The sequence below is a fragment of the Melanerpes formicivorus genome, unplaced genomic scaffold (genome assembly GCF_026170545.1).
Source record: "Melanerpes formicivorus ecotype bairdi unplaced genomic scaffold, bMelFor1.0.p_v2 SCAF_33, whole genome shotgun sequence".
NCBI classification, from domain to species: Eukaryota; Metazoa; Chordata; class Aves; order Piciformes; family Picidae; genus Melanerpes; species Melanerpes formicivorus.
The window spans coordinates 4363836-4919295 of record NW_027142385.1 but is presented as its reverse complement, the minus strand read 5'-3'; the positions used below and the strand labels follow the sequence as shown (position 1 = coordinate 4919295).

Here is a 555460-nt window from a genome sequence, read left to right as displayed (position 1 = left end):
GCTGATATTGTGCTTAAAGAAATCAATCATGGATGTTTCTACCATCTCTTTCAGTCAACTCTAATTAATACAGGCCCAGACTTTCTCCATTTCATACGCAGACACTGACTCCTAACACTTCACCCAAGATGCTAAATGACAGCAGAAGTTACACTGCAGTCAGTGTCATTCATCTTACAGAAATAGGCCCAACCACACACACTCTGAAAGGTTCTGTAACGTAATGAAGGCCATTTGTGGCCTTCATTTATCTTTATGTCTTTTCCAGTTCTACCCCTATTGTGCCTCCAGAATTCAGGAATCCATTTTCGATTAATATAAAAGCTATACAATGCTCTTTTCTCTGATTCTTTACTCTTTAGCTCCCCAAGTGCAGGCAGTTCCTAGTCATGTTTTGTGTTCATACTCTCCTTTTCTTTCTGTTTTATCCCAGAGGTTATAGCTTGTGCGCACCAACACCCACTGGCACTGGCAGGATTCTCCAGAGCCCCTTCTGGCTATTCCAGCACAAAAAAAGGAGTGTTGGAAAAGACATTGGCAGCTATTTGTAGAACTATTTTCTCCCCATAAAACAGCTTCAGTTTCCAGGGATCTGTGTTGGGAGCCTAGGGTGTGCTCCTGCCACTTACACACAGCTATATCATTATCAGATGACTCAGGAAAGACCAGAAGCCAGGCTGCTTTAACAATATCTGCATAAAAATATAATCCATTTTAATTCCATATTTATAGTGGAGATGATACTAGGTGTTAAATGGAAGAATGTGTTTCTGGCAGGATTCCAGGTATTTCTGTTCTGTCTTTTTCTGTTATTGGCTGGTACAGAGGCCAAGGCAGGACTCCTGCCTCCTGCTCCCAGCCTAGACACTAGTTTATTCTCTAGCTGGCATATGGAGGCTGTCCAGAGGTTACTTAACATTGCTTTGAGAAAGTGCTTTGTAGTTCCTGAGTGAACAGTGCTGAACTAGAGTAAAATGTATGTAATTCCAAAGTGGAAGTCCTTACATTTCACATGGGAAGCCAAGAGAATGTGACCATGGGTGTGTACCTCCAGACTTACCTTCTGAGTTCTAACTGCTGCTTGACCTAGCTATACTGAGGACAGGAGACCCTGATTTACTTTGTTCTGGAAAATGGTAACCTGAAACAATTGCATGCTCATTTGGAGTTTGACACGATATATGAGAACACACAAATTAATCACAGCAAACTCAGATAAACTTTTAATGGGCAGTACTGAAGGTAATCTTCCTTTTCCAGGAAGGAGACACTAGATCATATTATTTGGTAACTGCAGATGAGACAGCACGGGCTTGTGAAGCAGGGATGTGGAAAACTAAACACAGTCAAAAGAGGTAAGGTTTAGAGCTTGTCTATCCTTTCTCCTTCCCTGAGATACAGTAAAAGCCCTAGGAGCTTTGTAACTGAAAGAAGGTAAAGATATATTTCTATATCAGAACCACTGCAAGAGTGTTTGGCAAGAACATGGGACCTAGAGGACAAGAGTGCAGAATTGATGGGATAAGATAAGTCATTGTATTAGTGGTGACAGCATCCCCAGATACTAGTAAGGCTTTTGGTTAGAGGAACAATTTCAGATTGATGCTGCTTAGGTCAGGGAGAAAACAACCTATCCTGTGTGTACAATACTTATCATTCAGTACTGAGCAACTGCTCAGCACCCCAGCCCTAGCTGTTAATGGAAGGTAAAAGACAGCAAGAACATGTCAGAGGGCATAGTGTTTCCCTTCTCACTTCCAAGCTTTCTGTCAGAAATTTGAAGTAGATAAATCCAGTCTATTACACGTACTGCCTTTGTACCCAAAACTGCTCTTTGCTACTGTAAGATGGCTCTCTTCATTAAATGTATTTACTTAGCAGTAGATCTGTTGTTACATATGAATAATTAACAAGGAAAGATGTCACTCACTACATTAGTGCTGAACATTTCTGGCTGCCTGAGCTTCCAGTCCTACAAAGCCTGTAACAGGAAACGGTAAGCCCAACCCTCATGTCTTTACAGCGTTGAATTTTAGGTATGTTTCTTATCTTGTTGCCGTACCTAACTGTTCAAAGTGACAAAAACAGACACCATAAAATGCAGGAAAAATGCAGATGGACTGAACCTCAAGTATTAACAAAGAGTATTCCCTTGATGTACACTAATCTTATACCTTGAAAACCAGGAAAGATTCAGTTAAACTCACAATCATTTTATAGTCTCTGCAGAACCATAGAAGCTTAGAGATCCTTTGTTATTCCTCTATAAAGAGGAAAAGTTATACTGAGTGTGCCCTTCTGAAGTTGGGTGTTTTTAAATACTAACATTTATTACTCTGCAGTTTTGCTTTAACGTGTGCACAGAGAACCAGAAAACACCTAGCTGCACAGGCGTGGCTTTGGGAGCGCTAAAAGGGTCCTCTGTTAATAACTGGTTACCTCTCTGGCCGTTTGCATAGCTGATCACTGTTAATGATCCAGTTAACAGGATTCATGAGGGAAGTTGAAAGACTTGCAGTTACGTGGTAGGTGATCTGTGGTGCCCAGGAATGCAGAATGTGTGTTTGTAGCTGTCCCAGCTCTGGGAAAGCTCCTTGGTTGGACACACACCAACTAGCCCCATTTGGGTCCCACATGCCCAACCTGTCTGTCCCTATGTTTCTATTAATTTGTAGAAATGGACTGATGTGGCCCAGCTGCAGTGATTTCTATGGATTAACACTAAGTCTCCAGATTCTCCAACTACTGAACACAGCCTTCCCCAGAGCTCCAGTATGGGGTTTACAGTTCTTTCCTCAAAGGCACAATACCTGGAAGCAAGCTGATGCTCAGATTTCATAAGTTTCCATGAACATTTGAATATTGTAAGAACAAGAAGTAAATACCCAAATAACATCAGAGCCCCTTTGCTTTATTCTCCTCACTGCTTTTGGACATAGATCAAGACTATAGGCACTGGTAGCCAACACATAATTCTAGGGTTTTATTAGGTGACTCCCTGATCAGCTTTGTAAAGGAGCCAAAGTGCATTACCAGGTGATCACTGACCTGGCAGCCCACAGTCCAGTGCAGGAGGCCAGCCAGGCCATGCTCAGCTTTGTGCAGAGGCTGGGAGTGCTGGCTGGGTAATCCCTGAGTCATCTCACAGTGTAGTGTGGGAATATCCAAAAAGCCTGCATAGTTTCCTCATGAAACTGAACAGGGCAGGACTGTCAGTCCCAGATCCCAGCCCATAGTAAACTCAGTTGCACACACTTTCTTTTAAAAGCATGCAGCTTTGCCTGTGTTTCTAAAAGGCCATCTCAGCTGTTTATGAGGGGACACTAATGAAAAATTAGTTTCATTTGTCCGTGTTCTTGATGTGGCATCTGGATGCCAAAGAATTACATTAAGCTGGTCCCTAGTTTTGTAAATTAAAAAAACCAAAAAGGATTACCAATATGAGTTGTGTTTTGCAGAAGTCAGCTGTACCTCTGTGTGCAGAAAACACAGTATTTGCTTGCAAATTCAGCCCTGTGCATCTCACAGGACATTAATGCAAAAGTAGGAGAAATCCAATCTTAATCTTCTAGAAGCTGAAACACTGATATAACATGTCATGCCCTGTCATCACCTGTTGCTAAGGGTTGAGATATTCTAAGTGTCAGAAGGAGACTGTGAATGAGGAGTACATTTTGATGACTGCAGAGGAGGGGAGATTCTCAGGAACTGTTGAAGATGCAGCTGTTTTACACTGTATAAAATGTACCTGACCTGAGGCAGCAGATCAGCAGAGGCAGCCTGAGGTGCATGCACTGAAAACATCTCCTTTTGAGCTACTGACACATTTAGCAGCTGTCAGTCAAGGAGGTGAGCTGATCCTCTCTTAAGCAGACCTCTTCACAACCTATTGTTGCAAAGACCTAAAATGTGGCTCCGTCTTCAGCGCTCCCTTGTCCCAGATTGAGCATCTCTTTCAGCTTCGTATTCTCCTTGCATTCCTCTTTTCATCTTTTGTACTCTGTCTTGCTTCCACCTGCCGCCTCCCCAGTGCCACCTGCTTGCCTCTCTTCACTTAGTCTCCTTTGTTTCTTTTTCTTGTCTCTGCTCCCTGGAGGAAGGCAGCACCACGAGCATATTGTCCCAGGTTGCTCCCCCTAGGGCTTAGTTACTGGGCTTATTATTGCAATCGCAGCCTTCCCTTGCATCACCAGGACCACTGGCACTGTACTGTATGCTTCACCAACAAAAACAAAGCCAGCAGCTAAGGGGAGGCCTGAGAAGCACAGAGTCCCAGTGGGCAGGGTGCCAGCACATCAGCACAGAAAAGAAAGAGACACAAGCTGAGAAGGAGACAGTGGGCTTTGAGAACATCCAGGCCAGAAAGCCAGAGAGGCCCATGTCTGGAAGCAATGGCAGGTCTCTACATCTATAGAGGGAAATGTCCAGTGAAGCAGAAGTTTGGGGAAGAGTCACAACACTGCTTTTCACAACCAAATACCCATCTTGCCATTAAATTCTACTGGCAGCACAGTCTTCAGCTGTAAATGTGGGGCTGAAGTGCTTCATTCACCTACACTTTGTTGAGTGTCTTTGGATTGTGAAGTCTTCTGGGTTTTGTATATGCTTTGGCACCTGACACAACTGGAGCCCACTGGCAGCAAAGACTCTTGGCACAGCTATAGTGTAAATTACTAGTATTTGCATTATTGCTACTTCTGTTACTGTTGTTAATAATAGTAGCAACCTAACACACTGTTGTCTGTGCTGTCTGGGAAAGGGGGACTCCATGCCTATGAATTTTATGCCAGGGTCTGGGAATTACAGTTCCCATGTGCACAGCCTTGCAGTTCAAGCTGTAATAAACTGGTTGCACCAACTGGGGCTGGAGCAGTGCTGAGGCTTGGATTTCTTCAGGCACCGGCTGCCCCTCGTCTGCACTACTGACATGCAGGCTTGGCCTCTCGTTGCGGCACGGGAGATACCAGCATCTCCCAGCTTCTGTGTCCCGTTCCCTTGGCACTCGATTTCCAGGCCATGGGGTCGCTCTGGCTTTCCCGAGCCGGGTGCTGGAGCCGGGGAAGGGCGGAGGCTCCCGGGTGGGCTCCGGGGGGTGGCGCTGCGGGTCCTTGTTCCTCCGGCCAGGGCCGTACTGTGGGGCTGGAGGTCGGTGAGGGCAGCGCGGGTCAGCTGCGGGGCCTCTGCGGAAGAGTTTCAGAGCAGAAGGGTTTAGGAAAGCGACATGGCTGCCTCATTCAGGCCCTCTCTGCTGTGCAAGGAACCTCCGCGAGTCCCAAGTGCCTTTATTTCTCTACCAGCAGCTTGGCTAGGATTGCCCCTCTCCAAATCACAGTTGCTTTTGCAGCTCGTTGCACAACGCCGTGAGAGAAAAAACACGGAGACGTTCTGAACGTGTCAAGGCAGCAGAGAGGCTCCTGGAAAGCACTGTGCACAGCTCTGTGTCACACTAACACACAGTGCTGGCCTCAGAGCACCACTGTGTGGTCTGCCACAGCCTGAGAGTTCTCCTGCAAAACTCTGTAGAAGCAAACTGTAAACTCACCAGCCACATGTGTCTCAAAAGATTTTAAGCCCCCTCACCAGTGAAACTTAGCTAGCAAGCACGCTGTGAAGCAGTGTCACATGTGCTGTCCCAGTAACACTGAGCAGCTGAGGGAATTTCAGCCAGTGAGGGCAAACAGAGCAGAACATCGTTGTGGCCTCATGCTCAGAGAGGGCAGAACAGAAAGGGCTCCCAGTGTGTCTGCTGAAGAAGTTGGTGACATTATCTGGTAGCAGAAGCTATGACCACAATTATAACATTTAAGTTGCAATGCACCACACTGTCCAGCTGTCTCCAGTGAATAGGACAGCAGCCCTTCTATCCGAGATACTAAAAAGTGGACTTGACAGATTAGTAGGAGACACATTTCTAGCACACAGATCTGCTCTGCAGCGTGAAGTTCAAGTCTGAGGCTTTCCTGACCTAGAGAAAGGCAACAGACACCTTGTTTCCTGCAGCATGCTTTCTGTTGCATGGAGCATGTAAAATCTGTATATGAGTAGTAAGTACATCCTTGTGTTTCTGGGTAGCAAGCAGAGCCCAGCAGAAAAACTGAAGGGCTCTGAGAAGTGGGGGCTCAGCAAGTCTCATTTAATTACAAGTGTATTGCTTGCTCTGTTCAGCCCCACCCACATGCCATTTCACGCCTGATTTCTTCTCTGATTTCTTTGGGGAAAGAGAGGGAATTCGAGTGCATGTAATTTGGGTTAACAAGACGCATTATATGCAGCCTCATTCTTGTAAAAACTTTCACAGGGAAATCACCCAGCCCATGGAGAGAAAAAGTTCTCTCCTTATTGTAATTTTTCCAAGGCTAATCAAACTCTCACCGTTATCCTATTGATCACAGGGAAGGTTTGATTTTCTACTGGTTGCCTAGTTAAGGTACAGTAGCTGTTGCTTGGCTTACTACATGCTGTGAGTACAACAGACATCAGCCCTCCATTTCTATGCTCCCTTTTGTCCCTTTCCTAGATCCCTTTTCCTTCAAAGCTCACCTGCCTTTTGCTTTTGTGGTGCTCTACCTGCATTTCACCTTCTCCTATATCCATTGAGCAACAAAAGGTGAAAAGCTGGGTATATACAATTAAATTTGCCAGAATAAGAATGGGAAAAAGCAAAAATCCTGAACAGGTTTGAAAACAGGAGGCAAAGTTTTAGATGAATGTGGCATTGCCCAATAGCATGGACAAAAAGGCCTTGTGTCCAGTACCTGTGGGTGTTATTAGCATAAACTTCCTCCAGCTTGGACCAGTAATTACAAGGTATGGGCCCTTCTTGGTGGTGTGCGTCTAGAACTGTCACTGAATGCAGGAGATCTGATCCTGCCATTATTGCCATATGCTTTATAGTCACCAGAGATTGTCTTCCTGTGTGAGGAAAAGCATCAGTCTCCATTTCAAGGTGCAGTTCCCGTCCCTCTGGGGGACAGCTGCTGTGTGTCAGTGCTCAGCAAGGAGGCAGGGAACAGCTACACAAGAGCAGCATGCTGGAGAAAGGTGCAGGCTTTGCTTTGCCTTCCTGTGCAAGGGTTTCTTTGGATGTGTTTTGTATCCCTTCAAGTCACTTGGGAGTTTAGGAGAGCCAGAGAGAATAGCTTTTTCTGTCATTATTTGATAACCAATACAGTTCCCTTTGACCCTCTCCCCTCTTCCAAAAAAAGAAAGACCAGCTCAGCATTGTGTTATTTTTCAAAGCCTTTACAAATTAAGACAGTAACATGGAAATCCTCGTTGGGTTTCAGTTCATACTTCCTCCCATGCTGGGCTGAAACGGGGATTCTTTTGTGATGGCTGTGCTGCTTATTTTTTTTAAACCTCCTGAATTTGGCACACTGCCCTACTTTATTTTCTTTCCATTCTCTAGAGCTGCTCCCATTGGGAGGCTCATTCGCTTCTAATGCATGGTGTTATCTTTTGCAAGTTGAACTCTAAATCCCCATGTTGTTTTTCCTTGCTTGTTATTCAGGTGCAGGGAATGTTAATGATGTCTCTTTGGCTGGTGGATGCTCTGGCTATGTGGCTTTAATTATTTTTGTTAATGTGTTTTATAAAGTAAATTGCAGATAACTGTTGATTTTAACTGCAGTTTCAGGATGGCAGATCTTTGAGACTTCACCATCTTTCCATTGTGGGTGAAATGCACAATAACACCTTCCATAGCAAGAGAACGTTCATAGATGTGACTGGGAGAAACTTTACTGAAGCAAAAGCTCCAAAACTAAAAACTGACACCTGCTATTCAGAGGAAAAGGGAAGGGGAGAGGGAAAGGAGCAGGAGATTTGCAAAATAACTTGTATTCAGGGTCAGGGAGCACTGTTCCTGCTCAGGGACAGCTGCCGACACCAAGGAGGAAACTTCTCTTTGCAGTACTCAGTAGTCCCCATCCATAATCATCAGACAATCCCCAAATTAGAGATCCAGAGACCTTACAAAGTAAAGGTCCACATCTTCTACTTGTCATTGGTCCAAAATTCCCTGAAAACTTCTAATAAGTTCTCAGTGACTCAGGGAAACCAGTGTATGGGGCTTCTTTCACAGCAGGGTTTGCTCACCCAGGGTTTGCTCAGGGTTTGTTCATGAGCCGGTGGTGTAAGTCTGCAGGCACCACAGGACCTTGTTGTGGCTGTGGCAGTCCCTGTTTACATTGTTCAGCCAATTCAGTCTCTTGGTCCAGCACTCAGGCCTCCTGGGGAACCTGATGTATTGAGCAGCAACTGGGAAAGTGGTGCAGCCTACAAGAGGCATTAGATGAAGAAACATAGGATTAATGCTATGCAAATGCAGGGTCAGCAGAGGGTAGGGTCACCAGGGGTCCTCTGTGGATGCCTGGTCCCTCCCACATGGGCAAGGCAGCAACAGCCAGCTGCTGCCTGATTCTCCCTGGCCAGGGACTTGGGAAAGAACTGAAGGTGGCCATATGGGAAGAGGGTGTCTGGCCCTGGCTGGAGAAGCCATGTGCTTCCCACAGCCTCTAGGCTCTCTGTGCACTCCACAGCTGGTGGTACTGGAAATCCTGTCTGGGCAGCAGAAGCAGATGCCTCTCCACAGGCACACAGTAGACCTCTGTGGTCCTCTGTGGAGGACTCTGCATTGGCAGTAGGTCTTTCCAAAGACCCTGTGGGCTTCAGCCATCACTCAGCTTCAATACCAAGGCAGACTGGAGGAGGACAGAGGGACCTGCTGTGACTGGTGGCAGTGCAGCCCTGTGGCTCTGTGGTCCCTGGTGGTAAATCCCTGCCCAGGGTGGTGCACATGGGCTCAGGGAGTGCTGGGCTTGCTGCAAGGACAGATCTGTGTCCCCCAGAGAGATGCCTGGGCTGAGGAGGGAGAAGGAGAAACATGTATTGGCATGGAGAGAGCCTGAATTTTTCTGAGTACTCTGGACTAAGCTAGGATTAGAGGATTTAGTAGAGGAAAATATGTACTAGTGTCTGTAGTTTGTCTGTTTTTTATTGAACCAAGAGTCCCAGGTGAGCCGTGCAGTAAGTAAGCAGTAAAATCCTCCAACAATGCCTTGAAAACAGTTCTGTCTCTAAACACTGCACCTCTCGGGCACTCGTTGTGTTCAGAGTGACTTTCTTCATCCCAGGGGACTGTGTTACCTGAGACAAGGCACAGCAACTGCAAAAAGAAATAATTAAATCTGGGTGGCACTCGAGTCTTGGATGCAATGAGAGAATGTGAGGCTGGAAAACAACCTGATGGGCCCTGCACTGGCAAAATCTCCAGGCCATTCTCTCCTTCCTGAGCGCTTTCCCTTCATTTCTATGCAAGAGACATTGTCAGTTTGGGGGATTCTTACCAGGAGCTTGTGAGAGAAATGTTGAAAAGGGATTTTTCCAGGTTGCCTTTTCCGTCTTCCTGCTGCATTAGCTGCAGGTGGTGAAGCTGCTGTTTCGGCATTTCTTCTTCAAAAGCTACATCACGTAATATCACTGAGATCACAAGGAGATGAGGAGAAAAATGGCCCTATAGGATTTTTGTTAAAAAAGGATCCATCCATAAAAGATGAAAGGTTAAATTGCTTTTAGAAACACAGCAGCGTTTAAACAGGTGAAGATCCTCGGAAATGGAGTTTGGATTCAATAAAGTAGCCAGGCAGAAGGGCAGAAGGCGGCCTTTCTTTGGAGGGAAATGTCACACTTTAGTGTTAATAAAATGTCTAGTGGTATAATAATAATGATAGCAATCAGGACCCTTTATTTTTCACCTGGCAGGGCTGGTTCATGCGTGTTTTTTCAAAGCTACCTGCGATTCAGGAAAGAACAAAAAAAGAATCAGGCGTGCATTGACTGAAAAATATCACAGTGGAAGAGAAGAGAGCCAGACCAGCCCAAGACACCTGAATGTTACTGGGGAGATAAAGAGTGCTGCTCCCAGGTGGCAGGACATTTTCTTCCTCAGCCTTTTAGATATTGCCTCCTTGCAGCTGTGTTGTAAAGACATCGCAGGAGATTTACAATCCTAAAAGAACATACAATGAAAATGTCAAAAGGAAAAGGCAATTGCAAACAATAGTTTTGCTCTGGACTGGCCCCCTCTACACTCTCCTTAGTAGTGATGTATCACAAAGGCAATGAGCACACAGCATTAGCTGCTCTTGCCTCTCTTGTATATTTGTCAGGCTTAATGTGCCAGAACTTGGAAGAACAAAATTTGTCCCCCACCTATGTAGATGTCACTTAAAACTTTTTGTGGAAAGAGAGGATGAGTGGGAAACATTAGTCTTTTAGGGGCAGACAGCAATGCCAGAGAGACTAATACATAACACACCAAGAGATCTAATTACATATTACCTGGACACATACAAACGGAAAAAAAAAAGAAATCACTCCTTGCTCAACCTTTTTTCCCCACTACTACTCACCCTGCCTCTCATATCCTGGCTAGTTTCTCTGTCTGCTTCATTACTCTTACTGTCCCTCTCTCATGGAAATACAATTCATTCCCAAATGAAAACTCAACCCCCTCTCTATCAGGCTATGGGTTTGTTTTGGGTTGTGAGATGTGCCCATGATAGTGCCAGTGGTAGATAATATTTCAGCTCCCTAAGAAACAATCCCCTGAAGGGTTATTTGTTCAAGTTACTATGGAGAGAAGGCAGCAGCCACACCTCTAGGCTGGAACAGCAATCACCACTCCCTCAGTGACTTTTTCTACTTCCAAAAAAATATTCCTATTCAGGCTATAAAATTGTGCAGTTTTGGCAAGCCCATTACTTGTGTGTGGATGAGAATTAAATGTGAAATCCACCAAAGTAGTAAATTCATGTTAAACACACAGTGAAAAAAAGTTTCATTTTTATGGTTGTGCCCTTCAACTAAGCAACATTCTCTTTGTTGAACCCTACTCACTTGTATAACGCTTTTGGTATCAGTCCTGCTAGTCCTGTGAGTGACAGAGAGAAAACCACCTATAGCTGATAGCATTTGCATAGGGTGATGCATATGTATGAGCCAGGAGAGAATCTATAAGCCCAGCCAAACAAAATGGGTCCCAGCTGAGACCCGCACCCAGACCCATGTCTCTGCAAACCCCCAGTCCCCAGCAGCATGTTCCAGCCCTGGCTCATGGTAAGGAAACCAGGGAAAGCAGTGCAGAGTAGAACAGGGTCCCCCCCTACCACATCCCTGTCTGGATGACAGGAGGTGGAGCATGCTGCTGCCAGCACCCCCTGCTCAGCCTCAGCACAGCCTTAATCATCAGCCCGTGCTTGTGCAAGGGCTCAGTGACAGAGCTGGAACTGAGCACTGGGAGTGTGGCTTCAAAATGTCATTCCTGACAGCGAGACCCCTGGTGTGCGACACTGCTGTTTGTGGTCCTGTCATGAACAGCACAGGACAGAGTGGGATGGGCAGCAAGAGCAGACACTCCTCAGAAATGGTTCTGACACATGTTTGGCACGTGTAGAGCTTGCCATCTCCACAGTGCTCAGATGCTCTGGAGCTGAATGCCAGAGCGCACATCTGGAAGGACAAGGCTGCTGTCTTGCAGAGCCCTAATAGGCTGTAGGGACTTTTCTGCTATAAACTCTCCTCTTTGCCTTCTGCAGCAGCTGGCTGGGGTAGCTGTAGCATTAATATTTGTAGCATTAATATTAACTTCAGTGAGGCTCACACTGGAGATGATACACTCCAACCCTAGGAGCTAAGTCTTTTGAAGAGTGCTTGCAAGACACAGCCACAAGCACTCCAGCATTTGCTTTAAGAGATTCCTCAACTGTAGATTTGCTGCTCATGCTGGCCCACAGTGTGTGTTGATGGGGAAGGTGCCAGCTCTTGTCACTCAGTAGTGTTGTCATGAATTAGCAAGGGCCATGCAGGGTACAGCCATACGTGTCAGCCTTGTGAATGAGCACTGGAGCAAGATGCAAAAATTGAGGTTCTGCTAAGACAAAGTATCAGAGAGAGAAGGAGCTCATGGGAGCTTGTGGGCCCTGATCATCCAGCACATCCAAAGCCTGTGCAGCCTGTCCCCCACCCAGTTGCTGCACTCTGCCCTGAAGGTAGTATTGCTCCTGCAGCAGCCACAAACATGGAAATGTCAGTAACTGATAGAGAAGGGATTGACTTATAATGCAGGTTGCAGAGGGGATGGGAGCTGGTGGGATTTTGCACACGTTTCCCCAGGATCCAAACCTTCTCTGCTATCCTGTCATTGCACAGGAACTGAAGGAGTTTAGTGGCAGTCAGAAACAACAGCAGAAGTTGCTCTTTGTGACTCTGGGGGGTCTGCTGAAATGGCATGAGTTGCTGTTTTACACTGGCAGCAGCTCGGCACTGTGTCACTGGAAATCACTTTGTCAACTACCCAGGGCAGTTGTGATTTTGCTGTAGACCTTGTGATGGGAAGTGCTTTCCATATTTACCTCTAAGGACAGTATCCCAGACTGGACACTGGTGGTTTAGGAGCTCACCATGGACTTGAAGTAGGGTCTGTGAGGGTCAGTGTCTCACCTCTACCTGTCATAATGGAGTTGAATGACCTCTTTGGTGTCATCAAATGAGAGAATTTGTTCTGTGGACCTAATTCAAAACCATTTCCCCCATGCCTTTGAAGCAGAGTTACCATCAATTTTCTGCAGATAATCACATATGGTTATCAGGATGGTGTGGGGCACTTTTGGTGGCAGCAAGGCTTTGTTCTTTAGCTTTATGAAAACCTGTGGGTTTGTGTATATTTGGGCAAATAAACTAAACTAAAATAACTCTGGTCAAAGAGAGTACCAGGTGCTATCAATGAAACTGTCCTTCAAAGACATGACACCAGCTGTGGCAGCCCATGCTGTACAAAACCTGAGCTGTGCAGTAATACACTAACCCCCTGTTTGGCACTTTCTTCAGAGCTTCCAGTGTTAGCACCCTGCAAAAGCTTAATTAGTTAGCTCCAGTGAAATTGTCAAAGTTTGTATTAAAATATCTCCACAGCTTTGTGCCAGAGTCTCATAGAAACACCCAGAACATCAAAAATAACAATTAAACCCCTTAGTTAATCAGCTCCCCTTTTAAATGTAGCCAGGGACAGCTTTCATTCAGTGAACTCTTTGGGGGGAATTGTCAGCACCAACCAAATGGTCCAAAATTAAGTATTAATGGCAGTCTCCAAAGGTAGCTGCAGAATCACTTCAGCTGGTAAAAAAGTAACCCCCCAGTTAAGCACAGTCTGTGTGTGCTGATCACTCCTTCCTGCCACAGAGCCTGGCCAGGCCTCGCCTGTGGCAGCAGCCATGCCCCCAAGATGTGTCACGTTTGTCTTTATGTGGCAGCTCTGCATGTTTCAATAAAACTCCCGGGCTGGGCTCGCCCTGTGATGCGGTTTCTTCCGGGTCTACACCCTTGCTTCACATCCTAGAAGTTTCCCTGCTAATTTTCATTCTGTAAGAAAGGTTTTTGTGATCAGAAAAGAAGCCAGCCACCAGCTGAGGCAGATAAAGCCAGGGTATCGGGGAGACCATTGTCTGCAGCATCTGGCTCACGGGAGAGTGCCTCTCAGGCTGGGTGAGTAGCCTGGGGCCATTCCTGCTGCTGAGGTTTCTCTTCAAGCTTGACACCCGCCGTGGGGTCTGCTGCACGGGTCTGGTACGACCTGCTGGTGTCTGCGTGAGAGGCAGAAAACTGGCCGTTAATGTTAGGTTTTATCTTTGGAGGAACGGGTAGAGGAAGTGCAAGGCTACAGGGCTGAAAGGCTGTGAGTGCAATTTTGTGGCCACTTGGTGAGGGGGCAATGTAATCCCCTGTTCCTCCAACGCACAGTGCTTTGGGAACTGCTGCCAGGTCCTTCAGGGAAGGGGAAACAGTGGGGAGGAAAAAATCGTCTCTGTCTGAAGGATCCAGATTTTGGCAGCAGAAAGCCATTTGTGGTGAAAGGCTCACAAAGGCCTATTTGCTCTCTTAAGTAGAATTCTTTGCTCAGAAAAGTGTTTGTTTGCACGATAGAGCTACTTCTGTCATACAGAGCTGGAGGCTTTGGGGCATATTTTGGCCTGGTGCCCCAGAACACATAGCCCCTATTGAGGTTTACAGCCAGTTAAGCTCTAAATATGTTTCTGTGACAAGCTGAGTCACCAGTTTCTTCCATCCCTCCGGCTCTCCTTTTACCAACTTGCATGATTTTGTCACATGCTTTTGTACAATTACTGTTTTTTTCTTAAAACCCAGCTGCTGGAGTCAAGGCACTATGTGAGGAATCATAGTTTGAACTTGAGATACCAGGGAGAAAATAAAGATCTCAGGACTTTGTGTCAATTTTAAACTGTGGATGTTTAGTGCCTTGAGTTACACCTGTGGATGCTGGTGATGGAAGTTACTGCAAATATATCAGTTTGAAAAGCACTTATTTATGATAGTAACAATCTCTTAGAGATGGTTTGAAGATGAGCATGGGTAGCACCATGCTTATGGTAAGCTGGGCTGCTGGCTTGGAAGAGAGGACAAACTGTCATTTTACCTTTCAGCACTCCTGGGAACTGAGGCTGAGCTTAGTGTTATTTTGCCGTGGTTTGCAAACTTTATTTTGCCAAACCATTATAATTGGTTTTCTGAACATTGGTAGCCACCAGAATGGGTGCTGATTGCTTCTGCAGGAAATGCAGTCCTGGTAACACCTGTGGTTAGATGTGCTCCAGTTGAAGTCTGCAGTTCCTGGGCAGATCTGGGACAGGCAGTGTGCCTTTGCAGAGTCCAGATGGGTCCCATGGGAAGTGTAACCTTAAATTAGTTTCTTCTCTCTCAGGAAAATGAATAGACAAAACCTGTGGTCTTTCATCAGGTACTGAAAACCTTTGGTTGAGCAGAACTTTGGTGGAAGTTGGAAACGTCAGGGAAAGTTTAATGAGCAAAGAAACACTCTGTAAATGTGCAGTGAACTGGTGTGTTAATCATATTTCAACAGCTATGCATTTCATGGCATAGCTTTGCTTTGCTGCTGCAATTTATGTAGCAAAAGTACATCATTTATTGCTGTATATCTAGCACAACACTGAGCTGGCTGAGTGCTCTAGCTGTTGATTCATCAGCAGTACACTTGGGAGAGCTCTGGACTTATCTTTTGCCAGAGTAACATATCTTTTTGACTAATTCTGATCCAGGATTTTCCTGGGAAAGAAAAATAACCCTGTGTCTGCCCAGATCTGTATCATGCTACACATGCAGTTATTTGTGTATGTGGGTCACAAATTCCTCTGCTTCCCAGTGTTGTCTGGTAGGCACATAGTGAGGTATATGGAAGAAACTGACACCCCAAAATCAGAGGCTAGATTACTTGTTAGAAGAGCATCAGACAATTTTCACTGTAAAACATACATGGTGCTGAAATAAAAAGGAGAAGCAAGTTCAAAAGTGTTTATGGTTTCTTAGTGAGGTGTAGTACTGGTTTGGAAATTTGTCTGCAGCTGAATATCACACCTTTGTTCCACCAGAGCCTGTGATAGCAGACTTCAGCTCATGCTACAAGGCTCTCTTAAACTTGTGAGTGTTTTATACTTTGTGGATCAATGTTGCACCTGTGCCATAGGTGGGGGGAGACTGGTTGCTCCAAAATTTCTCCATGATGAGTTACAGCAGTGTTTAGGTATGGCTGTAAAAATACAGGTGCACTGTAATAAACTGAAAGAACGTGTGAGGATGAGAAGTGGAACTGCCAGCAGGAGTGAAACGCACTCACCTGCTCCCCTGCCAATGGACGAGGCAGAAGGAAATAGCAGAAATTCTGTAGTTTCAGAGATGCCTCCAGACTGAGCAATGTCACACAGGTTTAATATATGAAAGGAGCCAATATTTGGTATTTATTAGACAATGAGCTTTTGTGGGTCAGCTACTGGCAAACCTCCATTCAGATACTGGTCTGAAGCTGCACTGCCTCCTCTCTCCTCTCTCACCAGCAGTTTCTCCGGGAACTGGAGAGGCTGAGGCAAATAACAGATATAAATCATGACCAAAGAAGAAATGAGTGTCACTGCAAAAATGTATTTATTAATGATCTTCACATAATTCTCTGGGAGTGATACTCTGCAAGACAGAATTGTGATAGATTTTCACCAAATGGGAATATTTCCCTCCAGAAGTGTGTAGCATTAAAGGGAGTGAAGAAACCGACTGTGTTTCCTCCAGTCAGGAAGATGACGGATCAGGGACAAGAGACAATACATTAGTAAACAATATAAAAAATGTACATTTTGTCATTTTGTATTCCTGAGTTATTCTAAATCCGTGAATAAATCGAGAGCTTAAAGTCTCTGGAGCTGTTTTGAAGTCTCTTGCTTTCTATAAATATTGCATTTGCTTCAAGTAAGAATTTCTGACATGTATTAAAAAAATATACATTAGTAAAGCTTATAAAATAGATATTTGGAATGCTGTTATTGTTATTTTTTATTAAAAATACAGTTTAATGGAACAATTGAGTTCTACTTCAAAGTGTCAAAATTATTTTTCATGCTTCTCCCCCATGTTCTTTGAACTTTATGGTTGAAGCTCTCATTTTCTGCTTTCTGATTTCGTCCTTGTTTGAAGCAGTCATTGCCTTGCACAGATAATGCTCCCTGCTTCCCATTAATGTTCCAGTGAGATGCTCATATTAGGGTCTCTTGGCAGCTGGCCATGATTAGTGGAGCTTGGGAGGCCAAGCCCAGTGTCATCTCTTGGACAGATAGACAGTACCACTTCTCTGAAGCAAACTTGACGGGAATATCTTAAAGCTGCTCTTACTGTTCTCCTGGGGGATTTTAGGGGAGAATCAATGTCAAACATGAGTACCTGCTGGTATCCATCTGACCACATGGTAGGAGAAGACCTCTTGTAACAAACTGGCAGAGAATCATGGAGTTTGATGGCATATGAGAAAACAGCTCCAGGTTTTTATGTTTGTGACATGCCTTGTTTGATTGCATGTTGTTGCATGCAGTCTGCAGAGAAGTTGATGATGTTTGTTCCTGTGTTTGCAACATTTAGTCCAACTGAAGTTCAGAATTCTTTTTTTGTGTGTGATGCTAACCATGCGCTGAGCTGTGTCTCCATCAGAAAGCTGTGCTGCCAGCTCAGGCCCCTGAGACCATGTCCTAATTCGACATCTCATGTGGACTTTGCATTAGCAAACAATGCTGGATGACCTGGCACTGAGCAGTGAGAGGGAACAGTAGAGTGTGAACTGCTCTCACCTGCCACCGTGTTTGCAGCAGCTGAGCTAGCCGGTGACCACGTGTTTCGGCACTTGGCACATGCCTCAGTGAGCCCTCGAGCAGAGGCAGTCTCTGTAAGCAGTCAGGGTTTCTGAGCTTTGCAACCACATTTCTTGAGGGCATGCATCACCATGTACCTACTCACAAAACTCAGCTGAATGGTGAAACAGCCAGGAGCTGTGAGAGCCTCTGATGAACCTTCGTGAAAGAGGAAGCACATTCTGCAATCACAGCTTTGCGTGTATTTGTATTTCCACCTGTGGACTTGCTTGTTTAGGAGAAAAATGCAAGAACCTTTTATAGAGAAAAAAAAATCTTTGAAATTTCCCAGTCACCATTAAAGAGCTAGCTTCACATGGTGCAATTTTCAGACTTTCCTGGACAAAACACTTACAGCTTTAGTTCCAGAGATACACAGGCTGCCACTAAAGCTTGCAAGAAATGGAAATGAACAAAACAAGGGAGGGGAGAGGCTGCAGCCAACACACCGGAGGTTTTATGTCAGTGTTGTCTGCACTATGTGGCAACAGCGTGAACCACAGCAGTAATATCAAAGAGCTCCTCAACTTATTCATAATTAGCAGTGGGAATGCTTGGGCTTAGTTTTGTGCTCACAAAGGACCAGGGTCTGTGTCGGAGGGAACTGGAACTCTTTAATTAACTCCTTTCTAGAGCTTTTCTTTGTTGAGGATTACAGGCTCTTTCTTGCTTGACTGATGGAGGAAACTCTGTCCTTCCTCAGGAATTAGTGCCAGCATACTGGGATGGCCAGTTTGGGTGTCCCTGAGGAGGTTTGTGCTGCCACAGAGCACTGTGCTAACGCTAGCTCTGCTTTGTCAGGGGCTCCTGTCCCCTCCTCTGCCCCCCACAGCACCCCTGCATACTCTCATACTCTGCTGCAAATGGCCAGCCTTGCTCCATGACTGGCAATGCCCCTTGCTGTTCTCTGTCTGTGTCCCCTCATGTGAATGCCCATTCTCTGTGAAGGGCAGGGCAGACAATGCCAGTGAAGGACTCTGCACAGCATATGATCTCCTGTGGGCACCATGTGAGGAAACATCACCCAGAAGACGACACAAGGTAAAGCTGGAAAGAGGACAAGCTGTAAGTCTGAGGCATTTGGGGCTTGGAGCACGTGGAACTGCCGGTTCCCCATCTCAGGAGGTGTTTGCAGCAGGATCAACAGCAGTGGAGTGATACCATGCACAAGCACCAACATGGGGCCTGGTTCACTCCACCACATTCCCTCTGTTATAAATGTTGTGTAGTGCCTGTGTTGGCAGGTAGCCAGCCTGGGGCTGTGTCCCTCTGTGGGGCTGGCTGAGGCCATGGAGGTCTGGCTGCAGCCATGGAGGTCTGGCTGCTGCTTGGGGCTCTCCATGAAGAGTGCTTGGTCTCCTGAAAAACAGACTGACAGGGGCACACTCCTTAATTGTAAGTGAGGTTGGGGCTTTGGTGCATGTCACATCTGAGTACTGGGAGATTTGTGTCTGCCAGCAAGACTAACAGCAGTGGGGAGCACGGCTGTCAGAGCATGTGCAGAGAAGTGTGGGTTTACTTCTGTTAGTGCTGACTTAACGTTTCGTGCAAATCTTGTATAGATGTCTGTGCTTTGGTTTTATTCTTTAATATTGAGGTGCTGGAGCTCCCTTATTGTCCTGCTGCCACACAGCATGGGGGACTGATAGTGCCAGAGGGTGCCTGGTGTTTCAGCTGCCCAAATTGCATGGGTGCTCACCTGCTGTGCAGGCCACAGGGACACCTGAGAAGGGAATAAGGCTGTGCACACAGGCTAGCAGGAAGAAATGGTGAGAAGCAGGGGATCTCTGTGTCAAAATGGCCAGGCTAAGACAACGTACACAAAAAGTCTGCACTGTGGTTTTCTTTCTTCTCTCTTCTAAATGCCAGAGCAATCTGGTATGGGACATGCCTGGGGAGCAGTTCCAGCACAAGGTCAGGGGATGCTTAGGTGCTGGGAGAGAGCAGGTTAAAGAAAGAATTGGTGATATGCAACTTCCCTGAAATCAGGAGAAATGGACAGTCTGTGAGGAGACCTGGTAAATGTCATTTTGATCTGGGGACTCCAGCCTGCTGGATATTCACTTATTTTCTGATGCTTTGACACAACAGATCTGCAGCAGAACATTGGCAAGCATGAGGTTAGGCAGAGAGATGCTCTCTTCATGCATTTATGTGAACCACATCATTATATTTCATTTAGTTTCTATCTGCTGCCCAATACTGGGCATGCAAATTAAAGCGAGAGCTGCTATTGTTTTTCCAGATACCTGACAGCTCCTCTTACTCAACCTAACATGGATTGAATTTGAAAGCAGAGGAGCCAGGCCTGGGGTATTCCTGGCAGAATGATAGCTGACAGGCTCCTCGCAGGCTCCAGAATGAGGCTGATGTCTGACATGGAGGAACATGTGTCGGCAACCTTGCTTGAGCCACGTTTCCAGAGGTGTAAAGAAGATGGAGCACTTCCAGGGGATGACAGAAAAGCTGCTGTTTCAGGGGAAAGCCAGAGGCCATGTCATTGTTGTTTTTTTTCCTCTGTTTGGCAGACTGTAGAGTCGCCTTGGAAGAGCACCTGAGAACATTTATGGGACAGGAGAAGTGATAAAAGCTAAAGTGATGGCCCAGTACTAGCAAGAAACCTACTAATGCAGTATTTATGGTTACAAAGGAGCTTGTGCCTAGCATGGGCTTGTTTCCATTCTACTGAGGGCAGAGGAGTGGTGCTGGGACACAGCCTTCATGACAAAACACCACAGTGTACAAGGGAAGACAACTTATTTATTTGTTCTTTGAGAATGTTTCTCTGGTGAGTACTGGTGTCCCCTGCATGAGGTGCTTGCCATCCTGGGTGTACTGTGAGTACATACTGAGTGCTGCCAGTGGTACTGCGACAGCTTGAGAGATCCTGCCTAGTACCAATGATTCACAATGCTTTGCTTTGCACAAGATGCATCTGGAAACCTTCCCAGATTATACATCTGCCCCTTTGACACTGAAGCAGCAGTGTAAATTGAAGAACAAAAGGATCAGAAAACAGATTTAGTCTGGGCTTTTATTTGGGGCAGTCTCCATGCTTGGAAAGCAAATGAAGAGCTACACCAGTCCAGAAGAATTTCTAGAGTAATTGGAGGACATCTGGGTGCCCACAAATTGCAAATGTGATCAGGGTACTGGAAAAAGCAATGATTTGTTATCAATCTGCATGCTGTACTATCCCTGCATGGCAGGTAAATTGAAAGTTGCCCAACTGTGTTCCCAATGACAGTGCTTTCTATTTGCCTTCTCATCACCTGCTGTCCGATCTGGAATATGCCACATGTTGCCTAAATAGAGTGAATCAATTGGCTCCATATGCTCTCAGAAATGGCAGACAGCTCTCTCCACAAGGTGTGCTTGCTCTTTCCTTGCATGAGGGGGTGGAGATGAGCATACTTTGCATGTTCTTTAGGACATACTCCACTTTTCATTTGTGAGTTTTCCACAGCATCTACAGCAATGGGGAGGGGCCTGGGGCGCCCTGGTACAAAACCTGACTGCAGTGGGAGAAGTCCTGCCAGAAGCACCTGCAGAATTCATGAGGGGAAAGCAGTTGTGTAAAGGCTCTGGAGAGTTGCTTTTGCCATATGACTGGGCAATAGCTGCATTTTGTCATGGTTAATATGTGAGGCTCCAAAACAAGGAGACCTAACTGTTGATTGTTTCATTCATTTTCTTGTAATGTGACTTATCTGAGAAGAGGCAAATTTACATTTGGGGCAGGATTCTGAAGTGCAACTTGTGCATTCCTAGAATGGGGGGAAAATGAGTCTGTGCAAGGGTCACAAGTGGAACTGTTGCAAGGCAAGGTCCATCAACGGGTATCAGGGATTTGTGGTATTTAAATTCTTCATTTTCTCCCTACTGGTGGGAATCTGACTGGAGCCCTTGACACAGAGACTCTAATTGTGGCCAGGTGTGGAGGGCCAGGCCTGCTTCCCAACTATTACCTGCTTTGCCAAGTTATAAATTCTTAGCAGGGTGCCCTCTCAGCAAGTTTGCAGTTGACACCAAACTGGAAGTGTCCCCTCCAGGGTATTTTCTGTGACACAAAAAGGTATGAAGTCATAGTGAGCGTCCACACTGGGGTTGTTCAGGAACTTCTTTGTCCCCCTGTAAATTGGAATGGGCTGCCCAGGGAGGTGGTGGAGTCACCATCGCTGGAGGTGCTCAGGAGGAGACTTGACAGGGTGCTTGGTTGCACAGTTTAGTTGGTTGGGTGGTGTTGGATGATAGGTTGGACGTGATGATCTTGACGGTCTCTTCCAACCTATTCTATTCTATTCTATTCTATTCTATTCTATTCTATTCTATTCTATTCTATTCTATTCTATTCTATTCTATTCTATTCTATTCTATTCTATTCTATTCTATTCTATTCTATTCTCCTATCCTATCCTATCCTATCCTATCCTATCCTATCCTATCCTATCCTATCCTATCCTATCCTATCCTGTCCTATCCTATAAGCTCCAGAAGACTCTCCAGGTCTGGATTAAAATAAAGCATCCAACACACATCTAACCAACACTTCTTTTGTTTTTAAAGCAAATACAGTGCTGGAGTGAGGGTCTTGTCTGAGGTCCGAGTCTTGCTTTTTAGGAAGGTGTGACCAGAAATGTCCAGACTTGTGACACAGAGCAGCCTGCCCCATATTAACTTTTGCATTTCTCATCAAGATGCAACATACTTTAAATAGCATCTGCATGACTGGCTCTTTTTCTTTTCTTTCTTTCTTATTTTTTTTTTTCCTATGGAGGTTGATATACAAAGTACCTCAAGTGGCAGCTGTCACCAGTGAGGTGGCATTTTTCTTCACTGAGGCTGACAGCAGCTGTCCAGAAGAAGTATGAATGGAATGAGAATGACATCATGTTTATTCAGGAATGACATTCCCAGCCATGGATCAGTGTCAGCAATATTTTGATAAGTTTTAGAGTGAGAAAACATTTCTTGAAATGTTCCCTGATTTATCCTTTGTAAAATACGCAACACAAAAAATAATTGAAGAGATTGCAGCAGGACAAAGCAGGGCTTGCCTACTGTGTGTTTCCATGCACACTGTTTTAACTGTACTGAAGACAGTCTAGAGGCACTGGGACATGCAGCATCTTTAACTCTTGCAAGCCCAAAGCTTCGCTCGGCATGTTTTTTCCTCTTTTCCTTTGCTTCTCCTTGTCCTGGTCCAGTTTGTGACTAAATGCAAATTTTGTAGCTGTCAGAGACAACAGTAGCCATACAGGAGGTCAGCCAGCCACAGCAAAGTACATCTGCACTAACTTTTGGGATTAGCTTTCAAGATGCTGGGACAGAAACAAGAACAACTTGGCTTGGTTCCTTACCATGCAGCCAGTGGGACTGGTTTCTTAAATCTATGTGTATGGAATCACATTCACATTGGATCACATTCATCCATGGTTACCCTGACTGACAAGACTTCCATGGCTGACTGACCTGGATGAAATCTGTTCTGCTGCTGGAAACTGTTCATCCTGAAACTGAATGAAAAGTTTTAAGGTACTAAGCACACAGCTAAGTGTGTTTGAACACCTGAATGCACCTTCTTGTGCACTCTCTTACCTCAGTGGTACAACTTTCCTCACTTTATGCAATAGTTACACGTTCTGGTTCAATTTTTTACACCTGGGCTCCTTGATTACATCTTTGCTAATATGCACACATTCAGATCCAGTCACCTGGGCTGCTATACCCAAGCAGATTTAAAGCACTACTTGAAAAATGGCTGGCAGAACCACCCACCTCAGGAGAGAGCCCAGAATGAGTCCTTGACCTGAATTGCAGTACAAGCTGCTGCAGGATTTGTTGTTGCCCTGTGACATTAGCTAAGAGCTGATTGTTACTGCTGTCAGTAGACTCCAAAACCGTCCTGAGATACCTGCCTTTGCAGAGGTTCTGCCTTCCCCACATGCCTCTGTTTGTCAGGCACTGCTCTAAGTGCTGACAGGTCAGGGAGACAAATGTTTGTGTGAATTTTCTTTCTGTCTGTTAAAACTGAAGATTTGTGTCTGTCTGTCTAGCAAGAAACATAAAGCAGAAGGACATGTGAGGGTGACCTCAGAGCAGCTAATACTATAGCTGAGACAAAAACATGGTGTGTAGCAGAGTCAGATGTGCAGCCTGGTGCTAACTTTGCAGCTTTATATATATTTGTTCAGTTGTGATCTCCTCTTCACTCTCTCTCTTGCCTCCAGCCTTGGTTCTCTCATGGCATCAGATTACACCAAGCTATATTTAACTTGAGTTCAACAGAAGGGCTTATTTAAATATAAACTTTGTGAGTGACAGCACATTGGCTCAATACTCAGGAAGATGAATGTGTGGAAGCGGCTGGTGTCTGGAGAAGGGTGGGAGGAGGTCACAGCATGCCCTGTGAGCAACTGGTGCAAACAGAAGATGGGCACCTAACCCTCACCACAGCCTGGTTTCTGAGACAGTGAGCAGAGAGAGTGGAGAGTCTCTCTCGCCAAGAGATGTCACTGCCCTGCTTTGCTCTGTGCCCAGAGCCTTGTCCTAATGGGCAGCTACTTCTGGAAGTCTACCTGCAGTTTTATGCTGGTTTGGAGAACAGGTGTCATTTTTCCCTTTGCAGAGCACTGCAGGAGACAAGGGCTGACAGCAGAGAGAGTATTTTTGCATCTCTCTTCCACCTCTGGTCACAGCTGAAGGCCTCTGCTAAAGCAAGGCTGCTGCAGCTTCCTGTGAGAGGTGCTACTTCTGGGTAGTTTTACTCTGCTGAGATGGGAATGTATCCCTGCTCATGCTGCTCAGGCTCTGTACTCGTGCCTGGTGCCCCCTTACACTGTGCTCTCTGGTCTAGTTGCAGCAAGTATTTTCAGAGGTCAAAATGAGAGCTTGACCATACTACAGAGACAGACCCATAGGGCAGAATACAGCTGCTGCAATCTCTTGCTGGTCTTTGTACCGGTAAACCAGAGCCAACTTCATTCACTGCATGGAGTGTGCCTGATGTGGTTGTCTTATGTCAGTTCAGCAGGTTTGGGCATGGTACGAAAAGCTGATGTAGAAGGAAGGGCTTGGCAGCTGCTGTGCATTAATGGAGCAGGCTGTTACTAGGTTATACTTAAATCAGCGGGTTCGTCCTTGCTCTAGATGAGGGAAGATGTTACAGCTCAGCATTGGTTTCACTCAGTTGAGAACTCATACAGCGCTGCACACCTCAGTAGGTCTCCAGAGTGTGTCACCTGAACATTGATGTTGAGCTGAACTGCTTCACCCTGCAAGCTCCTCCCAGCACTTTGAGTACCTGGGTGCTCTGTGTTCAGCAGTGTGACTGTGGAGTTGGTCACAAGCACTGTAACAGTGTGTTGCTCCTCTACTGTGTAGTGCTGATGGCCTGATAAGAGATGCATCTGCCTTGGAGCCAGAAGGTTAGAGTATCTTGGAGGGAGCTGGTGCTAGCTGCTTCCCGTTCTTCCTCTGATTCTTTGCAGGGTGTCAGTTGCTGCAGTCAGGCTAGAAAGCAAACCATAAATAACCTAACAAAGGAGGAGACGTTTCAGGGAAATGTTCCATTGCAGCCTGACCAGGATTATCATCCAACTGAACTGATTTTGTCTTATATTTTGTAGGTTGTTTCACACTACGTTTGAAATATCAGACTTTTTTTTTTTTTTCCTCTAAAAGCAGAAACATTTTCCTGTATCTTCATTGGCATTCACCTATGAACTCCCTTCTTCTGACCCCAACTACACTATTATCACAAACTCACTTTTAGGTTTGACTAAAGGAGGAATTGAAATGCAGAATACTTTTGTGTCCATGAATTCAGTATTCAGTATCACTAAGGTTGGAAGAGACCTCAAAGATCATTGAGTCCACCCTGTTACCACAGACCTCATGACTGCACAGTGTGTCAGAAATTCCCATGTTACACACACACCTGTCCTTTTTCACACAGCAGGAAAAGCAACTATAGAGAAATACAAACTTCTTCTAATCTTTGTTTCTGGAATCCAATCTTTCATTCTCATCTGTGTTTATTTAGACTTGTGGCATTGATAGGCTAGATTGAGGGATGACCCAGCACTGGAGTGCTGGGGGAATGTTCAGTCTAGAACTAGAATAGGAAGAGCTGTTAGAAACCAGCCTTATGAGTTCAACAAACAGCATGGTACCCATAGGTGTTAGCTTGCAGTAGACAGAACAGGCAACCAGATGTCCTTAGAATGTGTGGGTGAATGAATCTGGAAAGGATCTCAGGGGTGTGACCTTGTTCCAGAGTTCCTCCAAAACTGTCGTACTCAAGAAGGAATAAAAATGTGTTTATTGTTTCTCTACACAGCTATAACCTCAGAAATTCACAGCAAAATGACTATATCCCAAAACAACAATATCAGGCTCTGGACTGACCAGTATGGCCCAGTAGAGGTCTAGTCTGGTCACCAGTGGACCAGAATATGCCACTCATGCAGGCCTGACACTGTAGCAGCAGCTTGGGGAGCTGTTGGAAAAGAACAAAAGAAGTGGCTAGAAGCTGTGGCTTTGTGATCACCAGGTTTGCACAGAGCAAGAAGATGCTTCTCTGAATGTTGAGCGAACCTCACATGAAACACAGAGGAAGCTGCTGTTTCATCTGTCCTCCTCTGGAAAGCAGATCACTTGGTTGATCGCTTTACAACCACATGCTAAACATTCTAAACAATTTATGCAGTTAAGCTGCATGTTTTTCTCTCTCAAAACTTGTTACTCTGCAATGTTCCACAGATCTTGTTTATAACACATTCATCTAAAATTATCTCAGTGCACACAGCACCCTCCTATAGAACAGATGCTATGTAACCTGCAGTTCTGTTTTGATCTCAAATCGACGTGTTTAAGCTACTTGTGTGAATTATAAATTGAAACTAAACTAAGAAAATGAAATTGTTGTGGGTTTTTTGCCACGATGCTTCCACAGTTCAATAGTTCTATTCATTTTAGAGTTGCCTTTCTGGTGTGACACTTGCAGCTGCTATTTAAGGTTACACTGTTTTTGTATTTAAGGATCTTCTGAGTTATCTTTAAAAAAATCCCTAAAAATCAGCCTCTCCTGACAACAGTATTGAACTTTTCCTGGGTATCATCTTGATTTGTTTTTGCATCACTTCTGAATTTAGATGAGATTTATATACAAGGCACATTTTCCTTTGTAATTAGCCTACTTATATGTCTTCATGCATCTTGAAAGGATGGATAAGTATCTTGGGAGATTAGCACTTGCATCCTGGGGCCTTTTCGTGTCTAAATCACTGGTTCTCATCCTCAGATAATTATTCATATTTATTTACTATTTATATGAGAGGAATTCCTAAAGGAATATCCCAGGTTGGGGCCCAGTGTGCTACGTGCTGTAGGTGCATGAATGGGATACACAGCTGTGAGGATCTCCATACTGCTCTGTCAATCTGCCTGTTGTAGGGAGTTCACATTTTGCACTTCCTCTAAGCAGAGAGGACAGAGGGTGGCTGAAGTCTGGAGCCCCAGATTTTTGATTTTAGAGAGTGATTTAAGATTTTGTATTCTGGGAAGGGCAGACTGGGGCTAGGGCTAAGGACTGGCACTGCTACTGTCTGTGCTATGCTTTTAACTGCTAATGAAAACATGGACTTCAATATCTCACCATGGGAAAGTCAGGAGCTACGAACACATATTGAAAGCAAGGGCAGTAACAAAGGAGCCTTGGACTGAGTTTTCCTGAAGGTTGAGGTCTTGCAAATTTTTTGCCTCTTCAGGGCTCTGTAGGGTCCCCAAGGTATCTGTTCTTCTTTAGCCTGATGCTTCCTACTCTACAAAAATTGTGTTTCCTGCCTCCTCATACCTCCTGCAATGAATGGCAGGTCCTAGCTGTGATCCTGATGTTGCTAGGGGCTCATCTTTGCAGGTCTGTGGGAATGAGGGGGATGAAAGTTAGTTAGGAGAGGGAACACCTGCAATCACTGGAAAAACTATGAAAGCAGTGATGTTGTGACCAGAACTGTTAGCAAGGTGTAACAAACCCCACAAGTAAGGGTGCACCTAGTAAGAGCCTGCTGCTGGCACATAGCAAACAGATGGTGCAGACAACCTGAATGGCAAGGGTGTCAGCTTCACCAGGGCTCCCTGGGTCAACTAATGTGCTGCAAGGCCACAGAACATAGTGGGGTCATTAGTCACTTCCAGAGGCTTGCGGCTCTGCCTCCCCAGCATGCCACTGAGACCAGCCCAGCCAGCCTTGACCTCCTGGCAGGGAGGGAGTCGAGGAGTTGGAGAGAAACGATAGATGCAGGCCTTTGCTTTGCCAGGCTGAATTCATTCACAGCTTTGTTCTGAGGAGGCAGAGGGACTTCATGAATGAAAGCGTGGCTAGTGCAACCATGCTGAAAGGGCTGTACAGAAAACTGCCTTTGCATCCAGCATGCAGAGCTGAAGGAGGGCCATGGCTGGGTGAGCAGAGTGTGCATTTTCCTGTTGGCCGTTGTTTAATTAGGCTGCTGCTTATGCTGACACTCTGTGTGTTTGCTTTCCTCTATCTCCTTTCCCTCTTTATTATTTCCTACTTTGGTTTGATGTTGTTGGTATATAAAATTTAAAGAGCTCTAAATTTTTTTAAAGGCCCCTAAAGAGAGCAGTGCTTTTTTGTGTTAAAGTCATTACATGAACACCTGTGAACTGTTGAGTTTAATTGGGCTGCAGCTGCTGGGGAGTGAGTGGGGAGTTATTGGTTTGATTGGCTGTCTTCAGATTGCCCGGTATTGTCATGGTCTGCCCTTCCAACATGTCTCTTTAAACAGAAGCACATGTGCATATCAGGTAGTTATAGGGACTAGGGTCTGAGGGATGAGGCTGTCAAAGCTGAGTGGAACGCCTGGCCATGTGAGGATGCAGAGGCAGCCAGCAGAGAGCTTGGGAAAGCTGTGTCAGCGGGGGGAGCGCCAGCTGGCCATGGCCAGCCGGCTCTGCAGCCCTGATGGGGTGTGCCAAGCTCCCAGAGACATTTCTGAGCAGTGACTGATCGTGCTGTGGGGTGCCTGGCCAGTGCTGGAGAGGAAAGCAAGCACCCTAGTGTGAAAGCAAGATCCTGTCTGGAGCATCACATGTCTGCATGGACAGCAGCAGAGGTTGCATAGAAACTGTTCCTGTTAAGGAAGCAGCCAGTGGGAAAGACACCAGTAAACCAAGATGCTTCTGGGTGAACAAGTCCTCTGGGTAAGAAGTTGGATCTCATTTACAGTTATCTAGTTGCTCCTGCTCTTCAGAGAGCAAAGATTCCATACATATAGCAGAGATGGGGAGAAATGATGGGGAAACCACTATGGTCCCGCTGACAGAGCTCAGCTGCAGTTGAGTACCACAGCCTGTATTTAGTTCATTCATCCCTACAGAGCCTGGCCTAATGAAGAATGCCTCTCTCCTCTCCCTGGGGTGGGATGAAGAGGGTGAGGGCAGCCAGAGCCCAGCTCTGCTCTGCTTAGGACTGCAGAGGAGGCAGCTGATGGCATCTCAAACCTGGAGAGGGCTGGGTGCCATGCTCACCCAGCTGGGTAGCATCATCGGGCATGGGGCTGGAGAGCCTTTGTCCTCCAGCAGTTACTGCCTGAGCCCATTCCCTGCACATGGGAATGCTTCCCTTCTTATGCAGGCAGTTCAATGAGCTGAGAAGATTCTCCTGCTCTCTCTGTAAATCTCCTGTAGCTTACACCTTTCTGCAAGTGTCAGACCCTTGTGGGGCTCAATGGCACCCCCATTACCAGAGCGTGCCTCTGCTCTATTGTTGAGAGTCATTTTACTGTATGTATCTCAAATGATATGGATGGAGATGTCTCTTTGCTGCGCCTCTGGGTAGGGGGAAGGGTAAGAAATTTCCTTTTGATTCCTTTTTTTTTCCTGTTGTTTTCACACCATTAGGAAATAATTAACCTCCTTAGTGAAAGCATGTCTCCTTTTCACCTGAGTAGGAAAACCTTAAAATATACATACAATATTTTTAACACTAAGCTTAAATTATGCAGTTGCTGCATTTTGATGATAAATATGCAGATGAGAAGATTTCTGCCTCTTTTATCTTGTGGTTCTAACTCTGTCTAAAAACAGATTGTCGCAGTCACCCTAATTCTGAGAAAAACAGCCTTTTGTGCATTGAAAAGCCAAAACAAGCAAGTCTGATGATCAGATCTTCTCTTCCTAGCTGGCATATGTCTGCCATGCTAGTGAAGGAATCACTTATTTCTCATGGTGATGGCAGTTGGTGCCATCAATTTCTGTCAGCTGGGGAAAAGGATGGGAAGCCAAATTCATATACTGGTGATTAATTCTGGAAACTCACATGAAGAAAGAGACTGTGAATACTATTGGAAAGCTCTGAGATTGCCCATTCTGCTGCAGTGCAGATACAGTCTATCCAGATGTGATTAGAGAATTCTTGTCTTTCTGGATCCCGGGGACAGCACTGAATAGGCTCTGAACTGTAAGTGTCCAGGACAGGCCAGTGTGAGATGGGTGGACTGCAGGTGTTGAAGAAGGCTGTAGAATTCAGTCAGCTGCAGATCTCATTCTACATCTGTGCTCACTTCTTTCTTTCCATTTTAATTGAAATGCTTTTATTGGAGGCCACTGCTGATTTGGGCAGTTTGAGGAGGGGGTTGGCCTACTGTTCTGTTCGTGGAAGGCAGGGCATTTGAGAAATTGCCTGGTGCTCCCACCAGTTATTCTCTCCTTTCTATCTCTTTTTGTTGATTACTCCTGTCTATACATGCATACAATTGGTTTGTCTCCAAAGCATAAATGCCTATTGCCCTGGCTGCTGCAAATAAGCTGCCACACTGACCACTGTGCCCTTGGCAGGGTTTGCTGAATACATGAGGTCAGAAAACAATGATCCTATGGGAGTCAAACTAGCTTCTCAGTCACACTGAGACAATAAAACCTTGTGCTTGCCTTGCAATCCAGAGCTTGTGTTTGCCAAGCAGCTCTTGAGCTTTGGTTAAAAATAATGAAAGATGACTCCAGAGTTCACCTCCTCAGGCAGAGGTTTTGAACAAGCTGCTTCTGAATGTACAATTGTGCCTGTCCAAAGTCTGGGTGTCTGGGGTCTTGCACTCCTGCTTTCTGAAATATCCATCATGAAGAGGTTTGTTTTTTCTAAGTTTTGTCTGTCTTCTGACTGCAGCATTTGGAATATCACTGCCTCTGAAACTCTGGAATTCTGGATCATTGCTGAGCATAGCAGTGTGTACATGGAAGCAGTTTCTGGTTGGACAGGTGCTGTGGTCTTAGGCTTTTTGGTCTTTTTTTGGACTGAATGGCATCCTTTCCGGTGCTTCTAACCACAAGCTAGACCAAGTTGCTATGTTCATCATCACCCATTGCTTTTCCTGAGTGATCTCTCTGGTTGCAGGCTGATCTGGGGCTGACCGCTCACACCAGTGCTGAGCTGTGAGCTGGAGGCAGCTGAAAAGTGATGGTGGCAGGGCTGACAGTCTTACCTTTGCATATGATGATGAGCACGGGCCATAGCAGATAATGCCTGCAAGAGCCAAACAGCTCACCCAGGAAATTCACTGCATGTCTCTGACAGTCTGTAAAGAGGGTAGGAAATTTGGCAAGGCATGGTTAACAATACTGAGCAGGTCTAGAGCTTAGGGGTCCTAGCACCTACCCCCCACCTTTGACCACTGTCTAGGCTAATGCATTTATCTGGACACTGTCAGATTAATGCTGAGAACACTATTTCAAACCTTCTGCCTAGTTAGTCAGTCAGTCAGTGGAGAAGCTACAAAGTTTGGACACACCAGAATTTCCATGGAAGATGGGCTCTGGTAAAAGCTAAGTGGTGATGATGTGTGAATTACCTTGACAGAAAAGCCCCTGTAAAATATCAGTTTCTAAGAGCCCAGGATTGAATTAAAGAACTTTAAAAAGAAAGAACATTGTGGAAGGATTGTGAAACTTTGTTCCCAGATAGTGTAACTTCTCATTTGATCTGTACATACCCCACAAACACAAAGACCTTTGGACTCTAATACCATCTATGGGAATGTGATCCCTTGGCTAGTGTGCAGCTGTTCAGCACTCTCTCAAGATATGCTGGAATTTCTGAGCTCAATTGAACTAGGCAGTGAAAGTAAGTGTGAAGGGGTTTAATATCGAGCTATGAAGATTATGGTGTTCACAGGCAAATAAACACTTGTGTGTTATGTTTTCTTGCACAAAGGGCACAGCATAACATGCTTTTATTTTAGGTTGAGGAAAACTGTAGTGAGAAAGAACAGAAGGCAGGTCCCCATGATAGCATGGAGTGTGTGTGTCTGCGCAAGCATGTCTGTCAGTCTTCTGCAAATGGTTGCAGACACTGAAAACAAAAGTAGCTGTTGAGCTCTGCACACAGGAGAGTTCTTATAATCACACAGATGGAAAATAATGTGCATTGGTGGCTTGGGCTGCATAATCCATACAGACTCACACCTTAAGACATCTAAAAATATATTTTCTGATCTCTTCAGAAGAACCCCTCCCCATTTTAGGCTGTTGGGTAATGAGGGTGAGTCAGCCACATTAGGGCTTCTATTCATCCTATTTCATTGTGCTTAAGCAGGCAATAGCTGCTGGAATTGTACAGCCCATCCCTGTGCTACCTCAATAGCACTGCTTATTTCTCCATCTCTTTTTAAAGCCTGTGCAGAAGCAAACCTGCTGGGTTTGTACATTAGTTTTCTTTTCACACCATAAGCTGTTCCCTTCCCAAGAAGCCCAGCACCTTGCTGCTAGTCGGCTCATATATACAGTATAAAGCAGAGCTGTAGGAGAGTCTGTAGAGAATCTGCCTTTAGTTCTTTATGGTTTTCTAGTGTTTTCTGGATTAAAGAGTTCTGTCAGAAGAGCAATGGTCCTAGAGGCACCTTTCCCCAGGGGCCTGTGAATAGTAATTCTTCTTCTTAGCACCTGGATCCAGTATCTCTTTTTACATATTACGAGTCCTGCATGTCTAGCACATGACAGCTTCTGTTTGAATTTTACTGATATTTCTGCAGCTGCATCAAGTGATCATCAACATTGAAATGGTTGTTCTAGGATTAATAGTTCTTTCTCTACCTTTTGGACCATAGCTTCCTTTTCCAGGAGGGGCAGGAAATCATGTCCTCTGCTTTACATTCGCAGCCTTGGCTGCTTCCCAAAAGAGAGCAGAATTTAGTGCTGCTGATGCTTGCAGCTTGGTAAGATTGTTCAGAGAAATAGAAAATGTGCTGTCCCCCGGTGGGAGGGAAAGAGAGACCCTGTGATCACTGGAGAAGTGTCATTTCAGCTGAGCTCCACTGACTTCACCACAGCAGTGTCTCCTGCAGCAGGGTTGGTGTTTCCTAAATTCTGGTGAGTGTGGAGTGCAGCCAGCTGGGTCATGGCCAGGGGACAGTTCTCACAGCCCTGTCCAGACAGAAATACGTGTGCATGTGTTGCACAATGCAGGTGCAGAAAGTGCAGTGCTGCCAGTCAAGCACACTGTGCCTCTGCATTGAGCTCACTACAGTGATTGTTGGTGCAGCATTTCTAATAGCAAGAGCCTATTAGAGTTGAAAAAGTCTGCAGATAGTGGGGCTGCCTGTCAGATTGGGTTATATATACATGTTAGCATCCTTCTGACACTAAGTTTGACATACACTCTTGTTGGCCTCCAGAGCTGAAACTGAGAAGAACTGAAGAGGCTCCTCTTCCTGTTGGGACCTCAAGAGATTGTGAATGTTTCTTCCCTCTCACCATTGCTAGTTCTCATGTCAGCAAAGCCCCACAGGCTGCTCCAGGAAAGCATCAAGGACACAAATTCTCCCCTTGTGAAGCATGTGATGTCTGTGCAGCATGGCCTCTGTCTTTCCAAGCAGCTGCTTCCTAGGTGTAGTTCTCTGCTTTTCTCAAAATCTGCTGGGGACACAAGCCTTTATCTCAGATATTCTGTGCTTGTTTGGCAGTCTGATGGTGTGGTATAAGAAAGCTCCTTTACTCTTGCTGAGATCATCTGAAGTAACTTTCCTCTCCAGACCATTACACTACTTTCTGTGTACATCCATAACTGGTCTTGCAGCTACACACTTTGTGTAGCAGGGTGCTGGAGAGGAGAGCCAGCACTACAGAGAGCACACAGCCTTGTTGGTACTAGACAGAGGGCAGAGACCACTGTTGTTGGGTGCAGAGAGAAGCCATTTAATTGCTTCCCTGTCCTGTCTGTGCTGCATACCTCTGGCACATGGCCCACACATGGGAATGTGGAAGAGGTCTCCTTTGCCAGATTCACTGTCAAGCCACATTCAGTGTCAGTTCTGGCTGTTCATCATGTTGGGGGTTTGGATGGGGTTTAACTATCCAACCAGAAATCAAAGTGTTGTATTTTAACAAGCATTTAATTTTGATCAACCTTTTGTTTTGTATATGCTTTTTATCTGTAGTGGCACCAATGTTTAACTGTCCCCAGTATTGGGAACAATCCATAGTGGGATGAAGGGGGAGCAGAATTAGATAAGAAGTCATGATGAACTCCAGGCTGGGCAGTGTGTCAGGAAGCTAAGCCTTGTTCCCAGTGTTTTGATGAGTGAGTGGCCCTGTCCCTTTCCAACCTCAGTGGATGGTTTCAAAATTCTTTGATGGTTTTACCTATCTATGTGTCTTTGACTTCTCAATTTTGACCTGCGATAGCCCCTCTGCAGCATGACCACCCAGTACTGTCTTTGCTGTGGACTGCTTTGAATGTCACCCCTTCAGTGCTCCAGTGGAGTGGGCTCCAATGCTCACCAAACTGTTCTCTTAAAGTAGACAAGCTGCAAGGCTGAGAAACCTCAAAACCAGAGAGCTGAGTTAGAGACCATGCAAGGAACTTCACTGGAGGCTGTGCGCCCTTTGCAACACAGAGCAGAGCACACTACCCACAGCCAGGCTCTTGGATGCCGGTGTCTGCTGTTAGTTTAACCTGATGAAATGCAACAGGGTAAAGAGGAAATGAAAGAGTTTGTACAAACTATAGGGGCAACATATGGCAGGCTGGGGATGGGGAGACCTTGGAGAGCAGTCTGTGGCCGCAAAGATACTCAGCCTGTTTTACAGCACAGCTGCTCAGAACAAAAGAGTCTGCCCGGATCGCTTGTGTGTTGGCTAATGCTGGTGACAGGAAGTTTGGACAATGTCTAAAATCTTGCTCATTAAATGGGCAAGTGCAGGTTCAAAACATATTGATCAAATATGTTGGTCATAGCAGACACACTTATGAGATGTGTCAACACTTTAAAGGAGTGGATGCAAAATTAGGGAAGCAGCAGAACCAGAACCGCAAAAGGGAGGAATGTTTTGTTGTTTGAAGTTGCAGAGTGCCTTTTCAGGAGAAATGTATCCAGCTTGTGTAAATCTGTGGAATTGAAAAAGGCAGAGCAGAAAGGGTATATATGGATGAGCCACGTGTGGACCTCAGAATCTCACTCTTTGGATTCTTGGAAAGTATGTTAATGAATATATTTTTTTCCTCTGGAGATGAGTTTCACAGTTGCAAGGAGCAAATGCTTTTTGTGAATTTCCTGAGCAAGATATACCATGACTTCCATGTCCCAGAGATCTGATGGAGTTACTGTAATGCAGAACTGGTAGTGCAGAATTTTCAGCTAAGTTCTGTGAAAGGGATGTGGGTTCTGTTGAATGGCTCTGTGCATACAAAACCAGGGAGTAGCATTTGGAATTTGAGGCTGAATTTGCTGAGGGGCAAGAAATAGCTCCATTAGATGAAGCAAATGTTTTCAGCAGTGCTTGCAGGATTGTGAGTTTCTTCTCTCCTGATATTCCTAAAGTAAATGGATGAAAGAAGTATTTGTGTCTGGGTACACAGCACTGCTGCTGCTTTTAGATCAGCAGACAGCCCTTCTATTGGGGAAAATGAACTTCCCCAACTGGTGTAAAAAGGAAAATAGTTTTGATCAGCTCTTTGTTATGGTTATACAAAGGAAGTTAACTGCTTGAGAGTTTGTCTTGCCCAGGAGAGTAGCATGGTAATGTCCCCAGTGTTTTAAAAAACCTGGGCACCAAAAAATGGTACATTTCCTGGTGCTCTTGAAGTAAAGGATGTTTCCCCATGTAGTTAAATGGTAAGTTTGGATCTTTCTGTAAAATTGCCACCAGGTTGCTGCCCATGCATTTTTATAGATGTGCAGCGATTTTGAACATCCAGGCTCTGTGGATGTGGAAACAGGCAGCTGCTGTCAACCTTTCTGCTGAAATTTTGGCTCAGTGTGACCCAGCTTTTTTTTTTTTTTTCCCCCCCCTCCTTTTTTTCTCTCAGAATTCATGCACATAGCAGTACCCATTGCTGTGACTCCAGCTCCTGGAAAGGACTCCTACTTAGGAAAATTATCAGCGTGTAATGAGTGAGGACTGCTTTTCCCAGGCTAGCTTTGATCTTTGCTCAAGAACTGATTCAGGGTAATAACAGGCTGACATAAAATACAAATGGCCACTTTGCAAGACAAAGATGATTGCTTGTGTAGAGCTTTGGCTACCATGCAATTCAGTTCTTTTCATAGACATGCAGCTAATATCTAAGAGTCATTTGCAAGATATTTCTCATTTACATAGTGGCCCCACCTTTCCTGCAGCTCACGCTGAAAAAGCTAGATTGGCTGGAGGCTTACAATGATGATAGCAATGAATAATACATAATCTGCAATCTGGGCTCCTTTAGCCATAGTATTTGCAGGCTGGAGGTTTTTTTTCTGTCTTAAGCAATATGGGTTTTAGTGGATGTGTTGGAATTTTGTTTTGCCTCTCCTGCCATAACTGTGCCTGGGATGTTTGGAATTGCACATTTAATAGCAGGAGATGGTTTGTGCAGTTGACAGCACACTGTTTGTGGCTCATCTTTGTGCAGTATAGGGATGGGATGGAAATACAGAAAGAAACCGAGCCTGGTAAAGGAACTAGCCGTGTTTGGTATTCCCCGCCGCCAGCTTTTTGCACCCTTGCTTTGAGAGCATTGGAGTCTGTTACGGTCAGTATTCCGTTTCGGCTCTGAGTTTGCCATCTAGTGGCTACCGTGTTTCTTAATGAAGTCCGAATAATCCCCCTGCTTAAACTGGCTGCGGATTAGGTTTTCCTGTTGCACACACTGGGCAGGAAACAGTGACGGTATAAGCTGACAGACATCTCCCTGACTTCATCTTCTGCTGCGCTGGGTGCAGTTTACAGCTCCTCTGTCCTTTGACTTAGCATTCTGTCAGGCCAAAGAGGTCCCAGGATGAAATCTGGAATTTGGAAGCATCTGTGTTAGGTTCAACCCTCTAGAAATGGGAGCCAGCTCCATACACAGTCCTGCCGCACAAGGGCTGCAGCACTTTGGTTTTCTTCCTGGTCTTAGCAGAGTCTCAGCCTGGTGCTCTTTCCTCAGTTCTCCATGTTGTACATATTTAGCAGGTTATGGTTCAAGTTATTTTTCTCTGTTTTGACCTAGCTTTGTGAATGAGAATAAAGCTGTTGCATTGCCACAACTGTCTACATTTCCTGCCCCAAGGAAATGTTTCTCAGGCTGATATTTGGTATGTGCTTGTGTGTACAGGCAAGTGAGAAGGACCCCACTGCTAGTTCCCTCTTCAGGGGAAGGTAACACTAGCTTCCTTATTTGGAGCAGCACACACCATACAGTGGGTATACTTGGGTGGGAAGAGGGAGAAGCCCCTGTGCAAAGAACAGATACTAATCTGGGCATTAAAAAATAGAAAGCACAGAGAGCACTGGAGCACTCGCCTCCAAGTCTTTCCCCACTGGGATTTTAGAGGACTTGTACTTGCCTGTGTTTGCTCTCCCAGGTACCAAATGAGGTACTACTCTTGTGCATGTCTGTTTTGTGCCTAACTTTCTCTTCCATGACCTCATGTATGAATCAAAGCTTGCCTACAGGTGGTGATCAAGCCCAAAAAGGCTTATCACTTACCAACAACCGTCTGCAATTACTTGTTTGTCCTCTGTAGCCAGCTTAGTTACTTATTGCGATCTAATGTTTGTCTCACCATGTTATAATGAAAAGGAAGAGATGAAAGCCTCATTCTTGCTTGAAGTGCTAAATTAGCTAAGAATGGTGACACGTTGCTACTGTTCTCTTGTGTGCTCGGATGGAAAGGCACAAACTATTGCTCTGCTTAGGCAGGGGTAGCTTGTTATCCTGGGACAAGGCTGTTTCTAATACTTGCACTGTGAGCCTGATGCATTTGAAATATTTAGTAGACAGTTAAAACACAGAGGATGCTGCCTTGCTGTATCAGGTATCACACCAGGAATCAGTATGAAGGAAACATTTCCTCCAGGGTAACTGCAGTGGAGCCTAAAGCAAGCAGCAAGGCCAAGGGTTTGCTTTCAGGAGACTAGTCTAAAGCCCTTGTAAAAATCTCCTGGCAGAGCAAATACCCATCGTCAGATCTGAGGCAGCATGGGGTTTGTGGAGTGAGCAAAGAGGCCCAAAGGGCACCTCTGGGCACAGAGATGTCAGTGCCTTCTCTTGCCAGAAGCCTACGCAGTGCAGTGAAGCAAATGCAATGTGAGGGGGCCTTTCATCTCAGCATCTTCTGGGAGATGGAGGCAGGGGCTCTGGACCTTCCCTCCTGGTTGTGCCTTTTCAGTAACAGTTGCTCTTCAGAGGATGAGAAAAGAATCTGTCGGGAACTGTAATTCACCCATTACACTGGGCAGTGAAATGACTGTTCAGGTGCTTTCAAAGTCTCTTTCATGAGATGGTTGCTTGAGAATTACTTGTAGATGGGAGGAGGAACTTGCCAGTCTTCAGTCCACAGCAGGACATAGATTTTTTACTATATAGTTAGTGTCTGTTCCTTTTAGTAACAACATTAAGGCAAGAATACTTGAGATAATAACCTGGGGCATGTGCTTCCCTTTCCCTGCCTTCCCCTGCAGCAAAAAGAAACAGCTGTTGAAATATTTTTAGTTATAATCTGGTGGACATGAAAAAAGCCATGTGTCCGTGCACACATTTTCCTGTCTTTGTGGTTGTGTTTGTGCCTACAGCCAGACCATCTAGTGCTGGGAGCCCATCAGATGGCATCAATGCAGGCCTGATGGCTGATCAGGGTTAGCACTGGAGTGGGAAGCTTCCAAGATGTATTTAGCTCACGCAGGCAGTAGTAATGGGTGAGTCAGGAAGTGGCTTGGCCATTTCTGCTGTGTGCAGCTTTCCAAGACAGCAAGGACAAAGCTCCCCAAAAGCTACTTCTGTGAGAGGTGGTGGAATCTGCACTCAATTCCAGTGGCACTGCTCTGTCCTATCTTGGGCAGCCACTAAAGCTGTCATTGCAGAGGTGCCTACTTGTCTCTGGCAGTCTGGTTATACAAATTTGTACTTTGGGTCCTGCTGCAAACCAGGGTTTAAAACCCCTGGGGCTTTCTGAGTGTGTTGTAAAATGATGTCCACAGACATTCTAAACAGACCACAGCATTCTGATGGAAGCCAGGGACTGAATCAAAACCGCCTCATTTCCCTCCAAACACTGCCTGGATCCCATTAGAAATATGTTAATCAGAAAAAAGTGACACATGCCTCTGCTCTGAGGTACATATAAATACAGTGTGACACTGAGAGAGACACAGTGCTCCACTCTTCAGCAGAAGGCCTGCTGTAAATGACAGGAGATTGGAGATTGCCTTTAATTATTGGCACTGTGGTGAGAACCTCCAGCTATGGCTAGCACAGTTTCTTAGCCCCGTCCTGTTGCATTAGTAGTCGTTATCTTTCTTTTACTTGGCTTTGTGACATGAAAGCAGTAGTCACTACTTCTCTTAGGAGGGAAAGTTTGGCTTCTTTTTTCCCCTTTTCAAGAAGAAGAGTGATGCTGGAAAGAAGTTTTCTAAGCTGTTCCTGAAGTGTGGTATGGTCACAAACCAAGGACTGGTGTAGAAGGCATCACCAGTAGGTACAATCACATACAATATCTGAAATATTTTCTTGTAAGTGCGAGAGAACTGTCAGTCTGGAAAAGACATGCTTCTGTTCTTTAGGGGGTTGGACAGAGGCAGCAATGACAGCAGGAGGAAGGTTTGCTCTCTGACTTGGCCTAATTGTTCCGGAGGCAAAATGATTCTTGGGAACAAGGCTGTGATTGCTGGAAGAGGGCTTGCTGGTGTCCTGTTGGTAGTATGACTAAGTCCTGCAGTATTTGGTGGGGTTTTTTCCTTCCAGATGCTGAAGGAAGTGGAATTTTGTACAATTCAACTCTCCTATTAGAAAAGATATTTCTAATCTTTGTGGTTATGCAAGAACTTTTAAAAACATGAAATGAATGCAGATCAGAAACCAAAGTGTGTCTGTCCTCCTTATCACATGATCCATTTGGGGAGGAAGAATGAGTCATTGTACTCTAACACATGGAACTTGCAATGCACACTGATTACCCCTATTCTGAGCCTGCCTATATATACTAATAAAATGAGTTACACTTTACACTTGCCCAGGTTCTATAGCACTGGTCTCTCCTCCACTGGGAGGCTGAAGACACTAGCAATTTCTTGGTGAGAGGTGGGAGAAGAGAACGTGACCAGGAACTGCACTGGCAGTCCCTGAGGCTGGGGTTCAGTGGACACTCCCTGTCTGTGGAATGCTGCCAATCGCTCTGCATCCCTCCATGTGCCTATATGTGCACTCTGAGCCCCATGGGCTGCTCAGACTCATTTTTCAAGTCTCCTCCTCCATGTGTCTAACCTATTTAGGAGTCAGTAACTTGGAAGAAATGTTAATGTTTAGGACTCCAGTCTCTCACTTTAATTACTCTGTTAGTCAAAATCATCTTGCCTTTTGAGGCAGAGAAAATCAGAACAAAGACAGATACACGGGAAGAGCAAGCTTTTAAAGTTAGAGCACAAGCCGTTTGTTCAGTATACGCTCCCCCTAGAACTGAGAGATGGAAAAATCCTGCTGGGTTGGGAAGCACTGTAGTTCATCAGGATAACTACACAGATGGTGAGAAGATGGAGGTGGAGGCTTCCTATCTGCTCTGTATACAGCCAGGGTCAGGAGAATGTTTTTCCCTCTCCTTGGGGTTTAGTGGCTGTATAAACTAAATGTACCCCACTTTCTTAGCAAGGAGCCCTCTTAGTCAAGGCAGTAGGAATCCTTGGAGGACTCTTTCTCACACTCAGTGAAAGTCTTAGCCAGCCCAGTGCTGTAGTATTTTAGGTTGTAGTTTCCAGATTCATCAATGTCTGCTTTAATTCTTGGTGCTCAGCTTTAACTTTTAAAACTCTGCCTCTTTATGATCTCCACCTCTGAGATCCCTGTTATCCCTGCTGTGCAATTATTGTGGATCAGAGTTGAATCTATTTTTACCCTCTTGTTTTTCCCTTCAGTTTGTAACACCTCTGGGAGCGTGTTCTGGGAAGAGTCTGCTTTGGTTTTAAGCTGTATGGTGCTGCCTCCTCTCCCATTATCACTCTCTGGTTTCAATGGCTCCATTGTGCCGTCTGTACTGGCACTTTGCTTGGTTTGAAGTGTGGGTAAGAAGTTGCTCTGTCCCTCTAGTTTTATTCTGTCACTCTCAGCACTGACCTTCTACCCAGGAGCTCTTTGAGTGGAGCGGCTATTGCTCCACACCTGACAGCACTTGAAGTGGCAGGTACAGACTGCTGCCTTTCCTGCAGTCCCACCAACACCTGCTCTCACACTGCTGTGCCTGCTTCACCTCATTCCAGCGCTTCTTTCTTGACTGAGGGGAATTGCAGATCCTGCAGACCCAATGTCTTTAATACTTTGGCACAGGACTTTCCCTCGTGAAGTTTTGGCTTCTGCTCCTGATGGAGAGAGAATATGAAAAAAATTCTGATGATGCAAAAAATGCTGCAAAGTTGAATTATTGTAATGTAATTACTTTCTGACTGCATTAAACCCTTTCCATTGTGCATTTGTCAGGCTTTATTGAACCACAGCCAATTTCCTTCAGCTTTGTCTCATTTCCCTTCAAAGTCGGCTTTTCTCAGCTCCAAGATATTTGTGTTGCTGCCCTTTCTGCAGACCCTCATCTGCATTTCAAACCTGGCAAGAGATTACCATCCCTGTATCTTAGGTATCTCTGTAGTCATTTAGTACACCTGGCTCACATCCAGCCCTTGGATGCAGAATTGTCTCTGATCTGGCTGACAGTGTAAAGCAGCTGCTCCCCTGTACTATCCCCAGGAGCACAGTCCCTTCCATGAGTATCCTGTTGTTTCCCCAATGAAGTAAAATCCCCCCTGGACCACACTGCTTGCCCTGTTGACAGACCTCCCAAGTCTTTTCCCCTTCCTTTCCTTTTCTTGCCCCACTATCAATCGTGTTGTTTGGTCCTTTCTTCAGATGCTGAAAATCTGTGCCCATATGCTAGCTGCAGCCGTGGGTAGTCCCACAAGTCACATGGTGGGGTGTGCTTGCTGCTGGGGCAGTGCGTGCATGGAGACAGAGCAGGTTCTGGATCTTTGTATAATCAGAGAGTTGGATGCACTTTGGATGAATATTTAAGATCTCAACGTGTGCACTGGGCTAAGGAATTGCAGTTCTAGCATTTGCTGCAGAAGTGTCACAAACGTAATGGGGACAAAATTTGCCTAAAATTTGTTTTGAACATGTATGGCATTTTTGTGTTAGTTTACTGAGTTCTGCTTTCTTCTGCATCTTATTTACTTTGCACTGGGAAGCTACACTGCTTATCTTTTATTTATTTATTTTTATTTGCAGTACACTTCATTTTACTGTTCTGCAGACAGAATGATACCATGGACTGTTTACTTTCTGGAGACATTGTATTATTAATGCTTTCTAAAACTTTTTACTTGGTTTATTTCTACAAAAGCTTGGGCTTGAATTCTGCAGACACCATTCAAAAGTGGTATAGTAATTGTGATCAGTGTGCACTATGTAGAAATTAAGAGTGGGACTAGATGGGGAGAGTTTTCAATATCCCCTGAGTGCACAAATCCTGCTAAACTCTTAGAGTGACCATCTCTTCCCAGATGTCTCCCTGGAAGAATTTGTCTCAGCCTCCTCTGAAGCACCATTCCTGAGTCAGTCAGATCTGTGCCCCACATTCATGCTGTTTCAAATGGCAGCATCCCATCCCCCTGAAGTTGTCTTCTAAAGCCATTCTCAATCTACCAGTGTTAGCCCACGTGATGGGTGAATCCAGGTCAGAGAGCATGGTCCCTTCACATCTGCTCCATGCTTGCTGCTGACATTTTCATTCAGCCTGCCTGTACTGGGCAGCGATGGAGGTCTATAAAGGGGGGACAGAAACATCTTTCTGATGGGGGAGGACAATGGCAGGACCTCCCAGTAACTGCAGCTGTGTCGGGGCTCTGAATACAACGGGCCACTCTTGGCAGTGCTACTGAGGTCTGGCTCTTGGAAAGCAGCACTGTGATTCAGCTGTCACTCAGCTCCCAGCAAAGGGAGCTTTGAAAAGGCGCCTCTGCTGCTCTCCTGGAGTAGCAAATATTTCCTAGGCCTCTGCTGCTGAATGGGCAAGATCGCCATTGTCCTCCTTCCCCTCTCAGGCTTGCTGGGCTTGCTATAAATGGGCCTTTTGCAAGGGAACAATAGGCCCAGCGAAGGGTCCAGGTTGCACATGTCTGAGCAGTGAGAACACTCAAGCACTTTTTCATTGGCTCCTGTGATGTGAAAAGCTGTGCTGCCGACAGGGCAGGTTTATTTTCCAGCCACAGCTGTAGGTTTGTTTTCTCTCTCAGGTTGTGCTGCTCTGAGCATACATCTGCATGTTTCAACTCATTTCCTAGAAAATAGTTTCACCCCAAGATTTCCTTTGGCCTCAGAAATCCGTTTCCTTTTGCAGCTCAAGCTCTGTGAGGTGTTTGCAGTGAGACCCACAAGCCAGGTGGGACCAGTCTGCTTTCACATTTCTCTGCTGTGAGAAACTTTGGCTTAGGTTTGATAGAATATCCCCAAACTTGTCTTGCCTTGTGGTTTTGTGGCAAAACCACATGCACCTCTTTGATTCAAACCTGGCTCAAAAGCCATGGCTTGGGCTAAGGTTCACAATGAGCTTTGGGGGTTAATTCAGCTAAAAGATATTCCTCAGTAATCTATATGCAGACAAAAGGTACAATTTTCTGCCTGAATCACCACAGACCACAGATAATTTTTTAGTTTTCCTTGGACCCTCTCTTGAAACTTGCAGAGTCACAGAATTACACACTGCATTTTGAGTACAATTGATGTGATTCCTGCCCTATTCCCTGCCCAGCCAAAATAATGATTTTTGAGGGCTCAGCACTGATTTGCAGGTGTGCCTAACTACACTGAAACATATTCACTAGGAAGAAGGACTAGGTCTTTCCATTGGAAAATGTGTGCTGTACAGTGACAATAAAGACTCCTATCACAGAGACACAGACATGAGCATGCCGTGTTACAGTCTCCTCATCTGACACCCAGAACCATAATGACTATGGGTCACTTTGAAAAACGTGCTTTAATGTTTAGCCCCCATCTTGATCCCAAACACAGAATGATGTATTCACTTCCTCCATCTGCAATATTCACTTTCAGGGGCACTTACAGCAATGACCTGTCTAAAAACGAGGTATGACAAAGGAACAGCATTCAGTGGCTCACAGTGTTCTTACTCCCCCAGACTATAGCTGACATGGTTTGCTTTGTTTCCTGAAATTGCACATGTAGATGCCTGGAAGAACAGAGAACTTTTCATTTCTCTGATTACATATGCCTACAAATCATCAGCAGCTTTCATTTAAAAACACTAGCCAAAAAATTAATTCTTTGTTCTTGTCAGCTGTTTTATGAGCTGATTTTCCTCCTCTGCTAGTCTTGCTCCAAGTGCAATTTGCACTGATGCTTTTCTTGATTTAGGCACAAGTGAAAGGAGAATCAATGGCTCCCTTGCAGAGTGACTCAGCCTGCAGCCTGGCCTCACCACCTCTGTCAGTAAGAAGTTTGCAAAATTGAGATGACCGCACCCTGGCTGCAAGTCCAGGAGGTCTGCGCTGTGGCTTGTCCTCCAAATGCCAATGAGGAAAATCTCTTTGGAAGTTTCTGCCTTGCTCATCCCATTTACTGAAACTAAATTTCAAGAAGCTAATCGGGCAGAGAGTGCAAAGGATGAAATGTTAGAAATCAAATTAATGAAGCTGAATCACCAATTTGTGACCTAGAAGACTATTAGGAGGGATCAGAATTAATTAACTCTCCTTTGCAATGCTTCAGAGGAAGCCGGCGTGCTAGGCATGGAGACACAAAGGACATCAATGGGATCTGACTACCTGGATCTTGTGAAGCAATGCAGCAAGGCTGCTCCCTGGCCTGAGCTGGGGCTCCAGGGGCTACTTACAGGGCACAATTAGCAGAAGTAGAAGGGAGAGTTACCATGGTCCCTTCTTGTGCCCTGCTCTTTAATGCTTATTCAGGGACATGTGGAGGAAGCTGTGAACACATTGTCTATGAAGAAGCAGCAGTCCTGTAGTCTGTGATGGGAGATTGGAGCAGTTTAAGGGACTGAGGGAACAACACTGACAAATCACTAGAGGAGTCTTCTCACAGCTTCTATTCTATGAATTTATTTCTGGGGCTCAAGATCTGTTTGCATTGCTCTGCTTGCTCCTCCTTCTAGCAGTCAGCATTGAATTAAACAAAGCTCACTGCAGTAGAGATGTTCAGCAAGGACACAAGAGCTCCTGCTCACCCTCTGCAGTTGCTTTACTGGCTTGCAATGGTGTAAATGATACAGGTGCTTTGTCCAGGACAGCCCTAGTGAGCAGGCCCAGGAAGACCTCCTGCCTGGTTGAGAGGCAAGGGTACAACCACGAAACAAAATGATTCACAGCTTGATTTTGGATTACTGAGCAGCACGTGGTGCTCCCAAACTGCTCTTCACAGCTGATGAGGACAAAGCAGGAAGCTGTGCAGTTCCCTCTACAGGAGATGCATGGGGACATGCATGCTGCACTGAGATGTTCCTTTGCAGTGGTGTGTGGGAGAAACTGCAGACATGGGCCCTACTGCTCTGTGCTGCAGCACGGAGGAGATGCCTCAGTTCTGTCCTGTCCTGTGATTTTCTTGTTGTGCTACATGTTACCAACAGCCAGGGACAAAGGCAGGCTGAAGGTACCTTACTGAAAGTGTTACTCATGATAGGCCTACCTCATTCTACCTCTACAAAAGCCTGGCTGCAATCACCAGGAGCAGAGGAACCATGACACAGGACCTTGCTGATGTTTTTCTGATTTAATCAAAACCAGGATTGAATCCTAAACACTTCCAGGGAAAGGTGATACCTGCATCAAGTTGTATCTTCTTTACCTTCAAAGGTTTTAGATAGCTCTGGCTGATAGTTGCCAAAATAAATTGATCATTAGGGACACTTAGTGGTGTGAAGTCAACTTGCCAATTGAAGTGAGTATGTTGAAGGCACTACCTACATTTAGCAATTCTTGAGGATTCTAAAGAAAATGAGTGTTTTCCTCACCATTCTCTGTGGGGCAAATATGGCCAAAAAAGCTACCTAATCATTATCTTCACAAACCAGAACTACAGAGTTTCTTCTTGAGTTGCTAAACTCTTTTGTACAGTACACAGCCCATGGGAGGAAGAAGGGGGAGGGAGAGCTTGGTGAAGAGATGGCTTCAGTTTCTTGGATAATGCATTGGTTAGTAATGGACTGTCCAGTCAGGCCATAGCCCACTGTGTATGATCAGCATCGACATTGCTAGCTGGACAGCTTACAAAGCAGCATTTGGAATTGATTTGATGATTATGAGAATGTCTTGGATCCTTAGCTGAAGGCTAAATAAACACAATTAAAATATTTTTAGTTTTCAATGTGCTTTGTTCAGTTCATTAAGTGCAACTAGAGCTTCCAGTTATCTGCATTTAGTTTTTCAAAAAATTGGAGGGTATTTTTGGAGCAATGTAAAGCTTATTGCTAATTACACCTGGGGGGAAATCTCATTAGATATTCATTTGCTTTCAGAGTTTAAAACAATTCTAATGAGCTGCATTAGTTGTGATAACACTGAGTGACTCTCTCTTGTCTGCTCCCCCTGGCTTGTCTGAAACAAACAAAGCTTCTCTGGAGCCTGAAACTCAGCAAATGTGACCTTGGCTATCTTTGTGGGGAGGGGGAAGGGAAGTGGAGTCCAGAGGACAAGTTGAAAGTTTGCTGCAGTGAGGGCTTGGAGCTGGAAGTGGCGGATGACCTTGCAGCCAGAGCACCAGACCAGACGAGATGAATTATCTTGTCCCTGGCTGCACCACTGGCTGCCAGTGTAGTGCTGGGCAGTGCCAGTCTGCTTTTCTGGCCTTTCCTGCTACTTTTGCTCAGCAAGCCTGTAAGAGGCAGCCAGGCAAGCACCTGTGAGAGGTCTGACCTACTTTCTTCCCATAGAGAACAAACCTTCCAATGGGGCAGGCCTGGCCAGGTGGGAGCAGCTGGACAGCCCTTGGACTTGGAGAAATTCAGGAAAACCCAGAGGAGCAGCCATTTCCTCTTGATGTAGCTGCTGCTCACAGTAGCCTGGAGTGTAGAGCTTTGTCAGCTGGTGTGTCTGCCTGGCACAGTGCCATGAAGAGCTTGGTTCTTAGTCCTCTGCTCCACCAGCTGCCAGAAGAATTGCGGTTTTACCATTATTTATCCAGTAGATGGGAAGGGTTTCTAAGAAGGAGCTATTGCTGCATGGGTTGAGCAGAAACCAAGACAATGAAACAGCTTGAGCTGCAGTGAAGAGTTAGCTTGTCTTAACTAGTGTGAAGAGCATTGAAGTAGAGCAGGTAGAAGAGAATAATTTTTACTTCTCCCTACACTAGTACTTTTTTTGGATGAGTTTGGGAGTCTGTGAGGAATTCAACCTTTTTACTGGACAGATGAATTATTTAAGGTGGATCTTTTTACCCCATCCTGCTAAACACCATCAATGACTCAGACCCAAGAGCTTCTGCCCAAAGTAAGTTTTTCTCTTCTCCTTTCCATTTTACATAAGCAGCACTTAAGTCCAGGGCAGTAAGAACATACAGAGGATAAAAATTACAACCACTGCATGCAACCAGCCCATGCAATCATCTGAAAGTGTCAGCTCTTTCTAATCATGCAAAACAACATTGTGGTCTGGAAAAATACCTGTTCATGTGGCTATGTAAGCAACAAAGGATATTCATCACCTCTTCGGCATGCAAGGAAGGAAGCTGCTCATGCACACACATATCTCTCTCTCTAAGTGGCATAGCAGAAAGGTGACTGTGAGCCGAGACACTCCTCTGGAGACCAAGGAGACGCAATGTGGATGTAAAGTGGCACATTGAGACAGGTTTACTGCTGCTTCTAGGCAGAGGCTATGAATTGAGAGGCAAGATAATGGTGCAGGAGTGATCACACACAGAGCAGGATATATGGGATTCTTTGGTAATTGGGGACATTTTGGCATTGGAGCTGAGCAGGGTGAAAACAAGCTGGCAGAGACTGCATGTCAGCAGGAAGAACAGGGCTGGCTGCAAAGATGGAAGCTGGTTTTGTTTTAATCTATTGGTTATGGAGTAGAGAAGAGGCAAGTAGAAATATCAGGCTTGGCTACTGGCAGAGAGAATACACCTGAGTCAGAGAGAAGCCGTCTGGACCAAAGTTCTAAGTAGAAAGGTGGAAACCAGACTTTATTCCTCAAAGGAAAAGAGAGCACAGAAAACGAAGCTTTCAGGGAGCTGGAGGGTGTGAAGTGGATGGTTGGTACCAAACCCCCTACTCCAAGGCTCTCTTATTAAAGAGGTTAAAGGAACTGTGGGTCTAAATTGGAAAGGTTTTCACAGGCACTTCACAGAGCTGAAGTGTTTTGCAGGAGATTCCTCAAAGGTGGAAAGCGGACAGCCTCCCACCATTATTTAAGGAACGACCCAGATGTGCACCAGGGTCTTGCAGGGAAGTTCGTTTCCCTTCAGGTGAAGACAAGTCTTAGAAAATGTTTTAATAGATGAAAGGTGGCCTGTTGAGAAACGCACAGCTTGACCAAAGATAGCCAGTATGGTTTCCGAAAAGGACCTTTTCTGCCTCGCTAACTTTTGGAAATTTCTTTTTTTAGAACATACACTCCTGTCGGCATAGACAAGAGGCTAAGCAGCAGTCAGGAGAGGCTTGGATCTTCAGACAGTGTTTGACAGGGTCCCACGTCGGAGGTTAATGTCTAAAGGTGGGGAGTTGGAAAGGGGAAGAATTGGCTCACTGATTGAAAATTGGCCAGAGGACAGGAGCAGAGTGGGGAAAGGAGGCATAAATAGAAGCCTTTCAAGATGAAAGACAAGTTAATAAAGGAGCGTGTACTGTAGGAGACTGCACTGGCGGATCCTGGTCTTTCTGATAGTTACAGTGTATGAAAGACTTGGCTGAGGACATAGAAAGCAAGATTTCCTAGTTTGCAGATCACATCAGATTTGGGAGGACTGGTGAATAATGAAGAATTCCAATACAGGGAAATGGGAGACCACTTCTAGGCTTTGATATGATGGCAAACACAGACCCAGACAGAGCAATACATTTTATGGCAACGTATTTGGTTACTGGTGTCTAACTTCTTTTTCAACGGTCTGGGATGGTCATTGGTTTTAATCCATCCCAGAAGGCTTTGTTTCTTGCTGGAAGAGCCTCACAGACAGTATGCTTATGTACATCATAAATTCTATTTTCTCCTTTGGTATGAGGTAGAGCAACTGGACATGTTTCTATCTGAATGGAAAAGGGCAGAAAGAAGGAATGAATGAACTGTTCTAGAAGAAACACACAGAGAGCTGTTAGTTTCAGTTCCAGCCCAAAGTTCAGAAGAGCTCAACTGACTCAGCCAAATCAATACATGTAGTAAACCCCATCCACCTCATAACTGAAGTGACATCTTTTCAGTGTGTCCCATTCCTGCAGTGGTGAACAACGTATGCCTTTTAGGAGGAAGATGATTATTTCTCAGCCACACTGCACAGCTGGGAAGGTCATTCATGTGGCTACACATAACCTAAGGGAGCCTGGTTGACTGGGAGGGAGCAGATCTATCAACTTGTCTACTGTAGCTCTCTTGACTTCAAAGTATCGATGACATTTTCCACTGTCTTGGGATGAATACTGTGGTGGTCAAAGGAAGTGGTGCCTCTGCTAGTGTTTAGATGAAATTTCTTTAAGTCAGCTTCAGGTGTTGGGAAAGAACTGTTACAAGAAGGAGAGTCTTGGAAACAAAGCACTGTGGTGAAAGGCAGCTCCACCCAGACAGGCTGAATGTCACTTTGGTGCTTCCACCCAGCCAGTGGAAAGCATGATCCCCAGGCCTGGGTCTTGCTTGGAGGTCTGTTGACATCAGCTAGGTAAAAGCACTTAGCTTGTGGAATGAGATGGAGTTTAACTGTGAATATAGCACAGAAGCTGTCCTCAAGATGTTCCTGAGCTTCTCCCAAAATGTCTGTTTTTAAAGTTAAACTTCTGAGTGTTTTACTTCAGTAGTGAAAATGCCCTCACTGGGGACTTCCCCAGATCTATTCCACAGTGATTTATTTCTTGTCCTCCAACTAGGCTTGTGTAAACTCCTTAGGTTATTTTTTGGGTACTAATTAACTGTGCAATGGAAATTATATTATACAACTGGTAATGAGCAAAATCTCAGACACACTCATATACCAACCAAACCCTGGCAAATTGTAATTAGCTCAGTATTTGATATTTTCGTATTCTGCATGTCTTTTTTTTTTCCTGAGAAGGAAAACCAAAATCCCTACATAATGAGCTCTTTGAAGCTAAATCAAACAACATTTTCAGTGGGGATAGGTATCATAGTATCATAGTATCAGTCAGGGTTGGAAGGGACCACAAGGATCATCTAGCTCCAACCCCCCTGCCATGGGCAGGGACACCCCACACTAGATCAGGCTGGCCAGGTAATAAAATGTTAGTCAACACTATTGCAATGGGCAGATCAATCACTGCCTTGTAAGACCTTAAAAGCAACTCTGAGAGGATGGTGGCAGAATGGCTCTTGCTGCCCATCTTCCAGGCCAAGCCTTTGTGGGTTGCAGAGGTATGTAGTGCAGAGATTGCCCTTTCAGGCCCAGCACACTCAGAAAAAAGAGTTGCCACTTTGCTGAAAGCAACGGGATTGAGACAAGAAAAGCTGCTTTCACTTTTGGATCAAGCCAGCAAATTCTCTGTGCCAAGAGGGAACCTGGAATGAGTATTAAGTCTTGCAGGAATGCTGAGGGAACTGAATATGTGTGCTTAGCCTCATGGCAACAACAAGGGAGCGTATAAAGCAAACAGTTGTGAGCTACTGAGCTCTGTTATTCACCAGGGAAATGAAGGGTTTGCTGGAGCTCTAGTTTCTGTATTGGCATCATACAACAGCCTCATCTGGTAGTGCAGTGGACTCTCATGCTGCTGCAGCAATGAATCACTTCCTAGGATGCTAACTTTTTAATTTCTCGGCAATAAGTCTTTTCAGAAAACAAAACATTGATTCCTCGGAGAAAATCAGAGATTTCAGAACTTTGCTTGTTGTTTTGATTTGGTTTTCCTGTGTTCCAAATTGTATTAAAAAACAAACTGTTGAAATGTTGCATTGGACAAAACATCCTGAAATATTTCAGTTGGGAAAAAAAACCAACCCTGCAAAGTAGCATTATCAAACCATTGCCTTTTCCTAATACTGAAGCATTTCTGTGCCATAATTTCAAAGTGTCAGAGAGGATATATAACAATAAAGTATATAGGGATATAGACTTCAGAATGTAGGAACAAATTGTTCAGAAACATTCCTATTTCAAGCTTTGTTGCATTGCCCATGTTCCCAGGGAGCACTTCTGGTCCTGATGAAACAGCATTTTCTGATTTTTGACATTCGGTCAAAAGCATTCTGAACATCTCTGCTCAGCGAGAGCGGCTCCAGCGAGGATGGGCACAGCTCTTGTCACCCAATTTATTTAATGTTTGTTTTTGCTTCAGCTGTAAGCCTGGAAGTCTCTTACACTTGCTCTATCTTTAACATTATCTCCCTCTGTGTTATTACTGCATGATTTGGAAATCAAATCCGGGCTGTGATTTTCTGTCAGGCATGCTGGAGGACTTGCTTTCAGATCAGACAATAGGACTAAAGGGATCAATATATATTTCAGCCAGTGCACTGATTCTCTTTACTGACAGGCACTTCTCACATGTCAGTGTGCTACTTCATCTCCTTTAGGTCCACCAGGACACTTAACTATCTACCTCTTTTGAAAACCTGTTCTGTTGGAGTCTTGAGACACAAATCTGATGATGTGTCATTGTTTGCTCAACCATCAGCAGGTTTACCCAGTCAGACCCCATCCTGGGAACATATCTACCACAACTCCTCAACCTGCAGCAATGATATTCGAGATCTCGCATCATCCAAAGTGGCAAGTGCAGGGAAAGATTTGTGGTGTGTTCTTTTCAAATTCTTTCACTCACACAGGAAGATGCCAGTGTGCCTGTGCTTTTCACCTAGAGATTTAGATATACACTTGGTGAATAGACAGACCATTCTAGTTCAATTCTGATAAGACTGGCATGGGAAAAGCCAAGATGAAACTGTCACATAGAAGTGGCAGGGAAATCACCCTAACACAGAAATAAATTGCTAGGAATGCCTCAGAAGTTCCCTGGGCAGGGCCTGTGAAACAAGGAAGGGAAGGTGCTTCAGCCAGCTCTGCCAGCTGTGCTGGCTCTACATGTCCTGTAACAGGACTGCAGGACATTGGTGCCTGCTGAGCACGCAATTTGGGTAACACCATTCATCACCTGTTACCTGTCTGATGAGCCTGTGCTTGGAATTACCTGAAATATATAATTGTGCTGCTGGTAATTTACTTTTACTGAGAGTTTCCCTAGGGTACAGATCATTGATGCTGAAGGTGGCTGTTTCCTGCGGATGAAAGCAGGAGCACCATCCCAAAGCACCCTCTAAGGAGGTGTCGTATCTCTGCTCTACTTCCTTTCTTGGTCAGGGATCCTGGTGCAGGTTAATTCTTGAGCTGGGCAGCTTCACCTTTTGTATTTTATTGCTGGGTACGCATTTTGCAAGCCAAACTGGTTAGTGCTCACCAAGGCAAGAGCCTCAGTTGCTTGGCCTCTGCAACAGGCCTTCCCTGACATTCAGACAGCCTCAGGGCCTTTACTATCTTTCTAAACACTTTCCTTCTCTCCTGTAGAGCTGCCTTATTACAGCAATAAAAATAACAAGGTCCCTGCAGACCTCTTTATAAAGAACAATTTAGAGCCAGGAGTAAGTGTGAGGATCAGGATGAAAATAGGCTATCACAGTGCTAATGTGATATACAAGTACAATCCCTGTGTTATATTGGCACAGGGCAGCCATGTGTCTTGGGAAGGCAGGGACTCTGTGGGACTTGTCTAGGTGACTGTGCACAGATAGAAATAGGGGATTTGATACCCACTGTACAGGAAGGGTCTGTGAGAGTCTAGAGTGACAGTGACAGGTCTGAAACAGTTCTATTAAGTTTAGTAAATGCAAACACCAAATATCATATAGATCTATCCAAGGACAATAGCAATGTTTAGAAATGTTGGACTGGAACAATAGATCCCATGTTATCCATTCTCTTCTGTGGGCATTTTCAAGTCCATCTTGTGGCCCCTATCAGTAGCAGCTGAGCTGAGGAGAGACGTAGAAAACAAAGGCAAAAGGATAAAAACACTCCAGATCCCACCTCCTACCTCAAATGTTGCTGTGTCTGGCCCTCTGATCTGTGGTGCTGAGGAGACCAGAGGCAGACAGCAATTGGTTACTGAGTTTGCCCGGGGTAAGAAGAGGGTTAAATGCCTTGCGAGGGCAGCCAGGAAAGGTAATTGGAGCTTCTGCTGGTGGTTTGGGGAAAGAGAAAAGGAGAATGGAGTGGTATGAACTGAGAACCTGCTGTTGGTGGAACTGCTATTTTCTTCCAAAGGTCAAAAATCCCAACTGGAACATGCAGCAAAAGAATCTGCTGAGCTGCAGCAGGGGCAAGGCCAGACACCATGGAGAGAAAAGGCAGGCAAGCAAACTGCAGAAAGGAAAGGAATTGTTTTCCCATCTACAGCTCCAGTTCAAACGGAGGGTAAATAGGAAACCATCTAGGATTCTAAGGAGGTTTTGAGGCACATCCATTGCCTGCACTTCTGACAGGAGGGAAGTGTTTTGCAGGATGGGTTAGGTTACTGACACATGCACTATAGTAGTGAACTATCTTTGCTTTGCTTTGCTTTTTTCTCAGAACAAACTGTGTGCACTGGGAGATGTACGAGAACACAGCAGATCCTGACATCAGTGAGGTGGAGCAAATAGAATGATAAAGGCTTGTTAATGCAAGGTTGAGGTATTAATCACAGCCACATGCTTCTCCCCTTCTGCTCTGCACATTTTTTAAAACCTTTTTTCCTCCTTTTTTTTTTCTCTTTTCTTTTAAAAGGAAGTAAGATGTTCCTCTGGTTACACTGAAATTCTGAGTACCTACTGCATTGCAGTTTTATTTTCTGACCCTTTCTTCCAGGAGTTGTTGCCTTCTAATATCTCTCAGCCTGAGAGGCTCATGCTTTTCCTGATATCTGGAGCAGCAAGCACACCAAGCACGAGAGCCCTGACAAGGGGGCTCTTCTACTGACTTCCACTGAGGTGTGCTAGATTCCAGTATTTGTTCTGTGCAACTCAGGAGAGCAACTCAGAGAGGCTCTGCCGTGCAGGATCGTTAGCTGCCCAGCGGTGCTATTTCCTGTGTGACATCTGCCGTGCTGGTAGTTTTAAATAGAGCAAGGTGAAGATCCTAGAAAACCCAGAATGTCTTTACTTGGAAACCTCATTAAATAGAAATGAAATTGCCTTTGTTCTAACCACACTTGGTGATATGGTGATAACCATAGCATGTTGGGCTGTTCACTTCCTGTAGCTACACGGCTATGAGTAGCTTGGCTTCACTAAGAGGTTTGTAATGCCCCATCCCTGCTGGTGTGACTGCACCAAGAACCATTGACAGTTATCTGTCCCTTCTGTAGCCAGGTAATTCAAAAGCAAATTCTGGTGTTACAGCTGTATGAACATAGAAGGGGGACACATGCATTTTGCTTTAATTTTTGATGTGTAATGAGAATTCACAACCTAAACTAAGGAATTATAAAAATGGAGCTGTACTTTGCCAGTGGGGCTGTAATTCCTGGTGATCACAGCAGCAACTCTGTCCCCAGCACAGCAACAACCTGTGTCTCAGGAGGTATTGCACAACTTTACATTAAAAAGATGAATCTGAAAAAACTTATTTGTCTCTCACTACAGCTGAGGTGGAAAAACCAGGTTATATGGAGGAGGTGCAGTTTCCCATTGTCTGGTGGGATTCACAGAGCCACTGTGCCACTTGCTTAGTGAACATCTGGCCTGGAGGCAGGGATAGAGGAGGGAGCAGAAGGGAAATGCAACGGGACAGCAAGATACGGCACAGGGAAAGCAGGATGGTCAGAACTGTTCACACCCCCTGTTCTCCTGGTCCCATTCCTTGGCCATGTACCTGGTCAGCTGAGCACAGGGGGAAGAGAGTCCTGATTTTGTTTGGCTCTGTAGTACTCATTTCATCCTCTTGTTTTTGTCCTGGCTCATTCCTTGGCTCCCCTAAACTGTAACTTGGCAGGAGCACAATGCCCAGTGCACACACTTGGCGGCCCAGCTCTTGCTCCATGGCTTGAGTGTTGCTAAATGAATGATGCAACTGACTTCTGAATCCAGGCCTCTCTTGCATATTAAGTTACTGCTGCTTCCTCAATATGTTTTTCTGTACTACAGGCAAGTCCCTGTAGTCTTTCTTTCTGCTTCAGTGAGGATTATCTACCCCATATAAAAAGCCCACCAGAGCTGTCCAACATTTGGGCTGCTCCCAAAGAAACTGAAGGATCCACAGAGAAATGTTTCAAAAATAGAAAGCAGTGTCTTTCTCTGCCATCCTCTGCAAAGCTTCCTTCTGCTGACCAGCTGACATATACTAATGGCAGGCACTGTACAATCCCCCCATCTTCCAGTTCCTCCTTAACCCAGCGTGTAAAGTGCTTGGCTGTGTCCAGAAACACCTCATTTTTCAATTGCTCTGGGCAATTGTGGAGCTTTGCTCCATGCCTGCCCTGGGAAGAGGGGAGGACGGCTGTGAGCCCTGCTGGCAAGCTCCTCCTCGAGTCGTACGAGGCTTGCGAGCACGAGATTGCTATAATATTGAGCAAGGTTTTCCAACACATGCTTTTCTCTGGCAAATCGCCACCCACAGCGCAGTGTGCCAACATAACACTTTGACTTAAAGAGGGAAAACTGCCAGATAAATGTTTTAGTTGCAGGCCTGTTTCATTGTTGAATTCTAAAATCTTGGCGAAAGCCTTTGCCAGTGGATGGGGAAGCAGCCTTGCTGTTGACGCTGGTGAATAGGGACTGAAGCAAATGTGTTCAGGAATGACATTTGGTGGACATCACCCACCAGCCAATTACTTTCCCTTCCATGTTACTGCACCGAAGGCACACAGAGCAGACCAATGACAATGGAGTGGTCAGCAAGCAATAGGATTTCTTCTAATTCTGAAGAACAGATTGGTGATGTGGGGGCACTTTCTGAGCCGGCAGCTTGCTTGCTTTTTGAGACGCAGGCTTTTCATGGTTAGGGAGTCCCTAGCACTGAGCAGCATTTCAATAGGACAGAACAGTCCTAGACTAAAGGAAAATTTACATTGCTTTTGAATCCCTGGAATAAGGGTGGAACACAGCTCTGCTACTGCCATGCCTGGAATTCATCCTTTAGGGTATTGCCACTCTGCTTTGTTAGCTGCATGCAACCTCTCCAGCTACCCTGAACAGAGAGGGAAAATTGTGTGTGCACAATTCAGGCTTAATGTCATCCAGCAGATCTTTCTGAAACAACAGGGATTAACACTTTTTTGCTTCCTTCTGCCGGGATCTACAAGCACAGAGGTTTCAGGACATTCTGTGCTGTTCTGCCCAGATCCAGAGAACTAGAGGACTAGCAAAATGTCAGTTAGGCAAAGGAAGGAAAAGGTTGAACTTCCCTGTCAAATCATCCCTTCCAATAGAACCCCCAGACCACTGTAACTGTTGGTTTTCTAAAGAACTCTTGTTTGCATGGCCTGTATCTCCAAGGGTAGCCACCTACACAGCTCTTCTTCATCAGGGATCATTTATTTTGCTCTCAGATCATTGTCTACACTAATTGTCTTAAACAAGACCAACTTCCTTTCTCTTTATTCCCTAGTGTTCTTGATAGGTTTTAATTACCTTTAGGTGGTTCCCCGTATAATTGCACATCAAGTTCATTAATGATCACAATATGTTCACCTAATAGGTTTCCATTAAAATCCAATGGGTTCCCATCAAAATGAGTTATGGGAACTGACGGAAAACTCACTATGATCCCAGTATCTGCAGTTACAGTGAATTAAACATTGTGTCTATTAGGAAAGATTTAAAAATAAAAAAAGCCAAGATGAAAAACAAAATCATGTCACAAATCAGTAAACATCTGCCTACAGAGTTCTGCAGAAGCCAGCAGAACCTTACCTCTTTGAACTCAGTTAAACAATGAAGTTTCACCCCCTTGACCAGATGGAGTGAATACTGTGACCAAAAGCATATCATTCAAGTTCATCAGATAAACAACAGAAAACAAAAAGCTGACTTGATTCCAGTGCATTGTAGTTTTAGAGGAACAGAGAAGTCTGAATCCCTTCCTGGTCCCACTTCAGTTCTTGCCACAGCATTGTAAGGTTGAACAGTGTATTAAATTCAGTGAGTTTAATAGCAGCAGTATCTACTCTGGGCTTCACATTCCTTACACCCCACGGTTTGGGTGTAAAAGGAATCTAATCAGAGCAAACCCTCAGCTCTTCTCCAGTGCAGACCACAATGCCAGCCTCTGACCTTCTTCATCACTTCATCGCTTCATCACAGACTGGGCACAAGAAAGGTAGCTCAGGCAGTTCTCTGAAATCTCACACTTCCTCTTAATGTCAAATTATCTTTTACTTGCTTCCAAACAGGTAACACTCAGTCTTTCTTTCTCAAGTCTTTCCTTCATATTCTTTCCTGAGGTTCCCACTTTGTCCTGAGACAGCTGATATCTAGGGATCCTGCACCCCAGGCTGCAGGTTTGGGTCCACATGCCTTTTCCAGGTGCCTCGTTTCATGGGCTGTTATATGACATGCACATGTGTTTTATAGCAGCCATGGACTGCTCAGTACAAATGCACACAGCATGTTTGCTGAGGAGTGAAAGAGAGAGTGTAGGGTTGGGTTTTCAGGGGGTCATGCCAGGAGCCTGCTGGGGGGTGCTGGGGGTGCTGAGTGAGTGCAGGCGTGTGGCAGCAGGTGTGAGAGAACTAAGGGCAAGGCCAGAGTGGAGGGATGGAACTGTTACAGCCTTTTTCCACTACAAGTAGGCCCTTCTTCTTTCTTTTGCTCTCCTCTCACTTTCCCATCTTTCACTCCCAACTGCTCTAATCTCTTGAGGTCCTGCAGCAAACTGGAGGGAGCTATTTTTTTTCTCTGTTCTCCTGACCCCTTGATCTCTTCTGTGACTGGCAGCCCAGGTGCTGTCCAGGGACGGATGGAAAGGAGAGGTCATCCTTGCATTTTCAGTGCTAACATAAGGCCAAGATAAGTAGGAATGTCTTGAGGCTATGAGGTGATGTCAGCCCTGGGGCTCTTTGTACCCTCTCATCCCATCTGGATGAGAGGCTAAGAGCATCTTTGAGCTGACACAGTACCCAGGACAAACCTTTTCATCCATACCTGAGCTGCCCCTTCAGTGTTGAGCCCTACTGAGCAGTTCTGCTGCTATGTACTGACTTCTGCTACAACAAGCAGGACTTCAGAGAAAAAAATCAAACTGCTCTAAATTTCAGTAAGCGAATCTGTGACTCTTCATGGCAACTCCACATTATTCCCAGGTTGTTTGCTATTTTCTCTGTTCTTCCTACCCTGCTGCCTTCATTATCACACTGAATATCACCAGGGCAGCATGACAGGAATCTAGAGAGACACATTATTAGGACAGCCTTGTTCATACCTCTGAACTGTAGCGTTTGTTAACATTTCTGAGCTTGAAAAGGTGGGGGAGGATGGCAAAATCTGCTTTTCCAAATTAGAAAGATGTATTTTAACAGTATGTCTGTGTGAGCTTCACAGCTGCTAACAGAGATCATTTCGGGACCTCCCTATTGCTGTACCACACAGCAAGTCCCTTGGAGCAGCACAGTCTGGGCAGGTATCATCCAGACTCTGCCCCTCCAGGAGCACTGAGCATGGGATCTAGAGTGCAATCCCTGCCTGCTCTTTGCACTGTATGTCCCATGGCATGTGCTTAAGTAGCTCTGACCCTACTATACAGTGCACTTATAGTGCATCACCAAGCTCTGTACAACAAGAGGCAGTACCATGGCTTCCAGTCAGTGTTTCAGCAGCGGCAGAGGAGTAGAAAACTTTGTATGCAGCTGACCCTGCTCCATGCCTGCATTGGAGCCACTTTTGCAGACCCCTGGCAGAATGGTGACAGGAGTGGTTGGAACTTCAGACAGGAGTGATCAAGGCAGTGGTATGGATGTTTCAGTGTAACCTTATGTGTGCTGCCAAAGGCCACATGTTCCAATGAGTTCTGCTTTCAGTTTGCTGCCAGAGGTGTTGTCTGCCTTTCTATGTTAGCTTGTGGAGTACTGCCCCTAAGTGCAGAGCATGGTGCCCCTTCCTCTGTGTGCACAGGTTAGGTGTAGGATCAGATTGTCCTACTCTTGTCCTGGAGTAAAATTGTCTGCATTGCCTTGTGTGAAAGGAAGAGGAAATCAGGACATTACTTTTCCTCTTTTAATTCCCTCGTGTGTCTAAGTTAGGAATACAGAATTGCAGGACACGGACCTTCACTTTCCTGTTTCAGCCAAGTACCAGGCAGCTTTTTGGGGGTTCCCAATAGCTTCAGCAAGAGACAGAAAGTGAACTGAACTGGCTTCCTGCCACAGCAAAGGTTTTATTCCTGTTTCAGGCAACTTCCTAAAGTTCCCTTAGTGCCAAAAGGGGAACCAGAGGAAGTTCCTACAGACAGAAATGTGTTATTACCATTTCCTGTTATGAAAACCCACCAAGGCTAGCAATCTTAGTGGTTTCATTTGTTTATCTCAAAATGAACTAAGAAATGTACAAGTTTTCCTCACAGGTAATTAAAATTTGATATTCCACCCCTCCCCCCCCGACTTGCTGGAGGTAATTTTGCATTTTAATTAGCTCTAAGATACAAACACATGCCTGACCTGAGAGAGAAAGAAAAAATTCTGCTCTGGCACTTAGGAGTAAATAAAGTAGTCCTCTTCTCTTCTTGCCACCAATTTTACTTAGCACTGCCTAAAAGTGCTAAGTAGAATTCTTCCAAGCCAGGAGACCTTACCTGTTGATGAGAAAGAGGAGTGCTATGCTGGAAGTGTACCAGTACTGGCCATATTTGCCTGTTATGCTCAGCTGCAAGTAAGGATCTGTAAGAGAAGGCAGCGAGTGCAAGACATTGAGAATAGCCTGAGATTTGCAGAGAGCTGTCTTCCCTCCTCATTCCTTCCTTCTCCATGCCCATCCCTCATTCTCTGGCTGCAGATGTTTCAAAGCCATCCTCATTGCACTGCTCTCCTGTTGGTCACATTTTTGTTGACTGGCCTTTATTCTTTCCAAGAGCACATGGGCTTTGCTTTCCCTCCAACTCTGTCACTTTTTATTAACTCAAACAAAATTTAGGGAAGCAAACACCTCTTTGAAAATACTTTCAGTAATTTGATATGATACTGTCTGAGAAATGCTGAAACCATTCCAGGGCTCCAAGAGAGCAGACTGTGGTGGTGTCAAGGAGACTTTTACAGCACATGCAGCTGGGTCCACAGCTCCTGTTACAGCCTGTCAAGGCTGGTCTGTTCCAGCCCCACGCTGCTCGTTACCAGTGACGGATGATTTGGGTGTTTGAACAGGAATATGAAGTGAAGTGGCTGGTGCTGCATTTCAGGGTATGGGATGAGGTGTGCTTGCTCAATGGCTTCCTGAGAATCCCTGTCCTATTCAAGTGATCTCATCTCAGCTTGCATGCAGTATTTTATATACTTGAAGCCCTGATATGGGCCAGACAGTGGCTACCCACTTAAAGAACCCCACAATGTCCTTGGCAGAGGTGGGGTCTTAGTGCTAGTGTGAATCTGTGTGGTCCAGCTGCCTTCACAGGACATCTGATGAGAGTGCTGGAGTTCTTGGGAAGACAGTGGGTTTGACTTCAGTGCTGGGGAATGGAGACAAGAAGAGCTATGCCTGCAGGGCTGGGCTTGTGGTTCAGGGAACATGAAGCACCTCCTGGATGCAACAGAAGTTGTGAGTGCTCAGCACTTCAAAACTGGACCCAGCCTCTGGCTTAACAGACACACTCACACAGAACTCAACTTTCACAGGGCTGAAGAGAGACAAGATACTTAACAATAGGAAGAAAATTGCATTGTTAAGAGAGACTACTCTGCAGCATGGGACAAACTAGGTAGGAGTGAAAGCAGCACACAGAAAGGCTGTTAGACTCAAGCAGCGCCCAAGGGATGGTTCCTTCACACTTACATACAATGGGGCTTCAGCTACTGCCTGTTAGCTCAGTGAGCCCTGCCTAGGACCTCAAGTCCTGGGCAATTTCCTTGCTTGCCTGCTTTCAAAGCCAGCTCTGGCAGTAGGAAATCACAAAAACGGTTTCAGATACTTATAGACACTTTTGAAATAACCATGATTGCATCAGTGGATGAAATGAACTGGAAAATGGTCTGGAAGGATGAAAACAGCCAAGGATTTGTTTTTTAAAAGTGTGTGCTTCTGGAAGAGGGAATGGGCAGCAGAGTGGGCTGTGCTGCAGTGCCTGATTGCTTCTGACATTACACAAGAGGAAAGTCCTGTACAAGACATGCATGGAGCCCCAGCTCTGCACCATTTTGTATGAAAAAGCTCAGGGGTTGCCTGAGATCAGATGTGAGATGTTGTTTGACACATGAGACTGCCAGACCCGAGAGGAAAGATGGAAGTTTTCCTATTAACAGTTCTTGGCAAGCTCCAGATTTTTCATAGTTTGCAGAAGTGCCAAGAACTGAGGCAAACAAAGGGTGAAAAATATTTCATTCATCCTGTAAACAGTGAGTTCAGGGACACCCATTATTAACTGAGTCAAGTGCAGAGCTCTGGATCCAACCCTGGGCAGGAATGCTCTCTTCTGAGGCTTGTCTTCTTTGGATCTTTGAAAAGGAGAGGAATGCTTTCTGCATTTGAAAGCAGCAAGTGGAATGGAGCAAATGCAAAGACAAATTTAGTGAAACTGCTTTCTTAACAAATTGAGCATAAGACATAAGTTTGTACATACCATGACTGAAAGGCACTTGCCCTCCAGGAGACATCAATCTGCCTGTGCCACACACCCTGTATAGAATGTCCACACTCGATAACGCCTTTTCCAATGCCACTTCCATGACAAGTCTTGTAGAGACCAGGTACTGCAAAGCAGGAATCCTAAGATCAACAAAGTAAGAGAGTCTTTGTTTTATGCAAACTATACTTTGAATTCAGCAAAATTGTTCTCTGGGTCAGAAACTTATCATGGGCAAAAAAAATATTTGGTTTCTCTCTCTGTCTTATCTCATTACTGATGTGTACCAATAAGTTTTTGAGCACCACATCATTTTGGACTGCATGTCTAAACTCCAGAGCACAAATTGCTCTCCTGCTGCCAGGTGACAGAGAGAGACTTGCAATGCGGGCAACACATTTTGCACTTTTCTCTCTAACAGCTGCTGATGGTGATCATGAGAGGCAGGACCCTGGGGCAGACCCACAGACCCAGACAGACCTCTTGGCTCCCCTGTTACAGCAGTCTACGTGCTCCTGGATCCATTCCTGTCAGGCTGGTATTTTCTCTCTTGTGGTGAGTCATGCTGCTTCTCAAACTCTGTGCTTCTGTGCTTGGTGCTTTTGAACATGCTTCTAGTACTAGAGGATCAGGGAAGGATTCCTCTGCCACACAAACTCCAGCACAGTAGTACCCCAGTGAAAACAAGGTGCACATGTTCCTAATAAATTATATATCACCTACAGTAGATTTGTGTAAAACAAAACTCATCAGCTGACTTTACAAGCTGAAAACTTACCCCAGCTTCACTGAGAGGTTCCCAAAGCCTCTGCTTAGACCTGGCTGTTTGGTGCTCTGGGGGTGCAATAATATCAGATACTTAAGCAACACTTTACATTGCTGTTGTGACAGCTAGCAATACAGGGGCTGTGTTTAGTTTGAAAGTCACAGGAGCAAACTGACAGGGATTTTAAACCTTTGTGAGCAAAATGCTTCTTCCTCTCCCAGCCTTGATATATCAGACAAATTTCAGCCTTCAAAAGTGTAAGGTATCAACAGGCAGGAACTGTGTCTAAGCACAGGAGAAGTGACTTTGCTGAAGAACAGTGTATCTGAGTGCAGTGATTCAGGGAATCTAGCTATGTACAACTTGTGAACTCTGGCTGAGGTTACAGAACTGCTGCATGAATGTTTCAAAGTCTGTTGTTTCCACATGTCACGTATCTGTCAGATCAAGCATAATGGAGGTCCCTTTTGTGTGAATAGGTCTCACTAATATGAGAATAAAGGAGGGCTGCATACTAGGCAATGTCTCAGATGATTCTGTCTGAGAGCTGGTAGGGCTCGAGATCCAAACAGGAGGTAATGGTGAGGCTTAAACAGAGCAGTTGGAGAAGTTAAGGAAGAATTCAGACTCCCTCATGCACAGGGAAAGTATGGTAAGGAACACAGAAAAGAGATCATGCTTTCATCTGATGGAGAAGGTGTGTCCTTTATCACTATAGGACCAGCCACATTAAAGGATGACATTTGCATAGGAGAGAAAGAGAGAACTAAAGACCCTTTGCCATCCTTTGGAATGAAGAGCTATTTTCAGCTGTCTCCAAACACTATTCCTCAAGCATACCTTTTGATGGCTTTCAACAAGCCATGGAGTTATTTTACACACTTAAAAAGCATTCCTGAAAACTACTTTTCAGTTGCACACACCATTTTTGAGTTGATTTAGTTTCTGCAGGCTTTGTGATAGGCTGCCATGGGCAGAGAGAGCTTCAAGTAGCAGGGTATTGAAGGAGCAGACTAGCTTCTGTGAAGGAAACACAGTCCTTGAAGTACTTCAGTTCTGAAAGCCTCTCTTATCCAGTGGTAAGTACTGTTGGGAGTAATCAGCAGAGCTAACAGCATGCATTCAGAGGAAACATTTTGCCTGAATTTCCATGTGTCTGTGTAAATCCAGATCCAACTGACAGCAGAAGACAAACACCCTAAATGGAGTTCCACAGGTATAAATGGCACAACATAATTCAGGTGTTCCCAGCATAAGTGCTACAGAAAAGGAAGGTGAGCACAGACACCCAGAGCTCTTTGGAGAGCTCTTTTCCAGAGAACAGACCCATCTGATTTCTGTTATGGGAAGGAAACCAGGTGGCAAGAGTTCAGTTGGTCACCAGAGAATTGCAGGGAATGGCCACTATGCACAGGCAAAATGTCTGCAGCATGCAGGAAGGCAGCCAGAGGGTATCCAGTCTGGGATGCCAGCACTGGGAATCGGCACTTCACAGGGACTGGCCTGACTCTGCCAGAGATGTGTCATGCTGGGCTCCATGGTGAAGAGTCACCTATGAATGCGTTCGGAGAGCTGCAGCTCTGACTTCTGCTCTGAACCTGTTCTTTGTGTACTGCTAAATGCACTACTGCAGCAGCTCTCAACACTGTTAGTCACAGCAGCTGCCCTGCACACACAGTGCCAGAACAGGGCTGCTTAAATCCTGCCCAGTACTTCTGCCACTTAGTCACTGCAGTGACTGTAGCGTAGACAAGCTCCATTAGAAATAATGCATAAAGGTTAATGAAATACTTGTAGCTATTTTAATAAGTGATTAATCTTTTATTACATACTGTCACAGAGTCCAGCAGAGCAATAGATAGCTTTTAATTGCAGCTTATCATTATCTGTGGTAACTTCCACTAATGTGCTGGTAACCATTTTTGGACACATGCTGCTTATGTATATATATCAGGCCAACAACTTCAATTCATTATTTATTAATGCCTTTTAAGATGAGTAAATCTGGTACCATAACATGAAGCATAATCAAGGCAGGTCTGCAAAGTATCTGGCATATTGCAGGACTGGTTGGAAATGCTCAAAATGATTAATATGGTTAGCAGGAACTCACACGGCTGACTGCAAGGGGAGCACAAGCAGTGGGACTGTGGGTTTTGTGGCACTTCAGGAAATGGGGAATGCTGCCATGCTTGTGTGGGAAGTGCCCAGCTCAACCTGATATGTTTTGCCCCAGATGACTTTGTAAAAGAACAGTTAAACTCAGTCAGCCCTAACAGACAGTGGCCTAACTTTAAACTCTGCCTTATGCAGGTGCGTTAAGCCACTGATGGAGACAGGGGACTGGCTAGAGGAAGCTCCGGTCTGGTCCAATGTAGCTGTGTACCTGTACCTAAACTTGCCAGCTCAACAAGTGAGTGTCTGTCTTGGCATTTCTACAGCACTGAGTGCCCTGCCCAGTGCCTGTGTGACTGCTTGCTGCCTATTTCCAACTGAAATGGCAGTTCAAGGATGTGTGATACAGAAGGAGTCCATCTGTCAGCAAGATAACTTAGGGACTCTCCCTTATGCTCGTGGTTGGATGCAGGCTCCCACCCTTCTGCTTTCAGTGGTGCCTATGATATTTGCCTGGCAGCACCTCTGGGTTTGAAATGTAGACCACTGATTGGTATTTATGCACATCCTGAGGTCTGTGTGGCTGTTCTTGCAGTGCTAGAACACGTGCTCAGTTTTGATGCATCTGTGCACAGGGAGCAGCTTTTCTAATTGTTAACTCTGATTAAATAGAAGCTGGTAAAGAAACCTCTGAGCGTGAGTCACTATCTCACTCTCTGGGTCTTGAAGTCACTTCTTAGAAAATGAAATGGGGAGATACTGTTGCATCCCTCTGATAATTGTCTGCAAAGAGGGTGATATGAGTAATGATCTAATTTTATCATCTTGTGGTTTGAAGAAGCATCAGAGCTGTTTGCAGATCTGTAATTAGTGTATGGCTGGCAAAGGGTATCTGACACAGTCACTACCAGTGCTGAGGCAATATGGAAAACAGAGACTACAGAGGGGAAACTCAGCTCAGTGCGCTCATTGATTCATCAGGCAAATGCTGGTGTGTTCTTGGGGCTGATTAGCAACTCTGGGCTGGTTACTCTGTGATCTCACTGGGCCACAGTAAAACCAAAGGTGGTCATTAGCTCTTGTGAAGACTCTCAGTGAAATGTTGCTCTGAGAGGGTCCTTTCTCTGTGTAAGCCTGAGACAGCAGAGTGAGGAACATGATCACTGGAACCTGTAAGCCCAAATTACAGGCCTGACTTAAGAGTGACCTGACTAACACATTCCTTCTTCAGAGTGATTCCAGGTCAAACAACCCTTCTGTCCTGGGCCCCATGGATGGGTGTATTTGTTGCTAATCCCACTTTAGAATGATTTTTCCTTATGTCATTCTGCAGTTTACTGCTTTTGAGGAACTGGAACCTTTGACTGATGTGGTGCTAAAAACAAGGGCAACACCATCAATGCAAGAGTGACAAGGAAAAGATTTTCTTCTGGAGCTGGGGACAAAGCAACTCCAGTTCAACAGACAGAGGACCCTCTGGGTCTCGGAGAATGAAGTTTTTGTTGTTTCAGAATCATGGACCCAGTTCTAGGCCTTGTCTGAGCCTCTTCCAAATCCTTTCCTGTTAACCCTGGGTCCCATGAAGCACTTTTCAGTTTCCCAATCATCCTTGTTTCATGTTTCATTAAATATCTCTGGAAAGGTCTCATTGTCTTGCTGGAAGGTGCCACATGGAAGACAAAAAACGGAAGCATGCCCAGAGAAAGTGCCCTCTTAGACTTGCACCTTCCACTTTTTCTCAGCTAGGCCTCAGGGTTTAGGTGGAAATGAGAAGCACCATGGTCTCACCACCCCCTCCAAGTAACATTAAGTATCAATAATAGAAGTGCTTACAGATACCCTGTACAATTCAACCCTTATCTTTTATTTATAGCTGACAAAGCTCAGAGAAGGAAAAAATATCATCATACTTTAAATAATAGAAGGTAGAGGTATTAAAACTACCCAGGCAGTTACAGTAGTTGCAGAAATGTCTCCCAGCAGACCTGAGTGTGCATACACCAACTGCATTTTTAATTTTTAAAACATATTTCTTTCAAAATTATTCAGCAATACAAGAAAGCCACTTTTATGGGGTGATAAATTACTGTAATAAAGTGTCTTTTGTCCAAGCATACAGAAAGAAAGCCACTCCAGGCAGCAAAGACAGGCGTTAGCCCCCAGAGAACCAAGACCCATAAGCAGAGGAGCATGTTGATTTGTCTCACATGGTTTTAATTATTTTTAGAGCATCCTCTCTGGTTTTTAACTGCAATTTTGCTTTTAGTTAACATTTGTATGAGGATTTGAGTTTTCTGTGAGCTTCCAATGCAGTATTAGACCTTTGCACTGGTTCCAGAGAACTCTGCTGCCCCTTCCCTGCAGCCCAAGCTAAATGACACTGTACCTGTCATTTACGTGCAATTAGAAAGACTTTGATAAGATTTATATTCCTTTGAAACTTTAGAAACTTCTTGCAAGTATTAACTGAACAAGGAATCATGAGTGATAATTAGGGGTCTGATCCAGCTCCCTTCAGGGCCAGTGTGTTTTTATCACAGCTACATCCATCATTTTAGCAGTCTGGTGTATGATTACACATGCAAATGGAGTCACTCAGTTCTCAGTGGACTAAGTGCCAGTGGACACAGGGCTTTCTCGTTGTCCCTCTGGACAGGAGGTTCTCTATTAATCATCAGCATTGTTGTTTTGTAAACCCAAGCAGATTATCTTTAACCCCAGCCCTGTATATACCTATACCCTGTTCAGCACGTAATTCTTGCCCCCAAAGCTATGGCGTTTGAACTTCAGAGAATAAAGTACATTTAATTGGACCTATTATTTTCTTGCAAAGGCAAAGCCTTTCAGATCAGGCTTCAGCCTCTCTGTGCCAATGAAAATACACGTGCCTAATTATTTCCATTTTTCAAAGAACCTCAAAGGCAGCTGATGAAAGGAACCTTTTGCAAAAGCTCACAGCAAACAGAGTGAAGTCACCTAATGTGCAGAGAGAGAAAGGAGTGATCTCCTCCCGTGTGCATGGGGCCAGCGATGCTTTGCATTGCCTTGAAAGAGGGTGTCTCATTGTTGCTCTGGAAAAGAAGTAGATTGTTGGGAAATGGTTGTATTCATGTCACCGAAGAGTTTGGGGGGGGATTTAAAGCTTTTAGGGCATCGAGCCTTTTGGAATATGCCAAAATGTTTTACCCTGCTGCTGATGCCTATACTCACTTTGTCCAGATTATTCAGGTGTGTTTCTTCCTCACTTTGAGAAAAATTCTCATGCTAACATCTTTGGCTCCACCAACAATGTACTTTTTCCTTCTCTAGGTGTCATATATATATTGAGTAAGAATGTTCTGTTGCCCTGAAAAGCTCATTGTTTCAATCAGCAGCTCTGCTTATTAGCAGCAAAGGGTCAGCCTGAGTGCTAGTACAGCAGAATTCTTCTCTCTTCTCCCATCAATGCCTATTGCAGCCCAGAAGCCCCATAACACCCTCTCAAGGGAGTCTGTTAGTATCAGTTAGCATGTGTGCGAGCTGAGACTCCTTTCTTTTCTGTTTGGGTGCCAAGTGCTTTTATTTGAAGAGTAACACAGGTTTCCTCCACTTAATAGTGGTTGAAACCCTATTATTTTTATCTTATTCTGCTTTTAACATACTTGTGTCTTCCCTAAGCTTGGCAGTACTGCTTTGTACCCTTTGCTGTACTGAACAGGCCATGCTTTCACCAAGACAAGTCACAAAACCCTTCTCTGTTTTCATGGGCTGATGCCTGAACTGGCTGAAGGCTCAGACACTCACACAAGTATTGATGGATGGGCAGGGAGAGAAGCCCTCTCTCCCTTCTCCTTCTTACACAGTTGAGCCCTGGCTGCATCTCTGTGATGGTCTGTAACGGTGCTGTCACTGATCACTGAGCTGGGAAATCGCAGAGCAGGCTGACAAGGCGCTGCCGATTCTCAGAGGGAGTCACAACAGCCTGGCAGGTCAGGGATCTCTGTATGCAGTGGCCACAACAACCTTTGCATCAGCATCTGTCACTGAAAATCACCTCCTGCAAAGTGAGTGTTTCCCCATTGCACACAGCGGAGGAAAACAGCTCCCTGCAACCAGCAGTTAATGCAAGTCCTTTCCCTAGCCCTGACATCAGGCCTGCCTTTGCATGGGAGACCTGGAAACCTCCTTGCCATGACTGCACCCCCAGACACAAGGAATGGGAGGAAATTGGTACTAAGAAGCTCTTGACTGATACCCAGCTCAGGATGGAGAAGTGAGCAGGTGGGAAGCTGCAGCCTTTTGCATGTATTCATACAAAACAGAGGAAAAGGAGTGTCCTCTTCAGCTCTCTACATACACCAAAATGCTCCACTTGGCTTCTGATGGTGTCACCTGTAACTGTTCCATCTATTGCTTTTGCCGTCAATGGAAGATTGACACAATCTGGAAGCATTTGTCCTCTGTTCTTTAAAGATAATATTGATTATTAATTTATTATCATCAGAGGAGTTGATTTAGGCCAGGACAAAGAGATTTGTAACAGAAAAACACACTTGAATTGAAACAAGGACTGAACTCAGATACAAAGTATTCTGGGTTCTTTGGTCAGCCTGCAGTCATTTGTTCAAATTTTATTGTCTTTGTCTTGACTGTCAGAGGACTTTTCTTCATCTGGACTTAAGCCCAGATGGACTTAAGCACATGCTTAAAGCTAAACATGAGTTAAATTACTGTGCTGAATCAGGGCTTTTATTCTTTCTGAGTTATTTTGCTGTGAATGCATTTTTGGTGCACATGAATATAAACCAAAGCTGTTATGCTAATAAAGTTGAACCTCCTGATTTTAATATTCCACATTTCTTTTCATTCTACATGGAGACGGTGATGACTTCTTTTGTATCTGAGGTTTACATGCCGTCCCATATTTTAACAGTGACACATAATTTACATGTGATTAGATCAAAGTATTTACTTCCACGAGTTTTAAAACAACAAAATCTGATATTGAATATGCCTATTTTCCACACCTTTTAAGTGAATAGAGAAGAGAAATAGCAGCTTGAAGCAGCAGAAATTTCAAGAGATCTGAGTTTAAGAGAGAGGTTTCACTGCACTCTTCTTCTTTCAACTGCTACTGTCATGGCTGGGGAGTGAAAGTGGCAATGTTTTCAGAAATGTTTCATGAAATATTTTATAAGTGCAGTTTAAATTACTTTTTAAGTTGGGTAATCTGCCAAAGCTTTACATTGTTAACAGAGAAGGAGAAATTGCTTCAGAACTGACTGATGTGCTCAGGAGATGGCAAAATAATTCCTGCCATGAATTCACTGTGCTTCACAGAGTGCACAGCAGCACCTTTCAGCTATGTCAAGAAGCATCCCTAGCTGAAAAGGATAAGTAGGTTTTCCAAGTTGCATAGGCAATGCAAGTGCATCTGCAGGGAAATGAACCTCCCAAATGGGCTCCACACTCCTTTGATTGAAATTAGTACTGGGGTGTGAAGCCACTACCCCTGCTTTGCAGGGCCAGTCATTGCTGGGTGTTGAGAACCCATCCCCTTCACTGCAGGACTCATGGCAGCTGGACACTTCAGGCATTCATAGTAACATTGCTGGTCCCCTGGACTGCAGAGCATAGATAATGTCATGGGGGAGTTATTCTGTAGACCTTAGCTGATCGATAGGATTTGTCTGAGTAGTCTCAGGCCCTTGCAGGAGAAATCCTTCCTTGCTTTAACAGAGCTCTGTGTGCATGGACACACATGGCTCTGGATACCAGGTATGGTGCATTGTGCAGACCTGAGCTGTTCCAGGCTGGGCTGTAATCGACTTTGAACACTGAGCAAGACCTAATTCGTCTGTCTCACAATTCCTCTTGTAATACAAAGGAATCATCTCTCTCCATTCTCTGCCCCGGCACAAGGAGCAGATAATTAATTCTCCAGGGTAGGGATGAGATTCTGGGGAGGTTCCAGAAGTAGAATCCTGCCCTTGGAGAAGCAGGAACATCTGTGCTGGCCCTCCTGGTTGGTTGGGGATTTTTTTTCAGTTCACCCCAGATAATAAGATCCTTTCTCCTTTTAACCTCTTACCTAGAGTGCAATTAGGGGTAAACAGAGCCGGCTGCTTTGTAAAGAAAGATGTGTCCTTAACCTGGCAAGAACAACTTCTTAATTATTAAGCCAACAGTGGGGAGAGTGGTCTGAGTCTGTCTGAGCCGGGTGAGCAGGAGAGACTGCAAGACTCACCTGGCTCAGTGTAAATACCACACAGTGCTTTGATGAGATTTCATCTGCTGAACAGGCTCTGTGAAGCAAGAGGCTCACTGAGATTAGTCCTGACCAGAGTACAGTGTCCATCCCTCCCTCCAGACCTGCTCACAGAGACTATTAGTGATGTCTGTGCTGGTCCCAGCAGCCTGCTGGCAGGGTCACACATTCTGCCTGCCCAAGGGCTGCTGTGTGTGATCGTGTTCCACCATGTGTGTGTGCACAGCCATGCTGGTTTTCCAAGTTCAGTAGTCTCCATGGTGTTCTCATGGGAGCAGACACAGTTAAATGGATCACAGGACACTTTCCACCTCTATTATCTGATTCTCCCTGAATGCATTTGTTCAGGCTCTGCTACACTGTTGTTTGGTGACAGCTGTGCTCAGTGAACCATTTTCTAAAAGCAGAGTGCATCCAGTTAACCACTTAACCTGGTACAGCAACAGTAAGAGTTTAGCTGGGAGACTCCTCCCTGAGCTGCTTCTGCCTCTGTGGGAATTACTGTGGGAGCAAGACATAGAACTGGTTCTAACAGATCAGATGGACTTTTCAGCAATGTCTTCCCAGTGCTGCGGTCCTGGGGCCTTTCCGTGCAAGCCTTTCATGAGTTTTCTTTTTTTCCCACAGGCAAATAGGCAAGATAAGCTGCTACAGCAGCAGCTGACTTACATAAATGTTAATGAGTATCTAATGTGTACATCATTTTCCTGCAAGAGGTGATCAAAGGTAGGAGAGTTTTGACAGGCCTCATTCCAGGGAGCACGGTGAGCCAATCTCAGCCAATGGGCCAGAGCTCAACCCTGGAAATGGCAGCTCCAAATGCAGCTTGCATCATGGTTCTATTTACCTCTTTCAGACACTCTTTTTAATCTCTGCTTCAGCTGCCTTTCAAATGAACAACATTATTTTTCCCCCCATGATAGAAATATTACTCTTTCAGGCTCGTTGTTACAGTGTATGCTACAGCAGCATCAGCCAATTCCATCTCTCATTGCATCACCCAGCTGCCTGGATGCCGTGTGGATAAGCAGCATGTGGGCAGACCTGGAGACATGCATGTCCCTGCCCATGTAATCCTTTCCCTCCTGAGACAACTTGGGTGGCTGAAACAAAGCCCTTTGAGGTCAAACAAAGCACAAGGAAGGTGTGGGGAACATCCCTAATTTTTATGAAGGAGTGGAGGTGTTTTCAGCACAACATCCAGCTATTTCCACTGACAGTCACTGGTTTGTTGTGGGTAGTATCAGCAAGGCCAAGGACTAGCAAGGCTTAAGATGCTGAGCTTCTCCAGCTCTCCTGGCACCTTGCAGGGCAAGGTTAATGCCTGACTTGGCTTCTTTAAACCCTCATGGTGCCATTTCTGCTCTACCTGACTCCTCCCCATCCTGCTTGTGACACGCTGTCTGCTTACTGATTTTGCACCAGTCTTGTCTGTGTGTCTTTGTTATTCACCAGTACAGCTGAAACCTCTCCACACTCACCCTGTGGTAAAGCCCAGAGACTGTGAGCTTAGTTTGATGGCACTTCAGTTTAGGGCTAGAATCTCCATGCTGAGCTATGCCAATGTTGATCAGTGCTAAAGAACTGATAACTGTAAAGGCTTTAACTGAAAGCAGAGCTTTTCCTCCTGATTTGCAGAGTCCTGGTCCTTGGAAGGAAACAGGACTAAGACAGCTCTCTGGACCCCAGGATGGGAGCACTCAAGAGCTTCCTGGCCCTTCCTGTCCTCTCTGGACCTGCCAGACTCTGGGCAGGAGGTCCCAAGTCACCCTGGCTAGTGCAGGGACACAAATTATTTAAACATCCCATTTCCCATTTCAAGACATCCATGACCCTGTAAGACAAGATCTGGGAGATTAATTATTGCAAATACTCTTGTCAGCAAATTATGCCTCTTTCTCTTGTCCCTGATCAAATCATGGTAATTACATTTACGCTTTGAATGACTGAGGTAGTAATGAGGAGTTCTTGGTCTGCAGTTTGTTTGTGACAGGAAACTGCCAGCATGTGCAATTGACGTTTGCATTGCTCTGCTTTGACATGCACTGCACATGAATAACTTCCCAAACCAGGTGAATGTAACTCACAGCATCAGGTGCAAAAGCTGGTTTATGAGCCTATAATTCCCTTTATGGAGCATTCTTTCAGGATGGTTTAGGATTTGGTGGTTTGTGATCATTCCTACCAGTGAAGTCATGTTCCTGGGATGTTCACTGCAGGCTGATGTCAGAGGAACATTTTATTCCACAAGCAACAGCCTCTGCATGGTTTAAAAACCCTTCTCTAGAATGAAAAAACAAAGGTGAAAATTTTTGAAGCATTAGGCCTTTTTCTTACAAATAATATTTGGAACAGTTCCACTCAAAACATTCTCTAAGAAAATGAACATTTTCATTCCAGCCCTCTGATAAGCACATTTTGCACAGACAATACCTCTCATTTCCTGCTCACTTTATGACCAGTCCTGTATCTGACTCACTTCTGTCCATGCCACCTGGCCACTAGCTTCTGGTAAGAAAACAGAGCAATAGATGTAGGAGTGGCCATGTAGGACATGGGTCTCTTGTTCTTTTCTGTGGTTGTATTTCCATTGCTTTTTATTGCAACACAAATAGCCAGGAACAGCAGTGCTCTCCCAGAGGCTGACAGCAGACTGTGAAGGGGCAATTTTCTTGTTTCTCCTCAGGTAGCTGAGCAGATACTTTCCAGCTGGAGCAAGAAAGGCTACAGGGGATGTGTGAGCACAGGCACCCCAGTCACCTCTGCTCTTAGGTCTGAGACTGCCTTCTGGCAGGCAAACAGGAATGTATGACTAAAGAGAAGGAAGTTGATTCTGATAAAAGGCTAGGCCCAGGAAGAGATGGCAAGATTTTGTTGTTCTGCTCTGGCTTAGCTCTTTCCATGCTCCTTGGTTAGTATCCCCTACCAGTGCCATGACAGGGCTTCCAATGTTGCTGTGGTAGCTCAGCAGCTTCCACAGTGTGCTGTGTGCTTGCCCATCTCTGCTTCAGAAGGAAGCTGCCACGGGGAGTGGGTGCAGACCCAGACTCAGGACTGCTCTGCAGATGATCAGGCCAGGCTGAGAGCATGGCAGGGAACAGCATGGTGGCAGTCCCTCGTAGCAGGTCCCCGTGGCAGTGAGATGAGGCTGAGGACTGCCCCGCAGGCTCTGCAGCATGGAGGCCTGGTACAAATCAACTATCTGACTTCAGCACACACCAGACCCCAAGGTTAAGATGCAGGGCAAGCCCTTCAACTCTCCTGTTTCACTAAGTCTGAGGGACTAGTCCTGACCCTCTTCACTCAGTGGGTCACTAACTCTTGAGGACACTGACATCCCTTGTCAATGCCAGAGGGTGACATATGTCTATAACTGGCCCTGAAAGGGACTAGATTACCTGCCTGGCCACTTCAACTGTAGATCCTCCCTGTCCAGAATGGTGGTGAGGGTTGCTTACAACAACAGAGTGAGGTGTGGCCCCTGCCCAGGCAGGGGGCAGCCAGTGGAGAGCAAAGTTGGAAAGACAACTGCTGGGGGGTTTCCCTGCCCTGCAAGGCCTGACAAGCCTCTACCCACAGCTGGTGTGTTGGGCTCCAGGAGATGTTGGCCCAAACTTCATCTGCCCTGGAATTTTATGGCTAAGCCCAGGGATATCAGAACTCTTCCCTGAAGTGTACAAGAGGGCGTTTAGTGAGGAGACAGCCTTTGCATTCTCCTGCCTCCCACAGCAATCCCCTCTGCTCCCCATCTAAGCTGGGGCAGAGATGCACCCTCCTACCCATCTTGTTTTCAGAGGCAGCAGATTGGTTTGCCTCCTGGTGCTTCCTAAAGGAGTTCTGATGTGGCAGGCTGCCTCTTGCAAATGAGCTGAGCTGCAGCTGGGCAACTAAAATAGGTCCCAGTTTCCTCCGACAGACCAGATCTGGCTTGCAGGTGTCCTGTACTGAGTGCCAGCATGCTGGAAACTGCTACTAGGAGCAGGGTGGCAGCCAGAGCTCACTGGACTAGTAGTAGTGGCTCCATTATCTGGCACGTTGGAGCCAAGTCTTAGCCTCTCAGTTCCCCAGCACTGTGACATATGCTGTCTTAATGCCTCTGGCAAATTGGAATCAGCTTGGCTTTTTCAAAAGCCCTTTCATACAAAGGGCTGACATTTTCTGTGCTTTATTCCAGAGCAGGTTTGGGTTGTTAAAAATTATACCCAGTGGGTAGGAGCTGCCATACCTCAATTGCCTGTGAGGCTACTCTGTATTTTGTCAGCCTTTTTTTTTTTGTTTTAAATTTTGGTGCAAGGAAAGGGGACCCTTGTTTTGAAACTGTAACAAGACTTGCCAATAGATCTGGAAATGTGCTAGTGGTAAACACCTATCTGAAGAATAAGCTACCCCCCAGCACCTCAAGGACAGGGCCTCCAGCTGTTCAGTTATTCAGCCTGGATCATGGGCTCCAGCTGTAATTTCTATCCTGCTAGCTTAATTCTACACCATTTTCACCCTGCCTTTTGAGAAGTGCATGTTTATTCTCCCTTTGCCTTCCCCCATTTGCTGTAAATGCCTTTCAGAGGGCCATACTCTTAAAGTGCACTTGTCTTTACAAAGCTGTGCACAGTGCAGCAACAGGACACGTGCCTGCAGGGAGGAAGGTAGGAGACATGCATTCGGGATGGATCTGAGTCCACTCACGGTGCTGAGCCAAACTGGAGCAAACAGTGGGAAGAGCACTTGTCCTGCCTGAATGTCAGCACGCAGACAGGCACATACATGTGTACAATGGGCACTAATGCATTGCAGGCATCCTCTTCCTAGACACCCTGGGCATGCTGGGTGTGCTGGCCTGCCTCCTCCTTGGATCCACATCTGGTAATGTTTTTTCTCACATACTCAGTGGAGCAGCTCCTCTTCATTTACTTGTGGCAAGGCTAATGTGGCCATTTTCACAGCAGGGGCAGAGAAATCAAACAAGATTGTGGAAAGAGATGTGGGAGAAAGGCATGAACTGCACCCTGTGGCAAGTCAGGACAGGTGTCTTTACAGGATTTCAAAGTGTTGTAGAATTTGAATAATAGCAGAAATAAAGTGGAGAAAGCAAACTGGGCTGAGAATTAGACTGCTGAATCATTTTTCAGAGGAAACAGCATTGTTTGAGTGCTGTGACTCCATGCTGGCTAAAGCACAAGATCAGAGCTGTGACTAATCCCTACAGCTCAGTTTGCTTCTGTGCCTGTTCAAGGACCAAGGTGGTGTGTTGAAGCACAACTTTCACTTCTCTTCTACAAGAACTCTTTCAGGCCGTCTGATTCTATATATTGATCACAGATACCCCAGACAGCAGCTCTGCTCTGTTGGGGTGAGCACTGAGGTCAGACATAGAGATTTTTCTGGTACCTAGTCTGGAAAAGCCTGTAAGCAGATCTGGTCTAAGGCCTGTGTGGGTGAAGTACAGGTTAAACTTGTGCATGATGCTGACTCAGATGACTTTGAAATTTTCTTTTCCTAATCATTTAGCCCAGGAATGCTCCCAGAAGTCAGTCAAATAGTGCACATCTGCCCCACAGGGATGAGTCAAAGGAAATTTGGAATGCTCTAATTGGAAATGCATTGTAGAGGACAGCATAGAGCAACCTGGGGCTGGGCTTTGGAGGCCATCTTTCAAGGCAAGTGTCCTCTGGTCAGCAGCCTGGGCACCTACAGTCTCAGCTGGAAATGCAGCCTTGTCCATTCCCAGCACCTGGGCCAGGGAAACAGTATCACAGTCTCCACAAACCCCTACCCTATAAGATGTGATGTGGAAAATCCCCTTTCCCTGCTACCTTCATCATAAAGCCCCCCTAACTGTGGCACTCTGCCACCATGTTTTCTCACAGTGTCCCTCTGTCTTGCTTGCAGGGAAGCATTCTGTCCCCGAGGGAAGACAGCTCTTGTCATTAAGGGACTGAATGCTGGGCCTTCTATTTGGCTAATTCTTGCATTAGCTCAATCCCATGGGCTATGTAGAGAACCTGAAGCTAAAAAGGGCTGATTTGTCTTGTTCCTGCACTGTCTAATGGCTGTTGCCCATTTATACCATGCTCTAGAGCTTTAGTGGGTCCACTCCAGTCCATTAGATCACCCCACTGAAGTGGAGAAAATGAAACATGCCCTTTCTTTGCCAGTGACTGAGTAAACTGTAAAAAAAGCAGAGGATTAAACCTTCCCCAGCAGAGAGATTGCTCTAACAATTATTTACTTTGAGCAGGCATATCTATCTTAATTTGCTTTGGGTTGGCTTGATTTTCTTGATGAAGATTGCAGTGGACGAGTTTTGGAGGGAAGTGAATTGCTTAATTGCCATTCAATACTGGGGCTATACTGGGTCTTTGCCTTTCTGCATTTGCAGAGATTTTTAATATAAATACTTTGTTTGGGAAGAATGAAATCTGAATGGAAATGTGTATCTGTGGGTATGTGGCTTACATTTATATTATGTGGGCAGTAGCTTATATTTAAGCACACCAGTAAATAGGTTAGTAAGGGAAAGAGTGTTGCTCAACTGGCCTGCTCCTCACTTTCACAGACATGTTTAAGTATGAGTTCTCAAGGCTCTTGATGCAATTTCCTAATGAACAGTGGGAAAGAAATGATCACAGCACCGTGGAAATGGCATGTGTCCTACCTGAAACAATCCCTAGCATTACAGCAGTTCAGCTACACATCTAAAGATACTGGATATTCGTATTTCCTCTTCTGAGTTCTCATGTGGAAAATCTTCAGTGAAATATTTTCCAGCAATTGTTTGTGTCAAAGTATGGTTCTGGCATTACCCTCCCAGATTTCTGTGGTCTTGGTGTTTCCTTATCATTGTTAATACCTTGCTGTTAACTACTGTGGGAAATTTCATGGCTATTAATGGAATTCAACTGGATGTTTACAGGGTTTCATTTTAACATTCTAATAAGACTTCAAAAGTAACTTTATATTAAGATTCAGTTTCAGACTGTTCTTCAAACTGATTTGCACTGTGAAAAGTTGAAACAGGGAGGTAGAACAGGAGCTTCAGCTGGTCTCACAGCCCTGCATAGACACAGACATGATGAAGAGCAAGCACCTGTGTTCCGTCCTTGGTTCCAGTCTTCCACATTTCGATTCAGAGCAAAGTAAGCAGCATGTGCAGAAAGGCAGTCATGCATCAGTCCTGGCTTCTGGAGCCCTCAGCTCCATGGCTCTGCAACTGGGCATGAGACAGAGTTAACTTTTTCCACTCCTCAGTCAGAGCCCAGATGCTTTTTTTGGTTAATGTGGATGTCAGTCAGCCATGAGTGGCACTACCTCTGGTGTACCTCTGACTTGACTAAAAATAGGCAGCCTTGGTAATCTCCTGGGGCACTCGGCTTTCCTGAAGTCTCTCATCTAGCTCTGCAGACCAGGGGGCTCAGGGACACTTTTGTTAAAAATCTTCAAATGGAAAAAAAGTACCTTGAGACTGTGGGATTTTCCCTGTCAGTGTTCAGGGAAACATCTCCTGTCTTCTGTCATCCCTGGCTTTCTTGTCAGGATGAGGATCTTGCAGAGCTTCCTTAGCACCACATGGCAGTTCTTACAGCTTGAATTGCTAACACTGAGCAGAGCAGAACAGTATTGTCTGGGGGAACTCACTGTCCTACGGCCCCGGGGCTCAGCGGGGTGCTGTCAGCATGTGCCTCACACAAGGCTCTGTGACTGAGCCTCCCTGGATCCTGTTTTCACCCTAATAGATCACCATTGAAAAATGCCTAACTATTTCAGTGTTTCAAAGTTTGCTAACGAGGTGGTAGAAGCCTTAGAAATCCCAAACTAAACCTTTTCAGTTCATTCTGCAATGTAAGCTGGGATAGACCAAGATAATGTCGGTATTTCGTTGTGTCATCTTCAGTTTAACAGACAAATTGCTTAATGTGGAGTTGTGACTGCAGGAACACATTGCTGTTTCCTGTCCTGGTCTTGGCAATATTGAATTTCCCCAGCCCTACCAGGACTCAGCTCCTCGTGCCAATCACAGAGATTGGTCATTAAAAATGAGAGAGAAGAAAACAAGGGAGCTGTTTCTGTAAGCTGTGTGCTTCAGCTGACCGAGAAGGCAGGAAAGAGGAGATGGGCTTTGCTCCTAATCAGCCAGAGACATTGCACACTGCAGAGACAAACTCTGCTTTGCTTGAGACCGGCTTGAACCATGTCCCGGCTCCAAGAGACCTTGATGAAACTGTACCTGGACCTGTCTTACTGGTCCAGGCTGTCTCTGCCGTAAACAGGTCTTTGCTCAGGAGCTCTACTGACATATTGTTGACATATTCTCCTTCTCACAGATCTCCCACTCCCCAGAGTGGCTGGGCAAGATACACTTTCATCTCATATCAAAGACAGGGACAGTAAAAAGCTGCTGGTGAAGAGAAGCAAGCTGCCATAGTGTTATGGGTGAGACACACAGGGAGGAAACAGGCTATCACTTGGAAAGTGGATCTCAGCCTTGGCCTGAACTTAGGAGCCCTTAAGGCCCATGGACATTATGCCATGTACAGATGTACTTTTATTCTGTTTTCTTTTTATTCAGTGAAGGGGAAGAAAATAAACCAAAGAATGAGAATGTAAGGGAAGATTGATAGATTTGAAGGGTAGAGCCGGAGTGCAGTTGTATTGTGTGAGCAGGACCCAGCCAGAGTTTCTTCTGACCCAGGCCTGGGGAGCTTGGGGCTCTGGGTGCTGGGCTGGAGGCACAGTAAAAGCCAGGCATGCACATATGTCAGAGTATGGGAGACACCCCACTTCCCCCAGGGATGATGGAAGATGTTTTATTTGGAATTTAAGGAAAGCTCTTTGTTCTGTGTCAAAGGCAGCAGCTGTGTGCCATGCAGTCTGCCAGGGCGATGCTCCCATGCAGACTGGGTGCTCTTGGGGCATGCTGCAGAAGTGTGGGGGGACACACACCAGGGGGCTGCATTCCAAAGTGCCCTACAGCAGCTATACAGGAGCAGCAGAAACGCTCAGCCTGGGGCCCCTGTAGCAGGTTGCAGGAGCACAGCAGGCACTGCTCCAATTTGACAAGCACAGTGAGTGATTAATGAGCCAGGGAAAACAGGGTGACACATGCAAATACTAGAGATCTACAGAGGCAATTCTGAGGATCAAGTCCACCTTTGTAAACAGAAATATCTCTATTATTGGGGAAGACAAGAAGGGAGAAGAGAAGCTCTGTGACTTCCCCAGACAGTCTCTAATGATACTTTCTGCAGTTTGCATCAATCCAGATTAAGCTTTGGGCTGACACAGAGGGATCTTAACTAGGCTCTCATCCAATGGAGTTGCATGCTCCCCTGTCCCCTGCTTTCCCTGTTGCTGAGCTAGGCTCCGCGCCTGACACAGAGTATCTGCACGTCCCTTTGAGCAGCTAACCCTGCTCTCCTGATTGCTCTGCCAAGTGAGGCTCTTGTTTCACTGTGATGAGGAGTACTGCATTGATGAGGACAGTCACGGTGAAGGAGGAAGTGGGTTTGGTCTGAAACTTTAGATGTTCCAGCCAGAAACTGGAGCAGCTCAGAGGCCTGCTGAAGGATGCATTCTTAATCTCCCAGGGTAAGGCCACTTACATGGCTGGCCCCTGAGAATGACCACTTCAGTGATGGGCTGGGCCTTAAAAAAATGCTCCAAGTCTGGGAAACAATGTCAAAGAGAGCTGTGGTCAGTGGGAAATGCCAGCTGTGGTGGCCAGTGACAGTGATGTGCTAATGTTGGACAGGATGAATGGTGCAGAGCAATGCTCCTTCCATATCTGTGCTGAGAGCAGGGAACGTGGTTCCTCATCTTTCTCAGCCCTGAAAAATGATGTCAGGTTCTTCAGGAACTGCACACACCACAGCCCAGCCCAGGTACTGCAGACCTGTGCAAGTGGAGGTGTGCAGCGGTGTTCCAGAGGCACCAGAACTAACAACAGCTGTTTTTCAACAAATCACATAGGTCTGTGTTCTCTTTTGGAAAGAGATTTCTTTGTGGCCTCTAAAGAGGAGATGGGCAATTATTTCTCTGCTCTCCATCTGGGGAGGAAAGCCTTGACCTTCTGGCATATGGTTAGATACTGCAAACAGTTTGCTGCCAAAACAAACGTTTGAAAATGTCCCATGTTGCACAAGAGGGGAGAAGGTTTAGTATGAGATTTTCAGAGCTGTCTTGGAGTCCATTTTCTTTAGACAGAAAATGCAGATTTGAAAATCTGTACTTCAGTGTAAGGGAGGTTGAATAATGTGGAAGGTCCTTGAGACACACTGCAGTTTTGCTGGGACCCATCCACAAACAGTTGTGGATTCATCTGCATCAACTTGAGTCTTGTTCCTTTGCCTGCTGCTCATGGAAATGATCCCATGGGTCTGTGGTGGCCCTTCCACCACAGTACAGTACAAAAGTAGGACTTCAGCACAGCCTGATAAACACCGAGTAATTATGCTGGGGTAAGTGGGGACATGAGAAGCATGATTGAACATGTCATGTGTCAGTCAGAGATGCCCATATCTTTAGCAGAAAAGCGTGCAAGGTAATTGACTTCTCTAGGCTTGTGTTACCTGGAAACTTTTGCCCATCTGGTGAGTCCATGGCAACACAAGAGTGGTTGGTAATTGCAATCTGCTCAATGCACATGCTGCTAAGGTGAAGCCTTCTACTTCTTGAGAAGGCACAAGCTTGGAAGGGTTCTGGGCTTGATTGTCATTCTAGACAAGTGTATCCTGACATCCTTTCTATTTTACTATAAATCAGAAGCAAAATGAATAAATTAGTTATTGAAGTTCCTTGTGGGCTTCATTGATGCGATTGCAGGTGGAAAAGACAGGTAACATAACCAGAGGGAATTGGTGTCAAGGCTGCTCCTTACAGACCCAGATTATGTCACCAATCAGCTGGTGAAATAAAGAGATTTCCCGCGTATATTTAGTAAATCAACATGACAATGTCATATACAATCGGAGTTAATTAGGCAGACCTTCTTGCTGTGTGTACCATACCTCATGCCTTAGAGGTAGAGAGGTTTCTGTCATTACTGCAGCTTTGCAAAGTGTCAGGGGGAGCTGCTTGGTTGCAACTCTGTGATGAAAGAAAGGCACCTATAGCAGCATCCTCCCTGGGCTGCTGCTCAGAGCAGAGCTGGAGGAGCCCTGGGCTGAGCAGTTTCGTGCTACGAATCCCGGGAAAGCTGAGGCCTGGCCTACAGCACAGAGTGCTGTTGTGAAGGGATGCTGCTGTGGTTTGACATAAAGGGAGACAGGAATTCTCCCTGCATTTCCTTAGCCCCAGGTGAATGTGACCTGCTGTATGGCCAAAAGTCACACACTTGTCCCCCCACAGCACCCACTGTGGGACACTGTTCCTGACATACATGAGACTCACTTCTCAGGTCAAAGAGGGACACAAGTGACAATAACCCCTGGCCCCACTTGAGCTGCACACAGCTTCCTGGCATGTCTAGGGCAAAAGGCATTTGGTCTCTGAAGGCCTCTTCCTCACCTCTGCCCCAGGGAGGAGAGGCCAAGTGTAGGGCAGTGGAGTTACTTGTCCAAGGTGAACCCATAGCAGATCCAGGAGCCCTTCACCATTTCCTCGCTCTGACTGTGGGTCTTCCATCTGGTTTGATTCAGCTGTCAACCCTGGAGCAGAGAGTGGCAGTAACAAAAGGCTTTTTCAGACATAATCCCACTAAACGGAGACAATCCTGTTATGTTTCCAGGCGACAGGAATTGAGACTTTAGTGCCAGAGTATGAGGACTCTGCCCTAAGGGCTTTGTTTCAGGACTTAATGTCAGGTGATCTCAGGGCCAGCCTGGTCTTTGTGCCCTAGAGCAGCGCAGATTAAGCCCTAAACATGTATTTTTAAACTGAGCAAAACCCAAGAGGTGTGATACACAATCTGGGATGGGGAGGAAAATCCAGACCAGCATCCCAGTAAGAGGGATTAGTCTGGGCAAGACAATAGCAGCCATAAATCTCCAAGGGGCATGGCCTGACATGCCAGCTGAGGGCTGGGCTGCCCTCCCCATGCCAGCTACACCAGCCTGCCAAAGTTCAAATGTCTGACAAGCATCACACTGCAGCTCCTGTATTCCCAGCCCATGTGTCCCCGATCCCCAGCAGAGGCCAGTTAATACCCAATTAACAGGACTCTTTCTAATCAACTGAGCCTTAACTGCCAGCCACTTCATCCTTTAATCTCTCCCAGCCAGAGTGGAAGGGCTTGGCATGTATCACTTCAGGCTGGGGTGACAGGGCAGGTCTAGCCTGCCAGAGCACAGCCACGTCTGACAAGCCCTCACTGAGCCCTCCCTCCTCTCTGGGAAACACCTTGTACCCCAGAGCGAGCAGCACACAGCCCCGCTTCCATGTTCAGCCCTCCAGCTCTGAGTTCATCTCTCCCTGGCCCTGCCACCCTGCTGGGCTGCAGCCAGTACATGTTACCTCCCCAGCCAGGGCAGCTTTCCTCTGACCATCTTGGCCAGAGGCATCTGTCAAAGTTATTCTTCTGCACCTGCCTGCCAGAGCCCCCTTTCTCAGTGTGAAGGACTCAGTGCCTCCAGGTGTGCCCCAGCATCCTCTCTTTGTGGCACTTGCTCTCCAAATGCACAAGTTAGCAGCCCCTTGTATAAGACCCAGGAATGCAGGAAAAATGGACCTTACTTCAGGAGGCATGGCTGGCCCAGAGACCTTGACAGGAGTGGGTGCCTTCAGCTGATACTTCTCAGAACACAGGGCACCACACACCCCTGTCTCACAGGTCCCCTCAGCAGGGGTCTGGGTCTTGCTGTAGGTAGTGTTAGAGGTAAGCACTTCAGGAGGTAACTTGGCTTTGAGAGCATCAAACTGAAGCTGTTTCTTCTGTGCCGGAGCAGCTGTCTTGCTTTACAGGAACTATTGTGCAAACTAGACTTTCCCCTCCATGTTGATCTCAAAAGTAGTAATCTGGAGACTTTGTCACAAGCTGGGAAATCCCCCTTATATATCATATCTCAGTGCCCCCAGCCTTATCTCCACTCATAGGAGGCATGTGCATGCTACATACATCCCAGCAGCCTCAGGCAGAGCAAAGCATGAAGATGCAGCACAGTGTGGGTGCTGTGGAATTTGAGTGTGGGGCCAAATGAGGCCACATGGCAAGAAAGATCACATGAATAGTAATTCCCAGGGGCTAGAGGCATCCCACACTTCTGTGCCTCTCGGGCTGCAGGTAGCAGCAGTAGAAGCCAGTGGCATCTTGTGCTGGAGCCAGTCCTAACCTGAGCACCTGGGCTGCTCTGGAAATGTCTGTGATGGGCATTCTCTTCCCATCAAAATGTGCTGCAGAATTAGAGAGTGAGATCAAGTGCCTCTGCTCTATGTAGCAGGAATTAGGATTTGATAGGCCTGGAAAAACTGAAATACTTACAGTTGTGATAGGGCTGTCAAGGATGGCAGCTGCTCACCTTTCTACAGCTATGGTATGGATGTTGCTGACTTTTTCCCTCAGTGCTTTGTCTGTTTAACTGGTGTTTCTGGGGATGCCAAGAGCTGCTAAGTCTGGATACAGGGTGAGGGCTATCTCCAAAGCCAACAGATAGTCATGCAGTTTCACTGCATTACTGTGTTTCTTTCATGTGCAGATCTTGGCACACTTCAGATGTACTGACACCATCACAGGAAGGGGCTGAGATAATATTAACCAAGCTCACAAATGGGAAAGGAAGACTCCAAGAGAAGGAATGCATTTAGACACTGGCTTCTCTCTCTGTCAGGTGCCTGCAAGAAGCTGGGCCAAAAAGGATTTGCTTAAAGCCCCAGAACAAATGGCTGGAGCAGATCTGTGCCCCAGCCTTTGGCTGCATTAGCCACTAAATAGCTCACTCCCCCAGCTTGGGAGAGCAGACACTGGGAGAATATTGTCTCCAGGGCTTTTCCAGATTTTGGGGGAGTTTGTGAGGAACAAAACTCTGAAGTGCCTTCTTGTAAGTACTGGCACATCCCCAAAAGCTGTGGCACAAGCCACTCACACTCCTGGTAGTCTATGTGGAGCCAGGCAGCTCCTGCTGTGCAACTCTGCTCTGCCCCTAGCCTGTCAGAGAAGTTTTGAGCTGTTCCATCATTGTTTTCTGGAAGCCACTGGCCTAAACCTGAGGAAGCAGACTGGATCCTAAAGGATCACTGAAGAGTAGTAGACAGGATCCTGTGGGATCTGTGGAGACATATTGCCTGAGCAGCTTGTGCAGCTCCCCCCACTTTGCAGCTAGCAGTGTAGAACAGAAGAGCTGAGTGTGAAACAGCTTCCCCACAGACCCCATTAGCCTGAGCTGGCAATCGCCAACATAAGGCTGGGCCATGATGCCCTGAGAGATGCCTGAGCTGGTGCCATGCATCTTGTGAGAGCTTCCCCACACAGGAGGGAGTGGGGAGTCAATGAGTGGAGACTAAACCTTTTCAGCTCATAGGCACAGGGCTGTCACTTGCCCATAGCTTTCAAGCAAAGCCACACTCCCTGGCCCACGGCAGGAGGGCTCTCCGGGGCAGACTGCACCGAGGGCATCCTTCTGCCTCTGCTGGGGCGGGGCTTTTCTCTGCCCTAATTTTCTCCCAGATGACTTTCTTCTGTGCCTCTAATTAAGCTTCCCCTTTGGCTTACGAGTGTGGACGGTCTGAGCATTTGTAAATTACCCCATCCACCAGACAGGCTTTGTCCAGCTCTCAGACCTCTAATTATTCTGTTCAGTCCCGGGAGACAGGAGATCTGCTGGAGACAGACTGAGCAAAGAATATCAGGTGTGATAGACCCTGCTTGGACAGCAGCCCTGAAAACATGGCTGCTGCTGCCCAGCACAAAGAGCTGCTGAAATTCAGTCTGAACCAAGAAGGGCTCTGTGTTTGCACATGAAGAAGAAAAAACTTTTTGCCATGTGCATGTCTGGGCTGGGCTGTGGTCAGCGTCCCTCCTGAGGCTGGAGCTCTCCCATGGCAAGTGCTGCCCACAATTCCCTGACAAAGGGCAGGCGTCCCTGGGCTGTGCACAGCCAGCTCTGAGACAAGTCTCTTCCTCCCCTGTGACGCTCTGATCCTAGAGATCACTGCCTGAGGAGGTGACCAGCAGCTGCAAGCACCAGGACACATGGCTCTTGTTTGTTCTCTTAGTGGTTCTACAACAGCAGTCCTTTGGAAGCCATTTGGGTGGGCAAGATAGCACTTTGAATGCAGTGTAGTAAGTTGTGTTGGGCAAGTTTAGATGCATTTAGTTAACATGATGTATGAGACTCAGTTTATGCTTTGGAAGAGACACATCACAAGTCCCTTTGGAATCTCTTCTCTGCAGCTCCTTCCCCAGGGTAGCTGAAGCAGCCTTTGCATGTGCATGGTTATTTACTGGGATTTGTTTACAGGAAGCATTTGGAGAATGTGGCCACTCTGTGCTTTCTCTTTTCTTATAAACAAACATGCAGGCAAAAGAGCTGCTCTGGTACACTGGGCTGTGCTAGACAAAGAGCAAAGAAACTTGTCCAGTTGAGTGTGACTGGGGAGGCAGTGGGAGAGAGTAAGCCCAGCAACTCCTGTGCTAGGAAAGAGAGGTACACACTGCCCTGCCCTGCCCTGCCTGAGTCACTTCCTCGACATGGCATGGGAAGGGTGCATCTTTGGAGGGAGACATGCAAGCAGTGTGTTTGCCCTCTCCCCTCCAGGGCAGGGCAGCTGCTGCAAGATCACTCTTTATGCAAAGATTAAAAGCAAAAAATGCACCTCTCTGAGCTAGCTGCTTTGTCTAAGTCTTGAATGATTTTCTGTCACTAGGTATCAAACTGTAGTTGAAAGGATTTCCCGTTGACATTTAGCAGTATTAAATTACAAAATAACCACAAGTCAGCCACTCAGTATGATATAAACAGTGGGATTTGACAGAGCTTTTTCTGGCCTTGGGGACCAATTTACTCATTTTTACAGTCCCAACTCCAGTCATCCGCTGGTAATGCACAGCATCTTTTGGACACCATCTATTTGGAATTAGAGACACATATGGCAGAGTGTAATTACCTATTTATTCTGCTGCTGAATCAGCAAACTGAGGCTAGTTAACATTACAGCTCATAAGCCCCTTTCATAAACATGGGTCAGGGCTGGAACTGGGCAACATTAATGCAAAAGAAAGAAAGAATTCCTATTGAAAGGGAAGCCAAAAAAATCAGATGATTTAACAGGGAAAAAATGGACTCTCCATGCTTTGTGCGAGGAAGAAATCTGAGGAACCACATCCAGGCTTCTGGGAGGAGGGGCCTGGACCATCGTTTATTCCCACTGGTGCAAATCAGGAGTAGCTGTGGAAATGTCTTGCTGAAAGTCTGAAATAAATGAGAGGGAAATCAGGCACATTGGCCCGAGCTCCGGCTCAGCTCCCTGAGGAACCAGACAGCTGGTCTCAGCTTGGAGCCCTGCGTACTGCCACCCCACAGGGTCCATTTCAGGCCTGGGTTTATGCTGGCTGTTGGGGCTCGACTGCAAGTCACACTTGTTTGCACCGAGACTGGATTTAGCCCCTTGCTACCAACTGCGATGCTGTAGCTGGATGCGCACAGGACTGCCTGAACCGGGGCTAAGCACACCCCCGGCTTCCTGTCCTATTTTCTGACACCCTTTGCATCCCTGCATGCAGGTTAATAACCAAAGGCAGAAAGTGCTTTGCAGCTTTCAGCGATGCTGAAACGTTTCCTGGTGAGTAAATGGCAAAGCAGCCAAAGTGCGGAGAGCTGCTCAGGCAGGAGTGCTGTGGAGAAGCGCCGCTTGGCTGACACACGGCAGGGGCTTCCCCAGCCTGCCAGCCTCGGAGAGCCCCAGCCGGCGGGACTCCACCTGCCCAGACAGCTGCAGAGTGCGACGCTGAATGCGGGGCAGGTGAAAGGGTTAACTTCCACGAATACCAGCTGCTCCCAGCAAGAAGCGAGGAGCGGTGTCCTGCCCTCTGGGTAGACCAGCTAAGGGGAATCTGTCCAGATAGTAACTGGATCTCCCAACCACCAGGGCTGTTGCAGCTGAGTTTCTGGGGAACGGGACAGAATTCAGGGGCCCTCCTCGTGCTCCCATCCTGCTGTCACCTGCCATGGCAGAGCTCACTCCCCAGTTCCAGCATATTTCCTTCCACTCTCTCCATGTAGCCTGCTGAAGACCATGGGCTTTAAATAAACCAGGGCTTTGTGAAAGAAAAAAACCATGACAGAGAAAGGAAAGTCTCCATCAGCTCATATGGGATGGGAGGAAATGAGAGACACATTTGTGGGAGGGGAGAAAGGTTTGAGTCTCTCCCCCCAGCATCCCCAAACTGGGTACTGACATCAGCCTGGGCACTCTGAGCTTCTCTGTCAGCCTGACAGCATAGCCCTGCCCTGCCCCATGTGCTGGAAGCCCCACAGACCAGCAGGAGCTGCCATGCAGGAATGCAATCCCAGCAATGATCCTGACTGCCTGCAGAGCAGCCCAGACCTCCAGCCAGGGAGGGAGGCTCTCCCTTTGCCTTGGGTCTGCACAGCAAAGCTGGCACAGCCCTGTAGAGCCTGTATCAGAGGGAGCAAGAGTGCTGTGGGTGCTCTTTTCCTCAAGTGATATGTGTGCAGAACTCTGGGGAATCTCATCATCACCCCCCTGCTCTTGAATGCAGGATCTAATGGCTTCTGTCTTCAGGCACTGGCACGTGGATGTGGGTGTTGTGTCCTTGTTCCTGGGGATCACACATTTACAGTGTTTGGATATGAAGCACTGTAACAGCACAGCTCCGCAGGACTGCCCGTGAGCGGGCAGGCACATGACTGTGAACTTCATGTAGCCAAGGCTGTGGGCCTGGCAGCCTGGGGGACAGGAGAGGTGTTGGAGGATTAAGTAAAGCTGGATGTGTTACAGTGGGACAAGTGCAGGGCTGCTGGCTGGACAGTGGGAAGAAGGGCAAGATGAATCTTGTCAAACAAGGTACCGTGTCTGGATCTGCCACAGGGTCCAGGACTGGAATGCAGTGCAGGGAAGGGCCAGCTGCTCACAGCACTGCCCGGAGGAGCAGGGGCGATGCTGGGCAGAGGCAACAGGAAAGACAGACCCTTGGGAGGACAGCTGAAAGCCACAGCCATGGAACTGGGTCTCTGTAAGGGCAGGGCTGAAGCCTCTCTTGTTTTTCTGGTTAGTGCAGTGGTATGCAGGGCAGTGTAACACTGCAGACCCAGAGGAAGCTTGCCCTGTGGTAAGGGCTTGGAGCAGCTCAGCCAGTCGAGGGCAGAGGAAGGAGGCAGCTTCCCTCTCTCTCCATAAGTAACAAAGGGGCAAATTAATAGCAGGAACCTAAGCTGCCAGCAGTAAAGCAAAAGACTATTCTGGAAATCACCAGCTGAAGCTGTAGGAACACGTCTTTCCTCCCACTGACTTTCAAATCTTCACAGTGATTAAGACACATCACTGCCAGGACTCCTCAGTAAAGCTGCTATTAGGTGGTTTCCTTGTGGGAGAGGGTGAGATGGAAGGGGAGGTGTTGGTCCCTGTATCTGTCTGCAGTTGGTACTCATTTGGGTTTCTCTCTTGCAGGGAGATTTGTGGGGCCTGTTTTGGAAAGTCCCTGTGAGCTGTGCTGTAGACTGGGCAGATGGTAGCACATTGCTACACATGGCCCATAGGGAGTCTCACCTGGCTCCTGCTATTCCAAGATACAAAGGAGCAGGTCTCACTTCTTCTCTTTGTGTTAAACAGGCCATAGTGGCCAGTCACTGCCACAGAGGAGGGAACTGAGTTCCTTGGATGAACTTTGAAACCTCAAGGACCACAGCTCATGGGGAAAGGGTGGCACAGCAGAGTGGCTAGAGCCACCCAGTGTGTTTGCCCTGACAAATCACATGATCTGGACAAGTAAGTTCTCTACCCAACACCTTGGTTTTGACATTTATAGAATGGGGATAATAATGGCCAGCTTCACTTCAGTGCTACAAAGGCTGATCTTCAAGTCTTGCTTTTAAGTTCTTCAGGAAGAGGCATTACTATAAAGTGAGTGTGGCATCCTGGAGCAGGGTCCTGTCCACCTGCACTGCAGGCCAGAGGAGGGAGCAGGCTGCATCTCCCACAGGTGCACCCACTTGTGCTTGTGCTCTTTTCATTCCTGCTCTTCAAAGGGCTGGGCATCTTGCGTGAGGGTGTGTGGGGAGCTGGGATTTGAACTCCTTAGCTTTGTGTGGCCTGCACCTGGATCTCAGGTCTGCAGCCTGTGGGGAAACAGTTTTGTTTTCTTTTCTTGTTTTTGTTGGGGTTTGTTGGGTTTTGTTTGTTTGTTTTGTAAATTCTTTTCTGTTTGGTTGTTGTTGTTTAAGAGGGGAGGAGAGAGAAGACAGAAAATGACAAGTGCTCAGGAGGAGCAGCTTAGCTCTGGGCCAGGTGCTGCACAGTAGGAGCAGCAAAAAATGCCTTAGAGGTAGCTGGTGAAAGTGTTCCAGGGAACGAGACTGCAATACTTGCACCTCTCACTGTGCTGAGGCCTCATTTGCTTTGGGACCATAAGCAAGAAGGCATCGTGCTGAGGGAGCTTCTCTGTGCCTGCTGGCTGGATGTCTCCTGCCAAGTGTGTCCATGAGAACAACCCAATTTTAAATCTCCAGTTGTGGATGTACCTTGTTTGCTACAAGCAGGAATCTCAACATTTCTGCCTTTTCACCCCATCCTCCCTACAGAGAGAATGTGTGCAGAAGGAGGAGGGTTAGACCATAATGCTGGATGGCAGGACTTGGATATTCTTCCCTCTGCTGTTATTCAATCTGCTGGCATGATTTTTTTTTTTTACTTGAAGCATTATTCTGCCCACCCATAAAACAGAGATGGAAACTAGGAGCCTCACAGGAATATTCTACACCCTTCAGATGGATTTGGTCTCATCTGAATTCACATCTACCTGCCTTTTCCCCCCGGCCCTGTATATTTTTCTTTCTCTGTGATTTCAGATAGACTCCCATAAATCTTGTCCCAGGCCTAAATTAAATGACTGCTTAGAAGTCAAATCCCATCTGTGGCATGCCCTGTGACCTGGCAGTCTTCCTTTCCATCTCTTCGAGCTGGCAACATCCCAGGGGCTCAGGGAAGTTCTGCAAAAGGATTGTCAGGCTCAGGGGATTTAGTTTAGATCAGTATTTCCATCCCTAAAACCTGTTTTTGGGGAAAGGGAGAGAAGAAAGCAGTTTGATATAGTTTTTAATTGCCCATGTAAAGTCCATACACTTAGAAGTTAAAATATGAACCAATCTGGTTTATGTCTGAATGTGCTGGATCCTCTTAAAGGCTGTGGAAACTTAAAGTCCTGTTTTTCCCACACTTGCTGTTCCTTGGTTATGTGCTCTCTCTACAAACATCCTGTCCCCACAATGTGCAGCAGTTGGTACCTGGTCCCCTGGCAGAGGCTGGTAAGAGATTGTAGTCTGCAGATCTTTTATGAAAACATTGATTTTTATCTCAAGTGAGCTTTTTTGCTTAATTTAATACCAGCACTTTGCAGTGACTGAGCACTGCACAGAACGTACCTAATGAATGTGGAGGAACACCAATACGAACAGGAAGCTGTTACAAAAGCAGCAGAAGATGTGATCTGCACCATGGCAGGATCAGGCTCCTACCCTGCCATGCACGCAGGAAATGAGCCACAGACGGGGTGCCAGCTGTGTCCCGGGGGAGGGAGATGGAGTTGGGACCCACTCTGGAACTTTTCCATGGGAATTCAGCAAGACCTATTTTCTGATGAAGTCGAAGTTGGCAGGACATGTAGCTGAGCCAAGGAGTTCACAACATGGTGATTTTTAATAATGTCACAATTGCTGCTCTGTGCTACATGAGTCATTTTAAAGTCAGCCCCTCATAAAACAATCCCTTCTCAGATTCTGCTTCCTTCTATACATGTTTCACCAGCACAGCATTCTTTATGGTGTAAACACCACCTTAACTTATATTGCTGCTGAACAGTTGCTGTTTGTTCTTGCAGATTTCTCCATAGCACAATCCAGGGCCGTGCACGATGCCAGTGAACAATGTGCTTGGAGAAAGGGGTGTTAGAATTTTACGTCCAGGCCCCAGTGGCATGAGCTGCAGTTACAGTGACAAGTGCATTGACATGTGCATGTGCCACAGCCCCTGCTGGGGCACCACAGCCCCCCTGATGCTTGGCTGGCTGGGGTAAGGGACCATGCCTTCCTGGCTCTGTGTGCGGCCAGCCAGCGGGACAGCCAGAGGTGGCTGTTGGGCTCCTTTCCTCAGTGAGGATGCTCATTTGATCACTTTCTAGTCCATTGATTTTTCACAAACTTCGTCAAACTGAAATCTGTGTTGGAGCCTCCATCAAGTGCCTGCCAAATTACACAGAATTATTTCAAATTGGCCAGTGAGTTAAAAAGATGGAAGTGAGGAGGTGGGGGGAGATAACAGATGGACAGTGTGAATGCAGAAGTCTTGCGTCCTTAGGAAACCAGGCTTAAAACATTCAGACAACCGAAGAGGTCTCTGATCCATAAACCCCTTTGTTCCGAGGCACTAATCTACCCAAACCAACCAAGCTGTTGAAGTGCAGGGTGATTTAGTTTGCTCAGGTTTGTTTATTTGCTTTTTGAGGACGTGTGGGCCCAAATCATGTCTGAGGATATGGCATGTCTTACATCATCTGACTGCAGAACACAACCTCCTAACCCAGCTCTTTTCTAAGCTGTACAGTATGAGCATTTGCAACCTGAATGCAAACTGCCAAGCACACGTTCACAGAACTCTGGTATTTTTGTTTAATATGTATATATTTTCTTTTACAATTTGGACTTAATGAAGAACATGTGGTTTGTGCTGAGTATAAAGAATAATAGAACTTTGTGACAGCTGTGTCAGTTCCTGCTGGGCATTGCTGACCGTGTGTACTCTCTTATTGGCTTGTGACTCCAGACCCTGCAGAGTAACTTGAACACGTTCCTCATTCCCACCCAAACCTGAACATTGTGGTTTTCAAAATGCTGTTGTCTTGGCAACCTTCCAGATCCTTTCTGGGCATTTAAAATTCACCTGAAGCTAGCAAAAACATGTTTCAGTGTTTTTCCCAGGCCTACAGGACACGGCACACCACCCTTGCTTTCTTCCCAACACTTGGTGGCTTCAGTTGTCTTTGCTCCTATTTCTGACAACAATGGCACCGCAGTGGTACCTCCCTGCTTCCTTCCTGTTTAAAAGAAAGCCCCATATCTGCCTGGCATTTTAACCAGGGACACCAGAACATTTCTGTTCTGTGGTTATTCACAACTGAGAACTGCCAGGAGTGAGGACAAAGATGTTTCATGGGCTCTCAAGAGAGCTGAGTCAGCACTTTCAACTTCCTGAGTGATACAGACTTAAGAGGGCATGAAACAGGGCTGCTGCTTTAGAAATGGCACCAAACCCCTACAAATACAGAAAACTGCTCAAAGGAATGTAAATTTGAATGAGTGTCATTGAAACACCTATAGGAAAATCCTTCATTGTGAATGTAAATTTAAACAAGACCATCTCCCTCCTGCCTTCCCACACAAAGGAAACCTGCTGCCTCTTCCCTAGGAGAGTGTTTTACCAAGCTCACATGAAACTCTTTTTACAACATCCCTTTGTCTCTCTTGGAATCTGACCAAGAATTATAAGCCTTTAAAGAGAGCTTTTTTGCTTGTTCAGGCCCAAAGGGAGTAGCTGGGTATAAATAATAGATTGGCCTCTACTGTTTCCAGTGTTTCTGTTTTTCTGCTCCTCACAGACACAACCTGGGAAAGGTGTGGTGATGCCTGTAGCAACAAGAGAGCAGTTATCTGGTCTCCCTCGAAGGAACATGATGATAAAGTGAGGAACAGCTGACAGAACCAGAGCTGGTATGTGCAGCCCAGCAGACGTGATGTTCCAATTTTAGAAAACTACAACTGGGGAGACTTGCTCTCTTGCTGGACCTTGCTGCTGTTTTCCATACAGGGAGCCTTGGGAGAGCAATGTTTTATCTGCCCAGCCTACTCAGCAATAACAGGCCCTCATCCAGGCAGCTGATGGTTAACAATTAATACCTTTGGAGCATACACCTAGCTAAGGAAAGTGTTAGAGATTTGCAATATACAGTCAGGCAACGTGAACTCCTTGTGTTTCCAAGGTGAACAGCTCTGCCACGTCAGCCTGGAAAGTCACAGTTCACCTTTGGTTTATTTTGCCAGTGTTGCACCTTTCATCTCCTGCTTGAGTGTGAGCACCAGTGTTGCAACCCCTGTGGTCCAAGTAGTCCTGCTTCCTGTCTGCCCCACTCCCACCCATCCCTGCCTTGCTTCTCCTTTTATTTTCTGCCTTCTAAGCTATTCCCCACCTTTCCTGAAAGATGCCCTTAACTGTTCTCTCTTCTCCAGTGTGATATTCTGCCTTGAATGGTCAAGTTTGACACTGGCAGTTTGGCAGAATCCCTGTTCCCTCCCACCTCTTTCTCCATTGCTGTGGTTTGTAAGGAAGGGAGTTAGGGGGCTGATGCACATTCCCAAAAGGAGTCTTGTATTTACGTCTTGGCAAGCAGAATTAGGAACCTGAGTGAGAGTGTACAGGCTTCTGCTCTCTTCATCTCCTCAGTTAATTTCTTGGTCTCTCTGGGCAGATTAAGGCTTTTGTGCTGTTTTCACCAAGGTCAGCGATCTATTCTTTTGTATTCGCTGTACTCCACTCAATTAGTTGAGGGCATTTAACATGGATTTTTCATATTTGCATCACAAATTCTAAATGATCCATGAAAAGCAGCTGTTCAGAAACTTCTGAATTCATTATCCTCAGTGTCTTGGAGTAAAGAAACTTTGGCAGCCATTTGATTGGGGTCCTGTGTAGTCAGTATGATGGGAAGCTGTCAGGCATTTTCAGTCTGCATTGAAGAAATAATGTGATTCTGTCTCTACAGACCTTAGCACAACAAGCACCTGAGATTATTTCTCAGTGACAGCCTCAATGTTTTCCTGTCCAGGCACTGCACAGAACACATTTTTGAGCTCTCTAGTCATGCCTTTTCCCTGAACTCCAGCTGCTGCTTGTGCAGCCCTTCAACACCTTACTTCTGGGCAACGACTGGTCCAGCTCAGGGTACAATAGAGGGATGCCCTCCCCTCAGCTGTCCAGCACTCCCAGAGGCACCACTTTGTACTGGGAGTACATGATACAGCTAGAGACTTCTTATGCACCATGTGATTCTTGTGTCTTACACACACATGTGCAAACACCACACCAGCAGTCACACACGGAGAGCTCTCCTCAGCTCTTCTGTGTTTCCCTCCAGCCAGTTTCTCAGTGGTCGTTGCATCCACTTATACAGGAACAGTGTGGCTGGAAGCCAGAGCCTGGTCTTGCTTTCTCTTCTTTCCTTCCTTTCTTCAGCTCACTGGGTGTGACAGTCTGAACAGGGTTGTTTATTGCTTTTGTTTCCACATATAATCAGATCTCTTTCCCTGACATTATGCAGCTCAGCACATGCACTCCAGGTGGGATGAATCCAGTTCAGCGCCCTCCTCCCACCTTAGGCTGCTCCAATCGCTAATGAACTGCAAACAACCATGTTCCCCATGTTCAACCTTCACCCTGCCCAATGCATCCATAATCTAAATATAGGTCATAATTATTCCACTGGCATCTGTAGACCCATTGACAGAACTGACAGTGGCAGAGGTTGGGAGACCCTTTGCACCTTCAATATATTCTCTTAACCATTTCCCTTCCACCAATGGTTACAGTCTCCCTAATATCCAGTAAAAGTCTGGGATTTCTCCTTTGACCGTTCCACATCTGTTTATTCCTTAATCCATGCAGTTCCTGTACCACCAAACCACAGACTGATTATTTTCTTCCCTCTAATTAGGACACTTCATTTGTTTATCTGGATGTGCAATCAAAATGTGAACTCACGATGCTCTTTTCAAGCCAGTGACCTGCATCTCCCCCAGACGCAAATCCCAGTGCCTGTGAAAATGAGAACAGGAATTGATCTCCTGGCCAGTGTACTCTCTCCATGTCAGAGTACCCTGGAAGCAGAGGCAGTGACTTTCCATGTTATTATTTTTATGGCCTATGGAACAAACAGTTGAATACGGTGCTGTGAGAGTGACTGGTGGGGGGAGAAGCTGATCTGTGCTGTAAGTAATTTGATCGCAAATCTTTTAGAGAATGTAAATTGTAGGGGAGATGTCACTCCTGGCAGGAGGTCGCCTGTGTCACCTGTCAGACAGTCCCCAGTGGCCAGCAGGAAAATTTTGTTGTGGGATTATTAATAAACAAACATAATGCTCTGCATTTCTGCAGCACCTTTTGCTGGAGGAAGAGAAAGGACTTTAAGCATTCTGCTATGCAATTATTTTAAGTTCCTTTCAAAATATTATTTTAAAGGTTAAATTTGTCATTTGTTTCCTGGGATCATAAGAGGGTATTAAGTTTAAACTTCATGATTTCCACCTCTGCTCATTTTGAGCTAAAAGGTATAATCTCCATTTGACATCTTGGTACATTAAATGAGGAGACAAGTCATTAGTTCTGAGACGTGTGGTATGTATTGCAGTGTAGGAGCTCTTTGAGAGTGTAACAGTGGTCAGGAATCTCATGTGCTACCACAAGGGACAAAGCTTTTGTCCCACAGAATTTATAGCTTAGTTATAACTAAGAAAAGCAGTAGAAGAGAAAGCAGGAGGTTGGACAAGTCCAGTTGTGACTGTTTAGACATGAAGTTAGAACCATGAAGTTGTCGTGCTGTCATTTAGTGTCTAGTGACACATTGCTGCACTTCTAAAGTACTGAGTCCTGGTTGCAGAACCAGGTACATGCATCACCACAGCTCTTAATAAGCTGCAGGAATATATGGAAAAGGTGAAGAAAAGATGGGGAAAAGCTAGTGATATGGTATGATCCCTGGGTGTTGTGCGAACCAATATTGCCTCATTTTTCATTCGCATTCTTTTGTCTCTGTGTATCCATATGGTCAGCCTGAAATGTAAAACTTATCTGCAAGCTTTTTCTGGCAAGGAGGCTTCTTTTGTCCTGGTTTGTTTTTTTTTTGCACAACACCAAGCACAGTTTTGGTCCTGACTCGTGAGCAGGACCTAAAAATCCTACAGTGTTGGTAGTCTGTCCTGCTGCCATTGAAGATCATAGGAAAATTCATCCCACTTTCTCTAGTTCTGAAATTATATAGCACCAGTGCTAGGAACAGATCCTAGAAGAGAAGAAAACAAATCACAAAAGAAAAGTACCTCAGAAACTATCCCCTGTGAAAGGGGGCTGAGAATGGGAAGGTGCATGCATGGAGCTTCTGGCAGGGTCACACTTGTAACATCTGGCTGTGAAAGCTGGAAAGCTCTGCCAATTCCTTGTGAATAACAGGCAGAGCTCACGGAGACTGAGTGAAACTGTGCATTCCTGCAAAATTTGCACAGAACACTTGGAAGGGGTCACAAGGAGGAATGTCAGCGAAAATATGGGAAGGGCCTGGGACTGTTAAAACCAGAGCTGCTCAATCTGGCTTCAATTGCTTTTCTCTCTTTTCTTTTCTCTTTTTAATCTCATCTCTCCTCTCCTCTCCTCTCCTCTCCTCTCCTCTCCTCTCCTCTCCTCTCCTCTCCTCTCCTCTCCTCTCCTCTCCTCTCCTCTCCTCTCCTCTCCTCTCCTCTCCTCTCCTCTCCTCTCCTCTCCTCTCCTCTCCTCTCCTCTCCTCTCCTCTCCTCTCCCCTCCCCTCCCCTCCCCTCCCCTCCCCTCCCCTCCCCTCCCCTCCCCTCCCCTCTCCTCTCCTCTCCTCTCCTCTCCTCTCCTCTCCTCTCCTCTCCTCTCCTCTCCTCTCCTCTCCTCTCCTCTCCTCTCCTCTCCTCTCCTCTCCTCCCCTCCCCTCCCCTCCCCTCCCCTCCCCTCTCCTCTCCTCCCCTCCCCTCCCCTCCCCTCCCCTTCCCTCCTCCTCTCCTCTCCTCCTCCTCTCCTCTCCTCCTCCTCTCTCTTCCTTTTCTTTTTCCCTTGATCCTTCCTTTCACCTTCCTTTCTTTCTCTTGGATATCTGCTGACTTAGTACAGACACTTCTGCCAACAAGAGAAGAAAACTGGGGTGACAGCACACCACAGGATGCATCAGAGAAAGTACTGAAGTGACACACCTCTCTAGCAGTGTGCTCTGTGCCATACAGTCTGTTTCAGATTTGTGACCCTCTGATCACAGCTGATTCCAATTTCACAAGATCTTCTACCAACCCTCCAACTTACTCCTCACTAGACATTGCTTTACTGAAATGTTTGTGGACGGGTCCACTCTGGGTCCAGCCACAGCTTGCAGCAATGGTGCAGGACACAGTTCAGGTTTCCTCTTGTCACCATTATCCTTACTTCTCTCTGCACTGTTGTTGGTGCCTATCAGGGTGGTGGCAGCAGTGTCAACCAGCTGACCACATGCTATTAAGAACTGAGCTGCCAGAAAAGTCAGGGAATCATGAGCGGATAGAGAGTGGTGAGGAGTCTGCAGAGACACCAAAAGGGAGGATGTGCTGACTTTGGAGCAGAGGGGAAGTTGTATGAACAGAGCTGCAGAAAGGAAAATGCATGAGTCAATATTCATCCATATATTCATGATGTGTAGGCTTGAGTGCTGTGATGCTCATTATCTAGGCATGACCTTAAAAACTGCAGTTGATTGAGAACACGGCAGCCCATCTGCTTGGCAACATAGGCTGCTGGGGGCCTCGCCCCAGCACTCTGCTCCCTGCACTACTGCTCTGTTCTTTGTCTGAATACAAATTCAAGGGCACAGGCTTCATCACCAAATCCTTTGCTAGGAACTGAAACATGGCATTCACAACTCCTACGCTCTCAAGGATACAGCAAGTGAAATCAGTGTGTGCAGGATACACAGCTAGCCCTGTGTCCTAGCTCTAGCTCAGTACCACAAATTTCTCTTCCCAAAATAAGCAGCAACCACAAGCCTGTGTGCCCAAAAAACTCCATCTTCCACTTGTCATAGTATCATAGTATCATAGTATCGTTCAGGATCATCTAGTTCCAACCCCCCTGCCATGGGCTTTCAACAAAAGCAAGAAAACCAGCCATCCCACAGCCCCTGCTAGGCAACATGGAGCTCATGCCATGAGCTGTCATTACAGTTTGGAGTGATGGTACATATCAACCTGACAGTTAGACAGGGATGGCCCCAGAGCCGGCCGGGAGGTAACAAAGAGAGGGTGCTATGGCTGACACTGAGGTGTTCCCTCAGCCCCTTGGCTGTGTGGAAGGGCTCCATGGGGGTGAAACCCACTCCCCAGCTGTCTTCTTCACACAGAAGAATGAGCAAATTCATGAATGAAAAGTCACAATTTCCTGCCCTGCTGGTAGGGGCCAACAGACCTACTTTTTTCCTGTACTGGCCCACCCTGCTTTCTGCTGACCAAAGAAATGAATAAAAACTGGCCACTGCCACTTGGTCACATAAAATACACCATCACCAGAAAAGAGGAAGCAGTGCTAAATTTTCTGTCCATCTGAAAAAGCCTTCTGGTCCTTCTTCCAGACTCCTTCCTGAGTCTGTTTTCTAGCACCCCTTCTTCTTTAAAAGAAAATGTGTCTTTCTTCTAAGCAATTAAACTCTATAAAAAGGGACATTTTCTCCATCATACTTTCCCATCTCCCCTTTCCTGGATGGCAATCACATGCTCCAGATCTCACGCTGCGAAGGACATTCTGCCACTGGTCACATCTGGTTCCCTGATGAGATCTGCAGGCGGTGGAGCTGGAGTGTTTGCTGGGTCACGTGGCAGCTCTAGGTTGCCTTATCATTCTGAAGACCAGCACTTTAAAATCTCTTTTTATTCTGTTTCTCTCTTTTTGCATCATTCTTACCAGTTTGAGACTAAACTGCCACACAAATGCTCATGAGATCAATCTATGGGTCTTAAATATGGTAAAAAAGAGGTGTTTCTCTGAGCAATCTGTTGGAGAGATTTTGCACTGACTTTTAGACGAGTTCCACACTGGTATGCATTCCTTTAGCATTAATGCTTCCTCTGGGACTCAAACCTTACAGAAATACGAGAACCGAGCGTGCAGGCTGCAGACACACTAGGAAAGTCAGCCTGCATGTGGGGTGTGTGTGGAGAAGCCATGCTGCAGCTCTGTCTGTGGAGAGAGAAATCACAGCCTGTCTGCTCCAGCTACTGCTGGAAAATTGACTCTCTTGAAACTGAGTAATTTTCTTTTGAAGAAGAAGGTTGTGCTTTGGTTGTTGCTTTGTTTTGTTTTGTTTTCTGAAAATAACTTCCAGCAGAGTCTCCTCAGTGTGTGCTATTAAGAATGGAAAATACCAAATAAGTCAATAGGCATACATTAAGTCAGTGAGGCCAGGATTTTATCAATAATGGGCTGAGAATGAAGGGTACAGTGACAGTTGCATTTAGCGCTCAGAATAAAGTAAATCGATCTTATCGACTGTATGTTGATTTAAAATCCTTAAAGACTTGGATCAAGATGATTCTAGTTTTCCCAAAACAGACTTGCTACCGGGAATCTTCCTGTCTGCAAGTAATGTAGAAATGTTCCTGTTTAATTTTCTCAGCCTGCAGTAATGGGATGTGTTTACTTGCTGTGCTTGGTTCTCTTTGAACAATTAAACCAAAGTGGCCTCACCAGCCATGGCTCAACACTAACACATTTGGGCTGTAAAGAATGAGGAGATGGTAGCTGATCTGCAACCATGTATTAGCCATACAAGCTTAAGAGGCATAAAAGACTATTTCCTTGTATTTCAGGTTAAAAATCAGGTTATTTAAAATACTTTTGCTTATGTAGTTCTCAATTCCTTGCAGGCTTACACTAAGAATTCCTTTTGACAGTTGTATCCATGGGGTTTTAAATATGGTAGATTAAAATGTACATCAGCCCACCCTTGAACTGTAAAAAGTAATTAAGCTAAATACATGAGAATGGTTAGCTGAGGTTTGTGAATGCTGCAACTTCCTTTAGATGCATGTGTAGGAGAGGCACTGCTTACACTCCAAGAGGCTTCATCTGGAGATGTAAAGCCAAATCTTCCTGCTCTTGGGCACTGCCTGCTGTGGTCCAATGGATGTGTCACGGTACAAGAGACATGAGCTTTACACACCTCAGGGCAAGCCAGACCACGGGATCAGCTGTGGCTGGTCTTGAGGCTGTTCTTGCAATGTACAGATGTTCTCAAAAGAGTATCTCCTGAAAGTTCTCACTTTGGGGAGGTCACTTAAAACAGAATTTCACACAGAACCATAGTGTAGACTATGAAAGAAAGACTATTTCTGTCAAGATGGAACTGAGGAAATTAAATTTTCCTTCCTAACTGAATTGCTGCTGATAATCTAAAGTAATTCTGTCTGGTCTGCCCAATTTAGCAATGCAAAACCTGGATCTTGAAGCTGTGCACAAGTATGCAGCAGATTTATAACAACAGCTTTTCTGAATAGAAGAATGGGGAAAGATGGCAGCGTAACAAAAGACCACTTTTTGGTCATTGTTTTGATGTAAAACACTAAAATTCTCCTACCTCAATCCACTGACACTCTTTTTAAGAGGAAGAAATGCAATTTTGCAAATGGTACATCAACAGACCTTGGGAAAATTGAGTTTGAGAAAAAAATTTAATTCATTTTGTTTCTCTAAGCGCTTTCCCATGTTTCAGATTTTGTACTGATAGATTGATGATATGATTTGCTTTAAAACCAGGTGGCCTCTGAGTTTCCATCTGTTGTGTCTATTGCTCTGTCTCTAGTGAGAAGCATTGCATAGCTGTGCAGGCATCTGTACCCTGGAGAGATAGCGCTTTATGCTATCATAAATGCTCAGGGAGAGAGAATCTAGTTTTATAGTATCTTAAATGTGAGATGTATCAGAAACTTGAGCCCCTGGAAGGATCATGTTTACATTTGCCTGAACTGAATACACTGGATTTATATTAACTTTCTGTAAACAACATTACAACAAACCCAAAACCTAGGGACATTTCCAGATGAAAGAGTTCAGAACTGACCAAACCACCTAAACATCCTGCGAGTGCTTGCTGCAGCTTATCTCTGGATGCCAGAGGCGGCACTGCATCAGTGAGAGCATTTTCCTAGCAGAGTTTCAATGGACAAACACCACTGTTTGAGCAAAGGCCCGACATGATTTTTTGGGTCCTGCAAACACAGAGAGCAACTTTGGAGCTTAAACTATGTTAGTGGAGTCTACCAGGAAAAGTGACTTATCTGAGTCAAAATGCCTTTCTTTGGTAGCAGGTTCCCTGCAGCTCTGGTGTAGGTGTAGGCAATGCAATCAATCAAAAGGAGATGCAGCAGCCGAGTGTTACACCCCACACTGGCTTCAAGCACTACCCTGGAAGTTGTATGTTTATAAACCTAACTCAGGGAACACAAAACGGGGCCTTTGTGCTTCTCCCAGGGAACATAAATGACAAACAGTACTGTTGGGAAGGGCATCATGGTGTCTGTCTGCCTTCTCTAGAAAGGACACGTAAAGAGACTTGGAAACACATGGAATCCAAAGCACAGGAGAATGAGATAAAATCATGAGGCATGTCCCAAAGAACAGGGAGCCCTGTGTTTGCCTGGTTATCCTAATTAACTGGGGTGACCTGAACTGCCTGCCTTGTCCCAGCTGTCATTAGCTCCACACCAACCACTTACAGCAATTTAACTAGGAGGATTGATTGGGAAAAAAAACCCTGATTATTTTGAAGTGCCAAAGGAGTGAGTAGAAAGTAAGCTCTACTGGCAAAAGGTGTCTGCTTGCACAGCTTATTTTGTTTGCTCAAAGTCATGCTGGCATTAACACTTTCTGCTGTGACAGCATGAGGAGTTTCCTGTTTGTACCAGCAAACACCTTCTGATGGAGCTGGGCCATGGAGCTGCCAACTCATGCGCGTTTTTCACCTGAGAAGGCTGCTGCCCTGTTTCTTTCCCCAGCTTTGACAGTTAGACCAGGCTTGCTAGTTTCAGTTTTATTTGCTGTGTCACTTCCAGGATTTTGTTCACTTTCAAAAAAAATCCTGCTGAATTTCAAGTTCAACATTCTAGGCACTGACATTTTTCTTCACCTGACACCACACAACTTGTGAATTGGGGATTTTCCATCTGAAATGATCAATGTACTTCGAGCTGGACCCGTTTAGACCCATGCCTGCAAAACCACGCATGTGCTTGGCTTCAGGCATGTGGTCAGGCCGTGAAATGCACCCGATCTACCGGGGTGCAAGGCCGAGCCCCCCAAACTAGCCTCCTGCAAAAGCACCGGTGCAAGCGAAGCCAAAGACGCGGCGCAACTCCGCCGTCCTGCAGCGCTTCTGCCGGGGCCGCCGCCCGCGCCCTGCACCGGCGGAAGGAGCTAATCCCAGGAGCGCGAGTCTGCAGCTAAAAACGGGAAACCCCGCAAGCAGGCGTCGGGTCGGTTTTCACGGCGGGGGGAGCCGTGGGGATTTCTTCCGACACCTGGAGCGCGGGGAGACCGTCACTTTCCGTGGGGAGGAAAGGTCGCGGTGGTGGCTGCAGGAGAGCTTCGCTCATACTCTGCTCCACAGGCGCCACCGGCCTTCGCCGATACCGCACCGCGGAACGCGGGACACACGCGTGCGAGGAGCGGGCGCAGGCCCGTGCCAGGTAAAGCGGCACGGTGGATGCCGGAGGGCTCGGGGCGGGCGGCCCGGCAGGTGGGCAGAGCACGGCGCGGCGCCGCCTCCTGCCTGCCTGCCGCGCGCTCCCGCTCTCTCCCGGCCTGCGTGGCAGCCGGCGGGGTGCGCGCTCCCGAGGCAGCGGCGGCGGCGGGCAGCGCGTGCGCGGGTGACGGGCGCGCGCGGCGAAGTTGTCTGCGGGACGCGGTCGGCGCTCGCTCGCTTGCTGCGGGGCTGAGGGGGCCGCGGCCGCCCGAACCGCCCCCTCCCTCTCCCCGAGCTCCCTCTCTGCAGGACGGGCACCGGCGCTTCTCCACCGCCTCGCCGGCCGCAGGTGAGCACGATAGGGCCGCACTACCGCCCAGGGCCGCGGACGGGCCGCGCCGAGCTCTGCCGTATTGGGGGTGTGCCCGCCGCGGGCCCCTCTGCCCGTGCTGCCGCGCCTCCGCTGGTTTTCCGCCAGCCTCGGCGGGCCTGGGCCGCAGGTCGAGCGCGCGAGGCAGGCTGCCGCAGTGCCGGAGCCGCCAAGGGACTGGCGGGCGGGCGGCTGTCCCGGCGCGGGGTCCGGCCCGCGGCGCCTCATGGCCTTCGGTCTTACCGGAGTGAACGCGCCGCCGGCCCCGGGGCCGACACGTGCCCGTGCAGGAGTGGGTAATGAACGGGAATGGCAGCGAAACTGGGAGGGCTGGCGGGTCGTCCTCGGTTCCTTTCCGGGAGATGGTGTCTGGCAACGTTAAGGTTTGAGCAAAGTTACAACGATTGCAAAGATACGAATGGCCATGGGGTTTGGCGTCATTGCAGAGCTTTTCTTCAAGGTTTTGGGTTATTTTACACCAGCAGCAGCAGTGCTGCCAAGCACACATGTCCCGGAGGAGCGGTTCCCGTACGAGCCCCTAAAGTGGCTGCCCCAGAGCCCGGTCTGTGCTCCTCGTTCATTCGACTCTCTGAGACCCGCTAAGCACCCGGGCTGCAGCAGAGAACCCCGGGTACTGGCCTTACACCCTGCCCAGCTCGTCTCTGTTGTGGTCTCCCGAGCCTGCGGCTCCTGGTTCCACTCCTGCCAGAGCAGCGTACCTGTTCTAGGGTGCTCTCCTTTGTGTTATCTCAAAAGATAAACTCTGGGATAAACCCAGAGCGTCAGGCATTGCCATATTGCTTTTGGGGAGAGCACATGTTAGAGCTAACTATGAAATACCATTTTTTCCCCCCAACATGTTATTCCCTCTAAAGTGTGATTTATGGTTATTTAGAATAATGGTGGGTTTCTGAGCTCCATCTGTTTGTCTGTCTGTTCGCTCACACGGAGTATCTCTGCCAATGGTGACTGCCGATGGCATTATTGCAGTACAAGTAGTTTGATAGGAAATATTGTAGCAATTAGAAGTCCAGTGATGCAAGTTCCTGACACATTATGACTGTCTTGTCATTTCAGTGTCTCCTTTAAAAGTTCATTTTTATGAATCATTGCAAGCAGCCATTGAACTTCTGCAGCATTTCTGCAGTTTTTACATTCTGAGACATCTCTTGACATTGAGTCAAACTCTTTCCACTGTTTCTTTTTTTCCCCTGTTGACATACTTCATCACAGTCATATTCTTTTAAGCAATAACAGGGGGGGTGGGAAGGGGGAGGGAGAGGGATTGGCAAATAAAAAAGGAACAACTTTTAGATAAGAGTGTTGCTGCTTCTGTTTCCTATGACTCTGTGCCTTAAAGATCTGAAAAATGGGGGCTGGGAGGAACTTCTATTATGATGGAAAAAGAACATCTGTGGGAAGTGAGATTTGTAGACAGAGTGTGAGTGACTGCTGTCACCCTAAAGAAACTGTCACAACAGAATCCACCTTCTGGTTTTGTAACACCTGTGACATACCAAATGCTTCTGGTTACTTCATTTTTACATCCTTCCTCTGGAATTCCATTTCTTCACAAGTACATATTTTACAAGTGAGGATGGATGTGTCATTTACATATGAGCTTTGATGTTCCCTCTCAAATTCTTCAGTGTTCACTTTGTTGAGAGAAAAGCAGGTGAAGGGGGTGAACTTGGACTCCAAGCCCCCATTGGGAAAGAGATTTTTTTGGTAGTGCTTGCCTTCTATAATCCTACCTGAAAACTTCTATGTCAGTGTATAATAGTTAAACGTGCACTGAAAGTACTGAGCCTACACTGACTTTTGTCTTTTCTCTTAATAATTGAGGCTGTACTGAAGAGTAGGAGGTTCAGAGATGTGTATTACAGCATTCTTTTAGGCTTTATTCAGGCCTACCTCTTGGTGAGAATGCCTCATCCAATGGCTTTACAGACTTTTTTTTGTGTACTCAATGATCTATTAATGATTGTTTACTCAGTAAAATGAGTAATTGTTTTGTATGAGGATAGGAGCCAGAAATACTTCTGTGGGTTTTTCTCCTGCTCTTTTCTCCTCTGCTTTTTTAGCTGTAACATGGGGGTAGTGACCGACGAGTCTACCTCCTGCACACCTTCAGAACTCACATTAGGGATGTGTAGAAGTCAAATTAGTGGATGTACTTCAATGTCTTTTCATACTTCATGTGGTGCCAAATATATTTAACCTTGAGGCTGTGAAAAATGTATACACAACAAGCATAGCAGCTGCAGTTCACACCTCTAGTCTGTACTGCCAGCAAGTGGGGCAGGTGGTAGAAATGCAGTGTATTCATTCTGAATGTAAAACAAGGAAACTGACCGTGTATTGCTGAGGAGCAGAGAAAGTAACTAGAGGAAGGTTTCAAAAACAAAGTGATGGAAGTGGGCATCAGTATGACCTCTGGAGCTTCTCTTCTGCTCTGTCCTAAGTGAAATCCTGTAAGGACTGTATCCCAGCTAGAGGAGAGTTAAAAGAGTCCAGGTTGTGTTTTCAGTTTTTGTCATTCTAATTTGCTGTTCTGTGTGCTCTTGTTATAGACATTGTTCATGGTGGGCTCCAGCAAAAGAGAAAAAGAAATACCTGTGGCCTCATTGTAGAAGCTGGGCTCATCCCTAGCATTGAATGAAAGTGTTTTTATTTGCAGCTTCCTCAGAATTATTACAATTCAATACCCATCAAGACAAACAGTGGCCATGATGATCTACACAGTTTGAGCACAGAATTATGATTAAGGAAATCATCAACAGCCATGCTGGCTGTGACACATGCTCCTGCATTTGTATTGTAAACTCACTTAACCAGTCCAGTTTAGGTTTTTATGAGTGATGGTGACTAACTCAGTGTACACCTATCCAGATTGCTTGACCAAGCTGTTTGAAATCATGTGATATGTGTCTTTCTAGACACTGTAAATGTCAGAACATTATTGTGCTGTTAAAAGCAAACACTAAATATCCATGCAGTTGAAATGTTGTTCATGCTTGCCTTGATACCATTAATCACTGGAGATCCTAAAAAAGTGGCTTTGGTCAAGAAGATGGTGGCCCACTCTGCTACTGGGTACTAGACAGGCATGGTGGTGTATGAAGCCACGCTCTGAGGACTAGCCAAAATGACCTTTCCAGTATAAAGTTAAGTGAAAGTTAAAGGTTGTCAATGGACAGAATTAATACCTTGTCCTGTTAAAGGCCTTGAACATAGTTTCTTCTATTACTAATTCCTGTTAACACCAGGTTTTATTCTCCTCACCCTTCCTTTTGCAAAGCTTTTAGTACAAGTACATGCCAATACTTTGCACATTCCTTGTGCTTTTTCATTGGTAGATCTCTAAGTGTCTTAGAAGATAAATGCAGTTTATCTGAAAGCTGAGGATAGCAGCATCAAGAAGATGTGGTATGTCTCAGCATCATGTGTTATCTCTGAATGGCTGAACTAACCTCCAACATCTTGATGCTGCTAAACAGGATGGTTTCCTTTGTGTCCTCTCTTGCCCTGTGCCCTGACTGGCATTCTGAATACTTTTGAGTTGGTGTAAAACTAAGCAACTGAAAGAGGAGGCAAACCACCCATACCTGAAGTTTGATTAAACTAGGTACCTAGGAGACAGGAGGTGTTCAGAGTAAGAGGGTAATGTTTGCTCAGACAATGTTTTTACTTTTTGAAGGAAAAGCAGCCAGAAAACGAGCATGCAAAATCTCTCTTATTTTTTTTACCCCCTCTAGCAGGTTGAAACTGCTCCAGTGTGTCTAAATTACATAGAAAAATCAAGCAGTATAAAATACTGCTTAAAAAATGTCTTACAGGTTTGGGGGGGTGTGAGTGGAAGTGTGGTATGCTTGTTTTTAAAGCCAGACTGGGAGTTGCTGTCTTTAGTTTGCGCAGGGAGACCCAGGGTTCTGTGTGAGTGTGTGATGAAGTGGGCAGTTCTAGAGCCTGTAAGCTAAATTTTGTATAAAAGCAGAAAACCACAGGGAGTTATTTTTAATGGTGGCTTGAATGCAGAAGTCTGTAAAACTGTCAGATCTTTTTATGGGTAGATAGGCTTTTTCCTATCTTGGCTCATTTTTTATATGCATATTGGATTGGATCAAGATTACATCAAGTTCTAACCTGTGCTAAGTACTTAAACATCTGGAGTTGCTGTAAGCGCCATTCCTGTGCATGTATGTGAAGGCTCTTGGAATGTTTTTTAACACCTGAAATACTGCTGGAAAAAAATAATAATTAAACTTTAGTCCTAAAAGCAGTCTCTTTAGCTTCCAGTGTGTTCAGCCATGTGATAGGGCTTCTCACACAGCACGATGCAATAAATTGAAATAATATTACGCTGTCAGTACAATTAATTCAATTTCTAAAGTGTTTGCTTCAGCTTGGTGCCACTTTAAGTGTCTGCTGTCGTGGATTCCAGGCAGTGAGCAGCTGTCTGTCGCAGATGGGAGAAGAAAAAAAACTTCCCCTTAGCTTCTTACTTCTAAAAAGGTTTCCATATAAAACCAGTAGTAATGTAATACAACCTTTTAGTCAAATTTGAGTTTCCTGTTACATGCTTGCATGAACCAACAGCAGACTCTTATCTGTTTGAAACCAAATGGTGTGGGTTAGCGAGACTCTAGGAATTTCATACTCCAAAGCATTCTTGAAACCTCACAGATGTTTGTTTCGCAGTCAGAATGCATTATTTATGACACTTAAGAAACCAAACAAACAAAACAGCACAAAAAGGAAACAGGTACTACTTGCAGGTAGTTCATCAATTACTACTTTAGAGCCTGCTGTGTTTCAGTGAGATAAAGTGATATCATCTGTCCTGCTCTTCTACAATGTTTTATACAAGAAAAATCAGGTAGATTAGAAGCTGGTAGGAAAGCATGTGGCAAATCTGTGGTTTTATTAGAGTCCAAGAAGTCTGAGAAAGGAGCTAGAGTGAAAGGCCTAATGGTTTTTGTTAGAGTTGAGTGTTTTCTGCTAAAATATCAAGCACGCAGCAATTGAGTTAATGCACAGAACTATCTGAATTCAGCTGTAGATTGTAAATGGGATATGCTGCTTTATTGTTCTCTGAGCTAGCACACCATGGCAATTATAAAACTTACTAAAATAGTTACGACATGTCTGATCACAAGATTGTTTTTAAATTAAAAAGTTGCTGCTGCTGCTGCTGGCGTAAAGCTTTTTCCCACATGGTTCTTTCCTCTCTTTATTTTTTCCCTCTGGACTATTAACAGATATATTACAATCCCTAGGCACATCTTAAAGTTTTTGTGTTTATTTGCTTTGAGTAACTTAGGTCTCTGGTTCTGGACTCCATCCTTTGTGTGTGCTTCAGATGATGAATCAAGGTGCCCAGCCAGTCCCTGCTTCTGGACAGACATTGGGTACCATCCCTGACAGATAAATGCCTTTGTGTTTTTAGGAAGGCAGTTTATTTTGTTGTTTTATCAAAGCATGGACTGATTTTGGTTTAATTTCAAACAGTTTTCATTCTGAAGCTCTTCTTATTTCTCTGCTGCAGCTGCCAGGTCCAGTGGTCTGCATACATTTCGGTTCACCATGTCTTTAAAATCTGGCTGCCCCTCTAGACTGATGTATTTCAATATAAGGTGTGATGTGCTCTTTGTATCATTCAGTGGATGGATTGTTTGTGCAATATTCATTGGAAAATGTGCTGGAAGTGGTGTTTTCCTAAGCATGGAGATGCTGCTGAGGCTGTTCCAGAGCCCATTTTTGGAAGTCAGCCTTGTGATTAGGGGGAAGAGATGGCTCCCAGATCTTGTGTTGCCAGTGGCAGGATGATGTGTGGGAGCGCTTCCTGGCTCATTTCAGGCAGTGCTGGTTCAGTGAGCTAAACCTCTTATAAAGCAATCTGACTGGGGAATCAAGGGTAATAAACTTGAGTGTGGTAATGCTGGAGAAAAGTGCAGAGATTCCCCTTTGAGGAGGGGGGTGGTAATGTCTGGTAAATAGCTGTGGCAGCACAAAATGAACGGCTGTCAGCAGCCTGGCTGGTGCATCCCCAGATACGCATTTCAGCATTGCCAGGACACAGCTGAAGGACCTTCCTGAAGAGGCCTCCAGTGTCTCATTTCAACACAGCATCCCACCTTCTGGACCCAAAACATCATTTGGTATTTGATCTGGGTGAGATTCCCCAGGAGTGGTTCTCCTGTGCATATGGGAGATGCTTTCACCATCCTGCCACATGCCATATCCAAGTGGATCAGTTGCCTCACCTAGTGCGCCGGGGTCAGAAAATTAACTGATAAGGGCTGTGACCCAGCCTGCTGACAGAGCAGGTGTTGCTCCACACCCTGAGGAGGATTTGCAAGTCTTTCATTTTGCAGAGCTCAGTAACAGATACCATCCTCTAGTTACTTTTGTCGTTCAGTCTTTGAGGAGCCCACTTGCTACCAGGCGGGAAATACCCACCAGCCTGTTGAAAACTCATGGCTTGCTTGAAGCAGAGCTTTAAGTCCATGCTGACAGGAAAACTGGGTGCTGGATAGTTGGGATGGCTCCCTCTGAGAGCCAGGGTGCTGGGAGGTAGCACAGCCTAAACTGTTTTATTTGTAATCACTGCTCAGTGGTGCTTGCTTCCGGAGCATCTGCTGTCTCCTGCCTCAGGTGGTACAAGGTTGTATAAGTTCCAGTTTTGCTTCCTTTCTTAGAGCCAACTGCTGTGTTCTACTCTAGAGTATCTTTATTCTTAATTTAATGATCTTTAACCTGTGGAGGTGGGGATCAAAATGACTGCAGATGATGCAATAATCGGGGAATGCTGACCTAGAGGATGGATTGCAAGTTTACAGTACATTCAATATGATTCCTTTCAGGAATTTCAGTCTAAGTCTCTGTCCTTTTCTTAACCTTGTGGACACTTGTCTCTGCCACCCTAAAAAGAAATGGGCTTTCTCCTTGATGGAAGACTGTTTCTTGCTTAGGAACATTCTGAATGTTGAGTCTCTCTTAAAGTTTGTGGTGGATTCTGGTTCTCAGAGCATACCTATGTCATACAGTGAGGAGATGGGAGAAAAGGTGTGGATATTTTAAACTTCTTTTTCTCCAAGAGTAGGGACCCAGGGTAGAATAGATGCCAACAGACATAGACATAAAAATTCCCTCCTCTTTCATTCATGGAAGTTCTGCTTTCATTCTTTTGTGCTGTCAGTATTTCATTAGCTCTTCTGTCAGAGCTGTGCAAAGTGTAAGTCTCAAAATGTTAAACTGGAACAACAAAAAAGCCCAAACAGCCTTGAAAAGGTTTTTAAAAATATATGAATGTATTCCAGAGAAGCAAACAAGTCACAACTGTGTCTCTCTCTGTGCTACCCTTTAATCAATTGGGAAACCTAAGTGGTGACTCTCAGCTGTCACTGTACTAAGAACCAGTGCTGCGTTTTGTGGCAGTCTGTATATACTGAACTCAATACTATGTAGTAAATATTCTTGCTGTGTTTTCATAATCATTCTACTTAGACTAAGCGCTTCTTGGGTGGGTATTACAAATCTGTTAATCTTTATGGTATTTATAGGGTAATTTTTAACTCTCTTGAGCTCCTTACTTCCTCGCGGGTCAGTTACTCAATTTATAACATTGTCAGATGTAAGAGCTTTGCCATCCAAGGGTAAACAGTGTTGAGCATGGTTCTTTACCTGTGTTTGCTCTTAGTTCTTTGTATATTAAGGTATGCAGTAACTTACTCTGTGACTTATTTATTGGGATTTCATTTAGCCTCCCTGGTTTGTACTTTAAAGTGACTGTGATGACTTACTTTAGCTTTTGTGCTTCATGACTAATGCAGGGAGAGGGAAAACTTGCAGCAGTTCTCTCTGAAGGAAAGACAGTTAATCAAGTTTCAGCTACTTGAGTCAAAATCGCTGCAAATAGTGTTTAAATATTTTTGATTGTCTACTGATGAAACTGATTAAATCAAATATTTTGCTGTGCTGTGAGCACACAGCTCTCTGGGGGAGGGTTTGGCTCTCTAGTAGGGAGGAATGACTGGCTGATTTTATATTCTCATTGTAGCTGTGCACGTTAAAGTGAAAATCCACTCTGACTATATGGAGTTTCAACTGGCCTATGGAAAGAGAATAAAGTCATCTCCTGGCACTGGGATCTTTTCTTCTTGAAATTGCCTTTCCCCTTGCTCCTTTTGTCACCATCAGCATTTCCACAGCAGTGCAACCTGATGATGCTGATCCTTGGGTAGCGAAGGGGCATGCCCTCGTTCTGTAGCATTTTGCCCTCTGAGAGTAAGTTTGGAGTGGTAAGGTGGGAGAGAGGTTTGTGTGGTTGACAAAATTCCTGGTGGCTTGGAGACCCTGGGTTTGGGAAGCATCTGGGCAGAGATGATAAATAGTCCGGTGCTTAAGTCTCTTCCCTTTGTTACCTCTGGATGCTGAAGTGTAGTCTACTGGCTTTTGTCTCACACATTTTCAAGATGAAGCTTCTCCTGCAAATGTGGGTTTCAGCATCAGTGATGACTTATTGAGGAGCTAATAAGTCCCCAAAGGAGCTTATGTTGTAGTTGCATTTTTCTTTATTCCCAGGGGTAAACCGTGATTCATGCTCACAGCCAGACCTTGTAGCGTGTTTGGTGTAGTGTAGTGTAGATCATTGCTTTCAACCAAGACTGTATTGTTTTCAAGGGTTCAGCCAGGTTCCCATTTTCATATTATTATCCTGCCTTTTGTCAGCTATATTTTGGAGTTTGTGGCACTGCCAGGAGAAGCTGGCAGTGTGTTTCTCTGGCTGGTGTGTGGGAAGTTGGTCAGCTAGAAAAGCTGAAGTGAAAGTGAAGCCTGGGTTAGCAGGAGATAAGTGTTGTGCGTGTTTTTAAACTTATTTGCATGTGGTGTTCTAAAGGAAATGAAGGTTGAAATGAATCATTCATCACAAGTCTTACCAGACTTTGCTGAAGTTGCATGTTATCTTTCCTATTCATCGGAAATTGGCAACTGTTTGCTCCTGTCTTTGGTGGCACAGGTGGCACTAGTGAGTTTGATACAGGCAGCTAGATGGTGTGGGGAATATAGTTCCCTTTGGAGACTGTCTCTAATTTGTTAGACAATACTATACTTAAATTTATGTATGCTCTTAATGATCAGGCAGCAGTAATAACTTTTAATAACCAGAGGAGCTGCTGTTCATGCATCTGATACGTGGCATTGATTCACATTTGGACTCCAGTGATATTGTCCATAGTTTCTCCTTCATGCTTTTACCACAGCATGACATTCTGGTGCCTGCAGGTGTGTGGCTGTAGATTTTGCTGAGAGCATGTGGCAGTTACTATCTTCCGTAGGCTAACTATCATTTTACTGGTAGGCTTTTGGCTTGATTTAGACTGTAGACTTTTCAGGGAGTGAGTCACCATGCAGTGGAGCTGGGATCACTACCAGCAGCTCTCCTTATACTGCTTAGAGGTCAAACGCAACCTTTAAAACCTAAAACTGGATAGTGTGGTCCTGCCTCTGCCTCCTTACGCTGAGGGTTTGCATTTCTCGGACTTTGGATCAGTCTGAAATAGTTCATGTCTGTCAGCCAACTGGTAGATGCTGCAAATTCACTAACAAATATCTTAATTTAAAGATCTTATTTTCTTCCACACGTCCCCCTTTCCCACACATTCACTCTTCTAAAACAAGCTGTTCTACATCTCGTGGCTGTAGTGTGGGAATTCTCTCCACTCACAGGAATGTGTGCTGCTGGAACAGCTTTGTTTTTTTTATGGAAACCTTGCCCACACGCTCTTTTTGCTTTCCAAATATCTGGGTCCTGCTGACATCAGTGTGGTGATCCACATTTATTTTGTGATACTGTCTAGGGGTTAGAGCAGAGTAGAGTATGGAGTCAGGGCAGGCGTGTTTTCTTCCCATCTTTGACTCCAGCCAAGTCTGGACACCAAGTACAGCAAATTCATTTCCAAGTAAATTACTACCTCAGTATTCATTTCTATTTTTCTCCTAGCTGTTTAAGCTGGTTTGTTTTACATTGGGTCAGTTTGATTTTGTTGTTTATTACTGTTGTCTTTGTTGTTCCTGCTCCTTTATTTTTCTGTTCTTGCACTTTGCCATGCTCCTTGCTGTTTCACTGGTTGAGGATGGCTGTGCCTGCAGTTTGCTGGACTCAAAAAATTATTCATGAGTAGTAGTGTGTTATTTCCAGGTACTAATAAGGTGCCAACATAATTTGCATTGATATTACTGAACCATATTGTGGCTTACTTTGAAATACTGTAAATATTTGTCTTTCTTTTTTGAAACAAACCTTTGTGTTTGTGTGAGTATCTCATGGTAAACAGGTGTCTTTGAATGCTGATGAACTGGTCCATGGTAGATATTTTCAGCGGTGCTCTGCATAATTACTCTTAAAACCTGGTAATTTGAGATGGTTGGAAAATTACATTTTGCTTACTTCATGGATTGCTGAAAGCTAAATTGCATTATGTGCCTCAGCTGGATTGGGGTTTTTTTTGTTGTTGCTTTTTCCCCTTTAATTGCATTAGCACATTAACCCTAAGTATTTCTCATCATGGTTGTGGCTGGTAGGTAGTTGTCTGGTGGTAGATAGAACAGATGCTGCCTTTTGAAAACATAGAGGCCTTTGCAAATGTCTGTTAATTCTTTCATTCATGCTCTCTGACACAAATTCTTTTATTACCTGAAGGATTGTGTAGTGTCTGCAAAACAACTGTGGGGTGGACCTCAGTTTTAGAGGAAAGAAAATACCAGGACAAGTCAAGTCGTCTTCACTATGGCCATTCCCTGTCCCTGTACGTTGAGAAACTGCTCACTCTGATCAATGTATTGCTGTAAGAGCTGGGAATGTCTGAAAGGTTCCTTGTGGTATATAGCAGAATTTTTTTTTCAGACAGGATGGAAGTGTAAATGTGGAGCTGTTGTCTTGGTAAGTAAAGTTTAATTTTCTAGCTCCCTCAAATGGGTGAATCTCTGTCTTAACAGCGTAGTATTGATCAGCATGGTGTCTTGGCAGTCAGGGGAGGGTGGGAAGACATGCCGGGTGGGCAGGAGAGGTTTTGTTTGCATGAGTAAGTTTTTGGGTTTTAATAATCTGATACTACTGAATTTGTGCCTCAAAATTGAAGCTTATTAGAATAATGGAAAATTGTTACATTGAGGGCAGAATATAGTGTAAAATGTGATTTGTCTCTTTATACAAAGCTTGCACATTTAGTTATGATTTTCTTGAAAGGTTAATTCCCAGTTTCTCTTCAGAACATTCTGTGCAGGCCTTTCTTCAGGGGAAAAAAATTGGACCCAATTTAAATAGACAAGTCTTGTGAATCCTGAAAGAATTTGGGCATTTAGCCCAGGAAAGGGAGAGTTCTCTGCAAGAACTTCATTAACCCTGTCTGCCATCAAAATAAGTAATAAAAGTAGCTATGCAGAATTTGTAAAGAACAGATATTTTTTGTTTTACCCTGTCGCTGTGATCTACAATGCATGGGTGAATGGATATTACTCCTTAAGGAAAGCTGTGCCTGTATGGGAGATGGAGATGGAGATGCTATAGTGATAGGGAAGTGTGGGTATGAACTAAAGAGCTGTATTAATTTCTGGAGAGCTGGTGCCATTAGTTCCAGATACTCAAACGTGTGTAGAAAAGCTGACTGTTTAGTATTGGTAAGACACCTTATAGCACTGGTGATGGTAATTGTGTCTTATTTAGCATATTTTGAGGCAGAAAATATACAAACATCTTTCTGATGTAGCTATTTTTGTAAGTAGAAGAATGTTAGATGTTTTACATGGGGAAGAGTTTCTGCTTCCGTTTGGCTGTTGCTTGCAAGATCCAGATGCTGTGAAGACTCTTCCTGCAGTGCTCACATCTGGCTGCTTGGATGTTTTGCATGGGGTTTTATGAGGTAGCTTTGAAGTTGCCTTTGGATTTGCATCACATGAATCTTTAGATTGGCTGGGCTGAGTAATTCTCGGCATCACTTCCTCCTATTTCTGATTATGATAAATGTAAAGACTTCAAGCTGCTGTTCTGATGTTTTGAAGTTGGATGAACATGTATCTGTATCTATATATATCTATATCTTCTGTTCCTTTCCCTTGTATTTGAGACAGCTGTGTTGGCTGTTAAAGACTCAGATGAATGACTCTAGAGATAAACTGTATGAATAGGGTGCTTACAGCAGGTTTCATGTATATCATACATGAGCCTTGCTCTCATTGGTCTGCCTAAGCTTTCCTTAAACATCAGAGAAATTACAGTAGTATTTCAGAAATAGCTTTTTGTGACTGAGGTTTGCATAGTATTTGTCAACTGCTTGGAATATATTTGAAGGCATTTATCAGTGCTAAATGATGATGTTTCTGATCACATACCTATATATGCATTTCTAGAAAACTTTGTTAGGATTGATGGTCATCTGCTTGTTAAGCTTTCTGAGAACAGCCCAAGCTGAACAGTTCCCACATTGGGGAACTCTGTAGTAACAGAGATTATTTGAACCCTTTTGTACTTTGGATGTTACTTGTGGTTTTGTCTTGCTAGCTTAAGATGATCTATCAGCTTGTGCTCTTCTTTGGGATGGTTAGTTGCTAAAGGTGTCTTGATAGGAAGGAGCTCTAGAAGTAATTTGTGTTCTTAGTTGTGTGTGGCAGAAAGTTTAGGGATTGGCTCGAACTGGATGTTTTTGCCATAGGTTGGGAGCAGGCAGTCTTCCCTACTACTTGATTTTGGGCTCTTCTTTTTTGCAGGAGCTCTTCCTATATTGATTGAGCGTTGAAACTGTTTGTATTTCACGTGTAGATTGTCAACTCACTGGTAGTACAGTGAGTTTGCTTACTTATGTGCAAATAGCTGATTGTTCCCTTGATGCGGAAGGGAGAGCGTAGAGCCGGTGCGATAATGAAGTTGACATTACTGGTACAGGCAGCACGCTTCAGAGCTGGATGTGATGTTACTTATTTCAGTTATGATTTAATGATGTGAAAATGTCTGGCAGTTTCTGTGAACATATACGTTATGAATATATTTCCAGCCTATATTTAATCTTTCCTTCATCAGAAATGAATGAGTTCTGAGAAGGATAACACAAGTGTTCTTAAATAATTTGGCTTCGGGCTTGAAAGCTTTATTGCATTATAAATTAAAAGGTGAGCATGTTGTTGCATGCTTAGTAAGCAATACAGTAAAATTCCAGGTAGATTTAGTGTGTGCTTATTTTTAACGTGTTTTGTTAGCACCAGTAGTAGCCTGAGCGTTCTATCTCTAATGTTTCAAAGGCTGTAGAAATTAATATAGTGAATAATTTTGGAGGGCTCAGAATTGCAACTAAAAGACTATAAATTGAGGTATCTTGGCTTCTTTCTTTATCTAAAACATACATAAGTGAAAACTACTTGTGGAAAAATGCAGCCTGCTGTTGCTGTGCTGCATTTACTGTATTATCTCCCTTCAAAGGAACTGTTGTCACTTTAAATGCTGCTGACTGCTATCCTTTCTCAGTTTGAGATGTGGATAGGTATTTGATATTTATCTGCATTTCACACAAACATAGTACATAAATATTTACATATTTACTGTGCTAGGAAATTCTGTGTAGTGAAATAAGAGGTAGGAATAGTCCGGTTAGGCTGCTGAAAAGGAACTTTTATTTACCTTATCACATTGGTCCCTTAGTCATAACTATAAATCACCAAGTACACTTGGCACTGATCCTAGGACTGTTTAATAGGAGCCATGTGAAACCATCCCTTAAAATGGATGGATTGAGCTATATAGCATCTAAAGTGTATTCAGAGACTTTTACATACAATTAGGGCTTTCGATTTGGGACCGAGTTCTAGGGAGCTAATACTACAACATAGGGGGAAAAACAGCCCCCCAAAATAACAAACCAAACCCTTACTCAGATGAAATGTTTAGAACTCCAAATTAGAGGTAAACTACCTACCTTCCTTCTTGTTGTTGAGAACTGGTTTAAGTAATGGGAATACAAATCGTTCTGTCAAAAGTGTTACAGAAACTCAAGTAGCATCTTGAGGCATAGTAAAACAGTTGGGGAGGGGAGAACACTGTGTCAGACCTTGCTATTTTCAGGTCATTTTACTAGATTTGTCCCCAAACTAGAATACAGAGTATTTGAAATGATAATTTTGCTTGCTTAAAATGGGAATGTGGACCTGAGCTGGATGCAGAGAGTGACTGGAAAGAGAGTGGGAAGTTTGACACAAATACTTAATTATTGGCAGGAAGCATTTGTTTTATTGACATCTACAGTGAGATGGCTCTGACTAGCTTTAAATAGTTGACTTAATGTCATTTTGCTTCTAGGTATGGAACAGTGAATTACAGTGTCTGTCACAGCATTTGTTTAATGAATATCAGTTGTTGACATAGTACGAAAAAGCTCTAGGGCTTTTCAGCCATTTCACTAAAACGTTATGTTAGTGGATTTGGGGTCTTTGAGAAGCCAGCACTCAGCTGAGCTGCTGGCTGTTGAAAAACCTAGTTTGCACAAAATCTTAACAGCAGGTCTGCACAAAGTCGTCACACAAACCCACCTGCACCTGCTTTCAGGGTAATCCCAATGCTCCTAAAATGGAAATGTGCTCAGTGGTTGGTCAGTTGCTTACAAACATCCTCAGCCTTCTTAAAGGTTTGTAAATTACAGGTGCAGTTTTCACTGAAGGCTGTGTCTTGGTTTTGCATCTCGATTGGGCAGCAGCTATTTGTAACATTCTGAATACATAAGTGAATAAATACATAGTTGTATTTTCCTATTATGTGGTCATTTTCCAAAGTGTGAGTAACATCAGTGAGTTATTTCAGATTGAATGAGGATGTGCTTCTGAAAGCTTTCAAAAATAGCTATCTGTTAAATGAAATGTAAATAGAGGTTGAGTTAAAAAACACAGCTGGGGTCCTTAGTACTTAAAATACTGATAAAGAAAAATTCTACTTTAAAACACAACTGTTGTCTTTAATGCCACTTGGGGGCTGATGCTTTTAGTACTTTTGGGACTAGATTCAGGGCCTACCTGTTAAAGGTTTCCTGGTATTGAAGGCTGGGAAAATGAATTTCTGCCAGTTGTCATTTGTCTTTTATAGCTTCTGTCAATGAGGATGAGTAAAGTTATGTTAGGTAATACTACTTTGGTCATGGATGACATTAAAATGAACGAAGTTGTGTAACAGAGAGGTCTTAATATGTTAGTTTTAAGTCTGTTCCCTTGTATGTGTTTTACGCTTCCTGGGGCGTGGCAGCTGCCCGTAGCTCATGCTGGGTTACGTGTATGTGTGCACCTATAGATGCAGTTTCATCTTAATGCTAAGCCTAACATTTTAAAGCCGTTTCTTGGTGATGTCTCTGTACTCTGTTTAACTGTTCTTGCTTGAATTCTCTGGCTGCACTCTGGAGCTGTGGGTAAGACAAGCCACGCAGTCCTTCTCTGCAGGGCTGGTGAGCTTTGTAGGCGGCCATGGCACCGCAGCGTTCCGACCAGCTGTACCTTCTGTAGGCAGCTCTTCCTGAACAGTTTTGTACTGAATTGTGTTTTTTAACTCTGTTCTTGCTTGCAGCATTCTCTTCTGTCTCATGCATTTCAGTGGCATTCCTCATGTTGTTTCCTTTAACATTCATAGTCATTTTTTTCGGTGTTGGCAGGTGTGTATTTCACATTAACATGAGGGGGTTTTGGATGTTAGACTGCTATTTGCTTATGGTAATTTCCAGTCATCACAAGGTGACTGTTGAGAGAGATGAGCAGAGAGGAAAAAATTGTCAAGCATTTACAGTAAATACTCTCTGCTTTTGGAAACGCTGTCAGAAGTTTAATTGTTAGGTTCAAGTAAGTTTGTCATGTGCCAGACAGAATCAGTCTGCTGTAATGAATGGGTTACACACTTCACCAGCAAAAAGGGAGAGTGAGAAACCAAGGGATGCTCAGGATTTCCTGTCACCTTGCACTGCAGAAGGAATGGGGTAGGCTTTTTAACCTAGCCTGTAATTAGGTTTTGCATGGAAGCATATATTACTGCGCTTGCTTTGCCAGAGCTCTTCAGTATGATGGATGAGATTTAAAGGTTGATCTGACTAAATTGCAATGAGAATACTAACGACAAAGATATTTCTGTTGTGAACTATTCCTACCAGGCATCATAGCTGTGACACAAATGGTGTAAGATAATGGACAATAAAAGTCACTCGGAAATAATACTCTCTGAGGATTGGACTGCCTTCCCCACAGCACGTACCCTGAACCACGGTGATAATGTAATCATAAGCCAAGATCATCATTTAAATATATAGGTAATCTCATGTAGTATCCTGACAGATTTATTTTATGAGCAGGCAAGAGGAAGAATGTTATTTGGCAGTGGAGAGGCAGAAATTGTTACTGATGTGGTTGTGTTTATTTTGTAAAATAGTTTGCATTGCTCCAGTCTTGGGGGAGCCTGCAGAAAACAGCATGCTGATGGCTCAGGGGAGGGAGCAGAGCCTGCACTCCCTCTGTCAGCCCCTCCTCTGCAGGTACCCACACCTGACCGAGGAGCCTGCTTACTGTGCAGGGATGGATTTTATTCACTCTTAACCTAAATTCTTTGTGTATGTTTAAAGATGGAAATTTGTCCAGTGTTTTAAGTAATGTACTTGACAGTGTTTAAACAGCTTATAGATTTCTGACATTATAGAACACTTGCCCTTTTGTTTTGTTTCACACAAGGTACCTGAACAGAGCTGCTTGCTTCCCTGGCCCAAGTCTGCATGAGCAAGAGCATGTGAGCAGACTATAGTAACTGAGCAGAAAAGCATATAAATATAATATCTTGCATGATATTTGAGGGCATTGGGGCAGGTCAGAGGTACAAAAAGCCCCATAATGTTTCCCAGAGCAGCTGCCCTCACTTCACAGCCAGAGTGCTGAGACTCTTCAAGACGGACTCGTATTGCTTTTACAGTAGGAAGTGGTGCAAAAGTGGAAAGCCTTCTAGTTTATTCCACAGAATACTTCCTGTGCCAGTACTCAGGAGAGCTGAAAGTGCTGTGGCTGGTTTTGCATTGGCAAAGCTCTTTATTGGAGCCTTCAGCATGTGCTACAGAAAGAGCTGCTCTATGCAATGCCACCCCTTGCTGTCTCCCTGATCCTTGAGGAGCAGGTAGCAGTGGCTGCAGTGTTAGGGTTTGGCTCCTCCAGTGTGGTGGACAGCCGCAGAGCTGAACGCTGGGCACATGGAGCAGCCGGTGTGTCTTGCCGGAAGGTGAAGAGTGTCGGTACAGAAAGTGGTTCCAACGCTGAGCACTCAAACTGCTGCTTTGCTGTATGCTTTAGAGGTGCATGGTCCTATTATGTTGATTATTCATCTGGGAGCAAATAATTTGGCCTGCAGTGGAGTTTGAGGCATGCAGAGACACATGGTGATACTCGATTAGACTGGTCACAGCTGTTTCACCAAGCTGGTTTAGAGAGGAGCTGCACCCCGGGCAGGAGGGTGTGTGAGACTAAATGCCAAGACGCTGCTGAGGTTCTGTTCCTTAATGAGTGTCTTGGAACTAATGATCTTGGCCTTTGCTATCAAGTGCCCTGGGGCTCTGAGAATCCCACCTGTCGGGTACCTGTAAGGTACCATGAGGTTTGATGGGGTTTGTTTTGTTTAGCTTTCTACTGATTCAGGCATCAGATGGATGGGATGGGATATAAGGTAAGGGGTGTAAGTACTTAAGTGCTTGGGATGTGGTAGGGGAGCTGACTGCATGAGAAGTTTATTTTCCCTTGTTTTGTTAAGAACTCCCCTGTACCTGTGACTACTGCCACTGTGTACAGTAATAGCTGTACTGCAGAAGGGTGATAGTAAATGGCAGGATGCCTGAAGACTGATGCTTGTCATGTTACTGCATGGGTGGAGACTTCTCTTTCTTAGGTGTTTTGGCATAGCTGGACATATTTTGTTTCTCCTTTTTGCATTCTTGCCCAGTGGAGGGCACATGGTGACAGGCAAACCTACTTCAAGTTGTAGTTTGAGATAATGAGCTGCTCATCCCACATGGGCTTTGGTCGTATTCCCTGCTCTGCTGTTAGATTACTCTGAATTCTTGAGAGTAACTGAAATGCCTGCAAAACTGTTCAGATACAAAACTGGAGACATTGAGGTGGAAGGTTTTGGTACTTTGGGTATTCAGTGCATTGTTGTCAAAATTTCCCAGTTTATACCTTAAGCTCTGTTGGGAGAAGAGAAGCAGCTCTATGCTGAGCTCAGTTATATATTCTCATATTAAGTAGGTCTTTGATTTAATTTGAAATACTTCACTTCCTTTCATTGTTTTCAGAAACTGTTTCCCCTGTGGATCATGTACAGGCAAACAATCCTGCACCACTCAGTTATAGGAGAGCTGCCACCTTTTGTGTGTGGTTCTGTGCTGTCATGATGTCTGAATGTGTTAGAAAGGTAAAAGCTTTTCCAAGACAATGTAGGCCTCACCTTGTTTCTACTGTACAGCTAAGTACTGATATTTTGATAATTTGAAAGAGCAGTGGATCCTGCATTCATGAGAGCTCCCTCTGGTTTTGGTGTAAGTGTACTATTGTGGTTGGTGCAGAGGGACATGAGCCTTTCTCTGTTACTGTAAATCAGAGATGGCAGTTGTAGAAGGGAATGGATTTTTTGATCTTGAATCACCATAAACTCCAGTATTTGAATGTCTCCTGAACTGCTGTTGTAAAAGTCATTACATTGGCTGGCAGCCAAGCCAAGTAATTTGGAATTTGGCTGATTAGAATTGACTCCAAATACTGAAACAGTTGTCATACATCCTTCACAGAACTTGGCTGGACTATCCTGGGAGTACCTGCTACACCAAGAGAGCTTCAGCAAACTCTTCCTCCCTGCCCTTCATTACCTGTAGGGACAAACATGGTTATCTCCACTTACCCATTCCTCTCTCCAGGACTGGAACTGGAATTGCTATAATTTGTTTGAGGTAGAGGTAAATGCTTCATTTGTAATTAAAATAGGCTGAAAATCTGCCTTCAAAAGCTAGAGGATGCTGCGAGAGGTTTTATAAGCTGTATATGCTGTCCTTCCTTTTGTGTATATTGATTGTTGAGGCATATTTGTTATTGGGGAATTGTGTGTATGAGATGCTGGAGTATTTGTAGTAATTCCAGAAAGCTGTTAGGCTGTTCTTGTAAATCCTTTCACAGATGATGATCCTGTTCTTTGATCCACTTTCTGGAAATACATGTAGTGCTTCATGCAATTAAAAACTGTTTTCATTTACTGTCATGGTCAAGACCCAGTCTCAAATTATTTGACACTGCAAAACTTCATTGGAAACTTGGCAGCAAGATTCAGAAAAACTGTCACTTGAGAAGTAAAAGTGCAGAGCTAGAACAATGTAAAGTAAAAATGTGCCTGTATTAAGAGAGCTCACTCCCAAGACCTCTTGTCTTATTTCCTACTATTGTCTTTGGCTGTTTAAACAGATAGAAAAATCCTCAATTATTTGTCTGCAACTGACACACTGCTCTCAGTGTGCACTTGCAGCCCGCAAAGCCAATCAGATCCTGGGCTGCATCAGGAGAAGTGTGGCTAGCAGGTCAAGGGAGGTGATCCTCCCCCTCTACTCAGCCCTGGTGAGACCCCACCTGGAATACTGCCTCCAGTTCTGGAGCCCCTATTACAAGAGGGATGTGGAGGTGCTGGAAGGTGTCCAGAGAAAGGTCACAAGGATGATCAGAGGGCTGGAGCACCTCTCCTATGAGGACAGACTGAAGGAGTTGGGGCTGTTCAGTCTGCAGAAGAGAAGGCTCCCAGGTGACCTAATTGTGGCCTTCCAGTATCTGAAGGGGGCCTACAGGAAGGCTGGGGAAGGACTTCTCAGGATCTCAGGTAGTGACAGGACTAGGGGGAATGGAATGAAGCTGGAGGTGGGGAGATTCAGGCTGGATGTGAGGAGGAGGTTCTTCACCGTGAGAGTGGTGAAACCCTGGAATGGGTTGTCCAGGGAGGTGGTCGAGGCCCCGTCCCTGGAGGTGTTTAAGAGCAGGCTGGATGAGGCCCTGTCCAGCCTGATCTAGTGTGGGGTGTCCCTGCCCATGGCAGGGGGGTTGGAACTAGATGATCCTTGTGGTCCCTTCCAACCCTGAATGATACTATGACTTCGCCCCCTCCCCCTCGTCTGATAATAAGGAAATTAGATGGAATCTGGAGTGTTATCACTACTTGGGTTTATGCCTAGTTGCCCTTTTTTTCTTTCTTTTTTTTTTTCTTTTGATGTCATTGATAACTGTTGCTGCTGAGAAGTGACATGGAAAGTCAGTTTCTTGAGCAGTTGTTAGTAGAATTACACCCAAAAGTATACCAGGATAGCAGATTGATTTTTCTCCCGCTTCTTACGTGGGTCAGAGTTTGAATTAGATGGGGAGACACAACTTTGGTTTAGACACATAAACATTCTAGATGTTGGTGAATTAACTGTTGCATTTAAGATTGCTACTTAAATGATTAAAGGAAAATTCATTACCTATTAATATTGCAGTTAGTTAATGAGGCATTGCATACTTCTGTCAGTTAATGAGGCGTTACATGCTTTAATGAAGCTGAAATCTTGTGTGTAGTTCAGCCTTTTTACTGCTGTGTGGTTAGCCTTCACCTGATGCTGTGCATAGAAACAGCTTCTCTTGGCATGAGAAGGAAAGGTTTCATGGTAACTGTTGGATTCTCTGGGATAACTTAATGCACAGATCATGTGGAGTGATGGAGGAAGGGGTGGCTCAATGGGTTTAAACATTTCTTACATGTTTGTGGTTTTCTTCAGTAGTCTAAAATAACTCCTGCCTAACATCTTGTACCCAATATCCACATTAACTTCAGGATTAGTAAAATGTAGCTCAAAATGTGGTCACTTCCTCAGGAGTGTGCAAGTATCTGAAATGGGGATGAAAGTCACTGGGTTTTCAACAGCTGTATTGGACACTGTCAAGTTTTTAGCTCAGCATTTTCATGTTTATAATTGTCATACTCTATAGCTAGACCTTTAAAAAGAGAGGATCTCAACACATCTGTGGATTCTTGTAGAACTAAAACTCTGTGCAATCTCCATACCATTTTTTTTTTTACATTAATAAAGTACCCTTCTGTTGCTCCTTTCTATTTGAAGACCCTTTGGGAAGCCCCTTTCTGGGGGGTTCCCCTTCCAATCTACCTATAACATGTGCTTGCCCATAGCCCAGAATAGCTGAGCTGACAGCTCTGGGCAGGACATGCTGTCCCGTAGGTGTCAGCAGGCTGGGAGCTGGTGTCATGTGAGCTGTGCCATATCTCTTTTCAAAGCTGATATTTTGTTCTTACTTCTTCCTTTGCTTCCAGCTGTAGTGCTTTAAACAAACAGTGACCAAACCCAAATACTCCACCTAACCCATTTCCATACAGTTCCTGGCAGGCAGGCTGTTCTGGGCTGTTAGTTGTCTTCCCCTTGTCTAATCCTTCACAGTAAGTAATTGTAGTTGGAGCTTCGTTATGGCAGCTGGACAGCTGTGGTTCTCCTGGGAATGTCCCAGATCTGTGTATGATCAGATGAGTCAGGTTCCTGTATTTGGAAATAACTCCCTTTTCTGGTTTTGAGTGTTAGTCCTTCCCAAAAGCTGGACACAGTAAATGCAATGTTTGAACAGTGTTAGACTACAGACATTTCACATGACACTGCCTGGACACACCTATTATCTCAAGGCTGTAAACATGAGATTTTTGAATTCCTCTGGAGATAAGGGGCAGAAGTGAGGCTGTCAGTAGCCTTCAGTCCCTGGAGTGTTTTCTCTCTGCTTGTGGACTTGAGAAAGAATGAGTGTTGTGTTCTCCCTTCAAGTAAGCAGCCCTTCTTCAAATCATGAGTACAAAAGTAATTAAAGTAGTGTAATGTAAGGTAGACATTTCATAGGACAGTTGATTTTAAGAGACATATTGTTATTTTTTTAAGTATTCCCCTGGTTACTAGTGAAGCTACAGATGCCTGGTACTGTAGAAATCTGAAAGCCAAACTACTTCTTACTAGAGATTGTCCTTTTGCCAGTGGAGTTTCATAGTGTCTTTGAAAAACTGTTTTACTGAGAGCAACCTATGTGTCATCCTGTTTGTATGCAGCAGGTACTCAGCTTGCACAGCTCTTTTGTACTGAACGTTAGAGTCAGGAGAGCCTTTTCTCTGGCTTTTCCCCAGTACTGTGTGTGCACATTAGGGTAGCTGGTGTTGGGAAGGATGTGCTACAGCTAAAGGCCAGTTTCAGTGACATGTGTTAAAAGAACCAAGGACAGCTTGCTACAGAAATTCTTCTGCATCATATTTTCTCCCCCACTCCCCCCAAATATTTAAAATACCTTTGTATTTTAAATTAAGAATTAGTCATTGCCCCAGTGCCAGGCATGCACTATTAATACACTAATGAGGTCAGGTTGTGCTCTTTCACTGAGTGAATACTTGCCAAAACTCTTGAAACAACTTTCTGCAAGTGCTTTTGCTGGCCACTAAATCTTCCCTTGTCACCATTAGGCTTCTAGTTGCTGCTTGGGACAACAACAGTGTGACTCTAAGTGACACTACCTGGAGCATGCAGGGATAATGAGTAGCTCACTATGAATAACATTATTAAATAAGCCCCCAAACCTACATACAGCCCTTTGTGGGGAAAGGATGTTAGTGTGTTTATTGTGCATGTTCTGTGTATGCTGTGGATGTGTTTTGAGGACTGTTTTTGCTTGGGGCTTTCCAGAGCCTGACCCCAGAACTGGCATGGAGCAAGGAGCACTGTGATCCATGCTCTGTCCCCTGAATAGCTGATAAAATTACCAGGATTTGGCCCTGCGTCAGGCTTGGGCATGGTGACTCTAATAGTTCAAGTGTGGTTTTAGTTTCCTAGAAGGGCTAGAAAATATGTATTACTGTTTACTACACTTAGAGTAAGCTCTGTGTCTTGTAACCTCAGCTAGATTCTCTTCTCCAGCACTGCATGCTTGTAGTTTCTGTAGATTCTGTAGGAAATAGTGCTGGACAACGGTGCTTAGTAACTGCTGAAGATAAAGCTGGAATAAGCTAATTCATGGAATTTCTCCTTGTTTGTCTATTTGTTCTAGAATAATATTTTGATCTTGTTCAATTTAATATGGTTTCTAGCTACTGCTTCCTGTGGCTTTACCACCCTGCTTGAACATTTTTGATTTGGGGGTAGATGAGAGAGAACGTGGCTGAAGCTATGCTTCTGGGTTGTCAGTGGCCAGAGAAAGCCACAACTGGCTGGCAGGTCTGTTGTCATTTTTGTTCCACAAGTGGAAAGGTGCTGACCTTTCTTGACTTGTCCACCAAGTGTCTGATACCTTTGGGGATCACCTAGTTTCAGTAGGTCCAAGGAAAGTAACACTAGTGGCTGTTACAGCAGTGTCTTTTGTGGATAGCACTCCACCGACCAAATAAACTTGTTTTCTGCTCTTTTGCTTATTCTGAAATGATACCAGTAGTAGTAGTGATACTGGTACTTTTGTTATGTTGGGACAGAAAGGGTACCTTTGACCTGTTGCTGTGTCCTTTCAGTTTGCAGGCAGCAGTGGGTGCCTGCTGGTCAGCCAGGAGCCAGCTGAGCTGCGGTGGGGCTGCTGTAGACAAGAGGTTTCTGTCTTTTGAGAATTGTACACATGAGTCAGTCTGAGGGAAGAAAGGGGAGGAATCAGTTCTTGCTGTCTGGGTATACAAGCACATCTGGGCACACCCCTAGAAAGAGTTTCTTGCTTTCAGCACTGGATGGACAGTGATGAGACTTCTCTCTCACCACTTTTCTTTTAAATCCTGCAGAACTGTGAGGCCAAGTCTGGTATGATACCATGGAAGGGCAGCACAACCATCCACATCATCTAGGGGACCAGAACAACCCTCTTTGCAAGCTGCCAGGGCAGGAATACCAGCATGATCCTCAGGTAAGTGCATGTCTCTCTAACCTTTCTCCTGTCCTTTCTTCCCTTTATAAAGGCCCATAGATTTCTTACCATTTAGCCTTTTTTCCTCTTTGTAGTGATTAGAGCTGTCTCAGGGTATATCCAGTTTGGGATTCTGCCAGCTAGCAAGAGTTTCCTGAATCAATTTTTTTTCATGATAATGAGGAGAAAAAAAAAAAAGTAAATAGTTTGAATTTTGCTTAAAGTAAGTATATTTAAATCATCCTATAAAAACATTCACTGTGTTGGATTTCTCTCCTTTTCCTCTTTGAAGAAAGGGACAATCAATTGATTGTGTAAGTGAATAAATGGAATTTATTTTTTAGTTGCCTAATAAAAGTTGAAGAGGTAATTACCAAATGCAAGTAGTTCATCCTATGTGAAGCTGTAGTCTCTGACTTCATTTCCTGTGAGGCTCTGGAATCTCTGCCACAATGTGCTTTGTCCTTACTGTTATCAAGTTTCACCAGAGCGGCTCATCTCTCTCCTCCCTGCCTCTCTGCAGCAGTGGGCTGAAGCAAGGCTTAGATCTGCACTCAGAGCAACATTGATACCTTTCCTATAGTCATGAAACTTGTATCTTGTGAATTCTGGCTGTGCCTGCCTGCTTTTTATCAGAGCAGTTAAGTTTTACCTATATGTATTTTAAAGAAGAAAAGCTGTCAGAAAGAAAACTCTTGCAACTGTGGTGTACAGTTACTTTGGGGAGGGGACTGTGGAGGTTAATTTCTCATTCCAAACGTGTGGCCCCGTGGTGATCCAGGTTCCTTAGGAAAAAGTGTAATCAAAACACAAGGTAGGGTTTGCAGAAGTGGTAAGTTGCCTACATGCAGAGTACAAGGATGAATGTGTCTCACCCAGCACTGCTGGAAAAGTAATGTTGTATGGAGCAAAGCCCCCCTCTCCTAATGTAGCAATTTGTCATATTAAGTAATTTAATAATAATTGAATCCCCTTGATTAATCTCCTAGAATTAGCCAGTTGCATTTTGAGCAATTAGGGTTAATTACTGCCTCATTTGGCAGGATAGAGCCCCTGTAATTATTTCATGAACAAGATTAGGAAGTGTTCCTGTGCAGCAGATACATTCATGGCATCTTGGAGCACATGTTAGAATTTGTAATGACATAGTTAAGTGTAATTAGTAGCTAATAATCTATATTCTGGTTTTACACTGATGCTGAGTGGGCTCATTTTGCTCTATGGTCATTGTTCAGTGAAACCTCCCCTCAACTCAGTTAATACCCAAGTTGTGTTAATGGCGCTCTCTGACTATATTAACCATTCTGAGAATGATCTAATTTGGAATTAGTAATGCAGAAAAATGCTTTGTTTAAGGGTTGGTTTATTTTTTTAAAGCTGAAAAACAGAAACAGGCAGTCTGACAGGGAATTTTTTGGGGAAGGAAAATTTCCTCAGCAAACTCTGTTTAGAAATTAACAGAAATGGTACTGTTCTGAGGGCAGGCCACCCTGTACTGATGGCATGATATGATTGCTTATTATGTATTTCTGATTTTTCCATTTTCCAGGAACATAATTATATCATTTTCAGTTTTCTCATACCTATTACCTGGGTGAATTCAAAATTACATCAGTTCTTTCTTCTGAAGGCATGAGTAGTGAGGGCATGCTATATAATAGCTTGTGGAAGAGAGAGAGAAAGGAAAAATTGTCCAAACTGATCTTTCAAGAAATGTTGTGAATGGCAGGGCTGAAAGCTTAAGCAGAAAAAACAGAACCTGAGCTTTCAGAGCCTTGGATGAGGAGGGGGTTTTGTCTGAAATAGCCCTCTCTACCTTCCAGCCCTTTCATTCAGAGCTTCTGTGTCACCCCATGAAAAAACAGAGCAACAGCATGCTCCTCTGCTAGAACCTTTTCCTGTAGTTGCTCTGCTTCCTAAAGCTGATTTGTGGTGGTGGTTGGTTGGGGTTTTTTCAATTTCAGTACATTCTGACAGAAGTGTTATTGCTGATTTGTAACTAGCAATGCTTCAGATTTAGAAGGTTTCTAGAGTAAGTTAATATGTAAATATAAAAGGGCCAAATAAGGTCACAGGTTTACCTCCTGACTCCCTTACTTGCCCAGAATTACCCTGATGAAGTTTGTCAGCAAGAGGCAGAACGGTTTCCAGTAATTTTCCAGAGTGAAAGTGTCAATTGTTTAAACCTCTAGATTAGTGTTTATAGCAGTAAGCAATAAGAGTTATTTAGGAGTAAATCAGTGACATAAAAATATGGAGCTTTAACTTTTGACACGGTTTTTTGTGCTAAATAAACACAATAACTCACTTTCAAACAACCTTCTTATGAACAGCTCTGCTGCTGTCTGAGTATATAGTTGTTCTTACTGGTCTGCCAATTGACAGTAGACTCGAACTGGTCATCTAGCAGTGCAGTTTCTTCACTTTATCATGTTCTGAAATGCTTAGGTTATTTCTATGTCTGTCTTAATTTATTTGTGCTTATGGTCTTAGTCTACTATTTTCAAGAGAATACTTCTCTCTCTCCTTGTTATAAGCCAGTAGAAATATCTCCTGATAGGAGTGTTAAAACTTAGAAATTCAAGCCAAGTTCTTCAGGAACTTGAAATTCTGGGTAACAGGTTGAGTTAAGGATATTGTAGGACTCTGTGGTCTAGTTTTGAAGCTGCAAATTGAAAACCCTGATGTATCCTTCAATAATTACTTAGCTACCTGTTTGAAGGATAATCCATATTTTAAAAGTTTCCTCATCTCTAGGGAGCTTAGAAGTTCTCTTTTTAATCAATCTATTCTAATGTGTTCTCATAAATTCACACTGGAATTTCAACCTCAAAGTATGCAAAACTCTTTTCAGGTAGGCATTATTGAGTGGAGATGGGTGTATAATTTGGGACATCATAAAGAGGTTTGAAACACTGATGTTGATAGTAAATCATTGCTTATAATGTATCCGTGTTCAACTGCAGGGGCTGCAGCTTCCCCATCCGCTGTCGCAGATGTCTTTTAAAGGTGAAATTAGTTTACAGTAAATGTCACTCAGATGAAGTATGCACTTTAGAAGCAAGGAAATCATTCTTTTAAAATTAATGATGCATTGCAAATATCAGGAACAAGCCTTCTATCCAGTGTAAAGATAATTAAAATTCAGGTCAGAAGTGTATGACTTAGTCGGGCTAAATTTTTTAATGAGATTTCAGAAAATTAATTGGGCGAGTATGTTTTTACTCTTCTAAAGAATATTTCATTTCATGGCTCTACAGGAAAGATGCTTTTATTGGCAGATTGTGGTGTCTGACTTTTTAACTGTTGCTTAACCAGTCCTTAACAATTTTTAAGGTGACTGCAAATAATCTAAGGGTCTCATGACCTTGTAGCCATTTGCACAGGCTGATGGCTAGTGCTGGATTTCCACATGCCAATCAGACAGCAGTAAAACAATTGACTTTATCAGCAATTAACATTAGCACTCTAGGTTTACATATTGTGCAATTAACAGGGAACATTCCCCCCCTTTGCAGCTCATTCAGGCTTAGTTTTTTGTCTGTGCCTCTCAGGGAAGCATTCACCCAGGCATTGCTCTGCAGTGTCTCAGTATTTAACTGATGTGTTTGTCTTCAGTCTCTAAATGCTCTGCTCTGCCTGAAATGTTGGGCGAGGTTGCTTGGTCAGTTTTCTCAGAACTGTTCAGCTTTTCCCCAATTTTTAAGTAATTACAAAGAGGTAAATTTATTGGCTCTGGAGACTGAAAGTCTTTCTGCAGAAGAGTTTTTTGGGTTTTGTTTGTTTGTTTTCCCCCTTGCTTTTCCTTATCTCAAAAGACAAATGATGAGCTTTACAACTACTCATTTAACAAAATTAAAAACAAACAAATGTTCAGGTTATGTAGCTGTCCTACCTGCATGTGGTTATAGCAGCATAGGAAGGAATTGAAGGAAACTATCAAATCTCCAGTGGCAAATTTGGACACATTTTATAACTTGTGTGCTCAGGGTGGCCTGTGGTGAGATGGTTCTCGGAGTGCAGGGATGGACATCCCTGCAAATGGGGCACTGTAAGTAGAAACTGCAACCTATCTCCAAGGAGCAAGTAGATAACGAGGGTTGCATTATGATCTGATATAAATAGAGACTCCTATTAACCTGCAGTGTTCTTATTCTCACAGCCTATCTGTTCAGGTGTGTACAAGATAATAGAACTGAAATCTCTATGACATGAGTATGGTATATGACATGAGTATGTGGTATGCAAGACCCTTACTAATTCTGTTTTGCAGAAAATCTCATAGCACCTCAAACTTGGGGGCTGAAAGTTCTATTAAACTTCTCCCTCAAGTACTGTGATGAGGGCTTTCCTCCCAGGCTGTTGCCAGCCTTGGAATTTTTGCTCTCGCATCAGTGATTATATCCAAAAGCGAATGCCTGTGCCAGAGATGTTGTTCTGAATAGCTTGTTCTTGGAATAATCTCTGCATTTCTTCTTAAAAATGAATAGTCTCTTTATCTGAAGGATGAATTAACTGACTTTAATCTTTGGCCTTTTTTTTTTTTAATGGAGTAGTAGAATAATGAGAGTTCATTGTGTGGCTAAAGAGAGCAGCCTTTGTCTCAAAACAGGCTCTTCCCGGACTGTCCCCTTCCTACAACTGCCCTGGAAACAGAAATGTGCAAACAGCCCAATTTTTGTAGTGTCTTTAGAGGTCCAGTGGTTGGCAGGTTTGGGTTTTTTTTTCCCTCTCCTTTCTTTTTCTTCTGATTTCTTTTTTTAATGCAAACTCCATCACTGACCTTGAAACCTGTTCTGCAGAGACAGTGGCTTGCTTTTCACAGTATTTGTGCAGACCTGGACCCTTCAGTGAGCCTGAATCTGTCCTGAAAAATGGGACAATCTAGTTTTGAAGATGATGTTGGGCTCTTAATTTTACATACTGATACTTGCAGAAAATGAAGGGTTTGGTTTATGTGAATGGATAGATATTGGCTTTGTGGCAGCCCTATGAAAAATTGCAGCATTTGAATGTGGAAGGACTTGAAAGAAATGGAATTCCCTTGTTAAAAGTCATGCAGTAAGTGAAATGTATGCAAGGCCAGACCATAGGGATGGGATTCTGAGAAAGAAAATATTTCTTAGGTATTCTTCATGTGCCCTTGTAACAGTATTTCGAAGAGTTACTTGTGTATGCTGGAGTAAAGCATAAGAGAAGATTAATTTTAAAGAGACGTATGGAAAACAGGCTGCTGTAATCAACGGGGAGCTTCTGCTATGGTTTGCTCTAACCTGAGCATGCTCCCTGGTTTATTCGATAATCAAACGTCTTCTAGCCTGTATGAAAGCTCCATTACTTTAATTAGGTCTGATAGGTTGTGATAACAAATGCAAATCTAGGTCATTGCATATGTAAATGTGCAGCTGTAGTCCTGGAGGATGCCAGAACATATCAGCTAAGGTGTCCAGTCATCACCCAGCATTAACTCCAGCATGGCAAGCAGACTTTATGTGTTAACCATGTGAAAGTGGTTAGGACACACACATACACCCTGTCACTTGCCTAACATTTATTTATATTTTCAAGTGGAGAAGTTGCTAGATTTCTTGGCACATGCTTAAAATATTAATTTACACTTAAACACTCCTGGTTTAAACACACCATTGAATGATTTATGAAGGGCAAATGGATACCATACTTGACTGCAGCATGGCTTTCTTCCTTAAAAAGAAACTTTTGTGATAGTTGCTTTATAAAAGCTCATTAAAACAGCTACCTCGGCTGCAAATATTAACTCCAAGTTAGAAAAGCTTCTCCTCAAACTTCCTTACTATTCATGAGTCACACTGTTTGTTACAGGAATGCTTTGATTCCTTGCATTTTTTAATAAGGAAAAAGTGTTTGGTCATTTTATGTGCTGACATCTTGGGTTTGGCTGGGTAAAGCAATTTGACTGGACAGCTCAATTTATTTGCCTTAGTCGCTCCTGATAGAAAAGGTGGGAAGTGGAAGTGTTTCTGGTTAGTATCCAGTCAAGTTGAACAAATCCTTTGTTCAGATGTACTTCGGAAATCACTTTTTCTGTGATTTCTCACACCAAAAAATGCACATAAAGTTATGTTGCATTGAGCAGTCCCTGGAATGAGATGAGTATTCCTGTTAATTCTCATGCAGCCTTCTTATTTCTGTAGGTTATTGTTCATGAATTAATATTTTTTTGTGTGTCATCTTCAGCCTAGAGAAATGCAAAACAATTCTCATAGTGTGAAACTGTTTAAATGCCCATGGTGAGAAAAAAACTTACCTGTGGCCTTGGCATTTCAAAACTAATTACTTGAAGTGTCATTTCTTCTGAAGAGGAGCTCTTTTAGGGAGCTTAAACTGAGCAAGCTGATGATTGTGATGGCCTGGAGTTAAATTTGCAGTTATGTGCCTGCTTGAATTAGCAGCAGTTTTGTCTTCTCTGGAGTTCACAACGGTCTAAGCTTCTCAGTTCAGCAACAGACCTCTGTTCATAGCTGCAGAGCTTTATCCTCAGGAACTTCTCAACGGCTGACACAGGGCAGTGGCGTGGAAGCGTGGGACAAGCTCCAGCAACAAACAGCCTTTCACTGCCAGAGAGATGAGGGGGAAGGTGACAGCAAAAAGACCTGCTAGTCTTTTCCCTGTCTGGTTTGTGATGTAGATCTGCAGCTCTGTATCATCAGCATTTTTAAAATGTCATTGTTTTTCTTGAGCATGCCTGCAGAAGGGTAGCTTTTGTGGGGGGGATTTCTGCTGTGTTTGCTGTGATCAAGATGATGTAAAGATGACAGTTTTCAAAATAGCTTGTCTTGGTTGATTGATACAGTTTGTGGGTCAGGAATTACTATTTAGGGTACTTTATTGGTAAGTTTTCTTAAAAACATTGAATTTTACAACTTTGTTTATAAAACCTGCCAAATAACTGTGATTGTAGTTCCGAGCTGTGCCAACACCTTGAAATCTGGAAGCATTTTCAAATGTCTGGTTGATGCTTTTTTTGTGTGCAATTGAATAGTAATCATTTTTATTTCTGTTGAAAAGAAGTTCAAGGTTAGTTACTTGTCAAAATAAATCTACCATGTAAGAAATCCTTGTGCTGGCAAAGATGCTGGACTGAAAGCTTTACCTGCATTTTAACTCTCACTTCCATCCCCAATTCACTGTGTTAAGAAATGGCAGTGGTAGCAATAGTTGGCTCCTTGAGACACCCAGCCCTCCTGGCCTGCTCTCTTTGTGCACTTCTGCTGGGGTTGTCTGCTAAAGATCCATCTTTAAACAAGGGCTCCTTCCCTGGGAAGCCCTCCCCCAGGCTTTGATTGTGTATTTGTCATCTTGAGGTTTATGAAGAGAGCTCTGAAGTGGCTCAAGAAGCTGAAGCTTGAAAATAAATTCTGCTTGGCATGTGTGGCAACTTTAAGTAATTAGTTTTCATAATTTCTTTTTTAAACATTGGTTAGCAGTCTTGTTAATTACAGAAGAGACCAGACTGGCTCTAGGGAGCAATTGCTGGTCCATGGAGTACATAATCCTCGTTATGCTGTGTCTACCTGCCTGGCTGGGTGTTTACCTGAGACCCCTCAGAAGCAGGCATCAGCATCTCCCCAGTGACACAAGCAGGCAAAGTTGATGAGAGGGTGTGTAACTAGGGAGACAGTAGTTTGGGACTAATTAGTTCCTTACATGGAAGACAAGACACTATTTCCTTTTTAAAAAAGGCATTTAGCTTCATTCAGCCAACGTTGCTAATATACTTACTAGGAATTAATGTAGTTATGGTTGTAATTATAGATAATCAGCCTAGATTAAACTCTTGACCGTCAGCAGTGAGGACAATAATAATTCAGACTCTTAACTCTGTTCTGTATGGTTTTGGTAGCTGATGCTAGTGGTACGGTCAGCTTTGGTTAACGTTTGTGTACAGGTCTCGGCCACTACCTCTGTGTGGAGCCTTTATATAGTGACTACTGTGGTTGTCTGAAGTGGACAAAGAAAACTGAAGGTTGCACAGGGAAAACCAGACCACTCCATTGTACACCAAACCACCACCAAGTTTCTTTGTCTTTCTTACTGGGCAATCCTTACTGTGAGGAAATTTATCCTCGTGAATATGATTAGTCATAGAACCCACTAGTCTGTGGTCATAAACAAGGCAGACTGGAATGCAAATGTATGCTTTTATGTCCCTTTTTCTAGTTCACTGATGTAATTTTTTTGACTTGCACAGAGACATTTAACATCATATCCATATCGCTGCACACTGGCGGATTTTCAGATAGAGAAAAAGATTGGACGAGGGCAGTTCAGCGAAGTTTACAAAGCTACTTGTCTTCTGGACAGAAAACCTGTGGCATTAAAGAAGGTTCAGGTGAGCATTTAATTCCAAAGTGTTCCTATTTAGCAAGCAGAATGGCAATGCTTTAAGTGTCTACACAGATTACTTTGAGTCAGACACTGATTTCAGTATTCATTTGTCAGCAGTAATGATGTGATAAAAACTGCTTTAGAAATTGAGAGTGTAAGGTTTGGAATACCTACATGATCTGGTTTGATATTTCTATATTAAAAACTCCAACACTCTGCTTTCTACTCTTGTTCAGTTGGGTTTTGGAGGTTTGTTTGTTTACAACTTACTCCAACATGAGGACTAAGGGATAATGCTTCTGGAGGTCTCAAAGCAGTTTTACAAATACTGATTAAGTCAGGTTAGTTTCATGGTGCATAGTTTACATCTGGTTAGAAGAGGCCAAGTGGCCCCAATGTGCTCCTACCTACCCCTTGATTTTACCCTCTATCTTCTCCTATATTCTATACAGGACCCTATTTCTATTTTGAGCAGTCTGTCTGCACTGCATGGCCTTCATCATCTCGGAGTGGGTTTGTTTCTAAATCAGAATCATGCAGCAGTGGTGCAATTTCATATTTAATATCACTTTTTAATTTTCATGAAGGGTCCACTAAATTGTGTGTAAAAACAAGGCCCAAATGGGCACAGTCAGAGAGCTGGGGTTCTGCTGCTTCAACACACAGGAATCCTGAGAGCACCAGAGTATGAAGGGAAAAATTTCTGCCTTTGCTGATGGAGTTTTGGAAGAGTTTGTAACTTGGCTTAAAGTATTGTGCAGCGTTCAGCAGTTTGTCTGAAGAAATTTGTCTTTAATCCTTCAACAGATCCCTTAAGCTCTTGTTTCTAGCAATTTTCTGTTTATTGCAGAATGCATATTAATGCTCTATATTGTTAATTATTACAGGGAAATCAGTGCAAACTGTTATCTCTGTTTAAAAAAAACCACAACATTTTGTCTTATTTATCCTGTGAAGCAGTAACTAAACTATGTTTTGAAAGTCACAGAAGCAAATTCACCAACAACTGTCTTTATTTTTCATGCCACTTAGAATATTACCTACAGGTTCCAAAATGAATTTTCCCCCATTGCTAGCCCTTTAGCAGCTTCAAAATAAAGAAAACATTGATCTGTCTTTGATCTGGGGATTGTGTCTATGCTCATTACAGTACAGGATATACAAATTGGGGGAGGAATGACCAATTTCTTGTTAAAATGGAGAATCCTTTTTTTGTTCTTGTTTCATTTTCTTCTATGTTTTTGTCTTTGAAGATTTTTGAAATGATGGATGCCAAGGCTAGGCAAGATTGCATTAAAGAAATTGACCTCTTGAAGGTAGGAATTTTTCTGTTTCTTCTTTTGAGGAAAAAGTAGTTTTCAGGTTGGCAACAGCCATGAGCCTTTTGTGGCAAGTAACACTCACATGGCACGCAGCATGATCTTAAAAACACTGCCTCTGCGGTCTAGGATGGCTACATGATGGAAGCCTTTTGTCTTAAAAATTAATTTTATTGAGTTTTCTACCTGTGGTCTAAGGAGTCTGTTAAAAATCTTTGTCGTGAAGAAGCACAAGTACTCCTCTCTGAGCAGCATGTAAATTCTGCCCTGTGTGTTTTGATTTGTTTGTCACTTCAAAATAAGCCAATCAACGAGCTAGCAAAATGGGAAAAGGGTTTTGCATGTGCCTGTCATGTGTGTGTATGTATAAACATCACATGAAAAATGGTAGTTTAGAAAAAGGATCTGAAACCAGAGGGTGTTTCATAAGGGATTAAACTATGTAGTGATATTTTACCATCTCAGTCATTTATTTCAGAATGGTAGAAAGTATATATGCATGGCACTAAAAGTAGCTATTTTGAGGGAATGCAACAGATTGTGGAAGGCTAAAGTTTTAGTTTAGCTAGTCACATTTAAGTGTAAAAGTATTAAAGAATTCAGTTTGAATACTTAAACCATCAATTTATATTTATGCACTTGTAGGCAAAGCTTGAGTCTGCTGAACTGTAGTGAAGGCACGCAGGATAAACCCGAAGATAGCAGTTTGAATGTGTTCCAGTTGCTTAGCACTCAGAGAGGAAAGTAATGTCAGCACTAACATTCAAAAGAAAATGTGTGGTATTTCTGGGTTCTAGGGCAGCTAAGCAGTTTTGTCTTGAACTCTGGTTCTGGAAGGTATCACAAAATTGCCCTGGATTTATTCCGAGCAGCATGTAGATTTGTTAGGATCAGAGGAAATTATTTTTCTCACGACTCTGTTATGAAGTACTTCTGCCTTGCAGTTGTTTAGTGACTGGCCATGTAGTATGAGAAAATCATGCTTCTGAAACTTCCCTGCTGCTTTAAAATTCCAGTGTGTCGTGTAAAGCAATTATAGACTATTGCAAAATCACCTTGCTGTAGGAGTTGTTCTTAGTTTGTATTTTTAATTTAGACCTTTGAGAGGTTTGGGAAGAAATTGCATTGACTTGCTCTAGTCCATCCCTGTCAAAGCAATACTTTGGGTTTTTTGATCAAAGACTTCTATGTGACCATGGAAACAAAGGGGTTCTTGTGATTTGTCAATGAATCCTAATTATACAAAATTTAATGGAAGCCAGACATAATTGTCTGTTACCTTCAGTGTGATTCTTGGTAAAAGGTTTAGGTAAACCAGGGCCATAATATGGCTGTAATCAGTGTTTGGGCTGCCAGCACCCACACTCACTCATTTAGTCGTGACTTACCCCTCCATGTGCCTCTTGCTGGCAGTGCTGCTGTGCATACACATCAGGCATTAACTGCTGTCATACTTTTAGGATGCATTAAAGAAAAGTCATTAACCAAAGATAAAGTGTTTGTAATGTTTTGTGAGAATGAATATACTTGCTTCTAACAAAAGGCAATTCATGTAGCCTCTGCCATGTCACACAAGTATACAACAGTTCTTTACAAACCCCATAGTCTATCTATGTATTTAAAATAAGTTGGACAAAAGTGAGAATGATGAAAGGAAGGCTGGCTTATCCAGAGTGATCGACCTGGCTGTTCTGGGAAAACAGGTCAGTGAATGGTAGGTAAAAAGTGTACTTTTGCATTTTCACCTGTAAAAAGGTGGTGGTCGGTCTCTGGTGTTTCCCAGCAGGGAAGACAGTGCTGTAAGGCTCTTTCTAGACGACTCCACCCCCTGCTCAGCTTCAGCAGAGGGTGTGTCAGCTTCTGCTGCTGGAAGGGAACTCCTGGGAGATTGCTCCTTAGAAAATTTACCACAGAAGTTAGTGTGTTGGTTTGGGTGTTTTGTTTATTTGCTTTTGCATGCTAATAGAATAAATATGCCTCTCTAGGTCTAATGAGCTCCTTTTAAGTAAGTACAAAGCATCAGGAAAAGTGTGTAGAGTCTAACAAAAAAAGATACTTAGGTTCTTTATATTAGGTAAGTAATGCTTAGGTCTGAGTAAGCTGGGCTTTGTTACATCAAATAAACTAGTTCAAGCCTGGGGTGCAGAATGGGCAAGATGTTAGTGTAGGAGCTCTCCCAGCCATGTGTGGTCTGCATCCCCTGTTAGAGCTGTGGCTTTTTACTGGCACATGGTGCTGGGGCTTGCAAAAAGGCTTGACTTCTGGAACTCCCTGATGCCTTTGGGAACTCTGGAGAGAGTTTCCATCAGAGCATTCTGAAGAGGACAGAAAATATCTCTTTAATCATTGGTGTGACTCTACCCTAGGGGTCTGCCATGCTGGACAGCGTGTGTGCTGGTGCTGGGAGGGCACTCTTCTGTGTGTTGGCTGTCAGGGGTTGTGCTGCTCCTGACTTCAGTGCTTTTTTCACTGGAAGTTAATCGTTGACCATTGTACCTAAGAGCAGACATTTAAAAGAAATTTCAACAGGAATGATGGACTGAGCTATTTATTTATTTATTTAAGGGTTGGGCTTGTGGGAATGTTCTTCTCCTGATGCCTGCACATGGATCCCATTAGCGCTAATGTGTGCTAGTGCCGAGGCATTGCACAGGAGAATCTGTCCCCTAATGTGCATGCAGAGAGGAGTGATTAGTGTGATGGATCAGAACGGTGTTGCTTTTGGCTTTGTAACCCCTGGAATAGACAGGTTGAGTCACAGCTGTTTAGTAGATGAAATGCACACTTTAGTAGTTTCTAAATTTACTGCATTTCTAAGAGCACAAGAGAAAGATAATATAAACCAAAATGAGCAAGAGAGAGTTATGAGCTCTAGATACTACATTACCTTCTAAGCAATTGCAGGTTTCCAATCTATGAAATTGCAACATAAAATATTAAAACAGAAAATCTAATTTATTGAGGCTGTTGCTTAATTTAGTCCTGTGAGTAAAGTGTAACAATCTGGGAAGGTGTGGGGGTTTTAAGAAACATAGAAAGTAGGGGGTGAGGGGAGTGGAAAAATCAAAATACCTGTTGTGAACTTAAGCAGCAGCTGTACTGACATGGAAGGAGAAATTAGTAAGATGCAAGATAAATAATTTTAAAAATAAAGTGACCTGTGCACTTTATGCATCCTTTTCCTTCATCAGAGCTCTGTTTTGTTTTCATTTAATTCTGTTCCTTTAAGGGGCAAGGAGACCTGAAGGTGTACTCTAATCAACAGCTGGAGCATTTGTTTGTATTTAGTAGTGGGGGGAAAAAAAGTCAGTTGGTGCTCAACAAAGCTTCTTTCAGGACACTGCTTTTAAATATTTTGAGTTTACAGTCGAAAAGGTTGTGCTGTGCTATTTTGGGCTGCGTTGCTCTTTGCTCAAGGCACTTTTATGATGCTGTGCTTGCAATAAAATATATTCCTTACAGGACTTTTGGTCTAGAGTAGCTCAGAGCACAGTTTGTAGTTGTAGCAGTTGTGAATTGATTTGTGTAATGATTACAGAAGTGGCACAGGTATTGTATCTTGGAGCAGAGCTGTTGTCACTACAGCATTACAACATTCTTGCATTCCCTCTATCTGCAGCAACTGAACCACCCCAATATAATTAAGTACTTGGACTCTTTTATTGAAGACAATGAGCTTAACATTGTCCTGGAACTGGCTGATGCTGGTGACCTCTCTCAGATGATTAAGGTAAGGATGTGTCAGTTCTAGAGGTGCTGCAAGCCTTCAGGATTAGATAGAGACATGGGGTGGCATGGGTGAGCATATCTTCTAGAAGAACTTTTATGCTGCTTTTGCAGTTTTACACACCCACAGGGTGCTTCCAGAGCCTAAACCCAATTGTCTGGAGTGTTGTAAGTACACCAGAGTGTGCTGCTTGCTTCTGGTCACTGATTCAGAAGGAAGCAACCTTCTGCATGCTTTGGTGGGACGTGTGTGTTACTTGCAAGGCCATTTTATCCAACCTATGACTGATGGGGACATTTAATTATTGTTAGATTCACTATTCACATAGCCTGTCTGCCACTCCAAAGACATTCAAGGAAGCGTATTGACTTTCTTTGCAATGGGGATTTGGGTTTGAGAAAATGTTTCAAGTACTTGTTCTTCTTTTATGTTGCTCTTAGGAATACTTGTATTGCTGCAAACCAGCTTTAGTTAAGCTGTTACCACCTGCTTTTATATTTTCTTTGACATGTTAATCTTTAGACATACATCCCTTGTGAGAACAGATGTGTTATATCATGTTTGTTAGCACTCTCAACCTTCTCTCCATGTTTTACCTGATTTTTTGCCATCATTATACTGTAATTATCATAAATGAATGTTTGGAAAGTTCTCCACCTCCTCCTTGTCGCAGTTAAAATATCTTATTAACAGATTTGTTTTCTTTGCCAGCAGAGCTATGAGGCACTAGGCCAAAGGCTGTCAAACAAGTTATCCATTTAGGCCATAGTCAACGGCTAAATTTACAGTATCCATGAAAATCTGCTCCATCTCACAGGAGAGTCCCCCTGGGCAAGCAAGCTGGGAACAGGCATTTGGCAGAGCTGTTCCTGAGGAGAGCCCCAAAAATTCCAGATATGGCCTCCCTGGGCGGCCACTCATTAGCAGAAGCCATGGTTGGGTCTGCCCCAAACATGAGGGACAAGATGGTGGTGACCAAAGCCACACGTGTGGGCTTGTGCCAGCACCTTCAGCATGCATTCACTTGTGCCAATGGCCACCATCTCCTGCAGCTGCTGATGGCAAGCTCTTGGTTGTGCTCACTGAAGCTTATGGAGACAGCTTGTCTTCTGCCCAGGAAGAGCTCCTGTGGATTTTTCTTTCACAGTTTTCTTGTTGTTTCTCCTATGTTGTTTTACCCTTTTCCCAACAGATCCTGGGAAATAGTTTATCTCAGAATTTTTGTGGTTAAAGATGGAAAAAACAGGATTGCAAGACCAGGAGTCAGGGCTGTGATCCTCCTGGGGTGTGCAGGTGTTTTGCTTGATTTTTAAATCTTACCTTATGAAAAGTTTTACCTACATAAGTGAGATACCATGATATAAAATATTCACCTGTTTTGGCCATTTTTGGTTTAAAAGATTCCCTGCTGATAAGTATCTTCATTTTCTACCAGCATTGGTTCTTTTATTTTTTTTTAGAATCCCTTTTTACATCATTATAAAAAGGAGTTACATTTTCCAAAGTGTAAGTTGTAGATTCTTAGGTTGATGTCTTCTTTCTGCCAGCGCTCTGGTGTGCTCCGTTCTCCCACGTGTTTGTTGCAGGCATGAAGAAGATGCAGTGGGTTTTTTTCAAGGTCATACAAATGATGTTTTTTCCATTGGTGAAGATCTTGTAATTCCATTCTTTTTAATGGGGGGGGGGGGAGGGGAACCCCAACCTCTAAACCCCAAAAGAAACAGAAGTCTTCTCCTCAAATAGCCTTAACTGTGTAAGTGGAGCTTTCCGGCCTGCCCCTCTGTCACCCCCACCCCCCATCCCTTGGGAGCTGAAGCTTATGTGAGGATTTTCAGTTTCAGCGAGGCGGTAGGAACAGCAGTAACAACGCTCTGAAGGTGCGAGAGTGATAAAAACAGGGACTGTCTTTGTCACGCCCCTGGTGCCTGCATTATTTATGAGGTATTGTAAAGCTGATGTAAGAGAGTGCTGCAGGATAACCCACTGGAGAGCTGGGACTTCTTGTAAATGTCAGAGAAATCTTATTGGACATGACATTTAGAAAATTAGCACTTGTGGTCTTGCATAACCACTCTTAAATACTTTAATGAGAATTAAATAATTTTATTGTGTATATAACACTTTATCCCTCACCCTCTGTAATTCCTCTGTGCTCTCTATCAAGTTTTGGTTTGAAACTCTTGCAATCTGTCGGGTTTGCTGCCTGGGGAATTGCACGGTCGTGCCCCTTCACAGCTGATCTGCAAAAGAAAATTTGCCATTACTTGAGTCAAACACGAACCAGTAACAGCATTTCACGTAAACTATGAAATGTGACAACGGACATCAGATGTCTGTACTGAGAGGAGAAAGCACAAGATGCAGGAAGGGGCAACAACCAATTCCCTTCCTTTTTTTATTCTTGTTCCGAATGCCGCTGGTGGAAATTCTCAAGGGTGCGATGCAGTGCGCTAGAAGGTGTACAGCGTTTGTGAGGTAGTCGTTACCCAGTGACACCTCACATATCAAAGGATGAGAATAAATCTTAAACCTCTGGAAGCCTATTCTGAGTGTATTTTGTTAAAGCTCTGGCCGAAGAGCTGGCTCAGTACTTAGCACAGGAAGAAGCAATGGGAAGTCAGGGACCAATAATCCAAAGCAGTGGAATTTTTGGGATGCAGCGGAGGAGGCGGTCACGTTTGTGTGTGACGTACATGGCCGTGCATTTCTGAAATGGAGAAAGAGGAGTTGGAGACACTGAGTGTTTAGCCTTCACTGAAGTGTGCAGCTGCTTATTTATTCCTGTAATAAGTTGCTCAGGAGGAAGACTTCAGTATTGCAGACAACCATCACCAGCCTGGCTGGGCTCCTTTGTGTTGTCTGTGTTAGGCTTACAATTATTTTATTAGAGAGCTGTTGGCACCCAAAGATACCTTGAATGTAGATTCAGCTGTGCTGGGTGCTGGGTAAATGCACACAAAGTGGTCTTTTTTCCAGATCTGTGTGTCTCTTGATCAGTAGTGTCTTTCTGTCTCACTAGAGATAGTTCAGTTAATTTAGTATTCCTATTATGCATGAAATAGAATATATTATTCTACCTGATCACAGAAGAAACAGGGACATTTTATTGATGCTCTGGCCCTCTGTTAAAAAGAGGAAACAGATTACCTTATTGTTGTTAATAGACTGAACAACAATGAATGTTTACAAGATGATTTTTTTAATGATCTTTTGTTACTTAAGGCAAAATATTTGAGACATTTGTTGTTTTGAGGCATTAAATATGTTTTGCAAGGTAATTAAGGAGATTAATGCTAATTACAATGGGTGTCCATTCAAAAATGTCAAACCTATTTAAGCGTATTTCTCATAATAGCTGTTAATTAGTCGACTGGATTGAAGTTTACGTGGAGAGAGAGAAAGAAGGAGTTAAAAGCTAATCGGAAGAAAAGTCTTGCTGCTGCAGATCTGGAAGACATGAGCAGCCAGCAGCTGACTGACACAAGTCCAGGAACGAGTCAAATGTGTTGCTTTTTCACTGATCTTTTATTTATTTCCTCCCACAGTATTTTAAAAAGCAGAAACGGTTAATCCCGGAAAGGACGGTGTGGAAATATTTTGTGCAGTTATGCAGTGCAGTGGAACACATGCACTCCCGCAGGGTGATGCACAGAGGTAACATTAATTCAGTCTCTTTTCACTGAATAATAATATAATGTTCCAATTAGTAAGCGCCTACATTCAAAAACAATTATGCTGATGTTCAGCCAATGCATGTTTAGAGAGGCTGGAGCTTGCAAGATGGATTTCTCCTTCTGTCTCTCTGCCTCATTGTTAAAGGATTCAGTCCGAAGTGAGGGTGGTATTAGGAAGATGAGCTGCTTTGTATTCCAGACACTGATATTAAGTAGAAGTGTCAAACTTGCCATTAGAAAAGTGTCAGAAGTAAAATGCTGAGACTACTGGATACAGTGAACTCTGAGAAACAGATTTCATTGCAGTAGCTGTGACCTTAGAGAGTTTTAGAAGAGTTTTTCTATCTTGCAAGCTTCTCTGAAATATTAATACAAATATGTCCCACACTCTCATCACCCGTTCTCTGCTTTCATTAATTATTTTTGAATCTCTTGTCTTAGAACTTTTCATAACTTTGAGCTCTGTCCAAAAATTACGCTGCTTCTTTCAGCATAAATGAAATCCTTTGTGAAGGACTTGACCCAGGAAATGCAAATATCCCAGAAGGCACCAATACCAATCTCTGCTGCTCGTTATTTCCTTTCTCCTTTGAAGTAGTGAATTCTTCACTTTTTTTTTTTCCCCAGCAATGTGATACCATTTTTGCTCCTTCATCCATCCCCTGGTGCAGTTGATCAGTTGTGCCTGAATTAGATCTGTAATTGGCAGCTGAGATTTGGAGCCGTACATGTTTAATTTTCTTTAAGGGGAAGAAAGAGCCTCGCTAATTCAATCGTGACATGAATACCAGAGAAAACTGGGGTTCCAGTAATTTTTATCCTCCATAATCAAACTGGGTTGCATAGAGCCCTGAATTTATGTGTATGTGAGACAATAATTAGCCTTTGGTGTGTGTGGATGATGGTGGGCAGTGCAAATTTCTGTAGGAAACAACTTCCAAAGAGAAGCAGGCGTGGTTCCTTGATTTGCCTCTATTCTGTTGTGCTGTTTCCTGCATTTTCCCTCATTGGTATTTCTTGTGTGCTGGGAAGTGCACTCTGATTTTTGTGTATGTGCAGAGCTTGAAGTCTTGGAAGATTGAGCATATCAAAGCTATAAAGAAGCACAGTTCTGCTCGAGACTCTTTTGTACAGAGTGCGCTCCAGGCTATGTTTCTATTGCAGTAGTAGAACCAAATAACCTTTTGTGGCTTTGACCTTTTACCTTTTTCTTCTTGCAGACATAAAACCAGCCAACGTGTTTATAACAGCCACAGGGGTGGTGAAGCTGGGAGATCTTGGATTAGGCCGTTTCTTTAGTTCTAAAACCACTGCAGCACATTCCTTAGGTAAGATGGCACTTAGAGACATTAACCAAGCACTGCTGTACAGTTGTCAGCTGTGAAGTTCAAAAGAAGTGATGTCCTCTTACTGTGACAGAAACTTGATTCAGTGGATGTGTGTTATATTTTGTGATGTCTTTTAAATACTCTTTGCATGAAATTAATACTTTGTGCCTTAAAACTCCACTTGGTATTTTTTTCCTAGAAGATGTGGCCTGGTGAATGTCTGACTTACAGCAAATGTGGAAACCTGGAGCTTTCCCACCCTAAATAGTGTGTTTGCCTGTGCTCTCCTATGGGAATTAAATGTTAGACCACCACCATTTTGAGCAGATACTGGTCAGATATCCTTAGCCAAAACAGGGATTGTGACTGTTGTCTAAGGTGAGGGAGGGAATTGTCTGTTACAAACAGGACTGCATCTGAAACTCAGAATAAGCTTTAAAGATCCAAGTTTTCTTGATGTCTTCCACATAACTTTTCTGTTGATGCAGCTACTAGTTTTTGCCAAGGTGTGGTACCTTACTGTTATTAATCTGAAATGGCATCTCCTTTCTAGATTCTACTTACCATCTCTCTGGATTTTTGTTCTGTACTCCACTGTGCTTTAGTTCATTCCAGGTTATTTTGTTAGCTAGTGTAGGCAGTGACACCACCGTGGTCCTCTGCAAATGCATGTGTGGAACAAAGCTAAAGCTAATGGCTGTCCTAAAGTGAAGTAGCCCTTCTGTTTTTCCAACCAATTTTGCAGTCAATAAGTAGTTTTATTGAGAGAGATTTAACAGTTTACTTCTGAGTAACATTACAAGCCTTTGAAGCATTAATGTGTTAATACTTCTGTTGCTTCTGTTTCCCTCCCTCTGAGGCTCCTTACCTTATGATGGAAAAATACTTTATCACTTGTCATGGAGTTCTGTAGATCAGTCACAATGCTAAGGATGATTCTTTGGTTTGATTTGGTTGGTTTTATGGTTGGTTGGTGGGGTTTTGGTGGTTTGGTTTTGTCGGTATTTTTTGTTGTATTTATTTATTTGGTGGTTTTTTTCCTTTTTTTTTGTTTGGGTTTTTGTTTTGGTTTGGTGGGGTTTGTGTGTGTGTGTTTTGGTTTGGTTTTATTGCTCTTCTTTGTTCAGTTGGGGTTTATTTCTCTTTCAAATGTAGCATGGTTATACCTCCAGCACCTCTCTGGGTACAGAAAATAAGTTGGCTGGTTTAGAGCACCCGGGTTTCTCTCATTTTTACCATTAACATTAATTGCAAGGCTGTAGAGCAGTGTGCAGTATAAAGTGAGCATTCTGTAAGTAGAAAGTCTTTCATAACTGTGTAACCTCTTGAGAACTGGCTGATTTCTCCATTTTTATTAATGGGTCTCAATTTTTTGAGTCACCTCTGTGTTACAGCGGTGAAGAGATGTTGGCTTTTAGTGTGGTATTTAAACTCTTTTCCATTTAGCTCTCACAGTTGATTTTGGACCACATGACATTTGTTTCACTATTTGTCTTTGTGCCTGAAAAATACAAAGGGCATTTCTACAGTTCACTTTCATAAAATATTAGATTTCCCTTTGTGTCAAAAGCTATCCTAGGATATATCCACACTATGCTTAGTAGATTAAAATAAATCCTCTTCATTGAAAGTTACAGTCACATCATCTGAACAGGCAAAAATATGATTGTGTCTAATTATATGATCTTATCTAGTTTGACTGCTGCACTTATTATATTAATAAGAATAAATTGGGGCTTGAAAACTGGCTGCGCATGTAAGCCAAGCTTGTGACCTTTACCAGGGTTGCTCTTTCTTAATTGAGAAGGCTCATGTGGGAAGAGTTAAGCCTCTTCTACATGAACCTTGCCCTTCCTCAAATCAACAGCATCCTGGAAATGGGAGAGTAAGGTGCAAAACACGAAGGGAGAAGCAGCTAAGTGATGGTGGAGACAGCATGTTGTGTTGTGGGAGGGATGGACACACCATCATTTCCAGTGATTCTTGTATCCATGCCAAAAGAACACTTTAACAATCACAAAATAGGCAGACTTCAAGCTTTTTTTTTTTTGGTAAATTGCCAGACATACAGGTTTTTGAGCAGCAGGAAATCTACAGATCTTGGGTTTGGTTTAATTAAGACATTTGTTTAAGTAGCAGTGAGTGATGAACACCCTGCAAACCAGAGCGTGGTACCCGTGCGGACCCAGGTTGTGATGCCGGGCACTTCCCGTAGCCACGTTGCCCTGGCAACCGCCCTGAACCATCATTTCTCTGGCTGCTGACCCATGAATTGAATGCACAGCTTATGCAAATATATTCATCTAATTTTTTTCTTTCGTTGTATTTGCTAGCATCAGACTGGCATAAAAGGGCATTAGGCAGTACCACGACCCGTCTGACAGGTGTACCACCGGGCTGCGGCAGCGCGGCCGCCGCCGTGTCAGGAATGGGAGCTGTAATTAGAGCAAGGAACAGAATGAACGTCAGATGAATTACCAGGCAGCAGATCATATTTGTCAGGAAGGATTGCATACATAAAAATTAAGTGACAGTACATGCCGGGGTAATGAAAGAAAAATGAAAGATTTGCCTATACACAGCTCGTGGGATGCAGGCAGGTGCCTTGCTGGGAGCAGTGGCAGGATGCCTGACTGGCAGTGTGGCCGGTCCGGAGCAGCACCGGGACAGCGGCAGTCATGAGGCAGGGAAAACCCCAGCCCCTGGAAACCTCCACAGGCAGAGCTGTGAGAGGAGAGACATGAACACCTCCTGTCTTTGCTAAGTAACAGAACTGTGTTGAGGAAGGCAGCAGTAGTGTGGGTGGGTGACAAACACTGGGAAACAGCTGGGGGCTGGTTCACCTGTGGATGAATTCACAGATGGGACCTCTGCTGCCATGTTCCCTTTTCCCTGTATGACTTAGGAGAAGACAGGAGGTACTCTTCTGTGGGGAAGAGCTTCTTGTGCACAAGCTTTACCAGAAAATGTCCATGTGTTAAAGTTAATGAGTGTAAATAAGGTGAATTTTACTGCTTCTTGCTACAACACGGTGGCTTGTCATCCTTCTTGCCTTAACTAGGCCGCTGTAGCAGAAGCTGCAGGATAATGGAGATGGACTTGTGTGCCACAGAAGCTTCCTTTTTGGGGGAGTGTAGGTAGGAACGGGGGACAATTCAGCATAAAATGAGGAGGAATGCTTTTTTTTCCATTTGTTTTGTATTGTTTTAATTTTCAGTAGTACTGCTTACTGTTTTCTTGAAAAACTCTTACAGCCTTTACATGTAGAGTTTATGGGAGCAGTACTAAATGTAGTTGCTTTAATGTTAAAATGGATAACTTTTTATTGTAAACTTGGCATTCTCCAAAGCTTCTTGCTGACTTTACATGCTGAAGAAAAAAGAGAAAACAAAAAATACCCAGAACCAAAACCAGTTTTACACAGAAAAATCTTGGTTTGGAGCAGATGATGATTATTTATTCTTGGACAAGAATAACCTTTGGAGCAGATTTTCCTTCTGGGGGAAGTCAAAGCTTCCCAGTTTAGAGTGTGCAAATAACAGTGGCCTGGAGTACGTGGGGTGTCACACGTTCCTTCTGGCTTCTTGTTGGATATGAGGGCAAGCAGGCAGTAACTGCACTCATGAGAAGAGCTCTTTTATAAATGGACTATTTGTCTTCTTTTCCTTTTGCTTGCCAAGCCAGTTTGCCATCTGAAACAAAATTGCAGTACTTCTAGGGGGTGGTGAGCAGTATTTGTAAGGAAAAAATGGGCACAGGAAATCTGCCTAAAATTTCAACAGCCAATATTCTGTGCCTTTTGAGAAATGTTGGCCTTTTCACCTGTGCCTGTACTACAGTATTTGTGGAAGAAAAGATTGCTGCAGAATTAGTGCAGGTACATTGTACTGCCTGGAAGCGAAACAAAAACTCCCAACCAACCAAAAATAGGTAAGGGCTTTGATAGGGTTATTTATGTAATTAAGTGCTAATAACAAAAAAATAGCTTAGAGCAACAGGTCTTGTAAAACAACTGCAATATTATGCACAAAGTATTTTCTTCTCTTTTTTTTCCTAAGAATAAGTAGATTTAATCTTTTAGTTTGGGGTTTTTGTATCTTTCTTCCTCCCCTCAAAACACCTAGTGGAGGTACTCACGCTGGTTTGAAGGAATCTGAGGGATTTTTAGTGCCTTTGACCACAGTATCACTTTAGCTAATGGCCCAAAGTTGGGTTAATTCCCAAATCCTCCTTCTGGTAAAAGACCTCTGGGACAATGTGCCCCACATAAGGCAGACCTTTAGAAACAGCTGTGTATGAACTAGACTCCTTTTCTCTTGGTAAGCAATATTCATGTCTGGAGAGATGAGACAGGTGAGAGCTATGGACTTTCATTTTCAAGTAGAGTTGCTTCCCTGCTGGGTTTGCACCACCAGATACTACTAAAACGTTTTTCTCAGCTGTCTTTACATTCATGGAATGTGCAATAGTGTGTCTTAGATACTGAAGCTCAGTTAATAGTTGTGGAAATACTTAATGACTGTTTTAAAAACTGGGTGGGTTTTTTTTTTGTTATTCATGGATGGTATCTCGAGTTTTCAAGTGTAGTTCTTTGCCTTTTTCAGTTGTAATGAGCATGTTTCAAAAATCACAAGTATTTCAAAACATTGCAAAGTTTGTTTTGACAGGAGTGGAACATCTCTAGAATGAAGGAATGCTTTAATCAACATTACCCCTTTGAGGCCTGTGTTGCGCTCTGATATCTCTTGGTTTGAAACTGGGAATACTCTGTAAAGATACAATAAAGGTCAGAATTTGCTGGGTTCTTTCATATTCAGAACTCTGTTTCCCTGCTGTGAGAAAGAAAAGTGATAGATGCAGAAATGCTGTTCAGCTCAGAGTTGAAGATGAGCAGGAAGGTGCTGGTGAAGTTGGCACAATAAAAGCTTTCCTTATCACTTGTACTCTGCAGCCAAACACGGCTATGGAGTTTGATTACCTTCAGGAAATGCCTCTTTTTTCCCTTCCCTTTTTTTTTCCCTTTTCTTTTAAATAGCATTTAAAAAGCTCCAACATACAGAGCCTATTAAAATATTTGGAAATGCACGATTTCAGGCTAATGACAATCTGCCTAAAGGTGTGGGAGAGCTGCCACTGCAAGAGACTTGTCTGTGGCATGTTAAATTCAGTGAATGGGACTCTGAGCCTCCTAAAAGCATGAATCAGATTTTCTTGGGTTTCTGCCTATCAGCAGCTAAGGCTGAATTTCAGAGGAAACCTTGATCCCTGGTATGTGTGACTGTGGTAAGTAACCTGACCACTGTCACTTCCACAACAACAACAGTCCTGATTCAAGATGAGAAAGGAGCATGATCTTCCCTGGGTGTTTCTGAGCACCTATGTGGCAGCTAAGCACTTATGCACACTGGCTGCTGTAGTTGCACAGATCAGGCTCTTAGCTCAGATTATATATGAGAGGAAAGGAATTTCACTTCTTTGCCTGTGTTTTTTCCTGGTGAAGCAAGCCTCTGCTCCTAACCTAAGTGGAAATAATTAGTACTTCCCTAAGTTGGCTGTCGCAGATACCCCAGAGCTGTTCTGGTCCATGTGGGTGTTGTAGCTGTGCACACAGACAGCGCTGGGGAGAGCAGGAAGAAACGTTGTTCTGGTGTCACTGAAGTAGGCTGATCTCAAGTGAAGTGTTTTGACTTTCAGGAATTTTAGTCATCATCTGCTCTATGGTTTTGCAACCTTTACAGATTTCTACTACCTGGTGCTTAGTATTGAAGCTGAACAATATTTTGTATTTTCAGCAGGGCAAATGCAAAGAAAGTGTCTGATTAATAGTCCCTGATTAGCCTGTTCTTGTCAAATTGACTAATGTAATGCAATGGTGAGCCCTGGCTGATTGCACTGGAAGCCCTGTGTGGTTTTCTAGAAGATGCTCATTACAGGAGATTCCCACATAATGTTGGACAGGCCATAAAGAGAATTGGGCTTGTCAGTCTTTTATCATGACAGTTATTTAAAAATTAATGCCCTGGTTTTGAACCGCAGAGGCTCGCCTGCTCGTCCATTTGCTGACAACACTACAGTAATGATAGGTAAATGTGCAAGGTAGCCCTCCGAAAATCAGCTCAGGCGTGGACTGCTCCACAGACCCATTAATGTAATGGAAGAGACTAATGCTCAGAAAATCAAAGAGGGGCTATAAGGCACTCAGCCGTGTTATAAACCCTGTCATTCTGCTTTGATCGAAGGCCAGGTTAAGGCATTATCTGAAAGGACAGTTTTAGCCTACCAAGCAGACCCCTGCTAACGTGGAAGGCAAGGCCAGAACTTTGGAGCCCACACATTGTTATTTGCTCTGAGGTTGTCACGCTGTGACCCAGAATAACTGATCGCAAGAACAGCGAAGGCTGGAGGCTACCCCTGGCTCCAGCACTCTGAAGCACGAAGGGTTTGGGGAGCATGAGTGGGAATGATCTCTGTGTTCCCTCCTGCCAGCTGTGTGCTTCTGTGTGCTCCTGCTCAGCTCCTGGCGTCGCTGGCAGTGAGGGGCTGGCAGGTCTTGCAGCTTCAGGCGCCCTGTTAGCTCTTCTGGCAGAGAGGAGAAAAGCAGCAGCATGGAGAGGTTGAAGGTAGGGAAGTGTCTGGTGTTCAGTGGGGAATTCCGGAACTGTCTCCAAGAATTTCACATGATGAATCACCATTTCTTCTGCAGCTGCATATTTTAAGCAGGAAAATGAATCAGTGCTATTCCCAACCAAGTCAGTTCTTGTACAGAAATCTGGCAAATGTGTGGGAATTACTTGGAGATCTGTGCTGTCCTTCGTGTGCATCTTGCGTGCACATGGGAGACGTCCGTGGAAAGCCTTGCTGGACTCTTTGAATGACTCTTCTCTGCTCTTGGTGTTCTGTGGTTACCTGTGCACTCTGCTAAAAGTTAACTATTAGAAGATATCTGGGCTATCCATCCACAGAGGCCTTTCACTGGCAGTTGAAACCTTCCAGATCTGGGACAGTGTCAGTGTGATGTGCTCCAAGGCTGGATGTTGTGTTGCTGAGCATGGAAATAAAACTGGTGTTCCTGTGTTGTAGTTTGTATATAGGATTTGCAGAAATGGAGTTTCTCATTAGGGTGCACTGTGACAGTGAAGAGAGTTCTGATTTGAGTGACCTGCAAGCACAAGCTGAATTTCAGATAGAGCAGCTGGTCACTGTTCCTCTGTCTTGATATATATACATGTGGTGAGTTCTTCAGGGCCGTAAGGGCCTTTCTGTTCTGGGAGGACAGGTGTGGAGCAGTGCCTGTACCATGGGGATGCTGGCCTGTGTTTAGGTTCTATGAGCAGCAGAGGAGCGCAGTTAGGGTTTGCACTCGTGTAAGCTTAGCACAGTCTGAGCTGGAGGGACCCCAAAGTGGTTCTGCTCAGTGCACTGACAGCAGCAGCTCTGTGCTGGGTCACTTGTGCACTCAACAAGAGGTGATTTTGTTGCCTTTTGGGAAGCTGTTGCTTTCTGCCCCAGAACTCGTTTCCTGCTTTGTACAAACCCCTCCTTAGGAATGCTGGGGGAAGGTGGTGGCTTTTCTTCCCCCTCCACCTCTTAACACCATCCTTCAACTGCTTATTAGTCTTCCAGCTGTCTGCAGTCAGCATTTCAAATGGAGAAATTGTAAACTGAACGTTGCAGGCAAATTAAACATTTGCCATCTTGCAAGGAAAGGTCTTTAATTAGGAGGAGGATACACTTGAATGCCAAAAGCAAAAACTAAAAAAAATTGACAGGGGACAGGCAAGCAGGGGAAGCAAGAGAAAAGAGAGCATGTAAAGTCCTTGGATGTTTTAATAAATGATGTATCTGAGGATTATTTGATGTAGTTGAGACTGCCAGGATGTCTTGTATTTTCAGTACCACAACTGAAACTTATTTAGGATTTAAAAAAGAACCTTTTGAGGTAAGGAATTTATTAATAATTTCCTGTAACTTCTGTCCAAAATGCTGGAGTAAATTTCTTTTGATAAAATACAGACTTCTGGAGGTACATAGAAATTCCCCAGCTTCTGATGTGACTGCAGGTTGCAGCACTGCTCTAAAGTTTGGAATTATTACCTTGGTTCTTTCAGAAAGTTTCTGAGTACCTGTCTGCTGCTGGGCTTGTTACTTCTGTTTCTCTGCTGCAGTAAATGGTCTCCTGAACCTATAAAAAGGGTACCCTGTCATCATATCTGAGCCTCTGTCATGCTGCTGGTGTGGTGGTGCCAGGTGAATGCTCAGTCAGTATGCTGTCACAGGAGCCCTGTTTTAGCCGAGTATGTTCATGACATCTAACTTGCAGTTTCAGTGCTGCTGAGTGATCCAAAGGAGGATGATCCTTTGCGATTGCTCTGGCCGCCCGAGACACTCTGAAGGTACTTAGAAGACTGGAGGGGGAAGAAAACGTTTCTCAGATTTCCAAACCACAGAAAATATTCTCAGTAGTGCTCCCCAGGCCTCTGGCTCTGCACAGGATGATGTATTTGGTGCCGTGCCTTCGAAACCACGATTTGTCTCTGAGTTTTTGTGCCAGTCTCTTCTCGTTGGCTCTTCTGTTAAACCTAATCCTTGAGCAAAGTCAAGCTTTGGTCCAATACAGGCTGCACAGCCACTTTGGAGACACTAACTCCTTGTTTGTTTGTTTTTGCAGTGGGAACTCCATACTATATGTCCCCAGAAAGAATACATGAAAACGGCTATAACTTTAAATCTGATATCTGGTCTTTGGGCTGTTTATTGTATGAGGCAAGTATCTTCTAACTTTTTTTTCTCCCCCCCTACCCTCTTCCCCCCAAGTTTGTCTTAATCATACAATGCAGTACAGGGCTTGAATAGGCCAGACTTACTTCAGCTTAATTGTTGAGAAACCTTTGGAAAAGTTAACTCCTCTTGTGCTCATTGTGTGCTTCTAGAGTATGGGCAACAAAGGCGCTGTGCTTACACAAAGTTAATTTGTAGGTCACAGTGGATGTTGAGGCTATGGACATGAACATGTCAGCTTACTGCATTCCTCCTCCTGACTGCCAGCAGAGCTGTTGTCAGGGCAGCAGGTTGATAGTTTCTCCTGAATGCTGTGTGTGTGTGTTTTAAAAATAGCAAATTTATTTCCATCTGAGCTACCAGTTTGTTAAAATGCATTCTGACCAACCAGAGTGTTCTGATTTGGGGAGCTTTCAGTAAAGAAAACTAGAGGTTTCATGCACTGGGAAATCAGCTTCTCTAAATTTATTAAACTAGAGCTGGAGTCTGTTCTAATTGTACATTGTCTTCTAGCCAAACACAGAGGGACAAAGCAGGCACTCTGTGAACCAGACACCAGCATGCAGCTTTTTCCTAAAAGTCACTACATGTATTTTGAAAATCAGTGCTATGGTTTTGTAACAGTTCTTTGTTTAGTGATTTGGGGTTTAGCAGGGCTAAAAGATAATCTGATCTTAATATTATTTTAGATGTCCTTGAATTCAATTGCAAGTGTGTGCCACCATTGAGAAAACTTTCGTTCCAGCCCAGAGAATTAAAAATCCCTGGGGTGTCTAGGGGTAGGAGTATGGCTCACATCCTCTGTGCTTAATAAATTACATGAACTGATGACATTTTGCTTCTCACCACAACTTCTAACCACATGGAGTTAGAGAATAAACAGCAATACAATTTCTTTTGTGGGCACATCAGATGTGAAAACTACAAAAGTTAACCATCCACTTCAGCAAGTTGTTAAACAAACCTTTGGGACCAGGCAGTATAAAAATACATCTCCCCACACCATTGATCTTCCCAGCAGGAGCTCGGTGCATCTCACTGTTCCTTGCTGCTGAGGAGAAGGCTCATCTAATACAACCAACTGCTTGTTGAGTGAGGTGACCCACTGTCATCAGTCTGCTACCAAGCCCTGAGCTGTACAGTGTGATAGGTGCTGATTTCCTGTTGGCAGAGTGTGAATGTGCCATGTGCTGGGTGTCTTCAGGGAGGGAGGTTGGTGCTGGGAGCTCAGTGAAATAAATCAATAAATCCTGCTGAAGGGACCTAAGCAGCTGGGGGCTCCTACAGCCCTCAGCTTCTCAAATATAAGACAGCTGCCCAAGTGTGGTTATGCACTGAAGTGTGTTCCAGAAAATGCTCTTGATGGGGAGGGGAACCCACATCTGTTAATTCGTTTTGTACTTCTACCAGGGTCCACCCAAAACCTGTATCTCCGCAGTCCATCAGCCTGCTCACAACTGCTGGTGGTGCTGTATGCTTGCCATGGCATAGGGCTTCATTAAGGAGCAAGATGTATCTGGGTGTCTGGCTTAAACATCCCACTAAGTCACCACGAGTGGTGTAAAAGCCCTGGTGCTGACCTTAGGAGTATCAGAGCAAGTGGCCACTAGATCTGCTGAAGGGAAGATCCAGTTTGGTGGAGACACTGGAGCCCAGCATGGCTACATCCCTGCTTTGCTGTTGAAATTCCCTGGGATAGGAGGAAGAGGAAGGCTGTAAGACACTCTGCTAAGTACTTGATCAAAAATACTTGGAAAATTGGGAGCTTAAATTGAGTGGTTTTGTTCCTGTCCTCAACCTCTCATTACCTCTAGCAAAAGAGTTCAAGAGACTTTTAATAATTCCCAAAGCAGCAACAACCTATGATTAAAAGCTGGGTTGTTTTGGGTTTTTTATAAAGGGTGGTTTTGCTTGTAATGAGGTACTGAAAGCTGGAGTGGTACAGTATAGCTGCATGTACCTGGGTCTGCTGGTGGTGGTTGAAAGGGATTTGGCTTCTTTTCTATGGTAACAGGTGGAGGGAAGCCTCAGCTCCCAGTAATTCATTATGCTGAACAGTTCCAGTTATGTTTCATGTATAGGGCCTGAAGAGGAATCTCAGTTTAAGGTTTTGCTAGGTTGAGGACTTTGACCATGACTGACAGACTTGGCAAGACCAACACACCACAGCAGGGCCAAAGTCACTCATGTTGGACACTGCTGCCTCTTTGCTGCTGTAGCTTAGAGCTGCTCTGGGGGCTGCTCTGAGGCAAGTCAGAGGCTGAGCTCTGCTGGAGATGGGATTCCAGATTTATGCCGAGAGAAATATTTAGCTTTGTGCTATGTTTTTGTTGCAGGCAATATGGTCCCCTTATGGCACAGTAGTCTTGGTACTCCTTACATTTCAAGAAGCTGACTTAATTGTGCACTAAACATAATTCTCTGGTAGGAGTAGCAGTTCTATAGTAACGTGAAAGCTTTGGCATGGGAAGCGTTTTTAAACACGCTTTCTCCATAGGTAAGCTTTAACTTTGTGAGCTGGAGCTGTGAGATCTTTCAGATTGCAGGGAGGACTGGACAGTTCCAGTTGTGTGTTCAGTAGCTAAACAGCTACTTGACTCTTTAAACTTCCCAGAATTTGGAAAATTAAAAGTCAGATTCCTCTATCTTTTGAAGGAGCTGTAATGTATCTTCACTAATTTCATGTAACGAGAATGGGTTTTTCCATTTGGCTTAAAAGTAAGGAAGGGATGTTTGTGTGGTGATGAGTCACTTCTGATCTTGCTCCAGATAGATTGTGTAGATAAGCTGCAGAGAGACTTAATGGACAAATTGCCTTCAGAGACACGCGTGTCCACTGGAATCCATTTAGGGAACGTTGAGGGGTTTGGGATGTGATGCCACATAGCACCACTTAACTTTGACATTGGTAATCTTACAGTGATTTTTATTAAATCTTATCAATATAGTAGTAACTGTCTTCAGCCCTCACTTCCTGTAGATATCTGTCAGCAAGATAACTTGGAGGGGATGAAAATAAGTTGTTAATTCCCAGAACATAGCTACAAGCAATGACTTTAGCTTCTCTGGCAAGACAATCAATTTAAACGCTAGCAGTGGCTCCTATGTATGTATTTTTTAACCAGTCATACTGCATGGTGGTCATTTTAAGTGGAGATCTGGCTGTCCTGCAGTAATTGCTCTAATCAAAATGTCAGGAGCAAACCCCAATGCAGCATCACAAACTGTTGTTAGGGAGACACTCGGATGGCCTGTGGTGGTCACAATCCCTGCAGACCTGACTGTTTCAGTCAGACCATGTGTGCACCTCTTCCCCTTTTAACTCCCTGCATTTACCACCCCAGAACTCCACAGTGCTTCCACTCCTCCTCTCCTGCCCATGATGCTTAACTAGACTTGGAAAGAAAAGTTAATGGCAATTGAAAAACCCCTTTGAACCTCACTGGCATTATTGATGTTTGTATCAAAGTCTTGAAGACCTTGTTTAACCCTTCAGTGCCTCCTGTGCCTTCCCTAATGTGCCCATTAGTGCTTGTCTTGGAACAGCCCTGCTTGCTGGGCTCTCCACTTGTGTTGTAACTGATTGAGAGCAGTTTGCTCTCTTTAATTGGAGATGAGAGTCTAACTGGAGCCTGTAAGTCTTCCCCACTGATTTGCCTGTTCCTATTATGACAGTGGTGATGTAACAGTGACATAATGTCACCTTTTACATTCAAAACCTTCCAGAAGGCAGGGACACAAGGCTCTCCAGGCTCTTGCCTGTTCACAAGCCTGCTGGGCAACTCTTCAGCTTCCTATAAGGAGTATTTTAGTGTTACTACTGGTAATAGTGGTGAAACCACAGAGAGCTAAAAGTCTGCCTGTTCCCCAACCTGCTTCTTTGTGCCCCTGTTAAAGGTGTAATTCCTATTCCTGCTCAGCCTGCAGCACAGTAAATGTCACTAGCACAGCAGATACCTCCAGCTATGTTACATGAAACACTAGACACAGAACTGAACAAGCCTGGAACCTTCTGAGGGAGTTTTGAGCTGTCCTCTGTCCATTGTGTCCTTCAGTGAAATTTGGCTACCTGCATAGATTCTCTATTGCCACTTATAAGCCTCTCAGGATAGATGATAAATACCTCTGGCAGAGCTTCCTGAGAAAGTTTGGCCTGCTGGTACATAAGGAGAGAACTCTGGACATTTGGCCAGAACATATCTTACTACTTCCCCTAAAGACTCAGAACTCCTTGCAGAGGGTCTCAAGCCTCTGGCACAGTTGTCTTACCCTGTAGCTGAGACCTCTTTTCTCTGATTGCACACAGTAACCTACATGGAATGAGCATAACAACTTCCAATTATTTTTAAAATGTTTATCATGTAACCCAAGGATTGTTTATCTTCATGTCCTACATTGCTTAACACTTGGACATGTGTTAATGAGGAGAAGGTTTCAGTAAGACATCCCCAGCCACAGCCTGCTCAGGGATGCTTCTGTGCCAGGCCACATCCTGCTGGAAGTCCAGCCCAAACCTCTGCCTTATTCCAAACTGCTTCTGTGTCACCAAATCACTGATAATCCATCAATCTTGATTCCTAACTGCAGGATAATTGAGCGGAGGATCTAGTATTGACTTTCTAAATTCTGCTGGGAGCTTGCTGTGTGTCAGCAACAAGACAGCATTCTTCAGCTGGCTTCCACGGTCTATGGTAATGAGCAAAAGACTAATAATTACCAAATAACCCCCTATTAAAGCTGTAGTGAGAAGCATCAACTTCAGTTGGGCTCACTGTGAAAAGCTTGCCAATTTGATGTGTTTTATAGCAAAATGGTTTAAGATCTCAACAGTGGATACGATCCACAGTTGTCCAGTGGTGCTTCACTAGGAGCTGGTATCACTGTAGTGTGTGGGCAGCTCAGGAGCAACACCCTGGACTGATGACCAGATGAGCCTGGCATGGCCATCAGCCACAGGTGGCTCTGCTGGGCTTGGGTGCTGATGGGGGAAAATGGGAGGGAAGGTGCTGAGCACCTACATGGTGTGTACCTTCAGTAGACTTTCAGCTGCACCTCCCAACTTCAGAAATGCCTGTCTTGCCACAAGTGTTTGTCTGAGACTTCTCATCCAGAGGTCATTTAGACCTCCTGTTTGAGAGCTTGCAGTGTAAATGGTTTTCCACACACAAAGATGCAGTTTCCTTCCTGAGTCTTAAGTATGATATAAACATATCTTTGTAAGGAGTCTCCACATGCCCTGGAAGGAATTCTTCCCCGCCCAGAGCCTTCCGTCACGCTCTCCCTGCAGTGTGAAGAGGCTGTTTGTCTGGGACATCTCTCAGGTTTTTGGAGGGGCAAACACTGGATTTATAAAACAGAACTGAAAGAGGGAAAAGGCCAGATTGATGAGGAGGACTTGCAGTAGTTTGGTTCCCAGTTCCACCTGGGATACTCTTTTCTAAACAGCAGATTTCCAGCAGGAGAGGATGTTTGTTTTGAGGCTGTTTTGGTTTTTTTAAAGGCTGGAGTGCATTGCTCATGCTTAGATCTTTGTCTTTGAAACAGCTGAATGTCCACACAGTAGCCATTTATTCCTTATGGTGGTCTGTTAAAAAGCTGCTGGTCACAGAGAGCAGATGAACTGAATATGGTTGTAACCAAGGGAGACTGGAACTATGACATGTGGTCAAAGACAGAAGAGCTTCTGCTTTTGAAAGAGATGATTGTGTTTGAGAGGTTTTCATAGTCACCTTAGAGCTGGCTGGTTTCTCACTGGTTGCCTGAGCATCCTAGTTCTTATTTATGTTTTAAACAGGTACTTTTTCCTGTGTACTTGCAGGACTGTCTGTGTACACCTGGTGTCCCACATCTGTTTTGGGCAGAAAGAATCACAGTGACAGGAAAACAGATTTTTCCCAGCACAGGGTTGTGTGCCCTGGTCATGGGTAGTTGAGGTGGGAGACTGGGACGGTAAATGGTGTCAGAGCAGGCACAACTGGCACTGCTGCATCTGCACGACTGGCAGGAGGGGTTGCACAATGCTGCATGCTCAGTGTGAGGCCAGCAGGGTGTTGGTGAGCCTGGTGGTGGCAGCCTGGCAGCAGCCCTGTGACAGCGTGTCGTGAGCTGGGAGCAGCTTTGGCTGTGGACAGGCTGAGAGTGAAGGGATCACTTGTGTGCTGTCAGAGACTTTGCTCGTGCAGAGCAGCAGTGCTGAGGGCTGTTCAATCCTTCACGTTTCTGAAGTATTTTCTGGTTTTTTCCTCTCCAGATGGCAGCTCTTCAGAGTCCTTTCTATGGAGATAAAATGAACCTGTTTTCCCTCTGCCAAAAAATAGAGCAATGTGACTACCCACCTCTTCCAGCAGAACATTATTCTGAAAAGGTAAATGGGGAAGGTTTTTTGCAGGGAATGTGGGAGGTGCAGTGAAGTTCCTCTCTGCACCAGGAGCACCCCCTTCATATCCAAGGCGGAACAGGCCAGTGTCCTGGGTACCTATAGGGCTGGCTAAGGAAACTGCCATTGTTAATGTCTGACTATTGACAAACTAAATCAAGACACCAAAGAAGATTTCTTAATGCAGGGAATATTATGAAACTGAAAGTCAATGACGCTGACAATATCCAGCAGTGAGGCATGGGAAAGCCCTCCCCTTCACTTCCTTCCCCTTACAGTAACACAGCCATGGACCAGAGCTTCAGTTCTTGTTTATGAAATCTGTGGAGTGAAACAAGGGGGGAAAGTTTCTTCTCAAGAAATAAGGAAGGAAAGCTCTTTAGTTTAGTGCAGTGAGCATCCACACAGTAGCGATTCCAGGGCTCTTTAAAGCCTAGGTGTTGTGCATATGAAAGCAAGGGATATAAAGAGCAGTAGCTGAACTGGAGTGCCTGAAGAATGGTGGCTGTGCCTGCTCCCTGGTGATGTTTCACTTCGGGTGCAGACACTCCTGGTGGTTTTGTTCAGACCTTTTGAGCTGGCTTTTTTCCCTCTTCTCCCCCACCCCCTGCCTTACCTAGACACACCAGCTGGTTTTCCTTACCTCCTCAGTCAGTTACAGTTGCCTTCTATTTGAGAGGAAATGGCTAATGTAATTTTAAATGTTCACCATATCCTTTGGGGCTTTTCTTTTGTTTTATTCCACCTCAGAGTTCTGAGGAGCAAGAGGCAGGATGCAGGGGAAATACCGTCTGCAGCAGACAGTCTGGTCTCCACCCTGAGAGGGACCCTGCACCACATATTTCACATTTTACTTGGCTTTTTATTCGGTGTAGCTCATGCAAAAAGATTATTTTGAGAACTGTTCTGGAAAAGTGAATCTTTTCTTATTTTTTCCCCCAAGCTGCCGTAGCAGCCAGGCCCAGCTCTGTGCATTCACGTTTGCCATGCTGTTGCAGCGTGCATTTCAGGATATGCCTGCTGGCAGCAGGAATTAGTGTAAGTTGACAGATGTGTTTCCTGTCTTTACAATTACTGTCTGTTTGCTTCCCTCTGGCAGTGCTAAAGAGTGTGTGTAGTGTAGTGATACAATCCAGGGTGAGAAGGATGGTTTAAAGCTCAAAGGCGCCAGGTCCCAGAGAACGAGACTCCAGATGGTGTTCATACACTATTAACAGAATGCTTGACAGAGTCGGAGGAGGGCTGTGCCTTTGGCTGTAGCTCCTCTTGCTGTGTTAGCTGCTGCTTCTGACTGAAGCCACAAGGAGCTTCAGTTCTCTCAACACCAGAACATGGCTCCACCTTCAGTACCTGCTTTTAGTCCAAAGATTGGACTCTTGGATATTTTGGAGTAGGAAAGTGTGTTGGTGACTCCCATCAGCTGAGATAGATAAAGCAAGCAGACAGGACTGGAAGGGAAGAGGCAGCTGCCTGAAGCAGCAGGTTGCACTGGAAAGAATTTGTTCTTCCTGTGGTGGATGGGTGGCTGCTCCTCACTCCAGATGGAGGCACGGTCCTAGAGGAGCAAATGTCTCTGGGTTGGATTGAAAAGACAGAATCTCGCAGCCCCTCTGATATCATCACTGCCACAGGTTTGTCAGTGATGTGGGACAGCAAAGCCTTTATATCCTCCCACTGAGGACTGGGGTGAGGATTGGGCCGTGTCACTCTCCCAGTGCAGCCATCGGCATGGCTTTCCTGTGCCTCAGTAATGCCGTCTCAAAGCGGAGCTTTGGCTGTAGGCTGACTGCTGATCACATGAATATTTTAGCTGCAGTGTTGTTTTAGATGAACAAGGCAGAGCATTTATTAAAGAATGCCTGCTTTAATGGGGTTTCCTTTCAGTGATGTTCCTCTTTGTGACTAGCCAGTCCAAATCCGCTCTGATCAACTGGCTGCTTGTACAAGAGGAGGACCTGGGACTCCAGCCAGGATTAGTTTTCTGTATCAGGAACAAATTTGTTAGTAATCAGGGATACTGTCTTATGGTGCCTATCAGGGCTTGGTCTGACAGCTTCTTGTAGATGATGGTGAAATGCTTGTGCTGTCCTGGCATAAGGACAACTCCCTGGGCTGTGGTTAAGTGCTGTATGGACTGGTTGGACAAATCATTCTGATTTTGCACTCTCTGGTCAGACCTTTAGAAGAGCTTTAACTTGTCTGTGGTCTTTCTGATCAGGGTTGAGCTAAGTGTTAAATCCTTGGGGTCTGGGTTACAAAGGGAGTGACCCTGGCCCTTGGATTAAGTGACCACAGCAGTTAGGAGAGGCTTGGCCAGAGCCAGGCAGTGGAGGTGAGTTTAATGTGGAGACAGCCTGGTTCGGGTGCACAGTGACAACGCAGGGCAGTGAGCAGTCTCTGCACTATACTCTGTCCTTGCTGCTTGTGCTGCCCCTGCCTCCCTCCCTCCTGCCCCCATAGGAATCACTGCTGGAGCCCATGGCAGGCCCAGCTGAGTGTGAAGCAGGAGGCCTTGCTCCATCCAGAGCCGAAACCTCACTTGAGGACATTCAGTGATGCGCTGAAGCCGTGTGCTTGATAGCTGTATGGTCATGCTTTTAATTACCATTAAAATAATTGGCACTGTGGCTACTGGGGGGATGTGAGAAGATCAGAGGCTCAAGGCTGTTTCTCCCGGTGCCTTGGGGGTATGAGCAGCTTTCAGTGTCTGTATAATTAAAAGCTACAATCTTTCATGTGCACAATAAAAAGGGTTGGGAGCCGGGGGGAGACTTCAGCCCTTCTGCATTTTATTTATTAAACATAATCAATGACCAGTCTCTCCTCTTCACAAAGGTTTTAGGAGGCACTGCTGTCTGACATGCATGCACCACTATCTTAGGAAGCACAGGGGCTGTTCTTCCATTAAAAACCTTGAACTGGCCTGTTAGCAGGGGTTGGTGTGGGAAATGCAGGAGAGCTCTGTTGAGGGCACCTTTCCAAACTGCTTCCTCTACTTCTCCCTTTCCTCAGAGTCCACTTTCACTGGCAAGTCCATTTCAGCCTGTCAGCTAAGTCAGATACCTGGTAGTGCTGTCATTTATCTTCCTGCACATCCTGCTCACACAATGGATGCCTCCCTCTGCCCATGCCCTTGGTGCAGTCACCGAGTCCTCCTGGGCCAGGCTTCCTTCCCCAGCCTGCCAGCTGGCCCCCGTCCTGTGCTTCAGACTCTTGTTGATTGTGAGCTGCTGGTTGTGTGATGCCACTGGTTGTTGCTGCTCTGGTTCACTGAGGAGAACTGAAATTCCCCTTGGTGGGGGGAGGAAATGCTGTGAAGCTGCCAGTGTTGGGAGTGACAGGTCAGAGGTGGCTGGCTGCACAGCAGCACTAACCCACTGAGCAGGGAGCCCCAGGTATGTATGCACAACTACCACCTTGTAAAGGATGATGTAAAATCCATTGGGTGGCATGGAAGCTTTGACCTGTCAGTGGGGAGGTTTGGTGGAAAAAGTTCATCCTGTTCCTTTTGTAGGGTTGAGTGGGATACAGGACAGGAGAGATGGACATGTGCCTGCAGCCTGCTGAGATGCCCAGCTCCTGTCCTGGGTTCCAGTGGCTGGACAAACATTCCCAACCCTTCCAGGGAGAACTGTTTGGATTTGTTCACGTTTGTGCACGCTTTCCTGTCTTTCAGCTGCGGGAGCTGGTCAGCATGTGCATATACCCCGACCCCGATCAGAGACCTGACATTGGTTACGTGCACCAAATAGCAAAACAAATGCACGTCTGGACCTCCAGCACATGAAGCCTCTGCGCTCCAAGCCAGCACAGCTCAGTCTTACTTGAATTTTTTCTCTCAGATGAAACCGACTGGTGCCTAGTCACAAGAGCGAGAGGGTTGAGCACTCATAGCAAGATGCTCTATTATTTCTGCAGGTTGTTTGACAAGGACTCTTACAAGGTGGTCATGCTTTAACGTGAAGATTCTGTGAGGTATTGCAAGTGATTCTTTTATTATTATTATTATTTTTTTAAAGCCAATAACATGTTACAGATGTAGATCATTTAAGGGTCCTTTCTTAAAACTGTCGTGTGTAATCTAGGATAGATGATATTAACAGGGGTGCCAGAGCTCTGACACACCCCTTCTATCTTAACTGTAATGTGAAATATTGACATAATTCCTTCAGTGAAATCACTTTATACTAATGTAAGAGTTGCAGTAGGTTTTGTGTAATTTGTATAACTGCTACTTTGCCTCTTCTGCAAATGGTTAATAGCAAATCCACTTTCTACTTCGTATATTTTAAAGCAGTCACTTCTGTGTTTGTGTTAATTCCCTCCTCTTCAGACTTAGGAACTGGGGGGGGGGAAACTCATTTCTTTCAAGTTTTTTGTTTGTTTTGTTTTAATTGCAATTTTAGAGTGATTACTTGGATAGATCTCTTAACTTGGCTACAGCCAAGGAGGTGAGGCGAGGCGAGCTGAGCATGTACCTGGGGTGGGGGGAAAAAAACATGCCAAGGGACTCCCAAACAAGCATTGCTTCTGCAAAGAATTTCTCCTTAACCATCTCTTCCTGTTTGGCATGAGTCTTTTTAGACTACAGGGTTTTGTTAGAAACCAAGGTTGATGTAAGCCAGCTCGATCCTGGTGAAGATACTGCTCCACGTTCAGAGGTACCTTAGGTACTGCAGGTAAAACCTAAGCAAAGCAGCGTTTGAAACACGGAGAACACGTCTGAGAAAGTAGTGCTTTGTGTATCTAATTCTACACAAGGCTCAGCCCCCAACTGTTTAACTGTGAAAGCTCATGTACAGAATGTGAATTTTTATAAAATCTCATCCTGATTTGAAGGAGTCCTCTTCTTTTACATGAAAATTTTCAGCCAACTAAATTCATTCATTGAATCAATGATTTGTTTCCTTACTGGCGATGAGAAACAGTCACTGCTTTAGGAACAAACCTGGATTCACGTTCAAGTGTTTCCATTTCATTTGCCTGTTCAGAGGAGCAGGGCTGCACTGAATGTCCTCAAGGACTGCAGCAGGGAAAGGAACTGCCCTGTTCAGCACTGCTGCCCTGTGTGCCAACATCTGCCATTAGTCTGACTGTTCCACTGCAGCCTGGGCCTGTTCTTTCTTAAGAAAAGCAAACAATCCTTAATGTTTTGGAAAGAAGGTTAGAGTTAGAGGGTTACACACACACACATAAATGCTTCTAGTGGTTTTTCTGGGGTTTTTAACCTAATTTGCTCTGCTTAAAGGAAAACTGCAGTGCTACCTTCAACTACTTCTGTCAAATCTCAAACTATTTATATAGGGGAGCAAAGGAGAGCTATTAATTGCTGTGAATAATGTTGGTATCATTAATGCAAGGTGCCATTTTATTGAGTCTTCTCAGCAGAAAGTTGAGCCTGCTGCTCTCATGAGAGATTCAGGAAATTCAAATCAGCATGAGAACGAAGTGGAGGCACCAAATTGCTTCCAACATTCCCATGCTACCTTGTTTAATTTATACCCAGCTTCTTTAGCAATCCTTAGAGTTAAGACTGTCACTGCTCCACTGCAGATTTCCTTTAAGCCAGGGTGGCAGCTACACCTTCAGAGGGATGGTTGTGCTGTGCCTCTCTTGGTGGTGTAACAGAGAAAAGGATCTTTGGCTTCCAGGGAAGCTCGGCTGAAATTTTGAGTATCTTGAGAAGTCTGGTCACTTTCTTGCTACATAAAATTTATTAGTGCTTACAAGTAAATGTATTTCAAAAGGTAATTTTTTGCAATTGTGCCTTTTTAGATAAATAAAAAATGATTTCCAAAATAAACACTTTTGTTTAAAAAAAAAAAGAGAGAGAGTCCAGTATTAAGGAAAATAGATGTATTGAAAACCCAGCTGTTGAGGGGAGGCCTGAATGTGTGAAGCTACTCCTAACAGTTCTTCTTTGGAGATGTGTTTTTCAGAAAATAGGCAACAGGGCTGCAGAAACCATGGAAGACATGGCACAGGTACAGCACCTTCTTGGGGCTGTTTCTCCAGGCTGGACTGGTACCAGTTAACCTTGTGAAGCCTTCCCTTTTGACTAAGGGAAAAAATAATGCAGGTGGATTTTCTGCTGGCTTACCTTTTCCTCAGGATGATGTGGTGCTGCATGAAGCAATTTGAGATTAGTTTATCTCAAGTACTACAGGAGTGGTAAGAACAGAAAGGTAGCAAAAGAAATCAGCATCACTTGCAAACATTCAGTAAAAGGAGGGTCAGAAGCTCTTTATTCTGTCAGCTGCAAGTTTGGGTTTTGTGCTGGAAGGCTTCTACACAACTACTGCTGGTCTCCAGTGCCACAGAAGGGCTGCGTGTGATGGTTCAGGATGTGTCCATGGTCTGTACAGTTTCATCCACCACCTCAATTTCCAGCAGTGATACATTTTCTGTGAGAACAGCAGTAGTTCCCTTTTCACACTTGTATCTGCCATGCCTGTGAGGAAAGAGGTGAAAATTAAGCTGGAAGATGGCACTTGTGTAAAATTTGAGAACTAATCAGCTTTCTCTAGAAGCTTCCTGTAAGAGTCCACAGTAAGTAGAGGAACTGTGCTTACTGCCAACTCCTGAGTGCTGAAGCTTCAGAGAAATGAGCATTTTGAAGAAACACACTGCCCTTAAAGAAACAGCAAACACTGGCCCTAGGGGAAAAGGATTTCCTTTAAACTCAGCTGTTTGGGCAGTGGGCAGAAGAGCTGTACAGCTTCTTGCATGTACCATACAAGTACATCATGGAGACCCTTCAGCTGCCTTTGGGGGGCTGTGATTTCACCACTTCAGCAAGGCATTTCTGCAGTCACCACACCTGAGGGTGCAGAAGCTACCCACTCCTCTAACTTGCCAATTTTGCTCTTTTATCCCCTTCTGCATCCTGAACACTACCAGTAGGACAAGGCCACATGATCCACACTTAAATGTAGCCTTGTCCCCAAACACTTGAACATTTATGACAGAAAACATCTGATTTGGTGTTAGTCTTAAGGAAACAATTGCCTCACTTCTGAGGGGGAAGCGCAGGGCAGTGTCACGTGGTGCACAACTCCCCCCATGTGCATTAAGAAAATGAACAGTAGTAAAATGCAGCTGTGCAGAAGGTTTTTTTGATGTGGCTTGCCAAATTGAAGAGCTCAGCATAAAAATCAAAACAACCTTGAATTTCTAAGTATTGGAAGTGGTTGAGAGGGGAGTGTTTGATTGGGAGGTTAGGAATGCTCATGTTGTTTATTCATACAGGAAATGGCACTCAGGTTTAGCCCAGCTGAAAACCTTGTGACTGCTGTGTTTAGCTATTAACTGTACCCTGTCCTTTCAGCACATCATGATAGATGTGACAGTTTCAATCTAGGGATCAAAACAGTGTCTGTGTTGTCCTGAAAATCTTGTATGTGCTGGGAAGGGCTTATAGAAAGAAAAAAACACAACCCAGCAGTCACAAGCTGGAGTTGAGAAGTTTTCTCCTGGTTTTTGGCTTTGTCCTGCAGTGAGCTGGTATTTTACAGAAGCTAATGACAAGCTCTGGTGCCCAAAACGGCTTTCCAAATCCCTACACCATCACTTTGCAGAGCTGCAGAGGGTACAGCAGTGGCTCTGGTGTTCCTGACACCACACAAACTTCAGCACCACCACAGAACGAGACTGTGTTGCTACCTGGTAACAAAACCCAGGTATCTGCTCAGTCACAAATGTGCACTCCAGAGCAGCCCCTACAACAGCAGGAATTAAACAGCTCTTCTGTATCCTTCACACATCAGCCTCTATCAACTGCAGGTACAGCCACTATGTCTGTTTTCTTGTTTAGAGACTACTCTGACAAAGTTTAGTGTAACAGGGAATGGGAATTGCTGGGGAGAAGCTGGACACTACCAAGCTCCAAGCTTACTCACCTGTCCCCCTTTTTGTTGGCTACATCGTAGGGCCGGATGAAATCCAGCTTGCTCTTGCTGATAACACAGATATCGATGTTGCTGCCGGAGCCCAGGTCGTTGTATATGCCAGCTGCGATGGCATCTCTCACAAGCTGTTTGGCTTCCTCTTCCTGGAAAAGTTCAAAAAGCTGTCAGTGCACAAGTGTTGGCAATTCACAGAAGTGTTTGTCCATGTGACCTTGGAAGCTGTGAGCTCTCAGAACAGTAACTGAGCTACCAGGGCCTTTTTAGTCACTAGGTACTGCAGAGCATTAACAATGGTGCTCAACAGTGGGACTGTCTGCAGGGGCCACCTTTTGTCCTGGTCATGATCCACCACCCCTAGGACAGATCAGACTTTTAAAGACAGGCAAGGAAGCAAAATGAAGATTTCTGTCTTAATGAACAGAGAAAATAAGTTTTACAGTTTTTATCTTCCAGGCTTTTGTGCCACCTGTATGCTGCAAGGTCCCTGTAGTGCCCTCACTGCAACAGCTGCATACAAATTAAAGAGCCACACTAGTTTAGTTACAAGACTTCCCCAGGCAGGGACCACTGAGTCATCCTCTGTAGTACCAAGATTATTTCTATGATCTTGTACCAGAGCTTGGTTTGCAGAATTTATTCAGCAATTTTAACTAACTGTAGTGCCAAGCAGCCCAGCCCTGTGCTGAGGCCAACTCTCCTAATTCCAGTCATTAACACAGGGGTAGAGGAGTTAAACCTACTGAAAATACTGGTCAAACTGGGTACCTCTGTCAAACACTACAATTTGTAGTTCTTAATATTTAAATGAAAAAATAAGGGGAAAAAAAGCATAATTTGCTACAGTTTTTCTGCTGAACATTTCAGCAATCCCATAGGCAGCTAAAGCAGAACACATACTCAGTACAGCTCAGTGCTGTGCTTGTTTCCAAAGCAGGCCTATGTCTCAGTTACCTGTCATACAAACATCATTTGCAACAAACCTAGACCAGAAAACCAGAACAGGAACTAAAGCTCTCTTCTGCATCTGAAACCAAGCAATAATCCTGCACAAGTTCTAATGTTTGCTTTCTTGCAGGCTTTGTCTATATAGTGTCTTTCAGAAGGGCAAGCACACAGCTGCTGAAATGCACATGCTGCAGCAAACAGGGACATTTGCTCGTTAGAAGGTGTGTAAAGGAGTACAGTGGTGTCAGCTTTACAGACAACCTTCAGATCAGCCTCTTCTGTATTTCAAATTCAAACTCTCCATTACAATATTAGAACAGATCATCATTCCTCCCCTGTAAGAGACATGAACGCTACCGAGGTGAGGGCGTCAGCAATACAAGTTTGGATGTGCCCGACTGCCGGTAGCAGCAGAGCAGAGTCATTACAGCTGCGCTGGCTCCCTCTACAGACCCCGGCAGGGCTGCTTTCTGCTTCCAAGGGAGTTACAGGAAACGGCACGTCAGAACCAGTGCTCTTAGAAATAATCAGCCAGTAAATCCTTAGTTTTGCACTGTAACCAAGGATGGTGAGCACAAAGAAATGCTGCGGAAGAACTTCCATGTGAAAAGCAGGTACAGACATCAGTTCTCGGCGCCTCCACATGCCCATCCTTGTGACAGGACACATTACTACCTGAACAAGCCCTACAGTTCAGGGTGGGGTCCTTTGCCCTGCACCCATTCACAGGGCCCTGTGTTACATGCCAAGAGCCACAAAACCATCCAAGGTATGTCCTGCATCCTCAGCTCCAAAGTAGTCCATACAGACTACAGGTTAGAGCTCAGCTGTCTGGCAAAAGTATAACAGATTGTGGATTGTGTCTGGATGGCTGTACACAGATGCACACACAGACATTTATTCTTTTCAGTCCAAGTACATACCAGAGCAAGTAACATGCCTTATTTTTCCTCAAATATGTATAAGGAACATGAGAACTGTGATTAGAGCATGCCTCATCCAGCAAAGAACATGGCTGAAACAGCTACAAAGAAATTTGGACCCTTGTTTTATCTTCAAGTCACTCCTGGCAGTTGCTGCTCAGCCAGTCCAACACAATCATAACTGACTGCTCAGTTCACCATGATCACTCAGTGCTCTGCTGGTATTTCACACCTTTGAATAATCTCCTGCCACTAGGCATCACAGTGGCATCACAAATGAAAGAGCAAATATTCACTGCTGATTGTGATAAACGCAGCTTTTTAACACTACCTTTGTTTTCAAAGCCTCGGTGCTCTGCTGATGTCCTGCCACATGAAACTCATGATGCTGAGAGACACAGCCCACCCCACTCAGGCAGCAGCTGCACACACCCCAGTGTACAAGTGCAGCTGAAGAGGAGCCCAAAATTAGCTCAGCTACCATCGTGTCTGCTCCCAGGGCATACTCTGCATTCTCCGATGGCCCTCCAGAAAAGAGCTCGGTAATAGCAGGATTCCTGTTCCAACAGCTTAATTAAGGGCTCAAGCAGGAGAGGGCCATTTTTTTTCAGCAGCCTAGAGAAATAGTACAAATTCTTATTTCATTCCCACTTTATCATCACTCTCTAAAAAAGAAACAAAAACACAACACAAACAAAGCCCCCTCCCCAAACACTCAGTTACACTTTCTACCAAGCTGAGCAGAACAAAAGAGCCAAGGTGTAAAAATAACTCCTGTGCCTTTCTGCAGTGGTTTTGGTAATAAAACTGGTGAGCAACTATTTTCTCATTCAACTCACAGAAGACTACTGTCACTAAGCTGCTGCATGCTAAGGGTATTCTAGTGCTATAGTGAAAGTAAACAGAATAAACCAGGATGAGCAGAACAGTACAGAACAGCAGATGCCTTCTAGAAGTTAGGTGGTAGCACAACCAGAATACTTTTAAGCTGTAATGTGTTAGTGTAAGGAAAGCACTGCAAAAGCTGAAGCAGACTAATGGGAGTTGTCACTCTCCCTTTCAATTTAATCTTTTTAGTTAACTGCAAATCTGAAAGTCCTCTCCATTTAAATTTTATGTGTTTAAAACATTTTCTATCAACTTTGTGTTATCAAAGTAGTTCTAAACACAGCCCTTGCAGCCAGGAGAGCTCAGCTGTAATTGCACTAAGACATCCACTATGCTGAGAAAGTCTAAACTCTAACCTCAGCTCTTTCATCTGACAGTGCAGCCTGCTTCAGGAACCTGCAATAATTTTAATTACAGAAACCCTGCTCCTCCTCCCTTTTACAATTTAGAAGGATGAACAGAATAGCCACAAGAAAAACTCCACAACATTCTTTGCTTGGAGATCCTGCAGAGGAAGTTCCAGCAAGGACTGCTGTTTTACAGTCAGAAAACAGGGTTAGGATGAAAAGTGCTGACAGTCTTAAGTACAGGGGCAGGAATGAGTCACTGTAATAATTAATCTTAAAAGAACAACCTAAAAGTTCAGAGTATATAAAAGCAGCACTTCCTGCTTTATGGTTGCAGAGACCAAGCTAACTGGGAATATCATTCTCTCGGGTCCACACTGCTGCCTAAATGAGATTACAGCAAGAGTGATTGCGCCGCAGTACAAGGCGGTTGTGACAAGCAGCACTTTATAGAGCTATCTGTTTGTCTCCATCACCACATCACACCATGTGTCCCTGGACTCCAATGTGCAACTCCATTTACCACCACATGACAAATGGGCAGCACTTGTAAAAGGCGCAAAGAGGTCCAGATCAGCCCTGTAATGGTCACCACAGATGTACCGGAGTGCTTGAAGGGGGAGAAAAGAGAGCCCCAAGTTCATTAAAGTGACCAGTAATGGATCTTTCAAAATGTGTCTTAGGAATAGTACAGTAAAGGCTAAAATAAATAACTCAGCATGGAAGGCTAATCTGAAATGGTGTTTGATAAATTATTTATAACACAGACAATTGTCTGCATTTAATATTGGTGCTACTGGTAGCATCTTTAAAAGATGATTTATGTCTGGTGATGCCATTAAGCTTTATATGGGCCCACTGCTGGCTATAAAGTCTGCTGAGATTTAGAGAATGAGTTTTAAACTGTCACTGCAACATCATAGTAGATAGAGCCTGTATTAAATCTTTACTTTAAACCTGTTATCTGGAGAGTTGCATTTTGTAGACACTCAAGAACTGATGGATTACCTCTTCACAGCTGCTATAGTGCAAGTCCCAAACAGCACCAATAAGGAACTTTTACACATTATTCTTGTATATGACTTGAATCAAGTTTCTCTTCTCACTTAAGCTATTTCCAGGCTTCAAATGCTACTGGAGGAAAAAAGAAAAGATACTTTCCTGCAGAAGCTGTGGGTATTTCTGCATCCCATTACTACTATCTTTACCAACAGCTTTTAAACAGGTTTGTCATTATGCCTCCAGCAGCAAAGGGAGCAGCTGCGACAGCTTTGTCAATATTATTTCCTCAATATTTTGTACCTTCATGAGCAAGTTTAACAGGAGATGTCTCTTCCCAATTAAAACTGTAGGAAGGACTTTTTTCTTAGCTTCTTATCACCTTCTGCAGGTCACAAGCGTGCTGTTAGGTGTGAGACACACAGTGCAGCTCTCCAACAGCAAAATACTATCAAGAATTTGAGGTACAGACAGGAAATAGGACAGACTGAATATCAGAGTGGGAGGCACTTTGGGTAAAAATACAAATCCAAATACTTATCACAACAGTTTGACAACAGAAGGATTTTTTTTTCCCAGATTATATAGAAAGTTGATCCTATTTAAGGTGAGAATCTGTAAGACTCATGAGAAGAGAAGTGGGGGGAAAGAAAGGCATAATCAAGCTTTAGGAAGAACAATGGTAATAAAAAAAATAGATCTATAAAGGAGTGTTGGGAATTTGGGCCTAGGAAAGTGATACCTCTTGAAGGACACACGCACCTCCAGAAGCATAATTACACTTTGGAAGAGCAATCAGCAGCTACAACATGTGAGAGGAAGTGTAAGCCTGCCTGTTGGGAGAAGTTGTGGAGGAGATCAATATGTAACTGGAAGCGATGCTAAAATCTGCTGGCAAAGCCTGAAGAGATAACAAAACTGAGAAGGAAAAGTACTTTGTTTCTCTTGTAAGGGGAGTTGAAAGGCTCCATTAGTGAGAATGGATTTGTTTTGGCTGCCCTCTGAGCCTGGCAGGGGGCTGGCACCTGTAATTTAAACCACTCATGTTTAACCACTCCTCACCAAAACCAAGTGTGGATCTCAAGCAGTAGCTCCTAAACCAGTGAATGACAAACCTGCTTTCCTAATTTTATTTAACAATAGATCTGTGCTACAATCCCAGCAGTCTGCTTTCCTCTGATCTTCTAACTTTCTTTTACCTGATCCAAGTAGCCAGTCTTTCTAGCTCTCCACTCACCTTTTTCCTCCAACACCTTTTGTTTGCACTCTGAGCAGTCACCATTGAAGTTAGAGGCAGAATGCCAAGATCTAACTCCAAAGGATGCAAAGCATGTAACTAGTATGTAGGATCAGGAGTCCAAAAAGCAAAACCCAGGATTGCACTGACTTGCCAAATGACCACAGCACAAAGAAGCATTTACAAGATAGAAGCTGCAAGCGGAAGGATTTAAAGCAATAATCACACCAAAGGGGTTATGAAAATCAACATCTGTGAAATAGCAGTATCTGGATGACATGGAGCAGTAAAACACAGAGAAGGGTCCTGGAAACAAGCACCATGAAGAGGAGTGGACAGCAATTATCAGAATGTTCCCAGAATGTGATGGAAAAAGTAAAATATCTAAAGATATCTGGGGCTAAGACTGCCATGTATAGGCACAAAGATGGCACTGCCTCCAATCTGCTGGATTTCACCCACGTGCTATCTTGGAATCAAACACTTAAATCCAGAGAAAAATAGACCTTCAATATTACATACAGCTTTAGTTTTACTGAACAGCTGTTAAGGACTAATATAAACAGAAATTTAGCAGTTTCTAAAGCAAAGTCAGGAGGGGAAGTGAAATAACTCTTATTACTTTGTGTGTTAAACAGCAAGGTTATGTTAAATCAAGGTAATGTGTATCATGGTATTTTCCAGTCCTCTCTCCACAGCCTTATTTAACAAGAAATTGAAATGCTCTAAATTCTCAAACATTACTTTCATTCACCTGCAGGAAGGCAAGTGAATGACTCAATATTTGCACAACAAATAGTCTCAAGGACTCAAAGACTATTAAATATGATTAGAATTTTCTCTCCAGAACACATGGGCTTCAAGCACTGTTGAGCATGCCTCCTGTTTGGAATGGTGACTTCAGATACTCTTGTCTAAATTCTAACCTCTCTGCAAGCTTTCAAAGCTGGACTTCCCCTTACAAGGAAGGGGGAAAAAAAAAAGCACAAGCCAGTTTCAGTTCCATACATTCCTGACTTCCTTGTGCAGTGGCACTACTACCCTGCTCATCACAGGGCAAAACCTTCAGAGCCACCACCACACAGTGCATTAAGACAAAACTCCAGCTTGCTTAAATTCTTGGACTGTGAAGACATCTGGATGAACATGCTTGCCTACCTCACAGGATAAATACAGAACAAGTACTTCTGTTGGGAAGCAACAATCTTCAATATGGCATAAGCAAAGAATTATGCAAAAAGACCTCAGCCTAGCACTGCCCCAGCAGTCTGGCTCAAGCTCAGCAATTCCAGTTTTTACACAATGCACCTATATTCCTTCATTAGTAGATCACAGAGCCAGAGATCAAGTAATTCTTCACTGCATTTGGTGTGGGGTTTGTTGTGAATGGTATGTTAGTACTGTGTATTTTTACATCTGTTTTCTACAAAGAACTTCTCAAATAAAATCACCTTAGTCCCTAATTATTCTTCTCAGCAATTACAGTTTTTCCCTGTTCTGATGGTAGATGCCTGCAAGCCCAGACTCACCACCACCTCCCCCTTTCTGATACACCACACAAGTATAATAAACCATGTTAATATTTCATACCACTGTGAAATATGCTGGAGTATCAATTCAACATCTGCTGTCTTTAGGGTACTGGTGCCCCACAGAGACACTTTCAATTTGTAATTGAGTTCTATACTGAATTAATCAGCAGTTTATCTTTTTTACTAAAATAATGTCTTTCCCACTAACCTGGATTTACATTAACAATTTATGCCAAATTACCTGCCAAGACAAGAAACTTATCTGATTGGGAAGTGCTATTCAGTAACATTAGCTCCTGTATGTCACTCCTACAATATGCTACAATACATGCTTCCAATGGCACTGAATTAAATTTCAAGCTCCTCTCACAACTACAGGATTTCTTTCAATACTCTGAACTAAGCATATGAACATTCCTCTCAATCCTTTAACCCATCACTTCTTACATGTGGGTGGAGTTCAAGGTCTTTTTCTAAGGAACTGATGTTCAAAATAAGAACTTGCTCAAGATTAAGAGATGTAAATTCTGCCAGCCTGCAAGTTCTGCTCTGGCAGAGCAATATCCTCAATTTTCTGTGTTGCTGCATTACCACCGAGTCCCACACTGAGCTTCAGCTACCAGGAAATAGCCAGATATGTAAACCATACCAAAATGACAATTCAAATTAGTCTGTATTATTACTGCACATCAAAAAATTCAACAATAACACATCTGCAACCAAATGAAGTAAATCTCCATCCATCCATGGAACTACCTTCACCTCTGAAGAAATCATGGAAAGGAATGAAGATCAACATTTGGTGAGGAAAAAGGTCTTGGGCCCTCTGGTGCTTTCTCCTAATACACCAAAATGCTCCATAACACTTACTGGCAGGGCAAGAGTCTCCCCAACAACTCCCACCTGCCTTCCACTCTCTGCCCTGCTTCCATCTACTCTTCCCTGCTCAGACAGGAATCACACTCTGGCTCCACAGCTCTCACCACAGAGCAGCACTCAGGCTTTGTATCACCTGAAACATTTTCCAGGATGTTCTCTGGTTGTAGGATATACAAACTGAAACAATTTAAACTGGAACACTTGCTCCTAAGAAATGCATCAAAGCTACCCAGGGCAGGGAAATGATCTCTTAACACAGAGCCCTGCTTCTGACTAGCTTGTCCACATTACTAGGTACAAAGTTTAAGTGTAACTTTCACGAAGGTGATGAAATTGGGCCTTAGTGCTTGATGAAGAGCAACAGTTTAAACTCAGGTATAATTTATTTCCCTTGATACAGTCTGTAAACAGAAAACTAGAAGAAGGTGCTCCTGGGTATTACTGCTAACTCAGCCTCATGTCACCAGTTTCCCACCTGATTTCTGCACAGAAATCGTGCCCTGATATATTCAGAAGGCACACAACAAATACTTCCGCAGCAATCCCAGCCATTCCAGAGCACATGAAGCCAGCACACCTTAGATCAGCCTCTTATTTCCTGTTTAACCTTAGTTCTGTAAAGTGTCACACGGAAAGCAAGTTTCTACAGAGTCATTTTAAGCTAACATCAAAATTTAATAACAGCATGATAAGCCTTTGTTTTCTGGATGACTGTCTGCACTAACACCTGGTACTTAACCATGGAAATTCAAGTCTCTAAAGGAGATAACAACACAGGTATCTAGTGAAAGCATGAAATCTGTATCACCATGTGCTCTGTCAGAAAAGGCAGTCAAGAAATGCCACTGTCTCAGTTATTGTCATTGGGTAGTGAAATACACAGATACACAGAGCACACAAATACTAAGTACTTATTTTTGCTCATGGAATCAGATTTCCCCCCCCCCCATTTACTTAATCACTGTGTTTGACACCACCAGGGGTTCAAGTATCTCAGGCAGGCTCTCCAGCTTAACTCTGATAGTCTGGCTTGATCTCTATTGTCTGCTGTCTGAGTTCAGCAGACAAACCTCCCAGCAAGTGGTCACCTTCCCATGGAGCCATTAAACCTCCGACTGTCAGCTGGTGGGATTAGCCTGCAGACTGCCACACCTGAGCCCTATGGCAGGGACACCGGCATTCTGATCACCATCACTAATGAATACAGAATTCATATGCAGCTTGTCATTGCTCCTGAGCCCAGAATCACACAGATGCAGGCTAAATAAGACTGATGAGACAATTATTGTTGAAGATTAGAGAGTTTTGACAGTTTCCAAAAATAGCTCAGTACTATTGTCAGTAGCTAACAAAAAGTAATTCCACCATATTAAGGGCAGTAGGAAATACGAGCACAGCAACGTTTGAATGGTTTGTGTGTCAGCTGCTTCACAACAGAAGCAAGAGACATGTTTTCATAATATTTTGTACTCTGCCTGATGTATTTTTTTACTGAAACAAGAGGTGCACAGTGAAAGTTGCACTTAAGACTACTTTTTACATCGATACAGCAAAGCTAAGCACACATCAAGCACTTGGAGAACAGCATTACCTATGCCTCAGCTTCACCCTGGAGATATGGGGCTGCTCAAAAGCCTGGCAAAACCAGAAACAAAACTATGGACCAGAAAAGCCTGAGTCTACACCTTCTGCAACCTGCAATTCTCTTCTTTCTTATTATCTCTTTGTGAACACACCTACTCTGACAGCTGCAACTACTCACTGAAAGGTTACTTCTCCTTTTACAGAGGATTACCCCAATCTGCCATCTGAACTGCTCACAAGATTGCTCCCTGACCTACATTTGCCAAAAACAAATAAGTTAGCAAAAGCAATCACTGCAGAATGATCACAAAAGCAGACCTGGCCAACAGGTGAAGGAGAAGAGAGCAAAACAGTTATTGGGACAGCATGGCTGCTGCCAGAGAGTGAATGCCCTGCACCAAGTGGAATACAGTCAGAACAGCCCCCTCTTTCTTTTAGTCTGTTCTTACTCCTCTGGAGTATTTTGTTTTCATTCACTGTCACTTGATTTCCTGTCACACTTAAAAAAACAAACACACACAAAAAACCCCTGCAAAGATAATTTTCCCCTTTATGGGGTGATCCATTTTAGAAAGAAACATCTACCTTTTCTTTTTTTTTGCAGCCACTCTCTGCCCCTGGACTCATTGCACTAAGACTTACTTCCCTTTCCTTGAAATAGTTCTGCTTTCTGTGGCTTCTACAGAGTCTCTTCCTTTTAGATCCTCTTTTCATTAACCCTGGGTTTGTTGATGAAACATGTAAAAGAGATGAAGTTACAAGCAGTCTGTTTCCCTGCTTAAACATGAAGCTCTTGTCAGAGGGCTACAACATAGCCTCACCACGCATCACGTAATTCCTCTACAGACAAAAAGCTTCCATTTCTCAAAACCCAGAAATCAAATACCAGAATAAAACAGATAATAGTCTGCCTAATCTCCCTAGGAATTCAACAAGCACAGTGAAGATAAACCCAGAATCTCAGTATTTAATACTGTAGACATTTTTTCCCTAGACCACAACGGTTTCCATACCCACTGACTCAAGAGTATTTCTTCACTGCTCTTTAGCACCAGAAGGCATGAATGCATTTGCAAAAAATCTACCTGTAAGGTTTAAAAACCATGTGGCTACTCTCTTGAAAGAAAAATTGGCTGCAATGAAAGATCTAAGCTCAAAACACTCTATTAGATGTGCTGTTCTTCCACTTACGTTTTTTAAGGTAGATCTATAGCTGCCCACATGACAGATTAATATTGTTCCACAGTAGTTAGGTGCTTGGCATTACATTTTTGAAGCATCTACAGGCCTTCAGGGCTGAAAGTGTTCACATCTTCAGCAATCTATAATGGTTCCTCTAGAGGCCAGCACTTGCTTCATAATGAAACATGCCTCCATAAATCAGACGGCAGAACTGGCACTTGGGTACGTCACCATCTATCTTAGCGCTTTCTCTGAAGGCTGGTGGGTAAAGATCATCTCCCGGCATTGCAACCAGGGAAAGGACCATCACAGTTGGCACTGATAAAGCATGTGCTACTTAAATCTGAAGACACACTAAGTCTATGGAAAAAAACACATCCTGCTGGTGTTAGCATGCCTCAGGCAGTGGTAGAAGCTTCAGCAACTCATCTTCAAAAGGCAGAGAGCCAGGGCTCTAGAAACCTGCAAAAATTGGCTAAGCCTGCAGTCTTCCTTTATTTTTTTATTTTTTTTAAGTTGAGCATCTTCAAAGTCTACAATTCTAACTGTAGGGCACAGCAGCTGCCACTGCAGATTTGATCCTCTCAGCTTTTGGCAGCTCTCGACTCGAAATTCTAGCAAAAGAATTTTTCAAGTTGCTATTATTGCCTGTCACGGATTTATAAATATTGTGCACTATCTGCTGTGGCACGGCTCTCCTGGGACACCAGTGCATGCCAAAAGCACAGCAGAATGAGAAACAGTTCCTATTCTTCAAATAAATGCTAATTTTTCCTTAACTGTGCTCACACGATGCGTTTGGTGATCAGCTTCAATAGTACAGAATATATATCAGAGGCAAAAAAGCTGATTGTCTTTTCCAGTAGTATTCAGCTGCTACTTTCATTAAGCTTGTTTAATTACATTCCAGATGCTAATTTGCAAGTCGATACCAGAGGGTGCAGGACAGTTTGCCTTTGAATCCTTCTTTTTTTTTTCCTGTGATGTGATGGTCTTGAAGCACACCACTACCCTCCAGTAGCCCTAGCAAGATATCCTGACAATTAGTGCAAAAGAAAGAGGTATTGATCTTGACAGAAAAATAGGAATCCTCTCCCCACTTTAGTAAATGAACCTCCAGGAATGCCGAGTTCACCAGCGTTGCCATTTCCTAGCAAGTGTTATGGGAAACACACAGAGCAGGCTTCGGATTTAGTTTCATTTCAGCATAAATATCATTTATTTTGTTGCTCTACTGGAACAAAAAAACCACACATCTGACTTAGAAGGTAAATATTTTAAGCCGGCAGCCACAACAAAATATGTTTAAGAGTAGAGCTGAGCTCTGCCACCTGAAACTTCGCCGGTGTAGTGACTGCAATTGCTAAGTTGTTATTAAGTGTCTCTAGTAAAAACAAAGGGTTAAGGTGCATGCAAGTCTCAGAGATCTAAATATCTATTTCTACAAATTGGTAGGCTGCACTTCTTCAGGCTTCTTAGAAGACTGAATAGCTGCTGCCATTTATGGTTGTGTATGAAGACAATTTAATTAGGATGACCTTTCTAAATAGGAAAAGCTGGAGATTTACCAATTTTTGGTGCCTTTTTTGGTTGCTCTTACACAAAGAATGACTCCAAATACAAGCCTGAAAACTAGCTGAGAACAAGATGAAATTTTTCGTTTCATAGCAGAGCTCTTTGACATTTTTATCTTTGAAAGAGGATTATTTTGCTGTAGCTGTTGATTCCAAGGATTTGTAGCCCATGTTTTCAGAATGAATAGCACACATGCCAAGAGCACAGTCACACCAGAGGCTGAAAAAGAGACTCTCATTCTCACAGCAGTGAGGGGAGAAGAAAAAAGTAGAGGCTACCTCTACCTAGTGGTTCTTCCTACCAGGCATCTAGTGCAACACTACACATAGAAAACATTTGAATGCCTATTAAAAACATTAAAATATTTCTGATGGCATTTATAAATCTACCAGAGGCCACAAGCCCAGCGTGTCACAATGCCCACAACACTGCAGCAACACAGGAATCCTGACCTTAACTGCATTCTCCTCATTCTACACACCCACAATTATTCCATCTGTACTGACAGAAGAGAAGCCACTCACAGGAACAACTGGGAAAGTGCTTATTGCTGACTCTTGGATTAGTTTAATGGAAAACTCTAAACAAGTTGGGTTTGTGGGGTTAATTTTAGATCAGTTGATATTACACATTACATTTCATCAGGAGATGTATGACATCACTTAATTGATCAACTTTAGAGGAACCCAGTGGACTTATGGGACCATCACCAGCATCTGAAGGGAGGAAGTGACCCACAACAGTTGCATTATGAAGATGAGGAACTTCTGAAGACCTTTTTTGCAATAAAGCTATTTTTTCCAGTTCCATGTTACTCAGGGATACTCACTAACTGTAAGATTTGTTACATCTGCATTTTAGACTGAACCAATTGCAACTGTTAGTGGTTTAATGGGTTCCATTTTCAGTTTTGGTTCAATTCTCATTGTTTTTCTTCATGATAAAGTTTTTAATCAGAATGAGAAGGAGCATCCACAGACAGTCTGAAGGGACTGGTGTGGTTTAAAAGAGGGCTTGATGTGACTAAGGCACTTCACAAAATAGGGCTACAGAAAGTCCTTTAATAGTTTTGGATTTTTTTTTTCCCCCCATCAACTGTCTGCAGATATCTGGATTTTTTTGTTGCTTTGTTTAGCAGGCACTGAACATGGTCTCACTAAGTGTAAGTAAATACTATAGATAATACATAAATAATGCACTGCATACACCCAGAACTGAACAGTTCATCCTGATCTTAATCAAGACACTCCAGCATTTAGCCCTCCTGAATGATTCTCTATAATGAACAAGGAAGCATTTTTCCATTCTTATCAAGATCCTCAGCAACACACAAGCAACCCACAACCTTAAGTCTTCTGATCATCAGCTTTTAGAAGTAGCTATTAGAAGTGCAGTTACTAGTTCTGATTATACTCAATCAACCAGAAATCTTAAATCATTTCATATATTAAACATTTTTTTGTTGATTTTACAATCATGCATTCTCTCTACAGGACAGAGAGAAGGATTGGCTACTGACAATCTGGAATATTGGCTATGCAAGAGCTGTTGAATTCCTGAAGTCAACTATAATTAGTATGTTGTAGGTGAAAAGCTTCCACATACGCTGAAATCACACAAGTGTATGAAGTGTTCCCATATATACATTTGCAAAAAGCTGTATTACCCCAAATTTTCTTCATCAGTTTATTTGCAGTAGCTGACATCAGTGTATTTGAAGTTCAGGGAAATTAGAGCAGATTAAACTTTAAGGCTTCAAACCTCTTCAATTCTTATGAGCATGAGGTCTACTGAGGTTTAAAAAAATAAAATCAAATTCCTTACCTCCATGTCAGGTTTATATTTATCTTCAAATACTGCCATAGCTGCTAGTGATCCAGAGCCTATGGTAACAAAATGAGAATACTTCTTTAGCCAGTATTTTGTAAAGACAACAAATACCAGAAGCACAAACCAAGCTAAGCCTATTTTAGTTTACTATACACTCCAAAGTATCTACTGTCTTCAAGTCCACCACCTAATTTAATCCTAAATGCACAGGTACTGTGCAGACTTGTCATGGTCCTTGTTCCAACAGCCTCTTTTTTTAACCATAAGATATGAAAATGAGGTTAGAAAGAGAGTTCACCAAATGCCAGTTTGCAATTCCCCCATTTTTCCTGTCCCACTTTTGTGCCTGGCCACGTTGGAAGGTATGTCACTTAGTACTAAGACACTGGGAATGAATAGATTGCTTTAACAAGCTGCCCTGGCACAGTCACCTTTACACATGGGGAGGAGTAAATCAGCACTGGTAACAGGGAGCTGGCTGCTGCCACCAGGTTATTTCCCTTATCTACTTTAAAACAGTTTATTAGGTGTTTACTTTATGCCATTATTTTTTACACTGAACAATAACAGCTGACTAGACAAAATGACAGATATAAAGAGTTTGATGTTGCTTCTCTTGAAGGATGCAGTGCCAGTGCAATACTGAACATCTCCACCCAAACACTGTAACTGCAAGTGCTAGAAATGTGCCTTCTGTAAATTAGCACAAAAAGCAGGCTGGCACTATTGGAAAGTGTAAACTTGCTTTGTTCAGAAGGAGTGAGTCCTCGGGAAGGCATCTTGTCTGTCTGTGGCCCTAACCATATTTCAGAGAGCACCACTTTTGGGGAGTGAGTAAAGTTACCCGCAATTTTTTACTCCAATTAGAAGATTTTTTGGCATTTATTACTTTTTAACTTGTTTTGCATACTGCTATCTGTTTAGCTGGGTCACAGAGAAAGCCATATTTTCTATTTAAAATGATTTGTGTATATCGCTTGACCACCTCAATGGTTTAGCAGAAGAAAAAGGCAGCGATTAAACAGTTTCAAATGAGGTGTCCTGCTGATTTTATCAAGTCTGCTGAATGTATAATGAAAAAGGAGAAGCTGACAGTGACACTGTTGAGAAAATACAGACTACCTTATCTGAACCATTTAAGGAGGTCCAATTATAGATCAAATTTAAAGGGTAGAAACAGCAGATTTACAGACACAAATCAATGAACATGGTAATCCCAATGAATATGACAGATATTCCTGTTACAGAATATTGCTGTGGTTGAGGATCATTACCTTTACAGTACCAAATACATCACATCTAAAAGCAGTAGGACACTCTAAGTGTGTACTTGTATTACAGGCAATGACTATTCATTTACACCTCGGAGCAATTCATGACTCCATTTTTTTTAAATGCTGAAACTGGGAATAAAAAAAAAAGATATTTTTATGCAACTAAAAGCAGAAATGAACTGCTGAGACAGACAGCTGGTGTCACAGAACAAATCACAGATAAAGGGAATCTTACTGGTCCTTCAAACAAGGTCAAAAACATCTTCCAAAACAAATACAGGGCTTGAACCTAAAGTGGCACTTGGTGCCATGGTCCAGTCATGAGGTCTGTGGTGACAGGTTGGACTCGATCTTTGAGGTCTCTTCCAACCTTAGTGATACTGGGATATTTCTTCTTGTGGAATGACACAGGAACATTTCTAATGAGGGGGAAATAAAAATAATCATCTGAGATACAGTCTCAGACCAAGACAATATTTTTACTAGACTCAAATGAAGGCCTACCATGAATAGCATGGGAAGCCTCAAAACCAGAAAACAATCTTACCCTTGTATAAGGGTTCTCTGAAAAAGGAATATAAAGACTGAAAAATGGGCAAGAATGAAGTATAAAAGGCAGCAACTGACAGAAATTACTACAGCAGCTGCTGAGCTAAACAAAAAAAAAGCACTCTTAATTTCTTAACTCTTCTACAGCATGTAAGAATTATCAATGAGACAGATATTGCAGTAATATCCTACACAGCTCAGACTGGATTCACTCCTCCAGCTCCTTTTGAAAAGAGGTTCCCAAAAGAACCCAAGGGCAAGATCTGAGTGATGTACAATGAAGAAAAAGGTGGAGGGCACAGACAGGACACCACCAAACCTTATGTTGCATTGTGGGAAACCCTGGACAGTATATTTGTTTATACATGGATTATCTCACTGTGTTACCAATCAGCCAATAAATGCCAAATCTAATGTTAACTTAAATAAATACATTTTAGGGCTGTTTGCATTTAAGTTTACAAAGAGCTGCTGAAAGTGTTAATTTGATTAAACCTACAAGTAGACATTTACATCTGAAAACCAAGATCCCAAGGAGGTTCGAACAGAACAGGAAGTAAGGCTGGAAAAGCTGAATAAACTCATTTGGTTTTTCCCTCTACTGGCCATAAATCCTGAACATAAGCTTTATAAGCTTGCCATTTTAAAGGTGCCTTAGCCAAAGTCTCACAGCACAGCTAAGCCTTCTCTGAAAGAGCAGGTTTTTGTAACCTTAAACAGCACAATGAAAATTCTTTACTCTTACTAGCACCAGATGCGAGCGCCATGTTTTGAGAAACACAGAGGTACACTTCGGAGTCTCCTCATCAAATCATCTGCTGTTTGACAACCGCAATACAAACTGTTTTTACAACATACTGGTGATGTGCATACATTCAATTGTAGCACATTAACTAAGAGAAACCCCTCAGCACCCATTCGCACTGCTGGTGAACCAGGGCCTTATCGCTTGACTGCCCACGCAGAAACCCAGCAGCAGACAGTTGCTTGTGAGCATAGTGGTGAACCCCACTACCCAATTACACCAACTTCCCTCAACTTGTCAAATCCCACGTGAGATCCAAACAACCTCACAATGTTCCAAGTAGTCCAACAGCCTTGTGAAAGCTATGCATTGTAACAGGAGAGCTGGCAATAAAATCTGTGAACTTAAGTAAACACTGGCAGTATGGTTTTCTTATTGCAGTACCTATAAAAGCACAGAAAACTAAGATATTAAGGGTCTGTGGAGAACTTGTTTGTATGTGGGAAACAGCTGTTCTCTTGTCCATACATTCAGTGCCCACCAATAATTCATTTTTAACAAGCATGCTTTGCCTTTAAGTAGGAACAAGCTTAACAATTCTCAAACATCTAGAGAAAGGTAAAATTCAAACATCGCTAAACATCATCCATTAATTGGGGATACACGTTCCCCCTCATACAAACAACAACTGATTGAAGTCATTACCATTTAGGATTCAGCATTGCTAGCCTCCAATCTATTAAGGCATTCAGAAAAGCTGCAAGATAATGCATCACTAAGTAGTGTCTTCAACTGAGCAAACCAGGTGGTTATCTTGGAGAACTTTAGTTTGAAAATAACACACAACCAGTGCATAATAGGATGCTCTTTGTTGGATTTTTGTTTTAATACTGGAACTTTATAACAGCTCTGTGTATGAGCAATAAGGGTGATAAAGTGTAATTGGTCAAATCATCATTTCTTTGTAACGTTCAGGAAAATACCCCTTCAGGTAGATGTTTGAGAATCACTGACTGCTATGAATGGTTACACTTCAGCCTTGGAAACAAGCTTCAAGGCAAAAAAAAAAAAAAGGTTTGTATCAACTCCAAAGAATTTATTATGTATGCATTTTAGATACAAATATTCAGGAAGTAATTATCTAGCACCTAATGCCAAATGACAAAAGAACTACAGATACCGAGATGCAAAGCTCTATTCTGATGCAAATGCTTTTCAGCGTGATAATTAGCATGGACCAGGTAAGTTATGAGCCCCTATGAGATTTTTCTTCCCCCCTTCAAGAAACATTGGTCATTTCTTAAGTTTTCATAGCCAAGTTATTAAAAAAATATACATATCTGGAGTCAACTGCAATAAACTCGCTTTAAAAATCCCATCTGGTCCTTTCTTGAGCAGTTGTACCGCTTCGGGATTGACTTCAAATGAAAGACAATTATAGATACATAGCAAAAAAAAACCCAGCTGACAATTTTCACTGTGTTTTGCAACTGCAGTAGCTTCTCTAAAACAGATGAACTGGATCTTTTACAGCAGACCATTCACTGAAGACAACTCCTTATTGCTAAGCACAGTCCATTTTCATCAGCCAAGGACCTGTTTGCTCCCTCAGCCTGCCACACCAGAGGATGTGCAGAGCCTTGAGAGAGCAACATTTAGCACTTCCCAATCCATCAGTGTCAGGGCTCCCTGACAGGGCATTTATTCACACACACTCATTGTTATTCAATTTGCTGTTCATTCTAGGTAAAAATTCAGTGATCTCCACAGCCCCATCGATTGGGATCATTTTTCACCCTGGTTCCTGGCTGAGGGGCTGGGTCTCAGCAGCAGTAGTGCTTGCTCTGCAGGATGACACTGCCAATGCGTGAAGAGCTGATTTATGAATATGAAGCAACACCAGTACCAGGGGACCTGCATCAGCCACCAGAGACTACTGGAACATACTTACTGTTTCCGAAAGCTGAACTACAGACTTCAACTGCTTTAATTTTATGCATGCATTTCATTATGTCTTGGCCAGAAGCTTTCCTAGACAAGCCAAGCAATCAGACGATCTTGCATCGTTTGCTGAAATCCAATTTTGTCCTTTGTCAGCATAAACAGTTTAATTTGATGTTTTCACTCCTGAGTAAGCACTGAGTATCTCTTAAATCTCCCTTGCAAGAGAGGACACCACTCTCTACCTCCCCAAAAACACTTCAGTGCATTAAAACAACCAAAAATCCAACACCTCAACCATCTTCCCTATTTACTCCTAAACTTTCAGAAACTAACAAGCCAAAAAAACCCTAAACTGATTTAATAAACTGCTCTTAGAACATGTGCAGAAAAAAAACAGACTTGTGTAAATAATATCAAAATACAATGCCAACTACTACCTCTCATTTATCCTGTGATCTTCTCTCTGCTGTCTCAGTTCTTTCATTTATTTGCATAAATTGATTGTTTACTAAAACATATCCTAGGCACTGGAAGAAGTATCAGTGTACTGGGTGTAGAAAGGTAAAGGGCAGTTGTGCTGAGAAGGGTTTTGTTTGGCAGCATGGCCAAAAGTAACATGCAATCACCAGATACACATCTGGTACAGCTGAAAACAACAAAGTTTAAACTACAATGAACTTAGTCTACTCACTTTCTGCTTCCTACTCTTTGTGAACTTATGCTGCTGCTGCTCTGTTAATTTTGTGGAGGGAAAGAGGAGTGGCCAGGATTTGCAGAAATGCCATACTTTGAAGCTCTAAAAACACAGGCATGAAAATAACCACACATATAAAGGAAACTGCGTGATTTTCTTCAAGCAGTCAACTGCTAGCAGCTCAAATCATAGCTTTACAGTTTACTACAATATTGGGCATAAGGCAATTAGAAGAATCAGACATTTACTTTTTATGTATCAAAGGCTAAACAATGACATCACATGACTGTTACATGGATTTCACTTGCCAAGAAGTTTGCCAGTTCCTGAGGTAATGGCACCATCTATGGGTTCAACACCACCTCTGCAGAATTTCCACAAGATAATCACAGTTCTCATTATAGTCAACCAGATGATTCAGGGGAACAGCTGCACTGCTTCAGCAGTGCAAAAATACAGAAGAAAAACCTTCAACATTTCCAAGAATATAGTAAACAGGTATTTTCTCTAGAGATGCCAACCACAGACACAGGCTGAATGTGATTTACTAATCCAACACACTTATTGTCAGATTTCCCCCCCCACCTAATATTTATTTGGACTCTAGATTACACTTTCACAGCTCTACCAAAACCAAGTTTTCATTTAAAAGTCATCCAAGTCTCAAATCCAAACCAATGCAAGTCTGAAATAATACAGTGATCACCTGTATTTAAGACAAACACATTTGCAACTCTGATTATGTTTGTAACTTTACTTTTTCCAGATATGTATTTTCTCAGTAGGGCATTAGCCTTAAAAGACACAGATGAAAGTGCTCAAGAATATTACTAGCTCAGAAGGCACTAATTCAATCTCTTACCAGTCTCTCAGTGATACTTCTTGCTATTTTTGACCCCAGATTATTGCCTATAAATCACAAAGGAATTCAGAACTAATCAAACAAGCTGGCACAAGTACTGAAAACATCTCCCCCTTTGCCAGAGACTTGGCAAGTTCTGTAATATTTCAAGGTGTGTCCTTCCCTTCAACAATGCCTGTGTTATTTCCCTTCTCAAAAAAAGTATGAGGATGATGGTGATCACTAAGGCTCTCCTTCAAGTCACAAAGCTTATTACAGCTTATTATTTCAGAATTCTTAGCACAGGGACTCTCCAAGTATCCCTCAATAATTAAAACAGAACAAGATGTCTAAAGAAGAAAATTATCTAGAGAATATGGACAAAGAATAGTTAGAAAACACAGGAGGTGGTTTAGCAAGATCACAGGTAAAGGGTATGTGCTCAAGTCACTTCACTACTTGAAATTATTGCTACTGCAAAGCAGTACAGAGTTCAAGAGTTTAATTCTCTCCTGCTAATCATTCCTCATCTCCTTCTGTACAACTGGAATGCTGCAAACTGTGCAGTGTTTCTGCTTTTCCAGTAAGAAAGACAAGACACTCCAGAAAAGCTGTATGTGATTTGCATCCTGCTACCAGAAAGTGCTCATTTCCACACTACTCCATAATCTTATTTATAGTCAAAAGCCCAGCAAATAAGAATGTATTTACCTAGATTGCATTTCACAATATATCCTGAACATTGTAATTGGTCTTGACAGGATAGCTCCTAACTGCCAAAAAAGCATGCAGAAATCTGTGATTTCAGCTTTCTGTATTAGCACCATTCCATTACTGCTACTACAGAAGGCATTACACAGACAAAGAGCTGAGACACTAACACCTAATAACCTGGTGATTAATGTCAAGTTGACCCCAGTAACAGAATTAAACTTCTTCATGGAGAAGCTCCATAGAGTAGTTAAGACCATTATTATATGAAGCAAGAAAACCAGGTGTTGCTTCACTACAATGAAGCACCTTGAGTCAAAGAGCTGCTGCTGTTTGAAATACAGAAATACAACAGTCCTAAAGGAGGAGCAAGGCACAGTTTTGTCCTAATGAAACCACAGAAGAATTTAGGCAGAATGTAATTCCTCAGGTGAGATTTCACATGAGCCATGAGTCAGGACTTTTGGGAATATCACAATGCTCTTGCTTTAAGGTATGCTGGGAAATACACACAGCAACTTTACTAGTATCAGGTTTCCAACAGCTTCACTAGTGTAATAGCCCATGTTTTTAAAGTCTTAGAAAAGAAATATGGGGACAACTTTCTCTTGGAAGTCTGAAGTTTGTACAGCTCCCAGGAAATGATGGAATTTAAGTAAAAACACTTTAAATAGTGCTTTGAAATGTTCACCCTTTTAACCAGGCAGTTGTGTTACGATTCTGAGGGAGCATCACTTACCCATGGTGACATAAGGCAGTTTGTCAGTTGATCCATGGGGGTATATGCAGTAAAGGTGAGGTCCTGTCACATCAACTCCCCCTAAAACCAGGGCAGCACCAATGTAGCCTTGATACCTAGGAGCAATGTTTACACATGAATCTGAAGGGCCACAGTAAAGCTGTGGTTCTGTAACACATTGCAAGCTTGTGAGAATTTCTCCACAATCACACCAGGTACATCTCTACTTGCAAGACTACTTGTCCATGAGCAGTACTTTAAATTAGGAGATTGATTAAAATATGGTGTATTTCAGGATCAAACAGAACAAACACTGCACAAGCAAGCAGGCTGGATGATACATTTGTGCTAACAGGGAAAGAATTCAAATTAGTTTTGAAGCCTTAAATGAAATTTCTGTATCTGCAATTAAGTTTTTACTCAGACCTCAAACAAAACTGAGTCCTTCATTTCCACCAGGAAATGCTCTTGGCTGCATTAACTTCATTTGGTTTGCAATACACTTAAAAGAAAAAGCAAACTGCCCAGAAATGCAGCATTAAGTGGCTGAGCTGAATCACAGCTGCTTGTCTCAGTCACTTTGTTGCACAAAGCACATCCTTTTCATCGCTGTATTTCACCTTCCTGGAGACTTTCCAATAGCTTGAACAATGTATGTTTAACTGTAACACACATTTCTCTCTCCTTCTATTTCAATACCATTTTTATTTCTGCAAAAGGCAGTGCCAACTGTCCTGGAACACTGAAAGTCTGGACAGTACACCCTTGATCAAAGGGAGCGTATCTGCATCATGCTGCTAGTTGGGAAGTTCAGCTGCCACCGACTTGTGGTCAGTCAAGAAATCAAAAGGATGTCTTAGGATAACTGAAGCACAACTTTCAATCATTTTACTCATTTATCACCCTGTAACATCAGCAGACTTCTCTATTAACAGCTATAGGCTTCCAAGGGTTGAACACTTATAGTCCTTTGAAAATAAAACTCATTTTGAGATAGTCACATAAAATTCTCAACTTTACAAGCTTGTGTGTTCCAAGATTATTACTGGTCCAGCCATCTCACCACAGAGACACATAACAGATGGGTGTGAGCAACAGTTTAAGAAAACTATTGTCCATTTATTTTTGCCTTGTAAACACTAGCAACAAGGTATAACTGTAGTAGCAATTCTCTAAACGCCACAGACTTAGTTTTTCTTTCATTTCGAAAGAAGCAAATAAAGCAAAGAGCAATCATTAAATAATTCTTGTTATGAAGATTAAGGAGGCCAAGGAAGGTTTTAACAGCAGTGTAAATAAACAAGAAACCCATTCAGTTACCTGAAGAGCATTTGCTTTAGCATTCGATTAGCTGTGACAACCCTTGGAAGTCGTCCAGTAGATAGTGAATGGAGCTCCAGATTGGAAGAAATCAACTGAGTTGTCATTTCAGTGTCTGCAGCTGTTCCTGCACCACAGCAGCTGGAAAATATTAAAAGCAATTTAGGAAAAGATGAGCAGAGAAGAAACACCTCTGCTTTATGCAACAAGCAGAACCCATCTTGTTGTTAAACAGGAGAAATTAAGCTCTCCCTTAAGCCAGTGTTTTCAGAGCACAAGACAAGATAGCCTAAGTGTGAATGAAATGCCAATAGTCACCAAGCCTTGCCAATAAATTCTCATTTTAAATCACACCTTAACATTTGCTTTTTGCTAATATGGCTAAAAATGCCAATGCTATGACCAATACCATTACACAACAAGCAGTTTTAACACTTACTAGATATTCGGGGAAATGAAGTGTATTTTCGAACAGTTCTTGTCAGCAACAACCATTCCTTCAGTTGCTCTCGTATCTGCTCCAAGGACGATGCCATCCTACAGAAAGAGAGAACGATTTCCAAAACCTCGATCTCCAAAGCCGATCTTCCTGCAAGATTACCAGGGGCAGGAGGTGGCTTGCTGTGGGAGGCCGCAGGAGCTGTCTCCGCACAGGCCGTAACTCGGGCCGCCGAAGATGACTCAGCACCACGGATCCTCCGCAGCGAGCCGTGCCAGGCCGCCGCTTCCCGACAAGGTTGCCATGGGGCCGAGAAGCCTTGCCCTGGACCGGCTCAGGAGCGAGGGGCGGCCGCGCCCCTGCCCGGCTCGGCCCAGGCCTGAGGGAGAAAGAGCAACCCGGCCCCAGCCTCCCAACCCGCCGCGAAGCATCCCGGAGCCCGCCTCACCTTAAAGACGATGCCAGCGATGGTAGTGCCGGTCTTACGGGCGGTTGGCAGTCGCAGGCCCTTCTGGACGAGCTCGGCCTCCAGCAAGGCGTTCCTGAAACACAAGGCGGGAAGTGAGGCCGGCCGGTGGGCTTCCCCTGGCCACAGCCCCAGCATCCCACGGGCTTCCCCTGGCCACAGCCCCAGCGTCCCACTGCCTCCCGGATCCGCACCCAGCCCCAGCGTCCCACCCCCGCCTCACCGAGCACAGTTGTCGAAGCTGAAACCACCACTGGGCGCCTGCAGCACGGAGACCGCCGCCATCTTACCGCTCCGACAGGGACGGGCGGTGCCTGCCGAGCACTTCCGGGTCACCGCGGCGGGGCCTGCGGTGACCCCGCCTGCCCCTGCCCCGCCCCTGCCCCTGTCCCTATTGGTAGCCTTCGAGATGGCGGCCGGGCTCCGGCTGGCGGTGTTTAGGGGTTCGGGCTGGCGGTGCCTAGGGGTTTGGGCTAGCGGTGCCTAGGGGTTCTGCCTGGCGGGACGGACTCTCCGGAGTAATCGGCACAGCTCCGAGGGTTTGGACATCGCTGCGGACCTGAACCTGGCTTTGGCTCCGTAACTTTGGTTTAATTTACACCGAGCAGGTGATACCGGCCCCGTGCCGTACCACCCAGCGACCTAACCCCACCGCCCCGTGTCCTCCTCCGACGGCCCTTCCCCCTGGGGACAGGACTGGGGCAGGACAGGATCAGAAGATATGCTCCTCCGGGCTTTTACCTGGGCTGTCTTGTTACGCTTTCCTTTGCCTTTCTTTTGCCATCTGTGAACGCAAGCAGTGCTGTGCTTACCGGGTTGTAGGGCTCGTCTAAGGGGTTTTCTGTAAAGCTTGGAGACTTTAAAAGAAAATAAAAAATGGTGATGGACAAAAAAAAGGGGGGAAACCCCCAAACTTTTATGTTTAGATCATAGAATGGTGCGGGTTGGAAGAGCCCTCTGGAGATCATGTAGTCTAACCCCCTGCTAATGCAGGTATGTCTACATTGGGTTGTCCAGGAGTGCATCCAGGTAGGTTTTGAAAGTCTTCAGAGAAGGAGACTCCACGATCTCTGGGCAGTCTGTTCCAGTGCTCCATCACCCTCAAAGTGAAGAATTTTCTCCTTAAGTTCAGGTGAAACCTATGTTATAATTCGTACCCATTGCCCCTTCTCTTAACACTGGCCACCGCTGAAAAGAGCCCAGCTCCATCCTCATGACCTCCACCCTTTAGATATTTATATGCAATTATACCATCTCTCAATGATATTTATATGCAATTATATCATCTCTCAATTTTCCCCTTTCCAGGCTAAAGAGCCTTAAAATAAATGTATGGAGGGAAACAAAAAAAAGAAGGGGAAAAAAAGGAAACCTACCTAAAATTGTTGTGCTTTTAATGTTACATGGTGAAAGGAAAAGAGAGAGATACACCTCAAAATGAAGGAATCCTGCTGTATGTCAAGGAAGTCAGTAAAACCAGTTTGGTATTATCTGGATAAACTACATCTGACCTCCATTTTAACTTATTTTCTCCAGCTTACTGCCCTGTTGAAAGGAATGCCCTGATTTACCCACAGAGAAAAGAACTTGTAACATTTCCAATCCAAACCATTCTGTGATTCTCTGATTTTAAACATGGCAGCCATGCAGGGAGGTTTTCCTACCACATATCTTAGTATGTTTTCTAGCTGTATAAGTCCCTGAAATAAAATCTTGTTGATTAAAAGTAAGTAAAATGTTATTTGTTCCAAACATTAAATGTTAATTACAGGAGACTGTCTCAGAGAACAACACAAGAATGTAAGTAGTGCATTGGCTTCTTGCCTAAAGGAAACTTTCTCCATTTTACTAAGTACAGTGTCTTCCTTCTTGAGATAGTTAATGCTCAGAACATGACATTGTTCGAGTAGGTGGCGTGGCTGAGAGGAACAGGCCTGTGTTTCATTCCAAGAGGAGCGGAGCCTTTTACATCAGAAGCGAGTCAGACATCCTGCAGACTCCCTCTGAACAGCACCCAGTTAGCAGATGGCCAAAACACAAAACGAGGGTCTCCTGTGTCCAGGCAAAATCTACACATCTGCAGTGTCCCTCCTGATTACTTAAAAATGAGTGTTCTCCATCAGTGCAACACTCAGATGAAAGCACACGAACAAAAATAGGGTGGCTGGGCAAAGCTATTGTGAAATGTCTGGGGTTTCCTCCAGCGCTCCACAATACTTGCCAATGAAAGGGAACCAAAACAGTCAAGAGGAAGAAAACCAACCCCCAATCTCTTTCTTGGTGCCAGTCTTGCAAAGAAAAACCCCACCAGCCAGACTGGAGGAGCTGCAGAGCCAAGTGTGGCATTAGCCCCTGCCAGTGAATAGGAAAGTCCTGTCACAAAATATGAAGGAATCAGCTTATGTCACGAAATGAGAGATCCCCTGATTTACAAGCTCTAACTGAGGACACCTTGCACATGGCAAACTGGCATGTGCTGACATTGCTCAGAGTGTCTGTGCCACTGAAGAGAGGGAAAGGTGCCTGATACTTGAAATCTGGATAAAGAAGCAGACACATCTGCTTTCCAAAGTGCCCTTTGATGCTGTGTCCTACACAGGTCAGGGAGCTCTGGAGATACATTGCCACATTGGTGGAGTTACAGAGGACACTTTCTTCAGCATAGGCTACACCAGATAGTGCCCTGTGTGTGGATTTGTCTCTCCTGTGTCCTGTAGTGCTCAGATGATGCTTGGCTGCCTGCTTTGAGGTGGAGCACACATATTGAGAGCATTTGTTCCAACAGACCAAAAAGATCACCTTTAAGATAAACACAGAGAGAACCTGCATTCTGCACTCTTCTCTCCCTCCTTTTGACCCTTGAGTATCTAAAGTTGTATCTTCTTGTACACCAGTTAGTCTGGGAAGCTGTCTGAGAGAAAGACTATCCTCCTGCCAGATGTTCCCCTTTTTTATTATTTTAACACAGTTGTTTTTCTCTTCACTTGATAAAGTTAAAATAAACAGTCTCTGGGGTGAATTACAGGCATCAAAATTGGATTGGCATACAAACTGTAGAGCATTTGGTAGTTGGGAGTCTAGGGAAAAAGAAACAGCAGGTTTTAGCTAGAGGGGACAACAGCTTTATTTCCCTCTTGGTCCTTGACAACTAAGCAGATGTCCTACAATTATTGTTTTACCTTCTGGTAATATAGTGTCTTTTCCTAGCCTCCCAGGTACACAACTGGCTCTTTTGCAGATGTGCAGGTACACCTCTTTCATAGTTCAAAGCTGTCTTAGTGCACCACTAGCTCCATCTATTGCTGGCTGAGATTCAGACAAATGCTTGTTTCTCCCTCTTAACTTTATAGGATATGTTTCCAATCCCATTTATGTAGACACAGCTGATGAGCCTAAGAACAGCATCTTTCCCAAATTTCTCACATAGGCTTTTTCACACCTGTTGGACTGCAAACTTTCCTTTTGATTGATGCCCTCCACTGTTCACAGAATCACAGAATTACAGAATCAATAAGGTTGGAAAAGACCTCAGAGATCATCAAGTCCAACCCAGCACCCAACACCTCATGACTAACTATACCGTGGCTCCAAGTGCCACATCCAATCCCTTTTTGAACACCTCCAGGGACAGTGACTCCACCACCTCCCTGGGCAGCACATTCCAATGGCAAATAACTCTTTCTGGGAAGAACTTTCTCCTCACCTCCAGCCTAAACTTCCCCTGGCACAGCTTGAGACTGTGTCCTCTTGTTCTGGTGCTGGTTGCCTGGGAGAAGAGACCAACCCCCACCTGGCTACAACCTCCCTTCAGATAGTTGTAGAGAGCAAGAAGGTCTCCCCTGAGCCTCCTCTTCTCTAGGCTAAACAACCCCAACTCCCTTAGCCACTCCTTGTGTCTTGTTCATGTTTTCTACAGTCATTCAAAGGCCTCCAGTGCAGATATCATTAGAACCAGCAAACCTTGACACCCTCCTTCCATTCCTCTGAACAGATGATGGGGTAATAAGTGGCATCACTGGGCACAACCACCATCCCCAATTTACTGGGTCCCCAGTGTACTGGGTCAGAGGAGATATAATGTGGTGATCCTCTCCTGAAGAGCATGGTGAGTAGTAAAGCATTTAGAAGAAAGAAAGCTGAAGAAAAGAGTGTCAAGTGAAGTACTTTTTTTAACATCCTAGGCCAATATCTAGAGTGCTTATGTGGTCTGACAGGTCTGCTCAGCAGATTCTGTTTAGCACGAGGAAGGTCATCCTTATGCTGTCTGAAATGCCCTCTTTACAAATCTAAGGCTATGTACTTTCAGGGCTTACCTTCATCTTGTGGGATAAACTGTGTCCAAGCCTAAAGAATGTAAACTTTTATCTCTCTCTCTCTCTCTCTCTGGTTTTTGTTGTTGCTTTTTTTTAGCACTCCTGAAGTCTGTTTCTAGCATTAACAAAGCTGCAATCCAAGTTTATAATCCTACAAGACATCTGACAGGGAAGTTCAATAGACCCTAGATACATTTCTGAAAACTTATTTGGGATACAATGAATGTTAGTGTTTTTCTCAACAGGTGGGCATTGAAACTGATACCTCTGTCTTTACAGGATGTGTGGATATAGTGTATAAACTCCCAGGTATTTTGGTGTCTGCATTTATACCCTGCCTTGTTTCCCAGTTTCATAGTCAGTGCTTTCTCTCTGTGTGAGTGCCAAATGACATCTTGAAACCTTGGACCTTATTTAAAGAGGAACTGGGTAGCTTGGAATATTTATCAAAATCTTCAGTACTATTTTACTCTATGAACATTGCACCTGCTCTTGCAGCATGAAAGACAAACATGCTGCTTCTTCAGGGTAACAAGTGTAAATCATCAGTCACTTTTTTGTTCTGTAGAATAAAGGAGTTGCAAAAACTAGAGTCTTAGCAGGTGAGGAGTGGTTTTCTGTAACAGGTGAGAGTGGTGAGCAGAGGGGTTTCATTGTTCCAGCACTCTGATGAAATAGCTTGGCACCTAAACCTGTTTGTTCAGGGTTTTAAAAGGACAGACAGATAACTCTGACAGCCACAGTCAGCCCAACAGCTGCACACACTGAGACAGTCTCGAGCGCTCTGTAGTGCACCAGTGAAGCCTGCAGCACTGCTAGGTAAAAGTCAGCAGGGATCCCAGTATAGCACCGGTGGGAGTGTGGTGCCCAGCAGCTTGTGGCTATGGGACTGAAGCCTGCAACTGCCTGCAACAGAAGGTGACAAATCACCACTGGCCTTTGTGTGTGAAATGACAGTCAGTTGGAGAAACCCAAGGACTGTTTCCTTGTGCTGTCAGGAGCTACATTTGTGTCTCTGCTGCATGAAGTCCAGATACCTGGATGGCTGACTGCACTTACCCTCAATGTCTGTCTGCAGAACTGGTGGCAGAATGTACTGAGGCCCTGTACCATCCAACCCTGTATGGGACTGATTTTCTTTTGAGCTGGCCAGAGGCCATACAAATTGTCCAGAAGCTGAAAGCACACACTGCAGTTGAGCCTGGACCCTTGACATAGCTGCATCTTGTGCATATTCCTATGAATACTCAGTAGTTCCCAAACTAGCCAGCAACTCCTGTAATGTCCCAAGGTGAACTTGTGTTAGGAGTGGAGCCAGGCAGAGAGATAATCACTGAACTGGAGAATAAATGCACCATGTGTCTCTCCTGTTCAAAACCACTCTAATTTCCATCATCCTGCTTCAACAACGATCTGTTAACAAACTGCAGGCCAAGAATCTGTCAAAAGAATTTAAATACAATTCTGACAAGATCAGAAGTAGATAGACTAAAACTTTACCAACCTGTGGCTAAAACAAAGCTAATCATGTAAGTATTTGCCTGGGTCTGGCAGACGGTGATCTCTCAGGAACCTTCTTTGTTGTGCAATTGTAGCTTCCCAAAGCAGAAGATTTGAGGTGTTTAAACCCATTACAGAAAATAGAGTTGATCTGAGTCCAAGAGGGTGTCTTCATTACTTTGAAAACTGGAAGAAGTTGAGGCAGGGAGCAGACAAGTGGTGCAGTCAAGCAGACAATGTATTGAAATGTGAAGGAAATTCCAAAGAGTTCTTGAACAAATAATGTTCTGAACAGGAAAAAGTTGCTGGCAGAGGTGTAGACATCAGAAATAGACTGTCTCACTCCAAGCAAGGGGGACAAATGAAGCACATGGGAGCCCTTTGCTTGCTTTCAGCTAAATGCTGTGGGCTACAAACTTAAGAGAGCCCACTGCTGTTCTTAGGCTGTTTTCTAGCATTATGATACTCGGATCGTTATGCTACTGTCTATCACTTGTCAATACAGTTTAAGAGAAGTGCCTGAATTTCTGGTGTTCTGTTGACAATTGCAAAAGTCCTTCTGTTAGTAGTGTTGGAATCAAGTCTTCAGCTTTATTTAGGTTCTGGCAGAAAAAGCTGGGAAAGCTATGCAATTTGGAAGAGGAGGAAGAGAAGTTCAGGTATGAAGAGGTCTCTGTGCTGCTCTCCAGTACATTATGGGATGCACATACTGATGTTGCACAGCGTGGGAGAGTGCAGAAATAAGAAAACCTCCTTGCAGATGCCTGTGCTAGTCTGACTGAAACACTGCTCCAAAACTGCAGAGGCACCCAGGGCTCAGGCAGACACCACACGCTTCCTCTTTCTCGACAGCTGTATTCCTGCAGGTTGGTGTGGAACTGCTTACACTGGTTGTTTGTAGACACCCTCCTGTCTTGTGACTGACGTGATTAAATCCAGTAAAGAGATGGTTTCTCTATTGCCAGGTTCCTGCAGCGAAAACTTGGGCCATCTGCTTAATGGTCTGTTGCGTTTCTGGTCGCATGGTGCTGCAGTACTGGCTGGAGCTCTGCTGTTGTGCGACAGTCACGTATGGAAAGCTTTACCCTTTAATGTGAAAAATGGGAAAGACAGATGCAATCTGGGTCTAATATTATTCTGGTACTTTTTCCTCTCATCCCTCAGGGGCTGTCTTGCTGCTGCCTTTCCTCACTATGTCTGAGCACCAGAGCCCCTCTTCTTGCCTGGCAAAGCAGGCACAGTCACTGTCCCCCAAAGTGAGCTTTCTGCCTCAGGGCTGTTCCTCAGGATCTCCAGAGGATATATACCATCTCTCCATAACGTTTGTCAGTCTGAGACCATGCATATTGGCTAGCCCCACTGCTTCAAAATGAACCTTACAGGAATAGCAGTTTGAAAACTTTTTTGGTAGCTGAGACTGCAAGTTAAAGGAGATGTGCAATGGGTGTCTGGTTAAAACAGCAGAACACCTTTATCAGAATACTATGGGAAAAGGGTATCAGAGAGATTTAGTGTTTCAAAGAGGATCTTGCCCTTGTAGGAGGATGGGAGATTTAGGAGTGGTTAGCAGCCTGAGAAAAAAACCCAAAGGTCCTACTTTTTTTCTGTTAAAAGTTTCTAGGCTACACAGATTTGTTATAAATGATGGCACTAAATAACCAGCCATGGCCAAGCTCCCCTGAAAGGCTCTCTAATATCAGCAGCTCATGCCCTCCTGCGCAAGGACACAATCGGGTCTGTTCCTCCAGACAATACACCTGTCAGTGGGAAACAGAGAGCTGGCAATTAGCAGAGGAGGCTCTGTGTTGTGCTTTCATCCTGGACAATAAGAAGGGCCTGGAAAAGTGAGATTAAGGTTGGCACGTCCATAAGAGATTGTTGAAACAAACCACACCATGACTTGGGGGCATTTAAGAAGCAAAACCAACAACATAAAACCCTGGTTGAATCTAACTCTACAAACAAGTCTAGAAAGCAAAATATCATTGGAATAAGATCATTTGCCTTAAAAATCTAAACCGGGGTTGTGGAGGAAGGATTTTCTTCTCAGCTGAGATTTCTTGTAGTAGTCAGCACTGTATCATAGGAAATAAACACAAAGTGGGGTACTGTGCACCAAAACTGCAGTGAGAGTCCTGCATTGCTTACCCAGGACTAAGACTAAGAACCAGCACCCACAGAATAGATATTTTTATCCAACTAATGCAAGTACTAAGCCCTAGGTAATACTCCATACTCTATATTCTGAATGTTTAAAAGTCTCCCAAATTACTTAACAAAGGCCCTGAAAGCAATGCACCAACACAAGGAGCCTCAGCTGCTTCTTGTGACCAATGCTGAAACTGGAAGGAGAGCAGATGATCACCTCAGCCATGTGGAGAGAACTATTAGAATAAACTAACATAGTCAGCAAGTCTCAAACTGTTTTCTGCTGGTGCAGGATTTTTTCCCAACACATAGGCATCAGAAAAGCCACAGAAGCAAACTAGGAAAATATTTTCCTTGCTTACAGTTCCATCAGCCCAGGCACAGAAGTTATGATTGCCATATGCCACAAAGTAATGTCTGCAGCAGGCCTTCAGTGCTCAATTCCACACTGTGTTTTCAACAGCACACAAATCAGGGAGAGGAGACACAGGTACTCACTGCAGAGCTCTGCCACATCCTCCTACTTGCAAGTCTTGTAGGTGACTCATGCTGAAGGCAGGGCGAGCTGCTATTGACAGGGGCAAGGCTGGGTGAGGACTGCAGGGCGAATTGTGCATTTTGCTGTGCAAGGAGGTGACCTGGTACAGACAGGCTCTTGAGATCTACATGCATGGGTCTCTCTGTCCCCTTGGGGATGTATTGCTCGTCCTGCCTGTGAACTTGTGCCCTCTCCCCTCAGCTTCCTAGAAGACATATCCCTTGCATACCAGACTCTTGATGTGAAGCCTGTAGCATCAGGAAGTTTGGTCAACCCTGATGTGACAGACTTGAAAGGAGAGGGGGAGAGGAAATTGAGAGAACTAGACAAATAATGGCATTGCCAAACATGCAGGTGTCTGGCCATAAAAGCACATCAGCTTCATGTGCAGAATAAGGATGCTTGTTTGGAAGCCTGAAGAATTAGCATGAACACATGTCCCCTGTGTCTCTCGCCTGCAGAGCTGTGAATGGGAAATTGCATCCATGATCCAAAGTCCAAAGAGCAAATTGTGCTGCTACCTGGCTGGGCTGGGCTGTGGCTGTCACGTAGCTAAAGACCAGTCTTCCAGTTGATGTGTGCATGGAGGCTAGGAGGTCACTTTGTCCAGAGGAAGTGGAAGAGTTGTCTAGGGTTTTCCAGGCACTGCTGCTACTAATAGCTTGATCCATGTGGAAGTGATAACTTTTGTTAACAGCTTGCTTGGAGTGACAGATATGGGACATCCTGGACTGATGTGTGTCTTTGTCAGCTGGAACAGCAGGAAGTAGTGCCATGACCAGATCACTGCAATGCAGTGTTAATTGCTTCCTGGATACTGATGAATCTTCTTTTAGGAGTGCTGGGGAGGTTCTGCAGGAGGAGAAGCCAGCAGCCTTTTGGACAGCTAGAAGTCATGAGACAGCAAGCTCTCATTTCTCTTCACATGTGGGAGTCTCAGGAGTGTGGGAAGGAAAAGGAGAGGAGCTTTAGCATGGAAGTGTCTGTTCCAGGGCTGTGTAAAATACACAGGCTGAGAATATATTCAGAAATCCATTTGTTCTGCTCCTGTTTCTGTTTCTCAGCATTAAGCCTGCCCCAGACTTACTTGTGGAAGTTACAAACCACTCATTCGCATAAGCAGGACTGGATGGTATTTGATGGAAGGCTTTATTGGTGCAACTGGAAAGCAGAAGTGTTTTGGTCCTGCAGAAGCACCTTGGAGTTTTAGTTTCTGCATGTGAGAGGCATCTGCGTCTGTCTGCATTCATAAAGAAAGTGCCTGAATTAGAGGCCCCTTTTGAAGTACTTGGCATTAGCCAAGAGAGAAGCAACAACTGCTTCACTCTTCTGTCTGAATAATAAGTAGTTGGACAGTGAAAAATAGTTTATTAGAATGGAGACTGTGCTCTCTTGCTTCTGAATGCTACAATGGAACTGTCCCCTGCAGAAGCAAAGAGAAACATCCATATACAAATAAATAAGGGTACCAGAGAAGCTTTGAACTGCAGAGGCAGTGCTGGTATCAGTGTAAGGCATCAGCACCAAACAGCAGCTTGTGAAATTGTGAGATGTGTGAAACTGTAAAATAATTGAGATATGGCAGGCATGGGACATACTTTCACAGCTCCAGTACTAATGGAGGGAGGTAAATCTGAATTACTTCTACCAATGTCTCCTAATTCAAGACTTCACAAGCTGTGTCTCAGCTCAGAACCCAATCTAATTCAGAGAAAGTTCAGATGACATTAAACTTCATGAGCAGGAGCTAGGTCAGAGAGAGGGTCAGCTTTCTGCAGTAGAAAGTAGGAAAAAGCAAATGCTGCTGTGAAATAACATCTACAGCTGGGCTAGGGAAATGTTGTTTTGAAGGATAACTCTGCAAGGGACAGGCTTGCAACACAACCTAGTGATCTCTGACATGCAGAGCACTTTGTTCCATTTTTCCATGCATCTTGCTTAGACACATGGCTTTCTACTCCACTTGGCAAATATTTAATTTATAAAGATTAACATGTTGCTAGCCCATGTGCTGGGAAGCTCTTCCAAGGGTTGTGTGAAAGATGTGCCTCGAGGGTGGCAGATCAGGGTTTACTGCCTGGTACAGAGAAGGCTTCTTAAAATGCACCTGAGCTGATTTTTTAAATTGACTGCATGTAAACAGAATTGCAACCCATTTAAAAACAAGCTAACCCAGAGTGACAGCGTCACCCAAACTGAGCAACACAATTTGCCCTTTGCTCAGCTGCTTATTAGGGAGATTTACAAGCATTAAAAGTACATTGGGATTTTGCCATCTAACTGTCCCAAGGTCATATGTCCACTCGCCAAGGTCTTCTTGCACTGGATGGACACCTCTTAACTCTAAGAACTCTGTTCTTTCTAATTTATTTTGAGATGTTTGAATGGAGGCTGACTTCAGGAACTGCACTTGCCCTAAGGAGACAGCTGAGTGCCTGGAATATTTGCTTTGTGGGAATGAGTGCTGATGAGCTACCACCACTGGTGGTGACAACTGTGCTGCGTGGCAAGAAGCAAACAGATGCTAGAGCTGAGAGGTCCAAAAGAAGCATCTATCAAGGCCAGGCACTGGACCCCACTTTCTGGACTTGCTCAGCAGCCCAGGAGCCTTTTCTGTCTGGGGCCTTTGAGGTGTTATTTTTGAGTGAAAAGATAATGAGTTGCCAATTATTAGTTTCCACTTACTGGCAGTGACCTTTCCTTTAAAACACCAACAAAGCCCTCTCACCAGTGCCTCTAGAGCCAACCTCGATGCCAGCCAAAACATCAGGTCTTATTCAAAAGTCCAGCATGTAATTATGGAAGTTAGTTCAAATTTAAATCCAAAGAACTTGTGTAGGTGAGGTTAGAAACCCAGGTGTCATTCCATGAACATGAGGACCTTTTCTTCCCCTCTCTGCATGTGCATAGAGGATGGTTTATTTGTACAGCTATAGAAAAGAGGAGGGACGCTGGAGCCCATGGGCTGGATTCTGTTTCTAATGCTGCCATTAAACTACATTTAGTGCTATTGTAAAAGGTGTTTAATTCTGTCTAAGACAGAGGAAATAGTTTACTATCTGCTGGGGAGCCCTAACTCTGACAAACCTAATTCAGCCATAAGTTTGGAGAACACTTTGCACTTTTCCTTCAAAGATTTGTGGTGTAAACTAGGGCTCTGCCTCATGCCCTGTGCTCCCTCCATCACTGAGGGAAGGAGGATGAAGTTTTGGCCAAACTGCAGCAAGCAGCAGAGACTCTCCTTGTGCTGCCACACTGCTTCATGAGCCTTTGGCACTCCATACAGTGCTGTCCATGAGTGCCAGGCTGCTTTCTGACTGGCAGTGGTCACTAAGCAGCCTGAAGCAGCTGCCTCCAAGGTCCATTCTTCTGTGAGAGATTTATTGCAGCAAGCAGAGGGGCTGGGATGTGATAATTGCCTTCGTTCCCAGACGAAGACCCTGAAGAACAAAAGCCAGTTGCCTGTGAATCCATGGTGTGATTCAAGCATTCTCTTAGAGGGGACGAGTGGGAACTGTGTGCCTGTTGCTGTAGCAAAAGCGAATGGGCATTGCCCAAAAGAGCATCTCTGTGAGGTGGGGAGCACTGCTGGCCCATGGATGTGTCCTGGGCCCTCCAGACTCTACATAGTCCCCAGGGCATCTGCGGGCCAGGGCTTGAGGAAATGCCAGAATGCTGAAGCCACTCTGTGAGGAAATTGCACCAGGGATGTGCTGGAGGTGTCCTGAAGAGTTTCTGCTGGCTTGACTCTGCTTTCCAGCCCTGCCCCTGTTCATTCTATCTGCCTACGTCTGTCGTTTGTTGTCCCCCTAGACGTCTTCTCCAGAACCGACCTTCCTCACCTGCTCTCCTGATTACGCTGTTAGATTCCTGCTACTGTGAACATCTCCGGGAAATCCCCCACTGCTTGTTTGGTTTTTTTTCTGCCAAACCCATGTGCCAGATTTCCTGGGAAGATTTATCGGGGACTCCCATGGAGAAGTGATTGTCTGGAAGAAGATCCCCCACGCTGCTAACACTGGAGTGGGGACGATTGTGAGTGTTGGGGCGAGGGACGGGAGGAGCTGTCCCGGGTATGGAGTAGGGGGTGCAGTGAGGATACGGAGTCAGGGTGCGGGGAGAAGCACGGGATGGAGGTGCGGAAGGAAATGGCACAGCCTGGTCCCCGCGGCGCTGCTGCCCATCTCCGTACCCTGACTAGAGGAGTGGCCATGCGGGCATGGCTCGGGGAACGGCAGTTCGCAAGGCCCGGCACTGGTGGGGGCTGCGAGGGGCAAGGCGCCCGGCACCGAGGGGCTGCAGAGCGGTGCGCGATGTGCTGTGCGGAGAGCAGAGTGCAGAGCGGAGGGCAGGGTGGGGAGCGGTGCTGCCGCCGAAGCTCGGTGTCCGTCGTCGCCACTCCTGGGGCTGCGCGGTGCAGCCCCGTCAGCGTCCGCTACCAGCCCGGTGCTCGGGCTCGTCCCGCCGGCGGCTGTGCTGGAGGAACCTCCTCCCATGGGCTTCCCGCCGCCTCAATGCTGCCGGCTGGGTTACTGGAAAGACACCAGCTGGGTCATCGGGAAGTCCCTGATTCTCTATTTTTCCTGCCAAGACCGTGCTCCAGATTTTCTGTGGTAACATCTCCAGGGTCCTTCATGGAGAAGGGAGGACCGGGGGCTGTAGGTACAGGCTGAGGAGCAGAAGGCTGGCAGCGCTTGTCATCGGTCAGATGAGCACAAAGCCAAACGTCCTTCTCCCGAGGACTTGGGTCTGTGTTCAGCGTGTATAGCCACTGATAAACTTTGGAAGGCTGATTGTGAACGTATTTAGAGTCTAAGGTCTCCTCAGTCCCTTAGCAGCAAAGTGCTTCAATGTGTGTTTTTACTGTAGGAGAGCCCCATCAAGAGCAAAGAGATTACTCACGGCTGGCAGTGTCAGTGCCCAGAGACAGCTTTAGGACTTGTTTGTGTTGGAGGGCACATTGCCAGTTTCCATGTTTGCATCTTTACATACCCTGATCTACAACTGCGCTGGGCTTTATAGAGCTCCGCACTCCAGCCTTCCCTTCACCGGCACCGAGGTGCTGAGGCGGGGAGCTCATGGCAAAGTTCTGGTGTTGGGACAGCTCCATGCTACTGAGCTGTGTGTCTGGGCACTGCTCATGGATTTACTGGTCTGCAGGATCTGTTCCGGATTGAGAAAAGCTGCCAGGGATGCAACACTGTTTAACAGTGCAGTTTATGGCTTTTTTTATTTAGTTAACACAGAGAAAGAGGCTCTGCTCACTTGGCTGTACTAATATCACACATCTGTGTATGTTTTATGATGAATTATCCTGTATCCTGGAAACAAATGTTAAAATGATACCTTGAGCTCTTCAAGAAGCACTGAGAATTATTTTGGTAGTATTCTACTCAGGATGGGTATTCTAGAAGTTGTTTTCTCTTTTTTTTTTTGATTCAAGATTTCATGAGGAAATCAGAACTGAGAACTAGCTTTCTGCAGAATGCTTCTGTCTCTGCAATGCACCTCTAGCAATATTTTGTTTATTCTAGCAAAGGGTGAAAGCATTCCAGCTGGTCAGCATGGTTAGGAGAGACTTGAGACCTGATTCTTGGTTCTTCAGCTTTCTGGTGAGTTTTACAGCAATTTTTATAACTTGAGCATTTGAGGTGGTATTAATGCTTAATGTGAATGTTACAACACCTCCTCTCCAACAGGTCAGTAGTCTGTCCAGGAGTCTCTTTACCTATGCAGCCCTTGCCAAGAATCAGACTTTTAAAGGTTAGTGTTTCCATCAGCACTTCTGTGTGTTTTTACAAGCAATATTCAGCACAGAGAAACAAGGCATTAAAAAAAAAAAGTGTCAAGAGGCAGAAGTAGAGGTAAAGAAACTCTTTCTGGTATCCTATTTTGTGCTTGAAATTATATTTTTATAGCTCAGTATTTGCTTGGCTGACTGACAAATGACTGTCTGAAAGCAGGTAAGTACTGCTCAGCTACTGGTCTTTGTGCTGCTGCAGCTGCAAACAAAACAGATTATTTTGTGCCTGCAAATTGGATCTGCAAATGCAGAGGCTGGTAGAACCTGGGAAGTGGGGATCAATGAGAAAATTTGCTTTATGTAACTGCTTTGGACAAGCTGTTCCCACCCTGAGGGCAATTGCTGGGTGTACCACAGTAAGCTTTTCCTTTGGGCAAGCTCAGCATGGTTTTGCATATCCCACAGAAGTGTTCCCAGCTCCAGCCCTGGACCAGTGATTCAGTTTGTGAGCACACTCACAGATGTCCAGCGTAGGTCCAAAATAGTCTGGACTTTCCTGTCACCCTGTGTCCACTGAACATCCCAAGGGGTCCTACCCTCAATTCCTCCAATGTGCACCAGGCAGTATGTGTAAATGCTTGGGGGTGCTGCGGGAGTCTGACCCTGAAGTGCATGTGACACAGCAGTGGGCTGGGGAGGATTTCTGTTCTTCACACTGTGTGTGTCTTTCCAGGTTTTGCTCCTGTCACAATTGAGACCTCAAGACATGTGTATGAATATGTGGCCACTGCTTTGGACTGGTGGCACGCAGACAGGTACTGTGAACAACGCTTTGCTCAGTTGTTTTCTGAACCCCAGGACAGTGAGCAAGCCTCCTTCAGTGCATTGCTGCAGTCCCACCACATCAGAGGTTCTGTCTGGCTAAGAGAAAGGGATGGTGTCCTGCACAAGTCAAAATGGAGACGTGAGTATGAGTGGGCTTGGACTACTTGGGGATAGGTTCACTTCTTTTTCACTCTGGAAAAAAAATTGACTGGAGAAGTTGCCACTTGTCTTTTATTGTCACTGTGGTAACCCCATGGGCTTAGGCCCATGCTTCTTCCTTTATACTGGCTGAAATTTCTCTTTCTAGGGAATCACACTGTGCCAGTATTGGTATTTGGAGACAAAACAGACACGAAATATGCAAAGGTGCTCTCTGACTTCCCAGCACTGCCTGCTGTCACAGCCTGTGCCCACCTCCAATGGGACACCAGGACCCAGGAGATTGCTACCATCTTCTCCTATGCTGTACCAGCTTTCATTAATGAGTTCCAGCTCCGTGGATTTGTTGATGAGGAAGGCTTTGTTCGATTTGCTCTCATAGTCCACGAGCACCATTCCCCATACCTGCCTGTGTTCCGTGCTGATGGAGAGTGGCATCACTTCTGCGTGACCTGGCAGCAGGAAAACGGGACCTGGGCCATCTATGCCGATGGTAAAAAGAGGGCATCTGCCAGTGGTTTGTGTGCTGTGGAGCCCTCTGCCCCCCAGGCCATCTATGGCCAGGGGACATTCATAATTGGCCAAGATCAAGATTCCCTGGGGGGCACCTTCAGAGAGAAAGAGTCCTTCAGTGGGAACATCACTGACTTGCACATCTGGCAGAAAGTCCTCAGTGCAGAGCAGATCGAGAAGGTTCGGTCATGCTGGGTGGTAGAGCAAGACCTTGTATTTGAGTGGAGCTCAAACGCTTTGGAGGTTGAAAGTTCCATTCAGGAAGTGACAGCACAGTTTCTCTGCCCAGGTAAGGCTCTTTGTCTGTCCTTGACGCTCCAGCTCCCTTCTGCAGTGGCAGGTCAGCACACAGGTACAGTGTGGGAAGCCAGCTCCATCTGTAGAGGAAGTTTGGTGCAGTTTGTGGAATGATGCTTCTCCTTGGGGAAGGAAAGCAGAAGCACATTCAAGGCTGAGCTGAGCAGTTTAGAATTTTACTTAAAGGCCTACTCATCACTAAACCTCTGGTCATTGAAGACCTCTGCCATGACAGGCTCTTCTCAGTTGCACCCTGTGATAGGACAAGGGACAATGGATGTAAACTACAGCACAAGAAGTTCCACCTCAACATGAGGAGGAACTTCTTCACTGTGAGGGTCAAAGAGTGCTGGAACAGGCTCCCCAGAGAGGTTGTGGAGTCTTCTTTTCTGGAGACTTTCAAGACCCTGTGTGATCTGTGCTGGATTCTATGGTCCTGCTCTGGCAGGGAGGTTGGACTCGATGATCTCTGGAGTTCCCTTCCAACCCCTAACATCCTGTGATCCTGTTGAGGACCCCAGCAAAGAGCTGCTCAGATGTCTCTCTTCTACTGAGAGATGTGGTTTACTTGTTGGCAGTGCTGTTCCCCAGGGTTTGCACACCTGGTCCTTCAGTGCTCTGCTCTCAGCCAGACTGTCATGACGTTGCCCGTAAATCACGAACTCAGGACTTGGCACTGCCACCTCTTCCAGGTTCCTTCAGGGGAGAATTTACCATGCAGGTCAGGAGCAGTTTCTGAGTTCAGTTCCTGTTCTGCTCTGTCTCTAAGGCTGCTCAAGGAGCAGTCCATAACTTTTCCCTTCACAGGGCTTGCAGATTGCTTGCAGAAGGCATGATACCTGTTGGGGATGTTGTATCTCTTGGGTACCTGGACCTGCTCTTTGTGTGTTTCCACAGGACCTGTTGAGGAATGCCAAGTTTTTGAAGTTGGCAGCAGTGGATTCAGTTACATGTCTTGCTTGCAGTCTTTGCCTTTTATCTGTGGCTACAGAAAGGGTACAGCATCTGTTATTTATTTATTCATTACTCCCACAGCGTTCACTCCTGGAGGTCCTGGCTGGGATTATGGCCAGTGATAAGGAGACCTCATGTATGCTCTGAAGAGACCACATGCAAATCTTGCTGTAGCTGTGACTTTGCTTCAGGCTCATGCACTCTCGTGGGCTGTTTTCCAGCTAAGCAGTGGCTCTGTGTGTTAGATAGCTTCTGGATGCAGTGTTGTAGAGTGCCTTCCTATCGAGGTTTACCCAGACTGGTTGGCCAGGGGCACATGATGATGAGGTATAAGAGAAGTGTTAGACAGTTTCTCCAGATGGGATCTTGTAATAGAAATGAAGTACAGCACAGCTGGGAGGTCTCCTTGTCCTGAGTGTATTACAAACCTACCCACCAAGCTGCTAGACACCACAGCAATGGTTGTGATTTTGTTTCATTCTCAGATGCATACTGGCAACTGCAAAAAGCTCAGCTGGAATCCAGTCACTCACTTGTTGGCCATGTGAACATGCTTGCAGAGAGGACTATGGTGAGTCCTGCAGCCCCAGCAGCAGCTAACACCAGAAGCAGGCAGGAGCTGTTGGAGTGCATTTGCTAGCACCTACTGGTGTTTGTGTTCACTTTGCCAGCAGTTATGCCTGTGGCCTTTTTGGAGCTGCTGTTGACGAATCTGACCAACAGAGCTGTAACTTGTTCTGTGATCAAACAGGCAAAGTGTCTCTTGCTGAGGGTGAGAGACTGGGCGAGAGCATTCAAAATGTCAGGGCATATCTCCTGCTGCTGAGACATGCTTGGCTGGCCAGGCAGGTGTCCTCAGACCGGTGAGGGCATGCAGGACACTGCCAAGGCATAACTGATGAGCAAGCAGAATCAGGGCTCTGCACTGAACTCAAATATCTTTTCCATGGCAGATTCCTGAGAATGTTTTCACAAGTGATATCCAAGACATGAACCTCTCTGTTGCTCTTGGTGCTCTTGATGTATTGGCAACTGTTCTGAGGGAAGGAGAGAGACCTGTGCTGAAGTCATCTGACCTCCTTGTGGTGCTTCAAATACTAAAGCAAGCTTCTGATGTGGAAGTCCAGGAGGAAGAGGAGCTGGAGATGTTGGAGCAGTTGGGTCATTATTACATGGAAGTGACTGAGTTAATCTTGGAAGAGCAGAATATTAAAATGTGGTCATCAGTTAACCAGGTAACAGTGTTGCCAGCAGCCTGGAAGTCGTGTGCTGCATCTGCTCATCTTGATGTGTGTGCATCTCCTGGGACCTGCTGTATAACCACAGGCTGGGGACCTGCAAGCATGGGACCAGGTCAGATAAGGGCTGGCTGCCTTTACTCCTGCCTCATATGTTGGAGGCGAGAACTAATTCTTCTGCAAACAAGCGCTGTCAAGTGGTGCCTTCATTTGCAAAGCCTCCAGTGGTTATGTCAGCCCTCATCAAGCTTCCCCAGTTTGACAGCCTGAACTTGTGGGCTTACCCACAGTTTGCAGATTCCCAGTGCTTTGTCGATTCTTTGCTCCCACATCCTGCTGCCTCTGGCAGGGCAATGCCCTTCACTTTATAGTTTGTTGTATTTTCCATGGGTGGGCTGCCAAGGAGCTATCTGTCATCAGCCCCCATGCTGTTCAAAACACCATCAGGCTTTGTGTGAGGCATTTCCATCATCCCAACCCCTTTAAGATTTTCTCCATTAGCTTCTTCCCACCTCACGTGGGTCTTTTGTGTCTGTTGTATGGCCTACACTCTCCACCTGTCGCTGGGAAATATGTGACAGTTCCTGGCCTGGCCAGAGCTCCAGGAACCAAGCCAGAGACCCCCAGAGATGAAAGGATGCTGAATAGTTCAGAGTTTACCTCACCACTTAGAGTTGCTTAGGTCTCCATGGCCACAATTACTCATTGCTTCTCGATAGTGGCATAAAACCAGCTCTGGCCCAGCATAGCTGGTGCAGTGGTGCAGCTCTATCTGCTGAAGGAGAGAGGGTTTCAGTTTGTGTACTACAGGGATGGCACTTGTGCTGCCTGGCATATGCAGGACTTTAAGTAATGGAGCCAGTCACCTGCTACCCTTCCAGCAGTGGACTCTATTTCTGAGTGGAACCTTTTCCAGGAATTGAGGATGGTTGTTCGACAGCTTTGCAAAAATCAAAACTCAGGTCTAAAAGTCTACTTTCTTTCCAGAAGCTTATTTAGTTCTTTATTTCCATTCTGATTTAATGGGTTTGTATAGAGGCCAGCAAGTTCCCCTCACTGCCAGTCTTCTCTTCTTGTTAAAGGAAACAGGAATATCCTTTAGAGAAGAAATCAAAGCAAAGAAAATCAAAAGTCTTGAGTCCCAACTTCTCTTTTTCTCCAAAGGACTAAGTGCTTAAGAGAGCTTTTCTGAACTGTGGGAAGTTTGAGCTGGTGATGAAGGTGCTGATTTCCATTGCTCTCACTGTGTTTGCAGGTTATTGGCGGGCCCATGGCTGTGGTTGAGCTCTGTGACAGAATGCTGTCACACTTAGCCCCGCTGCTGACTTCAGGGAGGACAAAGATCACAATCCAGCATGGGAATGTTGGTGAGTGGCACTGGCAGAGATGGGGGAGGGCACCTTACTGGGAAGGAGGCAGAACCCTGATTCAGTCCTGATTTTACCTCTCCACAGGGGTAGAGCTCAGAAAGCTAGAGCTGAACACAGAGGAGCTGAGCAGTGAGGCATACCTGGTCCAGAGCCCTGAGAAAGGAATGCATGACCTCATTGAAGTTCCTGCAGAAGAAATGCAAAGACTGAAAGCCAGAGGTAGATTGCTATACCCTGGGTCTCCCCTTGGCACTTCTGCAGCATCTTTCTTAATAGCATGAACTCTTTACCCTGCATACATGCAGTCTGGAGAAGTGTGAGGATGAGATGTCTTTGGCAAAAATTAGATGGGCTATGGGGGACCTCCAGAGGTCCACAGGCTCTCCACAGACACAGCTTAGAGCTGTAGGTGCCCTGGACCCCAAGTTTCACACCACCAGATTAGTGCAGTTATGCTGACACGGATTCTATGCCTCCAGGTCTCCAAAGAGTCATGGTGAAGAACATGTGGTTTGGCTATACCTCCCTGCAGCACTGCCTGTCCAGTGCTGGCATCAGTGCTGTCTCCCAGGACATGGCTGCTTCTGACAGCGGACAGAAGTGAGTGAACCCCCTCCCACACACACAGGGTTGCCTTCTTAGCACCAAAGGAAAATTCATTCCCCAGTCTGTATTGAGTTTCTTAGTGCCTCTGTTTTCGGGTCACCTCCACCCTGCTCCATTTCATCCTGTTTGTCCCTGCTTTCTCTAACATGAATCAAGGAGATCCCAAGTTAATGTCAGAGCTGTGGCTGCCTGTGTGCCATGTGGCCAGCAAGATTTGGGAAGTGAATGTCCCCCTGTACTTGACACTAATGAGTCCACACTTCAAACACTTTGTTCAGTTTTGAGCCCCTCACTACAGGAAGAACATTGAGGTGCTGGAGCATGTCCAGAGGAGGACCACAAAGCTGGTGAAGGGTCTAGATCACAAGTCTTCTGAAGATCAGCTGAGGGAACTGGGGTTGTTTAGCCAGGAGAAAAGGAGTCTGAGGGCTCTCTGCAACTCCCTGAAAGAAGGTTGGAGCAAGGTGGGGGGGCAGTCTCTTTTCTCAAGTAACAAGCGATAGAGCAAAAGAAAACGAGCTCAAGTTGCACCAGGGGAGGTTTAGGTGGGATTCTAGAGAAAATTTCTTCCCCCAATGGGTTGTCAAGCCCTGGAACAGACCACCCAGGGAAGTGGAGTTCCTGTCCCTGGAGGGATTTAAAAAACATGTAGATGTGGTGCTGAGGGACATGAGTTAGTGGTGGCCTGGCAGTGCTGGCTTGCATGTTGGTACTCCTTCATCTGAAAGGACTTTTCCAATCTAAACAATTCTATGGTTCTGTGCACTGAGGTGGCTCTTCTATGAGCCTCTGGTTCCCCTGAGGTTATCTGTTCTGCTGGGGTGGGCTGGGGCTGCTGCAACTTCCCCTCCGGCTGGGACAGAAGCTGCTAGAACTGTATTGCCTCTGCAAATGGGGACTGGCAGAGCAGGCAGGAGGCAGAGCCTCGCTGATCTCCCGGGAGGCGTCTGAACGCTAGGTGGGGATGGCAGCTCGCACATCCAGCCCAGCGAACGTGCTGCTCCTTCGTGGGACCCTTGCTTCAGCCTTTGCACAGCTCAGCTGCTTGGGATGTCTTAGTACCTCATCTGTCTGGTCACCTCCTGTTTCTACAGGGGGAGTGGTGGTGGTTTCTATTTGCCAAGTGATCTGAGATACTTTCTGCTGTGATCTGTGCCCAGGCACTTTGCCGATGACACTGAAACACTGCAGAAGTGCCTCCACTTCCCTCCAGCTATCTTGTATAAAGTGAGATCCTGTTTTCTCAGCACCTCTTGTCATTGCTGCCTTCCCTGACAGGTACCTGACCACCGCAGTGGGCACTGCTGTGATCTCATCCTCTCTGCTCAGTGACTACCAGGAGATCAGCACGTCTGTGCGCTACCACCTGGAGCACCGTGTCCAGGTACCCCAAGGAGGAGCTGTGCTTCCCAGCAACATCGCTGTGCCCAGCCTTGGATCAAGGCCCCCAGAGTTCTTTGGCTTAGGGAAGTCCTGTGCCCAAGTCTTTCACCTTGACTCTTGTTTCCCTGTGGAGGTGTTTATCCTGTGCTGATGGACCTTGTTGCAGCCTTATGAGTGAACTGTATTGGTCTGCGTACTGTACATGCAGAGCTGTGTAATCTCTTCTTCTCCCTCTGCCTGCAGGACCTGCCCAATAAGCTGTTGGGGCCCATCTGTGCCTTCTGGAACTTCAGCCTCAGGTGCCTTGACTCATTTCAGGTCCCCAGATTTATGAGCTTTTATTTCCACTGGAAAACCAAACATAGCAATAGGAATGTAATGGTAAGAGCAGGGATCTGTAACTCTTGCCCTGCTTTGCATGCTGGCATCCTCTCTCTGATGGAGTAGAGCACTCTCTCCAGGGAAAATTTCCTTTGGAAAAGTCACTAACAAGCAAGTGACCTTTAATGAGGTATATACAACTAAAATAGAAAGCCCTAGTTAATTATGATTGCTGCCTGCAATAAAGAAGGGTTAATCCAAGATATATAGCCCAACAGACATGCAGAACTCCCAGCCTCATAAATACTGCTTGGCATTGAGATGTGTTTTTGCTGAATGTCACTGAGGTGAGAGCACTGAGGCTGTGATAAATTATGATTGGTAATTAAGTCATTCAAGTGCATCAAGTGCAAAAAGGCTCCTCGGGGGTGCCTGTTTTTAACAAACATGGATCAGTTTGGGGAGGGCAGAGGGATGGTGATTTTGGAAGCAGAAGATTGCTGCACAAACAGTTCACTAGCCCTGCTCTGAATTTGGTCTTACCTTAGTGCTGGGGCAGGCTCAAAGGGACTGTGCTGCCCCTGAGGACAGAGCTGCCCTCCTTAGCCTTGGTTTCTGCACAGGGAATTCAGATCCAGAGCTTTGCTGGCTCCAGACAGTGGAGAGCAACTGGCTGGAAACAAGCTGGCTTGTTCTGAAGACCAAGAGTCTGGTGGAGCTGCACCGTGTGCATGGCAGGCCAAGCTGATGCAAAGGGTTAGAGATGCCTGGTTCAGTTATGGTACCAGTGAATGTGCTCTTAGAGAAGCTCTGCCCAGAGCCATGCAATTACTGTGTCCTGTTTAAAGCAGTGATGGCTGATCTGTTGCTTTTTTAATGCACTCACTGACACTAGACCTGTTTCTTGTGTGTGCCTGATGCACACTAAAGCAAATCTGCTGAGACAGGATGAACCAAAGAGAAGTCCATACTGAGATTGGTCTATGATATATTTTTCCTCATTTCAACTCTTCCTCTTCTGGGATAATGAAATTCTCTTAATGGCTTGGCTTTCTGTTGAAATGGGTAGTAATTTCCATGTGTTTTCTCTGGGTTTTTTGCTGCATGTTAGCCCAGATGCTGGTGGGATGTGGTCCACAGCTGGCTGCTCTATGGTGACATCTCTCCCAGACTCCACTGCCTGTTTTTGCAACCACACCACAAATTTTGCTGTCCTGCTGCAGGTGTATGAGATGCAGGTAAGTGAGGAGCATTCCTCAGCTGCTCTGTGGGATGGACACCAGCACTCCAAGAATTCTGTGGTTAATTTGGGGAGATGTTGTTTCTTCATTTGTTTCATGGTTGGAGCAGAGGACTGCCAAGGAGGAGGTCACACTGCAGACTTTGACTTTTATTGGATGTGGAGTTTCCTTCTGTGCCTTGATAGTCACCTTCATTTTATTCTTGACAGTTGGGTAAGAAAATTCCAGACACTTGTAGCCTTCTCTGTGGTTTTTTGTTTGTTTGTTTGACATTTTGTTTAAGACCAAGTATATAAACAAGGTGTCCTTTGTCAGAGTGGGATGCTGCAGGAGCACTGGGAGAGGCTGGGGAGGTGCCCTTAAGGTTGGTGGCAGAGAGCAGGGGGGTCATTGGCCAGGGAGAGGGTGCACTTCTGGTTGTTCCATGGAGATGCTTGTATGAGCTGAGCACACACCTGAGTGTCCATGGAAAGATTGTTGTCAATTACAGTGTTTGCTATAAAAGCTGCTCTACTAGAACTAATTTTTGTGAAGTAAATAGAGCAAAGACTATTTCTTCAACTGCCATCCATTCTGTGTCACTTGGCAAGCACAGAGGTCTCCCTTGTGAGCATGGTCCTGGCTCCCTCCACCTCCTCCTCACTGCCTGTTCCTTGGAGCACGGGCCAAGGTCAGAGCAGCTGTACCCAAGTGTGTCCCCAGCACTAAGTGCTTGCACAGCAGGACAGTCTCTGCCTCGTTGGACTGTTGCAGTGAGTAGCAGAGAGATCACAGGTCACCCAAGCAGGTCTGCACACCCCAGCAAGGACTAGTGAGAACATGTGCACCCTTTCAGTCACCTGCAGCTGAGGGCATTCTCTATCTTTCCTCAGTGTCCCCAAGAATGAACGAATCACTGTGCACAAGAACCTGATCTTTGCATTAGCTGCAGCAGAAGCTTTGCTCATGTTCAGTGAATTGGCCAAGACCAACCAGGTAAGCTCACAAGAAAGTGTCCTGTTCAGCCAGCAGGACCAGGCCTGCTCCAGTGTTAGTGTCAGAAACAGAAGTGTGATCCTTTTTATTAATTACCTGTAACTTGCATCTAGGAAAGCATTGTGTCTCTGTGCCTGGAAACATGCATATGTGCTTTGTGCAGTCTGTCAGGAAATTCACCTCTTTTTTTTCTGACAGTCTGTTTCTGACAAAAAAAATCCTTCAAGAAATGTAAGTACTTACAAAACTGCAGCAGGCAGTTCAGTCCCTTTCTGTGTCCTTTCCCACATCTCAGGGCTGGATCAAGCAGCTCTGAGATGAGAGACCTGCAAGGAAAGTCCATGAAATGCAGAAAAAAATGCTATCAGTTCACTTGTCTGTGGTTTGAGATGGTCACACAGATGCAATGAGTGTGAGCTGCAGCAGCTGTCTATTCATCTTAAGAACACCTGCTTGTGGATGCTTAAATACATTTCTGCAGGTTCTGCAGCACAATCTGCAGGCTGTTCTCTTCCTCCCGATCACACATGCTCAGAAGCTTCCAGAGGCAAATCCTCTTTAAACATGTGATTTCTCTTCTCTCCAGGTGATGTGTTTCATGGTCACTACTTTCCTTCATCTCTTCTTCATGGCAGCCTTTTCATGGATGCTGGTAGAGGGACTTCTCCTGTGGAGCAAAGTGGTAGCAGTTAACATGAGTGAAGATAGGAGAATGAAGTTCTACTATGCAACAGGCTGGGGTATCTACACACTCCCTGGGTCGGGCACTCAGAGAAATGTGTCACTTTTTCCTCTAGTAAATGATGCAATAGGAGAGATTCCAGGAGGTTTGGTTTGATTCAGTATGAGAGCCAGGTGCCACTGCTCTGCAGACACTTTCTTATCTTTATATGTCAAATTGCCAGTCTTAGAATACAAGTTAAAAGGATTCTCTGTTGGGTTGTTTGGTTTGGTTTGTTTAAGTTTATGTAAGTTTATGTCTTGGTTTATGGTAAGTTCTTGTTCTCAGAGAGCATTACTGTTGTCTGAGAGTAATCAAAATATAAATATGGTGCAGACTAAGCATCCTTTATTCTGAGTGAACTCTTTAGGGACATAGAATTCATTTGAATAAGCTGAGGGGTATGTCTGAGAGGAGCCTCTTCAGGTCAGTGCTCCTTGCAAAACACACACCTGGACAACCAGGTCAAATATTTTGGCTTGGTTTATGTCTTTGATTGTCCATTTTGTTAAAAAGGCAATCTGAGGAGTAAATTGCTTTGATCAGGACTCAGGACTTGGAATGCTTTATACCTAGGAGAGTGATGCTGACAGCATATAAATCTGATCTCACAGAGCTGGGACAGATTTCAGCTGCAGTAAATTGATGTTGCTCGTGGGGTTTCAGAGGCTAAGCTGGCTCATGCTCGAGCATGTCTGGTCATGGTGGGGTTTGAAGCAATTGTCTAGATCACAGCTGACCTGCCTGGGTCATCCCTGCTTTTCCTGGCATTTAATTTGTGCTTTTTTGATGCAGGCCTTCCAGTTGTTATCGTGGGTGTGACTCTTGCAACTTCCTTTAACAAGTATGTGGCAGACAACCACTGCTGGCTGAATGTTCAGACCAATGTCATCTGGGCCTTTGTTGGTCCTGTGCTCTTCGTCCTGGCTGTAAGTGCCAAAACCTGCCGGGAAGGTGTGACTGCTTCATGCCTGGGTTTAGGAAACCACAGTCAGGGGTCTCAGCACTTCTCTAAGGTGCTTACTCCCAGGGCTCCTTGTGCCTGCCTCTTTCACAGCATTTTTGTTATGCTTTGTATACACTTTCCCAACACAGATGGAAAAAAGGTGCTTTAAGAAAACTTTGCTGAGCAGTTCTTGTACCAGCTGATAAATTTGGAATGTAGATAAATGTGTAGGTTGAGTGTGACATTGCCTTAACTAAAGGTCTGCTTTTAATATGGAAACATCTATGTCCCTGAGATACTTAGGAGTATCATTATACTACAGCACAGTGGCAGCAAAGGGTGCAATGTTCAAGGGGGGTCTGGAGTAGACAAGAAAGAGGGAAGCTGTTCTGCAGGAGAAGTTGAGAGAAGTTTTCTAGATTTCACACTTGTGTGGACAGCTCTGTGAGGCACTTTAGTGACTGCCTTCTCAGGAGCCCAAGTTCTGATAGTTATTGAGTACCCAGCAGAAAAGTCTCACCCCACAGGAGCTGAGATTAGAGAAGGTTACTGGGACCAACAGTTTTTCTCTGACAGGTGAACACCTTCGTACTGTGCCGGGTGGTGATGGTGACTGTGTCCAGCGCTCGCAGGAGATCAAAGATGCTGACACCCAACAGCAGCCTGGAGAAACAGATTGGAGTACAGATATGGTGAGCAGGGAAGAGGCAGGTTTTCCCAGCTGTGGCTCCTTTGGGTATGAAATGGAGGAATTACTGTTAAGCTGGGAGTCTTTGTCTTGGCAAAGTGAAAGGACATGAGCTGGAGGAGTCAGGGAAGAAAGGATTTTCTCCTCCAGAGTAACTGAGCATCACCCAAAGGCAGTCTGTCTGCTCTGAGAAGCCCAGGCAGTGCTTTCAGCTTGGGGAGCCTGGTGCTGGACTCCCATGTCTGCAACTCACAGTCCTAATTCTCAGCACATTGGGATGGGAGACCCTTGGCAGCATTTGCTGAAATCAAAGCTGCCTGTTGGCATCAGCAGGAACAGCAGTTTGGGTCTGGGAATGGCTGGTGTGTGTATCCCTGTCATCTGTAGTGGTGACAGCATGGATCACACTACCAAGCTGTCTGCCCCTTCCCTAACATCACCCCACTGTGATGGCAGGCATGCAGATGTCCTGTAAAACACCACCATGAGGAAGTGAGAAAGCAGTTTGGGAACAAGTGGGTGCCCAGTTTCCATGGAATTGTATGGAGCTCTGACCTGCAGAAGCAGCTCCTCTCCACTTCACAGAACTTTGTTGTTTGAAGAGGTCATAACTGAATTTGTCCCACACCCATCCCATCCTTAGCACTTCTGTGTGCCCTACAGCAGGATGCCAGCTGTAGGGGGTGCAGGGGTTTGGGTTACGTGCCATTCTAACAAGGATTTTCTAGCTGAGTTTGGGATTTGGTGGATTGAAATTAGCCCTGGTGGGGTTTACATACATGGGAAAAGAGGGTGGTGTGGACTTCTGTAATCAGGCAGTATAGAGAGACCTCTAAAAAACTGCTGCTTGAGTCATTACTTTATCATCCTCTGTGAATCTTTATTGTTGTTAGCTGGCGCCAGATACCCCTGCTAGACACGCATTGTTCCCCTCTATCATAAATAAATTTTCCCAAATTTACAGAAGCATGAAGATAGGGCACTGCTGCAGGGCAAGGTGACATCCATGCACTGAGAAAACAAATACAGAAGCCCTCCTTGTAGCAGAAATTTGGGGGAAATAGCTGTTTTCTCATGGCTAATGATGTCAAAGAGCTCCCTTCGTGCTAACTCAGTGATAAATAAAGAGCAGGGCTGGCACACTGGGGGCTGGGAGGTGAAATGTTGGCTTTTTTCCCTCTTAATTATTTTGTTTGCAGAGGAATTTGTTCCATAGCTACCATCTTGGGTGCCTCTTGGTGGACACATTATCTGAAAGGCACTTGCAGGGGGAGGAGAGCCATCTCCAAGCATGGAGGCAAGGAAAGTTTCTTCTAAACTGTAAGACACAGGCTAGGGTGCTCCTAAACCTGTGAAGCTCTGTTCAGGGCAGATCCATTCATGTGCTCTGTTACCCAATGCAGATGTCCCAGGCAGATTGAGATGAGACCCTGGGCAGAGTTTGCAGAGCCAGGAAGGACATTTGGCAGGCTGGAGGTCTTTGCCAGGTCACCCTGGGCTCAAGGACATAGGGCAGGTGGAAGGCAGGTGGCTGGGAGGTGGGTGCCAGTGCACAGTGTTTCAGCTTTGAAATGCACCCAGGTAACACCGAGCTGTTCTTCCTGGCAGGGCCACAGCCAAGCCTATCCTGGTGCTGCTGCCAGTGCTGGGGCTGACATGGGTGTGTGGGGTCCTTGTCCACCTCAGCATCTTTTGGGCCTATGTCTTCATCGTGCTGAACTCTCTCCAGGTGAGTCCTGTACCAGATGGATCCCCACACCATAGCCAAGCAGGTACCTGCAGGTTCTTGTGCTTCAGTGTACTCTACCTGTCCTCATCCTCAGGAACAGTTGTCAGCTCTGAAGGCTAGCCCATCTTTCCTAAGCTGCTGTGCTATTTTGTCTGAGGAAACTAGATTCACACTCCCAAGATATGAAATACAGCCCTGGAGACCTTGTTTGTCTAATGGCCCTTCAGCATCAATCTTTGTAGGGTCCAATTTGTGCCACAGCTTTCCAGTTCAAATGTTTTTTTCTCATATTAAATTTTCCAACATTAGCATGGTTTCAAAATGACATTCCCAAGCTGACATGCTTGTAGGGAACTTCATTAGAGGTTTGATTTGGTTATTTAATGGGTAATTTAGATGGTAACTGTCCAGTTTAATGGGACAGACATCCTAGCTGCTATTGCAATCTCCTTCCTACAGGGAAGGGATGTGCTATGTGTGCCAGCATCACTGTCAGAACAGAGCTGTTTGTGGAGAGTGTCTCAAAGGGCACTTCCAGTCATAGTGTGCTTGATTGCTGCTTAGCTGGTGTGTGTTCTGAGATGAGTGGTTGTCAATATGAATCAGATGAAAAACAGTGTGAGGTTCTTAAACTGTACAGGCAGAACCACCTCTCCTTTGCCTGGAAGTCAACTTTATTGCAGGCAGATGAGAGAAGAATAATTAAGAATTGAGGACTGAAAATCTTTACCTTTGAAATCTGTATTGTCTGCAACAGTGCAGCTGCTCCCCAGGGAGGCTCCTAGTACCTGGTGAGAGGTGCACTGGAATCTGACGGCAGGCAGAAGTGTTAGGTAGAACAGATTCTGACAGGGACTGGTGATAAGAGCCTCGCACAAGCAGACTGGGAGTGTGAGTACTGTTTCTAGCTCTGTCTTGCAAGCCCTTGGATGAGTCATGTCACCTCTTTCAAACTCTTCCTTTTTAAAATCTGTTTGCTTCTTTTGGTGCCTTTTTGGGCTATGGCTGTGACTCCTGCATGCTACCACTCTTCAGAGCCATATTGTTAATATGTTGGTATTAACAGGGATCTCTACAGGACAGAGAGTAACCCTTCTGTGCACAGCAATACTCAGGATTTGCTTCTAAGTTTACTGGCTTCATTAAAAGATTTAAAGAATGTAACCAGCTTGTACACAGCTAGGATAGCAAAGCAAATTGTATTAGTCACAGCAGCCAGGAGCACTTCGTTCTGCTCTGAGGTCGGACAGGACCTCAGGATATCTGAAACTCAGGGACACAGGGTGACAAAAAGTCCCGGAACACATGCTTGCCACCTGTGATTCACAGCATCGCCCCCCTTGTTGGCAGAAGCTTTCAAAACCTCGAGAGAAAGCAGCTGTAGATGGAGCTAGAGAAGCACTAACACCACTTCTTCCGACATGGGCAGGAGAAAGTGGTCCCAAGGCGACGGTGGGATCACTGCGGGCAGGTGGTTACAGCTGTCAGGGAGCCAGCCAGGGAGTTCAGCCCCTGGGCTAAGCCTGTGCGAGCACAGATAGTGCCTGGAGATACCCCCCCAGTCAGGCCTGTCCCTTTGCAGTGGATACTCACAGACATATTCTTCAGAGTCCCTTGGCCAGTTCTGAGGGGCAAATTTTACTCCAAATCAAGAGAGTGACTGGGTACTACCCTCCAAACCACTGGGATCCAAAGAGTTCTCCACCATCACTTCCCCTTTTTCTTTGGATTCAGCAGAAATTGGCTCCTTTTACTTAGGAGCAGCAGAGTTGGTGGTGCTTCCCTCTGGCATACTTGGCTGGTTTCAGTGTAGCATTGGCCCAGCTCTCCAAGGGTGCCCTGCAGGCATTATCACCATGTGCACTAGAGGGGTGGTTGCTCCAGGGAAGTTCTGCCCGGGGCTGGCACTGCTCCAGCAGCCGGGTGCTGCTCACGCACATCCGTTGGCTCTCAGATGGGGATGTTCCAAGGCCAGACAAGGGCCACCACTCTGTCTCAGCACTATTAAGGATATCAGAAGGGTGGCAGGAGGCCCTTTCTAAACTATAATTAAATATAGCATCAGTTCTCCATGTCTCCTCATGACATGCTTAGGTTGTTGAACAGAGGCGAACTGACAGCTCAGTGCTGAGATGATGTGAACAGAGCTGCAAGCAGCACCAGCACCTCTTCATTCACAGAAAAAGACCTTTGAACTCCAACAACAGCAGCCAAGAGGCAGACCAGAGCACAGCATCCCAGCACCATCCTGGCAGCCTTCCTGTGCCTTGCTTTAGTGTTCATGCTGTGAAAACATGAGCACGCCGGAGAGGTCCTGCTGAGGATCTCGGGTTTGGGCAGCCTTCAGGAGAGCAGCTTTTCAGTAGCACTTGGGGCTGCTCTTCCTTCTGTGATCCAGCACTGGCAAGGGAAATCCCACAAGTTTCCTGGTTCAGTGACTGCTAATACCCCTTGACCGTGGCCTGACAAGATCAGTGCCCAACCTCCATATTCCATGGCTCACTCAGCTGTTGAGTCATTGCTGATGCAGGCAGAGGGGCTGTGGGGTGCTGCCTGTTGTTACATGGGTGGTGGGCATATAAGTTCTTTAAGAGACAAAAATAACCTCTGAGGCTTTCTCTCAAAACTCATGACACAGTCCACCTTGGCTGAGATGTTTGCTGGATCAGTATTGGCTTTCTTCCCTTGCGTTCTAAGTTATTGCTGCTTGTGTTTTTCTTCTCTCTCTTAAGGCTCAGTAGGAGCCATGACTGTTGTGTGGGCAGACAGACAAGGGTTTGCCCCTGAATATGCTTGTTTGCCTCTGTCCCTTCATCACCAAGTTCAGGTCAGTTTGTAGTTTTACCCCAGAAGAGAAATGCTGATAGAAAGCTATGAGGTGGAGAGAAAGCATGGCCAAAAAACATCCCATTTCAGCCCCTCTGCTGACTGTCTTACAGATTACCTTGGAGTTTCCTTTAAGGCCAGCCTGCTGCTTCACATGTGAGCCTTGTGCAGGGAAGTTTTGCTGCTGTGGTTGTTTGTTTGTTTGGCTGCTTTCTGTTTATCTGCGGAAACCAAAGTCTGTCTTCAAGGTTACTCTGTGCGTCGACACCAAGCATGACAGCTTCTCCAGCCAGGCAGCACAGGAATTCAGCTGAGTGACTGAAAAGCAAGACAATGTGGTGCTGTGCCAGAGGTGGATGACCCACAGGTTGGCCAGCAGGCAGCAGTGCCTTCCTTCTCTCCAGCCCCACAGGTTGGTGAGCAGGCAGCTGTGCCCTCCTGTGCCTCCAGCCCCACAGGTTGGTGAGCAGGCAGCAGTGCCTTCCTTCTCTCCAGCCCCACAGGTTGGTGAACAGGCAGCATTGCCTTCCTTCCCTCCAGCCCCACAGGCTGGTGAGCAGGTAGCATTGCTTCCTTCCCTCCAGCCCCACAGGTTGGTGAGCAGGCAGCTGTGCCCTCCTGTGCCTCCAGCCCCACAGGTTGGCAAGCAGGCAGCTGTGCCTTCCTTCTCTCCAGCCCCACAGGTTGGTGAACAGGCAGCATTGCCTTCCTTCCCTCCAGCCCCACAGGCTGGTGAGCAGGCAGCATTGCTTCCTTCCCTCCAGCCCCACAGGTTGGTGAGCAGGCAGCTGTGTCTTCCTTCTCTCCAGCCCCACAGGTTGGTGAGCAGGCAGCAGTGCCTTCCTTCCCTCCAGCCCCTTGGGTTGGTGAGCAGGCAGCAGTGCCTTCCTTCTCTCCAGCCCCACAGGTTGGTGAACAGGCAGCATTGCCTTCCTTCCCTCCAGCCCCACAGGCTGGTGAGCAGGCAGCATTGCTTCCTTCCCTCCAGCCCCACAGGTTGGTGAGCAGGCAGCAGTGCCTTCCTTCCCTCCAGCCCCACAGGTTGGTGAGCAGGCAGCAGTGCCTTCCTTCTCTCCAGCCCCACAGGTTGGTGAGCAGGCAGCAGTGCCTTCCTTCCCTCCAGCCCCACAGGTTGGTGAGCAGGCAGCAGTGCCTTCCTTCTCTCCAGCCCCACAGGTTGGTGAGCAGGCAGCAGTGCCTTCCTTCCCTCCAGCCCCACAGGTTGGTGAGCAGGCAGCAGTGCCTTCCTTCCCTCCAGCCCCATGGGTTGGTGAGCAGGCAGCAGTGCCTTCCTTCCCTCCAGCCCCACAGGTTGGTGAGCAGGCAGCAGTGCCTTCCTTCCCTCCAGCCCCACAGGTTGGTGAGCAGGCAGCAGTGCCTTCCTTCTCTCCAGCCCCACAGGTTGGTGAGCAGGCAGCAGTGCCTTCCTTCCCTCCAGCCCCACAGGTTGGTGGGCAGGCAGCAGTGCCTTCCTTCTCTCCAGCCCCACAGGTTGGTGAGCAGGCAGCAGTGCCTTCCTTCCCTCCAGCCCCACAGGTTGGTGAGCAGGCAGCAGTGCCTTCCTTCTCTCCAGCCCCACAATTTTGGAGATAGCATCACCAACCCCCTGCCAGGCATGCAATGCTGTGTGGAGGTGCCTGCTGTTAAGAAGCAGTATAGGTAAAGCTTGCTGGCTCCATTTGAGCTTGTAGAGCTGGAGTGATATTCCTGAGGCTGACTCAGGGTCATCACCAGGACTTTCAGAGCCACTCACCCATCTCCAGTGAGAGAGTAGCAGGAGATGCATTGCACCCATCTGAGTGTGTGAAGCACACACCGCAGGACAGAGCATTCATCTTGCTCTGTGGATCTTGGCATGTACCATGCTCTACCCTGCAGCTACCTAGTGCCTGTCCCACTGTGAGCAGGGAGCCATGGAGGCCAGGGCACTGGGGACCCTGCCAGGAGACGGCATGCAGGCAGGGGCATGAGCAGGGATGGGCTGGCTCCTGCAGAGCCATAGATCCGCTTCCGCCCGCTGCTGCAGCTGGGCCTCCTCTCCTTCCTTGTTCTCCTCCCAGCCGACCTCACCACTCCCCCCTCCCCAGGCTCATCCAGAATGATTATTTCAAGGAAGACCTGCCTTGGCAGCCCAACCAGAAATCTGGTCTGGGGGAGTGACCAGCATTGCTGGCTGAAGGACAGGTCATGGCACGGCGCCAGGGTACTGCTACCATTACGCCTGCCAAGAGCTCGCAGATGAAGAGCAAGGCTCATTGCAGACAAGATGGATTACTTTTCTTGCTGCAGCTGATTTATCTAGCTGCGATAACAAACACCCCACAGATATAACATAAATCTGGTGAGCCAGATAGGGCTGCTTTAAGGCCAAAATTGTTGGTCTGGGCTGTAATTAGCCCCAGGCTGTGGCCTCCAGGCAATGCTCACTCTGGCCCTGCCCTGGGCACTTTCCCCAAGCACATCCCACACTGACCCTGGACATGTAGCTGTGGCCAAGCATTTGGTCATGGCAGAGTGTGTCATTGCATGCTAGTCCTCATTGTGTGCACACAGCAACACTGGTTTGGTGGCTGAGGCTGTGCTGGCAGAACTCCACTTGAAAGATCGTCCATCCTGGGGCTAAGCAAAGCCTCTGGGTTGATGCCAAAATGGATTTGGGTCAGAGGGTCCTGTGGTCTGTCACTGCATGGACAAAGGAAATGTCCCTGGCATCATGCTGCACTTGGTCTGCAGGAGGCTAGTAAAAGCCTATCTGGGGTTGGTGCTGGGTGGGATGGGAGATCTGCTTCCCACACTTCAGTTCCCCTGGCAATTAATTCCTGGTGTTTTCTTCTGAGATCTGAAGGAGGTGGTTCCTGGAGGGGTTTGCATGCATGAGTGAATGGGAGTGTGGGAGAACTTCAGGCTGAGGAAGCTGAGTGCCCAGTGAGACAGCCTGCTCCCTCCGAATGAAATGAGGGGAGAAGGAGGAAGGACTAAGACAGGGACTGCCTCTCCTTTTGACACTGTGAAAAGCCTGGTCTCAAGCAACATCTTAAGGAAGGTCCTTCCTGCCCAGCTATCCCTGGCTGTGCTGTGCCCATGTCTGTGCCTCTTCCCCCTAGCCCAGTCCTCACCTGTTCTAGTGCCCATCAAACTCATTTCCAGCTGTCCATTTCTGTGCTCTCTCTTTTTCAGGGCCTGTACATATTCCTGGTCTATGCAGTCTGTAACAGCGAGGTAAGAGATGCCCCTGGCTGAGCATCAGTCACTCATCACAGAAACCATTTATTAGCAGTCAAGGAGGTAGCTGGGGTTATAGTAGGTGCAATGGGCAGCATAGCCCTGACTGTACTTCTGGAACAGTGTACATGTTCCATGACTTGCTGGAGGATCTTTTGCTCTGTTAGAGTTGCTGTGGCCCTCTCTAATGCCCTTGCTCTGTTGCAGGTAAGGAATGCCATCCAGAGGATGAAGGACAAGAAGAAAGCACTCTCTTTCACAGTTAAGTCGCAAGGAAGCTCTGACACCCTCTTTGTTCATCATGTACCGACAGAGGAGGGCCCTAGATGTGTTTGGACTCCTTTGAAGAGATGATGTGGGAAAGAAGTATTGTATTTTTCAGCCTTGTGTAGGGAACATGGCAGAGGCAGTCTCTCTTCTTTGCAGTCCTCTTGGACAATGCAGACCCAAAGATAATCTACACCGATTACGCAGCAGCCTACTCTGCTAGGGTGGGATGGGAGTCAAAGTCCCAGGGGCTTCACTGCAGATTAAATTGTTCTTTAAAGCTGGACCTGAATCTAGCAAAGGCTTGTGATGCAATTTTCAGTGTCCTGTATCTCTCCCCTCTTATTACAGAACTGCTCACATCCCATCAACTACTTATCAAGTCCAAGAAATACAACCTCCTGGGAGACAGGGAAACTGAGCCCTTCTGCAGCTGAGAGTGCTTTGTCAAGCACTGTGCAGAAAGGCCCTCCAGTGAAGAATATCACCAACAGAGGTAAAGGGAGTTGTCATTGCTGTTGGCCCAGGTGTGATGAGACCACAGTGAAATACTATTCCCAAAGCTTGAATTTTAGTTCATGTTCCCTTGGCACTGTGCTAACTCTTGCTTGTCCTGCCTGTGTGGGCACTTGGGTCTGGTGCTGCAAATGCAGCACGGGATGAAGGATGTCCAGGGAATGCAGAAACCATGTGCTTGTGGATCTCAGAGGACTCAAATTCATGCCTGCAGGCTGGCTAAGCATGGGTGTCTCATCACCATGTTGTGCAGCTTTACATTCTCTTGAGGCAAGAATCCATGGATGTGTATTAAAATTAATTATCTGGGGAAGGAGAGGCAAAGGCAGCAGTGGGAGATGGGATTTGCTGCTTCTGGGACTGAGGTGGTACATGCTCCAGCCAGTCTATGGATGGAATTATGCAGGTAACCTGGTTCATTCCTTGTGCTTCAGTGAGAGAGACTTAGGGAACACTAAGCACCAAGTTTTTGGTAAAGCATGTGTGTTTCTACTCTCTGATCTCCACACTCACTGTGCTACTTCATTCCCTAGGAAACTTTGGAGGCAAAATTCCCATGGGGATTTCATCAATTATGTCACCCGAGAGACCGGTATGTAATGTCTCCTGTTCTTCCTCCACCTTCACCCAAGCACAGAGCGTAGTAGTTATGTAGGAATGGTGTCTGGTGGTTCCAGTGAGGGGCTGGGACTCAGGACACCTGGTAGTGTTACCAGCCCTGGTTCAGACTCTGATTTTTGTTGAGCAAGCCCCAGAAGCTGCCTGACTCATCCACCCTCGCACAAGTAGAGGGCAATGCTGATCCCTTCTGTCCCAGGATGGTACAGAAGTTGCTGACAGTCATTGAGCAGCATGTTAGCACAGCATCCTCCTGAGGAGTCCAGGCACATAGCCTGTCTACCAAAATCAGGAAGGCTTTGAAACACATCCTGAAGACTCTTAGTTTATTAAAGCATGTGCTTGTTATTAGCAACATATACATTTAAGTCATTTCAATCATTTGGGGCGTGTGGGTTTATACCCATAGCGGCCACTCATGGTAATCAAGTCAGAAGCAACGGGATGTTTGCTGTCTTCTGTAGGAATATAGGATGGACTGGCAGGCTCCTGGCCACTGAGCTGCCTGGGCTCTTCTGTGAGGACAGGACCTGGCTCAGGAGACAAATGCATGGTTCTGTAGGCAGGAGAGGAGGCAGTCCCAGAACAGCAACTCTCCAAGGCAAGAGCTCACCCCTGAGCCAGTGTGGAAATAGGTTCACTGCCAGGCCAGGGAGGATGAATGAATTGAAACCAGTAAAGCACCAAGGAGAGCCTAGTATGGAGCAAGGCAGGAGACTTCCCCCAGGGACAGCAAATTAAAATGGGGCAGCAGGGGCTTGCTATCCCTGCACACCCTCACCTGCCAGGGAGGGCTGGCTGTGTCATGCTGCCAGCAAGAGTGAGACAGATGTAAAGCTCAGCAAGGCACAGCCTAGATCAGGGAAGAATTTAAATTTGACTACTCTGATACCACTTCCAACTCCCACTATTGAAATGATCATCAGTCCTTGTGCACTTGACACACAAGTGCTGTAATTTCCTCAGAATAAAATCCAACACTACTTTCATATGAGTCTCTCACTGAAGGATCTCTCTCTCCCTCTCTAATATTTATCCTTTGAAAACCTGTGTCACATAGACAGCTCTTATTTATCCAATAGATAATACTTCTGTAGCTGGCATATGGTTTAGAAGCCACTCAATAAAATCCATATTTTCATCTCTCATGATTTATATTGTGGTTAATGCTGTTCCTCCCCTCCTGCTGAATGCTGACCAGGATTCATTCGCAGGTGATGCTTTTCTCAGCCAACCAGGTGCTGGCTGTGTAAACTGGGACCAGGGCTGAGCCCCTGGCACCAGATAAGGAGATATGGGCCACATGGATTAGTTCAGGGGCCTGAGTTTCCCAAGGCAGGGAGCATTAGGAGGCAGCCGATCTCCTAAATGCCAAGGCCTTGGCATTTCCTAGGAGTCAAAGGCAGAATGCACTTTCCTCTGGGTGAGGGTCACCGAGGTCTTTGCTGCTTAAATGTTGCATTTTCAATTTCCTTTCTAACTAACATGGATGGAGAAAAACATGAGGTTGATGCTAGTGGTGAGGAGAGGGGGCACAGCCCCACTGCCCAGTGCTCCCTCAACATCACTGTGAGCCCACACTGCCAAGTCAGCCAAGGGGGTTTCCATTTGAGCCCCATCTTCACCCCAGAGCTGGTCAGCTCCCTTCCTCTGGGTAGGTGTTGCTTTCTGTGCTTGTTATGTAAGTCAGTGCTGTTTTTTTGCTCCCTGGCTAAATGAGTCATGGCACTCGCTGGAGGAGCTGAGAGTTAAGAATGTCGCTGGCAGATGCACAATGGTTTAGATGAAGAGAAAATGCTACTGAAAACGTTTGAAAACACTTAAACTGACAAAACACTGCGCGAGTGAGGATGCAAACACAGACGAGATGTTCTTTGTGTTGCAGCTTTTTAAAATGTTGTTTGGTGGTATTTTTTTTACTGCTGGGTTGGGAGCAGGAATTTCACACCTCACAGAGCTTTAGCCATCACTTAAGCACAGGGCGCAGGCTTGTGTGTGCTCTCTCCACCACAGCACAGGGGGACAAAGTTCTCTCTCTCATCTTTCTCCTGGATTTTCCTGCATTCTCCAGCATGGCATCTACCCCACTGGGTGGGTGTGAGGAGCTGGGTGGCAACTCAAGTGCCAGGCACTGCTGAGAGGTGCAGCTGTGTCCAGGGGCCTCTGTGGGGTGTCCATCCCTCCAAAACCAGGATGAAGGCTCCAGTTCCTGGCCTGTACAGTGGCTTGGTGGGAGGGAGAGTGTGGTGGTAGCTGGCTGGTGGGGAGCCCTTTCTGGCCCCAAGGAGTGTGGTGGGGGTCGCCAGCAGCAAAGCCATCAAACCTGTACCTAACAAACGTTCTCCCCTCTTTCAGGCTGTGGAGCTGACAGCATTCAAATCCTCAGGTAACATTTGCCTGCATCATTGTCTTTAGTTTTTGTTACTGCTGATACTGGTTTCTGTGGTTGCATGGTGGAGCTGTGCAGAGGGCAGGTGGTTTTTGCTCAGTCTTCAGGGAGTTTTATTTCCAAAGTGCTTGGGTGGATGCAGTCTTGGCCAAGCTTTTTGGGCATCCAGGTTTCCCTGAACAGCTGAGGGAGAGGCAAGGCGTGAAGCCCCAGCAGCTCTGCCAGTGTTGTCCCATGCTTCCTCTGGCTGCATCCATCTGGTTTCTCCCCATGTCTCCTCAGCTTTCTTGCTGCCCCTGGGCAGCTTCCTGGGCCCCTCCATGCCAGCAAAGCTGCAGGTTGCAAGCAGTGGATACCCACAGGTATATGATGCTGAGGTTTCCAGCTGGGCACTCCAGCACAACTGATCCTGTGTTCAGGGGTAGCAGCAGCTCTTTGCTGCCAAAGGGTATTTTGAACCAGCAGCTGCTGCAGAAAGCTCTGGCGGGTGTTAGAAGTGACTGGGAAGCTGGGGAAGGTGGGGTGTTCAGACAAGGCTGGATTTATGAGCTTTAAAGCAGCCATTTAGCTTCTCCTGTTTCAGGTTGTAGAAAGGCCAATGTCACCATGAAGGTGGGTAGAATTAAAACCAGAAATCCCTCCTAAGCCCCAGACCTCTGCTCAGCTGCAGTGATGGGGAGTTGGCCAGCTGCAGCTCCCTGCTGCCTCCCTGACTTCCCTGCCTGGCTTTGGGCAGGTCTCCAGCTCCCCGGTACAGGCCCAGCGTATTTACCTTTGTGTGTTTTACCAGCCATCACCGAGTACTCCCAGGGCTCTCAGTGCAGCCTCTGGATGGGGTCACTCAAGCAGACAGTGCAGTGAATAAGCACCAGGGATGGACAGATACCATTTTTTCTGCATTGTTACATTTTCTTTTGTCAAAGGAAGCAGTGCATTAGCAGGTGTCTGATCTTGCTCCACATTAAGTATCTAAGCAGGGCATGCTTAGACTCTTTTCCAGACGATGCCACCCAGGAGCATTGCAGCTTTCCTCCCCACAGTGGACACATGAGCAAGGCAGAAATGGTGGCATCTGGGACTAGAAGTGCTGCAGCAAGACCTACACCCAGCATGTGCTTTTGTGCTCTGTCCCCCCACGCTCTCACCCTCACCAGCTCCTGCATATTTGAATCTAGCCACATGTGTCATTAAACTCCAGCTCTGTGAAGAGGGGGTTGTTTAGTTTGGTTTTGTTTGCTCAGATAAGCCTTTGGTGTGTTCTTGAAAGCCTGGCTCTGCCCAGAGTACAGTGGGGACAGGGGGGTAGATGCAGCACCTGCTGCTCACATGCTGGCTGGTGCACCACAGCCATGGGAGCAGTGAGTGGGTGCAGGGCAATGCTGTGCATGGCCACCCACTCTGCTAACACCCAGAGTGGCTCCTCACATGACCCAGGGCCAGGCAGCCCTTGGTTGGGCAGTCCTTCAGCCTGGGGTGAATGAGATCTCCTTGAACCACAAGAGCACTTGTGTAAGGGCAAGCCAGCGTGCGACACAGCGCTGGTGCTGGCTGCGCTGCACTGCTCCGAGGCGCCAGGCTGCAAGACAAGAGCTTCCAGCCATTAAAAATAACAGTAGAAAGCAGCAATGTCCAGTGTAGTAGTGCCTGGAAGACCCCAGGGCAGCTCAGCATTGCACAGGCTCCTGTCTTCACAGCTTGCTCAACAGAATAAACTGCTGCATAGCTCCTGGGGATAACAGCTGCCAGGGGAAGCAAACCAATAAACCTGTGTGCTGGAGATGAGCAAGAGACAAATAATTGCAACACAGACACCACTTCCCCTCTGCTGTTTGTTTTCTTCCAGATAGTGTAATGGAAACACATATTTTGCCCCAGGTACCTTCATTTGAAAATTTCCAGCCAGCTCTAATGAACATTGTGCTGTACCAGCAGTGGGCTTGCAGGAGCTTGTGCAGAAAGCCAGGAAGAGCCCAACCTGCCCAGCAGCCCAGCAGGGAGAGCTGGTGGCAGGACGAGCGTGGGTGGGAGACTCAGGACTTGGATGTCTCATTCACAGTCTCCCAAGAAGGCTGTACTGGATCTGGTATGAGATCCACCTCTCCTCTGCTCCAGTGCCTCAGCTGTGCTTTTGTGGGTGCTGTGGCCATTGTGCTGGTTTCTAGTGCAGAGGCAGCCAGTGCATCCGGGGGGGAGGTGGGATGAGCTCCCCATGGTGTGTTAACACCTGTGAGGATGAGGGTGAACAAAACCCAGGTAAATACCAGGTCAGTTTCACAACTGCCAAAATGAGGAGTTTTGCAGCATGGCTGTGGCTGGGAGGCAGGTGTGGTCTCCCTTCCCACCTCCCCACCCCCAGTATTAGGGTTCTCCCTGCAAGGGCTCAATTCACTGGGAGAGGCCACACGTCTCTGCAGTAATGAGCTCCAGCCCAGCTGTACAAAGCTGCACGCAGCAGCGAGCACACTGCCCGGATTCATTTCACCCTTTATGTAAGCAGGGGATGGCCGGGGGGGCGGGTTTCACATATTTGCACAAACAATAAGTACCGTCTTCCTTGTCTTGGCAAACAAGAGCTCCAAGAGGCCTCCACATCCTCCATCTCTTCAAGTGATGGCTGCTTTGTTTCCCCACGATAATTTCATTATTCTGTTTGAATACGTTTATATGTTGCTAAGCCACACATAGCAACATGGATCTTGTCTCCATGGTCCAGCCTTTCTCTGATCAATATTGAGTAATTCTGCAACTCTCACAGTACCACATTAAACAAGACTGGGTCTAAAATAAGAAGGAAATTATGAGTCTTTGGGATTCAAAGCCAGTAAAGCACCTGAGTGCCATGGGCACATTGAGAAATGCAGACACCCCACTGTGCTGACCCTGCCAGGCTGCCCTGCGGTGGGATTGCCACTGTTGTCCATGTCACAGTCCTTCACGGTGCGTACCTTATGCCCTGGCAGAAGGAGGTGCAACCCGTGTGGCATCAGTGCCACAGTAGAGCTGGTTCTTCAGTAAACCACATTTAAACCTCACTCTTCAGCAGCCTCAGTGCACAGGGCACTAATTGCTGAGTAGAGGAAGAAGAGGTTTCTCTTTACAGCCACTGCCCTCTGCACAGAGGCTCCTTTGGCTTCCTCTCTAAGGATCATCTTTCAGAGACCCCTTCTACCCTTTAGGTAGAGGGGATGGCATGGGATTGCAGTCACACCAGTGATGGGCAGGGATGGCTGTGCCAGACCAGCAGCTGCCTGGACAAGAGGAAATGGCCTCAAGTTGTGCTAGGAAAGGTTTAGGTTAGACACTAGGAAAAAATTCTTCCCCAAAAGGGTTGTCCAGCCCTGAAAGAGGCTGCCCATAAAATGGTGGAGTCACCATCCCTGAAGAGATTTAAAAGCCACTCAGATGTGGTGATAAAGGACATGGTTTAGTGGTGACCTGGCAGTGCTGGGTTAATGCTTGGACTTGGTGATCTTAAATGTCTCTTCTAAGCACAATGATTCCATGACTGCACCCACTGCTTTGTCCTACAGTGAATTTGGGCTGTGCTTTCTCCAAACACACCATGGAACCCTGCTGCTACACCCACTGCTCTCCCCTCCCTGTTGATGGACCTGAGATTGTGTCTCTTTTGCTTTAGGTTTCTGAGATGTTTCTGGGTGATGGGCCCACAACGCTGAGTCTTTGGCAACATCTGGGAGGACAACAGGTCAAAGGAGCTGGCTTCCACACTGATGGCTGACCCATCCCAGGCAGAACTGTCGGCCCTGTGCTTCTTCCTAGCAGCATGTGAGGACAAAATCAAGGCAGGACTGGCATAGTACGGGTTTTACAGAAGCAGAAGCCTGCCTGGCTCCTCTCCAGGGCCAGGAAACCAACAGACAGGTACTCCTCATGACTTCTGCCCAGTCTGCATGCTGGCCCAGGGTTCCCAACAGCTCATGCAGCTGGGGCAGCCAAGCTTGGCCTGATGTGGCACTGCCACCAGCCACTCAAGGCACCACCAGCAGCATGCAGTGTGGTTGCTGCCAGTAAAGCTTGTTTGGCTTGGGGCACCTGGAGCAGGTAGCATGGAAGCAAGCCCAGCTCTGCCCATGGCAGCCATGCCCTTCTAAAGCAGATGATTTCAATAGCAGCATCTTCTCTTTAGGACAAAATTTCTTCCTGTGCTGCTGCCATGGTCCTTTGCCAGCCAGGGTTGTGTGTTCTCTCTCCATCCTTTGCATCTAATGGGATCTCCTTTTACCTTCCTAGAGTTTAGAGCACATAAACCATGTCAGTTCTTTTGCTGCTGATGACAGTAAATGCTGATTTTAAAGGCAACCTCCTCTCCTGGCTGCAGTGTATCCATGGGAATGGGCATGTGTTCAGGCACAGCAGCTGCTGTGGCTTTATGTGGCTGAACACAGAGGGCATTTTGGCCATGGTGCAGAGGACCTGGGTACTGCTGTCTCCTGCACTGGGCTGAGTTCCCTGTTCTTGGCACAGCATGTGTATATTTATGTGCTGTTGGGAAATGCAGCGCTGGAACAGCTCTGTACTGGTTAAGAGAGTGAGATGTGGTGCAGACCATCACTCTGGTCAGCAGTCAGCCAAGTAGTATCTCCAGCTGGGGTCAGGGAGAGGCAGGGAGTGGGACACTTCCCAGCACTGAAATACTCACAGATAGATCACCAAACCTATTGCAGAGCTCTGTGCTTTGCTGTGGGTTTGCTCCCTCACACAGTGCACTGCACACTGGGGACTCAGCCACAGTGATCATCAAGGGCTACATGAAACATCCCCAGTCTCAGCTAGTTGCCCAGAAACACTGACATTTGTGAGCTCACTTTCAAACACAGATTTCCTATGGCGATTCCCAGCAGCACCTCAAACCAGATCCTGAGTTGCCAATGCCTGGGATCCCACCATAGCAGCAATGCCCCTCTGCATGGTGTCCCAACTTCCCTGTTGTGCCATGGTCCTATCCAAAGCAGGCAGCACTCCAGGAGAGCTGCCCAAGGGCACCCAGTGAGTGCTGGGGCCAAAAAGCGCTCTGCTGTGGGGACATCAGGCAGGACATCCCACCTGCCCGTGGGGAGCCAGGAGCAGGGGCTGACCTCAACAAGAAGGGTTAGGAAGACAGTCAAAAAAGACAAAGCCTGCCTTTTTAAATGAACTGCAAAATTTATTATAGTGGTTTGCTCCTGACAACAAAGTTGGTAACCTCCTGCCAGGGAAAGAAGGGTGGGTAGTGGGGAAGAGGAGGGATGAGAGAGAAAAGGATGTAGGAGACAGAGAAAGAGAGAGACACTTAAGGACACTTTTCATTTTCTGAAAATAAAACATCTTTTACCTCCCAAACCATTTTCTCCAGTTCTTTAAGTTCACAAAAAGAAGGTGAAACTGAACCACAGATTTTAGGAGGAAAATGCACAAATGTTGAAAAGCAGAGACAAACATGCTCTTCTGCATCTAACAAGCTTCCACAAACCACACGGCTCCAGGCGCAGCGTTTGCAGCTCCTCAAGGCACCAGCTCTGAGCAGAGCCATGGTGGATGACAGCCCCCTCGAAATGAGAAGCAAACACCCACCTGAACCAGCCCCAGCCATGCTGGAGGAGCCCAAGGGAGGTGGGGGCCTGGCTGTGGTGGGGAGCTGTGCTGGGCTGCCCATCAGCAGGGTTGGAGGAGAGAAGAGCACAGCTGAGGCCAAGAGAAAGCAGCCCCAGTGCTGCCCAGTTTTGTCTGTGAGCCCCTGTCCCGTGATGGGAGGGGAACTTATGGCTCATTACTTGTGGTTTTGGCAGCACTTGCTGTCATGTATATGTACATCAGAATATGGTGGGATGTCTGGGAACTCAGCCAAGTCTGCCTCAAAGAGCAGGACCCATGTGAATGCAGAAGGGGCTGTAAAGCCTCCCCAGCTGACCCAAGTCCCTGGGCATGTGCTGGCACAGAAGCAGCTCGGGGCTGTTTTCAGACTGGATCTGAAGGACCCTACAAATCCATCCTGCCCAGACATTCTGCCACCGTCACCTGTGGGTAGGAGAGTGACATGGGCTGTCCCCAGCCCTTGGCTGTTCTCCAGGCATGGATGACAGCTGGAGTAAGGCAGGACCTGTGCTACCCAAGGACACTGTCCTGTAGCCACCCTATCCTTGCATTTCAGGAACCAGCTTGACTCGTGGTGCCAATTTCTGCAAAGATTTCCAGCCTCAGGGCATGTCGTGCTGGCCCTGAGGGCACAGCAGCAGGACTATGGCCTAAAGTGTTCTGAAAACAGCTCCTGGTACAGAATTTCTTAGAGCCTCTGCAGCAAAGTTTTCACGTCCCAGAGATGTACTGACCATGGATATTTGTGGGCTCTGGTCATGGCTGCTGCCTCCAGAACCAACATGCACTGAGAAGATTAATCTCAGCCAAAGGCTCAGCATTGCCTGTCCCTGCCTGCCCTCACTTGGCCAAGGCATGAGCAGCAGCACAGCTGCTCTCCTGGCACTTTGGTGTCCCAGAATGACTGTGTGGGGCTGACCTTCCCAGCCCCAGTTCTGAAGTTCTGCAGGACTCCTGCAGGATCCTCTGCCTCCATGCCAGTGCCTGGGGACACCTCAACCACTGCAAACCCACAACCCAGGGTTTTCACTTCTGCTCTCCCCTGCCCTGTGCACGAGGGGCCCTGAGACATGGGGGAGGGTTGAGGGGAAATGGCAGTAGTGAGGAAACAGCTGGTAGGGGCAGAGGAGCATAAATAGGAGAAAAGCCAGGACAGGCTTTACCCTTCCTTCACACTGCAGGTCTGGGTTGGGCAGGTGACAGGCTGGGCACCACATGTGCAGAGGAGCCAGGGGGCAGCTGAGCCCATGGCCCTGCAGCTGTCCACCATCCTTGCTGTGCATTAAAATAAACTATCTGGGACTTTTCCAATAGTACAGGTTAAATAGCATCACTGAGAAAGGCGGGGTGGAGAGGCGGCACCGGCTCGCCAGCCCCAGGCACACGTCCTGCCCTTGCTGCGCTGCTGGCAGCACCGGGGCTCCGCCGGCTCCATGCTGGCAGCCATGCTCAAGTCCGCTTGGCGTGCAACATCTCGATGAGGAGGTTGTTGCAAGGCACCTCCCCGCTCAGGTGCTTGTGGTAGAGGTACTCCTCTGCCTGCATGCTCAGCGCCCGGACCTCGGTCAGCCGCAGCAGCAGCTGACGAAACTTGTCTGTGGAGTGTGGGTAGTGGCAGACTGTGTACTCCAGCAGCGCTGCGTTGGCCTTCTCCTGAGCGTCCTTAGCCAGCATGTGGTTCTCCAGGTACTTCACATCTGCAGAGGAGGAGGACAATGGTGAAATGGTGCCAAACCCACACCTGCTGTGCCACAAGGTGTGCCAAGAGGGACCCACACTCCTGCACCAAAACCCCTCATGCACAAAAACACAGCACAGGAGGGATCCTGTACCCCATCCCTGCCTGGTCATGGGCTCCTCATCCATGCCCTGCCTCACAGATGCTGAGGTCAGGCACCTAAACTCCTTGGCAGCAGAAAGGTTACTGCCCTCCTGCCCTCACTGCCTAGGAAGCTTCAAAGCCAAAACATGTTACCCCTGTGCCCACACAGGGAGCTGTTGCCATCAGCCCCCCTTAATTCCTGAAGGTCGAGGAAGCGGCTGAATTAATTCCCCAATAAACCTGGGCTTTCCAATGTGGCAACCAGGCTCACTAGCCTGGAAACCCTAATCCCCCATGCCTCACCAGGGTCGTGGCAGCTCCCCCCTAATCCCGTGTCAGCTCTGCTGCCTGTGGGGTGGGAAGTGGCATAGAAGGCAGCAGCATCAAGGTGCAGCCATAGTCTGGCAGCCAAGAGGCCACTGCAGCCCCCCATGGCTTCACTTCAGGGGTTGGGGCATGCACAGCCTCAGCACAGAGATTGCCCTTGAGGATGCCTGGTCTGTGACTGCCCTGTGGCTGGAGCCATGGCCCAAAGGTGACTGCAGAGACAGCTCATTTTGGTGAGCAGGGTTTCTCCAGGCTTTTGGGCTAGCCTGAGCTGGAGCCTGCCCTCGAAGGATGCTGGAGCTGTCACGGCTGGTCTGTGGAGGAAGCACTGATTTTCAATCTGTGCAACATGTTGTTGAACCAGCCCTGCATACAGGTTTTGGTGGCTTTAGGGAAGCTGTGCTGTGCACTGCCCTGTCAGCTAGCTACAGCTACACACAGCACTGACACCTCAGTGCCCACCCACAGGAGACTTTACTGCAGGCACTGGCACTGACCCCATGTGGGGCAAATGAAATTTATAGATTTAATGTACAGCACAGTGGGGCCCAGCAGTGCTGCACTCAGTGCTGGCTCTGCTGGCATTCAGTCTGCATTGGTAGCCTGGACACATCTTGCCGGTGGACTAGGAACAGGGAAACCTAGGCATGGAGTCTGGCCAAGGTAATTGGGAGTTTGGTCTTTATTTCTGTGTTTTGTCCCCAAAAAGCAAGGAGCCAAACATGGTACCCACAGGGATGAGCAGCTTTTGGGAGGGCAAAGTGCAATGCTGGTGATGGAGGTGCCTGAGTCGGAGGAAGAAAATGGAATCTCTGTGCCCTGCGTGGGGGTGTCCATGGGAGACCCAGCCTCTGGCCATGCCCACGGCTGGGCTGTGTGGCTGGGGGCTGTATGGCACAGGCACGAAGAGCCACAGGTCATGCCCAGAAGCACTCTATCAGATCACCCTTCCCTTTTCACTCCTGCGGCACATTTGCTCCTATTGTGGCTGCCTCCCTTCTGCCTGGGTTGTTGTTATGAAATCTCTTTATCTGCATAAGGTTATTGTGCATGTCATTAAAAAAAAAGAAGTCATATTGATAAATGTCAAATCTATCCTCTGAGTTGGCTCAACAATAGCTAGTTCTACTCGATGAACTCACCTGGTTCTCTGAAAGACCCTATTCACTGTTTAATTGAATATTTGAATAATCTTTTCATTCCTGCAAGGAATAAAGAATGTTGTCCAAATAACATTGACTCACTTCATTTAGAGACACTGCAGCAGTTGCAAAGACTGTCCTGTGACAAAGCCTCCCATCACACATACAGATATGCCTGGGATTATTTCTATGCCCTCAAGTGTTCTTCCTATTCACAGCTCCTTTTGTTTGGGAGAAGCTGCTGATAAATTGCAAACGCTTAAGGGAATGTGGGCTATAAAAGCCTCTCTTCCTCCCCTCCCCAAGAGTAGCTGCTTCATGAATGTAAGTCATGAAATCGAATGATAGGTCAATCCATTAAGGCTCTATTAAGCCCTTCTGTAGAACAAAGCTAACCTGTGCTGTCCTCATAAATATTGCTATTTTGAGAAGCCCTAATTTTAATTAAATCTCTTTACCTGCTCAGGAGAGAAATCTATTTAGAACTCAAATGGCAGCTCTTGTGAGCGGGGCTTGGCTTTGACTGTGCTGTGGCAGAGTGGTAAATGTGGAAATTCTCTTGTTAAAGGCAATTACATCCTGCACATAATACACAATCCCATCCTCTACAGCTGAGCCTGCGAAGGGCAAATTACTCCAAGTGAGCTCTACAATATGGAGAGAAAAAGTTGGATTTGGGGCAACATGATGGATGTATGGGAAAATACAACTATTTGATTCCACAGCCTCGCTGAAAGCCACCGCTCCGGGGAAGTGGAACCGCGGCTGGGATCAGCACGGCAGCCGCCGGGCAGGACCCTGCTCCTGCTCTCTGCGTCGAGTCGTGCTGGGGGGTGGCAGGCGGATGTGGGGCAGCGTGGGAGCACCAGGTGCTGAGCCTGTGGGGCAGCAGCTGGGGAAGGTCCTTGCTTGGGGTACAAGCCTGGGCTTTGTCATTTGCCAGCCCAGGCACTGTTTGTGCCACATCTTATCACTGCTTGAACAGCAAACTATCGTGTCTAATTTTTCTGGATTGCAAAATAGCTTTAGAGGAAAAGAAAGCTGCTGGAGGAGCAGCTGCAGGTGTAGGATGGGATAACAGTGCAGCTCCTGCACCCCCAGACACCCACCCTGCCTGTGGCTCACAAGTGCCCATGACTGCAGGTCCTGGCTGCTCATGGGGACATGTTCACAGCAAGATGGAGTCAAACCACTGGACCCTTCAGACCATACTGGCCATGACCCTGGCCCCTGGGACAGGGTGTGGATTCCCACTGCCTGCAGCATGTCATTGCTGTGGCTTAACTCATTAACCCAGTGTTCCTGGAGCAGTGAGCTGGATCCTCAGCCACAGTGGCATACAGTGATGCAGATTCTCCCTCAGCCAGAAACAACCAAAACATGTGGCAGTGTCCATATGGCACAGAGTGCAGCCCATGGCCTGCTGAGCTTGTGATGAGGCATGGGGACTCTGTCAGGAGACAGGGCTGCCCCAAGCTGTGCTCACCATCCCAGCTGCTGCAGGGACCCAAGTACAAGTGTCCATGGGGAATGCCAGCTCCTGCCCCATCTGGGTGTGTGCAATTAGCAGTGGCCATGAAGGTGTGGGAAGCAAAGCAGCTGTGGTGGAAGAGGTGTGAACTGGGAGCACGACAACCATCTGAGCACTCACAGCCCTGCCACCATCCTCAAGCTGGGAGGTGAGACCTCTCACTGGGCTGGGGCCAGGGAAAAGGTGTCAGCACCAGTAATGAAGGCAGGTGGGCAGTCTGGGGTCCTCGTGGTGCTCAGTACCACCTACAGCTGCACCTCCCCATCAAGGGCTGAGATTGCTCCACTGGAGCTCTGATGGGCATCCCTGCCTTCAGGCAATGTCTGTGGGGAAAGGAGGTGAATCCACAGCTGTTGTGGGTGGGGAGATGCTCCCCACCGGGTTGGCAGCACGGCCAGGATTGAAGCAGGGCAGGATGAGGGCATGAGCAGGCTAGAGCTGCTGTGCAACTTCAGCAACATTGCAGGCTCCACCAGCAGCAGCCACAGCTCCCGGATATTTTGTCTAGGTGAGGCAGGACTGTGTGAACCTGCCGCCTCGGCCCAACCACAGGCTCTGAGTTGAGCCTAATCAGGAGCTGACACAGCCCTGCCCAGGCAGCAGCACAGGCCCTCTGACGCAAATCCCAGCAGATAGGGCTGCCAGCTCTATCAACAGCTCTGTTTTGTCACAGCCCTATCAGTCCGTTGTTTCTCTGCCCCATGCAATGGGCAAGTGACCAAAACAGGCTCCGCTTGGCCAAAGGGACAGCAACATCCCCCACAGCTGGAGGCAGAGCCCAGCCCCGCAGCAGGACACGTTTCAGACCCTTTGGCGAGGCGGGGGAGCTGGAAGGTCCCAGCCCTTGCTGCTAGCTCCTCATTAAAAGTCCCTTCATCGCCTATTGGCACAGAGCTGGCACGGCTGGGCCCTGGGGCTTGTGTCTTCTCCCTTTAGCTGTGCTTCCGCCCCCTCAAGACCCCATGGTAGCCCAGCCATGACACCCAAGCATGACTGCCCCTTGTCTCAATGTCCCCTGCAGTAGCACTCACCAAGGCTGAAGAGGATGAGGAACTTAAGGCAGACAAATTCCTGCCGGTCCACTTGGAGCGAGTGCAAGTGCAGTACGAGCTCCTGTGCCCGCAGCACCAGTGTGTTCAGGATGGAGCCAGCCTGGGATGTGATGGTAGACATGTCCACCTGCAGGGACAGGGACAATGTCAGCCATGGTGGCCCCAGCACCCCCTAAAATCACTGCAGGGGACCCCACACAGGGCAGGAGCTGGATACCAGACAAGAGTGCTGATTGAGAGCTAGGGGCATCAAAGTAAAGGCTGATGATGGGTGACACAGGAACCTCATTTCTCCAGTGCCACTTAAACCAGGGGGTCATTTGCAGGGTCCTGACATCAAAGGCACCTACATCTCCAGAAAGTGCCCCCAGGAAAGGAAAGGGCCTCTTCTTGTCTTCCACCTCTGCAAAGTCAGGAGTAGCTCTAGATCTTTCCTTGAGAAGTATTTTTCTCCATAATCAGGAGCTAGATGGCATGGCATGGGACAGGATCTTCTGCACAAGTAATCTCATAGCACAGCAAAAACTACCTGTCCACTCTGCATGAGGCTGGCCGCACTCAGCAAGGAAAAAATCACTAGCATGCCCCTCTCCAGCCCCACTCTCTGGCCCCACAACCACCATGGTCTCTGTGGGCCAGCACTCACCTCCTGGCCGGTGACGAGCAGCACACTGTGCTCCTTGCCGTGCTGCAGCTGCCGGTAGACATGGTCAAACACCAGCAGCTCGCTCCAGCAGTTTTGCAGCAGCTTCATCTGGTCACCCACCTGAAATACAACCATATCAGTACCACTGACACCCCTTGTACTGGGACACAGCGTGGAAACAACAGCGTGGAAACAGGTGTTGCAGATGGCAGCAGGGAGACAGCCTGCCCCAGTCTCTGCAACAACCCTTGTGCCCCCAGCTCTGTGTTCGAGGGTCAGCCCCACACTCCAGCTCTGTGGCAGCAATGGCTCAAACTCACACCAGCAGCCACTACAGTATGTTGCCACATCAGCAGTGGACCTGGACAGAACTTGCAGCCACCTGTGTCTCACCCTGAGCACAACAGAAAACGGTTTTCTAGCAGACTGGTGTCAGTGTCAAAAACCCAACCCCTTTTCACTGCTCAAGTACCCAGAAGCAGAGCAGCAAGTCCAGTCATCAGTGCTGTTACATAAAGCAGAGAGTGGATGAGGCCTTCTGCAACCAGGATGAGCAAAGCCCTGGCATGGATAGGCTGTCAGCATGATGTATTGGAGATGTGACAAACTTCCACTTCCCACTAAGGCCTCCAGGTGACCTGATCTATGGAGAGATGCCCAGCTTTGTGCACACGTTTTCTTGCCAGCCCATCACAGAGGGTGCAGAGGGCATCATCTGCCTCTCTAGGAAATCCATCTTCTGCAGGTGGAAATCAGACTTTGTCCTTCAGGACTCTGTCCCTGACCCTTGTACCCTTGTAATGTGGCCAAAACCAAATAAAAATTAAGAGCCCAAACCCCTCCTCATCCCTGCTGCCTGCAGAGCATTTCACATACACACATTTATACTTGGAAATTCAGTCTGACTGTGAACAAGCTCTTAACAAGGAGATTCTGCTTCTGGTTAATGAAACACTAATTGCAAAGCTCTGATCTGGCTGCTGGTCTACCCCTGCCATTGTGTAACTGGGCTGGACACCCCACTTCATCTGACTGACATTCTGTGACTTGTATACATCACCTCTAGTCCACCCTCCGTGGCAGGTAGGAAAAGAGGACACCAAAACTGATGCCTACATAATGGGTTAGGCAACCACCAGTGCCCTGCAGCCAGGTCACACCTGCAGGCTCATACTCCACACACACCTTGTACAATGCTCACGCAGCACTGACCTTGTGCCTGGTGGGTGTTCTACAGGAGGACAACCCAAAGTGGAGTCTCTTTGGGTGGACAGGGACCTGGACCTGCACCACCAGCAAAGGGAGACCTCAGGCTGGAGAGAGGGTATGGGTCAGGTGGCCATACAACCAGCTTTGAAACAGCTCAGCATGTTTCAGTGGTGCTTGCTGGCTCTTATCAGGATGGGTTTTCCCCCACCAGGCACAGCCTCCCCTAACTGTGCACAAATCTTTAACAAAATGACTGCTGGCCGCATCCCTGGCCAGGAGGGAACGTGCAGCTGCTGCACAAAGGCCCTGTGTCTCCAGCCAGCTTTTCTGCATACTTTAAAATGAAAGAAGAGAGTGCCCATCTTCACATCCCTGTCTAGGATGGCAAATTGGGAGAGAGTGGGGACACAGAAGTGCCACAGCACAGCTGTGGGGAAGACACTGACTTTGGGGCATTGCTGTGTCCTGCAGCTGCCAGGCTGGCCCCTGTCCACACAGCAACACCTGTGTGATCAGGGGCACATTTACAGGTGTTGGTGTGTACATGCAGGCACAGCTATAGTTGTCCATGCTTCCAAAGAAATGCCAGCAGTTGCCTCTGGTGACAAGCTCAAGCCAGGGCACAAAGCACAAGGACCTCCAGAGGTCTTGCAGAAAAGCCAGTGAGCTGCCAGCAGTGCCAGCAATGAGCAGAGCCAGCTGCTGTGTTTGACAAAGCAAAGAGTCCTGCCAGGCCCTCATGCCTGGAGTCATGGTGGGACACAGAGCACGCTGCTGCCCCAGTCTGAAAAGCAGACAGGAGGCACAGCACTCAACTGCCTCCCGTATCAAGAACCACCACAGGTTACTGGCTTTGTCCCTTTGTCACTGCTTTCCACAGGACCCCAACTCCTTTCTGTGAAGAGCTGAACCCCCATCCCACCCAGTGACCTTCTCTCCTGTGTGACTGGTGTAGGGGAAGGGCTGGGGGTTATCACTAATACCTCCCTGCCGAGCAAATTCAGCAGCATCAGAAGAGCTTTGTAGTGCCATTGTGCGCGCCGCCTTTAATAGAAGGAAGACAGATGCAGTATCACAGGACTGGATAATACCCTCGTTTTGCTGAAGAGGCTGCAATAAACCAGTGCTGGGAGATTGCAAAAGGAATAGGAGTCAGATGAGAAAGAGCTTTATGGTCTCAGAGCCCAGCACTCCCCACGAGCCACTGGGATTTGTTCTCAAGTGCAGTGGGTGGCCACAGCCAGACGCACAGCAGCGCAGGGAGAGAAATGTGGCGCAGAAGGCGGCGATGGTGGCCAGGGCTGGGGCACCCACTCCTGCCCGATGGCATGAAACCTGCCTGCAGCAAGGTGCAATGTGTGCAATGGGGCTGCCAAGGCCAGGCTAGCTGCAACATCACCCAAACCAGTGAAGGAACCATGGTGCACGGCTCATCAGCACAGACCATGAGGTTTCTGTTTAGCTGCTGAACAAATAACTGGGGAAAAGCTCACTCTGCATCCAAACAAAATGGAGATTTTCTGCATTCGTGGTGACCTCTGCCTCACAGCAAGTGGCTGGCTGTAACCACAGCCAGCCCTCACAGAGTGCTGGGCTCCCAGCACAGCAGCACGCTGCCAACCCAACCACATGCTCCCGGCTGGTGCAGAGCTCCTCCACTCCAGCTGAGTCTCAGCATTGTTTTGGAAGCTCTTTCCTGTGCCTCATTCCTGAGCAGGATGAGCTCCGGAAGAGACAATCTCAAGATTTTGCCCTGAAAATGATTTTTAAATACTCAACTTTTCTAAAAAGAAGCATTTCAACAATTTTTAAATCTTCTTTTCTTCCTTTAAAAATTACTAATTGGCTTCTCCCAAACTCTGTAGATGAGTCCAGCTCGCTGCATCCCACCAACAGGACATTTCACCCTGCAAGGCCGCTGTACGGCTGTTCCCTGCCAGCATGCTCTGCTGTGCCACAGCCTTTCCCGAGACTATGGGTGTGCACCACATGCATCTGGCCATGGCACTGGGGGGATGTGGCTGGGAGTGTGACAGGGAAGGCTGGCAACTCTGGGAACTGGGCCAGATCTGGGGATATCTCCAGGGACCTGCCTGCACTCCAGCACCGAGAGGAGAATCCTTGCGTTGTGGGCTGGGGCAGCAGTGGGATTCCCCCACAGCCCCACTCCAGCAGTGCAGCTCCATTGCAGGGGGACTCCTGGCTGCAGCTCACCCCACTGCACCCAGCCTGGTCTCCCAGGAGGATAGGAGAGGGCTGCTAATGGATGGCCACTCAGAGTCAATCAATCCTCCCAGTGAGGCAGTGGCACGCACACACTCTTGCCTTTAAAAGTTAAGCAAAGGATTTTCCTCTTTTAATGTCAAGGCTTTTCAGCGGAGTGCTTTATCAAGGACCTGATGCAAGCTGTCTTTAAGAGGTGACTCTTTTTTTTTAAAGCAAGCATTTAACCCAGGCACAAGACGCAGCAGGGAGAGCACTACCCTGCTGCCAGGACGCTGAAAGAACCTCGTCACTGCAGCCCTGTGACCCACAGAAAAATGCATTTCCCTGCAGCAGATGGGCTGGAGAGGAAGCAGGGTGTGCAGAGGCATGGACTATGCTGCCTGAGTGCACAGCTGCAGGATCTGTATGAGGATGTAGTTTTAAACCTCCTGCAATCCTCCCTGTGGCTGTGTAGACACAAGGGGAGGAAGTCTGTGGGAGTTTTGAGGCACCCCAAAATGTGCCCAGGCCACACGAGTGTCTCAGCATCCTGACGCCAAACCCCCACTGTCCTCATTGTTCCCTGGCTGGTGCCATGGCTGGTCCAGGGCATCAAACATCTCTGTGGTATCGTGAAGCAGAGTGACACGTTTTGCTCAAAAGCCCTGAGTGGGTCCCAGGACATTGATCCTCAGGTGCTCCCCACCCAGCTTCAGCCCACCACAGACACAAGGAATGCTCCTGAACTGCCTACACCCATTTCAGGGGTGTTCTCCAGGCCTTCTTCCACATTTCTGGTGCAGGATCTGCCCCAGCAGCTCCCATGCACGTGCACAATGCAGCCAGTGCCCTGAATTGCAGCCTGGGCAATTACTGATGCAAGCAGGAGCCATTACCTTGGCTACTGAGAAGTGCAAAAGTGGATTACCTGCAATCAAAGCCCCACACAAGGCTAAGGTGTTAATGGTCAGTGCAGGTCCCCAGCCCCTGTGCAGATACCTCTGTGATAGGCACTTTAAAACAAAACACCCACCAAGACCAGTGCAGCAGGGCCAGGAGCTCATCTGCCTGCTGGAAGAGTGCGCTGCCATGGCCCAGGCTACTGCTTTTTGCTGCGGCTCATGGGCAACCAACTGCAAGGCTACACAGGCATCATGGTTCTGCATGTGCCCAGAGAGTGAGGGCAGACCCGTGCCAGCCAGGATGCCAGCAGGCAGGGACAGCCGTCACATTTCCCCCAGTGCATAGGATACTAAACATTGCTGCAGCATCCATGACCAGAAGGAGATATTAAATCTGCCAAAAATGCTCTGGCTGTTGGCCAGGAGATGGGGTCAAGATGACCCACACATGCTAAAGGCAGAGAAGCAACTGCCTGCAAATCAGCTTTGTCATGGCTCTGAAGTCTCTAACAAGAAGCAAAGGAGAGCAGCAGACCGATCCACGACACGCAGGAACCCCTTGGTCCATGAGAACAGTGATGCCCTCAGCATCTCCCCAAAACACCAAAGCTGGCCAGCGAACGTGAGGGTCCTGGTCTCATGGTGACGAGGAGTTGAGCAGGAGATCAGCAACACCCCAGTTCCCCACATCTATGTCATGCCCCTCCACCCGCAGCAGAGTCTCGCTGCACACCCAGCCCAGCCTGGCCTTCAGGCTGAAACCGTGGCAATTTGTTTAACATTCCTGGCTGCTCATCCCAATCTAAAGGTCACTGCACCCCTGCATGCACAATATTTATATGTACATATAGCAGCAACACCTACATAAAACAGGCTGTGCAAGGCATATAAACACGAGCCAAACCGAAGCCAGACACAAGGTGAGTGTGCAAGTGTGCCTGCGCGTGCAAATCTCTCCGTCGGCCTCTGTCCATATATATATTAAAAAATTACATCTGAAAGGACAAAGTTGCCTGAGACTCACGACCCAACAAAATATATTTCACCCCCGGCCCATATTTTTCTTCCTGAAGAGATGCTGCAAATCTTCCCTCAGTCCTGACACATCTCATCTAGACTCAGTTAAAGTTCGTATTTATGGGCGTCAGCGCTGACCTCTTCCACCTCTGCCCGCGCAGCCTCTCGCCGCGGCTGCCTGGCCGGCCCTCGATAAACAAGCCGGCCCCCAAATCCCCCTCAGCCGCGCCGCATTATTAGTCTTGCCTCCGAAGGCCAGCGCAGTCCGTAATTCTCTGCCTGGTGACACGAGATGAGCGCCGCCACATCAGTCTCCCCAGTGGATTGGCATGGGGACCCTCGTTTGTCAGTGGCAGACTGACAGAATTACTGGCCCTTAAATGAAACGATATATCTGGCAAGTTAAATCTGTTTTCAATCTGGCTGCCCCACGCTGGCGGGTGGACGTGGCGTGTGAGCCGATGTCAAGAGGCCATTAGCCCATCTCCCCCCCTCCTTCCCCAGGCTCAGTGGAAATAACAGGGGGGCTCTCCCTAATACCTTCCCACCCTGATCACTCTGCCAAGAGCAGATGGCAAAGCCCCTGGTCTGCCGCTGCCCCTTGCTGGGCTGCTAGTGTGGGAATGGGAATGGGAATGTCCACGGGAATTGTAACAGACCTGCCAGCTCCAGGGAAGACCTGCTCCCACTCTCTCTGGGCAGGGAGCAAAGGCTCGTCCTGGTCAGGCATGAGCCAGCAGGTCCTTGTGCCCCTGAGTTTTTGCTCCATCCTCTCTAGACTCCTCTTGAGGCCTGAAGGAGAAGCCATCTGTCTGGTAAACAGCCCTGTGGCAGGAATATGTGGGTGCTTGGAACATTCAGTCAGGGAACACCATGCATGGGGATATCTGCTTCCTCACCCACCTGCACCTCCTCCCCTCTTGGAATCAGCCCTGAAGCAATGTCCCAGTATGATTCTCTTCCAGCCTGGATACCCTCACAGGCCTCAGCTAACAGCCCTTCCCTGACTGGGGATGGAGAACATCACCTTCACACAGAGGCTCCCAGGGGATGGAGAGAGCTGCTGGCATCCCCTGCTTAGGGAGCCCTGAGCACCCTGTGGGGACCTGCCTGCATGACAGCTATTGGTCTCCCAGGTCACGATTTTACTCCATACTAGCAGGCTTTAGGGTAAAGCCATAAACTGCACTAGAAGGAGTTCATTTACCAACAGCTGTTTGCTTTTACATGCCAGGTAGGAGCCGAAATAGGGTTTGAGGAGCTGCAGAACTACCCATGCTTCCCAATGGCTTACCTCCCCATGGCCAAGGGAAAAACACTGCCCTGCACCTGGAAGGATGTGCAGAGGGTAACCCTGTCACTGTTCCTGAGGAAGACATGCACAGAGGGGCCTGGGCACCACAGCCTCCTGCCAGGGACTCAGACCTGCCCAGCTACACTTCTTGCTGCCAAGACTGTGCACAGGAAGGACCCAAGGCCAGAGACAACTGTGCTTTCTCACGCTCCCTCAGGAGTCAGGGCAGGACGTGGTGTCCTGTGGTCCCTGGCCCTGTGAGACACTAGGAGTCTTCCCCATGCTCACCCCATGGATGAGGGCACAAGCAAGAGCCTCCAGGGTGGCAGTGATGGATGGGGATGCCCAAATGAGCTCCCATCCCAGGCACTGCACTGCATATCCTGGGCATGGTGAGGGATGTGCCCCACTCCCAGCAGGACACTGGTAGCCCAGCCCAGGTGAGACCTCTGGCACTGCTGTCCCCTCCAGAGCCCAACGGGAGGAGGAGCACCCACTGATGTGGATTCACATGGAAACAGCTCATATTGGTGGTTCAATCAGGCTGACAATGGAGCTACAAGGCTATGCAGCAACACAGCCAGGAGCTGAGTTTACACTGTTTACAATATCTCCTGCAAAACAACAACCACCCTGTTCCCAAAATCCAGGGTGGACACTGATATGATTGAAACGATCCCGGCCCACCCCCACAATGCCGTTTCCTGATACTGTTCTGGCAGCCAGGGACTATTTTGAGCTGTAAGGCTCTGCCTGGCACCCTGCAGGGTGGGCACAGGGAAGTCTGACCCTGTCCTGGGACACAGCCCCCACAATGCTGGGGGAGGAAGGTGATTTTGGCCAGAGCTGGGTAGCACAGCTTCACTCTGGGAGCATAGGAAGGCATACTCCCAGCTGACCTGGGATGCTGCTCTCTGGTTTTGGCCATGTTGGGAAATCTTCTCTCCCATTTTTGCACCATTTTAGGTCAGCCCAGGAAAAATGGAAAAATGCCTGAAAGCTTGATAAAGTTTGCAGGATATCAGGGGCTGCCTCGACCCTGCTAATCCACCCCTTGGCCCTGGCAAGTATTTGGAGGGATTTGCTAGAGGGGATGGCATGGTGAGACAGAAGTCAGCTCCATGTCCCCCTGACAGGCATGCTCATGGGCTTCCAGCAGCAGAAGTGGCTCCAGAGTAGGCATGTGTCCTCTGCTCTGGCCAGCCCTGCCCTGGCTGCCTGGTGGTAATAGGCACCCACCTGACTGCATCGATTTTCCTCCTAAAGGCAGGGGAGAGAATTGTCTCAACCATAATTCCTCAACGTTACATTTTTCAATTATACCTTGAGCTTGACGCCGCAGTCACTCTGCCGGCGATTGCTTTCACACCTGCCCCAGCCATGATGAATCTGCAATCATCAGCCCCGTGGCGACAGTGGGAATCGCTCTGGCACTGCAGCCAGGCCCTGGTGCCTCCAGTCCTTCCATCTGGGCAGCTGGGAGCGAGACAGGGACACACCAGCAGAACTGCAGAGCTGGTGGTCCTAGGCTCATGCCCACAGACACTGACCTGTCCTCACAGCAATTTACTCCCAATTCTATCTGCCTCCCATTGCCCACTCTGTGCAGTATCCCTCCCTGCTGCCCAGGATCCTACCTCTAGCTCCTTGAAGAAGATGCAGCTCCGTGCCCACTCCACGATGGAAAAGAGGGTCTGGTCAGCCATCTTGCACATGAGGCCAAAGGTGCTGAGCTTCTCGTGACGGCCTTTGCCTTGCTCTTGCTGCAGGCAGGACAGTATCCGTGCCTTCACCTGGGCCTCATCAGGCTCCAGCTGCAGCAGCTTCAGGATGACCTCGGGGATGTCAGGAGGGGAGCTGCTGGGGTAGGTCTCTGGGTACACGTAGACAGGCATGGACTCGTGCGTGTTTGTGTAGTGGTCTGGGTACTCAGACTTGATGGTGCGGTTGGGGAAGGAGGAGTAGTGGTAGCCAGTCAGAGGTGCATGGCTGGGCACAGTCATTCCCAGGGAGGGGGTCCCATAGGGGCTGCGCTCATAGTCGATGGGCGTCAGGGCAGCAGGGTTGGGTGGCAAGGTCTTGGACATGGCATGGATGCTGTGGATGGAGGAGGACAGGCTGTAGTCGTTCTGCACTGGGGACACGATCTGAGGCATGGTCTCAAGCTTGAAGCCATTGGCACGGATCAGAGCTTTCTTCTGCTGCTTTAAGGCACGGTCCCGCTTGTACATCGGTCCAAATTTGTTCCTCCCTCCACGCATCCGATCTGCACGAACAGCTGCGGGCAGAGAGAGGGCAGAGGCTGCAGTGAACTGCACAGAGGGAGACCAGTGCTTCACACGGCATAGAGAAAATGGTGGGGAGGATTTGGTGCCCAAACAGGGCTGGAGAGCATCAGAAAGAACTTCCCAGAAAGCCACTGGCAGGCTGTGCCACTCCCAGCCCAGCTGTGCACACCACAAATGTGACATGGCAGGTTCAGGTGCCCAGCCCTGGCTGTTACCCAGAGACTCTGGGAATTGCAGGAAAGGACATTTGGCTTTAACTACAAAATAATCTGGGGGATAAAGCAACTTGAATTCCTTGCAGGTTGAGGGGACTCTGAAACCCAGGCAGATAAAGCACTTTCATTTCTATGACCCCTAACAGGGACCAGCCCTGGCATTTTCTTGTTTCTGCAGAGCCTGTGACCCCATGGCCCTCTCAGGACCCTGGTTTGCCTGCATCCAGGCTGCACGGGTATCTTTTCTGCAAATCTCTGCCCCATTTGTGAGCAGCACAGCTGGCAGAGATGTGCCAGCTTCCAGGCTGTATGTCCCTGCCAGGCATCAGCTGAAGCATCCCTCTAGAGGATTAGTTTTCACAGTCCCACCACAGTCTCCTGACTGTAGCAAAGCAGATGTTTCTTCTGAACCCCAAAAGAAACCAAGAATGTGTCAGAGAACAAGGGAGCAGGTGCTTCTCTGCAGCAGGGCCTCGTCCCTCTACACCACCCCGCTGAGTTCCCGGCGGCTACTGCCCCGGTCCACCCTTGGAAGAGCCTCAGCTTGCTGGAAGCCGGGAGCTGGACGGCTTGCAGAGGGATGAAGGAGAGCGAGCCAGTGAGCACATCCCACAGACTTAGCATCAAAGGGAGAAAACCCTTGGCTAGTTTGTGTCCCTGCTGACAGCAGCCGGGTCTTGCTTTTGTGTCTCAGCTGTTCCCTCTGCCTCTATTTCTCTCTTTCGCCTACTTCTCCTGGAAGCTCGGCCAGCTCCCTCTCCGCCCTCCCCTCCCCCCATCCCGGGCACCTCCCAGACTCTCCTCAGGCAGGCTGGAAACGCGAGAGCATCTCCGGGAACAGCAGTATTTCCAGGGCGAGCAGGAATGTGCTCCCAGGGGAGCCGCCCTGTGCTTCCTCCCTCATTCTTTATTCATGAAAACAGCATCTCGCTGGAAAGGGGGCAGCCAGAGGATCCTCCGAGGTGAGGGGTGCTGGCCACCCCCTGCCCCTTGCTTCCAAAAGCCTGCATGCCTCTGGGCAACATCCAGCTGCTTTGAGGCAGTTCCTAACTTCAGGGACAGGATGGAATGGCTGCAGCCAGTGTGGGTGCCCCTGCCAGGATACTCTGTGGGCACAGCCTATCAAGCAGCCTGTGCTGGCATCCACAGTTGTGGTGTCACTCGCCGACACCCCAGTGATGCCAGGGCACACCAAAAGCCCAAATCTCCCACTCCCCCAAACTCATGTGTTCCCACTACTGTTTGAGGCCAGGCATGGCAATGCCCAGGGATCACATCCCAGATGGACCCCAGTGACCATGGCAAGGGTGAACAGGCAGGGACCCACTGGTGTGGCCTGCACCTCACCCCAGTGAGAGGTGCTCACAGCCTACTCTCACAAACCCTCCACAGGCAACTGCTAGTCACCTTCTTCCCTCTCCCAGCAAGAACACAAAAGGAGAAGAGGCCCTTTTAATTCCCCCCTGCTTGTCTTTTCCTGCCATTTTGTGCCTCACTTGGGATTGGGAATAACTTGCCATTTGCAGTGTCCCAGTTGGCTGCTGGGAAGCAATGAATGTTCCCTGACTTCCAGGGCAAAGGGCCCTGGTCCTGAGCAGAGCCTGCACCTCCAGCATCCCCTGCAAAAGACATCTGCAAGCAGCCCTGGAGCCACACACATGTGGTGTGAGCAGGCCCCCAGGACACCCCATGGCTCCACTTCATACTCCCTTGCCCCACACAGAGCTCTGGCCAGTGCAAGCTTCCAGACAAGCTCTGCTTCCCTTTGCCAAATTCTCCTTGCCCAGGCAGGGGCCTGAAAGGTAGCTAGAGAGTGCCATGGGGTGCTAGCAGACGTAGACTAGATCTGTGCTTCTCTCTCTGGCCAGGTTTTGCTGTAGCATTGCCAACACACTGTCCCCAGAATCAATCATCTCAGACTTGCTGTGGAGCTGGCAGATCACCTGCAAAGTATCACCTTAGATTCGCTGCCCAAAAATACTGAGAACTGAGGAAAAGTGGGCTCTGTTTTTCACCACAAAAGGGACAGTCCAGAGGAGTATCCTGTAGGATATATCCCCACACTGAGTGATTCCCCCTGGCTGCCCACCTGCAGGGCTTTGCTAAGGAACAAACAGCAAGAAAATATTTTTTTTTAAAAGGCTGCTTGAGAGGAGCAGCCTTTGATACCCAGCTTGCCACCCTCCTGGGCCATGGACCTGAGCAGCTCCCCTGCAAGTGAGACAAAAACTGCTGAAAAGGGGTAAAATGAGACCATGTGTGTCCCCTCTGCCCCCATCACTCCTAGTACTGCCCCTGCCTGCCTGCTCTAGGAGCCCCCAGCACCTAAATTCTTCTGCAGCACTGGTCAAAACTACCAGAGCATGCATACACTATTTTAGAGCACCAGTTACTCCAGTCGAGGGAGGAGAGTGAAACTGGGATCTGTTTGGAGACAGGGCTGGAAGCCAGCCCACGCCGGGAGTTTGCAGGGGCTGATTCTGCAGGTCAATGTTGTGTCTTACTCCTGCGCCTCTGCTCGCAGGCTCTCACCCTGCTGCGGGCAGCGAGTGGCGAGCTCACTGTGTGGTACTTTCAGATCAACCACACTCTGCACAGCGAGCCTGGCCCACTGAAGGGGCTCAGCCCAGCCCCTGCATCTGACTGCTTTCATCCACTAAGAAATGTAAACGATTTCAAGGAAGAAGAGGTGGAGGGGGCAGCTGGGTCGGGGGTGGGGGGCTCCTTTCTCTGTCTGCTTTCGCTTTGCAATCACTTGCCATCAATTTGTCCCCCCAAATATGTTTTGTTGGCCCATGCTAAGCGCTGCAGATATCACAGCACACGAGTTGGGGATGCTAGGGCCCGACCGATATCTCAGTCAGGATCGACTCCTCTGGCAGGAGCGAGGTGGTGGCTGGGGAGGGCTGTGATTGCACTCCCCGAGAGTCAGATGAGAAATCTGTTACACTAAATACCACCAAGAGGAAAAATATAATTGGTGGTCTTTCTGTAGCAGTTTTATGGCAAGCCCCATCGTTTTTAACGTTTTCCTTGCATATCAGCTTCTGGAATTATGTGCTTAAGGAAAACAATAATACCTATGCTGTTTCCCAACTGTTCTGCGAACAAACAAAATCCTGGAAAGGCGAAGCCACAGCAGCCAAAAAAACCCGGGGAAACAAAACAAAAACACGAAAAGGGAAAGCAGGAGGCGACGCGAAAAACGAATTTTTTTTCTGTTTGGAAGGGGAAAACGGAATCGAAGCAGCCGCGGGAATTACCGGCCCGGGGACGCGACGGCGGCAGCAAGGACGGCGCGCCCGGCAGCGGGGTAGCTGCGCACCCCCTTCGCAGCCGTGGAGCCCGGCTGTGTCCTACCTTCCAGGCGCATCCCCACGGTCAGGCACTTCTGGAAGCGGCAATAAGGGCAGCGTTTGCGCTGGGTCTTGTCGATCTTGCAGTTCTGGCTCTCGGTGCAGGTGTAGTGCTTGTTGTTCTGCACCGTCCTCTTGAAGAAGCCCTGCGGTGGCGGGCGGCGGCGATGCGGCGGGCACCAGCACCGGCATCCCGACATCCCGGCATCCCGGCCCCGGCTCACCGGCAACCCAGCATCCCATCCCCTTGCTCCGCTTCCGACGGAGGCTTCCGCCGCCCCCCGCAGCGATCGGGGCTCCCGTCGCGGCTGCGCTCCCGTCCCGTCGCCGAGCGCGAATCCGCCGCTAACGAAAACGGGCGAGGAATGGCCCGCGGCCGGTCCCGCTGCCCCATTCCCTCCAGAGCTCCCTCTCCGCTCCCCGCACAGCCCTGGCCCCCCTTCCCCTGTGCAGCGCTTCCTGCACAGACCTGGCTATAGCTCCCGCATAGCTGCATTCCCCGCACAGCCCCTGTTCATGCACAGCCCCTGTCCCCGCACAGCCCCAGACGCGTTTCTCCGGTCCCCGCAAGGCGCCGATTCCCGCACAACCCTGGCTCCATTTCCCCAATCCATGCACAGTTCCCGTTCCCGCACAGCCCTCGTCCATGCACAACCGCGGTCCCGTTTCCTCGGCTATATCTCCCGCACAGCCCCGGTCCCGTTTCCCCGGCTCCGCACAGCCCCAGTCCCGTTTCCCTCGCCACGCACAGCCCCGGTCCCGTTTCCCTGGCTCCGCACGGCCCCGGCCCCGTTTCTGCCGTCCCGTACGTCCCAGCCGGTTCCTACCTTGCAGCTCTCGCAGGTGAGCAGCCCGTAGTGGTACCCGGAGACCTTGTCCCCGCAGACCGGACAGAGCTCGTCCAGGTCCTCATCATAGGAATAGTCCATCCCCTCCAGCGGCCCTGCTGTGGGACAAGCCAGCGGGTCAGCGGGACGGGGCTGGGACCCCCAGCCCCTGCGCTGGGTGTGGAGAGGGAGCGAGGCGCAGCACGGCGGAGACCGAGCGGCAGGTGCCAGAGCCGGAGCCCTTTATAGCGCCTGGAAGAGCATCTCCATGTTGGTGCGGGCGAGCGGCCACCCCCCCGGGGGCTGGGGAACCTCCTCTGGGGAGAGCAGGCAGCTCACGGCGCCGGGGACGGGGCGGGGGCAGAGGGACCTGCCAGCCTGCAGACGTGGGGACAGAAATAAGGGGCTGCGCTCTGCCCCGGCTGGCAGCAGGCATGGCAGCCCAGGCCGGCAACTCCCAGCAACAGCCTCTGAGCTGGCACGGAGGGTAGAAGGGCAGCTGGGGCTGTAGGTCCCAGGGAAGAAGCAGCTCTCGAGAGCAATGCTGGGGCGGCAGCTCCCACCAATGCTCCTGGACTGGGGGAACTGCTCAGCCAGGCCTCAGTGGTGCTGAGCTCCAGCCCTCGGGACCCTAGGGACACCTTGCAGCCCCCCTGGGGCTGATGGAGATGCCCCATGTCATCTGCAGAGAACAAGGAGACTTCCCTGGGCATCTGGCCTGCAAGTGGCAGAGTTAACATGAAAACTGGCATTCCCTGGGGCTGGAGCACAATTAAACATGTCTGAGCAAGAGGAACACCCTGCAGCCTGCACCTCTCAGTGCCCCCGGACACCCAGGTGCTGATAGAATTGCCCCTCTTATCCTGTACCAGGTGGTCTTGCAGCCAGCTGGCTGACAGGCTGAGCTTACAGAGCCTGGGGAGAGCTGTATGAGGCATACCAGGAGGTGCAGCAGCTCCTGACACATCCTCTGGGTCCACTGCTAACAAGGTGATGGTTTGGACCTAGCACTGGCCAACCCATGTGAAGCATCCACTGCCAACAGTGTCCTGTCAGACAGTGGTTGTTTGCTGCTGGGATTTAATTCATTGCTTCACACTGAGAGATTTGTAATTAAATATTCAGTGACAGCAGCATACCAGCATAGAAGCACCCATGCTCCCAGGAAGGCCCAGGCACTTGGCCATAGGGAGCTTGAGGCTCTGGCTCTGAGATGGGCTTTGGAGCTGAACCCATCCCATCAGGGCTGGCCGGTTTGGTCAGGAGACCCTTTGTGGCTGGTGCCTGTCCCAGTGTGGGCAGGATCTGCTGCCTGCAGAGAACCCTGAGAGGGAGCTCCCATTCAAGATGGTTTGATCTGAAGAAGCTGCAAGGAAGACCAGCAGTACAGGGGCTGTGAGGCAGTGGGTGACTGGAGCTGCCACACAGCTTGGGGTTGTGCTGTCAGCAGCACCGTGTGAAGAGATGTGACTGCTGGCCCCACATGGCTCATCCCGCCCAGCTCATCCCATCAGGCTTGTCCTGCACGGCTCATCGCACACAGCTCGTCCCACACAGTCCATCCCCCAAGGCTCACCCCACAGGTTTCATCCCACACAGCTCATCCCAGCAAGCTCACCCCACAAGCTAGCTGCTGCCCACGGGTGTGGTGGGTAGGAAACGGCACTAGCAGGGAAAGAGGCAAACAGGATACAAGTTCGGCAGAGCATCGTTCCAGAGCCACCAGGAATCGAGCCCAAGCTAAGAATAGCAGCAGAGCAGCCCCTGGTGCAGCTCAGCTGCCGTTTGGCCAGGAAGGAGAGATCCCACCACCGGCAGAGCCCCTCAGCTACGGCCCCCACACTCCTGTGAGCTCCTGAGGGAGCTGCCAGGCAGCCATGGAGCAGGACCTGCCATCCGGGAAGAGGAGCCCAGGAGGGGCCACGGGTCAGGAGGAGAGCCTAGGAGGGGTTATGGATTGGGAAAAGAGCCAAGGAAACACCACAGAGAACAAAAGCAACTTGGAGCTGTGGGCTGTGGTGCCTGCAAGCACAGGATGAAAAAAGAGACACAGCCCTGGGTGCTGAGGAGTTCTGGCTACCTCCCATGTCTGCTCCAGGGTGTGGGAGCTTCCCGTGCTCCCATGGGTAACACACAGTGATGGGATCATCAGGTACCCCCAGACACAACTGGCTGGGCTCCGAGAGTCCGTTGACAGCTGGATCTGTTGTTTCTGGGCAGCAGCGTGGCCAAGGGGCCAAGGCTACAGTGAGGCCTCACTCTGCAGCCCGTGGTGTGCAAAGCCTCCATCCCCACTCCCACTGATGGGGACAGGACGGGAAGCGGAGGCCTACGCCTGGCTCCCGCTTCCTCACCAAGTCCTGCCACGTCCCCGGCTCTGGCCTCAGCCGCCACTGTGCTCGGGAATGGCGGCAGTGGCTGGGGAATGGGTGGGATGAGGGAATGGGTGGGATGAGGAGAGTGGGGTTCTCCACACACACGCGTACTCACTGTGAGGCAGCTGCACGTAGGGACGGTGTGGTAGGACGCTGGCTCACGTTGCTGGCCAGGAGATGTGACCCACGGAGCCTCTGTAGGGTGGTGGGCACTGATGCCCTCTCTACAGTGGGTTGGGGGATTTATGGGACCCGTGTCCGCTGGGAAGGTGTCGGACATCTGACTGCGCACACGCCGGCCTGGGCAGGACACCGGCCAATCTCCTCCCCGTGGGGGCCAGGCTCAGGCGGGATGGACCCACTTCAGTGCCTTATTGGCTTCTGAGGCCACGTGACCGTGCTGAAAACCATCATAATTAAGCTACAAAATGCTGCCCATAAACTAGCATTAGAAAATGACAGCAGAGATAAGTGGGACCCCTGCAGCAGATAACGTGCCATGAGATGGAGACCCTGTGAGGAGGTGGGGGGCACCGGCAGGCAGTGGTGAGAGAGTCAGCACCCACAACTGTGATGATTTACAGCCCAGGGCAGTAGGGAGCGGTCCATGAGGGCAGAGCAGGACACCTCTGGCACGAGTGTGAGCCCATTGCACTCACCCAGCACTGAGACCTGCAGCTGGGGCCTCCCCAGACCTGAGGGGTCTCCTCTGCAGGGGAGGGTGGGAGGAGGCTCCTCCATACATGGGGCCCCCGCACCTGGGGTCTCTGTGAGCTCCTAGCACCCATGGCCTGAAGCTCTGCAAGTACAGTAAGGACACTCAAAGAAGGCCAAGTTCCCTGGGCTGAGGAGGTGGCGGGGCAGCCAAGCCCCCTGCAGTGGAGGTGTGTTTGCTGGGTGTCTTCCCATGTTCCAGTAGTGGGAATAGTCCTGAAACATGGGGACCATGCTGGCCTAAGGACTTAGGCTTCCATTGGCCCTCTGAAAACATGAGGGTGGCAAGGCCAGGTGCTCAGGTAAGGGGCCAGACACAAAACCTCCTGTCCCACCAGGGCAGGATTTGCTCTCACCACTGGCTCCACACTCCAGCCTTCCATCATTGTGGCATCACCCTGCACTTATGTGCACAGGCTCCTGCTCTTTGCTTTGTCCTGTAGTGACGACAGCCCCAACGATGTGCTGGCCAGCACCATGCCAGCACAGCAAGGGCTGTGCCACAGCTCTGTCCCAGACAGGTGGTCATTGGCACCCAGGGCAGCACGGCAGGACCTGTGATCCTGGGCTCATGTGTCAGGGGAAGGCTCATCCTCCCTGTAGTGCACCCACACCATGTAGGGGGAGCAGGGATCTCCCTGGAGCCATGGCCGCAGGGAGAGGAGCGGGAGTAGCAAGCTGTGCAGCCTTGCTTGTTTTTTCCTCACTCTGCAGCTGAAGAGAGGAGAAAAACTAACGAAAACAGAGCTGTGGAAGAAGCGCCAGGCCCAGAGCAGCTTCCGCCCCGATCCCCAGCAATTATCAGCCACATGCCAGATGTTCCGATGCGATGCCAATGTCAGAGAAAATAAATCTGTGGCAGGTTCAAGGTCCCTGCCGGGCCGGCACGCAGCGGCTCACGGCTCAGCACCGCGCAAGGCGGGGACAAAGCTGTGGAGTGGCCGCGGCCGCTTCCTCCCACCGGGCATTGTTCCCCCGGGAAGCCCCAGCCTCATGCCGGCCACTTGCTATTTTTGCAGCAAGGTGCTTTCTGGGGTAAATACGTCCCCGCTGGCCTTGGGCACTTTCCTTTGGACCGGCTCCTGCCAAGGCCATGGCCCGGCTTCTGCAGAGGGCAAGTGGCCCTGGGTCAGGGCTGATTCTTGGGCTGCAGTGCAGCCTGGCAGGTCCCAGCAGGCGGCAGGAGGGAGGATTTGTGAAGGTGCTCTAGAGCAGCCACACAGGGCTGAGCAGAGCCAGTTCCTGGCAGAGCGGGTGCGTAGGGCTCTAGAATCAGGAATGCCGAGGCCCATTTGAGTGCAGTCACGAGTTTGATGCCAGCTCCAGGATGGTGCAACAGTGGCACCAACATTTTGCTCATGCTCCTGCCCTCCTTCTTCACTTCATGCTGGGTTTGCACGAGGACATGGGACCGGCTGTGCCCAAGGAGACCCTGGATATCCCTGACAGCGTGTGCCCATGCAGGCAGGCAGGAGCAGCTACCACATGTGGAGTCTGTGCTGAAGACTGTGTGCAACTCCAGGGAGGACATGCAGACTGGGGTGACATTTTGATAGCCACATCACCCAGGAGGGAGGGATGGGGTAGCTCTGGGTATGTGCTGGGGAGGGGATGGCTGCTGCTCAGGGCCAGGGATGAGTCCTGACATTACTGCCCTTCTTTAGCGTTATTGTGGCCAAGGGACCAGCACAGCCTCTGCTTTATGATCCTGATAGGCCCAAGGCATGCCTGTCACAAAAGTGCTGGCTTTTGGTTCATGTCCTCCCAGCTGGGCCGTGGGGCCAGCACAGCCGCAGCGCAGCTGGATTCCATACAGCCACACCACCCGCCGCGGGCCGCAGCCGTGCTTTGGCTCCTTGCTGGTGCATAGCCTTGATGCTCAGCAAAGCATATCTCCTTCTGGGATGTTATCTCCATCCACTCAGCTTATCGGCATCGGGGCAGCCCTCCTGCCTGCGCCACGTTCCTGGAGCGTGCCTGCAGCAGGTGTGGTCAGCACTACTGTTTGCCAGATCTTGCTGCCTGCTCTGCCGGCTGCCCGCAGTCCCTGACTTGGGAACCCGTGCCGATAATGTGTGCGGTGAGGCCTTTGGCGAGAGCATTCCCAATGACATTACCTTGTCCCCCACATTCTTCTGATGCCACACACTGCTTCGCTCAGGGGCGCGGGCAGGCCCGGCACATGGCGTCGTATGCAGATGGTGCGCAGGCAGTGCTGGGAAGCACTGGTGGTCTCCTCCCGGGGGGACTCATTGACATATCAGTCACATAGTTCTGCATAATTGGGACTTGGATGCAGCCTCTCTTTATGTTTCCTCTTGGCAGTTGCCAACAACATGAAGCACTCCTGGGTCAAAATGACAGCCTTTTGTTTACTATTCCTGCTTATGTGCTTCATTTTCTTCAAGGATAAGAGCTCTTTATAGGAATCTTTATTGTGATGAGGTTAGCAGAGAGAAAGATTTCTCTTCAGCTTTCTCTCTCTTTCACAGCTGATTAGCAGGGTCGGTCCACAGGGACAGGGACGTAGAGCTTGAATCCAGCACCTGCCTTGGGGTCTCCCTGGCCATAAGCTGTGGCAATCCTACCCCACCAGCCCCATGCAGTGTGCCCAGGTTGTCCTACGGCAAGCCTTCTCTGGCTTGCGTTGGACTCAGAGAGGGGACAGCCACCAGCCCAAGCAAAAGTACTGCACAACCCAACTGACTCTAGGAGCTTGGGCATGAGCTTACCAGAAGCACACAACTCTTGAGCACACTGTTATTGCCCCAGTCATGGTGGTCCCATCCTTTGTCTGCCTTCCACAGCAGTGATCAAGCCTCTCAGAAATGTCAAGAGCAATTCTCGCAACTGCACTTGCAAACCAAGATGCAAGAGACTTGTGATGGTCCAGTAAACGGTGACCTACCAGTTTACAACACACAATGGACTGTTTTTCAGGTTTGAACTCCAGAGGGATGATGACTGGGCAAGAGATGAGGAGAGATGTGAAGATGGTTGGTGACAAGATGGGGAGAAGCTCAGGGAATAGATGTGGCCAGTGACGGACGCCAATGGAAATCCTTCCCCAGTCCTGGAAGGTGCTCCACAGAACCATCCCAGCAGATCCCACACCTATTGCTGGGCTGACACCATCACTGCAGACATGATGACCAAGCCTATCTGCACAGTCCTGGCCCAGCCAGTGGCCACGGGTGACACTCCTGAGAACAGCAACTCTTTTTAAGAGAAAAGCAGCTTATCCTTGAAAGTTACTTTCCGAAGGTCAAGAGTGGGACTGTGACAGAGCAGCCTGACAAACGCATCTCCCAAAGTCCTTGGGCCCGATAATGTATGTCCCATGCAATGTTGACACTAGTGATCCACCAAAGATCAGGTTAACAAGTTTGACGTTAGTGACAGCGTGATTTGTTCAGCACTGGCTCTGAATTCATAGAGCGGCTGGCCTTCGGTGATAAACTATTGCACTGTGCGCACGAGGCTGTGGCAGTTGTCACCAGCCAGAGCACCGAGATGAAAAGGAAGCAGAGCTCTAATCAAAATACAGTGGTCAGTAGAGGTTGAGCTGAAAATTAAAATGTGCTGGTACTTTTCCCTCTCCAGCTTTGCTTTCCAGGGTGGGGATAGGGAAGAGGCTGCCCCATCATCTCTCTGCAGCTCCTCTTGCTTGGTTTGAAGGTAAGGACAAACCCATCACCCCACCTGTGTAAAGCATCCTCTGTCACCTTCCATGGAGCCTCGCCACTGCTGACCTTCGGGGCCTTTCCTTACAGGGAATAAATCCAGGGCAACGCAGTATCGAAGCCGCTCCAGCTGCACCACAGAGGAGAAGTGCTGTAAATAAGAAAAACTAACACAATGGAGAGGGCAGGAGCTGTGAGAGTGCTGGCCAGAGGAGCCAGGCAGCCCTGGGACTGGAGCAAGGACACCATAAACCCTCTAGGAACAGATGGGCAGGTGCTGTGTCAGGGAGGGCAGCAGGGACCCCATGAGCTTTGGGGGAGATGGTCAACTCGTGGTGAGCTGCCTGGCAGGGGCACACAAAAACTGCTTGTTGCAGCCCAGCAGCTCCCTGTTCAAACCCAGGAGCTCTGTCAATGACAAAGTCCTTTAGCTCAGGAGAAATACATGGCAGGCTGCCTCCCTGCCTGCTAGAAGGCACTAAACTGCTATTTCTTTGCTGCAGAATCTCCCATTATTAAAATAAGCAGGAAAAAGAAATTCTAAACACTCTTAAGCACAAGAGCTCCTAAACATTTAAAAGAAAGATTTTCCATTTTTATGAGTTTAGCAGCACAGGCAGTGCTGGTGGCCCCGTGGGAGGGAGCAGTGGAGTGCGGGGCCGGCTGCTCACTTGGAGCTGCCTTTGTAGCACACAGCATCCCTGAGTGGGCCTTAATGCACACTCTCTAATACACGGGGAAATGTAAATAGGAAAAGTGCTCCTTAGTCTTTTAACATGCACCCACCTCAGTGACACGTGGGATTGGTAAATGAGTTCTCCAGTTTCTCTCCAGAGAGTGCTGGTCAAGGATTTCTGGTGTGTTTGGATTATTCCTCCTGCTTGCAGCAGCTGGTGCTGCACAGGTCCAATCCTGCTGTGGGTGCAAACCCTCCTCCCCCTGCACCCCTTGGGGATTGCAACCCATCCAAACCAGTGTGTGTTCTGGCCACCCACAGACCCTCCTGGGTGACATCAGTGGAGCAGCTGTGCCATGGTGGGCACCTCAGGCTGCAGTGGTGCAATAACCAGAAGGACAAAAACTATTTGTCTGCCTTTTCCTCAGGGATGGGGAAGGAGACTACCACAGATACACTGCATGGCAGAAGATTGCAAACCTTCACTCTCAGACTGCTCCTGTCCTCCCTAAAAGGTACAAGACCTCCCTTAGCCTGCCCTGTTCTTAGCAGAGGCTGCTGCCAGTCCACACTGCCAGCTCCTCAGGGCAGGGTTTGTGCGCCCACCTGAAACCCAGTCACATCAACAGCACCAAGGCCTTCCTCAGACCCATGAATGATTCCAGTCCCAGCTGCTCCAACAGCAGACAGCAGCTACGACCTAGACCAGTGGTGGGCTACATCACCCTGATGATGCCTTCCCACTACCAAAGGAGAGCCACCGCTGAAGGGGAAAGGTGGAAGCAAGCAGCAGAGGCCATGAGTGCAGAACAATTCACATTTATTAGTTCATACAGCTAACACTTGCTAAACATGCGTTCAACACTTATTGGTCACATTTCCACAGGTAGTCAAGTCACAGAGCAGAGCAGCGGAGCAGGAGCAGGCCGGGCCGACACGGACCCGCGCCGGATCACCATGCAATGGGGACCGGCTGTGCCACGGCACGCCCGAGACGTGCCAGCAGAAACATTCATTTGGTCATAGTGTTAGTGACAGAAGGGCAGGTCCCAAGTGGTGCAGCATGGTGCCTGCTCCTCCTCGGGTGCTGTGGGGCGAGGGTGGCAGTGGCCAGGCACGCTCTCCTGCCCCAGCCCCAGCTCCGAGTGTGCCAACGTTCACCGTGTGTCATGCCGAGGCAACATCCTGCTTCCCTGATTTATGCAAGGGATTGTGGGAAAAATGAAGTGTTTTACTGGGAAAAATCCATCACCTGGAACGTCAGGGAAAGGACCCAAAGACTAGGACCATCTTGAAAATCACTAACAAACCAGTGATGGCCTGACACAAGCACAAGGCAGCAAACTGGACCTGCTTCCTCTTTGAGCTGCCCAGCATGTTTACAGCCAGGACATAGGGGGTGAGGGCTCTGCAAGGTCGCAGGCTACAAATGCAGCCTCTGCACTGCATCTGCACCAGGGCAGAGCTGGAACCTAGCCCGTGGCTTGATGGGCATCAACAAAAAACAAACTGGCAAGAGCCACATCCTGCCTCACAGCTGCAGGGTGAGGATACAGGAGGGTTACCAGAGCTCAGCCCTGTCCTGCAGCCTCACTGACTTCTGCCTTGTGGTGCTGGGACACAAGGCCACAGCCACAAGACGCTGCCCATACAGTGAATGGGGCTTGGTGAAGCAGCAGCCACAGTGATTACAGCCATGGCACACAGGTGCTGAACCTGCTGCCTGCCCAGTGGGATGCAAAGCCAAAACCATCACCTGCAGGTCAAAATGCTGTGGCAGTAACAGGAACCAATCACAGGCAACAAACACTGGCAGTACTTTGTTTTTCACACAATCCCTTTGAGATGATAAACAGGATGTCACACGAGGTAGTTTTGTTATGGAAATTGAGTCAATAATGTTATCAACTATTACAAGACATTTTATAAATTGAAAGAAAACAGCGAATCACAAAAGGCTCTGTTAAGATTGATCTCATCTGGTTTCAATTTCTGTTTCTTTTTGCCCTTGGGGGCACTTCATCCACTGAACCATGTAGCTTCTTTCATAGACTTGTTAAAAGTCAGCTGCACAGGAGCTCTTTCTGAATTATGATTTTTTCAAGGGGAAGATATTGCCTGGATTGGCCTCACCAGATTTTGTAGGGCTGGTTTAAACTCAGGTTTGTAGATCCTCGCCAGTGAGGCTGCCAGCGAGGGGAGCTGGGCTCACTTCTGCACACTTTTGCTGACTCTTGCTCAGTGCTGGCACTGCCTATGGCTGCACTGGGCTGGATGGGGCTGTTTGGATGCTCCTGGCAGCTGTAGCTGAATTCATATCACATGTCAATACCTTCCTCAAGCAGTTTGAGTCCACAACCTTACTGACCCACAATGAAAAAGTTGTACTGACTAGAAAATAAGAATTCATAAGCAGCAAACCAAGTACAGAACATTGGGACCAACTGTCAGGGACATACAGAGAAATTCCCATTTCCCCTTTTTCCAAGAACACTCCAAGACATTCAACACCAAAGGCAGAGGGATGAGGTAATAGGGGAATACAGCCCTAGAAGCCAATGTGCTTTCAGTGAAAGCATGAAGTTACCAAAACCTCCACATCTCTCCACATGACAGCTGCCAGCCTCTGAGGGCAAAGTGAGCTGCAGCTCCTCTTGCCAACGCCTTGCACAGCCTTGGGACGCTTTTGCCATTAAACCACATCTAAGCCTTCAGTAGGCAAACTTCCCAGAAGCCAAATCAAAAGTTTTTCCCCCCAAAAAAAATCTCCATATGGGGGATTCAGCTTTGAATGGGTACTCCAAACAAGTCATGAAAGAAGCAATTGTGTTGCAACATCAAAACTAGGGTTTCTCTAGGTTACATTTTAAATACTTATCCCTGAGCTTCTGTGTATTGCAAACAACACACCATGAACCCAGAGAAACACCACAGCTTGATACTGGCATCCTATGTATTACCCTTGATTTACAGATCATCTACACATTAAAAATTAGTTTCATACTTAAACTAGTTCCCCAAGTTTCCCCCTTTCTCCTGCCTTTCATGTGGCAGGGATGATTGCCGCTTATTATCCTGAGAAATAACAACATTTTCACAGACACCGAGCTTCATAGCTTCAAATCAAATCCAAGAAAGAAGAAAGAATGAACAGGAAGTAACACATTCACAGGACAATCTTTTGTTTGTTTGTTTGCTTTTAAAAATGTAGTAAAGAGAAAAGAAATTCAAGTTTGCTTGTTTGTTTTAAAAAAAAAAACAAAAAACAAAAAAAAAAGGTTGGTTTGAAGGACAAGACTTCAGCTTCTTAACCTGAGGTGGCTATGGTTCTGTGCAGAAGCCTGAAGAGCAAGGGCCGTGCCTGCCGTGCATGGCAGAGGAAGGGTGGAGCAGCAAGCAGCACTCAGCTGGAGCCGTTGACTGGGCAAGAGCAGGGTCAGAGCATGACCACCCAGGCCTCCTCCAGTGAACAAGAGCATGTCAAAATGCCCAGATGCTCCCTGCTAAAACACCACAATGCCCAGGAGCCAGGCTTGCTTGCCCTTGCAGGCTCATTCAAAGCAACCCCACAGCCCTTGGGAAATGGGTGTTACTGGAGCAGCAGTAACGCTGTACGGGTTTTCCTGTCACCGGCAATCCAGCTGACTGCTTTGTACTGCTGATCACCCTGCAAACAGGGTCTTCTCCCTTTGGTCTTTGTGGGACAGGAAACAGCAAAAGCTCAAGCTTTAAGTATTAAAGAAAAATCCAGTGCTGCAGCCAGAGACAAAGCTGTGTCTCTGCTCAGCTCAGTGGGCCAGCAGGCATGAGATGAGAGCCACCAATGCCATGGGCATCACTAATGATTAGACAGCAGCTTCTATGTGTGCAGAACAGCTGGAGAGTTAGCTCCTGTTGCATCAATTGTGCTGTGCCCACAGCCCACCAGCTCCAAGGCACCTGGCACCTCTGCACATCCTGGTCATCCCTCCAGCACTCTTGAGGGGCCAGGCATGCCGAGGACGAGGACATGCTGCTGACATATGTCGTGGGGTCAAGGCTCAGCTCACGGGACAGATGCCTGACTCAAAGGCAGGCAATGGAAGAAAGCCAGTCACTTGCAAAAAGCTTTTGTTCAGGTCCTGGTGTCTTGCCCCTTGAGACCCATCTGCTGGCAGCAGTGATTTCTGCTCGGGGTGACAAGCTTCAAGCTGTAAGATAGCAACTAGAATACCTCAGCAGAGTCCCACTGAATGTGTGAGCCTGAGCACTTCAAATTTATGTCCCAAATCTCTGTTCAGATTAAAAGTAACTCTTCAGCTTTCCATCTGCACAAATGCTATGAAGGAGAGGAGGGGGTCAGTCAGCCAATTTATCTTTCAAATCGGGGATAAAAATTGACTTGTCATGGCAGAAAATTCTACCAAAGACTATTATTGTTGATTGATTCCTCTATGACAGAAGGTCAGATAAGCAAGAGCAGATAGATACCAAAGATAATGAACTTCCCCCTACTAGCATTAAGCACAAATAAAATATGAGTCCCTGTAAACCGAATGTTAGGTGAAGAATGGAACAAAAATTCCAACCTTTCCAGGGTGTCCTTCAAACCAAATTCACAAATACATCTAGTGACTGACCTAACGTCTCTACGTCTCTAGCTACATTCCTACCTTCTCATAATACCTGAGTTTGCAATGCAACACATTCACTTTACCCTGTTTAAAAAATACAAGTCATTAGAGGACTTGGTGCAGAAGATATTAAGAACAACTGTCCAGTGAGTTAGATTCTGGTTTAGTACACGAGCTTCTGCCTCACTTCTCACTTCAGTAAGGCTTTTCTACTCCCTACCACCAAAAGGTTATTTGCTAACAGATTCTGCTGCCAATCAACCTGCGTAAAATTGGCTTTGTACAACAGAAAGCAGAACGTTCTTGTTCATTCATCGCCACAAATGAATTTAGGTTTTCCCATTGTTGGTACAGGATTAGTCTTGGGAGTCTATTTTGGATAAACACAGAAGATCTAATAGATTATTTTTGTTGGGTATTTGGCAATAAGATGACCACTTTTATGTACACTAATTAAAACAAACTCTTATTCATCAACAGATTATAACCATTCAGTAACTGTAGAATAAAATTACTCCTATGCAATTTTAACAATTCCTTGAGTGTATAAAACAGCGAGCCAGAGGATAACCCGTAATAAAAAGATCATATCAAGCTATTTGGAAATCAAACTTAAAAGCTGAGAAACACTTTCTAACTTACAAACAGACTAAAATCTTCCCATTTACACGTGAGGTATAGGCTGTATGCAGAAGGCTTTCCTGAGAAATACGTGCGTGTCTCATTTGACAGTCATAAAGTAAATGAGATTGACAGAACCACCTTTGGATGGTGAAGCTCCATCAAGCTGAACTGCTGCTGGGCCCAGCAGCTGTTACCCGTAACATCCTATTTAAATAATGAAAAATGAGCAGCTAGTGGACTTTTAGAGAAGGGAAACCGTCGAGCTGCATGATGCCCAAGCAGGACTGCAATGGTGGCAATGCCATCATGGGTCCACGGTCAGCCAGCAGCGGGGCTCCAAGGACAACTCTGACTGCAGTGGTCTGTGCCCAGGACACAGCCCAACTGCTGACCACCAAGAGAGGTGCCAAGCCAAGTCACAGCAATTCCTGGGCTGCAAATGAGGCAACGCCCATTGGGTGAAGTGAAAGGAAAGACAACTTCGGTGAAAGACATTTTTCTCCTCATCACCATCACATTCATCTCACAGCAGTGTCACTACCCCTGAGCTGTATGCTTTGTGCCACACAGCTGTCATCAGGACAAGACAAAAAGGCAACACTAGTCCTTCCTACCTTGACAGAAGTTGTTTCCCAAAATATTTTCAAAAGAGCATTCAAAAATTTGTTGATGAACCTTCTTCCTACAGAAACATCAGATTCACATCTAAGGACACAGGGAAGGAAATCCAGCCAGAGCAACACAGCTGCTCAGGACATGGATCAAGTCTTTGAACATTAATTCTTTATGAAGGAGATGAGAATATAAGCATCTCTTCCAACCTCACCACCACCACCACCACAAGCAGGAAGCCATGAGGTTGCTCATGAGAATACCCAAATTCAAACAAACACTAGGCAATTACTCAACAGCTAACCTGTTGTCATTAAACCACTTCTGCGCGCAGTAGAATGGTGTGGAGGTTGCAAGATGGAAAATCCAAGCCTTGCAACACCTAGGACAGAACAGTTAAACAGATACTGCATTAATACTATTTTTTGTGACAGCAGCAAAACAATCCTGGCAGGTTAGGACTATAGATCATGCATTCCCTGAGTCCAGCAGAGAAAGCCCTGCAAGATGACAATGGAGTCCCTTACCCCATTACAGAGGTCACATTTAACCATAGGGTAAGTTAACTGTTCCCAGAAAAGGGCTGCTTGGGATTGCTGCAGTGCAGAAGCCTCCTCAGTAGTCAGATACCACCTTGGAGGTATACACTAAAAGGGGCAATCCTGACTGATCTCTAAGTAGGTTTTTCCTGCTTTTGTGAACCTAAAATGGATGTTAAGGAAGTGATGAGAAATTCCTTGCAGTTCTCTAGCAACAAAAGTACCTTTGTGTAACAGCAGGAGCCTGCTATGAACTGCAGCAACATGCTTTTAGTCAAATGGAAAGGTGTGCAGTGATGGTGAGAGGGCAGCTGGGCAGACTGGGGGCAGAGCCCACTCTGCAGCTCCCAGGAGGGGCCAGGGCAATCAGCTCCCTGCTACAATGCCCTGGGACAGGACTCAGGAAAGCCATAGGAGCTACCAGCTGCAAGTGAAACCTGCCAGAAGAAGAGAAACCTATCAGGTAGACAGAACTTTCCTTCTTCTCCACTCCCCACCTTTTAAAATTGTAATTTAAAGAAACAAGCTTGGCACTTCTCTAACACCCACTTCTCCAAAACTGTCCATTTGGGGCACTAACAGCGCTGCCAATGCGATGAGGCTGTTTGTCCTCCACAACAAATGCTTTTGGATACAAATCACAGAAAGAGCAGTGCATGAACAGCATCTTCTCCTTGAGGTAGTCTTAAGTCATCTCAGTCCCCAGCCCCCAAAAACAAAAGAACTAACCCTAACAAACACTGTAACATTAAACATCTTCACATTCTGTAAACTGCTGGAGAATGCATCTGTTGCATTCAGACAGAACCATGTGCATTGTGTTGAAGATCATACATTCAACTCTGTCGTGAAATAAATATATAGGAAAAAGAGTTTAAAAAAAAAAAAACAAAACACCAAAACAAAAAAACACCAAACAAAAAGGATTCTTGCTACAATGGCAGGGATGCCCACTGCCCCATCTCCTGCCTGGATCGTGCTTGCCCCTCTCCCGGGGTGAGCCAGCTCCCTGCCCGAGACACAGCGTAAGGCACCGGCCGGGGCGAGCTGGGCTCACTCTTTGCTCATGCTCGTCTTGCAGGAATGTAGAACGGCCTTAAAAAGGAGAGGCAGCTGCTCCAGAGGGACATTCACCATTTTTCCTGGAAAGAAAAAAGACAGAATTAGCATCCACTCCTGAATCAGATTTCAGAGACACCTAAGCCAGCAACACCGGAGATGTTTTTACCTTGAACCTCTCAGCAAAACAGTTAATCATCCTACTGCTACATTAGACATTTGATACTCATTTGGACACAACAGGATTTATTATTTACTGAATCAAAAGCAAAATAAATGGGTAAAATCTGATCAAAATTATTTCTCCACAATGGAGCAGTATTTATAGAAAGTGGGAAAGCCTAAATCCCTTCTCTCCCCAAACTCCTTGTTGATCTCAATGGGTAAATTATAAGAGCTACTCTGATTATTATCTAGTTTATTACAGCAGAGCAGGATGAAGCACATGGATCCTTGACATAAGGAGCCATGTATCTCCCTCTGCCATAACATTCAGGAATAAATAATGTTTTAGTAACACCAGACCTTGCAGGTATACTGAGTGACATGACTGCATTTGAAAATTCACCTGCTGATTTCAGAGGTCTGGATGAGCTGAAAGCTGGGGGTTACACCGCAGAACTGCCTGCTGCCCCGCTCCTCATCTGCTCCTTACTTAAGCGATTCAGAGACCTCTATTGCTCATGAGATAACAACTCATTCCAGGATCACACTCTTCTGACAAAAAAAATGCCTCCAAGCCAGGATGGACAGGAAGAAAATAAAACAAGAACCTGACCAAAGCACTTAAAGGGCAGCAGGTCAGAGCAAGGCACGTCTTCCTGGGAGCAAGGGACTCCATGGTGGGAAGCAAGCCACATCCATCAGCATCACAGGGACAAAGTGCAAAGAGCCAGCCTGACTGGGTGAGCTGGAGGTGACGTAAGATCAGTTTAGAGGTGGGGAAGCAGCTCTGATAGAAAAGGGTCCCACACAAACATCCTCCACTGAAGTCAACAAGAATCTCACTCTTATAAACTAATTCTTCTTTAAAAGCCAATTTCATAGCTTGCACATGATCCCAGTGTGGGAAGAGGTCACTAAGTTACCTGCAATGTATCGTATCTCTGGCAAACACATCATCAAATCCGGAAAACGGTTTGGCTGGTGCGGGTATTTGTACTCCGTGAAGTCCTGGCAGACGTACCAGTACCGCTTATTCAGCTGCTCCAGCTGGGAGGCGTTGGTCAGACCCCTGATGTCTGAAAGTGAATACAGTCAGAGTCATGAAAACATGTAAGAGCAGCAGACTCACACTCATTGCCATTTATTCTGGAAAGACAAATTGGTTGCTAAAACTCTAAGCTGGGTCCCTGCTTCAGAGGTCGGCTTCAGGTGCCCAATAGAACAAATACCAAAACTCTCATCTCCACTCCTGGTGTGCCCACATCATGGATGAGCTTTTACATATGTGTGCAAGTATAGGATTTCAGAATCACACAGAATCACCAAGGTTGGAAGAGACCTCAAAGATCATCAAGTTCAACCCGTCACCACAGACCTCATGACTAAACATTTCCTTCTATAAAAGGCCAGGAGGAAAACAGCTAATGTCCTAAGCTGCTCAGCTGCAGAGCTCAGTGGATGCTCCTGGAGATAGCAGCTCCAGCGACCTCAAATCCCTGCCTGCCTGGTGTAAAGCAGCTCTGTGTCAAGGTTTAGTCCTCACCAGGGATTCAGCATAATGCTTCCTCAGCCAGAAACACGTTGATTTCAACTACATCATCTCAGGTGAGGCAAGCACTCGACTCTATAATTCAAGGTACCATCATATTTCTCCCCACCTGCTTATGACTTATGTCATAGGAGCTTTATAAACTTGTCAACTATTTATTTTTAAATTTAACTTTGCCAAAGTCAGGCCACATACACAAATAAAAAACAGACATATCCAAGCTATCAAACTGGCAGGAGGGCCCACTGCCACCACTCAGCATGATCGATGGCATCGGCACGCTGCCGGGGTCCTGGGAAGGATCCAGCATGTGGAGCAAGGAAGCTGCAGGCCCGTGGTGTAGGCTCAGTGCTGTTAGACCATCTGACGGAAGAGGCATTTATCTACTGCCCCAAAGCTGACTTTTAAAAATAATCCTCAGGTATTTCACATAAAAAATTGCAAACTTCAACTAAAAATAAAAGAAGACAGGAAGTTAATGAAAATACATTTTGGAAAACAATGGAGACAGCTCGAGAAGTGCATTATCCAGTGTCAGGAAACTGCCCAGGGAAGCAAACCGGAACCTCAGCCCAGCACAGATTGAAGCGTCAGCACTATCTCCGCCTGGAAATGAGTGGGGGAGGACAGAGCCACAGCACATTTTCACAGACTGCAACTATCTTTCACAGTACAAAAGACGCTGGAGACATTTATTTCCAAAATTACAGCTGAACACTATCCACTCAGCATTCGCTTCTCAACAGTTTCCTTCATTTACAACATGAAGAAATGTCCTGGAGGCACCACAGATGCAGGGCCACAACAAATGACTGGCAAAGAGCATCTACAAGCAGTGGATTGAGACAATGTACAGGAGTGGAGACAAGGACAAGCACGATGGAGGACAAACCCAAGCTATTCCAAAGTATTTCAGCCTACTACAGTTGTCAGAAAACAACCAGGATCTCCTTACATGTTGAAGAACTACTCTGCATGGATTTAGAAATACCCAGAGTCTGGCAGCCAGCTTCAATACACTGGATAACCAACAGGAGGAAACAGTCCCTTCTCAGGCAGAATTCATTGCCTGCACATAAATACTGAGTTTGTGATTACTTTTCACATTGAAGAGTTAGCATTAGGTATAAAATGCAGGAGCCAGCTAGGTGACCTAAGTATACATCCTCAAGTTAAATATTTGAAAGAGTCAGAAGAGGGAGGGCTGGCTTTACAAATTCCATCTTTAAAGCAGAAAAATGAACAAATGCATTTTCTAGTTGGGGATCTTTGAAAGGTTGTTATGCAAATTGCCAATGTTTACTTAAAAAAAAGAATGCAAATTATCTGGTTTTAAAGTACTGTTTAGTTCATTGCCTAAAGAGTCACCTAAATCACGAATACTTTTAGGTGACACATCTTTGTCTGTTGAAAGGTTTCTTAGCAGCTGGTGAGTTACCGTTCACCCAAACCTTACCCAGAAAGGTTTCATCAGCTTTTCTGCTCTGTTCTTACACTGGGATTGGCACCCTTGGTACATATGCAAAATGACACACTTGATGCCTGTATTTAAAGGCACTAAAAATTATCTAAGCAAATATAGTATTTCCACCAGTGCCTCACTGCACAGCGTACGGTCTGCACGACGGCAAATGCACTGAGAGGTTTCAGAGCTCAAGGATCTTCATGGCTCTCTGTCCCCATTTCTCATCAGGGAAGCAAAGGCTGCTCAGACTTCTTGTTTCAGAGAATTTCTCCAGCAAGGATGATAACTCCTCTTTGTTGACTCACCTTGATTTAGGAAGTTGATGGCTTTCATGCACGCGTACTCCTCGTTGCTGACCTTCAGCTGGTTAAATTTGCGAAAAAGGTAGATCAGTCGCTCCATCACCTCCATGCCCTCTTCACTGAATCTGGAGGACAGAGATCACACATCAGCGTATAGAGGACATATTCTACACAACAAAGACAAGAAGCTTATTAAAATAACTTCAGAGATGTAAGCATCTTGCAAGAAAATTAAAAGGAATTGTCATCACAACTGCTTGCAGCCTGCTGGCACTATTAAAGCAGACGGAGGAAAATGACTCAGTTACAAACTTGACTGCTGCAGATACTTTAGCAAAAACCCTTTGATGATTCGGTTCATCACCAGCTCTGACAGAGGGAACAGCTTGATGGAGCCAGGAATGTGCAAAAACTTCCTGTGTATGGACACTGCTTTGGGTCTCTACACTTTTATCTCCTCAAATTTCAATGGGGATTTTATCTTCTACAGAATAAGATGAGGTTTCCATTGATACTTGTCTTACAGGACAGGAAAACATTCTGCAAGGTACCTGTTGTCCTGCCAGACAGACAGGTCAGTCAGTTTTCCCCTCTGCCTGGTGCATCTGTCTCTACATCTATCCACAGCAGCAAGCAGCTCACAGCCACATTATACAGCACTGCAGTCCTGATGGATGGTTTTTGCACTATAAAAAAGCATCTCTAGCAACTCTTGGAGTACTTCCCCCCAGTTCAGATAAGCATAGACTGTAAGGGATCCTCTGTTGGGTTCCACACCTGGCAGCCTGGAGTACCTCACCAGGTACAGCCACCCTCACTGCTGGAACTGTGCTGTTCACTGAAAACAAGCAGGATATTCCTCCTGAGCATCCACACTTGCCAAAGGAAGCCAGCACCAGGACGGGCAGGAGAGGGCAATGCTGATGCACAGGGAATGTAAATCTCCCCAAAATGTCCTGGGAAACTGCCTGATAGAAATGCTGTGGGTGCAGAACAAGGTGCTCCTGCTGGGATGCGTATTCATGAGTGGCACTCCATGTGTGCCCCATGGAAAAGGCAGGCAGAAGCAGAGCTGGAGGGCACAGAGGGCTGTCAGTGCCTATGGGCATGCTCTGGGACCATCCCGCACTTGACAACAGCCTCTCAGAACACCTCTCACAGCAAAACCCCGGTTTCAAAGAAACCTCATATTGCAAAAATGCTCAGAAGTGGGACAGAAGTGTTTAGGGAAGCTTCAGATGTGCTCTGGCATTGTACAGCACAAAGAATAAGAGCACAGTCAGAAAGCCATCTCTGAATAGAACAGAAATAGAACCTTTTTCACTGAATAGTACCTTATTTTGGCATATGTGTTTGTTTACTTCAAAGTTATTTGTAAAATGCATGGTGGAGTTTGACCTCAGATGAGTGAAAACAAGCTATCTGAACTCCAGGTCACTTCTTCAAGAAAGTAATATTGTAAGTGATGAAAGCCTTGTCAGCTAATCTAAAGTTGTACAAGTTTTCTTGCTCTCGAGTTGACATTAAAAATCTTGCAGGTGCAAGATTGCAAAGCTCAAGAAGTTAATGAGCACAAAGACCACTCAGTCGTCTGTTGGGTTTAATTGTTTTCAGAGCATGCACATTTTTACCAGCCACTCATCACTTCATAAATCCAGGAGAGCTCTTCTCTCATTCCTGAAGCTGAACTGTCTTACTTTTCTGTGCATACTTTCCTCCCCTTTTCAAACAAAGCTGTTCTGTTTTTCACAGCCCTATTTCTTCTCGAGGACTGACTCCTCCACACACTTTCCCTCACAGTTTACACCAGGCAAGTTTCTGGCTGGGAGTTACCGGGATCAGCTGGGGAGGAGGGGGAGGGAAGCGCTATCAGGAGTGCTGGGAGAGGTCAGGAATCTATTCATTTCATATTCATCGCCAGAAAAACAGCACAATAAAAGAAAACATTTGATCTAGCAGACAAACATAACATTTAGCCAGTGGTTAGAAGCAATTAAAACACAGGGGCTGGGGAGCTCATCCTGTGCCTTCACTCTTCACTTAGGCATTAGCATTGCTCTCATCATTTCTCTAAATAAGAGCAGAAGTTAACCCCACAGCACCAGGCTATCACAGCTCAGTGAGGTTTCTTCAACCAGCTGTGAGATCTAATGAGCTTTGGTTTGCAATCATTACTGATCAATGCCAGAGGAAACCTGGGCTCTTTGAGGAAATCCACAAGTCAAACACCTCTCCAAAAGAGCCTCTCTCAAATCTGAAGGGACTAGCTTTTCCACAGGTGCATTGGACAGGGTGACCAATACTCATGAACTATTCCACTGCCACCTGCAGACAGTCGAGCTATGACTGAACTACCATAAAGGCAACTGGGAGGGAGCCATGGAGCCTGAGACCTCTCATCTGTGCAACTTCCCACTAAATGGCTTTTGGGGTGAGCATTTTCCTGTGTTACTAATGACAATTAATGATACTTGAAAAGCTAAATCAGGAGAAGAGACTACAGAAACACTCTGCTCCCAAGAAGACCTATTTTCATCAATCACAGATCTTCTCTGAAGGACTTTGGAGGCGACCAGCTCTGAATTGCTGGTTTCTGAAGGGCGAGGATTCCTCCTTTGTCTTGTTTTCTTACCTCTTGCTCCTATTTATTGCAACCCCAAAATGAAACAAACACTTCTCTTTTGAGGCTCTGACCAGGACAGCAGGAACAAAAGCATGGCTGAATGCAGAACAAGTGCTATTGGAGTTTTCTATGCTCCTCGCAGGGAGCAGCACCAGATGCACGATGAATGGCCAGGCAGAGCAGCACCGCAGAGGAACCTGGCCCAGGAAATGAGACACCTGGGTCCAGCTCTCAGCTCCCCCACTCGCCTCCACCATGGTCTCAATCAGCCCCTGGGGCTGTCAAAAAGGACGCACAAAGGAACCTCAAGGAAGCATTCCGTACTGCAATTGCCGAGCACCACAGCAGAATTTTACCTCTCTGCTCATCAGACACATCTTGTGGTGACTCCTGCAGAACTGCCCAGCCTAGTGCAGGCAGAGCACAAACAGGGTGGTGCTAAGAGAGAGGCCAAGCAGTACTTTCTGCAAATCCTGTCTATTCTGCTGTAGTGTTGTTGAGACTGTGAGTCTGCTACCACACGAAGGATCTGTCTGGCACCAAGACTACAAAACAAAACACCCAAACCTAAACACAACACCCTGACCAAGATGATAAATGAAAGGCAGGTTCCTCAGAGCATCAGATAGCATGTGCTGCAGAAAAAACAAGAGCTAAGTTGCAACATCTTTAAATTTATGTAATCCAAACAATGAAATGGCAATTAATAATGAACACTTTGATAATACAGACAACCAGCTTTGTGAACAATTTTTCCACTGGCCCAAAGGGTTTTTAAATAAGACCTTCTGTCCTGTATCTCAGGGTTACCCAAAGTGTTGGTTAGTTTTACTCTCCTCATAAAAAAAGACAGTTTGTAGGGCTGTGCTGGAGGATGACAGCATTGCTACAAAAAATTCAAACAGCACCATGCACCTTCCTCTGCAAAAGGAACTTCTGAGCCAACACTGACTAACCATGGTGTACTTCCTAAGATCTAGAGAAGGAGAAGCCATCAAGAAGGCTTATTTCCTTACCCACAGGCTCAGCTCAACATCTCACCTGTGCAGCTCATCATCAGAGGGAGAGTACTTGGAGGTGACATCTGCAAGGTCACCAAAGATCTGCTTGCTGTAAACAGTCAGCGAGGAGAGCAGGATCAGCTCCTGCCATGTAGAGCTGAGCAGGCAGGTATAGTCCTTGATGGAGAGTTCACAGAAGAACGGCAGCTTCTTGATCCAAGCAATCTGCCTGAAAAGCAATTCATCCGCCAGACGACACAACAACGCAAACAGCTCTGCCTGAGTCACTTTATACCTGCAGGCAGAGTTAATATGAAGGCATAAAAACAATTAACAGCATTGAATGACATGATCTGACAAGGCACGTGAAAAGCAAGGCAAATTCCACAGGAATTCATGTTCAAGTGCCCAAAGTGCAAGTGCCCAGAGCGGCACCAGGCAGCAGGAGTCATGATGGCCAGCACCCAATGCCCAGCTAGCAGCTGTGAGGGAAGCCCCCCTGAAATGTGGGGTCACCCACCCAGTCAGCACCCAGCCTGCTGAGCATGGGACAGCATGGCCTTAGAGACAGCCCTGAAGCTCTCACCAGTGGATAAACTACCCAGCTTTTACCCACCCTTGTTTATTTTCCCAGCTATTGTACATATTGCTAGGCCTTCTATACAGCTAAGGCAGTCTCAGTACTGAAACCTACTGAAGCCACTCCTGCACAAGCTCAGCCTGGTCACATAGCCTGAAACTCCAAGGTCTGTGCGCACCAGCTGCAGCCCCAGGAAAGGGCATAAGCTACCCACAGGACAGCCTCTGGTTTGCTGCCTGCATGATGGCTTCACCTTCCCCAGGGGACATGGCTCTCTGCGCTGATCAGGCTGTGAATGCATACACCCAGCCGCCCCCCTGTCAGCAGCCCCTGCAGCACATCTGTGCTGATCAGGCTGTGAATGCATACACCCAGCTGCCCCCCTGTCAGCAGCACAAGCTGGAGCCCTGTGTGCATGCAGGGACAGCCAGACCCAAAGGACAAAGAGGAAGAGGCAGCTCTGGGCAGTCTCAAGCACCATGCCAGGCACACTTACCCGTCCTCGATGAGCATTGGTGTGCCAAGTGGCTCCAGGTCCTCTGCTGACACTAACTGATTGATGAGGCTGTGTGACTGGGGGTCCAAGCTGCGTGTCTGGGGGGGCATCAGAGCCGAGTGAGCAGAGTAGCTAAAAAGGTGCGGGAGGTACTGATAGTGCGTGGACACCGGCGTCCCGATGTACTGATCCCTGAGTGCAGCGAAGCCATTCAGCTCCACGGACCTACTGGAAAAGGAAAAGCTTTTCAATACACCCACTTGACTCATTACAGCTAGCTCCATCAGAAATGTTAATAAAAACAGGGAAAGAAAACAGAATGGGCAATGCCTGTATGTAAACCCTACAATGGAAATGAAGGTGAATGTGCAGAGCAGATACCTTACACCTGCCTCATGCTGAGACTGGCTCAGAGCAAGTTCCACCTAACAGAGATCTGGGAACTACTGTTGAGCAGCCATTTGGGTGTAAATCAGAAATCCAACTATCCAGAACATTTCTACCCCAACTTCCTTAAAGGGTCAGGATTTAAGACTGTAAATTCAGCATTTACACAGCCAGTGAACACAAACGTCTCCCAGCTTAAGATGCAAGTGAAGGCAAATGGAATGCAAATCTGAGATTCTCACCGTGTTCACAATCAAAGGCTGCATCAGCAGACCAGCACTAACAGTAACTGACATTAATAAAACACCATCAATTAGCAACCTAATGGAGTCATTCATTTTCAAAAGCTGAGCACAGTGCAGCTTATGCAGAGCGAACAGTGAAAGGTAATCAAATTCCCATAATCTGCAGAAAAAATATGAATATAAATTAAGAGACATAATTCAAATATGTTTAACTCAACACTGCCTTCTTTTTCATTTCACCTTCCAGCTCAACTCTTTTGAATCCAGTGGATGTCTTTCTTAAGGCACCATTGAAAATGGAAGAATCTGCAGCCGGCTCAGTTTACACAAAGATGCACTCACAATATATTCTTCCTGCATTGACGCAAAGTATCACCCAGGGAAAGACAGCCAAGATCACTGTACTACAAAGTTCTTCTAGCAGTCATTCCCACCTTGAAGATGGAGTAGAAACAGGTGAAGGCTGGTTGCTCTCAGAAACTCCATTTCCAGGGGAACTATGGTCGCTGTCTCCATTGTTGCTCCATGACATGTTTGCCTCTCCCTCAAATTCTTGCCCAGACATAATTCTCTCAATCTCTTCCTCTGATATCTGTCAAATAGAGGATCACAATGGTTACTTCAGCTGAGAATAAAGCACAGCCTCTGTACCTGAACACCTTGACTGCACCACCACATCCAACAGAACTGAAAGCACCCTGCACCAGGAGAAACATGTTGCTGCTTCTGCAGGTATCACATCTTTATGTTTAACAACAGACCTGAAAAATCCTATTTACAGCTAATAGCGGTGACCTCCAGTGCCTGCAGTATAATTCAAGTGATGATAACACAGCAGACAGGAATGGACATGTGAAAAGATTATGTCAAATACACACAGCAATGAGCCATAAATCAGCGACTGTCACACAGTGAAAAACCTGGGAGTAACTGAGGCCAGTTCATCAGGAACATCACTCAGTACTCAGCAGAGGTAAAGGTGGGGTAGGCTCTAGTTTGATAAAGCAATTGAGAGAGACAAGGTGACACATATAAAATCAGTCAGGAAAACCTTCACAGAGAATCATTGTTCCCTATTTTTCCCCAGATAAGAACCAGATGTCACCCAAAGGAGTAAAAAGCGTCTAACACTTAAACCAAGTGTTGGAGAGTAATACATACAGGAAGCTAAAATGGACTTTAAAAAAAAACATATTAAAACATTAATTCACTGAAGTATAAAGTTTCCAAAAAGAGCTTCTGGAGAAATGTTACATTGGAGGGGAAAATGCAACACTGAAGTTTTGGGGCTTTAAAAAAATTCTCTGTGTGTCCCTTGACAGGGCTGTGACAGAGTATGGGAAGATTTTGAGTTACCATGATGTAAGAAAGTGCAGTGAACTATGAACAACATTTTCAAGAGCCAAACATAGCTTAGACAGTTTATTCTTGTCTTGCAAAAGTGTCATAAACACTCTAGATATGAATCTGAAGAGGGCAACAGTGAAATAATCTCACCCTAGGAAGCAGAGTTGATGGCATAACCTATGTCCAGTACTGACCTTTCACCAAGTCTCAGCTGAGAAGGATTTAGAATAGAATAGAATAAACCAAACCAGGTTGGAAGAGACCTTCAAGATCATCGCGTCCAACCCATCAACCAATCCAACCCACCTAAACAGCTAACCCATGGCACCAAGCACCCCATCAAGTCTCCTCCTGAACACCTCCAATGATGGCGACTCCACCACCTCCCCGGGCAGCCCATTCCAATGGGCAATCACTCTTTCTGTATAGAACTTCTTCCTAATATCCAACCTGAACCTCCCCTGGCTTGCCAGGCTGCTGTTCTACCACAGCTACACTGCTCACAGAGCCAGTAAAAATTGCTACCTGGCCAGAAATGAAATGTTTGCTCTTCAATAGACCCACCTAGGCTTTAAGATTCAGTAACTAATGCTGTTATAAACATGACGTTTGCAAACAGCAGAAAATCTTCTATCACTAAGTAAGAGATTTTTTTTTATTGCTTGAGCTAGGCTGATGCTGACCACAGGCATGGCTGCACTGTCCAGTTCTTGCCTCCTCCTCAATTCACCATGGAGAAGCACATTGAGCAGGCAGAACCTTTCATGGCTTCTCATGGTTCAGTTTCGGACTGGGGCGAGCAGTCTCATTCACAGACACACAGAGTCACAGAAAATGCTTTTTGTTATTCCTATTTTATGAAAATAAATAGTAAACTTTTAAAAGTCCTCTTTCCTAGAAGCAAACTGGAAATGGCCATCATTCCTCATGTGTGCAGGACAAGCTGTTGTGCTGAATTACCTTGTGCTTTACAAGACATCTCCAGACAAGCTGCGCCATCAATCAGGCAGACATTTACTGGGTGCCCTGCTTGCAACAACTGAAGGAATTGCAGCAGGCAGCCTGTGAGATTTACTGGGAGCTGCAAGGGATGGACGTCCTTGTGCTGCTCACAAAGGACAGAGTGTTATGATGGCCACAGACTGCCCATGTATTCATGCAGACACCCCAGGACTGCGCCATGTCCCCTCTGGGGACAAGCAAGCACCGAGCTTTATTTACAAATCTGCAGTTCGTGACACATGCCTAGCACTTGTGGAGAGTCAAAGCCCTGCTATGCCAGCAGAAGGCACAGGCAGGGCTGAGAAAGGCTCAGTAAGATGAACCCTGACCCCATCTCACTCTGAGCTGCTGCCATGGTCAAAACCAACCACCTACAAGGTGTGTGCCAAGGCCAAGAGAACAAAACTTGAGGGAACCACAGAGAAAGAACTGGACATGCTCACCTGGACAGGTCCGATGCTTTTGTTTCTGCCTCCTGGCATGCCATCCTCTCTGATTGCTGAAAGAAACCAACCAAACCTTGGTGAGGAAGGCTACCATTGGGTATTCCAGAAACACAGAAGGTAAATCATTAATGCATAAAGATAACACATCAGCATTTTGAAAACATATAGCTGTCTTTTTCAAAATTCATTTTGTTCATCAAAGCAGTTTGCACAGACACCTCCTGTGCTTTCCAGAGCACCCGAGAGCTCGAGCAGTGCACACCAACATCCTCACCCCAAAGGGCATAAACACATCAATGGAGCTACAAGCGTTACTCAAAGTTTAGCATTTCTTGGTGTGATCCTTGGATGAAGGCAATGAAGAAATAGCAATCCTTTAGCACAATTCCAGGATAATTTCAGAGATGGCACACAGAAAGCAAAGCCACTTCACCTCTAGAAAAATACACAGGGAATACCCATGAGTGCTTGGAAAGAGGTGCCAACACTAGGGTCTCTATCTCCACAGCCTGCAGCCCTGTGAACCACTTGTGAGCCAGGCTCCACCTGGAGAGACATTGACCAGTGCTGCCACAGCACTGGTAACCACCACCAGCACTATCGCTGCTGAAGGTCTGGTCTCCTACAGCTCTGAGAGATGTTTTATCCAGCTGGCTGCATGCAAAGCAGTCGTTTAAAATTTAAGCTACCAGAGCAAGCTGTGCAGTTTCATTGCAGAAGGGCAGCTGAGTGTCTCATTACAGCAGCTACCTTTTTAAGGCTCTTTAAACAATTTCCAGAGAGCTTCAGTGAAGTCCAATAAAGGGCATTATCCTGGAGCTGCTTCTCTACCTTCCTCTTCCCTCTTTATTGGCAGAGCAGCTCTACAGAAGCCAGCAGCAATTGAGGAGGTCCTCGTGTGCCTCCCCTCCTGGGCTGGGTCCCTCTCTTTAGCAGGTTCCAATCTTTTTCCCACTGAGACCTGGCTGGACTTGGCAGGAGGCTCTTCCCAGCTTCAGAGTGACCTTGCTGCTGCCGGCCAGCGTCACCCTGCTGGGTACACAGGGCTGACACAGAGGCTCTTCTGAAGCAGAAAATGACACCAAATTTAAGGAAAAATTTCTGTACTAGGAAACTTTAGATATCCTCAGCTCAAATAATCCTCATCTGCTGCACTTGTAACTCAGGGTTTACTACACACGCTGGGTCAGCCACGGCTTCTGTGGCAAGGCAGAGTGATGCACACCCTGCATGTGGACCTAAACTGCACATCACTGAATCCCAGTCACTGAGTCAAGCAATGCAAATCACCACACAGCAGTGCCTTGATGATTTACAGCTCCACCAGCCCATGACCTGCAGCACAGTGATGTCTGTGACACTATGTTACGAGGTCAGCAATACCATTCCAATCCTTCTAACACAAACTCCCTATCAGCTCCACAGAACAGCAAGGGTTTTTATTTAAAAAGCTGGGTAGCATTCCTTCAGCCACACTGGAGAAGTCACAAATGTGGGATATAAACCACTTGTGGTAACCTTTTACATCACCAAATCTCTACAGATACAGCAAGACAACACACTCATCTTAACAAACTATTTCCTATGAAAGCTCTTTCCAAAACTCAGCATTTTCTCATTTGAAAAGTGAGACTGATGCAAAACTACAACACTGTGGTTGGCTCTCTCTTCATCCTTCTAGTTACCTCTAACTTCATGGAACTACAGTGACAGTTTCCCAATTTGGGGGCAATTTCTCTAGTTTTCCTAGATAACTGCTAATGGTGATTTTAAAATCTTGCCAGCCATTATGTCCATTGCAAGCCATGGACTTAAGTTGTCTTGGTCTTTTGAGTTCAAACTGCAATTATAGCAGACACTGGATTGATCACAGGATGCTAGGGGTTGGAAGGGACCTCTGGAGATCTGTGTGTCCAACTTATGCCTATGACATTTCACAGAACACCTTGTAAAACCTGCCTCTGCAGAGTTCACAACTCTTCTTAGCTAGAGACAATGCTGGCGTCCTCAGGCTGGTCTTTGCTCTCTGGTGGCCTTCTACCATGCACCACGAGCACAGCTGTAGCTTCTTTTTCTGGCTCCTGTCTTCTCAGGAGAGCTGCCCTCCCTGCTGAACTGGTTTGATGAGCTGCCTTTCAAATTGGCAACACTTTGCTGAGGGCAGTACTTTGGATGAACTCCTGCACTCTGAACTCCAACCTGTAAAACCTTTAAGCCCTGTGTGCTAAGAGGTGTCAGTAGTTTGGCTGTGCAGTGGGTGTCACTTAAACCAGAGCTCTACCCAAGCGTTCCTACCTTAAATGGAAGAAGAAAACCCCACACTTGGGAAGTGCTCAGCACTGCCTCATGTTTGCTGCAATACCTGACTTGGGTATCAGCAGAGACAAGCAGATGCTCTTCTGCAAAGCCTGTGAACCAGCACTATTCCCTGCTGTCCATAGCTTGATATCTAAACTCCTCCATCTCCCAGATCATTCACAGGTACACTCGAGATGCTTCTTCTAAATGGGACTTTTCAAATTCTTGCTGGCTGCATAACCTAGCCAAGATCTGCAAGAAAATGCAGTCATGTTTTTGCTGGTGCTCTATCAAAAAAGACTTCAAGAGACCAAATGGTTCCAAAACACAGATGCACCTTCCAGAACAGCTATCTCAGCACAGGGCATCATGAGCCATAGAATCACAGGCCATTTAGGTTGGCAATGACCTGCAAGATCATTGAATCCAACTGTTAAAAGCCACATCATTCTGCCCCCAAATGACAGATAATCTCCTCTGAGCTGGTTTTAATTCACATGCCGAGCTCTGTGCCTCATCTCAATTAAAAAGTAACGGCAACTTTACAATTCAACAACACAATCATGTGAGCACTATGGTAAGATGAACACGCTCCTTAACCCAGCGCAGGCTGTTTGCTGAAGAAAGAAGGGCGGGCAGCGGGCGGGCACTACAGGCAGGCGGGAAGGCAGCAGGCTGCGAGTCGGCCGGCAGGTGGCGCTCCGCCCCCGCGGGTGAGCCGCGAGTGCTGCCGGCACCAAACGGCGGGCAACAGGAGGGAGGGCGGCGGGCAGGAGGGCAGCAGGTAGCAAGAAAAGACAGCGGGCAGCACAGCTGTGTGCAGGCAACTGGTTGGCCACTCCAGACAGAATAGTATGTCCCTGGTTCTCTTGACCTGGAGAGCCCAGAACTGGACACAAGCCTACAGATGTAGCCTCACTAGGGCAGAGTCGAGGGGCAGAACCTCCCTCAACCTGCTGGCCACCCTTTCTTAATGCACCCCAGGACACCGTTGGCCAGCCACAAGGGCACACTGCTGGCTCATGGGCCAGCAGCACTCCCAGGTCCTTCTCCACAGAGATGCTTTCTAGCAGGTCAACACCTCACCTCTACTGGTTCCTCTCCACATGCAGGACCCCACACTTGCTCACCACTTACAAAACACTGAGCAGCACACACTAGGTTCATGCTTAAGCGAACCTGACCAGTACTTCTGGTCACCCAGAACCATGCTTCTCAGGTCAAAGATTACCAGGAACTAGCCTGTCTTCCCCAGCAAATAAAACTCCCAAAGATAATTTGTAATCAAAGCAGTCAGGAGATAAGCTTTCCATCTCAGACCCAAGATACATCTTCTAAGGAAGATCCTGGTGGATTTGCAGTAAATTTATGGAAGTTTTAGTGCTTCTGACAGGCGGCTTTTGTATGAATGATGACACTAAAGGCAATAATAGCAACGTTTAAAACACAAGATGACACTTCTGTTTGGTGACTAGGGAGGATCTCCTTGCCATCCCACCTGCATGTCCAGGAGGGAGCACCAGAAGCCTCTGTGCTACAGCAGCACCCATTCCTCCTCAGACTTCGGTCTGTCATCTTTAAACCAAGAAATCTCTGCTTTTAACAGACAACCACATTTTCAGAGACTAAAAAGGCAAATGACTGGAGTAAAGATTAGAGAGATATGATACTGAAATAAATCCCAGTCTATTTTTAATTATTCATTTCTGTGCTACTTGAGATTTCCCATTCTGAATATGATACTGCAGCATTTCATCATGCACACATCAGGACTAAGGAGTGGCTGTCCCTAACCCAGATGGCACATGTCTCCTTAGTGATCTTGAAGCTAACAAAACCTTCTTTGGCATTCCCACATGTCACTGTTGGTAGCTACATGTCATTAACCAGAAATGTGTTATGAGTGAAGACCCTCACACCTTATTACTGGGCAGCAACTGCAGGTCTAAGCTCCTATGATGATGAGCAGGTAAAGTCTGACTTTGATCTCTTGAGACTTTAAAAGCCTATTTATTCATTTATGCCACATCAGTACATTGAAGCACAGAAATAGTGACCACCTTGCTCACAGTAAATGTGAGAATGGACCCACCAGGAGGGAGAGTAACATGCTTGCAAAAGGGGATCACAATGATCAGCTCTCCAAATATTTGTTTGAGTCTGCAATTCATACAGGTTCTCCTCCAATACAGTACGGAAGTAGTTCAGGAAGAATCTTTAATCCTGCATAGTTTTGCTGAAGTTTCAGTTTTTCTTGCCAAGATTTGGAAAGAGAGAATTGCAATACAAAATGGCAGCAGCAGACATTGCTAACACTGGTCCCAGGCTGCACCTCGACCAGTAACAAGCCGCCCAGCACTCTTTACCTTTCCGGTTCATCCCCATCTGGAGGCATTTGAGGAGCCGGCAGTACTGGCATCTGTTGCGCTGCTTGCGTGACATGACGCAGTTCTTGTCTCGACTGCATCTGTAAACCCGCTTGTTGCAGATGCTCCTTTTGAAGAACCCCTTGCAGCCCTCACAGGAGATGATCCCATAGTGCAGCCCCGTCGCCCTGTCCCCGCAGATCAGGCAGGTTCGCTGATCCACCCGCTCATCTGCAAGAGAAGAGGAAAGGCTTTCTGGTCAACACAACAGCTTCGCTGAGAGATCAGAAACTCTCCTGAGGGGACTGGAAAAGCCTTGGCATCCCATCTGCCTCCAGTGCCACAACTATGAACAGAATAATTTCAATTCAAAATATTCTTTAGATATAAAATTCTCAACAGTGGCAGGAAAAATGAGGACAAGTAGGTCCCAAGCTTGCTTAAAAACTAGCCTCTTAGAAATGCCCTTTGTTACACCATTTACCAGAGATCGAGTTAGTTTGGGAAAGGAAGCACTGTGAGGAGTACACATTACAGCTGCAAGAGGCTACATGGCTGTAGTGACTGTCCCTGCCACAAAACAGGGTCTGCTTCTTCCATCACCAAATCAAGCAGGGGACCAAATGAGCCTCCAGGGGGCTTCCCTGGCACTACCTAATGTATTCCCTTAATAAAGAACAGAGCAAAGAAATAGATGATGTTTTTTCACCAGTGTGGCACTAGCATGCTGCACTACCCCAGAAGTTTCTTTCATTCCAGATTTTCTTTCTTTTTTTTTTTCCCTCCAGTGAATGCAGAACACTGTCACACTGTGTGCATACTCCCAGGTAAAGGCACCTCCTCACAGGGGCTGGGCCACTGACTTACACAAGAGCTGAAGCAGGGCACAGCAGCTGCCTGCATCCCACACAGGGTGCTGAGGAGAGAGCTCAGACTGAGACACAGACAGACACTCAAATACACAAACTCACACCGTGCCTCGGGTGCTGCCCACACCCTGCTGTTCTCCTTTTGTATCCCCTCGGTGAAATGATACAGACATTCTATTCCATTCCATTCCATTCCATTCCATTCCATTCTATTCCCCAACCTTTGGACAGCAGCAGCTTGTGAAGACGAGCTGGTTCAAACTCATTTCAGCATGACAACACCCAGCCTGGCCTTCTTTGCTCAGATTCAACCAGGGAGTTTTCAGAGATAAGGTGTTTTTATCTATAGGACCTTTTGGAGTGGTGGGAGGTAGAAGTAACAGTGAAGTCCTCTCCAACCTTGATGGCCTAAGCAATCTGACAAACCAGTGTGTGGCTTCTCGCTACTGGAGAACATGTGAATGCAATAGAAATAAATGAGCCAAATATATGAAGATCAGAAATGAAACCACTTTTCAGTCACACAAGCCAAGCCAAAATCTAAACCAGCTGCTCCTATTCTCAAGCTGCTTTTTCCACAGTTTAAGCCCAGCAGAAACCATAACCAATCTATGTTAATCTTTAAAAGGTTTGCTAATGCACAGCATGCAAATTTGCACTTTCCTGTGAATTTCACTACCATTGTTACCAAACCTGAAAATAAAAGGATGAAGGGAGCACAAACTTTAACAGAAAAAAACGTTCATGATGTCATCAGCCCACTAAAACATTCCCAGTTATACAGGACAGACAACCTCAGGTATGTGCTTAATGAAGACTGCAGAGGAATGCTGGTACAGATCAGGACTGGGGCTATCAGATCATCTCACTGAAAGGAGGCAGCTAAACATGACTTTGTAGTCACCAATTGCATAATCTCTACCCTCGGCTATCTGATCAGTGCCGGGAGGGGGCCAGGGATTAGCCCAGGACAGAAGAGTCCTCTATCTGTAGGGTTTAGCTCAGCCTCAGCTTAACTCCTGGCCCTCCCCCTACTCCCACCAGCAGTGCCATAAATCATGGGTGTTGGGGGATCCCAGGGTCAGCAGCACTGGCCGCTGGGCATGCCATGCCAGGGTCGGGCAGGAATTAGGGAACCATGAAACTACTGGCTTACACACACAGCAAAAGGCAGAGTAGGACAGGGTGGGTTGCTGCAGCATGCCCAAAAGGCAGAGCAGGAGGCGGGGGGGGTTGTTGCTGCAGCACCACGTCCCGTGGTGGATCCCAGGGCTCCTTCCTCGACGAAGCAAGCCGATGGCTGTGGATGTAAGCGAGGACGCATTTCCCGGCACAGCTTTTTTGTTGTGGGAAGAATAGGGCTGTCGCCTGGTGAACGTGGAAGATTAAAGCGAGGAGGATTCAGAATCCTTCCCTCCATCCCCATCTCACTGCTGGCAGGGTGACGGCGAGGTGGTGTGAATGGCCCCATCGCCACAATAACTGCAGAGGCCTCCCTGCAGAAACTGTTAATTGGGTGCGTTTCCAGATTAAAATTCACTGTAGAGCAGCAGCACACACCACGAACAAAGACACAGACCTCCAGGGAATGGAGGGGTGCCCGTACACCCTGTAAACTGCTGCTCAAATGAAACTGATAGACAAAAAATAATTACCTACAGAAAGTCTTGGGAGTTTCAGAGGTTTAGAAAAATCCTCGAGGAACCATAACCAGGCCCAAGATATTCCTGCCAGGCCCACGGGTTTGCCAGCTCCTGGCCTTTGCTATTTTCCACCCTGCCTAATGCAAGTGTCTTGTGGAGGTGAAGGGCTGGACAGCCAGGGCAGAATCCCAGGAAACTTCACAGAAATGGTTGAGCACGAGCAAATTTGAAGCAGTTTTGTGATGGGGGTGCCCTGAACTGCCTTAATCTTGAAATTTTACTAAAATATCAGAACATGTGGTAAGCATGTAATTTTAAAGCAAGTGGCCTGCTCTGTCTCCTCCCTGGCTCAGTTACCTCTCATCTCACTGATTCCCCCAGTTTCAAAAGTCACACAAGACAACATAGATTAGGAAACAAAGCGATTGATAAGAAATCTTTTCAAATACCTTGCACATGTTTTATCTCAGGGCTGATGAAACTTCCTCCTCCTCCCTCAATTTTCTTGACGGGTCTTATATTTAACAAACTCATACACGGGATATTCTGGCTTTGTTCTCACCACCCATTGTAGCAGGGGCCACTAAATCAAACAGTTGCTGCTACGACAAAAGCACTCACAAAAATCTCAACCTCATCTTGAACCCTGAAGATTTTTATGGCTACTCCCTCACTAACCCCTCCCCGAAGCCACATTAAAGGGTGTATTGTTTTCAGAGGTCATGGTGGGTTTCATACCACATTTTAATACAATGTAAATTCTCTGAGAATATTATGATGTTACACAAGAGTCACAAAAGATGGAGTGAGAAAGAGAAGAAATCTCTCCTCGTCTATGTTTTATAAGCAATACTCTGCTTTAAAAGACTTGCTTTTCTTCTCAGCAAAATGAGCAATCTTCATAATTTTACAAAGAAAATACTTTGGAATGCTGCAGAAGCACACAGCAAAGACGTGTACAGAAAGCACTAAAGCACAGGACAAGCACAGCAGATATACAGCAAATAAAATACTGGAACAAAGGTCCAGCCCTCAGCGAGCCTCCATCACTGCTCCCACCTGTATCACTCCTGTGAGCAAACACCCTGAACAGGCTCTGGGGAAGCTCCTTTTGTGCTCTGAGAGTGGTGGGCAGCAAGGTTGCATACCTGGAAAGGACCAGGTGCTGGCTTCACCTCGGTAAGAAGAATCACACCCACCCATGCAGATGCACTTTAAATGCATACAGTCCCTACAGCTCCCTCCAAGAGATTTGCCTTGGAAATGTAACTGTGTGCCCGTGCAGCCAGCTTGTGTGATTTGTAACATCGGTGCTTTGTAACAGATCAGAAACAAAGACTTTATTTCCTAGAGTGAGGCCAGAAGTGAAGGCACAAACCCCCAGGGCAGACAGTGCTGGGATCTGGTCCTGCTGAAGAGGGAGAGGGGGCATGCAGAAAGCTGCAGTTTGCAAAACTTCCATGTGTACAAAGAATGTGAGTTACAGCTAAGAAAATCTTTCAAGGCTGGAAAAAAAACAAAAGCTTACAGACCATGCTCAGCACTGCAGTTCCTTCATGTATTTAACATCTTTTCAACTGTGCATCATTTATTTGCTTCATGGTTAACTCACCCTATCACACACAGCCTGCAGCAACCTTTAGCTGGATTTAAATATCAAACTGCTAAATACCAGCTGTTTGGGGAGAGAGAGCAGGAAGGGGAGATCTCACACATGTGTTACTCAAATCCTAACAGAATCTCACTTGCCTCTTGCCTCTGATGATGCCTCAAACACAAACATACATCTTGGAGGTTTCTTTTTCTCTTCATCTTTCCTAACATTTTTTTTTGTCATTGTCAGTGTTTAGTTTCACGAAAATCATGTTGTTAAATTCAAGAAACAGACTTGGGGCCATTCCCCCTTCACTGCAGAGTGTGGCATTGTCCAAACAAGTCCAGCCCCAAAACCAGGCGCCTTCACTTAAGGGGCTTTTCTTTAACTTATAATCGATGAACACAGGGATTAAGTTTTCTGTTGGGCAGTCTCTCCCCAGGCCAGCAGCCACCTCGGTGGCTGAGCCCACAGCTAGGAACACAATGGGCTAGGGGTCTCCTATTCCTAAAACCCCAATCGTCCCACAGATGGGGGTCCAAGCCCCATGATGGACGTGGGCAAAGGCACCAGCGTCCTGCCTGGCCGGGCCGGGCTCAAAGAGCAGATTGTGCTGCCCGGATCAGGCTGGCCATGGCGAGAGCCTGAATAGAATTAACCCTCTGTGAACTAAAACAAAAACATTTGTGTGCCCAGCTGGGATAAAGGTTAATTTAAATGGACAAGCCTCCTCACGTCCTTTAACAACAAAAAAGAAGGGGAAAGAAAGAGGCTGCCTGCAACCTTATCCTCTGTACTGTAAAAAGATGTTCTGCTCACAGAGACATAGAGAGCACGGCTGCATTTTAAAAAGAAAAAAGAAATGCTGAGGCAGAGAAATGGCCAACACATCTCAGCTCTGCTCTCCCTTCCCAGCAATTAGATCCCAAACTCACACTCTTATTCCATGCCGATTTTGTTTCTGCCATGGAAGTTCAGTCAAACGAAAACCCTCACACAAAACAGAAATTATCAGTGGCTCTGTTTCATGTAGGTATAAATCAAGAGTGTGCAACTAATGAAACCCATCAGCCTTCCCTTCTGCGGGCTTGGACCCGTCCATTTGCATATCAAAAACTCATCTGTGAAATGCAGCTTCTCCAGGGCAGGCTGAGAGCCCCTCTCCTGCTCACCCCAGCACCCAGCCCTATGCCCCACCGTACCCGTGTCCCCAGGATAGGCGGGAGCTGGCCAAGGGACGATGCTGCAAGACTGATGACTTGCTCCATTGTGCAGCACTGGGAGGACAAGCGACAGAGCCTGATCCTTCACTCCAGCCAGTTGTTGCACAAAGAGTTAGGAACAAAAGCCCCTCACACCCAAACGTGCCCGGTTAGCCAGAGCAGCTGTCTGCAGCCGCTGGACCTGGCATGAGGGTCTCCATCACACTGCCACTTCACACCACGGATCGGCTCCCGGTTTAACCGGCGCTTTCCCCAGGCACCAGCTTTCCCTAATCCAACTCCAGGGAAAAAAAGGGGTTTGTGCAGTCCACTGCCCTGTCCCCTGCACAGCAACACACTCCCAATTCAAACCCGGTCTGGACTCTTTTAAAAATGGATACACTGCAAAGCGGTAACATTAGAAGCTGACTTGTCTGCCTAACCATAATTCCCTTGGATGCATTTAAATCGTCTAAGATGTGCAACGACTGGGAGCAACACAGAGCTGAGAAAATCTATGATCGAAACAACCACCCCCAGCAGCAGTCCCTGCCTACAAGGAGGCAGGGCCTAGGCACCACCAAAAATAATGACTTTTCAAAATGTGACTCAAACACGCGATGTGCTTCCCTTGAATATTTCACCCGTATTCTGATGAAGAGCTTTGCCACTGCCTTCGCTCATAGGGAAACATCAACAAGAACAACAGCAAAGAAAAGCTGTAAAATATCAGTGAACTCCTATTAGTCCCAGGAGAGATGGAGCTGCATTATCAAGTGCCTACATGACCCCGATACTATCAATAATTAACAATACTAAAAAAAGCTCTTCCAGATGGTCACAGGGATTAGGAAGTTTAAAATATAAACAAATTAAGCCTCAAAACAAACTAATACCCCCACTGCCCCCCCTTACCCTTTTTTTTTTTAATTGCATAATCCAGCTGGCAGCTGAAGGCTGAGCACACCGCGGCTCGGGCCGCCTCCAGAAAGAGAAAAAAGGGGAATGAAAGCCTTCTCGACTCGTTCACCGGAGCAGCCCCTGTGCAGTCCCCGGCCCCAGCGCCGCTCAGCCCTGCCGGCCCCGGGCGCTGGGACGAGGCGGCCCCAGCTCCACCGCGGCGGAGGCTGCCGGGGGTGGAGGGAGGCGGCGTCCCGGGTCCGCGCACCCTCCCGTCCCCTTGAACAAAGGCCCGCGGCCCCGCTCACCTTCCATGCAGGTCGAGTCCCGCTTCATTCCCCCGGCGCGGCTCTCCTAGGGCCGCCTCATGGCGGCGGCGCGGCGGGGAGCGGAGCGGAGCGGGGCAGCCCGGCTCGGCCACCGCCGCCGACCGCGGGCCGGGCCTATGCTAACGAGCCGTGATGTCAGCGCCGCCTCCGCCGGGCACCGGGGCGGGGGGGGCTGGGAAGGGGCCGCCGCGATCAGGGTCCCCGCCGAACGCCGGTCCCCGAGTGGGACCCAGTGCCAGGGAAGCGGTCCCAAATCATCACAGGCCCTGAGGGACCGAGGGCAGCCACGGCTTGGTGTTTTTCCACCGGCTTCCCAGCACGGCGAAGACAACCGTCCGTGAGGTGTTAGAATAACACACCCGCGAAAAAAGAACTGGAATTACCACTATGAAAAATATTTCCTCAGACTGATAGCAACTATTGGCCAAACCTACATGTTTAGTTTTAACTGTCACTGAAACACAAGCGCGGGGTGGATGGATGGGTCCCACTTCACAGCTAAGCCAACACTGGCAGCCGCCAGCTCCACACGGGCTGCTGCGGGCAATGGAAGGCTCCTCAGCAGGTACCATCCCATGTCCACAGCACAGCCACAGTATGCTAGGAGCATGGTCTGGGAGACACAGAATTCACATGCTGGGTGGTGGGCACTACAGGCAGGGGATGGGAATCCTCCTTGTGGTGTCTGCACAAGCCAGGTTGTGAGACAAGATGCAGCAGCTGGCACGAGCTTCATAATCTTCATTTACAGAAATGCAGTAGTAGCCTGTTCCAGTATCCCCTTGGCCATGCCCAACACCACCACTCTGGAGGAAAGCCTAAGAAACTGCCACAGAACCCATTTTCTATCCTGTGAGGTTAGTACGGGCTTGGTTTAGAAAGGTGATTTCAGCATCAGTTTGTTTTTGTCATCAGCCTCACAAAAGCTGATTTGATGATCAGCACCCAGACTGAGGCAGGGGAAACAAACAAACAGCTCTAGAAAACAATACACCTGGATGGCCACACTGGGAAATGGGGTGTCTGCCTTCTGCTGGCAGGTACATCCTGCACCTAGCTTTGAAGTACCATGGTGGCCTTCTAAAGTTTGGATGGAGTGGGGAAAGCACAAACCACCACCTGAAAAACAGCAGCAGCTTAGGAAATAAAACTAATTGTGCTATTGGAGGGGACAAGAGCTTTCTGAGTCCCCATGAAAGCATGTCCCACAGCAGAGGTGGTGTGGTCGATGCTGATGGGGATGAGGGAGCCATGCTGCCAATTCTGGTCACCTGAACCAAGCAGTGACCACGGGTCAGCAGATGTGCAAGGACAAAAAGGAAGAGAGGACTGGTGTGCATGGTGATGGACAAGTGCAAAGGTCAGTCGAAGGTTCAGAACTTAACAGTATGATCCACACTGGCTTGTCAGTGAGCTGCCATTCCCTTTCCTAATGAAAATAGTTCCAGCAGTGCCATTGCTCAAATGGAGTTAAAATCACACTGGCCATAGCTCTAAATATAAAATCAACACTATAATGAAAAACACTACATGAGATACTGAGTATTTCGTCTCTTGCAGTTTCTCTCACATAAGAAAACAGTTCATGCTGCTCTGTCACTAAACTTAGTGGCTCTGCAAACATCTATAACAATAAATCCCTGACTGACTTAGCTGCCCACCTCAAAACTGGTGCTGCTGTGGCAGCCCTGGTAAAAGTGAGCTCTCCATCAGATATATCCACATATTTCCCTGCACCAGCTCTTCTGCTTCTTAATCCTCCTCTTGGGATGAACTCAGCCTTGAATGTTATACAGTTCATGCGTCCCTAGTGCTGCAGGCTGACGTGCCTGATAACCTGTCTCAGAGGTCAGCTTGGTTTGACCAAGCCCAAACTAATGCTCACCACACCAAGGCATTGAAGGAAATGGCCAAAGACATTTCTGCCAGTGCCCAATTCAACCTGTCCTCCCAGTGTCTACACTGGCTCCATACAAAAGCTATAGCCAGTTTCTGTTCCTGCTCCTGAGGACTGCATGGCTCAACAATGCACTGAGAAATGGCTGACTTAAAATAAACAAGGTTCAGAGGCAACAAAAGAGGTCATATTTCACTTGATCCCAAGCCTGAAATTTTATTGCTTTCTGGTGACATCCAGCAATGCAAATAACTCCATGTGCACACAAGAGCAGAGCTCTGCAGTGTCCTTCTGGCAGCGTGAGCGGTCTGTTCCAGCTGATCATGCTTGGACAAAGGAATCCAATCATTAAGTTCCAGAGATCCCTACCAAGCTCAGGCCTCCTGTGATTCTGACTATTCATAATCCCATTTTTAACCCAGCATTTCCACAGAGGCAGGTGTGTACCACAGTAGCAAGCTGTCACAAACCAGTCCTGCACTGGGCCAGGTCTTGGGTTTGCTTATGCTATAAATCTGTGAAGTTGCTGTGTCGGTTCTTGACATGCTCTTCAGGTTGACCTCTCTTTTTTGACTTTGGAGGTTACCAAAGCAGGGCTGTGCAAGGAGCTGGTGACACAGCCCTTGCAGCACATGGCCAAGGTAAGCCAGGCTCTGGCTGCACTGTTTACACAGCTGTTTGTGATTGTCCCTGCTCCCAAAGCTCCACATTCTTCATCCCGTGCAAGCACTCAGCTTGCTCCCAGCACCCCTCGGAGAGGTGTGACCAGAATGCAGAGGGCTGATTTTGTAACACAGCAGTGTGATGTGGACACAGCAATCTGGAACAGAGCAACTGTGTGATCACACAATCGCTGTTGGGATTCAAAACAGAGATACACCAAAAACCCACCCCTGCTAATTTAGAAACAACTGCAGGCACAGACAAAACCCAGCTGGGAAAAAGAATAATTGGCCAAGCAACCCAAATCTTCCAAATTACCCAAAACTCACTTATATTAAATACACAGCTCACAATTTGTCCATAACAAAACCTTAAGGGCAGAAAATAATTGCAGAGCTCTGGAATGGTTCTCTAAACTGAGAGGCCAAACCAGGAATGGGCAGAAGGCAGAAAAGAGCCCAGAAAGATTAATTCCATTGTCTGAACCAGACAGCCTTAAAGCAAATATGGTAAAAGGAAAAATAAAGTTGCTGGTTCTTATTTCAGCCTGAATCAGCCAATTCCCACCCCAGACAGTAAAAGCTGGTGCTACTGTAACAGACATCAAAACTTTTAGGATATTTTTTTGTTGTTGTTCATAAGAGCAAAAGCCAAAACATTCCCCAAAACTGAACAAGTGACACTGCTGCCTGCTATGGATTTATTATCTTGACACTATGGCCACAAGGGACAGGCCCAGGAAGCAAGAGGAGCACACAGGAAGATACCCAGGGTGTATTGAGCATTGGCTCATCCCAGTACCACCATGGCACCTTGCCTGCAAGCAAGGACAGGGAAAATGCTGTGTTTTGCTACAATTTGGCTACAGTGGGGCCAGGCAAACCAGCCAGGAGATGGTGCAGAGAAGCTGACAGGTTATAAATGTGGCAGGAGAAAAGGAAAATATGCACAAGAGCTGTGCAATGCTTTAAAAGGCATCCTGGACAAATGCAGGTGTGCTTTGAAGGCTTTTCCTTAAAAACATTTTCCCTGTTTGCTTTTGGGAGCATGAGTGCTTCACCCAGGCAGCCTGCGGGAAGCAACTCCAGGAGGGAGCAGAGCAAGCAATGCCAGACACTGCTCTCTCTCAGTGCTCCCCAGATTGTGATTCCAGAGGGAAGGAATTCCCAAAAGAATTCAGAAATGTGGAGCCTAACTGGAGTCACGAGGCAGCACTGAAATGGATCAGGCACTGACAGACCAGGACAGCCGAGGTGTTCCAGGATATGGTCTGTAGACACTGTCACATGCTACAGCCAACCCCTAAAAACTTTCATGACAAATCCCAAATTTGGGCTGAGCAGGGCTGGCAGAACTGCATGACCCAATGCTGGGGGCAGCCCTTCCTCACCCTCCCACCCACAGCCCCTGTTTCATAATTCTCCGGGCTCCAGCGAGGCTTTGCCCATTTTCATGACAATCAGGGCTCTGTTGTGTCGACGCAGTTTGAGACATTGGTCCCTTTGTGACACGAACAAAGTCCAGGCTGTGGATAACAAAACCAAGCACATCTCAGCTCTGAAGGCAACTAAACCCAGAGCTGCCTCCGCGCAACCCAGGCTGCCACAGACCAAACTAAAATACTAAAGATTTGATTTTGAGTAAAAAATAGCATGTATGGAAAGACCAGACTCCTGGGCTTGGGTTTACTTTACCAACAAACGATGCAGTCCTGAGCCCATGTGGTTTAGCCAGCACAGGAGCCTCAATCAAAGAATGACATCCAGCACCAAGCTGGTTTGCAAATGTAGCTGAATAAATGTTGTAAACTCAGATTAACACATCTCAGCAGCATCAGTGCTGCCAGTGTTACACCTCCAGCCACTGCAGCCAAAGAAGTGCTCCCAGGTAAACACAGCACATACTTTCCCCCAAAGTCTCTTCCCCTCACTTTGTGTATACAGACATTTCAGAGAAAATAAAAAGATCAAAATAAAATTTAGAGAAGCTATGTAAGCAACTGCAAGAAATTATAATAAACATCTGCCTGGCTTCTGAGAAGTGCTGTGATAACGGTTTAATGGCAGACGTGGGTAATTCCTCTGCTCTCCAGTGTTAAACACACCGGGAACACAGTGCTAATAATTCTGGTGAAGGCATTCACTTGGTGCACATAAAATTAAGCATTTTCCTCCTTCTTACTAGCTCAGTAGGTCATTGTGCAAAATGAATCCTTCTATCGACTTCCAGTTTTGTCTGTTTATTTATATTTTTATTTGCTTGGCTACTGGACTTGCCACCCCAGCCTGCTGAATGGCTTGCAAGCAGTGTTTCATTGCAGCTCGCTTGACGGGTGACAAACAGCGGAGACCAGCTCTGTATAACAGAGGAAAAAGCAGGGGGGAGGTTAAGGGCTCCTTAGAGAGGTCGCCTTCAGAGGAAAAAAGGAAAACAAATGGGATTGTCGGCATGAGAAGTATATGGTTTTACTGCCTTAGTGGGCAAGTACAAGAAAGGGGAATTGCAAAGGGAGAAGCTTTTACATTTCTATGAGGAGGCAATCGAGCTCCTTTCTAAACCTTCTGCAGAAAGCGCTTCCCTTCCTAGGGGATGACTCCATTTCATTCTGGGAGTGCATCTCCTGTAACTCCCAGTAACCCAAATCGTGTCAGGCAGTGCCAGATCATTCTAGAAAAGACAGGGAAGTCCTTGAGCTGAGTCCCTGTCCCCAGCAATAGCCCCACAGTGCCCTGAGCACCTGCCTGGCTGGGGTGAAAGCAAGCCCAGGGCTAGATCTGACCCTCACAATCTCCTTGTGTCCTTCCTCAGTCCATTGTTTCTCCCACAGGGATAACACTCATGCACAGAACCCACCAAGGGCATATGGGTGCAGTAATGGAGTTTCATCCCAGCATATCACACCTACAAAACCAGCACACCTCATCAATATCAGAAAAAATCTCATCACCCAAACCTGAATTGGGCCTGTGCCTGGGCAGAAAATGCAGGTGTTCAGTGGCACATAGGAACAGAGAAGAGGTATGTAGATCACAAGACAGAGGCAGGAAAAGTTTTGTGCATTCAAATGGTATTCTGAAATGCCAAAACATTATTTTAGGCCTGACTTACATAAACTGCAGTCATACCAACTACACTGCTGCAGCTGCTCATATTTTTAATATCATTAACAGCAACAGACCTACAGTTTCTTATTACAACTGTTGTTATCATTCTGACCATTATTTCCAAACAGGCAGCAACAATTGCTGATATTCCCAGGGAAAACAAACAAACAAACAACTGAACAAAAAACATGAGAGGAGATTTCCTCAAATTTCATGTCAGACAGCAAAACAAAGAGAAACAACTTCAGAGAAACAACGGCAGACTCTGTACCTGCATCAACCACACTGATCTGACCACAAGTGCTACTTAGCTGGTTTAGATCATTAGGAGCAGGGGACAAATCCTGTTTGCGAACTAATGGACTGATTCATGCCCCTTGTACATCAGTGGGACTTGGCTGGGGGAATGGGAGAGGACACATTGTCACAGCAGAGAGGCTGAAGGCTAGGGTGCCATGGAAGCAGAGCTGAGCAAAGGCAGCAGCATCACCTGCTGTGAGCAGGGCTATCTCCCAGCAAAGGTAAGTGCAAATACACTGAAGAAAGAGAGAAAACATCAACAGCTGCCAATCCTTGGGATTGACAGCAAGTTAAAAAACTGCTCTCCCCTGCAGCAGCACTGTGCACTCTAGTGACATGGGATCTCAGCACCCCGCAGGGCATGTCCCGAGGGGCTGAGCCTGCTCCCCGCCAGCCCTCCAGAACTGTCTAACACTGCTTCGGCACTTTAGGGCCAGGTTTTCCTGCCATAACTCGCCCCAAACGGGTGGCCTGAGCAGGGCTGAAGCTGGACAGGAGAGGGCAGCATCCGACAGACGGACGCAGCTGCCATGGGGGAGGGTACCCCAAGGAGTACAACCCCCCCATTTCGCAGTCGAGAGAGAGATACAGCAAATACAGAACGTGCTGTGTGCCACCTTAATCGCATCCTAAAGGTGAGCACTAAATAGATAATAAACCAAGATTTTACAATCAGCTTTTACTGACCTAAGGAGCAGAAACATCAGCTCTGGTTCAGGCTGTCGTGGAAAGCCACTGCTGTCACCAGACCAGGGCTCGGCGATGCTCTCACCTTTCCTAGATGCTCCAGAAGTGATCGAGACAGAAAGGAGTCCAGCTGACAGGCTGGTTGGCCCTTTGATTTTATTTTCACTGCAATTAGCTTTTCTGTTATTAGGAGTAGTGATTTTAAATGCCTTTAAAGATGAACAGAAATGCCCTTCCAGGATTTACAAGAATGGGAATAAAAGTATGGAGGAACTGTCTGTCATAGCCTGACAATACCCACAGACTTTCCATTTTCCCCAAGTAATATCCATTCAAAAATCAGCATATTCCAATGAAAAAAAGAACATCACCAGAACTCCCAGTTTCTGTAAGAACCTCTGCCAGCACCTCCTCGGCTTGAAGATTGATTTACTACCTTTAACATATCTCACCTTAACCATCTATAAATTACTTCTTGAGATGATGTCAGGTTTAAATGAAAATGCCAATATCTGGGGAAAATATGTTTATTATAAATGCAAGGACAATTAAGGGAAGAGAAGATGACACTGGACAGTGGGGCTGGAAAATTCCCATACTCAGAAACCCCCTTGTGTAAAATTAACTTCCTTTCTGGAGGTACTCAAAGCTAACAGGAAAGACACCAAGTACAGCAGTTGTGGCCCAGCTGATATACCTAGCACTGTTGTACAGGGTGAGGGGTCAATGCCAAACCTAGCTGCCCATGAGCATTATTTTTCATGGGGTCTGAACTTTGCTTCATTGTCCAGCCATAATGTGAAGCATCCAGCTCAAAGCTGCATCGGTGGCTCCTTAAGAAAGATGATTTCATCAGTTAAAGTTTTTGCAGCTGCGGATGTTAGGACAATGTTCCCATAAAGAACACAGGTTGTTCCTTCTGCTGCAAAGGTGAATGCTTTCATGTACAGCAGGCAGTGTGATTTCAACGTGAAACCACAGTGAAGGACAGTGCTCAGGAAATTAAATCTCTCTATTCTGTCCAGTCCTTTGGAGCAGTCTGGAAATCCAGGGCACCTCTGCACTGCCACCCCCCTCCTATGATACTGTTCTCACTTCTGAACAGGGCAAGAGCCGAGTCCTGAAAAAATAACAGGATACCTCCTTGTCTTCTTTCTGCTAAATCTGATCCTAGTCCTTGCTTTCCCATAAACTATACTCTCAATGTTCACATCACTGCTGCCAGCAGCTTCTAAACCCCGGGTACCACCCACCCTAGAGAGCATGAGGTCCCAAATTAAGACGTACATGACTGCAAATAGGAGCCATTTTTACTAGACTAACACTAGGGGAAAAAAACTCTTCCACCCTCCTCTCCATTTGTGAAGCTACACAGGGCAAACTACTCACCGGCTTATTACTGACAGCACAGGCTGCCGCAGAGCTGGGACTGCTCCTTTGGGTGTAGTGCCTGAATCGAACATGCAGTGTTTAAGACAATTAGGTTTTCAAAGAAACTACACTAAACATTTCTTTCATGTGTAATCAAATTATGTTAAAGCAAACCTCATAATTTAAACCATTCCATTGGTCAGCTCCTATTTGTTTTCCCTGCACCCTCATTTTTGCTCCAGATCTGTCACATTACATTAACACCTTTCCTACTCACTGCCTACAGAAATAACAGCCTTCGACATGCCTGCACAATCCATTTGTCCTGCTCTAATTACTTTTTGACATAGCCTCTTTTGCTGTTATCTTGCCTTTTCTGACCTCTCTCTGTATTAAAGCCATTTAAAACAATCCTCAAATTCGGTTTCTACTGTGATGTGTCTTACATGATACTACTGGAGTATCAAGCAGGAGCAGTTTGTGAATCAAATATTTAAATCTAAGGTAATCACATAATGTACTTGAGGAGGAAAGCTACTGCAGCTGGCATAATGGACTGGAGAAGAAAAGCTACCACTGCTGGCTGTTCCTAACCTGAGTCCCCAGGATTCCAACACATTTTCAAGTTGAAATTCCTATAGTCAGAAAACTGCTCTATGTAGCTAGGAAGCTCAGAGAGAAACTGAATCTTTTGTGAACGAAGGAATTCCCCTTTATTTCAGGAATAGAGAGGAAAGCAGGTGAAACTGAGAAACATGGCCATCTTGCACAGAAAGAACCCCAACAACCACCACGCAAATTGAGCAGACAAGGAGAGGATCAAGCAGTGGCCATTCAGAAGGAAGCACGACAAACCACACCCTTCTCCAAACCCAGAGAAGGAACTGAGTATCTCTAATCCCAATATTGCTCTGTTTTCATCAAGACCATTCAAAAAAGTGTGTCCTCATTTTGTTTTGTGGCTGATTCACAGAAGACGAGCCTCTAATTACCAGCTACTTCCCCAGCTGAAGCAGCAGAGATCTGCTCTGTGAAGTGTCTGCTTTGGAGTCAAGAACTTATTCCACATGGTGGAACTAATTTTTTTTTATCAAGTCAATCCCTATGTATATATGTCTCATGATATGGTCTAACTGCATCTTCATATGCTATTTTGCACATGATCCAGCCTCATGCTAGCTTAATTGGTAGCTAGTCAATATTTTACTCACATTAGAAGATACTTCACAAACCTACATTTGCTCTGGTTCATTTACAGGGTAATTATCCAGCTCACACAGAGTCTGGTCTTCTAGATACTAGCAGTGCAGCTACAAGCACAGCTCTGCTGGGAAAGCACAGCTCTATATTTTGTTTTCCAGATGACAGCACTATAAAACTGACAAGGGACAAAACTAGAGTCAATTAAAATACATTAAATGTAATGTAACAATGCTATGATTTGTCAGAGCCATCCAAGAGATGTTATTTCTTTGAATTCTTCTAACTTTGTCCTCAGGACATTAAGAACTCATGAATGTTGTGGAAAGCTCTTCCCATGACACTTCCCTACATACATTTTTATTTTCCCCTTTTCCTTTCCTGTCAGCAGCTCTGACCACAAAAGCCTGTCTCAATAAAGCATCTAAACACAGAAGAGACCCACAGATGCAGGGCCAGACCAGTCTGCCACTACTGGTCTGCCCTTAACATCCCTCTTTGTAGAGCTCTTGAATCCCCACACGCTGCTGAATGACACCATCAGGGGAAATGGCAGGAAGGAGCTGGAAAGAATCAACAGCTCTGCTTTGGTGTGCTCATGGTGACAGGAGGGCAGAGGGTGGGCACAGACTGGGGCCTCCAGGCTTTATTGCTGCAAGATTCAGAAACACAATTTTCACTAGAACCATTTCTTGGTTTTTAAAGTGTTTATTCTTTTCCTTCCTTATTTTTTCACATCTGTTGCTCAGCTTTTTAGGGTTGGTTTGTTTGTTGTTTTGTTGTGGTGGTGTTTGGGTTTGGGTTTTTTTAAATGCAGCTGTTTGAGCAGACCTGGAATGTCCATTATCCAAACAATAATAAGCAATTATCCTGACCTTGCTCACATTTGTGTTAATGATGTATCTAAAATCAGTGTCCTGTTGTTCCCGTGGTGTTTCCACACAGAAGACAACCTAAAGATGAACAGGGTTGTGCTGGGTCAGACCACACCAGCCCCCTGCAAGGCCTAACATGGTCTCAGGCAGTGGCCAGGGCAGATGCAGAGTAAACAACAAATTACAAATACTAAAATTAACTCTTCTTGCTTTTAATGATTTTTGGTTTTGTTTAATTTTTGTTTTCCTTAAGCAAAATTCATATTTATTTTAGAGAAAGACATGTAATTCTCTGTTTAAAATAAAGCTCCAACTCCAAATCCCTTTGGAGCACCACCGGCACTTTCCCACATCCTCTGAAATGCAGTGCTGGCAGTAAAGCCAAATGACTTTGTTTCACACAGTTTGTCATCATCAGGAGGGTTTCTTGGCCTTTACATTTCTTCTCAAAACAATCATAGATATTTTCAGGGTATTTGTGAATTCAGGGCGTGTAAAACTGGTTTACATTTGTAATTTGTCCCTTTTAGCCATAATCCTTCACCACACCCTGAATTTCCCAGCAGGTTCCTCTACTGACAGCATCCTTCCATTATCATCTACTTCTTGTTGTTGTTGTTGTTGTTTAGTTTTGATTTTTTTTTCTGAAGACAGATGCACTATCATTACTGCACCACAGCATTCAGTATTATGGCCTGGAAGCTCTAATCAGGTCTGCCAAGGTAGAAGCTACAGGAGCAGAAGGAATTAGTGGCAGCTACAGCTTGAAGGCAACATAAAATGTGCTTGAACAAATTCACAGACTTGCAACTTGTAAATACAAGTTATCCAGCAAATCCTGTCTAGAGTATCCCTGGTTAACTGTCTGATTTCTTACAGTCTAGGCAGAAGTTTATTTTGAGATGAGAGCTCAACACATTTTAAGCCTAACTAGTTTATAGACCCCTGGATTCTTCTAGAAACCGATGGATAGATTGTCTGAGAAATAGATTCCAGATGTAAGAAATAAAATCATCCCAACCAAAGGACCCCCAAAAATAAGGGATGCTCACACAGAGCTGTAGCTGCTTTGCCACTGATTTCAAACAGAAAGAAACCAGCCCAAGACCAGCATTTGCCATCAGGTTCTGTAGGATTCAGGACAAGGCCCATAAAGGCTTTTCCAAGTCCTATGTTTCCTTCTGCCAGATCCCAAAATTATGTGGAAGCTATCATGAACTGGAAAAGCAGGAGTCTGAGATGATGCTGTGTTGGCTTTCCAGTAATATTGATCTTGCATGATATCTAATAGCAGGAGCAGGTTAATGCCTATGTTAATTACTAGAACAGTGTGTATATACAAGAACAAAATCAAGAGATCAACAGAGCCAGAACCAAGATCCTAGAGATTTCCAACTGTGCCCTGCAAGTGAAGAGGCTCCAATTTCCTCTGTACAGCCAGCAAAGAACAGCATCTTTTCCAGCAGCTGGCTCAAAAGCAGCTGTCTGACAGAATTCATGGACCTTAATTCCTTGTGCAGGAACCTCGTGCTCAGAGGACACCCATGGTAGGACCATGATTACTTCTTAACAGATGCTTCTAAATGACCTACCAAAGGAATCCTCCTTTCTCCATGTGACTGCCTGGGGACGCCCACCCCTGAATTAGGGGGGGTTGATTTCCCTTCATTAAGTGAGTCCTGAGCTGCACTCTGCTGGAATGACTAACACTAAACCTCCATGGAAACCCCCCACCAGCACCCTGGTTTAATGGCTTTGCTGTGTTAGGAGCATGAAAACGGCAGAGTGCCTAAACCAGCCAAACTCTCCCCACTCCTCCAGGAGTGGGTGAACTCGAGGCACAGCCACAGCAGCACGTCTGTGTGTGTTGCCGCTGGACAGACAGACAGACAGAACTGCCCTGCCACAGCTGCCTCCTGCTTTGCCAGCTGAAATCCAGCCGGCCTCACTGCCATAAATCCTCCCACAATGCAGCGCACCCAGGTTTAGCCGGAGGGATCCTCTCCAACGCGAGGTGCTGTCAGAAAAGTGAGATGATTTCAGAGGAAACATGTAAGATCCAGATTTGAAATTAAAATGATCTGCCTCAACAACAGTTCCCAGATTTCAGCATTAAATTTTTGGCATTCCAGTCATACTATATTTTCATGTGGCCTATTTAAGATGAGCCTACTCACTTTTATTTATTTTTTTTTTTAGGTTAAAAATTAAAATCTGCATTAGTGGGTTTATCCTATATCTTGAACACAAAGCAAATAGAAAACTCCCAGTGCTTACCAGCAGCATCTTATCAGCAGAAACTATGGGGCTATTTGTGCTGCGTTGTGATGACTTTGCAGCGCACGTACTACAGCAAGCAGCCTTTGCTACTCACAGGAGACACTCTCTGTGTTCAGAGTCATGTAGCCAAGCACAGTGAAGGTGGCATACTGCGTGCTAGAACAGGCTACATCGCATCTAGCAAGTCTCTACCCCAAATTTAGCAAACTCTGGTGCACTATATTTGTATGAGCAAATGCCAGACATTAGATAAAGGCCACATTGGAATTAAAACAGTCAATATTTGGTTAAATCAAGAGTTAGGCTTATACAGTTCCATAGATAGGAATTCCACTAAACAAAACAGAATATAAATACCCAAAGGGCAGCGACTCTGTTATTTAAAGCAAAGATGACATCCATCTTTTCCTGTGTGAATTGTCATCCTGGATGTAAGTTTTGCCGAAACCTAATTGGGTTATTGTTTATTATTTATAACAAAATACAAACATTTTCCTTATGCCCTCAGACAGCAATCTCAGAGGAATCCCTACACCCACACCTTAATATATACTATCGTGCAGACCATAAACTACTCAGATCTAGTCTTAGCCACCCACCACTGCATCGCTCCAAACTTTTCCTTGCACATATTATCTGGAAGTCCAGGGAGAAGCTGCTTTATGCAATGGCAATACAGAGAGAGCAGGGTGACAGTCTAACATGGTGTCCTGCTGAGATCCAAGAATAGCAATGCCTTAAAAGGCAGCGATGTTGAGATCACAAGGAAAAGAGAATTAGGGCACAGCTGTGGAGTTCTGTAGGCTAAAACATAGACTCAATATGTCAGGGAAAATTAAATCACAGAGCTACATGTAATTTCTAGTCTCGTTTATAAGTTAGCCGTAGCTGCGCAGAATTTGTACTTGGGTCATACGTGTGAGTCGCTGTGCTGCTGTGACAGACCTTTAAAAAATCAATTAATTTAAGAAGAAAAACCAAAGGAGTTATATGCAAACAACAGTATGAACACCTATGCTTCACGTGATGTTTACATGCTATTGCAGCTCCAACACAATTGTATAGCCCTTCTCTTGAGGACAAACAGAAAAGCCACACCATGGCTGGTGAAACAAGCAGAGCTCCCAGCTTTACTTACAGGGCAAAACACAGAGAAACTAACCCAACAGGTCAGCAAGCTAAACTTATGTGAAAAAATGTCTGTTTTCCTGTGGTAGCAAGAGACCCTTCCTCAAAAATGAAGGTACCAAAACTGGTAACAACTTTTGCAGAGGGTTTTTCCCCCCCCTGAAGAAATTATGTTCGTACATTTTCCAGAACAGTATCTACAGATAAATTTGCTCATATTCCTTTATGCTTGAAGCTCTGTACTAGCTTCTCCTCTAAAAGCATTCAATAACCAGAGAACACAGTCCATTATCCTCTGCCCGTATCTACTGTTGCAATCTGTGTCCAGCTAATTAACTTTGCGGGATGGTAGGGTCTGTAACCGTCACTGTGAGAGCTGTGCTCTGTGCCGGGGGGTTGCCTGCCTTCTCCAGTGCTTTCTCCAGCTCTGGACAAAGGTTTGGAAAGCAGCACGACAGAGAGAACTACAGAGAGCTGTTAGATGGCAAGAAATGTGGGTTCAGTGGAACTCCGTGGATGAAAAGACAACCCCTAGGCTGAGCAGGACAGCCTCTCCCAGCTGAACTCCATCATCACAGGGAGTAGCTGAGCAGGGCCTCGCCCAGCACAAGTGGTGGGCTTTACCTGACAAGAACACTTAAATTAGCTCTTGAAAAGGCTTTGAAGGCCAGGGACAGATAAGAGAAGTTGGAGGAGAAAAAGAAGCTGGTAACAAGAGAGCAAGAGGCTGATTGGGGTGAGGCATTTATGGGGAGCTTTCCTAAATAATTGGCACTTGAGCACTAACAGTGATACAGAACAGCAAGAAAACAGAGGTAGGAAGCTGCATGTAATTATGACTTTGTTTAGCTAACTGTATTTCCTGTGGAGCTTACAAAGCATGACTGCATGCAAAGCATGCAGATTTGTTGATATCAGCCATCCTTTGTCTCTAAAGAGGTAAATTATACATCTGATTTGTATACAAAGTTGTATACATACTAGACCAACAACCTACAGGAGCCAGTTCCTATGAAGTGATATTATATGGAGAGATCCTACAAAGGGTAGAACTCTAAGCCGACAGGGGGAAACTTAAGCCAGAGAGGGATCCGTATAGGCAGCCCAGCATGTGTCCAGCTGGTGTTCAGGGGATGTGACCTGTCGACCCATCTCCCACTGCTGGAGTTTCGGAGCAGTGCACACGTGGCATGGTTTGGGAAAAGGAGGAACGTGCCATTATAGCCATCACATGAGAAATGAGACAATCAGGAGTGCTGAGAATGGGCAGGAGCAGTGTGCGAGTTGAGATTGCAGTGCTGGACTCGAGAAGGCTGCTCTGTAAACTGCAGATATCAGGAAGGGTTAATAAGGCAGCCCTCTAGCACAGCTACTGCACACAGGGGTACACGTGCACAGTGCAATTTAATTAACAGAGAAAACGCCAAGTGTTTGAGACGAGTTGTTTTTCCTAAGCAGAACTATGTATGTGCCTACTGTAAAGCACAGCCTAGTTCATACATATGCAACGCTTTCCACAAATACCGCACGTGGTGCAGAAAACAATCCCGTAAATGAGGATGCAAAATGAGGTCACTAATTCTCTCAGACTATCTTTTGAACGAAGGCTCATCGCAGCCACACACCCGGGTCCTTTTGGTGCCCTCCTGGTGCGGCGGGAGCCGTCAGCCCGCTGCGGTGGATTTGCAGCCAGGCTGCTCCCAGCGCCGCTCGCCCTGACCCACTTTCCTGCAGTATTTCTGCATAGCGACAGAGGTCCCAGCAGGACAAGCGTCACCTCCCAGCCCACGGGATTCTCCACTTCCTACTGCTTCCACTGGAAGAATGTGTTCAGCGTTTACATGCAGACACACACAAGCATGGCATTACACATAAATGTAGGTAAACCGCGTAAATCTCAGGAAAAGAGGGAATTAGAACAACAAACAATCCTGTTCTTATTTACAGAATATTCCTCTGAAGCAGACCAGGGTTGTGAGAACAGCTGAAGGAATATCCATCCGACAGAGCCTCCTGACTGCTCGAAAGAAGCCTGGCCGTTCCCTTCTGGCTAAAGCTCTTTTAAAGGGACTTTGCCTGTTTCTGTCCAGCTGGTCTGAGCATTCCTGTTACCTCAAATCAACCCTGCCCTTTGACTCTGACCAGAGGAAATACTAATACACCGAGCAGACCAGAAAGTCATTATTCCTTTGGTACACCTAGCCAAAGCTCTGACACCGTGGGGAAATGCATTTTCCCACCCTGAGCCCTGCCCACCTCACTCAGTGTCCTATTCCCTGTTCACTCAGTTCCTCCAGAATTACAGTGTACTGACTGCAGAGCCACTTGGAGTTCTGATGTCATCTCCAGGCTTTTTCTTTGGGTTTTGTTGTGGTTTCCCCCTCCCCCCCAGGTGAAGTATCTATACTTCCACTGTTCTGAAATTTTGTGCTGAAACTACAGCAAGCCAAAAATCTCTTCAATGGGAAATTTCACAAACAGAGGATTATGACTTCAGCTCAGAATAAGCAGCAGGAGCAGATGGAACTCTTCAGAAACAATGATTCCATTTTCATGCAAATTTCCTTAGTAGTCAAAAAAAAAAAAAAAAAAAACGAGGAAGAAAAAAAAAAACCACACCAAGATATCAGAATGGTTTCTAAATGGAAGGTTTTTGAATGATGCAAGGGCTGGTAGCTCTCCACAATCCCAAGCATTTTAGCAGCAGCCAGGGAAAAAAAAAAAAAGGCAGGCATCACAAACTAAACCCAGACTCTGTACCTCCTCAGTGAGAAGAGAAATGGAAAATGGAGTGAAAGTATATTTTCATTTTTATGATTTTCAACATCATCACTGGCTTTGTGATAATGCACACTTCAGAGCTAATTTTTATGCTCTTTAAGAGCGCAGACTTCATTCATGAAGCAGCATGACAAAAATTCTTTATCCACTTGATGACTACAGAAGGTGACAGCCACCGAGAAAAAGACAGCCACAGGGACACTGTCAGAGTGCTAACCTGCAGCGTGTCTCTCTCTCCGAGTACAAGTGCTCCCCTGATTACAAGAATACAGACATGCATTTTTCATAGCTGAACTGTGGAAACTGAGCCAATTCTTTTGTTATTAATACTGGCAGCATACCCTAAAACATAAATACGTGCAGGGAGTTAGCAGACCCCATTTATGGCTCTTCCACTGACTTGTTACTTACTTTTGGTCTTAAACCTTCATTGCTCCCTCTTCTTTACTTGTGAGTGAGAGAATTCAAACTACTCCCTGACTCTCAGTGTTGTGAGGATGACTGACTCTGCACAACATGCAGTGTAACTGTCTCTGTGCCACACTATAGTATAAAACATGATGGTGCTTCACATACAGAGTACACTTTAATGGGAATACTTTGGAAGGCCCGTGTAATTCCATTTTTAGAGGGCACTTTAATAGCTGAGGTTTTAAAGCAGAGAGGAAACTGTGTGTGCAGAAAAGCCGAAACGAAAACCACTGTTGTTTGTTGCATGATGCAGCAGGGGAAATGCTGTAACCAGGTCTCTTCTGCACTGTGTCCATGTCCTCATGCCAACACTGAGCTGCTGCCACCAGACCGCTGGGCAGCTCTGGTCCCAGGCAGCAGCCAGCTGCAGCCAAGGCCCGCAGGGACAATTCCTTCAGATCACCTACTCCACATCCAAGAGTCCCTCCTGGATGTGGTCTTTCCCTAATGCTGCTCCTGAAGTTTTGTAGTGAGACTTCATACATTTCTGTCAATTCTGTCAATTTCTGTCTCACTCACTTTCACCTTGATTTTTTTTTAATAACTTTTTCCTTTTTTTTTCCACACAAAAGAAAACAAAAGTTAGCTCTAAACATGACTGCAAAGAGCGTTAAACTAGAGGCCTCTAAACCATGTGGTCAATACCAAGAATACTTCCATTTAATCTCATTCTGCCTGCACTTATCCCTTTCATCATGCCACTGGCCAAATCTCTTCAAGTTTGCTCTCTAACTGAATCTCTTTCCTTCCTCATCAAGTTAGATGGATTTAAGTAATGACAGCTATCGAAAGGACACAGCACATACAAAATAACAAAGAAAAAAAAGGGCTCAACAAGGTTTAGTTTCAAGCTTTTCTTTCCTTACTTCTTAGCAGAAGGATGTACCAGTTGAACCATTTTTCTCATTTAATTCTTCTTGGACCCAAATCAACTTCTTCCAAACTATTTTCTTAGATAATGTGTCTGAAAGAATGTGACAATAGAGACGTTTCATTTACCCAAATAAAGGAAAAGGAACAGCAACGGGGAGGGATGAAACGATAACCTGGCTGGTCTGATCAGCACAGTGCCATGTCGCAGGGCAGTGTAAGAAGCAAAGTTTTGCTGTGCGTTACTCCAGACTCCTCCGTTAGAGCCAGGATCTGATCACTTGGTCACAATAGTTTCTGGTTTTGCATGACATAATTCACACTCTTCGGAAATGAGGGTCAAGGAGAAAAATAGCCAGGACCCGGTACCACACTACTGAAAGGACACTTCCACTCTGAAGCAGCATTGACTCCAGCTAAGCACAGCCCTTTATAGTGAAAAGCAGCGCTGGCTTCCACACTGCCGGCTGCTTAACATTGCAATGAAACGCAATCAGTCAGTGAATGGATGGTAAAACACCGAGTGATCAGGACTTTGAAGGTGTCTCTAACAGTTAAGCCCCTTTGCTTCCTCTTCACCCCACCATCAAACGTCATGTCTGCCGAGAGCTGACTTTCTGGTTTCTAAATACTCCTGCTGCGTTTCTCACCTAAGCTTCACCCATTAGCTGAGTTAACATCGATGGGAATGAGCACCGCCGTCAATCCTGCCTTCCTCCTGATGCTGTGGTTGCGGGACAGCCAAAGCTGATCCAGGCACAGCCAAAGCTGATCCAGGCACAAACAGGAAAATGGGTATTTTCCAAACAGTGGAGTGTCCCAAACTGTCACAAACCCTGCATTCTGATTAACACTCTACATTTCTCTGTAGCTACAGAAAAGACAATACAGGAGAAGAACGGGGCAAGTATCTATCATTTAAGCCCTCACTTCTTAGCTTGCTGGACTTTAAGGTATGAAGAAAAGCAAAACACGTTTGACCCAGATGCTGGCCTGTCTGGGTCAAGTATATGAGATCTGAGCAAAATTACTGGAAGGTTCTTCCTTCCCCTGCCTTGTCACAGCCTTTCTCCAGGACAGCAACTGCCACAAAGACTCAAAAATAATTGGGAGACGCACAAGGGAGTACCGGCATTGCCTCTCTGTTAGATGCCTCAGTAGATCTCCATTGCTTTTTCCTTTTGATTTGGGTAAATTTTATGCAGCAAAATATAACACCAAGTTGATTACAGCACTGTAGAATGGCTTAAGGGTCGACAACAGGGTCAACCCCCACCTTCTCCTCTCAGCCCTATCAAAACTGACAGGGTCCTGCAGGGCCGAGCTCCTGCTCGCAGGAACAGCCACAGCAGAACATCCTCGGCTGTGGTGCCCTTGCCTGGGGAGCTCGTTCTCCACCACTGCTCCAGCAGCTCATTTCCCAACAGGAAATGATGTTTTCCATAGATTTAGTGAAACTCAGTTCTAATATAGCAATTGTGATGTATGTCCAACAAAACAGGACCTGGTATTTTGAGAACGAAAGCAATATAATTAGGACAGGTCTCAAAATATTCAAGCAACTTAACCATTTGAAGATCCCCTCTGACATGGGAAACAGGAAGAGGTATCTGGAGACTGGGATATGATTAGGTTTATACACTCTGCAAAAACTGTTCCTTTCCCTATACCTTAACGTTTCATATTTGAGGGCTTTTGTATTATTTCTGCAAATCTTAAAATTGGTTTGCCAGAGGACTTTTGACTCGTTGTTTAACAGCTATCACAATCCTGTACTGGACAAAGAGTACCAAGTAACTACTAGTTCAGGATTTCTAATGTACCAAGAACACTAGGCTGGAATCCAGGCTACAGACCTAAATGCTTTTCAATGCATTTTGCCCCCCTTGTTTGGTTATTTAAGGCATTAGCAGAAAGTACAAGGGTGTTGTGTTAAAAGATCTCATTACCTGCACACCCTACGGGGTCTGGAAAGTACCACAGGTCTCTGAGGCCATGCACAGGAGTCTGTAAAAGCTCCTGGAGTTCAGTAGCCATTCAGATGGCTTGTAAAGACCATACTAGCCTCCAAGGCACTCTCACAGCTCAACTTTTTATTTTTCATAAATAGGATCAAAGGCATCGTATGTTTTTTCAGACAGTGTGACCCATAACTGACTGCTCAGAAGCTCATTCATACTGCAGCCAGCACAAGAACACATATTTTAACAATAGCATCAAGTACATTTTAGAAGTGACTCAAGAAGCGAAAGATAATCTGTGAAAGAGGAGACAGAAAGGAAGCTGTCTGGGAACTGGAGAAGTTACGAGAATGGTTATTGTGGGCAGAACGGAGAGCAGATATGAGCTATCTCCTTCACACTCATGACAAGGAGGTGGGAACCTCTTCATCCACATCAATAGCAGCTGTGTGACACTGATAGGAGTCTGGGTCACCATTAAAGCAGCGTATTAACCTTTCATTTTGTTTCAGATTGCTTCCTTTTGGATGAGTTCCATGTAGCTGTCATTTGTTTTTTCATTTAATCTTCATTTTCCATTTATGCATTCATCCAGCCCTTGAGGGTGAGTTCTATAGAAATCCATGTCAAGAATGCCAAAAGGGACCTCTGACCCACCCCTCCCATCCTCTGTGTCCCAGGAGGGGCCCCTAATGCCAACATCATGACATATCTGAAAATGCTCAACAAATCCAAGTTCTGCTAGACCAGTGAAAGGGCATGAACCATTTTACTGCTGCAGCACCTCCCTTTCAACCACTCACCTGTGGATTCACCAGTGCCTGGTCACTGCCTTAGGGAGCTGGGGCTATTAAGCTCCAGAGAAATCCAGCGTCAGCAGCAGGTTCCTGTCATCGTTATTAAAGGTGTTTTAACAGTAGCAAAACACAAACAGAAAGAGAATAGCCATGAAGTGTTATAGAACCTTTCCTATGATGCATGTTTCACCTATTGAATCATAGGATGGAAGGCACCTTAGGAATACTCTAGTAAACCTCCACTCCAATGAGGCTGTCTTTAGTCTCCCTGTGCAAAAATGTCCTCAGAGAAGAAAGAAAGGTCAATGGCTGAAAACAAGCAGAAAAAGAAGACTGAAAATACTGGAAAAGAAGGAGAATGAGAAGACAAAACAGAAGTGCATTAACTTCTCCTCACTTAGCCCCACAGTCTTGTGTTCCTACTGAAAACACTTTACAAAACCAAAGTTAGTGCAGCCTTGTTATGCAATTCCATATTCCAGAGACATCCCAGTGCCTCGCTTTTACTGTTCCAACACAGGGAGAGGTTATGCACAAGTACATGGAAGCAGCTTTGATTTTTTTTTAGTCTAAAAGCACTGAAACTAGCAAGTTAGTGGAATTCCTTTATCATCAGGTTGTCTCACTGGAGGATGGACTTGAAGGCATTTTCTGTACTGCAGTACAAATGGCAGTGGTTGTTCTCACCACACTTTGACAGCAGTGCTGGTACTAACTGGGACACTTGCAGAGCAGACGGAAAGTCACTTTGACGTTATTCATGCTTCAGAGGTGGCTTTACCAAGGCAATGGGGTGGGAGTCATCCAACTGCTCTGGACGGGACAATCCCTGAGAGGTTTTCCAGCGCTCTGCTGTGTACTTAAAACACCGTGGCACCTTACGATGACACATTGCTGCCTCTAACACAAGTATGAAGTGGACTCACATTAAATAAATGGGATCTATGTTCACGTGCCAACTGGAGATGCCGCACTGGGCTATGCTGCCCAGTGACCCAGTTTCCCAGTGGCCCAGGCATAGACGCCCTGATCGGCTGGCTCAGGGAAATTGACGAGAGCAGGAGCCGGCTGCCTGGCCTGCTACAGGCCCCAGTCACAGCCCACTGGGAACAGCACCCACCCAGGCTCCGGATTGAGGTGACAGCCTCGCAACGGGAGACACAGCAGGGCCGGCAATCCCAGCACACAACGTGTTGCTTTGGCCCGCGGTAGTTGCGGTGTGGCGAGCCGGGGATGGCGTGGGGGCTCGTTTTGGGGTGCTTTGGTCCCATTGTGCGATAGAGCGAGAACATAAATCCTTCATCGCTGCTGCGGGAGAGGAGGGAGCCGGTACCGGCGCCGCGAGGGCTGCGGGCCGCGCTCCGCCCGCCCGCGGGAGGAGGCAGGTGTCGGTGTGGGGGAGGAGGCGGTGCCTGAGCCCCTCAGACGGCCCCGCCGCCTCCCGGCACCCAAACAAGCGGCCCCGCGCCCCGGCCTGCGCCCGCCGGCGGCGGGAGGGGTGGCACAACCCTCCGGTGCGCGGGCACGGCCCAATCAGGAGACTACCCCACGACTAGACAACCAATCGGCGTCGCCGCACCGCGCACATGACCGGCTGCGCCCCTGCCCGTCATCTGGGCCCTATATAGCGGGGCGGGGGGCGGCGGACGGGGCTGCGCGGCCAGCGGGCGGGGGCAGCGGCGGGCGCCCCGGCGGCCAACTCCGTCGCCTTCCCCGGGCTGTAGGGCCGCGCCTGCAGCGGGCGGGGAGTTTTCTCTCTGCCTGCACCGGCAACAACTTTTATTTTTTTTTAATGTGGGGGGAGAGAGGGAGCCCAAGCGCGGAGCCTTCCCGCGCCGCCCCGCCAGGTAAGGCGTTAATTGCGATTAATCACCGGGTAAAGGCTAACGGAGGGGGCTCGGGGGGTGGGGGCCGGGGCCGCCCTGCGTCCCTATGTCCTGTCAGGATTTTTTTATTATTATTTAATTTTTCCCAGTCTCATTTCTGCACGTGTTCCTTTGTTCTCAGAACAGCTTTTTATAGATATTTATATATATATATATTTATATACATTTACTAACGTAACACAGCTGGAGGGAGCTGCTGCCCCGGTGGGGGTGGGAAGTACAAACAAACTGCCCCGAAGGTTTTTTTTTTTGGGGGGGGGGGGAGGGGGGGGGCGGGTTTGAGCAGACGGCAATATATTTGTGTCCTGTGTCCCCCACCCTCCCACCCTGAAGAAGGAGCGATTCCCCAGCGCTGGAAGTTGCTCCCGGGTCTCTAGGTCCGGTAACCAGACACGCGTGTAGCCCCCGAGGGCTGGCGGGGAGGAACTGAACCAGACGGGGACACAAAGGAGGAGGGGGGGTGGTTAAAAAACCCCAGACGAAGCGTCCCCGCCCCGCGGCAGCAGCGCCCGGCACCGCCGAGCTCCGCGGTCCCGCGGGGCTCGGCGGTGCCGGGCGCTGCTGCCGCGGGGCGGGGACGTGGATACCCCCCCGCCGGGTCCCCCCCCTTGCTTTTGTCTGGCTCCCGTGGCACCTGCGGGACGCGGTCTAGCCGCCTGCCTGCGAACCATATCGCGATCGGTGACTGCTTAGCCATAGTTGTTGCGGGGTAGGAGAGGGCCAAGCCTGTGGGCTTGAGTTCTTTGGTTGTTGTAGGCAGCTTTGCAAAGGGGTCTTTGCTTCCTCGAAGTGCTTTATCAGACTTATTTTTCTGACTATTAATTAGCAAAACCACTAGATAAAAAAGAAAAGAAGAAACACCACCAAAAGGTGGCAAAATGATCCCGGGTTTGTAGCATTGCTCTAATTCCTGCTCAAACTATTGCAGCAGAAATTTTTCTAATCGTAACTCCATCATAACTCTTTCTTATCGTAAGTCTCAAAGAAATTTCATGTATTTGCTCCCTAAACCATCTGCAGTTATTAATGGTGATGCTCGCACTGAGCTCCCTGTACAATAAAAGACTCCCTCAACATACAAAACCTGGCATGTTCTAAGAAAATTTCCATGAACTTTTCCTATCGCTTCCTTAGCAAAACCAACTCGTTCTTAAACCTCTAAGTAGAATTCCTCAGCAAGTTTAGAAAGTTGAGAAGGGGATGATATAGCCTCCTTGTTTTGGCCAGGAATGCGAGATAGCATATTTTTAAAGTTAATAAGTATTAAAAGCCACGAGGAGCATTAAAAGTGCCTTTCAAACCCTTGTGCTTTCGGCAGCCAAGGCGCTGGGGCAGGGACCCGCCAGCCAGTTCAGCCTTCGCAGCCTCCACACAGAGCAGAGGTTATTCACATGGCGGTTCGAGAAACTCCATTCATATCTCTGACTACCTGGATTTGAATAGAAACCAGACAGCAATTCTTTGGTCCCAGCCACTATTCGCCCGGCTGGACAATAGAGATTTGTTAGCACACAGGCACAAGCCCTGGGACACAAAGCTGGAGGCAGCAGAGATGGGGGCTTCAGTGCACAGGAAATTACGGCTTTTGATGCACTGTTGGCAGGTCTGCCGGTTCAGAAAAGCAACATGACTGTGCCATGTTTAAGAGCTCCTTACTGCCATTTTTAACCACCTAGAATGTCATAAAAGCTTTATTGTCACAGTACATAAAATCATGAAGTCCATATGGTTACTTTTCAGCTGTGGCTGTGAGGGGCCAGCTTGTAATTGTCAGCTGCTATTCCAGGACATGAGAAATACAAATGTGAATGTAAATACTTTTCACAGGAGTTAGTTTTGTCTGAATAATTATATAATTTCCTTGAATTCTCTTCATGATGTAGCACAATGGCTTGGGTGTATTACTTCAGTAAAACCTGAGTGATAAGAATCAGGCTAGATTACAATCAAGCTGCTTTTTATTTCTTATTTTCCCTTCCAAACCCACAAGGACCTATCTAAAACAAGCCTTTGAACAAATATATTATGGATTATTTTTAATAAAGGTTAAGGATATTGATGGTTCTATCTATAAAGCACTTTCAGATTAAATACCATGCTGTTGTTAAAATACAGCAACCTTTTCCATAACCTGTAAGACTTGGTATGCATCTGGAGGCTGATTTTAAAACCTACCCCTTGAAAGTGCTGCCTAAAGAAAATATATATATATATGCTGGAAAGTTGAATTCTGGCCTTGCAACTGGGTCTTAGAAGTGAATACCTGTTAAGCATATTGCTTTGAATGGAAAACAGACAGTGAGAGGTTGGCAAAAAGAGCTTCCACCTATCAAAATAGCCATAAAAGGAATGTCTGGGCATAACCTGCCTCTGCAAACATCTGCAGGCTCAGCCTGGACATGGCACTAATCCTGTCATGCACATAAGTAAAGGATGCTGATGGCTGTTCTTGGGTGGTTGAGGTTTTTTAAACTGCACATAAATAACAGATAAGTTGCAAGCCAGTTTTTCTAACTCCCAAGCAGCTACTCTAATAGAAATCCTATAAAGACTCACAAAAAAGAAGAAAGCTGTTAACCACTGACAGGTTTGGAAGCTGCATCTGATGCAAGAGAGCAGCAGGTATCTAATCTGACTATTCGTTAATGCAGTACTGCGTTACAGGGTCAGCTGCCAATGAAAATGCATCAGGCATGCTGAAAGCTAGCAATAACCTCAGCAATTGGGGAAAAAAAAAAAGGCAGAATCCTAGGAATTTCATTTTGTCTTAACAGCCAGCAGATGCTGTAATCATTTCAGGCCCACAGTATTAATATCACTCAAAAGTTTCACACATTAAGGACTCCAAAGACAACACTGGGGTATTTTTCTGCAAAGGAGAATGTGAAAGCATGAGGATGTTTTGAAAAGCAGCAACATGGCCATACAGACTGATGACATCACCTTGTTAAAGAGACTTCAGTCATTCTTACTTTCCCTGTACTGCCTGGAAATAGCTGGAACTATTAGCAGCTGTCCCAGACCATAATCCAAAGAAATCAACACAGTCACCATGAATGACCATTGAATAAAACTGCAAATTCTGGTGCACCCCAGTACCAAACAGCTTCTGCATTAACAATTAATTGTGCCACCTAAATACCACACACGTGAATACTGCAGTGAGCTCGAGAGCAGGAGTTCTCTTGCTTGGTAGCAGGTTGCTCGCAGTTGTACACCATTTGGTCTTGCAACACCACATCACCCAGACCCGCCGTTAACCTGTGTTTGACCAAAAAAGGCTAGACTGTCTGGGGTGAGATGCCAAAATGTGATTAAGGACAGGAGCCTGCTTGAGGCAGGCATGCTGAGGTGGCTGGCACACAGAGCAGCAGGCATCTCTCCCCACTGGACGCCACTATCGCCTCACCAGGGGCTCCCTCCACAGCGCACACATCTGCTGTAGAGCACCACAGACATTGCCTGTGTTCTGATGGCAGCTCCAGCAGCAGGCATGAGGAACCACAGGAGTGACACAGTTAATCCTTGCTGGATATGGGCACAGTGAAACACTTGATGAGGTCCAGAAACCAGAGGTTATCAATCCAAACCACTCCTGTAATATGTTTACCCATTTGTAATTTGGTAACCTAAAGCATCTCGTCACATGAGCGTTCAAGACTTTGCTACTTGATTTCTTTGGGGTTTACTGCAGACCATCCATTTACTGAAGTGCAGAAGTACATGCCCATTCTTTCTTGTGTCAAGAGCCCTTAGTGCCTTCTGTAAATATCTCCAGTCTGATGTCATGAACAAAAATCCAGTCTCATCTCTAAACAGTGGTGGTCAGGGTTTAACCATACCTCCTGTAATCTTCAGGCTCCCGCATTTACTTAAATCTACAGCTGCATGCGTGCCAGCGCCCTGTCTCAGCAGCTCCATTTACATAATCACAGTGCCTGAAATCTGGGTACCATTAGGCCTGTGCATCAAGCTGAACTGACTAGTCCAAGGGACTGAGAGAGCTCTCACCTGGCTGGAGAACATTGTGTGCTCATGACAAGGTCTGAGGAGGGCTGACAGGGCAGCTGTATTACAAAATGCAGTTACACAAGGGACATGAAAGCTGTCCCCTGGATGGGATGTTACGAAGGGCTATTTGTATTCAGATTTACCTCGTGAGGCGGAGTCTCAAATTCAGATTTTTAAGATTATCAACACATTTGCAGACAAGGTTCAGTTACAAAACAGAATGCATTCAAGTTCACCATATATTTTTTCTTCTAAAGATTTAAATATCATGTGGCTTTAGCTTTCTTTCTGTTCACTGAATATCAAGGTCAATTAGGAATGATGTCTGGCTAGTACTCTCAGAGCAGATTAGACAGTTGCATCAAAAACTAGGACCATGTATAGGTCATCTGTTACTGTGACCTAGATTTCTGAGAATCTGTTCAATTTGTTTTATTGAAAATGTGGTACTCTCTCAGTTCTGTTTCTCACAGCAGCCTCTCTATAATAGCAGAAAATGGCTTTATTAGATACTGACAGACATTGCTTACTACTTCTGCTAAGACACAAAGAAAAATCAAATCCATGCAGCAGACCTGTGCCTGTCATCCATTTAATTTTAAAATAACTTAAGGTTCTGAAAGGCTTATGTCTTATAATCTAAAGCATTTGGTCCACAAGCCAAATACTAAGCAATCTGAAATACATAATAGCTTAGCTTCAGCTTTGTTTGCCCTATTTAATTCATTTTCTTCCTTCGGTAACCAGTGGATAGATGCAATATTTCTGCAGTCTACATTGGAAATGAAGAACATGCTGAAATATTAAAGTGAGGCTGTTTTCATTTGTATCATCTGTGTGAGCTCTGTGGTGCCCTCAAAGGATAGTTGGATGGGATTGCTCAGCCTGAGAGCAGAACCAGACTTCCCTCCTCAGCCCTGCTGTTTACTTACTGAGGATAAAGATTTTTCTATCCAAATTTTGACACTATTGCAGTATATCCCTTTATGCTTTCTGGGTTATCTTACTGAAGCCCTATAAAAGCAGATTTCCATTTGGAACATTTTATGACAGATTTCCTCTCCTCTCAAAACTCTTAACTGTTCCAGTTAGAAAGCTATTATTGAACCACAGATCTTGCAAACACCCATTTGTTGGTGTAAGCATCCAGGAGAGGGAGGGAAAGAAGGTGCATCTGAAAATAGCAGAAAGTATTTTCTAAACACCAATGAACTCAGTGTAAAAGGAAAACTATAAAAATAAAGAAGTGATTGCAGAATCTGCAGTTCAAAGGACAGAACAACCACCGAATTACAGAATGATCAGTGGCTGTGGCTTCTCATGCTGTGGTACAAAACACATCTAGAACAGTTGTGCTGTCATCACACCCCAAGAGAAAAGGTGGGTGATGCAATCACAAAGCAGTAGAAAGGGCACCCAAAAAAAAGAGGAAATGTTGCCAATAGATTGAGATTCACAGATGAAAATCTCCAGTATGTCACTCCTCATAAATTGTACTTAGCAAACCCATTCAGGTTTTTTTTTCCCAGAATCCTAAAACCAGATCTGCCAAGGCATCTGAATTTTATACTACTTTAATATTCAAACTTTTATGTGCATCTCACAGCACACTGGGACCAATTTATTTTATAGGCAAGATAAAAACCTGGCAATATTTGGGTGACGTTATCCAAAGATCACCCTTCTAAGTGAACATGAGTACGCTTTCTCCTTTTAGTTTCACATGATGGCTGCATTTAAATAGGCTAAATGTATAATGCAAAAAAAAGAGTGGCTGAGTCCTGCTCACTAGGGCCATAGCCACATCCATGCAATATTTACAAGCATACAACTATGGAAAATAAATATATAAGAAGGGTGGGGGGGGAAGAGATCTTTCTTCCAAGAGAATATTTGTCTGGTAACCAGACATGAGAGAGTGCCCTTTTTTCCCCACCCCAAAAAAATCATACTTGGTTCTACAAGAGTTTTTCAAGATACTTCTATTTTAAATTCTATCACCTGAGGAACAGTTACAAAGCTGCTGCTGCTCCATGGCTGAGCAACATACCCAAGCAGCAGATAGAAAATTCTCACAAACATGGCTGAAGCTCTCTAGAGAGTGTGCATGCTGGAGTTCAGAGCATTTGTAAGCAAGGCTAAAGGAGTGTGGTGTGAAAATGTGAGCAAGCAGCAATGAAACCAGGTGGAAATTGGTCCATGGTGTGGATATGGGTACAATAACGTTTTCTGCCTGCCAGCAAGGAGCACTGTACCTTGAGGTCTCATGGTATCTGCTGGGACTAAATGGGAGAAACTCAGAAAATGGGAAGCCAGCATCTTACAGAAGTTCAGTGAGATCAGAGCACTTGCTCTGTGTAGCACACATTCAGCTCACAAGGAAGACGCTCCTGAAGCAGAGAACAATGTGTTTCCAGCTAAGCCAGGTACTGGCAAGTGATAAAAATCTTACAGCAGTTTGGAAAATGAGAATGGAGATGATGACAGGATAGACCCTCACCTGTCTTCTCCGTGATCATTACAATGTCATTTTCTTTGCTTCAGTTATTTACAGTTATTGGAAGCTTAATCTTTCTTCTACCAGCTGTATCATGAAATGGAGTCTTACAAGGTGGCAGCATAAAACTGACCCAGAGGTGCCAAGCTGCCAAAACCAAACCAAACAGATTTCAGACATGTTTCCAGATCTTAAAATCTTATCAGATGAGAATTGCTGGGTTATAATGCTGAAGAACAGAAACTAATTACCTTCAAATGGACAGTTACTAATGAACTGCAAAGAGACATTATGGTTATGAAAAGCAAATCCCTTCATTTGATCCCTTCTCCATCCAAGCAGATCTTCCCAAGCAGATAACCTGAACTTTATCCAGGTGGAGCTGTTAATATCCTAAGCTATGTCAAAAAAAGGCCCAATGAGCATATGGGGGGGATGGAATATCTATATTTTATGTTCATGTGTGTGAGCAGGGCTACACTGCAGCAGTTCAAACTGGGGGTTGTGTTCCTGGGCTGGAGTCACAGGAAGCCACCTGTGAAACATCCTGCTCTCGGGGACAAACCTTCCCTCTGGAGCAGGGATCATGTTTTAGTATGGTCTTTAGAGAGTGAGCCATAGAAATGAAGCAAACGCCTCAAATTTGTCTCCTGACTGCTCTGCAGGATATTTTTTTCCCATGTTTGCCAATTGCACATGCAGGTCCTGGGCATTTCTTCAGTAGCTTAAATTTGAAAACTAAGTAATTACTCCCTGTGAAACACACACACCAGGGCAGGCATCCTGTTCAGGAGCCCACACAATGCAGGCTGTGCAGTGTGCACTCTCTCATCAAAACCAAAGAAGACCCTAATTCCAAAAAATGGAATTGTCTTTATACATTTCAGAAGCAGTAGCAAGGGAATCTCAGCCTGAGTGTTAAGAGCAACATGAGAACAGAAGGCATTTTCTGCCCTCCCCACCCTGAAAATGACCGGCCGAGTCGAACCAGTCCCCATCTCAGAGCAAAAAAAAGGCAATTCTCCGCAACAGAAGAACTAATTTTTGTGAAGACTGTCATACTGATGACTGTGCCAGCAATTTCTGAAATGCTAAAAGGCAGAAAACAATTGCAGTAACAGAATCATTTGCAGTTAGGATCATCTCTCTCCTTCCCGAAACCAAGGCACAGGAACTATGCCTAAATTCACAGCTGATGGGAAATCTTTCTGATCTTCACAGACACAGTTGCCAGCCAAGAAAAGCAGTCAGCACAGGAGTGCCTTCTGAAGAAGCATCTATCCTAAATTCACTACCATAATAAATATCAAGTGTTACAGGTCTAGAGCAACCCTGTTATTTCAGTGATGAACTGTTTAGCATGCTTAATCTACCAAAAGAGACAACATTATTTATATCTACAGAAGCTGTTTGCTCAGCATTAGATGGGTCAGGGCACAGTACAACTGCAGGAATTTCTTGAGAGAAGAGAGTTTCCTCTCTATTAAAAATGATTAATCTAACACAGACAATAATCTTCATGGCCACAAATGTTATCTTGAAAAAAATGAGGATCAAGTTTCACAGGGAAGCTGTGAAAATTCATGAGAAGAAAAATGTGTTCATGGTTACTGAATGCACAGAAGCCTGTCTCCAGAAGTCTGGGTGTGTTGAAAAATGTCTGGAAGACAGCACATGATGAGTAGGAAATATGCAAGTTTCTCCTCTTTGTATCCTTTTCTAAACATCTGTCAGCCACTGTTTGATTTTATTTTAGAGTCAGAACTCCTTTATTGATTGCAGCCGACAGCTACAATTCAATAGTGGTCCAAAACATCAAGGTAGCTTTTCTGAAGCTCTGTAAAATGAGATGAAGATACACTACTATTGAGACATCCTGGGCTGAGGTCATTTCTGTTCCATGTACACTGCAGGAACAAATAGCTTGTAAATGCAGCTTGTTCCAAAAACCACTGCTGCTGGGTCTACTCAGAAAAACATCCCTTAGGCCACCCTTGGGGTGCTGGAAAGTTTTTATGGTCCTGAAGAAGCTCCTTATCTTCTCCCCAGTTTGCCTGGGAGAAATTGTACTTAGTCCTTTGGAAAATCTGGTGAAGAGGGAGGCAGGTCTTGTGACATTGTGCATCTGATCCCTTCATCTTACACAAACACAACTTTAGAGACAGGACAGTGAGCTGGAGTCTAATCCAGAACGATTGGTCCTGTGTAAGTAGGTCAGTGAGGAAGCTTCTGACCATGACAGTGTCTTCCAGCCCTGGCAGCCCTTCTCAATACAAGCAAATATGATAAATACTTCCTTGAGCAGACAACAGGAGATGAAGGGCCTGATTGAGAGGGCTTGTGTGTTTGTTCTAGAAAGGTAAAACAAGTTTTGTTTTAAAAATACAACTATTTCACTATTCCAGTTGTTTGGAAAGAGCTCAGTAAAGTGCTTAAAAAACCCAGAGGGCATCCATTCACTCCGCCTGGGCTGTCAGATTGCAGGAACATCTGCATTAGCTCATTCATAAATGCTTTATTTTACATGTACTACCATTTTAGGGCAAAAAGAATCAAAACCAAAGTAAATCAACTCTTCCCCTAAAAATTCATGCATTCTCCAATGAGTATATAGTACAAAATAATTGTTAGGGGTTTTTTTTTCTCTCAAAATCACCTTCTTCCAGTTCAAAAATACCTTTGCACTCTTACTGATGCTCCTGAAACAAAAGTTCCCACATGAAGTTTCTGAGGAGCAAGTTAAATTGTTTTTCCCTGTTGACACCCATCTTCAGGGTACTCCTTCCCCTCTGCACAACCAGACCCATTATTAAGCCCAAGGTAGCTCTGCTGTCCTCTAACTTGCTCAGTTTGTGCAGGGAAACATGTTAACAGATAGGACAAAACTCCCTAACCTTCACTGGTTTACTTCAAAGAACTTCACTGAACTGGTGACAGTCTGACTATTTAATTGCTCTCCAGTGATCTCAGAAACCTTTTCAGCTTGGCAGTGTCTTTAGGGCAGCCTGTACCAGAACTGGACAAAGTATTTCAGCAGTTACAGGAGAACCTAAATGCAGATGGAACAGCCTCTGCTTCTATTCAATATTTCATTGTGTGCACAGTAGTAAAAGTCAGATTGTGCACGCACATGCAGTTAATTATCTACCACAGCAAGTACTGCTTCATACAGTGGGGTCCTTTCTGTTCACACATGGTCTGTATTCCTTGTTCCCAAACTTGAAACTTTACATTTCTCTACAATGAAGCATTCATTTGTGCTTGGTTTATCTAGAGATCCAGATTTGTGCCACTTCTGTCTAAAAAGCTCAATCTGATACTATGTTTTAAGACATGGCAAACAGTCACTCCAAGACTGTACCAACTTCATCAAGTCCCCACTCAGAATTACATCCAGACCTACCCGGGTTTTAATCCTTTTAACATTTGCCACAGCAAATTTGTATCACTGCTGTTTAAGTTGTCATACAGTATTAAGTCAAACACCTTACAAAAGTCGAGGGTATGCTGCATCCACAAGCAAGCCTATCAACTTAAAGTGACATAAAAATAACTTGATAGGTCCTCCATAAATAGCTGGAAACTGGTATTAACAGTGTTTCTCTGAGGTCCTAGGAGAGCTCTCCATTTCTTTTCTCTAGGATCACATCACATGCTCAAAGGCAAATGGAACCGACTAGTAACTTTGTCCCCGATTTCATGCAGTCCCAAGACTTGTCAAGTAGTAGTCCAAGGAGCTTTTGGACAGGTAAAAAAAACATCTCAAGTGGTAATTGTAGAAAACCGACGAACCAAATGTTTGGCATTGCCTGGGAAGAGGCACTCACCCAAATTTCAACAAAACAACAGCAATAACTAACTAACAATACTGCCAGTGATTACATCCTTGTCTCCCCATTCTTATGTCAAGGTGTATTTGCAGGCTTACACCACTGAGGTCATTCACATCTCCAAAGAAAACACAATTTTATAGTACAAGGGAAGCTTGTTACGGGCCATGTGCAAGAGTCTCTGCTGTGTCATTTCAATGGATGCTTCACAGCAGGTACTAGGACACTGTCGTGTGCAGAGCACAGTCTTTGCCCCAGTGTCATAAGGTGGGGTTGCACATAACCCCCAAGAGTCACAGCTGTAGCAGGGGGAGTGGAAGGGAAAGCAGAGCTGCTGTTCTATCATCAGATCACAGTATGTAAGGGCTTGAAAGGGACCTAGGGGGATCAAGTACAGCCCCCCTGCCAGAGCAGGACCGTATCATCTAGTGCAGGTCACACACAGGAACACATCCAGATGGGTCTTGAAAGTCTCCTGAGAATGCATGTTAAATTTATTCAGTGGCACTCTAGGGCAGTGCCATTAGTATTCCTGCCCTGCTATAAATAAAAGCCTTATTGTGAGAAATTAATAGAATGATTCAATTAGGGTGTAAGAATTGTTCAGGCACCATAAATAGAGCACCACAAACATCCACAAAAACTAAATCGTGTCCCCACACTTCAAATAACTCCCAGGTTAACCTCTCTGTTCCAGGGTTTATATGCATATTTTGAGGGAGCCATTTTCTTCATACACAAACCCATTCTCTCCGCCTTAAGTTGAAAGAAAACCCCACGTGCTCCCAAGTCCACAACATTTTCATTGTGAAGCTCTACTTCAGCAATTCGCTACCTCCCTGATTCACATTATTACACTGACAACCTCATGGGCTGCCAGTTAAGGCAGACCATGTGCAGAGCTAACAGAGTCAGGCTTTCTGAGCCCCATGTCCCACAGCTGACTGGCTTTTAACTTCTGGGGAAAGTGTTGGGTCCATTTAATGGTTTTTTTACACAACAGAAAATAATAATTAAGCAGTAACAATAGAGGTGGCTTCCTAGACCTCGGCTTGCAGTGCTTCCCAGGCAAAAAACAACAATAAAAAATTAAGCTGTGTCGAAGGGCAGACACCTTTATGCTTGTGTCAGACTAAAAGCAGGCCACAGAACAACCTCAATAGCATCTTGTCAGTTTCACCATAGAAACTGAAGAGGGGGGAAAAAAACCCAACCAAACCAGCACACAAAAAAACACATACACCAAAAAAAAACCCAAACCCAAATGACCCCAAACCAACAAAACCCCAAAACACACCCCAAAAAAAAAATCATGGCACAGTAAGCTCAGTGTGACCGTTTTAGGCTCTCACCACCACACTCAGTTAGCAATCATTAAGTATAGGCTTTTCTAGCTGCCCTCTGCTCACCCAACTCAAAGCTGTTGCAGGTGCTCTGCTCCCCACTATTGAGGCTTCCATTAAGAATAAAGACACTTCAGTAGGGAAATAGTGACATGAGCTGTTTTGTTGTAAGACACGGGCAATCACTTAATGTTGCTCAAGAAGAGGAAGTGCTATTGGAAGAGAAATCTATCTCTGTGCCAGTAGCACTCGCTACTGTGGTTTTCAGATGGCTTTTACTGTTAACAGTAACCCTCTAAGTTTCCTTACACTACATAGATACATGTACACACACCCCCCCATCTCCCAAGAGAAGGGACTTGGAGAGTGAAAAGGGAACATGGATTTTGTATGCAGTTCTAGGGGTAAAACTTAGCAAGAGTTACGAATAATCAATCTTTGTCTCTCACTGTATCTGTATGTCTGTCTGTGCCTTGCACACACTGGCCAGTTACTTTCCAGAGGAATTTTTATCATTTTGGAATCTGTCCAAACATCTAGCTGATAGAGAGCTTTGAACTTTGTTGAAAGGGAAGGAGCACGCAGCTAGGATATAGAAGTAACACATGCAGTTTGGTTTTACTCAGAAGAAATTCAGGTGCTTACACTGTGAAATGAGAACATGAAAGCTGGAGTGAAAGGCCAGGGGAGGTACAAAAGAAGGAAGAAATAGTGAACTGAGAAAAAAACCCTCGCACAATGTAGTTTGAAGATAAACATTGTTTTGGTTTATTAAAACTAAAATTTCATGCTTGACTTGAGCTTAGTTTCCTTGATTTGTGTTCTACCTACCACTAGTAGTTACCCTTCACACTGGTACCCTCATAAGGGCTCAAGGCTGAGCAATGCTTGTTACTAATTGAAATTTTCTTTGTTCTTTCCACCAGCTCTACTTGAAAAAGATGACAAGAAAAAGGTGAGACTTGATTTTCAGAGAATTCTTTTGATTTTCAGTATCAGTTGATGTTGATGTTTAATGATACCATTGAAATCATTCCATTTAAGTGCAGACTACAGACTGTATTGTGAGCAAGCTTATCTGTCAGACAGCTTGCTCAGTATAGTAGATTGTTCCAAACAATACACTCACTGTTAAATTACATGTATCAGATCAGGATAGTCAGAGAGACACTTAATAGGCCCTATAATGAGAAAATATGCTGAATGAAAGCAGGTCTCCAGAATTTTAAAGCAATAGATTACACACACCCCCCTTAACTCTATAGGCTCCACTTCACTCACAGCAGAGTTAGTTTTCATACAGCAGCAGAATTTTTAACAAAAAGCTGCAAATAACTTCTCTCTCTCGAACCATGCAAGCCAGGAAGAAGATAATTAGAGAGATGCAATAGAGATTTAAAGAGAGCAAATCCTTTTCCACGTTTCAGGGGAAAGAATACAATTAGTCTAACAGCATAGTCTGAAGCAGACATTTACATATTCAGTTAAAAACACGCAGCTAACCTGCGCCAGTTATATTCTAGATCATATTAAAAATCATGTGAGGATTGGGGCTTCTTGTGCAGTGGTTCCCTTTGGTCAGGATTTCCCACACCCTTGAAAGTCAGCCAGGCTCCTCCATCTCCAAGCAGAGGAATCTGACCAAACAGGATGCCTCTGTGAACTTGCTCACATACAGACTTACTGGTGATTCAGTGATGCCCCTTCCTGCAGCACGTAGGGCCACATCAGCTCGGCCTATCAGGCAAGTGAGTGAGCAGAGATAGCAGAGGGAAGTTTGTCCCAATAGACAGGTTTGGAGCATCATTCCAGCTACAGCCCATAAGAAACAAACGTTCTAGGGTCAAGTTGATCCAGTTAAGAGTCAAGTGCCCACAGCAGCTCATGAGCAGGGCCCATTCTCTCCAGCAGCTCTGCCTAGTAAGATGTTCCTGCCATTGAAGAGTCACTTTTGTTCAGTCATGCAGTGGCTGAGAATCTGCATGCCTTAAAGCAATGGCACAGATAAAGCCTTTTAAAGCCCACAGGCAAGAAGGGCATAGGAGCTATTGAAATACAGATACTGGGTACCCTAGTAAGAAGGGGATCCCCCTGCCCTCACTTCTGTTGGTCTACAGTTAGAGGTATCCCCTTGCTTTGTTTAACTGAACTTCATAAGGAAATCTGAAACATTATAAACACCCTTAGCAAAACTATTTAGAATATGTGTATCCACAGGAGGAAGGGCTTTTTCACAAGTGCAGTTCAGATCTAGTCAAAGCTCTTCTAAGAAACTCTTAAGTCAACTTAGCATCCATAACTGCAGTTACACTTCTGCAATCCATTAGTCCTCACGGTTCCATTTCATAATTAAAATACTTGCAATTTAAGACTTTACAATAAAGAATGTGCAGTCCTCAGCAGTGTTTCCACTGCTAGTCTATGGAAAACATATGCATGGAAAATACATACAGTGCTTGTATACAGCCATCTTTGGATAGCTTCAGTGAACATTCAACGCTGTCGGTGAGTTTGAGAACTAGAAAAAACCATCGACCGTTGACTGTACCTTGAGGTTTATCACAAACCCTCTGGTAAATGGAAAGCTTTTTCACATATGGTTGCCATTAACAGGTCATGATTTACAGATTATATTAAGAGCTGCAGAGGCTGAGTTTTTCCAGTTCTTCCACTTTCTCCAAAAAGGGGGTATAAGAAACGTTTGTTTTTCCTCTTTAACAAAAGTAAAGCTTTATCCTAGAGCAGAATTTCTGCAAAACAGTATCTGAGAGTAATGCAAGGTTTTGTGTATGGGCAGCACAAAAGCAGCAACATATCCACACCATATGGTATACTTGGAAACAAATCTGAGCATGGTATAAATTTGAAAATAGCAGAATATAGGCCAGAGCAGGAGGGAAACCTCCTTTCCATTTGGGCTGGCAACTTGAGCTCCACTGGAAAAAGCTTTGGAATGTCAGTTCATTTGCTTACAGGAACCTGCACTCGATTTCAGCAGCTGCTCACCAAAAACTGGCTGAGGACTGAATCCCTCCCAGCAAGGTCCAGCTGCTCCTGTGACTCACACTGTTGCTTTACAACTGGGAAAGCAAGAAAGTCTCCTTCCTTTCAAAGGGACAGAAAGCCAAAAGGACAGGCACCTCTGCAGTACCTGCATGGGACTCTCTCAGTCCTGCTTGGGCACTTAGATGCTCAGTGGGCTCCTTCACAGGAGTGCAGACAGCTGGTTTGCCCCCCTAGGGACTGGAGAACCCCTAAAAGAAGAATCAAAACATGTACAAGGAACAGTCTTGGGCTGCTCTAGAAGAGATTTTGCAACATGTATAATTTTACTTCTGGATATGGTCACAGATGGGCAGCACTTTCAATAGATACCTGTCGCAGGATCAGAGGAAACCCAGGCTCTTAAGAAGCTAGGGTCATTCCCTTCAAGTGTGCCTTGCAACTTTATATGTTTGCATTATATGTCCTAGTGGCACTAAGCTATCAGAACAAGTCTTTGTCAAAACACATCAGTAGAGCACAACTCAGCTGAGTTACCAACATCAGAGCCTTCTTGGCATAAGGTCTGAAAAGTCTTAATCCCTGCACAAGTGCAGTATGTCGAACACTCAAACCACCTAGCAGTGGGTGCCTCAGTAACATGATGGCACAGAGGTTGTTCTGATACAGTGAAGACATGAATGCTTTTAAGCAGAGTGTCTCATGATACTGGTCTGATGTGAATACTTCTGGGATGAGGCCTCAGAGGGCAATGTGCTTCTTGGGAACTTTTGAAAAGTAATTTAATGCAAGAATGGGGAAAGTTCAGTGAATGTACTGCTTTCAAGCCCTTGGGGTAACAAGAGAGTCAAGAACCATATAAACTACAAAACATTCTTGACCACAAGAATTTGTAGCATAAAGTGGAATAACCAAGCAAAACCAAACACCTTTACTGAAGGAAAAAAGGCATTTTCTAATGTAGCTTTTAAGTGGAAGACTTTCTACTGCTGTGCCTGTGCAAGCATACTTTGCAGAAGTCACCAGGATTTTATAAAGCCCTGAAACAGTTGTGTGTGCTGAGGTCAGGAAGACTGCAACACCAACTAATCCACCTGAAAACAGTAACACTGGAGTGGTGTGAAGGAACAGCACAGCACATCTTTGGCATCTAATGGCTGCAATCAACATTCATTGCTGTCGGTGGGTTTTTATTTCTATCAACTCACTGATCAATGAATGCAAACTGCGGACCAGCTAGCTAAGAGACTGCTCTCACACAGCTTGGGGCACCTTCCTGGCAAGAGAAGCAACTTACACATTTTGTTGAAGTGTTAAAGAAGTTCTACCTACCAATAACAGGGTAAGGCAGGCCTGTGGCTCTGCCATTACCTTACTCAAATTCAGTGTCCTTCACAAGCATTGGTGCTCTGCCACCTGACAGCCACAGTGAAGTTAAACATCTCTCAAAGCATTAAATTCTGGATAAGATAAAGGCTCTTTGTAGAAAATTAGACACTAACAGGGCACAAACACCTTTAAGGCATGCTGTCTGTACAAAGCATTTTGGGTAGCTTGTTTTGAAAGAACAAGCACTTCTTCAATTTGATACTCTGATGAGCTGCTGCAGCAACACAAGACCCTACCCTCCAGCCCCCCAGACACTCATTCCATGCATTGGACCCTCATGAATCTATTTGTCTGCTGAGGTGGTGGTGGTCTAAAATATATTAAAACATCACAATCCACCCTCAGCACAGACTGACTTAGTCCTTCCTGTCACTTAAGCAGCATCAAGAGGTGGCGCTTCCATGGTGTGTATTTTACAAGCAGCTTTGTCTAAACATAGAAACCTGATAACCAACTGTCAGGTGCATTTCTGTACAAGTCTGCAAGTACATTAAAAATAGTATCTTTCTCAGTATTTTTGCTGTGAAGTGTTGTTTAAAAGAATTTTACTTGTGCAAAGTCATCTTCTCATTTCTACTACACATCTGAACATGGTGTAGCTTCCACCACAGCTTTACAGCACAAATGAAGGTTCCACTTGAATTCTGTAGTTGGAGCATTGATAATATTTATGCTGTAAAGCTGTAGCTTTAGCTTTTTTTATACCTTTCTCCCTTTCCTCTTCCTAGCCCTGAAAATCACCCTCTAGCCACACAGCAAAAGGGTTTATTGATTTTCTCCACATACACCTGTATGGGAATTCAAACTACAGGAGCCCCAACAGAGATGTTCATCTTGACTGCAAGGAACTGTGAACATAATTTACTGCAATTACTCTGAATAGTTCATTTCAAACATGGGAAACTACAGTAAAGGGGTCATCTCCCTGGTTGCTAATGCATGACAAGCAAAAGGATTAAGCAAGACACTGTACAGATCTGAAATGCTTGGGATGTACAAACAAGCCTAAGAATGTAGTTTTCTGTTCTGTTGTGGAAATCCTCAATTTTTTTTGCTGTAATCCTGTTTGGTAATGACAGCAAGGGGAAAAAAACAACTGAGGCAGGCAGGTTAGCAGACATGTTCAGAATTTTTCAAAATCCATGCTTGGGAAGTTTGAGATATTTCTGGCGCCAACTGTTCAGTCCCTACCGGAGATCACCACCCCACAGAACTGCCTGCCTCAGACACTAGCCAAACCCAACAGATCAGGACGATGCTGAGCACCAGCATGTTCAGTGCTGCTACTACAGAAGCTGGACAGCTGGGGTTGGAGGGGTCTCAGATCTGTCCCAGCAGGAATCACCCAGGCTCATCTATCAACCCCCGGAGCTCTGGCAGACCAGTGACAGCTCAGCTCTCTGCTGCGCTATGAGGACACTGCTGCCCAGCTGTCCACCCAGCAGCCCCCCAGCATGTCCATAGCCCAGCTGCTGCAGCTCAGCCTGCCCACCAGCAGTGACAGGTTGATCAAAAGACAGGAAGACATCAGAACAACTCAAGGAGTTCAGTTTATTTAGTTTATCAAAAGTTGATATAAATATCTTCATAGGGAACAGAACTTCAACAAGCATTTTTCAGTTTAGGAAAAGGTAACAGATGAACACTGTAGCTAGAAAAAATTCAGACTAGCAATAATGCACAGTTATTTAAGGGGGGGGGAAGGTCATTCAGTTCATGCCAGACAGCCTTGCTTTTAGCATTTGGCAAATTCATTCCAATGTGAGAACACTGGAAAATTTAGCTTTCATTTAGCATCTTTTAATGCACAAGAGGCCTGAATGAAGTAAAATCAGAGCTATGCCAGGCTACGAAGGTTCAACATACTAGCCAATATAGCTTCATAACCTATACATGCATCTAAACAGCAAATTCAGTTATTCCACATATGCAAGTTTCCACATAAAAGTGATCAGCTGTATGAAAACCTGGTTAGCTGCCTACAAAAGTGTTCCATTAATCAACACAAACTGTGTCCAGTTCTAGGCCCCTCAATTTAAGAAGGACATTGAGACTCTCTAACATGTCCAGAGAAGGGCAACAAGGCTGGGGAGAGGGCCTTGAGCACAAGCCCTATGAGGAGAGGCTGAGGGAGCTGGGATTGTTTAGCCTGGAGAAGAGGCTCAGGGGAGACCTTATTGCCATCTACAACTGCCTGAAGGGTGGCTGTAGCCAGGAGGGGGTTGGTCTCTTCTCCCAGGCAACCAGCACCAGAACAAGAGGACACAGTCTCAAGCTGCACCAGGGGAAGTTTAGGCTGGAGGCGAGGAGAAAGTTCTTCCCAGAAAGTTGTTAGCCATTGGAACTGGCTGCCCAGGAAGCTGGAGTCATTGTCCCTGGAGGTGTTCAACAGGGGTTTGGATGTGGCACTTGGTGCCATGGTTTAGTACTCATGAGGTCTTGGGTGTGACAGGTTGGACTTGATGATCTTTGAAGTCTTTTCCAACCTTACTGATTTTATGATTCACAAATCCAGTTACACAACTTCTCATTATAAAAAGGAACTACATTTCTCATTAGAGAGGAATCACAGTTCAGAGTTTTCCAAGGAAAGTGTAAGTCCATCAGCAACATCACAGGTGGAAGGGAGAATGTCCTGACTCTGGAAGGGTTTTGGCAAGTCTAAATACCTGAGTGTTATTTTTAACATCAGCTGGCAGTTAGTCTGCCACATTTTTTAAAATCCAGAAACTTTCCCCCCCAAAAAAAAAGAGACAAAAATTTGCAGGGAGCTCAGCCCTCTGAGCACAATAGTTGGGAACCTAGGCCTGCTCCTTCCACCACTGCCAAGGCCTCATTGCCATCTAGTGGATTGTAATGGACAAAAGGCATTTGGTCTCTCGGCACAGCAAATACCACTAGATGGAGTGCTGAGAGAGTCTGGCGTTCAGCAGCTCAGATTTTCAAAGTCTCAAAAAGTTACATGCCCAGAATTGCAGTGAAATTGAAGTGGACTTCCAGATGCATTCAGTTTCATGAGAAATCCCAGGCTAGAGATACTGAAACACTTCAAACAGACACTTTTGTCAATGTAATTTACCAGCAGCTCAGGTTTTGATTGCTCTAACAGAAGCATCTACTTCACAGCTTTCACTGATACAGCTCTGATGGCAGCAGTTCTTATGCAGCCCACATGGTGCTGGTGTAAATGGTGATGTGCACACCTGGTCTATGCTACTTCTGCGAGAAAGAGATGATATGGAAATCCCCATCTCCATGAGCTTTCTCAGTCTCTACCATGAAGCATTAATTCATATCTTTGGATTATCTCAGAATGAGAAATTCCACCTCATAACATGTGGCAAGAAAAGGAGTACTTACTGCCCATGGAGTTCATAGGAAGGACAGGAGAAGAACTCATCTGCTCCACATCTGTAGCTAATGGGAAAGCAAAAATGAGGAAAAAGTTGTCATGTGCATGTTACCAAGAAGGCTTTAATTTTGAAAGCTTTCATTTACATTCCAATTGAATTTGCATGTCTTTGATCACCTGAGGAAGCTGCTTTGAGAAGCAGTTAAAAATTAACTGTGTTATCCTTCCCTCTTAAGATATTTCTCTCTCATATTACCTGTGGGTCTGCTTTTCTGAGCAGTCACTTGTAATCTGGAACTTGGCAGTGGTTTGAGGCTATCGATGCAGAACAATTTCTAGCACAAATAAATCTGGAATTACACCAGCTTCATATTGTGTCTAATGAGTTGGTAAGCAGAGCGTTACTGCAGAATGAAAGGACATGAAAGTTCCCCAATACGAAGAGAGATCCCCTTCCAAAGACATGCAAATTCATTTCATTTGATCTGGGGCAGTATCAGAATCTAATATCTTTAAGTAAGAGACACTCCAAAAGGCCAACAACAAAACATAGTCAGAAATGACCTGAACCAGATGCTAGATGCTCTCTGCGTTTTGGGAGGGGTTCATCTTACCAGGACCCAAACTAGGCAAGAACCATGTTTCAGTAACAGGGTCAGTTTTAACTTAAGATTAGGTAAAACAAAGGAATTCTCTGTGGCTTGATGTCTAAAAAAAATAACCAACCCCACCAACACCCCCACCAAAAAAACCCCACACAAAACCCAACCACAAACACCAAACCAAAACCATTCACTCTTAGCACATCACCACAAACGCCCAAGTGAAACAAATCCATCTCCATCATTTTGATGCTAGTGGATACCACAATTACATATTCTGTAATTCTCCTTTAGATTTAAGACCCAATAAATGCATACTACAAGTTTATGTTCCTAACCACAGAATGCAGTCCCAGAAGCGTAACTTCAGCCCACAGCCAGGGTTTGCTGTCAGCCCAAATCCTGTTTCACATTCCTCCAATTCCCATTTATTCAGGCAGTTCCCTGAAGACCACTGTTTACACTGAAAAGTGCAAAGTTCTGCTCTAATAAGGCAAACCACAAACAAATGTAAACACTTCAGCAGACCATTTGTACAGAATGTGAGGGGCAGACAGCAGCAGCTCACAGTCATTTAATCCTCCTGCCATGCTTTCTTGCCACACCTAGCAGGCGCTTCACTTCGAAGCCCACTCAGTGTTGCCACACAAACCGGGCAGCTTGAATTTAACACATTAAATACCAGCCACCATCAAAAGCAGCCACAAACACAACAGCACATTTATTCAGAAAAGCTGCCCTGGGTTCCTGCCCTGTTCATTGAATTATCAATTCACTGCCTCAAACATCAATTTATAATCTCACTTGGCTCTTCCTCGCAGATCTTGAGCCAGCGCTCCGAAGACTGCAGGCTATGTGCTCGCTGCAGCATTTCCAGCAGTCACACTTGACTGCACCTTACAGGTCTCTGCTATGCTTAAAGAAAAAAAGTCACTCTGCATCTTCTTAATTCCCACCTTCATACTACAGTCTCCCTAAACTGGAAATTGCTAACCCTCTGAAAAAGCCAGCAAGTCACACTAAGTAAAAAAAACCACTCTTCATCTGCAGTATAGCAGTTTTGGACACCTGGAAAGAGTTTTGTATTCTTTCCTATTTAAAGCTACATTTGCTTTCACATATAGCCAAAATAACCCCAGAAGTGCAGCATTAAAGTTACTTTTATTCTTCTGAGAGCAGTAAGATTCAGCTCATGTAAATACTGGTATTGAGCACAACTGAGCTTTCAGAAAGGTTGAAGTAACAGATTAGCAGATGGTCATTTAAAGGTTACCTGCTGCTCTCTGGCAAAAAAAGAGGTCAACTGCCCAACACACCAGCCAGATGGCACGGAGCAGCTCAGAGCAAGCGGCCAGCAGCGGTCTGTACCACTTGAGAAGCCATTGTGCGAGTAACAGTCACTCAGAATAGTAAGCTACACCTGCAAACATCTGCAATAGTTTATCAAGTATCATTCAAAAAGCAACCCAATAACGCATGTGCCTTCTGAAGAGAAGCTTCCAAGTGGTAAGCATTTAGAGATAGCCAGGGTATTAAGTCCCATAGTTCAGATTGCTCACTGTAACACAGTGTTAAAGGCTGTAAACAACACAAGTGTAACAGTATTTCCAGGCTATGCTTGGAAAAGGTAAAATAATTTCAAGCATGACCTGAAGTTAATTACTAAGATGTTCACCAGGCTCTGTGGTCACAGCTGTCTGGTTGTTCAAGTTTGAAGTTACTCAGATTGCCTCAGTGTCCTGTCAAGTGCTTCTGTAACCCACACAATGCTGCACCCAGCAGCTGGCCGAGGGCTCACAAACTGTGTGGATATGGAGTGCAGCAAGGTTATGGTGTCAGAATAGTAGCAACGCCTCAACACTTCTGATCTTGTGCTACTAGCAGAGGTATTTTTAACCTCTTAGTCTCAAAATTGTACTTCAGAAATGTGTATGAAATAGAACAAGTACTCATCCTACAACTTCCTTCGGAGCAGTGGATTTTGAACTCCCGTCCCTGTAAATCAGTATTAAACATTTCAGACAGCTCTTTACAAAACACAGCAACGTCGGTTTTGTTCTCTTATCCCTAGCCTCTCATGCCGCCCTGTGGCCCTTTGTCTTCACAATTTTATGCAATACAAAGCTAAAAACAATTCAGCTAAGAGAGGAGATATGGATTAACAACCAGCTAAGATTTTGGAAACTCTAAAGATGAAAAGGACAAAAGTCTGCTCCGCTATGAAGAACAGCTGCTGCCAATACAACTATTTACCCTCTGACCTCTCCTCTGCCCAGTCAGTGAACAGTGCCAATTGTTTTCTTGTATTATATACTGTTTACAAGCCCTGAGTGGCATGAAAGGAATTAATAATTTAGCTCATGGAGCTGATGACCTTTATTGGGGTACCCCTACTTGCTGAGCAGAAATCAGAGCAAAAAGCTCTCTTGAAGCCACAGGGTTTCTTTAAGAGTTTTTCACTTTACAACCTAATTGGCCACCATAACATAAATCAATTATTTCTCCTGTTTTAAGCAACAATGCTACCTATTCTCAGCCCCTCAATTTCTAACTTCCCTTGCATCAAGCCAGGCCTTGTTCTTTGACTTTTACAATTGTCTGGTAAAAACCACACCAAGGACTGCTCAGAGAACTTTCCAGGATTAGGAACATTTGGGAACACCAGCAAAAAGAGGTTATACTATTTTGAACTTCTCTTGACCTCTGACTGCCCTTGTCCCTGTTTATGCTAATTGAAGGGGTATACAGGCTACTCCTAGAAATGAACTTAGCCTGAACCTGTGACATAGCATTGGACTTTGAAGGTATCAGTGCATGAGTTTTGGTGCCTCTTCCCCAAAGGTCATAATCTTACATACAGGAAGAGTACAGCAGGTAAAACATGGTACCCTGAACAAACAGAGGCATACCCAAGATCAGAATAAGCAGAACATGGTGATTCAATGAGTTGCATCTTCCACTGCTTCTGACCAGCTGCTAGCCTGCTGAAGATCAATCACACACATGGATCTGTTTGGTAGTGCTGCTGGGGTTGTAACAGAAGGACATTTGCATAGTAAAATCTCAGTAAGTTGGAAAACAACTTTTGTAAAAAGTCTCTGAAATGCATATGCTAAAAATGGGAATTCTAACCTTAAAAAAATGCAGATAATGTAACAGGATTATAGCTTTCTCCCTCCAAAAGCTGAATCTGAGGCATCAGAACTTCCAGGTAAGAGATGACAACAATATCCCTAGGACCTTGCAGTAGAATTACACTTCTGTTACCACCAAATAATTCAAGGTTGGAAGGCATTTCTGGACCTTGTCTAGTTCAATCTTGCACTGGAAGCAGATCTAGTTTCAAGGTTGGATCAGCTTGGTCAGGGGTCTGTTCACTCAAGCATGTTTCCAAGGAGAGAGACTCCACAGCCTCCCTGGACACCTGTTCCAGTGCTGCATCACTTTTACTAAGCTTTTATCTTCCCCAAAATACCTAGTAGGAATTTCCTTTGTTGGAACTCATGGCCACTGTATTGGCCTTTTGCCATGTACCTTTGAAGAGCCTGGCTCCATTTTTTTCCTACAGCCACTTTTAAAGAGCTGGGAGACTGCCAGTTAATCCCCACTTAGCCTCTTCTCCAAGCTAAACAAATGCAATCCCCTCAGCCTGCCCACACTTGTCACGCCTTCCAGCCCCCAACCATCTCAGCAATTCTCCAGTGGGCTTGCTCACCACAAGCACACCCTCCTCATTCATGAGGTTCACCAGGACTCCAGGTCCTTTTTGCAGAGCTGCTCTCCAGCCTGTAGTGTTTTATGTGGTGATTACATTCCAGATGCAGGATTTGACAGTTGTCTGTTTAACTTTGAAGTTTCAATCAGCCCTTCAGGTTATTGAGGTCCTTCTGAAGAGCAGCTGTGTCCTCCAAAGTATCAATCTGGTATCATCTGCAAGTCTGATGAGTGCACTCTAAACTCTATCCCATCATCCAGATGGTTGATGGAACTGCTAAATAGTATTGGTCCCCAAATTGACTCCCAAGGAGAGAGTAACTGGCCACCAGTTAGTATGTGAACTTTTAACTGCTACCCTTTGAACCAGATAGCACAGCTAAGTTTTTCACCTACATTTGCCTTGTAGCCACGTCAAAAGCCTTGCTTGAGGTTAAGGTTAATGACAATTGTTCTCTCCTCATTCAGGGATCCAGTCACTTTATCACAGAAGGAATGAGGTTGGCCAGGCAGGACCTCCCCTTGGCAAATCCATAGTTAATGTTCCCAATTACCCTCCTGTCCTTCAAATGCCTGGCAACATCATTCGAGAGGATTTGCTCAGTGCTCTTCCCAGGGAGAGATGAGCCTGACTAGCTTGCAGCTCCCCAGATCAACTGCTACTCAGCAGAGCAGAGTTAAAGGTGATTCATTATCCCTTATCAGCTAAATTCTACTATACAGAGACATTCCTCCCCTTTCCCCTACATTGAGTAGAGCTGCTTGGCTCACCTCAATACTCAAAACACTGTTGGGAGAGAAGAGTGGAGAGTAAGGTCATTTCATGATGAATATTTAATTATCTTCATTAACATGGAAAACAATCACAGAGCCTGCTTACCAACAGAACTGAACATTCACAGTTTCATGTTCCATGCCAAGGCTATACCTGCACCTTATTCCTCAGTAAACACTATACAGACTGGGATTTTAAATGCCTGTTTACATTCCAGTAAAATTCTGTCAGCGTGGTATCTGATTTATTGATGCCATCAAAAGTCACAGGATTCCTGAAATGCCTCCTGAGACACAAAAAATCAAAGCAGAAAGGAGATGCATGTTGCTGTGGTATCAGCTTTACCCCACATTCTGGGCTGGATTTCCAGAAACTGCCTGCATTCTCTGAAGCAGAGCACAGTGCCCTTCTGGCCAGCTGAGCACTGCTGCTTCTTTGGGATATTCAGCAGGCTCTTCTGTAAACCAGGCCAGCAGCTGGAAGTGCTCCCAGAGCCACCACCTGGTAACAGCCAGGTTCCTCAGGGCTCCTCCTGGCCAACTCATTCCTCTGAGGGAGGGTTCATATAAATTCAGAGTCTCATTTTAGACTTCTAGGCTACAGAACAGGAAAGCTTGGTACACTGTCAAGCAGCAAAGCTTTTTTAGAAGAGTAATTATGATGAAGAAAGCCTCCAGGCATGCCCTAAATGGAAAGTGACATTCACTTATTGTGAGCCATCAGAAGAGCTCCAGAGGTGCCCTGGGTATTCATTCACAGGGAACTGAAACTACTATAATCAAGCCTAAAAAACCATCTCTTAAAGCAGCTTTTTCACCTGCAAGTTGAGATTTGTATTAATCTTTCTCCACAGGTCAATAATTAAATGTTTTACAACCTCTTGGTGACATTTCCTGGTGCAGCAGTTTATTTGGAACCAAAATTTGTGGTTTTTTAAATACATAACTAAATTCCCAAGAGAAGCTGGACTTCAAAGCATTGAGACAGAGCATCAGTACCACAGTATGTCCACACTCAGTTATGACAGACAAATGAAGGTTCCAGAAAACAGCATTTTCCTTCTTCACAAGGCTTATCCATTTCTAAAAGCACATTTGACTTGAGAACAAAAAAAAATCCTACAAGTTAAGGACTCACTGGATAATAGAATTAACTTGGATCACACAAGATTAGAGATGCCACTGGTACTTTACATGTTAACATCAACCCAGATTAATACCCATCTACTAATAACAGCATGCAGAGTATGCCAGAAACCATGCTGCAAATCAGGCAGTGTTTCCAGAGGTGACTGCTTCCAGACACCAACCAGTCAGGCTAGAAACAGTACTGTAAATGAGCCTCTTCAACAGACAGCAGGTAACATGGCTCTTAATTCAGCAGCCAGTGCATGAACAGCACTGACAAACTGGGATCCTGGAGAAGCACTGACATGTGAGGAGTCTGAAAACAGCTTTTCCCCTAACCTCAAGGTTAATTAATTTAGGAGCATTTATCTTCAAATTTTAATTAGTGGAGATAATGTTACAGCTTCTAACTCTAATGGACTCAGATGCACACTGCCAAGGCCTGCTAGGGCTTGGCTTGCTGCACTAGCCTGGAGAGGAAAAGACTAACTAGTACTTACTAGTGGATGAATCGTGCTCTGGGGGAGGATCTCGACAGAACCCTAGAATGTGAAAAATAGGTGTAAGCACTACATGTTGAAACAAGTTTCCTCATTGTTACCACACATACACAGAAAGAATGAATCATCCACATCAACCACTTGAATGTATAATCAACATTAAAACAGCATTAGAAAAAGCTTTACAACTGCCTGAGTACAGCACATTTCTGTCATGCTCAATTATGAAATGAGAGGGTTGGGTTGCAGCAAATATGCTACCAGGGAAGTGCTGGCATTCTGCATTTCAAGCTACAAGCCTTACAGTTCAGCACATGGAGGTTACATGGTTTAGAAGTGTGATACATTCTGTATTGTATAAATCAGCCACCAGCTGTAGCTCTCACTGCACATCACACAAGGACCAATCAATGAATGAGCTTACCATTGTTGGGGGGGTGTAGCCACGGTTGTTGCTCTTTGGTTTTTGCAAGGTCTTATTTCCTACAGGCCATCTGAAAGCATTTTGTGGCTCATGCCGCAATAAATGTCCTGCCCATCAGTGGCAGCAGGATCAACCCAGGGTGTCCCATGCCTGTGGGACACCGAGTGACCAGGGTGAGGCTGCAGAGAGAGCAGGCCTCTGCTCTGTGGCAGATACAGGACAGCACCACACACCACAACTCATCTGAGGTCCTGTCAGGGACCAGCACACATCCTAAGCTGCCCCCAGATAGAGAAGTGGCTGACAAACTGCAGCTTTTCAGTACCCTGGAACCAGACAGTCACAGCTCACCACGACCACCATGCTTGCTATGGAATATGTTACAGGCATCTCACTTGTGAAATTCAATGACCTACAGCCTTCCAGTTGCATTGACTACTTCTTTCAGCCCTGCCAATACCAGGATCTTGGGGTTTGTTGGAGTGAAAAGCTTACATTAAGCATTTGGCCTCCCAGGGATGGGGATTACATACAGGCAAGAATCAAAGGAAATTCGATTCTCCCCCCACCTACCTCTCTGCCCACTGTCTACAGTGTTTGCAAACCGCATTAGCTCCTGCTGCTTCCAATTCCAGAAACCCTTCCCTTTCTCTTTGGGGCTCATTCCAGCCACATCTGTCTACTGCTATAATCTCATTTTGCAGCATGGCACATCTCTTAGCTTCTAATTGTGGTAACACATCTAAGCATCTTGAAATGCACATCAGAAGCTGTTTGACAGCTAGAGAATATTCTTTGGGATAGAAGCAGCTTTCCTAACATTTGGATATTTGTGGATGTTTGTCTCTACTTGTACTAGAAAATTACTTTAAATGCAGGAAAAATACCTCCATTTTTTATGAATGCTCCCATTCCTCTCAATGGGAAAAAATAGTTTGAGTGCATTAAATAGACACTTGTTCTAAGGAGCACTCTGAAACTTCAGTTTAACTTGATAAAATAGTGCAGGAGTTCATGGTTTGCTTTTTTAATTTCAGGGTAACATAAGAGTACAAGTTTTATAACTCTAAAATTGTTACACACATTGCTAAGGGAAACCTGTTCTTCCTTTTGAAGCTGACTAATCCACTAGGTGAGCAAACAAAACTGTTCAAAGATCAACATTTTATACATTTTTTTTCCAACACCAGGGTAAATAATCAGTAGCTGTGATTTACCATTCATTGTTTTTAATGCAGTTCAAAGAAATGAACTCATCAGTAAACAATCTCCCATTGCACTAACAGCTGGAGATGTGGAGTGTATCAGTGTCTCTTGTACATGCACAGAATTTGTCCCCTATTCACTTCAGCAAAGTAAGATCCTGCTCACAAGCAGGCTGACTGTTGCCTCTGCCCACCCCTCCCCACACACTCTGTGCTGCCACCCTTCAGCCATCTCCCCCGGTCTGCCTGACATCCAAAGCCCCACTGGGCAGCATGGCCACAGCTGCCACCCACCAGCAAGCAGCAGCCTGTGCTCACACCAAAAGATCACAGCCAGGCCCATAGCTGGGGTGTATGCACTTCAGTGAGCCACTTAAACACAAATCATCACTGAAGCCAAGGAGATACCACATGTGATAAGGTGCCTGCACTCTCCTGAAAGCCTTCATGTGCTAAAGCAGAACGAGCACCACAGAAAGCCAATGACTTCAGTGGGCAGTGAGTCTAATTATAGGAAATCAAGCAGAATTTCAGGGGCAATTCAGGCTGATGCTGGTCTTGGGGCAGGGGAGGGGGGAGCAAGAGAGGAGATTCAGTACTTCACTGCATCTGCTGGGAATCCACATGAGCCGTCCAGCTACCTGAGCTGTATCATGCTCATCTGCAAAACCTCAGTGCAGGGAAAGTGCACTTCAAATGATTAGAGCCACAACAAGTCTTCAAATGCTTTTAAAGTTGTAGCTTAATTTTTAATCCCTGTGGCAAGAGCTGTGAAGGGTTTGTATTCCCGATGCTCTGCAGGTGGGTGCTGCAGCATCCATATGGCACAGCCATCCTTGAGAAGGCATCACTCAGTGCTACCATTAGGGCTGTTCCCTTTCTACAAGGCCATCGACCAAACAGCCGAGGGAGGACAAAACACAGGCATGGCAATTAGCTGCTAAGCATCCACCCTCACGAACCTCAGAAGTCATTCTTGCTTTCTTGACAGCATTGTCAGCTTTAAACAAGGAACAGAAAGAGTGCTGTAGACAACTGGCATAGTTTCAGTTCAGACATCTCTGTATTAATACAATGATAAAAAGCCAAAGAGGTGGGTGAGCACCCAGCAGCTCTGCCAGCTTCCAGCAGCGATTGAGCCTCCCCTCACTGCTCTTGCAGCACTTGCCAAGCTCGGAGTGGACAACTGCTGCACTCCCTTTGCGAGGCTCTGAAGGGCTAAAGTCCACCACAGCCCACAACTGCTCTGAAATTATTTTTCTGGTAACTGTCTCAACAGTGCTTGACATCTTCATACTTACAAACCAGAGACTCTTGAGTTCTCACTTCATATGTTAATTAGAAATTAATTAGTCTAAAAATCAGAATAAGAGCCCCCCTCTGAGGCACTCCCTGCTGTTCATCACTGTCATGTTTCACAGATGGTCATGTTCTGCTTGGCCAGCAGTGTGGGGTAAGGTTTGTCATTTGAGCACAAGCCTTCTGCACTCCCACCACAACCACAAACCGTGTCCAAGCCTGAGAACATCTTACTCTACTGAAGAAAACAATCATCCCAGTTTTACCAGACCTGTGGTGGTCTGAGTAAGATGAGAAGGACTCTAACATGGTCCTGATGCTGTGGAGAGGGCCCAGCTACGCAAGAACTGCAGCAGGAGCTTCCAGCACACTCAAGTCAGTTTCACTCCAGATTCACATGAACTGAAGTTCAAGCAAACTCTCAGTTTTTAAACTATACACACTTAAGTGGATATAAACCTAAATATAAGAGAAGGACTAGTATGTACATTATGGCTTACTCCTAGCATGTTGTGAGCTTCAGGGGGTTATCCTCCTTACTAACAAATACAACAATTTCATAACAAGTTTCAAAATTACTATGCAAGGCTAATACCCTAGAAGCTCAAAAAGTTTAAGGGAGAAGGTTTCAATATCATTTGACATCAGACTAGTGCTGAACTAAAACCCCACCCACTCATACACATCACCAGCTCCCTAGGAAAGCTGCAGAGCTAGAACAGAGCCACAGCCCTCAGGATTTTCCTGTTACAGAAGAACTGAAACTGTTTAGAACAAGTGAATCTATCTTCACTGACTATGAAAAAAGGGAGCTTCTTAAAAAGACATTAATGAGAACCCCAGCTGGGTAGTGCAGTAGGTAAGCCAATACAGTAAGCCCTCAAAAACAAAAAAAGGAAGAAATTCCCAAGCAGTCAGGAGTGAGCAGTTCTGGTCTCTGGTTGTTTCTGCATATAGACCATTTCTCTTTCTCAGAGAAGTACTTGGCAGCCATTCCACACAGCCACTCTGTGCCTCCTGCACATTCTCATTCTTGATTTTTCAGTGTTCATCCACTGAAACATTTACCAAACAGCACAGTACATCCTTGTCACTAACCTCTTTTGCAAAGGAGAATGGTCATAAATTTTACTTCAAGACTGCTTTAGATTCAAGGTCATTTCAAAGCTTTTAATAACTGGGATTTTAGGATTGTCCTCAGCATTTAGGAGCAGCTGAATCTTATTCAGTGGCTCATTCAGTCTTATTCTGTATCAGCTGTTACACACATGCACTATTTTAAGTACCTGAGGCAACCACTGGAGGACTTGCTGGCTCACCTCTGGCACTAGCCAGCTGCATCCACACACTCCAAGACTTGCAACACCCAATAAACCACTCCAGGGTGTCACTTAAAGTTGTGTATTAAACATTGAGATTGACAAACAAGTCAGGAGTATTTATGATGCAGCATTTCTCAAGTTTTAAGGGTTTTAAATGCTCCTTCTCAGCAGGTATAGGATGTAGGGAACATACATTGTTACTCCTAAGGTAGTTTACAGAAAATATGCCAGGAAATTGAGTTAGTGTTTCACTTAAATCTTGATTCATCTTTTCCACAAAGGCAGCACAGAGACAGCTGGTCATTCCCCTCAGCCCCACAGGCAGTGTCTATCAGAATAGCCTATCCATGGTTCAAGTCAGGCTTGGGGTCCTGCTCATCTGTCCTCAGGCTCTGGGGACCCAGAGAAACCTCTGCCCCTCCAGTCACCCTCTAGCCATGCCTGGAGGAGCAGCAGGCACAGCCCAGCTCTCCCAGCCAGAGGCAAAGCCCCACGTGGAAGCTGGTGCACAAAAGGCTCTTGCCATGGAGGCTTTTGGCTTCCCACCATGGCAAAGCACTAGCACTTTGAGTGCATTTGTAAAGCAGTGAAGTGCTAAATGTGTTAAAGGTACAACATTTGTTTCAGGTTTCTGTAGCTACTGAACTAGAAAATGGGCACCTCAGACCACCCAGCCAAACTTGTGTCATGACAGTCCCACCACTAATAACACACACTGAAGAACAAAGCAGCACCAGAGCCACCTCCACAAGCCAGCAGCTAAGCCCGGGCTAGCACAGCCTCTGCAACTACCCACAGCCACCCAAGCCATGTGTATACCAGGCATCGGCAGAGCCACATGGAGCCAGAGCTCATTAGGTGCATCAGCTCAATGCAAGAAATGTTTTCCCTGATGAAGGAACTCTAGCAATCTGCTTGCCAACTATTTTTCCATAAATACTATAGCAGTTCTTATGTAACTGCTGTTGCACAAGTTTCCACAGAAAGAACAAAGTGATAAACAACTCTTGCTCCAGTTTACAGCATCTTCCTAGAAAAGATGATTTCAAAAAATCCCTCTCCACTTGCTACAACAAAATATCCTACCAGTGTTGACTGCTTCTGTTTACTTATTGAGCAACCTAAATAAATGTAGATCTTTACAAGTTAAAGACAGAAAAAGGACAACAATCACCCAGGGATACATTTCTTCCCTAGCATCAGTCTGCAATAAGAGTCACTTCCAAATAAAGTTGTTGCACAAAGAAAGTGCAAACCTTCAACATTCTGATCCCCTAGATAAAACCATCATGCTGCTGTATTTGCTGCTTACAGAACACACAGGTTTGGGGACAGGAGATAAAACATTCACCTATCAGCTACAGAAAGGTAAAGGAAAAAAAACCACTCAAAACATGGCTCACTAGCACTGGAAACAAAACCTTTAGTTCAAGCTTAAGTTGCCCAATCAACATTAAACTGTTTTCTTCACAGATTGCCTTTTACAAAAGACCAGTTTCTTTATTCCAAGGGTGTAAGTTACAACTTGTGAATAAGCAACACAACACTTTTTTCCTCTGTCAACATGAAGGGACATTTTTGGTAGGCCAGCAATCCCCGTTTCCCACATTGTGTGATTGATTACGCTCTACCCCTTAGAAGAGTTGATTGGTTTCCTGGTGCCAGGAAAATGATTGATGAATATTTCAAGCCATGGGCCTCTCTTCCTGCTGGGTGTCCTTTTCACATGGCTCCAATGGGCCTGGGGATTTTTTCCAAGACTAGGAAGTGTCATTTTTATGGATATCATCCTGTGATAGGGACAGTTCACTCAGTGGAGGCCCTATGTAAATCAAAGTGAAATACTAAAGGTCAACTCAAGTGTTAAGATGACAGACCCATACAGCATGTCTCAGGTAAGCAGGAAAACAGCAGTGGGCAAATAAAAGCTTTAAAGACAGCAGGGAAGGCAAGAGGCACTGAGTAGCTGTGCTGTCAGCTGCAAACTGGTAGTAGCAAGCCAGCACACAACACTAGCACTGAACATATTTCCTTCATTTTCTTCCACTTTGTGACACAACAACAGCCTCAGACCCAGTCTGGTGGGAGCTTGGGTTCCTTCCTTCAAGAAAAGAAAAAAAAATACTTTAAAGCCCAGATAAGCATTCTGCCTGGCAAGCACCAACTACGAGTTTCCAATGAGGCAACAACAATCACTGTTACCAATGTAAAACCACCAGAGTTTTATGAATCCTCAAACCCGTTCCCAAGCATCTCAGCTAGCACTGACTCTTCATTTTAAAATAATGTAATTAGTAACTCTTCATTTTTATAAGTGTTCAAGTAAGCTGGTTAATCTGACACCACACACTTACCCAAATCAGCCTTTCATCACAAGACTGCACTACAGACAGGATCACAAAATCCCAGAGCTCTACCACAACTGCTCTAATTTGAACTAGTTCATGCAATACCACCAGAGAAAGCTCTTCCTGCTACCAGTTCTAGCTTTGCTGCTGTGCAGAAACTCAAGCCTTCGTGACCACTGCTATATATATACTGGTATGGAACTGCAGTGGCAAAACATTGCTCAGTTGTACTAATCAGCCATGCCAAAGAATACCACCTTCACAGAGCCTGCTTGGAAGGAGCTGGATGATTGTGTTCAGTATTAATCTACCCAAAAAAAAACCCCAACCCTTTGGTGCATATAAGCAAACAAACTCTCTCAACAAATCTGGAACACTGCTGTGAGTAAGGTATAGTCATATGTAGAGATCCAAACCAAGTTCTTGTAGTACCCAAACCACTCAAAGTGGGCTGAGCAAAGCAATCCCAGCCCCTGCTAAGCTGATACCCAGATTTAGCCCCAGGAAAAGCCTACCTTAAAAATCAAACCCTGAGCTTACGTGCTACTGCAAAACAAGCCAAGATCTCAGCTGCACTGTTACCCACTTTAAACAAAAGCCCCAGTAACAAAGAACTCCATATTCCACTCAGTTATTTGTGAGTAAGAACAATCACTGCTCATGATCTCCAGAATGGGCTTTTTTGTTTTTTTAGCAGCTGTTGGTAGAACAGACAAAATAGAGTCTCCTGGTGAAAGTGTACACAAGATCTAACAATATACTTAGGAATAACTCTTTGTATGCATTGCCAAATAAGAAGGTTACAGCTGTGAGAATGAATGAAAAAAAAACAACCCAAACACAAACTGGAAGACAAGTGGGTGCTTAGCAGAACTTCCAGAGACCTTAAGTTCTTTCATTTTTTTTAACTACAACCACAACTTCCATCCTCTAATCACTTGGCTTCAGGATCTGAGGGCTCCAAAACAGTTCTTACAGATAAAGCCCATGCTTCTCAGCAGTGCCAGCGTCAGCCAATTAAAATAAACCCGAACGTTTATAGGAGCACCGTGCTCAGTTTCAAACAGCGTACACCTGCTCATGGGTTAACCTGCAGAGAATCCACCATGCTGATAGGAGGACCGTGGAACCTTTAGAACCATGCTGCAGTTCCTGTTGGAATAGCTGATGGGGTTTCATATGACAAGAGAATTCTGTGACAGAGTCTCAAGGACTTGAAAATTTCAGATTTCCATGAAAAGTATTTAAGGTTTCCATCAAGGTTTTGCTGAGAGATCTCCAGTCAAGGACATCACAGCAGTCTGCAGTCAGCCCAGCATTAGAGCCTCAGCAATTTTTTTAATCAGTTCTTCCTGATGTAGCCACAAAGGGAAAAAAAAGGCTTAAAAAAAGTAGTCCTTTGCACCAACCCGACGTTTCTCTAAGTTTAAATTTCACCACTGATACAAGCCTATAGCTGGGATGATTAGGCAAACAAAGACATGTAATTTGTGCTCTCTGAAGGACATGGGGTCCACCTTTTGTAAATGAAGCTTCCTTATCAAAGAGCTGGAGGAGAATTCAGATACCCCAGACATACACTGCTTGTCAGATAATTTATTGCTAATCATTTACCAATAAAGAACTTCACTGAAGCTAGCCCATCAGTGCTGTGTTTCTTCCTTCCAACAAAGCCTGCACAGAATTATTTTAATCAACATACAAAAAATCTGAAAGTCTAATTAGGTAATTACAACTGTAATAATTAAGACTAAAGCTAAACCTTGAAGGGTCCTCTTGTCCCCCAACTTCCCTTTCTCAATTAACTCTGCAAAGTGATAACTACTCTGGCTTAAAGGCTAAAAAACTGAAAAGGATCAAAAGGCTAGTTTAATACAGCTGGAGGGAAAGAATGCATTTCAGCTCACCAGCAGCCATCTGATGAAACCCTGGGCCAATTCTTTATGTAAATGACTTAATTAGAATTACCAGATTACACCGCTGAAGGCTTTATTTAAATAGGCAGTTTATCAACAGGATAAACTGTGCTCTCATTCGCAGAGAATGCTAGTGTAAATGCATCTGTTCAAAGCTACCACCGTGCAGGAGCTCAACAGGAATTTAACAAACTGCTTGCACATTCCCCACATCAAAAAACAAAATATCCCACAAACGACTTGCCAGAGACAGGACAGAAAGATGACTATTGCTTCCCATCAAGACAGTCTCATAAAATGGAAAAGCTCCTTCATTTTCCATAACAGTATTTATACTGTTTTGTATCAAAGCAGGGGGGAAATTCCTGTTGTTTCATTGTCCCATCACACACTGCATCTGCTGAACATACATTGCTAGTCCTGGTTTTAGTACAAAAAGGCAGGCATAAACCCATTTTCCTGATTAATGATCTACAGAAGTCATCAATACCAAATTCCAACTTTACACCAAGAGGTATTTTTCTGTCTTACCATCAAATCAAATAAAGGAATTAAGTTCTTTCTAAATTGCAAGGCTTCTACTTCTCATCACAGACCCAAGCTCAGATCCTATAATTTATTATTGTCTTATTATTTATAAAAGCAAGAACCATCCAGCTTCAAGAAGCCAATACTGAGTCAAAATAACACTGTAGCTTCTTGTTTATTCAGAGACATTTGACTTTAGCAGCATTGCCATTCCACAACTCGATTTGTTTTTCTTCCTAAATCTTCAAAGTAATGTTTATAGCAAGTAAACTAAAACCTAACTATATCAATGAAATAGTCTTTGTTAAGCAAAGGCTTATCTCATCAGATGCAAAGCAATCAAGCATAAAGAACCACTAAAAATGTCAGTGTGTGCCAGTAAAGTTTGAGAGCACTGTGGAAAGGGGAAGGGATGCAAGCAATGAGATTTTTTTCCTTTGAAAACCTTACATTCTTTGTGCTCTTACAGCTTCCCCCTTCCCTGGTATGAAGTTCATCCAGATTAGTGATCTATCTCAAGCTGATAATTTTAAGGGAACACAAAATTCAAGTAGTTTCCTGATACTTAAATCTGTTTTCCAAGACCATATCACACAACAAAGTGTCCACAGTTACCTCAGTTCTAGATAACCTGCTTTATTGCTAGTTTAGTGGAAACTAAAATAATTAAAACTGTATAAACCATCATGCTGCATTCACAGAGGAAAAAGGTCAGCTGAAGCTCTAAGGAAAACTAAGTCTCAAATGGGATCCTGTTGAGAAATTATTGCTGGTAGTAAAGGACAAAATGACTGCCCTGATTATTTTTTTCAACAATTCTTTTCACTCATTGCCGCTGATTTGCTCAGTGACAACGTAGGTTTCTTACATGGCAGGGAACTTATTCCAATTGGTAAAGGGAAACCGTCATCTTACAGCCTAAGAATGTTAAATGCCCTCTCAAATAATGAGGCTGCAATTGCCCTAACCGCTGAAACAAAATCATGGAACCGCATTTCAAAGTTACTCTAAAGCTTCTTTTACTGAAGGCACCAATAAACTTGCAGGCAGTTTACTCGGGGTTAACACAGGAGCCACGTGCAGAGCTTAAGTTCATTAATGATTTTAACACAGCCATCAAGAATATAATCCTACTGATACATGTAACTCCTGAGTACTCAAGTCACAATTTTGACTATTTTGTTAAGAATGAAGATGCTGTAACTCAACGTATCAAAAGCTCTACGAATCTTCCTTAAGAGAAAGACATGTTAGGAGTCTTAATTTGCCATTACCACTCGCAGATACTTTATAAGCCAACAAACTAAGATGCCAATCTTTTCTCCTCCTCCCCTGGCTGCTGTAAGCTTTAGAAAGACTGAAGGTCAAGCAGTGTCTCAACACCATACCGGTATTTCACATTTATGAAGGCAAAGTAGTAAAAAGGTTGTTACATCATTCATTCAAAAGACAAACTGCAGCCACAGGTAAAACATCTGTCCCATGAAACAGCTACACAAGACGAGCAGACAACTCTTAAAACTAATTTGAGGAATCCAAAGAGATTCCCTCAAAACCGCATAGTTCTGTGGGAAAACAGTCAATGCAGATAAAGTACTACTGTTGTATTACTCATTACACCAAAGTAACACTTCCCAAATTGATTATTTTTTGAACTTTCTGACTCAAAGATGAAAAAGTATCTCTCACTCAACCGGACAACTAATTAAGAAAGGAGTAAAGCGTTTCTAGGACCCTCATAAAGAGTCACAATTCAAAATTACACTTCAAGCTATCTACAGAAATATTCATTTCTCTAACTGCCAGCACTGCGCATGTTTTGGTGATGCTTCTATCTAGCAAACGCCAGTGATGATCCTGATAAGAGCGTCTTTTGTCTGAGCAAATCCTTTGTAGAAAAGGGTACCTTAAGATGGTAAAATGCAATTGTAAACCATAAAAATTGGCAAGGACATTCAAGTGCAGATGCGGGATCTGCATACTGGAAGTGTAAAACCGTCCCAAATGGTGCCCATAAACAGCCGGAGCAGCAGCAGCACCCCCTGACCAAACAAACATTGTTCCCGGGGTCAGCGGGAGAGAACGGGCAGCACAGGGCGAGCCAAGGCCGAGGAGGGCAAGTCATGGAGCAAAGCTGCACCGTGATGCAGAACGGAGCCCGAAACACGGCAAAATGAGGAGGGCTTCAGCAGCACTGCAGCCAATCCGCCTCGCCCCGGCACCGAGCGGGCTTTAACTGCCCGCGGCAGTAAACGGAAGATTAAGATTAAAACCCCCGCAGTTTTGGGGAGCCCTGATAAATTAGCACGAAATCTCTCGGTTTCGAAGGGCACCCAATACAGGTGGAGGAGAACCCCCGCACACTCCATACACGGCCCCGCTGTTTCCCGCGAAGGTGCCGGCGGCGGAGCGGCGCAGCGGCGCGTCCCGCCGAGGCGCAGCCCGGGCGGCGGAGCCGCTGTCAGCGGGGAGCCGCGGCGGGCAGGGCAGGCAACACGCGCGGCCCGCCGCGGCCCTTTGTTGTGCCCCACCACCGCGGAAAGTTGCGGCCGCCCGGAGCCCCCCGCCCCACGGGCCCCGCCGCCGCAGCCGGTGAGGCGGCCAGGAGAAACCCCATTATCGTGCTCCGGCGCCTTACCGGCCGGGCCCGTATCCCGCGGCTCTCGCCCCCCGCCCCGAGGGGCGCCCGCGGCCGGGCCGGCCCCCACTCTCCACTCACTCACCGTTGCGGGGCGGCCCCTTGGCGGCGACGCGGGGCTCAGGGAGCTCTGCGGGCGGCTCCAGCTCCATGGCGGCGGCGCCGGGGCCGCGCCGGAGCCTGGCCGGGGCACGGCGGGTCTCAGGGGCCCCGGCGGCCGCGCTGCCCCATGGCCGCTCCGGGCGCTGCTGACAGCCAGAGCCGCCGCTGCAGGCGCCGCGCTCGGGCCGGGCCGGGCCGCCCCGCCCTCCCGCGGGGCACGACGGGAAGCGTAGTCCTTCCTCACCTCCCGGATGTACCCGCGGGGGCCGCCACGCCCCAGGCCCGCCTCCGGCTCCGCCCCGGGAGCTAGGGCAGTGCCCGGCGCCCCTTTGGCTCGCCCGGGCTGGCGCACCAGGAACACTAGGGCGCTAGGGGGCGCCAGCTGCCTGAGCCGGGAGCGGTTCCCGCGACTCCGGGTGGTCACAGCGCTACACCGGGCACCAGAAGAGAAATTGTGCAGCCCCGGGGAGGGTCCGGGCGACACCCGCTCTCACAGAGGAGGGGACTGGCTAGACCGGGAAAAGCGCACCGAGCAGACCGGGGTGGGAACAGGCAGCCCCGACATGGGGCACCGGGCAGCCCGAGGTTCTGGACAGCGCTGTCAGGTCCGGCAGCCAACCCCAGTAAAGGAGAAGCCTGGACCGCCCCGAAGTGGGCATCGGACAGCTCCGCTCGGGCAGGACCGCGCCGCCCTCGTCGTCGCGGCGCCGCTCTTGGGGACGGTGCCGCCGCCGGGCCGGGATGGGACGGGGCGGGGCGGAACGGGCAGGCGGGCAAGCGGCTCCTCCCCGCCGCCGGGCCGGGCCGGGCAAGGCGGGCGCTCGGTGCGGGCGCTCGGCGCCTCTCTCGCCATGCGGGTGCTGCTGTTCCCGGCGCTGCTTCTCCCAGCACTGGCCGCCGCTCGCGGGGCCGCCACGGTAAGCACCGGCCTGATCTGGACCAGCACCGGTACTGGAGACCGGGGCTGGAATCGGAGCTGGGGGTGTGCCCTCCCTCCGTGCTTCCGCGGGTGCCCAGGAGCAGGCGAGGGTAGCCCCCGCTCCCCTGCGGGGCGGGTGCCGTCGGGGCGGGTGCCATCGGGGCGGCTAGTGGTGGTCCGAAGGCCTCGGTGGTGACGGCGATCTCTGCTGTGCCGGGGCAGGCTCCGGTAGGGTCCCAAGGCAATGCTTCCTACCCCGCCCCGCCGCCTCCAGGCGCACCGGCACGGGCAACGAGAGGAGCAGACGAGGGTACCCGAGCATTCCCGCAACCTGCGCCGGGGACCGAGGACCGTGTCCCCGGACCGGGGCTCTCACCTCTGGGGGCAGAGAACAGACTTTGGGGCTCCCCTTGGACAGTCGCTCTGCTCTGGTGCTCGTCAGGACGCCCCGGGGCAGGGAAAGGGGGGAAGTAGGTGCAGTCCCAGGCATCGAACACGGGCCATCCGCCAGGACCAGGACATGGGATGCTCCCCGCGAAGGGTTGACGCCTTTTTGGTGCTCGTTTCGCTGCGGGGGGTTCGGCGGGGGAGGATGTTTGGGGCTGCGAGTGAGCTTGGTGGGTCGGATGGTTCCCAGAGCCCGGCACTGTGGTGTTGATCTCCGCACAGACCACCGCTGGGCCAGAAGGAACAGCCTGGACAAGATTCCTCCGTGGGGGTGATAGGAGCACAAGAGCAGAACATGGCAGCATGTGGGAGCTGGTGTCCTGTGTGGATCTGAGAGTCCTTGGTCTCAAGCCCTCCCTATGCCTGCTTGCCCACAGGGTCGTTGTTTGTAGCCCAGATAGAGCTGGGACATCAGCCAGGTGATGGGAACAGTTCTCTGGTGATGCCAGGATCAGCAGAGTGTTAAAAGTCCAGCTTTTTCAAGTCAGTTGGTGGAAGAAGATGAAAACCCTAGTGTTGTTTGCAGTGTCTGGCTTGTGAGCGGTGTCCAGGGAGCTTGGCACTGGTTTCCCATCAGGGTGTCAGAGGTGATGATATCTGAAGAATCTGGGATCCACAGCCCATGGATCTGTGCAGTGCTGTCACCTCCTCCATCCCTCCTTCCATGCAGGTGCTGCCTGCTGTGTTTGCCGCTGTTTTTCAGTTCTTCCGTTTGGATGAGATCTCGGTGGGCGTTCATGTGCCACATAAGTGTTTCTCATGGCTGTGTCCCTGTGACCAGGGCCTGGCACCATCAGCCATGGTTCAGCCCTGTCAACCATTCTGCCTCAGCTCCCTGCACTACAGAACGTGTTTAACATGTTGTGCCAAGGCAGGGAGGAGGAGGAAGAGGAGGGTGACATGGTTTCTCTCCCGTGACGGAGACAGATTCCAGCAGCTGTGCATGGGGTGCACAGTGCGGCAGCATGCTTATCAACACAGCATGTTTTCCTCCTAGACAAGTCCTCTGGCAGCAATTAAAGGACAGCTTAAAGCTGGCCAAGGTTCATTGTCAAAGGTCCTGCTTTCTCCAAATAATGGCACAGACTCGGTGCTCGTATGGACGTTCTTGCAAGAGGTCCCAGAAACCAGACAGTGCTGGAAAAACTATCCGGCTGAAAAAACTGGGAGTGAGGAAACCCCCAGCAAAGTGCAGGAATGCTCTCCCTCGCCACCCATGGATGCACAGCTGCCCCATGGAGCTGGGACCTGGCTCTGGAGGATTGTCAGCACCCACCTGCTGCACCCTGGGGTGGGGTCTGCAGTGCATGGGGCAGATTCAGGGAAAGAATGCCTTGGAGACCCTGCAGGGCTGCAGCATCCTCCACAAAGGTTCCCACCCTGAGCAAGCTTTGTGCCCCCATTTCCTGACCTACCTGCATGCTGGCACAGCCAGGCGCAGTCTGACAAAGGATGCCCAGCCAATGCACTGAGGCGGGGTGACTCTCCCAGAATGGGCTGTGCAGGTTCTTTTTTTTTTTTAAGACTTCCTTGTTTATAGCCTTTTCCGTATGAATAGACCATACGGTTCCTGTTTAAGGAAGCCGTTTACAAGGCAGAACGAGGTTTAATGTTACTACCCCACGCGAAGGCAGGCGGCTGCTCTGGGTGTTGTGCAGTGAGGCTCACACAGCACCCGGGAAGGGGCAGCAGGACTCCCTGGTCCCCAGCACCTGCTCACACCTTTACCTGAGGTGTGCAGATTTTTTCGTTGCTGTGCAGTCATGAGACAAAGGCGGCTGCCTGGCCCCTGGGCCACCGGCTGCTCGCCCTCCCGGCTGGCTGCCCAAGAGGCTGCACCCTGCCCCAGCCAGGGGCCGTTTACTGAGATGCGGGAGAGAAATGGCTTGAACCAGGAGGTCTTTGGTCAAGAGGTTGCCCCTTCTGTCTTGAACCGAGAGGTCTATGCCCCTTCGTGTGGCGGGGGGAGCCTCCGTTTGCTGGGCCGCCCATGCACTGCGCAGAGTAAACAGCCACTGATAGGGCTGCTCCCAGCACATTCGCTGCGCACGGCTTCAGCCACTCGCGCCCCACCTCAGCGGGACACGCGGGGCCTCCACGCCGGCCGTGCCTCCCACCGATGCGCTGCCAAGAGCAGTGGGAGGGAATGCGCGTCCCGTGGCCGCCTGCTCCCGTCGGAGCGAGCTTCCAGCACAGGCAGCTGCAGCCCTTCCCTGCGGAAGGGCTGGAGCGTGTCCCTGAGCTTTGGGCTGCGCAGCAGTGGTGGTAGTTTCACCCGTGGTTGCTGCTTGGGGTGTTGGCAGGAGTGGGGTAACCTGAATGAGAACTCAAGTGAGGCTCTCATGGAGAGCGCTGGGACTTCGTGGAGGGCTCCTGTGGGTGTGTGTGTGCTAATTGGGACCCCAGGCAGCACTGCGCGCATGGAGGGACAGTTTGTGGCAAGGCTAGCAGCCCGGCACAGGGGTCGGGGAGCTGCCCGGGTTCATGTGAAGGGGCCAGCAGCTCGTGGCCAGGCTGTGAACTGTCCTGTTTGTTTGCACAAGTGCTGGCATTGCCATGGGGAGGTCAGGAGGCCCCATGGAGGTGTGAGAGCCTGAATAGGTGGTGTTTGGGAAGGGGGTCCCGCTCTGTGCCCCACTGCTCCCTGCCGAGAGCTTGATTAGATCCTCTTCAATTTACAACCCTCTCAGCCGCCTGGTGTGGGACTTTCTTTTCCCTTTGAAAGAGAGAAGCTTTTTTGAAATGCAAAATTCAGAAGGTTTTGCTCCTGCTTGAGGAAGGGAATCCTGCGGCCCCAGCTGTGGGGCTGTGGATAGCCAGGGGTCCTTCCCAGGTGAGCAGTGCCCAGGGAAAGCTACTGCTTGAGTGCCACCATCGGATCAGCCTTGTTGGGCATGGGTGCTGCCTGTGGGCAGGACATCAGCCCTGTGGGCCTCTGTCCTTTCCCACGCTGTGCTGGGAAAGGAAAGGGAAAGTATGGAGAGCCAGAGCTAAGTTCATTTCACTGCTCTGACACCATTCGGTTTCCCAGGGTGAGTCAGAGTCCCTGCGGGCAGAGCCCTCTCCCTCTGGGGTCACCATGCTGCCTCTCCCCTCCTCCCACCCTCCTGGGTGGCGCATCCCCAAATGAAGCACCCAATGCAGCCCAGCCATGCTCCCCACCACCCAGATGGGTGGATAGCTGGTGGCAAGGGGTCACAAGGACCCAGCTCCCTGTCCTGGTGGGCAGGCAGCATCAAAACCTTGTTCCCAAGTGCAGCAGGGAAAGAACAGTTCCTTATCCGCAGAGATCAGCCGAAAAGCACCCTGGGCTCCGTAGCGTGAGTCAGGGCCATGTGCTGAAACAAGAGAGTCCTTGAGTGTGTGCCTCTGGCCACTGCAGGGTCCGGAGGGGCCAAGCTCACCCTGAGGTGGCTGCATGTCACTATGAACAAGGGACCCTGTGTCGGCTCAGGGCTGTGGGTGCAGAGGAATGGAGGCATTTCTGGCTCTCCCTGTGCACTCAGGTCTTGCTGAAGGCTTGGAAACAGCTACAGAAATGGGACCAATGTACCCAGGGCACAAAATGTTCTGGTGGCCATAGGGGCAAGCAGTTGTCTGGGTTTCGTCACCATCATCCAGGTGCAGTGAAGTAGGACAGGGTGTTTTGGGCCAAACAATGTCCTATGCTCTTTTGGGCACATCTGAGAGCCCTAGGGGCAGTGGGAGACCTCTGGGCATGCAGCAGAGAGGAGGCTGGCTGTGATGGCTTGCTGGGGTTGGCAGAACCCTATGGGACATCTAAATAGGACCCCAGGCTCACTATTTGCCCCAATGCTGCATGTCTCTGCAGGCACTGGGTGAGGCAGACCAGGTCCGGATGACCTCAGAGGGCTCTGACTGCCGCTGCAAGTGCATCCTGCGGCCACTCAGCAAGGATGCCTGCAGCCGTGTCAGGAATGGCAGCATGCGAGTGGAGGACTTCTACACGGTGGAGACGGTGAGCTCGGGCTCCGACTGCAAGTGCTCCTGCACCGCACCTCCCTCCTCACTCAATCCCTGCGAGAACGAGTGGAAGATGGAGAAGCTGAAGAAGCAAGCACCAGAGCTCTTCAAGGTATCTGCAGGCATGGCAGAACCACAGGCTGGGGGCTGGAAAATCCCCTCTCCATGCTCAGAACCCATGATCCACATCCCTGCCCTGGCATAGGGCAATGGAGCAGTGTGGTACCTATGCTCCAGCTGTAGGTGGGAACAAACGGGGGCATCCACAGTGGCTGTGCAGCCCTGTTGGATTCCCTGTGCTCCAGCCCTGCTTTCCCTCTGCAGCTGCAGTCCATGGTAGACCTGCTGGAGGGAACACTCTACAGCATGGACCTGATGAAAGTGCACTCCTACATCAGCAAGGTGGTGGCCCAGATGAACACGCTGGAAGAGGTGAGTGAGCTCTGGCAGGCACTGTCCCCACAGCATGCCCCATCTGGCTGCTCAGGACCACCTGAGTATGCCATGGACTCCCTGAGCAGGACTCTAACCTCTCCTCTCTCTGCCAGACCATCAAGACAAACCTGAGCAGGGAGAATGACTTCATGAAGGAAAGTGTTCTGCACCTCACTAATCAGATGAAACGCTATGAGAACTACTCTGACATCATGATCAGCATCAAAAAGGAGATCTCCAACTTGGGCTACCAGCTGCTGCAGAAGGACGCTGCTGCTGTCCCTGAGAGCAAGGCACAGGTACCCCCCCAGGGACCCAGCCCCTTGTAGGCATGGCCAGGGCTACTGGGCTCCTTCTGCCTCAGAGCTGACCTGCCCCAGGCTTGAGGCTTTTGCTGGCAGCTGCTGTGGGTGCATCAGGGTGCACCATGCTATCAGCCAGGAGCTAGTTCCTGTGCCTCACTGCCTGGCATGGTGTCTAGAGGGAAGGAGGGTCTGAGGGTCTGTCTAGAGGGTCTGACCAGCCTGTGCTCCCCAGGACACGGCAGGTGGCCGAGAGAAGGAGGCGGGACGGTACCCCAGCACCCGCAAGGCATTGAGTGACAAGGCAGCTCCCCGAGCACCCAAGGAGAAGCAGCTGAAGCCTGAAAAGCCCAAAAAAGATAATGTGAAGGTGAAGGGGGTGTCACAGCCTACACCTAAACCCAAGCCATCAGCACACCAGCAAACAGTGGTCAGGGGCATCACTTACTACAAGTCCGGGCAGGTGGGAATGGTGGAAGGGCCAGCCGGCAGCCGTGGTGAGTACATGGGATAGGGCCTGGGGATGGGGCCTGGGGGTACCATCTTGCCAAGGCACAGGGCCAGGGGCTGTCTTGCCAGTTTACAGACCTCCAGCTTGTCCCCTTGCAGAGAGCTCTGCGAAGGTGGTAGCTATGCCAGAGCGGCAGGAGGAGAGGGGCCGCCTGCCTGCCCTAATTGAGGGGACATCAGCCCAAGCCATTGCATGGGTAGAGACCACTGTGTCCAGCACCACATCTGAGCCCAGCACTGTCCTGGCTCCTCAAACCACCATCCAGAGCCCCTCTGCCACCATCCTCAGGCAAGAGGGTGACAGCACCGGGAGCCCTGAAACACCAAACAGAGGTGGGTGAGTGGGGGTGCTGGGGAATGGTTTCAGTGCCTGTGGCCAGGCTGGGCCAGCAGTATCCCTGTCATGGCAAAGGGCTTCCTGGACCACGTGGAGGCAGGCTGCCTGGCACAAGGGTAAGCCTTCCTCCTCCTTGGTACCCAGTGAAGGAGGTGGAGTGTGAAGGCACCATCGAGTCAGTCGAGTCCCCCATGGAACACCACAGCTACGGGCGCAATGAGGGAGCCTGGATGAAGGACCCAGCAGCCAAGGATGATCGCATCTACGTCACCAACTATTACTATGGCAACAGTCTGGTGGAGTTCAGGAGCCTTGACAACTTCAAGCAGGGTGAGGGCTGGTGGCCAAATGGGTGCAAGGTCCTTGGCTTCTCCTGGGTGGGTGCCATGCGATGCCAACTGTGCTGGGCCCTAGGGTGGTGGGCAGCTGATGGGGACCTACATTGGGGAACACCCATGCAGCAATGATGGGGACACAAGTTCCCTACCACTACCAGCATCCTCAGGCCATCATGCATTGGACCCCAGTGCTGCAAGGTGTCCTTATGCCTCTTCCACCCTCTTGCAGGCCGCTGGAGCAACCTCTACAAGCTACCCTACAATTGGATTGGCACTGGGCATGTGGTGTACCGAGGGGCCTTTTACTACAACCGTGCCTTCACCAAGAACATCATCAAATATGACCTGAAGGAGCGGTACGTGGCAGGCTGGGCACTGCTCCATGATGTGGTGTATGAGGACACAACACCCTGGAAGTGGAGGGGCCACTCAGACATCGACTTCGCTGTGGACGAGAGTGGGCTGTGGGTCATCTACCCCTCAGTGGACTATGACTACTCACAGCAGGAGGTGATCGTCCTGAGCCGCCTTGACCCCGGGGACCTCTCGGTGCGCAAGGAGACCACCTGGAAGACAGGGCTGAAACGCAACACCTACGGGAACTGCTTCATCATCTGTGGCATCCTCTACGCTGTGGATACTTACAACCAGAAGGAAGGGCAGATCTCCTACGCCTTTGACACGCACACAGGCACGGAGGCAGAGCTCCGGCTGCCCTTCCTCAACCAGTATGCCTTCACCACACAGGTTGATTACAACCCCAAGGAGAAAGTGCTCTATGCCTGGGACAATGGCCATCAGATGACATACGGGCTCCACTTCGTGGTCTGAGTGCTCAGCCAGGTGCCAGCAGCACCCCTATGCCCACCCACTGCTGTGCCTGGTGGGGTGCCCCAACACAACCTGGCCCTGACACCGCAGCTAGGCAAGGGCTGTGACAAGAGCTAACCTCCCACCCCAAACCCCTCCCCATCTGCTGTGCCCCAGGCACCTGCACTGTGCCTGCTACATGGCAGGGCAGAGGGTGCAGGTAAGCACAGTCCCCAGAAGACACCCCCATGACAACGTGGCCTCTGAGGCCGTGGGGCTGCCCTGTAGTTGGCAGCTTGGCCAGCATTGCCTTCCTCAGCATGCAGGAGAGGAGCTCAGCCCTGTATTCCTGCAGCACTGGGAGGCAGCTAGGGCTGTGCCACTGGCAACATGGCAGCACCTGCCCCACGCCACCGCACTGAGCACCCACCCATGCTGCACCCAGCCTGAGCACTGCTCCCTGCACCCCCTGTGTGACCACTTGCTTACTGTAACCACCAGCTGCCAGTGGTGTGAGTACCTTAACAGCCTGGTGCCAACTGCCTGGGCACCGTGCCCTCGCTGCCCTGAGCTGCCATGGGACAAGCAGGGCCCCCTTGCTGCTGGGGCAGGAAGAGCAGCTGCCAATTGCTATTTTAGGAGACGTGATTAAGACGCCATTGCTTTTGCCTCTCATTAGCTTGTTATTTAACGCATTCACCAGAGCCGTGCAGAGTCCCCTCTCCTGGCAGTGGGTGCTGAGCAGCCCACCCACAGTGTCCTGTTTGCATCCCTGCCTGCACCCAGCACCAGGCAGGGAAAAGGCAGGGGAGCTGTCCTGCTCTCTGCCAAAGGCAGGGTGAGGGTCCAAGAGCGCTTGGCTTGGTTTTGGTCATTTTAGACATGAGCAGTATTAAAAAAATAACGATGTGAAATCAGGCTCCGTGTGCTGTCATTTCTCCAGAATCCAGGCAAGGCAAGCACTCACTGTCCCACCCCTTGGCCAGGTGTGCCCAAAGGTTGCTGGCACATGTGGTTGCTGTTCATGGCATATCTGGCTGGTACAGCTCCAAGCATTGCTCCCCATGCCCAGTCTGAGGATGAGACCTTACATGTCCCTGGCAGCACTGGTTGTGATTCCACAGCTGCACCCACAGGCCCCAGGGCTCGGCACCACAGGGGCAGGTAAGTCCCAAGCACAGACCTGGGGGAACTGGCCCTGTGGAGGACTGGGGGAAAAGGGAATTTGACATTTTCAGGTCAGAGCTGGAGCAGCCAGGAGCTGAGCTCTGCTCCCAGGGAGAATGGGAAAGGGAGAAAAGAGCAGCTGAGCGTGGGCATGGTGAGAGCAGCTGCCCTGACTCTGCTGCAAAATTTGGCAAGCATGGAGCTGCTGGGGGGCCCCGAGGGGTGAGAAAAGCCCCAGGATCTCAACTCCTGCCTGTTCCTGCCCGTGTGTGCTGGGGCAGCTGTCCTTTGGCACCAGCCAGTCCCACACTTGCTGGATATCCCATTGGGTTCCTCACGCCATAGAGCCATCTCTGGACAGCTGAGCCCGGTGTCCCAGGATGTTGGCATGGCTAAAATGTTTCCCACTGGAAAGACCCGAGGCTGATGCTGGGCACAAGACAGCCTGGCATAACCTGGGGAGCCACAGGACTCCCTTCTCCAGCCCCACACTGTGCCCAAGGCTGAGTCCTACTCCAGCTGCCAAAGGCACCGACCATCCCTGCCCCGTCTGTGCCCTGGCCCCAAACTCCCTGTGCCTGTGGTGCACCCCTCGCTCAGCTGCCCCGCCACAGGAAAGGAGCTGGCTGACTTTTTTTCCCCCCAGCTGGGTCCCTGCCAGGCTTTTATCTAGCGATCCCCAGCAAATCCCTGTCCAAACAATACGGATTTTTGTCATTTTTTTTGCGGTAAAGTAAACTCCCAGCACATCTCTAATTCCAGGGCTTTGTTGTTCTTCAGCGGGGGCTGCCCTGGCTCTGTGCTGCCTTGCTGTGCTGGGCTGGCTGCTTCCACTGCCCTAGGGAAGAAAACATGGGGAAAGGAGTGACTAAACCCGTGTGGCTGGTGGGCACTGTCCTCTAATTGCAGCTGTGGGGCCTCCTGCAAAGGTGCCCCTCTGAGAACATATCCCTCACTGCCGCTAACACCCTGATAATGAGAAGTTTAATTATCCCCACGTGACAGAGATTTCATGACACACGTTCTGCCCCCGACAGCTGCCTGGCCTTGCCCCCAAAAACTGCAGCTGCGTGCACTGGCTCAGCTGGGCTCTGCAGCCCCAGACTGGGGACAACTGGGAAGGAGGTGGCACAGGGCAATGTGGGGTGGTGCAGGGTGATGTGGGGTGACACAGGACAGCACAGTGTGATGTGGGACACTGCTTGGTGCTGCAGAGCAGCAAGCTGACAGTAGTGTACTGCCCCACAAGGATTTCTCAGAACTCAGGGCTGTACGGCAGCAGCTCAGGCTGTAAAAGCACCAGGACCGTCAAAGCTGGGGTGCAGGCACTGTGAGAGCAGCCCCCAGCATGCAGGGCTCTGTCTTAGGGCTCAGCACCAGCAGCAGCCTCCATGGACTCCTCATTGACAGAAGATCAGCAGTGAACAAAACAAAGGAGCTTTTGTTTCCCAGTGGGGTTATTGTGTTGGATCCTTCTGGCTTCCTGGACCCACCACTGCTCCATGGATATTTCTCAGTCTAAAGTTAGCCTGATCCCCTTTCTCTGCTATTATAAGTCAGGGAATCACACATCAGATCCATGGAAAAGCCTCTAAGTGCCTTCTCCTATGCCCCTTGTGTATGGCCTCACTGAACCATCCACACAAAATGCTGCTACACTGGTGGCTGGACTCTGGGGCACACAGAAACCTCTGTCACTCCTGATGCTGCCCACAGGTGTGTGTGTTGTGCCAGATGTGCCTGTGGTGAGGCAGCTCCAGCCCCAGCCGCCCTTTGCCAGCTGGTCCTGGTTCTGGTCCTAGGCAGTACAAGGCAGGGAGGACAGGGGTCTCTGAGCAGGAGGACACGGTGGGGATGTGTGGATGGGGGCAGGATGGGCTCCTGCCGTGCCGGGCGCTGGCTGCTGACTTCCAGACATTCCTCCTGTGCGTGGCCGGCACCACCTCAGCTCATAACGTGATTAAAAGATTAAAATCTCTCAGTTCAGCAGCAAGCAGCAAATGAAGCTTGAGACAGGGATGATGAGGGGCTGCGGTGCCTGAGGCCCGCGTGACAGCAACGTGGCACCCTGGGAAGGGCAGCCAAGGCCGCTGGCGCAGGTGGCTGCTGATGCCACAGTCTTCCCTTCAAAAACACCCTCCTGTGGGCATGGCTGGCCAGCAGCAAAGCCCTAACCCTCTTCTCCACCTCCTTCTCAGTTACTACCAGGGGTTGGTTTGTTTGTGATGGTTTTGCCTCATTCCTGGCCTTGCTGACCCGGCTGGCCATCTCACTTGCCCCACTGCTGAGGTGGCTCTCCAAATCATGCCATGGTGCTGGCACAGTGCAGAGCCATCTTGAGGCTGCAGGTTAGCCCCAGGTGGTGGCTAGCCTTCCATCGGGCAGGATGCAGAGTGGCACCAGCCCAGCAAGGGTGTACAAATCTCAGCCTTTGCTCCACCCCAGGAGCACTCTGGCTGCAATTTACTCCCATGGAAAAGGTCCTGTGCCTGCCCCTTCCCTGGGCATAAGACATTGACAACTCACCCTGTCCATGCAACCGTTTCCTGGCCACAGAGAGCTAGGAGCTGTTGGCTCAGGGATTACAGGACTGGGACCATCTGTGCTTGGAGCATCTGACAGGAGAATTGGATCCTTCCATGTATTCTTATCTGTCTCTGTGGGCCACTAACCTGGAAATGGGGTGATGTGCATCCGGCAGCAGGTGGAAGCAAGTCCCGAGGCTGTGCCCACATTACAAACACACTTCAAAGCAGCATCAAGCGTCACAGGGATCTATTTTTATTGCCCTCTCTGCCCTTTCCCTCTGCACGGTGCCTGCCGCCAGCATGCCTGGGTGCAGCCCTGGCAGCACAGCAGGGGAAGCATTTTGGGCTGTGCCTCTTCCTTCCACTTCCAGGAGACATGCCCTGGCTCCCCAGCACAACTGGCATTGCTCTGCCAGGGCATCCCTGCCCTCTGCATATTTAAGTTGCGACTTGCAGGGCAGCACTTCACGGGGACCGGCACATCCCTGCCGAGACCCAGCTGCTCATTGTACCCAGGGCGAGCAGGGAGCTGTGGAGGACATGGCAGGCAAGGTTCCACCTGGAGGTTGTATGGGTGCCCAGCATCAAATCTGCTTGAGTGCTTCCCTTTGGCCAGGGCTATGCTCGCAGCAGGGAGCTATTTATCTTGCAATCGTGATGAAGCTGTGGCTAGAAGTGCAGCTGCTGCACAGGATGTGAGCATCGACCAGCTCAAACAGTGCTGGTTGGGCTCGACACACACCTTCCTGGGACTGTGGTAGGCTGCAAGAAATGGTGGTGCAAAGGAAACTGACCCATGGGACCAGGGGCCTCTGCAGCTCTTCACATCCCTCTCTCATAGTGCCCAGCCATGCCAACAGCATTTCAGCAGAGCCTGGTGGTCTGCAGATCCTCCCTAGGGAGCAGGAAGCTCAGTGCCAGTGCAACAGAGCTTGTGCTGTGCCCCTATCCCATCAGCCACCCATACTGTTTGATGTGAAAGTTAGTGCTGCCCAGGGCCCTGGTTGGTCTCTGGAGAGCCATAGAGCCAAGGGGGGCTGCAGGTCAATACAAGACCGTGGATGCCAAGGATGCTGACTCCAAGCAGTGGTGGGAAATGGCTGGAAGGCAGCAGAGGCTGGAGGAAAGGGAGGGGAGCTCTGGGCTTTGGCGGTGCTGCCACTGACTCACTCACCAGTGGAAACAGAGATCTGTTCCCAGGCTTGCTGCCACCACTTCCAGCCCACCCCAATCCCTCTGGTAGAGCATGGTGCAGCAGACCTTTGGGGTGGTGAGGTGCACCCTGCAAACACACTTTCCCCAGCAGTGCCTTATGGCACAGTGCAGGGGGAAGGAGAGGGCTGCCTGTGGGCTGCTCTCATGGCTGGGCTCTTCTCACCCCTGTGCAGGGACTTTCTCCATCACCCTGTGGATGTGCATCCAGGCTGGCAGGGAGCCAGGAGCCCTGGCACGCAGTGGCCTCTGTCTCCTGGGAGCCCAAGGGCCACCTTTGTCTGGCAACCCCCAGAATGGTGGGAGCAGGGCCCCACAGGGCAGCGCCTGCATCCAGACACTGTCTGTATTCATGGGAGCAGCAGGCCCAGGGCAGCAAGGGGACCAGTCCTCCCCCAGCCTGGCCAACAAAACGAGCATTCAGGGCAGGGAGCGGGCAGCTGCCCCAGGCAGACTGGGGTCGCCCACGTGGCCGGTGGGACTTGGCATTTCCCCACTGGGCTGGACGCTCACAGCGCCAGGCTTGTTGTCAGCCCAGTGTGCCAGACACACTACTCACACACAGCCATGCTGGGCAGCCTCTGCCCTAGCAGGCAGAGGGGAGTGGGTAGTACAGCGTGGCCAAGAGCACCTGGACGTATCCAGGGTGGTCCTTCCCTTCCTGAAGTGTGTAGCACATGCCCTCCCAGGTGTCTAACACCCCCTGCACACCCTGCTGCATGCAGAAACCCAGGTCAGCCCTGCCAGTACTCAGGAGAGCTGCTAAGGAACCATCCCAGATGAGGGAAGTAACAGAAGAAATGCCAGGAGTGTTAGAAGAGCTGTGGTTTGTGTCTATCACCTGAGCAAAATGGAGCCTGGACATTTCCACTCAGATCTTGCACAACTTGCATGTTCTCTGCCCTCTGCGCAGCTCTCCCCTTTCCTGATCTCCCTGCCACTGCCGAAGCAGCTGAATTAGGTCCAGAAGCAGGTCCTACCAGTTCCCAGAGACACTATCCACACTTGGCCAGTGCCTGCTGTGCTGAGGAGTTGGGGAGAGAAACATCTGGACCTACTGGATGCTATCCAGGGCATGCAGCCAAGGCTCCCTGTGCAGTGGCATCAGCCCTGGGCCGTGCCCTGCAGTCAGCCAGCTGCTGTTCTTCCTTCTCATCCCCGCCCTGGAAATTATTTATTTGCTGAAGAACAGCTTTCCCTGGGAACTCTGCTTGAATGTTGAGGGACATCTTCAGTTACAAGAGAAAAATAAACAGTTTGAGCCTTGGAGGCCCTGATGCTCTGCAGACACTGGTGCTAAACCCAGGGTGATGTTGGCAGCTGTGCAGGGTCAGCACAGGAGTGCAATGAGGTCCCCCAGGAAAGGGGCTCCACAAGAAAATCCCAAAAGCAGCTGAGCATGATCAGACAGAAGCAGCCTGCCCAATTCCCAGCAGAGGGGATCAGCCTGCTCTCTCCTGCCTGTTTCAGGTACCAGGCTCCTGGGACAGGGGCAGACCTGGGATTTCACAGTGGTGTGCTCTGCTTCTTTCTTGAGGGCCCCATGTGCTGGGTGAAAAGTCTGGGCTTCTCCAGGAGTGGCTTTTGCTGCTGGCCACTCTAGGATGATCAGAAACAGTAAAGCAAAGCATTTTGTAACCCTGCCTGCCTTCATGGCAACATGAACATGAGCCAAAGAAACAGTTCTCACACGCAAAGCTCCATCTTACGTCACGCTTCAGCAGCCTGGATGCATGCAGGGCCTGTGCCCAGAGCTGTGCCAGGTCGTCTCCTTTGCTGCCAAACGCATCATGTTCAGGTCCACACTAAGCTCCTAACAAAGCCATCACACAGCCAGCTTTAGCATCACTGTAAAGCTATCCCTCCTAACAGCTCAATATATGGGAAACTCATTTTACCACATATAATTAGGCCTCTTTCTGGTTAAAACTTGTTTGAGGCTTAAAAATTCTTCACATCTATGCAAAGTACAGCAAGCAGAATTACGATCCTGTTCCTAAGCAGGATCTGGATCCAATCTAAGGGCTCCCTAATGGGCAGAGAATTTTTCATGTTGGATTAGCTGCACTAACACAAACTGTAACTGCTACATCACTAACACTTGAGCAGCACTGTGGAACTTTTCCTTACATTAGAACCAAAAAAGGCCTTTGGAATCACAACTCCCAAGAACTCCATAGGGACAGAGTCAAATTGTTTTAACTAGTTCAGTGCTCCATATGTGGAAGTGTGGAACCATGAAACCAGGGAGTGCCTCAAAACTTCAGGTAACAACCTCCTAGTTCCTGGCTTTATTGGACCTCAGGCAGGCTTCATGTGCATACAAAGAGAATAATTGGTCTGAAACCACTGCACACTCTACACTTTTGTAACACTTAACGGAAGTGGAACTTTCTTCCAAGCCCCTGTGTGCAATGCAGTATGGGAAGACAGCCTTGTCAACTGTTTATCCACAAGGAACACCTGCATGCCACTGGAACCTCCTTTATATCGCTAACTCCCAGCCCAGCAGCACTGCAGCTTATGCAGATTGCTGCCTGGAAGCACTCCTGCAACCCTGCTGCAAGCCTCTGCACAGCTGAATACTCACAAACCAAACCCCCAGCACCTGAAATGTACCTCTGCTGGCAGATTTTGGGGGAGCCTTCACCTTCACTCCCAGAGCACCCTCTTACTTTCAGGAGCTGTCTGGCAAGACTAAATCAGCTGTAAGGGAGAACAAATCTGGAGGATAATGCCAGAACTCAGCTTCCTGGTGAAATCAGATACCTTTCCTGGGACAGAGGCAAGAGTGGTCAGGCTGGTGGCCAGGCACCAGTGAGGTGCTTGCCTGACGCAGTCTGCTGGCACACCTGTAGCACCCACCCAAACCAGAGCCAGACAAAGATTCTTTGACACTACAACTAGTTCTGCAGAGACCCAAAACAGATGCTGATGGAAATCCTCAACATCTTAGCACATTAGTTAATTTAACACCTGGGCATGGGCACAGGACAGAAAACACTAACCATTTATATTCTTGCTACTGGAGTGATGCACACCAGCTCACATCTGTGTGAAGCTCCTACCTCAAATCAATCCCTAGTTAAACACTTTCTATGTGATAGGCTAAACCAGCCTCAGAGATCTGTACTCATATGTACCTGATTCTCAAAGAGAAAATGATCTTAGATGTTACTATTTCCATTAGCAGTAGAAGTCGAAATAACTTTCTGTGACTCCTGCAATTTCTCTTCACAAAGCTAATGACTTCTTTATCCAACCACTACCAAAAAACCACCAGTGACAGGTTCCAAACAAAATTCTATTTAATGAGACATACTCAGCCAACACAAGCAAGAACTCTGAGCACGCTGCAGTTTATGCCTTGATGGCATATTTCCGGAGAGGGTACAAACGTTCTTTCCGCTGCTGTTTTTTGGTCTTCAGGTTTTCCTCGTGCTTATTCAACCTGCGCCGCATGGCACGAGTCTTCTTCGGCCGCAGATCAAGAGGCTTGTACTTCTTGCCCTGTTGGCAAAAATAAAGGAGCTTGAGAGCCTGCAAGGTGGCCATTAGCTCACAAGACCACAGGCTGCCTACAAGAACATGACCAGCAAGCTTCTTTTTATTGGGACTGTCATTACAGTCTAGAACTTTAAGAGGACTGAGAGGATTCTAACTTTTGCCCTGGCTTTGACTCAGGTTTAAGCAAAGCTGAACTTTACAAGTTCCAGTTATCCAACACCTCTTGAAACTTCCCCCCTCCTCTGCTAATCTTAATAATTAAAACCCCACGAAGAGATAATCCTAAAAATGACAGGAACTTACTAACATAAAGAATTCAGGGGTCACTTACAACACAATTACAATTTAGGAGCACTTCTGGAAACTGCATCTTCTACAAAGTGTTCCATACTCCAGAGAAGTGATGCTGCCCAGAAGACTTTTCTGACAAGCAGATTCACACCAACTGCACAGAACTCAAGGTATCAACTTTTCTGACAAGCAGATTCACACCAACTGCACAGAACTCAAGGTATCTTACAGCAATACTTAAAAAGGAACAGCAACTAAATAGCTTTAAAACTCTTAAAGATTTTTTTTCCCCTTGAATTTTAAGCTTTTTTTGTAACAACCTACAAAATTAGTTCTTACAAACTACATATTTGAAAATAATAAAAGAAACAAGATCACTATGGAAGACATTTGGACTTACCTTGTAAAACTTCCTCAAATTCTCCTTCTGGGTCTGATTGATAACAGTTAAGACTCTGGCAATGGACTTGCGTACCACACGTCTGCAGGGGGGAAAAAAAAAAAGCATACCTCAGGATACACCGAAAGACGAGGACAACAGAATTAAAACTCAGTCTACAGAAACTGTGGCCGAGCTAATACCAAGTAACTTCCACTCTGCTGCGTCGTAGCAAAACATTAACAACTTCCGGCACGTCTCAGCTCAACATCTCCCAGCAGAGATGCACAAACCGCTTTTCAAACCTACAAGCACCAGTGTTCCTATCACAGTTTTTTTTCTAGTTTTACAGTCCAAAGTAATCATACGGGTATGAAAGCACCTCTTAAAACACAGTGTGCCCTGGTCCACGGAACCCAAGAGCCAAGAGTTCCGCACGGTACCGGCCTAAGGCCGCCGCCGGCCTTCCCCGAGCCCCCTCGAGCCGCCGGTTGGTCTGGACCCCACTTACATCTTGGAGAGCTTGGAGGCGGCCCCACCAGTCACCTTGGCCACGCGAAGCTGCGACAGCTCCACCTTAAGATCGTCCAACTGCTTCAGCAGTTCCTCCTTCTTCTTCCCCCGCAGGTCTCGGGCCTTGATCTTGGCCTGCAGACAGCAAACAGACCGTCAGACCCGCTCCCGGCACCTCTCTGCCCCGCTCGGCCGAGAACGGCCTTTCCCGGCCCGCAGCCTGTCAGGCCCCACATCGGCGCCTGGCCTCATTCCCCCTCCCGGCGATAGCGGGGCCAGGATAGCTGCATATAGCACCGTCGCGGCGGACTCGGTTCCGTGGCAGGATAGCCAGCGGCCGGTGGTGGCACGGATGCCGCCGGATTGCACCAGATAAGCAGGGAACCACTCACCATGATGGCAACGCCACAGCTACTCAAGGCAGAAAGGACGGAAGCCGCGCAGGGACAGGAGGCGGAGGGCGCAGCAGGGCGGAGCCTACCAATGAGTGACGGGGCGTGGGGGGAACCTGTGTGCTTCACATTCCCCCTAGCAGCGTTGTGGTATCGGCCGCGGGAGCTGACAGAGAAGGCGGGAGCAAGGCGGGAGCGAGGCGGTGGGGCAGAGCCACTGGCCCCGGGGGGGTCCAGCCCCTTGAGAGGGGGCTGCTGGGTGCCGCTCTGCCGCGGCAGCTTGAAGCTGCCGCTTCCGCTTCTCTTTCAGCTGCTTGGAACTGTGTCAGAGCGAAATCGGTGTTCTGGTGCTGGCCGAGGTGCGGCAGTCTTAGCCCGGCAGTGGTGGGGACGTGACGGCGGGTGGGGTTGGAGCGGCCACCGCGGTGGAGCGGGGCAGGTGGCCAGGTGGGACGAGCGGACTGACTGAGAGAAGGCAGGAGCGGAGCGGGCTCGGTGCAGCGCTGCGGACAGGCCTTCCCGCACGGTGGCGCCGCCGCCCGCCGCCTCCCACCGTATCCAAGCAGCCGTGTCGAGCCTCCCGGGCCCCGAGCGGCCGGGCAGGGGGCTCCCGACTGACGGGCCGCTCCACCAATCAGAAGGTGGCTTCACCGTTAGCCCGGGCGCTCCCCCAATCGAAGTGGTCAGGGGCGGGGCGCGGCTGGCCCAGACTAGCGCGAGGCGGCAGCCGCGCTCCGCGCAGCCGGAGCCTTCGCGGCGGCGGCGGCGCTGGCGCTGGCGGCTTCGTCCAGGAGCTGGCGGCGGCAGCGCGGATGGTGAGAGGAGCCGCCCGGCAGCGCCTGCCCCGCACCGGCCAAGTCTTCAGGTGTGGGGGGCGGAGCGGCGGCGCGGGCGGGCGCGGGGCACGGGCGGGGCGGCGGCGGCGGCGCGGGCGGGCGGGAGCGGCGGCTGCGGGCGCCTCGGGGCAGGCCCGGCGGCGGCGCGCCCCTCACCGCTGTCTCGCCCCCGCAGAGCTGCAGGCCCAGCGGAGAAACCCTGCCGCAAGCGGAAGACCAGGTAAGGCGGGAGCTGGCGGCGCGGCAGGTGCGGGCGGGGGCGGCTGGGGCTGTAGCGGAGCATCCCCCGGCGGCGGGCAGCTCCTGGCGCCGTCTGCAACAAGACGCACTTCGCTGGGGGGTCTGCGCCCCGTCCTGGGCCCGGGGTGCAGCGATGATGATGGAGACTACTAAGGCCCTGTGCTGGGGTGCTCGGAGCCACGGTCACCGCTGCCTTTGGAGAAGAAAGATGCGATGTGACACGTCTGCTGCTTAGGCCGTGCTTCGCAACGTAGGTGCAATCGTTACGAAAACGGCCCTCTCTTTATTAACTTCTTCATTCTTTATGTTATTTTTCCTCTCAACACCCCGCCTCTCCCATCTGGCGAGGCTGTAGGTGTTCAACGTGGCTTTCACAGGTAGCTCATTCCTGCCTCAGTGAACGAATCCTTTCAGATGAAATGTTGCTGGATTTTACAAGAGCTGTCAGTCATTGTCCAAACAGTGAGTTCGACTGAATCACTTTGGGTTTGTTCTGATTTTGAAGTTTTATGTCAACACCTCCCTCTTCACCGAATTATTATTTCGTACTGAGAAATGCGATGTGAATGCCTTAGGGGATGAAAGCTGGATGATTGTTATCTTGTGTCATCCCCAAGATACCCTCTTATGAGCTATAAAAATGTCAGGACAGCAGAGTCTGGGACTAGTCTCTCACCACAGAATAGGACCTGTTTTTGTCAAAGTCAGAGTTGCACTTCTGTGATTTGATAACCAGGCTCCAAGCTTCTACACTTAAGCCATCTCTCGCCTAAGCAGTTCTAGTCCTTCAACCTGCAAAATGGATCCCTTCATACGAAAAAAGGCTAGATTTTGCAAGAGCTGTCCAAAGGCAAGCCAAAACTCACAGCTTCTTGTTTAAGCTAACGCAAAGCAGCACAGTTAGACCATATGATGACTAAAATGCCAGTATCAGTGAGTCTCCCAGCATGCATATGCTCTCCTGCCATTCCTGCAAGCTGCAGAGCCGCAGTGTTGGTGGCAGCCTTTGGAAATTGTAGATCATCCTGGTGTGGATCTTGCTGTGGAAGTTTGCAGATGCGGTCACTGCTGGGTGCATTTTACCTTGGGTGAACCCTGTGGTGTAACAGTTGTAATGTGCCTTGCTAAGGCTGTTGAGGGAGCAATTAAGAGGCATGGAACTTAACTGTAGGTCATGTTTGGTGGGGGAAAAAAAGATGCTCTGTTTTCAAACCAGATGAGCTAGTATCTTTTAAGATGTTTGATAAACTAGATCATAATCTATGTAAAATGCAAGGACAATGAATCACCTAAGTAGAAACAGAATATGATTCTCCAGTCATTCTGGCCTGCCAAAATATTATTGATAGCATACATAAATGTGCTAGCCAGGTTTGATTTCTCCAGAAAATAAACCTCCCATTCTTAGAAACTCTATGTAGAGAAGAAATATTTTTGCTGTGCTACAAAGGAGATTGCAGTCATTGTTTTATTTTCAAACACAGGCGCATTACGGCATTGAAATTCAACTGGCAATCCACGACCCTACAAACAGTGGAAGACCCTATCACATGTGCCTAGCTGGGCTAAGCTCTGCATGTAAGAGTGATACAGAGAGCAGCACCGTGTTCTGTGTTCACTGTGCTCAGTTGAAAAATCTAGATCCACAGGTTATAAAATGCTGAAAAGTGCTTAGCAGCAGGAGGAACATGCAGCCTGCCTGTGTTACTGTTCAGTGTGGTGGAGGGAAGCGAGAAAAATGGAGCATAACAGCTCAAAGCATTGAGAAGCTGATAACCTGAGTCAGTTCTGTTCTGAAATTCAGTTGCATTGTCCATAGTCTTGCACTGTAGGCACAGATTTAGGAAGGTAGGAGGATGGGGGCTGTAGCTCTCCTCTGCTGCCAGTGCCGCTGCTGTCACATGATGCGGCTGCACAGCCCTCTGCTCGCGCTGCAGCTGTGCTCACCCTGGCACATGCCAGGCAGATTTTGCCTCTTTTTGCATCACTCCCATTCTGATTTAGCTCTGTTGGTTTTAAATAGAGTTCTTGATAAACTGCCTTGGTATAAACAGATAATGGGAATTCATTTGAGCATCTGGATGTGTTACTTCATTAGTTCATCTTTTATTCTGCTCGCTATGCTTTGGGCAAGGAAGAGTTCTGGTGCAAAAGTCTATTTTGAGGTGATGTTACTGCCCAAATAGCTAAAATTGAACTGTATTTTAAATGGAAAAAAACCCAACACCCCACCCCATAGCATGATACAGCTATGAGAGTCATATCACAGAAATCTGTGTTGTTGTCTTTTTTTCACAGAACCTTTCATAGTTCTTTTTCATATTAATACTTACTTGGAGCAACCTTTGTAGAAGGAAAAGCAGGACCTGTACATGCACGTTGTATGATATTTTTCTTTGGTATTCTTGCATAAGAATATTCTGTAGGCTTGGCTTTTGTGGCCAAGTTGCTCTCTTTAAGCACAAAAGCTTGATTCTGGATATGTAGTTTTTACACAGAGTAGAAAGAGAGGTATGGGGGGGGAGGGGGTGTTGCAGCAAAAGGAAACAGTTTAAAGTGGACCAAACGCTGTGTGGGAGCTGCATAGAGGGTCAAATGGAGGTCTGCTTCTATAAAGTATGTAAGTTAGTTGCCAACACAAATATTACCTAGCAGTTTACATGTGCTGAGAGAATGCAGTACAGCCCTGCAACAGGAATAGAATAGAATAACCATGAATCTGGTTCCCTGAGGATGTCAGTCAAGAAAGGAAGTGAACGATGCCAAAAAGCCTGGATGGAACAGCAGGTTTAGAGGACTCGTCGTTTGAAGTATTTTTAATTATTGCTATTATTATAATGGAACACAGACTAGAAGCTGAATTTTTAAAGTATAATTAAAGCAGAAGTGAGCAGAGGGATTTCTCTGCTGTGTGGCAGAGGAGCAGTCCAGGAGCAGTTCCTGCTCAGGAGGATGAATTCCCAGAGTGATGATGCTCTCTGTGCAATTCCTGAGTGTGCTGGCAGCTTACCACCAAACACCAGTTTGGAGGGCAGAAGTGAGCTCAATGGATCAAAAAGCTTTTCATAGCTTGTGCTATGTGCTCTTTTGTCAGAGAAGGGTTCCAGTTGGAAGGCAGCCATTGATACCTTGGCTGAGAATGCTGACAAGATGCAGAGTGTGATGGCAACTGCCCTCCAGATCGGACACTGGCCTGAACTGCCATTTGGTCCATCTCATGAATAATGGGACTTGCTAGAAAGAAGTCTCCATCACATTAACACCAGGCTACACTGTATGGCAACCATTCAGTTTTGAGTCAGTGTACATCAAAGAGTTAAAACTTCAATCGTTTTCTGAGTAAAGAAATAAAGAAAAAAAATCTCTTGTAACTCAGATGCTTTTCAGGAACTTGGCTGCTCTAGATGTGAGAGGCATGTGCTTTTCCGCCCTGCTTTAGGTGATGGCTTAGTTCAAGGGGGCCCAGATTTGGCTCAGTCAACAGTTGTGTTGGCATCTTGCCATCAAATGTGCATAAAATGGAGCTGACTGCAATTCCCTCCTCACTCTAACATGGAGGGGCACTCTGAAGAGACCTGAGGCCTCAGTATGCTTTGCTGTAGGTTGGCTTGGCTATGAGAGGTATCCTGGGATGTGCAATCCCCGCAGCATGAGATGTTGTATTGTGCTTTGATTGTTGCTTTTGAGTCCCTGGGTTGTATTACGGTGGCTTGTCATAACAGATGTATTTCAACCTGTGTTGTGCCTGTGCTTCCAAAATCTTTTTCCCTTCTCAGAGCAGCCTACGTGCTTTTCCAGATGTATAAGGTTCATATCTCATTTGCAGGCACTTCTGATGATTTTGTGGCTTATGTGCACTGCCATAAAATCAGGATAAAACACAACTGGCATTTTAGTTGCTCCAAGAACATTGTGTGTAAATAAACCACTAAATAGTTTAGCTTGTGAAATGTAAATACACACGGCTCAGCCCTCCGCAGCTGATGGTGTTTTTCTATCTCCCTTCTTCCCCTCCCACCCCTGCCAAGAGTAGGCTAGCCTGATGTTCTTTTTGCTAGTGCTCTTTCATACAATGCAAATGACTACTGAGCACCATGTAGGTGGTATGCAGGCACCACTACAGATTCATAATTTGAATTTGGATAAAAGGAAACCCTTGCATCCTCTTCCACGTTTCTTCTGAACTGTCTTCTGGGGATTGCTGGTCTCTGATGACCCAGAAACTCTGCCTCGCTCTGGCTTTGAGCTTGGGCTTGTTTTCAGTAGCAAACTAGTTAAGTCAGCAGAAGAGCAGAAGCCCAACTGTGATGACATTTTTAGCCTTTGCCCTTTGTTCATCCTATACACAAAAGGTCATGAACTGCAGTGAAAGAGGGATCACAGAGGGCGCAGAATGGACAAAGGTGGAACAAATTGCCGGTGGCAGAAACATAAAGAAGAGAAGCACAAGTTTTGTGTTACAAAGGTAATTGAAAAAGGCCACGTGCATCCTGTGGTGATATCATGTCTCTTGTATTTGAAGTGAGTCTGTCTGTAGTGGATTTAGATGAGTCTGCTGGTAAGGTGTGGCATAGATGAGCTCAGTGTAAAGGCAGGATGGGACAAGGCTTTGTTTCCATGGTATGATGTTAATGAGCAGCTTGGGTTGTTATGGGAGGAAAAGTGCCAAAGCTGCAGGTCTGGGTACAAGACAGGTGTGCTTAAAGCAATATGAGCATTATTAAAGACATGTGAAAGAAATTAAAAGCCTGATTCTATAGACCAAGCACTGGAAGCTAAAAAAGTAGGATTAACACTGTATGCTGGATAGTCAAACTCCTTTGACTTGGAATGGAGTTGAATTTATGGTGCTGTTTCCCTACAGGAAGCTGAGACTCGTCCTGCTGAGGTGTCACAGGTAATGGCAAAGTGGCAGGTCATGTTAACTGAGGGCTTAATATGAGAGAGTGTTTGCAAATGTTCTGTACTTCTGATATGCTGAGGAATGAGCTACACATTCATGTGAAAGTCTTAAACTTCCAGTTTGCAGCACTGGCATAAAATTGTTGTATAACTGTTTCTGCTATCTGTCCCCTCCACTTGCTGTAGCGATGTGCATCTGGGGACTTGTGTGCATGTGCTTTTTATCTTGTTTTCTTGTTGTCTTACCTTTCCTTCCTCCTTTTTAGGAAACAGTTTATGCAATTGCACAGTCAGGCTTCCTCTTTTTTGCTGCTTCTTCAAGCAGCTTTTAAAATCACTTGTCTGATGTAACCAGTGTTGCTGTAGGAAGAAAGGTTCTGAAGGTTATCTAACAAATAATGTTCACAAAAATCCAAGGAAGCTGAGGGGGAGTGACATGTTTAGTTGTCCTGATTTGGACACATTAGTGCACCTATTCAAGGGAAGGATAGAGGGAAGAGAGTTGTTATATTTTGTAGGAGGCATCTGGCTGGCCAGTGGAGCCTCAGGGCAGTCGAAGTGATTCCTTTTGTTGGATGCAACTGCCAGGCTTATTGGGATAGGCAGGGAAGGATCAACAGAGCCACATCCAGGGTGATGTGGGACCAGGCTTCCTCTGTATGTAAAAGAGGATCACTGTCCATGCACAAATGTGTGGGCTGGTGTCACAGGCTCAGCTGAGTTTGTACACTTGGTTTTTGTTTGTGTGGGTTTTGTTGTGGTGTTGGGTTTTTAACGTTTTTCCTCTCGCTTCATCTCCAAACATGGTACTACTACTTTCTTTTCCAATAGGACTAGAGCAAGTAGCATTTGCAGGTGATTTTCAGTCAGCCACATTGTATTTTGTTTACAAAACAAGTTTCTCACCTTCCTAGTTCATTGTTCTTCGGTGCCCTATTGAAACAAGCATTCAGACATAGAGAACATGATTTGACCAGCATTATCAGCTAAATAGAATAGCTAATTGTTTCTCTTTCTTAAGTTACATTTTAAGCTGCTTTTTGTTGTGTTCAAACAAAAAATCCTTCAAATCCTAGCTTCTGCCCAAGTCCTTTTCATTGTGTATTCTGTGTGCACATTTATACTGCAGTGAGCATAGATGGTACAGAAACACTCCAGTTGTTCTTTAGACTAGACCTGGGTGTTGCTGTCCTTCTGAACCACTAACCCTGCCAGGAGCCCAGCTGTGGGCTCAGCCTGCTTGCAGATGCCTCATGAGTGTCCAAGTGAAAGGAGCTAGAAGAGCTGCATCCACTGCAGTGCAGACATGCCCTGAGGTGAGCAGTGGTTGGGGATGAAAAATGTCTTTGTTTGAGACTGCAGCTTTTACTACATACCTTGGAATAATAAAGAAATCCTTTCCCCCAGCCCTGTATATTTTATAAAGGGGTGGTCTGATGTACATCTACTCTTTGCCATTCCTTCTGAAGGACTGACTCCAGCAGTCTGTGAAGCTTTCAGTGTGTGTGCACCCCTGTGGATGGGAATTGTTACTTATCTGTTTCAGTGTTTCTTGAGTAGATCTGAGTGGTATCTTGGGAACTTTGGGACAGTGGCTCTCAAGGGAGAATTAGGTGATCTGGCAAGAGGAATGAATTTGGGTTATTAATCTTGTGTTTTCTGAGGCTCTGTCAGGACTAGCACTGAGCAGATTACATGGAAATGCACAGATGGTTTTCCCAAAACGTGCAGTGTAGCTTGGAAAGAAAACATGAGAGGCAAGTGTGCCAGTCTGGAGAAGGAAAGGAGAGTCAGAGAGAAAACAAAGGTAGACATCTTGCTTGATGGAGGAAAGATCGAATGTGTTGTGGTAGACATTTGATATATGATGGTTCCAGGCTTCAGGTGTGAATGATCTCGAGCTTAGTTTTATCTCTTACTAATTTGCAGTTAAGAAATAGATACTGTCTGAGCATCTGGTTTTATATCACTTCCCCTTGGGGCAGTGATGCTGTGGAGGATGTGTCAGGAAAGAAAGTGAAGAGAGAGTTGGTCTCTGACTCAAAATTTCAGACCTTTAAAATTCTGATAGATTTGGATGCGTTTTCCACCGTCGGTTTCTGTGGAGAACGGTTATAATCATGTCTTAGTTTGGGGAAAATCATGTGTCAAGAAGACAGAAAGTGTGTTTGCCTTGGTTTTTTTTGGTTATCACTTGAATGTCTCAGGAGTGGTGGGAAGCATTTGAAAACCAGTTTATACTTCTGTGCTGTGATTTCCTGATTGAAATGGTAAAACAATCCATGGAGCTGTGAAGCAGGATGCAGCCATAACTTATATTGGTTCACTTGTCTAAGCACATACTTCCTGCTCAACTCTAGATGTTTAATACCAATGAGAGCCTCAACTGTAAGCCCCAAGGCATTTGTATTTTATGCAAACAGTGAAACTGCAGATGAGTGAGAGTTTAGGACTTATAGTTGATAGGGCAATTTACTGTTCTGTATTACATCTGTCACAGGAAGTTCTGTTTCTCAGGGTAAGGGCTGTGCTGTGCAGTCAACCCAGCCTAATTCACTGCTTGGTATGCAGTTTGCTGTTTTCAGGTGGATGGGTGAAAGAAATAAGACCATTTCTTCCCAAAAAAAAACCCCACCCAGAACCAGAATGCTTTTCCTTCTACCTGCTGTCTCCCCAGCATTAACCACCATGGTCTATGCCGTTAGGTTTGCATCTGCTGTCCTGTTCGAAGGTTGTGTATGAGTTATTTAAGGGGCAGTACTCAGTAATCAAAATGACTGGAGCCTGAAACAAAATACAGAATCTCATTCTAATTTTAGCCAGGAAGCTTCACTGGGTCACATTGGTCAGTTCTCTTCATTGTCAGAAATTTGTTGCTGTGTGTAGTGTGAATGTTTATCATCCAGACTCCATCCATTTGCCAGGTGCATGAAGTCACCTCCTAACATCATACCATTTGTGATTTGTGGAAGAATGGCTTCTGAAAGATGCACTTGTGCTTATACTTACAAAATCAGAGAGTTTATTCTGAAAATGTAGTTTAAAGTATAAATCTCTAAAAAATGACTACTAAACTTTACCTGGTTTTGAAGAAAGACAGGTCATATACCATGTATATGAAGTACCTGTATTCCATGCTGTTTGTGTTCTGTAGTACAGACTCTTGATTTCCTTAGTGAAATACCAGACAGAACAATTGTGTGTTGAAGTCTTTGTAATGAGATTGTTTGCCTCTAGTAGTACAAGATGAGAGTTCTGAGTCTAATGCTGATGTTCTATGTGAGAAGAGAGCTGTTCTTTAAATGGACCATTTAGGTGAAGTAGATAAAACACTGTTAATAGGTACTCGTAGCTTTTATCCTCTAAATACTCCTGAGGAGGCTGAGGCACTCTTGATTCCACAACTGAGCAGAAGCAATGGCTTAAGAAAAGACAGATTGGTTGTACAAGTGCTCCGTCAGGAGTTCAAGGTCCCATGTCCAACCAACTCTGCTATGCAGCTTGAGGACGCTGCCCCTGGCTCTCCTTGTCCTTACTCAGCAGAGTTCATACCCTCCTGCCTGCTGCCTGCACAGTGTGCCATACACTGACACTATCGTGAGATTGTCTGTGGAATGAGGTTTTGTTTGCTCACAAGTGCCATGAGTGAAGCTATGACCCTCCTTCACGTGCTGAATAGCAGGTTAGAGTGATCCTGGCTAAGGAGATGTGTGTAGTGCAGTTAGTTAACGTACCTGTGCTTGACTTCCATTGTCAGCTGGATTTCTCTTAACCAGAGTCGTCTTTTACTGCTCATAAAATGTGCCTTGTTGTGCAGGCCTAGGTCCCAGTACAGGGCCAGTATGGAGAGCATACCGTTGACTTAAGCACTTTGTTTTTTTTTTTTCCCTTCCAGCTGAGCCTGTAAACCCTTAGCCAAAAGTTGGCAAACCACAGGGAAGTGGAAACGTGTGTGATGTAAGTGACACATAACTTCAGAAATACTGGCTAGCATCATGAAACTGCCATCCGCTTCCCATACCCTCCTCCTCCTGCTGCCATTCAGCTCCAGCTGCTTTGCATAGCCTTGCCATCCTCTGGGATGCCTGTAAGCTCTGCTACCCTGGGTGCTGCAACGGGATGAATCTGTAAAATCTAGTGATGTTATTGTACCGAGCAAACCTGAAATTGTGGCTTCTGAGAGTGCTGGAAAGAACCTGGCACACCAAGTACAATGCTTGGCTAGCACGATTTTTCCTGCCTTATACAGCCTGAGGAGTTGGCAAAATCTTTGAGAGAATAAGAAGTTCTGCTGGAAGTCACCATTTTCTGACTTCTTTTAGCTGTCTTTTAAAACAATGTTTCAATGTCTCCTTTTGCAGGCTCTGGACATCATTTTTTTTAACATTTGCTGCTTAAGAGAAAAAGACAAATTGTCATGCAAACCAGCCCAGCAGTTTCATCTGCCTGAAAGGAAACAAAAAGCAGCAAACCCAAGAACAAAACATCAAGTAGGGATATTTGTCCTGATCTGTTTCTTTGCAGAAGAGGAGCACTGATCTGTGGTATTACCCTCTAGTAGCAAAAAGGAGAGGTCCACATTGGGGATGTAGTGCTGGTTGCATTTTATTTAGATGTCTCATTTGGAGCTCAGCAGTCAGTCCCTGAGGAAAGGGCGATGTCAGTAGCTATATTCCTCCCTTTGCTGTGCCCACTTGCTGTTTCTAATAATAAGTCTTTCTCCTGTCTGTAATGCTGCTATGTTACAACACAGTCTTCTGTACAGGGAAGACCTCCTCCTCTCCTGGGCTTCTCGTGATAGTAGCTCTTCCTTTGTACAGCTCCAAATCCTACCCCCTCTGGAGCATGATAAGCCAAAACCAGTGCATGAGAGAACTAATCTATCTTCCTTCTGTGTCAGCTGGAAAAGCCAGCTTCACCTAACATTTAAGAGCTCCACTGTCCCTTTTGCTTTCCATCTTCCCTTCCCATCTTTCCTTCACATTCAGGCATGTGCTGTGGCTGAGTGAAACCTGGCTTTAAATTGCAGCAGTGGCTGTCTCATGTCCATGACCAAAATGCTCGAGTCTGAGATCTGTAGGAAAAATGTGCTTCCATTGGCTTTTCTGGAGATACCTCATAGAGGGAAGTTGTCCTGCTTATTATTGCTCTGCTTAATTCCTCACTGCTTTTGTTTCTTTATTGATTGAAACCCTTATTTCTTTTCCTGGTTATTTTTTTTTCTCCTAGAAGGCTCTGCCCATGGTGTTACTCAGTCTGACTGTTTTTATAATGTATTTCCTGTTTGGTGTTAGTTTGTAATCATCATGAAGATAAATTTGACATGTAGTGGGGAAGAAGAGGCCCAGAATAGGCCTTTAATTACCCTGCAAGAGAGTGAAACTTGATCTTATCTGTTGTCACTGTCCAAAGTTGATTATTTGAAACATACTCATTCTGTCATCCCAGTGGTGCTGTGTCCGTTGTGTCTGTACTATCCCACAGGTAATTAATTGTGCTTGCATCTTTAGGTCATTAAGAACAGAGATAGTTTCATAATTGTGTGGGTAGCTAAGCTTTCACTTCATTCTACTTTTAACTCTGACTTTGCTATTTTATTATAAACTAAGCCAAAGCTGAAGAAAGCACACAGAGGCTTCTGTGTTTATTGTGTGCTAATGGAATAGCTTATTATAAGCACCCAGAGTCTTCTGCATTCGTTGTAATGTCTTAGATCAAGAGTCTTCTGCTCACCTCCCTCCCTTTAAAAGCCTCAGTAGAAAATGAGATATATTTATCCCTCTGTCTTACTGTTTAGATGCTGAAGGTTGAGTAGAAGGAATCCCACCAAAGGGTGGACAGTCAGTGAAGCAAGGCTAAGCATGTGTGGGAAGCTGGCATTCTTAGAGACCATGGTACAGGGCAGAGTTTTAAGAGGTTCTCAGTTCTGTTCCAAGTCCTTTCTAGAGTAAGCATAGCATGTGTCATTCAAAGCATGCTGATGAAATATGCTTTGAATATTTTATTCCAGCTCTAACATGCAAGTCTTCCTTTGACATAGTATGAAATACCTATGGCAGTACCAGTCCAGGTAGAATGGAATGCTGAATGGTGGGGATGCTTTCATGGCAGCAGATACTGCGATGAGTTTTTCTTAGTTTACTACTACTAGCTGGATTCCAGTCTGGTTTTTGTGCCAGCAGGGATTCTTCTCAGGAGATAAGTTTGAATGATTAAGACTTAATTTCCTCTCTTTGAAAAAGTAAATCTTGGACTGTTCTTGTAAATGTGCTCCTTTTGTATGCTCCCTTATGTAAGTCTCTGCTTAATACTCCTCACCTGAGCTATAGAATACCACATTAGCCAACTGGTTGCCTTAATTCCATCTGTGTGGCTTGATTGCAAAAATGACTTTTTCATTTCTAAACCTGTAAATAAAGGGAAAACTGAATGTCCTAGTGATGTGTCTCCAGGGTATACTAATTTTTCAGGTCTCTGTGCAATGTCAGAATGTGCACAGATGAGGTTTGTTTCCTAGGTTCCTTCAGCAGCAGTCCCTGATAAAAAGAGAGGCTGTTTGCCCTGCTTTTGGCTGTTTCTTTCCATAAGCAGAGGGCTGTTGCCCTCTGCTTCAGTAATAGGTTCAAACCAATGTGCCAACAGCTGTATCAGGAGGCTGAGCCCACAGAATCTCTCCAGTGTTTTGTTTTCAGTTTGATATTATCTATCTCTCTCCCCCCCTCTTTTTTTCATATTTTTCCTCTCAGTTCTAACTTTCCACAAGCAAATATTGTGGTAAAGACTTAGGAACTGGCTACGCTTGAAGCAAACTTTCAAAACATACCCTAATTGTCTGGAACATGAAAGAAGGAGGGTTTTTTTTTCCTCCTTCTTCAACAAGTATTCTTCCTGCCTTCTGATGCTTTTCAGATAGGCAGGCAGTGAATTTTCTAGCATATGTTTCATTGCATAAATGCCCCTCTTTGCAGGGTTTAGTGGACTCCCTCCAGGTGAGATCTGTGGCTTGCCTGCACCAGGGATAATGCAGATTCAGTTGGCCAATGTGAGCAGGGGGTGGGGTAGTTGGATAGTATAGCTTAAGGGTAGTGTAAAACAGAATTAGCTTTACTATTCAACTAATGATGCACAGACTGTATGAAATATACTTTGCAATTTAAGCAAGCTCCTCATTTTTCGACCATGTGTGTGAAGCTGCTCTGGAGTGCCTGATCTACCACAGTGGAGTGCTGCAGAATCCAAGGGCCTCGCTGCAGAATTGAGGTCACCCTTGCTGCAGAGAACACAGTACCTGGGGTATTGTCCCTCCTCCTGAAATTCCTGAATCATCTCCTGGCTACTTCTGATGTCTTTTTTTGTAGCTCTTGCTGTTTATTGCAATTTCATACACTGGTGCTTTAAGCAGTTGATGTTGTTTGTTTCCTGCTGTGTGAATGTAGATGTTTAGAGGCTGGTGCTTCACAATATTCATGCCCTGCTTGCTAGGCTCATACCAACAGCTTCTGGCATCCAACTGGTATGTTTTGAACTCTCTTATGCTGTCTGGCACCCATATTGCAGTTACCTGAGAACACACAGATACTTCCTACCTTCTTCTTGAACTCTTCAACAAGCAGTTTGTGCAGTGTCCCCCACACCTGCACCGGGGCCCTAGTGCGCTGTCACATGGGTGTGTAAAAGACAACAACGTGATTCTGTGTGCTGCATCTTGTCTAGCCTGGGAAATTCTGAAACTGCTTGGCTGGCAGGATATGCTCACTAACTTATCTCCAGAAACTGGGAGGGGAACTGCCAATTTCTTCTGCATTTGGTAGGCATGAAGAATTTGTTCAGGGAAATATTTTTAAAGTCTGTTGGGTTATTGTGAAGGTTCTTTTGTGACAGTTGATGAAAATGCTTTTGGATACTTCCCAATGACTTCAAGCAGTTAGCTTTGCCATTTGCTGTCTTGAATTGAGACTTGTAGTAATTATTTGTGTGAAGTGGATACAAAAAGTGCTTCTGCACAAATGGAAACTTGTTGCTTGGCAGAAGTACCAGAACTAGCAGAGAAATTGCTGAAAGTAGAAGCTCTACTTTTGCCCTGTTAGAGGTGTGTTTATCTTGCACTAAAATTCTTAGAGAGTACAGAAGAGCTAAAGACCTGGCAGCCATTTCCAGAGGAGTTTGTTTTGTTGTTGCTGCTGAGAAATCTGTAGCTCTCCTTTGGAATGATCAAAAGGATAATTTTATGTCCATATATGTTTGAATTAAGATTTTAAAAGCCTCTTTGCCTTCATAGGCTTCTATTTTCCCTTACTCAACACTAAGTTTCTCTACCCTATATCTTAAATTTTTCTCTTCAGGTGACTACTGTATGAATTTACTTAGGTGAGCAGTAAAAATAGATCTGCAGGTATAATGGTGGGCAGTACAAGCCAAGGAATTAAACAGTCTTGAAGTAGAGAGGAAGCAGGGTATTTTTTAGCATTCTGTCTAAGATTGCTATGTTGTAGCAATAGGAACTGGTGAGCTGCAGTTTTCAGCAGTTGCAGAAGAAAATAAAATCTAAACAGAGCTGAGGCCAGTTTCTGTAAGTACAGTTGCAAGATAAACACTTCTGCAGAAAAGCAAATTTAGAGAGGATTTCTTTGTTCAAGATCTGAACCCGAGCATTGTTTGTGTTACAGTCCTTTGTTGGCAGTTTTGTGCTTGTGAATACAGTCCTCAGAGTTATTTTGAGTCTTGTACCACTTTTAATTTTGCTCTGTTAACTGCCCTGCAATAATTAGTCCCATCCTTTGATTCTCAGCTGTTATTTTTAATGAGTCTTGAGCAGAGTAACCTGTGGGAGAATCACATGCTCTTTGTTGCCATCCCCATGGAACTGTTCTTGCATCTAATCTGGATGAGTTCACAGTAGCCCTCAATTTTTGAGTAATATGGCTATTTTCTTCTTCATAGGACTGAGTTTGCCCTAAAAGAAATCATGTCATCAGGAGGAGCTGAAGATGATATTCCTCAAGCTGAGAGAAAAACAGTGACAGACTTTTGCTACTTATTGGATAAATCTAAACAGCTATTCAATGGCTTAAGGTTAGTGCACTTTGACAGTATTCCTTCAGGAAGGCACTGGAACACACACAAGTGGTGTTGTCATCAGTTCTGCAATGAACAGTTCAAATTCAAGCCCAGTAAGTTTGTTTAGGAGAGCACAAGGTGCACCTGTGTATGGGTACAGAAGTGTTGTGTATGAGGAACACAGTTAAGGACTATCTGTAGCTGTATAGAGTCAACAGAATGTGAGTCCAAAACCCCAGTCTCTGTACCAGAAAGTAAGGGCTGAAAAGGATTGGCCTAGGTGAGGCAAAAGAGGGAACAAATATTTTGGGGGAAGAAATATAGAAAGTGATAAAGAGAAACATCCAAACCGTAGCCTGTCTATGTCTGGTGAAACAAATACTTCATCTGAACTGTAGAGAAAGGCAAAATCTGTGGTTGTCTACAAAAATATCTACAAAAATGTCTAGAAAGTCCAGCTGTTCTGTCAACACCAATAAGAAGGGGAGGAAGAGTAATGGGAGTTCAAGGAAAATAATCCACACTTGGACAGTGGTATGGGCATGCTGTGTATATCAATATATGCTGAGTTAAAGATTAAAGGACAGTTTTATTTCAGAGCTTTGCTGTAGAGCCTTTTAAGCATCATGATTTTTAGCTGATATTTTGTTGGCAGTTCAGCTTCTTGCTGGTCTCTGAGTAATACTGTATGTTTGGGGCCATATAACTTGCTGTTATTCAAACACAGATGGTTAGCAAAGATGCTTTTTCTTTTCTGTACCCACCCCCCCCGCCCCCCCTGCTATTGATAATCCTTTTGTGTGCTTTAGAGGTTGATGACTAAATCCCAAACAAAGAGTTTGTGCTCCAAAATCTGAATGGTAAAAGGGCAGTCGAGACAAAGAGTTCTTGGTGATGGCCTTCAGTGTAGTCCAATGCAAAGGACTGGAACCTGAGGCCAGGATTTCCAGGACCATACATGCCATTCATTGCATTGGCTTTTTGATGTAGTTTTCTTGACATTCTGGCCTGAGTTACTGAAGAGTCCAAATTAATACAGTTCATGTCTGGATGCATGCTGCTCCAGTTCAGATGGCAGGGTACCTTCAGCCATTCTGTCTTTTCCTCTGGCCATGGAGGGAGTTGGTACTCGATGAGGGCTGTAGTTTCCCTGTACATCCATGGTACTTGGCCAGAAAGTAAACCTTATCCAGCTATATTGAAAGAAAATGGGAATACTGTTGTATGAAATCTAAGGAATAGAAATAGAGAGATGGGCATCAGCAGCCAGCTCTGCTGTGGGAACATAAGAACATAGCAGAGCAGGAGCCTGCCTCTCTCCTTACAGTAACTTGACACAAGAAAGTGCTGCTTGCATTGAACTTGACCATCATTTCACCTATAGAACCTGTGATTCCTGTAGACACTATGACTGCATAAAGCAGCATTATAATGTTCAGGTATCTCCTCTGTTAGTGCTTGTTCTCTTCTGGGTAGTTCACCTGGAAATAACTTGACAATTATCCTAATTCTTAGTCCAGTTGTTTACTCCTCCCTGTAGCATAATAAATGCATTTGATGCATGTCTGTTGCCTTCTTATTTGAAGATGATGATGGCCTTTGCTGCTGTGTTTTATGCCATTATCTTCTCCCTGAAAAGAAGTGATGGGGGAGAGAGGAGAGCAATGATTCCTTCCTGAAACCTCCTCTGGGCACTTCAGCTACAGGCATCTCAGCCTATAGCTGTGTTGGCAGCTGCTTAGCTGTTGCTGCTGCCAAAAATGCAAGAGCTCAGCCTGCCACGTCTTTGTTTCAGTAGCATTTCCTTCCTCTCTTCCCAATACAGATGCCAAATACAGCATTTGAGGAAAACATAGGATGATCTGCCAAGGTTGCTGCTCCAAAGTATACTTCACACTTGTGCTACCAGTGACACCATCCTCTTATGGCCATGTGTGCTAGAATACCTCAGAGGGGAGGTTGTCTTTCTAGTCTCTGTACTCCCTTTTTGAACATCCTGAACTATAAGTTAGATACAACTGTTAATGAATTATGTTCCAGTTGCTCTCTTCTCTTCTCTCTTTTCCCACTTGCTTTTTTTTTGGCTGGAAGGAGCATGTTAGGAAGCAGATTTTCATGATGTACTGTGACCAGTTACTACTTTCTTTTTAATGTTAAAAACTGCTTAAATGTGTTCAATATCACAGAGAAGCTTGAGACTTTAAGAAATGAAAAGACTTTCCAGGTATACTTTCCCAGATGATAAGGTCTTTTTGCTCCTTATGTTGGTTGCAAGTATCACCACTGCTGTCCTGCCATGGAAAGAAGTGACACTGTTTAACCACTTATAGAATCATAAAATGGTCTGGGTTGGAAGGGACCTCTGTAGGTCATCTGGTCTAACCCCATCTATGGTAAGCAGGGGCATCCTCAACTAGATCAGGTTGCCTCACCTTGAATATCTCCAGGAATCGCTATTCTGTAGGCTTCAGTAAGATGCAAGTTGAACCTCCTAGTTTTGTTCTGTGTTGCTAACATGACCCTGTTCGCTTCAGGTAGAGCTGCAGGCCGTATCCTGTGGTACTGGGAGGGGGCTTGTTTATCACACCAGTTGCATTACTGAGGCAAGTTACTGTGAATGGTACTGGTGTGCTTACTGTCTGTGGGTTATTAGAGGTGATGGAGAAGCTACACCACAACACCATTATCCCACTGCTGCTTAGTTCTGGGAATAGGAGCCTGTAATTACTACAAGCCTATGAACATAAAAGGAAATTGTCTTTTTTATCACCTGTCAAAGCTGTGAATGTATTTAAAGCTCTGAATTTTAAGCTTGCAGTTACTGTAACCTGTCTTTTTTAAGTGTACTGCTGAGTCTCTAGGACTTTCTCAGCATCTTGACATCTCTGGAAGTTGTCCATGTGTGACAACTTGCATGTGGTGCTGGCCAAGCAAACCTCAGCACCTTTAATTGGTTTTCAGCCAGTATTAGCTGGCTTCTGCCAACAGCATGGCTGAGGGGAACTACTGACAGAAAATTAATTACAAGCATGTAAGTAGTGCTGGTCTTTGCTGAGACTATACAGCAAGAATTGGATGAAATTCTGGGCTGTGTATGGTATTTATCCACCAGCCAGTCTATTGTGGGAAGGGAGTAAGTCTTCTGTGCCCAGTGTGAAAAACCCAGCCTTTTAGAACATCTGGGTTTGTGATTTCATGTCCAGTTTGGAATGTTTTAAGAGCCAATAAATTAGAAAACAGTTTCCACTTGTTGTTGCAGGCTGTTGTAATGAAGTGTGTCACTGTCTTCCTTGTCTGCATAGAACTGTCCTAAAGCAGACCATCTCCATTACCTCCTCTGCACCTTTCTTGCTGTCCCTTCCTGTCTTTTGTAAAGCTGATCACTGTCTGTAAGGGCGTGAGGGAATATCCCTGGCAGTGCCTCTTCTGTGCCCTATATCCTCAGTCAGGCAAACCTCAGAGGAAATGGAGGCTGCTGCCTTTTTCTCTCCAGAGTGCTCTAGTATCCTGCAGATCTGGAAGCAGCAAAATGTCTTGCTATAACATAGGTCTTTTGCTCTCAAGTTGGGTGTGTAATTGCTTCTGGATTGTATATTCCCTGTCTCCTTTGGTGGGAGGAGCTGCATTAATCATCCCCTCTGCAAGCAACCAAGTCTCTGGTATTCTTTTGGGCTATTTCTTGCCAAATAATGCAGATCCTCTGGATTGATTAAAATAACTGCACTAAATATCCTCTTGTGCTTATGCACCCACTTTGTCACAGCCAAATGTTGTGATACACGGGGAGCAACATGTGATGTTCAGAACACAAACCAGCAAATGGATGGCAGCAGTGGCAGCTCTTGTCTGCAAAAATCTGTGGTGGAAGCAGGGTAATGTATTGTCATAAATGAAGTTTTATTACAGCCATGTCAGAATACTATCAAAAGAACAAGTGCTACTGTCTGTTTCCATGGAGATCTTTCCTGTTCCCTGGGGAGGCGAGGAATCGCGTGGTACTGTGCAGCTATGCCAGCTGCAATTAGGCGAGCACGCTGCTGGAGAGAGATGCATGTGGACACCCAGCAGTGACCAAGGACATCAGCAGCCAAACACATGCACCCTGCACTCACACAGGCTCCTCAGACACCACCAGCTTCCATGTATTCAGAACCAGTGCAACACAGGAAGTAGAATTAGCCTTTATAGCAGTGCTTCGACTCATACAGAGGAGGGTGCAGAATCGAAGGGATAACAGAATGAGCAAAGGAAGGTACCAGGTGAGGTGTAGTGAGCAGCAGTCTGCTCTTGTGGCCAAGAAGGCCAGTGGCATCCTGGGATGCATTAAGAGGAGTGTGACCAGCAGGTTGAGGGGAGTTCTCCTCCCCCTCTGCTCAGCCCTAGTGAGGCCACATCTGGAGGATTGTGTCCAGTTCTGATCTTCCAAGTTCAAGAGAGACTAGAGAGAGTCCAGCAGAGGTTAACAAAGATGCTGAGGGGACTGAAGCATCTCTCTGATGATGAAAGGCTGAGACCTGGGCTGTTTAGCCTGGAGAAGAGAAGATTGAAAGGAGATCAATGATTGTCAATATCTAAAGGGCAAGGGTTAAGCAGATGAGGCTGATCTCTTCAGTGGTGCCCAGCGACAGGTAAAGGGGCAGTGGGCACAAACTGTTACACAGGAAGTCCCACTTAGGCATAAGGAAAAGCTTCTTTACTTTGAGGGTGACAGACACCTGTGCTTGTACCTACTGCTCAGCATTTGAGAGAAGAAGGGTGTATTTTGGGTGTGTTTTCTTGTTCCCTTACTGGGCCTTTGCCTTAATGACCTAAGCAACTGGGGCTAGAAAGCCTACTTTTTTGAGTCAGCTTGCTAGTTAAGTCATTCTTTAATTAATGACATGGAACTTTGATTTTTATTATTATTTTAATGATCAATGTTTAATGATCAATATTATTTTAATGATCAATGGGGGTTTATTTGTATTTGCTTTTATATTATTGTTCTTGTTAACATTGAAACTAGTGTCTGTGCTCATGAAATGTAACACTACCTCTTGCTATTTCAAAGCCTGCAGTGTATCTTTGGCATGTGTTTGCATGGTGTCTTAACTTCTTTTGTTTAGCTGAAGTGTTTATATCTGTTACAATGGAAAGTAGTAAATCATTCCTTGCAGTAAATGCTTTACATTTGCATGTGTCTGTATCGAGTTATATTTGGATGCAGGTGGTGGTGCCCTAAAGGACATGGTTTTCACTCCTGCTTACCCCACACTTCATGAAAGAATGTTCCAAGATGCTGAGAAGCCAATTTGCAAGTTCAAGGAATTTATTTTTAATTTATTTCTTTTTGGTAAACTCTTGCCCAGATTTCTTGGCATTTTCATAGCAGCAGCAAGTACTGGAATGGTTCTTCAGGCTGGTAAGAGTCATAGCTGATAGCAGATTCATTTTACATGTAGTAACTAAGCTAGGTCCCTTCAAGCTGTGTGGGAAGTACAGTTGGCTGGTGAGCAAGGGAATATTAATTTCTTTTTCTACCTAGGGTGCTGTTAAAGCAATTACACTCAGCAGAAACCTGCCAGTATGCTGCTCTGGAAATCCTAGTGCACTGCTTTGCTTGTCTTACTCCTCCAGAGGATATGCCATGGTTTCAAAAGGTGGCATATCCCTCAGTCTCAACCTCCCAGGCTTGGAAATCGAATATACTGCTGTACTGCACTTGTCTGCTGAAGGCTGAGGTGTTGGATGGTACCTTAACCAGCACAGCAATTTGAGAGAGCATTCCCTGAAGAAGTTATTCTTGATCCAAGTGAAAGGTGGTGCTGTCTTGAAAAAGCTGTTCCCCTTTCACTTGCAGAATTACCTCCTTTCAGTCAGCTTCAGTACAGCCTTGTAGGCATCATGTGCTCAGTGAGACTGAGGGGATTTGGTGTTCTCTGCTGCATTTGCTCCAAGTTTCAAGTAACTCCCAGGTGATGACCTTTTGTTAGGACTGAGAACATACACCCTAAACCCTAAAATCCTTAGGACTACATCCTAGTTGGTGGGGTGCAAGTGACATCACAATGTGGAAATTGAGTGAAGGTATGAAAGCAGGACTGAACTGGTTTGACTAAATCGTCTTGGAGCACTGGAGACTGGTGAGGGAAAATCCTGTCTCGGGTTCTGACATACCACTAACTATGAGTTAGAGGGTGACAAATGTGGTGGTGATGTAACCTGACCCAGTGAATGTTAGCTGTGAGAGTCCACAGGCTTGCTTGACCTGATGGCATTTGCACAGCTGATTTATGTATAATGTTATAGGATCTGTTTCTGAACAGCCTGATCCATTTAAATAAGATTATTTCCTTAATGAGTAGCATGAAATATTGCCAGTCTAAATGAGCTAATTTTCATTAGATTATTTGGCTTGCTCTTGGGTAGGGTCTGTTTTGTTTTGTTCTTCTTTGCTATGATATTTTAAGAGTCCAGTTTAGCCCTCTGTGCATATAAGCATAAAATTACTTCTGTTTTAGCAAACTGGTGAGGTGTTTTCAATCACCTGCTGGAAACTGCATGTAGGAGCATGGTCTTCTGCTATTTGGAGTTATTTGTAGGCCTCCTCTGATGCTGTTGAGAACCTGTTAATATTGAGGAGCCTTGGTAAAGGTGTGTTTACAGGGATTAGAGAGCATGGATTCCCTTTTGTCCTTTAGGCTGTGTTTGCACATAAATACCAACGGTTTTGCATGTATTTGATCACTTGACTCAGGCTAGCTTGCTCATGGAGAGCGCTGCTTCTATCTGCTGCTGTTCTACATGTTGGAGTAGCCATTCCCGAATCCCAGACACAGCTGGAGAGAACAGGATCGTGTGTGTAGGGTATCTGATGTTCATTATAAATGCCATAGAAATACCCTGTAAATATCCTGTTTCATAACTAGCTTAGAAGTGAATGTCTAGATCTGTAAGCGCTGGGAGCTGTTGGACAGGACCCATCTTGTGGAATCTTTTGGGAAAACATGTTTTCAGGGATACTATGGTGAGATCTTTGTGGGATGTTATGGTCAGATCTTCATGTATGCAATACCTACAAAGTATCATAGTATCATTCAGGGTTGGAAGGGACCACAAGGATCATCTAGTTCCAACCCCCCTGCCATGGGCAGGGACACCCCACACTAGATCAGGCTGCCCAGAGCCTCGTCCAGCCTGGGCTTAAACACCTCCAGGGACGGGGTCTCGACCACCTCCCTGGACAACCCATTCCAGGGTTTCACCACTCTCATGGTGAAGAACCTCCTCCTCACATCTAGCCTGAATCTCCCCACCTCCAGCTTCATTCCATTCCCCCTAGTCCTATCACTACCTGAGATCCTGAGAAGTCCTTCCCCAGCCTTCCTGTAGACCCCCTTCAGATACTGGAAGGCCACAATTAGGTCACCTCGGAGTCTTCTCTTCTGCAGACTGAACAGCTCCAACTCCTTCAGTCTGTCCTCATAGGAGAGGTGCTCCTAGCCCTCTGATTCCTTCAAGGTTCCAGTAACAACAGGCTTTTAGCATCTACAGGACTCATGGTTCTGGGTGCCAGCAGAATTCTAAATTCTCAAGTCAATCCTGAACAAAATCATTCTGACAGTGATAAATATGTTGCTGTCACACTGGGCTGACGGGATTCTTCTCCCTAACTGTGCTTGTCACTTGTCTGTTGCAGGGATTTACCTCAATATGGGCAAAAGCAGTGGCAGTCTTATTTTGGGCGAACATTTGATGTTTACACCAAACTCTGGAAGTTTCAACAGCAGCATCGGTAAGAGGATGTTGTAGGCAGACATTTCTTTGGACTCCTGGTATTCCTGGAGCCTCAGTTAAGGTTAAGATTTTGCTGTGTTACTGAAGCATGAAGTATAGGGGGGGCGAGTCACTTCCTGTAGTGCTCCCAGCCTAATGAGTTAATATGTTGCAGAGTTTTCAGTGGGACTTTCTCAACAAAACCTTTTGCCCTACTTGAATGTGCTTTGCTTTCACCTATTGCCAAGGAGAAGCTGGGATGATGGCTTCTGCAGCACAGAACCCATCTGGAATGGTGTGAAGTGTCTTGCTGCAGCGTGGGCTCTGATCTTTCACACCTTACACTGGCTGCCTAGCCTAAGTGTTCTCCTGGGGAGCTGTGACCTTTTGGTGTGTGTGTTTTGTGCAGCAAACCTGTGTCTGGTTCTTGCAAGCATATGCAAGAGGAGTGGTCTTCATCCTGGTGTGCATACACAGTGCTGTGAGCTCTGTGAGGGACTGCTGCTGGGATTGCCACCACACCAGTAATGAGAACTGACTTCGGCCCTACAGTGGCTCTTTGTCTTGTCTGGGGTGATGTTCTGAGAAATTCTGGAATGCCTTTTCATCTGTCTTCTCTCTCTTGCCAAACAGACAGGTGTTGGACAATCGGTATGGGTTGAAGCGGTGGCAAATTGGGGAAATTGCTTCCAAGATTGGGCAGCTCTATTACCATTACTAGTAAGTATGCAGAGAAAAGGATTTAATAGGGGAATGCAGTGTTAGTGGTAGCTCCATGCCAAACATCTGGACATTTATCAGTGTTATCAGTTGAGGTCTGTTTCTGAATGAGGAAGCCCTGGGGACTATATGGGGATGCTGCAGAGGAAGGTGCCCATGAGCCAAACACCACATTGCTAGTCACACTGATACTGCCTAAGGACTTAGCTCCTACCTCAGAAGGGTCCCTATCTTCCATGCATGCTGCATTTGACTCTTGTGCAAAAGTGTGGTTTAAAGTTTGGCAGTTTAGTGCTCCTTTAAACTTTCCAATTAACCTGTCACCTGTACATATGGATACAAGATGGGCAGATTTGATTGTTATCCAGGATGGAATCCAAGCCCTGAAATCTGTTTTCCCAGCAGGCACAAAGAATGAGAGTCTGGTTTTCATATGATGTCACTTTAGGAGGGAGTTTTGCCATGCACAAGATGGTTGAGGGGGCAGGAAGGGAGGGTTTGGCACCAATTTCCATCTGAAGCAGTGAGCTAATCTGATTCTTCCCCTGCAGCTTGCGCACTTCAGAAACAAGCTATCTCAATGAAGCTTTCTCCTTCTATTCAGCCATTAGGCAGAGGTCATACTACTCCCAAGTCAACAAAGAAGACAGGTATGTCTGAATGAATACCCCTGTTTTTTCAAGATTAGAACAATGTATGAAAGCAGCAATAACTGCAAACTGCAGGAGTATAACTGGGATAAAATCGGTGTTGGTGAAGGAAGTTTCTTTCAATCCTCCTGCCATGACTTAAAAACCTCAGTGTGGGAGCTTGTGACTGAAGGAATAGTCTATTATCTGGTCCTGGATAGGAAGCTATTGGCTCCAAAGATTTATCATTTTGAGTCCTGAGCAGTATCAGTGCTGGGATCTAGTATACTCTATCTGGAAGATAAGCTAGTTGGGTTGAAGTGGAGGAACTCTAACCAGGCTTTTCAGGGGAACATCAGTTAGTACTGCAATACAACAGCCCTCTGTAACTGACTGGGACAAGGTCCAAGAGCTTCAGGAGGCATAACACCTTCCTTTTAAGATGCTACACTGAGCAAGGTACACTCAAAGTAGGGCTGTCCTGTGGCAGTGCAGAAAACATGTTGCCTGGCAAGAAGATAGATATAAATAAGAATAGCACAGAATAGGTGGAGAACTTCTGGATTCTGGTCATAGAATCAATAATGTTGGAAAAGACCTCAAAGATCAGCAAGTCTAACCTGTCACCCAAGACCTCATGGCTACTAAGCCATGGCACTAAGTGCCACATCCAGTCCCCTCTTGAACACCTCCAGGGATGGTGACTCCACCACCTCCCTGGGCAGCACATTCCAACGGCTAACAGCTCGCTCTGTGAAGAACTTTCTCCTACATCCTAGCCAGTAAATCTGGGTTTCCTCATTAGAGTAAAATTAAAGAAGGAATTCTCTGAAGTCATTATCAAGATAAATGCAGAAGGTTAGTTATGGATTCTGTTGCCAAGCATTTGAGGATCTCTGGACTTAAACTAATTGCATGTCTCTAGTCTTGCTGATGTCTAAATGCTTCTGTGTGCCACAAAAAGATGAAAGCTTCCCTGCTCTGATCTGTTATCTGTTGATCCTATTGTTTTGTCTCTTGAGAATTTCTCAGTTTCAGTGTGGGTGTTTGAGCTGTTTTAGACAAGGAAGGATTGACCAAGCATGTTTCTAGATGCTGTCAGGAGGTTTTAGAAATGGATGAGTAATTACTGGCAATGCTGACTTGCAGTTCTCCAGGCTGTCCTAGGTGGGTGAGCCTCGAGCCAGTTGTAGTGGTCAGGTGATACAGTGGGGTCAGACAGTGCCTATGAGCTGTCTAAAGAGCCAGCAATTGTATCTTACTTTGGGGAAGGGGGAGGCTGTGACTTCTGTGATGTATATTTTATGTCCCTGTAATCAATTTTAAATAAACCTCTTAAGTAGCCAGGTAACTATTGATCTCCACATGAATTCAGGTAGCACTCTCAATCTGTGGAGTGTTCAGCCTTGTTCTGGTCTTAAACTCATCTTCTCTCTTACCCCTCTTGCCTGCCTGTGTTCTATTTTAATCTCAAATTTGGCTGTGGTGTTTTTGTTGTGTTTAGGCCTGAATTAGTGGTTAAGAAGCTGCGTTACTATGCAAGGTTTATAGTGGTTTGTCTCTTGCTCAACAAAATGGATGTTGTAAAGGACCTTGTAAAGGTATGTTAAAAAGGTAAAGGTGCTAAGGGGTGGGAGGTTGCTGCTTATTTAGGGCTTTTTTTCCTAATTGAGGAATCCATAATATAGTCTATTTTAGTTGAAATGTCACTCATTTGATCTGTGATGTTGGTTGCTGCTGCAGCACAGCTTTTTATTTTGGTTTTCTCATTTAACTGATTATGCTGTTGGATGCCACAGAAGGATTAACATGTCTAGAGCTACAGAAAGATACAGTATGATGTGAACATTTGGCTAGAGGGGAAACTTTACAAATGTATGTAGTTAGCTATGAATAAATTGTATTATTTGATGTATGTTATTAATCTGAAAATGTGGGGATCATCTGGTAACTCTTGGGTGCATCTTCATTCCTGAGTGCATTTAAGACCTCAATGGAATCTCCCCCTGCAAGCCTTCATGACACACTTGCTTGGAAAGCCAGTGTTTCCTAGCTTAATGCTAAGCTTATTTCTCTCCCATTCCAAACTGCTATCCCTCTGTCTCATGTCTAGAACATATCCTGCATACATTTTACACCTTCCAGAGATCTATCAAAATTAAACCTTGATAAGTGAGGTAGCTATAGCTATGAAATTGGAGAGGGTGGATCTGCATATGCCTCTGCTGTGGGAGTAAAGCACTGAATGCCTATAAACACAAGTCTTTGGGTACAACAAATAGAGAACAGGCCAATGTTGATCCTTCCTTTTCTACTGTCTGACATCCAACATAGTGAATATCTTCTGTGCATCAGACATTTAATAATGACGCTTTAAGCTCAACTGATTTGCTAGCATTGTTTGAACACCAAGTGAACACATTCCAAGAGCTGCAGCCTAGATAGGGAGGTACCCTTCAACTACCACAAAGGAACAGCATGCTGCTCCTGACAGCATATGCTTCCCAAACCCCTCAACAACCTTGCTGCAAGCAGCTTCTGCTATTGACAGTTTTGTGTAGGTTGCATTACTGTCTCTGTGTCTAAGCTTCCTTGAACTGCTAGCTTAGCTTAGTAGCAGCTAAAAAAAACATACCATTCACTTTCTCAGGGTATTTAAAGTTACTTGTGAGCTGAAATTTGAGTCCTTGGTATCCAGAGCTTATGGTAATAACCAGTGACATAGCTGTATGTGAGTGGGATTGTTAACTCCACATATTCTTTGCATTTGGACCTAGTTAAAAGACACTTTGCATTGCCAAAACTCAGTGTAACGTTGGCATTCTGTCTCCTGAAAGAGTGCGTTTTGGCTGGCGTGTTAGTCAGAAGTCTGCTGCATATGTTCTCAAGGAATTCTTTTTTTTGTTAATTATTATTCTTAAAGGCCAGCACAGCTAACCAAATTGTACAGTTACTGAATGCCTGTTAAGCTCTGAGTTTAAGAAGCGACTGTGTCTGTCTCTGAACTTTTTACATCAGGAGCTGTCTGACGAAATTGAAGACTACACTCATCGTTTTAATACTGAAGATCAGGTGGAGTGGAACCTGGTTCTTCAGGAAGTGGCAGCATTTATTGAGGTGAGAATACCATTCCCTTTGAGTTTTTAGTTTAGAGTTCTTCACTGAAGAGTTCTTTGATCACCACCTCTGTGTGGAAAGCAGGCATGCCACGTGCAGGGACAGTACTCCTGTCCCATTTAGTCACTGAAGAGCCAATAGCATAACACTGATAGCCATTCGAGTGTCTGAAGAGTCAAACCTGGGCATGTCACATACTGAGGACAGAAGCATAAAGCTGAGATGCACTTGGTCACCTTACTGGTTTTGCTCTTGGTGTTTAGAAAATGGTGGAATTGAAAGCACAGCAGGTACCACAGCCAATATTGTGGAGAGAATGCCAGCTGTAGTTGAGTGGCTGGAGAAGCCAATCCAATTTGCTGATGTTTTGGGTGTGTTTCAAAGTGTAATGGTCTGTCACACTGACTGTGCATAAGCAGTTAATAACAAGAGACCACAGGACAAGCCTGGCAGCTATTTCATGGGCTCTTAGCATAGTTGTAATGAGACCAACTTCTAAAGTTTGTTAAAAGGAAAGTATTTTTTGTATTGCTCTGTCACATGAAAGAGTGTTCAGCTCTCCTCCTTGTGTACAAGATGTCACTGTGGAACATGACTGTTTGCTGGCATGATCTTTCGCTCATCTTCTTTGCTATTTATCTCTAGGAAGGGAAGGCAAGACAAAAATAATGCAGGGTTCTTCTCTGTTGTAGGAATGGTTAGTTTACTCTGCATGAATTTGTAAGGTTGGTGGATGACGTTTGGTCCCTCGGGTATAGAAAAGCCGAAGCTGAGTTTGTGTCATTTTAGGAAGTCTGGGTTTTCTATTTGCTGTACTTTCCTGGCTTGTACCATGTATTTGCTTGTAGTCTCTGAGAGCTGTTGCTTTTCCAGTGGTAAGGCATTACTCTGTAGCCTGCATACAAACACAAATATATGCGTGGCAAATGAGTTGGAAAAATCTGCCTCTGTTACGGAAAGATTACTTTAAGTGGCAAGACCTTTGGACTTCTCTGACTGCAGACCTGTACGTTTTCTTGAATTCCTGATTTATTGTGGTTGCTTTTTTTAGGCAGACCCTGTCATGGTTTTAAATGATGACAACACCATTGTAATCACCTCTAACAGGCTTTCTGAAACAGGAGCTCCGATGCTAGAGCAGGGAATGATAGTGGGACAGCTTGCTCTTGCTGATGCGCTGATTATTGGGAACTGCAACAACCAGGTAACAGAAGTTCCAGGGACTTGGATTTGTGTCTGTGGAGTTCAGAGTCCTTTCCCCTGTGATGTCCTTTCTGATCATGTAAGAGATTCCAACAGAGGTGAACATAGCAGTATTTTGAGAGTGATGTTTGCAGTGGCAGCAAGTTCACAGAAATAAGAGCTAGAAATGAAATGTTAGCTGTTAGACCTGTGATACCGATGTCTTAGTACTTATATTCATCATGTGAAGTGATTCTCATCTACTGGATTGGTCTTAATAACATTCAGGCACAAGAGGCCTCTGGGATACATCTAGGAAAAGCTTTTCTTAGGCTTTCACGTGTCACAGTCCAGCTTGTTGCAACCTCAGTTGCAACAGGAAGGGGTTTTCAAAAGTCATTCAAGATCTTGTTTTTTTAGATGATGATGATCGTGAAGTTGTACAGACTTCATGACTTCTCTCTGAGCTCTTTTTTCAGGTAAGCAAGGGAGTTGTAGCTAAACTACAGCTTATGTGTCTCAGATTTTGTATAAATTCATAGTACTTAGAGGGCTTAACACCTGATTTATAAGCACCCCAGAAAGGTCCACAATTTGCAAAGCAGGGGGCTGAACTCGCCTGGTAGACCAGTAGTAAATAGACTTTGTCCTCTCTAAGGTCTTCAAAAAAGCATTCACAGGTCTTTAGAGATTTAAATGTGACACTGACAGAGCCTTGAGAGACAGAAGATGGTCTGTTTGATATGCAGCTGGCTAATTTCAAAGACATTCTGTTGGGTCTGTATCTGGCAGAATAAACTGTTTGACTGTTTTGCAGGTGAAGTTCAGTGAATTGACAATTGATATGTTCCGAATGCTGCAAGCACTTGAAAGGGAACCAATGAATTTAGCATCACAAATGAACAAACCTGGAATGCAGGTAAGGTCTATTTCAGTGATAAGTCTGGCAACATATATTAACTGGGGGGTTGTTTGGTTAAGGGGGTATATTCTTTCAGTATTGGCACTGTGCAGAGCAGGTTAGCAAACATTCAGTAGTGGAAAAACCAGCAGAAAGATAGTTGGGCATCATTTCATGAATGATTTGCATTGGTCTAGCTGAGGTACTTCTGAAGGGGTGCCATCCCTCTCCTTGCTCATATACACTCACCCCTTCTTTTGTTTTCCGTCTAGCAGTCATGTAGCCAGATAAGTTCATCAGCTTGCTAAGTCATCTGAACATTGAATATCCCCTTCAGAGAAAGGAATAGGAAAAAATACATTACCTGGAGACAAAAGGAAATATGTAGTTTTACATTTACTGAGATCAGAGGTGAATTTTTGTACTGTATTCTTGGCTTTAGAGGGTCAGAAAGATTTTTAGGTGACAGATTTAAAGGAGGGATAAGAAGTTGTGGCTCAAATACTGTGCATCATTCTCCCTGTGTAAGTATGCACTGCAGAAGTAGCAGGCCATTTGTGTGGGAAGTAGATTGAAGGTGAACATTTTCATAGGCATTTAAAGGGTTATGAAACTGCTTTGGTAATACATGATTGTTGTTTCTGTGTGTGTTGTATTTTGTTTGTTGGTTTCGGTTTGTTTGTTTGTTTGAACAGGAGTCTACAGAGAAACCAACCAGACGAGAAAATCCCCATAAATACCTACTTTATAAACCAACTTTTAGCCAGCTATATACATTTTTAGCAGCATCATTTAAGGTTTGTGAAATTGGTTAACCTGTAAATTATTTTTCTTAATGCAGTTGCTGTGCTCTTTGTGCCTAATTATGACTGTACAAGTCAGCAACTTCACATTTAATTGTGAAACCAGAATATGAATCCTAGAAAGAAACAAGTTTCAGTTTGTTTCAGGAAGCAACTGTAAAGAAGCAGCTGGTGCATCCCTAGTGCTGAGAATTTTGGGTGCCTGCATGCTCAGCCTTTTCTAGAAATTAAAAGCACCTGTTTCCTCATGCAGACAGCTCATTAGAAAGGTGAAAAATAGTTTTCTTTCACAGGTCTATAGGGAAACCTGGATGTGTTGTGTTTGTCCAGTTGAGAAGGGTCCAGGGGAAGAGGCAGGTGTTGCAGACTCTGGGGTATTTGGAAACAAAGAACTCCCTTTAGGATTCTGAATTGTTTGTGAGTTAGTGTCTGCATGGATCCTGGCAGCATTTGGTTTCCACATCTTGGAAACCCTCAGATCTGGCTAGACAATAGGAGAGTACGTGGAGGCAGATGCTTTTTTAGTGCTTCTTGAACCTCTGACACCAGCCTAGAGGTCTGTGTACTCACCTCTCTGAAAGGGTGTATGTCTTGGGGTAGGGTACCTGAAGAACAGAGTGAGGGGAAGAAGTAGGAGTAGCACAGGTGATGATTGAGTATTCAAATAAGCTTACACATGTCTTCCCTTGCCACTCTTCTCTTTATCTGAATTTCAGGAGCTGCCTGCAAACAGTGTACTGCTGATTTACTTGTCTGCCACGGGCGTGTTTCCATCAGGTCGTTCGGATAGTGAAGGTACAATAAAGGAATGCTCCCTGTCATGAACAGGGCTTGAATTCTCTTTATGTTCCAGGACAAGTGACCAAGAAAGATGTCACAAAGCTCCTTTTAAAAGACAAGTCAATTTTACTCTCCTGTCTGCTTAGTAAGATAACATTTTTCTTCCACAAACAAGAGTTAATTCCCTGTGTTTTAATTAGTGTGCATTAACCTGGGATCTTTTCTAAGGACATATCCACTTTTTGATGCATCTGAAGCATTAAAAGCTTCATCAATTTTGAAGACCATGTCTCAGTTGATGCATCAGTGCAAAGTTAATAAAATGGCTAAATGGCACTTTGTGATTCTTTCCAATCTCTAGCACTATCAGAACACATGGTTGGGAGATGGGTGGTGAAAGGGCTGAAGCAACTGCAGGGACTGTTCTATTTGCACGCTTGTTAGCCTGACAATTCAAGCCCTTCTCATGATTTTTTGACAATATTCCTCACCTCATCCTCCTGTTCTTTACAACCTAGCAGAATATTTGGATGCAACTGCAATCTAAAAGCTGAAAACTGGTTGGCTGAAGTAAAAAAACAGTCAAAAGCTCTATTTATATAATTTAAGGGGGGGGGGAGAAGTTTCTAACATCCTAAATATTGTACACAACTCATTTGAGACTTGCATTCCTTTATAAGATGCATGCCTTCCTTGTCCATCCCAGTGCATGATTTATATGTTAAAGGGAAAATGTTAAAAGGCCAAAAAAAAGAAAATCCCTGTCAGCTTGGGATTGTGGCAGTGATTTTTTTTAACTTTTTTTTTAAATGCCTTTAACATTTTACTTCTTGCTGCAACATGGTGATAGGTTCTAACTGAACTGTGTTCTTGAAGCCTGTGATATGTCCAGTTCACTGCATGTGGTGTTTCAGCTTAACTTCCTACCCGTAGAGCCATCCAGGTGCTGTCACCTGAAGAGCTGCACAGTCAGACTTCAGTTTTCATTAAGTGACTCCCATTGCCACTGCATTCTTTTAATAAGGTAGTGTGGTCTGCAGAAAGTTCTACCTTATTAAAAGGGAGAGCAGCTGCAAGTTGCACTGTTTATCACCTGTAAGCCATTGGTGTTTGACAGATCACGTGAGACATTTGTGACAGTGCTGAATTAATGTTTGTTCTGTTCCTAATACTGCGTTCCTAAAGCTTCCCTTAAAATGGAAAGGTGTCTTCTGTATCCAAACTGAAAAAAGTGGCATTTGGTAGCCAAATGTGGGCAACCAATTCTGCAAATGTGCCACAGAACGAGGAAATTCTAATGCTTCATTTTACTACTGTTAGTGACATTTCATACCCATATCAATAGCAGAAACATTTCCTAGTATCTGTAGACCTGGGTTTGGGGTTTTTTGGCAGCATTTGATTTTTTTTTTTTAATAGTCATTCCTTTCATCTTTGCTCTCCATCAGGTGGGCAGCAGAGTTGTGCAAACTTGGCAGGATATTTCTTTAGCTTACCTTTAGACCACAGCCAGGCTGTGCGCACCTAAAAATTATGACTTCTGTACTTGGAACCTTCGTTTTTGCCCTTTCTAGGGGAACTGAAAGCATATTCACGCTCTAAGCTCTCTCTCCTCCCCTTTGCAGTGTTATAACTGTAGATCATGGTGCTGTATCTATTCTGAGAGGCTACAGGGGTTTGGATTGATTTAGCCTTACTTTTTGATCAAATTCTGAGCCTAGAATGTGTAAGGTCATATCATAGATTTACAAAGGTATTGATTTTCCTGTATGAAATGTATGATGGGTTTTAAACTTTTTGCTGTGTAGTGTAACAAAAGCCACTATTTGGATCTTTTGGATTAATGCTCCTGGATAAATTAGGAATAAACAAATCTAGTTATGAAGCTGCATTGCTTGCTTCTATTTGATAGATGCTGAGACTACTAAAAGTGCATAAAATTGGATATGTTGTTAGTGAAGTCTCCACATTCCTCTAGCCCCTCCTTCCAACCGCAGCTGTTCAGATTCACTTAGTTGTCTGGGATTTGTGGTTGCTTCCTCCTTTACATATAATCATGAAATCTGTGATAGAGGTGAGTTGCCTCTGCTCATTTTAGCTTTCTTCTTGCCACGTGTAGGTCCATATGATTTTGGTGGTGTTCTGACAAATAGTAACCGGGACATTATAAATGGGGACGCTATCCACAAGCGAAACCAGTCTTACAAGGAGATGCACTGGTGAGTTTCCTCAGTGTGACAACTGCAGATGCAGAAGCATGTGTCTTTAATTCAGGGGGGAAAAATGCATCAAAGCCTCTCAAATTCAAACTGTTCAGTGCAGGTCTTCATAATGTAGATTAGCTTGAAGTTCAGCAATTAGAAGTGAATGTGCAGCTCTAAATGATAGACACTCAAAAAAGACTTCTGTGACTTAAGGGAAATTCTTTATTACTAGAATATGTCACAGTAATAGTGGCTGACTTCTTAAGAAGATAAACATCTGTTGGGAAAGAACTAACAAGAATTCCAATAACCCACCATAGAGAGAATACCAAGTGAGTTTTGTGGTTACTTGACTGAGGACAGGGCCATAGGCAATCTGATTGCTTTTTATCTGGATGTGGGCAGCTGTGTGTCTGAGAAACTTGTGCACTGTCACAGCTTTGCAGCAATTCTAGGGCTCTGTGAAGTGTCCCTTTTTTTGTTGCAGTCTTCACCCTGGAGATCTCTACCCTTTCACAAGAAAACCCCTGTTCATCATTGTGGACTCTTCAAACAGTGTCGCCTATAAGGTAAGGCTCTTGAAGGCAGCTACTCATATGGTAGGATGCAGTGTCAACCCCTAGTTAGCTTACACTTTTAACAGGCTATTTTTTTTAAACAGTTTGTATTCAGTCTTTCTTTTCTTTTGAGGTTGTGCATGCTAGTCAGGATCTGATCCTATGAATAGGAACAAGAAGGAGAAGCACATGAACAGCCGCTCATTGGAAAGTAATAAATCCTCCTGGAGGGAAAAAAGGTTCAAGATATCCAAGGTCTCTGGTGGGAGGTTTATTTTTGTTATATACCAAAGACAAATCTTGGTGTGTTTGCATGGGGGAGGGAGATAAACTAATCTGCTCTCTTTTTTTCCAGTCATCCAACACTCAGTTGCTTTTAAGCAACAGAAAGAAGTCAAAGCATTGAGCCTGATCTTATAAAACACGGGGTGTCTGTGTCTGAAAAATATCTGAACCAAGGAAATAACAAGACTCAAATTAGCATCCAGTGTTACTGTAGAGTGGTATATGCTTGGACAATGAGCCTCCTTCCTAGGGTGCTGTGGATTTACAGTAGAATTACTCCATGCCAAATCACCTTTGGGAATCTGCAATTCGGGTAATACAGAAGCAGGCATTTTCAGTCTCGGTTGCCAGTTGAATCTGGATAGCATTACAACATCCATTTCATTCATGAATGGGATATTAAGAATATGCTGGATCTGGGGAAAGTGCCACTTCCTTATGTCTTCCTTTTTATAGCTCCATTATGTTCAGTGAAGGAAGTGAATGTTCACAGCTGCATTTTAGAGGAGGAATAGGGACGTCTAGTGGCCAGAAGAACTTGTTCAGTATCCTCAGTCTCTGCCAATTTCTTTTAAAGGCATTTGTTGGCCAACGAGAGGTTCTAAATCAGTGATGAGTATAATACAGAACAGCTCTATGTTGAGCCAGGGAACTTTTACCTGACAGTCTGATTAATGACCTGGCCTCTCTACTGGGTTTTTGGTTTGTTGTACTGTGATGCATTACAAAGGCTTTTCAAATACTATTGCATTTCATTTTACCACATTAGATTTCAGTGCAATTCTACTTTTGATTAAATTCCTTTCTCTATTTAATAGGATGGAAACACTCTTAGAGTTATTTACTTGTCTTTCTGAGAAGGTGAGGATTTGATAGGGATTATTTTCCTCTCCTCTATCCTGACATTCATTCTGGTACAACAACAGGGGTGTTTGGTTTGTTTCAGAGGGAAGGGTGGAGCCTGGGTCTGCTTTGTTGTGTTTTGTTTGTATTTTTTTACTCCCTCTCTAGCAGAAGTGCTGAAATATGTCAAGAGGACCAACTCTGTAAGAGAGAGTAAGGAATCTCAGCTTAGGGCAAAGGATCTGTTTTGAGGTGATGGATTCCCACATGTAGATTTGTAGCTCTTGGGAGAGTAACTCAAGTGTTTACAGTAGGATTCACTTTCTCTCTTACATTTAGGTTTGATAAGTAAATTTTCTTTAGATTTTGTGGGCACACAGTAAGCAAAACCTGCAATCTCCATTTAGTTTCTTTTCCTTGTTCAGCAGTGAACTGACCATTAGTGTAAAATACACCAGTGCTTGCTCTTCTAAGTGTGCAGCACAGCTGATGTGAGAGAAGTCCAACTCTGCATATATGTAAGGACTATAGAAGTGAGAGGTTTGGGATTATTTCAGGACAGGATTACAGAAGTGACTGCTAGGAGCTCTGAACCAGATCAGAATCATGTGGGAACAATTGTGAGAAACCTAAAAAGAGAATGAAGAAAAAAAATACAGCATGGACCCCTGTTTAAAGAAGTATGTTCAGCCTCAGAATTCACCTTCGTAATCTGTTGCCATTGAACCAAGGCAGACAGATGTGTAGGGATGGGGTCTGTTTTCAGCTAAAGGTAGATGGCAGAGCTCTCAAGCTCAGTATTTTCTAGCCCTTATAAATTCCTGTTGTCATTCTGTGCATGATTGCATGCTCAGGTCCTTGTCACCAGAGTATACTGATAGGGCTGTCCTGTGACTGTCCTCTGAGTGTATTGTGAGATGCTTTGTAGACTCAAGCACTGGCACAAACAAAGAGGTTCTATGCAGCTGTGTGAGAAGTGAAGTCAGTGTACTGACTTCTTTCTGCATGGCTGCTCTGATCATTTCTGTTAGGACAGTAGTTATCCTGACATTTAAATGTCAGTGCTAGCAATACTGGCAGTAACAGCAACTGCTCACACATCTTTTTCTGCAGCCCGTTTCTGCTTTCCTGCATGCGTTCTCCTCCTCTCCCCCTCTGGAGGGCTTAAATGGTGATGACTGAAAGTAAGTCCTGCCAGGAAGCGAGCTGCCAGTTTGTCAAATCAGCAGCACTTGAACAGCTTCCTCCCCTATATATTTAGCTGAAAGTGGAAGATAGCTGCAATTCCAGCATCTCTACTTAAAGCCCTGGATTTATTTTTTTTAACACTTCCATTTAAATATAGATGGCTGTGTTCTTGAAGGTTACCACTGTATATGTGGATGAAATTGTAGTTTTCAATCCGTATCTTCTTGTAGCTGTGGTTGTCTTAAGATTGTGGTCAGATGTTGGGAAGAAGTTCTTCACAGAAAGAGAGATTGGCTGTTGGAATGGGCTTCCCAGGGAAGTGGTGGAGTTGCCATCACTGGAGGTGTTTAAGAGGAGACTGGATGGAGCACTTGGTGCCCTGGTTTAGTTGATTAGATGCTGTTGGGTGATAGGTTGGACTTGATGATCTTGAAGGTCTTTTCCAACCTGGTCTATTCTATTCTCAAAGCAAACAAAAAACCCAACAAAAACCCCAAACCAGAACAAAAACTCTAGCCAGTGAGAATGCAAGACCTTTGTCAGTGATGTGGTATAAATATTCAGCTTAGTAAAACTTCTATGTGAGGTAACTTCTGTAGATGATGGGTAGTTCTTTCTTCTTGTTTTTGGAAAAGATGTATATGACACACATTTTTAAAAGCAGCAATGCTTTTGTTGGAAAACTTGAATACTGAAGTGGAAAAACAGAGGCAATTCTGAAACAAAGATGGGTTCTACCTTTTTTGGAGTAGTCCATGCACTGAAAAGTAGGGCATCCCTTATCCAACATCTAAACTGCAGGGCAGGTTTTCCTGGTCCTCTGCTCCAAGCCATGGCTGTAGCAAGCTTCTGTCCCTTTGTTGCATGCATGCCCACAGCACTTTTCTTTGGAACTGTGGGCTATGGCAGGAAATTGTCTGGGCAAGAGCTTAGACAAGTCTAGGAGCTTGAGAGTCTTATCCTCCTGGATATATAGTTTAGATGCAGCAACTGGCACAAGCAGCCATCTTGCAAGGAGCCATTCTGTTTTAAACTGTCTAGTTTCTCCCTGTGCAGAATTTCCCAGCTATGTTAACTTACTGTCTGCTGGGACAGAGTCCAAAACGATCTCAGATACTGTCAGTGAGTAATGTCCTTTCCTGAGATATATGAGTGACCCTTGGGCTTGCCTTAGAGCTGTAGGCAGTGTTTAATTGCATTGTCATTTTTACTGCTTTGGTCTCTGACTGGGTGATGCAAGGTAGAATTCAACACTTGAGTCTGCTCATGAGTACTGACCATGCACACTACCTGAGACCATGTAACTTGACGGTGTCTTATCAGCTCAAACTGTCTGTGTCTGAGGTGACTCCTGGAGTTCTGAAGGTTTATTTATAGTGTAGTTTTAGTAATTACTGGGTTGGCTTCAGCTCCTGTCTTCATGGTAACAGTCTTGGTTTCTTTGTTAGAGACTAAACCGTAGTATCTAGTGTTAGAAATCTCTCTTGGGCTCTTAAGGAAATAGGTTAGGCCTAATCAGCACTCTGTCAGATATGGGAAATGTTTGATTTTGATTAGACCAGATGACTGTCTATAGTATTTAGCAGACATATATTAAATTAATTCAGGGAAGCTAATTTAATTGAAATATACTGTCTGGAAGGGAAAGTTCCATGTTAATTAAGCAGAAGTCAGAAGGAATATCAGAAAGCTTTTTTTTTAGCTTGTGGACAAGCAGATTCTTTTACTGATGTGTACCTTGCACTGTGAACCTGCCAACTGAAAGAATATAATCTGCAGACATGCGTGTTGCACTTGTGTTCTGGATGCATGGTTTGAATGTGTGCTGTGATGGGATGCAAACAGCATCCTTTACATGTTCTATGGCTTTCCAAGGTTTCGGTTGTAAGAAAGCTGTTTGGGTGAGATGTGGCAGACAGTGAGGTTGTATAAATTAATTACTTTCTTTTTATGATGATGATTATCAGTCAATGTACTTGCCAGACAGACAAACAGTAGGACTGTTATCAGATAAATACTGGTGAAACTGGACAGTGGTGTCAGTTGAGGTTTCTGAAGAAATTTTTGTGCAACAGAATGCTTAGGCAGTGTTTAAGGTGCTGGTGGAAGGTACATGAAAGAAGAATTCAGTATTCAGACATTAATACTCAGTATAGCAGATGTTAAGGTTATGACACACTTAAAAGGAAACTTACTTTAAAGTTTTTCCCCACTGGGCTCTTCTGTTTCATCAGAAATAGTTCCTCCTGCTAGGAAAGAAAAAGGGAAAGAAGTTACTTTGACTCAATAGTTCAGTTGGTATTGAGGAAAGGTGCAAGATCTCTTTTAGCCTGAAAGCCAGTGGCTTTCCCTTTTACTGCAGAACATTATTGTTAATATTATATTACTACTAAAAGCCATATTTCTCTGAAACTAGTGTCTGCTGTCAGTAGCAGTGAAAGGAAGGAATTATAACTTCTTAAATGTAATGGGTTGTATTAGGGTTACAAAGGTTTTGGGGAGACCTAATAGTGACCTTCTAGTACCTGAAGGTGGCCTAGAAGAAGGCTGCAGAGGGACTGTTTACAAAGGCCTGTAGCAACAGGACGAGGGGCAATGGTTTGAAATTGGAGGAGATTTAGATTGGATGTTAAGGAACAAGTTCTGCATCATGAGGGTGCTGGAACAGATTGCCCAGGGAGGTAAATGAGGTCCCCATCCCTGGAAATATTCAAGGTCAGGCTCAACAAGGCTCTGAGCAACCTGATCTAATGGAGAATGTCCCTGCTGACTGTAGGGGGGTTGGACTACATGACCTTTGGAGGTCCCTTCCAACCCAAACCATTCTATGATACCACTTCTGTGCTGCCATCCAAGTGGGTCAACATGTCGGGCTCACTGCTAATGCTGAACTGTGTGATGGGCAGTAGCAATGTGTTCCCTGTCATTAAGAGTCTTTGTACCCTTAACCTGCTGAATATTCTAAAGCAAGCAAAGTGACCATCAACACTCCCAAATTTTTATCTGTTACAGAATTTCACAAACTTATTTGGACAGCCATTGGTGTGCTTGCTTTCTCCAACAGCATATCCAAAAGCATTACAAGGTATGTGTAGTATTGCATGTCTTAACAAGTTGCATCCATCCCAAAGAAATACAGTTTATATTCTTCAGGAAAAGAGAACTTTTCCTCACTGTGTAATCCCTAAATCAGGTTGATGTTTCCTTAAGAGCTAAAATAAACTTCAGTTACAATTTATGGTAAATAATTTACTCCAACAATGACATTTATACCAACAATTATATTTATACTGATAGCTTGAATGGGTGCTAGGAGGCAAAGTCTCTCCTACATGGAGACTCAGAAAATTGCCAGCCCACTGCTGGGATGATGATTATTGGCTCTTTGGGTTGCTTTAATAGTCCCAGAAAATGAGTAGTCAGATTTCAGGAGGGGCTGGCATGATGCCCATATTTTTCTGGCTGGAATGAAAATGTCCATGTTTAATACTTCAGGATTTATAGTTAGTATCTTCTAGCAGTCGTTTCTGTCCTGACTCTTGTGTGCCAGTTATGAGCTCAAAATGAAGAAAGAAGCCTCCCACAACTCATGAGATCATCTCATTTCTTGGTGTTAGTGCACATCTGCAGTAAGCCTTTATTGCTAGTCATTGCATCATTTGGAGAACAGATCTGCCACAAGAGGAGAGTTCCTCTGTTACAGAATGTAGTGGATAAGCAGGAGCAGCTTTTCTGGTTTGTGTGCCAAATGGATCTTTGTCTATTGATTCATCAAGTTTGATGATGGGTTTTTTTTGATGTTTTCTAGATCAGTCTCAGCGGGGTAGCCTCTTCACACTCTTCCTGAACAATCCTTTAATGGCATTCCTGTTTGTCTCTGGATTATCAAGCATGCGCAGAGGGCTGTGGGAGAAGTGTCAAGATTACCTTAGAAAAATCAACCGTGATATTGCGCAGCTGCTGACCCACTCCCGGTCCATAGGTAGGAGCCCGAAGATGCACAGCTTGGCCTTCAGCAGATGCTGGTTTTAATTGCTTAGCCCTCCTGAGGGACAGAGTAGTTCCCCCAACAGCTTTTGGGTTGGTTTTGTGGGGGTTTTTATTTATTTATTTGTTAAGCCTTTCTAAACTGAGTTTCCTTTGCCTTCTCCACAGATCAGTCATTTCTTCAGTTTTTTGGGGATGAATTTCTGCGCCTGCTTCTAACCAGGTTTATCTTCTGTTCGGCGACTATGAGGATGCACAAGATTTTCCGGGTACGCAGGGCTGGCTGTCCCTTTGTGAGAACAACAATCTAGTGCACTGCCTCAGGATGGAAGGGTCTTAGGGCTAAGCACATCGCCATGAGTTCAGAAAGGAAACTGATGCTTACATGCTAATGCCTGCAGCTCATAGGAATCTGTGCTGTTGTATCTCTCCAAAGGCAAGAAGGCTTTGGCTTGCTGAAGCCTTATTCCTCTACATAAGTAGCAGACACACTGTAATTTATTTATATCATTCTGAACAGCCTTGACTGCTCAAAAAAATTCCTCTTTATAATTCAAGATTATTATTTCTACAGGGCTAAGAAGGTGTAGAACAAGAATATAATAGGAAGTGGGGAGGATTAGGACATTATTGATGGAATGTATTCTAGTGTGAATGGATTTTGAAAGGTCTTTGAAGTGTAAATGAATAAGCTAGGGAGGAGGATGGTATTTTCCCTCTCTTAGTTAATTCTGTGCCAACAGTGAAGTCTGCTTCTAGACCAACACTATTTTATATATGTAAGTGTTGGCTTACAAACAGCCTTCTCCATTTTATATGCTGCAGGAAGAAATGGAAGTTGAGCACAGAAAGGCACAGCATTCATCTGGTCTCACTGCAGATATCTGGTAGCTTTCCAAGCTGAAGTAGCTACCTGAACTGCTTTGGTGTCAGGGAAAAGCAGCAGGTCCTCTGTTAGTGGGGACAGATTTACATCCGTTGTCTTAGGTATTTGTTTTTAGATTAGTATCATAGTATCAGTCAGGGTTGGAAGGGACCACAAGGATCATCTAGTTCCAACCCCCCTGCCATGGGCAGGGACACCCCACACTAGATCAGCCTGGCCAGAGCCTCATCCAACCTGGTCTTAAACACCTCCAGGGACGGGGCCTCAACACCTCCCTGGACAACCCATTCCAGGGCTTCACCACTCTCATGGTGAAGAACCTCCTCCTCACATCTAGCCTGAATCTCCCCACCTCCAGCTTCATTCCATTCCCCCTAGTCCTATCACTACCTGAGATCCTGAGAAGTCCCTCCCCAGCCTTCCTGTAGGCCCCCTTCAGATACTGGAAGGCCACAATTAGGTCACCTCAGAGCCTTCTCTTCTCTAGACTGAACAGCCCCAACTCCTTTAGTCTCCCAATAGAGATGTTTGCATGTCTATAATTTCAAGAAATGAACTCCAGCCTAGCAGGTAAGTATATGTGAAGTCTTTCTCTGTCTTTTTTTTTTTTTGGAGGGGAGGGGGTGGTTTTTTCCTTTTTCTGCAAGGCTTCTGTGAGCATAGTATGTCTCAGATGAGTGGACATTGTATTGCCGCTATGCCCATCTCTGAGTCGGTCAAAAGAGAAAACTAAAAACGCTGGAATGTTTTCTTTCTCTGTGGCATTCTAAACAGATTAGGAACCTCCTAGGTGAAGCTGGCCTTTTGCAATCTGCTTTTTAAAGGGTGTAAAGATAAATGAATGTCTGATTCTTTGTTTTCACTGTCATCTAGCAGGAGACTCGAAATTATCCAGAATCTTATCCTCAGCTGCCACGAGATGAAACGGTGGAGAACCCTCACCTCCAAAAGCACATTTTGGAGCTGGCTTCCATACTGGATGTCAGGAATGTTTTCCTGGAAAACACTCTGGATGACTATTAAAAGAAACTGTCTTACTGCAAAGGGGTTTCCCTGGCCAACAGCTTTTGAATGGTGCAGTTTTATAATGTGAAAAAAAAAAAATCATCAAAGGAAGTACTTGATTTTATTTTTCAATTTAGGACCATTATTTTAACAAGTAATAATAAACAGCTGTTAGTTGAGCTGTTCCATTCTGTATGGGGTCAATTTTATAAGCAGAAGTTTTCATGTCTTTTAAATGTTAAACTAAAGAATCACTAGAGGTTTATTTCTGGGCTTGTGGCCGCCGACCACATTTCCAGCAGCTGATCCTAAAGCATAGAAGTATTGTTGGTTACCTTGAGCCCACGTTTGTGGAAATCCTTTATTTTTATACAATTTTAAGAAATTGGGGGGGGGAAAGGGAAAAAAAAAAAGTCAATAGAAAAAGCAGTATTTTATCCCCAAAGAGTCTGGATTTGAAATGGTAAAGATGGAACCACGCAGTGCAAACCAGCAATAGCAATAAAAGAGAGTCCTTCATAACAAATATATTTTTTCAGTCTTAGGCAAGTAAAGTAGACAGAACTGTGGACAATTAAGTTGCATTTGGAGCAGTGGGTTTGAAGTGAAGCTACAGAGATGCTATTTAATGCTCCCTATAAATTTGACAGAGCAATTTTATACGTGAACTTTGTACTGCTGGCCAAGGACATGATTTCCGCTCTGCCTGACTTGGCAGGTGGTCAGCAGATGACCAAATTGCAGAACCAAGGAAGCTAGCCCCCATCTCTCACTGTAACATGGGCCATCTTGCTGTTTGTATTGCTGCCACAGCTTTCCAGGAGGAGGAGGCACTCTTCATTTCGAGGTACTAGCTAGAAATTCTTACATTTCCAGCAGGTGTTGTCCCTCCTTTCCATGTGTGGATGGAATGTGTGCCTCCCACAGTGTTACCAGTCCCTGACAGGAGCTAAAAGAATGTCCCATGCAGTGCTGCATATGAGCCCTTCCTGTCACTCCTTTGTCTGACCCATCCATGCTGGATCCCTGTACCCTAGGAGAGATGCTGATGCTCCTCTTGCAGCTTAAACAAAATGGGTGCTGCCCTAAAGCTCTGTTAATGTTTTGCATGCCCACCATTGCATTTCAGTCCTACAGCACTACAGGCTCACTCAGCCCATGAGGCTCAGTCTGGGTATGTTAAGGAGCTCAGTGGCTTAAAAATGAGTAAAGGCACTTGCTGGAAAAGGCTGTTGTGATTGCTGGGAAAAGTGCTTGCTGCCTCCTTTGGACTGGACTGCCTTCCTTGCCAAGCTAGGAGACCTCTTGCAACTCCTGACAGTGAAGGTGTGAGCAAGGAGAAGATGATGAGAATATTACAAACTTCTAAATGAAAAAGTCCTTTGTCATTATTCCATGGGCTGCTAGAAGTGATAGGACAAGTCTGATCCATGCTTTTATGTCTCTTTTTAGGTGAAAAAATGCAGAACTTGGTGACTACCATAGATTCATGGTAGGCCTGTTTGCAGTGCCATCATACAAGGTATGATCTAGTCAGCTGGAATAGCAAAAGGCAGCAGGTCAGCACTGGTGGACCCCATTCAGCTGAGGAGAACACAGTATGGAACAGCAAGGATGGCTTGGAGTGTAGCTGGGAAGTTTGCATGAAGGTTCTTTGTAGCTGGGCTGAAGCTTATGCCAACCATTCTTTAATTTCCCAAGTGTAAAAAAATTCTGTGAATGCTAGTGTTTGTTCTGAGCAATCTTGAAGCTGGTATATTGAGCCCCCCCTCCCACCCCTTCCACTTGGTGCTGCTCCTCTCTGGACTTTGGCAGGACTTCACTACCTGGGTTGTGGAGTTTCTTTTACGGTGTGTGCGTGTGTGCATGTGTGTTCTCGGCGTCTGTGTGTATATGTACAATACTCCTACATCTACTGGCTGGTGTAAATTGTAAATATGTATATATGTATAGGTACTTGTATATGTATTAAAAAGAATGAAACAGTACACTGTCTATATACAAAATTTATATATACACACACACGCCACTTTGGGTGCGTTCCACAAGGAGCTGAAGATCGTTTGTGCTTGTAGGAAAGGTTATGGCTCCTCTGCCGTTATAATTTGCAGTTTCCAGGGACTTAACACTTGGACCTTGAAGTCATTCCTAACTGGTTTCAGGCAAGGAGGCCTTAGTCAGGGGAAGGAGAACTCCTGTACGTATTACAGTCATAAGATTTGTGTCGTCTTAACTGTGAAGCTGATATCTGCCTTTCTTTTTGCTAGGAGGTCCCTGGTTATTAAGACATGAGATTATAGAAGCTAAAGATGCAGAAAGCTTTTAATGTAGCAGCAAGTGAGAGATGGGTTATCTGTTGCCCTGCCTGCTGTTCTTCCACCAGCAGTGTTCAACTTGCACGGAAAAGGGGAATTCAGTCTTCCCTGCCTTCCAACCCAATGTTTTTGCTTTGCTTTAGCTTTTGCTTTGATGAAGCTCTTCTCATTTTGGTACCATGTATCTGGAAAAGATATTTCTAAGCACAAGAGCCATGATGATTCCATCAGTGTGGGCTGGTGAACCTCTGTGGAATGGGGCTTGTTAACAAACTGGGAAAGCCCTGCCAGACCCAGTCTTCATTTTAGCCGGGCTGAAGTGTGGAGTCCTTGCTTGTGATCTGAGAGGCTTCTAAACCACTTTGCAGCCTTAAGAAGAGGTTCTGTTTGCTGGTTACCAAGGTAGATCAATCAGAGGAGAATGCACTTTAAAAAAAAAAAAAAAAAAAAAAATAATCCTGAAGCAGCCAGAATGTAGGAGGAGAAATTAGTTCAGAAATTGAACTTATCATTGATGACTGTTCAAATCAGAAATCCATTTCTGAGGTCCCTCGTTCTCTTCTTACTTACTGACCTTCTCTCCAGAAGGTGTACTGCTAGTGGGGATATTCAGATAAAGATTTCAGCCCTGTTGGGGCAGTTGGAGTACAGAATTGTACTTTGTAAGCAAAAGGATGATACTCTCTGACTGCCCTAACTGTGGATAGGATGAGTATCTGCTCTTGGATTTGAGCCAAGCCCCTCCCTCTCCACTCAGCAACTGCATTCAAGATGAAAATACTGGTATTATCCTCTCTGAGTAAAAGCTTGTCTTGTTTGAACTTACTAAGTCATTCTAAACTTGTGCTACTGTGTGCTATGTGCTATGGTCGTAGGTACCTTCTCAATGTATGCTTGTATGTACTGAAGAAAACTTTGGTTTCTGTACCTAGCAGTCCTCAGTGTGGAAGTGGAGCAAAGACTGAGTCATTTTTAAGTGAGAACAAATCCTTTTCTTCTCAGGCCTAATGCCTTCCCTCTTGGTTTGCTCTCCCTTTCTCCATATATCTTTATTGCTTATGTTAGCAGATTAGATTTGCCACCACAAGGCAATACTGAATTCAAGGAATAAATTCTGTATGTAACAACACATTGAGAGCATGAGAATGTGAACTGGACTGAACATGTCCATACTGGACTGCTTCCTGCCTAGCTCCCTGCTTACTGCATGTGGTGTGTTCAAATGAATCCTGCTCTCACAGCAGGCACCTCTGTTTGTGTCCTGTTCAAACTGGCTTTAGAACATCTAGCCAAAGTAACTGCTGTTGCCTTTTGTTTTTTTCCCTTTTGACTTCTCAAAGTAACAGAGGGAAATACAGAGTTAGGAGTCTTTAATGCCCTGTTTTTTAATTACTCTTGGGATGTGTCATTTTGCTTTGTGTGCAAGCTAAATGGAGCACTAACTTCTGTGAGCTGTGCAAACTGGCCTTTCTCCCTGGGGCACTTTCTTGAGAAGTTTCAGGACAGTTTGTGTGGGTAGCTCATCAAAATAATTTGCATGAAGTCGTAACTTTCCAAACCCCTCAAGACTCTCCCCCAAGGAGAAGCTCAGAGGAAATAGATGGAGGAGAGAGGAAATTAGGTTTCAAATAATCATCTTCAAAAGCTCCAACTTCAGTAGCTTTGGTCAGACTTCTGTAAGGACGGGATGAAAGTGCTGCTCCAAGATCTGTCCCTGGCATGCTGTTGTGAAGCAATTCCCCTGCCCCACTGCCCTGCCTTGTGCTGTAACTCCATGCTGTGCTGCAAGTCTGCTTTTTCCTGACAGTTAAAAAACTTGGAATCTGTCTGAACAACTCTTTCTTTGTCTTGAGCCTTCTTTTGTAAAAGTTTTATCTGTTAGATTCTTCACTAACTGTTCTGACCACAGATCACTAACAATAGCAGCGTCAGAGCCTTCTTTCAGTTCTGCCTGGTGCATGATAATGGCTGCTTGGTGTCGGTCACTGATCTGTGGTGGCTGCTGCTGCTCCTGGCACTGAGGGAGCTCTGCAGGCAGTAGCAGCACAAAGTAGTCTTACAGGCAAGGGGGAAAATTTACAGAGCTCAAAGCTGCCCTGTGCAACTCCGTAACTGTAGATGAGCTGCAGTCAGCCTTCATGGGAGCAATACTGACGTAGAGAACAGGGGCAGAATTCTCCAGAGCAGAGTGATGATACCTTCCTAAGGTGGCTCTTACATTTTTAATGTCTTGGACTTTTAGAGCAGTACTGTTTCTGTGACCAAACATACTGCAGGTGCTTTGAAGATCTGGATGCCCACAGAGCAGGGGAGGAACACATCAGCTCCACATCTGCTTTATACACAGCGACAACGTGCTTGTGGTTTTTTTTCCTCTCCAAACCATTACTCTGCCAAGACAGAGGAGACTTAGTTCAGGATTTCTGACTTTGACAAATCTTTTGGGGGATTAAGGAGTGTTTCTGAATTTTATTGATGTACTCATGTGCCAGCTGCCCAGATGCACACATGGATGTTTTGCTGTTAGAGATGCTGGTTTCATTCATGTCAAGAGCAGAGTTCAGTGCAATTCGCTGGCCCAAAGCAGTTCCCTGAGCAGTGCAGCTCGTACCAGATCCAGTAACAGCAGCTGGTCCTTCAAGAATAAAGGCCTGGTGTGAGTATCTGCCCTACTGACTGCAGATTTAATTTTTTTTTGGGGGGGGCATGTGTTTATTATTATCACTTCTCAGTGACTTGGTGGGGGCAAGATTCTGCCCTATGCAGGCTCAAAAGCACAAGTTGCTTCCACTCTGGCCAAGGCTCGGTGAAAAGGATGAATGGACCACAAGTAGGAGAGGGAGGGAGCATTCTGAAAAGGCAGAGAGGAACTGTGCCTCAGTCTGCAGATGTACAAGGAGTGCTTTGCCCCTCTGAGAATCAGATTGTTTACTACCAAAAGTAATTTTATAGTGAATTGGTGTGAAGTTATTTTACAGCCATGTGCCTGTATATCGTATTTTGGTAAGAACAGATATTTTACTTAAAATAGAGAGAGATATATAAATAAACTTCTTTTTTTTTTTTGTGGAGCAAACTGACTTTTTTTTTTTGCAAGGGGTCTATAAATCGCCAAAGCAATGTACTACCAGAAACTCTTCTGCCATTGTTTTTGGTGTCTGGGGGAGGAAAGAAATATGTTTGTATTACTGCTGAGAATTTTGGAGAAAAGGAAAAGCGAAGCTCAACGTGAGAACTGCTCTTACTCCATTTCAGAAGCGAACACCTTCCTTTCCAGGGTGGTTTGTACTGGTAACAAACCCGGAACGCAAGGCCTGCCTCCTGCTGCCCTTCATCACGTCCTAAGCCGTTTTCAGTGACTTTCGAGCAGATTTCTGTACGCTTGTTTCCGTCAGCGGCCAGTGGCTGTCCGGGTGTTTCACGGGCTGTGCTGTGTACGAGCCGTTTGTTGTTCCTCTCTCTGTGTATGTGGGACTGGGGCTACGGGTTTCCACCCGCCCCGTCGCGGGAGGGCTGGGCCGGGTCGTTCGCGTTCCCTCACATGTATTCTTGGCTGTTGTCAGAACTCCCTTCGCCTCTCCGGCCGTGTCCAAGGCGTTTACTATCAATAAACTGTGCAAATGCTTGTAACTGAGCGAGTGCTGCGGGGCAGGGCTGGGGGAAGCGCGGGGCCGGACGGGGCTCCAGGCCGCCCACTGCGCCTGCGCGCCGGCTCGTGCCGCTTCCGGCCCGCGCGGCACTTCCGGGTCAGCGACGCCAGGGGAAGCGGCGGCGGCGGCGGCCACGGGCCAGGCCAGGCCATGGGCGGTGAGAGCCGGTGCGGGGTTGGGGGGCTCTGGAGCCGGCGGTGAGCTGGCTGGGGAACTGAGGGGTGGCGGGGCTGGGCCGCGGTTCTCGGCCGGGGGCTCCGGCAGAGCGGCGGCCGGTCTCGGCAGCCTCGGAGCTGGGCAGCAGCTGCCGGGGACGAACCGGCCTACAGGGAACAGGTGGACTCTCGGTATCCTTCGCCTTTGGGTGGAGGCAGCTCTGAGGAGAGCTACCGGTGTGCAGGGAGCCGTCCGCCCATACACCGCTCCCTCAACAGCGACCGGCCCCGACCGTTGCGTCCCGGCGGGGCCCACCACACTGTCACGGCTTAGGTTAGGGGTTGGACTCTGCTCTGATTGGCTTTTTTCCTTTGAGTTTTATAGCAGATGTGATGTTAAAAGGTCTTTAGTTACCTTTAAATGTTTAAGACGAGCAGCAATTTTTAGCGTGGAAACCATATGTCTTCGATTTGCAGGTACTGCTAGGCTATGAAGGCTTTAATGGAACTTGAAACGCAATAAAACGGTGGATGAGGCACAACATTAAGTCTTGGCATCTGGAAGCTTTAAACAAAGTGTCAGCATATTAACCATATCGGAGGTAGTGGCTTTTCAAAGTCCCTGGATTTTTCAGTGCTGTAGAGCAGTAAAATGTTTGCAAAGCTGAAGAAGAAGATCGCAGAAGAGGCAGCGATTGCTCCCCGACCCGGAGGAGCTGCCAGGATCCCCAGGTCTGTTAGTAAGGAGTCGATCACATCCGTGGGAGCGGACTCCGGAGATGACTTTGTAAGTTACACCTGGCTTTTTGGGCTTGATTTTTCTTGCGGTATTTATCTTAGGGCTTTAGAGCCAGCTATACAAAATCAAGTGGATGAGTTGGATGTGTATTGCGGTGCATTTGCAGGTGTATTTCTTAACGTGTAAATGACTCATTAACTTTCATAGATTTAAATACAGAAGAGCGCGTGTTTGTATGCCAGCTGTAGTAGTTACCAGGAGGCACGTATTCCCACGTCAGCATGAGTTACAAAGCTGCCTCAATACAGAACCTTGTCAAACAGACATTAAGTACTGAATAAAGCTGTAGTAATGTGTAACATCCCTATTTATAAAGCATCCCCATTGCTAAAGCAAGATCAGTACTGGTTAACTGTCCTCCTTCTGTGGACCTGTGTTTGCCTCTTGGCTTACTGGTTCTCTTCCCACTCCAGCATATTATGTCACTGCCAGGATCCTGTGTGCAGTTCTGTGACACTCAAAACTCTTTGACTTGCTCCAACACCTAATTTGGACTCTCTGTCGTTATGATGTGTTAAGGAAGTGATGTCATTCCAGGATCCAGTGGCTTAACTGAAACCCTGTAATGCTCTGGCACCTCTGGCTATCACATTCTTGAAGATGTGGATGAAAACTCGGTGTTTCCCTGCTGCTGGAGTCAGCAGTACTTGCTGTACCGCAGCAAGTGGCTGTGTCTTTCTGTTTTGTTGTCTGCAAAATGGAGAAGTTACTTCCATGCTTGAGTTCTGACTCCTTTTTTAATGAAGCTAAGCCGAAATTCCAGTTCTGTTAAGCAGAAGGTTGGAGCTCCCAAAGTTTAAACACATTTTACAATAGAAATATATTAACCTTGTGTTTTTCTGCCCTCTTTAATATTTCTTTTTTGCACTTAAATTCTCATGTAGAATTTTCGTTTCACTTTCTTGAAAGATTGAAGAGTATAAAGCAAACAGTAGCTGAGGTCAAGTGCATTTCAGAAGACCTCTAAGAATTAGTTGTTTCAACAGATTCATTTAACTGCTAACACTGATTCTTATGAAGAAAACCAAACCAAAACAAACCCCAACCAACCAAAACAAAGAGAATGTTAAGTTAGTTTTGCAGTGGGTTTTGCACAGTGAGACCATTGACTGGGAGGAAAACTGCATCTGTGCTTACATGAGCTTATCCCACTTGAAGAGCTTTGATGTTTCTTTTCTGCCTGCTCAGTTTTTCAAAAGATTTTTGCTATGAGCTGTTTTGAAGCCTCTACTGTAGAGCTTGTATTCCCTTCTTTCGTTGTTCTATTGTGCCAGCTCCTCAGTGGTCAATTTGAACAAAGAGTTTTCAGCTCTAGCTTGGTTTGAAAGCTTTGTATCTCATGAAGCAGGCTAGCATTGCAGAACTGCCTAGTTAAGCCCTTGCTGTTTTTCTTCTTCAGCATTTTTTCCACATGTTCTGCTGTGCTAGTGCAACTCCCCTCTACATGAAAAATGGCAGCATTATTCCTAGATGGGATAGGGTTTGGTATCATACAGTTGGCATATGGCAGGATCAGTTTATGTAAATTCTCTTAAGTTATACAAGTGTGTTTTTTTTTCTACCAAGGCTTCTGATGGAAGCAGCTCTAGAGAGGATCTTTCATCCCAGTTGTTCAGAAGAAATGAACAAATAAGAAAACTGGAGGTCAAGCTGTCTGGTATGTGTCTTGAATACATATAAACCCCTGTTACTCCAGGAAATGTTTGCATTTGAACATCAGTGTTGTAATTAAAAATACATGGGGTTAGGTGGTTTTAAAAATGACTTTGTAACAACCCTGTTTATTGTCACCTAGGTAGCATCCGGTGTAACTTTTCTGTTGATTTCTTGGCATGTTTATGTGATTATTTTGAACAGTTGGGACAGCTTTCTGTCCCCATGCTTCAAATAGTGTCTTTCCCACTTTTATTTTACTTTGTGTATGTATTAGTTTGTTTCTCTTAGGATCCAAGCTCTCTGGTGTTGACAAAGTGCTGTCCTTAGAGAAGTGAACTTGGAAATTAAGAAAAAGCAAAGGACTTCATCAGTCTTGATGCTACTTTTCTTTCTGAGATAATACTTTGTTCTGTAAAGCTGTAGTAAGGGTTCTGCTCTGACACCAGTTTCCAGGCCCCTGTTGTAGGGAGTGGATCAGAATCTTGGCTAAACTGTGTTATGCTGCTGCTTCCCAAAGCTCACAGGCAGCCTTGGAAAATAAAGGTTATAGCTGCCTCAGGATTGTTTTTATTTATTCAAGAGATTACCAAGGTCCTGTTTGGGTCAAGATTCAAAAATTATTTCACATGATAATTTGAAAGGACAAAGTGTTCACTTGTTTGCACAAGGTAAACTTGAAAGTGCTGATTTGGGCTTAGTATGGGAGAGAGAGAGAGGCTCTGAGAGTCAGGAGACTTGTGTAAGCAGCCCAGTCAGAAGGTAAATTCTCCTTTCCGTTGTACATAAAGTTCTCCAAGGTGTGTGTGTGTATTTGCTGTCTGCCTGCCTTGTCAGTTCTTGTCAGGTAGGCGTGGCAGTGGTGAGAGATTGTTAATGGCCAAGGAGAGCTCAACCAGGGCTCAGCCTCTGAGACACAGTGACTTGAACAATGAGCAGTATGGAGCAAGGATGCAAGCATCTGAATTGCTCCATCCTTGCATGCTCCAGTGAGAGAGACCTTTGCTAAACAGGATTAAGTAGATCACTGTTCTTGAATGAAGTAAAAAGTGGGGGTAGCTCTTCACTGCCTGGCACTGCCCTGCTTGTGTGACTAGCCCACCTAGAACAGGTCTTCCTGTTTGTCCCCAGACATTTGCCCCATGGACAGTAGAGAACTATTTGTTTGTGTTCATTGTTATGGTCACCCAAGTTTTCCTCAGCAGGAATGATTTTCTGATGGAGAAAATCATTGTCATTTTCCACTCATCCTTTTTCCTTTTGTTTTTTTTTCTCCTTCCCTTTACTTTTTCTTTTTGTTTTTTTCTCTTTTTCTGAAACTTTCCTTCCTCAATGTCTGTTCATTCCTGGTCTGTGCTTCTCCCTCCTCACACCACAAGATTATGCTGATCAGATCCGAAACTTGCAGAAGATAAAAGAGAAGCTTGAAAATGCATTAGAAAAGCATCAGGATTGTACGTACTTCTCTTTGTCCTTTGCCTTTTGTTTTGAATTTAATATTTGGCTTTTAAGATGATGCCTGTTCTGGTTGGAAGGAAGTGGGTTTGGTGTACCAATGTTTTGATTGTTTTTGTCTCGAGCTGTGCCACTCTAGGCTGCAAAAAGTTAGAACGTGAGTTCTTGCCTTGTTTGTGGTGTAAAAAGCAGTAGTGTGTTGACCAAAGTATTTGGTATGCTCCTTTTGCCAAATCTGGGGCTGAGATGTGGGAGAGACCTTTTTGAAACCCCCAGCTCTGTTATAATCCAGTGAGGAGCAGTATTTCTGCCTTCTGTTCATTCTGGCGCATGTCCAACATGCAGGCAGTGTGAGGTAAGAAGTGGCACAGCATTAGTGCTAGAGACTCAAGATGGGGCTGATTACTTGGAGCAGCAGCTCTTTAAAGTTACAAATAACTTAGAGAAAATTGAGAAGCAAGTTTAAAAGAAGAGATTTTAATACAGCTGGTGGTTCTCTGTTGATAGCCTCCATGAGGAAGCTTCAGGAGCAGAATGAAGCTCATCAGGCCAGTCGAGCCAAGATGGCTGAAGGAATGGCTTTGGCCTTAGAAAAAAAGGACCAGGTAACAGAGCTCAAATGATTCAACTTCTGACTGTCTGTGGGGATCTGAGTGCTTTGGCAGGTGTCACCATTAATTGCAGGAGTCATTCAGAGTTGTGTATGCTTGGCATGCCAGCGTTAAGGAGCGAAGGGAGGTTTGCACTCAAATGTCAGGGATGGTGCTGGGTTTGCCATTGTTCAGACTGTTATTAGTGTTATTAAAAAGAGCCCACACTAATTTCTAATGAAAGGTTAGGCTTGTGCCTGTGCTTGGCAAGATTCAGTTGTAGCAGACCTGTTGTCACCTTTTATTTCACTTGCATAAAGCTTTTGTATTCAGGTAGCATTAATGATTCCTGAGCCTTTCCATGTTAAACACTAGCTGCTTCTTTTGGTGATTTTTGTTTATTATGTGTAATAATTTCTACAGTTTAGGAATGTCTTCTAACAATACAAATGTCTTCAAATTGGCATTGTTTGTTTGTTTGTTTGTTTTTTCTCTTCTTTCTTCAGGAGTGGATGGAGAAGCTGGGTCAAGTTGAAAAGGTAATTAAGCTATGGATGTTTTGGGTTGTTGATTTGTTTGTTTTCCTGTGTCTATTTGTCAACACCAGCCTGCACACTTCTACTGTTCAACTTTGTTCAGCCCTTTTTATCATTTGATCTTTGTTCAGTGGGAGAGGCCAAACATTTACTTTAGTTACCAGCCTCAACACTTTAGGAGGTAGCTCTGGAATTACTTTTCAGTGGGGAAGTAAAGAATGACAGGTGATGATGAGAAAGATGTACCACTGTTAGGTGGGACGAGTTTCCTTTATCATAGAGGAGGCAACTGAGATGCAGAAGAAGGTAGTGACTGTGCCTGAGGTCTTGTAGTAGGTCATCTGTTTCATAAAATAAATGAAGCTGTTTGGTAGGGAATGCTTTTAATTCAGGATTTCAGTCTTGGGGTTGTTACAGCTGTTCAGCTCAGTCTGTTTTAAAGTATCTCTTACTGTGAAGACATTAAACATGCCATTTGCTGTCCATCTTTAAGTTCAGTTAGGTGATACAGATTTTTAGGGAGACTTTTATGGTTCTGTAATTTGCTTCACATTGCCTGCTGTGACCTGAGTGTGGAGAAGTTTCTACAGCCCTTATGGCTGCAAGACAAGATCCCATTCCCAGAGAGTTTCACTAACCCCCACTGACTTGAAACGAATGTGCAGATACTTGTGGATTCATTTTGGTTTTGTTGGTTTACCAGGAAAAAAGAACGCTTGAAAAACAGTTGCAAGAAATGAGGGAGCAGAGTTTGAACCTCTTTCAAAAAAGAGATGAAATTGATGAGCTGGAGGGCTTTCAACAGCAGGAAATTGCCAAAGTGAAACACATGGTAAGATTAAACATTTTTCTTCCCTAAAATTTCAGTTAGAATACCAAGTCAGTGGTAACTCTGCTTTAAGCTTTTTAGCCTTTTTTTGCTTGTATACAGTTTGGGTCAGTGTCAAAATCTTACCAGTGGGCACATGACTATTACAGAGTCTATTTCAACGGTGACTTTTCTGGGAGGTGTTTATTACCTCCTTTAATTCAGCTTGTAGCTTAATAAAAAAGACAACTTTTAATGAGAAGGCTCTATGAGTATTGTTGGGTCATCTCTGTTGTCAAAGATAACATTCTAATATTCAGCTTTTGAAAAAGGAAGAATCTCTGAGCAAAGCAGAGCAGGAATTAGAGGCGTGCGCTCGAGAGCTAACCCACACTAAGGAGGTGCTTCAGGATGCAAGCAACGAGTCGTCAGGCCTCAGGAAAGATCTTCAGGAGTTGCAGCAGCAGTTCTTGGAGCTGGAGGCACAGAGGTATGGATGTGGTGCTCCATGAGGAGCAGCGTGTGCATTTCCCCTGTGCTTTTACTTTGTGCTTAGCTCTGTCTTTTGGGAGGAGTTTATACACATAGTGAGTTACCCCAGTAATTGTTTCTGGTATGAGGATGTAAATGCTGAGTTTCTGTTTGTTTTCAATCCAATTAAAGTAGTCCTTGTTTAGGGTTTTGTAAGCTTGTTATGATTTTATTTTTTAATAGTTTGAATGCTTAACTGTCACTTTTTGTGGGGGGGAAATGTATAATCAAGCAGTGGCTGGTTTTAGGACAAGAAAATCTGGTTGCTTAGTCCATTTTCATAAGCAGCAGAATTATCTGCTAAAGATTCTTTTCCTGGAATGGTATGTCACTTCTTTTTATTCTCTTTCTGTGAAGAGATGAACTAATGACAGCTGAGACAAATGCAGAAAATAAGATCACTGCTCTGGAGTTAAGAGAACAGGAGCTACAAACTGTCATTCAGCAGCTTTCTGTAGACTTGCAAAATGTAAGTTTGAGTTAAGTGAGATTTGAGCTCCTTGTCTGCAGAAGTTAGATTAGATGTCAGTTATGTGGTTTTGGGGAGCCTGACTTTCAAAGCAAGTAATTTCTCAAAACTTTTAGGCTCGAGTTGCTGGTTCTGGTTGTGAGAAGAGGCTGGAATTGTTACAGGTGGAACACGAATCTCTGAAGGTGGAATATGAACACCACAAGCAAAAGGTGAAGTGTTTTCAGATGCATCTGCTGTTGGCTGCTGTAAAGATGTACATGTGGGTAATGCACTGAGAGTTTGAAATTTGGTGCAATCCTAAAACAGTTTCTAGACACTGTCTATTCAAATAGGTCTTTGCTCTTTGCAATGGCACTTTTTAAGGTCAAACCACAATGAAAAGCTTCAAAGCACAGCTGAAAGCTTCACTACAAAAACAATTCTGTGATTTCTCATTCTCACAGATGACTTTGGAATTTGCTGAGAGAAATAAACTTACTGAACAGCTGCAGGAAAAAGTGTCTTCCTTGGAAAAAAAGCTAGAAAGAAATCTTTCAGGGGATGAACATGTGAAGGAGCTACTGAAAGAGGTAATTATACATTTATAGACTGCTTAAAAGAGCAATCTCAGTGAGATTTGGGGTTTTTTTTTTAGAACATACATTACTTCTCACACATGGAAAGAATATGTGATGATGTAATGCAAGCATATTTGTCCCTTCATTGTATATTGGCACACTGTCTATGCTGGGCAGAGCTGTGTGGGTGACAACACTGAGCCTGTTCATGTAGATATTGCACAGATGTCTGTACTGGTCTTTCTGCATTGTCTGTTTAGGCAGCATATCTGACTGCTGAGAAGCAAAAGAGCAGCTTTTTAACATCCACACAGGAGGTAGAACAACTTGCAAGTTTTATTGGTGCATCCTTGCAGAGAACAGCAAATGCTTTCCCTTGTTCTTTGTTTTCTGTTACCATGACTTGCAAAGCACTGGAACAGGGAGGGGAACTGTTTGTGCAGAGAGGTCTACAAACAGAATGTTGTCTGTTGAAAGCTCAAGCCTCAAAAGTGTTAAGAAACAGCTGAAAACAAGAACTCAGTGTTGGTTAATGCCTTTTCTCTCACTAGTTCTCAGTCTCTTTCTCATGCACTGATGCTCCTGCCCAGAATCAGCTTGGAGCAGTATTTCCCCAGATGGGGAACAAAGGAAGCAGTGCTCTGCCTTGGTCAGGCTATAAAATGTGTCAACTCCATATTGGTGTGATAAAAGAATTTGGCTTAGTAATCTCTGGGGTAGAAAATTGTGACCTAGCTGCTGGCTGGAGTTTACATCTGGATCATGACAAGATGCCAGTGAATTTTCATCCCCAGGGCAAACTGACCTATGGAGGCCCTATGCAGAAGCATTAAACATTTTGGTTCCAAGAGCAAAGCTGTACTGCCCATCAAAATAATTCTTCCGTTTTAGTTTGATCTAACTAATGAAATTAACAGAAAAATCTTTGTTAAACCTTACCTTACCTTTTTGTCCATCCTTCCTCCTGTTTTTCATCTCTTTATAATCTTCAGAAAGCTACTCTTGAGCAGCAACTGGATGCAAGCAGGCAGCAGCTACTGACAGACAGAATGCATCACGCTGGGACTGTGAACCGGTTGGAGACACAGGTAAAAATGTTTGTGTTTTGCTACAAATTCCCATTGTTTTCAGCCTCTCTATGTCCTAGAGCTCCTCTCTTAACTGCACTTGTGCTCTCAGCCAAAGATCTTGAAAGGACTGTCTAATTGATCAGTGTCTCTGGTCATCTCCCACCATCAGTGGAGAAGGGTCGAGAGGTTATGAAGTTGGAGATTTCATGTGTATCTTCCCTGTCCTAAGAAACAGATAGCTGAAATGCAAGCTTTGCTGAGGTAGTGGTCTGGTGAGGAGTCTTTAAAAGCAGCATGTGTCAAGTAGGCAGTCTCTTTGAACTGTGTGGTTTGTGATTTCAATGTTCTTTCTCTACATTCTGTACATTTTTTTAATAACATAGGTGCCATTGGATAAGGAATTTAATGTATGGTTGTGTTTTAGAATAAAGAACTGGAGCAAAACCTACAGGCTGCAAGAGAAACATTGAAAAAGAGCAAAGCAGCAGCTGCTGAGCAGGATCTGAAGATCCAGAAGTTGGTGAGTATCCTGCATGATACTTCTCTGACCAGTAGCAGATCAGTCTTTATTACCTCCAGAGATGCTTAGTTCTCTCTTTCATGTTTCTTGCTGTTTGCCTCTTAAACTCCTGTCTGCAGATGAGTGCGTGCTGCCGAGGGAATAGTGTTGCTTCAGTTTGAGCATGTGTCTTTTGGAGTTGTGTCCATTTCTTGTCAGAGCTTCAAAATGCCATTTTATTAATAGAGTATTCTTTGTTTCTCTTAAGCAAACTGATCTAGAGGATGAAAGAAGTAAACTACAGCAACAGATGATAAGTGAGAAACATCAGTATGATGAGAAAGTTACCAAGCTGGAGTCTCACATTGCTGCCCTTGAAAAATCTTGGGAGTTGGATAAAACAGCTGCTCAGCACAAGATTGTAAGTACAGAAACTGTTCAGAGGGCCATGTAAGTTGTCACAAAATGTGGCTTGTAGAGCTTTGAGTGTTGCCTCAGTCTTCCCATTCAGTGCTCCTAGCTTTATAATAGAAGATGCTGTACTTTGAGAAACTAAATATGAGCAAAGCATTTGATGTGTTTTAATTGTTTAAAACAAAGCATTAGACTAATTGTATTCAGTATGTAAGCAATCTTTATTTTACAGAGTCAGTTGGAAAAGGAAAATGAAAATCTTAATGGAAGCAAGGAGGAGTATGAGACCTCTTTGAAAAAACAAGAGTCTGAACTGAATAGGCTAAAGGTAAGGCAGAGCTTAGGAAAGAGTTCAAAGCAAAGTGCCTTCCATCGTTGGAGGCACATCATATTCAGGTTGCATGGACTTACAGCTGTAAATCGTCTTTGGTACTCAGTGGAAATGCAGTTGAGCAGCACCACAAATGGCTGATCCTTTTTTCTGAAACAGAATGCTTAGGTCTGCCTAAACCAGGCAGAAATAATACATTCCCTTATTGTCAGGCATGAAAAGCTTTTAAATCCTGTTAGCAGTGATGAATACAGAACAGTGCAACATCAAATTCCACTCATAGCATTCAAAACAAAAGTTAAAAAGCTGGAAATGTGTGAGCAACATTTACTCAGTTTGTTGGCTGTAAACTGAGATTACTGAAAGACCCTTCTGTAGCTATTCTAGGATGCACAACTGCAATAAGGATCAGTTGCAGGAAGGAGCTACTCCTTTGTGGTAGAGACTTCAAGATAAAAGGTCTTTGAAGCACTGGATGTATTTGGCCTCTTAGATTAATTCTGCATTGCTCTTATGTGCAGATAGCAACAGTGCAGTAAAAGAAAACAGTAACTCTCATCTGGTAAAGTAAATCATGTGTAAACATCTGTCAGAACACCCATAAATTCTAGTTGTGTGTAGATTTGGGTTTAAAGGTGAGAGACTGCTTGATTGTAGTTGTCTTAAGTAACCTGGGTTTCTTTTGGTTTGCAGAATGAATTGAGCAGCAGGGAAACTGTCAGTGTTGAAATTGCCAAAGCGTTGGAAGAAACACGGAAACAGAGAGAGGAACTGCAACAGCAGGTTGGTTAACACTGACAGTCTAAAACACATTTGGGTGCTCCCCATCTTTCACAGGCCAGAGTAGATTTCTAATTATCATAACAGGAACATTAATCAGAGAATCATAGAATTGTTAGGGTTGGAAGGGACCTCAAGGATCACCTAGTTCCACCCCCCCTGCTGTGGGCAGGAACATGTCCTCATGCAAGACAGCAGTGGTTGCCTCAGTAAACTTGAAACTTAGGAGGGGCTGTGTAAATCCTGCACAAGAATGTAATCAGCTTAGGTGAGTTATTCCATTGGAGGCATGTCAAATGCTCTCCAGCACTTGTGAATTTCCTTGCTGGGGGGGGGATGTTGTATCCAGTAATCAAGTATAAGTTCTAGGTAACATAGTTATGCTCTTCTATTAAGAAAAGTCATGGTGGATAGTATGAGCTGGAGTTTGCTTAAGGCAGGAACTGCCATCTGAGTAAGCTGGACTGAATTTAGTCCTCATCTTTTGGTTTATTCTCCTGGGACTGCTATAGATGTGTGCTTGTCCAGCTGTAAGTTAAAGGGCTGCAAGTTGATCTCTGGTCCTGCTGAGTGGCTGTTCTACAGCTGCCACCTGCTGGTGATGAGGCAATCTGTCACCGTGGCACAACTGAACGAAGGGAAGTGTGGTTTAGCTCTTATATCACATGGACTGCAGTGCTCTTTAATGAGGTCAGCGTTGTAGAGGTGATGCCTTTTGTGAGTCTCTGGATAGATCACAAACATCCACACTGCAGCATCTGTAAGACTAGTGCTGCACAAGTGCTGCACTTTTTCAAGTTGTTGTATTGCCTAGCACAGAGCTCAGGCAGGCCCTGCCAGTTGTAGATACCAACTTTTGTCTCTGATACAAGAATTCTTTTCCAGTCCTTGCCACCAAAAAATAAGAATTCTGAACCTCTGAGGTATGTTGAAGTCTTTCAGTGCCCTCTTCTGGTTCCATATCTCTTAATGACTTCTGTTTGTTTGCTTTGAAGGTTTCACATCTGACCTCCTTAATAAAGGAAAAAGACCAGTTGATTGAGGAGAAATGTGATCTGCTTCTAAAAGAGAAGGAAGAACTAAACCAGCTCAGGCAAGGTTAGGCCAAACAAGCCTGCAGTATCCCAAACAGCTTTATCTAAGTACAGCCTTTACATCTGGGCTTACCTGGGAGATTGTAATAGTTTAATCTGTTGAATCTTCAAAATCTTTTGTCCTTCAGTAACAATTGGGCAGTCTTCCTATTGCAGCCTTAAAGCCACTTCTTAAAACCCAAGTCCTGCATCTACACACCACAAAATAAAAACACTCTTGAAACTGTCACAACTTTTATAAATGATTGCTTTGCACAAAGCAGGAAACAAATGATGCAGATTTGACAGTGCTCCTTCATTGCACCACTTTAAAAGCACTTGCTTGGAAGATTATTTGCATTCCTGCAGAGCAGCTTCAAACTGATGCTCCACTGGAGTGCAGTCATCTTCATTATGGTTCTAAACCACCACGTGTGTTGTCATTAGAAAGGGAACGAAACCACAGCCTCTGTTTCATGGACTAGCCATGTGCTCACAGCTCAGCTCTGAGTGTTCCTGCCCAGTCACAAGCACAGGGCACACAGACTCTCTTGATGGTGGTTTCTTAGAGCAGGTATAATTGGTAATTATGATGTTAAGTATTAAAATCACCTGGACATTCAAACAGTTAGGCTGCTCCTTTGCAAAAACATGCACGTGAGCTTGGGTGGCCTAAATTCCATCATGTCTTTATGGTAGAGCAAAGCAGAAAGGTCAGGATCATTGGAACTTGCTTTGTTTAAGAAAAATAATGAGAAGCTCCCATTTGATTCAGCAGACTAAGCAGGTCTTTCCTTTCTCAGATCATGAAGCTGCCTTGCTGCAAATGCATCAGTTGCAATCTGACATCGAAGCAAGTAATAGCCAAGCAGTGGCTAAAGAAGAAATGGCAAGAAAGGAAATTGATGAACTGAAGCTGCAGATACAGGAGTGCCTGTTGGCCAGGGAACATGAGAAAAATGTGAGTACAGTTATAGGTCTGATCTGTTCAGACTTCTTGGGACAATAATCATGTGTGCAGGACACCCTCGGTACTGTCATACCTGATGGTCCCTGCTGGGAGCTGTTCAGTTTGACAGCTTGCTCATGATGTGAAACACCAGCAGTATAGACCACCACTATTTGTTTGGTGTTCCCTGTCTTCCTAAAGAAAGTTGTTTCTTCTCAAACTGGTTTATGAAAGACAGCTCCTTATTTCATTTGACACAACCCCAGGAGTCATAAGCAGGCCTGTGAGAGACTAGGTTGTCACTGACAATTTTCTGGTTTAAAAAAGCATCTACTCCACAAAAACAAACATGAAAAAGAAGTCTGCCTTTCATCCTGGGGAATGTTCATGGGCTATGAATCTCATGATACCTCTGCAACTCCCTCTTTTTACAGGTTTCAGAACTAGAGGAATCAACAGGAGACCTGAACAACAAGCATTTCGATTCTCCAGAAAACCGTGTGGTGGAACAGAATGGAGAGGTAGCAGCTGCAGATGTCCTTCAGCTTCAGAAGGATAACAGAGACCTGGAGCAGCAAATTGCTGAGAAAAACAAGGTGAACGTCAAAAACAGTAATTTGTCTTTCCCCTTTTAATTAGAAAATTGAATAATTGTTGTTGCCTGTGCTGAAGCCTCTTAGAAGGATAGGTGGTACAAGGATCTAGCTACAGTGGATAAAAACTACAGCCAGAATCATAGAAATCCTTAACTGTTTTGGAGGAAAGATGCACCAAACGATCCCAGCTTTTCTGCAGAGTCCTTTTGTATGAATTCAGTTCACTTTCCACTGTGCTGTCACATGAAGGCCAAATACCTTGTCATACACCTGCTAATGCATGCAGCTAGAGAGGTGAGACATTCAGGTTGCTTCTCCAGAGCTGTCTGCATTGTTTAATGATTGCTTCATGAGTTTTTCCAGGTATCTGAGAGTCAAACTGTGTCCTAACAATGACTACTGTATTAACACTGTCCTTTGCTGTGCTTTCAGGTGATAAAGCAGCTACAGCAAAGAATGACAGAACTCAAGAAAACACTCCAGAAAGAGCTGGTAAGTGTTAGCTTTCTTCAGTCTCCTCAGTGGGCACTTACTGACAGTTACTTGCAGTACTAACTCCAAAAGCTTGGCTGCTGGCTAAGGGGGCATTGTGTTTTCACTAGGGATGTCTGCAGTTTCCTTTATTTATTGAATGGATGGTGTGACAGATAGTCATCACCACTCAGCTCTTGCAGTGGAGAATTTTAGCTACAGAAGTCTTGTGTTTGGTAATTTTGGACATTTAATACACTTCTGTAGAGTGAAGAGCCAAGATTTTATTGCTGCTTAGTTGCCCTTCAGCCAGGTTTTACCATGGGAGTGACATCTGCCCCAGGGAAAACTCCCCTTGTGGATACAAGCCCTCTGTTTTAGAAATCTTGGACCTGGGTCCTTTCCCAGAGTCTCCAATGCACTTCTCTTCTCTTTTTTTAGAAAATAAGGCCTGACAGTGAGGTACCTGAAGTACGTGAAAAAGCAAATTCTGAAGTGCCTAATGCCTCTGTGACTGTCACAAACAACTCTGATTTAAATGACTCCAGGGAGATAAACTTTGAATACCTTAAACATGTTGTACTGAAATTCATGTCCTGCCGGGAATCTGAGGTAAAGATGTACACTTCCCTTCTCTTTGCCAGTCTTGTCTTTCCCTAGAAACAGTCACAGTATCACGGTATAACTTAGGTTGGAAAGGACCTCAAAGATCATCAAGTCCAACCTATCAACACAGACCCCATGACTAGACCATGGCACCAAGTGCCACGTCCAATCTCCTCTTGAATGCCTCCAGGGATGGTGACTCAACCACCTCCCTGGGCAGCACATTCCAATGCCGAATGACTCGCTCGGTGAAGAATTTCCTCCTCACCTCGAGTCTAAACCTCCCCTGGCGCAGCTTGAGACTGTGTCCTCTTGTTCTGGTGCTGGCTGCTTGGGAGAAGAGACCAACCTCCTCCCGGCCACAACCACCCCTCAGGTAGTTGTAGAGGGCAATGAGGTCACCCCTGAGCCTCCTCTTCTCCAGGCTAAACAATCCCAGCTCCCTCAGCCTCTCCTCACAGGGCTGTGCTCAAGGCCTCTCCCCAGCCTTGTTGCCCTTCACTGGACACGTTCAAGTGTTTCGATGTCCTTCTTAAACTGAGGGGCCCAGAACTGGACACAGTACTCAAGGTGTGGCCTAACCAAAGCAGAGTACAGGGGCACAATGACTTCCCTGCTCCTGCTGGCCACACTATTCCTAATGCAGGCCACCTGTCACTTCTATGCCAGTTCTGTCCTGCTGCAGCTTAAAAAGTTGGTGACTGATTCAGGACAACGAAGCAAAATAGCTAACAGTAATGTGTTTGGAAACACAGATTATTATGAACTAAAGGAAAGGAAATGGGAATTTTTCAAAGGTAGTTATGCCTGGAATTAAAGTTCTGAAGCTACAAGGCATTCCCTTTGCACCACTCTAAAAAGCATGTGGAGTGTGTAAAGTGGTTGCACATTTAAGAAAGATTAAAAAACCCCCTACAAGAAGACAAACTTCTTGCTGCTGTTCTGTAAGAGGCAATTCCTTGTCCCTTTGGAGCTCCTTCATATTCTCTACATTGTGCCAAAAAAGTTAAAGGTAAAAAAGGTCATGCCAGCAATATACTTTGCCCCAATTGCAAGTCATTGGGTAAGAGAAGGAAATAATTGTGCAACTCCATGGTATGCTGAGAGCTTGATTCCGTTACTAACTCTACATTGTGTGCATCAGCACTGTAGCATTAATGTACTTAAGTGTCTGTTTAAACCAGCATGGTTCTTTCCTTGCCTACATGGATTGGTAGCTTTTCAAAGCTTAAAATAACTAGGATGCCACAGGAGCCAAGCTGCTTCTCTGTTCTAAGCAGGCTCCCCATTTGTCTTCTTTCCCACAAATATGCAATCCAGTGTTAAAGAATAAAAAGCCAAGAAGCACAAGCAGAGGAAATAAGAGACAAGCCTTCCTGGTGTATTAGAACAGGGGGTAATGGAAGGCTGTTGCTCTGCTCCTCACAGCTGTGACTAAAATAAGTATGACCAAACCAACAGAAAAGCTGTGCTGCACCCTAGTCCAGAATGTAGAGCTTGAGAGCATCATAAGCAACAGACCACTGTGGTTTCTTTCAGGCATTCCATCTAATTAAAGCTGTGTCTGTGTTACTGAATTTTTCACAAGAGGAAGAAAACATGCTTAAAGAAACTTTGGAGTACAAGGTAAGGGTTCTGTTGTTCTTCTTGTCTCTAGTGATGAAATGAGATGAAATGAAAATTCTCAGATGCTGAGAGATCCTGAGAAGTGTCTTTTTCAAATGTTAGCTACCATAATAAATGTAATTTATTATTAAAATGATAGCTAATCACATGCATGTCAGAAATTGTCCATTTCACTGAGGGAAATGGCAACTTCCCAGTGCTGCAGAGAGGGACTAACAGCGTGGTTTTACACAGTGGACTCAGTCCGTGGAGGAAAGCTGGAAGCCCCTTGCTAAAGTACAATCAGAAGTTTTAAAGCAGGAAGCTGAATTCTTGGCTTGACATTGGGCTTAAACAACTAGATCTCTTTCTCCTTTCCATTGCATAAAATCTCCTGCAAGTCCCTGGCTATGTGGCTAGCAGTGAATGTTCATAGAGGAGTGCAGCCTTGGTTCTTTCCATGTCCTGCAGACATCTCTGCCTATGCAATGAGCTAGACACCTTCGGTGTACACAGGATTGCCACTGAGGCAGATGTCCTTGCCATCTTTTTCAGGGAACAGTTTAATACTAGACTGCTGGAAGGGACTGTGCTTGAATGACTGTAGGTTTGCAGGTTTTCATTATTCTAAAGCAATATGTGTAAGTGTAACCTTCAGTCACCTTCCCTTGTGGAAAATGGACCTTTCATTTCTTCAGGCTGCAGCCTCCTATTTTATAAATAGCTCTTCAGCTGATGGAGAGATGTACATGTACCATTGCTTTTCTTTTTCAAGTGTGAACCTAGCATAAAATATGTTGTGCTTTCCTGTCCTAGATGTCGTGGTTTGGGTCAAAGCCATCTCCTAAAGGCAGTATCCGGCCGTCTATCTCAAGCCCAAGGACACTGTGGCCTTAAGGGAACCTGAGAACAGGCAGTCAGCATCTAGCCACTTTTTTCTGTGAAAAGAACGCTGCACACACTGCTCCAGGTGTGTCTTAATCACTGTCATTGCAGTATTTTGTACAAGAACTTCTGACACTGTTTACAAAACTAATACTGTGCAAGGAGAAATTTTCACTACGAACTGAAACGCCTCTTCTGGCTTGGATTCAGAGACTCTTGTCTCGATGGTCTCCTCCTGGAAGTCAGCTCCTTGTGCTCGTCGTTCTTGTTTCCTTGGCACCAAAGGGTAGCGTTAACCTCACCAGTACTGGTGCTGGCAGTCCAGGCTTTTAAGCTATTATGGTGGTGATTCCAACTTCTCTTGTGGAGCGCTAGAGCTGAGTTAACTCTAGGCACAGGGACACTTCCTTGTCTTGCTGTGGAAAGCAAGCAGTGGGGGGGAAAAAAAAACTAACCATGTTGGTAGTACTGTATTGGGGTTTTGATGGTTTGAGAAGCCTTTCAAAGAACAGGAGCAGGAGCTTTAACCAAAAACAAAACAAACTCTGCCTTGCCTTGTTTTACTGACATAACTAATAATTTGCATTTTTTCATATCACTGTGTCCTGTAAGGTGCATATATCCTGGCCTGCAGTCCCGAAGGCTGCATGTTGATGATGATTATTTAATTTGAGAGCACAACTTTAGAGTTGTCTGATTTTACTTTTCTTAAAGAAAAAGAATATTTAAAATGGTCTTAATTATAGTACCTAATACTCAGTCGCCTTTAAAACTAATCTGTTAGCCTGTACCATAGGTTGTTAGCATCGGGGGAGAAAAGGGTAGGAAACAAATTTTAAGGTTTTTAAAGCTGAATTCCAGGTATTGTAAATGCACACTGGGAATACCTTTTATTTAAGAAAACAAGAAAGGAGTAATAAGTAAATAATCTACTGACAGATTGAAGAATATTGGTACTAAACACTTTGATTCTTTCTTTTCTTCCAAGTCTGCCAGCAGCAAGTCTTCATAAACCAGTATCTGCTTCTTTGGGTTGTGGTTTTTCTGTACTTCGAATAATGATGCTTAAATACTATAATGAACATGTAGTGGGCTGTTAACTGTGCCCTAACTACGTGGTAGAGGAAATGCTGCTCGTGAGGTTTTTGGTTTTGAGGGCAGAATTCGGCTCGTAATGAGTAACTCTTGGTTCCAGCAGCTCTTAAGAAAAGGGGACCGAGGTGGCACTCACCTGGCAGAGCAGAAGCAGAGTTTTGCCTCTAGTATTACCACCACTGTGAAGTCTAGATGAAAATGAAAAGCAGCAGGAAGTCTGACTTCTTAAAAATGGAGCAGATCTTCAAACGTCCTGCTTGTGTATGGAACTTGAGCTGGCTGCAGTTTGAGTCATTGCAGTGAGGTTTGTGTTACTAACCAACACTTTATTATTAAATACAGTCCAGAAAATTCACCCTGTCTTCCTCCAGTGGAGATGCAGTCACTGTTCAGGTTTTTAACTCTGCTGGCAGGGGTCTGGATGACCTTGGTGGTGGCAGTTGAGACGCAGTGTTGGAGTTGCAGCACATGAGCTGTGCCCTCCCTTCCACGCACACCCATGCTGTGGTGAAGATGAAAGTGTCCTTCCACACAAGGTCAGTTGTCAGAGCATTAAATGTGCTGCAAGTCTGTACCTGGGTTGGCATCCCTGGTTTTGTCCATCAGCCACATCCCAGGCACAGGGACTCACAGTAGCTGTGACCTTGGCGCAAGTGCCACTCCTCAGTGTAGAGCTGGGTTGTATTTATTTGAAGTTAGGAATGCCAACAGGATGTTTTTAGTATATTAAAGCTTGTCCAGACAGTCTTCAGTCACCTGATCCATGACACTTCACTATAGCACAGAGAAGTTCATGGGAAGAGTACAATTGTGCTCTAGTATGAAAACAGACAATCAAAAAGTAGATTTGTATCAATTGTTTCCCTACTGAAACAAAGCGAGGGGAAGACTGGGAAGATTTTATTCTCTAAGGTCTTTATCTGTAGACCTGTCCCTTTGCCCTGGCCTGTCTCTGTGGGACTGGGGACCAGGGGACAGAATTCCCTCCCCTCACACTGATGCCTGCTGAACGACTTAATCGGTTTACATTGATCTGGGCTTGAAAGGTCGCTGCCGAACAGTAAGCAAAGCAGCACAGGCAGCCTGGAAGAGTGACAGCATAAAGGCTTAGATTATAGATTCACTAACACCACTTCAGTAAGATTCCAAAGCTCAAACAGGATCAACTTACCATTTAATAGTTAAGTGTTGAATTTTCTTTAGCTATCAGAGCAAGAATGCTGTGTATCCATCTATTAAAAAGCTAATGCACTTTCCCTTGTCTAAGAACAGTGGTATACATAGTCCTTTCTATGGCCATTGGATTTCTCTCCTTTTATGCTGTAAATATGGATTGTATTATGAAACACTATGAAATTTGTGGTGCAATACATTTTGGATCAAAACCCTAAGCTTGCTTGCTTTCTCTTTATAGTTCTGGTTATAGCCCAGGGTATGCTATAGCTATTTGAGTTTTAAAACATGAAACAAACCCCACCTCCTGCCCAGGGTAAGAATGGGTGTGTCAGCCATGTAATTAAGGCCTTCATTTCTCATAGTGGGGTGACACTAGGAATAAGGCACAGTGTTGCTTCCCAAAATCGTCCTTCACCAGGGACAGCTACAGCTGATAAAAACAAGGGCTACATGGGGCAGGGCCTCCTCAAGCAGCTGCTTCCCTCCTGTGTGCCACAAGGCTGGCTCCTTCCTGGCCAGTGGCTCTGCCAGACTTGTGGCACACACCATTTAAGCCCCAGGGATGCGTACAACCCCAGTGTTCCTGCCGAGGGTGCTGTAACTGGCAGAGGGGAGGGTGATGGCTGGAGTGGTTGTATGCTGTCTGGACAAATCCAGGAGAAAACCTCTGTGTTGCCCCCAGGGAAGCAGCTCAAATCCTTCAAAAGGTGAGGATGCACTGTTACATGCATAAAAAGTTCTGAAGTATTTTCTTGACCTTCTAGGAAGGACAGGAATACAAAAGTCAAACCACAGGCTATCAGCTATTACATTTAGCACATCTTAGATGCCTTGCTTGGAACAGCTGAGCTTGATCTCACTTCCTGCAGCTCTCACAGTTGGGTTTGAGGACAGATTCTGTAAATAGCTGGGCTTAGGCATTCATGCAAAGGTGGACACTTAGCTTAGAACTGGCACATTGCTGACCTGCTTTTGAAATGTGTCAGGATTTAGTGAGGGAAAAAACATAACTCATGTGATCCAAGAACTTTATTGATGCAGCAGGCACTTCACATTGAAACCAACCCTGTAGTCCAACTAGTCCTTTGACCACACAAACCCAGCATTCTACCAGACACCTCTCCACCCAGAAGCTGTCAGGATCTTGCACCTGCCGAGGCCATCGCTCCCTCTGCAGTCAGCAGTACACACAGGGTCTCGTACCGCCACGCTTCCATACAGCAGCATCTGAATTACCTGCTCACCGCAGTGTCAGGAGGCAGGAGTGTGCCTTCTCCTGCTTTGTAAAGAAGGGATCAGGAGGACAGCTTGGCTCCTGTATTTGATAGTCAGAATATGCAGGAATACCTTTACTCTTCCCCCACTGGTAAGGTTAAAAGCATTCCAGGAGGAGGTTTCCAGAGTATTTCAGTAGATTGCAATCTCTAATAAAGATGGACCAGTGTCACTTCCTTCTTCTGAGTCCAAAACTGATCGTCGCCTTGTTCAGCTTAACAGTCTTTTAAACAGTCTTTCTTGCTGTAAGAACTCTTACTATGGAACCTAGTCCACCTACTGCTAACACCTGTGGGGATGGGAAAAGGAGAGAGGTTACAGAGAGTTACCATGTCACGTGCAAAAGGCATTTTAAGTGAACAGACTGTTAAGTGATAACAGAAGGATGTGTGGCTCTTCTCCAAAACCTTGTTTTTTACAGCTTGGGATGTTCTACCTTTTTTTTCCCCTTCTCTCTCTCTCTCTCTCTCTCCCAAATCATTAAAACAATGAACAGGGGAAATCTGTTTTTCCTAGCACTTGCAGGCAGGCTGGAACTCACTTCCCTGCTTGTTCTAATCTTGGGAAGTCTGTGCCTAACTTCCCCTCTGTACATGTAGACAAGAGTGATCTGATCTTTGACTCAAATTATTGTAGTACATTGTTCATTATTAATGTTCTATTAATGTACTCTCTGATGTAAGGATTGAAGGCTACACAAAACTACAGAAAATAACTTGGTAACCCCAAAGCTGAAGGGAAAATTACATTCTCCATAATTCTACCATCTTTTGGAGCTAGAGGATACCAGTGTCTCACCTCCCATATCCCTGAATGGGAAAGGAGGAAGAGTTGGTTTCAGTTTCATTTGCATCCCTCAATGGAGGTAACCTCTTTCTACAGTCTAGAAGATGGGATGGGATTAGGAAAGAATCAATATTAATGCTCACTGCTTAAGAGGAGGCATTTTTACTTCCCAGATACCATCCCAATACAACCCTGTGGGCACTGCAATATATGAGATGGGAACAATGATCAGCAGCAGGAGACACCTTGCTGTCATTATGAAACAGATGAATAGAAAGCTCCCACTCAGAGCAGAACCTACACACACAGAGACATTGCTGAGTTACTAGACCTGACACAGCTGGGACCACAGCCCTTTTCCAGAGGACAGACTGGTACTACTGCCTAGCAGCTGACTCCTCTGGGAGCAAGCCACACGTCCTACCGGTACTGCCACAAAAGCAGAACACAAGCAAGGGCTTAAACCTTGCCTGGCCTGCTTCAGACCTGCCTTGCTCCTTTCAAAAGAAAGAATGAGACACTTTAGCTGTGCCTACGTGCTCTGAGCACTGTCACATCTTTCCAGCCAGGGTGCTATTGTGTAACATTACACACTGGGAGAACTCACCCCTGGTTACCTAAAGTCTCCGCTGGAAACAATGGCAGGGAGAAAAAAACAAAAACAAAGAAAAAATCCCAAACAAATAAAGCAGCAGAAACATGTTCTTTGCTGTCCTCAGCAATTCCCTCCTCCTCTCCTGTCAAGGTTCTGCAAAGCTGATGACAGCTGCTAGCAGCTGGAGTCACTCTACCCAAGTTCTGTCTCCACATACCACAGGAAAAATCCCATACAGCAGCACTAAGGGCAGGCTGCACTGCTCCAGTGCTGATGGGACAGGAAGCTGCAGCATTCCTGGGGATCATTTTTCCTAGGAGGAGCACTGACAGGGAATGCCGCAGCCAAACCTCTGCAACTGGGGAAGAGTTCACTGCATTCCTGCCTGGGGGCAGAGGCACCAGCAGCTGCTCCATGTGCCTTGTCCTGTCAGAACGTTCAACATGTCCTGCCTGCCCTGCCTCAACATGGAAAAAGACAAGAGCACCATTCTGAATCCCAGTGGAGTCCCTGGAGGTCTCAGAAGCCTCTCCTGTGCAAACCAGGCTTGCTAAACCCCATCAGTAAGCTGTGACACATACACTGCTAGCAGCGCTCAGCTGATAAAAACTTGCCAGACCCAAGCCAGCACCAGCACCCCTCAGCCAAACACTCAGCTACAAAGAACGCTGCCCAGCTACACCCTGCACCCACCCCCACCCACACCTCCACTCCCAGCCTTCTCCTCACTGGGGCCACCGCACCCACTAAATGCAGGTGGCACAATGCTTCCTCCAGCAGACACTAAGTGCCACCTCCTCCTGGCTGAGTGTGAACTTTAACAACAGCAAAAGCATAATGAGCCCAAGACCAAAGGAAAAAGGAAACATCAGTTACTGCGTTTGGGGATGAGTTCCCCACCATCATCCACTTCTCTTGTGAGGGCTCTTGTGAAAAACCTGACAGGGACCCTGCAGAGTGTGGCTGAGCCAGGAGAGCACCAAACACGTACCTTTTCATGCCACTGAAGTAATATTGCACTGCTATTTTCTGTCGGCTTTTCAAATCCTTTATAAATGTACTTCATTAACAAGTCAATGCCATTTCTGTCTAAGGAATTCACTGCATGTTCTATTTCACTGCTTTTAAAAGATGTGAGGACTTTAAGCATGGTTCCCTGGGCCTGCTCCTGTGAAGACAAGGAGAATAACCTGAGAACCAGCAAAGCTGGAAACGACCCAAAACTTGTGTTTGACAAAGTGCGAACAGAGGACCTGCGGCCGCGCTCACGGCTGGCTTCTCTCGGTAACCGAGTGGGTCGGCATTTTTCACCTCGGGTTTCAGGAGGAGGAGGAAGGGGTGAGCACAAGATGTGCGAGATGCGGCTGATGAACAGCCCCGGGGTGCTAATAGGCTCTCCGGGTAACGCCGCATCACTGCAGAGCTCCTCAGCGCCCCGCAACTCTGCCCGCGCCCCGGCCCCGGTACCTTCACCGCCGGGTTCTTGCTGTTCACGGGATGGCTCCGGATGGCGGCGTGGAAAGCTCGCAGCGCGTCCCCTGTGCGGCGCGGGGTCAAGGACTCACACGCTCCATCAGCGGCCCCGGCACGGCCCGCAACCGCCTAACGATCCGAGTGTCGTGACCGGCCCGAGCGCCGCGCTGGCACCCAGGGCGCAACTTTCGGCTCCGCGCACAGCTCGCCGTGGACGAGCAGAGCGCAGCCGCCCCGGGCCGCTTACGAGAGGATCTGGCTACGAACGCGCGGTCACGGTCGCCTCCGCGAACCCCACCGGCACTGCGCGGCGCGGGACTCGGCTCGGGCTGTGCCCGGTCGAGGCGGGAGGCGGTGGGGCCTGCCCGGTCCCCGGCCCCCCCCAAAGGATATTGCCTCAGCAGCGCCTCCACCTCCGGGCAGGCGTCAGGCCCGGCCGCTGCCGCCTCCTCGGGCTCCTCCACGAAGCGGTTCTCGTCGTACTGATCGATGTCGAGGCGGCGGAAGCGGGAGGAGAGCGTGCTCCGCGCCATGCCGCCGGCCCGGACACCTACCGGAGCCGGAACCGGAATCCCCGCCGCGCCGGAACCGGATCCCAGCACCGGGCCGACCCACCCCGCCCCGCCCCGCCCCGCCTCGCCCCGCCCCGCCCGGGTGTAGGGGGAGGTGACCGGGACCGGGAATCGAGCAGGGAAATATTTTATTCGCGGTATCGAGGCTCGGGGCGGGGCTGACGCAAGGTACAAGTTTATTAAAAATACACCGGATCTGAAAAAAATCAGAACAATTACTTTAATGTACAAATTCAGTCGCTGTAGCAGGTTCGTGAGTCTGAACTGGAATCCTACGAAATCAAAAGAAAAAAAAAAGGAGGGAGAAGGAGGGGTGGGGAGGGGGAAGGGGAAGGGGAAGGGGGAGGTACGGGGGCGGGGGAACAGCCCTTCTGACCACTTCATTTGTATCCACTTAAAACACGCTGGGAGGGTGGCCCTGCTCGACACGCACACGAGAGGAGGCGGTCAGAGTCCCACCACGCTGACTTTGCTGCTGAAATCTCTTTTTAAAACTCACCCAACTAAACAAAAACAAAAAAAAAAGCTGAACAGTAACACTGGGACCGAGCTGCTTCCCGGGAGTCACGATGGGGAAAAGGAAAAGGTTTCATCTAAACCCAGAGCTAGGTAAGAACTACATGCAGTAGTATAAATTTCCAAGGACATATTACAAATACTCTTTTGAGATTAACCTAGGGGAGGGGGGTGGGGAGGTGAGGGGAAGAAACTTGCTACAGACACCATAATACACAATAAATTTAGATAATTTAAAAATAAAAAAAGGCAAGAGGCAGCATTTCAGCAGCAAAGTGCTCAATAAAAAGTATATTGTAGAGGGACAGTACAAGGGAAGAGGGAGACAGCAGGCGAGGAAGGGCTCAGAGGAAGTACGGCGTGGTTGTCCTAGGTGGAATTACACGTTCTGAGTCTGGAACTGCGCGGAATAACTTTGGTTCTCTTGTATTTACGTCTTTAAAGACCATGATGGACGCGATGTTTCCGCAGCGGTAGCAGTAATTGGGAGCAGACCATACCGTTACCAATTTCTCATCAAACATGAATTTATAGCCTTCATGAACTAGCTGGTGGGCTCTGCAGATGAGTTTCAAGTTGTTGATGTGAACAAACTGGAAAGGAACAGAGGAAGGTCAGCCATCTCTGACCAGCTGCGTGCCACAGCCCTCTCACCAACCCTCTCCTGAGGACAGCCCTCGCACACGCCTGCTGTGAGGGGGTTAAAGAGAAGCTTTTCACCCTCTGCACTGAAAAAATATAGTTGTTTTTTTTTGTTTTGAGACAGAGCAGTGAGGAACAGCTTTGGAATACAGACCTGTGCTACCTGTAATGCTCAATCCTCCCTGGACATGCTGCACAACACATGGCATCAGCACAGTGTTCCCAACAGCATTCAGAGGTCTGGGACAGTCACTGCGTGTGAGACCCGAGGGCTCTGCTCACCATTTCCCAAATTAACAACAATTAAGCCAAGAATTACTAAGACTTTTTTTTCCTCCTAAGTGCTTAGAAAAGTACCTTGGACACACCCTTGCTCTCGCTGCGTTATTATACCTTTTAAAACAAGACCACTATTACCATACCTGGAGTTTTAAGCTCCAATGGCTCATTTTTCCCACATGGCTGGAGCAAACCTTCTCCACCACCACCATGTACTGGCAGCAGCCCCACCAGTGAAGTTCAGCACCTCGCAGCACCCTGGGTGCGTTCGTTGCCAAGGTAACTATCAACCCCAGCTGAATCATTTATCTTGTGCCTGCAGTGACACAGCAGCTCATTACCTCGTTCGTCACCTTGGCGCCGAAGAGCCAGCCTGCTCCGCGCGGGCTGATGGCCCAGGTGTCAACATCTTCTGGATCAGACCAAACGAGGTCACAGAAGGCGCCTTTGTGGGGGATCTCCTGATTACGTTCAATGGTTCGAATCTGATCGAGCGTCTTGATGTCCGGAGAGAGGCCGCCGTGCACACAGAGAATCTGCTCATCTATTAGCTGGAGAAGAAAAAGACACACGTGCAGAATGCTCACTGATGTAATCCAGCCCAGAACACTACCAGCAGGATCCTTAAGCGTCACTACCTCTAGCACTCCCAGTTACACAATCTACTTGTACTTCTGGCAAGTGTGGGCTTTACACTTACAGCGGCTATTGTGAGCATGTCGAAGACTTTGGTGCAGTATCTCCACGCGTTAGCATTTCCATATTTGGTTTGGCACTCATCTGTTGAACAGAGAATTTGGTTTTTGTGGATCAAAAGGAATTAAGACAGTAAGAACAGAAGCAAATGCAGCAGAACTCTGATGTCAGACATACAACAAAAGCCCTGTCAGGAGCAGTGGCAGGGAGCACAGACCAGCAGGTGCCTTGAGCCCCTCCTGTGGTGGGGCCTGGACAGTGACAAGCCTCACCACAGGAGGGCTTAAGGCACCTGCTGGTAAGCAACACACGGGCAGTGCAAAGACAGTGGGGCCTCACACAACACACCTGATGCTGAGAAGTGACCCCTGACTAGACCAGTTGAGTGCCAAAATCAGCAAATTTTATACCAACCAGAGATCATGGAAAATACTCTCAGCACAAACAGGAGCTACATGGTTACAACAAGGTGGCAATAAACCTGATGGGCTTTTCTTAAGTGGCCTGTGAACATTTGTACTTGCTCTTGTGGACACATTATCCAAACCAAAGTACATTACAGACGTGACTCTTTGTGGCAGGTGTCAGATACTTGCCAAGATTTCCTCAGGTTTTACCAAAGCCTCACACAACCACAAAGAACCTTCCAAGCAATTTAATTCCCTCCGGTTTTCAAAGAGTTGCTCTGCTGCTTATTCCTTGCCAGGGACATTTTCCTGGATGCTCACTGTTGGCAATAAATGATTCCATGGCAAACTCTCTGTGTGTGATGCTGATTTTCAGTCACACTGGAACTGAAGGGGAATTACAGCAACATCATGAGTTTGTATTGAACCCTGCATAATTTATGCTCTGTCTCTAACACTGAAAGTGGCACCAAAAAAAACACAAACAGAAAAGCCAGACACTGGAGGAAAATACCAGCGAGATCTGCACTAAACCATGTTCTGCTTCACAAACACAATGGTCAAAATAACAAATGGCAACATTGGAGTTCTACTGAGCCCGCTTCCCACCCGCTCCAGGGAACGCCCCGGGTAGTGCTGCACCCAAAGCAGGCTTCCCAAGGGAGATGCCGTACAGGTTTATGACACGGTAGCCCCCACTCAGAAATCGTTTGGATAAAGACTTACCATAAAATCCATACACTTGTGTTATCTGCCTGCTCTCATGATTGCCTCGTAACAGTGTGATACGATCAGGCCACTTAGCTTTTAGTGCAAGAAGGTAAGTGAAAGTCTCAAGACTATAATAACCTCTATCTACAAAGTCACCCTGCAAGTCAAAAAAATACTCGTAAATGGAGAAACAGGCAAAGGGGAAACGCAAAGAGATACATCCATGCTCAATTCTCGCAGCGCACAAAGGAACCTAACGCTGACGGGATGCCGAGATCTGCTTGGCTCTGTAAGGATGTGTTCTAGTGGGCACTCAGAGCTGCAGGCTTAATCTGGCCACCGCACTCACCCAGAGCTGCCCTTACGCACACCCAAGAGACCCCCCTGGCTAAGGCAGGGCGCTGCTGCAGCACTGACACGGTCCTGCGAGAGAGGCATCCTGCTGGCTGGGAAGTAGCCCTGAGGAGAGAGACTTGGGGGTGCTGGTGGACAAAAAGCTCAACAGGAGCTCTCAGTGTGCACTTGCAGCCCGCAAAGCCAATCAGATCCTGGGCTGCATCAGGAGAAGTGTGGCTAGCAGGTCGAGGGAGGTGATCCTCCCCCTCTACTCAGCCCTGGTGAGACCCCACCTGGAGTACTGTGTCCAGTTCTGGAGCCCCTATTACAAGAGGGCTGTGGAGGTGCTGGAAGGTGTCCAGAGAAGGGCCACAAGGATGATCAGAGGGCTGGAGCACCTCTCCTATGAGCACAAACTGAAGGAGTTGGGGCTGTTCAGTCTGCAGAAGAGAAGGCTCCCAGGTGACCTAATTGTGGCCTTCCAGTATCTGAAGGGGGCCTACAGGAAGGCTGGGGAAGGACTTCTCAGGATCTCAGGTAGTGATAGGACTAGGGGGAATGGAATGAAGCTGGAGGTGGGGAGATTCAGGCTAGATGTGAGGAGGAGGTTCTTCCCCATGAGAGTGGTGAGACCCTGGAATGGGTTGTCCAGGGAGGTGGTCAAGGCCCCATCCCTGGGGGTGTTTAAGAGCAGGCTGGATGAGGCTCTGGCCAGGCTGCTCTAGTGTGGGGTGTCCCTGCCCATGGCAGGGGGGTTGGAACTAGATGATCCTTGTGGTCCCTTCCAACCCTGAATGAAACTATGAAACTATGCTCGCCTCCTGCCTCGCTTTACATCACCTAACTCGATCTTTACTTGACAAAAGCAAATGTGTCGGCAGTAACCCAACAGCAAAAGCAATCACAACATCCACAGGCAAGGTCTGAAACTAGATAAGGGTATCAGCATTTAAACTTTACACTCCTATTTTAAACACACGAGGAGAGGGAAGGGTGAGCCCAGAACGCACGTACCATGAAAATGTAGTTGGTGTCAGGGACCTGACCACCGGTCCTGAACAGCTCGCACAGGTCATAGAACTGAGGAGAGAAGCAGAGGCGTGAGGACAGCGCCTTCGGCTGACACCAGCAGCGGGGCCTGCGCTGCAGAGCACTGGAGGCTGGGCACGGCACTCCGGCGGGCATGACAGGGCCGGGCGGCGGTGCGGGGCGGCCGTGGGGCCTGGCGGCAGAGCTGCCCACCCTTACCTGCCCGTGGATGTCTCCGCAGACGGTGACGGGCGTGGAGACAGGCTGAACGTTCGACTCCTCCAGCAGCAGATCGCACACATAGTCGCAGAGGCGCTGCGGGAGAAGAGCAGGTCAGCACCGGCCCCGGCCCCGAGCCCTCCCAGGCTCGCCCCAGCCCCATCCCCCGGCCCCGTCCCGCCCGCCGCGGCCGTACCTTGAGGTCGTTCTCAGGCAAGTACTTGCAGAGCCGTGCGATCTCCACGTACTTGTCCAGGTCCAGCGGCGCCATCTTGAGACGGCGGCTCGGAGCCGGAAGCGGGGCCCGGCACTTCCGGGGAGCGGCGCGGGCCGCCCAGGCCGGCGGAAACCCGGGGCACTTCCGCCGCGCGCGGCCCGGAAGGCGGCCGCCGCTTCCGCCGGGGGCCGGCCTCCGGTGCGCTCGGAGCGGCCGGGCGCGGGCCGCCATGGGGCCGCGGGTGCTGCCGCTGCTGGAGCCGGGGCGCCGCCCGCAGCCGGCCAGTTGGTGAGCGGGGGGGGAGGATCCTGACCCGGCCCAGCCCGGCCCCGCACAGCCCGGCCCCGCACAGCCCAGCCCGGCACAGCCCGGCCCCGCACAGCCCGGCCCCGCATAGCCCGGCCCCGCACAGCTCGGCCCGGCACAGCCCGGCCCCGCACAGCCCGGCCCCGCACAGCCCGGCCCGGCACAGCCCGGCCCCGCACAGCCCGGCCCCGCACAGCCCGGCCCGGCACAGCCCGGCCCCGCACAGCCCGGCCCGGCACAGCCCGGCCCCGCACAGCCCGGCCCCGCACAGCCCGGCGCGGCTGAGCGCTGCCCCTCGCTTCCCACAGGTACCGGCTGTCGCCGCGCGGTGACGGGCCCTGTGGACGCGTGGGCCACGGCTGCCTCTTTCTTCCCGGTGGCGGATCTGGCCGTGTCCTGCTCCTGGGCGGCGCAGACCCCGCCGGTGCCTTCGCGGACGCCCACTTTATGGAGCTAGGTAAGGACCCGGGCAGGAGGGCTGGAGAGGGGCCGTGGGACCGCCGGCCCGCTGCTGACCGCACTCTCCGCTGCCTTCCACTGCCCGCAGGTTCTCACCGCTGGGCCACTGCCGACTGGAATGGACTGCGGCCGCGCTACGAACACGCTACGTTCCTGTCCGCCGCTGCCCGCCCGCGCCTCTGGGTCTTTGGTGGCGCCCACCCGGCTGGGAACCGCAGCTGCGTCCAAGTGCTGGACCTTGGTGAGTGCCCAGGGACCGGTGAGCTGCCAACCCACTGAAGGGCGACTCAATCACCAGGGCTCCTCTCGAAGTTCGGTCTCTGTGGGAGACAGGCTAGCTTCAGAGCTGCTGCTGGGCTCCTTCATAGCAGCTGTTACTTAAGTGGGGGAGTGGAGCATGTTTTCTGTTACTACATTGTTCATTTTGTTAATCAAATGTTTTAGAAGTAGGAACCTGGGAGAGCCCTGAAGTGAGTGGTGTGCAGCCGCTGCCTAGGACATTTCACACCTCCTCAGCAGCTATAGGAGGCTGTCTGTATGTGTTTGGAGGAGGAGATAAAGGAGCAGAGCCGGTGAAAGACCAGCGGCTTCACGTGTTTGACACAGGTACCTCTGGGTGTCTAGAGAGCTGTTTTGCTAGACTGGAATCTGACTGCTGTTGAATGGAAGATTTCTGTTTCACATTCAAAGACATAGAAATGTTGGGCTGCTGCTTTGGCTACAAGTTTAAATGGATGGGTGGATATTTCTTGCTTATCTTTATGTAGTCACTGAGAATTTGGGGCCAGAATGGCAGAGTAAAGCTCTGAGATGAGAAATGCAGTGGGAGGTGGGAATGGTTTGTCATATATGCCCAACAGCTGATTCCTTTCCGTGGTGGCATTGTCCTGTGCAATTTGACTTGGTTTGCTCATTCTTAACAGCCCTGTGTACACCAGAAAGGATTTGTTTACCAGTTTGGATTAATCTTTCCTGCTGCTGGGTGACTCAGCCAGCACAGAGGTCCATCTGAGAGCTTAACTACTCTTTATGATATAGCATTAACTCTTCCCTGACCACACTGGAGATGCCCCTTCCTTAGGAAGCTTCAGCAGGGCTCTAGGGTCACCAGTTGGTAGCTTCTGGGGTTTTCTTTCTAATTCATGTCACTCCCATTTTTAGCCACTTTGACCTGGTCCCAGCCAGACACTCACGGGGAGCCCCCCTCTCCTCGGCACGGACACATCGTGGTTGCAGTCGGGACCAAACTCTTCATCCACGGAGGCTTAGCTGGAGATACTTTTTACAATGATATGTTCTGCATTGATATAAGTAAGTGTGGATATAGGCACTGCAGGCAAGAGCTGTTCTGTGATGTGTTCTGATGTTGTGGGACCTGTAGGGGTTTCACAATGCATAATCACAGACATGTTCTTGTTCTCCAACAGATGACATGAGATGGGTTAAGATTCCAGCCACTGGTGACATCCCTGGAGGACGGGCATCCCACTCATCAGCTGTGTTTAAGGACCACTTGTACATTTTTGGTGGAATAGGTCCTGAGGGGACACTAGACACTACATACAAATATCACACAGGTAGGGAGCACAATTGAAAGAAGTCAGTGGTAAATGCCAGTAAGTTAGAAAAGACATCACCTGTCCTAGAAGCCACTGTTACGTCAGCACAAGACTAGACTAAACACTCAGTAGTTGAAAACTGGCCTTGTTAATGGTGTCACTGTTCAAGTATGCTAGCTGAGCCTGTGAAGCTCCATTTAAAGATGTGGATGTGTGTGTCTGCACTACAGGGAAGCAGCAGTGGACACTCCTGCATTTCAATTCCCCTTTGCCTGCTGGGAGGTTGGACCATGCCATGTGCATCATTCCATGGCCGGCTGGCAAGACCAGAGACAGAGGAGCTGTTGCCTGGGAGGACAAAGCTGGAACACAGAGGGCTGTGTCAGCAGATGATAAAGCTGGCCCTGGCTGGAAGAGCCAGGAGGAGTGTGATGAAGATCCAGTCATGCATCTGCTGTTGGTATTTGGTGGAATGGACACGCAGGGTGAGATATTCAGGGACTGTGTGGTTAGTCTGATTGAATAGCAGGGATGTGTCCTGTACAGCATCAACCTTTTCTACAGCTTTCATAATAATGTCCCATTAAAGTGATTTTTTTAATAAAGCCTAATTCTTACCCTCAAATAGATGGTCCTGTGCTGATGCACTGAGATAGAGGTGCTTCCTCTGCACAGCCCTCTCAAGGTTTCTAGGATAGGCACAGCCTAGGAAGCTTCAGCTACTGCCACTCAAGTGAAGGATGTTGCAATGCAAGAGCTGGCCATGGTTTGTGTCATTTGGTACAGAAAACGTGTCAGCAAAGCCACAGCATTACCTGAAAGGTTTGGGATGGCAATTTGTGGTGTAGCTTTCACTGAAAGGAAGTGAAGGGAAACCAGAGAACAAGTGGTCCCCTACAACAGGAAAAGGGTGAGGTGCTGAGTGGATTTTAAGAAGTATTAGAGCAGGCACCACAGTAGCTCCTACTGTACTCAGTGTAGTTTAAGTTAATTGCTCTAGGTAAGTATCAAGGTTAAGTGATAGGAATGAGTTCCACTTAGCCTTCAAACAAAGAGTGCAAACTTTTTAACTAGTTGTAGACTTACCTGTTGTTTCATGGGAGAGTTATACCTTAAACATAGTTCTAGTACTGCAGGAAATGTGTGGTTAACCTGCCTTCCTCTCCCTCCCCTCATGCCTGCATCATTGCTGTATGGCACGCAAACAGCTGTGCAGAACCTGCCCCTCCAAGGGCTGGAGAAGCTGCACAAGCAAGGCCTGACACCCCCCACCCCCCCAGCAATTACTCAGTCTGATTACTCTTTCTTGTGAGGGTCATTATCACACAAACTTCAGTAGTTTGAAGTACACCAGCACACATCAGGAGCCCTCCTTCAGCCAAGGGCAGGAACTGCCAAACCAGACCCTACTCCTCAAGCATAAGAGGAGTACAACTGCAGTACCAAACAGGCGAAGGTGACATTTCCTGTCCTTGGTAGACCTGCCTCTCTCCAGCAGCCCCAAGGCTGCTCATAAGCTGTAAGGATTTCAGTGTCAATACTGTTCTCCCTCTTTCCTCCCGCTTATTTTACACCAAGTACACACAGGTATCACTTCCATGAGACCATAAAAGCAGGCTTTGGGAGGGGTAAATTGCACAAGGGCAGGGCTGGTAGAACATCCACCATCCCATGGAAGGCTGTCCATGAAGGGGTAGCAGAGCCCATGATTGATGCAAATTCCTGCACCCAAGCATAATCCAAATCCTCATCAGGAGCTGCTGTAACTAGGTAATGGAAAACACAAGCTAGAATGAAGCCCAGTGTAAATAACAAATTTATTGTGGTCACTTCAGGTAGAAAAGCTCTACACCAAGTTCACACGACCAAGCTGTTAAATAGAATGCTTCCACTGCTGCTGCCTCTAAACCCATTTTGCATTTACACTCCCCCCCCACTACCCTGCCCTCCCCAGACAAGCACCTGCTAACGAAAAGCAGTATACAGCCACTTTGGGCTAGCGTTTCCAGCTCCACTCTCGAGTGAAGATCCAAAGGTACATTCCAAATTAAGAGTTCAATATTTTAAACAAGTGTTCCTGAGTCCAATATATACACACACCACATTCGGAGATGGCAGTATCTACAACTCATCCTTGTCTGCTGCTTCCTCTTCACCAGGGGGAGGGCCTGCACTTCCGTAGAGCTTGCTAACAATTGGCTGAACAACTTCCTCCAGCTCCTTCTTTTTGGCTTTGAAGTCTTCAATGTCTCCATCTTGATGGCTTTCAAGCCACTCAATCTTTTCCTCTACTGCTTTCTCTATTGTTTCTTTGTCATCAGATGACAGCTTGCCACCCAGCTTCTCCTTGTCCCCGATCTGGTTCTTCAGGGAATAGGCGTAGCTTTCCAGCTCGTTCCGAGCATCGATGCGCTCCTTGAGCTTCTTGTCTTCCTCTGCAAACTTCTCAGCATCATTAACCATCCTCTCGATCTCTTCTGGTGTCAGCCTGTTCTGATCATTTGTGATGGTGATCTTGTTTTTGTTCCCAGTGCCCTTGTCTTCAGCTGTGACACGGAGGATTCCGTTCACATCTATCTCAAAGGTAACCTCAATCTGGGGGACACCACGAGGGGCAGGAGGGATTCCAGTGAGATCAAATGTTCCCAGCAGATGATTATCCTTTGTGAGGGGACGCTCACCTACAAGACAAACAGATGTGGTTTCTTTTCTAGCTGTGGCTTGTACTTCACACTTTTTAATGCAAAGTTTCAATTCCAACCTGACATCTCTTCTGGACACCACCTACAGCATCTCCACTTACTGAGTACCATTTCAGAACAGAACCATGGAAAAAGATACATTAAAAAAGATCTATGGAAATCTTTTGATGCAGGTTAAGTCTGATCAGAGCTGTTACCCAACTCTTCTCCATATGGAGGTATCTGTAACCATCCAGAAATATCTATTGCCTTTGTGACAAGACAGTAGCAAGTATTCAGGTCCTACAGGCAGTTCAGTTGTCACATGGGCCTCCACAAGTGACACTTACCTTCATAGACCTTGATTGTCACAGTTGGCTGGTTGTCAGAAGCCGTGGAGAAGATCTGGGACTTCTTTGTGGGAACAACAGTGTTTCTTGGGATCAGTTTAGTCATTACACCTCCAACAGTCTCAATGCCAAGTGTCAGAGGACAGACATCAAGCAACACCAAGTCACCTGTAGAAGATCAAGGGTTAAGACTGACTGGACTTCAACCCAAATCCTGAATAGCACAGAATTTTAGGGACTAGAAGTCCTACAACATTTGTCAATAACTAGTGCCTACTATTCAGTCACCACTCTGAATGTGACAGGCAAAGTATCATTACCTGTATCTTGGTCCCCAGAGAGAACACCAGCCTGGACAGCTGCACCATAGGCCACAGCCTCATCTGGATTAATGCCACGAGAAGGCTCTTTCCCGTTGAAGAACTCCTTAACTAGTTGCTGTATCTTGGGAATGCGAGTAGAGCCACCAACAAGGACAATCTCATCAATGTCAGACTTCTTTAGGTCAGAATCTTCCAGGACTTTCTGAACAGGCTTCATAGTGGAACGGAACAGGTCCTGCAAAGACAAAACCAGCCCCAGGACTGTAAGACTGTATTCCCACATGCCCAGCCTCTGCCCTGTGTGGCCCCAGGGTAAAGACCAACCACTACACAGAGGGAACATAAACCAGCTTATGACTAGCCTGGATGATACTTCAGCTGTTGATAACACATGCAGCCCCAGCTACCCTAGGAGGGAGCAGCTGCCTCATTTTTAGGGCAAGCAGAAGTTATTTATACCCCAAAGTGCTGTGCCAAATTTCACAAGTCTCCAAACTACAGCTGAGGCAATGTAACTTTACCTTTCTAAACTTACCATGTTCAGCTCCTCAAACTTGGCTCGAGTGAGTGTCTCTGAGAAATCTTCACCTTCAAAGAAGGATTCAATTTCAATTCTAGCCTGGTGCTGAGACGACAAGGCTCGCTTTGCTTTCTCCACTTCCCGTCTCAACTTCTGCACAGCTCGGTTATCCTTCCTGACATCTTTCCCTGTCTTCTTCTTGTAAAGTTTGATGAAGTGTTCCATAACACGTTGGTCAAAGTCTTCTCCACCCAGGTGAGTGTCACCATTAGTGGCCACAACTTCAAAGACTCCATTGTCAATTGTCAGGAGGGAGACATCAAAAGTTCCACCACCCAAGTCAAACACGAGGATGTTCTTCTCACCCTCTCTCTTGTCCAATCCATAGGCAATGGCAGCAGCCGTTCTGCACAAGGAACAGCCCATTCAGAGATCTGGAATCACCACCCACCCCCACCTCCCCAGCCGGCAGAATAAGTAAAGCTACTTACGGCTCATTAATAATTCTCATCACATTCAGTCCAGCAATAGTACCGGCGTCCTTCGTAGCCTGGCGCTGAGCGTCATTGAAGTAGGCTGGCACAGTAACAACAGCATGAGTAACCTGAAAAAAGAGTAAGATATCATTTTGTTAAAGGAAACAAAAGCTGGTCAACAACCACAGCAGTACTGAAAACAAGTATCCCATTGTTCTCTTTAATTAAGTAAAGCCCCACCATCAGCTGAGCCCATTCGGCTGGGCTGCCAGAGGGGCCAGCAGTACTGAACCAAGTTCAGCACTGCAAGGCTGGTCCTCCAATTCAGCCCCTTTCATATCTTTAATTTTGTAGACCTGCTGTGCTTTAACCTTTTCTTAGCAACTCTCACGAACTTACTTTCTTCCCCAAGTAAGCCTCTGCTGTTTCCTTCATCTTTGTCAGGACCATAGCAGAAATTTCTTCAGGAGCAAACGTTTTTGTCTGTCCACCTCCAACATCGACTTGGATATGGGGTTTAGCTTTCCTTTCAACAACCTGAAAGCACAATATATACTGCTCTATTTATCATTCATAGGGTTATCCCCACTTGCCTGTTTCTTTTTATCTGAAGATTAAGCAAAGCCTCCATAACATCCACCACTTGAACACAAGGGAACAGCTGTCTACACACAATAGCTGCATCACTGCACCCATAGCCTCCGAGAAGGACAAGGGAACTGTACTGGCTGCTTAAAAGAGCACCACCGTTCAGTAGCCTCTTCTGATGGGCTATGTTGATCCATCTCCCACCCCCCTGCATTCAGAGCGTACCTTGAAGGGCAGGTACTTGATATCCTGTTGCACAGAAGGGTCATTCCATGTGCGGCCGATGAGCCGCTTAGCATCGAACACGGTGTTCTCAGGGTTGGATGTAAGCTGGTTCTTGGCGGCGTCCCCGATCAAGCGCTCCCCCTCGGGCGTGAAAGCCACATAGGAAGGCGTGATGCGGTTCCCCTGGTCGTTGGCGATGATTTCCACGCGGCCATTCTTGAAGACACCGACGCTGGGGGGAGGGGTAGCAGCGCCATCAGGCGACATTGGGGCCTGCACCCCCCTTCCGCTCCCCCCTTTCCCCCTCTCCCTGGGCCCCCGGGCCCGTTTCCCGCCCCACCCCCCACAGGCTCTAAGGCCCAACACCCTCCGTAGGCCCACGGGCCCAGCCGCTCCCCCCGGGTCCCGTTCCCCACGTACCACGAGTAGGTGGTACCGAGATCGATGCCCACCACCGTGCCCACGTCCTCCTTCTTCTCCTCGTCGTCCGCCCGAGCGGCGCCCAGAAGCAGCAGCGCCAACAGAAGGTGCCTCATGTCGTCCGCGCCGGCCTGCGAGAAACCGCCGGTCACAAAATGGAGGCGCTACGTGAACGGCCGGCGGCAGCGCATTCCGCCCGCAGCCCCCCCGCCCCCCCACTATCGCACTAGGCCGCGCAACCCCGGGTCTCCCTAGGCCCCCATCACCGCCCTTACCGTCACCAGAGCACTGCCGCACCCCAAACTGCTGCTGAACGCCCAGGCCGCGCCGCCCGTCCTTATATACCTTCCGTTACTCCTTCGTGGAGGCTCTCCATTGGCTGCGGAGCCCTCGCTGGAGCGTCCCCATTGGCTGGCTGCTACTAAGCTGGCCTTCCTTGATTGGCGAGAATCAGGCGGTCCCTCTGACATGCCTGGCGCGCCCCCCTCCTGCCACCCCATTGGTTCATCCCGCCGGCGTCGCGGACCTATCCACAGGGAAGCGTGAGCCAAGCGGAGGGAGCCTATTGGCTGGGTGTAGCCGCCATTGCTAGGCCAGGGCAGGGGACGGGGGGACATTCTGGAAGTTTCCATAGTTACCGGCCCCCACCCCCCACCCCGGGTGGTCAGAGCCCGCTATGAATGGGGGGTCTTCTCTGAGTGCCCGCGCACCCGCGACGCCTCGCACCCCAGAGTACCCGCAGCAGCCTTGACGGCACCCCCGGGCTGCTGGGACACTGTGAGTGGAGCATGGGGAGGCAGGAGTAGTGCCAAGGCCTGCTCGGGTTTTGTGAACATGTCCTTCTACACCCAAGCTGGGCCTGGTCAGTCTGGCCACGTCTAGCCCAGTCCCTTGAGCCCACAATCAAACATCTCTTAGCCCCTGGCCCTGAGTAGCTGCCAAGGCACAGTGGACTTGGTGATAACACAGCCACCAGCCCTGAGCAGACATGGGTTCCTCCCCAGGGGCTTCAGAGTGTGGACCCCAACTGGGCCTGTCCCTGGGCAAGTCCCCTATGCCCTGCACTGGCTTCATCTGGGAAGCCAGTAGGTCTCAAGGAAGGCACTTGGCACCTTCTGAACTCTGATACATTACACTGAGTCACCACTTCCCCGCTCAGATGTAACTTACTGTGCAATGTTACATCAGAGTTACATCAGGCCTTTGGCTTTTTGGGGTCTTTGACAGAAGGTCTAAACATAGCTCTTGGGATCCACCCAGATCAGCCCTGTGTGATGTAGGTAATGGGCCTGGCTGTATCACAGCCATCTGTTGGCTTGCAAGTCCATGGATGATGCATAGCATATGTTACCTACGTGATTATATTTAAGACTGCATTTTAAGGCAAAAAGTAACAAGTACAAAACTCCAAAATGGGGAGAAAAAAAAAAGGAAGGAAAAAAAAGTTTGAGTGGTTAAAGAGTGACATAAACTGAGAAATTGGAAGTTCATTCACCTTGGGATGATATCAGGTCTGAAATCTAGCAGCAATCGGTGTAATTCTAGTGTAAACTAGTTTGAGTAATTGTAGTGTAAAGAAGTGGCTGCAAACAGAGAGAGGCAACACTGTGTTCAGGCAGTATTCTGTGGTGTAAGCAAATTGTGTTTTAAGAGTTACTTCTGCCAGCAAGGCCTGGCCCAGATGCCTAGATTTCTTACAGCTACGAAGTGAAACGCTTTCAAAAGACTTTGTTGTTACTCAGCGAACATGTGGAAATGCCACTTTGATCTTGATACTGTTCTTTCTGGCTTAAAGTATATTTTGTGTCCTTTATATCTGTGTGCAGTTCTAGGTTTTTTTTAATGGAATTCTCTCTGCATTGCATTCACATTGATTTGATTTTCTCCTTTTAAAAACCCTGAGATGGCTGATGTAAATTATTGACCTTAGTCATAGTATCATAGTATCATTCAGGGTTGGAAGGGACTACAAGGATCATCTAGTTCCAACCCCCCTGCCATGGGCAGGGACACCCCACACTAGATCAGGCTGGCCAGAGCCTCGTCCAGCCTGAGCTTAAACACCTCCAGGCCTTGACCACCTCCCTGGACAACCCATTCCAGGGTTTCACCACTCTCATGGTGAAGAACCTCCTCCTCACATCTAGCCTGAATCTCCCCACCTCCAGCTTCATTCCATTCCCCCTAGTCCTATCACTACCTGAGATCCTGAGAAGTCCTTCCCCAGCCTTCCTGTAGGCCCCCTTCAGATACTGGAAGACCACAATGAGGTCACCTGGGAGCCTTCTCTTCTGCAGACTGAACAGCCCCAACTCCTTCAGTCTGTCCTCATAGGAGAGGTGCTCCAGCCCTCTGATCATCCTTGTGGCCCTTCTCTGGACACGTTCCAGCACCTCCACATCCCTCTTGTAATAGGGGCTCCAGAACTGGACACAGTACTCCAGGTGGGGTCTCACCAGGGAATTGCCTCTTAGTATGAGCTATGTGTCCTGAGAACTGTAAATAATGGAAGCATTTTGTTTCTTCTTAGGAAACTTCGTGCAGGCAAGAGGGGGTCAATGTCATACTTCTATGCCCTGGGCTTGTTTTCCTCTGGTCTGTGTGGGGAGTGATGTGGTAAATACAGCCAGTGTTCTGTGTTACTGTTGGGAATACAGTGTGACAGCTGGCTGTATGGTGCCACGAGTAAGGGTTTGCTGGTGCCTTGTGTGTTTTGGCTTAATGAACACCTTTTTTTTTCACATTTCAGTTTGTCATAGTTGTTTCTAAGATGACATTAGGATATTAGAAGTTCAGTTACATAAGACATTATCTTGTATCAGATAAGAGAATTCAGGGCAGTAATTGTGTCAATTAAAGACACAGGCAATATTTCTGAGAGTGAGCAATACAAAGTGTAAACATTTGGCTTTTGTTTTGAGTTCCCTTTTGGGAAGAGCTTTACAGATAACTTAGACATAAAAAGAAAGCAGCTGTGGTGGCTCAGGAGTGTCCCTTTCCCACTGAAATTGCCCTTCCTCACAGAATGCCAGGGAACCCTTTGGTCCTTGGGGGTTTGTGGTGCTGGGTGACATTTGGAGCCTTGGCCATTTGCTGGCGTTGTAACCTATGACAGGCGGCCCTCTCCATGGGAGCTATGCCATGCTAACCTAGACTGCAGATGGTACTGATGTGCCTCCAACTGTCTTTTCTCTCCCTTCTGAGAACAAAGCTTCTCAACTCCACTGTTAGGACATGTTTTCACATAACAAATATGTTCTGCTCTTTACTTTTGTCTAGTATTTCTACAGGATGTAATATTTGACTTTGAGTGTGTTATGAGCAACAATCATATGTGTTGGAAGTTAAGGGTTTGGTCCCTGCAGAGTCATCGCAGTGTGACCTCACCATGTTCTTCTGTCAGTCTGAACCTCTTATTTTCTTGTGCAGTTACACCAGGCCCTGCCACATGTCAGCAAGAGCTGTGCATTGTCTGAGAATCTCAAAAAGAAGGGCAAAGTGAAAATCCTTCTGTGGCTGTATTGCATTAATCAGGTCTTAGGCTGCAATTACATATGTTGCTATTTATGATGGAGCAACAGCTATCATCTGGCTGGATTGCGCCATACACTTTCCACTTGGCATACCTGCCTGTTAACAACCTTTGCTGTACTTTTTGAACCACTGTAATGGCCAGCACTTAGAGATCTGACCTGTTGGTAAAACACCTGGAGGTGAAATGCACCATACGGAGATGTCCTGTAGTTAAGTGCTGGCTACCTCAACTGCCTCTGCAACAGGGGTTGAGTTTATTGCACCAGGAAGAGCTTGCAAAATACCTAATTCTCCTCTGACCCAAACAAGCCAACACCGAATGGACAGAGCAACCTCCCAAACCCCTGCACTGAGCCCCCATTCTCCTTACTCTCCACTATATGTATTTTGTTTTTAAACAGCACCTTTCTTTCCTTAGTTCATCCTGCTCTGCTTGTTCTTCTAGCACATCAGCTCAGAGAGGAGAGTTGGTGGTGAAGGTGAAGGGTCTGCCATAGGGTCTGTGAGGGTGTAGGGTCTGTGATTGTGTTTCTATGATTCTGCATTTCTGTGATTCTTTGATTCTGTGACACCCTCAGAATCCCTCGCCCCTCAGAGCCCAACTGCAGCTCTCGGGGGTGAAAACCCAGCAGAATGGGCACGCACGGGGCAAAGAAAGGTGCTGTTTGAAAATAAATTGCGTACAGTATGGGGGGAATGAAGCGGCTGGGAGCTTAGCGTCGGGTTTTGGTGTGGAGGGAACTCCATCGCCTACGGGCAGGGCCGAGCCTGGGAGCGGGGGCCACAGACTGGGCTCTGCTCCGCTGTTGCTCCTCCCTGCCCCCGGCCCCGGGCAGGGGACTACATGTCCCAGGAGCGCGGCCGCCGTTCCCGCCCGCCGCCTGCGCAGTGTCGCGCCGCGCCTGGCCCGGGGCCGCAGCGGGAGCCGGGCGGCGGTGGAGCCGGGGCGCTGGCTGGGTAAGGAGCCGCGCTTGTATCCCATCTTTTCGCTGCGGCATAGCTTCTCCCAGCACCCCTCGTTGCCCTGAGCAGGAGGAGGAAGGCCGGGGAGCGGCGGGGAAGGTGGGGGAAGGCCAGGCCAGGCCGCCCCGCCGGGCCGGGGCCTGACAAAACCCTTCGGTTTTTCAGGGAAGCGAGCGGGAAGGCGGGAGGCAGCGCTCCGGGGGACCGAGCCGTAGGTCGGTAGGCTGGATGTATGTCAGTTTAGCCCTGGGGAGTGCGGTTTGACAGGGGCCATGTGCGGTGCGGGGTCGGCGTGGGGAGCGGCGGGGGGCACCCGGCGAAGTTGGCCGTGAGGTTTCCTCGAGTGTTGACCTGCGTCTTTCCCCTGCCGGGCGCCGCCGGCCCGACCTGCCATGTTAGTGTCAGAGAAGCGGTGGTTCTGGGGGGTTGCGGAGCCCTTCGGAACACCGAAGCACTTGGCGTCTGGGCCCGCGCCGCTCCCGGCCACCGCGGGACCGGGCGGCGAGTCGCTGTGGAAGCGGCTCGGCGTGAATGTCGCCCAGCGCCCGTCCTCTGTGGCTGGTGTGTCGTCAGGTTTAAAACTTGTAACTTCACGCGTATCGTGACTTCCTTTTTTTGTTTGTTTGTTTCTTTGTTACTAACAGACCCTCAGGGCTGGGGAACTTGGTCGAGGGAGTGTGTTTTTTCTTGCAAAGTCATGATACAGTGCTCTGGAGGAAGGGAGCTGTCACGGCGGAGCCCTCAAAGCGCGCATGTGACACTACACTTACTGATAGGTAGAATGTTATTTTTGTGGAGAATGCAGTTGACTCGCAAGTAGAAGCTGCAGTTTGAAGATGACGGAGCGGGGAATGGCACTGCCGGTACATGAAATCTGAAATACTGCTCTTCTGTGGCAGCAGCAGGATGGTGGGTTTAGGGAACTGACTTCTAAACTGCTGCTGCTGCTATGGAAGGTTCCAAATTATTTAAGATACTTCACAGAAAGGTTTTGGTGTGAGACTTGTCAGGTCCTGGAGAATACACTCTGTCCTCAGCAGCAATTACCTTTCACGGTGGGATGTTTCGATAAGGAAGGAAGCTGTTCTGGAGAGAAGGGGCTGGGAGCAGGTTTTTGAGTTTGAGCAGCTTCGAGTTCTTCACTTCTTCTGAATAAAAGTTTATTAGCATGACTCCTTATGTAAGGAGAACTCCTCTTTCTAGCATCACAAGCTTTTGTTGATTTTATGCAATGTAGTAATACCATAATAGATAATTTAGCAGCCAACTGATCCTGTCTATTACAGCTAGGTTCTGTTAAGGGGCACGATAAATGAGGTATTACTGTCACATGCATCTCACTGGATAGAGGGTATGTTCGGTGGTAGCTATTGGGCAGAAACAAACTTGAGGTATAAGTTTCTTATATAATATTGATTAGGTATTTGATCTGTAGCAAATTGAAGTGTGCTTTGCATGTTGTATGCAGGGTTTGAAACAGCAAGTATTATAATGTGAGAGTTCAGCGGATAAGTTCTAGGTTGTGGTCAACTGTCCTCCTGAACAACAGCCTTTTTTAGCTTAACTTTGGGAGGCAGTCTGTTTAGCTTATGTTAAAGAAATAAGACTTTATTACCATAAATATTAATGAAGAAAGAGGTACTTCATCTGGGGTGAAGTAGCTATTCAGGAAGCTATTCAAGCTTGCTTAGGAATTATTTTTCAGTAAGACGGAGTGATTTCATTTTTGCCTTGCCCTGCCCTGTCTATGTCAGATCTGCCCAAACTTGCTTTGGAAGTTGTCTTGCGTAGTGAGACTCAGGAAGAGCAAATAACCCTAAGCAGGAAATGCTGGAGGAGGAAGAAAAATCTGGTATACGAGCAGTATTTAGTACTTAATCTCTTTTCTGTCAGATGAATTGCAGAAATTTTCAATAGAGATGTCACTTGTTCCTGTATGTCCCAGTACAGAACCATGTATTTTGTAGGGTGGAGTTCAGTACCTAAAGATTGTGTAGTGTTTCCCAGGACTTTGAAATGCATGAGGCAACTCCTGTCCTGTATTAATCAGTGGCACAGATTGACTTGGGTTTTGAACAAACATGTCATGCTGATGGCAGGGCAAAGCATCTTAGATGCTGTCAGGTCATGCAGTTTTTGTTGTTGATATGGTGGAGCATCATGAAGTGAAATTGTGTGAATTGTTGTGCTAAGCATCTCTTGATGTGTCTCAGCTTTTAGTAGGTTACTAAGCAGTCTTGAAATAACTGACAAAAAAATGAGATGTTTTCATGTCAAAATTATATTGCCAGGATTGAAAAACAATTTGCCTGTAGCAGGAGCTACATAACACGTGTTGTTTCTTCAGCCATAGCAGACTGTTGGATACCTAAACTGCCTCCTTTATACAACTCCATGCAGATATCCATTATTTCAGGTGTGGTGCATGGTGGTCATAAGGCAGGTAACTGGATAATCATGGACACCTTTTTGTTTATGGGAAACTGATAACAGCATTCTGGAATTAGCTCGCTCTGCTCTAGTGCTGCCTTCTGTGGTGTTACCAAATATGTAACTGTGGCAAATTGCTCCTGTCCCGAGTGCTGGCATGGAGTGAATGTTGTGTAGCTTGGGAAGGTCAGAGAATGCAACTGTTGTTTTGTACGGATCATAAGGGAAAGAGGTTCTCAGAGAGGAGCAGTGTGTCAGGTAGGTGTGTTAGTCGCATGGTAGTTTCTTCTTTCAAGACAGGCAGTGTTATTATCAGTCTCTGAAGAGAGTAATAGTGTGGGCACTTTGCTCAACTAGCTGCTTGGGATTTTCTTTACTCTGCTGCAAACTTTCTTTAGAGCCCATCTGAAGCCTGCTAAAGTGCCATGTACGCTAAAACTACCTGCTTTATATCTCTAGGGTTCTCAAATGTCTTCCAGAAGCTTAAAGTGAAGACAGTTGTTCGCAGTGTTGCTTGCTGTATTTGTGCAACATCAGCATAATTCCTTTGTAAGAACTGGTAAATGAGTGAATGAGACATTCCTCTTCAGAGGTGCATTTCAGCAGCAATACTAGCAATCAAATTAGTTTCATTTTTATGGAGGATTATCAAGATGGGGAACCTGCTGATCCCTTTTCCTTGTACATGAGGTAAAAACTGCTGTCATGCAGTTGACTTCCTGCAGACCAACAGGAAAATCCTGTGGATTTTCATAGTTCTTGACAAAGCAGTGGCACTTACTAACCTGCTGCGCTTCAGTTCCAGATCAATTCTCCTCTTGCTTCCGTTATTTCTGGTGTTCTGAATTAGAGACAGATAAGATAGACACATGGGTGGTGGCCAATTGATAGGCTATTACCAAGTAGTCATGGGACCAGTATCTTTAGAAGTGCAGATGCAGGTAGTGGTAGCCTTGTGGGAGCCTTGTTTTATTTTGGGCCTGAAGTTCACTGTGGCAATTAGATTACAAACAATTAGAGCACACAGCAGTGTGCAGCTTCAAACAGTTACTCAGTGCTTCAGTGTTTCTGTTTAATGGCCAGGATGCTTTGTCATGAGGAGATGCCCAAACTGTTTGCATGTCAGGTGGTAACTTCACTTTCGGAGTATGTGCGAGGCCCGGGATGGTTTTGTTTGTTTGTTTTTCCCAGGTAGCATTGCAGATGGTAAAGTGTTGTTTTGCAGTAGTGTCTGACATTTTGTACTGATTTGTTGTTCCTTTTGCTTGCTGAAAAGGTAGATTATACAGATGTGTAGTAGGACTTTGGGCTGTGTGAGAATTTTATTTGCTTTCTGAATATTAACTGTTGCTAAAACAATACAATTTTTTTAATTGTCTGTAGCTCCAGGAAAGGCTCCCATCAATGTAGCTGCTATTTCAATAGTCATAACTTTCCACAAAAAGCCTGTTGTTTCCAGGACACCTTTCTCTCTTTTGCTGACTGGGCTTTTGGAGTTTGCTCCCACCTGTGGGCTCTCAGGCTGAAAGCTGTTGACCCATCCCTGATACTGAAAACATCTTCTCTAGAAAAAAACCAAAAGACACTAAGTGAAACAGTGAGAGAAATCACTTGTAAGTATATGAGACACCTCAAATGCTGTTTAATCAGCTTGTCAACTGTTAAATGTGTTTATAACAAGTGACACAAAAATAGAAAGCTGTTTTGAAGTTTGGCAAGGGAAAGGCGTAGGAATGCAGGCGAAGTCCCCAGGCTGTTTGTAGGGGTGCCCCATGTGGGTCCCCTGCGCCTCCCCAAAACTTGCTCACAAGCAGGAGAATCCCTTGGACTGACTTTCTGTCTGGAAAAGTGGAGTCTGGGGGTGGACACCTTAAAATGGAAAATGCCAACTAAAACTGTTACAGTTGTTAAACTGAGCAACTCTTGACTACAGCCTTGCAGTGGGAAGCATCTGAAATGACAGAAGGTAGTTCTGCAGATCTCATGTATACATTTTTGTGGACATAGATGTGTTTTCCTGCCAGACATCAAGAGCTCATAACCTAATAATTAGTTACTACTGTATTGCAGGCAGTATCAGGTTTAATGTTGGAGGTTTTTTTTTGCAAGCCTGAAAAGGAGTCACTGCAAGAATAGAATAGAATAAACCAGGTTGGAAGAGACCTTCAAGATCATCGCGTCCAACCTATCATCCAACACCAACTAACCAACTAACCCATGCAACCAAGCACCCTGTCAAGTCTCCTCCTGAACACCTCCAGCGATGGCGACTCCACCACCTCCCTGGGCAGCCCATTCCAATGGGCAAGGAGTCATTATTTGTTTTTCAAAGAACTTTGGCAGTCACGTTGGTGTTTATTTTTCCAATCATTTCTCTGAGACCATCCTAGTTAAAAATACCTAAATTACTCTGTCCTTCATGTCCTCCAAGTTCCTTGCTTAGTCTCATCTTTGGATGCATGAGCTGTAACCACTGGTTAGGGTTGCTGGAGATTATTTATTTGATTTTGTTTTTTTTTGAGCAGGGGGGTTGGTGGCATTTTTTGGAGGGCTTTAATTACAGTGTTGTCTATATTTGCTAGGAATGGCCTTTAAACCTTCAGGTGTAATGACTGCAATTCATAACATGTAAAGACTTGTGACAGCATCTCTTTTTGTCTCTGCTAGGGTTTTGGTTGTGAAGTTAAAATTGTAGAAGAATGAACTTAAATCACACACAAGAAGCAGTGGTGGTTGTCAGTGCTCCTGGTTTTCAAACTTTCTCCACACTGAAAAAAACCCCAACAAATGTAAAACCTGTGTCTAATTATGGACCTAATCTGTATTCTTCAGAGTGGATCATTTCCTGTGATGCTGAGCAGTGAACCGCAGATCTTTAAAACCTTGCAAGGGGAGAGCATTAGGCCAGTGCTTGGTACCCTATTTGTAGTTTCTCAAGCATGGAGTAAATGATGTTGTGGAGCAAGGCTTTTCTCAAGTCACTACAGCTTGTGGGAAGTAAGTTTTTCATTTAGCTGTAGCGTGGCTTTGAAGGCTTCATCGCCAGATCTTCTGACAGCTCTGACATATATCCATTACCAACACATCTGACAGACAGCTGTTACAGCTTATATCTGCATCAACCTCTTTTTCTTCTCAAATTAGCTAGTAGGGCAGTTAGCTCTGGTGGGGAAGACATAAAGCAGGTAATCATTAATTCCATGGAAACAATCTGATCTGCACAATTCTACCCCTTCCCTTGTCAGCATTAATTCAGTTGCTGTTTTTTTTTTCCTGCCGTAATTTTTAGATGGATTAGCTCCTTGATCTTGTTTTGAATGGTGGTGTACTCTTCTGTTTATCTAACTGGTAGCTGAAGTGTTTCCTAATTAGTTAAAGCTGATGTTACATAAAAAGTTTGTGTAGATTTTTGTCCCTGAAGTGCACTGAAGCCTGTGGTTGTTTCATTTGTTTTTTCTCTCTTTAAAACAACATTTTAGGATCGTGGCCCAAAGAAATATTTTTCTGAATTGAAATACTTGAGGATTTTTTTCTGAATGAATACTACTCTTGAGCAAAGGCTCCAAAATTATTGCCAATTCCTGCCTTATCCCAGTATCAGTACTCTTTGATTTTTTTTTTTCCCTTAAATTATTCATTTTTTATCAGAAAAGACACACAGGTCATTTGGGCATTTCTTTTGACCCAAGCCCTGTGTTATGTGGATGTGCTTTGGGACAAAGTAGTAGGTGCAAGAATAATTCTGCCTGTTCACCAGACACCGAGTTACAGTGGGACTCCTCCTCATCTCCCTGCACTTGTCACCTAAACTGTAGCAAGGGCCACATCTCTCCAAGGAATGGGCAGCTTTTTACCTGGTATATTGGAGGTGAGGTGCAGGAGTTTCGTAGTTCTGTGCTGTTTCTATTTCAGTTCCTGGGTGCAAGATGAAAATATTTGCTACTACGTTGATATGCTGACATAACAAAGGGTTAGTGAAATTGGCAATTAGTAAATCTAGCATTAATAGAGTGACTTGAGCATTAAGAGGTTGGCTATGGATTTGAGACATTAGTGTGCTAAGATGGAAGGGGCACAGCAGTATTTGCTCCTAAGTGTAAGTTTGTGAGCTGCTTATTACTTCCTTGGGGCTGGCAGAACTTGTTCCCTAGCTGTGGGAATTCACCTGTTTCGTTTTCTGTCTCTCAGTGCATGCTGTGTGACCTGCTGGCTGCCCAAGATGGTGAAGCTGGACATACACACCCTGGCCCATCACCTCAAGCAGGAGCGGCTCTACGTAAACTCAGAAAAGCAACTTATCCAAAGGCTCAATGCAGATGTGTTGAAGACAGCTGAGAAGCTGTACCGCACAGCATGGATTTCCAAGCAGCAAAGGATTAACTTGGACAGACTGATCATAACAAGGTGACTTGGGAGGTGGTTCTGGGGAGAACAAGCTCCTGAACTTCTGTGAATTGCAGCAAATACATCAGATTTTTCATACTTGGTATCTGGAGCCCTTTGGTGTACTAATCATAAAAAATAGTAAGGCTTTAAAGCTAGTCTCCACTAGGGAAGTTGGCTCACCTGAAACTTGTTGGCTGTTTAAGCTACCCTTTTGTAATGTATGTGTTTGTTTTGATTCTGTTCATAGTTCATGGGAACAAACTCTACCTCTTACTGAATTTGCAAACCATTTGTATGAACTACATTGACAGACTTTTCCTTGGTGGGAGTCTTGTTAATGATTGACCACCTGGCGTCTTTTTCCAAGTTTGTTTGCTTAAGAGTTACTAAACTGATTCAATGTTTTTCATTGCAGTGCTGAAGCTTCTCCTGCTGAATGTTGCCAGCATGCAAAAATCTTGGAGGACACACAGTTTGTGGATGGGTATAAGCAGTTGGGATTTCAGGAGACTGCTTATGGAGAATTCCTAAACAGACTGAGAGAAAACCCTAGGCTTATTGCATCCTGTCTGGTGGCCGGAGAGAAGCTCAACCAGGACAACACTCAGAGTGTCATTCACACAGTTTTTACCTCCATTTATGGCAACTGCATCATGCAAGAGGATGAGAGCTACCTCCTCCAGGTCCTCCGTTACTTGATTGAATTTGAACTGAAGGAAAGTGACAACCCGAGGCGGCTGCTGAGGCGAGGCACCTGTGCCTTCAGCATCTTATTCAAACTTTTCTCTGAAGGACTCTTTTCTGCAAAACTTTTTCTTACTGCAACTTTACATGAGCCAATCATGCAGCTTCTGGTTGAAGATGAAGACCACCTGGAAACAGATCCAAACAAGTTAATTGAGAGGTTCTCCCCAGTACAGCAGGAAAAGTTATTTGGAGAGAAAGGCACAGAAAAGTTCAAGCAAAGAGTCCAAGAGATGGTTGAGTCCAATGAGGCCAAGCTGGTGACCTTAGTGAACAAATTCATTGGCTATCTCAAACAAAACACGTACTGTTTTCCTCACAGCTTGAGATGGATTGTGTCACAAATGTACAAAACACTCTCGTGTGTAGACAGGCTGGAGGTTGGGGAGGTCAGAGCAATGTGCACAGATCTTCTTCTAGCATGTTTCATCTGCCCTGCAATTGTTAACCCAGAACAGTATGGGATCATTTCTGATGCTCCTATAAATGAGGTGGCAAGATTTAATCTGATGCAGGTATGACTGACTTTAAAGTAATCTTAAAAAAGGCATGAGAAATTTTCTTGCCCTTTCTTTACTACAGAAGAGGTGAAGGTACTGTCCCTCCTACCTCTAAGAGGAAGGCTAACAAAATAGTTGTGTTAATCATTGCTGAAAAGGCACACTCCAAGGTTTATCTTTTTGTTTCAAGTGTTGACTTAGAAGAATTTATAGCATGTATTCATTTATCTCTTTGAAGGGATTCTGTTGTAATTGATGGAAGCTAAAGTGTAAAAGGGGCTATAAGATGGATTCTGGATTGTGTGTAAACAAATGTTACGCTGTTATTGCCAGTGTTAAATATTATGCCAGTTATTGCACAAAATCATGAAGTATTTTGCTGAACAAACCTTGTCTGGCAGTAATTACCAGTGTTTCTAGGGGGTGACAGTCTCCTGCTTCAGTAGACTTTAGAATAGTTCTCAGCCCTCAAGAAAGATTTTTGTCTGTGTGCAAATACTTGAGCAATTTAATGATAGAGGTAGAAGTGTAGTCTGAAGGTATGAAGCAAGACTTGTCTGGCTGAGCATATTCCCCAAACAAGTAACAAAGCCTGCCTTTTAATGTTTCCTATGAACTGGACAGTGAGTGATTTTTCACAGTCTAATCATTCTGATGCATTTTACTCACTAGGCTGTTACTGACAGGGTGTTTTTCTAAACTACATCAGCAATCCTCTGCTGTGTCACTGCTTGCCTGGTGTAGTGAGTCTTGAAAATTGAGAGCTGTTTTGCAGTTGAAGATTAATAAGAAATAGATGCTCTGAAAGAAGGGTCAGCCATCTAGATGTGATTTGTTTTTCCTCCAACATATGCTTAGTAAAACACATACAGCCTTTAAAAATCTCTAGGTTTAAGATGACCTAGATTCAACTCCCAGTTCTGACGTGTTGTATAAACAAAACATGCTTTGTTCCTGAGAAGGGGGGAAGTATGGATGCTCGTAGCACGCTGTGTGTGCAGATTTTCTTGGTAAATTCAATGACTGCTTTTTTTTTCCTAAAGCTTCTTGCATTTTTTCTACCCTGAAAACAAGTACAAGACTGTCCATTCAGTCAGAAGTGTTTCTTGAAGTATTAAATGCAAAAAAAAAAATTAAAATAAAATAGAATGGAGGAGGATTTTTAACCAATCTTTATAATCAGGTCCATCATGATGTCTTTTTAAAATGCTTGTTCTTCATGCTACTTTCACATTTCAGGTTGGGAGACTCCTGCAGCAATTGGCAATGACAGGTTCTGAAGAGGGAGATCCACGTATGAAGAGCAACCTTGCTAAATTTGACAAAGTAAGAATCCAGACTGAAAAAGCCTAAGGCTTATGTGTATACTTCATCCTTCTGCATGTCTCTTTTTTCCAAACATTGCAGAGGACTTACTGAGTGTTTAAATTCCAAGGTGCGTCTATTAAAACGAAGATTAAATCCTGCAGAAACCTGGCAACAAAATCTTGAATGCTAGAATTAAGAGCTGGAGACTCTCTGTTCTACTCTGACATAAGACTGCACTGGTTACTGCACTGGTTAGGCCACACCTCGAGTACTGTGTCCAGTTCTGGGCCCCTCAGTTTAGGAAGGATGTTGACTTTGCTGGAACGAGTCCAGAGAAGAGCAACAAAGTTGGTGAGGGGTTTGGAACACAAGCCCTATGAGGAAAGACTGAGGGAGCTGGGGTTGCTCAGCCTGGAGAAGAGGAGACTCAGGGGTGACCTTATCACTCTCTACAACTACCTGAAGGGAGGTTGTAGACAGGTGGATGATGGTCTCTTCTCCCAGGCAGCCAGTACCAGAACAAGAGGACACAGTCTCAGGCTGCACCAGGGGAGGTTCAGGTTGGATGTTAGGAAGAAGTTCTATACAGAAAGAGTGATTGCCCATTGGAATGGGTTTCCCAGGGAGGTGGTGGAGTCGCCGTCATTGGAGGTGTTCAGGAGGAGACTTGATGGGGTGCTTGGTGCCATGGGTTAGCTGTTTGGGTGGATTGGATTGGTTGATGGGTTGGATGCGATGATCTTGAAGGTCTCTTCCAACCTGGTTTGGTTCATTCTAAATAAAAAAACCCAACCAAACAGAAAAAAAGAAATAAAAGCAACTTACCTTTAGAACTGAAAAGCTGAATTACTACATGTGGGTTTTATGTTGAACCTAAAGAAAGCACTTCAATCTGAACACAACTTTTGTATCAAATCTGGCTTAACACCAATGGATTTGTTAGTACAAGTAACTTCTGCTCCTTTTGTGTTACGGTTTTGCTTTCTTCTTCAGATTTTCTTTTGTTAGCATGCATCTTGCATAGCAATACTGAAATTGGCTTCATCAGAGGAACAGTGAAATTAATGATTTCTTTATTGTTATATGTTCAAAACCCTTTGCTTTGCCTGTGTACCACCCAGGTTTGTGCAAATTGTAATTGTTGCACCACCGTCATACAAAGTTACATGTTTATCATACCAGGAGCGTTCAGTCAGGTTAGAAAGTAATGCTGTGTGTTGCTTCCTTCTTTCACTTTTAGTCTGTGCTCAGCAGATCCTTCAGGAAGGGGCAGTTTAATTGCCATGAAATAGTATTTTTAAAACTGGTCAAAGGCACTTCAGTAACACTTCTGAATGCAGAAAAGGACTGAAGGAAATGCTAAAACTTCTTGTTTTCCTTGCTTGCTTGTCAGTGACTTGAATAATTTGTGGTATTTTACCCTGAGATTTTAAAAGTAGGAAGCAAAACTTCTTGTGTTATGTGAACTGCTTAACTCTTGCAACTTATTTTCTTTCCAAACTTTAGAAAATGGTCTTTAAAAACTGTTTTCTCTCTGCAGAGCTGTGTTGCCGCTTTCCTGGATGTAGTTATTGATGGGCGTGCAGTTGAAACTCCTCCCATGTCTTCTGTGAACCTTTTGGAAGGCTTGAGTAGAACAGTGGTTTACATGACATACAGCCAGCTGACTTCTCTGGTAATACCTTAAGTTCTTAAAAAGGAGCAATATAAACTTGTCCCCATATGTTTACAGATAGGATAAACAAGGCTGGTAATTTATGCTGCAGTTCTTACCAGCGCTAATTGTACATTTTTAGGTTGGCTTTATGCGGAATGTAATGTCAAGTGATCAGCTTAAGGAAGATCGAATGGCTTTGGAAAACTTGCTGGCAAACTTACCCCAGAACAAACCAGGGAAAAGCAGCAGCCTTGAAATGACTCCATATAATACCCCACAGCTTTCTCCTGCAACGACTCCAGCTAACAAAAAAAATCGACTGCCAATAGGTGAGGAGAGCAGGCAGACTTCTGGCATGGTTTCTGATATCTTGATGCATTTTTTGTGCCATTTTTCAGTCATCTTGTGGGGCTACTCTTCAGCTACACCTTCAGTTCCTACTTTTTCTGTGTAGATAGTGAAGAATTTTCTTTTGCATAGGAAGCCATGTAACTTACTTTCTGATGCAAGGTGTGGTAAGCTTCATCACTCTGGATTGAACTGGAGAAGAACACAGCAGTGGTTGATAGGAATGCATTGCTGTGATAATAAAGGGAAAGTTTGAAGATGGGAAGCAGATCTGGGAGGGAAGATTGCTTAGGAGAGTGTTAAGATGGAAGTGATGGCATTTAATTAGTAGGATAGAATATGTTTAAAAATTTTCATATCTCAGATGAGAGCAAATGTGGAGGAGGATGAAAAGGCAAGAGCAGAACTTTCAGAGCATGTGCTGAGATAAGAAGAGCTTTCTTCTTTCTCCATTGTTTTCCCGCTCTAATTCCAGTTGTTAGTATATTGTAATGCAATTTTATGTTTGTTGGGGTTTTGTCCTCCTTTTGAGTAGGATTTCTGAGTCTTGAACTTCTCCATTTCAATAATATTTTCTCTTAAAATAGGAAGTATGGCACTCTTCTTCAGTGTGTATTTGCATACATATGACCACATGGGATATTTTTGTTTGTTTGAGAGATTTGGTGCTAGTCTGTAACAGGACGAAAATATGTAAAACCTGACAAGTGGAAAAAAACCCCACACAAAACCAACCCTAAAACAAACCTATCCCATACTAGTTTAACTCTACTTCTGAACAGTTCTGGTCTTACACCTATAAAGTAGTGGCACAACAGCATTTATTTTCTGGTATAAAGTAGTTTTCGCTCAAAGTTTTTATTTCTTTTGTTTCGTTTTAATGCTTTCGAAATCCAGGACAGCAATTGGCAGCCATTACTGCCTGGGATACTTCTGCTACCAATCTTTCAGCTCATATAACTCTAGTAACCCCTTTTGGTGGGTAATGCCCTCTTTCCATTCTTCTCTGTGAAACTTTGGCATGTGACACATGACTGAAGCATGCCTTTGGTTTACTTTGGCAATCAGTTGCTTTTGCAGATTTCTTCATTGATTTCTATCTGAAACTCATTTCATGTCTACATGTAGTTCTTAAAAACACCTCATGTGCCTGTGTGTGATAATCAGAATTTGGCAGTGGCTTCTGCACACTCCTTGCTTTCCCCAGGTCAAATAAAGAAAGGACTGGTGTCATGCTGCCGTACTTAGAAATCCTAGTTCTGCGTGGGCGTTTTTTCTTCCACGGTGCCAAACATGGGAATGTGAGGCTGCTTGAAAAACAGTGACATAAGAGTTACAAAATAATCCAAGTAAACCACTTGATGTTGAAATAAGTGTCTGGGTTTGAGACACCTGTTAGAATAAGATTTCCCTGCTTTTTAGGAGGAAAAACTTCTAAATTAATAAAACAGTTATAAACTGCAGGAACTTAATGTCTCGATGTGGATTAGATGTTAGGAAGAAGTTCTTCACCATGCGGGTGGTGAGACACTGGAACAGGTTGCCCAGGGAGGTGGTAGAAGCCTCATCCCTGGAAGATTTTACAGCCAGGCTGCATGTGACTGTGGGCAGCCTGATCTAGTGGGAAGTAGATGATCCTTGAGGTCCCTTCCAATCCTGATGATTCTATGAACCTAGACCTTCTTTGGCTGATAACAGTCTTCATTTTCTCAATTAATTTATTAAGGGTCTTTCTGTGATTAGAATACACTGAACTTGGGTAGGCAAAAAGCACATGATGCACCTTGTTCCTCTAAACTTTTACATTGAAACTTTGCTTTTTCACCATTCAGCACTCAAATTTCAACCCTAGTTCCATCTCTCAAAGTCTTACCATGACCTATCATCTTGTATCTTTGTTTAATGTCAATTCAAAACGTTGCCAGTCTGTATTTCCATTGTATTGTCTTTTTTTTCCCTCCTTAAACAAGGAAGAGCTTTCTAATGTTGACATTGCAAAATATTTTCTTAGCCACTCGTAGCAGAAGTAGATCAAACATTCTAATGGATCAGCATGGAGATCATGAAGGATCCTCCCAGGAGACTATCCCAGAAGTTCAGCCAGAAGAAGTGCTGGTGATTTCTTTGGGGACAGGTCCACAGATTACTCCAGGAATGATGTCAGAAAATGAGGTACTTGAAAACTGTCATGCCTCAGATACATTTTGAAAGGTAGAGCCTCTGTGTATTTGAATAGCAGAACAGTGAAGTTGTGACACTAAGTTCAGGTAATAAATCCAGAGTGGGAATTAAGATCTTTACTTCATTTTACTGAACTTGGGGTTTGTAGCTTTCAAATTTCTTTTTGTTAGATTTTTTGTTTTCCTCCTCAATATATCTGCAAGGTGTGAAAAGCAATGTATTAACACAGGAAAAAAGAACCTGCCAGAATTCTGAAGAGACTTTGTCATCCAGTGTAGGATGCTTTAGAGCCATCATGGGCCTGAAGCAGCTGATTCAGTTCTCTCTCAGCATTCTCTGTCCTTTGGATAAAGTGGCACAGGTGAATGACAGAACGGGAGCACTAATCCCGACGTTTTTGGCAGCTCAGACTTGAAAGGCAGAGGCCCAGCCTCTTGTGAGGGTGGAGCTGTGCTCATGTTGCCCTCAATGTCTTCAGACTATGTTGCTCGGGGTGAGGCTGGTTTTACAGCCTTTTCTTTCACCAGCTGTAGCACAGCTTCTGCTTTCATCTTTGCTGCCTTGCCTGCTAGTTTGGATTATCTCCTTCTGCAGCCTCCTAACGATCAGTTTCCATATTATGTTAGTCTGCTGAGGTGATGAGGAAGCTGGTGGCTTATTTATTATCAGGACTTGCCTTATGTTCACATCTTGGTTACTTTATGTTCTCTGCAGGCTCTGACTTTGGAAATAACTGTTTGGGGTTTTTGTTTTTCAAGTAGAATGTTAGAAATTTGATTGACATTAACATCTAGCAGGGGAAAAAATGCAAAAAATGTGTGCAATGTTTTGCTTGCTGTTTAATTATATATATTTTAAAGATAGACTGTTTTAAGGACATTTTGTTTCTTTCCCCCACTCTCCAGGTTTTAAATATGCAGCTTACAGATGGCGGACAAGGAGATGTCCCTGTCGATGAAAACAAACTCCATGGTAAACCTGATAAAACCTTGCGCTTTTCCCTCTGCAGTGATAATCTGGAAGGAATATCTGAAGGTGAAGGGCTACTTAAGTCTTGAAGAAGTTTTTTCCTTCCCCTCCCTCCCCCCTTTAAATCTGAAAGGCATTTCTGTTAAACATGGCATGTCATCTTCACCATTTTGAGGACTCTGCTATTTTACCCTGAAAGCCATTCAAAGAAAAAAGTTTGGAGCTAAGTTTTGACCTGAAAGGCATATCTGAATGTGAGAATTAGGAAGAAAAAAAACACCCTAAGTGTATTTAGAAAATAAAAGCAGAGGGATTTTATTTTAAATAATTTTTGAAACTTAAGTGCAGTACTAATTATTAAGATAATCTAACTTAGCTCTAAACTTAGAGTTCTCAGAATAACTTTTCGTCATGTTCTAATAAGCTGTTACATAGAGCAGAATAGTTTCTGGATTCCAGACAACTCTTTTATGGGAGTCTTAGCCACAGCATAGCACAGGTTTATTCGTGGTGTTGAAGAGGTTTGTACAGATCACTCAGCATGTGTTATTTTTGTATAACTTACATCACTTAGTTTTTGCTCTCCTCAGGAAAACAAATTCTTGTTGAAGTAAACTAATTATTGCCAAAACCCTTAACTACAAACTGGTAGTTATAGGTAAATATGGTAATGTTGAGAGTCCAGACATTTCTGCTAATGTATTTGCAGATTAGTGGAAGATGTCCCTGGCTGTGGCAGGAGGGTTGTAGCTAGATAAGCTTTAAAGTCCCTTTCAATCCAAACCATTCTATGATTATTGTAATTAGTATGGCACTCCAAATGTGGGACCCTTAATGGGAAGGACGTGAGTTCAAGCCTGCAGTGGGCAGTAGTGTCCTCCCTACTCTAGTCATGAGGTCTGTGGTGACAGGTTGGACTCAATGATCTTTGAGGTCTCTTCCAACCTTAGTGATACTGAATACTGAAGTACAAATCAGTGTGGATCAAGTGTCTGTCGAACAGGTGTCCAGGGTAGAGCAAATATACCTTTAGTTCATCAGTTTATTATTTTATATTGGAACTGCTGCTTGATTTCTTCTTTCCAGTTAATTGTGTTCTGGGCTGTTAATGCTGTATGTTTAGGAACTGTTAGTGTTAGATTTATGGTAAAATGTGTTTTCACAGGTCCTTCAAATCGCTCCAACTCTGTGTCATCTTTAGACTTAGAAGGGGAGAGTGTGTCAGAGCTTGGCGCGGGCCCCTCTGGGAGCAATGGTGTCGAAGCTCTGCAGCTGTTAGAGCACGAACAAGGTAGGTGTAAAGTCTCTAATGCAGGTGCTTGAGGTGCTGTAGATGGGAAAGCTGCAGTTCTGTGGAAGTCAGTTTGAAATTGAGTAGTACAGGAAAGAAAAGCTTTCTTTGTGCAATCCATCTTGCATTTATTTATGGTTTGGTTTGCTAGAAGTATTTCTCATAATGCATTGTCATAGAAAATCACATGGACTTCTGAGGGTTAAGTCCTTTATAGGAAGCTGCTTGTAAAGCTTTGCCTGATGCAAGTTTTTCCTATTAGGGAATAGGGTGATCTGGTTTGGAGTACTCCTAAAGCATCTGGAAAGCTTCCTGTTCAATACGTAGTTGTCCAATGCTGGAATAGGTTGCACACAGAGGTTGTGTTGTCTCCAGCCTGGGAGGTAATTCAGAGCATGGCTGGACATGAGCAGTCTGCTGTAACAACCCTGTTTTGAGCAGAGGGTTTGGACTTGAATAATCTCTGGAGTTTTGTGAGCAAGTTCTTCTTGCAGGAATTGTTTCAGTTTCTTCATGGTGTGCTAAATTTTACTCATTTTGTCTGTTGATTTGGTTGATAGGTCACCATGGATGATTTCAGATTTTTCATGTTATGTCTCAAATGTGATTAAAAACTATTCTCAGGCAGCATCTCTTGTACAGTATAGTTATTAGTGTAGTTTAGTATTTAGTTATTGCTATTCTAGTTTTCGAGCCTTACTTGAACACTGTCTTACCTAACAGAAACAGAGAGTTGTTTTGTTTGTCTTCTGTAATGTACTCTTAGCGATGTTCAGTCAGAAGTAACGGGAGAAGCCTTTCAAAAAATGGAGACCTTTTTATTTTTACACAGCCACAACTCAGGATAACCTTGATGACAAGCTCCGCAAGTTTGAAATCCGTGACATGATGGGGCTGACAGATGACAGAGATATATCAGAAACCGTGAGCGAAACTTGGAGTACAGATGTCTTAGGAAGTGACTTTGATCCAAATATCGATGAAGATCGTCTGCAAGAAATAGCAGGTAACTCGAGAGCAGGTAACTCAGTGGTGCATCTGGTATGTTGAAGTGCTTCGTGCTTGCTCTAAAAAAGGCTGCAGAGCTCTCCCTCTCTTTCTAAATAGATGTGGTTGTATTAATTAAACTTGAGCTTTTCTGTAGGAGGATTTTGTGTGCATGACCTGAATTGTATTCAGTTGCTCACTTCTGCCTTTTCAACATGGTCTTTCATGATTATTTTAAGGATGCTTAAAATGTGTCCTTACCTTTCTGTCTTGTTGGAGCTGTCTTCAGGAAGCCTATATCTAGCTATACGCTTCGGCTTTACTTTTGCAGGTGCAGCTGCAGAGAACATGCTAGGCAGCTTGCTGTGTTTACCAGGTTCAGGATCCATCTTGCTTGATCCCTGCACAGGTTCAACCATATCAGAGACCACAAGTGAGGCATGGAGTGTGGAAGTATTGCCCAGTGATTCAGGTCAGAATTATTGCACTTTTTGCTTATTTCTTTTGCATGAATCAAACCTCCTCCAGAAACGTAAAATGCAAGACAGCAGCTTCCTCCTCTCTCTCTTTGAGAAATTACTGTCCCAGGGTTAAGTTAGTATTTGTGAATAATTCCAGTATTAAAAGGACAAACTGTTCCTAGCCAGAGAGAAGTTGGAAAGCATTATGAGAGTCTTAGTGTTACTTAAGAAATTCTTAAGGATCAGAAAGGAAGAGAAGGGATTGCAAAGCAGACTTCCATTTGCTCTCCTTCCCTGCGATGTTAACTAGGGCTGTCTAGGCCCACAGTTTGCTTTTGTTAGTGAAGATTTGATAGTATAGTGTTGTCTTTAGGAAGTGGAATACTTCAAATAGTGAAAACTTCTTGAATGCCTGTGCACATAGAGTATTTCTTTCTGCAGAGTCCTTCCTTCTGTATAGGGAGAAAAACTCTGACTGAAGAGGTTAACTTGGTACTTAGTGTCCTAAGTCAACACATAACCCCATTCCCTGTGTGTGTTACTATTAAGGGAGCATGACATTGAGTAATGATACTTTTTTCTCTACTCTCCATTGTCTCCTTTTGTAGAGGCCCCAGACTTAAAACAGGAAGAAAGACTACAAGAACTGGAAAGCTGTTCGGGGTTGGGTAGCACATCTGATGACACGGATGTGAGGGAGGTCAGTTCTCGACCCAGCACACCTGGCCTCAGCGTTGTATCAGGTGTGTTGACTCTCACAACACTCTGCTCTGAGAACATGATGAGCATCCACTTTATTGCACTTGCTTTGGTTGTACATCATTTCACTCTTAAAATAGCATATTTTACTCATGCTGGAATTTTCAAAGCAGTAGTTCTTTGTTCGTTTTGCAGAAGAAATACAGAAGGCAGCAGAGCCTCTGTGCTACAGTAGCAATAGTTAGCAATGGAGTTTCTTCCTAACTTGCCGGTATTTGGTTTTATTATCACAAGGTTTTTTTATTGGAGTAAATCAGTATTTATCTGCTTCAGTTCTTCAGTTTCTGCAAAGCATTTAACAGAGTGAAGTGTCTTCTAAGGCCCATTATCAAAGTATATTCATGGCTATGTTAATAGACATAACGCAGAAATGAAACGTTCTTTTGAAAGTAGAGAAATTGATAATGTCTCTCAGTGCTGCTGTGAGGACTCACCAAACATTTTAGCAATTTCAGGATTTTGCTTCCCTGGAAGACTACAACATGCTTTTTTTTTGTATGTAAGGTATTAGTGCAACATCTGAAGATATTCCTAATAAGATTGAAGATCTCAGGTCTGAATGTAGCTCTGACTTTGGGGGAAAAGATTCTGTGACAAGCCCTGACATGGATGAAACGGCTCATGGTAAGTACGTTACTGACCTGTAAATGAGAGTTAGAATCTGTGGTAACTCAGGTCTCACAAATGACATTACAGAGTTTTTAAATTTCAGAGTTTTTCCCAATGTCAAAGTTTTCCTTCTTTATTCAACAAAGATGCTCCAGTACTTTATAGTACTAGAGCTTGAGTACTAGACCTAAGATCACCTCTTCCTAATTTGGTTTGGTTACATTGGCTGTCCTCTTGCAATTTTTAATTAGCCCACTCCTCAAGACTTTCCCACTTTTGGTGATGTAATTCTTTGATCACCTCAGCATACTGCAGAGATCTTTCCCCATAAGAATAACTTTGAAAAACCAACCCTTAGCAACAAAAGTTTACAAAACTTTTATTGCAAAATATTTTTCAATGTCCTTTATGTTGTAGGTAGTTCTTGGTGCAGCACTGACTTTTTTTGTGTGTGTTTCAGGAGCCAGTCAATTGACATCTCCTCCTACTCAGACAGATTCTTTGCTTGCATTGTTTGATCCTCTGTCATCAAATGAGGGTGAGCTTTAAAAAAGAAACCCCAGACATTTTCAATGCTTTTATTTTATGTTAGTACCAGCTAATTTGGAAGGATCTTGAAAATAAATGTGTATGGCTTCTTTTATGCTTGTGACTGCAGGTGTATCAGCTGTAGTAAGGCCTAAAGTACACTATGCAAGACCCTCTCATCCACCACCAGATCCACCAATCTTGGAAGGAGCTATGGGAGGTAACGAGGCCAGATTGCCAAACTTTGGGTCTCACACTCTAATTCCAACTGATTTAGAGGCATTCAAGCAGAGGCATTCTTACCCAGAGAGGCTAGTCCGCAGTAGGAGTTCAGATATAGTATCGTCAGTTCGGAGACCCATGAGTGATCCTGGGTGGAACAGACGTCCTGGAAACGAGGAGAGGGAGCTCCCTATGCTGACCACCAATACTGGAGCAGCTGTTCTGGCTGCATCTCAGTCATCTTCTTCATCTCCCAGTAAAGACTCATCTAGGGGAGAGGTAAGGCTTCTATTTATTTTTCTGTCATGCCCGTAATGCATTTAATGACATCAGGCTGGTATCATATGTGTTTAGTCAAGGAATTTCAATGTACTTATGTTAGCATTTACATGTTGGCCAATAATGTTTTACAAGCTAAAGCTACAGATGTTCAAGAGGGCCTTAAATGAATCTGGCTTCTCGTAAATTTACTGGATGAGCTTTACTTGATTTTATGGAACTGCAGAAACAGATTTACTGGAGAGTTCCAAATGTTGCAGCTCCCTGAAAAGTAATTGTCTTTAAAAAAGAAATAACTGGAATCTAAGTTTCTTCATGTCTTTGCTTTTTGCATTTATAGGTTGCCCTCTTCAGGAGGGATATTTCTGACTCCTGTGGCATTCTGTGCGCTGCTGTAGTTCTGTTTTTACAATTGATGTGTATAACCTGATGTCAAGGGGAAACTTTGTCTTTACACTTGCTATGGTAGATGCTTAAATGTAGACTCTGCCCTTCTACAGATTGAAGAACGAAAAGACAGTGATGATGAGAAGTCTGACAGAAACAAGCCCTGGTGGAGGAAACGTTTTGTGTCTGCTATGCCCAAAGGTAGGATCATGTCCATCTGTTTTTGGTGCTTTAGAAAGACTGCACACTACCTTTTATTGTATCTTTAGTCACTTTTCTAGAAAGAGTTTACAGCTTCACTTTGAAAAGCTGACCAATGGAACAGCTCTCCTGTTTAATTTTATTAAATCACAATTGTTGCAGTAAGGAAAGATTCATTGAAATACAAAGTAGGCAGCACCTATAAAGAGGTGTGTGAGATGAAAGGAGTTTGGTTGGGCATTTTGCTGTCTCAATTACTCAGTATCCTTGGAATCCTTACATGAGGCTAAATGATTTTGGAGCAGTATGGTATTAACTTCATTGTGGCTTCAGTGAGAACCAGTCCTCATTCTCCACAGATGGTAAAATGCTAGTTGAAGGGTATTGGTAACTTGAGGTATCTCTTGTAACAGGGCATGAGTGGAAATTAGGCTTTGGTTATTTACAAAGCAAAGCTTGTTCAAGATATTTGGCTTTCATGCTGTGAATAGTGACAACTGGGGATAGAACAATGTGTGCAATATTAGATGTTCTTGTCTTCTTTTAAAACAGACTTTCAGTTAGAAAAGAAGCAGCATAATCCTTGCAGTCTCTGTGTGACTTCAGATTTTAATATCACTTTATTTGTTTTTCTGTCTCATAATGTGCTGTCTTTGCATCTCCTCCATGAATTTACTAGTGGGGTGGAGTTGCCAGAAAATATTCATGTCATTGTAATGAATATTTGAGTTAGGACAGTTGGCTAAACTGAAGTATAAATAAATATGTAAATTAAGATGGGAAGCTACCTGGCTCTGTTGGCTAGTAATTGACTAGTAGCTGGAAGGCGAAACTGTTCTGCCAGGCTCATGGATAAAGGTAGACCTTACTAGAGGTGACAATACAGTCCTGCTCCAACCCATAGATAGGCTTATGCTTTTACTGAAGTTTATTTGATGACACTTTCTTTAAGGTTCTTCAATCTGGTCATTATCTCAGAATAGTCTTTGATAAGGTGCCTTGTGTTTTCAGCTCCTATTCCATTTAGAAAGAAAGAAAAACAAGAAAAAGACAAAGATGACATGGTGCCTGACAGATATGCAACGCTTCAAGGTATGTGAATAGCATGATCATAGTGATTTTCTCTCATAACATGCCCTCTGCAGTTCCAGACTGCCCACCACATATCTGTCAATATGAAGGTACATGTTATTGCAGTTAATGTTCACCTCTGCCTTTCTGAATGAGAAGGTGGATAAAGACTTCTTGATTTGAACACTGTTTTTAAATTGTTATCTTTCTGTCATTATGTGCAGTACTGGAATCTTGACTTTTTTTGTTCTCATGATAAAGCTCATGTCCTTGTCATAGCTGAGCTGTAAGGACAGCTGCAGACACGTTCCTGTAATAATTGCTTAAGTGCTAAATTAAACACGATTTCAACCTGGGTGTTTAGGTTTCTGCTTGCCTAATCACTTCTAGAATTCTTCAAATATACAAGAACCATTTGTGTACACAGTATAAATATGTTAAGGATCTGGATTTATTTGTTCACTTTCTGCTTTTGTTTCAGACTTTATAAAGCTGTTTGAATTGTGGCTGCGTGGAACACAAGCAGCTATTTGTTTGCTGTGGCTGAAAACAGAGGTCTAAATTTTTGTATTTGCTTTCAGTTGGCACAACAGAAGGTTAACTCCTGTTGGTTTTAATCGTCCTTTCAGATGATCCCAGCCCCAGGCTCAGTGCACAGGCCCAAGCTGCAGAGGACATTCTGGACAAATACAGGAATGCAATTAAGCGAACCAGTCCTAGTGAAGGAGCCATAGTCAACTACGATGGTGCAGGTGAGAACCTGGCTTTTGTAATCATCACCAACATAGTTTCCCCTCCTTAAAGACACTTCTAGACCAGTGTTAGTACAAACATCTGAACAATGTGTGCTCTAAACCAGGAAATTGTGTCAAATAATCTCTGGACAGTCCCTCAGAAACTGGGGATTAAATCAGAGTTCCCAAGGACAGCTCTTTCCTATTGCCATTCAGATAATTTGGTTTTGTTAGCACATCTCTCACCAGTTGTTTGGGTTTTTTTTTCCATGGATTCTGAAGAAGTATATTTCCTTCCAAACTATTTAGTGACTTATAGATTGTATATTTTTAATACACTTTTTTCACTTATTCAGAACAAGTGGTTTGATTTGCTGTCTCCATTCCCCACCCTGACCTTAGAATAACAAGAAGAAAATAGATAATATTAGTCTGGTTTCTCATTCTGCCTCCTCTCTTCAAGTGTAATGTTTCTTTCATTTCCACAGAGGCTCTGGGGGACGGTGAGAGCATGCATGACTCTCCACGTGAGGAGGCTTTGCAAAACATGTCTGCGGATGATCTCCCAGACTCTGCCAGTCAAGTAGCACAGCCACAAAGTTCTGCTTTCTCCTATAGGTAAATATATTTGCAGGTTTAATCTTAGCCACAAAGTAGAAGTAAAAGCTGAAGTTTTGTGATTGGTTCCCACAACAATCTTAGTGTGCATCAGTTGTAAACTGTTAAGTGCTTTTAGTTTTAAGCATCTCAGGCTGTCATATTTCCAGTGATAAGGGGGAGAGGGTGTTGTAACCTGGGAGAGCAGAGCAGTTCAGTGTTTGGGAAAATTCCTTTGCAACTGGTCTAGGTTCTGTATCAAAAGAGCTGATGTTCTGAAGTCTTGACAACATTGGCATATTAAAATCATGTTAAGTTACTTTTAGGAGGTATTTAAATAAACAGCCCTGCCGCACAGTGAAGTTTGCTTATTAAAGAAGCAAACCTTGCAGCAACTTTAAGAAAATATTTTCACTCTTTTAGGGATGCAAAGAAGAAATTGAGATTGGCTCTTTGTTCAGCAGATTCTGTTGCCTTCCCCATGTTGACACATTCAACAAGGAATGGTCTACCAGACCACACAGACCCTGAAGGTAAATGTTCTTTATATTTTGTATTGTATGTGTCTCTTCTTTTCCCCCATCCAATGGTATGTGTTCTGCACCATTTATGGTAACCTCTGTTTGGCATAGAAACAGAAGGCATAGGCCACTTTTTGCCCCCCAGATTGTTTTCTTTCTTACTCCACAAACAAGCTTGCCAACTAAATCTGGTCTAATTGTTTTTTTTTGTAGTGAAGTATCTCAGATACAGTGCAGGTAGAGCCTGAAGTTGTAGACTAGACTTTCAAAATACATGTCCTGTTGGGAATTGTTCTACAGTACTGGGAGAGTAACTTGAATGATACTCTGAGTCTTTATGTTGACTTAGTATATTGCATTTGCATCCCTCCATTCATTATAGGTTTATTTGTAGACAGGTGAATTTCTCATGTTTCAGAATAGTTCTAAATACTAAATAAAACAGTAATTTGAAAACTTAGTCCTTGATGCCTAGAAAATTCAAAAAGAAAAGCAAATTTTCTCTAAAGCACATTTCTTGTTATTTATCTTCTTCTTGTAAGCTCTGTTTCCCATATTCAAAAAGCTTTGGTTTCACCATGTCTGCATTTCCTTACCTTAATAATTTTCCTTTGTTCTTTATTAGATAATGAAATTGTGTGCTTCTTGAAAGTTCAGCTAGCTGAAGCTATTAACCTCCAAGACAAGAACTTGATGGCCCAGCTTCAAGAGACAATGCGCTGTGTAAGCCGCTTTGATAACAGGACCTGTCGAAAGCTGCTGGCATCTATTGCAGAGGACTATAGGTAGTTTGTTCAAGATCTGTTAATGAGTTTCCAAATGTGTGTATTTATTCACTGGCAGATCTGGGTAGATCCCTTTTAGTTGAAATTGTGCTTTACCAAATCAGGTTACTACACCTCTGGTTTCCCACAAAATAAACTTAGAATAAACTTAGAATAAACCAAATGAGGTTGGAAGAGACCTTCAAGATCATCGCGTCCAACCCATCAACCAATCCAACCCACCCAAACAACTAACCCATGGCACCTGATGATGGATGATGGAATTGTCTCACCTGTCTGCAAATGGCCTAAAAAGGCTTGGACCTTAAGTCAGTCTAGATAGCCACAAATTGATTTAATCCATGTTTATGACTAATGTTCAGCTCTAACACAAGATCTGCTGTTTGGAATTTGCTTTAGTTGAGGATTCTGGAGTGCTGCAAGGACAGTGAATCCAGTCACATGAATCTATGTAAGGCAGAGCTTCCAAATTCAGGCCTTATCGTTGTTTTTGAAACAACTGGTTGAAGAGTCTTCTTGCATTACAACTTAACAGTTTGTAAAGCTGTTAGCTTCTATCTTTATTAAGAATCTAATGTAGAGCACTCTATTTCAGGAAAAGAGCTCCATATATTGCTTATTTAACTCGATGTCGCCAAGGCCTGCAAACAACACAGGCTCACTTGGAAAGGCTGTTGCAAAGAGTTCTGCGAGATAAAGAAGTGGCCAACAGATACTTCACTACAGTGTGTGTGAGGTTACTGCTAGAGAGCAAAGAAAAGAAAATAAGGGAGTTTATTCAAGGTAAGATTAATGCAGACAGGAATGTTTGTATTTTATATTCAGGTTCTGGCTCAGGTTAATGTTTTAAAATGCAGCGTCTGATCTGAGGAGAAGATTCCTAAAGCAGTTTGAATTTCAGGTGGTGAATTAATGGCTCAAAGAGACAGATTACTGTGATTTGACAGTGTGTTGTGTCAGCTAGGCCATGGTAATTGTCTGCAGTTTTCATGGGCTAAGAGAACGAAGGTAATTTGGCACCACCTGGTCTAAAAAGTTATTCTTGATCATATTATATAGCATCTGCCCCAGGAAAGAAGCATGAATACTACTAATTATTTTAGATCTACTTATAAATTAAAGTGCAGCATTCAATCCTCAGTCCAGAATCTGTGGCTGCACCGAGAAGGACATGGAAAATAATAGTAGTATGAATGAAATGAATCAAAGATTCAAAACCATCATAGTGTAAGGGATAGCAGCACTAGAAGACAACTCTCTCAAAAGAAAGTCACTTAAACACAAACTGTTTATATGTTCTCTATGCATGTAGCTGCCTTAACGAAGTATGTAAGAAATTTGGAGTCAGTTCTTGCTCCTGGAGCATGTACTGTGGCACATTATGTGTGCCTGGATAGGCTGGAATGAATGTGAGAATTTATATATAGTGAGATTAAAGATCTGATAATAAGATTCAGTGACCCAGGAAGGAGTTAAAGCCCTTTTATTGAACAGAAAGGCAACAGCTATTTCTGGATGATCTAAAAGAGAAATTGGCAACTGTGGCATTGAGGCTGCTGACAGATGTGAGTGGCAGTTGTCTTCTGGTGTGGAGTGCTATAAATATGAAGCAAGTGAATGGCCAATGATTTGGTCATGCTGCATTAACTTGGCTGCATCACTCATTCTGTGTTTTGTAGATAAATACGAATGTTGCAACTATGCATACTCAATAAAGGTAGGGGTAGGAAATGGCACACATGGGTTTTCTTGATACCTTCCCCTGCTCCCTCCTTTTTACCATCTGACAACTTCGCATGTGCTGGTTCCTGCCAGCGACTTCTGGTGATTGTTCTGAGTGTTATCTCTGTGGGTGGCTGAAGGAAGGCATGAGAGCTGGTGCTGCAGAGGGAGTGATTAACACAGTATCAAGTAGTATTTTGTCCATATGCTTTGCTAATTGTGTTCTGTATGCTTTTCCTTTAAGTCTTCCATTTATTTCATGTGTTCCTGCTTGTGTTTCCCTTACAGGGGTGTGGGTAAACCAGAGCCTCAGTGGTGCCTGGCAGGAAGTCTGAAGTAGATTCTGGGCTCTTCTTTCCCGAAAAGCTTACCAGAAAGAATGTTTTTCACTTAACCAAATATTCTTGTTCTTTTTACTTTTTATCAGACTTCCAGAAACTCACAGCAGCAGATGATAAAACAGCGCAAGTTGAGGACTTTCTGCAGTTCTTATATGGGGCTATGGCTCAGGATGCCATATGGCAGAACGCCAGTGAAGAGCAGCTCCAGGACGCACAGTTAGCGATAGAGCGCAGTGTGATGAATCGGATCTTCAAACTCGCGTTCTACCCTAACCAGGATGGAGACATCCTGCGTGACCAGTAAGTTCATGGCATTTCAAGTTCCTGGTTTTGCTTTTGCAGTGGGTGCAGATAGAAGCTTTACCGCCTTCATGTGACAGACTTGATTAAGTCAGCCATGCCAGACTCTTGTTTCCTTTGAGAATGTTTTGTGAAAGAACAAGAAAGTGCTTTATCTTCCTGTGCAGAAGTTTATATTTACAACCAACCAATAGAACAGAAACAAATTTTAAATGCAACAACTTGAGATGCAGACTTTCAGATCTCAAGTGTGTATGCTGAGAGAATGACCTAATCTGCTTCAGGACTACTTCCATTTTCTGTTTTGGGTAGAGTATGTTCCATGCATTTCAAGTTTTTTGCTTTGGAACACGATGCTATGCATTCCTATAGATCTGTCTCGTAGTGTCAAACTTAAAAGTAGTGGGAAGCCCCAAGGGACCGCTGCCTGGCTGCTGCTTGCTTTTCACTTTTGATTTTTCTGTTTTCAGGGTCCTTCATGAGCACATACATAGGTTATCTAAAGTAGTGACTGCAAACCACAAAGCACTTCAGATACCTGAGGTAACTACTTCTCCTTTCCTTGACTTGTGCTTGGTTTTGATTCTGTTTGGGATGGGGAGAGGGTTGCTTTGTTTTACATTTGGAAGTGTTGCTTTTCTATCTGTGACAGCTGGAATACGCTGCAGGAAAAATGTGCTGTACCCATGCCTTGGTGTCATCCACTGACTGATCCTTCCAAATCAATTTCTTTCTGATTTTGCTACCTGTGTGCTGACACTAAGACTTAAGAACTAATACTATGCTGTGCTAAGATGCAGTAACTTTCTGATAATTTGCTTCAAAAGGCAAGATTTGAATCCTTTATACTTCTAATGTGATATATATGCCATAGCTGTGGTTACAGCTGTCAAGTTAGCTTCCTGCGCTAGGCAGAATTAATGGAACCTTGTACATTTGTGAACTTGCCCAGTGCTTTCACTTTTCTCATGGTTAATAGGATAACTTAAAGCAGGTTGGTAGATTTAAGGAGCCTGTCAGAGGCTGGATGTTTTGCAGCTTTTCAAGTCCTCAGTTCAGTACTTGAAGTGTCTGACTCAAAATGGTGAGTTCCTAAAGCTGTTGCTGAGGAAGACAGACCTGCAGCTCTGCCTTAATTTGAAACAGAGTACTAGAGAATTCAGGAGGCAGCTCAGGCTAATCGTGTTAGTTGCATGCAGAGTGCTGGCTCCTTGTGGTTTTTGTTTTTATGACACAGTGGGGAAGCCACCTTCATTGTGAGTGTAACACAACCGTCTTGAGTTAAAGCTTTCCATCTCTCCAAAGCCTTACTCCTGCCTGCAAGTCTCTGGTACTTCAGTAGCTTGGACAAACAGGAATTGGCAGCATGTTGGTTTTTTTAACTAGGTATATCTCCGGGAGGCACCGTGGCCATCTGCACAGTCTGAAATCCGCACAATAAGCGCTTACAAAACCCCCCGAGACAAAGTTCAGTGTATCCTGCGAATGTGTTCAACCATCATGAACCTGCTTAGTCTGGCAAATGAAGATTCAGTACCTGGGGCAGATGATTTTGTTCCTGTTCTGGTCTTTGTCCTCATAAAGGTGAGCTCTGTTTCAAAGATCACAAACCCCAGCTAATTCTTGCAACAAACATGTAAGTTTGAGGAAGAAAAATACTGTGGGTAACTGGGAGCATGTAGACTCAAAACCAGATCTAATTCAGCAGCTTTAAATAGAAACATCTGAAATGTGGTTATGGGGTTTGAATCCAAGCAAACTTTGCATTTGGAACCATGGAAATGGGTGTGCAAACACTGTGTGTGGAGTGGGGGGTTTTTGAGGTATGAACACCAGCATCTACCATCTCTGTCTGCTTAATGCTGTCCTCTGTCAGGGCCAAGATCCACCCTTAGGACTGACTTGTCTTGTGTTGCTGAATTTTTTGACGTGCAAGTGTGTGGAGGCTGTCATGTCTCAGGTGCAAAAGGCCAGACTTTTCCACCAGTTGAAAACCTTGATGACTTTTATAGATTCTGCCAGTGTTAGCCTTCTTTCTCTTGGCCTGCTAGTCATCTTTCCTTTCCAAAAATTGTTCCTTTCACAAAGTCTGATGCCTTCTGAGTGTGTGAAATGGTAGTGGTCTGGCTAAGCAGTCCCTACCCTACAGACCCATCACATTTTATGAGTGTGTGAGGATCAGTGCATTTCTATTCTATATCCGTAATGTTTTCTGTTCAGCTCTGCCAACAAGCCATGAGCATCTCTTTCTTTAACCCTCAGGCAAATCCACCTTGCTTGCTGTCCACTGTTCAGTACATCAGTAGTTTCTATGCCAACTGTTTGTCTGGAGAAGAGTCATACTGGTGGATGCAGTTCACAGCAGCAGTCGAGTTCATCAAAACTATCGACGACCGCAAGTAACACACAGCACGTGTCTGGGCAGACTGTTAGCAGAAGAAGAGTGTCTAAGAATGTACAACAGCTGCAAAAGCTGAAGAAGAGACTTTCCATGTATAATACTGTACAGAATTGAGGCATTTTAAAACACACCTTTACTAATCAAATTAATTTAACAGATTTTTTTTTTTTTTCCCCCCTCTTCTCTTTTGGTTGCATTTTTCTCCCCTGTAGATACTGGCACTGCGAAAGGGACCACAGTTTTCAGGTATTTTGGAATCTCAAAACACCCAGAAAATTCTTCATACTTCCCCCCCTCCCACTCTCTTCCTAAATTCTTACTCACGTGAATAGTTCACTTTGTTTAATTTCTAACAGAAAACTGAGACAAGAAGAATCAGGGCAACCACTTAGTACACTTTCTAGCTTGATACACCTTTTATTAACAAAACACCAGCCACACTGAAAGTTTATAGTAGCTGACATTAGTTCTCAGTTGTATTTCACCTACATTTAAAATCCAAGAGGACAGTGTAAATATTCTATAACTATATTTAATGCATTGCAATTATCTTTGGACTCATTATCCTTTGAATAAACAAGCAAAAGCCTCTCTGACCTCTAACAGGTTGTGACATACTGTGTTTTGGTAATGAAAGGACTTCCTTGAAAGGCTAAGATTTAAAAAAGGGCAAACTGAACTATTTATTAAAATGTAATTAAGATGACTGAAGTTTCTAAAACTGGAATTTATAATAGCAGGGGCTTGTTAGATAGCTAAACACTTTTTGGCTAGGGCATTAGGGTGCTTGGGGGATTTGGATATATAGAGGAGAGGGACTGTAAGTTACAATAGATAAGTCTAATATAAAAAAAGAAAAAGGAGAAATAAAATACCTTACTGTAATATTTTTTCTGATATATTGTGTATACTGTACAAACCCCAAACAGAGATCCTTAACAGAACCTTGGACTGTAATATATATTTTGATTAGTGACATTAAATACATATGCCAGGGGTTTCAGTGAATGTTTTTACTAAATGTTCTCTGTGTTGTCTGCTATGCAGCAGTGCAAGTTTTACTGTTCATATAAAATATTTTAAACTATAACACTGTTCTTTATGAAACATATCATAACATCAGTTCAGGGTGTTTTATAGACTTCTCACCCCACCTTCCCCTTAAACTGGTGATTACCAATTGAAAAGAAGTTTTTATGCACAAACCCCACATGGATTTTTTTCATGGATGAGATGGTCTGAGCGATGGCCAGTGGTTGTTACCTGTACACAAGGACTCACTGTTCTTTTTTTGGCTACAGTTACAGTGAAAAAGGACAGTGAGCATTGACCTTTTTCATGTCAGTATTATTTCTTGCTCTTCCCAGAGAGTTCGTTGCACTTCTGACAGAGGGATGTGTTGAGACTTGGTGTCTGTGAGTGGTGAAGGAAAGAAAATATTTCTATTGTTCTTTTCAAAGTAAGATTTTTCTTTTGGGGTGGGTTGGTTTGGGTTTTTCTCTGGGTTAGTTTGCTTTGTTTTGTTTCCTTTTATTTTCTTTTTTTTATGATTAAAACCCATAAGTAACTAATACTTGGGAAAATTTGAATTGAAATTAGAGCAATTTCTGTCAAGTATCAAGTGCTTGTTTTGGCTGTGCTACTTGTCAAGGCATAATTAAAAGAAGCTCACTTTCTGGGACTCTAAAACATAATTCAGTATAGCATTTTGCCAAACTAATCACAGGTGAGAGGGTAACTTTTTTCTTTTGTTTATAGTTTTTCTCCTCTATTAGAGACTTTATTGTGTGGAGGAGCAATGCTCAGTCAAAACAAAACTCTTCTGATCTGCCTTACTGTGGTAACTCAGTCTGTGTAACGTTGCAATATTCCAGTTATTTAGCCTTGATGGGTATTTGGTGCTGAACACCTAACTTTGTATTGGAAGCACAGCCCTGACCAATAACACTCAGCAGTGAAGCACAAATATGCCCTTGAAGATATGGCCAGATCATATCTAAAAGCAATATGAAATTATATATATTGAAGTGTCCTGTAACACTAAATTATTACTTGAATGTCTGAGATGTTAAGGCCGATGTATGAAAGTTCTTTCAGTCCTCAGTCTGGGTTTTAGTCGAGGAGAGCATTGTGCAACAATCTTAGTGAAGGCACAAAGACACTTGAGCTGGTGGTTACCCTGCACCCCGTTTCTGTTTGCAGACTTGGCAGGCAGGATTTGATCAGCACCATCAGGTCCTTCAGCTTTGCTCTCCTTTACAGAAGCAGCAAGAACCATTTCCTTCACAGGTTTTACCACTTTTTCTTTTGCTACATAGAAGAATACTTAAAAGAACTGGAGTCTTTTTTTACTTACTATTTAGTTATTTTAAAAGCAGTAAGCATTGCAACGAGCCCCAGATGAGCTGAGAGTCTTCAAAGCAAGATGGTCCTTTGTTTTTTTTTTCCTTCAACCTACTCTGAAAGTCCTTCATATAGTCTTGGTAGGTGTAGTTAGTAAATTAGATTTCCAAAGAATTAAAAAGCTTCCTGTAATGTCCTCTTACTAGTTTCTCCTGGTGTCCAGTAACGTTTTGTTTTAAAATGATGAATTTCATGTATAGGAAGTGATGTTGTTAGGTTTCGGTGTGCAACAGTAAAGGTGAAAAGACAGTGCATAAAGGACCAAAAGTAACAGAACTGCTGCCAAAAGGTGCCAGCCACCATGTACCTGTTGCTGTGAACTTGGTGCTTTCTGTTAATTAAATTACTTCAGCCACTGAAGGATGAGTGGAGGAGAGGGGAGGGGGAGAGGTGGTGGGTAGCAGATTGCAGTCGTGGACTTCAGGCTCAGTTGTTGACTTCAGCACTGGCTGTTGGCATGTCTGGAGGAGCTGCCACATTAAACGATGGTGTGGCTGTGCCTGTTGATATTACAGAGGTGGTGTTTGCCTTTTTTGGATAGAGGAGTGAAAGGAAAGGCCTGGGGGGTTTTTACCCCTAGGAAGATTCCTTTTTTGCTTCTAACCCTAAATGAGAGTTCTCTTTGAAGCTTTTTCAAATCTCCTTTAAAGAGAGTTGGAATGTGTATGGCCTATCAAGTATTTGAGTTGAAAAGTTTTTGTTTTGAAAACCTTATACTACCAAATGCTGAATGTAACTGCCATAAATTTCAGGAAAAAAAGCCACGAATATGATCCTGTTGCTGTGGGTGAGTTGCTGGTGAGAGCAGCGTTGGTTCCTACCGCTTGGAAACATTAGTGTTGTGTTAAGCCACATTCTCACAGAAGCTGGAGAACTTGCTGCTGTGTTAGCTCTGAGTGGTGTGAGGGGAAGGGGCAGGGCAGGAGGGGCAGGAGCCCAGCCTGTTGGACAGCAGTGCTCCAGGAGAGTGGGACGTGTGAGTGTGGCTCGAGTGTAACTTGTGTGGCCGAGCTGCCATGCAGACTGTGCAGCCCTCGACCAGCAGCATGATGGGAGAGCTGGAGCAGCAGGAAAGCAGTGAATAAGGAAGGGAAAGAGTGCTCCTGTTTGGGTAACAGCTGGTGACTTGGTTGAGCCTGTACTACTTGAGAATTAATCTCTGCTGAGTTAGTAGTGTGTGTTCTGTACCTTTTAATTGTGCTTTACCTCTATTTAAAAGCTTTGTACTGCCTCTCCTCTTTGAAACTGGTAAAGCCTTTATAAACCTAAATTAATGAGCTTGCACAATCTTGTATACAGGAACCCCATCTTGTCTCTAACGTGATTATTAATGTATTATTCTGTAAAAACTGATTAAAAGGAGAGCAGTTTAACCGCCTGGGTTTCATGTTTCTGCCTTGTGCTGGAGATGCCATTGCCCCCGTGAGCAACTCACCACTAACTTCACCTGGTTCCCCCACTCGGTATCGCTGCTGTGTTGCATCCTCAGACCTCCTTTTGCACGTGCAGCCAGTGACAAAAAAGAAACAAAGTCCAATTAATGGGAGAGGCTACTCCACTGAGTTAGCTGCTTAACACAGAGCTGCTTAGTTACTCTCCTAGTAGCTCAACAGTAGAATCTCAACAGCCATGGTGCATCCACCCTGCTCCTGCTGCTTCGCCCAACCGCCCTGAACAGGAAGCGGCGGGAGCAGGGCGGATGCACAACGGCAGTGGTATGGTCCCTGCAGTGTTATTGACCTTGATTCTCTCTCATTTGCATCCAGCATTTTTCATCCTCTGGAATATGGTGTTTGGGGACCTTTCCATCATTAAGTGGATTTACAGCAATTTCCTTATGTGTTTTCTCCAAGGGATTCTGTTATGAGAGGCACATTAAATCTCCATTAATACCTCATTATCCGACTGATAAGATTACCATGATAATGAGGCAGAAATTCTAATTGTTTCACTTCTTATTGTGCCTTTCATTAAATCATATACCTGGAAGTTGCCGTTGGATAGGGGAGCTCCAGTCTGCAGACCTCGGGGAGGTGAACTCGTCTATGTGCACCATGGTTCCCATCCCCTGGTGCTGGAGGGATGCAGGGACACACTGGCCTTTCCTCCTGGGTTTCTGCATCTCCTGCTGTGGCATCTCCTCCATGGCCATGATACTGAGAGGACTTCCATGCTCCCAAGGTCTGTGGTAATGTGTTGGGGAGCATGTTTTTTGAGGAGAGCATGTTTCAGGAGGTCCCGTGCTGTGGCTTTATGCAGCCAGTTGCTCCTGAGGGCATTTAAGCACAGGGGTGTGCAGTCTCCTTGCGAGCTGTTACAGCCCATCAGGTCAATGATCCATGAACTGAAAAGTCTCTAAGCAGGAGCAATTATTGTCTATCATGTGTCAAAGGCACCCGTATTGACCCCGATAGATGGAGCCATTATGGCCTGTTGAGTCAACGATCCATGAACAGGGAGTCCCTGGGAGCAGAGGTCTCGACACACCACACCACCACCCTCTCATCAGTCGCTGCAGGACCAAGGGATGTGCGAGGTGCTGGGACAGAAACACAGTTGGAGAGCAGGAGCAGTGTGGATGCTTCCAGCTGCTATGTCCTGCCCTCATCAACCTGTTGGGCGATGTGGGCAGCCTGGAGCCAGGCCTTTGGGGCACAACAGCCCCAGTGGGTTGTGAGGTTCTCCAGGGGTTGATCTACATCCACACCAATCCCCTGATTCCTGTACTTTTGCTCACTTGTTACCAGCACAACCTGAAGTCTGGCTCCAGGAGAGATCACACCTTTGTAGTGCCATGGTGGTCACACACACTACCAGTTTGCACCCCTGTCTTGTCCTGACTGGGAGCCCATGGCCAGCCACAGGGGCCTTGCTGTGTACCAGGGGTACCAGATCAGATCCACTAACTCCTTATGGGGGAGCTTGAGCTGTCCCTGTGAACAGCTCCATTCCCTGGACATGGCTTATGGCTAGGTAGCAGATCTGGCCCATAGTGGATGGCACCTCTTGCCCTGTGGGTCAGGACATCACCAGGACAACCATGAAAGCCCCTGCTTTTGGCACAGCAGTGACACTGGGCACAGAGCCTAGGGTGCTGTGCTGTCCTGATGGGAGATGGAGCAGGAGGCCTGGCACCTTTCCCCCTGCCTGGGCTCCTCCCATCCATATCTGCAGCAGAAAATACCATTTTCCTGCACAAGTGGACTTCATTAGGCTCCTCCTGTGCTAAAGAGACGATGTCTCCATAGAAACTGGCACATTTGGAGGGCAGGAGGCGCTGGAGGATGGGAGATAAAGCCTGTGCTGGATCAGGGGCAGACCCCATGCACCCCCTGGCCCATGGTGCTCCTTGGCCTGGAGCAAAGGTGATGCCACATCAGATCCCATTGGCATCTATGCTGGCACCTCCAGCCCCACTGCCCCTGCTGCTCCATGAGGAGCTTGATACAGCCCTGCCATGGCATTGGCCGTGGTGCTCCTGGGAACAACCCCTGTCCATGTGAGGGCAGGGACATTGTTACTGCGGAGGTGGGTGGCTTTTGGCACCAGCCTGCAGAGCAGGAGCCATCCAGGCAGCCATGGACGTGGGTGCAGGTCAGTTCAGCCACGCCGCAGCACCTGGGCTGGGCAGGTGTGTGTCCGACAGTGAGTGCCCTGCCCGCTGCTGCCCACCACTACCAGCCCCACTGGCAGTGCAGCCACTTAACCACCTCGCCAGCAGAGTCGTTGGGCTGGGGTTAATCAACATTCATTCATGTTTCCAAGTGTAAATTGAGCATTTGTTTAATTATGTGTAAGTAGCAATACATTCTGGCCATTATCTAAATCACTATTTTATTTCCTGGATGTGGTTTCATAATGCTGGGTTTGTGCTCCAGCCTCTGCATCATTAACAGAGAAGAGTTAATGAATATAAAAGCGTAAAGGCTAATTACACTTTAATTTACAATCATGGTCTCATTTTGGGACCACATGAAGTCTGTTTTGAAAACAATTAAAAACAAAAAAAGGCAGCCCAGTGAAGGTCTGGTGAGTAGAAGGTTTTGGCACAAAGTGAATGGTGCCGGTGGCCACCAGGCCCACTGCAGTGTGGCTGCTTGGCGCTGGCAGGGTCAGGGCTGCCTGTGGCGCCTGGGAGGCTGGCAGGTCCCTCCCTGTCCCTGCAGCTGCGGTGACCCAGACTGGCAGCGAGACCCTGCTGGGGTGGTGGTGCTGAGGGATGTAAATTGGAGCCCAAGCAGGGAGCACAGTTCACCTGAAGGAGACAGAGATTTATTGGGCTGCAGATGTTGAAAGCAAAATTCAGCAGGACTGCTGAGGTGAGCACTCTGCAATATTTACAATTACTGGGGATCTAATGATGCTTTTCAGGGAGTGGGGCTCAGTGGGAGCAGGTACCAGTGCCTGGTCATTACAGGAGGCCTGTATCTGAAACTGAAGCTTGCAGCAGGACAGCTGATGGGGAGTGGCTTCAGACTCCATTTGTGCTATACTGTCATAGGAGGATCATTTGATATTCTCTAGTGTTGTGTTTGGTGTCATGGAAATTCCCAGCAGGCTGTGGCATGGCAAAACCCCTGAGATCTGTCCCACATCAGCAGCAGCTGCCCATGGCAGAGACCATGGCTTCATCTGAGGAGCTCCCTGAGGCTCTGAGGGTTTGTCCTTGCCCAGTGTGCAGCCTCTGTGAGTGTTTGGCACCAGAAGTGTGAGTGATGGTACCTACTGCAGGGCAATGAGCTCACTGGGGTGGAGGAGACACCAGCCATGCCATCCTCTGCCTGGCAGCCACTGGTGGCTGGTCCAGAGCAAAGCAAAGCACCTGCTGAGCTGCTGCTTGGCTTTGACTCCCAGGGCCAGCAGACACGATAACAGCTGGTTCTGCTTTAACTCAAACAGCTCTGGCTGTGAGTTCATCCAGCACAGTCACTTCTGCTGCCCTCTGTAACCACTGCCTGTGCCTTCCTTCTCCAGGTTTTGGGGCAAAAAGTCCCCAGCTGGTGCCCTGCTGTGTCACTGGCATAGGCAGATGGTGGGATGGGTGCCAACACTTTCCTGGCTGCGCAGCTGATGGGTCCAGGCCACAGCAGGAGGCATTCTCACTAGCATGGCATTGCCCTTCTGGCTCTGGCTGTGGGTGACAGGTGGGGTTTTGGGGGCTGGTGTGGTGAGAGAACAGGGCCTGGAGCATGTAGTTTGTGTGCTGGTGAGCATGTGTGTGCACAGACATGTGCTTCTTGTGCTTGGTGATAGCTGAATCTCTGTTTGTATTTCCTTTATTGTTCTGATTTCCTCAAAAATGAAATAAAAGCTGAGTGCTGACTGCAGGAGGGAGCAGTGGCCTCGGAGCGAGAGGCTCATTCTCTCTGCTGGGCTGGCTGGCTGCAGCCAGCAGAGGAAATAAATCTCCCCAAGAAAACCACTTTGCTCACACAATTTCAATCCAACAGGGCATAGTGGCATCACTCACTTCTTGTTTTATTTAGCTGATAATCTTTTATTGGGCCAGGCAAGCCCTGGGGAAGTGCAAAGCCTTTACCGGGCTGCCACGGACACTCAGAGCTGGGAGCTCACTGAGCCACGCCAGGCAGGCAGTGATGCCCAGCAGTAAATCCTCTGCTGGGGGCTGAGTTCCAGCAGTGCCATGGCTGTGCTGAAATGAGTCTTCTGGGCAGGTGGGTTCCCTCAGCTCCTGCCCTGCAGAAGTACTGAAAGACCCATGGTTTTTCTCCCCTTGCCCCCAGCTGGGATCAGGATGTGTCCTTCTCTTGCCAGGTGTCTCTAAAGGGGGCTTGTGGCCATCTGCTCATCAGGGTTTAAAGGACTCAGCACTCATGGTGGCTCCAGGGCTCTGCAAATGCCTCTCCTGGTGATGGATGTGCTGAGCTGAGGACAGGGGTGGCTCCTCTACTGGTTAGGCAGTATTGAAGCTCTACTGTCCCCCTGGGTCCCTGTGTGTGTATGCACCTAGTGGTGTAAGCATGTCCCTGTTCTACTGCAGGCACCAGGGCCACCTCACCTTCTGGTCCTTTTACCCCTGCTAATGCAGCACTGTGCCACAGCCAAACGCTGTGTGTCCCTCAGACGAGTTTGTCATCAGCTTGTCACTGAGCGACAAGGCCATGTCACTAATGAACACATCCAGCAGGCTGAGAGCCTGCATCCACTAATTGAAAGCATTCACAATTGGGAATTAATGTGGGTTTGGAGCCCTCCCTGCACTGATAAAGATTTGCCTTTCAAAAATTCACAGCTGCTAAAGACAGCAGACGAAAAGCAGCCTCAGCACCCTGGCCCATGCTGGCACTGGCACCAGGATCTCACAGGTTCTCATGGCATTACTGCTCCCCAGCCATTGCTCTGGCCTCAGAGCTGCCTCCTGAGCTGTTTAGGGTGTCTGTGTCTCTACAGCTTCTTTCACAGTGGCAGCCTTGACAGCTTAGGACATGTTGTGACAGATACCTCCCCAAAAGCTCAGCTAAATCCTCTCTGCTCATAATTAGATGATGTGCAGGAATGGTGTGCAAGAGGGGTCCTGAGGGATTCCTGGGTGTGCCATGCCCATCCCATGGGTACAGGAGTCACTCTCATTGGCAAGGCAGCTGCTGCTGCCCACAGAGGCCACTCTCAGGCCAGGGTGCAATGAGCCTTCCAGCTTGCAGTTCCAGCAGAGGTGGCTGCTGCTCTTCCCAGCACAGCACTGATGCGAGGTGGAGCTGCTGGTTAGCTGCCGATTTTCCTTCTCATACATCACCCGAAGAAACACAGCACCTGAACCTGCAGCTGAGGTAGTAGCTGCGGATGCTGAGGGCTAGGGGCTGGTGGTGGCTTCAGCTGTTTTGGGAGGTGTTAGGTGTGATATTCTGTGCCTCATAAGCTCACATTTCATGCATGAATCTTTGCATCAATGATCTCTTGTGGAGGATGCATGGCAGGCATGGGCTGTGGGGTGGGCAACTGAACCCTGGCCTCTTGTTGTGGCTATTGCATCCCTGTGGGACCACATGGACCTGCTGCTCACTGTGGAACAAGCAGCTGGGGTCTGATCAAGGGTGACCCATGTGTGTGTGCAACACTCCAGGGCAGCCAGTCAGGCACCCACTTCCAGGCAGCCATGGGTTGGGTGCCCATTGCCTCCACCATGGTGCTCAGGGCAGAGTGATGCTCCTGGCTGGGCTCACCCAGAAATACTCTGATCCTTCAGCTTTTTATCACTTTCCCAGTACTAAACCTTTGCTGGTCCCTCCCTTGGAATGCCCTCATTACCCTTTCCACATTAGAAACTGCTGCCCTGGCTGTCCAAGCAGCTGCACCCTGGCAAAACTCCGTTGTGCAGAGGAATGGGGTGCAGTTCCCCCTGGCTCCCTCCTGCCTTGCTCTGCACCCACCTCCAGCTGAAGGAGCAGGACTCCTGTGCCGCTCAGGTCAAGACTATGGTAACTCCCAGAACTCCACATTCCCATCTCTCATGGGGCTCTGCTGTCCTCAGCTCCCCATTGCTCCAAGGTTGGGAGCCTCTTTGTGCAGGGCACGGTCTCAGCCTCCTGTAGCCCCCGCAGCCTTCCCTCATCAGCGTTCCCACCTCCCCACTAATCCTTGTCATCCCAAATCTTATCAGCACTGATTTCATATTTACATCTAGATCATGGATGAAAATGTTGAACATCATCATTTGATGATGATTCCCCATTGACATCTACTTTCTGAGACCTGTCAGTCAGCCAGTTCTTAATCCTTTTAACGTGTGCTCTATTGATATTATATAGAGCTAATTTTTTAATCAAAACGTCATGTACTATTAAATCAAGTGCCTAACAGGAGCTTAGCTGTACCACAGCTCCTCCGTTACTTTTATTAGTTACACTTTCAAATTACAAGAATGAAACCAAATTTTCTGACAATGCCTACTCCAAAACCCCAGCACAGAGTGAGCCCCCTTGCTACTGCCTGCAGCCCTTCCGGCCCCTCCATTGCCACCTCGGGATGGACACTGTCTGGAGGGGTGAGCCGTGGCCAGCTGGTGCTGGCTCGAAGCTCGGGGAATGGGGGAGTGCCAGGGTGGCCACAGTGTGGAGCTGCTGCCAGGGGCCAGGAGCCAAATCTGGGCCACTTCATGGTTAAAGTCTTGGTGGGAAAATGGGAATTTTCCTCCTGTGCTGGATGCAGCCTCTGACCTGAAAACCACCGCCCCAGCCTCCCCGGATGCGGAGCAAGAGCAGGCGTGCAAATGCGATATGACAGCCCAAGACACACCAATATGGTTACCAGCTGTCCGGCCGCCACTGGGCCCTACTGGTTGGGAAGGCAATGCCCCAGTCACAGATGCATTTCAGGGGAGGAGGGAGGGCTCGGGCAGGGCCAAGCGCAGGCACTACGTGCAGGCAGGCACTACGTGCAGGCAGGCACATGCTGCCCAGCACCTTGGCACTGGGACCAGCACCACTGCTCGCCAGACCCGCTGGGGTCCCACTAGTGTCACCTTGGATGGATCCCAGAGTTCAGCCTGCCTGGCACCAGCGTTACCCCATGTCACCATAGCCTGCCTGCATTTGGGCTCTGAGGAGCCCTGCCCAGAGCCACCAGGTGAGCTGAGGCTACAGTAACACCAGAATCACTCCCTGCCCAGAGAACCCCTGTGGCTGCTGCCCTCGTGGGGTCCACGTCCTGCATGAGGTGCCTTTGCTTAGCTCTCTGCCCTCCAGATCAAGCAACTTTGTAAATCTAAATTAATAAGGTTGCCCAGCTATAGACACAGGAACATGCACTGTATCTTGTCTCTGTCGATCAATGCATTATATCATCCCATAAAGCTGATTAAAAAGCAGAGCAGTTCATCTCACCAGGTTCCACATCTCAACATTATAAATTTCATATTATGGTTAATGATTGTCAGTGCAGATGGAGAACATGCAAGCTGATCAGTATTGTAGTTTGTAATTAATTATTGGAGCATTGCTGCAGAGGACACCAAGGAGGGGGTGGCTGCTGATTAGCAATTTATTATCTCTAAAATGCCAAAGAGCAACGTGGAAGGGGAGGTTGTGTGTCTGGCATTGCCCATGCCCAAGTATCTCTGCTGGCAGTGGGGTCCTGGCTTGGAGGTGGAGCACCAGTGGGACCTGTCACCACCACTGGCTCCACATACATGTCCCTAGCACACCGGTGTGGGCAGAGGGAGGGTCATCCAGGTGCCTGCTCATGGTCCTTGGGACACCAGAGCAAAGGCTTGGGGCCATCAGGCACGGAGAAGCATCTCATAGAATCATGTTGGTTGGAAAAGGTCAATGCAACACCACCACTGTCACTAAACCATGTCCCAAAGTGCCATGTCCACACATTTCTTGGGCACCTCCAGGGATGATGACAACAGCATCTCCCTGGGCAGCCTGTTCCAATGCCTGATCACTCTTCCAGTAAATAAATTTTTTTCCTAATATCCAATGTAAAAATCTCCCAGCACAGCAAGTAGCAATCATGTGACACAGGCACCAACAGGGAGATGGGACCCAGCACATTCCCACCTCAGGGAGTTTGCTGCCTGCACCTCCTGTCAAGCCTTGCCCATGACACAGAAAACAGCTGCCCACCCTTCCTTCACACCCTGCTCCTCCTGACCCCACTGCAAGGGGATCCATCAAACTGGGCAGGATGGCACACACCATCACACCAGCAGTTAGCAGAGTGGGAATCTGTGTTAGGAGAGCATGGGCAAAGAATAGTAATAATAATAACCAGTACTTCACCTCCTCCCTGACAGCAACAGCAGATCCCTGGCTGGGTGGGTGATGCCGTAATTGTGATGCTGGCAGCTGCCTGTGCCAACACAACTCCCCGAGACCTGAGGGCTCCCACTCCCCCTATTTCCTCTGCATCCCCCCAGGCACCCCATTGTCCACAGGGAAGCTGCAATGAACAGATGTCTCTGCCCCAGCTCTGGACATGGGCATGTTCGTCCCTCAGGCTAAACAGTGACCTGGTTGCTGATGCCAGCTGCTTGGAGAGTCCATGGTTGGATGATGCTCTGCTGCAAGACCCTTGCCTGGCAGTCCTGCCCACCACTGCCAAGGGGCTGAGACCCCCCAGCTGGGGTGATTTGCCCCAGCCAGAGGGGGGGGTCTCAGCTCCTCAATGACTGTGGGCAGGGCTGCAATGAAGAGTGCTTTGCTCAGCCTTGGCCACCATGCCTGCTCCTCCCATGGCTTGCACTATTTTATCACCCGGAGCAGAGAAAATGCAGAAAATTCTTCAAGAGAATTACAAACCCCAACCTCAAAGTCCCATTAAAAAAGAACAAACATTGTCAAGTAATTGGATTAGGGCTTTATCAGATCTTCCCAGTCGATCAGTCTGTTCCTCAGTGGGGGGGATGTCTTATCGCAGGGATTTAACTTTTATTGACTAATAATGATGCTTTAGAAAGAAAGAAGCAGGGCCCTGTGCCAAGGGGAAGTGTCGCAGCCCTGGGAAGCCACCAGCTCATCCTTTGTTTGTCTATTTTCTGTTGCAGGGTTTAGCACAGGCATGAGTTTGATACCCCCCCAGCAACAAAATGATGAGAAGCACCAAACTGGGATGCAAATGGCCCCAATCCCCATTTCCCAAATGATATGGCAGGTGCATGGGGCTAGGGAAGAGATGCCTTTGAGAAGGGACATCATCTTCAAAGGGACCTGCAGAGGCTTTTTGTAAACCTAATTCACCAGAAATCCTGGCGTTGATACTGGGGGGAAGGATTATTATTAAAGCCCAGCATTCAGAACCATCGTGCCATGAGCATTCAAGTCCATGATAGCGAGGGCACAGCGAGGAGAGAAGGCAGGACAGGCCACATGCTCAGCTGGTCCCCTTGTCCCTGGACTACAGGCCACTGGGGGCTATTTGCCACTGGTTGCCATCCCATGCAGCCCCTCTCCTGCTCCCCAGGGATGAATTTTTATCCCACGCACCAGAGTAATCTCCTAAAACAGCCAAGACCTTGTGAACCCTGGAATGTGACTCTGTTAAACAGACATGAAATTCCCCAATGGGATTAATATGGAAAAAGGAACCGCCCAAGAACCCAGAGGTTCATATTTTATACCATAGATATTTTTTAACATTTGGAAAAAGAATTACCATGGAAATATTTCATATATGCTCCCATGGTGTTCATGCCTGCCCTATGCCACAGCAAAGACATCCATGGGCATCCAAACATGGTGGTGGTCAAACCTTTTGGCAGAAAATGCCACTGCTGGGTCCTGCTTGGGGCTGGAAAGTTGCTGCCTGGGCCAAGGTGGAGGATTTGGGAACTTTTTTTTCCTCCAGAATTAAGAAACTCCACCCCAAAGGAGTAATCTGACCCCTCTCATTAGGAGAAAATCCTATCACTTGACCATCTCCTTGGCCCCAGTGGGTCTCTATAGGTGTGGGTTGCTGAGCTGCCCCCATTGTGTCCACCTTCCCTCCCCTGTATCAAACTTCTGGGGGCTCCTAAAGCTGTGGCAGTGGTGGCCTCCTTTCACACGCCAGTCAAGCATCTCCCAGCAGCACGGGCAAGCGAGCCGGGGCTGCAGACACTGTGTGAAGGGATGGGGACCTGCTCTATACGTAGGGGCAAGGACGGCCGGAGTGTTGCAGCACACCAGCACTGCAGCCCAAATGTCTCCTGAGCTGCTAGGACAGAGCACGGCAAGCCTCCTGTCCTGGCAGCAGGGTGCTGGGGCTGCCTGCAGGGTGACCTGCTCTGGGAGCTCAGCAGGTCCCCAGCTGGGGGACAGGGACAGGGGCTGTGGTGGTGGAGTGCGCAGGCTGCGAGAGCCGGACGGCTGCTGTCAGCCGCCTCAAGATGGCACGCTAAGAGTGGGAACCGCGCCGCAGAACAAAGGCTCCTCAGCCCGCACCCTCGCCTGTGCTCCATCCTGCAGCCCCCTCCTGGGTTCCATCTCTCAGCCTCATCCTGCAGCTCCGTCCCACAGCCCCATCCCACGGTCACCTGAACCAGGTCCCCGGAACACTCCGTGTTTCCATGGGAATAGCCTGGCAGGAGGTTGCCCACTCCCCACCGTGCCCTGCTGCTCACCCCCAGCACTTGGCCATAGCTCCCTCCAGACACCTAAGCATCTCCTGCCCAAACTGCCTCCCTTTCTTCTCCTCCCTTGCCCAGGAGAAGACCTGCTCCTCCCCTTAGGAGTTTCCTGATGCCTCTGACATCCCAAAACTAATCATAAGAAACAGGGCAGTGAGGGTGGCAGAATGGGGTCCTGTGACACCCACCCACAGCCCAAGGGCAGTGTGGGACAGAGGGACTCCCTGTGCAAGGCTCCCTGGTGCTGTGCTGTGTGTCACAGGGGACCGTGTCACAGTGGCACACATCAGTCACAGCTTGGGAGGTGACAGTGCTGATGTTGCATGTCACAACACCATGTGTCTGTGGGGACTCTGGGGTTTTTTTTTGGCTTTTTTAATGTTTCAGCCCATCTCTCCTTGAGACACTCTGGGTGTGGGAAGGTAGAATGCTGCAGCACTGTGAAGCTGATGCCCATAGGAGGTGGCACAGACCCACTGAGCCCTTCAGTGCCAGGAATGACGCCTAAGGGTCCTGGTTCCCCTTTGCTTGAGGGATACCATGACTGAAACACAGTCCAAATTCGTTAATGAGGTGCAGGGCTCCCTGTTCTCGCTACTACAGCACATCCTTCTGCCAGGCTCAGATCCACCATGTGCCTTCCACCACCGTGCTGGAGACTGTGCCTGCATTCCTGTGGGAGCAGGACTGGGGCCGCAGGAGGTGCCTGTCCTGCTAATTAGAGTGTGCTGAGGAGGAACTCGCTCAGCTCTCTCTGGCTTGACATTAAGACCTAAATTTGCTGTAAAACCAAATGGATATGCACACCCACATCTATAAGGTTTTTAGTTCAGCAACAAGTGAATCCATCAAAGCTCAGCACCTAATTTAATAGCAATAATGAAAGGTGTGCGTCACTATTAATTTAAGCACTCCAACATTAGCCTTGCACTTAGAAACCAGCAAGGCAAAGCTATTTACAAATGAATGTACCAGGGCAATAAATTGAAAGTACTGGTTTGACCTGTGGTGGCTGCTTTCTTCATTTATACATAGATATATTTCTATAGATGCATTTATTCCCATCTCTTTAGCAAGGCCTCCCTAATTAAGTTGAAGTGGCAGTGAAAGTGTGGCAGTAAGTGTGGCAAGAAGCTGCTAAAAACATACTTAATTCATTATAAATTATCTTTGATACAATAAGGTTGGATAAAGGTTTGCAGTATCGGAGCAGGCTGCCAAGGAAGGCCAAGGAGATCGCCTACACACAGCGAGAGCATCTGCATCAGGCGGTTTAACCTCCTTGCACCGGGGCAAGGCAGAGCGCGGCTGGCACGGGAGCTCCAGCTTGCATGGGGGGTCGTGGGGCAGCAGCACCAGCAGCAGCTCCAGTGCTGGCTCCAGGAGCACTGAGGAGCAAGGCTGGGTGAAGGTCCATGGGCACTGGGGTTCCGGCTCTGTGTCGCTGCGTGCCACATGTGCCCCCAGGACAGTAATGCACGTTAAGAGGAAGGTGTATGTCACCCACATTAAAGGAGTTTAATGTGCTCAGAGTCACATTATTGTACCCTTGTAGAATACATTATCTGTCATGCTGCCTTTACAGGCTGTCACCTCGCAGAAAGGCTACAGTGTTCCTGGAAACCATTATCAGCCTCTAATGATATTATCAAAATTGGAGTGCACAGTGTGGTGGGGGCCGGGAGGAGGCACCGCTGCGGCTGCTGCTTTCCCGGCCACAAGATGCATCTCCTGTACACCCTGTCAGCACCACTGGAGCTGTGGGATGAGGCTGTGGCCCTACAGACCCTCCTTTGGGGCTGAAGTCGAGTGTGTGCATGTATGGAAGGGTGCAGAGACCCTAGGCATATCTTCATGGCCCAGGAAGCCGTTTTTGGGGTGGGTATTGGCAGCTTGGGCAGTAGCACCTGCAGTCTCTCCCTGCCTTCGGAAGACCCCTGCTGGGCCATTGGAGGGGCCCCACCTGTAGACACTGTCCCCACTGTGTCTTGCTCCAGAGCTGTTCTTGCCACAGTTACATCCCATGAGTGCGGCTGTGTGGCTGGAAAAAGGTGAGGGGCATCTGACTGAGCTTAGCTGGGGACCCAGCAGTCATAGGAAGTGCTGCTGGAAGCTGTGCTGCCAGGAATCGCCCCCACATGGCCAGACTAATGGTTTGGCAGTTGATTGGCATGGAGCCAGCTGTGACTGCCCCAGGACATGCAGATCTGTTGAGTTCAGAGTGGCTCTGCTGCAGCCCCTACTATGGCATCACTGCTATGGAGCAGACATCGAACTGACTGGGGATCCAGAGGTGAGGCTGGCATATGGAGTATCTATGCAACCGGGATGGGGACAGGGGGAGGTGAGGGTGCTGGGGCAAGAACAGGGGTGCTGGTAGGGTGATCAGGAAGGAGCTGCTCAGCTTTTGTACCATCACCCTGTTATGGGCTGGCCATGATGCTCAGGGGCTGTGGCATGGTGTCACTACAGTGACCCTTGCTGTGAGGCAGGACAACATCTGGCCAACCTTCTAGGGCAAAACTCAGCTGCTGAAGCCATGCCCCTGTGCCAGAGCTGTCAGAGATGCTCCCGCTGCCATGCTGGCACCCATGAGGAGGCTGTGGTCAGCTCAGCCCAGAATGGCATGGGCTGGCAACCTGGTGGGAGCCAGTGAACATGTCAGCCTCTCAATATTGCTCTTCCCTCTCTCTGTCAGGTGAAATTAAAAGAAAAGGAGCCTTCCTTTTTGGAGTGTAATCTTCCGCCTGCGACAAGAAGCCACGTAAACTGATAAATTGCAGATTAAACGAGTGCCACACTCCACTTCAGTCCCTGGCTGTTAATTCCCCTGTTGTGCAATTCCCCTCTCTCAGGGCCTGTCAATTCCAGCTAATCGCAGGAGGCACTAAAACACTCTGCCCTGACAGCCCCAGATCAAGAAACCCCTGACTCCTAGCTCAGGTGGATTGCATGCATCACTTATGCACAAATCAGCAATATGCCAGCAGGGAGGAATTATGTCCGATGACAGCCCAGACATGAGGTACATATTGCAGAGCCGGCGAGCCCCAGCCGCCGTGACAGATTGCAGTGTGGGGCTGCACGCTGGTGCGGGAGCGGCTCCCGGCTGCACCGTCCCCTAGCGCGCCCGGTGCTTGTGCTGCGGAGTCGCCGGCACCAGGACTCTGCTGCTGCAGGATGGGGTGGCACCCCAATCCTGTCCTCATCCTCACTGCTGTCCCCATCCCTGTGTCCATCCCCACCGGCATCCCTGTCCCAATCCCCTACACAGCCGTGGCTGAGAAGGGCACCCTGGACGCATGGAGTGTCACATGGGGCACGGGGTGGCAAGATGGTCCCACTCTGCCCATCCCATAGCTCAGCCCTGCTCAGCCCAGCCCCAGATCTGCTTTAACATTTAACCTGCCTCAGTCTGTGATCCTGAAAAGCTTAAATTAATGACAGCCTTGCAGTTGCTCATTAATAATTGCTTCATTACTGTATGCAATCACATTCTCCTGACAATAATGGTGTTTGCTGGTGTATTTCTAATTATCTGGCATTTCAGCTCCCTAATAGAGCCCCAGTGCTCCCTGATGTGAAAAACCTCCTCTTCAGTGGGAAGTGGAGCCCAGCCTGTCAGCAGCCCCAACACCTCCCTGCAGTATGGAGGCTTCTTCATTTGTAGCTCCTGGGAACTCCACTGGCAGGGTCCCGTGGGACTTGGGGACACCACACCAGCTAGCTGCCAAGACTTGCTGAGCTTGAGTTGAGCTCAGCCCCTTCCCCACACCGCACACCTGATGCTCATGCAGAAGTCAGTTTGAGAGCAATGATGTGTTGTAACATCATAGAATGGTTTGTCTTGGAAAGGATTTTCAAAGGTCACTTAATCCAACTTTGCTGCATTCAGAAGGGCCATCTCCAACTAGACCAGTTTGCTTGGAGTCCCATCTAACCTGACCTGGAATGGTTCTGGGGATGGAGCATCTACCACCTTTCTGGGCAACCTGAGCCAGTGTCTCACAAATATAATTGTAAAAAAATTCTTCCTTCTTTCTAGTCTGAATTTGCCTCTTTTAGTTCAAACTATCATCCATTGTCCTGTCACAATAGGTCCTGCTAAAGAAGCTGTCCCCATCTTTCTGATAGACTTTCTTTAGTTACTGAATGGCTGCAGTGATAGAGAGCAGGATGCACAGGAGCCCTAATGCATGGAGCAGGTTGCACCCCGTGACAGGCAGCGCTCAGCATGGCTACGCCATGGCAGCCTCCCTGGCCATGGCAGCTCCGGCACTGCCTTGTGAGTGCGTTCCAGCCTTGGCGAGCAGAGCTGAATGCAAAGTGCCAGAAACCTTGGTAGATGCCCATGGTTGGGGCTCTTCATGCAAGCTGCCCTGGCCAGGGCCATGCGGCTGCTGGCGGCGGCTGAGCTGGCAGCAGGAGTGCAAGAGCTGTTCAGCAGCTCCTCGGAGAAATCCGTCAGGCAGCGGCGGGGGAATTGTGGCACGGTCCCCGCGCTCGTGGCACGGAAACGACCACTTGTGGCCCAGTTTAGCCCCAGCCACCGGCTCAGAGCCCACTGCAGCGTGGCGTGTGCTGCCCCAGCGCTCCCCACCTGGGGAGGGGGCTCATTTGTAGTTAAAAATCTATTGTGACTTGTCAGAAAAATGAATAAATGAGCACATTATTTTTTCATTTTGGAGCTCAGCATCTGTTTGTCTAATCAAGAAAGAGAACTGGGAAAGTCAACCAGGGCTGACGCACACATTTTATTTAACTTTTCCTCTGTCAAAGGAGTTTAAATGTGTAATGAACAGGCCATGGTGATTTGAAATATAATCCCATTACTCTGATGAGATTACCAAGGCTGTGAGAGTTCACAAATCATGCTTAGGGTTTTTAGAGTGAACAACACCCTGTTGAGGTTTTTTTTCCTTCCCCCCCCCCCCCCCCTTTTATTTTTTTTTGCATTTAGGCAGAGGTGTGTGGGGAGAATAAAACATGACAGCGCTTAACCCTTCGTGCAGTGGAGGCAGCAGCATGGGGCTGTGTGCTGGGCCAGTGCTCCTCACGCCTCAGCTGCTCACCACAGTGCCAGGGTGCTGCACGCAGCCAGGACGCAGGAACACTCCTGCAGGCCCTGCCCCGCCTTTGTGCCTGCTGTGCCCGTGCATCTCTGTCCTCATTGCTGTCCTTGTCCCAGTGCTGCACCAGGGAGGCTGTACTGGGATGTGATTTAAGGGGCATTAATTTTAGCAGCTGCAGCAGCACCCAATACCACAGGCCGCCACAGCAGCGCATTTCCATGAAATTCATGGGCCCATTACAAACATGTCTCCATAAATAACTCCCCCCATTAATCTCAAGGCTGCACCCTGGGCTGTATGATGTTTTTTTGCCTGTTTGCCCCAGTGCAGAGTGGGTGCTCCCAGTCAGGTCCCAGCCCTGTCACAGTTGCCTGACAGGCAGCTGCAAAAGCCCCCAGGTTGCATCAGGTTCCCACCAGCCTGAACCCAAAGGACTGAATTCCTTCTGCTGATGTTTACAGCAAACCTCTGCAGAGCCCTGGGGAAGCTCAGGACAGGACAGGTGCCCCAGTGCTCTCATCTTGGGTGCTAGCACATGCCTGGGTGCCCTCTGCTAAAAGCTTGCTCTTGTGTCCCAATACCCTGATAAAACCAAGGTGGTGGCAAGGAATGAGCTCTACAGGGAGCATATCCTGTGGCCATCCCCCCCTGACCAACTGCTCCCAAGCAGGCAAAGTCCTTCGTTGGCACAAACTTCCCAGATAAATCCTGTCACCCTTGGAGCACAATAGATGACCTCAAAGTCTCACCACAAAGGCTACCCTCCTTGTCTCTTCTGGTGGACTCAGAACCCTCTGAGCAGCACTTTTTTGGTGCAAATCCAGGCAAGGTGGGCAGTGAGTGGTTGGCTGCGAGCAGGCAGGGGTCTCCAGGGGTTTGGTGCTGTGAGAGAAACATCTCTGGTGGTTTGCACTCACTGCATGTGCTCCTTGACTCTGTGTCTGTGCCCATGATTTTTTTTTAAGCAAATGCCCCGCTCCATGATGTGCAGTCAACTGCAAATTCAGGTGCACAGGCAATCCAGGTCCACTTCCAACAGTAGAAGCAGGAGAAAATTCAGAAACCCTCTGATGCCTCCAACAGCTCTCAGCTAGTGAAAAGTCATCCTCGTTACGTGAGCCAGCAGCCACCTTCTTCTGCTGAAGCCCAGTAACAAGGCATGGAAGGAACAGCTTGCTTTCCTGACCCAGTTGAATGCCCATCTGAATCAATTAAATCTACAACTACCGGGGAAAGACCAGCCCGTGATGGATTTGTGTTCAGCTGTGCACAGATTGCAACCATGAGCTCCAATTTAACTCTTTCAGCAAACACTAAATGTCTGTTCTGTGGGAGAGGCTGCTCATCTCTTGGGAAGCTGGACATTTCCAGAATGCAGGGAAGATTTCCTCCACACCACAGAGTCAACTGGATCTGATCTTTGAAAGTAAACTTGCTTAAATGCAAATGGCTTGCTCAGACCAAATAAGCTCACTTTGGGCTCCACACCTTGCCTGCTCTCCATCAAGCCCTGGGAGCATCCTCCAGCAGCAGTGTCCTGTCCTGTCCCTGCTGCCCTGCCCAAGCTCCCAGGGAATGAACAACATGGGCCAGCTCTGAGGGAGGACAGTACAAAAAAAATAAAACAAGTGGATGGGGATTAATGAGATGGTGTAAAAATGCATGTGGTTCAGGGCAGTGACTTCTGTGCCCACAAATGTTTCCACAGTTCAGACAGCAGACCTTCCTTTATTACAGGACCTTTTTAGGCTTCACTAAGAGCAAAATTGCACATCCTGAACACCTACTTAAAATAAATAAATGTAAGAGGGTGGCAAGAGCATTACAGCCATGGAAACAAGCAGGGAATTTCTGTGGTTTCTGGTACCAATGTCAGGGAGGTTTCAGTTCAGTTAAAAAGAATTGAAACTAGGTGGCAAAAGAACATTCACATAACAACTTTAATGTTAAATAGTTCACAAACGTGGTTAAAGGAGTCATTTACATTGCATTATTTGAAGGGTCTTTCAGCATTGCATCTGTGCTGCATTTGCACATATAAAATATTAAAAAAATTAATATCATACTATAAAATATTGTTTCTCTTGTTTTGCAGGTATCATGGAAGACTGTACAGTGACGCCTGGCCTCCGCGGTGCAGGAAGGGATCCCCTCTGGGGCAGCACCGACACCGGCTCCGGGAGGGCTAAACCTTTCAAACGGAGAACTTCAACGCAACAGTTAAATGACAAGTAGACCTCTCTGCCTCAGTGTTTATTCCTAAACTACGTGTTAAGGCTCAGAAAGTTTTCTCTATACAAAAGCAAGGTAGGAGACTGTCAGAGCTCACGCTGTGGCAGGCGGGGCTGAGCAGCAGGAGAGGGACCTGCAGCCCCGTGACCCAGGCTCTGGTTAAATGTCTCTTTGAACCAAGGGCATTTTCTTGATACAAACCCCACCACAGCAGTGGAGAGAGCTCCAGCTTCAATGACTTGGAGCAATTTCTGAAAGTCACCTCTGGTGAACTGAACCAAAAATGCAGCTCTGGTTCCCAGGAATCCCATTCACGTGTTCCCTGATGTATTAAGGATGGACAAGGCCAAAATAGTTACAAATCCCAGTAGAAAGGAGGTCTTAATGTTTATCTGTAAAGAATACTATTAAGAAAAGGTGAAGGCATTTCTCAGTCCTCAGGTGCAAGTGGTCTCAGAGAGGAAGAGCAGAGCCCAAGGCAGCAGCAGCCGTGGTCCATGGGTGGACACGGGCAAGAGGATGCTCTCCTTTCAACCATGGAGGTGCTGCCTTGGCTTTCTAAACACCGTGCTGACTACAGCAAGTAACTCCCAATAAAATGTATGCAAAGCTGAAAAGCACAGTTAAACAAAACCGGTTTTGAACAAAACAAACCACAACAGACTTGACTGCCTCAACGGCTCTTCACAAATCAGCTCCCCTGCAATGGCTGCTGTTCCCTGGCTCACGGTTGCCTCCTGCACTTCAGCAACAGAAGTGAAACCATCTGGGACTACAGCCTCCCCCCAAAAGAACTGTGCATCATATGGACCTTGAAAAAGATTACATCTGTTTATTAATAGTAAAAATGGATACATTTGTCCTACATTTTGTTTTTTTTTAGAAATTTGATCATGTCACAAGCAATACCTGTGTGTAGGTGGGTGGATTACAGATGTATATAATTTATTTTAACCAGGCTGTGAAATAATATGTAATCACATCTCTTCTTGTGATTGTACATAATACAGTAATTAAATGATGCCAGTCTACGTCATTCTCTTATTTCTAATCAAAGGAACCTGAAGCGTAACAGTCTTCTTTCCGGCTGATATGGCTCTTTATTTTTGTCACAGGGGAGACTTCCCATCACCAACGAGGGATAATCTTCCAACCATGAGAGACGGGGGAATTCAGATTTCTTCCCCGGCTGCTCCTGCCTGTTGGCAGCAGGAGCACCGCAGTCCCGGCTCCCACCTGTCTCGGGCGGTGGGGAGCTCTCTTCCTCCGAATTCGGCAGACAGGCTCTCCTCGAGGCTGGGTGTTACTGCTGTCCCGATTTCTTCTCTTTCTGGAAGCTAAAGCTTGTTCTCCTGCTCAGTTTTCTTTGTTTCTGAGCAAAATAATCTGCTCTGGCTGTGCTTGCTCGCGACTCTAGAATATAGTTAACCTGCAAGACATGAAAGGGTATTTAACGTTGGTGGTGCTTCAGTGGGACAGAGTGGCGAAGGCAACACCCTCACACCAGCCAGCAGGATGAAGCTTTAGTGAAACTGGGCTAAGAGAGAACCCAGAGCGGCAGGAGTGCCCTGCTCTGTACAGGGCTGATCCCCTCCCTCCATCCTGCAGCCCTCAGCTTAGCACAGGGTGGCTGCAGGCTCTCAGCATCCCTCTCCCCTCATCCCATCTGTCATCCAAACTTCTGGGGAAAGGCAGCAAGTCGTGAGGAGCCACAGTGCTGGTCTAACACAGTAATGAGCTTCAATAAGAGACTTTATCAGCTTCAATAAAAATAATTCTTTTGTTACACTGTTTGCATACTCAGCTAATCTCAGAGTTTCCCTGTGTTTTGGCACATTTTACTTGATGAAAGCATTTTTAAATGATATTTAACAAGCCTGCTATTCCCTAAATTTATTATCTCCAGTGCTTTGTGATAATCACATAGATAATTTTAATGGAAGGTTAATGCAAGAATCAAAAAGATAAAAATGCCCTTTGGTCTGCCATTAGCTGGTTAATACGCTGTGGCTTAAAACTTGCACAATTTTATGCACTGTAGAGTGTTTCACTTTCATTGCATATTACAGCTTAAGGCATAAAAATATAGGGAATTTTCATGGTCAATAAAGCCTCAGCCTTTCTCACTTGATCATGTAAAAAGCCTAATTTGAGAAGTCTGATTTCTCTGTGTCTCCTAATGCTGACAGAATTCAAAACAAACCAGGAACTTCTGCAGGAATCCAGAAAATCTTCTGCATAAACAAGCTGCAACTTTGGGAAAGAAGCATTGTTCAATAGTATTTTTCTCTTGAATGTTTGTATTATTTGTGGCCAACCATTTGTTTTTGGTAGCCGCCTTCTATGACCAGCCTGAGATGTGTCAAGCACCCTGGATCACAATCGCTTGTTTAAGCTAAAGCAGGGAGAAAAGAATTGGCCTAACGGCTCACATTAAGTAGAAATCCCCCCCTCGAAAATGGGGAAATCTTCTATGTATTAATAAAAATTATTTTATTGTCTACCAGCTATTTAGCAATCCTCTAAACTCCACACAGAAAATCAAAGCAAACATAACAGATGGCTTGCCAAAAATCACTGCTTTTTAACATTCCAAATCGCTGGAAAACGTGAGCTTGCGGAAAATTAAGTTTAATCTTCCAAGAATGTCACAAAAAACTTGTTTCAGACAGCAAACCAATCTGTGCAGGTATCCAACCACAGGAAAAGGAAACAATTATGATTAAAAAAACCAAAGCACCAAACCAAACACGCAACCTTTGTGCTTCGTACAAGCACCTGCACTTGGAAAAGACAGCACCTGCACCCTCACAGCTCTGCACCTCTGTCGTGACACAGGGCTTGCAGGCCATCTCCCATGTCTGGAGTGGAAAAAACATCAGGACACAAAATGTTTTGTAGTTTCCTAAAAAAAACAACCCACAAGACAGTGGTGTTTCTATTAACTAGAAACAAGTGTAAAAGGCAGTATTATGTATTATGCACAAATAGGAGTCTGCTGTACGGCTGTTTGAAAAATGGCTAAAATGATAGGTGCCAAGCAAGTAGCTTGATCAATTCAATGCACCTCAGTGGTCCTCAGGCACTGCACTGCTCCTGTATTTCCAGAGCCTCTTGAATACTTCTGTGTCTAACAAGTGGTAAAACACCCAGGATTTTGGGTCACGTTAAAATTTAATACTCACCTTCAGTACAATTTCATTGACAGTAGCAGCATCTGATTCAAAGTAAAGGTGTTTGTAGTCATGATTGCTTAGATATGTAAGTTTAAATATTGCATGACCTGCAAAGATAAGAAAAAAAAAACCCAAAAAACTGTTCAGAATATTCCTGTAAAGTTTCAGCAGAGCTTGTGTGCCTGACAGAAGAGAAACACAGATGGTGATCTTAGCATACCATCAGCACAACAGAAGGAAGTAATGAAACGCTGACAGGCTTCTCATGTCATTTCAATTTAAGGCAAGTGGTGGCTTACAGGAGCAGCTGAATTCTATTCAATAAAGTTCCTCTTCCCATCACATCCCCACTGCAGGAAATGCAAAAATCTATCAAATGGCTAGTTAGCTCCTGTTCAGCCCCAGACTGTATTTCAGCTCAACTACCACTTTAGGACTACTTTATGCAACTATTCACTGTATAATCATCACATGCAGAAGATAAGTGTTATATTTGAAATGAAAGGCAAATTAACCCCACACTCATCACTCCAATCACCTTTCCCAAAACCAGTACCTAAACTTACCCAGTTGCTTACAGCAAAAGGAAAAGATCACCTCTGGATGAGAAGAAATGGCCTGAAGTTGTACCAGGAGAGGTTTAAACTGCATATTTCTTTACTAAAAGAGGCTCTGAAATAGGGAGATGGGGGAGCCACCACCCCCAGAGATGTTCAAAACCTGTGTAGACACAGTCCTTTGGTATGTGGTTTCATAGTTTCATAGTTTCATTCAGGGTTGGAAGGGACCACAAGGATCATCTAGTTCCAACCCCCCTGCCATGGGCAGGGACACCCTACACTAGATCAGGCTGGACAGAGCCTCATCCAGCCTGCTCTTAAGCACCCCCAGGGACGGGGCCTCGATCATCTCCCTGGACAACCCATTCCAGTGTCTCACCACTCTCACGGTGAAGAACCTCCTCCTCACATCTAGCCTGAATCTCCCCACCTCCAGCTTCATTCCATTCCCCCTAGTCTTACCACTACCTGAGATCCTGAGAAGTCCTTCCCCAGCCTTCCTGTAGGCCCCCTTCAGATACTGGAAGGCCACAATGAGGTCACCTCGGAGCCTTCTCTTCTGCAGACTGAACAGCCCCAACTCCTGCAGTCTTAAGTCAGGTTAAGAGAGCATGGTGATGTTGGGTTGGAAGTTGGACTTGATGCTATTAGAAGTCTTTTCTAACTGAAACAATTATATGATTCCATGATACTGTAAAATGCAAAAGGATGCAGCAATGATGCCAAGATAAGTCAAACCTAGGAATCTCACTTCCTATAGCAGGACAATCAAAACTGTTTAACTGTCTACAGTCTAACTGTACTTTTTACCTCAGTAGCACTTCACTGGCAAATTCACTGCTGCACAGTCCCTAATGGAGGTTTGAAGTGATTGAATGGACATGAGGTGCCAACAACCTGGCCAGCTCCATGGCTGTTTTAGGAGAACACCTGGGAACTGCTGACCTTTAAAAGTACCGCAGGTGGGATGTGGGGATGGCTCTGACAGAACAGTCCCTATGCAGAACATGCAGGAAGGCAAAATATCCTTCACTTGTATGGATGGTCCTGGCTGCCAAATTCAAATTCAGCATATTCTGCACATTATACTTTTCCACTGGTTTTCTCATCATTCATTCAGTTCAAAGGTCAAAGTTAGTAATCCCTAAAGTGATGGCCACATTACTGTAAATTCAGGACTTTCCTGGAGGAAAGCTAATTTGAAATCTTATTTACATTATCTAATTCACCAGATTCCCAAAAAGTGACTGATATATGCTCAGATCGCTGGCCTGAAAATTTGAGATGAGAGTATTTTATTGTGGCATGTTAATTAAACACCATTATGATGCACTAATCTGGAATATAAATTCTATATTGAAAAATTGGCTAATAATAATAAAAAAAACCCTCCCCTTTAAATCATTTGACAAATGAAGCCTCAGTGGTACTAAAAATGCGGGAATTCCAAGCGGCAAGCTCATCAGTATGTTAATGCATGCATGCCTGGGCCTGCTTGGGATGAATTCAGCAACTTTATGGTTCCAAATGTACCTCTACCCTGCTCCTGGGGACACGACACAGCACCATGCCCCACCAGCTGCCACAGTTTTCCTTGGACATTTAACATTACACACGGTTACAGAAACTGATCATTAAAAATGAAAATTAAGAAGGCACAAAGCACAGCCTGGAGGATTATGGTGAGGCCCTTTGTTTTCACAGAATGGTTTGAGTTGGAAGGGACCTTAAATATCATCAGCCATGGGCAGGGACAACTCCCACTAGACCAGGTTGCTCAAAGCTTCACCCAGCCTGATCTTAAACCCTTCCAGGGATGAGGTGTCCACAACTTCCCAGGGCAACCCATTCCTGTGTCTCACCACCCTGATAGTAAAGACCTTCCTCCTACTGTCTAATCTAAATCTACCCTGCTCTAGTCTTAAGCCATTGTCCCTTCTTTTATCACCACAGGCCCTTTGGGTCTTGGAAGCTCCTTTTCTGCCTTTCTCCAAAGCAAACACTGACCTGCTCACCAAGCCAACAGTGTAGACACAAACCCTCCTGACGTGTCCATCACTGCCACGGCTCTGGCATGTGGCACTGTGGCTGCTCTGGCAGGAACAGCTCCACCTGCATCAGCTGCAGGGAGCTGAAAGCACCAGTATGCCACTGTGCCCTGCCATGCATCACCCCATGGAGGCAGGGCACAGAACCACAGAATGAAAAATGAATAGGAAAATTAAGCAAGATCGTAGCCTCCATCATGCCTGACAAAGAAACCCTCCCCAGCACCCCTATCTTTCTTTTAAACCAGTGATTTACTCCTTTCCAGCACAACTATTCATGCAGCTGACAGGAGCAGAACGCAGAACTTTATTCCGGGCACTTATTTTAGGATTGTGAGGAGTCAGCTCTTTCGGTGACAATTAAAGCAACAGATGCCCCAATGTGCCCTGTGGCAGGAGGCAGAGCTTGCTCTGATCCCCCGGGAGCCCGATGCCCTTGTGCCATGCCAGCACCATGCACCACCCCAGCAGCACATGCCAGGCAGCCTAGCTGCCACAGCACAGCCCAGGGCAGCACTCATCCTCCCAGCCCTGCCACTACAGAGCCTGCTCTGGTTCTAGCCTTTCCAGCAAGGCACTGGGCAAGCCATGGACACATGGTCCAGTGCAGACCCTCAGGAGTCGCAGGGGGACGCAATGCTGCTGCTGAATCCAACGCAAAGCCTGAGCATGTGGCACAGTTGTGCATAACGCGCTGTGGTGTGATGTAACCCAGCCCTGCACCCTGACAGGTGATGTAGTGGAAGGAGGCTCTGAAGAGTTTTCTTCAGAAAGCTCCATTACAGCATTATGTTTATGTGTTCCGTGTCCACATTACACTATTTACAGCTTGAAATATTACTTCATTGAAATCATAACTGGCACTTTGCTCTGCTACTATTCTAGCCAGATGGAATTTATGAATTGTGAGATTGATTTCCATTTCCAAGAGTGCTTAAATATGTGATGTACCTCTTTCCAATAGAGCACCACCCCTGACAATTCCAAGATCAATAGGAACTTCAGTGGTTTTGTATTTCCATATAAGAATATCTGGTTACAGATGGCAGCAGCTCAAGTAGCTTCCACCACACACGACAGTAGGATTAAACAAATGCACGAGTGGCTTCATTACCACCACTCCTACATGAACAATGCTTTGGTGTCCTTTAGCTTGCAGGTCTGAAACACAAGTGTTCAGCTCCAGGAAATGTCAGTGCTGCCTGTCACTTCCTGCACCGAGGTCATGCTGGAGGGTATTTAATGTCAGCCACTGCAGGGGAAGGCAAGGGTGCACTGAGCAGGGGAAACTTCAGCATTTTGCAATTGGAATTAACCAGAATTAGAAAGATGTTATTCTCAACTATGTTTACTTGCTAAAACATTTATGGAAGGCAGATGATATGACAGGAATTCAGCTGTTATGATATGCTTTTGTTGTGATGTAGTTACAATCCACAAGGCAAACCGGAGCAGGTTTTGCTCGGATGCCCCACGCCAGCCCTGCTCCTGTTGTGCCTTCTCAGCCCACACTGGGGCTGACCTCACTGCGACAGCAGGAGAACGACATCCTACCGTGGGTGCCCTTTGGCCTCAGCTCTGAATGCTGATAAATCTTCTCTAACCCTGGAACACTAATAGGTTCCTGTGTGGTTACACCTGGAGAAAAGCCTGCAGCAGGCTCAGGCAGAAGGGCAAGATGCTAATTCACTGGAAATCCACTGCGGAGAGCTCATTTACTCCTTCAGCACGGTGTCTTACATTCAATTGTTTGGCACATCTCCTAATTTTTAACACACTGCCAAACAGTGAAGGAAAAAGCTGCTTACAGCACAACCAATAATCCCCCCAAACCCAGCAGCACAGCCAGACATGAATCTGCTGCTCCTGTTTCTTCTCTCTACCCATCGCAGGTTTGACGAAGCTCTACTTGGGTAACCTCCGTGCTGTGCTTCACCCTTAGCCTCACAGTGTTTCTGCCTTTAGATACAGCTGGTGAGAAATAGTGCTGGATAACAGCTCCCAGAATTACTGACTGGAAAGTACCATCCCTGGTAAATCTTGTGATGATTTCTGCAAGTTACAATCTCAGGAAACCACACAAAAACTTTGCATATTTCACTTGATAGAGGTGAAAAAAAACCTTCACTGTTAATCTAAGTAATAAACTCTCTTTATTAGAGCTAAAAAATATTTTTTTGTGTGTGGAAAACACTGGAAGGATGTGAATTTGCACAAGAAAAGACAGTGTTTAAACTAAATCTGCCAAGACTAGAAACAGTTTTTCTTCTTCCTCTCCCATCCCCCAGCTGAGACTCTCTTTTGCCACTGCCACTCTTTATGCACTGAATTAAACCACTAATTAGATGGAGGATGAAAAGAATATTCATGAATTGGACAAAACAGAAAACAAACACTGGGAAATGCAAATTTATGTTAATTTTTCAATATACCTTGATGATTGCTTTGTCATTATAGGGCCATAAGGCAGAAGTCAACAATTAAGAGTTATTAGTGGAATAAATAGCTTGAGAAAGACCTCTCTGAAGAACAAAACACTTATGGGCATCATTTGACATCACCACAGATTTTCACCATTTCAGATATTGTGACTACACCAGGATCAGACCTTGAAATCTCTCCTCACAAGCTCAGAAAGGATTACAAAGAATTAGAAATATACTAAAAAAAAAGACCAGGAATGATGAAAATAAAATATACAGAAGCAGTATTTCTGTACAGAGGCAAATTTGCTAAGCACACCGGATGAAATGGGGTGACCTCTGTGCACCAACCAGTGTCCTATTTAATCTAAAAGCTTTGGGGAAGGACTCTTATTTGAAATCCACATGTGCTGCCTTGAAAATCATGCCCTTAGCCTGGAGCAGGGCCTGAAGGTCCTACAGAAGTGCAGGTGTTGCACTGCCACCAAAACAAAGAGCAACAAAGTTGGTGAGGGGTTTGGAACACAAGCCCTATGAGGAGAGGCTGAGGGAGCTGGGGTTGCTCAGCCTGGAGGAGACTCAGGGGTGACCTTATCACTCTCTACAACTACCTGAAGGGAGGTTGTAGACAGGTGGATGATGGTCTCTTCTCCCAGGCACCCAGTACCAGAACAAGAGGACACAGTCTCAGGCTGTGCCAGGGGAGGTTCAGGTTGGATGTTAGGAAGAAGTTCTATACAGAAAGAGTGATTGTGCTATGGAATGGGTTGCCCAGGGAGGTGGTGGAGTCGCCGTCATTGAAGGTGTTCAGAAGGAGACTTGATGGGGTACTTGGTGCCATGGGTTAGCTGTTTGGATGGGTTGGATTGGTTGATGGGTTGGACTCGATGATCTTGAAGGTCTCTTCCAACCTGGTTTGGTTTATTCTAATAAAGGTTTATTCTAATAAAGGTTTATTCTAACATCCATCCTGACAACCTCTAACAAGTAGCAAACTTGGAAGTGTTCTTCTAGGGGGATATCATGAGTTGTACCACGGCCACATTATCAGGGGCATGGCACCAAGCCTGGGTAGGGGCACAGACCGACCAGGAATGGGGTCCTGAATGTAAAAGAGGGCTTAAGCCCACTTTATGCAGGTGGTACTTATCTGAGAAGTGCATATTTTAGAGGTGATGTTTCCTTCAGGGGCAGTGACAGCAGTCAAAGGCACAGATGAAATCCTGACCCCACTGGTGCCAGTGGAACCACCAATGACTTCAGACTGCACACTGTGTACCTGTGATGGATCTCTCTCAAACTAAGGCATTACTTAAGGGAGAGCAAATGTAGTCCTGCTGGCTGGCCCCACCCTCTCAGGGAACAACATGTCTCATGATTATCCTTCCTACAACTCAGGTCTCTATATTCTACCATAGGCTTATTATAAAACATTGCTGGTAGTTGGATGTCTTGGTTCCAGATGTCCTGAAGGCAGAGCTACAATTAAATTGCTGCACTTTTATGTCAAATTATGGTAACTATTCACACATCTGGATTTTTGTTCCCCCCCCCCAAAGTCCCTTGTTATTTTTCCTTCAAATTATTATCAAAGGCAGAATGCTAACAAAGAGTTTTGCAAGAGTGGTGAAATCTGAGGTACAGCTCAGGGTTTCCCAGAACCTCTTCACCAGCAACCTTGTTTGGGGGGGGGGGGGAAGATGATAAATAAATCAAAATGCACTAAGCAGTGTTTCCACATGGCAATCGCCTCCTTCATTGCGTCTGCACCTCATCAATCACACCATTGTCTGCTTGAAAGGCGAGCCTTGTAAATGTCATATCCACTCAAGCCCAAGGAGAAGCGAATCAAAATGCAGCGAGGAGTTTTAATTGGATAGTGTAATTAAACTAAAAAACCCCAGTAGAATAGCTTTGACAGGATAGATGAAGACCCCTTTTAATAGGGCTACAAAACATATTTGTTAAAAGGATGAGGCAATGCACACTCCTGATTGCGCTCCAGAGTACTTTTATGCAAAGGCTGCTCAGTTGGGATGGATTTAAACACGCTGAACCTGCGTTGGTGGAGCAGGAGAGCCTCTGGAGTGGAGCTGCTACTGACCCACCATCAGACCCATGCTCTGGTGGACCACATCCCACCAATGACTGCTAAAACCACATGGCTGCTCGCAGGGTCACCAACAAACCTGGCCTGTTGCCCGTGTCAGGCTGGGTCCCCAGCCTGGGCACAATCCTGAGTCTGCCACGGAAAATGGGAAACGCTGCAGCCCCACGTGCCATCTGTGCATCCCCTGCCTCCCCTGCCAGGCATTTAACTGCTCTGCAGACACACGTCCACATGCATTTGGACTCATTTCTTCCTGCTACACACCCTGAGATTTCTTTTATTCCAAGCCTTAAGTCTGGGAACATTTTCTCTGCTCAAGTGGTTTTCTACCTTTTGATCAGAATCTGTGATGGGTCTCCTCTGCCGTACAGATTTGCTTCTGCTATTCCACATGTGGCCTTACTCACAGTGGGAGCGTGCTTGGTAGGAGCTACCACAGGAGATTTGTGCACCATTTGCAAGAGCACATGGATAATTGTTGCCTCTGCTCTGGCTTCACTGCAGGGATCTGAGCAAACATACAACATCTCTGTTGAAGCTCCCCAAGCAGCAGGAATCCATCCATGCCTTCCCAATGTTTTCTACCCATGCCTTCCCAATGCTTTCTATCCTTGTCTTCGCAATGCTTTCTATCCATGCTTTCCCAATGATTTCTATTCTCACCTTCCCAATGCGTTCTATCCACACCTTCCCAACACTTCCTATACAGGCTTTCCTAGTGCTTTCCATCCATATCCTCCATCCAGTGCTTTCTACCGGTGCCTTTCTGCATGCTTTCAGTCCTTCTGCAACCCAATAATGAGTTCATTAAATTAGTATTACCCAATGCGCATCATCTGGATGAACTGGATACTGAATTAAAACATCAAATACCTTTAGCTTTAAATGAAAACTACATGAAAGCATTTCAGGCATCACTTTGGCTATCACTTACAGCCAGTGTGAATACTGCTAGAAAAGCTATTTTCGTGCAGATGTGGAATTCAATGGGAAAGACTGACTCGTGTAGCAACATCAATCAAAACGTCGGCTCCGCTGGCAGCTCTCGACAGTAAGGCAGGTTCAAAGGTCACAGGATAAAGAAAAAGCCAAGCTCTGGTTCAGCTCTAATATCTCCTCGCTAGAAGTCTTGCAGAGGTACCTACCCCCCTTCTGGACTAGGCGGCTTTCATTAATCTTCTTGCCATCTTTTTTAACTAGTCATGCAGAACCGCTCGATAGCGAGACATATAATGGGGAGGCCCTGTGCCTATTACCAGGTTAACACTCTGTTAAGCCCCAGTGCAACAATGGAATAAGAATTTAAAGGAAATCTTAAGCTGCAGGGTGCAAAGCAGGCAATTAAATTACAAACTGGAGTTACCAATGTACTCCGTGACCTACAGAACACCTTTGTTTGGACTGCCTTAATATTAAGGATATTTTGACCTAGCAGCTGAGGTGTATCTGCTTTATTAAAACAGCAAAAAGCAGAGAAAGGATCACAGGGAACATTTCTTCAGTGTTTCAAGCAAATGATCAAATAAATCCCATTTCTGCAGCTATTGTAAACTCCACATGAATGGAAGGACCCCATGTATTTCCAAAGCTGTAGGTCTGCCCAGCTGATTAGCCTCAGTGCCACTGAAGAGCCTGCCCTGAAGTCTGCTCCTGTTCCCTGAGCCAGCACTGGCCCCACGGTGTGGATGCCAAGGCAGCTGGCAGCCCTCGGAAGAGACAGTCGCGACACATCCATCCCCGCCGTGCTGGGTCCACAGGGCACTCTGTCTGAAGGCAGTGGTCGGTGACACTGAAGTTTCTCCCTTGTCCAAGTAATGTCAGAGACATTAACAGAATCAGATTTCCTTTAAATTACACTATTGCAAAGGGATATAATTGCATTAAATGTATTATGTTGCTTCCTTAAGACTTTATATTATGTACACTTAATTGAGATACAAAGCTCTTTTCAGCTATAAAAATGACAACTACTTTATTAAGGCTTAAATCTTATTTCTCAATGATAGGATGCTTCCTTTCAAGACTCAAAACATTCAGAATCTCTCGTGATAATCAGACTGAACCTGATTTAAGCAAGCAGCTCATCCACCGTGTTTTCAGGTTCTAATGGCATTTGATCGAGCCAGCAGGGCCATTACCTCTTCCCTCTGTCTAAATTCAGGGAGTCTGATTTAATTTACAAATAAAAATTCAAATGCTGACCCAGGCTCACTGCAAGGGCAAACAAAAATCATCAGACATTCCCTACCTACAGTACCCACACTAATGGCAAATTAAGAGGACAAAGCTTTCCATTTTCATTTTCTGTTTTCCTTGAATGCAGCTCTAAGTTCTGTGAACTCACAGCACAGGAAAGCTTCAGCCTTGTCCAGACGACTCTGAGTCCATCTGTAAGTATTCACAACACATCATCTCCGGGGTTGTTGGGTCCTTTAACACTCACACAAGTGACACTAAAGCTTCGCTGCCTGAATCTGGTCTTTTCAGAGAAAACTAACAGAAAATAAGCAGAAGGCTCTGCTATACTGATAAACCATTTCTGGTTTTACATTTCTGCAGAGAAGTCCCAGTAAAAGCTCTGAAATCTCCTTGATCTGCAGAAGTAAGAGCTAACTGAACATAAACTGTGTTAATTACCACCTTCAGAGGAACAATTGTTGCAGAAACCTCGAGCAACACTGATCACAGCAACCAAACTCCCCTCCCAATGCCCCTCACTAAAAAGTAAGGTCACAGCTAGATGCTGGTGCAAACCTTTTCACCTCTCTGCAGAATTACATGAAGTCAGTGTAGCAAAGCAGGACCTGACTTCATCATAACCCCAACTGCCTTGGCCCAGGGAAGGCAGCTCAGTGACACACAGGCTGCCGTCGCACCCAGTGTAACCGGACGAGCACTGTTACATGTGCAGAACACTGCTGAAAGATGAGATGGAGCATGTTTGTGTTACAAGAGATAAAAACATGAAAACAAAATATATTGCAGAACTCAAAGACCTTATCTTTCCTCAGCCTCTCTTTCTTTGCAGTAATTCATTCAAGGAAGATCTGGGAATAATTTTTGATGTAAACTCAGCTACAAACATACATCACCATGCTGATAAAAATCACAGACAAAACTTGTGAAATACAGCGAGTTTCATTCCTTTATGCTACTAAAATAACTTTTTTTTTCCACTTAAAATTCAAGAGATACTGATCTGCAGTTAAGAGTTGCCCAAGATGTATCATTCTGAGATGTCACACTAAAAATCTCTTCTACTGGCCTGAAATGATGACTTGTAGAAGATCCTTAGTGAACAGGGAAGAGGTCAGCCAATTCAGGAGGAATTATTTTCTCCTTCTGGAACTATGCTGAACACTTATTTAATAAGAGAAGTTTATGATGGCCACATGAAAATGAGTAAATAAAAACCCCTCTGTGTCACAAAGGTTGCCTTTATCATAATCTGTCATCATCCTCTCCAGAGTGACCAGACTTTTCATTCAAGGGTCTCCATGTGAAGGTACTGTCTTTCTTTCCTCACTGGACTCTATTTAGAGGTTGAAATTTTGTCCTTTATTTCCCCCTGGGTCTGCAGGATTTGGACACAGGTACAATTTCCTCCTGCAGCAGGGTGATGCCTCTGGGGCCAAACAGCCTCAGCTGGAGGTTTCAGGAACAGCATGAATGTCTCAGACCATCGTGAGATGGAAACCTTGGGTTTCAAAAGGCTGGCTTTTCAAATTGAGATCCATTTTATGAGCACAATTTTACCACCACAAGTATTTGAATTTGAAACGAAATGTGGCTACAAACCCAGAGGTGTTAACTTATTTACTAGTGCAAAACTGCACCCTGAACTCTAAAGACAACCATTGCATGTTTTCAACTGCCTAGTCACCTGGGAAGTCTTTACTTGGGACTGTGCCTTCCAAAGGACCATGAAAACTTGCTGGAGACGGAACAGGAATACAATGACTGGGCTGAGAACATGCAAGTAGGAAGAGGTAATGAAGGGGAGAAGGATATAGTTCAATAATTGCTGATAAAATCCGTGGCAGCCATAAATTTACTCTTCCAAGAGAATTCAACAGATCATTACCTCTGTAAATATGTATCACATAATTCTCCCTCTCTGTCACCTTGCTGATAAGTACTTAATACTTAGCATCCCTACCCTGCAAAAGCACAAGTGTAATAAAACCCATCTGAGCTTTTGCACCGCAGTTACTTTTGATAGTAGATAGTTACATTTTGGCACCAGCGGGAGACATTGCCCAGCTCCCCCAGGACCTATCTTGTGCTTTTCAGAACGAATTTTACAGATACAGACTCTCATTACTCCACTGCTAAAACAAGCACAAGCACTTGGCTTTTGAAGTTGCACTTGGAATGTACCAAGCTCTGATCTCTTGGTGGTGACTGGTTGAGTGGGGATGTCCAACCCATCCTCCAGCCATCTTAGCTAGCACTGCATGGTCACTGCTCTCCTGGAACTGAACTCTCGGAGCAGCACATTGTGAACCTGGTGACCGTACAGCCGTAGCTGAAGCAAATTTAGACTGTACTGACACTTTATGTCTGAGATCCCCAAATGCACCTAAGAAATTGTTTAAAACCAATCTGGACATTAAGAAGTTTAAATAAAAAATAAATTTACAATTATGTTGACATATATTTGACTCCTGTGCTATGGGGCTAGAGACCAGCTAGACAAAGCCAGTGTTCCCTTGGTACCACACTGTTAGCAGCTATTGACAGTGGGCAAGAAACACTCTTTAATGATGCCATTAGCTGTGAGCAGCATTAAAAGGACACGTATGAAATGTGTAACTGTTTATGTTGTGTTCTCGGTAACAGAATAGACTCAGATTAAAAACATCCTATAACAAATAAAATACACCTATAGAAAGAAAAGGACACAGTAGCAATAATTCTTTGGACATCCAGCACATACAGGGAGGGAGAGACGAGAGGACATAAATAAAAAGGACTACTCACTTGGGCTTTTTTCTTCCGCAAGGTCACAGGCACAGAGGAGTTCAGAATCGATTGAAATGGGTTTCTGCTTAATCCAAAACTTAGTGCTGGCCTTCTGATTAGTAACAGGGTCTATCTCTACCTTGTCTCCAGAAATACCTGAGATGAGAAAGAATAGAGAGTCACAATAGTGATCTGTTTAAGTGATTTCATATCAGCCGTTTGACACACTTTATAAATCTTAAATGGGATGAAAGTATATTGCCCTTTTGGGCTTTCTGAAAGCACAGGAGCTGTTGAAACCAAAAGCAAATGGTTCTCAAACTGCACTGATAATCTGCATTTTATTCTCCTGCATAAGCATACCAACAGGAAAGAAATATCACAGAAAAAAATTCTTCTCAACACATACGGAGCTCTTCTGGAAGCAGGAGCTACATGACCTGCAAGATTTATAGAAAGATACTGCTAGTTTTTCAGTCACTACTGTTGTATGTAACAGACACTATCACACCTTGTGCTGTGCTGTTCTAGCTCCTCCACAGCACATACACCATGTCCTCTACGGGAGAGGACAACACCCATCACAGCATCGCACACACGCTCTTTGTGTTACCCAGATACTCATGTACAAAGACACCCAGTCCTAGGTCCTGCATGTTTTTACACTGCTGGCATTTTAAAGCCAGCTCTAACGAGGCTGCTTTGATGCAAGCTGAGGATTTGTGTAGCTCCTGGCATGGGCACCAGGTCCTGCTTCCCAAGGTGGGCTTCCCCAGCTGGTCGGCACTTCGCTGCCTCTGTGTCAGCCGACCTGGGTGAGGCAATGCCACACACAGATCCCACAGCAGACCTTTGGGAGCCAGAGCAGAATGTTCCTCCATCATCCCTTCACAAGTGACTCCTCAATTTGTTCAAGAACAGCCTTTCCAGCAGAACACTGCTGGCATAGGCTGAGGGCCACCAGTGTGCTGGGACCTGCCCAGGACCCTCACTGTAATTTATAGTGGTCTTTATCACTACATTGTAAAGCAAAAGTGCTGCTACGCTGTGCTGAGGAACAGAAGCTCATTGTTCAGGAGCTGTTGACACGACTGAGCAAACTTCCCAGTGTGCTTTTTACATCAAGATGTGTGGAGCCTTAAAATTAATTACATTTCTCCCATCATGAGTTATAGATGAAGCTCATGAGAAAGCAACAAAAGCAAGTATTTAGCCATCATTTAACTCTTGCATCTCTGGAAAGCCATCAGAGGGAACCTTTTCTCTCTTGAGGGCTTTGGCTACAATGCTTTCAATCAGACTACACTTGGTTCATCTGAAGCACAAGAAAAGCTAAAGGAGCTGATGACAAATTTCTAAGGGATGTGACAAAACAGAAGTCAGATGCCACGCACATAAGAGACTACCCCAAGTCTTCCAAAATTAACTCAGTATTTCTTAAGGTCTGCTAATAGCTGCAGAATTTGCAAACTATGTTTCTTTGTTATTTTATGCAGCTCAAACTGAAGCATATGGACAAGCAAGAAGCAGACTCCTCCAGCCCTGTCCACTCATCTAAGGTTGCCTTCATCTCAGCTCTGGATGTGACAATGGCTTACACCAGTGCCACCAGCCTCCCCTGCCCCCATTAATGCAGGAATGTGCTTTGTCATTAAACATACATCGCATCAGAGAGATCACATTTCAATTAAGCATCGTATCAAGAGTCCAATTAACACAAGGACTGCTAGAACTAGCTAATTTGAGCAGGCTGATGCTGTATCTGGAGCCCATTTTGTTTGTAATTTAATTTTGGACAGATTATTTAAAATGAGCGCTGTTACTTCCCTGCAACGGCTAATTATTCAAAGTGGAATTTTCTGTGGTTTAAGGGAAATAGGCAAAGTTGATGGCACAAGTTCTTATTTTCTCACTGGAAAAAAAAAAAAAGCCAAAGCAAGTTCTAAAAATAAAGGGGCAAATTCTTTGCGTGCGAGGGAGGTTCCCTATCCCTTCCTCTAAAAAACATTACCCCTGCAAATACCCTGAAACACATTTTTTTTGTGACTGCATGGTCCTGCAACTTCAGAATTCACAGCCAGTCAATATTGTTAATGCACCTTGTTAATTTGATAGGATTTGTCAGGTAACTCCACTGGAAAATTATATAAAACTGTTCCAGATGAACAGATGATAGTGACATGAATTAAAGTGATAGAACAATAGTGGAATATAAACCAGAAATGACACCCAAAGTGGCTGTTGATTTATTGCCATCCTGAGTTTGGTTCTGGGCTTCCATGTATATTAGTGCTACAAATCTGGGTCCATTTAGCAGAGAGATGCTCATACATACATCACCAGCTCCTGCTCCAAGCCAAGGTCACTCCCCATTGCATCAATCTTTTCAGCAGAGGCTACTTCACCAGGCATGGATTTTGTAACCATCTCAGATGTAACAGACTTCCTCCTCTTTCATCTTTTTTTTATCATGTAAAATACACTTTAACTTCTATTATTTTTATCTGCAAATTGTTGCTGTACGCTTCATCCATTATTTCTGTATCTCGACATCACTGCTTTAAGCTTACACACATCCAAAGAGCACATTGACAAAGAATGTTGTCTTTTTCCTGTTATTGTTCTCACAATCTGTATGTGTTGAAACCTAAAATCAAAACAGTGTTGTGTATGTGGCTTCTGCAGGCTCTGTATTGCAGCACAAATTAGTCATTCTCAAAAACCAAGCAAAAAAACCACCACCTTTCTTCTACTCTTTTTTTATAGAATTCATTCATTTTAGCAAAAGAAATGTAATCGATGCACTAGTCCAGTAACACTGTTCTGTTCATGCTTCCTTTGTTGGGGTATGCAGCTGCCCCCCCCCCCCTTTTCTGAAGCACTTGCCAGCAGTCTGTTTCCAGGACAATATGCTTCTCTAGTTTTGCTAATGTGATACACAAGCAAATGTCTCTCATTCCTTTACAACATGACAGAACCTGTGTAAAACTGTTGAGAGTATGTGCATTACACTGTGATATGAGCTACAACACAACCCTCCAGACCTTAACCAGCTATGGATAAAGCTTTCCAGTGTAAGAAAACCACCAGTCCAAAGCTGGTCCTTCCTCCCAGGTCACTCAGGTATCATTTTTTACTAAAGAAGAACCATGCACAAAGCACAGACCGTTGAGTTTACTCCAGTGTTTTTGGTAACCCTTGCCTCCAATTCAATGATCAGGCCTCAAAACAGCTAAAACATTTCCCAAAGTAGCAGTGTGCAAAAAGTAATTCACCAACACAGCTCATGCTATTGCTAACTGTTGTGGGCAGCTGAAATAAAACCCAGCAGAGAACCTGTCCACATTCAGTGGTGTGTGCACGCTGGAGGGCGTGGGGATGAGCTATGCTGAGCGGTTTCTCCACCACTTCTGGTTTCTGGCACATCCTTCTGCATGAAGCATAGGAAACTGGGACTTACCCCCAAAATCAAATGTCTCTTTTCAGCACCACCACTGCAGGACATTGCAGCTAGCCCAACAGTTCCCACAGCTACCAATACCACCGACAGTGTCAATAAGGAGCAATGAAATGATTTTGGCTTCTCAGTGCCCTCTGGAAAGAGCATTGCTTTGTTCTGGCTGCTACATCAAACTGATGACAGAAAAAGAAGGGGAAAAAAAAAGCCACAGAGAGAAGTCTTTGCAACTGGCCACCATTAAACTGACACAGAGTAGGTCCCTAACCACACTTAGTGGAGAGCTTTGAAGAAAAAAAAATTAAGTGGTTTTGTTTGTTTGGGGTTTCTTTTTGCCTTTTTTTTTAACATTTCAGATTGTAGGGAGCAGTCTGCCACTCACAGAAGATGAATACATTAACAGGCAACAGCCCTAAACCAAACAGCACCTCAAGGCTTATTTTACCAGCATTGCTCTTACAGCATCTTAAATAAGAATTCCAGGTGAAGCCCCAGCAGCACAGGCTTATTTTGCCTTTATTTACAGGTTTTGATGCTTTATGTGTGCCCAAACTTTGAACACCCCCCCTGGGCTTTTCTTTGATTTTTAAAAAGTAATTAGGTTACGAGCCTCACATTGTCAGTGTACTGCCATCAAACCCACACAATTCCACAGATTATTATAAAAGGGAAATTTTACACTGCTGGACAGGGTCAGCTCCTTCACTGCTGCACAAGTTAAGTCATTTGTTTCATTTAACAGCTATTCTCCCTTAACCATTTATCTTTAGTGATCTGTCATGACCTTTTCAAGCTCTCATTTCTGACACTTTCCAGATACAGTGAGTCAAACTTCACTGGAAGCAAACTATCACACCCAGATAGTTTGCTCAAAAGCAGAAAACATGCCCAGTGCTGCCCTGCTTCAGCACCAGCATATAAATCCTTCCTTAACAAGACAGGTCAAAATAAACTAAGCCAAGTCTCTTCTGTGAAAATGTGAGACATATACTTTTATATGTGCTTGAGGACGGAAGAGTGAAGAGACTGCACCGACAGTAACAGAGGAACTCGTACAGTTTAAGTGTAACAATTCTGCTGAATTCTACAGTGCAAATGTATTTTGTAAACATTTCAGCACTTAGTATTTTACTGCTGGATCATTTCTTTGTGGAAGGTATTTGCAGGAATGTCACAGGTCATCTACCAACGCATCATTAATCAAATTTTCACAATTTAAACACAGAGATAAAAAGCCATTCAATCATTCTAAAACAGTAATGGGGCTTTTATAATTCAAGATTCTGTCATCCCTTGGCCTTTGGATTTTCCAAACCATGCAGAAAGCTAATAAGGACACTGTGAAAAACTTCTAGAGAATGCTAGTTTTATTTTGTTCCACCTCAAATTTCCACTTGGCCATTAAAAACCTTTCACTCTCAGAAAAGGAAAAACCCAATCATTCCAATAATTTTGCATAGCCTCATTTAAAAATAACAAAAACCAGTTGGCATGAAGCTTTCCATTAGGAAGTCTAGATTTAAAAAACCAGAGATGAGGTCATTAAATAATGGCCTTCTTTCAGAAGAAACATGTGCTTGCTGATTGTAGATAATAAAAATACTAAAGTATTTTCAACTGAAAGCAGGGGTTTTTAAACTGCTTAAATGCCAGCAACACTCTCAAGTGACTGTGCTCCACAATAAAATGGACCAACATTGTAACAACTGCTTTAAAAAGGCCTGAGACGGACAGTCAGCTATTAGAGATGGCCAAAGGTTTGAACCATTCCATTTTCCTAAGCGTTATAGCATGGATTGATTTACCTAACTGAACATCAGTGGTGAATCGAAGCCTATGGATCATGCTGACTTTGAAGGACTTGTAATGGTGGCTACTGAGCATGTCCTGAACGGTAGCTATATCGATCTGAGGGTCCTCCTCTGAGACCTCTTCTCCTCTTGAACCTGCAAAACAAGCCAACAATAATGAATGAGAGGTTTAAACTATGGCACTCGATTCAGCTAGGGCAGAAGTACAGCTGGGACAGCTGTAGCTAGCGTTTTGAGAACAGAATGCTCAAGTTCATGGCTCTGGGAGAAAGGAATTCTCATCCTCCATTCAAAGACAAAATCACTAACTTATTAAGGACATTCCAGTACACATTCATGTCCCACAAAGAACACTGCAACATGGTAGCAGCAGGTTGTGTCGCATGAGCCACACCTGGACTGCAGACATCCCCGGGCTGACCTGGTGGGATCCCAGCCAGGACACCCACAGCCTATCACTCCAGAAGGGAGCCTGGTGAGGGGGGGCAGCATTTTCAGGCACACTAGCTCAGCTCTCCCGCATTTCAGCACCCCTGAAGTGGGATGTGACCTTGGCACCTTGCCGTAGCACTGGCAACACCTTGGGCACTCTGATCTCAACCAGAGTGAGGTAACGAAGCTGTGCTTTATTTACTGATTAGTATTCTCATTACTACTGCAGGTACTGGCTTTATAAAAGGTAACATCTCATTAAGCCAAAATGCCAATTACTGCAAAAATATAATGCACTTTGAAGATTTTTTTTTTCCCCATTTTATGATGTTGGATTAACACCAATTTAAACATTACTATAATGCGATATATAATCCTGTGCAGACTAATTTCTGTGCCAGCTGCTAATAAAGCATCTCAACTCTAAATGATCATTCAGATGCTGTTAGATAAAGTGGTATAAATATGTTTGAAAACTGATTTAGCTTCTTACAGGAGATACTGAAGAATGACACGTTTTGTTTAATACCCCAGCTAATGTAGTCCTAAAAGCTGAATCAACTGCCAGGTTCAGAGTGCTAAATTTGCTGCAGGAGATTGATGAAAACTTTATATTTTGCTGAAATTTTAATAATGGGAAGATGAGATGATGGAATTTTAGCACAGGTCTTAAAGATCCAGCAAAGCAGCCCAAGAGCTTGTCAGATTCTTTTGTGTGAGTTTTGTTCGAGGTTTGCACAGTTGGAGCAGCCGCAACCCTCCCGGTTCCTGCACTGATTTTTGCCTCTGGGGATGTTCCCTCCCATCCCATTTGGGGCTGTCAGCTTACAGGGAAGCTGCAATGAGTTTCCATGTTTGGGCCCCAATGACAAGGGGATGGTTTGCCAGGAAAGGCCCTGGCTCATGGGGAGGAAACCCCTGCCACTTGTCTTGAACACATACTGCTGATGCAGAAGCACTCTCCCTTTCAACAGGGAGAAGCACACACCACCTGCTTCAGCATGGGAAAGTGTTGGGGTGGTGGCCATAAGCAAGACAAAGATAAGTGAGAGGGAAGAAAAGCCCCACCTGAACACAGAGTGCTTTCCTTGCTGGCTGACAGCATTCCCTTTTCTATCTGTTAATCCAGTAACAAATGTCTTATAATAAATATCTTTCATGTCTGCATCAAAGTAGGTTTAGCATTTGCTGTTAAATGAGTCCAAACACTTTGAGAGCATAAAACAGGAGATCCACCTTTCACAGGCGCTACCCACACCAGGTTCCCACCCTGCCCACTCCTCACCACATGCCCACTCCTCACCACCACCCAGCCTTCCAATACCCTATGAGGCATTACTCTCTGGGGAAAGCCAGCAGAGGGTTAACCCACAAATTGGGCTGTGCCATTCCACTTGAAAGAATTCAAGAAACTCAAATGAAACAGTCTCGATGTGAATTTATGCAGAGCCATCTTAACGTTGCAACCACTCCATGCTCCAGAATGACAAGATAAATTGTAATGGCTCCTTCAGAGACATTACAATGTATTTTGTCAAAGACCCCTGTGTTAATGTCTCTATACTATGGATTATCATAATGTATCATGTCAAACCCTCATGCTGCACTACTTCAAAGATACACCGAGATACGTCAAACTTTTTGGTGCACTTAAAAGCATCTTGAAACGCTGCGGCATGGTGGAGGCTGAAAGGCAAGCAGGAAGAGGGCAGCAGCACTACCCTGCTGTCGAGAGCCAGCTGGGACCCTCTTCCACCAATGGAAACCAGTGGAGAGCCTGCTCAGCCCTAGTGGGGGTCCCAGTAACAGGGCCAGTCCCATCCTAACAGCACAGAGTGACAATGTTATGACATGCAGCACCACACACCATGGCACGGTGGGACTGCATGGCTGCACCTGGGGCACGAGGGGCTGGGGATAGATGGGGATGCAGCCTGCAGGTCACAGAATGAACCCAGGGGATGTGACTGGTGGGGCAGGGAATGACTCCAGGGGTGGCTCCATGGTGTGAACACAAGTAGTGCAGAGGGGTCACTACTCGCAGTGGTGGTGGTGGGGTGGAGAGGAATCCCGAGCCCTATGGTGGTCATTAGTGCTGCCCCCAATGAAGTCCTGCTCTAGGATTCAAAGAAGCCACCCCCCTGAGGCATTTCTGACACGGGCTGTATGGTGTGTCGTGAGCTGCCTCATCCCAATGTGTGGCTGTGTTTTAGTGATGGTGACAAGATTCTCACCTCTGTGCAGTGGGCAGCACGGAGGTGCACACCCCCTATAGAGGGGGTGTAAGGAAGTGTCAGCACCGACAAACTGAATTGGTAGTGATAACAAATCCAGAATTTACACAAAGAATGGCAACACTGAACCTTGTCCCTGCACCCCTGCAAAATGTTCACTTCACAGGATCAAGACTCACCTAACAGGCTGCAGGTTTGGCTCCTGTTGTGTTTCCAGCCTCCCCACCTGGCCTCCAACCTCCCCATCCACAGCGCTGCTGGCATATGCGACATACCAACTTTACACAGCTATTACAAAGCCAAGTCTGCTCAGGTTGCACACCCCCAAATTAAAAGTATTAGAAAGAAAATCAGCAGCCTGCCAGATCATATCCAGGGGTAAAATTTGTCACTGTAACTAAAATCATGAGCATCTTGTCATTGTCTGAGCTGCGGAGCATTAACTGCCGCAGCCGGAGCAGCCGAGCCGTGGGATTCTGCTCTGGAAGCCTTTCAGATCCTCTGCGTACCCATAACCTCTGCCGACTTTGTTTTATGAAGCTTTGTGAATGGATTCAGGTTTACAGAATTTCTACAGTTGCTGCTCTTGGGAGAGCAGCCAGGAACTCCACCATCAAAACAGATCATCTGTCTAAAGATGGCAAGACACGCGGACCCCTGAGGGTGCATCAGATAATAGCAGTAATATCAGTAACAACAGAGAGAAATGCCCTGCAGGGAAAAACCTGACTGCAGAACTTGGCATATTGCTCTCACCCTGCAGCTCTGTGAGGATGTCTGTGAGACTGCCGGCGTGCAGCAGCCGAGGGAAGAGCCATCTCCACCAGCTGACTGGGGGAAAAAGCATAAAAATATTTTCCACATGCAAGCAGCTGTGAATAAACCTGTCAAATATTTACAGGCCTGTCAGGGTATTTGTAATGGAGATCACAGTGTGGCTTTTGAATGTAAAAGCTTCTGCTTGGGAAGACAATCAAGTAAAGTGGATGCTCCAGGTCTATTATTTAGCCCAAGAGCCAACCCAGCAATATGGCTCTGCTGGCACAGAGACCTCAGTCCTGGGAGGAACAGATTCCTGTTCCAGAAACAAACTCCTTCACATAATGGCATGGAGACTCAGTTTGCAATGACCTCTGTGTTTTACCTTAGAGTCTGCTAATTAAGATTTACTTTGTGAAAGAAAATGTGAAAAAAGCCAGAGTCAGGTGTGGGATAAACAGGGCACAGAATAAGAAGCTGCACAAAGTGCAAAGCACAGCTATGAGGGTGGCATTTCCCTCAGCCCAGGAAGGGGGTTTAATTATTGGAGAAGTAGGGTAGGAAAATACATGAATGGAGCAGGGAAATGGCTGAGAGGAACCCATGCCTCTGACCCACCACCCCCAAGGTAAGGACTGACCAATACATGGCACAGCTAAAAAGGGTCTCCTGATTTTCCAGCATCCTAGTACTGCTGTATCTGGTGCCAGTCCTTTCACCCTACCTTGGAGCATGGGTGCAGGGGCAGACCGTGGCTGGTGCTCACAGGGACACAGGGCTCAGGCTGGCAGCAACTGTGCTGTCCACAGGGCAGAGCAGCCACTGCTGCTGCCCACACAGCCAGTCAGTCCACCCTGCAGTGGCAGCCATGGCTTTGGTGCTACACTGGGCACTACTGGGAGGACTTGGACCAACCTCCCACTGCCTTTTACAAGCTCTATTCACTACTATCACTTGTGCCCAGCAGCAACAAGGGGCACCCTGGCAGAGCATGGCTCTGCTGCTGTGCTCAGGGCTGTGCATATGCCAGGCAGGCTGCCCCATGCTGCTGAACCTTAGGTGCAATGCAGGTGACAATGAGGTTGGCTCCAGTTCAGTGCAAAGCACATGCAGTCTGTATTTGCAGACTCCATCTCCTGGACAGACCCACAGACACTGCATCGCTGACCATGTTCTCATAGAAATGTTTTCAAATCCCTAAAGCTGGAGTCACCACGTGGGAACACACAGTGCTAGACAGAGGGAGATCCCATTCCATGCAGCTCTGCATCTTTTCCCTTTATCCATCTGACCCATCAACTCTCTTGTCTTGATCCTCATCAGAGAAAGGACTTCCTAGCCAGACTACTCTCCACCTCTGCTCACACTGCTTGTGCAGCAAAACCAAGCAAAACATTAAACCACAGCCTCCTACTTTTCAAAACAAACAAAACAACCAAACCAAACCAAACTACCAAGCCCAGAGAGGTGTTTTCTCTCCCCAGAAGCTGAATAGAAAGCAAAAAAATGGTATCAAGGGCTACATACTTCTACACTTTGAGACAGCCACTGTGGTGAAGCACTACAGTGATTGCTTTCAGGAGTCACAGTTGTGGCACTAGTTTGCAGCCTTTAGATTTGAAGGTCACCCAGAAAATAGACATATTTCCCAGTCTGGAAACAGCACTTAAAGATCTTTGCTCTGTTGTTGGGTTGTTTGGGGGGTTTTTGGCTTTGTTTTGCTCACTTTTTTTTCAAACTAGGTAGAGTATAGAGATAGTATTTTTGTTCAAGTCCAGAAGTACTGTGAAATACAGAGTTATATTTGTAACTCGGTCCAAATGATTTTCAGATGAGACAAATAGTAATGAAGCAACAGAGACAAATAGTAATGAAACAACAGAGACAAATAGTAATGAAACAAGAGGCACCACAAGCATGAGCCTGGAATAAGTCAGAAGCTAGAAACATGGAGCCTTATCCAGAGGGACTCCTGTGAGCACTGGAGGACAGATGAAAACGACACATCAGTGATATCAGAGCATAGAAATGCTGTGGTTAGCCCATTGGAGAGCATGTGGACCTGTATTTCCTCGATAAAACAACAAAATATAAAGTTAACTGCATTGCAAAAATGTCCCTTATTACTTTAATGTACTAGTATATTGCTTAATGAAAGTTCTTAATTGTAATACAATTAATTACATACACAGAGTCCCCAATTACATTTTCCAATAAGATGTTGGCTTTGGTACAGGTCTAAAGGCACTAAACCAATTTTAATATATTAAGACCAATTTCCCTTGAATACTAATTACTATCTAATGATAAAATGAGAAAGAGGAACTTTCCAGAAGTAAGATGGTAAGAATAAAACTAAATTAGCCATGAACAGTTTGCTACTACACATAAAAGCATTTCACATTACAAAGTGCAGGCTTTTAGTTTAAAGATAAATCTTGGTGTGAGTTAAAAAGTTCTGCATACTGGAAGCAGTTTATTAGTTTGAATGCTATTAGTAAATGTTGGATAGACAGGGGGTTTTCTCTGGACCTATTTCTTAATAATGGAAACTTTTCTGTTTCATTTAATACCCTGAAATATAAACTTTCTATTTGCCCAAAGGAAACTGGCAGCTATTTTACTAGCAGATGTCTGGCATCATACATATATATATATTTATAAATGAATATGAGACTATGAAGAGCACATTTACAAATAATAGCTGTTATAGCTCTGTTATAACAGAGGTTGTTGGGGTTTTTTTTTCCCTGCCTGGCATATCTAAGCTAAAAGTACTTCAGATGAAAACAGAATGCACAAAAGGAATATTTCATTTTGATGTTAGGGTTTTCAAGCTATTATTTTATTAATAGTGTAAAGCTGTCAATATTTCTACTCTAATGCCTTGCCAAAAGAGAGCTCCTTAAGCACCACAAAATCCAATTTCTTGTTGTTCATTGGGGAACCAGGCTATGTACAGCACATGAATTATAACTGATCTTATATACTGTATTGTCCTTGAACATCTATGCATGCAGAGAGTTAACTGTGTGGGTGTTGCACTGGCCCTGCTTGGGGAAATATGTGAAAGATCACTTTAAATTCACCCACATTTTAGTGGAGAAACTGTAAGCAGAAGATTTCTCCTGCAGTCCTTATTCAAGTTTGGTATGCATTCGGAAAACACCCAGGAACAGCACAGCAGCACAGAGACAGAATCCATGCAAGCATTTATTACTTTGCCTGGGTTACTGTCAGCCTTGAACAAACTAAAGCAGTGATGTGTTCCTGAACTCTGCAAAGAGCCTTCTCTGCCTTCGCTTTTTCAGGGGCTGGCTGACAGATACACGAGCCACAAACCGGACAAAAAGCCACCACTACCAATGTGATGCGATCACAGCAGGGGAGGTGGTGACTGCAGCAGCACTGGGAGCATGGGAGCTCTGGCAGCTCTGAGGTCCAGCCCAGGGTGTTCCCCAGTACCGGGAAATCGCTGACCTAGTGATGCTCCAGGTCATGCTCTTAGACTGGCATCGGCTGATTTGCTTAACAAGGGCCAGGAGAGCTCAGGAATTAAGAGCACTTTTGATTTGGCAGCCTGAGTGATCTATCCTACGCCTTTCTACGTCCTGTTCTACTAAGGATCTTGTTTTTGTGCCCCTTTGCCTAGGAAGGAAAAGGAGCAGTCACTGCAGAAGGGCTTCAGGGAGAAGAAAAAAGTGTTCCCTCAACACTACAACTGACATCTATTTTGAGAAAAGCCTTTGAGGCTGTCCTGGAGCAGTTGCCTCTGATGCAGAGCAGACTGAATGCCTCCTGCTAAACTACTTGAAAACTTAGACAGATTTACTGTTAAGGCAGTGGTGCAGTCTGAACCTAGTCACTCATGAGGGCTAAGAGCATCAGCAGATAAAGCTACAAGCCACGGCATGGATCCCTCCGCAGCTGATGACGAATGCAGTACATACAATACACTTTTAATTATAGGGCCTGGGTAAAGGAAATGTTATTTTTAATCAAAACTATGAAACTATGACTAGTATGCATCTTCATAGATTAAAAAAATCGATACAAAAATAATAGCCAGGATGCAGACGTCAGGGAATTCTGGCCTGTGGAAGAGTACAACTTGATTAGCCAGGCTAAAATTGCTCCATTTCCTCATGCACAGCACCCCCGCTACCTTCTGCCACATTCTCTCCTACAGTTCCTTTGAACCATTTGATGAAGAAATGAACCAGCAGCATCAAGAATATTTTGGGAGTGTGTCCCACTCTATAGAGAATGGCAGCCCAAACTTAGCCTCAGCCCCAGCACCGAGGTACTACCAGACAGCTCATGCCAGCTGCGTCCCACCTCTGCTACGCCTGAAATGGGAGTACTGTTTACTACTTGCCACTGGAATTTGGAGCTACTTCAGGGATGCTCTGCTGTCATTATAGGATAAAATGCTATAGCCAAAAGGCATAAATTGAAAGGTCTAAGTCTTTGTAAAGAAAGGGAAAACTCCTCTACTACTTCAAAGAGGAGGCTCAGGGGAGACCTTATTGTTCTCTACAACTACCTGAAGGGAGGTTGTAGACAGGTGGGGGCTGGTCTCTTCTCCCAGGCAACCAGCACCAGAACAAGAGGACACAGTCTCAAGCTGTGCCAGGGGAGGTTCAGAATTCACAGAGAGAATGATTGCCCATTGGAATGTGCTGCCAGGGGAGGTGGTGGAGTCACCATCATTGGAGGTGTTTAGGAGGAGACTTGATGGGGTGCTTGGTTGCATGGTTTAGTTGATTAGGTGGTGTTGGATGATAGGTTGGACACAATGATCTTGAAGGTCTCTTCCAACCTGGTCTGGTCTGGTCTGGTCTATTCTATTCTATTCTACTCTAAATGGGTTCTCACTATGATTGTTAGCAACAAACACTCTGCATATGGTCTTGGGTGAGAGCATAAATGTTACTGGTTTCCTCCTTAGTATAATCAACAGTTTTACAGTTGAATTAAAGTTGGAAAAAATAAATCCCCCAACTGAGAGCATGGCTGTCAGAAAGAATGAAGGACAGACTGAAATGCTACAGAGGCCAAACACAAATCAGTATTAAATGTTGGGTGTTGGGTCTTTTTTTTAAAGTTTCATGTAATTCCTTGTAAAGGAGTAAATCAGGAGATAATATCAGGAGCGTTAAAACAGTTACAGAACAAAAATATTTGAGCATAGCTGGAGAGAAGATTATTTGTGTAGCACTTTAAAAATCATCAGACTGCTCCAGTTATATCTGCATGGCTAATTTCTTTAAATTCTATTAGGAGAAAATCAGTGCCTCAAGCAGCCATATTGACATGGCAAAACAACACTGCAGAGCAGTCACTGCATCCACTAAACAATGCCTACAACAGAAAAAGTTTCATACTTCCAGTGTATTCCAGGGTTGGTTGTAACTTTACAGAGCAGAGTTTAACAGAGAATGATTAATCATGAAGTGATAAACAGGATGCAGACTATTTACTAGAAGGTATGAAATCCATCATTTCCCTCTGGAATATTGTTTTGGCACAACTGAGAAGTGCCTCAGGAAAGAGAGTCTCGTCAAAACTTACTTGCCCAGACAGCACAGCTTGTATTCCAAAATACATAACTTATGTGAGTTAAAGCAATTTACAAGAGCAAAAGTGAAAAGGGGAAACATACTGTTCTCCCGGACAAGGCAGAATTCCAAAGTGCTCTGGCTCTCCAAGGTACAGTCTAAATCTACTGGGACATTAGGTTCACTCTGCTTCTCCAGCCGATACTGAGGACCTGAAACATAAAGTAACTTGTAAAATCATCTGTTTTCTAACAAAGTGATGGCTTATCACGTTCAACTAACATGAGATTACTTGTAGCCGAGCAGTAAGGCAGGTAGAAGTTTCTTTTTCAAAGTTCTTTGCCAAAGGGAAGGGGCCTGTCATAAAAAGGTGGAGGATGGTGTGCAAGGAAGCAACATATTTCAGTCATCTTCAGCTGTCTAACAATGCTACCTTGATGTCTGTCCAACAGTTCTGTATCATTGCTACACCAGATGAGCTGGTGTTACCTTCCCCACCCTGCAAGACAGGGGTATTGCCTGCTGTAAGAAATACCTGCTCAGACCTTGCTGTATATCGATGTTGTATTACCTGGGCACCTTTCCTGATGTGAAAAAGCAGTGTGTTTGCTCTGCCCCCGCTGTGGCTCTCTTTAGACTGAATACCGACTGCTGCGACCATGACCCTGGGCGCTGTTTGCTGGGTGACAGAGCCCTGTCCTGCACATCCCAGTCTAGCTCCACCAGCCACAGGTGGCCCAGGGAAATGCCACCCTGCCTTCCTGAGCACATCACTCTTCCACTTTGGGGTTAAAACCTGCTTCTGGAGCACAGGCTCAACCAGACTCTCACTCACAGCCTCCACAGACTTGGAAAGCTGAGAACAGCCTGGGTGTGTAGGTCAGGCTGTTGCAGCCTGGGAAGGACAGCAGCCCTTCTTTTATGGATTGCATTTTGCCATGAAAACAATCTCCATGACACCCTGTTTGGCTATTTCTATCTCTGCCAGAGGTGCATTTCTCCAAAAGCTGTACTTCTGGAGTGTAGGGGGAGGATTTCCTCACACAGCAGCAGGTCCTGCTTTCCAGCCTGACTCCAGACAATGTGCCGGGTGGATTTCTGCATCGCTGCACAGCTCAACGGCTGCAAGGAGCAGAAAGGGTCAGAGAGATGGATTTTACCATTTTCCAGAGATCAGTTCACAGTTACCACTGAACTGCATCAAACATAAGCACATACAGGTGCTGCTCAATAAATTCTTTTCATATACATTGCATTTAACTGTAGATCTTCGAGATTCCGCTGCCAACTTCCTTCTTCTCAAACCAAATAACCAAAAAGAAAAGGCAGTATTTAAGAATCTGTTTCTCAACCACAGAAAATGTATATAAACCCCAAAGTTTTAACAAAAACTAGGCAACTATTAAAAAACCCCAAACCAACCAACTTTCAGTTGAATGGGTTCTTAAACTCTGCACCTTAACTGGAATTAAAAAAGAACACCCTAACACAATCCCAGTCAGTCCCAGGCCTGCTGTCCCCACGGCAGGTGTGAGGGAACCCAGTAGGCTGAGTGGGGTAACTGGAATCAGCCAGACTCCACCTGGAACCCCAAGCAATAGAAAAACCACCTCCAAAGGCAGGAGATGGAGGCAGATGGGCTCCTGTCCTTGCTGCAGCGCGGAGCAGACCGCTACTCCTGCTCACACAGCTGAGAAATGAAGTGGACACAGATTTCTCAGCTGTGTAATTTCTCTATAATTTGGTAAAATAGCACTAAACAGACACCTGAAAAATGCAAAGGATGCAGAGCACCTTGAAACAGGTCTTAATGTAACAAAAAAAAAGAAGTAGTGAAATAACGAAATCTATTCCCTCTTTAGCAGTACTTAAAATATTTCTGAATGTTTCCTGACTTTGAATTATGATAGTATATGATGAAATATTTAAAGCATATAAAAAAATTAAGTATTTTAGCCTCAGATGGCATGCCTAAGAAATGGAATTTGTTAGCCAATTAATTTTAAATTTACTACAGCAGAATTTCAATTACAGCTTCTCATCTTGTCTCCCCAGAAGCCCTGGGAAGTGCTCGTTGCACGGCCCAGGCGCGTTCTGCTCCCGAAGTGGAACATTATTGCTCGGGAAAACGGAGCCCCCTTATTCCCGGTGCCGCTCGGAGCAGCTGTGGAGCCGGGCTGCCGGCATGCCACAGGAGGAAAGCACAACTGCTCCCTGCCCAGCGCAGTCAGCAACTGCATGTGTGGCTGGTGGAAGCATTTCGAGACCCAACCGCACGTGAGGAACAGCAGAGATGGCTCAGCCCGGCGCAAACAGAAAGGCAAATGTCTCCAGCACCAGTGCTCCTCCTCTCCCAGCTACTGGAAATGTGATTAAAAATCTGAAATAAATTAAATAAAGAGAGGCCTGGCTTGTTAGGCAGAAGCAAAATACACTGAATTGAAACAAATATCAAAGTGGTAAATCGATTTGTATTTACAAAGCGGTGTAGGTTTAAAAACAGACTCAGTGACAGTAAAACCTGCTTGCTTTGTCTGGTCCTGCATTCCAGAGGTGCCCAAACTGCACCTGAATGCTGAATGACACCCAGCACTGACAGAGCCAGCAGAGGCACTGGTTCCCATCTGAACGTCTGTGCTCTTGGTACCTGCTACCTTATCCCTCACTCTGTGCTCCTACCACTGTTGGAGCCTCAGCCCACAATTGCCAGGACCAGGATCTGCTGACACCAGCATCTACCACCGTGTCCCGGGGGAGCAGCACTGAGCCCCACGCTGAACTCTCCAGTGTGGAGAGACAGACTCATCTCTGTGCTGCTGAGACAGTGGGATGGAGCAAAAAAACAGACATCAACACTAGCCAAGCCTTAAAATTATCAGAATCATATGCACATGACAACAAGGGGACAAGGTTAAAATCTGGAGCTTGGCAGTGGTTTACCAATCCACCAGCTGGACTCACTCAAAAGAACATCATCACTCATCTCAGAAATAATCCTCATGCTGCTAAACAGGCTTCCAACCATCCTGTGGAGAGCCACATCCCTCACCACCACCACACCAATGGCAAAGGATGGTTTGTGTCTGGAGCAATCTAAGAACTCTGCGAGCAGGTAAATTGTTTTACCCAGTTTGTGCCAAGACTGTGGTAAGACTCTGTTAATAAAGCGATGAAATGGAGCTAAAGATCAGAAACTAAGGCATCCTTCCACACAAATAACTCCTCTAAACCAGAAAATACTAAGAAATTAATTTTTAAAATGTAGATGGATTTTTAGTTACTATCAGCTCTGAAATAATGTATTTTAAATATCTGTACACATTTACATGATCTCTGCTTCACAACAGACGAAAAACGTTAGGCTGATTCTGTAGAGGAGTTTTACTATCAGGCTTCTCTCACCAGTTCAAATGATGTCACTGCAGCAGAAGTGTTAAGTAATTTAATGGTCTCCTCACAGAATAATGTTCTGGGAAATTCAACAAAATTTCAAGTGGCAGTGCCAAAGCTGGGGTTTATGGATTTCTGTAATCTGATGCAAAAGCTCCACGCGCTTGTAAAACGAACCTTTAAAATCCTGGCATGGATGTGCCTGGCCCATGACCCAAGCAGAGCTCTCTGGCTGGCTGCAGGGAAGGCAGCTCCAGCACACCCTGCACTCAGAAGCATCAGGCTGGGGCTGCAGCCCAGGGCTCTCACCCAGTGCTGTGCACTGGAGCACGGTGGGGGAGTAAATCGTGTGTAGTGTGTTCCACCACCAGCATGTTAAAATGGAGGTTACCAGGGCAAAGTACCCAGACACCACAAATCCTTATTCTAGCTCTGTAATTCTGTCACAAATATTTGGAGAGAGAGAATCAGTTGCTGGGTGAAAGCAACTATGGCTGGAGAAACAAGTGTTCATGTGCCTGGAGATGAAGGAGGGAACCATGGCAGCAGTCTGAAATAAGTCTGAAAGGGTGGAAGAGAAGAGGCTACACCTTCAAGGAAACTCTTTTTATTCAAAAACCAACAGAGATGTGTTTGAGGACCTAGAAGGCCCCCAGGAGGAATGAGAGCTAGCTTCATTCCCCACCAGCTCTGCTTCCCTGAGGCATTAGATTGTGGTAGTAGAAGAGAGGTGGTAGAAGCACCATCTCTGGAAACATCAAGACCATGTTGGACAACCTCATCTAGTTCAGGATGTCCTTACTTACTTCAGGGGAGATGGAGTAGATGACATTTCAAAGTCTCTTCCAACCCAAACCATTCTATGATTAGATCTTCTCCATTCTTGGGCCACAGTACTGGTAGAGCATCCTGCATGCAGCAGTGAGTGCCCAAACTACATCCTGCAAATACTACCAGCAACAGCATTTTTTCTCTCCTAGGCTTGTTTTGGTGTGCTGACAGACCAGCAGCTGTGGAGGAACCAGGTAACCTTGACACAGATGGAGCTGCTCGCTCCCCCGGTTACACTCTGCATCCCTGGAGTGGGGCTCACAAACCTCACTTGTGGAGCTGACCCTCCAGTTAACACACAGCCCTCGGGTGAAAATCCCCATTCAGCCATCCACACCATGGCTCCTGCCCACAGATACCCACGGCACCATATTTCAAGATACTCCATTAACCAGCGGGAAGTTTACCAGGAATTAAACGCCAAAAAGGAAACAAGCCCCCCAACACCACACTCACAGCTCTCCTGTGGCACAACACCAAGGTGCCCGGGAAGAATCCCACCAGGTAATCAAATTAAGCAGCTCTCCTACAAAAGGTGAATGGCCATCCGCATAACAACAAACCAATTCTGTTGCCATTTAAACTGCAAAGCCTTCAGAGTGGGCTTTTGAAAGCATGACCCATCAGTTCTAATTTTTAAAACTTATCCTTTCAGTCAAGACTAGAAAAAGGCCCATTCCAACTTTTATCTTCACTACAAAGTGCTGTTATCTTGGGCTGATGTCAGGAGCTCTATCTCTCTTTCTGCTGACAAGCAGAGACGAGAGAGATAAGATTGGGAACGAATCTCACTTCTCTGAGTAAATAAATAATCAATACTCATCTAAATGTAAATGAGAAAGTATCCCCCTCTGATAACAGGGCTCTTATCAAACAGCCAATTTTCTACAGACATTTGGCCTCAACCAAATCACCATCATTCAGCTCCAGCCTAATGGCTAAAAATCGTAACTAAATTGAACCGATCACCAGAGATCAACTAAGTTCAGCCATGGCTACTACAGGTTCAAATGTTTGGAATGCAATTTTTCCCCCATTAACTTTCAATAGCAATGAAGAATACCACGGTCAGGGGTTGAATCTGCACAATAAACAAACACTAACCCTTAAAAAGAGAATGAGGCTTTAAACAAAACCTCAAACAAACCCCATCTCCATCTCCAGATTAGTTAACAGGGTATGAGAAGGATTACAGACAGACTAACCTCAATGTTTAATGTTTGTGGAATTGTCAAACCTAAACTAGAAAGACCAGTACAAACAAAACACCCTAAATGGTTTAAAACTGAACCTGGACTTTACAGTGTTAGTCTCTGCAACAAAACACCTCACTCGGTCCTATTTATCCCTTGTCTTTACCTCCCTCTTAAGAGCTCCACTAATTCTTACAAAAGCTCTGGTTCCAGCTGTGCTCTTTGTCAGCTGCTCCTGCTCCTTTTCTGATCCACGCATCTATTCAAAACACCTCTGAATTTCTGATTTCCATAACATTGACCTCCAGAATTTATTGCACCGTGTGGGAGAAAGAATTCCCTTTTGTTTTGATGAGTCACTGCCAACACACCACTTTCGGGGCATGCAGTTCTTGTCCTATGAACAATGGTGATAAAACCCTCCCACAATTTACCATCTCCACCACACACACTTGACAGACTTCCTTTGCACCCAGTCATGTCTCTTCCAAATTGGAAAAGATCCTCTCTCTTTAGCATCTACTCCTCACTTCTCATGCCAGATCCATTTTTGCACTCGTCCATTTCTGTACCTCTTTTACTTCTCTATTATCCTTTTTGAGATAAAATATAACAATTCAGATGTGGGCACACCATGATTTATGGACTGGCACAGTAATGCTTTCTGGTTTGTTCTCTACTCCTTTCCTAATTTCTGATGTTCAATTTGTCTTTTTGACTGCTCCTAAGCACTGGGCTGAAATGGTCAGAGAACTGCCCATGATGCCTCCAGGATGCTTTTCTTGACCAGTGGAAGGTAATTAGATCCCATCACTGTATACATAGTCACCTTGCTTTTCACCAACTATTTTATGTTGCACTCATTGACACCACATTCCCTCTCTCATTTTATTGTCCTGTCACTCAGCACTGTGAGATACCTCTGCAGTGCTTCACAGACAGCTTTTATTTGCACTATTCTTACCTCTTTTGTATCAACAGCACATTTTGTCACATCAGCATTCACCTCCTTTTCCATGCCCCACATTAACGGAACAATGCAGGTTCTACCAGTTCCAGTGGAACTCCACCAGTAACCTAGTTACTAATAACGGAGGGCCATTATTCCTATTCTTTGTTTCCTGCCTTTTAATCAATTATTAATCCATGTGAGGATCCTCCTTCTCATCCAGTGACAGCTTAATTGCTTTATGAGCCTTTGTCAAATCTTTTTGGGAAATCTCAGCATGCTACATAAAACCCATCCTCCCTATTCAGATGGTCTCCCACTTCCTCAAAGACTGCTCATCGCCTTCTGAGGCACAACCTGCTTCACAAAAGCTCATTTTTTTTTTTACCCCCTCAGTGCATTGCATTTGTTGGCATGTCATCTATTAATTCTGCTCTTTGCTACAATTTCATTTTACAGTTTTGCAGCTTGCCTGGTGAGGAAGCCATGGGATACTGGTCTCTCCCTGAACTCCTCCAACTAACACCAGCTACCATCCACACCTGAGAGAGCAGCAGATATAGGCAACATATTCTGCCTTGCATTTAACAGCACAGCATCTTCATATCTGACCTCCACCAAATCTCTCAGCGAATCCTGTCTGCTCATGGTGGTTTGTTACTGTTTGAGGATTAGTTTTAAAAGTCAAACTCCTGGCATAGTTCCTCAGACAACTCTCCACAGAACATCTTCAGCCTCCAAATGCAAAACCTGCTGCAGAAAAAAAGCACACACTCTGCCAAATTTCAGCAGAATAGTGAAAAAACACCACCTAGAACCCCACCAATGAACCACCAAAAGAATCCTCAGCAGATGAAGACCTGTCCTCGGTGAGCCAGCAAACACTATGCTAGTAGCTATGAGGCTGAGAGAACATGCATGGTAGTAAAAGACGTCATGTTTTGGACTGTCCCCCAAAACAACCACAGAACTTTCTATGGTGCTTTTGGAGAATCTCCAAGCCTCTGCACAGTCAGCCCCAGCCCCTGTCCCTGCCTGGGCTGCACTCACACAAGAGCCAGCACAACTGTGTGGGGACCAGCAGTGTGGATGCAGAACACAGCCGATGTGTCACACACATCACACACAACACTGCTGGGCACGTGTAGGACCTTGAGTGCTTCACAGTAACACAGGAATTCCATAGTAACACATGTAAAATCAGAACTTTAAGATGGTTAGGCAGCCATTGCCTAACTGCCATGGCAGCAGACACCCAGCAGACAGCAAATAAGCAGAAGTGAATGGAAGCTGTGTTTCAGGCTCTGTCCACACACAGAAGTAAGACAGGAAGGTAGTCAAAAGAGAACAGCTGATAAACATTTAATGTTGATGTCTGTGGTGCTTCCCTACTTCAAGTTTCTCCTTTCACAAGGATGCATGATTTATTGCTTCGCTGCTCCAACCCTAGGTTCTGAAAGTGTGATTTCTTTTGAGTTTAAACTATATTTATATTTATTTTTTTTGTTATCACTTTTTTTATTATTGCTATAGAAAATATTTGCTGGAAATATGTTGCAGCTATTACAAGGTCATAAAAAAGAGGAGGTTTATGTATTTCTATCATTTCAAATAGTCTGTCAGAAAGTATCAGTCGCGCTAAGTGTAAGACTACTGGATTCCAGCTTTCCCTCTGCCAGCACATGGGCAGCATATGGAGGAACTAAAATAGCTCAGTGTGGAAGCTCCTTGGGTGCCGGCTGGGAGCAGGCAAGCTGCAGCATCGCCTCCTCCTCCGGGAGAGCCTCCCTGGGAGCAGGCTGCCTCTAGAGAGGCACTGCTGAAAACCAGCTTCCCAATACTGCTGGACACTGACCCTGGGCTAGAAGATGAATACTGGGCAGGGATTATAAACAAAGGAGGACTGGAGAAGGAGAGGGATCGATACACTGCAGAGAGCACAAAAACGGGGAATGGAGAGGTCTCAGGCCTCCTGCTGTAGGATTTTTTTAGAAGACAACAGAAGGGGCAAGGATTCCATTGTGTGCTTGGCAATGACAATAAAACAACAGAAAATATGTAAACAGTTTTGAGAGGAAATAGCTGTAAAGCCAGAATGTTTACATCTCAAATCCTACTGCTACGAGAACATCTTAAATCTGTTTATCCGTTAAAAATCCCCAAAGCCCCTCGACACCTCTGAAGTGGAATAAAGATTTTATCATTACAAATGCAAATACTGGTTAATAAATAAAGATATTTAAATAGTGAAAACAAACTTTTAACGTTACACACAAGCATGAGACTTTTTTTTTCTTCCTACCCCCCCAAGTCCAATCTGTTTTTCCTTAACTTGCACTGTTGTGACATTACTGAATTTTACATACAGTTATCTGCCGCTCTCTGCAGAAATACAGATGGTTTTTGTAGAAATAAACAGTCATTTATATGAAACAATTGTAAAATAGTTTATGGAAACCAGTGGTGTAATGCATTCAAATAAATGCCAGGCCAGGCTGATGGAGAGCCAAGGTGTTAAATCACACTGCTTAAGAATTCAGCTGTGGGAAACAGATAGTAAATCCAGAGTGACAGAATTTCCAGTGATGGCAAAGGTTTCTGACATCTAGTCCAGTACACAAAAACTACAGCAGTTCAAACCCATTTTACTTAACACTACCTTGACAGCCAGTGAAATTAAAGAATTTAGTCAAAAGCCCCTTAAAAAGAAACAAACACTTCATTTCTGTAATGCTTTTTTTTTTTGGGTAGCATAGAAACCATGCAGTGCAACTAGCAGCAAACCAGCCCTTGCAGAATATTCAGAGTGTGTTGTTTAATTGCTACTAGAAACTTGTATTCTTCTGGCAGTAGCAACATAGATCTCTAAATAAAGCTGAAAGGAAGAGAATTCAACATGTTTGATCTACAATGTAACGTACCTGTAGCTGAAAGACAACACACAGATTAATTTTTGTAATCACAAATTCGAGAGGTAATGTCAGGCAGCAGCTCTAGGGCTGCTGGTAGGGCAGGGCACACTGTAGCCAACACACCCCAAGTGCCTTCTGCAGGCTTCTGCCTGTAAGAAGGCACCAGTGTGAACATCTTGCAGTCCAGGCTCATAGTATCATAGTATCATTCAAGGTTGGAAGAGACCACAAGGATCATCTAGTTCCAAGCCCCCTGCCATGGGCAGGGACACCCCACACTAGAGCAGGCTGGCCAGAGCCTCATCCAGCCTCAGATGGTTGGTTGTGATGCAGGTCAACATGAGGTCTCTACCTTCCTGACTTGGACTATAAAGCGAGAAAGGTGTTTTCCCCTGGTTAGAGACAGTTAAGTGACAGTACTGCAGCAAGGGGCAATACAACCAGGGAGTGTTTCAGGATTAAAAAAAAGAAAACAGCAGGAAGAAGATGGTCCCATGGATGTACCTGGTGTATCTTCTTCCATCAGTGTGGATCAAATCAACAAAGAAACCTTTATCATCCAAATACTGAACTGCCAAATTTAAAATGTCATGTAAATTACAGCTTTATGACCAATCCAGAACCACCAGTAAAGGTATGATTTCAATACCAACAGCACTAAAATAAACTCAGTTCAGTATTTCACTTGCATTTCAGAGGCCAGGAATGAAAAACTTTCCTCAGTCATCCCGGCTGATGTCCAGAATGCCATCAGCCCAATCACACAGGACCAACAAGCTATTTCTATTCTGACCAGTCACAAACTCTAATTCTGAGGAGCTGTTCCATGCACACCAACATCCCTGCTCCCCCCATCATGTCAGTGTCTGCTCAGCATCAGCAGGCTGCTGAGAAAGGGCTTGTTGAAATAAATTATTACTGCTGCAAAACAGAGATGGATTTTGTAGGCAGAAGGAAATAATTTCAAGCAGCCTCCATCCCACCCTTGCCAGCACAGAGGGGCTCACCCTGCACACACCAATACTGCTGAGGAAAACCTGCTCCAAAACCAGCAAGCAAGTGATTCTTCCTCTGATTAACACAACATGGCTGAGAGCGAGTGAGACCCAAACACAGCTCCAGGAATGTGGGGTAGAGGGTGCTGAGCAGGAGGAACAGGAAAGCTATAACCTGGCAGCAGCAAGTTGTACAGAATCACAATGGCTGGAAAAGACCTTCAAGATAATCCAACCATTATCTAACTCTGTGAGGGACACTACTACACCAAGTCCCTCAAGGAGAGGCTGCAGGACCTGACATCTCCTCCACAGGACTGGTGAACAGGGAAAAAGTGGGGACAGCTGGGGCTATACCTTTCACTTAAGTCTTTTTCACTGCATTCCCTCTAGACACAGGGGAAGAACAAGCAGGAAAGTGTTTATCAAAGATCTACAAATACTGGTGATCCTTTTAATCTTAAATCCTGCCAATAAAAACAACTTAATGCAAGGGAAAAATCAGCCTTTCTGAAGTATTTCCAGGTAAAGCCATTCATAACTGGGGGCACAAGACTCTGCAGGGATGCTATAATTATCCAAAACAAAGTACTGGAAGCCAAGGAAGCTCCAAACTACCATTAAGCAGAAAAGCATGCATGTAAACACAAGGAAATATAAATTAATTGGCTTTTCACTGTCACAGATGCTGGGGCCTCCATCTCCTTAAGAGTCAGAGCAAACATATGCATCGCCTACTCTAACATATTTACTTTTAAATTTAAACTCCTGTTACCATCATGCAGTGACAGTATCAAGTTTTAATGACAGTTTATTCTAATTGTGATTCATCTCTTTAAAATGCTTTAATCACAGGGCTGTGGTTTTACATAGCTTCTTTTATCTTCCAAGTTCTCCTTTTTTACATATATAAATAAATAAATGCAATAGAAATACAGACACTCCCTTCTGCCCTATTCCAGACACTTCTTTTTGTCCCATTCCCCTGCCTACATGGTAGGGATGAGGAAGCAAATCCCACTGAAATCTGCAGCTCTTTCAGCAGCACAAGAAGCCAAGGAGTGGGACTCTCATTTCCAGTCACCCCAGCCCCAAGACTGATGCCATGATGGCAGCCAGTTGTCAGCATACTGGCCTGCATCTGAGTGGAATGTTAATGGTTCCTTCCTGGCTTTGACACCTATAGCCCATCAGATCCTCCCATCCTGTGCTTCCCAACACCCCAATAACCCCCATGTTGAACTGGAACAGCAGGCACCATCCAAAAGATTCTCCAAATTAGCATTCTTCCTCATACTTTGTTTTCTCCTGCCCCAAGCAATGCCTCATAAAGTAAAGCCACCAAAACACCCCAATAACCTCCATGTTGAACTGGAACAGCAGGCACGATCCAAATGATGTTCCAAATTAGCACTCTTCCTCATACTTTGTTTTCCCCTGCCCCCCAGGCAATGCCCTCATAAAGGAAAGCCACCATCCGAAAGGCAGCTGCAGCTCTAGGTGCCCTAGGGGGCACAGGGACGCCCTGCTCTGAGCCAGGCAGGGGACTGGAGATGGGCTCAGGAGGAGCATCCTGCTGAGATGACAGGGTCCCAGCAAGGTCTCTTAGGAATTCCAGCAGCCTGGCATCAGAGTCTAAATCTTCTGGCAGAAGAAAAATACTTACTGATGGAGAGTAACAAGAAAATATCATTAATGCCAATACCACATCAGGGTCCAAGGACTTCAATCTATCTAGGAACTTTAAAAAGTTATACTCTGTTTTGGGGGGTGTTAGAGATATTTTTTTAAGTCATAGTGTTAGTTTCTTTAAAGACCTAATTTCCAATCATTTAAAAATAATTTTCCAATCACTAAAATGGAGAAGTGTACATGATGAGGAGCAGATTCCATGTTTGAAGGCTCAGGCATAGTTTCAGCAAAGGCATTCTGCACATGTAACAAACACCCCAAGCCCTTGCTCTAGACACCCCTTTTGCCGAGGACTCCACAGATATGATCTGCCTCCACCACTGAAGGCAATCTGATCCATGGAAGGAGCACATCTGCAGCTTACAAATGGCTCCTATCCTCCCTCTCCATTGCCTGCAGCCACCACCACGTTCCCATCCTGCCACCCCCGCCCACGCTCCGACCATGGGGACACGAAGCCTTTGTGCCCCTTCCCAGCTCTTTAGGAACGTCAGCTCTCCTTAGCATCTATGAGAGGCAGGAGCAAGACAAATCAAACACAGCAGCACACCATCAAGGCTGAGTATTTACAAACAGCACCGCTGAGATACTCCAGGAATAGAAAAACTGTGGGACAGGTTTAAACGAAAACCTTCAGTGCTCCAGCAGCCGCGCGATTTCCCCTGGGCCTGGCGGGGTGCTTGACAATAAGTGGTTTTTCACACAAATACTATCTTTGTATTGCAGTTTTTGCTTATCTCCCATGTAAGTTTTGAATAAAATGTGTTTATAAACAGTTTCAGAAGCACGTTTGAGACATGAAATTTGACATTAAAAGTGGTGCTGAGACTGATATGTTAGAATGGAAATTTTCAAACAAACCCCCAGATCTCTTTTCCCTAGTGGCTTCCTGAATGGGAAGATGAACTTCATGTCTGCAGCAAGACTCTTTCTTTCGAGCTTCTGTTCCCAAAGTTCTCAAGGATAACTTTGTGAGAACAAATCTGAAATACAGGAATAATAAACCGTTACAAAACACGGCCTGCAATAGGCTGTGCTGTGTGCCACAGCTCCCGGTTACCTGGTGATGGAACAGATTATTTTAACTGGCCTCTGCAGCTATAAGTCTTTTGATTCTCTTGTAGAGACTAAAATACGATAGAGAGGCTTTTATTTTTACGTCCCATGCCTGGTTTTTGAATCTTTCTCTTTCCTTATTATTCATCTTCCCGTGGCAGTGAGATAATACATTTAGCCAGACTAGTAAGATTATTTCAGACTATTTTCGGTCACTTTGCACCTTTTAAAGAATGCAAAAAGCACTGTTTGACAGCTGTGGGGGACTTGAATGTTATTGTAAAGCAGCTGTTTTCATTTATAGAAAAAGTATTAGTCTTTCTCCAAACTGAACAGAATACTAAGTTAATAACTCTCCCTCTAACCTACGGAAAATACAGGTCATGTCTGTGAAATGTTGGCAGAAGGTATTGTTTATAACAATTAAACTTGGGTAGCATTTTGTTCTTAAAAGGACTGAGCATTTCTGGTTCGGGGATGTTTGCAGTTTGAAGCAGCTATTAAATAATAATCAGTAGCATGTTCACCCTGCAAAGAATTTCTCCTTAAAATGAGAAGAGATTAATCAGACAAAGCTTCTCTGTTCAGGATAAATTTCAGATGAAGAGAGGCTGACACACACCAGAAACAGGCAGGAGTATTCTAACATTTCAGTATTTCACCCTGCTTAGTTTTGTCTCTCATTTCCTAAGGACACTCAGGTTTTATTTACTGACAATAATGTTTAATTTGTTTGAAAACAAAGCTTTGGCACACATTCTCTCTGCATTCTTTCTTACTTTACTTTAGTATTTATAGTCCATTCAGTCAAGCTCTGGAGGAAAAGGCATCCCAGAGAATGTATTTGTTGAAGAGCAAAAGGGATGAGACAGCTCAATGCAAGGAAGATAACTTTCAAGTGTACATATAGTTCCTGCATGTATTTAATTGAGAATCAAGATA

At 45.9% G+C, this 555460-nt stretch overlaps 15 protein-coding genes and 1 long non-coding RNA gene across 41 annotated transcripts in view; 8 read left to right on the top strand and 8 right to left on the bottom strand.

Annotated features, from left to right (window-relative positions):
- The first annotated feature begins 103327 nt into the window (after window positions 1–103327).
- Window positions 103328–167552, top strand: NEK6 (NIMA related kinase 6). Of its 2 annotated transcripts, none has more exons than XM_068155763.1 (10): window positions 103328–103466; window positions 127684–127805; window positions 136036–136176; window positions 137426–137488; window positions 141111–141221; window positions 144764–144872; window positions 146113–146220; window positions 154889–154983; window positions 161249–161362; window positions 165051–167552. In XM_068155763.1, exons 2-10 carry the CDS (start codon window positions 127713–127715, stop codon window positions 165159–165161), a joined length of 945 nt encoding a protein of 314 aa, XP_068011864.1. In that variant the 5' UTR covers window positions 103328–103466; window positions 127684–127712; the 3' UTR covers window positions 165162–167552. The 2 variants fall into 2 exon arrangements, with proteins under 2 accessions (XP_068011864.1, XP_068011863.1); XM_068155762.1 differs by lacking the exon at window positions 103328–103466 and adding an exon at window positions 103646–103811.
- Window positions 167553–167591: 39 nt separating this feature from the next.
- Window positions 167592–193256, bottom strand: PSMB7 (proteasome 20S subunit beta 7). The gene is made up of 8 exons (XM_068155764.1): window positions 193148–193256; window positions 192907–193000; window positions 192459–192556; window positions 192020–192160; window positions 190700–190815; window positions 183197–183255; window positions 169273–169424; window positions 167592–167825 (listed from the first exon to the last, which is right to left on the bottom strand). Exons 1-8 carry the CDS (start codon window positions 193207–193209, stop codon window positions 167714–167716), a joined length of 834 nt encoding a protein of 277 aa, XP_068011865.1. The 5' UTR covers window positions 193210–193256; the 3' UTR covers window positions 167592–167713.
- Window positions 193257–205298: 12042 nt separating this feature from the next.
- Window positions 205299–232089, top strand: ADGRD2 (adhesion G protein-coupled receptor D2). Its single transcript, XM_068155760.1, has 27 exons — window positions 205299–205458; window positions 206958–207035; window positions 207123–207186; window positions 207900–208130; window positions 208299–208952; window positions 209858–209956; window positions 210400–210485; window positions 210868–211149; window positions 212408–212519; window positions 212607–212741; window positions 213002–213122; window positions 214407–214512; window positions 214755–214810; window positions 215944–216070; window positions 216183–216286; window positions 216946–217048; window positions 217635–217788; window positions 218565–218698; window positions 219292–219407; window positions 221012–221132; window positions 227136–227177; window positions 227388–227441; window positions 227799–227943; window positions 228497–228555; window positions 230937–230967; window positions 231253–231332; window positions 231959–232089. The coding sequence occupies exons 2-27, from the start codon at window positions 206988–206990 to the stop codon at window positions 232019–232021; spliced, it is 3327 nt and encodes a 1108-aa protein (XP_068011861.1). The 5' UTR covers window positions 205299–205458; window positions 206958–206987; the 3' UTR covers window positions 232022–232089.
- A 4024-nt stretch (window positions 232090–236113) lies between these two features.
- Window positions 236114–259038, bottom strand: NR5A1 (nuclear receptor subfamily 5 group A member 1). Its single transcript, XM_068155761.1, has 7 exons — window positions 258886–259038; window positions 256396–256514; window positions 255573–255714; window positions 251347–251987; window positions 243083–243202; window positions 242416–242563; window positions 236114–238259 (listed from the first exon to the last, which is right to left on the bottom strand). The coding sequence occupies exons 2-7, from the start codon at window positions 256495–256497 to the stop codon at window positions 238012–238014; spliced, it is 1401 nt and encodes a 466-aa protein (XP_068011862.1). The 5' UTR covers window positions 256498–256514; window positions 258886–259038; the 3' UTR covers window positions 236114–238011.
- A 5608-nt stretch (window positions 259039–264646) lies between these two features.
- Window positions 264647–354385, bottom strand: NR6A1 (nuclear receptor subfamily 6 group A member 1). 4 transcript variants are annotated; one of them, XM_068155755.1, is made up of 11 exons: window positions 354279–354385; window positions 342514–342555; window positions 335804–335860; window positions 287563–287793; window positions 282896–282951; window positions 280538–280695; window positions 279472–279699; window positions 278436–278690; window positions 274775–274896; window positions 272379–272531; window positions 264647–271373 (listed from the first exon to the last, which is right to left on the bottom strand). In XM_068155755.1, exons 1-11 carry the CDS (start codon window positions 354343–354345, stop codon window positions 271285–271287), a joined length of 1458 nt encoding a protein of 485 aa, XP_068011856.1. In that variant the 5' UTR covers window positions 354346–354385; the 3' UTR covers window positions 264647–271284. The 4 variants fall into 4 exon arrangements, with proteins under 4 accessions (XP_068011856.1, XP_068011857.1, XP_068011858.1 ...); XM_068155756.1 differs by having other exon boundaries at window positions 279472–279696; XM_068155757.1 differs by lacking the exon at window positions 342514–342555.
- Window positions 316129–332979, top strand: LOC137449845 (uncharacterized). The gene is made up of 3 exons (XR_010989501.1): window positions 316129–316331; window positions 328978–329006; window positions 331047–332979. It is a non-coding gene; the product is annotated as an uncharacterized lncRNA (long non-coding RNA).
- Window positions 354386–354763: 378 nt separating the features above from the next.
- On the top strand, window positions 354764–363294 carry OLFML2A (olfactomedin like 2A). Of its 3 annotated transcripts, none has more exons than XM_068155752.1 (8): window positions 354765–355212; window positions 359494–359757; window positions 359970–360077; window positions 360194–360379; window positions 360618–360879; window positions 360977–361225; window positions 361374–361559; window positions 361797–363294. In XM_068155752.1, exons 1-8 carry the CDS (start codon window positions 354859–354861, stop codon window positions 362396–362398), a joined length of 2211 nt encoding a protein of 736 aa, XP_068011853.1. In that variant the 5' UTR covers window positions 354765–354858; the 3' UTR covers window positions 362399–363294. The 3 variants fall into 3 exon arrangements, with proteins under 3 accessions (XP_068011855.1, XP_068011853.1, XP_068011854.1); XM_068155753.1 differs by having other exon boundaries at window positions 354770–355212; window positions 360992–361225; XM_068155754.1 differs by lacking the exon at window positions 360977–361225 and having other exon boundaries at window positions 354764–355212.
- Window positions 363295–370574: 7280 nt separating this feature from the next.
- On the bottom strand, window positions 370575–372646 carry RPL35 (ribosomal protein L35). Its single transcript, XM_068155751.1, has 4 exons — window positions 372367–372646; window positions 371973–372109; window positions 371483–371564; window positions 370575–370794 (listed from the first exon to the last, which is right to left on the bottom strand). Exons 1-4 carry the CDS (start codon window positions 372367–372369, stop codon window positions 370645–370647), a joined length of 372 nt encoding a protein of 123 aa, XP_068011852.1. The 5' UTR covers window positions 372370–372646; the 3' UTR covers window positions 370575–370644.
- A 502-nt stretch (window positions 372647–373148) lies between these two features.
- On the top strand, window positions 373149–417687 carry SCAI (suppressor of cancer cell invasion). Of its 12 annotated transcripts, XM_068155741.1 has the most exons (21): window positions 373490–373904; window positions 374927–375020; window positions 377795–377907; window positions 378307–378339; window positions 382240–382301; window positions 387285–387416; window positions 395080–395175; window positions 395790–395876; window positions 396428–396526; window positions 398010–398106; window positions 399524–399622; window positions 400674–400826; window positions 401622–401723; window positions 402401–402502; window positions 403225–403303; window positions 405408–405507; window positions 405980–406061; window positions 411378–411450; window positions 412174–412347; window positions 412521–412621; window positions 414112–417687. In XM_068155741.1, coding segments are annotated over exons 5-21 (1728 nt in total). In that variant the 5' UTR covers window positions 373490–373904; window positions 374927–375020; window positions 377795–377907; window positions 378307–378339; window positions 382240–382299; the 3' UTR covers window positions 414262–417687. The 12 variants fall into 12 exon arrangements, with proteins under 12 accessions (XP_068011839.1, XP_068011838.1, XP_068011844.1 ...); XM_068155739.1 differs by lacking the exon at window positions 378307–378339; XM_068155748.1 differs by lacking the exon at window positions 387285–387416 and having other exon boundaries at window positions 373491–373904.
- A 2605-nt stretch (window positions 417688–420292) lies between these two features.
- Window positions 420293–440287, top strand: GOLGA1 (golgin A1). 4 transcript variants are annotated; one of them, XM_068155732.1, is made up of 23 exons: window positions 420293–420365; window positions 420841–421150; window positions 422729–422819; window positions 424195–424269; window positions 424778–424875; window positions 425367–425399; window positions 426100–426228; window positions 426537–426694; window positions 427093–427204; window positions 427321–427416; window positions 427651–427776; window positions 428757–428852; window positions 429259–429354; window positions 429602–429754; window positions 429980–430075; window positions 430772–430861; window positions 431854–431956; window positions 432735–432892; window positions 433315–433476; window positions 433909–433968; window positions 434389–434559; window positions 436093–436179; window positions 436975–440287. In XM_068155732.1, the coding sequence occupies exons 2-23, from the start codon at window positions 421016–421018 to the stop codon at window positions 437053–437055; spliced, it is 2406 nt and encodes an 801-aa protein (XP_068011833.1). In that variant the 5' UTR covers window positions 420293–420365; window positions 420841–421015; the 3' UTR covers window positions 437056–440287. The 4 variants fall into 4 exon arrangements, with proteins under 4 accessions (XP_068011833.1, XP_068011830.1, XP_068011834.1 ...); XM_068155729.1 differs by having other exon boundaries at window positions 426525–426694; XM_068155730.1 differs by having other exon boundaries at window positions 420309–420375; window positions 426525–426694.
- A 38-nt stretch (window positions 440288–440325) lies between these two features.
- Window positions 440326–444036, bottom strand: ARPC5L (actin related protein 2/3 complex subunit 5 like). The gene is made up of 4 exons (XM_068155736.1): window positions 443837–444036; window positions 443438–443510; window positions 442962–443138; window positions 440326–440878 (listed from the first exon to the last, which is right to left on the bottom strand). Exons 1-4 carry the CDS (start codon window positions 443974–443976, stop codon window positions 440816–440818), a joined length of 453 nt encoding a protein of 150 aa, XP_068011837.1. The 5' UTR covers window positions 443977–444036; the 3' UTR covers window positions 440326–440815.
- Window positions 444037–444212: 176 nt separating this feature from the next.
- On the bottom strand, window positions 444213–449155 carry PPP6C (protein phosphatase 6 catalytic subunit). Its single transcript, XM_068155735.1, has 7 exons — window positions 449047–449155; window positions 448851–448946; window positions 448617–448682; window positions 447282–447423; window positions 446153–446232; window positions 445794–446003; window positions 444213–445124 (listed from the first exon to the last, which is right to left on the bottom strand). Exons 1-7 carry the CDS (start codon window positions 449119–449121, stop codon window positions 444876–444878), a joined length of 918 nt encoding a protein of 305 aa, XP_068011836.1. The 5' UTR covers window positions 449122–449155; the 3' UTR covers window positions 444213–444875.
- Window positions 449156–449252: 97 nt separating this feature from the next.
- Window positions 449253–452016, top strand: RABEPK (Rab9 effector protein with kelch motifs). The gene is made up of 7 exons (XM_068155734.1): window positions 449253–449355; window positions 449682–449830; window positions 449921–450073; window positions 450277–450438; window positions 450994–451143; window positions 451260–451409; window positions 451622–452016. The coding sequence occupies exons 1-7, from the start codon at window positions 449297–449299 to the stop codon at window positions 451915–451917; spliced, it is 1119 nt and encodes a 372-aa protein (XP_068011835.1). The 5' UTR covers window positions 449253–449296; the 3' UTR covers window positions 451918–452016.
- A 1173-nt stretch (window positions 452017–453189) lies between these two features.
- Window positions 453190–457459, bottom strand: HSPA5 (heat shock protein family A (Hsp70) member 5). Its single transcript, XM_068155728.1, has 9 exons — window positions 457250–457459; window positions 456975–457105; window positions 456555–456786; window positions 456141–456278; window positions 455757–455869; window positions 455281–455671; window positions 454743–454980; window positions 454423–454590; window positions 453190–454072 (listed from the first exon to the last, which is right to left on the bottom strand). The coding sequence occupies exons 1-9, from the start codon at window positions 457442–457444 to the stop codon at window positions 453513–453515; spliced, it is 2166 nt and encodes a 721-aa protein (XP_068011829.1). The 5' UTR covers window positions 457445–457459; the 3' UTR covers window positions 453190–453512.
- Window positions 457460–461415: 3956 nt separating this feature from the next.
- On the top strand, window positions 461416–493970 carry GAPVD1 (GTPase activating protein and VPS9 domains 1). Of its 5 annotated transcripts, none has more exons than XM_068155724.1 (27): window positions 461416–461465; window positions 468090–468305; window positions 468703–469546; window positions 470771–470857; window positions 472380–472514; window positions 472636–472825; window positions 473742–473822; window positions 474856–475016; window positions 475931–475997; window positions 477160–477285; window positions 478118–478291; window positions 478604–478744; window positions 479342–479476; window positions 479997–480116; window positions 480562–480639; window positions 480760–481130; window positions 481631–481718; window positions 482730–482810; window positions 483419–483541; window positions 484012–484141; window positions 484544–484653; window positions 485267–485426; window positions 486022–486209; window positions 487576–487789; window positions 488260–488332; window positions 489176–489373; window positions 490052–493970. In XM_068155724.1, exons 2-27 carry the CDS (start codon window positions 468121–468123, stop codon window positions 490190–490192), a joined length of 4401 nt encoding a protein of 1466 aa, XP_068011825.1. In that variant the 5' UTR covers window positions 461416–461465; window positions 468090–468120; the 3' UTR covers window positions 490193–493970. The 5 variants fall into 5 exon arrangements, with proteins under 5 accessions (XP_068011825.1, XP_068011826.1, XP_068011824.1 ...); XM_068155725.1 differs by having other exon boundaries at window positions 475931–476060; window positions 478682–478744; XM_068155723.1 differs by having other exon boundaries at window positions 475931–476060.
- Window positions 493971–512772: 18802 nt separating this feature from the next.
- The window catches only part of MAPKAP1 (MAPK associated protein 1), a 109204-nt gene continuing 66516 nt past the window's right edge, over window positions 512773–555460 (bottom strand). The window contains exons 8-12 of one of the 2 annotated variants that reach the window (XM_068155721.1): window positions 541605–541712; window positions 532509–532649; window positions 527265–527402; window positions 515150–515247; window positions 512773–513393 (exon numbers count right to left, since the gene is read on the bottom strand). In XM_068155721.1, coding sequence (XP_068011822.1) covers window positions 513268–513393; window positions 515150–515247; window positions 527265–527402; window positions 532509–532649; window positions 541605–541712 — 611 coding nt within the window. In that variant the 3' untranslated portion in view covers window positions 512773–513267. The remainder of the gene's footprint in view (window positions 513394–515149; window positions 515248–527264; window positions 527403–532508; window positions 532650–541604; window positions 541713–555460) is intronic. The other variant, XM_068155722.1, reaches the window with a different exon arrangement.

Bases quoted from the DNA above. Each gene is read 5' to 3' on its own strand.
- OLFML2A (XM_068155752.1), top strand. From the start codon at position 354,859: ATGGGGCACCGGGCAGCCCGAGGTTCTGGACAGCGCTGTCAGGTCCGG. The intron at 359,758-359,969 runs GTATCTGCAGGC...TTCCCTCTGCAG, and splicing joins AAGCACCAGAGCTCTTCAAG to CTGCAGTCCATGGTAGACCT. The intron at 361,226-361,373 runs GTGGGTGAGTGG...CTTGGTACCCAG, and splicing joins CCCTGAAACACCAAACAGAG to TGAAGGAGGTGGAGTGTGAA.
- ADGRD2 (XM_068155760.1), top strand. From the start codon at position 206,988: ATGGTTAGGAGAGACTTGAGACCTGATTCTTGGTTCTTCAGCTTTCTG. The intron at 218,699-219,291 runs GTAAGTGCCAAA...TTTCTCTGACAG, and splicing joins CTGTGCTCTTCGTCCTGGCT to GTGAACACCTTCGTACTGTG. The intron at 230,968-231,252 runs GTAACATTTGCC...ATGTCTCCTCAG, and splicing joins GACAGCATTCAAATCCTCAG to CTTTCTTGCTGCCCCTGGGC.
- ARPC5L (XM_068155736.1), bottom strand. From the start codon at position 443,976: ATGGCGCGGAGCACGCTCTCCTCCCGCTTCCGCCGCCTCGACATCGAT. The intron at 443,511-443,836 runs ATATCCTTTGGG...CCCGCGCCGCAC, and splicing joins GTGGAGGCGCTGCTGAGGCA to AGGGGACGCGCTGCGAGCTT. The intron at 440,879-442,961 runs GTACGTGTTTGG...CCATCCCCACAG, and splicing joins TACTTCAGTGGCATGAAAAG to GTGTTAGCAGTAGGTGGACT.
- GOLGA1 (XM_068155729.1), top strand. From the start codon at position 421,016: ATGTTTGCAAAGCTGAAGAAGAAGATCGCAGAAGAGGCAGCGATTGCT. The intron at 431,957-432,734 runs GTTAGGCCAAAC...TTCCTTTCTCAG, and splicing joins ACTAAACCAGCTCAGGCAAG to ATCATGAAGCTGCCTTGCTG. The intron at 433,969-434,388 runs GTAAGTGTTAGC...CTCTTTTTTTAG, and splicing joins AAACACTCCAGAAAGAGCTG to AAAATAAGGCCTGACAGTGA.
- NEK6 (XM_068155763.1), top strand. From the start codon at position 127,713: ATGGAAGGGCAGCACAACCATCCACATCATCTAGGGGACCAGAACAAC. The intron at 127,806-136,035 runs GTAAGTGCATGT...TGACTTGCACAG, and splicing joins AATACCAGCATGATCCTCAG to AGACATTTAACATCATATCC. The intron at 136,177-137,425 runs GTGAGCATTTAA...TTGTCTTTGAAG, and splicing joins TGGCATTAAAGAAGGTTCAG to ATTTTTGAAATGATGGATGC.
- GAPVD1 (XM_068155723.1), top strand. From the start codon at position 468,121: ATGGTGAAGCTGGACATACACACCCTGGCCCATCACCTCAAGCAGGAG. The intron at 478,292-478,603 runs GTAACTCGAGAG...TTACTTTTGCAG, and splicing joins TCGTCTGCAAGAAATAGCAG to GTGCAGCTGCAGAGAACATG. The intron at 481,131-481,630 runs GTAAGGCTTCTA...GCCCTTCTACAG, and splicing joins AAGACTCATCTAGGGGAGAG to ATTGAAGAACGAAAAGACAG.
- HSPA5 (XM_068155728.1), bottom strand. From the start codon at position 457,444: ATGTCAGAGGGACCGCCTGATTCTCGCCAATCAAGGAAGGCCAGCTTA. The intron at 456,787-456,974 runs GTACGTGGGGAA...CCCTCCCCCCAG, and splicing joins CTCGGTACCACCTACTCGTG to CGTCGGTGTCTTCAAGAATG. The intron at 455,672-455,756 runs GTAAGTAGCTTT...TTCCTTGTGCAG, and splicing joins ATGAGAATTATTAATGAGCC to AACGGCTGCTGCCATTGCCT.
- RPL35 (XM_068155751.1), bottom strand. The intron at 371,565-371,972 runs GTAAGTGGGGTC...TCCCCCCTGCAG, and splicing joins GCCTCCAAGCTCTCCAAGAT to ACGTGTGGTACGCAAGTCCA. The intron at 370,795-371,482 runs GTAAGTCCAAAT...TTTTGCCAACAG, and splicing joins ATTTGAGGAAGTTTTACAAG to GGCAAGAAGTACAAGCCTCT.
- PPP6C (XM_068155735.1), bottom strand. From the start codon at position 449,121: ATGGCGCCGCTGGACCTGGACAAGTACGTGGAGATCGCACGGCTCTGC. The intron at 448,947-449,046 runs GTACGGCCGCGG...CTTCTCCCGCAG, and splicing joins TGCCTGAGAACGACCTCAAG to CGCCTCTGCGACTATGTGTG. The intron at 445,125-445,793 runs GTAATGAGCTGC...GTTCCTTTCCAG, and splicing joins GCGCCAAGGTGACGAACGAG to TTTGTTCACATCAACAACTT.
- RABEPK (XM_068155734.1), top strand. From the start codon at position 449,297: ATGGGGCCGCGGGTGCTGCCGCTGCTGGAGCCGGGGCGCCGCCCGCAG. The intron at 451,144-451,259 runs GTAAGTGTGGAT...GTTCTCCAACAG, and splicing joins TATGTTCTGCATTGATATAA to ATGACATGAGATGGGTTAAG. The intron at 451,410-451,621 runs GTAGGGAGCACA...TCTGCACTACAG, and splicing joins TACATACAAATATCACACAG to GGAAGCAGCAGTGGACACTC.
- NR6A1 (XM_068155755.1), bottom strand. From the start codon at position 354,345: ATGGAGCTGGAGCCGCCCGCAGAGCTCCCTGAGCCCCGCGTCGCCGCC. The intron at 287,794-335,803 runs GTAAGTACTCCT...CTTCTCTTGCAG, and splicing joins TCCTATGAACTCCATGGGCA to ATGAGCGGGTGGATCAGCGA. The intron at 280,696-282,895 runs GTGAGCATGTCC...TCTATTTGACAG, and splicing joins AAAGCATCGGACCTGTCCAG to ATATCAGAGGAAGAGATTGA.
- NR5A1 (XM_068155761.1), bottom strand. From the start codon at position 256,497: ATGGACTATTCCTATGATGAGGACCTGGACGAGCTCTGTCCGGTCTGC. The intron at 243,203-251,346 runs GTAGGATCCTGG...GTTGTATTTCAG, and splicing joins TCTTCTTCAAGGAGCTAGAG to GTGGGTGACCAGATGAAGCT. The intron at 242,564-243,082 runs GTGAGTGCTGGC...CTGTCCCTGCAG, and splicing joins TGCTCGTCACCGGCCAGGAG to GTGGACATGTCTACCATCAC.
- PSMB7 (XM_068155764.1), bottom strand. From the start codon at position 193,209: ATGGCGGCGGTCTCCGTGCTGCAGGCGCCCAGTGGTGGTTTCAGCTTC. The intron at 183,256-190,699 runs GTAAGTGATGCT...TTGTTACCATAG, and splicing joins ACTGCCTTATGTCACCATGG to GCTCTGGATCACTAGCAGCT. The intron at 169,425-183,196 runs GTAAGGAATTTG...GAACTTTTCCAG, and splicing joins AATATAAACCTGACATGGAG to GAAGAGGAAGCCAAACAGCT.
- SCAI (XM_068155737.1), top strand. From the start codon at position 373,179: ATGGTGAGAGGAGCCGCCCGGCAGCGCCTGCCCCGCACCGGCCAAGTC. The intron at 405,508-405,979 runs GTGAGTTTCCTC...TTTTTGTTGCAG, and splicing joins TCTTACAAGGAGATGCACTG to TCTTCACCCTGGAGATCTCT. The intron at 412,348-412,520 runs GTAGGAGCCCGA...CCTTCTCCACAG, and splicing joins GACCCACTCCCGGTCCATAG to ATCAGTCATTTCTTCAGTTT.